Source organism: Mobula birostris, chromosome 8, assembly GCF_030028105.1.
Source record: "Mobula birostris isolate sMobBir1 chromosome 8, sMobBir1.hap1, whole genome shotgun sequence".
Lineage (NCBI taxonomy): Eukaryota > Metazoa > Chordata > Chondrichthyes > Myliobatiformes > Myliobatidae > Mobula > Mobula birostris.
The window spans coordinates 48,776,121-49,352,836 of NC_092377.1; the positions used below are offsets into that span (position 1 = coordinate 48,776,121).

Below are 576,716 nucleotides of genomic sequence, written 5' to 3' on the forward strand. Positions count from 1 at the left end.
TATACGGCACTCTGACAAAATCCAGTGAAATCAGTCATTTTCTAAAGGAACTTTCTGGTCATGGAGCAGGACAATTATCCATTTTAACCTTATTTGAACTAAGTCATTTGCTTACCTTTAACCACTCTGCCACAAAACTCCTCCCAACACAACACAGACCCCAGTTGCCCATCTGTGTTGGTTCTGGCCTCCTGCCATCTAACCTTGAAGCCCACCACCTTCAATCTTGGTCTCAAACCACCTCACCAATATTATCATGTCATTGCCTCTGTATCTCAAACATAATTAATGAGCCTGTTCCATTGAGTCTGTAACAATGAATGGCATGCTTCCTTTTCCTCTTTCCCTTCTCCTATGATATAATCCATAGGCTCTATCTTGGCCTACGTTCACCAGCCATCTCAGTCCTGGAATATGGAAAACAAGTAACACTACAATCAAAATGCCAGAACTGACGAAGAGTCTTTAACCTGAAACATTTAGCTAGTTTCCCTTCACGCATGTTACTTGAGTGAGTTCTTCCAGCATTTCTACTTTTCCCCAAGAACATGATCTTAGACCTGGCTAATGGCACATTCCTGAAATTGGGCAATGCCTAGTTCCCAAGGCAACAACCATATATGGAACTGGAATTGAATTGGAATTGGAATAGGAAAACTGGCTTATTATTGTCAGATGTATCAATTTACAGAGAACATCTTAATTTTGAAAGCCATCCATACAGATCATTTCAAAACATAAAAATGTCATGGTAGTAGAGGAGAAAAGTAATGAATGAATGCAGAATATAGTGTAGTATTTACAGTACGGAGAATTTGCAGTATGTAGCAATGGGTTGTATAGCTGCTGGAATATCTCTATTGTGGTTTATATTAAATATAGATTTTATATATAAAGTCATTCCTTGTATTTGACACAGACTCGTCAGTGCAACTTTTAAAAATAAAGCACATCATCCAAACAAAAAGACAAATTGCTAATCAATTTGAAAGGTGAAGAATGATTTATTTCTCTCTCCACTGGTGCTGCTCGACCTGGTGAGTACTCCCAACACTTTTTTTTCTCTAAAATGAGGTTGAATATTTTGATCTCTGATACTAGCTTTACACTCAACCCAGGGAAGTCTGAGATATGTTTAGAGTACTTCTGCCAGAAAACTCAAAGAGCTCTTAGGGAAAGGCCTTAGTGGAGTAAATTATGGACTTTGTTCACATAGATTTAATAGTTTAAACTACAGATGCAAAGATGAATGATGCTAAATCTTACATATGGAGTATTTTTCATAAGAAATGAAGCACCATTTTTTTTCAGTTTTAGGCATATTATTGAATTAAAAATGCTGGAGAGCATGTTGTTAGCATTACAATAAAAGAAAAACAAGTTTGTGGCATTTGTCCTGCAAAATATGTGTGTGGTGTTTTGTAATTAGTTATTGGATTTATAATAGTCACTTTTCTAGTGGTTACAGTATTTATCTATAATTACTTTCATATTCATTGAAATTGCAAAGTAGCTTACTAATTAACTATTTCAAATATATAATTATGCTGCATCTTTATACAAGATTTGCTTAATTATGCATTAATGCCACTCCTTTTGTGCACATGTCTTATTAAACACTCTTACAGTCACTCTTGTGCTTCCTTGCAATTTATTTTTAAAATAGGAACCCAAATTAAGCAGCTTGCTCTCCTGTTAACCCAGATGAGAAATAGCAAATAAGCTTTTGGAGGGAAAATCATGCTTAAATGTTAAATTACATAATTTCATAAATTTTTAGTTGATAAATTAGACAAAACTACATTGTTACAAATTGACACAGAGAGATATTTTCTCTAATAGAAGAAATGAGAATGAAGAAAAGTAATGTGCAGGTTAAACATAGGCCATTTAAATATAAAACAGAAAATAGTTTTTGCACAAAAGATAGTAAGTGTTTAGAATTTTTGCCTCGGAAATCTATTGTCTCTTAGGCAAGAGTTTTCTGAAATAAAATCAGGAAATGTTGTAAATACTTAATAGGTCAGGCAGCATTTATAGAGAGAGTTAACATCTCAGATTGATGACCTTTTAACAGAGCCACTCCAGACATAAGGACTCCATTTTAGAAACAGCAGAATCCACAGGAAAGCCAACTTTCAGAATGGCAGAGATATCCTACTTGAACTTGTTCCCGTACGTAACAAATGATGATACTGCTCCAGAGAGGGAACCATCTGGTACAATGCGGCCACAGCTTTTCGTTCCTCTCCAGAAAACAAATTTGAAACGTTTTTACCCACTCTCCAACAGCGCTCATCAAACTCTTGAAATGGACCTACTTCCCAACCCTTATTTGACTGCTATGCATCGCTCTTTAGATGTTGGAATCCTATTTGTTCAGCATTCATTATAAGTTGTTATTTTCAATCTTTTGAACCCATTATTCAAATCACCATCCATTTTCCCCATGATAATAAATATTCAGATATGTGTAGTTAACATGATTCGGTGTAAATGCTCGAAGAAAACATATCTAACTGCCTTGTTTATTCAAGAGATGAGAATAATTTCAAAGTGTTGGTTTCATCACAAGTTGTAATTTAAAATCCACCAGAATGGTTTATTTATTGAATGCTGAAGGACTTAAAGAGGATTTTGATGTCAAATTCAGTCCTTAATACATTATAGTTAATGCTAAAAGGTTCTAAGTCTTTGAGATGGAGATATAGTCCTGTCGATCAAATAAACAATGATCTTTTGACATTATACTATTCAGGCATATCTCAATCCTGTTAAGTAGTAAGCACACACATATATTGTACCTAAAATAAAATCTACTTTGCCATGTGCAATTTACCAGATTTTTTATTCAGATTATTCCTTATCACACTGATTTAATGTGCTCAGATGCTCAAAGAACTAAAATATCATGTGCTTTTTGATTAGCACCCATTGCCATGGGCACCAAATCCAACAGAGGTCAGGAAAACTTAAAGCCAACAACAATGGAAATGTAAAGACATAACTTTATAAGCCAGCTAATAGCAGTTACAATGCAAATAGCATTTTCTCCTCACCATTACCCTCTGCTAATTTCTACTTAAGAACGACACTCAGCCTGTGAAACAGTTAAAATAATGGGAGTATGGCAAATTCTCAGCATGAGTGGCTTTGCTGTTGTTTGATTGTTTCCAGCGGGTAATCACAGAAACCTGAAAGGAAACATAGAAGGCACAGAACCCTCAAAATCCTGGCATTAGACATCCTTGGTAACACAACTACTGCCTCAGGACCAATTACCTGGTCATAACTGTCAACCAGTGCATGCAGAGAGATGGTTACTAAGTCCTGTCATCTGTTAGCATCTGAACTGCAGGAGCAGTCCACAGTGAGCACAACTCTGTGCCTCTCAAAGTGAACACAGGCTTATTTTTTGTATGCTTCTGGATCCTTCAAAGCTGCCGGGGGAATTTGACACAAATTAGCTGGTCTATTGTGCTCCAGTGCATCCACAAGGTCACTGAGGCTGTGCAGTGGCAAAAACAAAAGCCTCCCAATGTGCATTTTGGCACCCATTCACTGCAGCAAAGATCCAACTTCAGAATCAGAATCAGAAGCAGGTTTAATATCACTGGCATATGTCATGAAATTTGTTCTTTTGCGACAGCAGTACATTGCAATAAACAATATTTTTAAAATATGATAAATTACAGTAAGAAATATATTTTTAATTAAATTCAATAAGTAGTGCAAAAAGAGAGAAAAAAATAGAAAAAATATTGAGGTAGTGTCCATGGGTTCATTGTCCATTCAGAAACCTGATGGCAGAGGGGAAGAAAATGTTCCTAAATTATTGAGTGTGTTTCTTCAGGCTCCTGTATCTCGCCATTGATGGTAGCAATGAGAAGAGGGAATGTCACGGGTGATGGGAATCCTTAATGATGGATGCTGTCATTTTGAGGCATTTTGAAGATGTTCTCAATGCTGGGGAAGCTAGTGCCCATGGTGAAGCAGGCTGAGTTTGCCTCTTTCTGCAGCTCCTTCTGATCCTGTGCAGTGGCCCCTCTATACTAGATGGTGATGCAGCCTGTTAGAAAGCTTTCCACAGTACATTTGTAGAAACTTGTGAGATTCTTTGGTGACACACCAAGTCCTCTCAAACTCTTAATGAAATATAGCTGCTGTCATGCCTTCTTTGTAATTGCATCACTATGTTAGGCCCAGGATAGGTCTCAGGAACTTGAAACTGCTCACCCTTTCCACTGCTGATCCCTCAATGGGAACTGGTGCGTGTTCCCTCGAACTCCCCTTCCTGAAGTTCATAGTCAATTCCTTGGGCTTACTAAGTGCAAGGTTGCTGTCACGACACTACTCAACCAGCTGAACTGTCTCACTTCTGTATGCCTCCTTGTCACCATTTGAAATTTTGTCGACAATCGTTGTGTCAATAGCAAATTTATAGAAGTCATTTGAGCTGTGCCTAGCCACACAGTCATGCATGTAGAGAAAATAGAGCAGTGGGCTAAGCATAATTCTTGAGATGCACCAGTGTTGATTGTCAGCAGGGAGGAGATGATATTTTCGATATGCACTGACTGAGGTCTCCTGACGAGAACGTCAAGCATCCAGATGCAGAGGAAGGTGCAGAGGCCCAGGTTTTGGAGCTTGTTGATTAGAACTGAGGGTATGATTGTGTTGAACACTGAGTAGTAATCAACAAACAGAAGGCTGACATAGGTATTGTTCTTGTTCAGGTGATCAAAGGCTGGATGAAGAGCCAGTGAGATCCATTGTGGTAATAGGCAAATTACAGCAGGCAACAGGAATTCTGCAGATGCTGGAAATTCAAGCAACACACATCAAAGTTGTTGGTGAGCGCAGCAGGCCAGGCAGCATCTCTAGGAAGAGGTACAGTCGACATTTCAGGCCGAGACCCTTCGTCAGGACTAACTGAAGGAAGAGTGAGTAAGAGATTTGAAAGTGGGAGGAGGAGGGGGAGATCCAAAATGATAGGAGAAGACAGGAGGGGGAGGGATGGAGCCAAGAGCTGGACAGGTGATTGGCAAAGGAGGATATGAGAGGATCATGGGACAAGAGGCCCAGGGAGAAAGACGGGGGGGGGTGGGGGGAACCCAGAGGATGGGCAAGGGGTATAGTCAGAGGGACAGAGGGAGAAAAAGGAGAGTGAGAGAAAGAATGTGTGTATAAAAATAAATAACGAATGGGATACGAGGGGAAGGTGGGGCATTAGCAGAAGTTAGAGAAGTCGATGTTCATGCCATCAGGTTGGAGGCTACCCAGATGGAATATAAGGTGTTGTTCCTCCAACCTGAGTGTGGCTTCATCTTTACAGTAGAGGAGGCCATGGATAGACATGTCAGAATGGGAATGGGATGTGGAATTAAAATGTGTGGCCACTGGGAGATCCTGCTTTCTCTGGCAGACAGAGCGTAGGTGTTCAGCAAAGCGGTCTCCTAGTCTGTGTCGGGTCTCACCAATATATAGAAGGCCACATCGGGAGCACCAGACGCAGTATATCACCCCAGCCGACTCACAGGTGAAGTGTCGCCTCACCTGTAAGGACTGTCTGGGGCCCTGAATGGTGGTAAGGGAGGAAGTGTAAAGGGATGTGTAGCACTTGTTCTGCTTACAAGGATAAGTGCCAGGAGAGAGATCAGTGAGGAGGGATGGGGGAGACGAATGGACAAGGGAGTGGTGAAGGGAACGATCCCTGCGGAAAGCTGGGTGGGGGGGAGGGAAAGATGTGCTTAGTGGTGGGATCCGGTTGGAGGTGGTGGAAGTTACGGAGAATAATATGTTGGACCCGGAGGCTGCTGGGGTGGTAGGTGAGGATCAGGGGAACCCTGTTCCTAGTGGGGTGGCGGGAGGATGGAGTGAAAGCAAATGTGCGTGAAATGGGGGAGATGCGTTTGAGAGCAGAGTTGATGGTGGAAGAAGGGAAGCCACTTTCTTTAAAAAAGGAGGACATCTCCCTCGTCCTGGAATGAAAAGCCTCATCCTGAGAGCAGATGCGGCGGAGACGGAGGAATTGCGAGAAGGGGATGGCATTTTTGCAAGAGACAGGGTGAGAAGAGGAATAGTCCAGATAGCTGTGAGAGTCAGTAGGCTTATAGTAGACATCAGTGGATAAACTGTCTCCAGAGATAGAGACAGAAAGATCTAGAAAGGGGAGGGAGGTGTCGGAAATGGACCAGGTTAACTTGAGGGCAGGGTGAAAGTTAGAGGCAAAGTTAATAAAGTCAACAAGCTCAGCACGCGTGCAGGAAGCAGCGCCAATGCAGTCATCGATGTAGCGAAGGAAAAGTGGGGGACAGATGCCAGAATAGGTACAGAACATAGATTGTTCCACAAAGCCAACAAAAAGGCAGGCATAGCTGGGACCCATACAGGTGCCCATAGCTACACCTTTAGTTTGGAGGAAGTGGGACGAGCCAAAGGAGAAATTATTAAGAGTAAGGACTAATTCCGCTAGACAGAGCAGAGTGGTGGTAGAGGGGAACTGATTAGGTCTGGAATCCAAAAAGAAGCGGAGAGCTTTGAGATCTTCCTGATGGGGGATGGAAGTATATAGGGACTGGAAATCCATGGTGAAAATAAAGTGGTGGGGGCCAGGGAACTTAAAATCATCGAAAAGTTTAAGAGCATGAGAAGTGTCACGAACATACAATGAACAATTACAGCAGGTCTAGGTTCTTTCTTAGGCAGGAGTTGATTCTGGCCATGACCAACCTCTTAAAACACTTCATCACAATAGATATGAATGTAACTGATTGATGGCCACAACAGTCTTTGTCCTAACAGATTCCCAAAGGTACAGGACATCGTAAGTCACACTTACATACATGCACAACTTAGTAATTGAATATTGTGTGTCACTGAGCTAAGCCCAGTCCCCAGTAATGGATGGCATCTAGAGAGCTCCAATGACTCCTATGATATCTCAGTACCTTCCATCAGGATGGCAAGCTGAATGATTTTATCTCTTATTCTCCACTTTAGCTGATAACACCAGTTATTCTTTATTCTTATTCATTATCTGGAAGTCACAGGTAAAGTCAGCAATCACTAAGCTGGTGTTCTTCGAAGGTGCGGCAGGCTTTTAAATCCCTCCAAAATGATGTCAGGTGAGAAGATATTCTTAGTAAATGTTGAAACTGATTGCATTCTGTTGAGAGTGTACTTCTCCTGAAACAGAGGACAGCAGCTCTCTCTCTCTCTCTCTCTCTCTCTCTGAAGGACATCACCAAGCATGGTGACATGTTGGCTGGAAGTGAACCCAAGTGGATTTAGTCATGGAAGACGATGCATCTCTTGCTGACAACAGATTCACCCTCTCCACTGGTAACACACAGCTTTGGAAATTCAAATAACTGAAATAAGCCTAACATTGAGGCTTACTCACCAAGGTTTGTGGGACTTCACTTGAGGATTCCCTTGTGGATTTTCACTGCTAGTTGTGAGATAGGCCTAGCACCGGGGATATCCATCTGAAGAGATGCTAGATGAAGGTAGTCAGGCGTGACGTACATAGAGACCTGCCAGGCATCCACAGTGACAAACCCTGCACAAAACACCACCTTATAGAGGTAACGTGTTTTAAAAAATATAACCACACAGCTTTACCCCAGCATCTTCCAGCCTATCACAGGCACAAAGAGGTGGTACTTGGTGTTATTTTGGATGTAAAATGGCAGGCACACAGGCCATAGATTTTATTCCATTAATACCCAACCTGAGTAATCCAATGAATGCAAATAAACACCCCACCTTAGTTTCTCTTTCCAAGATTCATTTGCATTTTATTCTTAAATAGAAAATGCAAATGAATTTATCCCTCTCATTTGGTTTCTTCCTGTCTCAGAACACTGAACAGCAAGTCCCTTCCTCCATTAGCTCTACCATGATAGATCCAATAGAGGAACAGAGGCTGGCCATGAACTGCAAGTGGGGAAAGGAACAGTATCAAGAGGTTCAGGAGAAGATAGAGAAGTTGATTGCTGGTGGTGCTGGTGTAAAGTGAGAGCTCAAGGGTCAGTTAGGGCATTGGGTCAGCAGCAGAGAGATCAGTTTATGATCACCTACTGAGGAAGGTGGAGTGTTTGGGAAAAATTTCATTTTAGGAATTGATTTTCATAAACTGTCATGATATAAGTAGTTACTTGCCAATGTTACAGGTTATTTCCCTGTTTGCTCAAGTCTGTTTATTTTATGCAAACGAGCACAAAGAAGAATAAATTTCTTTTGGATTAGACTTTTTATACAAACTCTTAGCAGCAAACAATTTTTTGGGTATATTTGTGTGCAGAAGCTAATTTGCTATTTACAATTGATGATGAGTTGAAATTAAATGATTAGATTGCTTTAAATAACTAAATTGTTCCATTGCATCATATTTGGACAAAAAGCATATGTGCTGAATTATTTGGGATCCAGTGATTTTGCATGATTAAGTCTAGGACTTCAATTACAAACAATACTTCCAACTAAGGACCTATTGAGCTATTGATAAGCTCATGCCAGCATCAATGCCTGGAAAATTGTAATAAATAAACCAGCCATTCATGCCATCAAATCTGTACCCAAACCTTGAACCAGCTAGTCTCGCCTCATCCTTCCTCCTACTCTCAATAGCATTGTTAGGAAACGTAGAGGAGGCTTTGCCCAAATGCAGAGCAGCAGAGACAATTCAGCAGCAAGCAATAGCTTTTATAATAAACCGCAAAATAACAAGCCAGGGAGGTGCCACAAAACAAGAGAGAACAGATACCGAGCACAACAAGGCAACAAGCTAACTGAAGGCTAGGAGCAACTAGTTGAGGCAAACTGGTTTGTATGAGTGAACATCAACTGTGGATGAGGATTATCAGTCCTGATAGACGGTCTCGGCCCGAAACATCGACTGTTTGCTCTTTTCCATAGACGCTGCCTGGCCTGTTGAGTTCCTCCAGGATCTGCGTGTTTTGCTTCGGATTTCCAGCATCTTCAGATTTTCCCGTGTTTGTAGATGGGAGCTGTATTTAAATAGATTGCAAGTGATGAGTTGGAAATGACTGGCAGATGTCTCCTGCAGCCGGCCCCTGATTGCTTAGCACAAACCGAATATGTCCGGTAGAATTCCTTGATAAGCAATGGATTGAAGATATAACTGGATGGCTGCCAAGATCTCTACTCCTAAATGTATGTGTCCCTGTTGACCTGGTACTACACACCCCATCAACAATGACTTGAATTGATCAACCAGTGAACGATGTACCTTCCACCAACCTTGGTTCCAGAAGAGCAGGCTCAGGTGGTTTGAGTGATCCATGGACAACCGGCTTGAGCCAGGAGGCATGGAATGTAAGTGTGATCGTGAGGGGTGGAGGCAGCTGGAGATGGTATGTGAATGGGTTGTTGCGATGGGTAGTCATAAAGAGACCAATAAACCAGGGCAAGAGCTGTGGGAGTCGATGTGCAGGAGCAGATCTCGGAGGGACAGCCAGTCATGGTCCCCAGGCTGAAGTATTCTGGCTGGACGCCGACAGTGGTTAGCCTGGCAGCAAAAGGCACGGTTGGCAAATACGATGGCCTTCCATGCCCTCTTTCAAGTATTCTGGCAGTGTCAAACCAGGGAACGGTAGATGGAGCATCCACCATTGGTAGTAATGAAGCACCTCATAGGGTGATATGCCTGTGGCAGAGGAGATGTGTAGATTGTGGGACAGCTCGGCCCAGAGCAGATATTTCTTCCATGTGAGAGGGTTAGAGGTGGTGAGGCATTGCAGAAACTTCTCCACTTGCTTTTTGGCTTTTTCTGCCTGTCAATTGGTGAGAAGATGAACTCACTAAGGTGCGGAGGAAGGAGCAGAAGACTTGCCAGAAATGGGAAATGAATTGTGAGCATTGGTCCAACACAATGTCCTAGGAGAAGCCATGGAGGTGAACTACACGTTAGAGAACCAGGTCCACTGTCTCAGTGGTTGATGGATGATTGGGGAGAGCAATGAAATGGGCTGGCTTGAAGAACTGGTCCACCACTGTCACGATCACCGTGACCATGTTGGAAGGTTGCAAACCATGATGAAATCCATGGTGATGTGGGACCAAGGATGGTAAGGGACTATCAGTTGCCACAGAAAGTCGTAGGGCTGCTGGTTGCAGGAATTGGACCGGGCATATTGTGGGCAGGCAACAACAAACTGATGTACAGCTGCAGTCATGATGGGCCACCAGAACCGGTGTTGCAGAAATTCCAGAGTCTGTTGTGCACGTGGATGGCCAAAGAGGGGGAAGAAGTGGGTTAACTGGCGTGCCTCAGAGCACACATCTGCCAGCACGTACATGCGGTTGTCAGGTATGGTGGCCAGAGCAGGCTCGTGCTGTAGGGCCTGCCAGATCTGGTTCTCAAGATCCCAGATGATCGGGGTGTAGATTTGTGAGGATGAAATGATGGGCTGAGGGTCAATTACTGTTTCAGCTGGGTCGAACTATGGTGGCAGAATGCCTTAGTGTTCTGGGAAAAGAACACTGTTAGGGGTGATGGAAGAGAAGTAATGGTTGTAATGTTGAAACTTCATAAAGCACTGGTGAGGCCTCACTTGGAGTACAGTATTGTGAACAGTTTTAGGTCCCTTATCTTAGAAAGGATGTGCTGAATCTGGAGATGGTTCAAAGAAGGTTCAGGAAAATGATTCTGTGATTGAATGGCTTGTCTTATGAAGAGCATTTGATGGCTCTGGGCCTGTATTCTCTAGAATTCAGAAGAATAAGGGGTGACTTCATTGAAACCTATCAAACGGTAAAAGGCTTTGATAGAGTGATGTGGAGAGGATGTTTCCTATGGTAGGTCTGTCTAAGACCAGAGGGCACAGCCTCAGAATAGAGGGTGTTCTTTTAGAATGGAGTTGAGGAAGAATTTCTTTAGCCAGAGTGTGGGGAATCTGTAGAATTCTATGCCACAGGCAGCAACAGAGGCCAAGTCTTTATGTATATTTAGGGCAGAGGTTGATAGATTCTTGATTAGTCAGGGCATGAAGGGATACAGGGAGAAAGCTGGAGATAGGGGCCGAGAGGAAAATTGGACCAGCCATGACTGAATGGCAGAGCAGGCTTGATGGGTCAAACGTCCTAATTCTGCTCCCATAGCTTTTGGTCTTATCAGGATGTCGTCGAGGTAGACGAACACATACCTGTGTAGCATGTCTCAAAGGATCTCATTGTTGAAGGCTTGGAAAATGGCTGGACTGCTGGAAAGTCCAAAAGACATCACCAGGTATTAGTAGTGGCCAGTGGGTGTTATGAATGTCGCCTTCCACTTATCCCCCTGGCAGATGCAGATCAAGTTGTACACGCTCCATAAATCCAGTTTGGTTAAGATCTGGGCCCCATAGAGTGCTTTAAATGCGCTATCCATAAGAGGGAGAGGATAGAAGTTCTTAATAGTCATTTTGTGAGTCCATGGTAGTCAAAGCAAGGATGAAGACCCCCCTCCCAACTTCCTTTTCAACAAAGAAGAATCCTGCACCAGTTGGATACCAGGATGGTCAAATGAAGCCATGTTATAGCACTTCAGCAATGTAGTCACTCATGGCTTGAGTCTCAGGATGGGAGAGGGAGAACAGACAACCTCAGGGAAGAGTGGTTCCCAGGAGGAGGTCGATTGTGCAGTCACTTGGTCTGTGAGGTGGCAGGGAGCTGGCTTTCCTTTTACTGAAGGTGATGGCTAAGTCGTGGTATTCTTGTGGGAGTTTGGTGAGGTTGAGATTTTCCTCTGTCTCTAGTGACTTACGGAGTGAAGTCAACTGAATTTGCAGGCAGGTGGGCCTCCAACTCGGCAGTGAACAGGATGACCAGGTGAACTGAGGGCTATGAGTGGAGAGCCGGGGGCAACCTACAAGGAAAGAAGTATTGGGTAATTCCATAAGGAGGAATTGGATGGACTCGCAGTGCTCTCTGATGCTCATGTGCACAGGCCATGTGCACCTTGACCATCCCAGACCCCAAGGAACATCTATCAATGGTCGTGATGCAGAGGGGGTGAGAGTAGTCTCAGTAGGGAGACCAAGCTGCACACACAGAGTCTGGCCCAGATCATTGTTGGCCTTGCTGGAATCCACCAGAGCCTCCTGTGTGCATAGAGCCGTGAGAATGTGGAGGAGGACAGAGAGAGGGAGTCAGGTTATGGTGCTGAGATTAGAGGCCAAAAGGAGCTTATCAGATAGAAGGCCCATTGTCTCCCCCGATGATGCTGCTTTCCCAGATGAGGTGGGCATTTGATGCATGGGTGATCAACGGCTCCTGAGTAAATGCATTTCTGCACAGATGCTCATGCTCTTGTGGAATTAATGAAGCTCTCCCTAACTACAACAGTCCTGAAGGCATCGATGATGAGGGTCCTCTGGCCTGAAAGGTCTGTGGGACAGAACAGATGGTCTGAAGGGTCATTCCACAAGACATCAAATCAGAGGGCCAGAGTGGTGAGGTGTCCAAGGTTGGTGGGCATCTCCCGGGTAGACAGCTCATCTTTCAAGCACTCCAAGAGGCCACGATGCTAATAGGCCAGCAGCGCTTCGGCATTCCAACCACACTCCGCCACGAGGGTCCTGTGATCCAGCAGCGAGCGTAAGCTTTGATCCAGGCAAAGTATCCAGTCCACTGTCCTCCCTCCACTTTCCAAATTGGCAGAACCCAGCGCATCTCAGCAGTGAATTCCTCACATTTATTGCAAACACACTGGGACAGGAAGTTGCGGCATTGGTTTGGGGATCTATGGAAGCATTCAGGCACCAGAATCTAGGGCTTAGAGAGAGGAAGTTGATTGTCGCAGTGTTGCTCTATTAAGACAAAAATTTGGAAGAGAAGGGTGAGCAGATGGTCAATGGTTTCCTGCTGCTTCTGAATCATCTGGTCATGTCAATGGACGACTTCCTTGAGGCAAGAAAACTCCGCTGGCCAATCGTTGTTTCTCTCATCCTATCAGGAAATGCAGAGGAAGTTTGACCCAAATGCAGAGCAGCAGAGATGATTCAACAGTGAACCATAACTTTAATAATAAATTGCAAAATAACAAGACACAAGGGGCAACAAGACCAAAGAGAACAGATATTTAACATGACAAGCAACAAGGTATCTGAAGGCTAGGAGCAACTGGTTGAGGCTGTCTGGGCCGTATGCATGAACAAAGATTGTGCATGAGGGCTGGGTTTAAATTGGCTGTAGGTAATAAACTGGAAACAAGGAACAGGTGGGTGGAGATTAGGAGGAGCCTGTATGTGCAGGTCTGACAAACATATACTTTGTTTCAACAATTATCTCAGTATTGTCAAATTCCATTTAAGTATTTATGGATTATCTTTCAATTCTAATTTTAAGCAGACAATTTTGTACAAAATCAACGTAGTTGATCTTAATTGAATCTACAACCTGATCCAGACTATCTAAACATTCAGGTAGTAATAATTGGCTAGTTAGTATTAATAGTACAGGGATATAGCTGTACCTGACGTAAGTCTTTTATCTTTCTGATATTACAGTCTTCCTCGACAACATAATGTTACAATCCCTTTAAAATACCACCAGCTCCTGGAAGTCTTTCGACTCCAGGTGTTGACAATTTAAGGGTGAATATGGAGATCTTGACCTTGGAATGTATGTGGCTGTGGACTTGCATGAGGACAGTACTGGGCTCAGCTGTGAAGCCCTGCACAGTTAACTAGCCTGCCAAAATACTGTCTAAGCTCATTCATGAAGAATGACCACTTGGCTGAGATGTTCAGTGTGTACCCCAGCATGAGTCACTAGGAAGAACAAGGAAGTTTACCACTGGCAAGAACGGAGGAAATACCTTAAGTGGAAAACCAAAGTCAAATCTTCTTGGTTTTAGTTTCCTTTTCAACCAATCATATAAATTCTGTAATCAAGTTTAAATAGGCCACAGTATAATCACTAAATGGGGTGAGCCTACTGAGAAATAGTAGGGGTAGTGAGGGGTGGGAGCGCAGTTGGAGATTAGTGTCTTGGAAATGGATGCAGGATTGCTTATGTAATTAATCTGTGCTCAGAGATTGCATCCTACCTTTATATTACTGCTCATTAAAATGATTTCTGTATCCAGCCAGCACTAACCACACTACTAGTTGGCAGCAGGAGGCCAATATTCTGAGTAGCCAGTTCCAGTTAAAGCTAAGCCTGATCTTCTGAAAGCCCATAGGCACTTAGTCATTTCAACACATTTTGTCATAAGAGTTTTGCTCAGAACTTGGTAATCATTCTTTCCAACTTGGTAGTGGTGACATACTCTGTTTACATAATTGTGCGTAGTCAATGGCTCATCCCAGTGCAAGTAGCACCCACCCACCCTACATCTGATTGCCATACTGACATGTAAGGACTGACTGCAGCCACCATGCCTGATTTTCTCAGCAGATTGACAACCAGTCTTTCAGCAGGTTACAAGACTTACAGTGGCACTAGAAAGTTTGTGAATCCTGTATAATTTTCTCTATTTCTGCACAAATATGACCTAAAATGTGACCAGATCTTTACGATAATTCCTAAACCTAGATAAAGAGAATTCAATTAAATAAATAACTCAAAAAATATTATATTTATTTATTGAGAAAAATGAACCAATATTAGATGTATTTGTTGGTAAAAGTATGTGAACCTTTGCCTGCAGTAACTGGTGTGACCCATTTGTACAGCAATAATTTCAACCAAACACTTCTGGTAACCGTTGATCAGTCCTGCACTTCTCCATTTGTAGACAATTTCTCTTACTGTGGACTGATGAACACTCAGGTCTTTAGAAATGCCTTCGTAGCCTTTTGCAATTTCTGGACGTCTCTACAATTCTTCATCTAATGTCCTCTGAAAGCTGTTTTGATTGAGGCATGGTGCACATAAACAGATCTCTCTTGAGAAGAGCAGGCTCTGTTAGTAACCTGACTTTGTGTGACCTTTTGGTTGGTCAGGACAGCTCTACAACCCACACCTCCAATCTCATCTCATTGATTGGAACAGCTGACTCCAAGTAACTTTTGTAGAAGGCGCTCCCCCAGAGGTTCACATATTTTTTCCAACAAATACATTGGATCATCTTTCTCAATAAATAAATGAACAAGTGCAATGTTTTTGTGTTATTTATTTAATTGGGTTCACTTTATCTAGTTTTAGGATTTATGTGAAGATCTGATCACACTTTAGATCATATTTATGCCGAAATAGAGAAAATTCTACAGGGTTCACAAACTTTCCAGCACCATTGTATCAATGTGTCTACATGGTTGTGGCTGCAAGCAACACCAACTTTGTCCTTAAAACACTGCCACTGTGCTTCAAGGGCTCCAATGCCTTTGCCGTTGTCTGTTAAACAAAAGGCTGGGGTTTCTGTCATGTTGAGATGATGTTGCAGACAGTTAGAACACTTAGGCCCAGAGCTGTTTGAGGCCATCCACTCTTTCCTCCTCTCAAACTCAGAAGCCTTCCTCCATCTATGTTAGAGAATGATCCGGATACAATGGAAATTCAAAGGACAGCAGATGCTGGAATTTGGAGCAACAATCTGCCACCTGAACTCAGAGGGTCATGCAGCACCTGTGGGAGGAAAGGAATTACTGATGTTTTGGATTTTAACCTGCATCAGATGCTGCATAACGCACTGAGTTCCTCCAGCAGGTTATTTGTTGACTGGGATACAAGTCTTGCAAACTCCTGGAATTGAGACATTGACTGTGAGACGCATTGGGTGTTCAGGGAGTGATATTCCTTCTGATTTACGTCTGGACTTGGGTTTACCTGTGCAGCTTGATGTGCCATATAAATACAGCCCATCTCTCACTGAATCTTCATGAAGGTACAGTCCTCGCAAATCCAAGTGGTTTCTCTCATCAATAGAGTCTACTTCAGATAAAACTTTTTCTTGTGTAGTGAGTGTCAGTGACCTTCCTGGGCCGTGACATGCTACAGATTGGGAAATAACACTTGGGTCAACCATCAATGCCTGGAGGACTCTGGAGACTGGGAATTTCTTCACGACTATAACCTTCATCACTAAACATAGAATAAGACAGGCACAATGGATGGCTCAAGCTCTGCAAAAAATTACAGACTCAGACACTTCCAGCTGAAAAAACTTTAGCTTCCAGATAGAATACTTTGCAAATTAGAGTGCAAGAAAATAGGAATGTGCCTCTTGTACATTCTTGTGAGAAAATGTCTCTGATCTTGAGCTATCTGGCTCCGATACTTGGAGACTGGTAAGTTTATTTCTCTGTATAAAATTGACCTTTGGAGGGAGGTGGGAGGTGTTGATGGGATGTGGGGAGAATAAAATGAGATAGGATAGGATTAATGTAAAAATGGATGTCTGTTGTTCCGTATTGACTCGGTGGACCAGACAGCAACCTCCATACTTTATCTCTTGATGACTCACTGGCTCTATCTGTTCCTTGACTTCAGGATCATCACTCAGACACTCACAAAAAAGGGACAGTAACTGGAGAAATGATGCAACCTCATTCAATGTTACAGGAGCACCATAGACCTCACTTTCTTGTTCCCTGACTACGTCCAAACTGCAGTTCAGTGATCAGTACAACTCCATGTGAAGAGGCTGATTAGTCCCTTGGGTAATGCTGCTGTGTACAGGGTGATTTTCAACCTCTCACTGTTACAGGTGGAAGTTCCCACTTGCTTCAAAAAGGCAACGATTATACCCGTGCCTAAGAAGAATAATGTGGGCTGCCTTAATGACTATCGCCCAGTAGCACTCACATCGACAGTGATGAAATGCTTTGAGAGGTTGGTCATGACTAGACTGAACTCCTGCCTCAGCAAGGACCTGGACCCATTGCAATTTGCCTATTGCCACAATAGGTCAATGGCAGATGCAACCTCAATGGCTCTCCACACGGCTTTAGATGACCTGGACAACATAAACACCTACATCAGGATGCTGTTCATCGACTATAGCTCAGCATTTAACACCATCATTCCCACAATCCTGATTGAGAAGTTGCAGAACCTGGGCCTCTGTACCTCCCTCTGCAATTGGATCCTCGACTTCCTAACCGGAGGACCACAATCTGTGTGGATTGGTGATAACATCTCCTCCTCGCTGACTATCAACACTGGCGCACCACATGGTGAGTGCTTAGCCCACTGCTCTACTCTCTATATACACATGACTGTTTGACTAGGCATAGCTCAAACACCATCTTTAAATTTGCTGACGATACAACCATTGTTGGTAGAATCTCAGGTGGTGATGAGAGGGCGTACAGGAGTGAGATATGTCAGCTAGTGGAATGGTACCGCAGCAACAACCTGGCACTCAATGTCAGTAAGACAAAAGAGCTGATTGTGGACTTCAGGAAGGGTAAGACAAAGGAACACATACCAATCCTCATAGAAGGATCAGAAGTAGAGAGAGTGAGCAGTTTCAAGTTCCTGGGTGTCAAGATCTCTGAGGATCTAACCTGTCGATGTAGTTATAAAGAAGGCAAGACAGTGGTTATACTTTATTGGGAGTTTGAAGAGATTTGGCATGTCAACAAATACACACAAAAGCTTCTATAGTTGCACTGTGGAGAGCATTCTGACAGGCTGCATCACCGTCTGGAATGGAGAGGCTACTGCACAGGACCGAAAGAAACTGCAGAAGGTTGTAAACCTAGTCAGCTCCACCTTGGGCACTAGCCTACAAAGTACCCAGGACATCTTTAGGGAGCGGTGTCTCAGAAAGGCAGCGTCCATTATTAAGGACCTCCAGCACCCAGGGCATGCCCTTTGCTCACTGTTACCATCAGATTGGAGGTACAGAAGCCTGAAGGCACACACTCAGTGATTCAGGAACAGCTTCTTCCCCTCTGCCGTCCGATTCCTAAGTGGACATTGAATCTTTTCTAATATACAGTATTTTTTTATTGCACATTTTTTATCTATTCAATATATGTAATTGATTTACTTGTTTATTTATTATTATTATTATTATTATTTTCTCTCTGCTAGATTATGTATTGCATTCACCTGCTCCTGCTAAGTTAACAAATTTCACGTCACATGCTGGTGATAATAAACCTGATTCTCATTGATAAGCTGACTTCTTAGGAGTTCTCCACAATAATGCGACTACCTTGGATGAACACTTTACTCGGCATCGACCAGTTGGGCTGAAAGGCCTGTTTCTCTTCTGTATGATATTATAACTTTAATAAATAGAAAAGGGTGACCCTGTTTCAGATGGGAATGGTTTATATATACAGTACATTGATAGCTTGATAACATGGACAAAGGTCCAATATGACAAATATCTCACACAGGTTCACATCATCAGAGAGGAAGCTAGAAATCCCCATTAACTACTTAGCTTTACCATGTTTGCACATACAAATACATTCAAGTTCACCTGCATAGTACACAAAAATCAATGCAGTATGTAAATGAATTTCTACACCTGTAGTTGAGTAAGATTAAGAGAAATCTTAGGTGGAGTATTGAACTGTTACTGGTAGCATGCCACATCACTGAAACTTTCAAACATGCATCAAAACCTTGCCTTGCTGGTAGAGGGAAGATCTTTCTTGTCTGATAGTTCTCTCACAGCCAGAGTTTCTGCACCAGCATTTACTATCCCTAAGGCAGCTGTGCTGGAGGAGGGACCATCATTCACCTCCTTCGGGAATGCACGTTTTCCACGAAGGCCTGGAAAGAAATTTGGCCACCTTTGCCAGAGTTCATCACATCCAACCGAGTAACACAGGCCTCTGTGCTCTACGGACTGTTCCGACAGATGCAAGCCCAGACAAATATCAACTGCTGCTGGAAGATTATCAACACAGTGAAAGATATCCTTTGTTTTGCCCAAGATTTGCTGGCCTTCCAGACCAAGGAGCAGTTGATGAATGTTGCAGATTGGCACATTCCAAGATGTAGGAGCATATGCTGGGCGATACGCTGAGGTTTCATGCAACTACTATAAACTCCTAATAGGGATAACCAATGTTTCGAGTCTATCCTTCGTGTGGGGCTGGAACTATGTAAAAATCTCTGGGCTTATCATTCAGTTGAAAGAGAAAGTACACTTCTGGAAATTAAATAATGACGTACTGATTGGTGTCATGAGCTCCCTACTTTACATACTTTCAGTACACAGTGTGCACATTAACAGACTCAAGAAATAGCTTAAAAATGGATTGTTACCAAATTTAATTTCTCACTGGTGGTCTCTATCATCACACACCACAACTGAAGATTAGAGCAAATGGAGGTGTTAATAAACAGAGAGGCAGTACCCTATAATGTGTTCAAAGAAGTAAAAGGCTTAGGTAAATTAAAGGAATTATATCCCACAAAAATGCTGGGGTATCCACACAGGATAGCTTCTAAAATATTACACCAGCATTTTTAGAGTATTCTGGTGGGCACAATTAACCAATGCATTCATTTCATTGTGGGAGGGGGAGTGCTCATTTTTTTAACAGATCAGCTGGAAGAAAAAAAGCCTTATTCACTCCTCCAAGCCCAAGAGACTATTGCTGAACAGTTTTCTAGCACAGTGGCATGACCTTTCCAAAGGGTCAGAGTTGTTGGTGATAGTTAAACTTTTAACGTAATATTCTTCGCTCAGCTTTTTGACTTAAAGAAGAACCAGTCTCTGGTTTTTAATATAATTACAAGTAGCAATCTGCTTGAAGTTGAAGGCACAGCTTTGAAAAGTGAAGTGACGAGGAGTATTCTTGTCTGCATTAGCCAAATACAAGACGATGGGGTTATGTTACTCAGTACATCAAACATGGTTACAAGATGGGAGGTTTATGTACTCAGAGGGTCAGCCCTCACAGCATTAATTGTGGATGTTTGAGATTTCTGTCACCAGAAGCTTTTAAGAATATCTGTGTGAGTTACTTTGTCCCAGCAAAGCTATTTGGAAAACATTACATGCAGATGTTGTCATCTAGTAGAAAATAATATCAATAAGAAAAGCATTGGCAATTGTTAGGAATGATAAGCTGAATGACAGAAAGTTGGAGTTACAGAAAGAACTAGAATTCATTCCTTAACCTTCAGTCTCTGTGATGGACAACTTGTTCATCTGCAACTTGCAGATATGTTCTTTTAGTTTGTAAAAATTGTATCTGTGTTTGGAAATCCTTTGTAGTTCATTAATTATTTTTAATTCAGAAATCTTTTATAAGTTAGAAATTATCTGCGAGTGTTAAATATGTGCTAAGAACTATAAAACGTGCATTATTAAAAATAAAATAAACTTCGTTTAAGCTACTTCATTAGCTGAAATTATCTCTTCCTTTGAAAGGAGGGGGGCTCACCGCTCAAGCAAATGCTGTTGGCTGCTAAACCTCACCATAGAAACTAGACAAGGAAGTAGATTAGGTCTTGAAGAGTAGGTGGATAGAGTACAACCTCCCTTTAGTGAAAGTACCCTTAGATGTCTACATTGGATAGGGCTCAAAATCTTCTTTTGAGTTTAGGGCTTTGAGAATAGCTAATCTAATACTTTCAGAAGAGTTTGTCTCCACCAGCCCTCCAAACAGACAGGATACCTATGAATCTGTAATGATTACTGTTGCATTCAACATCAGAGGTGCCTTTGGATGAGAATTCTGAAGAGATCAGTATAGGTCCATCATTCCAATTTCAAACTAGTATAAAATAATGGGAAAGAACTACAGAGAATTTGAATGATCTTTCCTATAGTCCTGAGCTCTGCCGCCTGTGGGATGTAGCTTAGTCAGTTCCTGCAAAACTATCAACCTGCAACAACAAGAATTTAGAACTTCCTAATATACAACCTTTCAATTAACTTGTGTTTCTACATAATCAATAATGGTTGCAATCTTCAACAATGATTTAATTGCAGCAGTTTTTTGCTCAACAGTTAAGAATCAATTGCTGGTACTGCAAGTGGTGGATCCAAGTATCAAACTCAGAAAATATGTACAAAATACAATTACAGTTGTACTTGACACATTTCCATGCATTCTGGTTGTCTTCTGTAGATTATTTATAAATTATGACAGTCTGTATTAGTTACTTGTCAGGTTCGATTATTTTAAGATTACCTTCTTAAGGCTGGCAAGAAAAACTGGCTATGTAGATATTTATCCAATTTGTTCGCCAATAGCAAGAATGCTTGTGTGGCAATAGCTTTCACTGGGGCTGCCTGTACAATGCTACAACAATGTGTTCTCTAAACCATCGCCTACTTCTGTGTTTTTTCTAAACCATCACCTACCCTGTCTCTTTGCTGCTTCCTTCAAAAATACTTAAAATGATTACCATGAGGACTAAAATCTTCTGAAGTTTGCTGAAGTTAATATGCATTTATATTTGAACAATCTTGATTACCTTGAATTGAACAGGATGGTAACTTTGCTTTAAATCAAATGAGGCCCAGCAGCGAGCTTGGGTTTTTTGCATAATTGTTTTAATCTTGATGAGACCCCACCTGTTAATGACCATTTTATTACAGGGTCCTTGTAATCACCAAATGTACTTTCACTGCTAGCTATACTGATTGTACCTTAATATCTCAAAGAGCCTTTCTGCTACACCAGACCTACAAAAATGGAACTTTACAGCCAATGTCTGGCTGAGGCATAACTCTGGGTGTTATACTTTAGGACAACATTTTGCATATAAAGTTACATTACCTCAGGACTTTTATGCACTCCTATTTGCATTGCCTAAACATATGCTTTGAGCAAATAATACAATAGATGGTGCAGTACAATTGTTCTGATAGAGGACCCTTGAGTGATCAATAAATTTGTTGATGTCACATGAAATACCACTGAATATGCCTGATCTGTTCTATGAATTGATAACCATTTAGCAATGCAGATTTGTTTACTGATGTATGTTTCTAGTTATAAATTAATAATATCCATTCTTATTTCAAGAAATATAATTGGTGGTGGGTCTAAGAGAATGGGGAGGGGAGTGGAACTGCTTCCCCAATAGGTTGCTAGAGTCTTCAGTATTCCCCATGCTTATCTCTGTAAAAGTCCAGGCCAAATCACAGAGGCATAGGTCCTCTACCTGCAATTGCCACCCCTAGTCACCCCACACCTGTAGTTTTTTGATTTGGAGTCAGTGGGCCCAAAGTGCCAGTTTAAAATCATCTAGACTCTCGCACACTGGCCTGAGCTGCAGCTGGGACTCCATTGCAATCTGAAAAGGTCTCACCCCTTGCTGTGGTGGTATTGAATGACTCTGAGATTTGATAGAGCTGAAAATGAAGTATATAATAGTTGAAAGCCTGCACTATTAAAGAGAATAACATGTAAAAATATCATTAGCTAAAATATAAAAAGATGAAGAATTCAAAATATTAAAACTGTAAAGGAAGAACTTACCTTCCTCTTTAATTTCTTGTTTGCAAGCATATAATCCGCATTCATATCAATGAGGTCACAGGCCTGTCCTGATACTCCTAAGAGAGCTTAACAGTGGATCATCTTCATACCCAATTTTATTCAGTAGGCTTGGGATTTCCATGTTTAACCATGCACATGCAGAAGTCCCTGATTTGCTTCAATTTAAAAAGGGTGATGATTTCATTTAGAGATGCCAAGCTTTACCAGCATAATCCAGGCCAGTCAGTTGCTATGGAAATGCTTTCACATTTTATTCCAGAATATCCCTGTCCAGATAAAATAGCCAGCAAGAACAGTAGAATCTGGAGATTAAAAAATACTGTTCAATTGTTACCTCTAACGATCAAGAAACAATACTCATGCGCAATGATTATCAATGTGGATGAACTGAAATGTAGATAATATTTTCCTTTATAGACATATGAATAATAGATTTTTACAACAATAATGGAATCATGCAGGAAATCTCCCAACTTCAATGTGGTAAATTTGCCCTTGCTGTAAACTACGTAAGTAAAAAAAATTAATAATCCCATTTGCCTCCACAAGAACGTTCAAGTGTGGAGGAATAATTGACCATCTTTCATTGTCCTCTTAATCGATACTCAACTGATCATCCTTCCAACTATCTGATTGAGGAACGCATTCTAATAAGTCAAGTGTAGCAAGCAAATATTTCATACATTATCTACACACCACCCTGATAATAAGTACAGCAGCATTTGGAAGATACTGAGGACTTTAATTGGAATGCTAATTATTCTCTTCAATTTTAGATTCCCGTTAGAAACTATAGGACTAACACAGGAAACATGGGAAAAATCACAGGTTAATGTTGGAGTGATAAATGTAGCTGTATAAAAAGGATGTCCACAAGAAGTAAAGTTGCCAAGAAAACCTAAAACTTCTCTAAGCTTGAGATCAAAAGTATTGGAAAAATCTTTCAAACAATTGCACTTCCAAGTATTTTATTCAGATTTCCCTTTGTATTTGCATCGCCTTGTTGCAGTTCTTACAAACAATTTACTCACTGAGCCATTGACTTAAGAGTTGCACAGAAAAGTTACAGATTATGGAATACTGTTCAAAAAAAAACACACACACACCACGAAAAGTCTTGTAAGATCCTCTAACTCTGTACAGTAAATGGAATTTAACTTCTCAGGGTTGCACTAATTGCTTCAGAGCACCTCGCTAAAATCAGCAGTGAAAGCCAATCCCAAATACAAAATGAGTACATGCAGTACTTGTTTAAATGGTCCTCATCAATTCTGTTACACCTTTATAAATATTTTCTTTAAGGTATAATAAATTACTTTGTACTAAACCTCACAGGCTAATCGTTCTAGCAATCGTCCTAATGAAATTGAATTATATTGTTTTTTAATCCTAAAGCAGTGGTGTTAAACCTCTGTAATAAGATGAAGTAAAATACATAAATTAAACTTTCAGAACAACACACCAGCTTGTGGGAAAACTAAATTATCTCTCCTAATTTCATATTGCTTTGTACTCATTCCAGCCGATACAAAAATCAAAGAAACTGTATTTTCTGTACTATCAACCCTGATGGAAAGCCATCAAAAGCATGATTAAAATTTTAGATCATAAAATGTTTCAGGAAAGCAATGATAGGGTCCCTGTGTGGAAGTAACAAAAGCAAACATCAAACAGAAGAATGAATGAACAGAACAGTTGACAAGGAGAAGAATGGGCGTTATATAAAGCCATCTGTTTTGGAGAACACCCAAAACTTATGCTGTAGAGGCATACTTCAGCTATCCTAACATCCTCCATTCCATGACTGACCAAATGCACATATGCACAATCAGCTTTGCATCAAATGGCTTCGGCCACAGTTTCTTTGCAATTATGTAATTTATTCCTTTCTTTCTCCTCCTTACTAATGAATCCAAGCCACAAACAAGCACCAATTGCTTCTATTCAAGGCATCTGATTGCATCTGCCAGTAATTGCTCCAAATGATGAAGAGGGAATGGGGAGGGGAGCACATTGTTGTGGGGTAAAAGGTGAAGACCTGCCTCTGTTGACCTGTAATACATTAGTGTCAGGGAACATTTGGCAGCCTTCAGATGATTAGCAGTGAAGACGAGTCTACCAGAAGAGGTAGAAATCTGCCTCATCTGAATGGCCCCAACTGCATAAATTTGCATATTAAAGGACTGTCTTTTGTCTGAAGCCCAGCTCTTGTCCTAATTATTATGACACATTATGTCTTCATCATAGAAGATTCAGCTCTCTCTTTTCAAAAATGCATACAAGAAAGCAGTTTATTGATTTAGTTTATAACTGAGTTTTGTTGCAGCAAGATTTATAAGCTTTTCTTTAATTGTACATAAATTTGAATCTTAATTGTCTTTTTGGTACCAGTTCTTAGAATCATATTTTGTTTTAACACTGTTAATAATCAAACAGGTATGTTCAGTGTAGCGAAATGTGTAAAAAGCAGCTTTGAGCTGCATGCATCATCAAACATTTTGTTTGTTTGCTTCTTTTCACAAATTGAAAACAAGGCCAACATTTATTAATATTCTGTTTTACCATGAGTCTTAAAAGTGGCATATTGAATTTAATTACAAAAACTGTGTCCTAACAATGCACAGAGCTTGAAATGATACCATTAATTGAATGTGTGATAAGTGTTTTTGTAAGTGCAATTTGCAATCAACGCTGTGTATAAATTATCCATATTCCTCATCATGATAAATATACCTGAGTGATAAACATTATTAATTTACTGAGTATCAGGATTGTCTGCAGCAGTGGAATTAAAGGTTTGATGAAGGGACACTGTTGAGAGGCCAATAGCCCTTATGTGCGAGAAGTGTAGAGTAATTTGGTGATAATATAGAAGCAGGTGAACAGTATGTTTGATTAGGAACAAGACGTAACAGTACCCTGACCCCTCAGTTTTATCTGCAATGATGAGCATATTGCTTCAATATGTCAGTCATTTTTTTTAAATTTTGCTACACTGTGAACATCTTTATCCAAAATAGGAAGAAATACAAATCCTCATTACAAGTTTGGGCTGAGGACGGCAGGGCTTTTGTTAGTGTTCATTCTGCGTGACAAGGCCATTTGTTTCCTCTCCCAAAGGCCAGGTTTATGCTTCACACAGAACCAAATCTGTACAGGATTTTTTAGATTTTTATTACTTTATATTTTATAAAGTCTAACTGCTTTGATGTAACCATCCAATTTCTCCTTTCAGCTACCCCACTGAAAAGAGCGAAGTAGTTTGGTGTCTCACATTGTGCGGAACATTTTGTAAGCTGTATTACACTGTACGTTAAGATCAGTAAAAAGAATTATAATTTAATGTTTTCTCTGTCAGGACTCATTTTGCTGACATCAAATACACAACCAATTAAACATTTTTTGCATGCAATCTTTATTTGTGATTTACTTATGCCATTTAGAATTAAACTTTAGGAGTCACATTTGTTGTTAAGTGTTGAAAAAAGTACATGAAACTACTCAATATCAAAACAACAGCATGATTTTTATATCAAAAAAGTAATTTTCAACATATTTTAAATCAAATGGTTCTTGAAACTAGCACCATACAAAGTTTGTTGGACAACTTTCTCTCTTTGCTATTAGAAACCATTGACATTTTCAAGTGTGTAGGAGCCTAAATTAAATAACTCCAGAAGTGGATGGTAGATTACAAGGTATGATTAGCCTGCACTTGTTGAGTGGAGTGAGTGGTAGACAAGCAGCTAAACTTCAGTTGCCTCTGCATTTCCATTATAGCATCCAGTCTGCATCAATGACAACGTTCATTGACTGGACTCATCTGCAGCCAGCAAATATATTTTAAGCTGTTAGCCGCAGTGAAAAACAAGGTGCTGGAGGAACTCATTGGGTGAGGCAGTATCTGAGGGGGGAAGTGGACAGTCGACACCTCAGGCTGAGATCCTTCACATGGGGGCAGTGAGCAGGAGGATTACTGGCTTTGCATAAACAGTTCTGTCTGTGAAATCAATAACAAACCCAGATAGTGCCCAATCCACCAAACACTTACCTTTCAACAATCTCTATCAATCAAGACTCATTGCCATCATACAAACACTGCACATCATCCTATTTCACCAGATTAGAATGCCCACACCCATATTTCACAGTTGGTGTGGAATATCAGCAATTCCACCATGACAGCCAATCACCCAAATATTTTTCACAATACTCATTAACAGACTCTCCCTTAAAGGACAGAAAAACACAACAGAAGGCTTAAATGTCCTGACCCCCAATGAGCAAACATTTCTTGAAATGCTTGTTGCTAAGGCCCTGCCCAGTGATGTTTCTGAGACATTGAGGATAATGCTAATCTTGCAGGTAATCCTTCCCCTCACATCGCACTGAACTTCTAGCCACAATAGTTTTGATTTCATTAGCTCCAGATGATGTAAGCGTGCACCTCTCACCTCTCTGCACGACTGGGTCCCTTTATTAAATCAGATAACCAAACTTGGCAGTCTAGTGCAGTAAGAACGTGTGGTGGTCACAATGAAAATGTACAATCACTCAATGACAGACTCTCAGACATAGAGGATGGCATGGGACTGAAAATTACACATTATGACACTCAAATTAGATTAGATTCAACTTTATTGTCATTGTGCCGAGTACAGATAAAAAGCCAATGAAATGCATTTAGCATCTGACCAGAAATGCAAAGAATAGTGTTATTTACAAAATAACTGTGAATTATAAAAGTGCTACAGCACACAAATATAAAAGTACTGAGACAGTACAATACAGATGCAATACTGCTTAGGGCCTGTCCCTAGGCAGTATCACAAAATAACAACATGGTCAGCTTTACAGAAGGTAAGGACACAGACAAATTCTGTGGCAGGATCAGATGAGGATTTCAATGGAGTAGGCTTTAGAAGGAGCAAGCAGGAGGAGTTCAATGAAATGTCAGAAGCATTGACAAGTCTGTGTTCAATTTAATGAGCACAGTGGAGTTGAATATGAACACAGCAGGAACCTTTGTGTAGGTCTTGGAACTCCCTTCAACACATGGCCACAGATGTGATGCAATGTTGGATTGCTGAGGTGGCAGTTTCTGTCTGTCCAGTGCAGCATGAGCATCAGCTGCCCTAAACCTCAGCACTGCCATGAATGTATCGTTTTTTTGTGTGTGGCTATATGTTTACTTGCTATCTTATATGTGCTAAATGTGCCTTGTGCCGTGCACGACTGTTGGTACTGTGTTTTGCACCTCAGCTCCAGAGGAGCACTAATTCATTTGGCTCTTTTCATGTTTGGTTCAATGACAATTAAACTTGAACATGAACTTGAAAGCTTGGACTGAAGATATACAACTCAAACTTCCCTTGTCCTGGCTATGGATTATAGCCTAACATCCAGTAGGCTGCTGGGAGCCTAAAGCAAAATATCACAAATTGCGAAAAGCTGAAATGGAAAATGCTGGAAACTCTCAGCTGGCCAGGCAGTGCCCGTGAGGGAGGGAACAGCATGAATCTTTCAGACTAATCAGATTACCAAGGTTTCTGTTGGTTCCTCCAGGTGGAGCACATTGTACAGCCCTCTCTTCTGATGACAACAGTCTGAGTTCCATTCCTATCAACCTGCCTTTTCACGAATGATGCTTAATCAAGCTGACACACAGCACTTGGTTACTGGATCTCATGGAGCCAGGGTGGCCCAGTTGGTAGCTTCCTACACTGAAAGTCATCAACCTTGCCGAAGTTCTGTGAGAGCACTGCTTAGTACCACAGTAGGACAGGTCAGCTAGTACAGCAGCTTTTAAAATCAGCAACAAAAATATTGTTTTATCTGTTACTAACAGAAATAAATCAGGAATAAGCCTGTTGTTGGGTGAAAAGCTGTGTGAGCTTGTTCTTTCTGCTGCCGAATGAATGTTTAGCCTTGTAAAGTTAAGGGAGTTAATTTTGTTGCACATATCAAGTCAGCTCAGTATACCATTACTACCATCATCTGTCCATTCTGCATATCTAAGACTGGCATTAGCACTGTTCTTGCTAACGGCCTTCCAGGAGTAGTATTTGGTGGTACAATTTGCATTAAAACTTTACCCCTGTGCTGCAGACATTATTTTGGCAGTGAAAGAGCATAAGGAAGACTACTCAGATCCAAAATTCTACTGTTTTGATCACTCTAAACCGGAGTGACTCTGGTGATGCAGAGCAGCCGGCTGGGAACAGGTCAGGTCTGCCAGCCGCCGTCCGGGTTGCTCTATCACTTGGTTACATAAGGCAATATACTATTTACCTTTTCATAAAGGAGCCAAATGCTACCTTTGTCAAAATGATCTTATATTGTTTATTTACCCTCATCCTAATAATTGTTCGACTTCCCAAGTGGGCAATAATGGTTGTGAATTTCTTATTTTTGAATTAAACTGAAGCACATTTCGTAAAACTTGTCTGATTATGTAAAGGAGTGAATTAAAACTAATTGGGGCACTCTGTTTACCAACCATACTGCAGGTCTCCTTTTTACAACCTAGAAATCATACTAAGTTTAATTGTCATCATTATACTCTATAGGAGAATCACAAATCAACAGCTATCTTATTAAAATCACATCCTATTATCAGATAGTAGTTAATAAGCACAATATCATGAAATGAATAGAACAGAATTCAACTGACTGGAATCATTAAGTTTGTTTTTCACATTAACGACATTGTTACTCTTCAGCAATGAACACCAACACCATTAGGCTCTATTAGGCTTTTTCAATAATGCTGCTGTTCTATTAATAGATCAGGCACAGGAACACACTGCAGTGGGTAAATCATTTCTTATAACTGTTGATTTTTACCACTGTTGTTAAATGCTGTTGTCCTGCCCTAGACCAGCGGGAATTTAACTAGCAAATGCCTGGCACCTGGTTCTATTAACAAATTTTGGTCAAGGTTTGTATTGTAGACAGCTACAAAATTACTCTTTGATTCCATTATAATTAAATCATTTGAAGAGCAAGAGCAGAAGAACAACTTTGAAATATCTTTCTTGATAAAAGTGAAAATGGAACTTTGACTCTTTTTTAATATAAATTATCAGAAGCTGCAGACGGTTGTAAATTTAGTTGGATCCATCTTGGGTACTAGCCTACAAAGTACCCAGGATATCTTCAAGGAGCGGTGCCTCAGAAAGGCAGCGTCCATTATTAAGGACCTCCAGCACCCAGGGCATACCCTTTTCTTACCGTTACCATCAGGTAGGAGGTACAGAAGCCTGAAGACACACACTCAGCGATTCAGGAACAGCTTCTTTCCCTCTGCCATCTGATTCCTGAATGGACATTGAACCCTTAAACACTACCACACTTTTTTAATATATATTATTTCTGGTTTTGCATGATTTTTAATCTATTCAAGATAAGTATACTGTAATTGATTTATTTATTTATTATTACCATTATTATTATTATTATTTTATTTTGTTTCTTCTATATTATGTATTGCATTGAACTGCTGCTGCTAAGTTAACAAATTTCACGACACATGCCGGTGATAATAAACCTGATTCTGATTCTGATTCTAATTCTGATTAAGAAGTCGTCATCAGAACATACTTTTGTCCAGAGATCATGCACTAAGAAAATCCATATTTTGACTGTAAACCAGCAATCACTTTTAGAATCTCTGAGAATATAGCATAAATATATCTATCTTCCCACCAACTATGTGGTTATTAATAACAATAATTTAACGACTTCACCATTTGAAAAGCTATAACTAAAGAATTAATTTCATTATCAGTAGTCGTGATAATATTTATTTTGGGTAAAGTTTATTCCCAAGGGTCAAACCTGCAATGGACTTAAATGCTTAGTTTGCAATATTGAAAAAGGTGTGACGGACTGTCAAAAGTTTTAGAGGCACATGAATAGAATGGACATAAAGGAACTGACAGACAGAAGCTAATTTAGGATCCAGAAGTCCAGATATATTTCTTAATTAAAAATAGAAAATACTAAAAAAATTCAAATCACACAGCATCTATGGAAAATTAACGTTTCAGATCAAAGACCCCACAGCAGGACTGAGGAAGAGAGAAATCAAGTTAGACTGGAGAAGGGGTGGAACAAAGGGCATTTCTGTGATACTGTGGAATAGTGCAGTCATTCAGGAACAGTTATCCTTCTCTGTCTGTGTAATGTGCTGCTAATGTTGTAAAGTTTAAGTAAAGTTGTGCAATCTTTACTACAAGGACATGCCCAGAATTGCAGAATATACAAATGAAAGAGAGGCGATTGGTAGGAAATAATGGCAAGTGCCAATACAAATAGAAGGATAAAGTGATTTGTTGATTTGGTATTCTGAAATATTTCTTGATATTTGAATGCAGTAGAGGAAGTTGTATGAGATGAATGGCTTTTGGTTTAATAAAGAAGGATATTTTCATGAAGGTTATCTCAGTTTTCTACCAATTTTATCAGGAAAACAAAAACAAATGTAGTTTGTTAAATTAGGACTATATATATGCGACATAACATTGTTAAAATAATTTATGTAAAAAACAGATGATACAGTGTTTCATATAACTGTTATTTTTATCTCAACTAAATACCGTGCATCTGAAAATAATTTTCATAACGTACTACTTCTATAAATAAGCAAATACTTTGATCTATTGATGAAACATTTCCTCTGTTTTGTCAAGAAATGTGACCACTTATCACCATTTTCTTAAGCGCGATAGCATCTACGCTGAAGACCCTTGGTTAGTCCAAACAGCAGTGTGCATACTTATAATCTATATTAGTACCTATAACACAAATTAATGTGTACAGATGAAAACAAAGCTGTACTATTGAAATGATAGCATTTTTGCTGAGCATCATCTTATTTAACATGTCAGAGAGTTCAAAAGACATTGGGTGTAAGGAAATTTTGACTGAGGATTAAGCTTCCTTTGCAAAGAATCACGGACCCTCAGAATAGTATAGTTGATTGATTCTCAAAACAATCTAAAGATCACCCCTAGCTTATAGCTGGTTATTGTTTATAGCTTAAGATGGAAAAATGAATTTTGGTATAACTGGAACCAAAAAAAAAGCTACAGATGTTAGAAATCTAATGCAAACGTGGAAAATCTAGAAACAGAAAGCATGTTAGGAAGCATCTGCGGGCAGGGAAATAATTGAAGAACAACCTCCTGTGTGGTGAAATGTAGCCATGGACATCATGTCTGACTGTCTACAAAAACAGGAGGAAGTGATTTTAAAAAACCCTACTGATTTAAAGAGGGAGGAAATAGATGCATTTTCTGAAAGATGTTAGACCTCCAATGCAGTCTATTCTGTTTTTGAGTTGTATTTGTAAACATTAAACATGATTCATTTCTTTCTAGAAAAACCTTTCAACTTTGCTTATTAATTTAAACATTTTCCAATAATTTCTCTTTTCACATCACTAGACTACCCACTTTATGGTCTTGTTTAACCCTCTATTCTCATTTTCTTTTGACCAATCCTATTTTAAATTATCCATTCAACATTTACATTTACAACTCAACATATTTGGTCTTTGATCAATGAGCATTATAACATAAATTATCAAGGCTATGTCTTTCAATAATTCTCCAAAATGTTACAGAATTATATTTGATGTTAAAGTGTGAAAGAAGCAGTACTTTAAATTATTGCCCAAATCATTATCAGTAAAATAAGAGATATGTGTAATTAGCTACACACGGATTATTTAGCTTCTTTAATGTCAGTCAATGCTGGGTTCTGTAGGCCCTGACACTAATAGGGTTAAATAATTTATTAATAATCAATTAGGCCCTGTTGCTATTCACAGTTTTTGGCAGTGCATTAAATATTTGGCAACCATTTAGATTACTGAATAAAAAAATTGCTTCATTAATAATGAAAATCCCCTGAGAGTAGACTCAAGCTATTTACATTTTATAGTAAGTTAATCTCTCAGCGGTAACCAATTTTCTTTTATTAAAGGGGGAAACTAAATAAATAAAAACAATGTCCATCGGTTGTTTTTCTGTGGTCCATGATTAATAGCTATTTGCATATCTTAAGTATTCCCTGTATGTACTTTGCATAATAAGATATATTAATGCATTCTTTCCGTATGTGTGAGAAAGGACTATTGTGAAATATAGAAGTCAAAACTGAGGAAAGTTACAATACTTAAAAAATCAGAATTGCAATGTGAGTAGTCACTGAGCCTGAAAAAGACTTAAACATTGGATAAATGTATTATCACTATAATTACCTCTTATAAAAAGACTGTCATATTAAAACTATTGAAAATACAAGAGAAAAGAAGTAATTATGACTAATGGATGTGAAGTGTGTCAAAATTGGGAGTTATTAACCTGTCAGTACATACTCAAAACTGGTAAAGTGTCAGGATGAGTTGTAGAAAGGCAAATTATTCCAAAAACTCAAAGCTGTTCAGGAAAAAGGGACCCACTTCTGTGGAAATTGGTGTCGCTCTGTGTCAGATTAAGAAACTTGGTGTCAAAATGAACTGGACACTCCAAGCTTTCGTTTTATTCATCATCAGCTTCATATCCGTCTTTCACTCTTCAGGTTTTTGTTTACAAAAGGGCACAAATGGCTATAATGTAGCAAAAGCATCACGATGGATGGTATAATAGCTGTTAATGGCTAAATGGTGTCCATTACTACTAATAATAAATGAGCACTTAGGGACAATCATGACTGAGGTACCTAAGAAATTCACATCACTGCCAGTTACTTCCTTTAAATGATGTGCAACAGTATGAAAAGCAATTTTAGGAAATCTATTTCTTTATAGTAAAAGGTAAGTGGCATGTCGCATTGAACAGTGTATAATCATTGTTTTGTCCCAGTGGTTAGAAAAAAATCAATATCCAATGTAACATTAAAGTTTTTGTGTTATACAGTAAGTCCTAAATGGAGAATCAGCAGACAAAATAGGCATAAACTGAAATAAAATTTCAGATCTTCACAACATCTCCAAAGTCCTAAATCTTTGAAAACAATTTTTCAAAAGTTTGCATCAAGATGGAAATGCAATAAGTGTTTGCAGTGTCTGACTGGTCTGACAATAGGAAAAAACAACTTACATGAATATAACACCTTTAGTATGGTAACATGAAACAGCCATGGACAAAATTTAACACCAAATCAAACAAGATACTAGAACTGAAGTGAAAGGTTTATAGAAATTCTTGACGAAGGAAAGAATGATAAGAAGTTGGAAAGATTAATAGAGCTTAATGCATTGGCAATCAAGAAGACAGCAGAATAATTCAGCATAAAGAGGCCAGAGTTGAAGAGCGTTGATATCACAAAGGGTTTCAGGGCCAAAGAAAAGCACAGAAAGAGGGAATTGGAGGATATTGCCAAAGCTTAGAATTTTAAAATTTAAGTCAGCTAACATGCAAGCATTAGGAGAATGCAACTTAGAACAAGTTAGATAATAGATATCTTTGGGACTTGACCAAGTTTACAGAAATTAAAATAAGGGAGGCTGCTCAGCAGTGCAATGGATGGGTCAAGTCCAAAGGCATGAATGAGAGAGCTGAGGTAGGGGCAATGGGTGAGAGCATAGAATATATAGTATAACATTGACCAGTACAGCAATGTACCAGCTCTTTGGCCCATAATATTCTGCCAACCTTTTAACCTACAGTAAGGTCAATCTAACTCTCCTCTCCCATATAGCCCTCCACTTTTATTTTACCCATGTGTCCAGCTAACAGCTCTTAAGTGTCCCTAATATATCTGGCTCTATCATCACCCCCAGCAGTGTGTTCCATGCACTTGCCACTCTCTGTGTTATAAAGCTACCTCTGATATTTCCCTCCACTTTCTGCCAATCACCTTAAAATTATGCCACTGCTGCCCTAGGAAGACGATGCTGGCAGTCCACTCTGCCCTGATGAAGGGTCTCAGCTCAAAACATCGACTCTTTATTCCTTCCCATAGACGCTGTCTGACCTGCTGAGTTCCTCCAGCATTTCATGCATGTTACTCTGAATTTACTGCATCTGCAGAATCTCTCGTGTTTATGATTTGCCACCCTATCTATGCCTCTTATCATCTTATACTCCTCTATCAAGTCATCTCTCATCCTCCTTCACTTCAAAGAGAAAAGCCCTAGCTTGCTCAAACTTTCCTCATAAGAGATGCTCTCTAATCAAGACAGCATCTTCATAAATCCTTAGCATCCTCACTAAAATTTCCACATCCTCACTGGTCAAGAATTTTTTTCGAAAGTCTTGCTTCCTCAGAAGTTTTTTTCTTGTTTATGATAGACTGCTTGAAGCTGAACACAAATATAATTTGAGACTACTTGTATCACATAGGATATTGGAGAAACAAGAAATTAACTTTTATTGAATATAATACATTTAATTACTTAACAGTGCAGACATTTTTCAATAGTTCGACAAAGCTAAAAATGTTTTGTTGATGATTTTCATTTGTACTCAGTGTCTGAGGCTTCTCGCTTAAGTGTCCAACAATGATCAGCCAGGATTTGTGGATTCCAGTTGCCCTGATACAATTTCCCTATCACCGCAATGTCTTGGTGAAACCTTTCACCATGCTCATCACTGATAGCACCAAGGTTTGCAGGGAAGAAGTCTAAATGGAAATGCAGATAAACGAACCTTTAGTGATATTTTGCACTTCATGGTTTTGTATGCTTCAAGCATGTTGTCAGCCAAATGCATATAGTCTGGTGCTCTGTAGTTGTCAAGAAAATTTTCAACAGTATCTTTGAATGCCTTCCATGCAATTTTCTTCATCCGACTAGATGCTCTTCAAATTTCCTATCATTGATGGCCTGCTTGGTGTGTGGACCAATAAAAAATGCCTTCTTTAATCTTGGTATCAGTTATTTTGAGAAACATCTGTCTCAAATATTGAAATCCTTCTTGGAAGTGTGTAAACTTTCTAAAACCTGTTCTGCTATGCAGCATCCACCTTGCCTGAGAATGCCTGGACATGATAGAAAACTTTTCAGTTTACATTGTGGGCAACATTTTTATTGACTTGAATTATGTATTGAAATAACAGATATAGCCAATTTTTTAATGTATATGATAGGGAGATTTCATGATGATTTTCATGATCAAAAATGCAAAAGATACACTCAAAAGTACTCATGAAGTAAAATCTTAGTTGTCCAGTATAATCAGGCAACCAGAATTGAACACAATACTCCAAGTGTGATCCAATCAGAGTTTAATAGAACTGCACCATTACCTCATGGTTCTTGAACTTGCTTCCCCAACTAATGAAGGCCAACACACCATATGCCTTCTTAATTACCCTATCAACTTGAATAAGAATCAGGTTTAATATCACTGGCATATGCTGTGAAATTTGTTGTTTTGCAGCAACTGTACATTGTAATACAAAATAATTTTTAAAATAAGAAATAAATATAAAAAATAAACTAAATAATTTGTGCAAAAAGAGAGCAAAATAAAGGAAAGAAACAGTGTGGTGGTGTACAGAAGTGCATAATCCATTCAGAAATCAGATGGTGGAAAGGAAGAAACTGTTCATGAAATGTTGAGTGTGTACCTTCAGGCTCCTATAGCTCCTCTTTGATGGTAGCAATGAAAAGGAGCATGTCCTGGATGATGGAGGTCCTTAATGATGGATGCCACCTTTCTGATGCATTTGCCTTTGGAGGGTGTCCTTGATGCTAGGGAGGCTAGTGCCCATAACAGAGCAGGCTGAGTTTACGATTTTCTTCAGCTTTTTCCGATCCTGTGCAGTGCCCCACAATACCAGATGGTAATGCAACCAATTAGAATTATCTGTAAAAATTTGAGGGAGTGTCATACTAAGTCTTGTCCAACTCTAGTAATTGCATCAATATATTGAGCCAAGGACAGATCTTCAGAGATGTTGACACCCAAGAACTTGAAACTACTCACCCTTTTCCACTGCTGATCTCTCAATGAGGACTGCTGTGCATTCCTTTGACATCCCCTTCCTGAAATCCAGCAACTGTGGTGGATCTATGGATATGGATCTCAAGATTCCTCCGTTCCTCCATACTGCTCAGAATCCTACCTTCATGGTCAACAGTCACTTCATACTTCTCCAAACTGAACTCTGTCAGCCACCCCTCACCACAGCTCTGAATCTCTCTATATCCCATTGTAATCTATGACAATCTTCTACACAATCCAGAAGATCACCAATCATCTGCAAACTTAATAATGCACCACTTCTACTTCCTCAACTAAGTCATTTAGATTAGATTATGAAAACACTCAGTCCTCTTTTATTGTCATTTAGAAATGCATGCATGCATTAAGAAATTATACAATGTTCCTCCAGAGTGATATCACAGAAAACAGGACAAACCAAAGACTCAAAATTTATAAAAAACATGAAGAGCAGGTGTCCCAGAATAAAACCTTACAGAAACACCACTAACCACAGACCTCCAGGCAGAATACAACCCATCTACTATCACTCTCTGCCTTCTGAGGGCAAGTCAGTTCTGAATCCATGCAGGTAGATTTCCCTGGATCCCATTTCTCTTGACTTTCTGAATAAGCCTACCATGGGGAGTCTTACTAAAATCCATAAAAACCATATCCACCTCCCGACCTTCATCATTTTGTTTTGTCTCAACCTGACCAGGTTCATTGCCTAGTACTAGTTCCAATATGGCCTCTCCTCTTGATGACCTGTCTTCAAATTGTGTCAGGAGGCCTTTCTGGTCACACATAATAAATACTGCCGTATATAAACTTATTGCACTAAGAAAGCGCCAATCAATATGAGGGAAGTTCAAGTCACCCATGACAATGACCTTCCTATCTTTGCACCTTTTCAAAATCTGCCAACCAATCTGTTCCTCATAGACCTTGTTGCTATTGGAGGCCTATAGAATACTCCCAATAGAGTGATTGCTCTCTTCATGTTTCTGATTTCTGCCCACACTTACTAAATTGACTATCCTTCCATGGTGTGCTCCCTTTCTGCATCAGTGATACTATCCATGATTAGTAATGTCTCTCCTCCACCTGTTTTACCTCACACTATGTCCCTTTTGAAACATTTAAACCATGGAACATCCATAGCCATTCCTACTCTTGTGGCAACCAATATTAAAGAAGAGGATACAAGTGGTCTTATTGATAACACAAATAGATGGATCAACGCTCACCTGAAAGCCACGCAAGATCACAAGTTTATGAGTAATCAGGTTTCATTGACACAAGGACCAGGGATACACCCTTCTCTGTAAGGAGTTTCTATGTTCTCCCTGTAACCATGTGGATTTCCTCTGGGTGCTCTGGTTTCAGTCCAAAGACATATGGGTTGGTAGGTTAATTGGTCAGTGTAAATTGTCTTATGATTAAGGTTATGGTTAAAACAAGGGTTGCTGGGCAGCCCAGCAAACTCCAGAAGAGCCTACTCTGCACTCTATCTCAGTAAATAAATAAATAATATTCAACCAGAAGAAATTTCTGCTTCCCTTATGTCATACAGGTAGTCTATCAATATAAAGCCCGATGGAGAGGTAAAGATCATTGATGATGAGGTGGTATTGGATCTCATTACATGTTTTCAATATCTGGAATTGTCAATGGATGGCATATAGCAGTATGGCACAGTGGTGCAGCAACAAGAGCTACCGCCTCACACCTCCAGTGTTCTGACATTGGTTGTAGTCCACGTGAAGTTTTCATGTTCACCCTCTGAGCATCAAGGACTGGTATACTTGGAATAAATATGTGAACAAACCAAAGTTTTCTATTTCTCTTGTTGGGGTCTCAGCAGCAACAGCTGAGTTTCTTACTTTTTACCTCAGAGAACTTCAGTATCCTCTAAGCAGCCATCCACTTTTCCAAAGCCATTGTAAGGGAAATATTGTAGCACACTGACCTCTACCAGCCTGAAGCAACAAAGCTTAAACAGTATCTTCTTCAACAAGGTGCCATGCTCACAACATGCTACAGTTCCAGCAGACCTCACTTGGACCTGAACAGTGGTTTGAAATTTATGATCCGGCCAAAGACCCTTCATTGTTAATGAAATTTAACATTAGAATCTTTGCCCTGCAAGTGAGTACAGATCTTGATAGAGTAAATAAGGCCCAGTAGAATACAACCTCTCCCCTACTACAACTAGCAATATTTTTAGTCCACTTGTGACAGGTATGTAAAAAGGGCCTGAAGGATCACTGGGGACCCAAGCCACCCCAACCATAATCTATTCCAGCTGCTACCATCCGGGAAATGGTACCACAGCATAAAAACCAGGACCAACAGGCTCCAGGACAGCTTCTTTCACCAGGCCATCAGACTGATTAGCACATGCTGATTTGAGTGTACTTCTATGTTACATTGACTGTTCTATTTATTATAAATTACTATGATTGCACATCGCACATTGCACGGAGATGTAACATAAAGATTTTTACTCTTCATGTATGTGAAGGATGTAAGAAATGAAGTCAATTCAATTCAAACATTTAAGAATATTCCCTAAATCATGTTTTATAAGCAACTTACACAGGTAATGTGGCCTGATATTTAGGAAACAATATACTGTGTATATCCTCCTATTACTGGCTTGAGAATGGATTTCTGTGCATATTTCAAGTATTCATGCTGTGCTCAGAGGAACAGACAAGTTGACAACTAACGGTATAACTTAAGCTTGCCAACTAGACTTTGCGTTTCACAGATGGCCATCTCATACGTTTCGAAGGGACATACAGTAAAATCTCATTAATCTGTCATGTTTGGGACTTTGGTGAATTCAGACTGGTAGATAATCCAGATCATTAGACATTATTTTCATTTTGGTCTTTTTAAAAAGTATTACACGGCAACATTTCCGCCTTTCTCATAAGTTTAAAGGGAGTACGGGCAAGAAATCGGGTGAATTTAAAGGGACTATGGGAACCAGTGCACCAGTGAATGGAAGGTAGCCCAGAGAATAGATGCCCAATAAGTGAATGGGAAGCGGGGGAACTGGGATCCCTGCAAGTGGACAGAGAGTGCAGGAAATGGGATCCCAGAAAGTTAATGGACAGTGTTAATATATTTAATATTCCAGTAATATTTGAGTAACATTGTAAACATATTGTTTGATTAAGCGTTCTTTGTTGTTTATATAATTCATCATGGATTGTATGTAAGAAGTAAGTGAATGGCATACGTCATTTCAACACCACGTCATATTTGAGGACCTCACTAAAAAGAAGTTAAGTATGTGAGTATTCCAGGCTCCCGTGTTTTACTTTCAATTACTTTTTGGAGTTACAAAACATAACAGTGGCAATGATGAAGTTTTGAAATGAACCTGAAACAACTACCTACTTGTTGAAGTGCAGCATGTTTTTCTTTGGAAGGGGAGGGAGAGAGACATTCAAGTTTTTAAAAAAGGCAGAAAATGAACAAAATTCGGTGAGTTCAGCTAAGGGTTCATAAACAGTGAGTACTGGATGATAATAATAGATAGATAAATAGCTGGCTGGCTGCATCAGAAAGATAGACACACTTGATGCACAACAGATAACTAGATGATGTACACTGAACAAACCGCGGTATTTGGAAGCAAATTAATTGAATTGAATTAAATTAACTTTATTACTTACATCCTTTACAGACACGAGGAGTAAAAATCTTTACACCTCTTTCTAAATGTGCAATGTGCAACTTATAATAAATAGTATGTACAACAGGTTAGTCAATATAACATAGAAATATGATTGTATCAGCATGAATTAATCGTCCGATGGCCTGGTGGAAGAAGTTCTCCCGGAGCCTGTTGGTCCTGGCTTTTATGCTGAGCTACCAGTTCCCAGATGGTAGCAGTTGGAACAGTTTGTGGTTGGGGTGACTCAGGTCCCCAGTGATCCTTTGGACCATTTTTACACACCTGTCTTTGTAAATGCCCTGAATAGTGGGAAGTTCACATCTACAGATGCACTGGGCTGTCCGCACCACTCTCCGCAGATTCCTATGATTAAGGAAAGTGCATTTCCCATACTAGGCAGTGATGCAGCCAGTCAGGATGTTCAATTGTGCCCCTGTAGAAAGTTCTTAGGATTTTGGGTCCCATGCCAAACCTTCAACCGTCTGAGGTGAAAGAAGCACTGTTGTGCCTTTTTCACCACACAGCCGGTATGTACAGACCACGTGAGATCCTCAGTGACGTGTATGCTGAGGAACTTAAAGCTGTTCACCCTCTCAACCCCAGATCCATTGATGTCAATAGGGGATAGCCTGTCTCCACTCCTCCTGTAGTCCACAACCAGCTCCTTTGTTTTTGCGACATTGTTTTCTTGACACCACTGTGTCAGGGTGATAACTTTTTCTCTGTAGTCTGCCTGATTATTATTTGAGATTAGGCCAACCAGTGTAGTATTGTCAGCAAATTTAATTAGTAGATTGGAGCCATGAGTGGCAACACAGTCATGGGTATACAGAGAGTAAAGGAGGGGGCTTAATACACAGCTCTGAGGGGCACCTATGTTGAAGGTCAGAGGGAGCCCACTCTTACCACCTGCTGGTGATCTGACAGGAAGTCCAGGATCCAGCTGCACAAGGCAGGGTAAAGGCCAAGGTCTCTGAGCTTCTTGTCGAGCCTGGAGGGAATTATGGTATTGAATGCTGAATTGTAGTCCAAGAACAGCATTCTTACATAAGCATCCTTCTTCTCCAGGTGTGTAAGGGCGGTGTGTAGAGCTGTGGCTATTGCGTCATCTGTCGATCTGTTGTGTCAGTAGGCAATTTGTAGGGGGTCCAGTGTATGTGGTAGCAAGCTGCAGATGTAGTCCTTGACCAGCCTCTCAAACCATTAATTTATTATTGAGGTGAGTGTGACTAGACGCCAGTCGTTCAGACATGTTACCTTGGTCTTTTTAGGTACTGGAACAATGGTGGATGTTCTGAAGCTGGAGGGCACTCTACACTGGGAGAGAGAGAGATTAAAAATGTCTGTTAACACACCTGCCAATTGTACGGCACACACTTTGAGTACCCGCCCTGGGTTGCCATGCAGTCCCGCAGCCTTGCAGCTGTCCACTCATTGGAAACAACTGTGTATTTCAGCCTCAGAGATAAATAAGGTGCAGGTCACTTCGCGGCTCTCCTCAGGGGCTCAGTGTTGGCAACATTGAACCAAAAGTAGAAATGATTTAGCTCCTCTGGGAGAGAGGCAGCGATGTTGGCAGCGCCACTGCGTTTATCTTTGAAGCCTGCGATGGTGTGTGCAGACCTTGCCATAAGCTGCGTGTGCTGTTGGTGGAGAGTTGTGTCTGGATCTCATTCCTGTATTGTCGTTTCACTGCATTGATGACTTTTGCACAGATCATAGCTGCATTTCTTGAGTTCCTGTTGGTCACCGGCAACATAAACTCTGTGTCACGTGTTAGGTGCTGCTCGCACAGAACTGTTGATCCAGGGTTTCTGGTCTGGATAGGCCCTGACCAATTTCTGGAGGACAACATCCTCGATGCACTTCCAGATGAAACTCATGAACCCCTTCTGTGAACTCGGACACATCCTCAGCATGAAAGACATTCCAGTTGATGTCATCAAAGCAGTCCTGTAGCATGGAGACCGATCGGACGGATCAACAGTGGACGGTTATAACAGTGGTCAATGAAAAACAGGTGCCAGTGTTCCTGAGTGCAGAGAGTGGAAAAGAATAAAATTTGCTTAGATGTTTAACTGCTCCAATGAAAACAGCTAAAATGAGCTTTGCTGATATTATGAACGTATTGCAGGAACATTTAGAACCTTTAAGAGAGTGAACCCTCGCAAGGCAGAAGGTCCTAATGGAGTACCTGGAAAGGCTCTGAAAACCTGTGCCAACCAACAGGCGAGAGTATTCAAGGACATTTTCAACCTCTCACTGCTACAGTCAGAGGTTCCCACTTGCTTCAAAAAAGCAACAATTATACCAGTGCCAAAGAAGAATAACGTGGGCTGCCTTAATGACTATCGCCTCGTAGCACTCACATCGACAGTGATGAAATGCTTTGAGAGGTTGGTCATGACTAGACTGAACTCCTGCCTCAGCAGGGACCTGGACCCATGCAATTTGCCTATTGCCACAATAGGACAACGGCAGACACAATCTCAATGGATCTTCACATGGCTTTAGACCACCTAGACAACACAAACACCTACGTTAGGATGCTGTTCATCGACTATAGCTCAGCACTTAATACCATCATTCCCACAATCCTGATTGAGAAGTTGCAGAACCTGGGCCTCTGTACCTCCCTCTGTAACTGGATCCTCGACTTCCTAACCGGAAGACCACAGTCTGTGCAGATTGGTGATAACATATCCTCTTTGCTGATGATCAACACTGGCGCACCTCAGGGGTGTGTGCTTAGCCCACTGCTCAGGAAGGGTGGGATGAAGGAACACATACCAATCCTCATAGAGGGATCAGAAGTGGAGAAAGTGAGCAGCTTCAAGTTCCCGGGTGTCAAGATCTCTGAGGATCTAACCTGGTCCCAACATACTGATGTAGTCATAAGGAAGGCAAGACAGCAGCTATACTTTATTAGGAGTTTGAAGTGATTTGGCATGTCAACAAATACACTCAAAAACTTCTATAGTTGTACCGTGGAGAGCATTCTGACAGGCTGCATCACTGTCTGGTATGGAGGGGCTACTGCACAGGACCAAAAGAAGCTGCAGAAGGTTGTAAATATAGTCATCTCCATCTTGGGCACAAGCCTGCAAAGTACCCAGGACATCTTTAGGGAGCGGTGTCTCAGAAAGGCAGTGTCCATTATTAAAGACCTCCAGCACCCAGGGCATGTCCTTTTCTCACTGTTACCATCAGGTAGGAGATACAGAAGCCTGAAGGCACACACTCAGTGATTCCTCCCCTCTGCCATCCGATTCCTAAATGAACGTTGAGGCTTTGGACACTACCTCACTTTTTTTTAATATACAGTTTTCTGTTTTTTGCACAGTGTTTTAATAATCTATTCAATATACATAATTGATTTACTTGTTTACTTATTATTATGTTTTATTTATTTTTTTCTCCCTCTCTCTCTCTCTGCTGTATTATGTATTGCATTGAACTGCTGCTGATAAGGTAACAGATTTCACATCACATGCCGGTGACAATAATCCTGATTCTGAACCGAAACCATTGCTGATTGCAGGACGCTTTACATTTCATAAGTGAAATCAAAAGGAAAGGGAGTCCATTTCAGGTTACATGGCTGAATTGAAGAAATTGTTTGAATATTGTCAGTTTAATGATGGGCTTAATGATTCACTGAGAGATGGTTTAGCTTGTGGAATCTTACAGAAAGCCTTCAAAATACAGCTCTTGACCGAAGCACAACTCACATTTAAAAGAGCAGTTGAAATTGCTGTATGAATGAAAACAGCAGCCAGAGAAATAATTGAGTTGCAGTCAAGAATGTAAGTGAGCTTGAACAAAATTGTAACATCTAAACAGCAACCTGCCTGGTTGAACAAATTGTGTTACCATTGTGGCAGGGGTTTACATACACCAAGCCAATGTCGGTTTAAAGATGAAACTGAAAGAAAATGCACAAAATAGGACATATACAAACAGTATGTCAGGAAGACAAAAATAAATGGACTTCAGAGGGAAGATAAAAAGATAAAATGTCGAGTTGCAGTTTCAAAAAGAGCTCTAATCTGAATGCTGTTAATGAAAAATCCAATAATGATAGAGAACACAGGACTGTTTAGCCTTGAGATTTACCATGTGAAAACTAAAGAGACACAAGCAATATAGCTTACACCAGAAAAGAATAGCAAATTGATTAAAATGAAATTGGATACTGGCTCAGCTGTTTCAGTCATTCCACAAAATGAGCTTGAATAGAATTTCAAAAATACTGAACTGAAGCCTGTGGAGATCCAACTAAGAATTTGTACTGGAGAAAAGATAACTCCTGTGGGAATGACATACGTCACAGTGGAATACAGCAACTAGCAAGCCACAATGGGCTTGTATGCAGTAAAAACAGGAGGGTCAGCTTTCTGGGGCTATGATTAGCTGAGACCACTGCATCTTGATTGGAGATCTATTCACCATTAGCATGCCACACCCCTGCAATAGAATCAACTGAAAGTGAATTAAGAAATGTACTGAAGGATGTCACAGCAGTGTTCAAGGATGGCATTGGAAAACTCAAATATATCAAGGGTAAAATCGCCTTAAATTAAAATGCCACACCCAAGTTTTACAGGAAGCCCGCTTGGTTCCTTATATCATCTGTGATAAAATAGCCAGTGAGCTAGATCACATGGAGGCTGCAGGAATTCATTCCAAAGTTGAACAGATCCCTTGGGCAACACTAGTGTTCCCAGTAGCCACGAAGGATGGATCTGTCAGGATCGGTGGTGATTTTAATGTCACAATAAACCCAGTATTGAAAATAGATCAGTATCTTCTGCCCAGGATAGAGAATATCTTTGCCACCTTTCTGGGGGGAGCACTTCAGCAAGGCACTTAGCCAAGGCCTACCTACAGATGGAGATAGAAGAAGAGTCCAAAGAGTTTCTCAACAAAGAGTTTTATCGCTATAATAGATTATTTTTGGGGTAGCATCTGCAGCTGCAATCTGGCAGAAAGCTATGGACCAGGTACTGCAAGGATGCCCAGGCACTCAGTGTTAACTGGATGACATTATTGTTACCAGTAAGGGTGACAAGGAACATCTCCAAAATCTCAAGACAGTGTTAAAAAGAGTTGAAGATTATGGGCTCAGAGCAAAATGCAACAAGTGTCAATTCTTTAAACTAAGTATCACTTACTGTGGCCACACCATTGGTGCACCAGCATTACACAAGTGTGTTGAGAAAACTCAAGTTATGTTGGACGCCCCAAGACCAAAGGACGTGTCACAGTGGTGGACTTTTTTTGTATTTGTCAATTACTATAAAAGGTTCAAGATTCAAAAAACTTTATTGTCATTCTAACCTTACATCAGCTCTGCAGGGCAGAATGAGACAGCGTTTCTCAGGGGCAGTGCAATCATAACATAACAAACGCAACACTAAATAATAAACATAACAATAAATAGTAAAACACAACAGCCACATGTCAGTTAAAATCAGTTATAAGTGTCCAGTGCAAGTTAAAAGTGTCCAAAGCAGAGTCAGGTGGAGCAGCTATTTAGCAGTCTGACTGCCTGTGGGCGGAAGCTGTTTAGTAACCTTGTTGTTTTAGTTTTGATGCTCCTGTAATGTTTGCCTGATGGCAGAAGAACAAACAGTTCATGGAGAGGGTGTGAGGGGTCTTTAATGATGTACCGTGTCTTCTGGAGGCATCGACTCTGAAAGAGGTCTTGGACAGAAGGTAGGGAGACCCCAATAATCTTCTCTGCTCCCCTAACCACCCTCTGCAAGGCTTTTTTGTCGACAGCACTGCAGCTGGAGTACCAGGTCGTGATGCAAAAGGTCAGCACACTCTCAACCACGCCTCTGTAGAATGTAGTTAAGATGTTAGTGGGGAGTGATGCTTGTTTAAGCTTCCTCAGAAAGTGCATTCTCTGCTGGGCCCGTTTCACAATCCCAGTGGTGCTCCTGGACCAGGTGAGATTGTCCGAGATCTGCACCCCAAGGAACTTGATGTTTTCCACTCTCCACTGTGGAGCTGCTGATGCTGAGGGGTGTGTGCTCAGGCTGAGACCATCTGAAATCGACGATCATCTCCTTGGTTTTGGTGACGTTAAGCATCACGTTCCTGTCAAACCTGGCTTCTGTGCTCTACCCTTTGAACTCATTACTGCAGTTCAGGAAGAAATGGCAATGGACATAGCAGTGTGAGGTGGCTTTCCAAAAGACAAAGGAAATGGTGGCATCAGACATTGACTCACACATTATGATCCACATCATCCAGTGAAGCTTGCCTGGGATGCCTCGCCTGTTGGTTTAGGTACAGTCATGTCACATGTTATGAGTGATGGAAATGAATACTCCATAGCCTTTGCATCACATTTCGTTATGCTGCAGAGAAAAATTATGCACAGATTGACAGAGAGGCCTTGAGTCTGGTTTGGGGTGTAAAAGGTTTAAACCAGTACCTATATTAGCAATGATCTTTCAAAAGTCGATAGATTCTGGCATGGTTCTGGAGGACTGGAAGATTGCAAATGTCACTCCGCTATTTAAGAAGGGGGCAAGGAAGCAAAAAGGAAATTATAAACCTGTTAGCTTGACATCGGTGGTTGGGAAGCTGTTGGAGTCGATTGTCAAGAATGAGGTTATAGAGTACCTGGAGGCATATGACAAGATAGGCAGAACTCAGCATGGATTCCTGAAAGGAAAATTCTGCCTGACAGACCTATTACAATTTTTTGAGGAAATTACCAGTAGGCTAGACAAGGGAGATGCAGTGGATGTTGTATATTTGGATTTTCAGAAGGCCTTTGACAAGGTGCCACACATGAGGCTACTTAACAAGTTAAGAGCCCATGGAGTTACGGGAAAGTTACATACGTGGATAGAGTGTTGGCTGATTGACAGGAAACAGAGAGTGGGAATAAAGGGATCCTATTCTGGTTGGCTGCCGGTTACCAGTGGTGTTCCACAGGGATCAGTGTTGTGGCCGCTTCTTTTTACATTGTACATCAACGATTTGGATTATGGAATAGATGGCTTTGTGGCTAAGTTTGCTGACGATACAAAGATAGGTGGAGGGGCCGGTAGTGCTGAGGAAACGGAGAGTCTGCAGAGAGACTTGGATAGATTGGAAGAATGGGCAAAGAAGTGGCAAATGAAGTACAATGTTAAAAAGTGTATGGTTATGCACTTTGCCAGAAGTAATAAACAGGCAGACTATTATTTAAATGGGGAAAGAATTCAAAGTTCTGAGATGCAGCGGGACTTGGGAGTCCTTGTACAGGATGTCCTTAAGGTTAACCTCCAGGTTGAGTCAGTAGTAAAGAAGGCAAATGCAATGTTGGCATTCATTTCTAGAGGAATAGAGTATAGGAGCAGGGAGGTGATGTTAAGGCTCTATAAGGCGCTGGTGAGATCTCACTTGGAGTACTGTGGGCAGTTTTGGTCTCCTTATTTAAGAAAGGATGTGCTGACGTTGGAGAGGGTACAGAGAAGATTCACTAGAATGATTCCGGGAATGAGAGGGTTAACATATGAGGAACGTTTGTCCGCGCTTGGACTGTATTCCCTGGAGTTTAAAAGAATGAGGGGAGACCTTATAGAAACATTTTGACTGTTGAAAGGCATGGACAGAGTGGATGTGGCAAAGTTGTTTCCCATGATAGGGGAGTCTAGTACGAGAGGGCATGACTTAAGGATTGAAGGGCATCCATTCAGAACAGAAATGCGAAGAAATTTTTTTAGCTAGAGGGTGGTGAATCTGTGGAATTCGTTGTCACGGGCAGCAGTGGAGGCCAAGTCATTGGGTGTATTTAAGGCAGAGATTGATAGGTATCTGAGTAGCCAGGGCATCAAAGGTTATGGTGAGAAGGCGGGGGAGTGGGACTAAATGGGAGAATGGATCAGCTCATGATAAAATGGAGGAGCAGACTCGATGGGCCGAATGGCCGGCTTCTGTTCCTTTGTCTTACAGTCTTATGGTCTTATATGGGAGAGAGTTTACCCTCATTACTGATAATCAACCACTAGTGTCGATTTTCAATTCACAGAAGTGTGTTCCACTAACAGCAGCAGCAGGAATGCAGAGATGGGCTGTTTCTTGGAGGACACAGCAACAAGAACAAATTCAAGAGGACAACTAATCATAGAAATGTTGATGGATTGTCTTGTTTGTCTTGGAAAAGGAAATAAAGTATATAGTACACATATATAGAGCTAGAGTCCTTTAGACTTTTACACAGTCCTGTAGTAATTTTTTGTATTTCTCTGGACTGCTGCCACAAAAGAAAACAAATTTCACAACATATGTGAATGATAATAAGCCTAATTCTCATATTGAGTCTCTATTGTGGACTGAGAGTGGAAGGGGGCAGGGAGAGGGGAATCAACTTTGGGAAAATGAGAAGGAAGAGGGGATGGAGCAGAATGCACCAGAGAGACATTCTGTAATGATCAATAAACCAATTGTTTGAAATCAAATTAGCTTGCCTGATGTCTGCACCCCTAACCTCTGGCTTTCCTTCTCTGTCAGCTATCCCACACCCTTCCCATAGTGCTCTACCCTAATCATTCCCAGCATCCTTTGCTCCCACCAGATTTTCAAACTCACTCTCCCCTCCACATTGACAAATACAAAATTATTCAAAAGTTTTAGGCAACCCTAGCTATATTTGTGTGTGTGTGTGTGTGTGTGTGTGTAAGACTTTTGCACATTATTGTACCTGAAAAATTTACAGAAAGGATACTTCTCTTGACATATACTCCCTAATGCAAATCAAAAGACTTTCTATTAAGGCACAAATAATCCAAAGGGAAATCAGAAACAACCCCACGCAGTCTCTGGTCCACATGGCAACACAAAATGGCTGGAATGTCCAGCAGAAATTCTAGTTCCACCAACACCAAGATGAATTTCCCTACACAGGTGCTGCCTTATGTGTGAGGATTGAGAGTTGTTGTATCATCTAAGCTGAGAGCTAAAGTGTTGGATGAGCTATATGTAGGTCATCTAGGCATGGTCAAAATGAAAGTGTTGGCTTGGAAGTTTGTCTGCTGGCCTGGGATAGATCAACAGATTGAGTAGCTTGCCATGTACTGTTCAGGATACCAAAATGTCCAGAAGATGCCAAGAGCAGCGCCTCTCCACCCCTGGGAATGCCCTGCGTTGCCCTGGGAGAGGATTCAAGTGGATTTTTGCCGGTCCATTCATGGTATAAATTTCTTTGCCGTAGTGGAAGCAGCTACAAAGTGGCCAAAAGTCTTCCCGATAGCTTCCACCTCAGCCTCGCACACTGTTAACATGTTGCGAAGCCTTTTCTTAGTCAGTGACAATGGACTACATTTTGCTTTGGAAAATTCCTGAAAATGAATGGAATAAAACATATTACATCTGCACTACACTGCCCAAAAATGATTGGCAGAAAGGTTTGTTCAGAGTTTAAAAAATGTACTGGGAGCAATGTCAGCAGAACACACTATAATGACATTGAATCATCATTGCTTGGATTTCCAGCATCTGCAGATATTCTCTTGTTTCTGACGCTGAATCAGAAGCTCACCAATTTCCTTCTTGCATATCACAATGCAGCACACTCCACAACCAAGCTGCTCCTAGCTTGCCCCTTGAGCTCACCCTTGCATTTCCTCAAACCCAATCTCAGAAGGAGTATGCAGGAGAAACAGTGGAGACAAGTTGAGAGCTCCTCAAACAAGAAGGTTCAATGCTTAACCAGGTCAAGCAGTCCTTGCGAGGACTACAGAGGTGATCAAAAGTGGATTCTTGGAAATTTTAAGGACAGAACTGGACCACTCTCCTACACAAGTCACAAGGCTCATCTGCCAAGCAGGGTCTCGGCCTGAAACGTCGACTGTACCTCTTCCAATAAATGCTGCCTGGCCTGCTGCGTTCACCAGCAACTTTTATGTGCGTTATCCCACAAGACTAAGAAGTCTTCCACAGCAATTAAATTGCTAAGCCTGAATTGTACAATTTAAAATTTACTACACTGTGAGTATCTATATAGTCATTGTCTTATGTAGTATGCTGTGATATATGAAGTCTGGAGAGAAATATGTTACGTATTTGAGTTCAGATGCATTCTATATTGAGTTGGAGTTTATAGCTGAGTAGGACGGAGTGTTGTGTATTTAATATTTCAGTAATATTTGAGTAATCTTGTTAATATGTTGTTTGCTTAAGCATTCTTTGTTGTTTACATAATTCGTCATGGGTTATATGTAGGAAGTACATGAATGGCATACGTCATTGCAACACCACGTCATATTCGAGTGCCTCCCTAAAAAAAACTAATTACACAAGTATTCCAGGCTCCCATGTTGTTCTTTCTGGAGTTACAAAACATAGCAGACGGCACAGCAAACTTTACATTGTGAGCAAGCTGCAGAATCATTTAATGGTCACATAACAGATTACTTGAATCTACCGTACAGCACAGAAACAATCCTTCAGCTCCTCCCGTCTTTCCATATTTAATTCCATCAGCATAATCTTCTCCCATTTATGCTTGTTCAGCCCAAACTTAAATGCTTTGATTATGTCCTTAGTAGCAAATTCCACGTTCTCCTTACTTTATAGGCAAAGAAGTTTCTTCTAAATATACTTTTGGACTTCATGGTGAACATCTTAAAATGTTGGCAAATAGTTAAGATTTGTCACACACTGAAAATACTCATTATGAAAACTCTCAAAACATTTTTCCATTTAAAAGAATCGTATTAGGTCACCCCACAGCCTTTATCCTCAAGTGAAAAGCTACTCAATCTGTTCATCCTTTCAAACTGATCTGCTGTGCAGTATTAATTTTACGTACAAAGGAATGTTGTATTATTCTCAGGTTTTTCCTTTGAGGAGATGGCTAGAAATGTAAATAGAAGAAATACAGATAAATTGATCATATTGGATGCACGGAACAGTGAACAGCTGAGCAAAATTCATCCTGGAGTAAGCATGAACAATAATATTATTCCAAAGTTATCGGGTGCAGCTGTATCAAGCAGATGTACAAATTTAAATAAGGAATCTGATACTGAAGCATAGGAGGCAGAAAATTTGCATCTCTAGTGTGTAAAATCATGGCTGGGCTGTGAGTGGCTGTGCACATCGACAAATTGTTTCTCTCCTTCCCCCGTCTGCACATACAATATTAAAATGAGCACGACACACAATAGCACTGATTGTACCTATTTTGGGAAAATGGCTGCATAAGGCAAGTGACAAAAGACAAGCTGACAAGATGAACATTCTTCTTTCATGTTTATTCACAATTTTAAAATAAACCTCATGGTGATTGGCTGAGAGCAGAACTTTGGGGTAGAGTTCACAGCTGAACTTATTTTCTCTGGAAGGAAAGAAACAAGATCCTGAGGTTTAAAATACTAACAGTGATAAACAATGTAAATATAAGCAAAGACATTTAGCTTTGATTGTGATTAGAGATGTAACAGAGCTAGGCTCAAAGTGAGCAGGCTTCAAAAAAAGTCTGGTGAGCCAAGTCTTTGCTGTAACCATTGGGGAGTTTCTTGCTATCTACAGAGAGCAATCAGCCAGGGTTAAATCATATAGATGCAGTAGGAAGATTGATGGACAGCTTTACTCGATTATATTCAAAATCAAAGAGCATTTACTTCGGGAGATTAAATGAGTAACTGGAGCCCCTGATAGAATAGATTGTACATTGTCTTGAGAAGGCATTAGATTGATGAGTTGAACTTTTTAATCATTCCATTTTTTTCTGTGTCATTTGATTCTTCTGCTGGCAGGATACATATTAATTTAGAAATTTAAATGCTGCCAAGTCATTCTTTCAACATGTAATTATGCAGAAAAAATAAGTCTGTGTGCTAGCTCTTACAGGCGGGCATAGTAGAGTGGAAGTTATTAACATTGCACATGTACAAAATTTGTCCTAGGATTCCCAACTCCCCAGGAATATAAAAGCACTTTGGTTATGTTAATTTGGATCTGCACTGACCAATTGAATACCCGGTCAAATAGCATCATTTACCCTGAGAGAGGGGAGAAGTTGATTTGATTACTTTGGATGTGTTTATGGGGAAACTTGATAAGCTATGCGGAGAAAGAGTAGTGAGGTATACTGATATAGAAAAGGATGAAAAGAGACAAGTGGAGTATAAATGCCAACATGGGTTGAAAGGCCTTTATCTGTACTATGATATGTACACATTGGATCTTTGGAATGTCATCGTTTAATAAAATTACATAGTAAAATTACAGCCAGGATTATCTCAAACTCCTACCAGATTCACTTCAGGAAAACTCATCAGTGGACTGAAATGTTTGTTTAATATCCCCAGAAAGAAGCTAACACCACTGGGAACCTAAACTGCTCTAATAGATGTTTTCCCAATGTACTGTATATAGAAGTAAATTTGCACACCTCATTTTTAGCATGAATGGATCTATACCTTCAGTACTCAAGAAGTAGTTAAGAAAGTGCTGATAGCAATTGTGGAAATACTGATTTGTTTTCATCTTCATTTAGAGCAAATGAATGTGTGAATACTATGAGTCTGTCAAAATTTCCCTTGATTGCATCCTCCCTATGATCCACTAAGACATTAAATATTTTGTTTCTCTCTCCAGATGACGTGATCTGTCCTGATGACCGCCTAAGTCTGAAAATAACCTTGGTTTCCAAAATCCTATAGTTCCGCTTCCTTCCCCTTCCTCTAACACTGGAAACAAAAACCGTAAAAGTGGAGGATGTCTTACATAATTCTATGCCTCAGGTTTAGGTCATCTACATTTAAATGTTCACTTTTGTGTCCGGAACTTGACAAATATTTCTGAAGGAACAAGTGGCATTGAAGTTCAAAGCAGTCTTGTCTCAGGAGCTGATTGGAAACTCCAAGAGATGACACCTCTCCTTCAGGGTCCTCTTCAAAAATCAGGGTCTCATAGGATGTATCACCCACAATGAATCAGATTAGGTTTCTATATGTTTTTTGAGGATGGCTGGTATCTAGTTACTCCATGCCCTGTGGAACTGAGACTGCATTCATAAATTATGGGCATTTTGTGGCCCAGGTTATACTCTCTGGCCCAAATCACAACCTTTGTGATTTTAACAAACAGCAACCTGAGCACAGGATATTTCACTCCCACAGTTATCAAGCTCCCAGCCTCAGAGATAATCTTGAGTAGGAACAAGCAGGTTGCACTTTGAATAAGTGGATGCCACGAAAAACTGCATGATAAACTATGACACTCCATAATGTCATGCTGCCAACAGGCCTGGAAAACAAATCATACCAAATAGGATGTGACCAATTCCCTGACCATCACTGCAGTGGTACAGCACAAGAATCACATTATTGAGCTCATTGTCAAAAAGTGTTGCTCATTGTCATTGTTAGTGAAAGGTTTCCATATGCACTTTGGGTCCTTTATTTTCACTCTAACCTAACTGACTGTAGAGAGATTTGGAATGTGCTAAGATTGTGACAAGTGTCATACAAATTAAACTCATATTTTCATATCATTAGTCCTTGGTGATCCTGGACTGAGTGTGTGCGCTCATGGTTTTCTGTCGCTATAGCTCAGCAACTTCAAGGTTCAAAGTCTTGAACAGTCAGAGCAGCTCTTCTGCACGCTGCCATTGTACTGTGCAGTTGTTTGAGTTACTGCCTCCTTCCTGTCAGCTTGAGCCAATCAGGCCATTCTCCTCTGACCGCTCTCATTAACAAAGCACTACTTAATGGATTTTGTTTTTTGTTTTTTACGCTGTTCTCTGTAAACTCCAGAGATCGTTGTGTGTGAAAATCCCAGGAGATCAGCAGTTTCTGAGATACTCAAACCAATCCGCCTGGCATCAACAATTATTCCACATTCAGTCACTTAGATCGCATTTGTTCCCCATTCTAATGTTTGGTCTGAACTACAAATCTTGACCATGCCTGCATGCTTTTACTCATTGAGTTGCTGCCACGTGATTGGCTGATTAGATATTTGCATTAATGAGCAGGTGTACCTAATAAAGAGACCATTGAAGGTAATATCACATGAGTGCATAATAAAGGTTTCTGTTCAGATATTACTCAAGCACTGACAGAAGGCTAACCCCACTGGAACATCTAAAATGATAGGAAATTTAATAGTGATTATGTGAAAATTAGCTGGATTTTCCCAATGTTAGTGGACAGGATATACCAGAGCAATTTCCCACAATGCTGGATAATGGTCCTCATTATAACTGTACTGAAATAGCTTTACCAGGGGTGGACTGGGTCTAGTGTACCTCTTCAGTGCCAGGATCATATAGTTATTCGTCTCATTGTCTTTGCAGTACCCAGTGCTCTCAGATATATTTTTCATGTCCCATAAACTAAATCTAACTGTTTGAAGACTAGGTTTGTGATAGTGGGACCTCAAATACAGGCCACAACGGATCTTCTACTCACAACTTTTACTTGAATTTGCTTGCAAAATGTTCACCCTGTCTCTGGCTCCAGCTTTGCTGAGGCTGAGTTTTCAGGAGTCTCTCTTGTTGTTTAATTTCTTCTTAAGCAGCTACTCAGAATTGACATTAGCTTCCTTTCACTACAGTTTTGTGAGTCCTCAGGTGGCTAACAAGGTCAGTTGCAGGCTCTTCCACATGGGGCAGGTGGTGGCCTGTAGAAAAGTGAGTGGGTGCTTTGCAAGGTGGTGCACTTCTTCCAGCACTTAACATCACTTTTGTGAACTCCAAAAACATGGATTTCAGTTTCTTAATACCACCTGAAATACCACGGTCACAGGACAGAGATTCACAAGAATCAAAGGGAACATGGTTCTTCTTCAAGGAACCCTCAGTATACTCTTAAATATTCCCCTATCTGTCTGGTAATATTTTTCTTTGATACATATTAGATTATAGTGTCTGCTTCAAAAGTCTGGTGTTGGCATGTGAGCAATGTAGCCTTCCAATGTGACCAAGTGACTATAACAAGGGATTTGTTGCTGGGTGTGTCGTCCTGGGAGGGGATGCTGACATTGGTTGGCTTATAATAGTGCGTCCAGAAGACCTTGCATTGACAGTACAAGCAGCATCTTCCCAGCACCAACGATACTCGGGTCTCTGTAGTGTAGAGAAGGACTTCTATCAGGTGGAACACAAATGGGTCAGTGGTGATTGTGAGTCTCTTCTCCAATGTCTATGATCACATCAAGATTTAGCTCCTAAGATATGGGAAGTTGTCCATGTTTCCAGACTCCTGTCATAAAGCTTTGTTGTTGGAGGACAGTAGTAGCAGATCTGTAGAGGACCGTGGTCTTGCCAAAACTGAAGTTAAAGCCTGTCCACTCGTATGCTTCGGTGAAGGAGTTGACATTGGCTTGGAGTCTTACCTCAAACAGCAGCATTATTCTCTGTGTACTGTAGCTTGTCACCTATAGTTCAGGTGACCTTGGTTGTGGGACATGTTCACCATAAGTGAATAGTTTTCCATAAATTCTGAGTATTAGCTCCATTCCTACAGAATGTCTGTTGAAGGTAAGATGGAAGATTGTGGTGAGAAAAGTGTCGGAGCATTGATGAAGCCTGTGTTTGAGACCAGTCTTCACTCAATGACTCTTTGCACATTGGGTGAGATTATAGATGTGGTGGAGTAAATGCCAGGTAGCGATGAATTTCTATGAACAGTTGAACTTGAAGAGAGTCTACCACAATCCTTCCAGATTGATAAAGTCAAAGGATTAGTAGGGCCTACAAAAGTCATCTCAAAAGTTGGTGCCATTCCCTACAGTTCTCATGAATTTGTCACTCAGTTAAGATCATGTCCACAGTACCTTTGGATTGTCTGATTCCACAGTGTTAATTGGTGAGCAGATCTTCACCAATGAGAAAATGCTTGAGAAAAAACCTGGCTCCAGCTCCTTACCCATAAACCTCTGTTCAGATCTATAGGTTAACAGAACTATGACTTGTTTGGTCATGGGATCAGCGGACTCTTAACTTTTAAAGACTTATACAGCTATACAGTGCCTAGAAAAAGTATTCACCCACCGCCCCCAAAAGATTTCATGTTTTATTGTTTTACAATATTGAATCACAATGGATTTAATTTGGCTTTTCCTGACACAGATCAATAGAAAAAGACTCTTTTGTGACAAAGTGAAAACAGATCTCTACAAAGTGATCTAAATAATTAAAAAAATATAAAGCACTAGATAATTGATTGCGTAAGTATTTATCCCCTTTAATATGACACACCAAATCATCACTGGTGCAGCCAGTTAGTTTTAGAAGTCACGTAATTAGTTAAATGGAAATCACCATGTGGAGTGAAGGTGTATCAATTGATTATAGTAAAATTACACCTGTATCTGGAAGATCCAACTGCTGGTGAGTCAGTATCCTGGCAAAAACTGCCCCATGAAGACAAAAGAATATTCCAAGCAACTCCGCAAAAATGTTATTGAAAGGCAGGAGATGGATGCAAGAAAATTTCCAAGTCACTGAATATCGCCTAGAGTCAATGATCAAGAAATGGAAAGAATATGACACAGCTATAAATCTCCCTAGGACAGGCCATCCTCAAAAACTGAGTCACCATGAAAGAAGGAGACTAGTAAGGGAGGCCACCAAGAGACCTATGACAACTCTAGAGGAGTTACAAGCTTTTGTGGCTGAGATGGAAGAGACTGCGCGTACAACAACTGTTGCCCAGGTTCTTCACCAGTCACAACTTTAAAGGAGAGTAGCAAAGAGAAAACCACTGTTGAAAAAACTCACATGAAATCTCAGCTAGAGTTTGCCAGAAGGCATGTGGGAGGCACTGAAGTCAGCTGGAAGAAGGTTCTGTGGTCTGATGAAACCAAAGTTGAGCTTTTTTGGCTATCAGACTAAATGCTATGTTTGGCATAAGCCAAACGTCACACATCATCAAAAACACACCATCCCTCCTGTGAAGCATGGTGGTGGCTGCATCATGCTGTGGGGGTGTTTCACTGTAGCAGGCTCTGGAAGACTTGTGAAGGTAGAGGGTAAAATGAATGCAGCAAAATACAGGGAAAGCCTGGAGGAAAACCTGCAAGAAAACTGTGACATGGGAGAAGATCTGTTTTCCAGCAAGACAATAAACACAAGCATAAGGCCAAAGCTACACAGGAATGGCTTAGAAACAAGAAAGTTAATGTCCTGGAGTGCCCAAGTCGGAGTTCAGACCTCAATCCAATTGAGAATTTGTTGCTGGACTTGAAATGGGCTGTTCTCTTACAATCCTTATGCAATCTGACAGAGCTTGAGCAGTTTTATAAAAAAAGAATGGGGAAAAATTGCAGTGTCCAGATGTGCAAGGCTGATAGAGACCTATCCACACAGACTCTAGGCTTTAAATGTGCCAAAGGTGCATCTACTAAATACTGAATTGAAGGCAGAGAATAATTATGCAATCAATTATTTTGTGTTTGTAATTAATTTGGATCACTTTGTAGAGATCTGTTCTCACAAAAGAGTATTTTTCTGCAGATCAGTGTTTAAAAAGCCAAATTAAATCCACTGTGATTCAATGTTTTGTTAAACAACATACGTGAAAACTTTCGGGGGGGGGGGTGAATACTTTTTGTAGACACTGTAGTTATGTGTTAAAACTTTATTAAACTGACACTTCATTTGTTTTTACTCCTAGAGCCACCCTGGGATGCCAGTCCATTTCTCTCATTAAACCATTACATTGTAGAACTAATCTTCACTTGATGATAATGACAGTGATGTTTGGAATCATAATGTTATGAATTGTAATGGAATATAACTCTGCTGTTGTGGATAATCCATGAGGTCTCATGGTTGCGAAGATCTGCTCTTTGCAATCTATTTCTTTGGCATGCCACAATACACAATGGAGGTGCTCTCATTCTGAAGATGAGCATCCGTTAACCGAACTCACAAGCTCACTTCACCTCGGGCAGGAGAAACAAAGTCTGCAAAAAGGAATAACAAAGAACAGTTTTACTTTCACCTTAAATATGGGAAGTACTAATGGAGAATTAGCTAAAGAAATAAGGAACTAGACTGAAAGCTTATCATAATGAGTTAGGTTATGAGCAGAGCTTCCTTAAAGACAAAAGAGAAACAGGTTTTTAAATGATAACAATCTCAGCAGTGTAGCCTCATAATGTTCCAATGAAGGATCTTTGACCTAAAACATCAACCATATTTCCCTTTCCCGTGATGCTGCCTGACCTACTGAGTGTTTCCAATATTTTCTTTCTTTTTTGTTTTAATTTTACCTTCATAATGTTACACAGACTAGCTCAGGCTGTCTCATAGCTTCCGTTCAAACATTACAAACTTAATATGTAGGCTCTTTGCTGACAACGCAGGACACAGGATAAATTAACTTAAGTGAATACACTGAAAATGTTGCTACAGCTCTAAATCAAAGAAAGGTCATTGAGAACAAACTGTAGGCACAAGAGGTACTGCAGATGCTGGAAATATAGAGCAACGTTGAAGGAACTCAGCATCTATGGAGGTGAAGGAATAGTCAACGTTTTGGGCTGAGAGCCCTCTTCACCTCTTAGGGTGCAATATAGTCATGTGAGTCTAGGTAAAAAGTGTTGTTCTCCACCAGCTTTCCATGATGAAAGGTTAGTGTAAATTACGTTCTGGAAAGGAATTAACTGAGTGGCCCATTTAGCTTCTAAAGTTGAACTCAATTTTAACCTCAAGGAGATGCCATACAGTTTTCTTGTATATACATTTCCTTCTTCTAACACAGAAATTTAGTGGCTTTGCAATCACATTAAATTGAATCCTCCTCCCATCTGTGCCCCAGAGTACCTGTCCAAGCACAGTTTAAATGTTGTAAGTGCATCTGCCTCCACCAGCTCGTCTGACAGATCATTCCAGATATTCGCCATCCTTTGTGGAAAAACTTACCCTCAGATCTCTTTAAAATTTTTCTTTGATCATATTAAACCTGTGGCCTCTAGCTTCAGATGTCCTTGCCCAGGGATCAATATTCTTATTATCTATCTAATCCATGTCCCTCATAATTTTAGAAACCTCTATAAAATCACCCATCACTTCCAGTGAGAATAAACTTAGTTTATCCAATCTTTCCTTATTAAGTAGCCCTCCATTCCAAGTAACACACTGTTTAATCACTTCTGTGCCCTTTCTATTGCTCCTATTTTTTTCCTGTAGTGTGGTGACAGAAATGTACACAATACTCTGTGGTCTAACCATTGGTTTCATAAAGCTACCCGCCTTAGTTCATTTCTGAGAACTACTTCCACTAATATTTCTTTCCTTGTGGGACTGACAATATTTTGATCTTGAAAGTAAAGTACAAAGCACCATTTCAAAGTCCATCCCTCTGGGTAAAGCCTAGTACCAATGTTCAGGTCAAACCTAGGACCTTCAGCTCTCCCTTTCAATCTCACTCACACTGCTCACTGGCCTGGAATACCCCAGAATCGTAATAACTCATTTCCAATTTTCTGTCCAGATCCAAGCCACATCTATGTTCTAGCCAAATGCCTAGAAATTAAAACTTGTCCCTTTTTTGATGGTTAAACCAACACTGTGTATAACACACAAACAGAAGAAAATCTGCAAATGCTGGAAATCCAAAGCAACACACACAAAATGCTGAAGGAACTCAGCAGGCCAGGCAGCATCTAGTCCTGAAACGTCAATTGTTTACTCTTTTCCATAGATCCAGCATTTTGTGTGTATAGTGCATATGTCATTAAGATTCCTTTCAAAATGTTATGAAATTAGCCAAAAATACTTTGGAAATGGAATAACCGGTGGTTTATACCAGAAGTAAACAATCAAATGGGACCAGTTGCAGTTCTAATGGGACAACATTTATTTGGATGCAGCTTCCAACAATTTAAATCAGCAAGTAGCAATGTCCCCTCTAATTTGTAATGGCCTGAATGTGCAAAAATCTTATGCTGTGCAATTTTTTGCCTAGTGACAACAACATGTGTGCACTGAATTTTATATATGGAGGTATTCCCTCTGACAGCTAGCAAAACACTGTCAGTAAGAACTTTGATCTCCTCTGGGTTTGGTTATTTCATTTTGTTCATCTGCACTCTCACAAAGCATATGTAACAGGCTTCCAGCAGGTAATGAAGGTTTATTTCACCAGAGCTTTTCACACCATCCATATGTGATTTGCTTGCTAAATGACACTTTAAAAAGTCAAGTTTCTAAATATTACTCCACTTCTTCCCACTTGCTAATTCTCCAGTAACTTTTGTATAGTGTCAATGCACGCAGGTAACAGCAATTTCTGTATTGTACATAAATATTTCTCATAGCTGCACAATCCTGACCTCATGAGCTTTCAGTGTAGCAGTTTCTACTGCTTCATTAAGCCATTCCACTTTAAATGAACTAGTAGTTCTTTTGCACTTCATGCCCTTTGCTTTTTTGGAATTTGTCATAGTGAATCAATAATTTCTTCAACAAAAACAGTTCTAAAAACTGCAGACAAATCATCACAAACTCCACTTTATCAACACCATCCACATCAGAAACTGGAAAAGGAAATGTGATCGTGTACGATTGTGAAATATACTTAACATGCCAACAAGGTAGAGGGTGACAACTTTTTGTGCACCGTTTAAATTCCTCCATGCACTAGTAGCAAAAGATGTGTGTGTGCACCCAAGTGCACACCTTAGGGAGAACACTGGGGAACAGCATTAACTTTCAAAGTGTCTTCATGGAAGCTAGACACCAGCAAAAGATATGCTCAGTGTTTGGAATGGATGAGACAGATGCTCATTGGAAAATAGAGGGAGCCCCTAGATTTAGTGTGAGATCTGACATTCTCCTCTGTGAGTGCATGCCAGGAGGGAGACTATCTGCTCAGACCACCAGAGGAAATGTTTGGCAGGAAGTGGCTCCAACCATACCTTCCAAATGTGGGTATCACCTTTTAGTGAAGCAATAAAAATAAATTTCCTCACAAGTCTTGTCAGGATGAGCTGAACACCACTGAAAATAGTTGTAGCAAGCTATTTCAGGGATTCATTCATCAGCACGTTATGAATGAATCAGTATGATCTGTCCTGCAAAGGTTAATGTGAGGGAAAGTTATGCATCGTCCGAGTCTCTCAGCTGATATCTGGTGAATGATGTTGGTTTTTTGTCTGCATTGTAGCCTGTGATTTAGCAGGGTTGTATTGAAAAACAAAAGCCACAGACTGTAGTTGCTGAAATTTGAAATAAAAAAAATTGGAGATACTCATCGAAACAGACAGCTTATGAAAGGTCCTCCATCTAATATGTTAATTCCTTGACTCTCTCTGCAACTGCAGATTGACCTGCTGAATATTTCTAGTACAGTATTTTCTATTTTTATTCCATCTAAAAACATTTTTCTATTCGGGGCTTCCTTATTTCCCCTGGAAATGATAGCTCCCTCCTCCACTCTGCTGGTGTTCTCCAGGAGCTTCCCCCAGACTTCCCTCTGCATCCTTCTGCTCCTCATCTTCCTGCTGCCCTTTAGACTGCGCTTCATGTCTCTCAGGCACCAGCTTCAGCACTTCAGTACTATGATTTGCAGCATGCAGCACACAGATTCTGCATGCCTGACAGACATGTATTCCAAGCACCACCTCTTTTCCTCACCTCACCTCTTCCTCCCTGAGGCTTTCATGGAACCAGAATTAAACGTTCAGAAACTCAATGGCTCCCAATGCTACAGCACTCAGCTGCTGTGCTCGGATGACACACTAGTGTCAGGTGCAAGGGAACCAGGGGATAGTCCTCGTCTCCCAGATCTATTCCTATGGGCAATGGCAACCACAATAAATATCTGGTGTCTTGTTCTGAACAAGACTGAATAAATAGTGATAGCCTTGAATAAATATGGGAATCCATGCTATGATCGCAAAGCCTATGAGGTAACAGTGGAAGAATACATCACATGTATTTCCCTGAGCATGATGTTTACCATCAGGGATATCTTGTAATCATGTATAACCATCATCTGCATATTTGAGGAGTAGTAACCCTTTCTGTTGAAGAAAATATCCTGGCCTTTAATGTTCCTTACAGGCATGTCAGCGCAGCCACTGGTTGCCTGAACTAATAGGAGGACAGCAGTACTTCCAACCCCCAGTGGTCTGAGAAATCGCCTCTTCCTCACTGAAGCAGATGAAATTATCAGCCTTGCTAAGGCCATTGTGACCAGCAAGGTGCAATTCATGTAAAAGCTCTGTCGCTGACACTTTGAATGCTCCTTTTGTGAGGAAGTTGATAGTTATTGTGACATTAACCAACATAGAGAGTGTGGCTGAATGTTTCCCCATAGAATATCACATATAACCATATAAGAATTACAGCACAGAAACAGGCCATCTCGGCCCTTCTAGTCCGTGCCAAACGCTTACTCTCACCTAGTCCCATCTACCTGCACTCATCCCATAACTCTCCATTCCTTTCGGGTCCATATACCTATCCAATTTTGTTTTAAATGACAAAATCAAACCTGCCTCTACCACTTCTACTGGAAGCTCGTTCCACACAGCTACCACTCTCTGAGTAAAGAAGTTCCCCCTTGTGTTACCCCTAAACTTTTGCCCCTTAACTCTCAAATCATGTCCTCTTGTTTGAATCTCCCCTACCGTCAATGGAACAAGCCTATCCACATCAACTCTATCTATCCCCCTCATAATTTTAAATACCCCTATCAAATCACCCCTCAACCTTCTACACTCCAAAGAATAAAGACCTAACTTATTCAACCTTTCTCTGTAACTTAGGTTCTGAAACTCAGGTAACATTCTAGTAAATGTTCTCTGTACTCTCTCTATTTTGTTGACATCTTTCTTATAATTCGGTGACCATAACAGTACACAATACTCCAAATTTGTCCCTACCAATGCCTTGTACAATTTCAACATTACATGCCAACTCCTACACTCAATGTTCTGATTTATAAAGGCCAGCATACCAAAAGCTTTCTTCACCACCCTATCCACACGACCTTCAGGGAACTATGCACCATTATTCCTAGATCACTCTGTTCTACTGCATTCCTCAATGCCCTACCATTTACCATGTATGTCCTATTTTGTTTAGTCCTACCAAAATGTAGCACCTCACACTTATCAGCATTAAACTCCATCTGCCATCTTTCAGCCCACTCTTCTAAGTGGCCTAAATCTCTCTGCAAGCTTTGAAAACCTACTTCATTATCCACACCATCACCTACACTGCTCATCAGAGATATCCAGGTAGAGTATTGGTTCTTTGCAGACAGACATCTCTCTGTTTAATGCTCCGAGGGTCTGAGCCCATCCTGAATGACAAGTCATTGACATCTTGATGGCTTCATTGATGGATTTCTGCTGGCATTGTCACTACTGAGGGAGCCATCAAACAGCCATCTCCATTACCAAATGCTGGAGAAAAGCATTCACTGTTAGTTTAAGCACACATGATGCTGCCTGCATTCAGTTTTTCAGGTGATCTGTCAGCAAATCTCATTAACAATGAAAGCATCAAAATAACGTGGTGTGCTCCCAGTTCCAGATAGTCTGTAACCTAAAGTTTCAAGCCACACCAGCATGGGCAAATTTGGAAGTTCTCCAAGTAGATTTCTGATTAGGTCTACCTAGGACAGTGGAAAAATGCCACAGTCTCTCACATACATAGCATATTGGAAGTGTCCGAGCTAGTCCCTGATGGCTCCTACTTCACCCGAAATTATCATACTCCTGATTAACTCATTGCCACAGTATACTCAGGTGCTACACAATTCAGTTTCTGAAGAGTTGAATTTGTGCAAGGCTTTCATTAATATATTATTGAATATCACTTGGATTTTAGGTCCCTAAAAGGAAGGATATTATGCCCATAAATTCAAAGCGCAAAATAAATGAACAGCCCCTTCCTTTGGCGTAACTGCTTCACAAAGAATTTGCCCCATCTTTACGATCTCACCACAACAACCACTTGCTCGTTGTCAGTTAGATTAAAGAACTGATTGTCGACTTTAGAAGGGGGAAGGAGAGTGAACACTGAGGGATCATTAGTGAAGAGGATCAACAGCTTTAAATTCTGTATGTTAACATATCAGATGACTTGCCCTGGACCCAGCCCATAGATGCAATCACAGGAAGGCACGTAGATGTCTTTACTTTCCTAAAAGATCCAAGACGTTCATGATGCTAGCGAGTACTGTAACAAACTTCTACACACAGTGTCTCAAAAAAGTATTCACCCCTTGGAAATGTTTCATTCCTGTTTTATTATTTTACAGCATTGGATCACAGTGAATTTAATTGGGCTGTTTCTTGGCACTGATCAACAGAAAAAGACTCGTTTGTGTTAGAGTGAGAACAGATCTCTACAATATGATCTAAATTAAATACAAATATAAAATACAAAATAATTGATTGCATAAGTATTTACCTCCTTCAAGTCAGTATTTAATAGATGACCTTCGGCAGCAGTTACAGCTTGAGTCTGTGTGGATAGGTCTCTATCAGCTTTACGCTTCTGGACACTGCAATTTTTCCCCATTCTTCCTTACAAAACTGTTCAAGCTCTGTCAGATCACATTGGGATCGTGAGTGAACAGCCCTTTTCAAGTCCAGCCACAAACTCTCAATTGGATTAAGGTCTGGATTCTGACTTGGCCACTCCAGGACATTAACTTTTGTTGTTTTTAAGCCATTCCTTTGTAGCTTTGGCTCCATACTTGGGGTCATTGCCTTGCTGGAAAACAATTATTCGCCAAAGTTGCAATTCTCTTGCAAATTCCATCAGGTTTTCCTCCAGGATTTCCCTGTATTTTGCTGCATTCATTTTACCTTCTACCTCACAGCCTTCCAGGGCCTGCTGCAGTGAAGTATCCCCACTGCATGTTACAGCCACCGCCATGCTTCACGGTAGGGATGGGGTGTTTTGATGACGTGCAGTGTTTTTCTTATACCAAACATAGTGTCTCATCTGATGGGCAAAATGCTCAATTTTGGTTTCATCAGACCATAGAACCTTCTTCCAGCTAAATTCAGAGTCTCCCACATGCTTTCTGGCAAACTCTAGCCAAGATTTCATGTGAGTTTTTTTCAACAGTGGCTTTCTCTTTGCCACTCTCCCATAAAGTTGCAACTGGTGAAGAATCCAGGCAACAGCTGTTGTATGTGTGTTCTCTTCCATCTCAGCCACTGAAGCTTGTAGCTCCTCCAGTGTTGTCATAGGTCTCTTCATTGCCTCCCTCTCTAGTCCCCTTCTTGCACGTCACTCAGTTTTTGAGGATGGCTTGCACTAAGCAGATTTACAGCTGTGTTATATTCTTTCTATTTCTTGATGATTGATTTAACTGTACTCCAAGGGATATTCAGTGACTTCAAAATTTTCTTTTATCCATCTCCTGATTTGTGCTTTTCAATAACCTTTCTGTGGAGTTGCTTGAAGTGTTCTTTTGTCTTCATAGTGTAGTTTTTGCCAGGATACTGACTCACCAGCAGTTGGGTCTTCCAGATACAGGTGTATTTTTACTATAATCAATTGAAACACCTTGACTGCCCACGGGTGACCTCCATTTAACTAATTATTTGACCTTAAACCAATTGGCTGCACCAGTGATGATTTAGTGTGTCATATTAAAGTTGAATACTAATGCAATCAATTCTTTTCTGTTTTATATTTGTAATTAATTTAGATAACTTTATAGAGATCTGCTTTCACTTGGGCACAAAAGAGTCTTTTTCTGTTGATCAGTATCAAAAAAGCCAAATTCAATCACTGTTAATCAATGTTGTAAAACAATAAAACATGAAAACATCCGGGAGGAGGTGAACACATTTTATAGGCACTGTATGTACTGTTGAAAGCATCTTGACTGGTTGCATCTTTGTGAGGTAGCAGTTCAAATGTCCCAAGAATGTAAAACAGTAACCAGTGGACTCCGCTCAATACACGAAGGGCACATTCCTCCCCACCATTAGAAGTGTCTACATAAGGCGCGGCCTCTCGAATGCTAGTTACTCTACCATCAAAGATCCTCACTATCTGAGCCATACTATCTTCTCTCAATTACCATCAGGCAGGAGGCCTGTAATCCCACATCACCATGTGCTAAAACATCTATTTTCCTTTGACCACTCAGTTCCTGAGCAAACCTGCACAACCCTACTCGTTACCTCAGTAGAGCAACACATTGACCACTTTGATTACTTTGTCTTACAATGGACATTTGGTTGTTCTTTCCTGCATAGTATTGTTTAATTTATGTTTCTCTTGTGAATATTGTGTCTCTGATGTTATGCGACTGTTGGGCTGTACATATATGTACTTGAGTATATGACAGTAAACTCAACCTAGATTACAAAAGCTCTTCTGTATACCTGACCCAGCCAAATGCAGGAAATATAATTTTTTCTCTATCTCTACATAACAGACTGTTCCTTAAAATTTAAGGTAGGAAAACTTCTAAAGGTATTTTATAAGAATTATTTCATCATAGCAAATATTTTCGTAACTTCAACTTCAGAGAATAGTGGTTCCTCTCCTATTTTTATTTTCTATTGATGACTGTTCAATGCCAAAATGAAGTTCATGCAGTTCACAAAGAAAATAATTACCTTTTTATTTGTCTAAATGTATGTAGAAATATTCCTAGATTTAAGGAAACTGGAGCAATGCAAAGTCTCTCATGTCTTACCCTTCTCAGCTCAAGATTATTGCTCTTTCCTGTTCTGTTCTCAATGTCATTAACAAATAATGAGAAAGCTGTTGTTGTGGATCTGGATCCAAAATCACAACTCCAGCATGACTTTGGCTTTGTTGCTTCAATGGCTTTGTTCTTTTATTGTGCGTCTCCTTACTTATTCAAAACTGTCATGGTTTATTCAGCCCCCAAAAAGCAGAATGAGCAAGTATTTAGCTCATTTTACTACGTCATGTATCTTAAAAGGTTTACGATTTCACCTGAAAACAAGTGAACATCATAATTGCAGTTAATAACTTCAATACCACACAGTCTGCGACTTCAACCTGAAATTAACTGGTCCATGTCTGTTCACTGAAATGACTTGCAAATGGTTTTTCAAATGTTATTTTGTGCTAAGAAGAGTTAAGTGATTATGTCTTATTAAATGCAATAATTTCCCACAAATACTTTCTGGAATGCATCCAACGTTAACAAAGGCAGAACAAAAAGTATAGCTTAAAAAAAACATATGGCTTTCTTTCAGTGAATTCTAATGAATGCAAGATAAATATGTAGGTATCAATTGCCAGATAACTGCTTTCAAATTAAGCACTAATTATTGTCAGGATTCACAAGGAAGTTATACCTTGTCATAAAAAGGCCAGTCTAGGTTGTGCCCAGTTCTGTATCAATTAATATTCAAGCAGTAATTATCACAAACCCTATATTTTTCATGGTAATTACAATTTAATGTTACATTTATTATGCAAAAAATGGCTGGAATGAGCTAAAAGAAACATTTTAAGTTATAAAAACTAGTTAACTCTTCCAGTTTTATCATTACCGGTGATATTTGACTCTTCTCTCAAGCACTGAGATCAGATGGAGGATTTCTTTGTTTCTTTCTAATTTCTTTTGTGATAATAAGAATTTAGGCCAGCTTCTCTGGTCAACCTATGTATTACTGTACCACTCAATGTTTGGACGTGTCAGCACGCATTGCTTAAGTTTTCAAATGTGCAGTTACAAATTTAAATAAAGAGATGTTCAACACCAGATTTGCCTCTTATTTAGGTACAACTTGCTATTTTTTTTTTGTCTTCCCTCATGCTCAATCACTTCCACACATTTCTTCCACCTGGCCAACTCCACAAACCAGGTGAGGATACAACCTACTGTACACCATCTGTTTACAGCTGTATCCATGTAGCTTGATCCCAAACCAATTTCTTCATCCTTATTGAAGCCAAATAGCTATCTTCTAGCTGTGTTGCTGTAAATATTGATGTCCCATCTTTCTGTGGGATAAGGAGGATTACTTGCCAGATTGTCCAGAATGGTGTATCTCTCACTGATAAATTATCTGAGCAAAAAAAAAGCTATTTCACAGCCACCTGTGATTTAGTTATAATTGTAAATGTAAATTGTCATATTAGTAGATTGAAATTAGTTATAATCACTTTTAATTACTTTCTATATTTCAAAGAAAACATTGACTTGTAAACAAATTAAATTAATATTCAAATCAAATTAGCTTTGAATATGGGTTCCTTCCTTTATGTCTTATACTTAGGTTTTATCTTATACTGAGATTTTCTATTTTTGCAGATGATGATCGTGCCAAATGAATGTTACTTCTCCAGGTGCTACAAAATTTTCATTGGATAACCTGCTTACTATGTCCTTGAAGTAGCTTCAGATTAAGTTGTTTATTGCAGCACTGTCCGCTGGAAAAGGATTTTTCCCAGACTGGAATAAAAGTTTCCAGATTGTTTTTCATCAGGAAAGAAATTTATTGGGCAATTCAACATTCAAAGTAAATTTATTATCAAAGTACATATATGTCACCATAGACAACCCTGAGATTAATTTCCTTGCAGACATGCTCAATAAATCCATAATAGAATAATAGCCATCACAGAATCAATGAAGGACACACCAACTGGGGTAACACACTAAAAATGCTGGAGGAACTCAGCGGACCAGGTAGCATCTATGAAAAAGAGTAAACTGTCGATATTTTGGGCCGAGACCCTTCCTCAGGACCATCTTGGGCATTCAACCTGTGTGCAAATGACAACAATCTGTGATAAAAAGAAAAGAAAAGAAAGAAATAATAATAAATAATAACTAACGAGAATATGAGATGAAGAGTTCTTGAAAGTGAGTCCATAGGTTGTGGGAACAGTTCAATCATGGGACAAGTGAAGATGAGTGAAGTTATCCCCTTTGGTTTATGATCCTGATGGTTGAGAGGTAATTTCTGTTCCTGAACCTGGTGGTGTGAGTCCTAAGGCTCCCGTACTTTTTCCCTGATGACAGCAGCGAGAAGAGAGCATGACCTGGGTTATGAGGGTCCTCGATGATGGATAATGCTTTCCCGCAACAACACTTCATGTAGATGTGCTCAATGGTGGAGAGGGCTTTACCCATAACAGACTGGGGATTTTCCATTCAAGAGCATTGGTGTATCCAGACCAGGCTGTGATGCAGCCAGTCAATATACAGCCAGGCCGTGATGCAGCCAGTCAGTTTTAGATGTCATGTAAAATCTTCGCAATGTCCTGAGCAAGTAGAGGTGCTGCCATACTTTCTTCAATATTGCGCTTATGTGCTGAGCACAGGACAGATCCTCCAAAATGATAACACCAAGGAACTTAAAGTTGTTGACTCTCAACATCTCTGATCCTCCAATGAGGACTGGCATATGAACCTCTCATTTCCTCCTCCTGGTGTCAATAATCTGCTCCATGGCCTTGCTGACATTGAGTATGAGATTGTTGCTGTGGCACCAGTCAGCCAGAATTTCAATCTCTCTCCTATATGCTGGCTTGTCAACACCTTTGATTCAGCCTGTGAGAGTGGTGTCATCAGCAAACTTGAATATGACAGTGGAGCTGTGCTTAGCCACACAGTCAGAAGTGTAAATTGAGCAGAGCAGGGGAGTAAACACACAGTCTTGTGGTGCACCTGTGCTGATGGAGATTGTGGAGGAGATGTTGTTGCCAATCCAAACCGACTGGGGTCCGCAAGTGAGGAAATCGAGGGTCCAATTGCACAAGGATGTATTGAGACACAGGTCTTAGAGCTTATTGATTAGTTTTGAGGGAATGATGTCATTGAATGCTGAGCTGTAGCCAATAAAGAGCACATTTGCTGTCTAGAAGTTTTAGGGCTGAGAGAAGAGCCAATGAGATGTCACCTGCTGTGGACCTGTTACAAATTGTAAGCAAATTGGAGCAGATCCAAGTCACTTCTCAGGCAGGAGTTGATATGCGTCGTCATCATACTGTCAAAACAATTCATCACAGTGGATGTAAGTGCTACAGGATGATAGTCAATGAGGTAGGCTATCACCTTCGTTTTAGCCACCAGTTTAAGTGAAATGTGCTTGAAGCAGGTGTGTACCTCTGACTGCCAAAGTGAGATGTTAAAGATCTCAGTGAACCCTCCAACCAGTCTTTAGTACTTGGCTAGATACCCCATCTGGGCCAGATGCTTTTCATGGGTTCATTCTCCTGAAGGCTGCACGCACATCGGCCTCAGAGACTCTCCGCTGAACATTGACGACTCCTCCGTTGAGATCGTTAAGAGCACCAAATTTCTTGGTGTTCACCTGGTGGAGAATCTCACCTGGTCCCTCAACACCAGCTCCATAGCCAAGAAAGCTCAGCAGCGTCTCTACTTTCTGTGAAGGCTGAGAAAAGTCCTTCTCCCACCCCCCATCCTCATCACGTTCTACAGAGGTTGTATTGAGAGCATCCTGAGCAGCTGCATCACTGCCTGGTTTGGGAATTGCACTGCCTCGGATCACAAGACCCTGCAGCGGATAGTTAGGTCAGCTGAGAAGATCATCGGGGTCTCTCTTCCCGCCATTACAGACATTTACACCACACGCTGCATCCGTAAAGCAAACAGCATTATGAAGGACCCCACGCACCCCTCATACAAACTCTTCTCCCTCCTGCCGTCTGGCAAAAGGCACCGAAGCATTCGGGCTCTCACGACCAGACTATGTAACAGTTTCTTCCCCCAAGTCATCAGACTCCTCAATACCCAGAGCCTGGACTGACACCAACCTACTGCCCTCTACTGTGCCTAATGTCTTGTTTATTATCTACTGTAATGCCTGCACTGTTCTGTGCACTTTATGCAGTCCTGGGTGGGTCTGTAGTCTAGAGTAGTTTTTGTTTTGTTTTACGTAGTTTGGTGTAGATTTTGTATTGTTTCATGTAGCACCATTGTCCTGGAAAACATTGTCTCATTTTTACTGTGTACTATACCAGCAGTTATGGTCGAAATGACAATAAAAAGTGACCTGACTTCACTTGAAATCACATGATAATTGGGACTGCGAGAGTTTGCAATAGTTCCTCCATGATTTGATGGTTAAAACAAACATAGAAGGCATTGAGCTCATCCATGTTGCTTGATTTTACTTTATAAGAGTTGAAAGCATTCAAGCCCTGAAAAAGGATCTAGTGCTGCCATTCAAGAAAACAGCAGAGTTTGTCATCGAAACATCAGTTATAATCAATACCTGTACCTGGCTGGAAGCAAGAGCAGAGTTTATTCATTCAAGCCCTGCCACAACTGTCGAGCATCCTTCATTGATTCAAGTTTAGTCTGGAGTCCCCTCTTTGCCAGTGGAATGGCTTTTTGAATATCATACCTGGACCTCTTGTAACTTTCTTGGTCACTGGACTTGAATGCCTCCAAGCTGGCCCTCAGCAGATTGCAGATCTCATGGTTCATCTATGGCTTCTGCCTTGAATTGCACTTGACCTTTTGGGGGCAACTTCTAGATCACATGACACTATTGATGTAGCTGGGAAAATTACTCTGAGTTGTTCAATAAGAGTCCCTCACCAACCAATATCAGGACAACCAGGTTATATTTCTTCTACATCCATTGTATCTACACTATGTTAAACATTATTATTTGTCTTTTACCTTTTGACTACTCAACTAATGCAGACTCCTCCATCTGTTAATCTTACAATTAACTCAAGCCTAGATCTTGACTTTCCCTCCAACCTGATAAACAAATTAGTCCACAAACTTTCCGTAATCTGAACTCTACCATCTGCATCACTATCCATCTCCAACATGGTTCAATGGTTCAAAGGTTCATTTATTATCAAAGTATACAACTCTGAAATTCTTCAGTTCTCTGTGTAGCCATAAAACCAAGAAAGAAAAGAAAGGCAGTCTGGTCATTAACCCCTAATTCCCACCTTACCCACAAAAAAAAAGCAAAATGGATCAGGCACATCGACCCCCAAATCCCTTCATCTGCCCAATAAAAACGAAAAAAACAGATCAGGCACATTGACACCCAAATCTCAGAAAAAGAAGATTGGGTGAAAAAAACATAAAATATAAAAACTATAAGACTGAAAAAAGAGTCTATAGTCCAAGTCCACATCCAAAAAGCAGGAAAAAACCAGGGCAACACTCTCTGGATGCAGCAGCGGGCTCTCCCCTCTCCGGTACAGAGCGACTGATCAAAAGGCAAGCAGCCTGGGCTCACCTTCTGCACACGCTTTGACACTTCAGGCTCCCTCATCACTTTAATCGGCAATCAATGGAAGCTATGATCGGTGAAATGGAACCAAACATTGGTTTGCACCCTGGTCTGCAGGCTGCCCGCTACGCAGTTCACGCACGCTGCCTTTGCCTCCTGGAATCCTCTCATAAACTGTAAAACGCTGGACCACGCTGTCTCCAAACAGCAACAGAACACAGTCTCCAACAGTTCCATAATCACATCCAAGATGAGAAACAGATGTAAAAGACATTTACATTTTCATGATGGTTTCATAATCTATTCAGAAAATGTGATCCAAAGGAGCATTGTATGCAAGTGCCAACTTGACTGGAATCTTGGCATCCTGTTCTTGGTCCTGCCTCCAATGTCTTTACTCAACCTACTTCCATAGCTACTATTAGGCCTCCAGGGTCCTTAGTCAACCTCCTTCCACAGCTTCTATTAGGCCTCCAAAGTCTGCATCCCACCCCAAATGCACCAATCAGATCTTCGATAGTAACACCCTATGCATCTTGGTACAATTGTGCTTCCAATGTTCACAGTCACCCCCAACCTCACTCCTGGCCCCAGTTGTTCCTAGAAAGTGGTCATACAGATAGACAGGATGGTGGGGAAGGTGAATGGCATACTTGCCTTCATCAGGCTGGACCTTGACCACAGGAGTTGCAATATCATCGTCCAGTTGTACAAAACAGTGACTAGGCCTCACTTGCAGAATTTTGTACCGATCTGGACAAGACACTGCAGGATAGATGTGATTAAACTTGAGAGGGTGCAGAAAAGATTCACGGGGATGTTGCCCAGACTGAAGGGCTGGAGTTATAGAGGAGCATTTCAATAGGCCATCTCTGTTTTCCTCAAGAAAGGAGGCTAAGCAGTGAATGATTGCGGTATGGGCATGGGTGCATAAAACTACAGAGCACTCACTTAAAGTAAGAGGGAGAAGACTTAAAGGGGATCTAAAGGGTACAGTTTTCACACAAAGAATAGCTGGTATCTGGAATGAGTCACCAAAAGAGGTGGTAGAGGCAGGAACTGTTACAACATTTAACAGTCATCAAAACAGGCATTTAAATGAGCAAGGGATGGGGGGATATGGAACTAATGCAGCTGCTGGGATTAGAATAGATAGGCATGATGGGTGGCATAAGTGCAGTGGGTCGAAAGGCCTGTTTTTCTGCTGCACCATTCCATGACTCTAATTGGACCCTTGATGTCTTTTGAGGATTGGGCCTTGAACAGAGTTAAAATTGCCACAACAGATCTGTGACGAAACCAGCTGCTGGCAAATGGTACAATGATCATTCATTATACTTTCCAATTTCTGGACTAAAGTTGAGTTTGGACTGCTTGTATCTTTGTTGATTGGATAGCAGACTACAACATCAGTAGCTGTTTCACCACTTTATTTTTTCTGACTGCTGAAAATACCTTTCTTTTTACCATGTACATGATGAATTTTCTATGACTAATTGTATATTTCAGCAATTCCAGCCCAGTATGTTCTGGATCACTTCATTTATGGACACTCACCTTTCAATTTTAACAGTAAGCTTGCTTTTGAGGGTTGGAGAGACCATATCCATGTGAAAAGTATGTAATGTTTCACTGCTAATATATTGTGCTGAAATTCTGAACAGATTGAAGACTAAGGTGCAGGTGCCAAAGGTTACTCTAACATAAATACTAAAGTCCAGCTTAAATGTTTGCTCTTTCCATTATATTGTTGCATAACGCTGACAGCATTACCAAATCAATCCAATATTGCAACTCAATCTTGTAACTATCATCATTATGTCCACTAACCTGCATGGATTCATAATTCCTCCACAGAGTTCAAAATCTCATCGTGGCTACCCATTACAATTTGACATCCCATTTCCCATTCTGACAATTCTGTCCACGGCTTCCTCTACTGCCATGATGAACCAAATTCAGGATGGAGGAGCAACACCTCATATTCCATCTGCACACTTTTCACATTATTTAGGGCAGTGATTGGTTCACTAGTCATTCAGAGGAAAGCTAACCACAGGGAGTAGTTACATTCCAACAAGAATGAAGAGTTCCATGGAGAGGACCCACCATCTGTGTTGAACTGGAAGGTTACAGATAGTGTCAAACTTAAAGAAAAAGCACACAATTGTGCAATGACAGGTGGCAGGTCAGAAAATTGGACTGAATCTAAAAAATAGCAAAGAATAACTAATAGATTAATCAGGAAAATTAAAAAACTGAAATGAGACAAACTAAGCCAGAAATACAAAAATAGGTGATAAAAGTTTCAATGGGCATATATAAGAGTTAACTCAGTGAGTATTGGATGTCTAGAAAGTGTTTCCAGGGAATCAATATTGGCAAATAAGAAAATGGCAGATACGTTAACCAGGCTAAAAGACAAGAGAATCTGCAGATGCTGGAAATCCAAGCAACTCACACAAAATGCTGGAGGAACACAGCAGGCCAGGCAACATCTATGGAAAAGAGTAAACAGTCGACATTTCAGGCCGAGACCCTTCATCAGGACCCCTGCATTGGTAATTGAGGGGGAGGTAATGTATCAGGAATATCACAATCACAAGGAAATGATACTGAGCAAACTGGTGCTTCAGGCTGACAGGTTCTAGGGTACGGATAGTCTTCACCCTACCATCTTACAAGACCATAAGACCATAAGATAAAGGAGCAGAATTAGGCCATTTTGGCCCATCGAGTCTGCTCCGCCATTTCATCATGGCTGATCCAATTTTCCTCCCAGCCCCAGTCTCCTGCCTTCTCCCTGGGTCCCTTCATGCCGTGACCAATCAAGAATCTGTCAAACTCTGCCTTAAATATACATAGCAACTAGGCCTCCACAGTTGCTTGTGGCAAAGAATTCCACAGATTCATCACTCTCTAGCTAAAGAAATTCCTCCTCATCTCCATTCTAAAAGAATGCCCCTCTATTCTGAGGCTGTGTCCTCTGGTTTTAACTCTCCCACTATTGGAAACATCCTTTCCATACCCACTCTATCAGGGCCTTTCACCATTCAAAAGGTTTCAATGAGGTCACCCCTCATTCTTCTGAATTCTAGTGAATACAGGCCCAAAGCCATCAGGCTCTTTTCATATCACAAGCCATTCAATCCTGGAATCATTTTTGTGAACCTCCTTTGAACCCTCTCCAGTTTCAGCACATCCTTTCTTAGAAAAGACACCCAAACCTGCCCACAATACTCCAGGTGAGGCCTCACCAGTGCCTTATAAAGTTTCATTATTACATCCTTTCTTTTATATTTTAGTCCCCTTGAAATGAATGCTAACCTTGGATTTGCCTTCCTCACCACAGACTCAACCTGAAAATTAATGTCTAGAGAATCCTGTGCAAGGACTCCCAAGTCCCTTTGTGTCTCAGATTTTTGTATTTCTCTCCATTTAGAAAATAATCATCCCTTTCATTTCTTCTACTAAAGTGCATGACCATACACTTCCCGACACTGTATTCCACCTGCCATTTCATTGCACATTCTTTTAATCTAAGTCTTTCTATAGCTTCTCTTCTTCCTCAAAACTACTTGCGCCTTCACCTATCATCATATCATCAGCAAACTTTGCAACAAAGCCATCAATCTCATCATCCAAATCATTAACATATAACATAAAAAGAAGTAGTCCCAACATACACCACTGTGGAACACTAGTCACCAGCTACTAGCCAATAAAGACTCCCTTTATTCCCACTCTTTGCCTTCTGCCAATCAGTGACTGCCTTATCCATACTAGTAACTTCCCTGTAATACCATGGGCTCATAGCTTGTTAAGCAGCTTCATTTGTGGCACCTTGTCAAAGGCCTTCCGAAAATCCAAGTACACAACATCAACTAATTCTCCTTTGTCTGTCCTGCTTGTTATTTCTTCAAAGAATTCCAACAGATTTGTCAGGCAAGAATTTCCTTTGAGGAAACCATGCTGACTATGGCCTATTTTCTCACGTGCCTTCAAATATCCTGAGACCTCATCTTAATAATTAATTCCAACACCTTCTCAACTACTGAGGTCAGACTAACTGGTCTGTAGTTTCTTTTCTTCTGCCTCTTTCCCTTCTTGAAGAGTGAATTGTCATTCGCAATTTTCCAGTCTTCCAGAACCATTCCAGATCTAGTGATTCTTGAAAGATTATTACTAATGCCTCCACAATATCTTCAGTCATCTTTTTCAGAACACTGGAGAGTACAACATCTGGTCCAGGTGACTTATCTACCTTCAGACTTTTCAGTTTCCCAAGAACTTTCTCTCTAGTAATGGTAACTTCACACACTTCATGACACCTGACCCCGGAACTTCCACCATACTACTAGTTTCTTCCACGGTGAAGACTGATGCAAAGTGTTTATTCAGTTCATCCGCTATTTCATTGTCCCCCATTACTACCCCTCCAGCATCATTTTCCAGTGATCCAATATTCACCGTCACCTCTCTTTTACACTTTATGTATCTGAAGAAACTTTTGACATCCTTTTTAATATTATTGGCTAGCTCACTTTTGTATTCCATTTTTACCTTCTTAATAACTTTGTAGTTGCCTTCTGTTGGTTTTTAAAGGCTTCCCTATCCTCTAACTTCCCATTAATCTTTGTTCTACTAAATGTCCTCGCTTTGGCTGTTATGTTGATTTTAACTTCCCTTGTTATCCAATGTTGTGTCATCTTTCTCTTGGAATATTTATCCTCTTTGTGATGTATATATCCTGTGCCTTCTGAATTGCTTCCAGAAATTCCAGCCACTGCTGCTTTGCCACCATCCCTGCCAGTGTTCTTTTCCAATCAATTCTAACTAACTCCTCTCTCAAGCCTCTGTAATTCTCTTTACTTCACTGTAAGATAGATCTGACTTCGTAAATTTCTGGGTGAATTCAATCATATTATGATAACTTTCCCCTAAGGGTTCTTTTATCTTAAGCTCTCTAATCAATACTGGTTCATTGCACAACACCCAATCCAGAATAGCTGATCCCCTGGTGGGCTCAACTACAAGCTGCTCTAAAAAACCATCTTGTAGGCACTCCAGAAATTACTCCTCCTGTAATAGATAGATAAATACTTTATTAATCCCAAAGGAAATTACAGTGTCATGGTAGCATAACAAGTGCATAGCTATACAAATATACAAATATTAGAAGAGAATTAAGAAAGAATAAAAAATAAAGTTATCTCAAACAGTCTAATAGGAGGGGACATCATTTCCTTGGCTATAGGTTGACTCATTATAGAGCCTAATGGCAAAGGGAAAGAATGATCTAATATTGTACTCTTTGGAACAGCACATTTGTCTTAACCCATTATTAAAAATCCTCCTCCGTTCAGCCAAGGTGTGTGAGAATCATTTTCCAGAATAGCAAGAATTTTCAGTAGGGTCGTTTGTTCTACCACAGCCACTAGTGTGTCCAGTTGGACTCCTATAACAGAACCAGCCTTTCTAATCAGTTTATTGAGCCTATTGGCATCACTCATGTTGATGTAATTGCCCCATCACACCCCTGCAAAACAGATCTAGTTACAACAGTCTGGTAGAAAATGTGAAGGTTAGGTCTATATACTCCAAAGAACTTCAGTTTCCTCAGGAAGTAATGGCAACTTTGGCCCTTCTTGCATACAGCCTCTGGGTTGGTGTTCCATTCAAGTCTGTCATCGAAGTGCACCCCCAGATATTTGTAAGTCCTCACCACATCCACGTCCTCACCATCAACCATAACAGGGAGCACTGCAGGGTTAGTCTTCCTGAAGTCCATCACCATCTCCTTTGTCTTACTGATGTTGAGCACTCCGGTTCCCATCCCCCTGCAACTCTAGTTTACACCCCACGCTGCAGCATTAACAAACCTTCCTACTAGAATATTAGTCCCCCTCCTGTTCAGGAGAAAACCATCCCTTTTGTACAGGTCCCGCCTTCCCTGGAAGAGAGCCCAATGATCCAAAATAAACTGTATTATCTTCCTAGTTGTAGCCTCACTAGCACATGGCATGGGTAGCAATCCTGAGATCACCACCCTGGAGGTCCTGCCCTTTAACTTAGCACCTAACTTCCTATGCAGAACCTCGCCACTCATTCTACTCATGTCATTGGTACCTACATGGATCATAACTTCTGGCTGTTGACCCTCCCACTTAAGAATGCTGAGGACTTGATCCGAAATATCCCAGACCCTGGCACTCTGGAGGCAAGATACCACCCAAGAATCCCATTCTCACCCACCTCCTGTCCATTCCCCTAACTAATGAATTCCCTCTCACCACAGCATGCCTCTTCTTCCCCCTTCCCATCTGTGTCACAAAGGCAGACTCAGTGCCAGAGGCCCAACCTCTGTTCGGTCATTTCAAACTCCCCCACCCCCCAACAGTATCCAAAGTTGAGGGGGTTGGCCACAGAGGTACACTGCACTGGCTCCCTGGCTCCTTAACCCCTTTCCCTTTCCTGACAGTTACCCATTTTCCTGTGTCCTGCACCTTGGACGTAACTACCTCTCTATAGGTCCTACCTATCACACCTTCATCCTCCTGAATGATCTTGAGTTCACCCAACTCCTTAACGTGGTTTGTTAGAAGCTGCAGCTTCCAGCCTTCCCACATCCCGCAAGAGGAGCATTGCACTATCCTGCCTGACATGTTTACGTAGCTGAGAAGATCCAAAGAGAAGGAAAAGACTTGAGTTTTTCTTTCATTTGCTTTCTCTGAATGAAGACTCTCTTTGCTGAAGCCTCAAAGAACTAAAGCCTTAAGATCACCACACTGACTATGTCCACTCAGACAATGGTCACTGCGGTTGTCCCTGCCTTCCTTTAGTTTGCTCTTACTAATCAATCCCAAATGTCAATTGGTCACTGATCAACGCTCTATTACTCTGCCTCAGAGTACCATCCTCAGGCGGTGGACCTGATTGAAGCCCCCTCCTCTCCAGACTTCCGATGTCCAGATTGCCACTGGTCAGAACTCTAAGAACTGGTTAGTAAATAGTTAATGAGCTGATTTAAATTTTCTCAATTTCTTTATACTCAGGAAAGATTTTAATGCATTGGAAAAGAGCAAAGATAGCCTCTTCATTCAAAAAGGTAAAAGGAAAGTAAGGAACCAGCAGTTCAGTTAGCTTAATATTTGTTAGGGAGAAAACATTAGAAGCTGTTTCGACTTTATAGTAGGGCATTTAATCAGGTAAAGTCAACACAGCTTTGTAAAAACAAAGCCATGTTTTATCAATTTATTTAAGTTCTTTGGAGAAGTAACACGTGCTCTGGATAGATAGAAATTGATAGATGAATAATGAACAATAGTTGGACTTTAAGAAAGTATTTGAAAATGTGAAATTATCCATTTTGGGCTGAAAGAATCATATACTCTAAATCGGGTACTGTCCGAAAGGTCTGAGGTACCAAGAGATCCAGGTTTCCTGATGCACAATTCACAAAAATGGTATTGTGCAGTTTCAACAAGCTAACAAAATGCAAACGTAGGGAGGTTGCACTTCAGTTAAAAAGAGCATTGGTAAAATTACGTCTGGAGTGGTCTCCTTATTTAACAAAAATTATTAATGGATTAACAGCAGTTCAGGATAGGATAGGTTAATATTGTCTGGGCCAACCATTGTGTGAAAGGCTTTGAATAGGGGCAAATTTATGAAATGAGACCAAGAATGCTTCTTAATCAATGTATTGAGGGACCTGCTAGGGAGGGCGCAACACAGAATCTCCTCCTGGAGAATGAGGTAGGGAAAGTGGGAGAGTGTCTTTTGGCAAGCACTTCAGATCCAGTAACCATAGCTCTATTAATGTTCAAATAGTTATGGAGAAGGAAATATTCAGTTTTAGGTTAAGGTCTTGAAATGGGCAAAGCAAATGTTGGGCAACACACATAAAATGCTGGAGGAACTCAGCAGGCCAGGGAAGAGTAAACAGTACTGATTAGGGGTCTTGGCCTGGATCCACTGTTTACTCTTTTCCACTGATGTTGCCTGGCCTGCTGAATTCCTCCAGAATTTTGTGAGTGTTGCTTTGGATTTCCAGCATCTGCAGATTTTCTTGTGTTTGGGAGAGCAAATTTTGGCGCCATTAGAAAGGATCTTGCAGTGGTTGATTTGGTGAGATGATTTGCAGGGAAAGGAGAATCTGTCAAGTGGGAAGCCTTAAAAAATGTGATGTCAAGAGATCAGGGCCTATGTATTCCTGTTGTGGTGAATGGCAAGGCTGGCAGGTTCAGGAAAACCTAGTTGACAAGTTACATTGAGGTTCTGGTTATGAAAAAGTGGGAGATATATACAGTGTATAAGCAATTGGGAACCAATGAATCTCTTGATGATTACAAGAGGCCTGTACTTCCTGGAGCTTAGAAGAATGATGGATGATCTCATTGAAACCTTTCAAATATTGAAAGGCCTAAACAGAGTGGATGTGAAGGGATGTTTTCCATAGTGAGGAAGCCTAGGACCAGAGGGCACATCCTCAGAATAGAGGGATGTCCATTTAGAACAGAGAGGAGGAGGAATTTCTTTAGCCAGAGAGTAGTGAATCTGTGAAATTCATTGCCACAGGCAGCTGTGGAGGCCAAGTCATTGGATATATTTAAAGCAGATGTTGATAGGCTTATGATTAGTCATGGTGTCAAAGGTTACGGGGAGAAGGCAAGAGAATAGGGTTGAGGAGGATAATAAATCAGGCATGATGGAATGGCAGAGCAGACTCAATGGGTTGAATGCCCTAATTCTGCTCCTGTGTCTTATGGTCTTGAGTGTATGAGTGCATCCAAAAGAAAAATTAGGAGGGCAAAAAGTGAATATGAGAAGAAACTGGCAAGCCAAGTTGAAGCAAAATCCCAAGATACTCTAAGGGTATATCAAGAGGGTGACTAGGTTTTCCTTAAACATAAGCATGGCTGTCAGTGTGTGGACCTAAAGAAAATGGGTGAGATTTTGATGGAACATTTTGCTTCAGTTTATATTGTGGAGAAAACAATAGAAGCTAAGGAAATGGAGAAGTGAGGGGTGTTGTCTTAACCACATACAATTTTGAAGTGAGGAGGTAAAAGAGGCTATAAAGGGCACTAAGGTGGATAAACCCTTAAGGCCTGACCTGGTATATTCTTGGACCTTGTGTGAATCTAGAGAAGAAATCATGGAGGCCATTGCAGAGATTCATTTTGATTCATCTCTGGCCACAGGTGAGGTTTTGGAGGACTGAAGAGTGGGTAATATGGTACCATTGTTTTAAAAGAATAACAAAATAAAACTAGAAAAATACAGACCAGTGAATCTGACATTGGCTGTGGCTTCTGGAGGACAGGATCTACTAATCTGATTCAGTTGGCATGGCTTTATGTGTGGGAGGTTGTGTCTGACAAATCTCTTGGAGTTCCTCAGGGAGGTAACCAAGACAGTAGATGAGAGCAGAGCAGTGGATATTGTCTATATGAACTTTATCAAGGCCTTTGACAAGGTCTCTCTTGACAGACAACAGGAATTCTGCAGATGCTGGAAATTCAAGCAACACACATCAAAGTTGCTGGTGAACGCAGCAGGCCAGGCAGCGTCTCTAGGAAGAGGAACAGTCGACGTTTCAGGCCGAGACCCTTTGTCAGGCCTGAAACGTCGACTGTACCTCTTCCTAGAGATGCTGCCTGGCCTGCTGCATTCACCAGCAACCTTGATGTGTGTTGCTCTCTCTTGGCAGGCTGGTCTGCAAGGTTAGATGGCGTGGGACCCAATGGAGATAAAGGGTTGGATTTGTGACTAGCTCAGTAGTTGGAAGCAGTGGGTGACTGCTGTCAAGGATTGTTTCTCAGACTGGAGTCCTGTGTCTAGTGGTATGCCACAGGGATTGAAGATGGGATCTTTGTTGTTTGTAGCTTATATAAATGATTTAGATGTGAATGTACAAGGAATGCACAAGTAAGTTTGAGGATTGAGTTCTAGATAGTGTAGGAGGTTGTGAAAGATTACAAGGGGGACTTAATCAACTAGGCATGTGAGCTGAGGATTGGCAATTGAATTTCCATCCAAATAAGTAAATGTGTTTTATTAGATCAAACCAGCATAAGATATACAGTGAATGATAAGGTCCTGAGGAGCATTATGAAACTCAGGGAACTTGAAGTGCAAGTGCATTATTCACTGAAAGCAGCTTCTCAAGTAGGTAGGATGATGAAGAAGACATTTTGCACACTGCTCTTCATCAGTCAGCACAAAAAAATACATACACAGGGATTGGAAAGTTATGATCCAGTTAGATTAGACATTGGTGGGGATCTGCTTGGAGTACCGGGTATAGTTCGGTCACCTTGTCACAGGAAAGATGTTACCAAAATAGAAAGAGAACAGAAAAGATTCACCAGCGTGCTGCCTGGACCTGTGGAACTGGGTTACAAGGAGAGATTGCATAAATTAGGACTTTATTACCTGGAAAATAGGAGATTGAGGGGTGACCTGATAGAGATATATAAGATCATATTGGGGCACAAACAAGGTGAAAACACATTGTCTTTTTCCCTGCAACGGGGTGCCAAAAATGAGAGGGCATATGCTTAAGATCAGAAGTGAAATATTTTAAAAGGACATTAGGGTTGCTTCTTCAGGTACCTAGATAAGCACATGGAAAGGAGTGGTTTAGAGAGCTAAGGGCAGAACTTGGGCAGATAGGATTAGTCAGCATGAATGAGTTGGACCAAAGGGCCTCTTTCCATGCGGTATGTTACCATGACTCTATAATTCTATGAATGATACTGGGAATCAATAGGTTGACTTATGAAGAAGGATTGGACAGGCTAGGCTTGTATCTGCTGGAGCTTAGAAGGGTGAAAAGTGAATTGACTGACACACTTAAGATCCCAAAGGATATTGACAGGATGGACATGGAGGGAATGTTTCCTTCTGTGGGGATTCTGGAAATGTTTTCATAGAGTCCTGAAAGTTTTGGAAATATCCTCCTCAAATGGAGGTGAAAACAGAATCTTTCAAAAAATTGGAGGAGGAGTAAATTGATTCTGAAGGGAAAAGGTCTTAAAGGTAATGAAGATTGGGAGAAATTCTCAGCTTATTTTATCAATAGGGTAGAGCAAGCTCCAGGGACAGAGTAGCCTACCCCTGATCCTAACTATATGTTTGTCTGTATCACAGAAAAGGGAGCAGTAACCTGAGTGCCTGCCTATGGAGGTGGTACCCTGTCGCGCAACTCCACACCTGCCCATCTCCTGTGGTTGTATCACTTACAAACCCTTAACACTGTGTCAGGCGCTGTACTATATCTTTATGTGACCACAGACCTGTCCTTTACTTCCAGCTTTGTTTACTGTACTTCTCTGTTCCTACCTCCCACCTCACCTCACTGGCTGAAAACATTGATTTGATTTGTGAAGCCAAATAAAATAAAAATTAAATAAAATTGTTCCCAAATGTGGGCACTTATCGGACCAAAGTTTTGTTCTCCTCATTGGCCTTGCTTGCTGCACAAAGACATGGTTACAATGACAACTATAAGTAATTATCCAGATGACCTGAAGCATAAAATTCATATCTGTTGATAATGCCACTGCCCTGCCTTTGCACGAGCATCGTTGTGATTAGAAATGTGACTGCTTCAACTTTCTTTTCCTGGGATTGCTGAATTCTACATGAATCTATGTTATTTGGCCTATATGACCTCTCTTGGAAAATAATATCCTGCACCACTAAAATGCACAGCACAATAAAATAAAGGCCAAAGAGCCAATGATGGGAAGGAGTTTATGAAGCATGTTCAGGAGAAACTGAGAGAGGTGGTATTGCTGTAAGTGGTTCTGGGTAAAGAGCCTGGCCGATTGGAACAATGACCAGTTGGAAAACATCAAGAAAACAGTGATCATAACAGCACAAGGTACAGAATGACTATGGAAAAGAATGTAGACCATTGCAAAGTAATAATAGTTAATTGGAGGACGGGTAATTTCAAAGGCATGAGAACAGATTTAGCCTGGTTAAATTGGAATCAAAGCTTGGCAGGCAAAACATTAATTAAACAACGGGAAGCCATGAAAGTGGTGATGTTTTAGCTGCTATTGCTATACATTCTCATGAGGGTGCAGAGTACAGGGATTAAAATTTTTTCAAAGTATAACCAAAAAGCTAGAGAGTAAAACAGATCAGAAAAGCACTTGGCACCAGGCTGATTAGCATAAATTTAGAGGGTAACTAGAAAAGAAAATTAAGGGTCAAAGAGACAATATGAAAAGAAGCAGAAAGCTAACATAAAGTGAATGTGACATACCCATGTCAACAGGGAAAGGATTTTAGCGGGACTGATAAGGAGATCCAGGTGAGACTGACAGGAGACACAAAAGGAAATATACTCATGGAGATAGAGAGCATGGCTGTACTCCTAAAATGACACTTTACATCAGTCTGAGCGAAGAAGGGAAGGAAATTGCAAAGGCCCTGGTCATGTTCTTGCATGATCAGTAGATTCAGAGATGGTACTCGAGAACTATGAAATTGTGACATTTCACCTTTGTTCAACATAAAGGTCTAGGGATTCAACCTGAGTGTGTGCATGGGTAGGTGAGTGGGAGGGAGGTAAGGAGTTTGTTTTGCTGTTGGTGTTGCTTGTGCATTCTGCGAACAAGGTGGGTATTCTATGTTGCCACCTGAATGTCTGGCGACAGTTGTGGGCTGGTCCCAGCACATCCTTAAGCTGTGTCGGTTGTTCACACAAATGACACATTTCACTCTATGTTTCAATGTACATGTGACAAATGAATGAACCTGACTCTGGATCTAGAGTATTAGCAGTTAGATTTTTTTTAGTTTAGTCATCTTTCAGAATCTGGTGTCACCATATGGAGCGTCACCTTCTCGCGCTTTTGGGTGGGAATTTGACCAAGTAACAATGATGGCCTGATCACAGCAGTGCGTGACGTGGCAGAGAAACTGCAGGTGGAGGGTACTCCCATCTGCCTCTGCCCTCATCCTTCTTGGTGATAGAAGCTGTAGGTGGGGGAGATGCTCAGAGATTCCTGAGCAAGTAATTGCAGTGCATTTGCTATATCTGAAGTCAGGGTGTGCTGATGGTGGAGGAATGAAATGTTTAGGTGGGTGTGGGGTTGGTGGTTCAAGTGGAAAATTGTCGTGGTTATGGTCAAGCCCTTCCTGAACTGTTGGATTTGCACTCATCCAGGCAAGTGGAGGGTGTTCCATCAGATGGAATGATGAAAAGGTTTTGGGGTGTGGTGAGCTTAGTTACTCTGCTGAATGCCCAGTATCTGACATACACTGACAGCTGCAGAACTTATGTGGTGGGTCCAGTGGAATTACTAGTCAAAAATTACCTCTGTGATGTTGATGGTGGGAGACTCACTGATATTGTATCATTGGATGTCAAAGGAATACGATTAGATTTTCTCTTATTGAAAATATCATTGCCTGGCACTTTTGGAGTAAAAATGCTACTAGTCATTTATCAACCCATGCCTGAGTATTTTTTTTTTGGTTAGGAGAATAAGAATATATAAACTGGAGGTCATGTTTCTAAAGGGTATACACAGACTTTTGAACAAAGTGGCGTGAACAAGGATGCTATGTTAGATTTTTATATGCTATCAAAGTTCAAAATGCAAAGTAAATTTATTATCAAAGTACATATCATCATCATCATCATCAGGTGCCATGCCCAGTTTGAGCTTTGATTGCCGTGGCCCACGCACTCCAGTTTTGGGTCAAGTGGATCAATTCATTGGTATTCATTTCCAGTTCTCTAGCTGCTGTCTCCATCATCATTTGTCTTTGTCTTCCTCTTGCTTTCTTCCCTTCAGTCGTTCCCATAATTACTGTGTATTCTAACTCCTCTTTCCTAATCACATATCCAATGAAGTTACGTTGCCTTTTCATGATCTCATACATTATTTCTCTTTTTGTGTTTGCTCTGTTCATGACATCCTCATTAGATATTCGTTTCATCCGTGATATCCTTTGCATCCTCCTCAAAAACCACATTTCTGCCGCTACAATTCGTTTCCTCATGTTACTAGATATTGTCCAACATTCTGAGCCGTATAGCATAACTGGATAAATGTAACACTTCAGTGCTCTGAGGGGGGTTGTCATGCCTAGTTTAGTATTGGTCAATATACTCTTCATTCTCGTAAAGGTGTCTTTTGCCATCCCTATTCCTCTTATGATGTCCAAGTTGTACCTGCCATCTGATATCACCCAGCTTCCTAAGTAGTAAAAGTTCTTTACTTGTTTTATGTCTTCCCCATTTATTCTCAGCTTGCAGATAGGATTCTCCTTCTTTTTGGATATCAACATACATTCTGTCTTTTTGCAATTGATAGATAGACCCATTTTTGCACTTTCTTCAACAATTATATCAATTCAGTTTTGTAGTTCTTCCTCCGTACTTAAAATTAACAGTGTCATCTGCATATCTGAAATTATTGATGTTTTCGCCGCCAACATTGATTCCAAAGATGTCTCTTATTTTTTGTAATATTGTTTCACTGTACACATTAAATAAATCAGGGGAGAAAACACACCCTTGTCTAACGCCTCTCCTGATTTTCGTAAACTGATTCACTTCTCCATCTATTCTTACAGCAGCAGTTTGTTCCCAGTACATATTTTTGATTAGGCGGAGATCTTTCGAATCTAGTTCTAGAGTTTTCTGTAATATTTCAAATAACTTATTGTGCTTCCCTTTATCAAATATTTTCGTGTAGCCGATAAAACAAACAAACAACTCTTTTTGCACTTGAATAGCTCGTTCTGATAGCACCCTTAACATCAATATTGTGTTTCTTGTACCTTTCTCTTTCACAAAACCACATTGTTCTTTGCCTTTTTCAGCTTGTATCTTACTTTTAGCTTTTGTCATAAAAATTCTTTGAAGTATCTTGGTAATATTGTCTCATTAAACTTATGGTCCTATGTAATTCACATTCTATTGCTCCAGCTTTCTTAGGAAGTGATAAGTACTGATTTTTTTCATCTCTTCTGGTATTATTCCAGTCTCATATATGCCATTGATTAAATCAGTAAGTTTTTCAATTCCATAATCTTCAAGGGCAATAATTTGTTCTATTACTAATTCATCAGGACCTGCTGCCTTTCCTTTCTTCATCTTATTTATTGCATTACGAACTTCAGATTTTAAAATACTTGGTCCTTCAATGTTTTTCATAATTTCTGGTTTTTTGCCTCAATCGTCTTCAAACAATTCCTGGATCTCAGTCCATCTGTTCATAGGAGGAGGAGAAGAAGATGGCGGCGCGACGCAGCGCACATGACCTCTCCGATGAATGATATCTGTAATCTGTCAAGTAGGGGACAATTTTGATTTGATGGAGACAGACGTGAGAGTATGGAGGAACATCTGGAGAAACTTCTGAAATGCCCGCTTTGCTGCCGCTGCTACTGTGTGGTCCAGAATCTCCGGAGCAGAAGGCCCCGAATCCTCGTCTTTGCTTGTTTCAGCGGCCGAGGCAAGGTCGAAGGCGCTCAGCAGAGGATGGCGCTCGGGAGGCTGTTTCGGAGGGGCTGGTCGGAGTACTCAGTGTCGGTTGTGGTTGGGTGCTTCCAAGGCATCAGCAAGTTGACTATGCCTGGAGGTTTATGGCAGGGAATTTCTCCCTTTTGCCGCCTGCTATCGGGGACTTGGGAGTCAATCGGACTTGAGACCTTTTTTTACCGTGCCAATGGTCTGTTCTTTATCAAATTATGATATTGCTTTGCACTGCTGTAACTATATGTTATAATTATGTGGTTCTGTCAGTGTTAGTCTTTGGTTTGTCCTGTTTTTCTGTGATATCACTCTGGAGGAACATTGTATCATTTCTTAATGCATGTATGCATTTCTAAATGACAATAAACGAGGACTGAGTGTTCTCATAATCTAAATCTAATCTCCTCCTTTTTCATGATGCGTCCTTTGCTTTCAAACATCCACCTGAAGAAAAGAGGACCTTTATACCAGTGATATTCTTGATTTGTTGATGTAATCTTTTTGGATCATTAATAGGGATTCTTTCTATTTGCTAACATTCCTGGTTTAACCATTCTCCTTTGGCTTTTTGAAGTAAGTTTTTAACTTTTTTATCTGAGGACTTATATTCTATTTGATTTGCTTTCTTCCATTAGATTTTTGATTTCATCTGTCAATGATTTATTCTTTGTGCTTTTTTTCTTTTTTAGGAATCACCGACTTTGCTCATCCTTTAGAGAGTTAAATTTCATTTCTCAATGATTGCTATCATCTTCAACAGATTGTATTTCTAGACTTTGAAATCTATTCCTTACTTCTATTGCGAATTTTTGTCTTAAGTTTTCTTCTCTAATGAATTGCAAGTAGTCAAGGTATTGTTCAGGTATTCTTCCTGAAGCTGGTAGTGTGAGCCCTGAGACTCCTGTCCCTACTTCCTGACACCAGCAGCAAGACAAGAGCATATCCTGGGTGGTGGGGGTCTCTGATGATGGATGCTGCTTTTCTATGACAGCATTTCATGTGGATGTGCACAATGGTGGAGAGGGCTTTACCTGTGATGGACTGGGACATATCCACTACTTTCTGTAGGATTTTCCATTTCACAATTAAAATATCATGTTTATTTCCAGGTTTCACACTTTAAGAACTACAGCAAAGGGTGCAGAAGAAATTTACTAAGGTGCTTTCATGATGTGGATATGCTGAAGGAGTTATTTTTCTCCAGAAAGTTGCAAGGAAATCAGAAGGATGGGACTTAAAGTCACAAGGGTTAATAGCAGAGTAGATTGAGAGAAACTCTCCATTGCTTGAGGGATCAGCAACTACGGGAAACAGAGTGAAGTTGATAAGGAAAAAAACTAAAACTAACATAAGGAAGATTTTTCCTCACATGGTGAGTGGTTTGAGATGGTAATGGCAAGGGTAAAGATGGATAAGTATATGAACATGAAGAATTTTCAGGCTCTGAGGAAAAATCAGGGGAGTGGAACTAGCTACATCCCATTACATTAAGCCAGTAGAGGTTTGACTGGCCAAAGGGCATCTTCTGTACAATAACCACTCTATGATTCTGTGATCCCATGCATGATTCGGATTTAGTTTATACTCCACCTGAGCCCTCTCCCACTTGCGTTACCTCTTTACACCCCCACTGCCCTCGCATCCTTTATTTCCTTCATATTCCCCTCATTATTTCCCTCATTTATTCATCAGCATCTCTTTATATGTGCCACTGTTTTCTGCCTCAGCCACTCCTTTAAAATGAGTTCCGCATTCTCACCATTTATTGGGTAATGATTATTTCCCGTGAATTGATTAGTAACCAATTGATTAGAATTCTGATGGATGGTTGGAATCCTTTAACTCTGTTTTACTCTCCACACAACTTGCTTGCCCTGCCAAGTATCTCAGCATTTTCTGTTTTTAATATAGGAGGCAGCATTTACACTTCAGATCAAATGACCTGGAAAGCTGACTTCTAATAGTGTTCAAAGTGAAATATTAGCTCTTCTTTTTCAATGCATGGATTTTCATGAGTGTTTCCAACATTATAGTTTCCCAGGAAATGCAGTTGTTTTGATTTTCAAAGAGTTTAGAGAAAGTGAAAATGGGAACAGTAAAATCATTATCTAAAGCTGTTGAACTTAATATTGTGTCTGAATGGCTCTCCTATGTCCAATCAAAGGATGAGATGGTGCTTCTTAAGTGTACATTGAGATTCATTGGGACATTCTAGGAAAAAGAGGACAGAGTTGTCTTTACGTGAGAATTAAAGTGAGAGTCAATTTGGAAGCTCAGTCGTCCGACAGACTGATCAAAAATCACAAGGGTATCAATTTCACAACATTTGACTGGACTGGGCAAATAATAAGACAAAGGGAAGAAATTCATCTTTGCCATTTATGGTGAGGAGATGTTGCAAGATTAACTGAAGGTTACACTCTTTTTTTCATTCTTTTCAATAAATCCAGATGCCATGATATGACTACATCCAGCATCTGGTAGTCCCATTCTCATTGAGTAGTAGCTACAAAAGATAACTTCCTTCCCAGGGTTCCCACTGACCTGAGATGATATCGCAGAGTACGAAAGATAGGAAGAAGGAAAAAGAAAGTGGGAGAGTGTAGAAACCAGAAAAAGGGAGACACAAACAAAAGAGCTGCAATTCTATGGTAGATACAGACCTCAAATGAGTGCTTACGATCTTCCACTCACAGCCAGCAGAGTCGTGACACTGCTTGGCTCAATTTCCAACTCAGGTCCTGAGAGGGGCTCTGCACATGCGTTTTTCTATGAATGTGCAGAACTCTATTGCCAACCGTTTAAAAATGTAAATGTACTGACTCTGTTGCCAGGCAGATCTGACTGAATACACTGAAGTCAGCTCTAAGTCAGATTATAAAACGATAAATTTTAGGAATCTGCTTTGCTGGCATAGGTCCAAATTGCTGATACGTGCTCCTGTCAGACAGAGCAATATGCCAGTTCATAAAATTGCCCCTAAAGTACCACACTAACACACTGAACACTTTGCAAACCTGGTCTGATGCAAAAATGCAGTTGTATAACATACAGGGGCAGATTTTCCCATCTGGTGTGGATTTAGGAGATGTGAGATAATTGGAGAAAGAAAGAGGAAAGAACAAACTCATTACTTTCAAATCCTGAAGAAGGCCCAGATGGCTTTTCAATGCATCCCATCAGTACAAGGCATTTGGGATATTATTGGGCAAAACACGTGCGGGTTTCTATTGCCTGCCCCATGAATGTCAAATAAGAAAGTTCTTGACTTGCAAAACGGCCACTTCAGGAACTCTGGTTTGTGACTGTAATATCACTGTCCTTTCAAATTACAATTCCTGAACCAATTTTAAAGCACATGGTTACAAGTTAACAAGAAACCTAGACTCCTAGAACAGAAGGAGTGTTCGTGTAATTTTGTTTCCTACCTTAAGGTTGATTGGTACACAATTACGCAAACTGTCACAGAAATGTAGTGCAAAAGCCTGATGCTAGTAGTAACAACAAAGTCAAGTTAAAATGTGGTTTTGATGTGAATGTTTTTTAGCAATCCTGGAGGATAGGTCCAAGTGCTTCTCATTAGTTCCTCTGAATATGACGATCAGTTGTATCAGCCTGGTACAGCCGTTCTGATCTATTCTTACTTTCTTCTTCTTACTTTTTAATTTACGTTATTTTTTGTATTTTTTTTCTCACGGTAACACGTCGAAGCTGCACCCTCTCTAACATGCTGGTAGAGAGAGTTTTATTTGGGTTTTCTTTAGCGCTGGAAATGGTTACATCCCAACACGCGGGACAGAAGGAAGGTTGCGTTGTGTATTCCACGGACCAACAAAGACCGGCCGGCTTAGCGAACAGAGCGGTGGACACCCCTGCTGAAATCCGGAGGAAAACACACAGAGGGGGATCACAAAGCCAAGGAAAGAGGACCGGGTCGAGACAACAGAGACTTTTGGAGAAGAGGAGTTTGGTGGGTAATACCGTTTGGGCTGACCGGAAGTGCACTGAGAGCGGTAAGCATAAAGGAGTTGGGTGCTTACTGATCTGGTTAACAACAGATGGTGCAATCCGGGGTATATTACGATCGAGGAACGTGTTTGCAGACTGGATATTGAACTTTTTACTGTTGGACTTCGGCCACATTCCACTGTGATACAACACTTGGCGGCACGGGAGGTCGTTCCTGCCTGTGGCCATCAAACGTGCAGCTCCTCCCGTGGAGGGTCAGACACCCTGAGCCAATAGACTGGTCCTGGACTTATTTTCCATCTGGCATAGTTTGCATTTTGGTGTTTGATTGTTGGGGTTTTTTGTATTGCTATATTTACGCTCTATTCTTGGTTGGTGCGGCTGTAACGAAACCAAATTTCCCTCGGGATTAATAAAGTATATCTATCTATCTATTCACTACACTTCGAGGTCCATTCTGAGATATGAGAAGTGAGGACCCATGCATGTCACCGCTGACTAAGTTTCTCTTCCACTGTATCCTGTATAATTACTTTATCCCTCAATAGCCTTGTCACAATTGTGATAAGTACTCAGACATCTACCAAACGGACAAACATTTTTTGTCACTTTAACACATGAAGTACCCACAGTTCTCATTGTCATCCTCTCCCTTTGCAGAAGTCTCCATGTGAACCAGCCCAGCATTACATGCCACTATCAACTTCCTCATCTTTCTTATGATTACACTTTACAGTTTCCTCGTGTTATCCTTATTAGTCACACCCACTGTCTTTTGCCATCCATTAATGAGGCAGATCTGCAGAGAAGGAGGAAATTAGTCAAGAAATGGTGAAAGCTATCCCTTTGACTTTTAAGGACACAGAATGTGAAAATCGAGAGCAAGAGCAGGGACTCAGCCCCTCAAACCCACTCCACCATCCAGTGAACAGCTGATGTGATTGAACTTTGAATCACACACATTCCCCCTACCTGCTCTGGCAAACTACCTTCACACCTGCCTTGCTTCTCAAGTAATCAAGAATCAATCTACTTTTCTCTTAAACATTTTCAAAGGTTCTACTTCCATTGCCATTTAAGGAGAGTTCCAAAGACTGACAACCCTCCAGGAGAAAAATATTCATCCTAACTCTCCGAAAAAGAAAGGTATGCAAATATGCAGTTTCATGCTTCTTCAGGCGACTGTCATGGTTACACTGTAAACATTTAAACACTAATATAGTTCAGGTCCACAAGTTTATCACCATCCCGGGAAGATGCCATCCCCTAAGCTGAGTGCCAGGCACAAATGATACTCCCTATGTTGCATACAATGACCTATGAGCCCTTCCCTCTTGCAATAAGTTTCAGTAAATTTAAATGAAGACTACTATTTGAAACATATGAACCAAAAGGCTGTAAAAGCTGAACTAGAAATAGCAATGATATCCTCTTGTCAAAATGGGGTATAATTCTTTATGACTGCACATTCTAGTAATTGATATCAATAATGTTTAATGGCTAGATGTAGCAATATGTTGTACATCTGTCCCTTTTACAGTCATTTTGTGCTAGTTATCTTGCCTACTTTGGTCAAAATATTACTTTTTCCAAAAATGATCTGTAGTACTATTCTGTCGTTGATTTCAACTATTATGGAATCTTGAATGTAATCTGATGTTTCTCGTAGTGCAACAAGACGATTTTAGAAATATGTACCTCACAGGTATAAACACCTAATGCAATCTCATTCTCTCTCTGCTCTGCTTTGGAGCACCTGGACAACAGCAAAACATATCAGGCTGCTGTTTATCGGTTGTAGTTCAGCATTCAATATCATCATCATCCTCTCAGTATTAAACGGCAAGCACCTAAACCACGGCCTCTGTACCTCCTCCTGCAACCGGATCCTCAAACTCCTCACAACAGTCAGTGATAACATCTACTTCTCAGTCACAATCAAAACAGGTCCACCTCAAGAATGCGTGGTTAGCCCACTGCTCTTCTCTCTCTACCCTCACGACTGTGTGGATGAGACAGCTCAAACACGATCTATAAATTTGCAGGTGAAACTGCTGCTGTTGCTAAAGTATCAGATGGTGACAAAGGGACATGGCAGAGAGAAATTGATTGGTTGGTTTAGTGGTGTTGCAACAATAACCTCGCACTCAACATCAGCAAGAGAAGGAATTGATTGTAGGGTTAGTGGTGAAAAAATGTTCATCTGCCTGTACTATAGCCGTTGTCATATGAGGTCGTAGCTCATCCGCCTTCTCCGTCATAAGTTCAGTTACTGAACCTGCTGGATCTGCTGTTGGCCTTTGCTCGTATCCTGAGCAGGAGTCCTTGCAGGTGCTACCGTTCCGGGTCAGAGTGGCCCTGGGAGCAATGAGTGACTAAGAGGTAAGTCCGCTTTCCCCAAAGCACTGAAAGTCCCCAATCAGAGCCTCATCGCCGGTTGCAGTTTAGAGTCATACCCTATAGTAGAGGCAGATGAACATTTGGGAAGTGAAATGGTGATTTCTTTAGTTCGCCCAACGGAAGGCAATAGCAAACCACCATTGCTAGATATTAGGTTTCCTAGAACCTACTTGCTAAGAAAACCATGGTCAAATTCACAAAATGTATTGCACAGCAACGGCGTCAAGAGGATCTTCAAGACAATTCTGAAGGTGTTTCGCCTGGTAGGGTTAATTCTGGCCAGCAGCCTATCCCCGACCATCATCAAGCTACTGCTCATAAAATTCAAGTAACACAAAAGAAAATTATTGCCACTTGGAATGTAAGAACCCTATATCAAGCAGGAAGATTGGACAATGTGATAAATGAAATGGAAATACTAAAAATTAACATCATGGGAATTAGCGAAATTCGTTGAATAGGTGCTGGAACATGTCAGAATAGAAATTAAACACTAATTTATTCTTCTGGAACATCCCATACTAATTGAGTAGGAATTCTTATGGATGAAAACATGGCAAAAAGTGTTTTAGGACATTGGGCAATATCAGAAAGAGTGCTCCTTGTTAGATTTAAAGGACAACCATTTGATTTAGCAATTATACAGGTATATGCACTAACAATAGATGGTACAAATGAGGATATAGATAAATTCTATGAAGAGATTGAACAAGCAAAGAATGGTTGCAAATATCAAGATATTGTTATTGTCATGGGAGATCTAAATGCTAAAGTAGGACAAGATGCTGATGGAAATATCATAGGAAAATTTGAACCAGGGGAAAGAAATGAAAGAGGCAAGAAATGGGTAGAATGGTGCAAGATGAGTAATCAGGTCATTATGAATACCTACTTTATCCACGATCTAATTGTAAATTTTTTTAGTATACTTTCTTTTCTTGCTGGCAGTTTGATGCTTATTTTTAGAAGCTTTTTGTATGATGCATGACCCCAGGGTTGTACACCTAATGGGTTCTTTTTTTTCTCACTTTTCTGCTTAGTAGGTTTTTTTTGTTGTCATAAAATCTTTTTTCAATCTTTAAGATAATGTCTTTTTTGAGACATTGTAAGTGTTGTTACTTCAATGTATTCATGTTATTTCTTTTGTATAATATAACAATAAAAAGATTTGAAAAGAAAAAGAATGAATACCTATTTTAAAAACCATCCAAGACACTTGTGGACCTGGAAAAGTCCAGGTGATAACACCAGAAATCAAATTGACTTTATTACTATAAACCAAAGATTTAGAAACTCAGTGACTCAATGCAAAACATATCCAGGTGCAGACTGTAATAGTGACCATAACCCAGTAACATGTCACGTAAAAGTAAAACTTAAAAAAGTAAAGAAGCAAAAACCTGAACAATCCCTTGATTACTCACAATTAATTAAAGAAGAAAACTTAAGACAAAAAATTACAATTGAAGTAAGGAATAGATTTCAAAGTCTAGAAATAGAATCTGTTGAAGAGGATAGCAATCATGTAGAAATGAAATTTAACTGTCTAAAGGATGCCTTGGTAGAATCAGCAAAGTCAGTGATTCTTAAAAAGTAAAAATCACAAAGAATAAATGGATGACAGATGAAATCAAAAATCTAATTGAAGAAAGCAAATCCTACAGAATATAAGTCCTTAGATAAAAAAGTTAAAAGCTTATGTCAAAAAGCCAAAGAAGAATGGTTAAACCAGGAATGTGAGCAAATAGAAAGAATCCCTATTACTGATCCAAAAAGGTTACATCAACAAATCAAGAATATCACTGGTAAAAAGCTGCTCTGTTCTTCAGCTGATGTTTGAAAGCAAAGGACGGTACCATTATCATGGAAAAAAATGAGATTATGAGCAAATGGACTGAGTATATTTAGATATTGTTTGAAGACGATCAAGGTGAAAAACTAGAAATTAAGAAGAACATTGAAGGTCCAAGTATTTTAAAATCTGAAGTTCGTAATGCAATAACTAAGATGAAGAAAGGAAAGGCAGCAGGTCCTGAAGAATTAGTAATAGAACAAATTATCACCCTTGAAGATTATGGAATTGAAAAACTTACTGATTTAATCAATGACATGTATGAGACTGGAATAATACCAGAAGAGATGAAAAAAATCAGTATTTATCGTTCTTCCTCAGAAACCTGGAGCAATAGAATGTGAATTACATAGGACCATAAGTTTAATGAGTCATATCACCAAGATACTTCAAAGAATTTTGATGACAAGAGCTAAAAGTAAGCTGAAATAGGTAAAGAACAATGTGGTTTTGTGAAAGAGAAAGGTACAAGAAACATAATAATGATGTTAAGGATACTATCAGAACTAGCTAGTCAGATGCAAAAAGATTTGGTTTTTTATTGACTACACAAAAGCATTTGATTAAAGTGAAGCACAATAAATTATTTGAAATATTACAGGAAACTCTAGATCTAGATTGAAAGACCTCCGCCTGATCAGAAATCTGTACCGGGAACAAACTGCCGCTGTAAGAATAGATAGGGAAGTGAGTCAGTTTACAAAAATCAAGAGAGGCATTAGACAAGGGTCTGTTTTCTTCCCTGATTTGTTTAATATGTACAGTGAAACAATATTACAAAAAATAAGAGACATCTTGGGAATCAAAGTTGGTGGTGAAAACATCAATAATTTCAGATATGCGGATGACACTGTGTTAATTGCAAGCACAGAGGAAGAACTACAAAACTTATTTAATATAGTTGTTAAAGAAAGTGCAAAAATGGGTCTTTCTATCAATTGCAAAAAGACAGAATGTATGGTGATATCCAAAAAGAAGGAGAATCCTATCTGCAGGCTGAGAATAAACAGGGAAGACATAAAACAAGTACAGAACTTTCACTACTTAGGAAACCGGGTGACATCAGATGGCAAGTGTGACATGGACATCAAAAGAAGAATAGGGATGGAAAAAGACACCTTTACGAGAATGAAGAGTATACTGACCAATACTAAACTAGGCATGACAACCCGCCTCAGAGTATTGAAATGTTACGTTTATCCAGTTATGTATTATGGCACAGAATGTTGGACAATATCTAGTAATATGAGGAAATGAATTGAAGCAGCAGAGATGTGGTTTTTGAGGAGGATGCAAAGAATGTCATGGATGAAACAAATATCTAATGAGGATGTCATGAACAGAGCAAGCACAAAAAGAGAAATAACGTATGAGATCATGAAAAGGCAACATAACTTCATTGGACATGTGATTAGGAAAGAGGAGTTAGAATGCACGGTAATTATGGGAAAGATTGAAGGGAAGAAAGCAAGAGGAAGACAAAGACAAATGATGATGGAGACAGCAGCCAGAGAACTGGAAATGAATACCAGTGAATTGATCCACTTGACCCGAAACATGAGTGTGTGGGCCATGGCAGTCAAAGCTCAAACTGGGCAAGGCACCTGACGATGATGAGTGGTAAAAAGAGTGAGCAGCTTCAAGTTCCTGGGTGTCAACTTCTCAAAGGGTCTATAGTGGGGCCAACACATTGATGCAATCACAAAGGAGCCATGCCAGAGGCTCCATTTCATCAGGAGTTTTAGGAGAGTTTGTATGTCACCAAAAACCCTAGCAAAGTTTTATAGATGGATGGTGGAGAGTATCATCACAGCCAGATATGCAGGCATCCATTACTAAAGACTCTCGCCATCTGGGACCTGCTCCCTCTTCCCATTGCTACCATCAAGAAGGAGGTACAGAAGCCTGAAACCCCACACTCAATGATTTAGGAACAGTTTCTTCTGCTCGACCTTCAGATCTCTAAATGGTCCATGGACACACTACCTCATCATTTCTTTTTTCTTCTTGCAGTTTATTTATTTCATAATTTTAGGAATTTTATGTCAGCCACAAAACAACAAATTTCACGTCATGTAAGAGAGTGCTAATAAACCTGATTCTGATTCTCGGGTGTGACGTAAACCATGGGCAGCCCTTGAAAATGAGTCAAGATGAAGAGAAAAATGATTCACCTGGTGGCTCAGATCAATATTGTAGTATTTTCCTCTTTTTACATAGATGGAGTAGGCCTCCTATCACAAAAAGCCACCTGCCCATTCTTTGTTCTGCTTCACCCAGCATTCTTTATTGACTAGTATTAGTTATAAGGTACCACCTTTATTTTGCCTTGCTGCTTTCATTGCCTGCCTTAGTCAGAGTCTCTTGTGCTACTCTTTCTTGTAGCAACACAGAACTGGCAAGGGACGTATAGTCCATCTGGCTAACAGTCAAGTGAGTGAGCCAGGTCTGCTCCCCCAGCCTGTTGATATGATCTCCAGCCAGAACTGGCTTTTTAAAAGCTGCAGTATAATTCTCGTGCACCCCAGCAGATTATTACCATTTTACATGGGTTTTACATTAATCACTAATCCAATGAATTTGCAAATGACTTAGCTCTCAAAATTCTGATATAAATAGCTCACCATCAGCAAAACTCATTTTCTTTGGCATAAAAACTGCAACTCAGCATGTGGAATTTATAGGGCAATATGCAGTTATTCATTTCCTACAGCAGGTCTCGCTCGCTGTATGGAATGTTCACAGACATATGTATTGCATTCTCTATGACAGGAAAAATGAAAGGGGGAAAACATCCATACTCCCTACATCATTTGCAATAAGCTACAATTACCAGGTAACACACACCCCACCCCCTTCCATTTGAGAAGTAACTCAGAGGAAGATGTGAAAAATGGGGAAGCGTAAAGAGAAAGCACCAACTGTAATTTCTCCAAAATACTGTTTAAGATAGTGCAAAGTTCAGATCACTAGATCCTGTCTCTCATAAACTGTAAGAGGCCTTAGCCTTGTGCAATGGGAACTATGGTATGGTGCGCACATTTGAGAGACATCTGCAAAGGCTTGTGCGGAAATTAGAGCGTATCCATCAAAAGAGTGCAGAACATAAGGCTGTCTTGCAGAATGGAGCATAGGAAGTGCTGAAGGACTTGCTACTAAATTTGAGGCTTCTGTACGAAGCAATTGATCATGAAGATGTTTCCTTCTCCAACACCACAGAGCTAGGAGGCCATTCAGAGCAGTGCAAACCTGTATAACAGGGGAGAGTAGTAGGGTTCTCTGTAGAGGGCAATATCCACCAAGAGTACTTTGGGGTAAAAGGTGTCTTACGTGAGCTCAGCAACTAGCAATATGTGAAAGTTTGAGATTTACTGATGATATTGTAAAATTTGTCATCTGCTATTGCTATAAGCAAGGATTGTATTGGTAGTGAATGTTAAATTGAACATTGCTATGAATGTTTATATTTCTGGAGATATTTGTAAGATCTTACAGTTTATATTCCATTGTTGTGTGAAAGAAACCACTGAAGCTCTCAGCAAAAATATAGTTAACTATGTTTCATACAGAGGACAAATAGAGGGAGCACTGGGCCGTGATGGGACAGAAGGCTTCCTGGCCATACAGAGTGGTATGGACTGCACATGCTTCTTCACATGCACTGATACCAACTCTGAAATGCACCACTACCAATTCCTCATTATCCAGCAGGAGCATGACCAATGCATCAAGTGTACAATTGCTTTTGAAACTGAAAGAAAGTTCCAGATAGCTACTGGACCCTCTGTGCTGGAGAGCCTGAAGAGAGGTGCAAATGTAAGCATCAAGATGAAGATCAAGAGAACCAAGAGCAAACAGAGACACAGTTTTATTTTACATTTTAAAAGGTATATTTTGTGATCTTGGGAGTTTTGTTTCTTTTGGAAATGTTTGTTAGGGAAATGTCAAAACCCTTCACAAAATGGCAAGTAAACTTCTTAAAAATTACCTTGCAGTGGAAGAAAGAAGTTCACTTCTACCATCCCAACCTACCTCACCCTCCAGAGACTTACAAATGGGTTCAGTTTAGTAATAATTTAATAAGTCCTAACTGGCAATAAATCAGAGTTGTGTGTCACCACCTTCCATTAGGCTCATTCATATGATATCCAATCAAGCATTGGCTCTCCTAGTTGTGTGGTATTGGAGAAGGAAGCATCTTCATGACCAGCTGTTTTGTCTTGAATTCAGTAGTAAGTGTCCTGCATCGTTGTTGGATATAAATCCTGGAATAATTTACCCACAGTACTCTGGGATTAGCTGAGCCAGAAGGAATGCAGAAAGAGTTTATCAAGGGCATTAATGAAATGGCAATAAAAGATGGCCTCAGCAGTGATGCCCAGAATACAAAAAGGGGTGAAAAGGAAAGAAAACTCATTATAGTTTGGATTCACTGTTGTCATAGTCACTGTCCATTTTGGATGTATATCTGCATGTCCAATTCTCCATACTCTACCATTTTATGGCATTGCTCCTTATGGACCTTGTTAAACAAAAGCTTTTATCTGTGCTTTCCACACACCTCAAATATGATTTCTTGGCCATTAAAGATACTGGGATATCCTGAATAGGTTAAAAACAGTATAGAAACACAAGTTCTTTTTTATTTTTGTCATTTCATACAATTTTATTGTAACAGAAATAATCTTATATAATTGACTGCATCCTCTGATTTTTCTTCCACTTTTTAATGAATAGAGCATCTTTAATACAATACAAGGAAGTGGAACTACACACAGAACAAAGCAAAGTTGCACTTTGAATCAAAAAGTGGAACTTGCTTAAGCCTAGAGATATCTGGAAGACACAAAATATCACCTGCTGCTTTTTCTGCTGAACTAGATAACAATCAATGTAATTCTTCTTTTAACTTATTTCCTCCAAATATATTTAGAGTATAACAGTTACCAAATTGAAGATGACACTAAAACATCCAAAGTCTATTAAACAGCTAAACTTAAAGCCAAGCCTTTGTTTTGACTCCAAGTGTGATATCAGGTGTAAATTGTTGGCAAAGTCATGAATTCATTATTATCTGATTAACATGCAGAGAGTAAGGAGAGAGACAAGAAAGAAGTGAAAAATTTATTATTAGCTTTGCTAAGGGCAGAATCAAGCAGGGCTCTGAATATTCAATGCTTGTTATTGAAAGAAGATAACCTCAGCCAGATCAGCCATGATCTTATTGAATGGTGGTGCAGGCTTGACGGGCCAGATGGCAGACTTCTGCTCCTGTTTCACGTGTTCTTATGCTCTTACGTTAAGTCTCAAAGCTTTTGAATGAAAATAGTCACCAATGGGAGAAACTAATTCAGAAAATGGCAATGGGAAAACGAATTAGACGGGATTTCAAAGCCAATATATTATTGTATAGAATGAGATTTTTTGCTTTTTATTGAAGAACAAAATTCAGTGCATTGATTCCTTTTATTCACTCTGATATAACCTAATTTTTGTCTACATTCTCCTTACATGGGTTTTAAGGATCCAACCTTGCACTTCAGAAGGTGGTCAGTAAGATATATTCCTTCTGTGAGGTAGACATGCAGCCAAGGGGAATTTAGACAAAGACAGCACTGCCATGTTGATGTTGTTCATTCTTCAAAATTGAGAATGGCCACAACATCATTGGTTATTTGATTTCAGTGGGCACGTGAATAGTTCATCAGCAAATCCATGCTTGAACTGGCTGTGGCACACTAAACAAGAGATGGTGCTTATATCGGATGAATAACAGTGTGGACTTGCTGCAATTATCCAATTTTCAAGTGATGTAGCTTCCTTCAGTCATTGTTACAACATTAGTGATTAGTAAAACAATGGTTAATCAAGCTAATCTTCAGTGGCTTTTTACTGCAAAAAAATTCTGTTACATGTTAGACAGACATGTTCTGGTTTCTCTAATTGACAATTTTTAATAGCTGACATTCAAAGAGAAGTTTCACACAACTTCAGGTTGTCAGGCTGTTCGGTCTGGGGCAGCACAGGGGCAAGGCTTGTAAAGCTGCTGCCTCATGGTTCCAACTGCCCAAGTTGAATCCTGAGCTCCGGTATGATCTGCGCGGAGTCTCTAATCCCGTGGGCCTCCTCTGCACCCTTCACTTTATTCCCACATCCCAAAAATGTGTGTATGCTGCTGTAAAAAATTGCCTGGTGTGTAGATAAATGAATTTGAAGGGAATTGATCACAGTGTGGGAAGAAAAAAGTGGGTCAGAGTAATTGGTGCACACTCAGTGGGCTGAAGGGCCAGTTTCTGTGCCGTATCTCTCCAGGAGTCGAAGACTACAGTTTTGCTACTTACGCTTCTGCACTCTTGCAGCGGCCTTCTCCACTCATTGACCAAGGCTCCAACATGAATCACGTTTCAACAGCTGGGACAAATAATGACAAGGTTCCCCCAGGATCAATAATCAAGTGGTTCAACAAGGGAATTACTGAAGTGGTTCTTCCAATTTCTTTAGAGTCCTTTCCTGGAGCAAAGGTGTCTTACATACAGCTGATGTGTAAAATGGCTTTCTGGCTGACATGTACAACCTCATCCTGTTAGTGATAGACAAGCAGGAGGAGCCAGGGAAATGGGGTATATATGTGGGAAAAATGTGTCTGAATGTACAACTTCCGTGACTTACTTTGCCTTTACTGCCACAACCAAAGTCAAACATCACTTTCCCCAAAATCAAAGAATCTTCTCACACAAAGTATCCTTGTAGAAAAATTCTTCAGAGGAAACCACTGACGAGCATAAAAAATTTAACTTAAGAGACAACAAGTTTTGGTCCAAAGTTGTTGGGAATCGTGCATCATTCAAAAAAGTATTAAAATTCATATAATTTTCTTTCATGTGTAAGTTATCCCAACACAATGAGCAAGAATATTAAGAGCATTGACTTGCATTTTAGCAAAAATCTGAAAATGGCAATGGCAATAACCCTGATCTGGTGATAAACTAAAATTTGTCATCCTTACAAATTTGTTAGCTTCAGAAGTACCTACTGTTTGAGTAGAGCTCCCATATAATTTTTACCTGTGACTTTCAGCTTTGCTCCTCTGGTTCAGAAGACAGAAATATGATAAATTCCTTTTCAGATGAGATCAGATGCTGACCTTCTCTCTGGGGAGCGAATACACAGTTGATATCATCTTTGGAGTTAAAGCTGTATCACATTCTACTTACTCGTCACCCCAACAACCAAAAGAAGATCTCTGTATTGGAGTAGAAATACAGATAAAAAGACACCCCTCCCACTATTAATCACATAATTATGGTAATACATATTGAAACACTGTGCTATAAATTCCATACAAATTGGTCCTTGTGTTCCTTGGTCCCAGGGGAAAAAAACAGTTAAAGTGCTTCACGGTGCTGATGCAAAGCCCAAGGAGATCTGGATAGTTTATATATATTGTGCTGACTAGCTTGCAAGGCCTTTAGAGGTGATGGAGATAATGCTCCTATGAAGTGTCATGGGATGTTTTGACAATGTTGAAGAGGTTGCTAATATTGGAGTATATGACCACAACATCTTCCACACTAATATTTATTTATCGTTGCATAATGCTTATTCCAATGAGAAATAGGCACATGCACAGAGCTATTGTGCAAAGTTATGCCAGATGTTTCTGCTTAGAATAAAAATAACATATTTTAAATAAAGATAAAAAGTGCAGGTTCTTCAGTGACCTTTTTTAACAGTGGCCATGTGTTTATACTAGAGTCAGCAGTGCACTGATACGATAGCTGCAATAAGTATAAGCTGAATGACAAAACTGAATAGTGCAGCCACCGTCATGGAAATGGCTGCTTTGCATATCAGCATGAGACACACCACCTTTGTCCTCAACCTTTCATCTGAGTTCAGAAAGGGAAAAAGCAAACATTATTTTATAAAGAATGCACACTTTCTGGTAACTAGCTAACAATTTAATTTTATATGTGCCTTTTCAGTATCATCAAACTATATTATAGTCTGATTGAATGTGTAATTTTATTTGAACAAATGTTGTACTAGTAGTAGTCAGTCAGATGGATTCCATTGCTTTTACATCAAATCTTCCTTTTAGAAGATTGCTCACTCGTCACTGAATTGAGTCTGTAAACCGCATCTGTTTTACCACTGGCAACAAAGTCAAGAGGCATGAGGCTTTTTGTAAGTTCTGCATTCCCAAAAGACTTTATATTACTTTGCATACTGTGAAATGTCACCTTTTGAGCAAGCTGTTGCAATGTTTTCTCTACGCCAAAATGCAAAACCTCAGAGGACATGAATTAATCCACTGTTCTCAGTGACAGCTTTTTAAAGGCATTAGAAGCCTCAGGCATATCTGACAAACACAGCGCAATGCAGAACAGAAACTGCTAGTTACAAAGAACTGAATAGTAAAGTGAACAAAATCACACCTTTTAGATAATTGTTGTGAAGATTTCAATGCAATATAGATTATATTTTACAGGATGTTTTCACCGTTCATCTGAAGGGCACAGGCACCATAAGAGCCCATTGCCAACAATTTCATACAATCATGCAATGTTGCAGAATTGAAATATTCAGTACAAAAATACAATTCACTATCATCCTTCCAAAGCTCTTACTCTGACCTCACTTCCCCAATATTCCCTTTTTTCAAGTAACTATCTAATTCTCTTCTATTAGAATTTCTTTCAAGAAAAATTTGGCAGAGGGAATAACACATAATAATCTCCTCTTCATCTGTTTTGTTGATTATCTTAAATTCATCACTTCCTATTCCAACAATTTTTAATTAATTTATCAAAGCCCTAAATAACCTTAGAAACCTTCTTCAAGCCCTTAAAGGCTCAGCTGTCATGACAAAGCCAGAGTAAATGAGAAACAATAGCAACAGCTAATTCTAAATCATCTTTCTTTGCAGAAGAAAGTCAACAGAATAAAATGGATGCAAGTGAAAAAGATTTAGGTGGTGATCTAAACCTTGGTCATATAGAGGTGGAATTTTAGAGAGGGCCAGAGGGAAACGGGATACACAAGGTACCAGAGTCAGAGTTCAAGCAGTGGTATTTGTTACGTGGAAGGAAGTTACATAGATTAAGATTGGGATACATTTATGTATCACGTGTATATTGAAATATTCAAAGCAAAACATCATGTATGTTAACAACCAACATGACCTAAGGATGTGCTGGGGGCTGCCTGCAAGCATTGCCATACATTCAGGTACAAATATAGTACGTCCACGATGCCACATGTCTATGTTCAGCAGAACAACACAAACAACAAGACAACAACAGCAACAAACAAAATAACAGCAAAGTAATCCCTTTTCCCCCCTCCCACCTACCCACCCACCCACCCACTCACACACGCAGTTAGGCCTCCAACTCCAGGCCTCTGGGCATCCAGCCTCGAGTGGACTCACAGACTTGCAGTCATTAGTCATCCAGCTTCCCCATTGTGCTCACAAACTCTCAGACATCGGGTCTCTGACTTCCAGGAATGCTAAGGGCTTTTGACATCAGGACTCAATGACTTCAGACTTTGAACTTTGGGCTTCGATTTTTGGTATTGCCTCCAGGACTCACCAATGACAAGATGCTGAACTCCAGGCCTCAAACTCTGAACTTGCATGGACCTGTGACCCAGGGACTTTCCAACATGGGAGGTCACCATCCCTCATGTCTCCTGCTGCATGGACCTCCAATCCCAAGACCCACTGACTTGGGGGTGGGGGGGGGGGCGGGCTCACCAGTCCTCATCCACAGGGCCATGGCCATTTACCATGAGGATTGCTGGACTTTGTCAACAGTGCTTGGTGAGACCCAACATCCATTCAGAGAGATTGCTAGCCTTCAGCACTCTGACTCCAGACTGACCTCTAACCCCGCCTCCATCCCTGTCCCTAAACCCCTGACCTTTAATTCAACACACTGTCCCCAAAACCATCCCTACAGATCTGAAAAACAACAAGTCTGAGCAATGACCTTGACAGAGATTGCAACTCGGTGCCATCTCGATGGAGATGTGGGAAGATCCAAAGCTGAGTATAAGAATGTCGATGAGGACTAGGTGATAGATGAGGGAGACTTACAGATTTGTGAATGATCTAAAATCAGGCTAAAATACTATATATAAAACGTGCCATACAAATCTCCTGGAGGCACATTATTCATGACCTACTGAAGGAACTGATTCCCTGAGCAGTGTCCTTATTATATTTCACACGTTTCTTGCTACACATCTGATATAGAAACATATTGAAGTATAGAGGCAATATTTGCTGAAGCCAAGATCCTCATAAGATCTGTGAGCTCAGCACGGGATTAATAAATTGGGATACAAACAGAAAGTGCTGGAAATACTCTGCAGATTAGATAGCCTCAGTGGAGGGAGAAACAGGGTTCGTGCTTTGGGTCAACAGTATTTCATCAAAATTAGGAAAACTCTGAAATAGGGTGGAGGCATGTAGAGAAACAAAAGGGGTCGTCTGTGAGAGAGAGGAAACCAAGAGAAAATGGCTGACTCACACGGTGATAACACTGAATGAAAGAACAGTGAAGGCTGATTAACCGCAGCTGATTTGTTTGGATGTGATGAATAGAAACATAGAAACATAGAAAATAGGTGCAGGAGTAGGCCATTCGGCCCTTCGAGCCTGCACCGCCATTTATTATGATCATGGCTGATCATCCAACTCAGAACCCTGCACCAGCCTTCCCTCCATACCCCCTGATCCCCGTAGCCACAAGGGCCATATCTAACTTCCTCTTAAATATAGCCAATGAACTGGCCTCAACTGTTTCCTGTGGCAGAGAATTCCACAGATTCACCACTCTCCGTGTGAAGAAGTTTTTCCTAATCTCAGTCCTAAAAGGCTTGCCCCTTATCCTCAAACTGTGACTCCATCATTCTGGACTTCCCCAACATCGGGAACAATCTTCCTGCATCTTGCCTGTACAATCCCTTTAGGATTTTATACGTTTCAATCAGATCCCCCCTCAATCTTCTAAATTCCAATGAGTACAAGCCTAGTTTATCCAGTCTTTCTTCATATGAAAGTCCTGCCATCCCAGGAATCAATCTGGTGAACCTTCTTTGTACTCCTTCTATGATAAGGATGTCTTTCCTCAGATTAGGGGACCAAAACTGCACACAATACTGCAGGTGTGGTCTCACCAAGGCCTTGTACAACTGCAGTAGTACCTCCCTGCTCCTGTACTCGATTCCTCTCACTATAAATGCCAGCATACCATTCGCCTTTTTCACCGCCTGCTGTACCTGCATGCCCACTTTCAATGACTGGTGTATAATGACACCCAGGTCTCGTTGCACCTCCCCTTTTCCTAATCGGCCACCATTCAGATGATAATCTGTTTTCCTATTTTTGCCACCAAAGTGGATAACTTCACATTTATCCACATTAAATTGCATCTGCCATGAATTTGCCCACTCACCCAACCTATCCAAGTCACCCTGCATCCTCTTAGCATCCTCCTCACAGCTAACACTGCCGCCCAGCTTCGTGTCATCCGCAAACTTGGAGATGCTGCATTTAATTCTCTCATCCAAGTAATTAATATATATTGTAAACAACTGGGGTCCCAGCACTGAGCCTTGCGGTACCCCACTAGTCACTGCCTGCCATTCTGAAAAGGTCCTGTTTATTCCCACTCTTTGCTTCCTGTCTGCTAACCAATTCTCTATCCACATCAATACCTTACCCCCAATACCGTGTGCTTTAAGTTTGCACACTAATCTCCTGTGTGGGACCTTGTCAAAAGCCTTTTGAAAATCCAAATATACCACATCCACTTGTTCTCCCCTATCCACTCATTCTCCCCTATCCACTCTACTAGTTACATCCTCAAAAAATTCTATGAGATTCGTCAGACATGATTTTCCTTTCACAAATCCATGCTGACTTTATCCGATGATTTCACCGCTTTCCAAATGTGCTGTTATCACATCTTTGATAACTGACTCCAGTAGTTTCCCCACCACCGACGTTAGGCTAACCGGTCTATAATTCCCCGGTTTCTCTCTCCCTCCTTTTTTAAAAAGAGGGGTTACATTAGCCACCCTCCAATCCTCAGGAACTAGTCCAGAATCTAACGAGTTTTGAAAAATTATCACTAATGCATCCACTATTTCTTGGGCTACTTCCTTAAGCACTCTGGGATGCAGACCATCTGGCCCTGGGGATTTATCTGCCTTTAATCCCTTCAATTTACCTAACACCACTTCCCTACTAACATGTATTTCGCTCAGTTCCTCCATCTCACTGGACCCTCTGTCCCCTACTATTTCTGGAAGATTATTTATGTCCTCCTTAGTGAAGACAGAACCAAAGTAATTATTCAATTGGTCTGCTATGTCCTAGCTCCCCATAATCAATTCACCTGTTTCTGTCTGTAGGGGACCTACATTTGTCTTTACCAGTCTTTTCCTTTTTGCATATCTATAAAAGCTTTTACAGTCAGTTTTTATGTTCCCTGCCAGTTTTCTCTCATAATCTTTTTTCCCCTTCCTAATTAAGCCCTTTGTCCTCCTCTGCTGAACTCTGAATTTCTCCCAGTCCTCAGGTGAGCCAATTTTTCTGGCTAATTTGTATGCTTCTTCTTTGGAATTGATACTATCCCTAATTTCTCTTAAAATGAAGAAAAAAGGAAAGAGAAAAAAATATGCTGGAATTATAAGATGCAAATCACTACAATTGCGAGAACTGAAAGGGAAAGAGAACGTTGGAAATTGCCAGCAGGTCAGCATCTGTGGAGTGAGGGAAGCAGAGCCAAGGTTTCATCCTGATCAGCACTTTACCAGACCCGGCCAGCTCTGATGCAGAGTGGAAAGGCTGGTTATCCGAAAATGTTAAATTGAATATTGAATCTTAAAGGCTGTAAGGTATTTTCGGATTTGATGTTGAATCCTATTTACATCATTTTCATTAACAAGCCTTCAGCACCCTCTTTAAATCGGCACCACCCACTCTTGCATAATTCATGTCTCTTAGTCTTCATTTATTCTGTCCATGCTCCTTCTCCTTTGCAAATATGATTGAGTTCGGTCTTTTTCTAATTCTGATGAAAGGGAATTGATCTGAAACAGTAATCCGGTTCTTCCCTACACTTATGCTGCCTGACCTGTTGAGAGTTTTCAGCATTTCTCTGTTTTAAATTCAGACCATTTTTGCATTTTGATTAATATACTCAGTTTGGATATGCATTCTCTTTCTATGCTAGCTTCAAAGTTCATTTCAGTATTTTGCTCTTTTTTTACTTTCTTAGAACAAGTTAAAAAAAGGTTAAATCTGAAAAAAAAATCTAAGTTTTCGGTATGAAATATTTTATGTAATATTGTTCAAATTCTTGCACATTTTGATTTGGCTATTAAAAATAAAGATTTGCGTGCAAAGAAGCACTGTTTTTATTCCTGTGTTGTTTCTGTCAGTGATTGAGATTTCAACAGAAAGTATACATCTAATTTCTCTTTATCATGGCTTAATGGAGTGAGAACATATTGGCCCTGTGCAGTAGCTGCCTCACACCAGACAGCGATGCAGCCTACTAGAATACCCCCCACTGCATATCCACAGACTACTAAGACCATTACTGTACTTTCCGATAATACTTTCAGGTTGGGTGAGGCTGACTTGGGTTTTAATTTTATACCCAAGCAGACTTCTACTTTAGAATAATTTTTTTTGTTTGCCTCTCACTTTATAAATTCTGGTGAACACTGACCTGTTCTGATTGAACTTGGTTGGACTACCTTTATCCAGGAATCAATTTTAAATTTTTGGTGCATTGTCTTCAAGGCAAATATATCCTTACATCAAAGGAAAATGTCAAATATTTATCAAATATAAATTGAAAAATACAGAAATTGATTTAGAAACACAATGGGTATGCAATATCATAATTCAGAATTGAATATAAATATCATTTGTAATACGTCTAAAATCAGGATATCACTTTTTGTCTGGAAAACAAGATAAACTAAACATGCAAAAATGCATGACTAGTTTAAGACCATTAAGGTTCCACTCTCCACTAAATAAATGCCTCTTACAATTTTTTCAGAATCCAAATGCCCCCTTATGCCTGCTGCTCTATATTACATACTAGTTAGAAACCATCTGTTGCATTCAACAACAGTACGTAACTGCTTTTAGTATTGATGCCAGGAAAGCTCAAGAGTGAAGTGATGAAAAAGTGTTACACTATATTGGATGACTTGAAAATGAATTTGTATTTGAAATACCAAATTCCCAGATAACTTTCAATATCATAAAACCTATGGCCAATCATTTTATTTTATATTGAATTGGGAACTTGACAACCAAAGGTATAAAATCTTTCCTATTGTTTGCCTCATGTTAACTTTGGGTAACTTATAACCTATGAGTACTTAAGTTTTATTAATAAATTTGGAATGTAGGATTTTTTTGTCTTTCACGTTACATAGTTGGAAGCACTAAGCATCAGGAGCTCATGCTGATTCCTAAGTGCTCTTTGTTCCTGCCAACCTTGATTTTTCATTTCACAACTGCTTTAGTCTACGTGCTGTGAAGCGCGGAAAGGGCATCCCTTGCACCGAAGCTTGGTCTGGCCATTCACTGCAACAGAAGGTCCCCCAGCCGTCTTGGACCCCACCATGCCGCTGGATCCGGGAGAGGATGTCGAGAGGGTGGGTCTGGACCTGTGCAACCCCCTATTCACCTAAAATCCACTCACACACGCGCTGTTCCTTTCTGAGGAGTGGGGTACAAACCCCACTAACTGACTGAAAGGAACCATCATCATCCTATGGGATCGATAGCCAGAGAGAAAGAGAGAAAGAGTGTCTACGGAAGGCTTCATCTTGAATGAGTAGAAAGAAGCTTACCAATCTGTGCAGCTCATTTGTTTTCAAGTAACTGAGTCCTTCAAAGTCTACAGTTGTTAGGAAAGGATCAGAGGTAGCATTTGTTTCCTTTACCTCATTCAAATTTTGTTTCCTTTATTGGATACAGCAAAGATACATGGGGCTTAATGCTAATATTTGAAAAAGTGCCCAGGAGTTAGCATTGATAGGTCTTGTATCTAAATTAACTCAAGCCACAATGGCAACTCAGCATCCTTTGTAAGTTATATTAGATAAACATTTACCACCAGAAAGTCCAGTTTTCAGTTATGAATTGTAATTCTTCTCATGATATTAAATAAAAATATTCTACACACACTCTAGAAAAGTAGAGGGCTATGCTTAAAAAAATAGAAGACTACACGGTAGTAAAATCGTAGGCAGCTTCCAGAGTAGGTTATGTGGTCGGCAGAACATTGTGGGCTGAAGGGCCTGCAATGTGCTGTAGATTTCTATATTTCTGCAAACATTTTTCTTGATTCCTAAAGATCTGAAAAGTCCAAAGAAAATAGAATGGTCATCTAATAACTTAACACATCAGTAAATGTGCTTGCACTTCTTTGGCAGAGGAGGGACATCCCTGTTCCTTGTTGCCTAGAGAAACTTGGATGTTGCCTGGCATGAGCAGCCTTAGCTGTGAGAATTCCTAAATTTTCCAACATCTGAAGCCAAAATCTAAGGGAAAAATTGCATTTGCATCTTCAATGATTCCCCTGGTATGTGTCCCTTTATTTGTGAGTCAAATATACAATGACAGAACCATTGTGATTGATAACATGTATACCCAATTGCACATGCAGTTGTGAGATCAATCAAATTGTTTGTTCATTCAGACTACCGAAAGGGCAAAGTGCCCATAGCAAAATGCTTTGGAGTCAAAGAATAAGGCAATCTGCTTCAGAGACAGTACAAAAATTATGCTGGGCTTAATGTTGATCCAAGATCGATTCCTGTTATTTTCTAGCTTAACCCTGCCCAAACGCATGAGCCTGTATAACAGTAAAGGGACCCACAACCCTGTAGCTAAAAATTTCCAGTAATTCTGCATATACAATACTGGCCATACTGTGTTAACAATAGCACACTGTCCTGAGTTTATGAATGGTACACAATGAATGAAAGTATTTTATTTGTTTTGTCTACTTGCCAAGCTGTTGAATGTTTTTCAGAATCATATATTAAAATGACTAAGAATGCAGTTATTTAAGAAAATAGTATTTAAAAAATATTGCTAATTAAATAAGATGGATGAAATTAAAATCTCCACAATACACTTAGGGTTGTAAGCCTTTTCAGGAAACTGACCAAATTTTAACATTTAAAAAAATCTAAAACTATGATACAGTATTGTAAGGGGTCCTTGAATTTCAGATATAGAGATGTTCTATAGTTGTACTACCTCAGATGTGTTAGCTATGCTGCAGAGGATAGTGGTCCTGCCTCTACATTCAAAGATGTGAGCTCAAGCCCTACTACAGAACACTGAGAATGGAAATCAGCACTGTCTATCCCCTGCAGTTTTGAAGCACAGTCAGAGATACCATGTTGAGGTTAAAATTGAGACCATTTCTGCCTTCTCAAATGGATTTAAAAGATTGGCACACCAATTTGAGGGGGCACTCTCGAGTCAGTATTTGTCCTTCACTCAAAATATGAATGATCCAGTAATTTTCATATCATTGATGGCGAGAATTTGCTGTGTGCCACATTTCCTATGTTTGTGGCAACACTTCACTACAATGTGCTCAAGAATACAAAAACACCCTAAGTCCACCACCATTCAATTTCAACTAATTCTTTGATGCTGCTGGTGTAATCTCTGCAAACTTTGTACAGTCATATAGACATTTAAAACATGTTAACTGATGAAGAATAAACATAAGTTTATAAAAAGAGCACACTAAAATACTTCTGCAAACAAATCGAAATAAATAAATCAAGAAGTAAACCGATGATACTGATTAATCTAAAATAATTTTAGATGCCAATCTTGGTAATTTTTTAAGCAGAAGGGTTGTTGAGTTATATTCCTGTAGAGCCCAGTTTTTCTACTTAGTAAATGTAATACATAGGAAAGTAGTGTTAATAACTGTCATCTATAGCAAAAAGGAATAATGACCATTTAGCTTTTTTTTAAAGATAGCTTTATTGCATAAAAGCAGTTGAAGGAATTAAGATAAAATATTCATGACTTGTTAAATGTTTATCAAGAACAATTCATGCTGAATTAATAAAAATGCTGTGCAAGTTGGAAATCTGAACAAAGAGCAGAAAATGCTAGAAACAGTGCATCAGGCAGAGCATCTGTGGAGAGAAGTAACCAGATGAAGGGTTATGCATGAAATGCTAACTGGTCACTTCTCTACAGATGCAGTGTCCGATTCACTGGGTGTTCCAGAACTCTCCGCATTTGTTTCATGTTGAATGGCATGAGGGAGGAATAAGTGGTTAGATCTGGCACTAATGGTTAACTATGAGGGAAGATCTTGATCATTACAACAGCAGGGAAATTGGAACAATAAGTAAAATACATGAAAGTAAGATGAAGAAATCCCTAAATAGCTTCAGGATTATTGGTAACACCAACGGTACAGTGTTGCCGATATTTGTATTGTCACAAACGTGAATTGTTTAAAATATTTATTCTGCAACAATTTGATTCCTTCTCTCGTTCAGTGAAAGGCTTTTTTAATGCAAAGAGGCAATTCTTCAAAAAAAAGTAAACAGTTTTATTGAGGATTCACCAGTTTTGGTATAATTAATAGAAAATTAATTTATATTTAATTTTGCAAATTTCTGGAGAAGATTAATTCTTATATTTTAGCCAATAATCATATAATATGAATTACCAGAATATGCTGACAAATTACCCAGTTCATTCTAGTGTGCTTAAACCTTTCGCATTGAACAACAATTATAAATTATTCATCTACTACTTAGGCCTCCAATCATACAATATATTCCTTTTATACATGCATTTTTCTGAGCATTAATGTGAGGTTTTACAATATTGTCCATTGTATCCTGCTTCCCAGAAAATACCTTGCCAAAACTCATATGTTCTCCTCCTCCTCAGTAATGTTATACACCACCTACCTAACTGGAAGCCCTTCCTTCTCAATTTTCCTACATCCCACATATCAAAAGTAATAACATCTACAACTTGACACATCCATCAAACTTCCAAGAAATTTAAGACACTGGAAATTTCTTTGTGATTTCACCTTCTTTTCCTCCATATCTTTGACATATTTGGCCGAAATTATCTCCACGGACATTCTCCAGTGGCAGCTAGGGAAGTTTGGCAAAAATTCCAAATGCATCCGCAAAAGTAAATATAACATAAAACATAAGAACGCAAAGAAAGAGTTGACCATATGGTTCCTTAAGCCTTCTCTGCCTTTCAGTAAGATGGTGGCCAATCTGAACTTTAGCCCCAATACCATTTCCTTCCTACTCTACTTCTGCCTCAGTTTTCTGGTGTCCATAAAACCACTTACCCAAAACTTTGTTTCCCATGCATTTAAAAAAAAAAGACAGGAGTGGGCTATTCAGCTCTTTGAGTCCATTTGGCTCTTCACAAGTTAATCAACTAACTCAGCACCACATACCTGCCTTATTCCAGGCCCCCTGACTCCTTCAATATCCCACATTTTGTTTACATGCAATTAATGAGTGGGCCGCCTTGGGTCTCCACTCTAAAGAGATTGACCACCCATTGAGAGAAGAGATTTCTTTTTATATCAGTTCTCAATGGCTTCCCTCTTAATTTGAGACTGACTCGCTGCCCCAAAGCCCTTCCCACTTCTACTCTGTTGACATCTCTAAGAATTTTGTGTATTTCACCTCCCATTCTTCTAAATTGTAGAGAATAGGAGCCTAGCCTACTCAATCTCTCATCAAGTGACAGACTTGCTATCCCAGGAACCAGCCTTGTGAATCTTTGCTGAAATCCCTCTACAGCAAATACATCCTTTTTTTCAGTTAAGGAGACCACAATTGTACATAATACACCCTGTGTGGTCTCACCAAGTTCCTATATAATTGTGGTGAGATATCTTTACTCTTGTACTTGTCTCATAACGAAAACCAATATAACATTTGCTTTCCTAATTGCCTTCTGCACTGGCATATTGGCCTTTTTTTTAAAAAAAAGAGGGCTCCAGGTACATTGAACATCAATGTTTCCCTATTTCTCACTATTTACCAATCAGCCTTTTTTTTTTGCTGAAGTAGACAAACCTTACATTTTGTAACTGAAGCACAAACAATTTATCCCTTTCTATTCCCTCAGGCCATGTTGTTACCAATGCACTTGGGTTGTCAATAATCTTGAGAGCTTCCAGCATTCTCCTCATTACTCAAATTCCCACTTGCCATCAGTAAACATAGTCCACTAAACCAACTACTGATATACAGTACTGTAGAATCGTAATAGTTATCCAGGGGCCATCAATCCCTGCTGTACATCTCCAGTCTTTATCACTTATTCCTCTCCCCCAAAAGTACGTGTTCTAACTTTATTCACCAACCTGCTGCATGCCAGGTTATAGAAAATCTTCTGAGAATCTCAGTCAACATCATCCCCTCATTCTCTGCTAAGTACATTCTCAAAGAATTCTGGTATTTTAGTTGAACTTGCTTTCCCTTTCATAATCAAAGGTTGACTTTAAATGTCTTGATTTTACATAATCAAGCATAGTTTCCAACATTTTATCAACTACCAATGACAGAAACTCCATTTTTTCCTCTCATTCCCTCTGAAACAGAGGAGTCTCATTTGCTAAGCTCCAATCTGCATTAAACATTCCACTGGAAGATGATAACCAGAACATTCATCATCTCCACAGACACCTTTTATAAAACTTTGTGATGCAGATCATCAAGTCCTTGGGATTTACCAGATCCTAGAATCTTTAGCTTTTTGTAGCATTTCAGAATCAGGTTTAATATCACTCGCATAATTAAAATACATGATAAATAAATATAGAGAAAAAACTGAATTAAAGTATATATATATAAAATAATTACATTAAAAATAAGTGCTAAAAAAAAACAGAAATAAAAAGTAGTGAGGTGGCATTCATGGGTTCAATGTCCACTTAGAAATCAGACGGCAGAGGGGAAGAAGCTGTTCCTGAATCGCAGAGTGTGTGTCTTCAGGCTTCTGTACCTCCTTCCAACAGTAACAATGACAAGAGGGCATGTTCTGGGTGGTGGGGGTCCTTAATGATGGATGTCACCTTCTTAAGGCACCGCTCCTTGAAGATGTCTCGGATACTACGGAACAGTACCCATGATGGAGCTGACTAATTTTACAACTTTCTGCAACTTACTTCAATCTTGTGCAATAACCCTTGCCTCCCACCCCCCGCCCCCAATACCAGACAGTGATGGAGCTAGTCAGAATGCTCTCCGCGGTATACTTGTAGAAGTTTTCATGTGTCTTAGTCAACAAACCAAATCTCCTCAAACTCTGAATGAAATATTGCCACTCTCTTGCCTTCTTTATAACTGCATCAGTATGTTCACTACTAACATTAATTTATTTCCTCATTTTTATGAATTTTCCTCACTTCTAGTACTGTCCTTAATTCTCCTTTAATCAATTTCTTTTCTGTCAAGGTAATTAGATAATTTTCATTTACTACTATTTATGCTTTTAATTCCTTCACATTACCATGGATGCAGCATGTATTTAAATATACGTAATGGTATTTAAATTGACCTTGTGACCTGGTTTCCATGCTCCAATTTGCTGTTTCTCTTTGTTTCTGCGGTAAACCACTCATATCCTTGGGCCTTCTCTGCCAGTCAATAAGATCGTGGTTGAACCTCTACTTCAATGGCACTTCCCTGCACTAACCCCATATCCCACTCCTCCCTTAATCTTTCAACTATTTGCCCTGAATATACTCACAAGACTGAAACTGCCATCACTTTCCTGGGTAGTGAATTCCAGAGATTCACCACACACTAGTAGGAACCCCCAGAAATGAGAAACATTTCATATGTGATTTAAGTTATTTTCAATAACCAGGACTTTTAGTTTCACATTTGAGAAATATTCTATGCTTTAATTAGTTTAAAACATGGTTGTGTCAGCTAGCATATGAAAATAGAATCACTGAGGAAGCAAATGATTTTGCAAATCAGGAAAACCTGAATTATACAGTAAAGCTGCATCAGCTCCAACAGCAGTTTTCTGAATAAAATCTATTGGTTTTCTCATTAAAGCAGCATGATCTTTTTTCCCCTGAGCATAAAACTGCCACTTTTGCATTCCACTCTGAATGTACAATAAATGGCCTACTAAATGGGGTAAAGAGATGAAAGAGGCGGTAATGTAGATTAAACATAAAAATTTTCTGTGTTATATTCTCAGAGGTGAGAGACAATCAAACATTTAGCTCAAGGTTAGGGTGCAATTTGCCACAGGAATGAAATATTCTTCAACTTTGATAATTGTCCTGCTTGTCACTTTGGATAATTTCTCCTTCAACTTCTGGGTTAAACCAGGCTTTGGTGCTCATTAAGGTGAAGTCAATAGTAAACAAGATGCTAACATTTTATTGGTCAGAAATTTTGAGTCAAGTACTAAGTGGACTGGCACAGTGCCAAGTGTTTTCTTTATAATCTTGATATTAAACCCTAAATACAAAGGGAAAAGGGTCATCCTGATGCCGCAGCAGAGTATTTCCATTATCAACCATGACCATCTGGCACTGAAATTGGCAAACATTTGGTGCAGATTTTGTTGTGAATTCCAGTTCGCTGAACCGATGTTGAGTCTGGCAGCAACCGGCTCTGTGTGTAACCCCTAACAACAAGCAATGGGAGGGATATGAAACTCTATACTTACACAAGGCAATCTCACGCTGCATGGCAAGTAAGATCTGGAGTTCTTTCCAAATTTTACAGTTACAGTAGCATAAATTTTATTTATAATCATTACAATTTGTTCAACTTGATAGTCCTAAGTGGAAATAGGACTGTCCTGCAAGAAAATGTTTATATCAAATATGTGGGAATATAACAGCATATATTATTTTATATTAAGTAATTTTGAGGAGGTGGTGTTGCGCCTTTTTGAAATTGATGCTTCAGGTGGCAAGGTTGTGCCTACATTACTATGTGGAACTCTTTAAGAGCTGTTTGATACCAATAAATTACCCTGCTACGCCATATTAAAGGCCCACACAAATAAATCTACAAAAGCTGGAAATAAATAAAATATGCTGGAAACACAAAATCAGAATGGAGAAAGAGTCTACAACCTGAAATGTTAACTGATTCTCTTACCACAGATGCTGCCTGGTGACCTGGTTGTTTTCAGTGCTTTCTGCTTTTATTTTACATGGGAGGTTGTACATTTGCAAACTGGTCTGACTATCTCAGCGGGTGTAGGTGTGGGGAATGCAGATTCTTCGCTGGATGGGGCAGGAGGTACCTAGAGATGTAATAGGTGAGTGGGTGGTTTGTGAGGTAGTTCTCAACATCCGCTGCTTTTGCTCAGCTTTTTGTGATTCCAGTGCATGGACTCATGGTTTCCAGTAACATCCAGAAAGCTCCTCTTCTCTGTCTTCAGGCAGGGATTCCCTGGAGAGGGTAAAAATATAGTGTTTCTTTAATTCATCCTTGAAATTCATTCTCAAATCTGATTTAAGACCAGCCAGCAAAAATTTAAATGTTTATATAGTGCAGATGTGGCATCCTGCACCATTTTTAAAAATGTACATTCAATTCCCGCAAGAGGAACACTCTGCATCTGCGCAAGTAGGTATGTGTGCTACTGTGTCCTGAGCAATAGTATCAGAGTTCCAGACAGTGATAGGTCCAAAGCCTCCTTGAAGAAATGCAACATCTTTCCTCTCTCTTCCTGGTAATTTCTTCCCATGCCAGACTTCAGAAGTGTCTGGTGTTGATGCTGCCTGAAACTCAGCTGTTATTGTTCACATATGCCTGATTGTACAGATGCAGAATGCTCCTCTTGCAGAAATTGACTATCAAATGTTTAAACAGTACAAGAGGCAAAATGTCTGTGCTGCCTAAGCATTTAAATGGATTGCTGGCAGCTCTTAAATCAAATTTGAGAATGTATTAGATTTAAACTTACTGTTGAAACCAATGTTGCAAAAGATTATGTACTCCAGAAGGAACACACTGATCTCTCATGAGTCGGGTGGAGATTTAGACACCAGGACGGAAGTTGGTTTAGGCCTGCTTTTGGGCCTCAACTCAGTACACTGAAACCAGACACATCCAAGTATGAAAACCAGGAGAAGAATGGAAGTTGCTTTAGTAGACTCTTTGCATTAGCAAATGTACTTGTGTCAGGACATTAACAACAGGGTTCACGGCAGTACCTGGTGCTTGAAGGATCCCGGAGAAAATATGATGTCTCTAATGCCAATGAATGGTCTTTATTCTTTTTCAAAATTGTTACCTACCTCTCATTGGTTGCTTTGAAAGCTGAACAATCCCAAGGAGAAAAGAGAAAATAAAGGGGGATTAAAGGGTAGAGGGGAGTGTCACTGGAAGTCTGACTGTCAGGTTGGAGACTGCCTAGTTAGAATGCTCCTCATGGTGCACAATACTTCACTGTTAGTATTATCTCACATGCAAATCGCATTCCAAACCTGTGCATACAGTAAATGTTTCCAATTTCTGGACACAAACTTTTTGCATTATAAATATCAAGCTACTAAATCAGAAAGTTAAAAATTAATAGATAGTATAATCTGATGGCTCATTTCCAGTCTTTAAATTCCACTTGTGAGTTCAATCTGAAAACCTCTGCATTTCTGCCTATTTTCCATGGCTGTGAAATCAAAAAGTAAATTGGTTAATCAGCCTTAACAAACTTAGTTACAAGTATTAAGATTTATTAAACTAATTACAGGTAAAATGAACTTGTAAATTTAAGTTCAAGTTTAATTGTCATCCAACCATACATGCATACCCATGAATAACTCCAAACAAAACCGTGTTCCTCCAGGGGCCAAGGAACAAACACTGTACCAACAACCATACACAGTACAAGGCACAGGCAGCACACATAAGGTAGCAGTAACATACAGAAAAATATATAATATAGCCCTAGACCCTGAGTGTCATGTCCTGTAGATTGATGATGTGTGGATGTTATCAGCAAGAACAAGCCCACAGCAATCTGATCATCACGTGCTGGTGCATCCACAGATGAATGCAGTCCAGCTTGTCTTCCACCCAGCGAACACTGGAAGGCAGCACTGATGGGAGGCTACAGCCCCCAAACCAACACGGACTGCAGCATGCCCACCATGCCTCTGCTCTCTCCCACACTGCCTCCGGCGCATCTCCCCTGGGCAGCTGCAATAGTAGGCCCTGAGGCATGGGGGCCTGGTCCGCAGTACAACCGTGGCCATGCAGATCCCCCGTTGTTGCTCCTGTTAATAAGCCAGTGACCTGGACTTGCAGTATTCTACATTACCACAAGAAAAACGTCCAAGACAATTACTTGCACCGTCTGTTAGACTGCGCACCAACTCCCTCGCCTTCGTATAGCGGATGGCAATACTGTCAGCACGAAATCCAGCTCCTCCGCTATTGAGCAACGCGCTAGTGGGGGGTAGAATGTGATGTTTTTAATATCCAGTAGTGTCCTGCGATCGTAAAATAAAGATGTAAAGGATGAACAATGGTACTTTTGGTTAGGCCCAGAGTGGCTGCTGTGACCATGTGCACCGCCATCTTGAATGTAACTTGTTAGATAAATGAGAAATTCATTGGCAGGCATGCACATTATCATTTCGAAGTAGAGGGTAATAACATGTTCTCCCCTCCTGAAAATGTTGCTGTCTATAGGTCATCAGTAGGGTAATTAGCAGAACTAGCTCGGATACAGAGTCGCCAGGTTACACAAGTCATGTGTTTGTAGAATTACATTTCTGATGTGAACAGCCAGTGAAATAAAGGGAAGCAGAGCTGATCGAGAAATTGTCACATACCATCATGCACATGTGAGTGATGTCCAGGAGGAACATTTGAAAATGTAATGAATAACTGTCCTTATGTTACTAATAATATTTGTTTTTTATAAGTAAAACAAATTAAAATAGTAACTCCGCAAGTCAGGCAGCACCTATGGAGTGAATAAACAGTTGGCGTTTCAGGCTGAGACCTTTTATCAAGACTGCAAGGAAGGGGGACAGAAGCCAAAATAAGAAGGTGGAGGGAGGGGAAGGAGGGACAAGTTGGCAGGTGATAGGTGAAACCAGGTGAAGGGGAAAGATGGGAGGGTGGGTAGGGGAGGGGGGGTGAAGTAAGATGGTGATAGTTGGAAAAGGTAAAGGGCTGAAGAAGGTAGCATCTGAAAGGAGAGTATAGACCATGGAGGAGAGGGATAATGGCATGTGAGAAAGGAAAGGCTGAAAGAGGAACTAGAATAGGGAATACCTTCCTCTTCAAAGTTTCCCTTCCACCAGTACTGATGCTGCCCTCCCTGCATCTCCTCCATTTCCCACACATTTGTCCTTACCCCACGCCGCCACCATAACAGGGACAGAATTCCCCTTGTCCTTACCTATCACCGCACTAGCCTCTGTACCCAGCAATCATTCTCTGTAATCTCCCCCATCTACAAAGGGATCCTACCAGTCATTCCATTCTTATCTCACCCATTCTCCACTTTACATATGGATGGCTCTCTATGTGACTCCCTCGTCCACCTGTCCCTCCTCACTGACCTCCCACCTGGCGCTCATCCATGCAAGCGTGACAAGTGCTACACCTGTCCCTAAACCTACTCCCTCACCATCACAAACTGCCTTTCCTGGTAAGGCAACACTTCACCTGCGACTGTGCCAGGGTCATCCACTATATCTGGTGCTCCAAGTATGACCTCCTCTACATCAGTGAGACCCCATATATACTGGGGGTCTGCTTTGTCGAGCACCTTCGCTTCATCCACTGCAAAAGGCGTGATTTCTCTGTGGCCATCCATTTCAACTTGACTTCCCAATCCCAATCCCAATCCCATTCTCATTCCCATTCCCATTCCAAGGCCTCCTCTACTGCCACACAGGTTGGAGGAGCAACACCTCATATTCCATCTGGTAGCCAACCTGGTGGCATGAATATTGATTACTCTAATTTCTGCTAATTTCTTCGCCCTTCCCCTTCTTTTTTTTTCCATTCCCCATTCTGGTTCCTCTCTTGGCCCTTCTCCTCCCAGTTCTCACTTCATCCCACTCCCCCACCCACCCACCTTCCCACTCACCTAATTTTACTTACTACCTGCCAGCTTGTACTTTTTCCCCTCCCCCCACCTTTTTATTCTGACTTCTGCCCCCTTCATTTCCAGACTTGACGAAGGGCCTCGGCCCAAAACATCAACTGTTCCTTCCTCTCCATAGACGCTACCTGACTTGCTGAGTTACTCCAGCATTTTGTGTGCTCGAGATTTCTGCCAAATCTCTTGTTCAAAGATCAAAGTAAATTTATTTTCAAAGCACATATATGTCACCATATACAACCTAGAAATTCATTTTCTTGCAGGCATGCTTAATAAATCCAAGAACCATAATAGAATCAACAAAAGGCCACCCTCAGAAGAGCGGGCAAATAAACAATGTGCAAAAGACAATTCATAGTCATAGTCATACTTTATTGATCCCAGGGGGAAACTGGTTTTCGTTACAGTTGCACCATAAATAATGAACAGTAATAGAACCATAAATAGTTAAATAGTAATATGTAAATTATGTCAGTAAATTATGAAATAAGTCCAGGACCAGCCTATCGGCACAGGGTGTCTGACCCTCCAACGGAGGAGTTGTAAAGTTTGATGGCCACAGGCAGGAATGACTTCCTATGACGCTCTGTGCTGCATCTTGGAGGAATGAGTCTCTGGCTGAATGTACTCCTGTGCCCAACCAGTACATTATGTAGTGGATGGGAGACATTGACCAAGATGGCATGCAACTTAGACAGCATCCTCTTTTCAGACACCACCGTCAGAGAGTCCAGTTCCATCCCCACAACGTCACTGGCCTTACGAATAGGTTTGTTGATTCTGTTGGTATCTGCTACCCTCAGCCTGCTGCCCCAGCACACAACAGCAGAAGTACAGACGGTTCTGACCCTTCTTGTAGACAGCCTCAGTGTTCTTTGACCAGTTACAAAAAGAGCTGTCTCTACTTCCTGAGGAGACTGAGGTCCTTTAACATCTGCCGGACGATGCTGAGGATGTTCTACGAGTCTGTGGTGGCCAGTGCTATCATGGTTGCTGTTGTGTGCTGGGGCAGCAGGCTGAGGGTAGCAGACACCAACAGAATCAACAAACTTATTCTTAAGGCCAGTGATGTTGTGGGGATGGAACTGGACTCTCTCACGGTGGTGTCTGAAAAGAGGATGCTGTCTAAGTTGCATGCCATCTTGGTCAATGTCTCCCATCCACTACATAATGTATTGGGTGGACACAGGAGTACATTCAGCCAGAGACTCAAATAATAATACAAAATAAATAAACAATAGCTCTCAGGAATATGAGATGAAGAGTCCTTGAAAGAGAATCTATAGGTTGTGGGAACAGTTTAGTGATGGAGCAAGAGAGGTTGAGTGAAGTTATCCACTCCGGTTCAGGGGGAATAACTGATCCTGAATCTGCTGGTGTAAGTCCTGAGCCTCCTGTACCTTCTTCCTGATGCCAGCAGTGAGAAGCGAGGGGGCGGTGGGGGGGGCCTGAATATTGCTGCTGCTTTCCTGTGACAGCGCTCCATATAGATGTGCTGAATGGAGGGGAGGATTTTGCCCATGATAGACTTTATATCTTCATATTATGCCACTATATCTATAAACGATAATGAATCCATAAATTGTCATACTTGGCTGGAGATCAAGTAACTGGGTCAGTAGGGCATGACAATTCCAATGAAAAGCTACTATATTCCAGTGTTGAAGCTATGGCTATCTTTGCTGAGGATTTCTAGGACCATCACTCTCTTGGAATATTGGATGATTTTCTGGTACATGCATTTGCTTCTTATTCTGCATAATACCACATAGATTTTAAAGACTTAAAATACCTTTTAATAGGCACTTCAGTAGTTGGGACCATGCTGTCTTACCCAGGAAGCAAACATAAACCTGGTGGGACCAGTCTCTCATCTCATAACCAGTGGATAACAATGTGAAAAGTAGTTCTCCAAGAGAACATTAATTCATAGTTTCTTCAGAAAGAGCCAACAATGAGTGATTTGCAAAAACAAAAAGCATTCTTGCCTGAAATTGAGGATGAGTCTCATTTGGGCTGGTGGCTTAGTGGCATCAGCGCTGGACTTTGGAGCAAAGGCTCCCAAGTTCGAATCCAGCTGGTTCCCTTGCACGTTTTCCATCCGTGCTGGGTTGAGCGTCGAGCTAGCAACTCGGCCCCGTAAAAATAGGAAAACCTGCTAAAAAAACGCCGTAAAATGACAGCGTCCCGATGACTCCACTCGAAGTTAAGGGCTTTCTTCTTCTTCTTCTTTCTTCGGAAAGAGCCAACGACAAGTGATTTGCAAAACCAAAAGCATTCTTGCCTGAAATTGAGGATGAGTCTCATTTTTATATCAGCATAGGAGTTTAACATGCTAACAAAACCACATCTGGCCAGGAAAGCATAAAGTAAGACCCAGTGCCTGAAGTAAAATAATATTCCATTATGTCAGCCATAATAACCCTTAGCAAAATGAGCAGAGTTTTCAGAAACACAATAGTTAGATTGAAGATGTGAGAGTGCTAGAAAGGATGCAGAGAGGATTCACTGGGATATTGCCTAAGATGCACAGTTTCAGTTGTGTGAAGAAACTGGATAGTTAGGTCTGTTTTCCCTGGAGTAAAGAAGGTTGCAGAGTCATGGCTGAGGTCTATTAAATTTAAAAGGGTGTAGATTGGGTAGACTTTTCACTATATCAAAGATAGATGAAACTAAGAAGATATAAGGGTTTATTCCACATTGTATCTCAATAAATAAAAAAATAAATATAATTTGGGCAAGATACACGAGATTTGAGGGAAGTTTTTTTTGCACTACAAAGTGACAAGTAAACTGGAACACAGTGCCTGTGTGTGTCACTAATGACATTTAACAAGTATTTAAACAAATACTTAAGTCATCAGGCACAGAAGGCCAAGGTCCAGTGGTGGAACATGGGATTAATAGAGATGGGGGCCCACTGGTTGGTGCTCATGAGGTGAACCAAATGGCCTGTTTCCCTTCTGAATGATTCTGTAAATTACTGGTGCAAAATTATACAAGGATTTGATTGCAACTAAAACTAAATTTGTTATCCCAAGTTATATGCTCACACAAAGATCTTAAGAATTATTTACTCTTAATTTGGCTAAATTGTTCATTCCTGTATGAAAGATGACAAACACAACATGGCTTTTCTTAGCACGGATCTGAAATTAAATTTCGGAAAATAAAAGGCATTGATAACCTATTAAGTAATCACGTCTCCAAAGGTAATTGTGAGTTTAGCCCTTAAAGCTGATAATTACTCAGCTCCAGTAATTCCAGATGTGACTGCATTTCTGAACTTGGTTGATGTTGTATGTGTATGAAGTAATACTGCTTTAATTTTGGACTGCTGCAATAGTATATGCATTTAATTTCTTAAATATGTTTTCATCAGGAATTCATTTTCAAAATGCACTGTAAAGAAAAACATTACGTCTTTAGGAAAAACAGAGATATCCATTGTAGGTAATTTGTCAACTATTTTATTAAGTTGGTTCTAATCTATACCCTGCAATTCATTGGTTCATGTAGTAGGAGTCGTAATTAATAACAATGATCAGCAGAAATTACCCTCATTAGGAATAGACTAATTTCAATATGTTACAGCACCACAAACTCTGTTCTATAAATAAATATAGTACATTACTCTCCTTTTCCAGTCTGGCTGTATCTGCCTATTTTATACACACCTATTCACAGAATATAATAATTGCCGATTCTGATATCTAAAACACAGCACCTGAGTCAATTGTAATGCAGACTCAAACAATGAAATATACCAACAAAAATTCAATTGCACCACTTTGCCCGATGTCAGTTACACAGTTCATATCTCAGATGGTTGACAGCCTGGGATTCACCCCCAGTACAATGCTGGTTAGTGCAGTAATGATGAAGTTTCACTTGCATTTGTTACTCTGGACCAGTCCACTGTGTGGAAGAATGGGTGCGATTTGATGTCTTCAACACCTGACACACTGGCACCAAGTCTCTCACTGGGATTATACTGCAAAAGCTAAAGATAATTAAAATTATGAGATACATCCCTCATCTGAAATTATTATGCAGATACAATTTAAGCAAACAGTACATTTATAATGATTTTCCTGATCCTGCTCATCACTTAAAACAAACCTCAACCTCAAATAACCTCAAAAGTCATTAGTTCAACAATTTCTGTTGTCATTCTTAACCATGGTGGAAAGGGTCGTGCAGGAGAGTTACATGGGTACATTAGGTTCCAAAACAATTCCTCACCTGCCAGTGCTTTAATTGAAGCCACTGTCATATTTACAATGCACTTAGTTAGGAACAGAAAGTACAATTTACATCTAACCTCTTGGATCCCTGCGCATAATTCATCATGAAAATTTCCTTGACAGATTTTATCTTTACTGGTAAAATATACAACAATCATCAGCTTATTCTCCTTCACGAATCCAGAAGATCTGCCAAAGTTACCCCCACCTCATTCCTCCCTATCCCACGCTATCTCCCTAAACCTATTCCTTTTACAAATAATTTGCAGCCGAATTGAAGCCCAAAGGTCAACTAGAGGTCCAGATTGAAGCCCAAAGGTCAATCAGAGGTTTGGATCAAATCACAAACACCAACTGGAGGTCCAGATCAAAAGCTGGAGCCCCATGTCTGCGATTCTCTGCGAGTCCACTGGATAGGTCAGGACCCAGTGTTTCTGAATCCAGAGTCAGCTGGCTGGAGACCAAAGGTGGCTAGTCCTGGGGTGAGAGGACAGTGTATTTGTGTTAGTGGGTGGACGGGAGGGAGAAATGGGACTTGTTTCGCAGTTGTTTCTCTGTTGCTTGGTATGTTCTGTTATGTTGTGTTCTGCGTTGTTCTGCTGAGCATTGTGGCCATGCTATGTTGGTGCTGAAATGTGTGGTGACACTTGCGAACTGCCCCCAGCTCATCCTAGGTTACTCAAACCATAAACAAGAGAAAATCTGCAAATGCTGGAAATCCGAGCAACACACACAAAACGCTGGAGGAAACCAGCAGGCCAGGCAACATCTGTGGAAAAAAGCACAGTCGACATTTCAAGCCTAAACCCTTCAGCAGGACTGCAGGAAAAAACACTGAGGAGTAGATTTGAAAGGTGGGGGGGGGGGGGGAGGGAGAGATAAACACCAAGTGATAGGTGAAACTTGGAGGAAGAGGGATGAAGCAAAGAGCTAGGAAGTTGATTGGTGAAACAGACAGAAGGCCATGGAAGAAAGAAAAAGGTGGTGGGGGGGGGGGGGGGGAAGCACCAGAGGAGGAGATGGGCGGGCAAGGAGATAACATGAGAGAAGGAAGAGGGGATGGGAAATGGTGAAGGGAGGCATTACTGGAAGTTCGTGAAATCAATGTTCATGCCATCAGGTTGGAGGCTACCCAAACGGAACATGAGGTGTTGTTCCTCCAACCTAAGTGTGGCCTCATCACAACAGTGGAGTAGGATGGCCATATCAGAATAGGAATGCGAAGTGGAATTAAAATGGGTGGTCACTGGGAGATCCCTCTTGTTTTGATGGACGAAGCATAGATGCTTGGCAAAGCAGTCCCCCAATCAACAATCCCTCCCCACCGATCACCCTCTTAGCACTTACCCTTGCAAGCGGAACAAGTGCTGCACCTGCCCTACACCTCCTCCCTCGCTACCATTCAGGGCCCCAAACAACACTTCACCTGTCAGTCTGTTGGGGTCATTAACTGTGTTTGGTGCTTCTGGTGTGGCTTCCTGTATATCAGTGAGACCCAATGTAGATTGGGAGACCTCTTCTTTTTTCTATAGATGCTGCCTGGTCTGCTGAGTTCCACCAGCATTTCGTGTGTGTTGTTCATCCCAGGGCATGTTGGTTTTTAACGCAAATGACACATTTCACAGTATGTTTCGATGTAGATGTGCTAATAAATGTGAATCTGAATCAGCTTGGATAATTCATCATAATATCATGGAATGGTTACAGGAGAAGGCCACTCATACCACTGAGCATTGAGTCTTTACCAGCTTCTAACCAAGCAACTCACTTGTACTTTCTGTCGCTGGACCCCCTCCTTGTGGACTTGAAAACATTTATTCACCATATAATTATCCAACTCCCTCCTGGACGCCACAATGGGATGTGCCTCTGATCATCTGCTGGCAGTGCACTCTAAATGTACTCGCAAAAAGGTCCATTCTTACTAGTGTAACATCTGTGGTATTCAGATCTTGAGCCCTCCAACAGAGAGGATCAGCCTCCCACTTTCCACTCTGTCTAGACTTATCACTGTACTTGTTGGTCAAATCTCCCCTCAATATTTTCTTTAAAGTAAACCACCCTATAATCTTCCATTACAATTATAGTATTTAAGTACCCAGAAACCATTCTTGGATATTGTTCCTGGATCCCCACACATCCTTCGTACAACATGGCAACAGAAGTGCACGCAATACTCTACTGATAAAGATTTGATCAGGAATGTTAATATTAACTGACTATTCAACATATCCTGTGACTTTCAATTTCTGCACACATAACACCAGGCCAGTGCACTCCTGAACCCTTTTTAGAATAAATCCCTTTTTTCTCGATAGTCTCTCTTCATTCTTCCTACTTCATATTTCTACACATTAAACTCATCTGCTTTGCTTTTCTGCCCATTTCACCAGTCAGTCTATATCTCGCTGCAATCCAATACTATCCTCCACACCAGCCAGGTTTTGTGTCGTGCACAAACACTGAAATTGTGCATTAACTTGACTTTACCTTAGCAGACATTACAGACAATAATTGTAGATATCAGAATATACTATTTAAAAACAATCTTTCAGTCACCCACTTGCACCCTCATTTTGTTCTATACTCATTAGCATTTTTCCCTGTTTCTGTGGAGAAGTCCAGTCATCACTATACTGGAGGTTTTTATCAACTTGTGGATTACTATAATTACAAGCACTTCATACCCTACTACATTAAACTCAACTTCAATACTTAATTATATGCAGTGTTATAAGCAAACAATTCAGATCATACATCAAATTATAACCAATTCCACTCAAGACCAAGTAGGACTTTGCAACCTTCTCTGGGGATAAACATTTTCACTCTTATTGTTTTGCTAAATCATTTAAATTAATAATTAAAATAAGGAAGAAAACAATTTATTCTTCTTAAATATTTTACTTAAGTTTATAATAAATGATATTCAAAGCATTCAAAAATTTACACGTTCCAAAATATTATACAACAACATTTTTAGGAATTGGAAAAAATCAAAAATTGTGTTTTTTGTGATTACATCCATACATTAAATACTAAAATTAAAGTAGAGCCAACCACAAAGAACTACATAAACACCTGAAAAAATAGGGAGCATATCAATGCTTATTAAAAATTTCATTTCTCCTATAGTAGTTGATTAAGTGCAATTTGCTGTACTTGCTAAATAAGCTCAGTTATTTGTATGTTTTACCAGTAGAAGAGTAGTCAAGAATGCCACATCTGTTGCATTCCAGTATGGAATTCACTTTATTTCAGGTAGGTATACATAAGAAATATCCTTCACTTACTCAAGACAGAGAAACAATTCTTTCAACATGCCACAATGATTCTTAGACACAAAGATTTTGTGCAGGAGTTAAGAATTAAATTTGCCTTGCACGCTCATAGCAGAAAACTGGGTTAATCAAAATCATCCTCATGTCGACCATCCACTAAGATATGGTCACGAACACACATCATCTGATCTAAATAATAAGAACAATTTTGTTTGATGTTCAGATAGAAAATTATAAATGGCATTACTTGAGAGAATTAAATTTCAAAATGTTTCATCGTACAGTCAGTCATGATAGCTTAATTGTCGAAATCAGAAAGCTGTCACTTCAAGTTGCAGACACTTGAGAACAAAATCTGAGATGACATTTCAGTGATGTAATAATAGATTCTGAAAATATGACTTCAGGATGAAATACTAAAACCAGACACCTCTGGGCTGTGAGGTGGAAAAGAACTAACGTATGTGTTGGTTTGAAGAAAAATTGGTGGAGTTTGCTCCTAGAAAATTTTTAACCAACTAATAATCACTACCACTGTAGACACTACAGAACTTTGCTGCACATCAGTTATCAGCTGTGTTTAGCTGCACTACAGAAGGACCCTGCTTCAAAAGTACTTCATTGCATATAATGCATTTGAAGAGATCCTTGAGTTTGCATAAGAAAATTATTCCATGCTTCAAAGCGGGTGTTAATCCAGTCATGTGTTGTATATGAATTCTCTGCAGGAGGATCCCATTGTGTGTAAATCCTAAAGAGCCTAACACAATAGAACTCTACAGTGGAGACAATGCTCACAAAGTGCATACAAATGTCTTCACTTCACTCTATCAATTGGAGAGTGAATGGGAAGGGGGGAGGACTGAAAAATCTCTGGGGGAGGAAGGAGGAACACTGAGAAGGATTGCTTGTGTGCCTGACCACATCCATAAACCAGGTCTGGCTGGTCTCTTTCAACTTGAAATATGCAAAGAACAACCAATCACCCCTTGGTAATAAATTTTATTTAATTCCTTCCCTCAGTATGCATGAAAATATAAGCATTTTATTTTAGATAGAATTTTTAGAAATAATCTAAAAAAAGGAAAAAAATCTAATATTCAGTTTCTCTATCCTGTGTCCACCAAAGTAAAATACACTAACATTTCAACAGGGAATCATTCACTCCACCTTTCAAAAAGCAATACTTGTCACTGAATAATTAAGGTCAATTGTAGCACCTTTCTCAAGCAAGACTTACTATTGGTCACAGGCTGCACATTGATTACTGATGACTCAATTCAACAATGTTATGTATCCTAAAGGGGTCGTTTTCTGAATAACTGGTATGTGATTATTGATAATATTGCTGAGCTCGGACAGCGTCTTCCTATCTTATGTAGATACATACCCCACAATTGGAAAAAAAAAGCCCACTACTATTGTCGAGCTGAAGGTTAGTTGTACTATGGTCCAAACTCCAATTTCCTAAAACAAAAAAATTCCAAAGAACAACATTGCAAAATTTGGTTAGGCATAACTCAGCTCCACTGAGCCCTAATGGAAGCTCACGGGTCTGAAATTGTAGCTAGTTTCTCAAAACTTGTCAAGTATTTTTATAATTTTTTTTGTTCTGCTTTACTCCAAGCTTGGATTTTGGGGGACATAAAAGTCAGCATTGATCATTACCTTCTCAGAAATAGAAGGCATAGTCTACTTTTCTCTTGCCTGCTCTTCGATTCAATGTGGTGATGCTGGTGTTTTAGCTTGGCATCATTTTCCAGTAGTAACATTCTTTAATCTAACAGTAACAACGTCCCTTAATCTAATGGGCTCTGCATCAAATATAGTCAGCCAATGACCCACTGCAGGGCTTCTGGGTAAATAAGTTATTTTATGATTGAATGGCTGACCCCTAAGAAACTATCTACTGCTTACAGCACCTGAACCAGAGGAATCATCATCCCAAAGCTATTCAATTAAAACCCATAAGAATTTTGTATGTTTCACCCTAAAAATAATGGTCAGATTCTTACTCCTCCACAACAGGAATAAACACAATTACTTTAGGGAACATGGTCTCAGTATAACTACACAGGAAAAATTTTGTTAGAATAGGCAATTACCTGTTGTACCACAGATCTAGCTTCCTTTGATATGTGATCTGGCAGGTTTAGAGCCGTGTGTGTATTTATTCCAGCTGGATGGCACTGAAACAGAGGCTGTAACAAAGAAAATCAATTGCCATCATCAAGCATTATTTTAACATACAAACATGTGAATATATAATCCAGTTCATAACCATGTTATACTCACTTTACCAGTCAAGAGTTCAAATAAAATTGCACCTAGACTCCACCAGTCACAAGCCTCAGTTTCTTCTGCTATCCCACCAATCTCTGTAGAAAATAGTTAATATATAGTTTAAACTAGAGCTTTAATTCAGTTGCACAATCTAATCAGTAATGAGCATGTTCCTTGATGTCACATCCTAGATTTTCCAGATGACTTCTATACCAGCCAGTAGTTTCACAACTGGATAGTCTGAGAATTGCAGAAAGACCATGACTCACAAAGAATCAATCTGGTGAACTTTCTCTGCACTACCTCTTGAGCAAATATTTCTTTACTTGGATAGGGTGACCAAACCTGTACACAATGGTCCTAAAGAAGAATCTCAGCCCAAAATGGCAACTCATGTCTACAAATACTGCCTGACCTGCTGAGTTCCTCCAGCATTCTGTGTGTGTTGCTTTGGATTTCCAGCATCTGCAGACTTTCTGATGTTTACAATACTTGAGATGCAGTTTCATTGGAGTTCTACATAACTATAGCATGATATCTTATCTTTTGTACTCAAATTTAACATAAAGCCAACATACTTTACTTTATTACTTTATACTTCATTGTCGCCAAACAATTGATACTAGAACGTACAATCATCACAGCGATATTTGACTCTGCGCTTCGTGTTCCCTGGAGTACAAATCGATAGTAAATATTAAAAATTTAAATTATAAATCATAAATAGAAAATAGAAAAAGTAAAGTAGTGCAAAAAAAAAACGAGAGGCAGGTCTGGATATTTGGAGGGTACGGCCCACGTCTGGGTCAGGATCCGTTCAGCAGTCTTATCACAGTCGGAAAGAAGCTGTTCCTAAATCTGGCCATACGGGTCTTCAAGCTCCTGAGCCTTCTCCCGGAGGGAAGAGGGACGAAAAGTGTGTTGGCTGGGTGGGTAGTGTCCTTGATTATCCTGGCAGCACTGCTCTGACAGTGTGTGGTGTAAAGTGAGTCCAAGGACAGAAGGACATACAGCATGGTAATGAGCTATTTGGCCCACTGAGTTCACACCAACTATCAAAAACCCACTTAAGCTAATCCTATACTAACCCATTCTCTCCACAGCTACATCCATTTATGCAGGTTTCAGACCCATTTCTCTGAGATAAATGAGGAAGCCAGAGTGCCAGAGGAAAACCACATGGGTCACATGGACAATGTGAAAACTCCACACACATGGGACCAGAGTTCAGGATTCAGTCTGGGTCGGTGAAGCTGTGAGGTGGACAACAGTCACAGTGAGCTTTCTTCAGCACTGTGCTGATGAAAAGTCATTGAACTGCTTCATATTGCATGATCTGAACATTTCCAGTAGACGCTGACTTTATTTCAGTTGTGCACTACCCTAAGCAACACACACATATTCCCTTCATCTCAACCCAAAACATCAACTGTTTACTCTTTTCCATGGATGCAGCCTGACCTGCTGAGTTCCTCCAGCATCTTATGTGTGTGTTGCTTTGGATTTCCAGCATCGGCAGATTTTCTCATTGTTTGTGCACTGTCCTATTTGTTTTTGTACTTCCACGAAAAGCATTATACTTTATTATAAAATGACAGATTTGATTACTTAATTGATTAAATTTAAATTCCAACCTGGAACTGACTTCAAACTCTATCAACTGCATTCTGAATTATTAGTCCAGGTCTTTATGTTTTTATCCAATAGCGCCAACACTATAATCCTAAATCCTTAGGAACAGTACAACTGGAAAATGTTGGTAAGCAGCATGATTTTGCGTAACTGAATGGATGAACAGAAATCTGTGACTATGACCCCAAAAAAGTTGACATATAATAGTGTACATGTCAACAGTGTGATGAGTTGTGTATCCTATGAACATCACTCCATTAGGAGCAACAACTTCAGAAGTATACCTCAAAAGATTAAGATACATTTTAGCAACTAATGTAATTCTACTATTCCCGTCCTTGTTTCTGATAGTTATTTTAATATTCATAATTTGTGACTAAAAGAGCAGGCAGCAGAAAGGCTATGCATGAGGTAGTTAGCAGGTGGCATGCTTGATCACACCATGGGATGGAGCCATACTAATCTTAAGTAATTAAATAAATCTGATTCAGACCAAATTCACAGCCAGATTCACTTCTTGGAAGCTGGCCTCAAGGCCTTGGAACTCCCACCCTCAGACCACCCTTACCATTTGGGAATCCCTTCTTTGAAATCTCTCAGGGTTTGGCAAAGGGCTCTCCAATGACCATGCTGCAGATGTATACCTGTGGACCCAGAAAGAGTTCAGAAACAGGTGAATTCCTGAAACTGATCTTTTGTCTTTTCTGGCCAGTAGGTTTCCACCGCAGAACGCCAAACAACATAGGACTTCTTTTGCTTAAACCTTTAAAGATGGTAAAGATGGAATTAGAACATAGAACATAGAATAGTACAGCACAGTACAGGCCCTTCGGCCCACAATGTTGTGCCGACCCTCAAACCCTGCCTCCCATATAAGCCCCCACCTTAGATTCCTCCATATACCTATCTAGTAGTCTCTTAAACTTCACTAGTGTATCTGCCTCCACCACTGACTCAGGCAGTGCATTCCACACACCAACCACTCTCTGAGTAAAAAACCTTCCTCTAATATCCCCCTTGAACTTCCCACCCCTTACCTTAAAGCTATGCCTCTTGTATTGAGCAATGGTGCCCTGGGGAAGAGGCGCTGGCTGTCCACTCTATCTATTCCTCTTATTATCTTGTACACCTCTATCATGTCTCCTCTCATCCTCCTTCTCCCCAAAGAGTAAAGCCCTAGCTCCCTTAATCTCTGATCGTAATGCATACTTTCTAAACCAGGCAGCATCCCATTAAATCTCCTCTGTACCCTTTCCAATGCTTCCACATCCTTCCTATAGTGAGGTGACCAGAACTGGACACAGTACTCCAAGTGTGGCCAAACCAGAGTTTTATAGAGCTGCATCATTACACCGCGACTCTTAAACTCTATCCCTCGACTTATGAAAGCTAACACCCGATAAGCTTTCTTAACTACCCTATCCACCTGTGAGGCAACTTCAGGGATCTGTGGACATGTACCCCGAGATCTCTCTGCTCCTTCACACTACCAGGTATCCTGCCATTTACTTTGTACTCTGCCTTGGAGTTTGTCCTTCCAAAGTGTACCACCTCACACTTCTCCGGGTTGAACTCCATCTGCCACTTCTCAGCCCACTTCTGCATCCTATCGATGTCTGTCTGCAATCTTTGACAATCCTCTACACTATCTACAACACCACCAACCTTTGTGTCGTCTGCAAACTTGCCAACCCACCCTTCTACCCCCACATCCAGGTCGTTAATAAAAATCACAAAAAGTAGAGGTCCCAGAACAGATCCTTGTGGGACACCACTAGTCACAATCCTCCAATCTGAATGTACTCCCTCCACCACCACCCTCTGCCTTCTGCAGGCAAGCCAATTCTGAATCCACCTGGCCAAACTTCCCTGGATCCCATGCCTTCTGACTTTCTGAATAAGCCTACCATGTGGAACCTTGTCAAATGCCTTACTAAAATCCATATAGATTACATCCACTGCACTACCCTCATCTATATGCCTGGTCACCTCCTTAAAGAACTCTATCAGGCTTGTTAGACATGATCTGCCCTTCACAAAGCCATGCTGACTGTCCCTGATCAGACCATGATTCTCTAAATGCCTATAGATCCTATCTCTAAGAATCTTTTCCAACAGCTTTCCCACCACAGACGTAAGGCTCACTGGTCTATAATTACCCGGACTATCCCTACTACCTTTTTTGAACAAGAGAACAACATTCGCCTCCCTCCAATCCTCCGGTACCATTCCCGTGGACAACGAGGACATAAAGGTCATAGCCAGAGGCTCAGCAATCTCTTCTCTCGCCTCATGGAGCAGCCTGGGGAATATTCCGTCAGGCCCCGGGGACTTATCTGTCCTAATGTATTTTAACAATTCCAACACCTCCTCTCCCTTAATATCAACATGCTCCAGAACATCAACCTCACTCATATTGTCCTCACCATCATCAAGTTCCCTCTCATTGGTGAATACTGAAGAGAAGTATTCATTGAGGACCTCGCTCACTTCCACAGCCTCCAGGCACATCTTCCCACCTTTATCTCTAATCGGTCCTACCTTCGCTCCTGTCATCCTTTTTTTCTTCACATAATTGAAGAATGCCTTGGGGTTTTCCTTTACCCTACTTGCCAGGGCCTTCTCATGCCCCCTTCTTGCTCTTCTCAGCCCCTTCTTAAGCTCCTTTCTTGCTTCCCTATATTCCTCAACAGACCCATCTGATCCTTGCTTCCTAAACCTCATGTATGCTGCCTTCTTCCTCCTGACTAGATTTTCCACCTCACTTGTCACCCATGGTTCCTTCACCCTACCATTCTTTATCTTCTTCACCGGGACAAATTTATCCCTCACATCCCGCAAGAGATCGCTAAACATCGACCACATGTCTATAGTACATTTCCCTGCAAAAACATCATCCCAATTCGCACCCGCAAGTTCTAGCCTTATAGCTTCATAATTTGCCTTTCCCCAATTAAAAATTTTCCTGTCCTCTTTGATTCTATCCTTTTCCATGATAATTATAAAGGCCAGGGAGCGGTGGTCCCTCAGATGCTTACCCACTGAGAGATCTGTGACCTGACCCGGTTCATTACCTAGTACCAGATCTAGTATGGCATTCCCCCTGGTCGGCCTGTCCACATACTGTGACAGGGATCCATCCTGGACACACTTAACAAATTCTGCCCCATCTAAACCCTTGGAACTAATCAGGTGCCAATCAATATTAGGGAAGTTAAAGTCACCCATGATAACAACCCTGTTATTTTTGCACCTTTCCAAAATCTGCCTCCCAATCTGCTCCTCTGTATCTCTGCTGCTACCAGGGGGCCTATAGAATACCCCCAGTAGAGTAACTGCTCCCTTCCTGTTCCTGACTTCCACCCATATTAACTCAAAAGAGGATCCTGCTACATTACCCACCCTTTCTGTAGCTGTAATAGTATCCCTGACCAGTAATGCCCCCCCTCCTCCCCTTTTTCCACCCTCTCTATCCCTTTTAAAGCACTGAAATCCAGGAATATTGAGAATCCATTCCTGCCCTGGTGCCAGCCAAGTCTCTGTAATGGCCACTACATCATAACTCCATGTATGTATCCAAGCTCTCAGTTCATCACCTTTGTTCCTGATGCTTCTTGCATTGAGGTACACACATTTCAGCCCTTCTACCTTACTGTCTTTACGCCATTTATTCTGCTTCTCTTTCCTCAAAGCCTCTCTGTATGTTAGATCTGGCTTTACTCCATGCACTTCTTTCACTGCTCTATCGCTCTGGGTCCCATCCCCCTCACAGATTAGTTTAAACCCTCCCGAACCATGCTAGCAAACCTACCTGCAAGGATATTGCTCCCCCTCGAATTCAGGTGCAACTTATCCAATCTGTACAGGTCCCATCTTCCCCAGAAGAGATCCCAATGATCTAAAAATCTAAAACCCTGCTCCCTGCACCAACTCCTCAGCCACGCATTCAACTACCATCTCCTCTAATTCTTACCATCTCTGTCACATAGCACTGGCAGCAATCCTAAGAATGTCACCCTTGAGGTCCTGTTCTTCAGCCTTCTGCCTAATTCCCAAAACTCACACTTCAGGACCTCATCCCTCTTCCTGCCTATGTCGTCGGTCCCAACATGTATCACGACTTCTGGTTGCTTTCCCTCTTGTACCAGGATGTCGTGCACCCGGTCAGAGACATCCCGGACCCTGGCACCCGGGAGGCAACAAACCATGCGGGTGACCTTCTCACGTCCACAAAATCTCCTGTCTGTTCCGCCTGACTATAGAGTCTCCAATGACGACAGCTCTCCTCTTCTCCGTCCCACCCTTCTGCACCACAGGGTCAGACTCAATGCCAGAGGCCCTGCCACCATGGCTCACACCTGGTCGGTCATCCCCGCCGACAGTATCCAGGACGGTAAACTTATTATTCGGGGGAATGGCTACAGGGGTGCTCTGCACTACCTGTCTGCTCACCTTCGCTTCCCCCCTCAGACTGTCACCCAACGACCTGCTTCCGACAGCCTTAAATTAAAACCTTAAATATTGAATGAAATAGGTTTTAATGAGTGACTCATTCCCATCAATCTGAAACATTAGCTCTGTTTCTCTACAGACAGATGCAGGATGACCTGTTGAGTATTTCCAGAAGTTTCTCCTTTTTTATCGGGTTAAATCTAAAGTCTGATATCATTTTTTTCAATCAGGAAATGCCTTGACAGAGTGGATGTGGAGAAGATGTTACCCAAGGTGAGGGGGTCTAAGACCAGAGGACAAGTCTCAGAATAGAGGGCTGTCCTTTTAGATTGGAGATGAGGAGGATTTTCTTTAGCCAGAGAGTGGTGAATCTGTGGAATCCGTTGCCACTGGCGGCTGTGGAAGCCAAGTCATTGGGTACATTTAAGGCAGAGGTTGAGAGATTCTCAATTAGAGCATGGAACATAGAAATCTACAGCACATTACAGGCCCTTCGGCCCACAATGTTGTGCTGACCATGTAACCTACTCCCGAAACTACCTAGAATTTCCCTAGCACCTAGCCCTCTATTTTTCTAAGCTCCATATACCTATCCAAGAGGCTCTTAAAAGATCCTATTGTATCCGCTTTCACTGCCACCGCCAGCAGTGCGTTCCACACACCTACCACTCTCTGTGTGAAAAACTTACCCTCAACACCCCCTCGGTACCTATTTCCAAGCCCCCTTGAGCTAACCATTTCAGCCCTGGGAAAAAGCCTCTGGCTATCCACACGATACACCTCTATCAGGTCACCTTTCATTCTCCATCACTCCATGGAAAAAAGGCCAAGTTCACTCAACTTATTCTCATAAGGTATGCTCCCCAATCCAGGCAACATCCTTGTAAGTCTCCTCTGCACTCTCTCTATATTATTCACATCCTTCCTGTAGTGAGGTGACCAAAACTGAACACAGTACTCCAAGTGGGGTCTGACCAAGGTCTTATATAGCTGCAACGTTACTTCACGGCTCTTGAATTCAATCCCATGATTGATGAATGCCAACACACCATATGCCTACTTAACAACACTGTCAACCTGCACAGCAACTTTGAATGTCGTATAGACACAGACCGCAAGGTCTCTCAGATTCTCCACACTGCCAAGAGTCTTACCATTAATATTATATTCTGCCTTCAAATTTGACCTACCAAAATGAACCACCTCACACTTATCTGGGTTCAAGTCCATCTGTCACTTCTCAGCCCAGTTCTGCATCCTATCGATGTCCCGCTGTAACCTCTGACAACCCTCCAGACTATCCACAACCTTTGTTTCATCAGCAAACTTACTAACCCACCGTTCTACTTCTTCATCCAGGTCATTTATAAAAATCACAAAGAGGAGGGGTCCCAGAACAGATCCCTGTGGAACACCACTGGTCACTGACCCCCATGTAGAATACCAACCATCTACAGCCACCTTTACCTTCTGCGGGCATACCAATTCTGATCCACAAAGCAAGGTCTCCTTGGATCTCATGCTTCCTCACTTTCTGAAGGAGCCTTGCATGGGGAACCTAATCAAGTGCCTTGCTGAAATCCATATACAGTACATCCACTGCTCTACCTTCATCAATGTGCTTTGTTACATCCTCAAAGAATTCAATCAGGCTTGTAAGGCACAACCTACCCTTGACAAAGCCATCCTGACTATCCCTAATCAGATTATGACTCTTCAAATCCTCATAAATCCTGCCTCTCAGGATCTTCTGCAACAATTTGCCCACTACTGAAGTCAGACTCACTGGTCTATAATTTCCTGGGTTACCTCTACTCCCTTTGTTGAACAAGGGAACAACATTTGCAACAATTAGTCAGGGCATGAAGAGATACAGGGAGAAAGCAGAAGATTAGGGCTGAGAGGGAAAATAGATCAGCCATGATGAAATGGCGGAGCAGACATGATGGGCCAAGTGGTCGAATTCTGCTCCTGTATCTTATGGTCTTATTATTTGGAGATTCATTAAAATAGGAACTGCTTAAATTTCAGCAGCCCGGGGAGCTTAAACAAACATATGACAACAGGAATAGGAAAAGGCCACTCTGCCCCTCAAACTGCCTTGTCATTCAATATCATCATTGTTATTCAACTTATGTCAATTATTCATCAACCTCAGTTTCATAATCTTTTAAAAGTGTCTCTACTACCTCTTCAATGATTTATCCTCTCCAGTCCTTTGGGGAAAGAATTTCAGAGATTCACTACTCTGCATGATGTTCTTCAATTTTACATTACCTTCCCCTTCCCCAATCGTGCAACAATGTGCTCTCATTCAAAGTTCCCCAACTAATAGAAACATCTTATGTCTACCCTGTCATTACAGCTAAGGATCTTTTACAATTCTGTAAGATTATTGCTCATTCTTCCAAAATTCAAAAAAGGTCTCATTTCTGTAGCTTCTCGTAACATTGTTTACTCCTTCCATTTTGCATAATCAGATACTATGAAAACAAGCTCATTGGCAGTTGGGTCTTCTTTGTTGGATATGAACAACCATAATGCCCAATAAAGGTGGCACCGACACATATTACTTCAGCTGTATGTACGATGAATTTACATGTACTGCTCTGAACAAAGGAGCTGGTTGTGGATTACAGGAGGAATGGAGACAGGCTAACCCCTAGTGACATCAGTGGATCTGGGGCTGAGAGGGTAAACAGCTTTAAGTTCCTCGGCATCCACATCACCAAGGACCTCACGTGGTCTGCACATACTGGCTGTGTGATGAGAAATGTACAACAGCGCCTCTTTCACCTCAGACAGTTGAAGAAGTTTTGTATGGGCCCCCAAATCCTAAGAACTTTCTATAGGGGCACAATTGAGAGCATCCTGACTGGCTGCCTCACTGCCTAGTATGGGAACTGCACCTCCTGTAATCGCAGGACTCTGCAGAGAGTGGTGCAGACAGCCCAGCACATCTGTAGTTGTGAACTTCCCATGATTCAGGACATTTACAAGGACAGGTGTGTAAAAAGGGCTCGTAGGATCATTGGGGACCCGAGTCACCCCAACCAGAATCTATTCCAGTTGCTACCATCCAGGAAATGGTACCGCAGCATAAAAGTCAGGACCAACAGGCTCTGGGACAGCTTCTTCCACCAGGCCATCAGACTGATGAACTCACGCTGATTTGTGTGTACTCTACATTACATTGACTGTTCTATTTATTATAAATTACTATGATTGCACATTGCACGTTTAGACAGAGACATAACATAAAGATTTTTACTCCCCATGTATGTGAAGGATGTAAGAAATAATGTCAATTCAATACACATTTACTTGCAGGAGGCAAAAGTCTCCATACACCACCAAAAATCACTACTGGCTTTATGAAACAAACTTAACACAAATAATTTTAATTTATATTCATTTTGAGGACAAAACATTATTTAATTCTTGATTATTATTGAATTCTCAAAAGCGGAACCAGCCAAGGTTTCCCTGTAGAACTGGCATTTTGACACATTCCACAATTCCTGAATCTACTATGATAAAGAACAGCCAGAATACATTTTCACATATGGCCCACAGGAAATCTTTTACATTCTTAATGTGAATGGGTTAACTAGCAGTGTCTTATTATTGAAGCACCGTGCACTTGTTGCTGGGTGTTTTATATCATTTGAGTCAGAGCCAAATAAATGACAATGTCAACTTCGAAAGAGGAAGACTGGAGTTGAAGTAAAACATTTCTCAATTCTAGGCATGGTGAGGGAACTTCTGTTTTTAGATGAAGGAGTTCCACCTGTCCTTTAAGAAAAATGTTTTCATGCAAAGGAAGAAACTACACACTTCCCACTAAGTCATTGCAGCTTCCCCAAAAGAGTCCACATCAAAACAGGTTATAGAGACCAAGAGATGTCATTAATTATTTAGCTTAGCACACACTTCAAGTGACTTATTTTGTTCAATTCAGTAAAGAAAGAACAGCTTTTTCCATTTCAGAAAACAAATCTATTGTTCTTAGAAATATTATCTTAAAGAACATCCTCTCCTCTTCACAGCTACTTCCCTGTAGTCTTGAATACCAAGCAAAGCTCATCTGTTTACTCCCATTTTTAAACAAGAAAGAATTAAGCTGGTCCAGAAGTAGCATTAACTGCAAAGTTCTTTAGTCTCAAAAAGGTATGTTAAACAGGCAATTGTCAATATCATAAAATCCAGTTTTAGTGTCATTAGTTAAACCCACTGTCAAAAGCAGAGCAATTTAAGCTGTGGGTACATTGATGATTAATTCCAGTTTTTAATCTGTGGTAATATTAATCATTACTTCTCAATGAAAGACCTTTAATTTGAATACAGAGAAAACAGTCTAGCAGTTGGGAGGGATTTCATGGTTGAATTTCGTCCTCTTTTGCATGCACCAAATGAGCGATGTGATGACACACATGCATTGAACTCCGCTCTAGATGTTCAGTTCCATTGACAAATGGAATAGTATTTCAGAAGCATATTACTCATTTAGCATATACAACAGAGGAGAAATTTCTTACCTTCGGCTGTTCTCTATGTATAACCTACTGAATCACTCATGATTGATGAAGGTCATTTACCCCACCTTAAATGTTCAAATCGGCTGCCACATTTCGTACGTTACAACAGTGACTGGATATAAAAATGCATCATTGGCTGTACATCACTTTGGCATGTCTTGAAAGGAAAATGAAAGATACTATGTAAATACAAGTTGTTTTCCTTAAATAATTTTAGAGTTCAGAAATCCATTCCAAGTATTGTTCACAATGTAAAAGCAATCTCCTGATATCAAGCCCAAGGATACTTTTTATTTGCTTCTTTGTACTATGTTTCTTTATACTTTCAGAGCTTAAATTTATTCAACTCATTAAGACTTGATTTTGCTAATTTTGCCTTTCCTTTCAGTACGTGCTGGCAAACAGCTCTGACTGGCAATTTTTTAAATACAATTTCCTGACTTGTACCTGTACAATTTTAATCATAACTATCTTGAACTGGTATTGTTATTTTATCTTTGCAGTTCCATTGATTTTGTTCATTTCTGCTCTTCATTGGTTGCACAGGATAAGACTGAACTGACAAAGACACTTTCAATATCAACTACAATTTCAATGTTACACTTTTTACATTTTATATTTATCCATCCTATGTTCAACAGTTTACACTGCCCACATTAAATTTTATTTGCTATTGTTCAGCCCAGTCATAATCTGCTAAAATCTATCTATTCTTTCTGGGCACTGAGTTTAACCAATTTGCATGGAGTTTCCAAGTCATCATTATAAAATTAGAAACAGCAGTTGTCCCAAAGCTGACACAGCCCTCCCCACATACATATTGTATTACTGAAATTAATTTTCTGCTCTTTATTCAGTTTATTTTATATATACCCAAACTTTGCTCTCAACCTTCACTTTCATTTGTAATTTTCAGTTAAGCTTACATTTTGAAAGGCAAGTAAGCGCCATGATTACTATAGCTGGTTTGACCTGTTACTCCTCAAGAAACAGCAGAGGATCAAATAAGATCTACTCCACTTGAAGCTATATTAACTTTTTTATTAGGTTCTTATATAAATAAACAAATTTCATTACTCTATTTGGTACCAAAGTAAGCCTAATGAGTTGACAGATCAAAGTAACCATGCTGACAACACTATTCAATATGTAGGCAATATCAACCTACTTACAACCACTAGCATTTTCAAATCCATTTACCTGCATCACCACTGATTGTAAAATAAAAATAAGAAAACAAAACTACCTTGTAAATATCAAAACACTAAGATATGCAATGCCTCTATCTGTAGTTCTTTCAGCTAGAAATAGAAATCTTGGAAGGAGGTCTCATGAACCAGAATAGATTAACTGCTGTATGAAGATTGCTTAAGTGCAAATTTTTCCCCACTCGTATTTTAAAATGGCATCTTTCCTGTTACTGGATGTCAATATTGTAGTACTCTGGGGATTAAGAACGTAAAAGCATAATATAAAGATTAAGAACATAAAAGCAAGGTCTCCCAAAATCTATTTGCAACAGACAGAAAAGCAAAATTTCTCTCACTTTAAATACTACTATGTAGTCACATTACTTAGTACTTATTTGACCTCTTCACCTTTCCCTTTAAAATAATATTCTCTTATACTTAGCACCTTTTTGCTACATTTCAGGCATACTAAATACTTGCCTCTTCCAATCAAGCTTCTACATAGACCCAGGAACCAACAAAGCCACAGGGTGCAGTGTCCCATATTCAATTACACAGTATATAGGTTAATGTGACTCAATCATTTCTCTGAACAAGTTCCCTCAACATCCCTCCACTAGAAAATTGATGCCTATATTTGCTCCCACCTCAATTTTCTGACCTCTATTGGCCCGTACTGTACAAAAACCTGATAATAAATAGATCAAAATAAGAATATTAAGACTGAACTTTATATTTGCATTTCATATTGATGCTGGAGGAAAGATGTATAAAATTAGCTGGGTCAAATTAAAGTAGTAGCATACGGACTCCCAGATAAATTCAAACAATCAAGAGGAAAGAGCCAAATAATTGCAATGATAGGTAAGGCTTTAACCTGTAAGGTGGTGATATATTTGAGCAAGCTAAGCATATGCTGAATGCATCTGGATGTCAGGAGCAGAGCAACATTGCCATCAAAATAAAATCACCTTTCGCCTTCACGCAGTTGTAAGTTTAGTCTAGATACAAAAATAATCTGCAAAAACTTCTGGTAACTTTAATATTCCAGTTTTATGACACTTTCAAAAGAATACTCGCATTTGTGCTTACCAAAATGACAATTCTGTCATCTCCCATTTTGAATGTTGGTAGAGCAATTAGCCTACATTTTTAATTCTACTTCATTTCAACTCAATTCCTTTTCCCAGGCAGCACAGGTGTCCTATCTGCTGTTCCCTCTGATATGCAAGCAGGATAATTGGGCTTGGCTTCTCATGAACTATTTCAGAAATATCTGGAATGTCACCTTCTAGAGATGATTGTAGATAGTATGCTAGTTCATTTCAAAATTATAGCAAAACACAAATTCATGATGTTACATTTATACAAATGTGTAAAGCAGTACTTTACAAACGGAGCAAATTTATTCAGCTGCTGAATTAGATTGCATTAGGCAAAATCCTGGTTATGAGAATACATGCCTCTGAAACAAGAGGCATATCAGTCTATTCTCAGTTTTTATAATGGGCTGATAACACACATCTGAAGGTATTTGTTACATGAATGTGGGTCACTAACAAGTTATTAATAGCACACACTACAAGACAAAAGGGTACAAGGTCACCTTAGATTACTGAGATGTGCTGTCATCTGAAAAATAATAATTTAAAGGGGAGGAGCAGAAACATATTTAGAAACTTGTAATGTGCAAGAAGCTAATGTCAAAATCCATAAATAGAGCTAACTTGATCTTATAAAAATACAGCTTTTATTCTCTTCCACTGTTATACTTACCCTCTCCAATCTTATATATTTCAAATGCTTAAATGCCAGACAAAAAATTGATTGTATAAAACTACCAGATATATTTATACACCGCTTCTTCAAGTTTCAATGGATATGGATTTTGTTGCATGTATGCATCTTTAAATATATAACACTGAATTAATGCTCCAACTGGGAGCTTTCAATATTCTCATACTGGAAAGTCAGAGTTAATGGGCCTTCTGCACTTAAGTATTTAATCCTGAGTCAATCTGTAACATCTTCTGTCCAGTTAATAATTTACTTCAAGGCTGTTGTGCCAACTGTTCTTTTCTGTGAACACCAGTTATGTGCATTGCTGACAGTAATTTCACTAGTGGTGCATGACATCTCCTGCAGGCTACTTGCTGTTATTACAGCTCTTTCCAGAAAGCTGTATGACTGCCTGGTCTGATTCTTGCTCGCATACCATCGACAGAAAGAAAAACCTTCATGAAGCTGTCCACAACAGTTGTTTAAAAAACTGTTGAAGTTTGTTCTGATCCCAACCATTTCAAGAGGTGAAAATTAACCACCTCTTGGATAATAACTTAATCACACAGTCTGACCAAATGCAAGTAATGTTTCTCCAAAGAAAAACGTAGCATTGACAGGTTAAACAAAACACTTAAATACGAACCATAAATCCAGTAGTTCTAGATAGTAAATATTTTAATTAATCTATCAACCAATTATCAGGTTGGCAACTCTGGGAATACAACAGTTATAGAGTCATATGGCGCAAAGGCAGACCCTACATCCCATCATGTCAGTGCTACATATTCAAAGTAAATTTATTATCAAAGTACAGATGTTACAATGAGATTCATTTTCTATCAGTTATCTACATGAAAAATAAAGAAATACAATAGGATTTATGAAAAAATATACATAAAGTCAGACTAACAATAAATGTGCAAAAGACAAATAGTGCAAATAAAAAAATCCATGTACTGACACTGCGTGAGAGGTTGTTGAGGCACCACTTAGCAAGATTTTCATTCTCTTTCCCATATTCTGCTCCGTTATTGCCTTTAATTCTGCCAGCAACAGTGATGTCATTAGCAAACTTACAGTGGTGCTAGGAAGTTTATGAACCCTGCAGAATTTTCTCAATTTAAGTATGACCTAAAATGTGATCTGATCTTCACAGAGGTCCTAAAACAAGATAAGGAGAACCCAAATAAATAAATAACACAAAAAAAATTACACTTGTTCATTTAGTTATTGAGGAAAATGATCCAATATTACACGTATTTATTGGAAAAAGTATGTGAACCTTTGCTTTCAGTAATTGGTGTCACCCCCTTGTACAGCAATTAAGTTCAACCAAACATTTCCGTAACTGTTTATCTCCTTGCACATCGGCTTGGAGGAATTTTAGGCCATTCCTTCTTACAAAACTGCTTCAGCTCTGGGATGTTGGTGGGCTTCCTTGCATGAACTGCTTGCTTCAGGCCATTCCACAACATTCCTATAGGATTAAGGTTAGGACTTCGACTCGGCCATTCTAAAACATGAATTTTCTTTTTAAATCATTCTGTTATTGAATTACTCTTGGCGTTCGATCATTGTCTTATTACATTACCCAACTTCAATTAAGCTTCAGGTGACAGACTGCTACCCTGACATCCTCCAGTAAAATGTCGATACAATTTTGAATTCATTGTTCCCTCAACAATTGCAAGCTGTCCAGGCCCTGAGGCAGCAAAGAAGCCCCAAACCATGATGCTCCTTCCACCCTGTTTCACAGTTGGGATGAAGTTTTGGTGCTGGTGTGCAGTACCCTTTTTTCTCCAACGTCTCAGTGTGCATTTCTGCCAAAAAGTTCAACTTTTGTCTCATCTGTTCTCTTTATTTAGTCTTAGGACTTGTGTGAAGATCTGATCACAGTTAGGTCATACTTATGCAAAAATAGAGAAAATTCTACAGGGTTCACAAACTTTCTAGCACCACTGTAAATATGGCATTGTATCAAAGTTCAAAGTATATTTACTATCAAAGTATGTATACATTATTCAACATTGAGATTCGTCTCCTTACACCCAGCCACAAAACAAAGAAACCTCAAAACAACCCATTTAAAAAAAGACAATCAAACACCCAATGCAGAGAGAGAAAAAACAAACCATGCAAACAATAAAAGTAAGCAAATAGCACTCAGAATATTTAGCGACATTAGATCCATTATTTTCTATATCTTCGGTGATTCAAGTATTTGACTAGATGCTTCTTAAACGTCGTGGGAGTATCTACATTCATTAATTCTTGAGATCGTATAGTCCAGACTCCTAACACCTTCTGTATGAAAACGAGTCCCCACAGGTCTCCTCTGAACAAAGACAGGGGCTAGTGGTAGGGCTGTTTCTCTGATTGGAGGTCATAGAGCCATAGGTACTATAGCACAGAAACAGGCCCATTGGCCCAACTATTTCATGCTGACCTAATCCTCTGCTTAGTCCCATCTACCTCCACCTGGATCATATCCCTCCAAACTCCTCTCATCCATGTTGCAATGGAAACTCCATCCACCACTTCTGCTGGCACCTTATTGCACACTCACCCTCTGCATGAAGAAGTTTTCTCTTTGAATATTTCACCTTTTACCTTAAATCTATGACCTCTAGGTCTAATCTCACCCAACCTGAAGGGGAAAAGTGTGCATAAATTCACCTTACCTATATCTCTCTTAATTTTGTATGTCTCTATAAGATCTCCTCTCATTCTCCGCCACTCTATTGAATAAAGTCCTAACCTATTCAAGCTTTCCCTTTAACTCAGGACCTCAAGTCCTGGCAACATCCATATCATTTTTTTTTCTGGACTCTTCCAAGCTTATTTATATCTTTCCTGCAGGGAGGTGACCAGCACTGCACACAATATTCTAAATTTGGCCTCACTAAAGTCTTATACAACTTCAACTCCTGTAACTCAATGCCATGATTTATGAAGCCTGATGTGTCAAAAGCTCTTCACGACCCTATTTACCAGTGATACCACCTCCAAGGATTAATGATCTATATTCTCAAGTCCCTTTGTTCTGCTGCAACCCTCTGAGCTCTTCCATTTACAAACCTTGCCATGGTTTGTCCTTTCAAAGTGCAACAACTCACACGTGCCTGCATTAAGATGTGTGATTTGTGGTATTCCACAAGAAGCAGTGCTGGTATATTTGATGACACTGTAGCTGATTGGATTAGTAAATTCACAGATGCACAATAATTACTGGCAAGTTGTGGATAGTGAGGAAGGGTGTCAAGGATACAGCAGGATAGAGGTCAGTTGGAAATATGGGTAGAGAAATGGCAAATGGAGGTTAAGGAGGACAAATATGTTATGATTCACTTTGGGAGGTCAAATACAAGAGGAAAGTACTGAATAATTGGAAAACTGATGTACAGAAAAATCTTGGGGTGCAAGTCCTTAACTTCCTGTGGATAGGATGATAAAAGGTGGCATACAGCATGCTTACCTTCATCAGTCAAGGCATTGAGTTGGGAGGTTGCAGTTGTACAGTATCGATAGAAAATAGTCAAACCCCACCTCCCCTTGGAAGTTTCCATGTTTTATTGCTTTACAATTGAATCACAGTGGATTTAATTTGGCTTTTTTGACACTGATCAACAGAAAAAGACTTTTGTGTCAAAGTGAAAACAGATCTCTACAACATGTTCTAAATTAATTACAAATATAAACACAAAATAATTGATTGCACAAGTATTCATCTATTTTAATATGACATACCAATTCATCACTGGTGCAGCCAATTGGTCTTAGAAGTCACATAATTAGTTTATGAAGATCACCTGTGTTTCAATTGATTGTATTAAAAATACACCTGTATGTTAAGGTCCAGCTGCTGGAGAGTCAGTATCCTGGCCAAAACTACATCATGAAGATAAAAGAACACTCCAAGCAACACCACAAAAAGGTTATTGAAAAACACAAGTCAGGACATGGATACAATAATATTCTCAAGCCACAGAATATCCCTTGGAATACAGTTAAGTCAAACATCAAAAAATGAAAAGAATATGGCACAGCTGTAAATCTGCCTAGAGCAGACCATTCTCAAGCACTGAGTGACTGTGTGAGAAGGGGATTCATGAGGGAGGCCACTGAGAGACCTATGACAACTCTGGAGAAGTTACAAGCTTCAGAGGCTGAGATGGGAGAGACTTACACATACAACAACCATTGCCCTAGATGCTTCACCAGTCACTGCTTCATAGGAGAGTGATAATGAGATAGCCACTGTTGAAAAAACTCACAGGAAATCTTGGCTACAGTTTGCCAGAAGGTATGTGGGAGACTCTGAAGTCAGCTGGAAGAGGGTTCCATGGGCTGATGAAACCAAAATTGAGCTTTTTGGCTATCAGACTAAATGCTATGTTTGTTGTAAGCCAAAGACCACACATCATCAAAAACACACCATCCCTACCGTAAAGCATAGTGTGACTGCATCATGCTGTGGAGGTACTTCACTGCAGCAGGCCCTGGAAGGCTTGAGCAAGTAGAGGGTAAAATGAATGCAGGGAAATCCTGGAGGAAAGCCTGATGCAGTCTGCAAGAGAACTGCGACTTGGGAGCAGACAATGACCCCAAGCATAAAGCCAAAGCTATACAGGAATAGCTTAAGAACAACAAAGTTAATGTCCTGGAGTGGCCAAGTCAAAGTGCAGACCTCAATCCAATTGAGAATTTGTTGCTGGACTTGAAGAAGACTGTTCACTCACAATCCCCATCAAATCTGACAGAGTTTGAGCAGTATTGTCAAGAAGACAGAGGGAAAATTGTACTGTCCAGCTGTACAAAGCTGATAAAGACCTATCCACACAGACTCGGCTGAAATTGGTGCCAAAGGTGCATCTACTAAAAACTGAACAAGAGAAAATCTGCAGATGCTGGTAATGTGCAAATCTGCATATTTGGCCCGCTGAGTTCATTCAGCATTTTTTGTGTGTATTGCTCTACTAAACACTGACTTGAAGGGGGTGAATACTTATGCAATCAATTATTTTGTGTGTTATATTCGTAATTAATTCAGATCACTTTATAAATCTGTTTTCACTTTGACACGAGTCTTTTCTGTTGGTCAGTGTCAAAAAAAAAAGCCACATTAAATCCACTGATTCAATGTTGTAAAACAATAAAAGATGAAAACTTCCGGGGGGGGGGTGAATACTTTTTATAGGAACTGTACAATACTTTAATTAGATCGCATAAGCAATACCCCATGCTGTTACAGAAAGGATGTAGAGGTATTTCAGAGGCTGCAAAAGAGGCTCAGCAAGATTTTATCTGGTTAGAGTTATTAAACTATAAAGAGAGGTTAGACAAACTTGGATTGTTTTCGCTAAAGTGACAGAGTCTGAGCAAAAACCTGATATAAGTATATGAAATTATGTAAGGCACAGATAGGATACAAAGTCAGAGTCCTTTTCCTGTAATTAAAAATGACAAAAATTAGAGGGTATAGGTTGAAAGTGAGAGGAGAAATTTGTGAGACAAGCTCTTTTCTTTCAGAGTGTGGTAGATGTCGGGATCGAGCAGTCAAGGAAGGTGGAAGAAACAGATACGATAAAATCACATGCAGAGAGACAGCATTGGTTGGATTGGCATCATGAGTTGTGCTGTGCTGTTCTAAGTCCTATAAGCTTCCAATCTTTCTCCTGAAAACCATGCCCTTCTGTCCTAGGCACCTCCCTATGAGGAAAAAGATACCTTACTTTCTATACTATCCATCACCTCATAGTTTTATATCCTTCTATCAGATTACCCTTCAGCCTCCTCCACTCCAGTGAAAACAAAAGCAGCCTGCCTGGTTTTGCTTTAGAACTGAAATGCTCCTATCCAGGCAATATCCTGATGAATCTCCTCTGCACTCTCTCACGTGCTTTAGTATTCTTCCTATAATGTGGTGAGCAGAACTACACACAATACTTCAGGTGTAGCCTACCTAATGTTTTATTAAGTCCAAGTCATATACTCTATATCACAGGGAATGAGGGAAGTATCCCAAAAAGTTTCTGCACAACCCTATCCACCTATGGCTGCTCCTCTCAGGGATCTAGGGACTAAACCCCAAGGTCCCTTTGTTCATCAACTTTTTCTGGGCCTCATCTTTACTGGATTTTCATTCCTAAGGTGCATCCTCACACTCATCTGGATTTTTTTTATTAAGTGCAATCGTGAACAATAGCCAAATCAGAAATGCTGATCAAGTCAACCAGTTCTCAAAGAGAACTCTGATAGCCCAATCAGATGGTTCACTGCGGCTCAGCGGTAGAACACAAAAAATCTTATGTACAATTAAGACACATTAAAAAATAGTAATACTGGAGTCATGATGATCATGATGAAGTCTGCTGGAGAGAGACATTTATACACATGCTGTCCTCCATAATTCAAAGAGATTGAAGGATAAGGTTGCAGGGTGACAAAACGCGGCGGGAGCACTTGGAACTTATTAAATTATATATATATAAAATTTCACAGAAATGAGTATTACAACCAGGGATTTTGATCAATTTAACTGACAATTTTTATTTGTGAATCCATTTTTTCCACAGTGGAGCCCAAAAACAGGGAAAATTATAAAGCATTAAAAACTAGAGATTAAAAGACTTAAATGTCAGCAGTTCAAAAGTATTCATCCCCCTTTGCTCAGTACTTAGTTGAACCACCTCTCGCAGCTATTACAGCCAGTATTCTTTTTGAGAAGTCCCTCTTAGCTTTGCACAATGTGATGGAGCACGATTTGCCAATTCCTCCTTGCAAAATTGCTCAAGCTGTGCTAGATTTGTTGGGGAGCAGTGGTGGACAGCAAGCTTGAGGTTTTGCCAGAGGTACTAGATTGGGTTAAAGTTAGGACTCTGACTGGGCCACTTAAGGACATTATTTTCTTCATTTAAAGCCACACCATAGTTGCTCAGGCAGTGTGATTTGGGTTGTTGTCCAGCTGAAGGACAAACTTCCTCCCATTTTAAGCTTTCTGGCAGAGGCTAGCAGGTTTTTATCCAGAATCTCTCTGTATTTAGCAGCATTCATCTTCCCATTAATCCTGACCAGATTTCCAGTCCATGCTGCTGAAAAGCAGTTCCATAGCACGAACCTGACGAAGGGTCTCGGCGCGAAATGTCGACTGTACCTCTTCCTAGAGATGCTGCCTGGCCTGCTGCATTCACCAGCAACTTTGATGTGTGTTGCTTGAAATTCCAGCATCTGCAGATTTCCTAGTGTTTCCATAGCACGATGCTAGCTCCACTATATTTATCGTAGGGATGGAGTTACCTGACTGATGTGCAGTATTAGATTTATGCCACACAGTGTTGAAGACAAAAAATTGCACTTTAGTCTCATCCAACCTCATCTCTACAGTATATCCTAAGTGAAACTTGGCAAAGTCTTGATGGTAAGGATATTTTTTTTTAACCAGAGCTTCTTCCTTGCCACTCTTCTGATAATACCCCTTTTGTACAAGGCTTGGAGATTGTGGAGCCATGAACGTCATCTCCAGTTGCAGCCACTGACTTCCGCAGCTCACTCAGAGTGACTGTTGGCGTCACAGTAACCTCTCTTACAAGCGCCATTCTTCTCTGGTGACTATGTTTAGAGGGGTGGCACGATCCAGGCAATGTAGCTGTGGTTTCATATTTTTTCCACTTTTTCCACAATGGTATATGCTGTGCCTTTGAGATGGTCTCGTACCCTTCCCCAGATTTGTGCTTCTCTATTATCATTTGCCTGAGTTGCCTTGGATGCTCTTTTGTCATCATTTTGGTTTGATCTGTTGAAAATCCGCTATACTGTTGGGCCTTATAGAGAGAGGGGTTATTGATTCTGATAATCCTCCGATTTTCTCCATCAACTAATTGGGTGAGTTGGTAAGATAATATACAGTATTGCACGAGGAAAGTTAGTGTACTAACTACAAAGGAGATGAACACCTTTTCTGCTTCATAATTTTGCTTTTAATTTTTACTAAATGGTTGACAGGTTTTGGATTTTTTCTTTTGATTTGACACGATGCACAATGTTTTGAAGATTAGCTCAAAAAACGCTACTTCAATATATTTTAAACTTAGAAAATGAGACAAGAAAATGTTAAAATAGTTGTGGGGGCTGAGTACTGTTTCAAGGCACTGTATATATACATATGTACACCATTGTAGTTTCGCGGAGAAGGCAACGCTATTATAGCTTGGTGTGTCTAGGAATTCAAAGTCCAATTCTGGTGCCGTTCTGTAAGGAGTCTCTGTACATCCTCCCCATGGAACCCATGGGTTTTCCCCCCCACGTGCTCCAGTTTCCTCCAAAGACATACCAGGAGGCTTAAAGAGATGGAAGGGCCTAATCTGCACCGTATCACTACATACGTAAATATACATTCATGCATATATACACACGTACGAGGGGTGATTGATAAGTTCATGCCCTAAGGTAGAAGGAGATGAGTTATACAGCTCTCGTTACATGCCCATGCAGGTCAACTCTGTGAAGTTAATAACTCATCTCCTTCTACCTTAGGCCACAAACTTATCAATCACCCCTGATGAGTTATTAACTGTAATCTTTCTGCATAATCACTCAAAGATTTGACCTGCATGTGTATGCAAAGAGAGCTGTATAATTCATCTCCTTCTACCTTAGACCATGAACTTATCAATCACCCTATGCTGTGGACACCTTCTGGAGGTCCAAGATCCGTATGCTCCATGACTGCTGGGCTAAGTGTGTAAATGTAGGAGGGGCCTATGTTGAAAAATAAATGTGCTAGGTTTTCTAAAATTGACTCCTTCCACCTTAGGCCACGAACTTATCAATTACCCCTCGTATATTATAATTTACTTTAAATTTAAAATAAGCACATATATATAGTTAGGATGCTTAAGACTTTTGCACTGTAGTGTCATAATTTTATGTATTGCACTTTACTGCTGCCACAAAAACAAAACTAATTTCATGACATGCGTGAGAGGTGATAAACCTGATTCTGATACGAGTCTCTATTGTGGGCTAAGCATAGCAAAGGGGGACAGGGAGAAGGGAGTCATGGTTGGGGGCAGGGGAAGGGAGAGGGGAGGGAGTGGGAAGCACCAGAGACATTCTGTAATGATCAATAAACCAACTGTTTGGAATCAAATGACCATGTCTGGTGTCTCAGGGCAGGGTGTTTCTGCACCTGCACCACCCCCTGCCCCTGGCGCTCATTCTCTGCCCTCTGTCCCACACCCCTCACACAGCGCTCCACCCTCACCATTCCCAACATCCTCTGCTCCTGCCAGATTTACAAACTCACTCTCTGCTCTACGTTGACAAATATGGTGCTGTGCAGAAGTCTTAGGCATCCTAGCTACATACTGTATGTGTGCCTAAGACCTTTACACATTACTGTATACACACAATGGATTCTGGTTAATTGGGGCACATTTTGGCCCAATTAGCCAAAATTTCATGGAAATAGTTAAAAGGAATAAAAAAAGGCAAACTGCTGCTTAGTCGATAAACAATTTATGTATTTAAGTGAAACACTGATCAAATTAGAACACTACCAATACTTTTACAGTACTATAAAGCTGTATTAGTTCCTAATAGTTATCTCTGAAGGAAACCATATGCCATGGTCCTTTGATTGACTGTAAATGAACAAAATCAGCGCAGACACCTAGTGCAGGTAATGGACTGCCTTCATGCAAAGCTTCAGACCAGTGAATCCTCTAAATCTTCAGTTCATTGTAACATTCAAGATACCTTCAAATCCTTCATAATTCCATTACTTGTTGAAGTACTGAAATTGTTCCATTTTCATTCTCAACTGTTCTGGCTTCAAACCACGGAAAGCAAAACAGTTCCGAATTCTTGCACTGGTGACAAAAATCACTGATTTATGAACACAAACACATGCAATTGATGCTATTTAAAAGCTGATCACCCTAAGCACAGTGTAGTGTGTAACGGTTAAGCAAGTACATCAATCGATGCTAGTTAGAAACTGTTTGGTAACAGTCTCCTGCCCCAATTAAATGCATAGTGACCCAACTATTTTCTCGATTTTGTTTTTGTTCTTTAAGAGTTGGCTCAAATAAACAGATGCCCTGATTGACCGATGGCCCAATTAACCAGAATTCACTGTATATTCATGTGTGTGAGGGTGGGGGGGGGGAGGGAGAGGGGCGGAGAGAAGGGGGCAGAGAGAGAGGGGTAGAGAGAGGGGCGAGAACAGTGTGGATAGTGAGGTTGAGAGAGAGAGAGAGGTAGAGAAATGGAGAACAAACTCGGTGGATAGAAACTAATGTAAAGTAGTTGAATAGATGCGTGGGCATTAAAGTTGACAAATGGAGTATAATATGGAAAAATATGAAGTTGCTCATTTTACAAGGAAAGGAACAAGAATTACTTAAATGGAGAAAAGCTACAGAGGAACTGGGAGTTCCTTACATATGAAACACAAAGCTAGCACACAAGTGCAGTAGATCATAGGGAAGGCCAATGAAATGTTGGCTCCTAGTTCAAAAGGACTGGAGTTATAAAGTCCTACTGCAACTATATATGGCACGGTGAGACAATATCTGGAATACTGCAAATAATTTTCTCCCCCTATTTATAGATTGATATTCCTCTGGAGGCGCAAGGTTCACTATGATATTCTCAGCCTTGTAGGGCTTGTCCTCAGGCAAAAGTGAAACAGTTTGAGACTCAATTCAATTGAGTTTAGAAAATTAAGAGATGAAATACACAAGATTCTTTAAGTCTGAGAGAATACTTCTTCCCTTGGTTCAGACTAAGACCAGAGAGAATAGTCTCAGAATAAGGGAAACCTATTTATGGACTGAAATTAGGAATAATTTCTTCCCTCAAAGGATTGTCCTTACTGCAGACACCAATGAGACCTTGTACAAGTTTAAGGATAGATTGCTAATTAGTCACTGAATCAAGGATTATGAGTAAAGATTGCGAAAATATTTGAGAAATGTCAGATCAGCCATAATCCTACTAAATACAAGAGCATGGTCCGGAAGCTGAATGGCCTACTCCTGTCTCTACTTCTCTGGACTAAATAAAGGCTGTTCAAATTACTATTAATGCAACAATGACTGAATTACCTTAGAATCAATTTCCTGTTACTCAGTCTTCCTACTGAGGGACACAATCTGAGCATTTGTAAGAAAACAACAGCACTAAACACAACTATCAAGAATAGTGGGGGAAATGGTGAGCGGATAGGATAAAAATGAATGGGAATGAAAAAAAGAACAAAAAGTAATGCTGAAAGTGTAACTGATGTCTTACTGATAATACACAGTCTCAAAAATGTTACTGTATATGTGAATTTGCTTTCTATACAACAGGAAAACAAACAGAGACTAAATTAAGGTCAATCTGGTCAGAGAACACATTCTTACTCTAATTTTTAGACTATACACCTAACAATTCATGGAAACAGTGATGAGAAGTAGTGTCATGTTGCCAGGTTTTATTTGGTTTAGCACTTGATTCATAGAATCCAATAAAAGGATAAACAAATTAAATTACTTTGAAGAGCAGTAAATTATTCCAACAATGGGAGAAAAACGCTGCTACAAATACTAAATTCAATTCTGAAAACAGTTATTCTAAACCATGGAGTGCTGAAGAAAAACATTAGATAAATTAAAGCATATTCTTTTCTACCTCAATACCATAAAGAAGAATTAAAAAAACACAATCCACAGATGCTGGAAATGTGGCAACAACTGGAAGGAGTCAACAGTTCAGGCACCATTTTTGCAGAGAGAAATAAAAATAAATGAATGTTACATGCATGTAAATTGTTAGATATTGGTCAGTCCATAATGTCTGAATTCCTGAATATTACCAGCATTATCCAGTTTTACACCATAAAATAGCACTTTTTACCATTCCTTAAGCATGGTATAAAAACTACACAAGATTAAAGAATGATACTGCAACTCTTCCTAATAATCTATTGATATCAGATTTTATGGTATAATTCATCTCAAAACGTATTTCCTCTGAAGAAGGTGATATATACATTAGCTCCAAAAACACTCAATATTACAATTAAAAGGAAGTTTATCATTTTTGTTATATGATAAGTAATTCAAGAAATGGTTAATAGAGAACATATGGTACAAATGTAGAAATGAATCTGATTGCATGCTAATGAACAAAAGTTCAAAGTTCAAAGTAAACTTAAGCAGCAGCATTGTGAGTTTAAACATTTTAGATAAAATTGGCTGATTAATAAACTGCTTGATCACAAAATGTCTTCCTACTTTATTGGGAGGCAAATTCTACTTTTCAAAAAATTAGTTTGCTTGTTGTATACCAGTCGCATATCAATCAATATTAAAGATAAATACAAAGATATGCATAAAACACTAAAGATATCTAATAAAATCAGTAAATAAGATGGGGAAAATTGCACATTTTCTGCCAGAAAGCCAGCTAATAAATTCTCTGTACTCTCTCAGGGACCTGAGGCTTGATATGCACCTTGATAAGACTTCCACTGGGGTTTTAGTTTCATTTTCTCCCAACAGATTTGAGCTCAGCCACTTATTATAAGTATTCTACACACCTTTAGGTTTTCTTTCAATCTAATTTGATTTCAGATTCATCATGAAATTTCCAAACAGCTTCTCATGGGCTAGACCATTTCACCTTGAATGCTTCCCCTCCTGGTTTAGCTCAGCTAGCAGAGAGTCACACAGCAGGAAAAGCCCGGCTTGTTCTGGCTTTCTCCCAGCTATGTTATTACGGCCAAATCAAAGAACCATCAACTTTACAGCATTAACATCGAGCTCCTAGATCCACCGCTTCCCACCCAACTTGAAATGCTTTTGATAAACCCCCAACAACTAGCACTTGTACTAATGAAGTGTAAGCAGTACCATTGGAAATCTGCTAGTTTAAACATAATATCAGTGGAGTCATTAAAAAATAAACATTTAAATTAAAGCGTAACATTAGTCATTTCCTTCCGTGTTCTGATATACGGTCAGACCAGAATCAGCTTTTGCTCGGGTGTTTTTATTTTGTTCATGAAACACACCAACATAGATCTAAGAACACTTGAAATAAAGAAATATGGATATATAGTGATGGAAAGGCAGATACTTGTTTTAATACAACTGGCTGGCTTAGAAACAGACATGATTGGGTTACCATTCCTAATTTGCAGCCTTCCTTTATTATGCACTTCAACTGCTTTTGGTTACTAATTTCTATTGTTTGGCTTTTATATTCTCAAGAAGAGTCCCTGCTGCAGGCTTTCTGAAAGCCAACGTACACCATATTCCTCTTTTCATTTCCTCTTCCAAATGATTTAAGTATTTACTCTTCAACCAGATATATTTAACTTCATTTTAACTAAAGTTATCCCTCTTTAAGTTTTAAAACTTTCTTTTCAGGGAAACATGGAGTAAACAAAGATTTTTAAACATGAAATTTCCATTCAATATAAATTTACATAAGTAAACGCTTTTTAGAAAATTATAAATTCAACCCATGTCACATTTTTTAATTACAAAAGAATGCTTTGCATACCAAATGGACTGCACACATAAAGAAAGGTATGTGGCTTGCATAATACACAGAAGACAAGGAGAACAGCATACTTTATATGCAACTAAGTGTTCTAACCTGGGGCGCAGTACATTTTCTCTATGGCACTGCTGTCATAGGAATCGTCAACCTCGCTCCATCTGCTAAAATATGTTAGTTGAATGTGTCCTAAAAACAAAATGACATGAGAAATCAAAACAATTTTTTCCTACATTTTCTGTAGAAGTGAACTGTAATTATTCTTTTGTAGCTTAAAAACAGTATCATTAAGAATAATGGTATCATTAAGCACTAGAAGCTATTACTGTGGGTGAATTCACTGCACTGGAATTGAAGCTTCAGACAGGAAATGAAGATACTAATTATAGGATAAAACGCCTACTCATTTAATTGGAGGCAAGTAAGCAACAGAAAAAGATATCGGAGAAAAAAAATGCATTTGCAAAAGTTCCTGACCTTTGCCGTCCAGCAAGATGTTGTTTGGGTTCAAATCGCGGCATATGATTCCTTCTCGATGAAGTGCATCAAGGGCAACAACTATCTCTGCTGCCCAATGCTGAATACAACTCTCTGGAATACGAGCATTCGAAGCTCGCACAAATCTTTCTTCTAGATCTTTAAACATATGTGAAACTAACTTGTCCTCATTTGTCCTTATTGCAATACGTTTTTCTGCTACTGGTGTATCACTTGTACTCTCTGAGTGTGAGATGCTGTCCTGTGTTCCTTGGTCACAGCTGCCTATGTGTTCTCCAAATGCTTGCTCTTCATCTGTAACTGCTTCTTTCATTGTTTGGGCAAGCTCTTTGTTATTGGAGGGATCTTCATCCAAAACAGCATTATAATTGCTGTTTAGATCATGTAGTTGAGGATCAGGGCTCAGATTTTGATTGTTGTGTGTCATGTTTAGGGTGCCATAAGATGCAATGTTCAAAAATGATGATGTATTCTCAGTGTGGGTGAGAGGGAGTAAGGAATTATATTCTATTTCTTTCCCAATGAACATGCTGTTATCAAGCTGCTCTTTTTGATCTTTTTCTTTTCTGTTCTCAGGAAGTTGCAATTGATGCCTTGAGACTTTGTCTATCTTTCCATCACTAGAGGCTTCTTCATCCAGTAAAATAAGTTTCAGTGTTCCTTGAGAATTCATGCAATGATCAATATTATAATTAATTTGTAAAACGTCAGGTTTTTCATACAGCCTGTTCTCTGAAATATCACCATTGGTCACACTGCATTTATCAGATAAAAACACTCCAGCTGCCTCCCCGTCCTGTGAAACACCTGGTAAATTCACTAATAGATCAGGCCTACCCTCGTCGCAGCTGCTTGTATCCCCACCTGCTGCATCCTGGAAGGAGATAACTGGTACGGAATCACTGGAGGATCCTCTGCTGTAATTATCCAGGGCTAAAAATGCAATGGAATCTAGTTTAATGTTACTAGTATCAAAATTACTCTTGTCATCCTTTTCGGGTACCAGATTAAAATTTTGTTCCAAGTCACTTTTTTCAGCTTGGATTTTTTCTCCTACATCAAGACTTACCAATTCATTTGTACTGTCCTTGCTATCAATTCTGAAAAATTCCATTGGACTATTTTTAGACAGATTTAGTGATTCAGAGGCCTCTGTGGGACTAAAGGCTTCTATGTTAATATCGTCAGTGAAAAATCGAAGTTCCTGAATTGTGGTAGGGGAACAAAGACTGTCATTACTAAGAAGAGAATGTGACCTTGTGGTCATTCCTATGTCTGCAGAACATCTACGTACTTCCTCAGACACTTCTGAAAAAGTTTCAGGGGGCAGGTTGTCAGGTTCTGTCTTCTCTTGCTCATATTCATGGCACAATGTAAGATAGCTACTCGTGCATTCTTCATCATCTGCTTCAGAATCTGATGATGCTGACCCTAACAGTTCGTGTGAATAGCCCTGAGCATCTTCATCTGGAGCACTGCTGTCATCCTGTGAACTTGAAGTCAGATTGCTATTCACAGGTTGGTCCTGAAGTACATTTCCAAGGTCACTTGACCCAGAGCTGATGCTGCTGCCCAAGCCTTCGGTACTCAATTGTTCCACAGTAAAATCATCTTGTACAGCAGATGTCTTGAAGCTATGTTTGCCTGGATCCGGTGCTCTAAAGCTTTCTTCTGACATTTTCTGGAGGAATTTGCAAACATACGACCACAATTTACCCCCTAAGTAAACAAAAAAACAATTAATTATAATTTTAAAAATGAAGACTTTTAGACTATTCATTTACACATCACATTTTTTGATCAACTATCCTTGAATTGGAACTTTATTATTTATACAATTAAACAAACATGGTATGTCCAGAAATTTTTAGAATATCATTTGGAGAAACACAAGTAACTAGACAGAATGCTAATTTCATGGAATAACTTCCAGGCAAAATCACATTACTGGAAAAAGCATGCCGGGGAATCATAAAGCCACTTAGGCAGTAGAACATTTTGCTGGAGCAGTGGGTGGGAGAGCTTTTTTTGCCGCTATAGTCTGATGAACTTTCTCAACAAACTGTGGAATAAGCATCTGATATCCACTGTTATATCTTCACATTAAAGAAAATAATCTGTATACTTCAAAAATATCATTTTAAATGTTCCTTTAACAATGGCCCAGAGGACCAGCATTAAACACTGTTTCAGAAATACTGCATCTTCCCTCCACTACAATATACTGAAAGAGACTTGTTCTCAGAAATATTCTTAAGAATCATAGGTTCACACAAATCAACATCATTTATGTATGTAATCCAAGCGCAAGCAATGTTCTTACTTTAATCCCGTTAATGTACCTAAAATATTTTGTTATGGAAAGCCTATTATTATCTGCTTCACTAAGGCACTAAAATTATACTGAGCATCTGCACAAATAACAGCAGCCCACATGAGCATCTAGGCCATTATCATGTTCAATTGATCGTGTTTACTGTGCCAGATTGGAATGCAGGTATAAGCTGGCAGCCTTTACTTAATACTCCTCTAAGTGCTCGAATTGTAATGATTTAATTGCTACTTTAAACCCAAGTGCACATCACAGCTTCCAGCATATCAAACAGTGCCTTTATAATAAGGTTTTACTAAAACTAAAGATGTCATTCCAAATGTCCAGGTCCTCGAGCAAAAGTGCTTATAATATTAGGTATCAGAAGAGACATTATGATTTGCTATTTTGTTTTAAATTGTATTTATTCCTTTAAAGCTTTTCTGCCTCTCCATGATTCTCATTGGAAACCAACAGATCAGCCCATCCTGGGATGAGTTGCATATCCTGGGCACCATCAACAAGGTTCCATATCCAACAACAGCCAAAGACGAAGAGAACCCAAAACAAAAATTGCCCATTTCTCTCCATAAATGCTGCCTGACCCATTGAGTTCCCCAGAACTTTGTGTGTTGCTCCTGAACTCAAAGAACATACTTTCAATTAGCACCAATTCAACATTTGCATCACATAAATGATATATTGGTCTTAGCCATAATTTTGACAACTTTCCAGATTTGTGCATTAGATTCTCTGTCAAATTCGACAAAAAGTTAGGATTGTAAATATAATGTTATCAACAACTATAGTACAGACCAACTAAATAACTTAAACTATCCAAACCTATTTGTTCAGATGGTAAATTGTTACTGGAAATTTGAAAAAATCTTTGTTTTTATTTTCCCCATGCCTCTTTTAACATTCCATGTTTTTTTTCAAATATGGTTTAATTTTAATTCACCCTTCTCTTTCATCATGTATAATTTTCTCTCAAGCCTTCAATCTCATTAGTAAAAAAGATAAAACATTAGGCCCACCTTCACTGAGATCCAGAATCAGGCTGTCAGCTGCCTGTGCCATCACCAGTAAAAATTCCAACAAGAAAATTTTAACAATCCCTACTCCTTGGACCACACCCCCAAACAGTGAACTTTAAGCTCCCTAGGTCCCACCTTGCCCATCTGGTAGCCCGGTCACTCCTTCCATTGCATATTATTGCACCACACAGCAAGATGACAATCAAAAAATTTGACCTGAAATGTGCAATTTATTTCTTTAAAATGGTCTCATTTGAAAACATTTGCTCTCTTCAAGAAAGAGACAGTTGAAACAATTATGGATTTCAAGTAATTCTAACAAATTTAAAAAGATTGTTAACGATCCCTGGTAAAGCACAGATATGGGTGAAGATAAACATAGTTGAATTTACATGAACAGCATTGGTGCAATTCAAATGGGAATAATAAAAACTGTGAAAACACCACAAGCATGTTCCAGCAAGATTTTGGGGTGGGGGTGGGGGAGGGGGAAGACTGATTTTAACTGTATTAAATGTTAGGAGTTATACTTATCAGAAAATAACTTTGCCCTGTGAAAGCATAGTGACTTTACCATGACTTAAACTCTTCTACCCACTCCGCCCCATACACTACCCCCTCAAAACAGGAAAACAGGGTGTCGAAGAAACAGGTTATGTAAAGGTCAGAACTTAATCTTACATACAGTAGGGAATATCCATGACACTTATTGGTACTATTAATATTTGGTACTTATTAATATTTATCATATCAAAGTTAAACATTTAATATAAAAGTAATCCAACCCAACAGAGTCAGAATTCCCACTACATAACGCTATCACGTTTAACTTGGAAATATTTAGCGCTGCACCAGCAAATGATCAGTAGGAAATTCCATGTACAGAAGTGGGATCTATCTTTCCTGTGACAAGCAGAAAATTTATAAACTAACATTGTTAAATTATCAGATGAATTAGGTAAACATCATTACTATGTTTCTCACTGACAGTAAAGTTCCTACGAAACTTAATACTGCTGAAACATTTATATGTTGCTTGTGGACTGCTTTTATTGAATAAAATAAACAGAACAGAGAACAGGCCATCTGGTCTCTCCTGCATTTTATTAGCCAGGCTTCAAATGCTGAATAAGCAGCACTTCTATATTATACACCTCAGTACAAGATGCTGGGATTACTGGCCCAGTAATTGGGCAATTCACAACAAAGGGCTGCCCTGGAGAAAGTTTTTTAAGAATTGATTTGTTTCCAGTGGTCCATGTGGTACTGATACAGCAGCTGAGAGCTCTGTAGGCAGATGCCATCGGGAATCATGCTGGTAACATATTCCTCAATGCAGTTATGCCTTTGAAAATATACTAACCTGGATATTGTAACTTCAATTAACCAAATACCTTTATCACTTTGATGATAAATCTGTTTCTTCATTCCCAGAAGGGAGGTGTTGTCAGCTAGACCAGCATTTATTACCCATGCTAAGTGCCCTAAAATAACACTGCCAGAAACCTGCGCCCAGAAATAAGAGTTTGTCCTTTTTCTGGCACTACATACAGCGCCAGCGTCTAATTGGGTGATAGCCAAAAAAGGATGCAAGGAAGCTTCATTATATATCATGTGCAAAGATGGGCATCCAAGTTGACACCACCTTATTGCAGAGAGGTTTAACCCTTGTTTACTGTGGGTGAATATCACTGGATATGTCAAACAGTCAAACAAGGGGTCGTCGATCTAAGGTATTAACTCAGTTTCTCTTTCCACAGATGCTGCTGACCTGCTGAGTGTTTCCAATGTTTACTGCTTTTGTTTCAAATTTCCAGCACCTGAGCATAGATGTCACCATGTTGTTTAAGGAAAGCAGCCAATATCGGGTGGCAGGTGTAGAAAGTAGCTGCTATGCACCAAATAACATCGTTGATCATGACTAATGTCTGGTCAAATCATGACGAGAAGTATCTGGGCTATTCGTCAATGGTTGACCTGTCAATGATTAGTAGTATGATCTATGTTACTGAATGATAAAGGTAAGATATTAAGGGAATGAAAATCAATACCCACCTTCGGCATGTTGCAGCAAAAGAAAGATGGAGTCATCAGACACTATTTGCTTCTTCAGTTGCACCATGTTAGGCACACAGTGGGGAATGATGGTTTTTTTGTTCCTGCTGCACTCGCTGCTTTTCCTTAGACTCTGACAAAGAACAGAAAGGTCAGTTATTCCTTCTGTTGCTTTAGAACACGCTGTGCTCTGCACTTATCCACCAGACAAATCTATTTGCGCTACCCTGTGCTTTTGGAAAACCAGTTAGTCCTCCTCATCTTCTCTTCAGTCCCTTAAGCTTCCCAAGGCCTAACTGATGGCACTTGGCTACTCTCCAATGCACAGAGGATGCACTGAGCTGCCATTAAAATCAATTACATGGGTCAATATTTTTATTTGCCTCTCTCTCAACTAAGTCATCAGAATAATACTTTATTTTCCTCAGAACATATGCCAACAGTAAATTATACTAAAAACTACAAGCTAATCAAAGGTTTATGTACTTTTTTCAGGCTGTGCACAGATGACCAATCCTTATCCATATAAATTGCATTAATGCACTGAAGCATTGATCACAGGATTCTTCAAGGCTATTTCATTTTTTAATTTGGACTATTTCACAGGTTAGATAATTAGTCATGAGCCAGGCTGCTAAACATTCTTAAAAGAACATAAGTAATAGCAGTAGCCCATTCACTACCTTGTGACAAAGTCCATCCCCAGCCTCTGAAGTGGGAGGATGAGTTAGGCACATGACAGACTGACATCTTGTTCCAAGATTTGCCAAGGTGGCACAGGTGACCCATGGTAACATGTTGCAGGCTGCTTAGAAAACTTCTAAATATACAGTACATATGGATTATGGGATTGCTTGGAGTCAGTGCACTAGGCCATGTTCAAGGACTCATTTGAGGATCTGAATGACCACACCAAGGCTGTTACGGACTTTATTAAAACAGTCGTAGATGAGTGTGCCCACAAAACTATTCAGAGTCTTTCCCAACCAGAAGCTCTGGATAAACCATAGGATCTGCAATCTGCTGAGGGCCACATCAGTGGCATTCAGGTCCAGCAACTAAGACAGATACAAGAGGTCTGGTACAATCCCCAGAAAGTGAAGTCACATGCAAAGTGGCAATTCTGGACCAATCTTGAGTCACTGGGAGATGCTTGACAGATGTGGCAGGGCTTGAATGCTATTACCTCTTACAAGGTGAAACCAAGCAATATAGGTGTCAATAAGGCCGCTACCAGATTAGTTCAATGCCTTCATGCTCACTTCGACCATCAAAACATGGAGGAAACCAGAACTGCCACAATCCCCAATGACCCTGTGGTTTCATTCTCTGAGGCTGACGTGACAAGACCTTTCAAGAGGATGAACCCACGGAAAACATCCTGCCTAGATGAGGTACCTGGCTGGATATTAAAGACCTGTCCTGATCAACTGGCTGTCGTGTTCACTGACATCTTCAACCTCCTGCTTTGGCAGGTACCAATCTGCTTCAAGCAGGCCTCAATTGTACCGGTGCACATGAAGAATGGAGTAACCTGCTTCAATGACTATCATCCAGTAGCACTTACGTCCACAGTGATGAAGTGGTTTGAGAGGTTGGTGGTGAAACATATCAACTCCTGACTGAGAAGCGACTAGGATCTGCTCCAATTTGCCTATCGGTACACAGACGCCACTTAATTGGCTTTTCAGTTAACCCTGGAACATCTGGACAGCAAAGATGCATACATCAGGAGGCATTTTTTTCCCCCGACTATAGCTTGGCAATCAACACTCATCAATAAGCTTCAAACCTCGGCCTCAATAGCCCAGTCAGTTCAGATCGGTAACATCTCCTCCATAATCTCCCTCAGCACAGGTGCATCTCAAGGATGTGTACTTAGACTCTGCTCTAGTTGCTTTATGCTTAGGACTGTGAGGCTAAGCACAGCTTATACTTAAGTTTACCAAAGACACCACAGTCGTTGGCTGAATCAAGGATAGTGACAAATCAGTATATAGAAGGGAGACTGAAAAATCTGGTTGAGTGATGTCATAACAACAACCTCTCATTCAATATCAGCAAGTTAAAGCAGCTTATTATTGACTTCAGGGGAAGGAAACTGGAGGTCCATAAGCCAGCCCTCATGGGGGGAGGAATCAGAGATGGAGTGGATTGGCAACTTCAAATTCCTCTGTGATATCATTTCAGAGGATCTGTCCTGGGTCCAGCATGCATGAAGAAAGCATGGCAGCGCCTCTACTTCCATAGACGTCTCCAAAGATTTGGAACGACATTAAAAACTTGACAAACTCCTATAGATATGTGGTGGAGAGTATATTGACTGCTTGCATCACGGCCTGGTATGGAAACACCAATGCCCTTGAACGGAAAATCTTATACAGCCCAGTCTATCACAGGTAAAGCCCTCCCACCACTGAGTACATCTACACAAAGCACTGTCGCTGGAAGGGGCATCCATCATCAAGGACCTCTGCCACCTAGCCTATGCTCACTTCTCACTGCTACCATCAGGAAGTACAGGAGCCTCAGGACCTACAGCACCAGATTCAGGAACAGTTCTTGACCCTCAGTCATCAGGCTCTTGAACCAGAGAAAATAAGTTCATGCTCGATCACTGAACTGCTCCCACATCCTACGAACTAACTTTCAAGGACTCTTCATTTCTGAGGTAGGGACATGTTCAGCACAGCTTTGTGGGCCAAAGGGCCTGTATTGTGCTGTAGGTTTTCTATGTTTCTGTGTTTCATCTTATGTTCTTGCTTATATTTATTGCTTATTTATTAATTATTATTATTTTCTCTTTCTATTTGCACAGTTTGATGCCTTTTGTACATTGGTTGTTTGTCCATCCTGTAGGATGCAGTTTTCATTGATTCTATTGTGTTTCTTGGATCTACTATGCATGCCAGCAAAAAAACAAATCTCAGGGTTTTATTTGGTGACATATATGTACTTTGATAATAAATTTACCTTGAACTTTGTGAGCTAGGAAGTGAAGGCACAGGAGGGCCAGAAACTGGGAATCATGTGTAAAGGACACAATTGGCTGGGTGAACATCAGGAAAGTGCCTTAATATGGGGTTAGAAGTCATGGCTCCATCATTTGGTTATGTATTCAGCTGCCTTGGCACTGACTGCTTCAGAGAATTACAGGGTGACTTTTGGCCCTTTATTTCTACATCCATGGGTATTTGGGTTGCTTCAACAGTTCTGTTCTCCCAGTCCTCTCGGGGGAATACGGTCAAAATGTTGGAGAGTTAATGCAGCAGATATTGTCATTGCTACAGCCCATTAGCCAAACTTAAGCAGTGGCTGCATGTCAATCAAACAGATACTGTTTCCTGGTTGGGAGCAATTATCTAATGAGCATTTTGGAACTGCACATAGTCACGAATGTAGACAGCATCTCATCACAATCCTGATAAGTCTTGTAAATAGTACAAAGATTTGGGAAAACAGCACAAAAATTACGTGCCACAGGATATCCAGCCTCGAGCCTCCTCTTTGCAGTTATTTTAATCAATAGCTATGTGGATGATCCAACATTTGTTGCTGGGGAACTGGTGTTGATAATAGCACTGAATGCCAAGAGGAGTTGATTTTCGCTCTGCTCCCACTGATCCATGTTTCGCCCATGGGTGCTATGTATGATAGCTCCAACATGAATGCTGTTTGGGTGTTGCTTCATGGAAACTTGTAAAATCTCATTATCTGAGAATTTGCAAATGAAATTGAACATAATGCAATTTCAGAAACATCCCCACTTCTGCTCCTGAAAGTTGAAAAGTGATTGATGAAACAGCTGACATGGTTGGGCCTACAACCATCTTAAGGAAGCGTTGTAGTGATATCCTGAGATGACATGTTTAACCTTCAAGTACCTTCCTCTGAGCTCAGTACAATTCCTGCCATTGGAAATTAATTCCCCCAATTCCCATCTTTTCTTGTTGTCAGATGTAACAGTGAATTAATACTAGAACTTATCTGCCATTTTAAAGGGAGAACAAATATTTAGTTTTCCTTAATAAAATCAAAGAAAAAAGAACAGGGGTCCTGATGAAGGGTTTCGCCTTGAAACCTCGACTGTTTACTCTTTTCCATTAATGTTGCCTGACCTGCTGAGTTCCTCCACCATTTTGTGTGTATTATTTTGATTTCCAGCATCTGACGATTTTCTCTTGGTTGTCAAAGAAAAAATACTTCTAACTTAAAATAGTTTCAACTCAAACTCTTGGATATATAACCCAGAATTTGTAAACATTTTAAGGATATCTGCAAAATACAATTGAATAAACTTTCTCATTCTATAATGTGCTAGGTATCAGAGGATCCTGTTCACATATTCTGCAGCAAAGTCCCAATTAACTATCTTGTCTGCTATCAGATCGATGATCTCAACTAAGTCAAATCTTATAATCCTAAACTATGGATTGCTGATTGCAAATATTTGAGTTTATTGACAATCAGATATCAAGAATATGTAACTGAGTCAAAATTCCAACCACCTATTAATCAATGGTCAGGCCTCCCTGTGTTTATGATTGAACTATGATGGAAATTTCAAAGGAAATGGTTTCATTAGCTTCTGACTCTTACACCTTAAGCAAAATTTTTGGACTTTACATTGCAGCAGCACACAATGTTTGTTTTAGGCCAGTTCTGTTATTATCTATGCAAATATCTGAATTGCTTCAAGTTCTGTGCAATTTCTGTTAAAAATTTAAAAGAATTTTTATTTTGGCCAGCCAAGGCCACCAGCCAAGTTGATTGCATATCATGCCACAGTCTTTTTTTCACGCCCTACTCTCACCAGATGAGCTCTCTAGTAAAAGCCAGGGAACATGCCAAGGCTATGCAGTGCCCTATCTCCAGAAAATCTGCAGCTGGTGTAACTCCCAACATGGCAGCTCTGCTGATTGAAATGCAGTGCGAGTAAAATCAAATCAACATCTTTGGGAAATGCAAACCACGGGATACCGGGTGTAAATGCAACAAAATCTGTATGTACAGGGACAAAGGTAACCAAGAGCAGAGAAAAACAGTTCCAAAGCATGCTGGAAATCCACAACAATTGCAAATACTTAATCAATTAAATCCCAAAACAAAGAACTATTTTGACTAAGATGCTACAATATTCTTGTTAAAATTGATCTATTATAACAGAAGCAAATTATTTTATTTATGTTTTGCTGCCAAATAGGAAGTTCATTCCAAAATTAAATCAATATCTATATGTTACCAAGATCAAGAATGAACAGAGGAAGATGATTTTTCTTTCAGCTTTACCCTCCGCAGTTCAGGTTGAAGAGTTTGTTGCAGAAACATACAAATTCAAAAGAATACTCCCTACCTCATATGTATATTTCCACTGCTCAAAACAGCCATCCTTATAGCATCTTAGTGTGAGATTGCCCAGTTAATGTCAATTAGTGATGAATTATGGGGAGATTTGTGCTGCTGGGAATGAGTTGAGTCTGTCCAGGCTAATTTCACTTAGGATAACAGCTGTTAAGAAGAGAGACAGAGACAAAGCTTCTATCCCATCTGCCGAGCTGTATTTAGACATGTTCTACAGGTGAAAGAATAATACTTTCACCAGGCCTCACTTTCATCTTCCTCCACCCACACAAAAATGATGCACATTTCAATTATCTGACGTTTCATACCAATTCCCTGTCTAATAAGCATGAGAAACATTAAATGTGTAATATTTAAAATTTTTATTCTAAACCTCTAATGTTTAGTATACAAATTCTTCTCAACTTTCAAAGTAAGACATAACAAAATGGAACTTATGGCTTTAAAAGAATATATATAAGTTATACAAAACTAAGACAATGGTTATATAGCATCTTACACAACCAGCAGCTGTTCTAAAGTGTATTATAGGTAATGAACTATCTGTGAAGTACTGCATTTCACTTTTATAATGCCTAGAAGTATGGGATCCAATTTGCACTGAGCAAGGTCCACAGAAATCACCTTGTAATGTGTTCCAGTGACCTTAGATGGAAAGTAAATATTGGACAGTTTGCTGGGACAAGTCCCATGCTCTTCAGAGTAATGCTGTGAGATCGTTATGACCATCTGAGGAGATAAGCTAGATTTTAATAGACAATTTCTGTAATGAAATTCAACCTGGATTATGCATTAAATTCATAGGATCAGGAGTAGGCCATTTTATGTCTCAATTATATTCCACCATGTAATAAAATTTTCAGTTGATCAATTACTCAAATTCACCTTTGCCCCTTATTCCTTAGTACTGTTGGCTAACAGAAATCTATCACTCTCAGATTTAATATTTAATAAATTATCTGGCATCAATTACAGTTTTCATAATTTTCCCATACTTTTCCAGAAGAAGCTCTTCTATATTTCATTTCCACAATTAGTCGGTCTAGATTTCAGAGACTACAGCCATGATTACCATCTGCACCTCCTCCCCATGTCCAATACTCCCCAACCAGAAGAGTTTTTCCAAACCAAGCCGTTTTTATTCTTTCTACCTTCTGCATTATCCTTCTGATCCTGAGAAGTTCTGATCAAGTCACTTCTTGATCGTCCAAATTACCAAGAACGCAACTCTATATTTTGTAATCTCTCCTCACAGTTTATCTTCTGGAGTGCATATATCATTCTGACAAGTCTATCCTGCACAATTTTTCAGGGCCAATGTATTCTTCCTAAAGAATAGTGCTCAGAATTGTTCACGGAACTTCATGTATAGCCTAACCATTACTTTCTATTGCTGCAGCACTATGCCCACTCCAGGCCGGCATTCCATTAGCCTCTTTATTATTTGGAGTGGGACTTGACATAAATCAAACAGCAAGACCATCTACGGGATTGTCCATCTGTTCTCATCTGGGCTATTAAGGGAACAAGTGACTATAGGATGGCAAAGTTGCAAACATTCTGGCTTCAACATTGGACGTCATTGGGCAAAGAGGTTGTCATTAACCAACAGCTTAAGCAGGCACCGGTGCAATTCCTCACATGCTTTCATCATTACGGCAGGATAATTAAGACTCGAATTGTTTTTGGGAAAAGGTGGTAGTGAAGTGAAGGTTAAGATCTTGAAGAAGGATTTATTGAGAATGCACAGAGAATTAAGTAACACCCACAGTTTTAGAATTCAGCCACAAAGATGCAATGAATTAAAATATTTGCAAGTTGCTTACTTTTAAAATGAAAGTTTCTTGTGTTCTGGAATCCAACACGAGCAAAACCTTCAAAAACAGATATACATCAGTCAAAAATAATGTTTCCAACAACACTGAATAGAGAGTCCATGCACACATACTTACCCCAATGTCAAATCTCAGCTTGAAAGTTGCATTTAAAATTAATTCCATTAGAATAAAGCAAAATTGCTCCTGAAATCATGTAAAACCCATGATTTTACATGATTCTGTGGGGATGGGGAGGACTAGACAAATGTTTACCATTTCCTCACCCATCTCCTCTTTTAACTTATATTTACAGTGTGCTGACACAAAGAAAGCACATCTGTGATTTTTGTTTTTGCTTTAAATTGGCTATCGGCAGATAGTTTTCCCAAACAGGTGTTTTATAAATGACTGTAAATCAGCCCCTGGAAACACCACCTCCAAGGCAGGCGAAACCAACGATAATATAATTAGAGCCAGATACATCAGGCAAGTGGATAGTCTCCATCTGTTCAATGTCATATTTAATCACTTTTACTTCTTTAAATCTACAGCAACTGAGCTTTCATAAACTTACTTACTAAAACATGAATATTTGTGCTGCCAAGTCCTGCGGTAGCAGAGTTATAACAGCATGGAATACAGCTGGGTTGTATCTAACCCAACTGGTGGTCTATGATGCAAACAGAAATGCAATATTTTGCATTTTAATTATTTATCATCTTCAGTAAATGCTTTCTACAGGGGGTGACAAATGTCTTTAAAAAACCTGTTAACATTTTACCAGTACTTGATTTCCTTCCTTCATTTTGGCATGATGCAAAAATGTTTTTCTCTGTCTAATAGATCTGGTATTCTCAATCGTGATATTTTGCATATAATCTTAAGGAGCATAAATATGTAAATCCAAAATTTTAGTCTTGGCTTCCCAAGCTTGAAGAATGTGCGTTAATAATGGAAAAGGGTGTAAGTGGAAAGTGGTAATTTTAAAAATATGGATGTTATTATTTTAAAGTTGTTTCAGTTATTTTAGAATAACTGGAAGAGAGATGGGATAAAGGGATAAAGGGATAAGCTTCTCGCACATACCGTACATCAATGTGGGATGCTATCTCAGCAGTTGTGCATTTTAATTGCCTTCACTACTTTCTTTACAATATCATAAGAATTTACTGGGAAAGTACTAAAAAACTCATTTGGTTTCATGAGGGAGATTGTCCTCTGTCAGACTAAGAGTAGGCTTGCAAAGTTCGTGCCCACACACACTTAATGTTTCTGTTTGAGGAACAACTGGATAAGTTGATGCTCTGCACCCAAAAGGTATTCAATGGGACTGGGCAGTCCTGGTAGTAAGTAGGCCCCAGGACCCACCCCTGGACTTTATTTGGATCTCCACGCTTTACCCTAACTGCTTGTTGATAAAATATAGAAAATATTATATTTAAAGTTATAAATATATATCTGTAAGCCATTAATAAGAGAAACCCAGAATGCGCATTTTGATTGAAACATTCTCAGAAGGTTGAAGAAAATGAGTGCATGTTCCTTGACTGACTTTCTACATTTGATTACTGTGAAGGTCCTAAGACTGAGATTTGCAGCTTTAAGTGAACCAATACCTCAAACTTATGATGTTTTCATAACAAATTCCATGCATTTTCCAATTTGCTTTGACTCTCATTTCTTTCAGCCTTTCTACTAGAAGCATAATTGCATAATGGATGATTAACCACTCAATTTCCCAACACTATTCCAACTCTGCCATTTGGAGCATCATCACTGCAGGGGACTTAGCTCAGTCGTATTATGAACCAGTTTAATATAGAGACTTCAATCACTGGGGCACTCATTAGTCTCTGCTGGTATTCAGTAACCTCTGCTGACTAAGTCTGTGGTTTCCATTACTAAGAATCTCCGTCCAGGCAGCAACACAAAACAAGCATCTTGGGCAAATATCAAAAGATAGCTGGTTACCAATGCCCATGTCACGTCGGTCTCTCGAGGAAGAAATGATGGGGAAATTGTAGTTTTTTAATAAATGTAGCAGAAAAGGAAAACTGGGTGCTAGCAAACATAGTTCTTAACAAGATGATCAACAAAACCTCACTTCTTATTGAACTTAGAGCAAGCTACATAGTGAATCATCTCAAGGTACCTAAATGAATAGCGTGAATTACTCCTGTAATAACATAACAGGAATCAATGGTCCTTAAGTTGTTCTCCCCAACTGAATAGTTATCTGATGCTTACCAATGCCCTCTGTAAGTTATAGTCAGGAGATATATTTGAAATTGCAACAAAGAAGATGTTTGAATAAATTTGCTTAAGTCTGCTACTGACTCTTAATCCAGTGTCTTAATCAACTACAGTACCAGCATAAAGCAGCTACCCCAAGGGTCTACCATCTGCTCTCACCCAAACCCGTCAGGATTTTTCAATGCACTGGTGTTCAGTGATGAAGAAGCATAATTTAACTAATAAGAAAAACTACAATACAATAGTGAAAAACTTAACCAAGGCTGGTTTACTACATCACGTACGACAGCAAACATAAATGACAATAGTGGCTGGGAGAAAATTGCAAAACTTACAGAACGTTCAGAAATTAAAATATTTCAAATTAAATTGTTATTATTTGGTTGTGATAAAATGAAAGACTAACTGAAACAATACTTCATATTTTAAGAAACCAAACAGTCCAAGCTATTGTAATGGTCACAGGACAAAGAAATCTGTAACAGCCTGATGAACAGTAAGGGAGGTAAGCAGATAGTGCAGAATTCCCTGTGGCCATTCCCTTCAGTAATCCGTATACCTCTTTGGATACTGTTGAGGGGTTTGATCTTTCAGAGGCCAGCACCAGCAGCTGAGTGAGTGGCAATGTGTCCAGCTCTGAGGCAAGGAGGTCAGACAGAGCAATAATGATAGGACAGTAAATCGCAAGGGGTGCAGGTAGGTGTTTCTGTCACTGCAGTTGAGACTCCATGATGAGGTGTCACCTCCCAAGTGATAGGATCAAGAATGTCTCAATTCCTCGTAGTGGGTACATGACATTCTGAGAGGGAAGGTCATAGTCCATATAAGTACCAATGACATAAGCAGGAACAGGGATGAGGTCCTGCAAGGGACTTCAAGGAGCCAGGTAAAAGCAGGACTGCCAGAACTAATCTCAGGACTACTACTCATACCACGTGCAAGTGAGGTGAAAAATAGATGCACATTGCAGTTCATCACATGGTCAAGAAGCTGGTTAGAAAGGACAGCTCTAGATATATGGATCATCGGGCTCCTTTCCAGGCAGGTGGGACTTGTACAAACAAGATGGTTTGCATCTGAACTGGAGGGAAACAACATCCTTGCTGGATGATTTGCTGATGCTACTCAGGAGGGTTTAAAATAGCGTGGCAGGGAATAGGAACCACAGCAATGGGGCAACAAGTGATAGGGCTAACTGCAAGAAAGATAGTATGACAAGACTGAAAAAGAAGGAAAGCAATGGACAAGCTAATAACGGTGAGACTAAGGGACTGAAATGTGTGTTTTTAAATGCTAGCAGAATGATGGATGAGGAGGATAAACCTAGAGCCTGGATCAGTACATGGAATAAACCTAGAGCCTGGATGTGTGAGGGACAGGACTGACAGCTCAACATTCCTAAGCTTCATTATTTTACATACAGTACAGACAGTGGGTAAAAAAAGGTGGAGGGGTTATACTACTGATAAAGGAGAATGTCACAGCAGTACTCAGAAAGGACATACTGGAGGCTCATCCACTGAGGTAATCTGATGCAGCTTGAAGTCATAAAAGTTCAATTACACTGATGGAACTATACTATAAGGCCCCCCCCCCCCCCAAAGTCATCCAGAGGTGGAGGAACAATTATGTAGACAGATTTTGGAAAGGTGCAAGAAAAATAGGGTTGTCATAGTTTGGGACTTCAACTCCTCTGGTATTGATTAGGACATCCTGAATATACGAGACTTTGATGGGGCAGGATTTCTTCAGAGCCTCCAAGAGGAGTTCTTGAAACAGTATATGGAGAGTCAAAATAGAGGATTCTGGAAAATGAGCCAAGCCAGATGACAAGCCTGATAAGTGAGTCTTACTTCAGTGGTTGGTAAGTTGATGGAGAAGATCCTGAAACGCAGGATTTATGAACATTTGGAGAGGTATAATATGATTAGGAATAATCAGCATGGCTTTGTCAAGGGCAGGTCGTGCCTTACGAGCCTGATTGAATTTTTTGAGGATGTGACTAAATACATTGATGAAGGAAGAGCAGTCGATGCAGTGTATATGGATTTCAGCAAGGTATTTGATAAGGTACCCCATGCAAGGCTTATTGAGAAAGTAAAGAGGCATGGGATCCAAGGGGACATTGCTATGCGGATCCAGAACTGGCTTGCCTACAGAAGGCAAAGAGTGGTTGTAGATGGGTCATATTCTGCATGGAGGTCAGTGACCAGTGGTGTGCCTCAGGGATCTGTTCTGGGACCCTTACTCTTCATGATTTTTATAAATGACCTGGATGAGGAAGTGGAGGGATGAGTTAGTAAGTTTACTGTTGACACAAAGGTTAGAGATGTTGTGGATAGTGTGGAGGGCTGTCAGAGGTCACAGCGGGACATTGATAGGATGCAAAACTGAGCTGAGAAGCAGCAGATGGAGTTCAACCCAGGTAATTGTGAAGTGATTCATTTCGGTAGGTCAAATATGATGGCAGAATATAGTATTAATGTTAAGACTCTTGGCAATGTGGAGGATCAGAGGGATCTTGGGGTCTGAGTCCATAGGACGCTCAAAGCTGCTGCGCAGGTTGACTCTGTAGTTCAGAAGGCATATGGTGTATTGGCCTTCATCAATTGTGGAACTGAATTTAGGAGCAGAGAGATAATGTTGCAGCTATATAGGACCCTGGTCAGACCCCACTTGGAGTACTGTGCTCAGTTCTGGTTGCCTCACTACAGGAAGGATGTGGAAGCCATAGAAAGGGTGCAGAGGAGATTTACAAGGATGTTGCCTGGATTGGGGAGCACACCTTATGAAAACAGGTTGAGTAAACTCAGCCTTTTCTCCTTGGAGCGATGGAAGATGAGAGGTGACCTGACAGAGGTGTATAAGGTGATGAGAGGCATTGATCTTGTGGATAGTCAGAGGCTTTTTCCCAGGGCTGAAATGGTTGCCACAAGAGGACACAGGTTTAAGGTGCTGGGGAGTAGGTACAGAGGAGATGTCAGGGATAAGTTTTTTTACTCAGAGAGTGGTGAGTGCGTGGAATGGGCTGCCAGCAACGGTGGTGGAGGCGGATACAATAGGGTCTTTTAAGAGACTTCTGGATACGTACATAAAGCTTAGAAAAATAGAGGGCTATAGGAAGCCTAGTAATTTCTAAGGTAGGCACAACTTTGTAGGCCGAAGGGCCTGCATTGTGCTGTAGGTTTTCTATGTTTCTAAGTGAGTGAACACTTCTGGGAAAAGTGACCACAATTCATTACGTTTTACGATAGTTCTTAGTAAGGATAAAATCAGTTCTTGCGGGGAGGCATTAAATGAGGGAGGGCAAATTATCAAAGGATAGAGCCTAAGGGGTGCTGATTGGGAGCAGCTGAATAAAGATACTGATTCTGAGTTAAATACTGAAAGTAGTAAAACATCGGGAGCACATAGAAAATCTGAATAAGCAGAAGAGTACACCATCCCCAAAAACTGCACAGTCACCCTCCTGTCCCATCACTAGAGACATGTAACTTCCTATCCCATCACACCCATCCTCCTGTCCCATCACTAGAGGCATGTCACCATCCTGTCCCATCACAGACACCGTCCTGTCCCATCACAGACGCCGTCCTGTCCCATCACAGACACTCTCCTGTCCCATCACAGACACCGTCCTGTCCCATCACAGACACCCTCCTGTCCCATCAGACACCCTCCTGTCCCATCACAGACACCCTCCTGTCCCATCAGACACCCTCCTGTCCCATCACAGACACCCTCCTGTCCCATCAGACACCCTCCTGTCCCATCACAGACACCCTCCTGTCCCATCACAGACACCCGCCTGTCCCATCACAGTCACCCTCCTGTCCCATCACTAGAGACATGTAACTTCCTATCCCATCACACCCATCCTCCTGTCCCATCACTAGAGGCATGTCACCATCCTGTCCCATCACAGACACCGTCCTGTCCCATCACAGACACCCTCCTGTCCCATCAGACACCCTCCTGTCCCATCACAGACACCCTCCTGTCCCATCACAGACACCCGCCTGTCCCATCACAGACACTCTCCTGTCCCATCACTAGAGACAATGCCACTGCCCTGTCCCATCACAGACACTCTCCTGTCCCATCACACCCATCCTCCTGTCCCATCACACCCACCCTCCTGTCCCATCACAGACACTCTCCTGCCCTATCTCACCTACCTCCTCTCCCCATCACTCGAGACATGTTAAAAAATACCTCTTGCTGTAGAAAAGCAAGACGATTGTGAGGCTTAATAGAATAAACAGTGCAAGATTTCTTCAACACTAAAAGAGCCAAATGCCATTCATCACAGTGTTCAGATAAGAGTTAGCTACAAGGCTGAGATGAGGTGGATAGTTTTCTCTGACATTTGCAAATCTTCATTCACCTCTGCTGCAGGAATTTAGAGGGGAAATTGATATCCGGGATGTCAGAAAGAAGAGTTGAGGTGAAAGATCAGATTGGCCATAATACAGCACCGTGTGGCTTAACCCTACACCTATTTCTTATATTCTTAACCTGCTGCTGAAATCAGCTGGAGTGCGGGAGTGAAATCAGCAACAATTGCTTTCATGGCTGCGTCCTTTACTTAGTTCAAGGGGATGTTCGACACGCATGTGCTAACACACTTGCCCATATGATATGAGCCTGGTGTGGCATGAGCCATTAAGTTTGTATTTGCATAACAGATTTCATTTCTATATCAAATGATTTTATAAACAAGGTACCAAGTCTAATTCATTCCCTGTTGTCTGTGGAATAAAAGTCAATGTTGTAGTCTTAGAATAGGATGGGGTAAGAAGAGCAGATATTTCCTGAAATATATTAGAAAACACTACATTGAGCTTTATAAATTTATTCACCCAAGGTGGCACTGGCGATATATGGTGGCACTTAGTGGGCAGCGAACAAAACTACAAACTATTTTACTAAAGATACTTTTCCTGGATTACAATCACTGCAATCCTGGACTTTCCCTTTGGGAGTTGTGCTTTTGAACTATCTGAACGATCTGCCGTTTTTGCGGTATCCTGAAAGGTTCAGCAAACTGGAGCAGTCTTACATTGATTCTATTAAGTGATTTGAGTTATTGAGTATGCCCACAAGAAAATGAATCTTAGGATTGTATGTATACAGTGACATATGTGTACTTTGATAATAAATTTACTTTGAACTTTGTTCTTTTTTCCATACATTGGAAGTTCAATGGTCTTTGTTGTGTGAGGTTTTTCTGCGGATTCTATTGTTTATTTTGTAGCTGCCTGCAAGAAGATGAGTCTGAAGGTTGTATATGCTATACATACTTCAATAATAAATGTACTTTGCACTTTGAACTATCTAGAAGTTTCATGGGCACCAATTTTTTAAATAACTGAATTTAATACCCATGTTGGCACAGAGGAATTTGAACTCCAGCCATTTAGTCTAGACCTACAGGTTACTAGTTCAGTAACCTATGCTTCATTCTAGTGTCATGCTGAGTTTAATTACCTCCTGAAAGCATCACCTTTCATAGAACATAGAAATCTTCAGCACATTACAGGCCCTTCGGCCTACAATGTTGTGCCAACCATGTAACCTACTCTAGAAACTGCCTAGAATTTCCCTACCGTATAACCCTCCATTTTTCTAAGCTCCATGTAACTTTCTAAGAGTCTCTTAAAAGACCATATTGCATCCGCCTCTACCACCACCACCAGCAGTGCATTCGACTCACCCACCAAACTGTTTGTGAAAAACGTACCTCTGACATCCCGCTTGTACCTACTTCCAAGCACCTTAAAACTACGCCCCCTCGTGTTGGCCATTTCAGTCCTGGGAAATAGCCTCTGACTATCCACACGATCAATGCCTCTCATCATCTTATACACCTCTACCAGGTCACTTCTCATCCTCCGTCACTCCAAGTAGAAAAGGTCAAGTTCACTCAACCTATTCTCATAAGGTATAATCTCCAATCCAGGCAACATCCTTGTCAATCTCCTCTGCAATCTCTCTATAGTATCCACATTCTTCCTAGAATGTGACTAGAACTGAAAACAGTACTCCAAGTTGGGTCTGACCAAGATCTTATATAGCTGTAACATTACCTCCCAGTTCTTGAACTCAATCCAATGGTTATGAAGGCCAACACAACATACGCCTTCTTAACAACCCTGTCAACCTGTGCAGCAGCTTTGCATATCCTATGGACACGGACCCCAATATCTCACTTAACCTCCACACCACCAAGAGTTGTATTCTGTCTTCAAATTTGACCTACCGAAATGAACCACTTTACACTTATCTGGGTTGAAGTCCATCTGCCACTTCTCAGCCCAGTTCTACATCCTATCAATGTTGTACTGTAACCTCTGACAAGCCTCCAAGTTATCCACAAAACCCCCAACTTTTGTGTCATCAGCAAACTTATTAACCCACCCTTCCACTTCCTCATCCAGGTCAGTTATAAAAATCATAGAGAGGAGAGGTCCCAGAACAGATCCCGGCTGAACACCACTGGTCACCAACTTCCATGCAGAATATAAACCATCTACAACCACCCCTTGCCTTCTGTGGGCAAGCCAATTCTGAATCCACAAAGCAAAGTCTCCTTGGATCTCATGCCTCATTACTTTCTGAATGAGCCTCCCATGGGGAACTTTATCAAATGCCTTACTGAAATCCATATATACTCCATCCACTTTCATCTTCAGTTTGCTACCAATTTATAAGAAAAAAATAAAATTGGGCATCAATTAATCTATTAATGGAGCCTAGTTTAAAACTAGTTTAACACAGAATGCTTCTGATCTGAAAGGGAACCTGTGCACAGAACACAATCTGCCACTATGAAAATGCAAAAGACATTTAGGCAAGGAGCTTGGATTTGGATTTTATTTTATTTCAGGGCATCCTACCCACCAGCTCTCAACTCACATCCTCTTGCCTGCCATGGAGTTGAGGGGAATATAATTTCGAGGGCTTAACTAATATTATAGAATAACTATCTATGTCCCAAATAGAGCTACATCTTCAAGGCCAGTATGACCAAATAGTTGAATGACTAAGTTCATGTAGAGGAGTCAGCTTCAATTAATAAAGAACACAGCTCATTGGAGCTCACTAGTATAAGGGTTGGACCATGTGATTATCAGAAATGAAAATTTACAGAATTAGAGGTAATTGTGTGGTATGGGTAGGTAGATAACAAACGGACTAGGGTAATAAGCATGGTTTCACATTATGTCAAGTGAAAGTCATCACCATCAGGATATGCCTCTGAATCTCTCATTTTGATTATTATTTCAATGACTTGGATAAAGTCCAGAAGAAGATGGCGCCAGTGAACAACACTATCAAAGGCAACAGCCTCAAAATGGGTCACAAGGCAATTCCTTTCACTTCTTCTACAACTTCTTTTTATTTCAGATATGGTTCTACTACCTTTAGAGCCTGAAATCTATATTCTGGCGGTGTGATTTTGAGCCAATTGGGCAATCTGGCGCTTAGATGGAAACGGTTATCCCATACTGCGGCTGGTCGAATTGCATTAAATTAATTCCAATAAAAGCTAATACTAGCTATTCTTTTCAAGCTGTATTGTGTTTCTGTAGGCTGCACAGAATTTAAAATCTGATCACTACGCGTAAATTTTGAAATAGTGCAAGTCCTCACGGTGGTGTAGTGTGGATACAGGGTCATTTCCATCAAGAACACCAAGGGCTCAACCACAAGAGTCTAATCCTGGGTGACCATGCACATCATGGCTCACATCAGTTCTTCAGAGGTACCCGAGACTCTAAAACCAATTGCCTTCCCTTGCTGAATTAAAGAAAAACATGTATATAGGCTGATTCAAAGAAAATACAAATATTTTACTTTCAACTCCAATTACAAAATAATAAAATTGGAGTAAAGGCATAGGGAGACCTAAATCTACCTTCAACTGATCATTTAATCAGGGGTTGGCCTTGCAATTTACTCTCAGCTCTCCCTGTACTAGTCTGCAAAAGGAAGCTGCTAAAAATGATTCACTGTTGTAGTTACAACAACCCATCAGTATTATGTTTAGTCTTCATGAAAAATTTGTGAAATTGCTTAAGAAAATCAATACTTCTTGCCTCAACCATATCTGTTTAATACAAGGTTACTAAATAAAGTCTCCTTTGAAGAACTAATTGAGATGTCAAAAGCTTCTTATTAATTTTCTCTGTACAATATGAGCTTCTGCTTTAGTATCAATTCTCTTTCCAAACATGAATACAGGGATTAAGATAAACATTATCTCTCACTCATGCATAGATATGAGAGAAAAGGAGAGCACCGTAATAATTTTTTAAAACCTAGTCATATAATATTGTGGTGTTAAATAGCACCATGTACTTTCACCTCTCAGATTGTCACAGACCCTGACCCACACAATGTTTAATATGAAAGCTACTTTGCAGCAAATAAAACTAAAAGTTGCTTAAGCAGAAAGAATAAATGCCCAAAAGTGAATTTAAAATTTTAGTTTTCACTTAATCACAGAAAAACAATCTTAATTTTTTAAGACCAGTGTTGAAATCTCCTTTGAAATTGTGTATTATACCTACATAATCTTACAATCCTCTTTCTCCCTGTGTGGAAAAAAAAACAACAAACCAAGTCATTTTTCTTTTGTTTCCTGTCAAAACCAATAGCTTCAAAGCTCTAATCTCAGCTGGTGGTTGATTTATGGTTGAACCCTTGAAGTGATACTGAAGAATTACCTTGTCAATCACCCCAAGGACTCTGAAGGCCTTCAGCTCCTCTGCAGGACTCCTCAGGTTCCAAGCAGGCCTTGAACTTAGCAGTCCTGGAGGCTAATAGAAGATATCAAAGATAGCACATCAATCACAGCAACACTTAAAGGAAGATGGCCTACCGGAGCAAATGCCAAGTTACAGAAAACTAAATTTGTCACACAACAGTTGTGGGCAAGATCAAAAGGCAATTTCTTTCCGCTTCAAATCTGCATCAAGCACCAAGGAGAACCCCCATAGAAGATATTTATTTGGTCAGGATACAATCATTGTTAAGTTTAGAGTGTGACAGCTGTTCGTAAATATCAGCAATGTATAAGTCACAAGTGTATTTAGTATTGTGTAACAAAAGAACAGTTATCACCAGTCAACAAAACCTTCTCAGCCTAAAAATAAAACAAGTACCACATGTAAAAGTAACTACAAGGAGGAGCTATATCATATTAGGACACTGAAGAAGCTATAGACATTCTAGCAAATTTCTGTCCTAACAACAGTGGAGCTGATAATTATAGCAGTGATACAACAAAGGAGGAAGCTATTCAGCCCAATCAGTCTGTGTTTGCTACTGGTGGAGAAAACCTGTCAATTCTATTTGCCTGTTCTTTCCCCAAAACTCAGAAAATTATTTCCCTACATTTGTCCATGTAATTCCCTAATGAAAGCCTTATTGACCCATAAACTGGGAGTTCCTGAGAGTAGTATTTAACTCATGGTTTCCTGTATCATTTGTCATAAAATTTTGCTTATTCATTCCAACCAAATAGTGAAAATCCCTTGCCCCAGAATCGTTCAAGTAAATCTCTTTTAGGGGCTTCATGTCCATTCTAAAGAGAGGTGACCAGAATTGGACACAATCAAGCCACTGGTGATGGGCAGGTCCCTGAAGGAAAAGTTGAAAATATAAATGTAACCACTTCTTAAGGAGGAACACACGCAAAATGCTGGAGGAACTCAACAGGACCAGGCAACATCCATGGAAAAGAGTATGGTCGATGTTTCGGGCCGAAACACTTCAGCAGGACTGGAGAAAAAAGATGAGGTTTAGAATTAAAAGGTGGGGGGGGGAGAGGAGAGAAAAACACAAGGTGATAGATGAAACCTGGAGGGGGAGAGGTGAAATAAAGAGCTGGGAAGTTAATTGGTGGAAGGATACAGGGCTGGAGAAGGGGGAGTCTGATAGGAGAGGACAAAAGGCCATGGAAGGAAGAAAGAAAAGGGTGGGGAGGAGCACCAGAGGGAGGCAGTGGACAGGCAAGCAGATAAGGTGAGAGAGGGAAAAAGGGGATGGGGAATAGTGAAGGAGATGGGAGGGGGGCATTACCAGAAGTTTGAGAAATCAATGTTCATGCCATCAGATTGGAGGCTAACCAGACTGAATACAAGGTGTTGTTCCTCCATCCTGAGTGTGGCCTCATCGTGACAATAGAGGAGGCCATGCATTCCTCATCCATTAAATATCTTGCACAAATGTGCAGCACACTAGCAGTGCTGGTCCAATCTTCAATCTACTGTCAATGTGGATTTTGTTTAAAACTTTGTAATCCAAGGCCTCCTATACTATCGCAATAAGGGTACACTCAGGTTAGAGGAAATTCATGGCGTCCTCTACTGTCGCAATGAGGCCACACTCAGGTTGGAGGAATAACACCTTATATTCCGTCTGGGTGGCCTCCAACCTGACAGCATGAACATAGATTTCTCGAACTTCCAGTATGCCCCCCCCTTCACCATTCCTCATCCCCTTTTCCCTATCTCACCTTATCTCCATCTTTTAACTCCAGTCCTGTCGAAGGGTTTCGGCCCAAAACATCAACTGTACTTTTATTCCATAGATGCTGCCTGACCTGCTGAGATCCTCCAGCACTTTGTGTGTGTTACTTGGGTTTCCAGCATCTGCAGATTTTCTCTTGTTTGTTTTTAAGGAGGAAGCTGTGTTTTGATTTTGGTGGGAATGGGTAAGGATTGCTGGGGTTTGGGCAAGGGAGAAAGAAGTTTCTTGTAAATCAGCAGTAGGCAGAAATGGAGTATACCTTCTCATCTCCTTACATCCAATGGACAATAATTTCTTATTGCTGGACATCCCATTCTCACTTAGAAAACAGTGAAGAAGACCTTTTTATTGCAACTAATGATCAAGGCCCAATTATCTTGTCTATTTCTGGCCAGAATATTTAATTGGCTGATTTTATCAAGTCCCCTCCCCCTTTGGCCTAGTCCATTAAACATCTTGCACACTGCTACCCCACAGACATCACCTCCAATATCGATTTTGTTTAAAACGTTGTAAAGTATCTCACCATTCATAGTACAGAACGGTTTGCTCCCTCACAGCCTCCATAATCATTACAACCTGAGCAAATTCCATTTGCCCGCATTTATCCCCTGTACCTTGAACCCTTCCCTATCCTAACATCAATTATATGTGGTAATTATACCTGCCTCTAACATTACCTCTGGCAACTCATTCCATATACCAACCATCCTCTGTGAAAAAACAATCCCTTAGATCCCCATTGAATTTCATCCCTCTCATCATTAAACCAATGCCCTCTAGTTTTAGATTTATCTGCCCTGTTTAAAGATCATCTACTGTCTATACTCAAGATTTTATAATCTGCCATAAGATCACCTCTCAGCTTCCTTCTCTCGAGGGAAATTAGTCCCAGCCTATCAAATCTCCTTATAATTCAAGTGGAGTGCACTCTACTCCTGAACTCTTTCTTCTACGAAACTGTGACCAAGCTTGCGGATGATACAAAGACAGCAGGAGGGGCAAGTAGTACTGAGCAAGTACAGCACCAGCACAAGTACTTAGACAGATTCAGAGAATGGGTAAACAAGTAGTAGATGGAATGCAGTGCAGGGAAGTGTCTGGTCATGAGTTTTGGTAGAAGGAATAAAAATGCAGACTATTCCCTAAATGAGAAGTGAATTCAGAAAGCAGAGGTGCAAAGAGACTTGGGAATCCAAATGCAGGATTCTCTAAAGGTTAATTTGCAGGTTGAGTTAGTGATAAGGAAGGCAAATGCCATGTTAGTATTCATTTCCATTGGACTAGTATATAAAGTAATGCTGAGGCTTTATAAGGCATTAGTGAAAATACATTTGGAGTACTGTGAGCAATTTTGGGCTCTGTATCCAAGAAAGGATATGCTAGCATCGGACAAAGTCCAGAGGAGGTTTATGAGAATGATCCCAGGAATGAAAGGGTTAATGTGTGTGGAGCCTTTGAAGATGGCTCTGGGGCCTGTACTCGCAGGAGTTTAGAAAACTGGAAGAGTATCTCATTAAAACCTAACAAATATTGAAAAGCGTAGATAGATGGATGTGCAGATGAAAATCAAGGACCAAAGGGCATGGTCACAGAATTTCTTTGAAAGAGGGTAGTGAATTTGTGCAATTTATTGCTACAGAAAGCTGTGGAGGGCAAGTAATTGAGTAGACTTAAAGCGGAGATTAATAGGTTCTTGATTAATTACAGGGATTGTGAGGTTAAATAAATCACTAAGAATGGCACAGCACTCGATGGGCTGAATGGCCTAAATTGTCTCTCAGTCTGCAAGTTGTTTAAAAACAATGACAGCTTGACAGCTGGGAACACTCTGGTGGATAAAATCTGCATATTATGCAGTAAAACATTTTAAGAATGCATTTTGGTAGTGAAACCACTTCTAATTACTGCCATTAGCAAGGAGATGTAGAAGCCAGAAGACCCACACCAACAGCTTTCCCCTTCTGCTATCAGGTTTTGAGCTGACCAGGAAAAACTAGTTCTATCTCAGATTCTATTTCCCTTAACTTGCACTGAGTCGCTACGTTATTTTTATTGTGCTGTGTAAGTATGTATAATATGTTAATTTTAGTTTCATGCCATTTATATTTGTCATGTTTGTTACATTTTGTACTTGCTGCTGCAAAAAACTCATTTTTGTGGCATTGATACCCTGGATATATATGCTCATGATAATAAACTTGAACTTGAAGCAAAAGTAAAATACAACTGAAGAATGGACAAACCCATGACTGAAGAGAACTATCATCCATGGATGTCCTGAGACATTGAGTAGAGATCTGCTCTGCACGCATTAGGTACTCTGCAGTCTTCTTTTTTACTGCTTCTCGACGACTTGGACTTGCTTCACCTAGAAATAGCAAAGATATTAAGAAACATTTAAATTTACCAAACCAATATCTCACAACTTTAAAAAATTATACATTCTCAGCAAGTGCTAATGAGTGAAGTGTCTTATACCATGGATTATACCGGGGTGGCCAACCTTTTACATTCCATATGTCAATTTTTTCACGCATGAGTCTTATATTAACATATTTTTACAAGAATTGAATGGGGGTACAAGAGTTGTATGGCGCATCTGAAAAAATTGACGCGTGGAATGTAAAAGGTTGGCCACCGCTGGATTATATGGTAGGCAGTTTTCAAATAGATATTAACCAGAGGACTACAATCTGTGCGGATCAGAAATAACATCTCCACCTCGCTTGCCATCAACACCAGCACACTTCAGGGAAGCTTGCTTAGCCCATTGCTCTACTCTCTCTACACTCATGACTATATGGCTAGGCACAGCCTCAATGTCATCTATAAATTTGCTGATGACACAACTACTCTTGGCAGAATTTCAGATGGTGATAAGAGGGCATACAAGAGTGAGATAGATCAGCTAGTTGAGTGGTGTCGCAGCAACAACCACGCACTCAATGTCAGTAAGACCGAAGTACTGATTGTGGACTTCAGAAGGGGCAGACAAGGAAAAACACACCAGTCCTCATAGAGGGATCAGAAGTGGAGGAACTGAGCACTTTCAAGTTCCTAGATGTCAATATCTCAATATTGGGTCTAACATATCATTGCAGCTACAAAAAAGAAAGCACAACAGTGGCTATATTTCATTAGAAATTTCAGGAGATTTGTATGTCACCAAAGACACTCGTAATTTCTACAGATGTACCGTGGAGAGCATTCTCACTGGCTGCATCACCATCTGGTATGGGGGCGGGGGGGTGTGGTTACTACACAGGATCGAAATAAACTACAGAGAGTTGTGAATTTAGTCAGCTCCATCATGGGCACCAGCCTCCGTATTATCCAGGACATATTCAAGGAGCGATGCCTCAGAAAGATGGCATCCATTATTAAGGACACCCATAACCCAGGACATGCCCTGTTCTCATTGCTACCATCAGCAAAGAGCTACAGGAACCTGAAGGCACACAGTCAACGATTCAGGAACAGCTTCTTCTCCTCTGCCATCTGATTTCTATATAGACATGGAACCCATGAACTACATTTTTAAAATTTTTTTTTGCACTACATATTTAATTTAACTATATAATATACATATACTGAGTGTAATTCAGTGTTTTATTATTATGTATTGCACTGTTCTGCTGCCGCAAAGACAATAAATTTCACGACATACGCCGGTGATATTAAACCTGATTCTGATTCTGATGAAACAAATGGCACAAGTAATTACCATCTGTGAAAACAATATCCTTTTTGGCTACATTGCCACATATTGGCTACAGTATTTAGATTTATTAATGCAAAATATAATGGTTTCATCTGTCAGTTATTGGAGTAAGATTTCAACCATGCTGTCGCATTTCAATCATGCTGTCGCATTTCAATCATGCTGTCAAATTCTAAAATTGTCAATCTTTTCACAAGATTAAATACATCAAATCAATTTCTAATGTATACCAAAAGTCAATAAACAAAATGTGTTATTTTCTTGCCCAATAACTCTTACAGAGCAGTTTCAAAATAAAGCTTTTTTATATACAGCATTGTATAATGCCTTTTCGGGGTTTCTGTCCCTTGACTATGCCTCTTCCCACCCTGTCTCCTATAAAAATGCTTTTCCCTTTTCTCAATTTTTTCGTCTCTGCTACATCTGTTCCCAGGATGGGGCTTTCCTTTCTAGATCAGCGATGTCCCCCTTCTTCAAAGAATGGGGTTTCCCTTCGTCCACTGTTGATGGTGCCCTCACCCCCTTATCCCCTCTATTTCCTGGATATCCTCACTCACCTCACCTTTCTGCAGTCTTAACAGTGATAGAGTTCCTCTTGTCCTTGTCTACCACCCTCAACTTTCCACAAGGATTGTTACCTTGATGATACCCTTGTCCCTTCATCCCTCCCAGCACAACCCTGCAAGGGCCAAAATGTTACACCTACCCATTCACCTCCACCATCACCTCCATTTAGGGCCCCAAACAGTCCCTCCAGGTGAGGCAACCTTTCACCTGTGAGTCTGCTGAGGTTGTCTACTGTATCCAATGCAGCCTCCACTATATTGGTGAGACCCATTGCAATTTGGGAAAACACTTCATCATGTACCTCTGCTCCACTGTCCAAAAATGGAACCTCCTGCAGGACACACATTTTAATTCCCATTCCAACATGTCTATTCAAAGTTCTATTCAAAAAGTTCAAAGGAACATCTAAACAAGCCTGACGAAGAGTCTCGGCCCGAAACGTCGACTGTACCTCTTCCTAGAGATGCTGTCTGGCCTGCTGTGTTCACCAGCAACTTTGATGTGTGTTGCTTGAATTTCCAGCATCTGCAGAATTCCTCATGTTTGCGTATCTAAACAAGCCTGATGCATTTTCAAAGCAAGTCCTGTGGACTGATGAAGTTAAAATAGAACTTTTTGGCTGCAATGAGCAAAGGTATGTTTGGAGAAAAAAGGGTGCAGAATTTCATGAAAAGAACCCCTCTCCAACTGTTAAGCATGGGGGTGGATCGATCATGCTTTGAAATTTTGACCAGGGGTGCCCAAACTTTTGCATGCCACTATATGCTGCCAGATTAAAAATATGTTTAATTTAACCAAGCAAGCCAGATATTCCTCACTTAAGCAGGCACCCTTGTAGGGCCTAGCAGTGGAAAGCCTGAAATTGCAAAAATGGCTACTAATAACAGACTACCCACAAACAACATGCGAGGGGTCATCAGTCTTGACCCTCAGGCAGTTGGATCAGAAAGACATATTTACCTTCTGACTCAGATCCTCTCATCAATATTTACTTGACCAAGACTCTATTTTCCAGCAATCTCAAAACATAGAACTGCCCCAGCAAGAAAAGCATGCAAGTGAGGCAAAGCAACACTCCCTCACTTCAAAGTCTCTTAAAGGAAGAAGCAAATCTCCCAGAAGTACAAAGGCATTACAGGTCTTCCATTGTGTAGTGACAAGCCAACAAAAAAAAACATTTTCACAAATACAGTTTTTTTGCTGAAAGAATGAGCAAAAAATTGAATTGAATTGACTTTATTACTTACATCCTTCATACACATGAGAAGTAAAAATCTTTACGTTATGTCTCTGTTCAAATGTGCAACGTGCAATTATAGAAATTTTCCACAGGATAGTCAATATAACATAGAAATACAGTTGTGTCAGCATGAATTAATCAGTCTGATGGCCTGGTGGAAGAAGCTGTCCCGGAGCCTGTTGGTCCTGGCTTTTATGCTGCGGTACCATTTCCCAGATGGTAGCAGCTGGAACAATTTGTGGTTGAATGACTCAAGTCCCCAATGATCCTTCGGACCCTTTTTATACACCTGTCTTTGGAAATGTCCTGAATCATGGGAAGTTCGCAACTACAGATGCACTGGGCAGTCCACACCACTCTCTGCAGAGTCCTGCGATTGAGGGAAGTCCAGTTTCCATACCAGGCAGTGATGCAGCCAGTCAGGATGCTCTCAATCGTGCACCTGTGGAAAGTTCTTGGAATTTGTGGGGCCATACCAAACTTTTTCAACTGTCTGAAGTGAAAGAGGCGCTGTCGTGCCTTTTTCACCACACAGCCGGTATGTACAGACCACGTGAGATCCTCGGTGATGCTTATGCCGAGAAACTTAAAGCTGTTCACCCTCTCAATCCCAGATCCATTGATGTCTATAGGGGTTAGCCTGTAGCCCACAACCGGCTCCTTTGTTTGTGCAACGTTGAGGGAGAGGAGAGAAAAAGGGTGTTGTAATTTATCACATAATATACAAGGTTTAATATGTTTCATATGTTATCTCAGTAAATGAGCCTTGAATCTGTATTGCATGCTTCTTTGGTACAATAAATATGCACTAGGTATTATGCTAAATTCTACCAAGGAAATCTGCAAAAAAAGGCCAAAAACACATCAGAAATAGCACTATGATAGTTTGCTTCCAGAATAATATGCTAAAGATAGCATTTCATCCTAAATTAGTACAACTTGAATCACACTACGGCACAATAATCAGAGAAGGGCACCAGTCTTTAAAAGCATTCTTCCCAATTCAGCCAGAAAGTAGCATGAAGGAGGCAGCCGTCTCACTCACAAGGATTACAAATTCCCAAAGTCAAAGACAAAGTAAATTTATTATCAGAGTACATGCGTGTCACCACATAAAACCCTGAGATTCTTTTTCCTGCGGGCATACTTAGCAAATCTTAGAACAGTAATTGTAAACTGTAAACAAACTGTGAAAATGCAGAAATAAATAAATAGCAATAAATAACAAGCATGAAATAACAATATAAAAGAGTCCTTAAATGAGTGCAGCCTGAAAGTCGAGGGGTAGTAACTGTTCTTGAACCTGAGGCACCTATACCTTCTACCTGATGGCAGCAAAGGAAAAAGAGCATGTCCTGGGTGGAGGATCTGTGATGACAGATGCTGCTTTTCTATGGCAACATTTCATGTTGACATGCTCAATCATTGGGAGAGCTCTACCCATGATGTACTGGGCCAAATCCACTACCTTCTGTAGGATTTTCCACTCAAAGGCATTGGTTTTCCCATACCAGGCCATAATGCAGCTACTCAGCATACTTTCCACCACACATCTATAGCAGTTTGCCAAGGTTTTTGATGACATGCCAAACCTCCAGAGACTCCTGAGGAAGTAGAGGCACTGTCACGCTTTCTTCACAATTATATTTACATGATGAGTCCATGAGATATTGACATCAGGAATTTAAAGTTACTGACTCTCTCCACCTCTGATCCTCTGATGATTACTGGCTCATTAACCTCTGGTTTCCCTCTCCTGAAGTCTACAATCAGTTCCTTGGTCTTACTGACATTAAGCGAGAGGTTGTTGTTATCGCACCATTCAGCCAAGTTTTCAATCTCCTTCCTGTATGCTGATTCATCACCCCCTTTGATACAGCCCACTACAGTGGTGTTGTCAGCAAACTTGTATATGATGTTGGAGCTTGTATATGATGTAGACAATCTGCATATCCTGATGGATTTCATCCAAGAGTTCCGAATGGCATAGCTATTAAGAATGTTAGTTTTTTTTCTCTCCCCCAGTATACATATGGATTAAAGTATGACACAATTGTTGGATGATCCTTTTCACTCTTACATGCCAAACATCATTACTATTATTCAGAGAGCCATATACTAATCCCAACAATGATTTCTGCTCCTTTCACTTCGTAGCTCCACCCAAACTGATTTTAACTCTATACTCTGATCCAAACAGCAATATCCTTTCTAAACACTACTAATATAACCCTTATTAACAGAACTAATATACTTCTTACAACTTTTCTGGGCATTCTTTCATATTGAATATGTTGGAATACAGTGGAGTCCAGTTAATTGGAACACATTGGGACCAGTACATTTTGGCCCAATTAAGCAGCTGCCCCAATTAGCCAAAGATTTACAGAAATAGTTAAAACGATATAAAAAGATGAACTTCCATTTAGCTGAGTAACAAATTATGTATTTAAAATGAAATACAAAACAAATCAAAACACTATCCAATCTACTGCAGTACCAAAAAACTATGTATTAATTCCTAATAGTTATTGACAGAGGAATTCATCCAATGTACGCTGTTATATTCTTTTGATTGACTGTAAATGAACAAAATCAGGCAGACTCCTAGTGTAGAAAATGGGCTGCTTTTCATACAATGCCTTCAACAATTGCATTCTCCAAATCTTCATCTTCATTGTAACATTCAAGATGATACATTCAAATTCTTTGTAGTTACTAACTTGTTGAAGTAGTGAAATCGTTTCATTTTCACTCCCAGCCATTTCTGGTATCTCCAGCCTGAACGCTTGAAACCACAATGAAAAAAATAGTTTTGAATTGTGTATTTCTCACCAACAACCAATGAATGACAAAAAATCACTGCTTTTTTGAACACAAACACACGCAACTGATGCTACTTAAAAACTGTTCACTCAAAGCAGTGTAGTGTCCAACATCCACCCAGGTGGACGTGAATTACGCTCATTACAATGCTTGGCAACAGTCACCTGTCCCAATTAAGCAGCACAGAACAAATGGCATCCAAGTAAACAAATGGAATGCTACCTATATTCACCACTACTTTTTGCTCTTTGAGTTGTCCCAAATAAGCAGCTGCCCTGATTAACTGATGGCCCAAGTAACTGGTTAACACGACCTCACTTTTTTATATTATTTCTGTTTTGAACTATTTTTAATCTAACAATTTAATATACATATATAGATACCTACAGTAATTGATCTACTTACTTTTTCTTTCTATAATACCACGTATTGCATTGAACTGCTGCTAAGTTAACAAATTTCATGACACATGCCAGTGATAATAAACCTGATTCTGATTCTGATATGGGAGATACAGTGTACTCCAAATCTCAGGCCTTTAAATTTGTCCTATTTGTCCATATCCTGATATTATTTGCTGGTTGCCTTTCTTTCATTGCCTGCTTACTGTATTTTGCTGAATATATTCCTGCCTTCCAGCTTTCTCTTTCCATGTATTGTTCAGTCCCAGAGGGGACTCAGAACTTCTAGTTATCTGTCCTACCTAATTTGCATTGTTCCAACAATGCCCATCATAAGCCCGAGGCACAGCATCTTATCTCATCTTTGGTTACAGTGAAGCCCTCCAGATGCAATGTTAATCTCAACAAATTTAGGTAACGACCACCAGAAGAGATTCCGCAGATGCTGGATATCTTGAGCAGCATACACAGAATGCTGGAGAAATCCACCAAATCAGGCAATATTTATGGGAATAAACGATCAATATTTTGGGCTAAGACCCCTCATCAGGACTGGAAAGGAAGGTGGAAGAAGCTTGAATACAAAACATAGAAAACCTACAGCACAATACAGGCCTTTCGGCCCGCAAAGCTGTGCCGAACATGTCCTTACCTTAGGACTACCTAGGCTTACACATAGCTCTCTATTTTTCTAAGCTTCATGTATTTATCCAGGAGTCTCTTAAAAGACCCTATCGTTTCCACCTCCACCACCGCCGTCGGCAGCCCATTCCACACACTCACCACTCTCTGCGTAAAAAAACTTAACCCTGACAGCTCCTCTGTACCTACTTCCAAGCACCAAGGTGCTAGGGAGAGGGGAAGGAGTAGGAGCAGAAATCATTGGTGGGATCAGTTAGCAGGTGATAGGTGAAACCAGGTGGGGGAAAGGTGGGTGGGTGGAGGGGGGGTTAAGTAAGAAGCTGGAAGGTGATAGGTGGAAAAGGTAAAGGAATGATGAAGAAAGAATCTGATAGGAGAGAATAGTGGACCATGATAGAATGGGAAGGAGGAGGAACAACCAGGAGAGGTGATGGTTGGGTGAGAAGAGAAGGGAACCACAATGCAAAGTGAAAAAGACAGAAGGAGGAGCAGAAGGAATTACCAGAAGTTACAAAAATTGACGTTAATGCCATCAGGTTGGAGGCTACCTACCCTGATGGAATATATAGTGTTGTTCCTCCAGCCTGAGTGTGGCCTGATCATGGCAGTAGAGGAGGCCATGGACTGACATTTTAGAATGGGAAAGGGAAAACAAACAGAAAGGCATGGCCACTGCGAAACCCTCCCTTTTGCTGTGAATGGATCAAAGGTGCTCGATGAAGCAGCTCCCAATCTATGTTGGATCTCATCAATATAGATAGAGGAGACCGCAATGGAAAGACCACAAGCAATAGACGACGCTGGCAGACTCACTGGGAAGGACTGCTTGGGGCCCTGAACGGTGATGAGGGAGGTGGTGTAGGAGCAGGAGCAGGTGTAGCACTTGTTCCACTTGCCAGGAGGGAGTCAGTGGGGAAAGATGAGTGGAACCACCATTTTCATTCCCCTCCACACCTGTGCCTGTAGCTTTCTGTTTCAATTTGTTTGCTAATTCTTCTGTCTCTAACTTGTGATATTTAAAGTACTTGATACCTTGATAACTTTGGTTTATATCCTACCAGACATTTCCTCTGCTGTGATCACCCCTCCCCCTCTCTTTTTTTAATAATGTTAACTTTCCCACTTTTCCAGTTCTGCTGAAGGGCCTGAAGTAGTCAATAGGTGCTGCGTGAACTGCTCAGTCGCTCCTGCATTTTTATCTTTATTTCCAATTGCTTCTCTTCCCGTTGACTCTCCCCTCAGATTCCAATCTAAACACCCCCTCCCACTGCCAACTGAATCTCATTTCACCCTCCCAGTACTGTTTTAAATAAATACAGACAGAATTAGTATGATGTACTCCTGGAAATATGCTCAGACACAAGGAAATCTGCAGGTGCTGGAAATTCAAGCAACACACACACAAAATGCTGGTGAACACAGCAGGCCAGACAGCATCTATAGGAAGAGGTATAGTCGACGTTTCGGGCCGAGACCCTTCGTCAGGACTAACTGAAAGAACAGATAGTAAGAGATTTGAAAGTGGGAGGGGGAGGGGGAGATCCAAAATGATAGGAGAAGACAGGAGGGCATTAAAGGTTAAGAATGGTACACAAAAGTCCCTGATTATGATATCAATGAAGGAAAAGTAACAAATACTTTATATTAATAGGCCAATAACTGATGGCAGTGACTATGCCCCACTGGTTTCTAAGTGAGCAGAATTTCACCCACCAGACAGGTAGAACCATTTTTAAGCAGGGTTTGCCCTTTGAAAAGTGAATAGTTAATGGTCTTGATTTCAAAGCTATTACATATACCCTCGATGGAATGTCAATTTCTAAATTAGCAGAGCAACATGAAATGTTAGAATGGAGAGAATTTAGGAAATTAAGTAGGCTAAAAAGGGGGCCATGAGTGGAAATATTCTTGGCAAGTAGGATTAAGGAAAATCCAAAGGCACTTAATACATACACTTAAACCAAGACAGTAGTTAGGAAGAGAGTAGAATCAACTCAAGGTCAAAGGTGGGAACTTACACCTGGCGTCGAAGGAGGTGACCATGAAAATAAAGGAATACTTTGGGTTGATATTCACCAAAAAGCTCATGGAGATTCCTCAGATCAGGGAGGGGTGCGCAGATCTAGAAGAGATGTTGAACAATTAGATACACAAGTCCCGAGGGCCTAATGGGATCTATTCCAGGTTATTGAAAGAGGCAAGGACCTACTTTAGAACTATCAACATAATTATGTCAACTTTTCTACTTCACCTGTGCTGCTTGATATCATTAGTGAGCATACTTATGATCTCGGTTGGCAACACAATTCAAGTATATTGTAAGCATTTCACTCTACACATTGTACTCTTCCACTCTCTTGATGCAGTTCTGAAACATGAATCCTTTGAATGATTAAATGAGACCCGGATATTGATAAATTTGCTGATATCATAATGGCAGCATGACATCACACAGAATTTTGACCCTGGTCAGGACAGAGGTTCACGTGACTGAAGACAAAAGAGATTGCAGTTGCTGGAATCTGGAACAAAAAATGTGATGGAAGAATTCAATGTGTAAAGCAGAATCTGCAGAGGCGAAAAGTGTAAGGCAATGCTTCAGGGCAAAATAACTACAGAACTGAGGAGAAGTGTTCAGCACACAGAACTGCTGTTACCACTCCACTATCACATCTAAAGACCCCACGGTAGAAACACCACTTCAGGGTGTTGAAAATGGACCAGGCATCTCAAAAATCTAAATTCTCTGTGAATTATAAAACCAATCACCAACCACCCTCCAAACAGAAAAAATAATGACACAGCCATGCTTGCACCCCCAAAAACGATCTAACCCTACCATTACAAAATTTGTAAACACAAGAGATTCTGCAGATGCTGAAAATACAGAGCAACACACACAAAATGCTGGAGAGGAATAAATAGCCGATGTGTCAGGCCTAGACCTTTCAGCAAGAAATTACAAAAATTCCTTTTATCCCTCTCAACCTGGAACACACTTGATATATCAAGCCACATCAGTACTTCAAGTACTTGCTCATCGCCCTGAATATTCCCATAAATTAATTGTTTCTATGGGTAGCATTTTCTTCAAAAAAGGAATAAAATACAAGAATCGTGCTTCTCCCAACAGGCAATTTACTGCATTGTAAGAGTTTGACACAGAAACCCTAATCAATGGCCACTTTTCCCATAAATTGCATGCAGTTTATTTGAATTCACAATATTTCTGTTCGTTGTTTGTCAACATAAATTTTGTAAGTTGGCATAAACGATCAAGAGGCGCCTATTCATAATAGAATCTGAGAAGACTGCAAATTTCCTGAAATGTGGACCACACAATATGACCTACACAATATATATTTATGTTTGCACCAGCAGTCATTTTTACAAGCTCAAATTCTGAAAACAAAGATGAGCCTTTTCTGGTAGTCACTGTACAAGAGAAGCACTGACTGATTATAGACCTGTTACTGCCATCCACAGGAATATTTGGCTCAGTGCACACACCTCCAAACAGAGAGACACATCATTTTTATTAAAAAAAGAATGTCATTCTCTACAAATTAATTGTTTACAACACCACTTCTTTTCCATTTCTAATTAGGGTGCTTTGGATTTTATCTCACTGCTATCTAAATTACTAATGCTAGTATTCCATGTCATTTCCTGCCCTGCTTTCCTACAACAGACATAATTCATTGGAGGATACTCAAGCAAACAATTTTAATTTTCAGAGTTCCAAATTTAGAATAATTAAGATGTGTAAAACTAACAGCAAGGTCACAACTTCTGAGTACTCTCAAATGAAATGTTTACATTGGTGATCTTAGCAGAGTAGCAAAAATAAAAGTATTCAGATGAGCACCTGAGATCAGGCATGAAAACAGCTCTCAAATGCACAAATTCTCATCTCCAATGCAAATTCCAAAGCCCCATATCAGACAATGATATTTACCGGGAGTTTTGACCAATTTCATTGCATACGGAGATGTGGCAGGCTAACACTTAAAGGTTGTCACACAATAAAATACTACATTGTAAAGGCAATTTTCTTATTCGCAGCTGAAAGTCAGATTGGTTTAGCCACAGGTGAATAATAATTTCTGCCTGATTATAATCTAATACATACCATGTGAACATTTCAGTTGCTGGTGTCTAAATAAAAGTTTAATCTGTATTTTTCCTTGTACAGCAGCTTACTCAGCAAAACATTAAATCAACGTGAACTTTATCCGGCTATCTACAACATAATTAATTAACTAACAGGCAACTGAAATCTTGAAAGGAAATAAACTTGTTTATAAGCATCAGCAGACTATCAAGAAAAGATCCAAAACAAATAGATAGTGCAGTTATTATGTATGTAGCCCAAAGCTACATTCCTTTTCATATGAAGAATAGATGAAATTACATGTTCTTTATAGTTTTTGGAAAAATAGAAGTTTGTCAAAACTATCAACCTGGGAAGATGAAGTAATGTGCTTACACACATCTCATCAGCCATATGAGGGAGAATCATTACCCTGATAACTGCAGAGTTGAATGGATGAGCATGTTGCCTGAACTGGACATCTTCATCTAATCAGGCCACCATTCATTCTTCATTACATAAAAGTGCAACATAATATTAGCTACACACTGGACTCTGCTTCTGAAATTTGCCTCCACTGACCTAAATGGAACAGAATTTCAGAAGAGAACACACACACACACACACACACACACACATATACACACACTGCAGCACTGAGAGTTTAGCAAATTATATATTTCCACCTCCATGCACTTTACCTTCTGGAGATACAAGTGTGTAAATGCAACACTTGCTGAAATCAGAATATATTATGAACATATCAAAGTAACAACTGGGGAATGCTGATTTCACATTTTATTCAAGGCCACAGCTGAGAGACCCAAGCCATTTTCAGAATTTAGCCTCATTTGAATTTTATCAGTGAGCCGCAGATGTCACGCAGAATGCTAAACACTTACTCACACTGGAGCACAGTATCCTCATAAAAAATCCTTTAACCGCACTGAAACTGACCCAGAATCAAACAGAGGGAAAATAAATAATTTCTGCCAAGAGAGGAAAAACAACTGGCAAGCAGAAACGTATCTCAAGATTCTCCACGGAAACATGCCTCTGTTTTTTAATTGATCTGATAAGTAGTTGATACTCTGCGCTATTCAAATAGTTAAGATGATGGAGACCATTGGAGTTGGCAATGACACAAGGATTAATGGCAAAGTGATCAATACTAAATTACTAAGAGTTATTGATAGATGAAACAAAATAGCCCAAATCCTTGCAAATGCATTGTTTTGCATGGAAATGAGAGGGATTCTCTTCGACCTAAAACAAAAAGTATTTTCAATTATCCAAGAACACCGCCATAGCTAGATGCTAACCTTAACAATCTATGTAACATATTCAAATGTAAAATTGCTGCCTCCAGACTTGGCCCTCCCAAGGCAGGAGTTCAAAATGTCTGATTTGAGTAACCAGGGTCAAAAGTTGTGGTCTTGCTCATTAAGCACTTCACACCTTCACTGGCCTGTCCTCAAGGAGCTGAGTGTTGTCCAGATTTTACTTGACTTCCCATTCAGGTCCTTTACAAGGCTGTGATTGGTGATGTTTAGGTCAGCTAGGAGCTTTGCCACAAAGAGTCGAAACAACAAACTTGGAGTGTTTTCTACAACTAGATTAATGTCCTTTGTCAGTGGGTGTGCTTCACTGGCCAACAGTCAGAACTGTATTTTAAAAGAAGTAAAAATACTTTTCTGTGGACAATAAGAAATTCAAAGTGGACTAGCACAGGAAACCGCTCAATCTGTGTTTGCCTCAATGAATCCTGCGATGATCCTACTAGCTTTCTGGAGATGAAAAACCATCACCATTGAGCGGCAGCCCTGAACTAGTAGCAGCATTCTGCAGTGAGGTTCATTTTAGTCCTGAGGTCCTTAGTTCTGGAGCAGTTTCAGTTAAACAGGAGCAATATTTTCTGAAGTATTCTGGGTTCGTATCTTGGGGGAAAGACTGTTGGTCACACAAACAGACTCAAAGTACTTTTCCAGCTTTCAATTTGTTCAGCTGGAAGATTGAAACATCAATCACAACAGCATTTGATCTATGTTTCCATTTGCCATGTATCTACCCAAAGAATATACAACCAATACCCACTTTATTAGGTACATCTTTACACCGGCTCATTACTGCAAATATCCAATCGGCTAATCAGGTGGCAGAAATTCAATGCATAAAAGCAAGCAGAAATTATCAAGAAGTTCAGTTTCTGTTCAGACTAAACATCAGAATGAGGAAGAAATGTGATCTTAGTGACTTTGACCTTGGAAAGTTTGTTAATGCCAGGTGGGGTGGTTTGAGTATCTCAGAATCTGCTGATCTCCTGGAATTTTCATGTAGAACAGTCTCCAGAGTTTATGGTGAATATGCAAAAAAAAAAACAAAATAAAACATCTAGTAGCAGCAGTTCTGTGGGTGAAAATGCCTTGTTAATGAGAGAGGTCAAAGGAGATTGGTTCAAGTTGAAAGGAAGCCAACAGTATCTCAAATAACCACGCATTACCACAGTGGTGTGCAGAAGAGTATCTTCGAATGTACAACATGTCAAACCTTCAAGTGGATGGGCTACAGCAGCAGGAGACCACAAACATACACTCAGTGGCCACCTTATTACATATAGGACATACCTAATAAAGTGGATATTCTGTGAGTGTTTGTTCAGTGCCCTGAAGTTCATTAGCCTGAGCCACATCATCACTACATGAAAAAGCTGTGGCCATGTTAAAGGGAGTTCACTGGTATAAATGTTGAAGACTTCCCCTAACTGGTCTAATGCCAAGGGCAAAGTTTAAAAATAAGGAGCAATGCCAGATATTTATCGTATATGGAGTCAGTCACGATCTCATTGAATTTTAAACTCAAGGAGATCAAGAGTGTCTTCTTATTCTTATTATTGTAAGCTAGTCATATTTTTTAAATACTTCCAAAAACAATTTAACTTAAAATAAATCTGAAGTAATTTAAGATTGTTAGCAATTTTTGTCCTGGTTCTAGTCTAGTCAGATGCTTGGGGAAAGTGCAGAAATACAGTTAAAAACATAGTCTAGAGACTCTACCAAAAATTAATATTTTACAAATATTGTAAAGTGCTGAATTGCTGACCAGAAATAGTGACTCAGAAAGCAAGCTTCAGGGGAATAATTGCTAATATCACATTAGACACAAAACAGGGTTTACAACAAATCTGTTTACAACAAATATACCAGCCAAAAAATCAATTGATAAAGAGAAAGTAATCAATAATTTTGAAAACCACATATAAAACAAATAAATAATATTTAAATCCCAAAAGAAAACCTTCTCGTTACCTGTACGTATTCAGTAACTTGCCTTCCCTTAAATCGATAAATGAATTCAATGTTGTTTGCTATAAACTTATAACTAAAAAAGGAAATTGATGGAACATATGATATCTGAAGGGTGTTAATAGTTTGAACGATTATTTGGAGGATCCTCCATTTATTAACCCATTTATTATTTCATGCCAATAACTTGCGCACAACAGATGGACTCTTCCACATATATGAATTCTTCATGCTTCCTGTCCACCAGCAGAACTGTCCCAACAACAGTGACACGTCTCAACATACAGGTAAGACCATGGACTACAAGACCTAAGAGCAGAATTAGTCCATTCAGCCCATCAAGTCTGCTCTGCCATTCTATCATGCTGATTTATTATTCCTTTCAACCTCATCCTCTTGCCTTCTCCCAGTAACTTTTGACACACTGATTAATCAAGAACTTACCAGCCTCTGCCTTAAATATACCCAGTGACTTGGCCTGTGCAGCTGTCTGTGGCAATGAATTCCACAGATTCACCATCTTCTGGCTAAAGAAATTCCTCCTCATCTCAGTTCTAAACAGACTTTCTTCTATTCTGATGCTGTGCCCTTTGGTTCAAGACTCACCCACTATAGGGAACATCCTCTCTACATCCATTCTATAGGCTTTTCAATGTTCGATAGGTGTCAATGAGATCCCCCCTCATTCTTTTAAAATCCAGCAAATACAGGCCCAGAAGCATCAAATACTCCTTGTCTGTCAATTCTTTCCTTCCCAGAATCATTCCCTGAACCCTCTCCAGTGCCAGCACATCTTTTCTTAGATAAGGGATCCAAAACCGTTCACAATACTCCCAAGTTTGTCTGACCAATACCTTATAAAGCCTCAACATCACATTTTTGCTCTTAGATGCCAAAGTTTGCCTTTGAAACCCCCAATATTTACTCCAGACCCCATGAAATTTCATGGCACTAGAACAAAAATGGGCAAGGAAAGTCTCCAGATTACTATCTACAAGCTTCCCTCAACTAATGAGACAGTGCTTCTGCATATTGGAACAATACTTGGAAGTAGCCCTGAAAATAGCAGGTTCTCTGGCAGGGGATTTCAATGTTCATAACCCAGAGCAACTTGGTACAACCACCAATGACCAATCCCCAAAAGGCATTTCTGTTGCACTGAGTCTGCAGCAGGTTGTGAGCAAACATGTCAAGCTCACTGATCTGCTTGTTTCACACACTTATCCACTATTCACTTGTTAAAGCATGACTGTTGTACAGCCTTTCAAGACCAAGTTTGACATTCACCATGAAAACATCCTCCATTGTATTGTGTGACATTAGGATTATACTAAATGCAACAGACACAGAACAGTTTTGGAACCCTAACACCTGAGCTACTATGGACTTTCACCAGAAACAGAAACGTGCCCAACCAAAATCAATAATCCTCCTGTCTTAGCATATCCTTCACTATCATTATACTTAAATCAAGGGATCAAATTCAGTTAAGTGAAGAAGAGCACACCAAAAGGAGCAATTAAAAAAAAAATCAGATGCTAACATTATGCAGCCATAATACAAAACTACATCCATTGCAAACCTGCCAACACAGCATGCAACAGACACAGGAATCCCATTACACAACAGCTCTGTAGTTCTGCCATATCTAAACTCAGATGATGAGAGCTAGACAATTAAGTAGTTAACTGAAGGGAAGGCTAAAAACATTGGCATTCTCAATTATGGCAGGCCAAAACCAAGGCTAACGCATTTCAAAGTTCGCAGTTAATTTATTATCAAAGTCCATATACATCACCATATATAACACTGGGGTTTGTTTTCTTGTGGACATACTCAATAAATCTATAGAAAAATAACAATAACAGAGTTGATGAAAGACCACCCAACTAGAGCATTCAACCAGAGTGCAGAAGACAACAAACTGGACAAATACAAAAAGAAGAAATAATAATGATAATGAATAAATAAGCAGTAAACATCAAAAACATGAGATAAAAAGTCTTTGAAAGTGAGTCCATAGCTTGTGGGAACATTTCAATGATGGGGCACATGAAGTTAAGTGAAATAATCCACTTTGGTTCAAGAGCCTGATGGTTGAGGGGTAGTGACTGTTCCCGGACCTGGTGGTGTGAGTCTCGAGGCTCCTGTACCTTCTTCCTGATGGCAGCAGTGAGAAGACAGCATGTCCTGGGTGGTGGTAGTGGGGTCCCTGATGATGGATGCTGCCTTCCTGTGACAGTGTTTCACGTAAATTTGCTCGATGGTTGGGAATACCTTACTGTGATGGACTGGTCTGTATTCACTACTTTTTGTAGGAGTTTCCATTCGAGGGCATTGGTGTCTCCATACTAGGCTGTGATACAGCTAATCAATATACTCTCCACTACAAATCTATAAAAGTTTGTCAAAGTTTTGCAACTTTATTCAAACAGACAAGCTCAGTGAATGCTCCATCTTTGCTTCCTTCCAAGAATCACAGAACCCCATCTTTAATCAATTTAATTTGCTCCACATAATGATCAAGAAACATCTTAGAGCACTGGATGCAGCCAAGCCTATAGACCTGCACTTCCGATCTAGCTATTCCTCTCAAACAAAGCTGTTACAGTACTTATAGTACATCTACTCAAAGATTATCCAGATATGTCCTGTCCACAAAAAGCAGGTGCTACACCTTGTCAAAGGATGACCTGCAGGCCTGTGGAGGGAAGAAGTTCCTTCTGCTTCCTTTCGTAGAGACATATCTCCACCCACCACCCTACTGGTAAAGTTTTTGCGGGAAAAAAAGCTTTTAGCACAATGGCCTTCATGAATCTGGGCACTAACTACAGGAGTTTAGGATGTTATGTTGAAGTTGTTCAAGACGTTACTGAGGCCATATTTAGAATATACCCAGTTCTAATCACCCACCTACAAGAAAGATATTAATAAGATTGAAAGAGTGCAGTGAAAATTTACTAAGATGTTGCTGGGATTTGAGGACCAAAATGATAACGAAAGATTGAATAGGTTAGGATTTCATTTCCTGGAACACAGGAGAAATTGAGGAGAACTTATAGAGGCATACAAAAGTATGAAGGGTATAGATCGGGTGAATGCAGAACAGACTTTGCTCACTTGCATGGTCATTAGTGAAGCAAATAAATTTATTTAAAGTATTTACCCAAAAAAAAGTTTAAAATCCCTGGGAATAAATGCCCATCACTCATAATGCACTTAAAACAGCCAATCTGTGGAATGGTTTACTTACATTTCAGAAAGTGAATACCAGGCAAGGTCACAGGTGCAATGACCTAGTGTGCAGGTGCTGGTGCAGCTCATATAGACTCCAATAAGAAAATCAGCAGGATCAAGTGCCTTAGTATATTCAAACAAACAAATTGTTTGCCTATGCTGTGTTTGCTGACAGAGTGTTCAAGGCACCACCGGCTTCTGGCTTGGAACACAGTGCCACATCATGTAAGTTCACATTTAAGTTCAAGTTTAATTGTCATTCAACCGTACACATGTAACAGCTAAGTGAAACAGCATTCTTCGGGGCCAAGGTGCAAAACACAGTACATACAGGCACACATAGCACGTATAGTCAAGACAGCACAAAAGAAATAATATTAATATTAGCCCAAGTCTTTGAGTGTCATGGCCTGAAGATCGATGATGCACGCGATGTTGTCCTGGAGTCATGTTTCTGTAAGAACAAGCACGCCGTAGATCCAAGGCACTATCCGCTGATTTTCTTATTGGAGTCTAGAACATGAGCAGCATCAGCATCTGCACACGAGTGCAGCCATAAAAGAATTCAATCCATCTTGTCTTCTACCAAGCAAACACTAGAGGGCAGCACCAATGGGAGTGCCAGCCCCAATCCAGCACGCTTTCTCCCACACTGCCTTTGGTGTCTCCTCCCCTGGGTGGCTGCAACAGGCGACACCGTGGCATGAGGGCCTGGTCCATGCAACAACCAAGGCCAAGCAGCTCCCAGCCGTTAGTCTCGCCAATGAACCCAGCCTATAGTATTCTACCTTACCAATGTCCAAAAGAGACTTGTGATCACAAGAAAAACAACCAAAACAATTGTTTGCTATATGTGGTGGAACGCGCACTGCGTCCAACGCCTTCTTTCCTGGGTGGCTGTACAGATGATGACATGGTACTCAGCAAGCCTATGCCATGAAGCTCCACTGCTATCTAGCAAGTCAAAGCTGTGGTAGACCTGCAGTACTTAGTGTTCTTGGTACCCAGCAGTGTCACAGAGGATGGACAATTGTGCTACTGGTTGGACCCGGAGAGGTCACTGTGAGCCATCATCTTATCGGAAACGTGATGTCATCTACATCAAAGGCCACAGATACAATTCTCAGCTAGGAATCGAATTTAGCCTTCAAGCCCCACAAGGAATAGAAGGAATTCAGCTTGAGTATCTACTCCAAACCGTATTCAGTGATCATTTCTGAAGTTGAACACAGGCCAAGCTCAGCTTGCTTGAATTCACTTCACAGTCAAACATACAATCAGGATACCCACTGAATACCTATATAGCTAACTTGCACATTGAACTATAAGAGCTATAAATATTTTAAGAAGATCTATATCAACTTTTCATTCCATAAAATAGGAAACTTAATAGCATACGGATCTTACAGAGTAGGCATGCAGGTTGTAATTTATTTTACAAACCAAAATAAACATGTATTGGTTCCAAATGTTGCTGTTTTTATCCCCAACAAACCTAGTATTTTGCAGAAAACAGAATCAGAGCAGAAACAAAGTCTTTGAAATTGTATCAGGGAGTAGCAATGATGGTAGGATTAAAGCAGATGTATGACAGGAGAAAATCAGCTGGAAATAGATTTGGACAAAGGCCTCCTAATGGCAACCTTTGTTGTTTCTGTAACCGTTCACTTGCATTAACGTTGCTGCAGCTGCGACTCATACAGTTTCACTTGAATGAAAATATTAAGGCAAGAAACCACTCGCTTATTTTATTTTCATTCAACTTTACTGCAATTATTTTGTAAACTGCGTTCACAACAATACTCTAAACATCTGGAGAAGCAGGTAATTAACGTGTCATACCAAATTAACACATTTAATACTAAGCCCATGCATGCGATCATAATTATAGCTGTTTTCTTCTAAATGATGATACTGTAGCTTAATGTTTGGTAGTGCACAAGTAGTGATTTTCTGCATATTCAGTACAAAAAGAGGGCAGACATAACTTGCCATGGTTCAACCAATGTAGTTCTCTTGCAACTCAAATTTCATAAAGTGCACACCACAATGTTTCCCTCTGTCATTACTACACATCAAATCACAAAAAGCTCCAGCAAATTCTATGAAAGTGTTCCTTTTACTTCCAAGCAGTTATAATAATGATTACAATTAGTCCATTAATTGAAAAACATTTTCTGTAAAGTACTGTACTCCTGGTGCTCCTGCTAAAATTGACTCACTTAGTTAATTTACATGTAGAGTAAGATCATTTCTGCAAATAGCATATTTAAATCAATTTTAAAGAGTTACAATCAGATATTCTATTTGCAAGTGAAATTAAAGTATCCCAGTCACATTTTTCTTTCACATATGGAAAGGCATTAACTGCAACTAATAAATCTTTGATTCTATGAACAGGCCCATTAAAGATCGGGATATCTAAGAGAGTGTGTACACAACCACTGGGCTTACTTATATACTGTAAAACACTGTTCGCATTGTTGCACTACTGCACAGCAAATTTATTCAACAAGTGAGAAAAAAAATCCAAAGGAAATAATGATGCAGAAAACATACTGTATAACAAAATCCCAACAGTTTCTTAAACATACTCTGCATTGCCCTCCACCATATTTGAAAAGTCTTTAGCTATGTGATTCCCAACTTTGAAAGTTCTCTTCTAGTTCTCTAACTCTAACCTATTCACAGTGTTCAAAGGTTTATTTATTATCAAAGCCTGTATCCATATACAACTCTGAAATTCATCTTTTCCAGATAGCTACAAAAGAAAGAAAGAATATGAAAGTCGTTCAAAGAGAAACATCAAACCCACCCCTGCACAAAAAAGAATGGCATCCCGATCATCAACCCCCCCCCCCCCAAAACCCCTGCCAGAACAACAATCCCCAAGCCACCCTCCCTCCCCTGCACAAAACAGCACAGGCCACTCAAAATGTACCCAGTCTCATCTTTGGACTTCTTTTCCTTTTCTCTCACCGCAAGCCAGTGCTATTTTCCCTTCACTCATATAAAACGTCTTGGAAGTTGTGCTTACGTTAAAAGTGGTTTTGAACTTTACAATGTTTCTGTCTGTATTGAAAAATAACCTTTACTTTGACAGCTATAATTAACACTGACCATGTCTGCCTGAAGACCCATTGTTACTGCCAAATACATTAATTCAAATATTCAGAAAATAATGCTTGTGAGTTATAGCTCTAAGAGTGTGAGATGTGCTATGAATTTGTGAGGTAGACCAATTCTATCTTCTCAAAATATTCATTTAACCTGAGCAGTGCACTAAACTGAAGCTTGGTGTCCGCCACTGAATCAGACATATAGTATCAAAACAGGCCCTTTGACCCACTGTGTTGATGTCAACTCTGGAACCCCCTTACACTATTCCAAATTTCATACATTGGCTCTGTTGTCTTCTTTACTTTGTACTGTACCTAATTCAAGCATTTGCCTAGATGCTTTTAGGCAGTGTAGTGCAGACGCCAACTATCCCATGTTAAATAAACAGTATTCCTCCCCACCAGATTCCTTCTAAATCTCCTATGTCCCAATGTTAACTAACTTAAAGCTATGTTCACTGGGTGCAATAGAACTCTGAATGGGATGAACAACCTCATTCTACGCTGTAACTGTTATGCGAACCTTATCAAAAATAGCAACAACCTTCTTTGAAATTCAGTACTAAATGCACCAGAATTCAGCTTCAATCAGTCTGCACGACAAGCTAATCACTGTACCTCAGTACATGTGACAATAATAACCTAATTCCAGTTTCAGGAGTTGTGGACACAGCTCAACACATCACAGAAACCAGCCTCCCCTCCATGGACTTTGTCTTCATTCCTTTCTGATTTGGGAAAGCAGCCAACATAGTCGAAAACCCCACCCACTCTGGACATCCTCTCTCCTATTGGGCAGAAGCCTGAAAACATGACAGCTTCTCCCCTGCTATAAGATTATTGAATGATTTCCTGGTACTCTAAGGTGGACTCTTGAACTCTCAAACTACCTGGTTATTTGCTTGTACCTTAATACTTACCCGCACTGCACATTCTCTGTAGCTGTAACCCTTTATTCTGCATTCTATTATTGTTTTACTTGTATCATCTCTATGCACTGCATAATGACTTGATCTGTGTGAACAATGTGCAAGACAAGCTTTTCACTGTACCTTGGTACATGTGACAACAAAAAGCAATTCCATAAATACTGCCTAGGTGGAAAACCATGCAGATATGTACAGAACAAGTACTGTTTTCAAGGTGTGACTTGTAGCTTCTCATTAATGAGATGAGCATGAGTCTTGTAACATTTTACAGCTTTTTGCCTCACTATATTCATAAATGCAAAGATATCACCGTGGCCTGAAGGGATTTCCTGCAACAACAAAAAATCTGCTCTAAGTTCAAGAGTGTGAAGAAAATAAATGGCCAATTGCAAAATTGTATTTGTCTGCATGTCAGTATTTACACATGGAAGAAAGGAGACAATTTTAGATTGGGCAAAGCCTCACCTCACTCAATTTGTCATACCTGACAAATTGTCTCTGTCAGAAACAATAAGTATGCATAATTAGCATTTTGAATGTCTCTCAGAAAATAATAGCCCATTGCAATCACTCTTGGAGTTTTTCCTCCTCATCAAGCAAGTCCTCAGAGTCAAGACCTGTTATCTATCCACTGCTGAGGGACATCAGCAGTCTGCCAAAAACTGAAACATCCTCAGCTGATGCCCATGGCAAAGCTTAATCCTTCCTTCTGCCAAAATCAGAATCCTCCATCATTCTGGAAATAGGTGAAAGAACCCCTTCAGACTCCAGTGGTACCTATCTTCAGCAAATCCAAAGCAATATTATTGTAGTCCAAGTCCACCATCCACTTGATTCTAAACTCTAGGATTACTGTCCAGTAGAAACGGGCTCAGATTTCAGATTAAAATTTATTATCACTGACTCATGTTATGAAATCTGTTGTTTTTCATCATATAATTACTATAAATTACTATATATAATTACTATAAATTACTAAAACAAATAAATAGTGAAAGAGAATGATGAGATGGTGTTTGAGTTCATGGACCATTCAAAAATCCTCCTACACTACCACAGAACCTAAAAACAAAATGCACCTTAAACAATATTTGAGTCATAAAGCTACTAATTTCTACTTCATTTTGAAATCAAATTTTGTCTTCAACCCAGCTCATACGCAGCATTAGGTCCAATATGCTTAGGAATTTCAAATGTACAGGCCTAGAAATTTTAACGTCAAAGGTGCAACAAGGGAAGATTATGCTGGTGTACGCAAGCTCCCAAACACAGATGTTCTTTCCAGCTCAGACTCACCTTGAACTCCTTGAAGCAACAAATCAACTCCAATCTGGTAGAATTTGAAGGCACTTTCATAATCCTGTTCTGCTTCCTTTTGCAATGCCAGCTGTATCTGCTCTCCTGCCTTTACCAAGTAGTCACCTCTCCCAGTTCTGTGCTTCAAACTTCCAAATGGTTGCGACCACAAGACTTTGCTTCCTCCTGCTCCATCTTTTCTTGTGTCCTGATGAGAAGCGGTCCCACACCTTGCAGTAGGTTCAGGGGACCCTCTAAGTCTTCTATATCCACTTGGAGATTTTCTATTTGATGCCATTCCATCATCACATTCAGTGAGAGAATCCACATCCACTGTCAGTGACAAGGCATCACTATCACTGGATAAACCTGGTTGTTCTTGTTCTGCAGAGGAGGAGGAAAGAGAAGGAAATTAAAGGTAAGTAAAACTATTTCAGTAAATGCATGAGGAACTGGTGTTTTACTTTCACAATATTGAACATGGCATAGGTATACAGGGCAATCTGAACAAACGACCTTCCAAATGTTTTTGAGTGAGATTGAATGAGTGAGCAAGAAGTAGCAGATGGAGCGTAATGTGGGAAAAAGCAAAGTTATTCAGTTTAAAGTGAAGAATTAAAGAACAAATTATCATTTAAGTGAAGTTGACCACAAAGTAATGATACGAGATCCTGGGGTCCTAATAGATAAAATTCAATGAACTAGCAAATAGATGCGAGTAATTAGAAAGATTGGCAGAATAGCAAAATGGATGAGGCATAATGGAAAAGTTTCTCAGTAGCCTCCAACTTGATGGCATGAATATCAATTTCATGTTCTGGTAAAAAGAACTTCCTTCCCCACTCTGGCCTCTTACCTCTTCTCACCTGCCTATCATTTCCTCTTCATGCCTTTCTGTGATGGATTCCTGTCACAGTATGTGGACAGGCCGACTAGGGGAATGCCATACTAGATCTCGTACTAGGTAATGAACCGGGTCAGGTCACAGGTCTCTCAGTGGGTGAGCATCTGGGGGACAGTGACCACCACTCCCTGGCCTTTAGCATTATCATGGAAAAGGTCAGAGTCAGAGAGGACAGGAAAATTTTTAATTGGGGAAGGGCAAATTATGAGGCTATAAGGCTAGAACTTGCGAGTGTGAATTGGGATGATGTTCTTGCAGGGAAATGTACTATGGACATGTGGTCGATGTTTAGAGATCCCTTGCAGGATGTTAGGGCTAAATTTGTCCCAGTGAGGAAGATAAAGAATGGTAGGGTGAAGGAACCATGGATGACAAGTGAGGTGGAAAGTCTAGTCAGGTGGAAGGAGGCAGCATATATGAGGTTTAGGAAGCAAGGATCAGATGGGTCTATTGAGGAATATAGGGAAGCAAGAAAGGAGCTTAAGAAGGGGCTGAGAAGAACAAGAAGGGGGCATGAGAAGGCCTTGGCGAGTAGGGTAAAGGAAAACCCCAAGGCATTCTTCAATTATGTGAAGTAAAAAAGGATGACAGGAGTGAAGGTAGGACCGATCAGAGATAAAGGTGGGAAGATGTGCCTGGAGGCTGTGGAAGTGAGCGATGTCCTCAATGAATACTTCTCTTCGGTATTCACTAATGAGAGGGAACTTGATGATGGTGAGGACAATATGAGTGAGGTTGATGTTCTGGAGCATGTTGATATTAAGGGAGAGGAGGTGTTGGAGTTGTTAAAATACATTAGGACGGATAAGTCTCTGGGGCCTGACGGAATATTCCCCAGGCTGCTCCACGAGGCGAGGGAAGAGATTGCTGAGCCTCTAGCTAGGATCTTTATGTCCTTGTTGTCCACAGGAATGGTACCGGAGGATTGGAGGGAGGCGAATGTTGTCCGCTTGTTCAAAAAAGGTAGTAGGGATAGTCCAGGTAATTATAGACCAGTGGTGGGAAAGCTGTTGGAAAAGATTCTCAGAGGTAGGATCTCTGGGCATTTAGAGAACCATGGTCTGATCAGGGACAGTCAGCATGGCTTTGTGAAGGGCAGATCATGTCTAACAAGCCTGATAGAGTTCTTTGAAGAGGTGACCAGGCATATAGATGAGGGTAGTGCAGTGGATGTGATCTATATGGATTTTAGTAAGGCATTTGACAAGGTTCCACATGGTAGGCTTATTCAGAAAGTCAGAAGGCATGGGATCCAGGGAATTTTGGCCAGGTGGATTCAGAACTGGCCTGCCTGCAGAAGGCAGAGGGTCGTGGTGGAGAGAGTACATTCAGATTGGAGGATTGTGACTAGTGGTGTCCCACAAGAATCTGTTCTGGGACCTCTACTTTTTGTGATTTTTATTAACGACCTGGATGTGGGGGTAGAAGGGTGGGTTGGCAAGTTTGCAGACGACACAAAGGTTGGTGGTGTTGTAGATAGTGTAGGGGGATTGTCAACGATTGCAGAGAGACATTGATAGGGTGCAGAAGTGGGCTGAGAAGTGGCAGATGGAGTTCAACCCGGAGAAGTGTGAGGTGGTACACTTTAGAAGGACAAACTCCAAGGCAAAGTACAAAGTAAATGGCAAGATACTTGGTAGTGTGGAGGAGCAGAGGGATCTGGGGGTACATGTCCACAGATCCCTGAAAGTTGCCTCAAAGGTGGATAGGGTAGTTAAGAAAGCTTATGGGGTGTTAGCTTTCATAAGTTGAGGGATAGAGTTTAAGAGTCGCGATGTAATGATGCAGCTCTATAAAACTCTGGTTAGGCCACACTTGGGAGTACTGTATCCCGTTCTGGTCACCTCACTATAGGAAGGATGTGGAAGCATTGGAAAGGGTACAGAGGAGATTTACCAGGATGCTGCCTGGTTTAGAGAGTATGCATTGTGATCAGAGATTAAGGGAGCTAGGGCTTTACTCTTTGGAGAGAAGGAGGATGACAGGAGACATGATAGAGGTGTACAAGATAATAAGAGGAATAGATAGAGTGGATAGCCAGCGCCTCTTCCCCAGGGCACCACTGCTCAATACAAGAGGACATGGGTTTAATGTAAGGTGTGGGAAGTTCAAGGGGGATATTAGAGGAAGGTTTTTTTACTCAGAGAGTGGTTGGTGCGTGGAATGCACTGCCTGAGTCAGTGGTGGAGGCAGATACACTAGTGAAGTTTAAGAGACTACTAGACAGGTATATGGAGGAATTTAAGGTGAGGGCTTATATGGGAGGCAGGGTTTGAGGGTCGGCACAACATTGTGGGCTGAAGGGCCTGTAATGTGCTGTACTATTCTATGTTCTATGTTCCTCTAAGGTTGACTCTCCTCTCCTATCAGATTCCTTCCTCTCCAGCCCTTTACCTTTCCACCCGCCTTCTAGCTATCCTCCTTCCCCAACTTCCACCTTTTTATTCTGGTGTCTCCCCCTTCCTTTCCAGTCCTGAAGAAGTGTCTCAGCCCAAAACATCGACTGTGTGTTCATTTCCATGGATACTGCCTGGCCTGCTCAGTTCCCCCAGCATCTCATGTGCATTGCTTTGAATTTCCAGCAGCTGCAGAAATTCTTGTACAGTATTTAAGTTTTGATTTAGTTTTCTAGAATACTGTAACACCACACCTGAAGTAACTTATACAGTTTCAGTCTACATATTTTACGAATGTTGTAGTCGTATTGGGAGCTGTGCAGAGAATGTTCACTGGGACGATTTGTAGGATGGAAAGGTTAACACATGAAAATTTACACAGCTTAGGCCCAGTTAGGTTTAGAAGAATGAAGAGTGACCTTATTGAAATACAGGAGTGAGAGGAACTGACAGGTTGAATGCTGAGAGAATATTTCCCCTTGTGTCGTTGTCTAGAACCAGAGGACTAAAGACTCCAATTTCAGAATTGATAGCACCCATTTCAGATAGTAACAAAGAAGAAGTTCATTTCTCAAAGGGTCATGGATCTTTGGAAAATGCTTTTTTGATGAGTTGTGCAGAGTTAAGGTTCAAGGCAAACACTGTTAGATACCAAAGCTACAATGGAGTTGAAGAGTATGGGAACAGATCAGAAAAGTGGTGCTGAAACCAAGAATGGATTAGACATTGGGTGTTGGCACAGACCCCATGGGCAAATGAATCTACTTCTGCAGTTTAGATACTCATGTTTTTAAAGAATTAGAATGCTAACTTGTAATTACACTGCAAATACAGTTAATATATTTATCAAAAATTCCCTGGAATCTGCGTATGAAACAATAAACATCAGCATAAAAAAGTTAGTATGGGTTTTTCCTTCTACTCTCAGGAAATGTCGATCTTTCAGTGATGAATTGCAAACATAAGCAGGTCTGACCAGGCTTTGTTTTTTTTATTCTATAGCAATAAAATTACAACCTAAACATCTGATGCAATCTACGAGACAGTTATTCCATCTGGTGGCCCTCCATTGGTCAAGGTCAACCATAGATGTTGCATCCTAGTAGTCTACGTTGAGGATGAGGAATGGCAGTTTAAGTTGCAAAGGTCACATCTATAAGTGTCTAAGCTGTGCTGGAGCTTTCTATTCACCCATTTGACTTCTGCTGCTTTCAGGAATTTTTCTTCAACTGACATAAGGTGTTGTTTCAGGGTGTTTCTCCAGCTGGTGCAATCAGCTACAAGTTCCTCCCAGGACTCGAAGTTGATGTCCAGCGCCTTTATGCAGACATCCTTGTAGTGTAGATGCGAGCGGCCAGCGGTTCTCTTGCCTGAAGCCAGCTCACTGTAGCCATCCTGAATGAAGCAGACATGGCCCGGCCAGTGCAATCTACACTGCCTGAGCAGTGTGTACACGCTGGGGAGGCCAGCACGAGAGGGAACCTCAGCATTCGGTGCTCTGTCTCTCCAGGAGACGTTCAAGATGCAACAAAGGTACCTTACATGGAAGATGTTGAGTATTCTTTCTTAGTTAGCGTAAGGTGTCCTTGTCTCACTGCCATACAGCAGTGTGCTTGTGACACAAACACTGTACACTGCCATCTTTGTTTTGATTGAGACTTTGAGACTTTGTTTGATGGAGCTCTTTCGTACTTATGTGTTGAGGCAGACAAGAGCTGTTGCAGCCTTCCCGATGTGTTTCTCGATTTATGTGTCCATGGAGAGGTTGTCACTGATGACGGACTTCAGGTGCATGAACTGATGTACAACATCCAGTTTGTAGTTATCAGTGGTAATGACTGTTGGTGCCTCCACGTCTTGTCCCAAGACATTTGTCTTTCTCAGTCTAAGTGTCATTCAAAATTCCTTGCAGGCGTGAGAGCAGCAATCTATCAAGCTCTGGGGTTGTGACTGCTGCATCATCAGCAAACAGTATGTTTCTGATCATAGCCTCGTGCATCTTGGTTTCAGCTCTGAGGCGGGCAAGGTCTGATCCAGTGTGGAGGTAGATCCCCCCTACTGCAGTACAAATGTATGAGAAGGGGCAAAGAAGATCCCGAAGAGCACTAGGGTGAGAGAACAGACATGCTTGATGCCACTGCTTATGTCAAAATGCTCTGAAGAGCTGGCGTTATAGTGCACAGTCCTCTCCATGTTGTTGAGGAAGGATCTGATCATGCTCTTGACAGGCAGCCTACCTGGGAGAGGACCTGAAAGAGTCCGTCTCTGCTGACCAAGTCAAATGCCTTGGTGAAATCAATATAAACACAATGTAGAGGGGCTTCATTTGTTCTCTGCACTTTTCCTGGAGTTGGCAGAGCGAGGAAATCATGTCCACTGTTGACCTTCCAACTCACGAAGCCACTCTGTGAGTCCGGGTAGACATGTTCAGCCAATCTCTGCAGGTAGATCAAGAAAACTTGAGCAAAAACTTTGCCAACAACTCTCAAAAGGATAAGATGCCCTTCGTCTCTCTCCTTGGTTTCTGTAGAGGGTAATGATCATGGCTTCCCTCATATCCTGTGGTACAGCTCCTTCCTGCCGGCACTGACAGAGGAGTTCATACACTAGGATAGTCATGCAGTGCTTGATCAGGTCTGGGGAATCCTATCATTACCTGGATCTTTCCCTGAGGCCAAGCTGCTGATAGCCTTGCTGAGCTCCTCTAGAGTCGGCTCTGCATCCAGTTCTTCCATTGTTGGTGGGCGCTCAAAGGCATCCAGGGCTGAGGTGGTGACAGAGTTCACTCTGGAGTCGAGGCCAGAGTAATGTTCTACCCATCTCTCCATTTGTTTGCCCCTGAATGTGATTACTTACTCCTGCATTGATGGATTTGAGGGGGAGCCATCTTGTTCTGAGAGGGCCTGTGGGCTTCTTGATGCCATCATACAGTTATTCCACTGCACCAATAACGTCACATTTTGAGCACTTTGTAGTCTCCGTTGTGAAGTAAAATGAGAAACAGTCTCAGATATCACATTCAAACTTTCAGAATCATCAGTTGCAGCACACAAACTAATGTTCCTGTCTCCAGTTTTACATTATGCACCAATAGGAAATGAGGTTGGGAATTTGAGTATATAGATCACAATATAATTTTAACAATTTTGTTTTGGAGTTTGCATGTTCTCCCTTTGATCATGCCGGTGTTATGAGGTACTCATATCTTCCAATATCTCATAAAGCCATAAAGCACAGGAGCAGAATTAAGTCATTCTGCCCATTGAGTCTGCACCACCATTCCATCATCCCTAATTTATTATCCTCTCAACCCCATTCTCCTGCCTTCTCCCTGTAGGCGTTCATGCCCCTGCTAATCAAGAACCTATCAACCTCTACTTTAAATATACTCAATGACTTGGCTTCCACAGCCATCTGTGGCAATAAATTCCACAGGTTCATCACCCTCCAGATGAAGAAATTCCACCTCATCTCTGTTCTGAAGCTGTGCTCTCCGGTCCTAGACTCCCCACTATAGGAAATATCCTCTCCACATCCACTCGACCTTGGCTTTTGAATATTTGATAGGTTTCCATGAGATCCCCCCCTCATTCTTCTAAACACCAGTGAGTACGGGCCCAGAGCCATCAAAAGTTCCTCATACATTAATCCATTCATTCCCAGAATCATTCTTGTGAACCTACTCTGGACCTTCTCCAATGCCAGCACATCTATTCTTAGACAAAAAGCCCCTAACCATTCACAATGCTCAAAATGTGATCTGACTAATGCCTTATAAAGGCTCAGCATTACATTCTTGTTTTTATATTCCAGTCCTCTCAATATGAGTGCTAACATTGCATTTGCCTTCCTTACTGCCGACTCACCCTGCACATTAAACTTTAGGGAATCCTGCATGAGACTCCCAGGTTTATTTACACTTCTGATTTCTGAATTTTCTCTCTATTAAGAAAACAGCCTCTGCTTTTATTCCTACTACCAAAGCGCATGACCATAAACTCCCCTACATTGTATTCCATTGGCCACTTTTTTGTCCATTCTCCTAATCTTTCTAAACAGGAAGAGTCACTGCTCCTTGAACACTTCCTGCCCCTCACCTGTATTTGTACTATCCACAAAGCCATCAATTCCATCATCCAAATCACAAGAAACACTCCCAACACTGCCCCCAGGAGAACACCACTAATCACCGGCTGTCAACCAGAAAAGGCTACCTTTATTCCCACTCTTTGCTCCTGCATAGAAGAACTGTTGTGCACAGTCTTCCACTCCAGGAGCTTCATGATCCCACCACATCACCAAGACAGCTGGGAAGAAGTTGTTCATCCTCTTCAATCACCATTATACAAGGCGAGAAACCCTTGGAGCTTGTCCATTTGAGTGTGGGTGATTTCTTTAAAGAATTAATCCATCGCACTAAAAATGTGGTTATACTAGCATTGGAGATTTTAAAACTAATTTCTAAAAAAATAAATTAATCTCATGCAATTTTTTTTTGTCTTTATTTTGCTTTCTATACATAACTTTCATTTGAATTCGAGTAGATAAATAAATCAGAAATAATGTATGGTATTAATAATGATAACCACTGCACAGGATTTTCATCCAAATCCACCTGTTGCCTGACGTCCATGATCTTTACCCAGTCTGGCCTATAGGCAAGTCTAGAACTACCAATATGATTGAATTTCAAAGTACTTCCTCAAGGACAATTAAGAATGGACACATGGACAACAGCGTTGGTCAGAAAGAAATAAAATCTGCAAATCAGCAAACAGGAATGAGACAAAGACAGTGGAAGCAGGCAAACGAAAATATCATTGTTCTTGTCATGTGGTCAAAGGAATGCAGCTGCCATTTTGTGAGATTGTTCTTGCAGCCTCCATTTTGCGAAATGCTGAGTGAACTGGTTCTTGCTAGGGGATGGCTTAATTAGAGCAATTGAAAGTTGATACAATAAGTTTCCTGTTGATGATCTGCTAACCTGGGACCATATCCTTCCCTCTTTCTGCTTTCCGCAGGGATTGAACCCTATGCGACTCCCTTGTCCATTCATCCCCCCATCCCTTCCCACCGATCTCCCTCCCGGCACTTATCCTTGTAAGCAAAACAAGTGCTACATATGCCCTTACACTTCCTCCCTCACCACCATTCAGGGCCCCAGACAGTCCTTCCAGGTGAGGCAACACTTCACCTATGAGTCGGCTGGGGTGATATACTGCATCCGGTGCTCCCGGTGCAGCCTTCTATATATTGGTGAGACCCGATGCAGGCTGGGAGACCATTTCGCTGAACACCTACGCTCTGTCCGCCAGGGAAAACAAGATATCCCAGTGGCCACACATTTTAATTCCACGTCCCATTCCCATTCTGATGTGTCTGTCCATGGCCTCCTCTACTGTCAAGATGAAGCCACACTCAGGTTGGAGGAACAACACCTTATATTCCATCTGGGTAGCCTCCAACTTGATGGCATGAATATTGACTTCTCTAACTTCCGTTAATGCCCCTCCTCCCCTTCACACACCATCCCTTATTTATTTAATATATTTTTTATTTTTTCCCCCTTTTTTTCTCTCTCCCTCTTTTTTCTCCCTCTGTCCCTCTCACTATAACTCCTTGCCTGCTCTCCACCCTCCGGGCTCCCCTCCCCCCTTCTCTTTCTCCCCAGGCTTCCCATCCCATGATCCTCTCCCTTCTCCAGCTCTTGGCTCCATCCCTCCCCTCCTGTCTTCTCCTATCATTTCGGATCTCCCCCTCCTCCTCCCACTTTCAAGTCTCTTACTATCTCTTCTTTCAGTTAGTCCTGACGAAGGGTCCTGGCCTGTACCTCTTCCTAGAGATGCTGCCTGGCCTGCTGCGTTCACCAGCATTTTTTGTGTGTGTTGCTTGAATTTCCAGCATCTGCAGATTTCCTCGTGTCTAGGAAACTGTTTATTCGGTTATGTAAAAATGGCAGGTTTGTAGAAAGAACAGCCTATGATCTGAAGTAGCCTGGGCCTAGTATTTGGATGACCTGCCTAAACTGTTCTGAGTTGGAAAGAACAAAGGAAGTTACTTGAGAAACAAGTGTGGGGAAAGAGACATAAAGTAATACTGCTTGTAGTCCTGGGCCAGATCTTATGAGAAGTTAACACAGGTCAGTCAGATGAGCTTGGGCTAACAAAATTGAAACATAACAGATTGATTTGATAAGGAAAAGGATAAGAGTGGAGGATTTCAGGAATACAGAGAGCAATACTTCTGGAGACTAACCATCACAGAAGTAGATGACCACATATAAAATATGTAAAGATTACATTGGGATCAAGAGGAATGCCCGGCCAATGTAGATTCCTTTCCCGGGTATTACCTTTTCTATTCTTTATCTGTTTATGGAGGGTCAGGGAAACCTAGTGGGTGTGTGCCTGGGCAGTTAGTTTTGTAAATTCACGTGCTTGTTATTAACCGAACCAATAAAGGTATTTGTCAGTTAATACAGATTCTCTCTGTGCCGAACTGATTATTGTTGAGGGTTGATACTTGTAACAACAGAGACAGATAGAGTAAGGGAGGCTGGCTAGGGATGAATAAATCTTGAGGCAACATATGTATGGATGAAAGTTCTCCAAGCTGACAAGATGAGTCACTTTTAATCAAACGAAACCACTCTGGAAAAAATATACAAAATTCTTGTATTGTTATCTTAACAGATTTATGTGGTTATGTGTTAAATGAATGAATAACATTTGATTCAGAGCAGAGCAGAGATGACATGAGGTGGCAAGATGATATTTATTTATTTCAAGATACAACTTGGAACAGGCAATTCCAGCCCAGCAACCCACCTATTTAACCCTAGTCTAAGCACGGGACAACTTATAATGACCAAATAACCTATTGACCATCTGGAAACACATGCAGTCACGGGGAAAAGGTGCAAACTCCTTGCAGACGGTTCCAGAATTGAACTCCGAGCTCCAGTGCTCTGAGCTGTGATCGTGTCATGCTAATCACTATGCCACCACAAATATGCCGACACTGTTTCCTGTAAACTACATGGCTGACTATGACCAAGATCAACTGGGTGCTCTCAGGAGGAGAACTGCCTGAATAACCAACAGTGCAGAAATCCAATTTCAAGTGCATCTCAGGTACTATCTAGCAACAAATTGCAGAATGGAGTTCTAGTGGCAGGACAGGAAAGAAACCAGGGACCATGAGCTCTGACCTGCTATTTCCAGCATCTTCTCTTTTGAACTTCATTAATAGAGGAGGACAAAGGGCTTAATTAGGAAGGGGAAAAAAGATTATGAGAGAAAACTGGCAGGCAACATAAAAACAGACTGTAAAAGCTTTTATAGATATGTAAAAAGGAAAAGACTGGTAAAGACAAATGTAGGTCCCCTGCAGACAGAAACAGGTGAATTGATTATGGGGAGCAAGGACATGGCAGACCAATTGAATAATTACTTTGGTTCTGTCTTCATTAAGGAGGACATAAATAATCTTCCAGAAATAGTAGGGGACAGAGGGTCCAGTGAGATGGAGGAACTGAGCGAAATACATGTTAATAGGGAAGTGGTGTTAGGTAAATTGAAGGGATTGAAGGCAGATAAATCCCCAGGGCCAGATGGTCTGCATCCCAGGGTGCTTAAGGAAGTAGCCCAAGAAATAGTGGATGCATTAGTGATAATTTTTCAAAACTCATTAGATTCTGGACTAGTTCCTGAGGATTGGAGGGTGGCTAATGTAACTCCACTATTTAAAAAAGGAGGGAGAGAGAAACCGGGGAATTATAGACCAGTTAGCCTAACGTCGGTGGTGGGGAAACTGCTGGAGTCAGTTATCAAGGATGTGATAACAGCACATTTGGAAAGCGGTGAAATGATCGGACAAAGTCAGCATGGATTTGTGAAAGGAAAATCATGTCTGACGAATCTCATAGAATTTTTTGAGGATGTAACTAGTAGCGTGGATAGGGGAGAACCAATGGATGTGGTATATTTGGATTTTCAGAAGGCTTTTGACAAGGTCCCACACAGGAGATTAGTGTGCAAACTTAAAGCACACGGTATTGGGGGCAAGGTATTGGTGTGGGTGGAGAGTTGGTTAGCAGACAGGAAGCAAAGAGTGGGAATAAACGGAACCTTTTCAGAATGGCAGGCGGTGACTAGTGGGGTACTGCAAGGCTCAGTGCTGGGACCCCAGTTGTTTACAATATATATTAATGACTTGGATGAGGGAATTAAATGCAGCATCTCCAAGTTTGCGGATGACACGAAGCTGGGTGGCAGTGTTAGCTGTGAGGAGGATGCTAAGAGGATGCAGGGTGAATTGGATAGGTTAGGTGAGTGGGCAAATTCATGGCAGATGCAATTTAATGTGGATAAATGTGAAGTTATCCACTTTGGTGGCAAAAATAGGAAAACAGATTATTATTTGAATGGTGGCCGATTAGGAAAAGGGGAGGTGCAACGTGACCTGGGTGTCATTATACACCAGTCATTGAAAGTGGGCATGCAGATACAGCAGGAGGTGAAAAAGGCAAATGGTATGCTGGCATTTATAGCGAGAGGATTTGAGTACAGGAGCAGGGAGGTACTACTGCAGTTGTACAAGGCCTTGGTGAGACCACACCTGGAGTATTGTGTGCAGTTTTGGTCCCCTAATCTGAGGAAAGACATCCTTGCCATAGAGGGAGTACAGAGAAGGTTCACCAGATTGATTCCTGGGATGGCAGGACTTTCATATGAAGAAAGAATGGATGAACTGGGCTTGTACTCGTTGGAATTTAGAAGATTGAGGGGGGATCTGATTGAAACGTATAAGATCCTAAAGGGATTGGACAGGCTAGATGCAGGAAGATTGTTCCCGATGTTGGGGAAGTCCAGAACGAGGGGTCACAGTTTGAGGATAGAGGGGAAGCCTTTTAGGACCGAGATTAGGAAAAACTTCTTCACACAGAGAGTGGTGAATCTGTGGAATTCTCTGCCACAGGAAACAGTTGAGGCCAGTTCATTGGCTATATTTAAGAGGGAGTTAGATATGGCCCTTGTGGCTACGGGGGTCAGGGGGTATGGAGGGAAGGCTGGGGCGGTGTTCTGAGTTGGATGATCAGCCATGATCATAATAAATGGCGGTGCAGGCTCGAAGGGCCGAATGGCCTACTCCTGCACCTATTTTCTATGTTTCTATGTTTCTAATATAAACACCTCCCTCCCACTGATTATCAGTAGCAAGGTAGCAGAACAACTTCATGATTTTTCAGTATTGAAATTTCTCCACAATGTGGTCGATCACAAGGTCACATATGTGCCTATCCAAGCATAAACCCTTTTCCTTCATACTAATCCTTCACAGAATTCCCAATGTTTTCCTTAGGTTTACTAATGAAATTCCTTTTGATTATGTATTTCTTGCAAATACTGATTAGAGGGAATGACAAAGATCAGGAGGGATTTATCTTGTTATCGGGCTCTATGCAAAACTGTTAAATGCCAATGATATGTGACTTAATATTTTAAACGTAGCACAGGATGCTGTGTTACTGACAAATTTATACATCTAAAGATGTGAAGAAAATGATAATAAAGTAGGGTAACATAAGCTTTAAACTTGGGAGAGCATTAGAGATTCAGTGTCCATGTTGATAGGCAAAGACTTCTAGGGTATATACCTTTAAGGGATTTGGAGGTTATTTCTAAACTTCCTTTCAGTTCATATCTTTTCTTTGTAAAAACAGACAATGATAGTGTAAGTCAAATGGCACCTTTAAGCTGAAGGAGAACTTCACGTACTCTGCGCAATGCCCATATGGTAGTAAATAATCATGCTTTTGAGCTAAGTTGCAACCATTTTGGTACAAAAACATCTTCAAACTTATTATGAGTCATTTACTTCTTGGCTGCTGCTTCAATCTGTGTCCTAATGGAATGTATGTCATGAAATGTAAATAATAAAAAAAGAGGCCGTAGTTTGTACAAGGGCTGGGATTGAATCAAAACAATTTCAATGCCAAGTTGGGCCATGTAAGATATTGCTACTGGATAGTTCTATTTTGACAGATTTTTTTCTGCTATCTGTTTAAAGAACCTACAGGCAATGTACACAGCACTAACACTGACTGCCACCTACTGCCAGGGAGACAGTATTGCTCACCAAACAAGACTACTTATTCCCTTCACGTACATAAAGCAGCACTTCCATTTTGTCAGCTAGCTTACAAGCACAGATCAAATCACAAATGCAAAAACTACGGTGCAAATTCACCTATTTTGTTAGCTACACCAATAATAAAATGACAACTATCAAATTTTTCTAGTGCAGGTCCACAATCCCTTATCCGAAATACTTGGGGCCAGTTGCATTTCAGAATTCAGAACTTTTCGGATTTCAGAATCCCTCTTTATTGATTCCGGGACCCCCACGGATGCCAAAAAACACGTATGCCCAAGTCCCTTATTTAACCTGACACAGTGCAGTGGACTTTAGGACCCAGCGGAGATCCAGACCTACTCACATCTTCCCGTATACTTTAAATCATCTCTAGATTACTTATAGCACCTAATACAATGTAAATGCTATGTAAATAGTTGTTATACTGTATTGTTTAGGGAATAATGACAAGAAAAAAATTCAATAAAACATAAAAATATGCAGCTTCAAACGAACCGAATCAAACACATGGTAAGTGACTTATTGGAATAAATGTAGAATGTCACTGTCACTATAACATTTCAGTAACTTGTCTTTCTGTTTCTTTAAATCATATACAGTGGTGGTTCCAACACTATATTCTTCAGTAAGATGCTGCATGGACACACCACAATCAAGCTTTTGCAATAACTCCACTTTCTGTGTTATTGATAATGATAGATGCTTCCTTCTCTTTTTCTCATTGTTACCCGTAGGGGTATCTGCAGTTCTTTTTGACATTTTCACAGTGAAATTAAACACAAAGTCAACAGTGAACACAAAATATCAGCGAACAGCAAATACACATGTAACCAGTATGAGCGCTGAGCCACAACTAACGTCTGGCGGCCTCTGTTAGTGCTGCCATGTTACACCTGAGTGACGTCAGCTGTTGGCGAGAAAAACTTCGGTTTTCGGAGCTTTTCCAGAATTTCAGATAAGGGGTTGTGGACCTGTAGCATTTTCTATTGATTGACAACACAAGTACAATGGATTCTAATTGATTGGGACACACTGGGCCATTTTGGCCCCGCTAAGGAGCGGTCTCAATTAGCGCAAGTTTCATGGAAATAGTTAAAATGACATAAAAGAAGAAACTACCGTTTAACACTACCAATACTACTGGTGGTTTGTTTTTTGTATCCGATGATGAAGGAAACTTGCACAGGAGAGCTTTTTAAGGTGGAAAAACCATTGCACTGAGGCAGTTACACTCTCTCAATCTCAGAAGTCCAGGTCCAGTCATCACAACTGGGGACGACCATGACTTCTTCTGTGCCCTTTGCTCTTCACGGAACGTTGCAGAATCACCTTCCTGCCCATTGGATCTCATCTACCCAGTCTGCTGGTGCTGACTTCACACACTAGGACATACATATCCCTCTGTCACCAGGGTATGAGATCTTCCAGCTACCCTCACCTGGCTTAGCCCACTGTCAAAGTGGTGTGGCTACTGTCACATGCAAACAGCTACTTAGAGCCGCATGTGAGAGCGCAGTGTCCAGTGGGGACCAAAAGGTAATATTCACGATGATTGTCTATACCTTCAAATTCTTCATCGTTCCTAATTTATTGAAGCAGTGAAATCATTTCATTTTCACTCCTGGCCATTTCTGGTATCTCCAAATCTGAATAATTGGAACCGCAGTGAGCAAAACACTTCTGAATTGTCTTACTGCTTATTTGTCACCAAATATCAGTGACAAAAATTATTGCTTTTGAACACAAGCACACACAACTGACGCTATTTAAAAACTGATCGTTCTGATCACGGTGTGGTGTCTAATGGCCACACGGATGCACGCAACTGACGCTCATTAAAAACTGTTCGGCATGACTCCTTTCCCAATTAAGTGGCGTATAGTGTCCAAATAAACGAAGTGAATCCCAGCTATTTTCTCCATTAGCTTTTGTTCCTAAGAGTTGTCCCAAATAACCAGCTGCCCCAATTAACCAGAATCCATTGTATTACAAAAGAAGAGGGTAAGCAAGCTAAAGGCAGATCCGATGATATAGTCCAATCCTGTCTACTTTATTGTAATGTATTTAGCAACAGCCACGAAATTTCATATAGTCAACAGTACAGATAAACAAACTACCCGTGATTTTCAAAACTACAATGGAATGTTAAAGACCTTATGTTAATATTTAAAACAAATCATATTTACAGTGTCTTCAATTAAAGGAACCTCGGATCAGAGTTGTTGGGCTTGAGTCTGAGCTGCTGACATTACAATGCTGCAGGAAGTGAAGAACTGCCTGGAATATCTGATCCAGCAAACAGTGACATTCCTTAAGTTACATTACATTTCTTATATTCCTCATGATGCAGGAAACCATTTGGTCATCAAGATGTCGATGGCTCCCAGAGCATTCCTATCATTCACATACCCCCACTTAATCATAAAACTATTGTGTGTGCATAAAGGTGCGTAAACTCTTGAAATTAAAACAACGGTGACACAGTCAGAGATAAAAAGCAGAGCATGGCGAAGTGCAGCAAGAGACCATATGACCCTAAGAGACAGGAGCAGAATTAGGCCATTTGGCCCATTGAGTCTGTTCCACCTTTTCATCATGGCTGATCCATTTTTCCTCTCAGCCCCAATCACCTGCCTTCTCCCTGATCCCCTCATGCCCTGACCACTCAAGAACCAATCAACTTCTGCCTTAAATATACATAAAAACTTGCCCTCCACAGCTGCCTGTGGCAAAGAATTCTACAAATTCATCAGTCTCTGGCTAAAGAAATTCTTCCTCATCTCCATTCTAAAAGGACACCCCTCTATTCTGAGGCTGTGTCCTCTGGTCTTAGACTCTTCCACCATAGAAAACATCCTCTCCACATCCACTCTCTCAAGGCTTTTCACCATTCGATAGGTTTCAATGAGGTCAACCCCCATTCTTCCAAATTCTAATGAATACAGACCCAGAGCCATCAAACTCTCTTTACCCTGTTGCAAAGTACAACAGGGTAAAGCAGTGTACACGTCAATAAAAGTGCAGTATCAAACAATGTCAAAATTTTGGAAGCATTAAGACAAATCAAAATTAAAGGCTCTTGAATCAGAATCGGGTTTAATATCACTGACATACGCCTGTCGTGAAACTTATTGTTTTGCAGCAATACATAAGTATAAATTACAATAAATATATAAAAAGTCCAAAAAGAAAGCAATTGATTACAATTGAATAGAATTAGAATTCATTAGAATGCACAAGAATTCATCACAGGATAGATGATTTAGTAACATAAACAGATGGATTAATTTTTCTAGAACTACAATTTCTTAGAGGATAAGGGCATGGATCCAGAAGTGAACAGCACATTTCACATCTGCACACACGTACTGATAAAGAAATAATCTGTTATCTCATTTTTAAAGATCCTCTGGTAAAGAATGATCATAATGTGATAAACATCATTTTTAATTTAAACGTGACAAACTTAAGTATGAAATTAAGGACTTAAATAAATAAGAAGGAATTATGTAAATAAGAAACACAACTTGGCAAAAATAGGTGAGAAAATAGCTTTTAAAAAAAGAGGTTCAGGAGTTCAGAAATGTCCGGAATCAGGGGTTTAATATCCCAAGCATATGTCTTGTAATTTGTTGTTTTGTGGCAGCAGTACATTGCAATACATTATAATGGAAAAACTATAAATTACAATAAGAAATATATATAGAAAATTAAATTAAACAAGCAGTGCAAAGAGAGCAAAAGCAAAGAAAAAAATATTGATTGTCCATTCTGAAATCTGATGACAGAGGGAAAGAAGCTATTCCTGAAACATGGAGTGTCTCTCTTCAGGCTCCTATACCTCCCCCACAATGGTAGCAATGAGAAGAGGGCATATCCTGGATGTTAAGGGTCATTAATGATGGATGCCACCTTTTTGAGGCATTGCCTTTTGAAGGTATCCTAAATGCTGGGAAGGCTAGTGACCATGATATAGCTGGCTGCGTTTACAACCCTCTGCAGCTTTTTCCGATCTTGTGCAGTGGCTTCTTCATACCAGACGGTGATACAGCCAGTTAGAATGCTCTGCATGAACCATCTGTAGGAAGCTGCAAGAGTCTATGATGACATACCAAAGCTCCTCAATCTCCTAATGAAAAACAGCCACGATTGTGCCTTCTTCGTAACTGCATTAATATGTTGGGCCCAGGATACATCTTGAAAGATATTGACACCTAGAAACTTCTCACCCTTTCCACTGCTGACACGTTGATGAGGATTTGTGTGCATTCCCTCGACCTCCCTCCTTGAAGTCCACAATTAATTACTTAGTCTTACTGACACTGAGTACAAGGTTCTTGTTGCAACACTACTTAACCAGATTATCTATCTCACTCCTATATGTCTCCTTGTCACCATCTGAAATTCTGCCAACAATAGTTACAGTACAGAAGTACAGTCTGCTGTTTAAAGAAATATTTCATAATATACATACCTTTGAGAAATAAATATGTCACAGGAGAAAAGTGATCCATCCATGGTAAATTGATATTAAATTGAAAGAAGAAATTCAAAGGTTGCTATTAAAGGCAGTCTCAAGGATTAGGAGAATATCTGAAATGGACTATGGAGAGCTAAAAAATTTAAAGTAATGTCAACTAACAAAAATATAGCAGAGCTATAGTATGTAAAGAGGAAGACAGCGACAAAAAAGCTGATACTGCAAAATAAATGATCCGGTATGATCTCATAAATTCCTGCTTCTGAGGAAATTCTCTCAAAGATACCTGCATCAGATTAATATTAACGAGTGAATGGCATGGTGTATTATTTGACCTGGCTTACTGCATTGAGAAACAGATGCAAATTTGATTCATTGCTTATGTTTTACATAGCCCTTCTACCCAAGTTCTTTTCATACATTATGGCACATCCTTATGGCAGTTGAAACCCAAGGAACTTTATGATTTTGTCTCGAATGATTTCTGTAGTTTAGACCATGGTTTTGGTCCAGCATTCACTGCATTCATCATTGCTGGTGAAATTGACAAGACAAAGTCATGAAGCAAATTGGGTTTCAAGGTGATAAGTAGTGCAGATTATTGACTCACCAACTAATCTAGAGCCTAGAGCAGAAGTCCATAGTGCCCTTGTGGAATACCACTGAAGCTGAATCTTGTAAATAAGAACACTAACTTGTGACCAAATGCAAAGAGACCTCCAATACAGGCAACAGAGCTACCCCTGAACAGTGAAATTAAAAAAGGGGTAAATTAGGAAATTGGAGAGATGTTAAACAAACATCTGGCATCAAAGAAGAACCAGAAGATTACCAGTAATAACAGGATAAAGGAAAATGAAGAACCTCAAACTATTAATATTAGAGTGAAAGTTCTTGGCAAGATCATGGTTTCAAGGATTAGACACCTCCTCTGGACCTGGGTTCGAAAAGTAGATGTACATTAGACACCATCTTCTAAAACATCCAAGATGTTGGAAAGATTCCAACAGTTTGAAAAAGAGCAAATGTTAAGAAAGGAAGAAAGAAACCAAGGAATGACTGGCATGTTTGCCTAACCTAAAAAAAAATCAGGAAAATTCTGAAATCAATTGCTAATGAAAGTGATAACGAAGCACTTTGGAAAAACACAGCATTGTTATACAAGGTCAAAGAAAGTTAAGGGAAGGAAACTGTACATAATTAATTAATTGGAAATCCCAAGTTGTAACTTGAGGAGATAAAGAAGAACATGGATGTAAGTGTATTTGGATTTCCAAAATACAACCAATACAATATAACAAAAGATTATGGCACAAGGGCTGAAGAAATTGACAGTAACGTATTATAAACAGAATTGATTTAAAAGACAGAAGACAAATACCCCAACTTCAAAAGCATTAAGTTCTAGCAAGCTGGCTACCTTACTACAAACTTGTTATTAAAACTACAAAATAAAGTTCACAAAGATTCTGCTATTAGGTATTTTTAAGATGGTGAAATTCAACGTTCAACATCTGAGAGGGGATAAGTAGAGTACAGTCTTCAAGATGGCAAATTATATCTAGTTGAGTGGTGGACCTTTGCTTCCTATAATCTGTATTCGTCACTGAGAGGATCCAAGCTAAATCTACCCACAATGGCTGAGATACAAAGAGGAGAGAAAATAAATTGCGGAGTCTCAAAGTAACTGCACAGGGTAAATGAGTGGTACATGAAACAGTTTAGACTCAAGAGAGAGATGCAGCACAAACATCAGTACTATGGTCCACCAGGTGTGTGATAACCATCACTCCCAGTTCATATCACTCCTATATGATTTTTCAAATTCTCATATTCCTCCCAGATTCTATCACTCACCCAACACTAGGGAGCAAGTTACATTGGCCTTTAACACACAAATCTGCAGTTCTTTTGAATGTGGGTGGAAACCAGAGCACCTAGAGGAACGCCACGTTGGTCAAAAGAAGAATGCACAAACTCCAAACGGATAGCATTGGAGGTCAGCGTTGAACTCAGGTCTCTGGCACCGTAAAGCAGCACCTCTCCTAGAGGTGTTGAGAAATATAATATCCACTTTAGTCAGAAGGAATACTGAAATGTTATTTGGGGAGGTATAGAGGTTTAGAAACAAATATAGTACATGGATAAAGAAAGTAAAGAGAAAAGGAAATGGAAAACTGTGCTTCATTTCAAAGGGGATGAACTGCAAAGAGCAACTAAATCTTAGTGTAACTGAACAACATTAGTAAGACCAAGCAACAATGGCAAAAAAACAGGCCTCTGTAAAATGGTATTATTTTTAACTGAGTTTGTCTTCTTTCCATTTGTAGTTACTGATGATGAGGATGTAGTTACATTGTCCTGAATATAAAAGTTCCACTGATTTCTATGCTCTGAGAATGTTACTGAATGATAAGATTACCATAAATTTAGTCATTAAATTAACACATTTGATTTCTGAGCCAATGCAACAAATTTTTTTTTTGCTTATTTTTTAAATTCTCCACTTCATCCAACGACATTCAGCATGCCTCAGTTTGATATGTTGGTTAGGTTCAAGAAATACTGTTGGAAGCAGAGCACTGATCCAAGTTTCACAGTGAAAATCAAACTTGGGTTTGTAACTGTTAATCGCCCCTATTTTTATGCTCCCAAGTTTGCACCCCTACGTTCATAAATAATGAACTTGCTTGGCAGCTTTTAATTGTGCTCTGATGCTGCACTCAGGGGTTCAGTGTCAGAGTGCAAGATTGGTCAATTTCTCATCGTTCTTCCAAAAGAAACTGCCTGAAAATCTCAGAGACTGGCTTCATTAGCTTGAATGAAGAGTGCTATTAAAAGAATAGTATATTTTAATCAATTTTAAATATCAAGATTAACTGAGTTTCTAATTATTTTAGGTTGTTCTTAAATATTATTGATAATACTAATTTTTTTTGAAGTTCTTTAAACATTTCTGATCTTAAACGCATTTGTGCATATACTTTTCAAAATTGCAAGGTTGAGAAAATAGTAAAGCAGGCGGGATTTGGAAATTTATAAATGGAGGTAAAAAGTATAAAAACAAGGATGTCCACTAATGACATATTGCATCCAGTTCTAGTTATCTTACTGTAGGTAGTATTGAATAGAGTGCCGAAAAGATCAGAGTGATTTTAAAAATAAAGAATTTGATTGCAAGGTTGGACCGAAAAAGCTAGGGCTATTCTGCCTGCACCAAAGGCGGCTAAGAGAAGATTGGATACAGGTACAGACAGTTATGACAGACTTCGGGGAAGTGAATAGAAGGAAGCTCCCATCAACAGTAGGTCCAAGACAAGAGGGTGGAGATTAATTGACTGATTGATTTAGTGATACAGCGCAGGACAGACCTTTGAGCCACGCTGCACCAGCGACCCCTGCAAACACCGATTAACCCTAACCTAATCACGGGACAACTTACACTGACCAGTTAACCCACCCGTTAACCTGCCCGTTACATCTTTGGATTATGGGAGGAAACCGGGGCACATGGAGAAAACTCATGCATTCCACAGGGAAGACATACAGAGACTCCTTACAGACAGTGGACTCTGAACTCTGTAATAGTGTTGTGCTAAATGCTACATTGCTGTGGCACCTTATCAAAAGCTACAAGGGGCATGAATGCAAGTTGTTTGGTTTGCCTGCAGGGATGGAAGATACAGAATGAATTATGACTTTCAGAAAAGAACTAAAGAAGAGGTACTTGAGAGAGAATAATTGGTAAGACTATGGGAAAATAGCAGGGAAATGAGACTGATAGGAATATTCTATCAGGTACTGTTATAAAGGGCTGAAGAGCCTCCTTCTATACCGTGACAAATCCGTGGATCAAACATAATCCCTGTAAATCTTTACTGCCTGATTAACTCATTCAATGATATTCTACACTGTTCACAGGAGTAGTTTAATTGCTTCATTAAATTCAAACTCCCTTCACATAGAGTAAATGTACTTTGAAAATTAAGTGATTACTGAATCACATTACAAACATCACAGATTTGACACATGGCTCCAAAGAGTCATAGACCAGCATGATGTTACTGCTGCCGACTGTAAATAATGCACTGATCATTTTAAAAAATTGACAAACAGAAAATTACCATTTATAGATGCTGTGTTACTCACCATAATGAATGAATATAGTGTCAGGGTGAAGATTTTGTTGCAGATTTGTAAATCTAAGGTTTACAATTGATTGGGAAGAGGTACACTATACCTCTTCCTATCTTGTTACTTGTAAAAACGCCATCCCCTTCTCTCAATTCCTCTGTCTCTGCAGCGTCTGCTTTCAGGATAAGGCTTTTCATTCTAGAACGAAAGCGATGTCCTTTTTCAAAGAAGGGGCTTCCCCTCCTCCACCATCAATGCTGCTCCCAACCACATCTCTTCTATTTCACAGACATCTGCTCTCACCCCATCCTCCTGCGCCCCTACCAGGGATAGGGTTCCTCTTGTTCTCACCTACCATCTCACCAACCTCCACATCCAGCAAGTAATTCTCCAAAACATACGCCATCTCCAATGGGATCCCACCACCAAGCACATCTTTCCCTCCCCTCCCACCCACTTTCTGCTTTCCGCAGGGATTGCTCCCTACGCGACTCCCTTCCCCACTGATCCCCCTCCTGCAAGCGGAACAAGTGCTACACCTGCCCCTACACCTCCTCCCTCACTACCATTCAGGGCCCCAAACAGTTCTTCCAGGTGAGGCAACACTTCACCTGTGAGTCTGTTGGGGTCACATACTGCGTCCGGTGCTCCCAGCGTGGCCTCCTGTATATCAGTGAGACCCGACATAGATTGGGAGACTGCTTCGCTGAGCACCTATGCTCCGGCTGCCAGAAAAAGCGGGATCTCCCAGTGGCCACCCATTTTAATTCACTACATATTCCCATTCCGATATGTCTATCCATGGCCTCCTCCACTGTCGCAATGAGGCCACACTCAGGTTGGAGGAACAATACTTGGGTAGCCTCCAACCTGATGGCACAAACATCGATTTCTTGAATTCCGGTAATGACCCCCATCGTTCACCATCTCCCATCTCCCTTTCCCTCTCTCACCTTATCTCCTTGCCCGCCCACCGCCTCCCTCTAGTGTTCCTTCCCCCTTTTCTTTCATCCATGACCTTCTGTCTCTTTTACCAATCAACTCCCCAGCTCTTTACTTCATCTCTCCCCCTTCAGGTTTCACCTATCACTTTGTGTTTCTCTCTCCCCTCCCCCTACCTTTTAAATCTACTCCTCAGCCTTTTTTCCTCAGTCCTGCCGAAGGGTTTTGGCCCAAAACGTCAATTGTACTTTTCTCTATAGATACTGCCTGGCCTGCTGAGTTCCTCCAGCATTTTGTGTGTGTTGCTTCTATTGGCTACAATGGAGCTCATATTAAAGAAATTCTGGTGAAGCATGTTTGGACATAACATGTGCCTCACCAATCACCAGTATCCAATTTCAAACAAGAAAATATTCTATATTTGGTAATAAATCTAAATCTACCCATGGTACCCTGTAAATTTGCCACAAATAAGTGTGATAAGTCATTATTCCGATGTGTTTTACATTAAAATTTTGAAAACAAATACTTTTAAACTTTAGAGTTAACTTAATTTTGCAAAGGCACGGCCACCTGGCTCCTGTGCAACACCTACTTTCATACACTTATCCACTTATTTATGATAACTACAAAAAGTTAGATGGCAGACAAGTTGTTTCATATTAATTCAAAAAATTAATATCTAGAAACATAGTGGAAGCAATGTTTCGTAAAGTACCTTTCTAAAAGGAAACTAATTACGCCTGAAAATTAAAAAAAAACGGCATGGCTTTGGGTCTGATTGGATAGATCTACAGAGTGCCAGTGGGTGAAATGGTCACCCTCTATGCTATCAGATCCTTTCAAATCCTCTCCGGTTCAAAAAAAATTAATTAGAAACAATATCTTTGTTGCGCTGAAGCTGATGGCCTATTGATCTAATTAAGCCAAGTAATTTGCTTTCTAAAAGTATAGGCAATAATACTTCCTACTCGGGCCATTACAGTCTTGCGTTTCAAAGTTTACTTCTTGTCTAAATTCCTTGCACTATAAACTTTAGAGGGAGTTAAGGCCAATAGGAAATCCACTAAAAGCAAGGAAAGGAAACAGAAATGATGGCAGAATTCAGAATTGACCTGTTACCCTTAAATACAAGCAGAAAGCTTTTGAAGACAAGATTACGTTACTCTCTTGCTGTTTTCTGGCAAGACAAGCAAGGGGCACTAAAAAAGGGATCAGGATAGAGAAGGTGGAAACAATTGCACAAAAATGAGAATTAAAATGACAAAACAACACTCTAATGTGAAGAGAATTCACCTATATTGAGTTAAGGACAGCCAGAAAATAATCTAAGATCAGTTCAAATTTATGCAGACTAATTGGCCATCAGTTACTCAAATCAAGCTCAGTCCATCAATATGGATACACACTGCTTTCTCAATTAGATGGGGTGTAATTATGAGTCAAGGTCTCCTGCTCCATATGCTCAATGAAAGGAAATGAAGAAGATGCCCATGCAATAATCTCAAGCATACTGATGCAATAGAGAGCAGCAAAACATTCTTACATTTACTGGGAAACATTAATTTCTTTATGCATAGAGCATTAAGGGTTAAAATTGTTGAAATAATTCAATAGACAGGAAAGGGAGAATTTTAGAATTTACAACTGAATGGACACGTTTGAGGAGATAGGTGATTAATTTGATCCTGATGTACTTACTCTGCTGGTTAAAATAAATAAACACTACATTAGAAACAGTTCTGACACATCTGGAAGTGCCAGGTGCACACACCACTCAACTATTAGCAGAAAACAAAATGCCTAGACAAGGTGACTTTAAAGATAATTTACATTCCTAATATGGTATGAGCACAGCATTTCTCTCCAATGAACAATTCCTGAACCAACAAGTATTTGTCTCGTCTTAGAAGCTCCCGTCCTTGACTATATTGTACATTCACATTCCATCCTCCTCTGAAACAGAATCATGCCAATCTTAACTGAAGGGCATGTAAAAAAAAATCTGACTGCACCGTCTGAGAAATTACGATCATATTAAGTTCTTCTTAAATTGCTAGTAACAGTTTATCACTAATCAAAACAGCACCCCATAATGCATGGTAAAACCCTACATAAATGTTCCACTGCATGCTTTTCACAATGAACATTCAATGTCTTCATTAGAATATGCAAGAGTAGTCCATATGGCCCTCAGCCCTGCTCCACCCTTCACTCATAGTTGCCCCCTTTCCTGTCCTGAGCCCATAGCCTTCAAATCTGTCTCTGGAGATGCAAAAGAGTGTAAATGTGGAATCAGGAGAAACAAACAAGATGCTGAAGGAATGCAGCAGATCAGGTAGCACCTGTGGAGTGAAATGGACAGTCGAGATCCTTCATCTGAACGGATCAATCAATCTGTCTTGAATAGAATCAGCAACTGAGCCTCCACTGCCCCCCTGGACAACGAATTCCAAAGATTCACTACCCACTGGAAGAAAAAGTTCCTCCTCAATTCAGTCAAAGTGCATGGAACCGTACAGCTCAGCCCAAAATCTCTGTGCAGAGCACAATGCTTTAATGGTCCTCTTACATCGAGATTGTGCTCCCTGTTTCTAGATACCTGGATCAGGGAAAAATTTTCATTCACGCCATAAAAGTCCCTTAAGAATTGCATATATTTCAAAAAGATTTTTATTTTATTTATTTATTGAGCTAGAGTGTGGAATCGGCCCTTATGGCCCTTCAAGCCATGCTGCCCAGTGACCCCCGATTTAACCCTAACCTAATCACAAGGCAATTTACAATGACCAATTAACCTATCAACCGGTAGATCTTTGGACTGTGGGAGGGAACAAGAGCACCCGGAGGAAATCCACACAGTCATGGAAAGAATGTACAAACTCCTTACAGCCAGTGGCAGGAATCGAACCTGGGCCGCTGGTAATGTAAAGTGTTGGGCTAACCACTATGCAATCATACCATGAGAACGTTCCTTATTTTTTTAAACTCAGAGTATATTATCAAGTTATTCTCTCTGTTCAGAAGATAAAGAAGTCACCTCATGAATTTTTCTTGTGCATCTACATTGTACCCCCTCTATTTACAGCAGGGTCAGATTCCAGGTACAATCTCACCAAGGCTTTGTATAAATAGAGAAAGATGTACTCTTGCACTAAAATCCATTTGCAATAAAGAGAAATACTCTATTTGCCTTCTCAATTTATTGCACATTGTAACTTTCAGAGATTCACATACAACCACTTTTAATTTTTCACCTAAAGAACTCAACTTTTTTACCATAATAAAAATGACAACCAGTGCATTCATATATCAGCAGAGCTACCTCCTTCAAATTCCTTTGATGTCAGTCGTCAAGTCATGGTGATGATTGCTTTTCAATTCTACCAATTTCTCCAATTCCAACATTTTACTAATTCTAATTTCTTTGACCTCCTCATGCACTCTGAACATATACTTCTCTGCTTCTTCTGGAAAGTTTTCTGTGTTTTGCTTCTTGTTGATATTTTAAGTTTTTCTGAAATTTCTTCTTTTCCTAATATAATTTCTCCTTAGTATGTAAGAGATCCACATTATTATGATTTGGAGACACAGAGTAATGCAACAGGAAAATAAGCTTTTGCTCCACCTGTTCCATGACAACCAAGATGGTCATTTAAGCTAGTCCCATTTACAGTGTTTGGCCCAAATCTATCTAAACCTTTCCTGTCTATGTACCTCTTGAAATATCCTTTAAATATTGTTATTGTACCTGACTGAACCACCTTCGCAGCCAACTCGTTTCAGATACACACCACTATCTTGTGAAGGAGTTGCCCTTGAAGATCAGTTAAATCGTTTGCTTCTCACGTTAAACCTATGCCTTCTAGTTTTTATTTCCCTTTTCCTGGGAAAGCAACTCAATGCATTCACCTGGAAGGTTACTCATCAGTCTGGTACACTTCAAGGAATAATGTCCTAGCCTGCACAGTCTCAAATCCTACAATATTCTCATTTTTCTTCTTTGTACACTTTCCAGCTTAACAACATCTTTCTTCATTTAACAGAATAACCAAAACTGTCTACAATACTCCAGCTGCAGCCTCACCAAAGTCTTGTACAACTACAATGTAAATATCCCAGTTCCTCTCCTTCAAAAGTTATCATGTGTTATGTGTACCACTGTGCTTTACATCAAAGTTCTGAGAAACGTTGTCTCATTTCTATAAACATCATATGGTTACAGTCCCAATAAAAAGTATTCACCCCCCCCCCCTTGGAAGTTTTCATGTTTTACAACATTGAATCACAGTGGATTTAATTTGGCTTAATTTTTTTGACACTGATCAACAGAAAAAGACTCTTTTGTGTCAAAGTGAAAACAGATCTCTACAAAGTGAGATTAATTAATTAATTACAGATATAAAACACAAAAGAATTTAAAGTATTAAAGGGTGAATATTAAAGTATATGAAACACCAAATAATCACTGGTGCAGCCAATTGGTTTTAGAAGTCACATCATTAGTTAAATGGGGATCACTGTGTGCAGTCAAGGTGTTTCAAATGATTGTAGTAAAAATACACCTGTATCTGGAAGGTCCAACTGCTGGTGAGTATCCTGGCAAACACTACAACATGAAGACAAAAGAACACTCCAAGCAACTCCATGGAAAGGTTATTGAAAAACACAAGTCAGGAGATGGATACAAGAAAATGTTCAAGTGACTGAATATCCCTTGGAGTACAGTTAAGTCAATCATCAAGAAACGGAAAGAATATGGCACTGCTGTAAATCTGCCTAGAGCAGGCCATCATCAAAAACTGAGTGCCGTGCAAGAAGGGGACTAGAGAGGGAGGCCATCAAGAGACCTATGAGAACTCTGGAGGAGTTACAAGCTTCAGTGTCTGAGATGGGAGAGATCGCGCATACAACTGTTGCCTGGGTGCTTCACCAGTTGCAGCTTTATGGGAGAGTGGCAAGGAGAAAGCCACTGTTGAAAAAAACTCACATGAAATCTCAGCTAGAGTTTGCCAGAAGGAGACTCTGAAGTCAGCTGAAAGAAAGTTCTATGGTCTGATGAGACCAAAATTGAGCTTTTTGCCCATCAGACCAGTGGAAAACAAACATCATCACCATCATCAGAAACATACCATCCCTACCATGAAGCATGGAGGTGACTGCATCATGCTGTCGGGATGCTTCACTGCAGCAGGCCATGAAAGGTTTGTGAAGGTAGAGGGTAAAATTAATCCAGCAAACTACAGCGAAATCCTGGAGGAATACCTGATGCAATCTGCAAGAGAACTATGACTTGGGAGATTTGTTTTTCAGCAAAACAATGATCCAAAACATAAAGCCAAGGCTATGGAATGGCTTAAAAAACAACTAAGTTAATGTCCTGGAGTGGCCAAGTCAGAGTCCAGACCGCGATCCAAATGAGAATTTGCGGCTGGACTTGAAAAGGGCTATTCACTCACGATCCCCACGCAATCTGACAGAGCTTGAGCAGTTTTGTAATGAAGAATGGGGAAAAACTGCAGTGTCTGGATGTGCAAAGTTGATAGAGACCCATCCACACAGACTCAAGGCTGTAATCAAGGCTGCCAAAGGTGCATCTTCTAAATACTGACTTGAAGGGGGTGAGTAATTATGCAAGCAATTATTTTCTGTTTGATATTTGTAATACATTTAGACCAATTTGTAGAAATTTGTTTTCACTTTGACATGAAACAGTTTTTTTTCCTGTCGATCAGTGTCAAAAAGCCAAACTAAATCCACTGTGATTCAATGTTGAAAAACAATAAAACATGAAAATTTCTGGGGGGGGGGGGGGGTGGGAAATACTTTTTATATGCACTTTATATGTGTTACATCCATGTATATAGTTAAATGACAATAAATGTGACTTGACACTCATTACCCTGACTGATGACAGCCAACATGCCAAGCATATTCTTCCCCACCTGATCTATGTGGGACAGCATGAAATGTATGACCACACTCTTCCCTACCCTCTATTCCAAATGCCACTTCTTTGCCCACTCTCCGAATTTGTCTAGATCCTTTTGCAACCTCCCTGCTTTCTCAACATAACCTGCCCCTCCACCTATCTTTGTATTGTCCACAGATCAGACCAAAATAAAAATCAATCTCATCATTCAGATTATTAACATATAACATGAAAAGTAGTGGATCTAATACTGCCCCACGAAGAACATCACTAGTCACCAGAAGCCAACCAGAGAAGGCCCCATTATTCCTATTCTTTGTCTTTTGCCTTTCAGCCAATCTTCAGTCCATGCTAGTATCTTTCCTGCAATACCATGAGCTCTTTTGCTCAGTAGCCTTGTGTGTAGCACCTTGTCAATGGACTCACCTTTGTCTATCCTGCTTGCTGTTTCCTCAAAGAATTCCAATAGATTTGTCAGACAGTATTTCCTCTTAAGGAAAGCATGCTGACTTCAGGTAGATTCTAACATCTTGCCAATCACTGAAGTCAGGCTAATAAGCCTATAATTTCCTGTCTTTTGCCTCCCTCCATATTTAAAGAATGGAGTGACATTTGCAATTTTCCAGTCCTCTGGAACCATTCCAGAATCTAGAAATACTTTAAAGATCATTAGTAATTCATCCACAATCTCAACTACTTCTTTCAGAACTCTGGAGTATAGTCTTCCTAAATAAAAGGACAATGCTCTGTAAACAAGACTAGCCCTGGAAATCATACCTGTACAAGTCATTACCAATCACCTTAAGCACTATTATAGTTTTAAATTTTATTTTAGCACCAGATCAAACTATCTGCATGTCGAATAAAATTAAACCTTCGGCAAAGGAACAAATGAAAACATCCTCACTATTTACCATGACAATACTGTCTTTTAAAAGTTAAAAATTATCCAGAGATATTCTTGAAACATACATAGAACTTGTGCGAACAAGTAATATTTCACCACTGTTGTTTTAACAGTTCAGTAACATAAATTTATTAATACACATAATTGTAATGTACTATAAAAGTCTTCATATGTAAAAAGAATTGAAAGATTCCTTGTCCTTTCAAATAATGGGTCGTTTTTCTCTGTTGTCCTATCTTTAACTAAATTACATTTTATGAATTCCAGATGGTTCTTTATTATGCTCATATAACAAAATTGATGACTTGGAGAAGCAATACAGCACCATTAACATTCACAGGGTGAATGATTATTGTGATGGACAGTTTACATGTTAAATGTACAATAATTAAGGTTTTGGTTCATCTCTGTTCGGTAATACAATATAGCAATCAAAATGGGTATATCTTAAATTTTAATCATGATCATGTTAATTATGAGATAATGCCATTAACCAGCTAGGTGATCTGCAGATTGGTCCAAGTTAGCATAAAGGAACAATAAAATTTAAATAATGATTATGTTTCAGATTTGTCACATGGGTCAACATAATCCTAGCAAAAGGTCCACAGGAAACATTGTATGTTCCTTTACCCTTCAGCGTGGTGGGGAAAACAGGAATTAAAAGACCTAAAACCAAACACTTCTTGTTGATGCTGGAAATCTTAGTAAACATATCAGAAAGCAGCATGTGTAAAGAGAAACAAAAATAGTCCCTGTGATGAACAACCTCTGATGAAAGGTCACCGACAAGGAATGTTAATTCTGCAGATGATACCTGCCCTGCAAAGAATTTCTAACATTTTTATTTGCAGATTTCAAATGATTAACCGTGTCCCCATCAACAACCGCTGACCATCAGAAAATGGTGAAACGTATTGCTATGTTTGCTTATACCCCTTACAAAAAATTACCATGTCTCTAGTAATTATGCCTGCGAATCAAATTCATTCAGGAAACCAGTGAAATGCAAAGAAACAAATAATTCCATGATAAGTACCTTTAAAATATTTTTAATAATTTCACTAAAGCAAACAAGAATTTACTTCCTCCCCTTCATTCAAGCAAGCCTCTTCAGCACTGGTCTCCCAAAATTCAACTTCCTCTCACCATCACTTTTTCAGAATTCAAATCACACCTTGTTCCTTTGCTCTTCAAATTCCTGTTATTCCCCGAATCCAATGTACAGAGTCCCCAATGATAAACTCCACAAAATGTTGCTCAACTCTGCCCAAAAAAAAACATAAGCCTTCATAGTGCTTTCCCCATTTATTCAATAGAGTCTCCCTTCCTTTCATAGTCCACAGAACCCGCCACCACTACATTCTGGACTGCCTTTCCCAAACTTCTTCATCCTTATTATATTTCACTTCAGACACCCATCTCCTTAATTTCCCCTTCAGTCATCTCTCCACTCTCATACTCAGTGGCCAATTGCAACCCCCCATCATTCACCAACATTTCACGTCATTTTCTACATTTAAAGTATTTATATGCATGTGGTTGTACCCTTTCCTTTAAGAATAAGCATCTAAGGGAGTAGAGTTTTGCCTGTGTACTCAACCTACAAATAAATAAATTCTACTGTTACTACACCTGGACTATAATGCAAATGCAGAGATTACAGTCAAATCATGAACTGAAAAAGAACTTTGGCTTAAAGTGCAATTCTATAGGGAGGGAGAAATCAATAGCTCAACAGTTCAATTATTCCATTTAATATCAGAGAATGTATACAATATACAACCTTAAATTTTTGTTCTTCAGAGACATCCACAAAAACAGAAGATTGCTCCAAAGAATGAGTGACAGTAAAAATGTTAGAAACTTAATGACTCCCACACATAAGCAACGATCCTCCCCCGGCCCCATTTACTTCAGCAAAAAGCATCTGTACTCTCCACTCACCAAGCAAGCAATAGCAAAACCCATAAAGACCATGGTCTGCATTACAACAGAAACTAATCATTCACCCAACAATTCGACATACCACAGTGTCTCTCTCTCTCCCTCTCTCTCCTCACCCCTCTCCTAGTGTTAAAGTCTGCTACATCACTTCCCCACCCCTCCCCCGAGTTCCCCAACTCAAGAATCAGCAACAAACTCTCCTCCATCAACAAGAGAAAGAGAAAGAGAGAGTGTGCGCAATTCGCTGGGAGCAGAGCCCCCCAGACGCTATTCCCGATATTCCATTTTCTCCTTGTGTTAAGTGTTCCCCATCTCTGGGTCATTCGATTTTCAAAATTCCAGCTGCCCTCCCATGAAGGTGTTCATTGTAAATAAGATAATGACTGTATTCTTAGAAAGTTTTCTATTATATGGTAACATATGTCATCTGGTAACACACTTTCTGCCACAGAAGGTTAGAAGGTCAAGCTGCAACCTGAACACAAAATCCACACTAACACTCCAGTGCCCTGCATCAATAGAGTTGCCTTTCTCAATGAAATAGCAAACCAAGGCCCCATCTGTCCTATCAGATGAATATAAAAGCGTTATTGGCTCATGAAGAGCGGGGAATTGATCCCTAGTGCTATCTTTTCTCTCTCAATCAGCATCCTTTATCTCATCGCTATTGCATTTCAGATGGGAGTTCGCTCTGTACAAATTTGTCATCGTAAGTCTAACGTTGTAGGACTAACCATAGTTCAATGAACTATTGTACAAGTATAAGGTGCAAGGCATCTTAAGGCACTAGATAAGAGCAAACTTTTTCCATTCTTGTTAAAGCAACACGTTATACATTATGAAACAACAGCTGTCTTGTATCACATGGCCTACTGATGTATGGTCACATTAAGATCAATTACAGGACAAAGAAAAACAATTTCTGACAACTTACCACCACACTCTGATTGACTGCTGAGCGTGACATCATCAAAGAAGTCTTTTTGGGCTAAAACAAATACAAAAAAAAGGAAATGAAAATTTTAATATTGGTAGATGAAGCACTAATTTCTTCCAACTTTTTCTCTTCCTCGGCTTTGTTTTTGGGAAAAAAAGCTCTTTCTGACCACTTTCTCTAACTTGTAAGACGCAAGAAAACTGCCCATCGTGAAGTCTCTGCTGTTCCAAACCATTTCACAATCATTCACACCTGCAAACGACTGTCTCCCCAAATGGGAAGGAAAGCTTGGCAGTGCAGGAGACCTTCCAGATTCTCCAAAATAACAAAGAAAACTCAACCACGTGATCAAGAGCAAAAAAATTGCATATAGGATCACATAATTCTTTTTTAAAGTCTCAAGAAGAGTGGAGTTCTGATGTTTTGCTGCCATGATCACAAAAACCTCTGCAATCCAGAAAACTGGAAACCTCCAACCATCAACCTCCCTTCCCCCTGTCCCTACACCTGGGGAAAAAAAACACACTGGTAAGTATCAGATAAAAGCGATAGCAAGGAGAAAGAGCATCTTCAACTGAGGCTTTGTATTCTCCAAATGGACAAAGAAGCTCACACAACTTATTAATAAGTAGCTCTAAAGGAAGAGAATGATAAATAGAACATCTTTATTCTAGTTTACTGATAGCTAAAACCTTTCAGATGCTCAACTCCCTCACAAGCAAAAAGTTTTTTTTTAATTATTGGTCCTCAACATAAAATGAACATATAGGAACCACATAAGAAATAACTCATCTGCCTTCTCCAGGGGCTGGCTGGAGTATTCTAACTATCATCTGGATGTGTATGGCTCCTTTAATGCATTAAACCATTGCAAATGACTACAGGATGCTTATCAACTTTTAACACTGAGAAACGAAGGCCAGATCAACAAAAGTTCACTTTTTCAAGAACATCTTAAAAGGAGGGCAAAAGAGGCTGAAGGACACTTCAAAGGGTGAGGTACAGCCACCTGCAGTGGAGCAAACAAAATCTGAAAAAAAATAGACCACAATTGGTTACAGTCCTGGCAGAGATTGCAGAGAAAGGAAGGGACAAGGTCAGTGGTTTTAAAACAACCGTAAAAATGTGAAAATAAAGACAGCACCATGAACCAAAGTAGATCAGCATGCAGGGTGATGATTGGTAAATGGAGTCATTGCAAGTTGAAATAGTACAGCAGTTTAAGATCACAGAAAGTGAAAGGCAAGATGTCAATCAGGAGAGCATTGGAAGAACCGGACACAGTGGCATGGATGAGACACAGCACTAGAAAATGAGCTAAGACATGAAAAAAAAAATCAACATTACCATATTAGAGTTGAAGCAGGCAATGCTACAGATTCTGTCCATATGGATCAGAACTATTGCATGACCTAGCATCTGGCTCTGCCTCAATTAATGGCTAGGTAGAACAACGGATGAGTGACAGATTAAGGCAAATGTTTTGGGAATCCTAGCATTTAGTTGGAAGAAATTTCTACTCATCCAAGGCTGGTTGTTGAAAACCAGTGCGACAAACTAGAAGTACTGAACAGGTCAGAAAAAGGTGAGCTGGCACCAGAATGGATGTGGAAACAGATGTTTATTCAGATATGTCACCAAGGGGCAACATGTAGATGAGAAATAGGAGGGAGCCAAAGGATAGATCCTCAAGATATTTGAAAGATAAAGTAGCAGGAAGAGAAACCATTGAAAGTGGTCCAGTAAGAGAGCTAGAGGATGGAGGTGTACTGAAAAGGGAAAGTACCAACCACATCAGAGGTTACAGACAGTTGAAAAGGCAGCACAGGATAACTTACCACATCTTAAATTGTATTGATTGTGGTTCATGACCTGTACAGTACTGTGTCGGTGCACTTTCCTCACTTCAGAATTTTAATGTCATCTTTCTGTTAAAATTAATAGTAAGTATCTACTGTTGACAAATGTAAAAAAACATTCATCACAGTTTAATTCTGAATTATCGTCAGAAGTTAAAAACAGCATTATTCAGCACAGACCAGAGGAGTCATCTGATGTGATTTTTAAGTGGTCACATAAAGCTCAAGGTAGATTAGACCTGCTCTAGGTCAAAACAAGTGGGTGCTTCAGAAATGAGGGATGCAAACCAAGGCATTTTTTGAGCCCTACTTCCAATTTTAGTGCTAACATGGCAATGTACAACACCCAGTTCTAACAGGAATGGAGTGATTAAACCAATAGCCTTTAAAATGAAAGCATTTCAAGTTGCAGGAAATCTCAGGAGCACATCAAATTTAGGACAAGTGGAGAATTCTGTAAAAATAAACAAAACTGTGACTTCACCAAAAATTCAAAGTTTTAGTGTTCCAGCATTTGAGTTGTGTCTGCTTACCTTCAGTACTGCCATCTGATAAGCTATCATTCAGCGACTCTGATGACTGATCTACTGGACCAATGAGTTCCGATCCATCATAAACTTCGCCATCCTAAAAGAAAATTTGTAAATGTATTAAGGCCAAACAAGAATTCAAATTTCCCCCATGAGAACTTTTTTTTTTTTTTTAAAAGTCTCCAAGAAGTTATTTTTTATATTTATTTACACAACCTGCACCCTGATCAGGATAGTGGGCTCACCTGAGCTAGTTGGAAGGCTAATGTGTATTCTGAATACTCCAATAAAAAAAAGGGCTGCACATAGTCAAACTGCAGATAATCAAAGAACATTATAAATGAAATCTGCATGTTGAAGGATTTGACATGTCTGGATCCAAGAGTCACAGGTCTCAAAAATACAAAGTTGGGCATTGCAAACTAAGCTGAGGAAGAAAATTTCACCCAAAGTGTAATCATTCCCTACCAAGACAGCTGTGGATGTTAAATCACTGAGTACAGTAGAGACAGATTCACAAACTTTAAGATATTAATGGAAGCAAAAAATGTCGGATTATAGCAGGAAAGTGGTGTGCCTTATGGTGTATCAGGCAGCAACCTTGACGTTTCTTTGGCAATTTCTGTGTATTTTTTTTTACGAGGCCAAGTTGCTAGCTCGGTGCTCAACCCAGTACGATGGAAAGCATACAGGCAGCTAGCCGGATTCGAACCCGGGCCTCGCCTTGAAATCTGGTACGGATGCCACTACACCACCAGTCAGCTTAGTGCAGGGAAGTGGCACTAAGATAAAACATCAGCCACTATCTTACTGAAGCAAGCATGTAGAGAGACGGCCTAACTATATCCCTGGTGTCTTGGATTCATATATTCTCATTTGCTAAAGGTCCCTGTTTCATTACACAAATTTCCATGGTACAATTTAAGGATTTTCAGTGCAGACTTCTTCAAGTGCACTCAATACAACCAAAACCAACACTCAAGTACAAATCATTTTAAATTTTTTAAGTAATTTAAAGCCTATTATGTATTTTGATCTGCATTAATAGTTATAACATCAGACAGCAAAAAAAAACAAATTATACCCAGCAGAGTTCTACAAATAACAAACTAGATGAAAACAAAATTGACAATGTTTTCTTACTGTGATGGGGGTTTAAATTTGACTCGCAGGACAGCAACTAAAAGCCATCTCATTTTAGTTTTTTATTTTAAAAAGTCAAAAGATTTTTCCTCAGTTTAATTCATACCTCATATCCAACCACAAACCAGCCTACAGAAGAAGCTCCAATAACGCTGTGTGCCATTAACAACATCCCTTCAACACCTTGCCTTTGCAGACATTCTATGACGAAATATCATTAACACTTTAAATTACTGGAATTACCTTTAAATGTTTAATGATATATGAATTTTCTAACTACTGGTACCTACAAAAGGGACACTCAAGAACATCTGGTAAGCAAACTTGTTCATTCTAAGTTTAAAGTTAAAAGTTCAAAGCCACAGTAGCATAGAGGTTAGCATGACCTCTGAGTTTAATCCCAACATCCTCGGTATATACTCCCCATGGAATGTGTGGGTTTTCTCCAAGTGCTCTGGTTTCCACCCACAGTCCTTACCAAGCTCTTTTCCTGCTGTTGCCATCAGAAAGAAAGTACAGAAGCCTCAGGACTCACATCACCAGATTCAGGAGCAGTTATTACCCACTCAACCTCAGGCTCTTGAACCAGAGAGGATAACTCACTCAACTTCACTCATCCCAACACCAAACTTTTCCCACAACCTATAGCCTCACTCTTTATCTCATATTCTCATTATTTATTGGTATTTTATTATTATCATTTATTATTTTGTGTTTGCACAGTTTGAGATCCTTTGAGCATTGGTTGTTTATTATTTCTTTTTGCTCTCCTTTGCATGAATTAATGAGCAGGCTCTAAAGAACAACATAAGAAAATGACACCAAACCTTTGCAATCTGCAATAATTTTCCCAGTCACTTGGTGGCACCCAAGTATCTCCCACTAACTACAGCAAAAATGGGATCTTAGGCCAGTTCTTAAACTTCTTTGAATTGTTTGTCAAAAACATCTTCTATCACAGACGTAGCTTCATTACCAATGCACTACCAGTCCATCAATTGTTTTTCCTGAAATAGGTATTGACATTTCTTTTAATCTAATTCTCTGATTTCATCAGGCAAATCAGCCATCAGCCAGATTCACAAGCACCTTTCCAATTCATTTATTTTACATAAAGTCCTGAAAAGCAACAAGAACATAAAATGTTAAATTATATTTTATACAATACTGACAACTTTCCCTAACATCAGTACAATGTGCAGTCCTTAAAATATATTTCACTATTCCTTATTCTTAAATCAATTATTTTGCAAGTGATAGACAAATTCACAACTCCCTGATACTACACAATAAATTTTAACAAGTAGATTGTTGCAATGACAAAGCCAAAACATCATCTCCACCTTTCTACTAGCATAGACCTAATTCAAGTGTTAGCACCTTTAGTTGTGAGCAAAATTACAGGATCAAGCCCAATTCCCAGGTACATTTTCCATGAATTCTTGTGCATGTTAATGGGTTATATAGGCAGGGGAGCAGGCTCCAAAGATATTTTCAGTCACTGATATTCCAATGAAAAACTCAAGTATGCTCAGCACTAAAATGAGTCCCTTTTCTCAGTGACGGTATTTATGATGCTGGTGATTGGAAGATCACAGATCATTTTCAACTTCATTGGTGGCAAAGGGGCAGGGAAGAGAAAAAGAAGAAAAAACAAAATATAATCAAAGCAATGATCAGGATTGTGGGGTTTCAGCAGTAGACTGAAGATCATTGTGTGGGGGAGGTGGAGAGGTGAGCAACAGGACAGTGGCAAGTAATTGCTTAATGGATACCTCCCTCCCTCCCTCCCCCTTTTTCTATTCCTCATTCTGGTTACCCTTTCACCTCTTCTCTTCTCCTCACCTACTCATCACCTCCCCCTAGTTCCTCTCTTCTTCCTCTTTCTTTTCCATGATTTACAATCCTCTTCTATCAAGTTTCTTCTTCAGCCCTTTACCTTTTCCAGCTATCACCTCCCTGTTTCTCAAGGACTCCTCATCTCATGTTCTAGATAGTTATTGCTTATTTATTTATTATTATTATTTCCTTTTGTATTTGCACAGTTGGCTTCAGCACTCTGGTTGAACACCTAAGTTGGGCAGTCTTTCATTGATTCTGTTATGGTTGTTATTCTATAGATTTATTCAGTATGCCCACATGAAAATGAATCTCAGGGCTGTATATGGTGCCATTTATTATTTGATAATAAATTTACTTTGAACTTCGATTATTCTCTTCCATGAATGCTGCTTGACTTGCTGAATTCCACACAATTCTGTGTGTGTTGCTCAAGATATCCAGCAACTACAGAATCTCTCACACTTAAGAAAATGTAATACTGGTTCTAAGTCAGGATTGTGTTTGATTTTGGAAGGAATCTGCATCTGTTGTACGTTCCAAGTGCTTGCAAGTAGAGATTTTGAGCTTGGGAGTGCTTTCTTTTTCTCTTTATTTATTTAAAGGTACAGCACAGTAACAGGCCTTTATAGCCTACAAGCCAGCGCCACCCAATTACGTGCATGTGATCAATTAACCTACTAATCCTTACTGGGAGATCCCACTTGTTCAGGCGGACAGAGTGCTTGACGAAGTGGTCTCCCAATCTATGTCAGGTCTCACCGATGTACAGGAGGCCATGCCAGGAGCACCGAACACAGTAAATGACCCCAACAGACTCAGAGGGGAAAGTGTCGCCTCATCACTTCCCATTCCCATTCCGATATGTCCATCCATGGCCTCCTCCACTGTCGAGATGAGGCCACACTTAGGTTGAAGGAACAACAACTTATATGCCATTTGGGTAGCCTCCAACTTGATAACATGAACATCAATTTCTCAAACTTCCAATAATGGCCCCAACACCCACCACCCCCTTCTCCATTTCCCATTTCCTTTTTCGCCTCTCACCTCATTTCACCAATCAACTTCCCAGCTCTTTACTTTATCCCTCCCCCTTCAGGTTTCACCTATCAACTCATGTTTTTCTCTCCCCTCCCCCCACCTTTCAAAACTACTCCTCAGCTTTTTCCTCCAGTCCTGCGAAGGCTTTCAGCCTGAAACATCAACTGTACTTTTTTCCATAGATGCTGCCTGGCCTGCTGAGTTCCTCCAGCATTTTGTGTGTGTTGCCAGAATTTCCCTACCACATAGCCCTCTATTTTTCTAAACTCCATGCATCTTAAGAGTCTCTTAAAAGACCCCATTGTATCCGCCTCCACCAATATCGCTGGCAGTGCATTCCATGCACCCACCGCTGTGTGAAAAACTTGCCTCTAACATCCCCGTTGTATCTACTTCCAAGCACCTTAAAACCATGTCCCCTCATGTTAGCCATTTCAGCCCTGGGAAAAAGCCTCTGGCTATCGGCACGATCAATGCCCCTCATCATCTTATACACCTCTATCAGGTCACCTCTCATCCTCCGCCACTCCAAGGAGAAAAGGCCAAGATCACTCCACCTATTCCCATAAAGTATGCTCTCCACTCCAGGCAACATCTTATATGTGATGGTTATCTTATATTTATCTTGTGCTGCGTATGACTTTTGGTACTGTGCTTTGTCCCTTGGCCCCAGAGTAACACTGTTTCATTTGGCTGAATTCACGGGTAGTCATGTATGGTTGAATAATGACTTCAACTTGCAGTGTTTGAACTTGATTGTACCTCAAGGATCCCAGCTGGTCCCAGATTATTCCCATTTGGTATTAGAATAATGCAATTCAACAATGAGATGTCTATCCATGCAAAGATGCACCTGTGTCTTCACAAAGACAGGGTAGTGGTCACCTCCACTAAAGGTATTATGGCATGTATTTGCCTCACGTGGACAGGCAATTAGCATTATTTCCCGATATTGATTCTCTCCTGCCACAGACCCAGTTTAGCAGGCTTTAGGACTCAGCCAGCTGAGCGAGTGATGCTATTACTAAGCTAGATTGGTGCTGTACAGTGAAATCTCTCAGTCAGAATACAGTCTGTGCTCTTCCTACTTTTGATGATTCTTCTGAGTGTGATCGAGCCTGGTGAGCGCTGATTCATCAGATGCAAGAGGGTCAGGGTGGTAATTGTTGGAGTGATGTTTTGGGTCAGCACATGTAGCAATTAACTTAACTGACTTCGGCCACTAGCCCTCAGATTCAAATATGCACTGAAAATTAAATTTAAAATGCAGACCAGACAGACCAGGAAACAGACACTTAACTGATCGTCAACATATGCAAACCCATGACTGTGCGGCTAGGCATAACTCAAATACCATCTATAAATTTGCTGATTGTTGGCAGAATCTCCGATGGAGATGACAGGGAGTACACAGGAGTGAGATATGCCAACTAGTGGAGTGGTGTTGCAGCAACAACCTGGCACTCAGTGTCAGTAAGACAAAAGAGCTGATTGTGGACTTCAGGAAGGGCAAGACGAAGGAACACATGCCAATCCTCATAGAGGGATCAGTTGGAGAGAGTGAACAGCTTCAAGTTCCTGGTTGTCAACATCTCAGAGGACCTAACCTGATCCCAACATATCAATGCAGCTATGAAGAAGGGAAGACAGTGTCTATACTTCATCAGGTTGAAGAGATTTGGTATGTCAACAAAAGCACTCAAAAACTTCTATAGATGTACCATGGAGAGCATTCTGACAGGATGCATCACTGTCTGGTATTGGGGGGGGCTACTGCACAGGACCAAAAGGAGCTGCAAAGAGACATGAATTTAGTTGCTCCATCCTGGACACTACTACAAAGTACCCAGGACATCTTCAAGGAGGTGTCCATTATTAAGGACCTCCAGCACCCAGGGCGTGCCCTTTTCTCACTGTTACCATCAGGTAGGAAGTACAGAAGCCAGAAGGCACAAACTCAGCAATTCAGGAATAGCTTCTTCCCCTTTGCCATCTGGCATTGAACCCAAGAACACTACCTCATTTTTTAAAATATATATTATTTCTGCTTTTGCACAATTTTTAGTTTGCTCAATATGCATATACTGAAATTGATTTATTTTTTTCTCTTCCTATATTATGTATTGCATTGAACTGCTGCTGCTAAATTAACACATTTCACGACATATGCCAGTGATAATAAACTTGATTCTGAATCCAATCAACATTCCAATGCATTAATACTTATTTTGGGAGTGATGGTGGGAAGATACAGACGTTTTAAACTGTTAAATGTGTTGTTCAAGAGGGGATTGTAAATATGGATTTGTTTGCATTCTCCTGAATTTTCTTTGATCTTTAGCACATAAAATGTGTGTAGTGTTGGGCACAGCAGAGATTTTTCCAACTGAAAGAGTCTCCATATGATGCCTGCTGTATCTTGTTTTGCTTCATAACTACCAGAACTTTTCTCCGGTGACTTCATTCACGCAACAACAGCCTTTGTCCAAGTTTGATTTGATACCACAAGGCTTCAGAGTCTTAAAAGAATGCTGAGGACTCCAAGGCTATTTCTTCCTGCCACTGTACTACAGAGATACCAGTCTACAAGGGGCTATTGTCTGACGGGGACAGTATATACCATAGGATTGTGATTGCAAGTTCTCGGACATGGTAAAGTATGATTCTGCAAGTACAATTCACGAAAATGCTTTGTGTTTTTTTTATATAAAACAAAGATTTCACCTACCCACCTTGCCTCCCATTCTAAAATTTTACACAAAATTCCCCTTTCGCACAACAGGTTAATAGAAAAGAGCAAATCAATCAACAAAATAGCAGTTGGCCTTTGAACAAAACCATTTATAACACTATAACATTTGACCAACCCAAGTCATGGGAAGGGATTAACATGCAGAGGAAAAGATTCAGAACACACCCTCAAAAGAAATCCTGGAAGCAAAAAAAAAAAAGCACAATATCCTTATTAATGCAAGTGACCACAAGACATAGGAACAGAATTAGGCCATCTGGCCTATCGAGTCTGCTCCGCCATTCAATCATGGCTGATCCCTTTATTTTCTCCTCCTCAACCCCAGTTCCAGGCTTTCTCCCCTAACCTTTGATGCCACGTCCAATCAAGAACCTATCAATCTCTGCCTTAAATACACCCAATAACATGGCCTCCACAGCTGCATGTGGCAACAAATTCCACAAGTTCACCACCCTTTGGCTAAAGAACTTTCTCCACATCTCTGTTTTGAAAGGGTGCCCCTCTATCCTGAGGCTATGCTCTCTTGTCCTAGACCCTCCCACCAATTTGAATTCCAGTGAGTACAGACCCAGAGCGATCAAACGTTCCTCGCATAATAACCCTTTCATTCCTGGAAACATCCTCTGGACCCTCTCCAATGCCAGCACATCTTTTCTTAGATAAGGAGCCCAAAACTGTTGACAATACTCAAGATGAGGCCTCACCAGTGCCTTATAAAGCATCAGCATCACATCCCTGCTCTTATATTCTAGACCTCTTGAAATGAATGTTCACATGGCATTTGCCTTCCTCACCACTGACTCTACCTGCAAGTTAACCTTCAGGGTGTTCAGCACAAGGACTCTCAAATCCCTCTGCATCTCAGATTTTTGGATTTTCTCACAGTTTAGCAAATAGTCTGCACCTTTATTTCTACTGCCAAAGTGTATGACCATACATTTTCCAATGTTGTATTTCATTTGCCACTTTCCTGCCCATTCTCCTAATCTGTCTAAGTCCTTCTGCATCCTATCTGTTTCTTCAATACTACCTGCCCCTCCACCAATCTTCGTATCATCTGCAAACTTGGCAACAAAGCCATCTATTCCATCATCTAAATCATTCAAATAAAGCATAAAAAGTAGTGGTCCCAAAACTGACCCCTGCAGAACACCAGTAGTCACTGGCAGCCAACCAGAAAAGGATCCTTTTATTCCCACTCGCTGCCTCCTACCAGTCAGCCAATGCTCTAACCATATTAGTAACTTTCCTGTAATACCATGGGCTCTTAACTTGGTAAGCAGCCTCATGTGAGGCACCTTGTCAAAAGCCTTCTGAAAGTTCAAATCTACAACACCCACTACATCCCCTTTATCTATCCTACTTGTAATCTCTTCAAAGAATTCCAACAGGTTCGTCAGGGAGGATTTTCCTTGAAGGAAACCATGCTGACTTTGTACTATTTCGTCCTGTGTCACCAAGTACTCCATCACCTCATCCTTAACAATCGACTCCAACATCTTCCCAACCACTGAGGTCAGGCTAACTGGTCTATAATTCCCTTTCTGCTGCCTTTTTCCTTTCTTAAAGAGTAGAGTGACATTTGCAGTTTTCCAGTCCTCTGGCACCATGCCAGAGTCCAATGATTTTTGAAAGATCATTTCTCATGCCACCACAATCTCTAACACTATCTCTTTCTGAACCCTAGGGTGCAGTTCATCTGGTCCAGGTGACTTATGTACCTTTAGGTCTTTGAGCTTTTTCAGAACCTTCTCTCTTGTAATAGTAACTGCACCCACTTCCCTTCCTTCACACACTACAACATCAGGCATATTGCTAGTGTCCTCCATAGTGAAGACTGATGTAAAATACTTATTTAGTTCATCAGCCATCTCCTTGTCCCCTGTTATTATTTCTCCTGCCTCATTTTCTAGCAGCCCTATATCCACTCTCATTTCTCATTTATTTTTAATATACTTGAAAAAACTTTTACTATTCACTTTGATATTATTTGCTAGCTTGCTTTCATATTTCATCTTTTCCCTTCTCACGATTTTTAGTTGCTCTCTATAGGTTTTTAAAAACTTCCCAATCCTCTATCTTCCCACAAATTTTTACTTTGTTGTATGCCCTTTCTTTTGTTTTTACAAAGCCTTTGGCTTCCCTTGTTAGCCATGGTTGTACTATTTTACCATTTGAGTATTTCTTCATTTTTGGAATAAATGTGTTCTGCACCTTCCTCATTTTTCCCAGAAACGCACGCCATTGCTGCTCTGCTAACATCTTTGCCAGCAGCTCCTTCCAATTTACTTTGGCCAACTCCTCTCTCGCACCACTGTAATTTCCACTACTCCACTGAAATACTGCTACATCAGACTTTACTTCCTCCATATCAAATTTCAAGTTGAACTCAATCGTATTGTGATCACCGGTTCCGAAGGGTTCTTTTACCTTAGGCTCCCTAATCGCCTTCGGTTCATTACACAACATCCAATCCAGTATAGCTGATCCCCTAGAAGGCTTAATGACAAACTGCTCTAAAAAGTTATCTCTTAGGTATTCAACTCATTCTCTTGAGATCAATTACCAATTTTCCCAATCGACCTGCATTTTAAAATCTCCCATGACTACCATAACATTACCCTCTTGACTCACCTTTTCTATTTCCTCTTGTAACCTGTGGTCCACCTCCCAGCCACTGTTGGGAGGCCTGTATATAACTGCCATCAATGTCCTTTTACCCTTGCAGTTTCTTAACTTAACCCACAAGTACTTCCTTTTATTATTTCGGAAGACCAAACGGGTTTTATTAAAGGTCGTTACTCTTTTTATAACATTCGCACACTGTTAAATATTGTTTATACCCCCTCACAAAATGTTCCTGAGTGTGTTATCTTTTTAGATGCTGAGAAAGCTTTTGATAGAGTAGAATGGCCTTACTTATTTAAGGTGCTTGAAATGTTTAATTTTAGCTCGAAATTTATATCCTGGATCAAACTGTTATATCATCCTCCTGTGGCCTCGGTCCGTACTAACTCTCTAAGCTCACCTTTTTTCCCTCTTTTTCGAGGTACTCGACAAGGCTGTCCTCTTAGTCCTTTATTATTTGATATTGCATTAGAACCTCTTGCAATTGCCATTCAAGAATCTCCAAATATTACTGGGATAACTCGGGGCTTAAAGTCCCATAAAATATCACTCTATGCTGATGACTTACTTTTATATATTTCTAATCCTCAAAAATCCATCCCTGCTGTTTTAGAGTTATTAGCACAATCTAGTCTCTTTTCAGGTTATAAATTAAATCTTAGTAAGAGTGAACTTTTCCCGATTAATAAACAACTTCCTTTATATCATAACTTTCCATTTAAATTGATTAATAATTATTTTTCATATCTTGGGATTAAAATTACTTGTAAACACAAAGATTTATTTAAGATTAACTTTTTACCCTTAATTGACCATATTATTCATCTTTCATCTAAATGGTTTCCTTTATATTTAACTTTGATTGGTCGTATTAATGCAGTTAAGATGTTTTTTCTGCCAAAATTTCTATATATATTTCAGGCATTACCGATTTTTGTTCCAAAATCTTTTTTTGATAAAGTTGACTCAAAAATTTCTTCATTTATTTGGCAAAATAAAAACCCGAGACTGGGTAAAATACATTTACAGAAAGCTAAGAGAGATGGAGGTTTAGCATTACCTAACTTTAGATTCTATTATTGGGCAATCAATATTCGACATATGAAATTTTGGTTACTTGATCAGGATATACTATCCATTCCTAAATGGGTAGCATTGGAATTACAATCTGTTCAGGGCTATACACTTGGCTCTATTTTAGTTTCCTCGCTTCCTTTTGATTTGAAACGCCTTAAACAGGTATCTAACCTGATAGTTAAATATACCTTATGTATTTGGTTCCAATTCAGAAAATTTTTTGATCTTAACCAATTTGGGCTAGCGATTCCTATTTCAGGTAACATATTTTTTCCTCCCTCTTTTACGGATCGTGCTTTTCAAATTTGGAAGACTAAGGGTATTTCACGGTTTTTGGATTTATTTTTAGATGGTTCCCTTATGTCTTTTGAACAATTATCTAATAAATATAATTTATCAAGAATACATTTTTTTAGATATCTACAAGTTAGAAATTTCCTAAGTACTATACTTTCTTCTTTTCCAATGCTTTCTCCTACTTACATTTTAGATACTATAATTAACCTTAATCCATGTCAGAAAGGTGCATCGGCTATGACTTATAATATTATTATGAAACTTAGGAAAGCTCCATTTGATAAGATTAGGGTAGATTGGGAACAGGAATTGGGGTCTATCATTTCCGTGGATGATTGGGGGCAGATTTTACAATTAGTCAATACTTCCTCTATCTGTGCTAAACATTCCCTAATTCAATTTAAAGTTGTTCATAGAGCACATATGTCCAAAGATAAATTAGCTCGCTTTTATTCTCATATTAATCCTTTTTGTGATAGATGTCCGGGGCAGATAGCCTCTTTAACTCATATGTTTTGGTCTTGTCCTACTCTGGAAACTTTTTGGAGAGACATTTTTAATATTATCTCAAAGGTATTGAATATAGATATCTCTCCTCACCCTATTACTGCTATCTTTGGACTACCTAAAATTTCCAGTAATCTTTCTCCTTCAGCCCGTAGAATGATTGCATTTCTTACTTTAATGGCGAAAAGATGTATTTTACAACATTGGAAAGAGCTTAACGCTCCAACCACCTTTTTTTGGTTTTCTCAGACGATATTATGCTTGAATTTGGAGAAAATTAGAAGCAATCTTTATGATTCCTCACTTAAATTTGAACAGACCTGGAGATCTTTTATTCAATATTTTCATTTAATGTAATTTTTTTTCTTCTCTTTTTGTTCCATATTTATATACCCTTCTTGTTTTTTTTTCCTGTTTTTAATGGAGGTCGGGTTTGAGGACGTGATTTTAAGTTCTTTAACTCTATTTGGTTTCAAGTTAGCCCATTGCTTTGCTTTGCTTTTAGTTTAGTTGCAAGGTGGGGTTTTTTTGGGTTTTTTTTTTTTCTTTTCTCTCTCTCTCTATATATATATATATATATACTATATATATAAATAAATTAGTATACTATTATGTTACCTTAGTATGCTATGTTTAAATTACATTGTTTGTATCACTTTTTTTTTGTATTAATATCTCCTGTAATTTTATTATATTCTAACAGTGTATTAGTACCTATATGGCTTACCCTTTTGTATACTTATTCAATAAAAAGATTTAAAAAGAAAGAAAGAAGTGTTTACAATATTTTTGTATGCTTGAATTTTCACTTTTAATTCTTGGAACTAGCAACCAGAGGGAAAAAGGCACTAACCGAGAGCGAGGCAGCCAACAGTGGAAATGGAGGAGAAGGAGGTGACCCTAAACAGCCTAAACAGGCACAACTGACTTTGGAAATTATATCCAAGCTTTTGGATGACAAACCTGATAAATTTGATAAAAGATTTTCTAATCTCGAGATAAAGTAAATAATATTGAAGATCAACTCAGAGCAATTAAACCTGAGAATGAAAAGCAACAACAACTAATTTCGGATCTTGATGAAAATGGCAGACAAAGAGACCGCAGATTGAGCTCGTTGGAGAAGAAAGTAATCTTGACCACTCAAATGCTGGAACGATATAAAGCCAAGATCACTGACCTGGAAGATCGCAGGCGCAGACAGAATCTATGGATTACAGGACTTCGTGTGGATGTCGAAAGTGGCGATCCCACTAAGTTTTTTGCTCAATTTTTAATGGAGGTATTCGGTACTGAAGTGTTTTCTAACCCCCCCCTATACTAGACCGTGCGCATCGCTCGTTAAGGGTTAAACTTCCGAAAGATTTAAAACCCAGAGCAGTTGTTCTACGATTCTACTATGTGCATATTAAGGAGCAGTTAATTCGAGTTGCACATCGGAAAGGAGTGATTGAGTATGGGGATCTCAAATTTCATTTGGTGGAAGATTTTAGTCCAAAATTGTTACAAGAGAGGTCTCTTTTTAAATTGATGTCAGAATTATACCAAAAAAAATTACACCCGGCATCGTTATATCCTGCGCGTTTAAGGGTTGTTTTGCCAGATAAATTATGTAAATGGTTTAAATCAGTGATGGAAGCACCCCAATTTCTTGAAGAGCTTGACTAATTTTCAACTGTTTAATAAATTTACTGCTTTCTCATGTTTGAATGTAGTTGTCTATTAGTTTAAAACTAATGTGTAGATTTGCCTTTAAAGATCAGGACTGAGTTGGATTGAGGAAGTGGGCTATCTAGCTTCAAGTATAGGAGGTTGAAAGGAGATATAATAAAGGTATGCACCAGACAACCCCAATTGGCGGACTGCAGGCCTATATGAACCCTCCAAGTAAGTCTTTCATCAAACCAGACAACTAAAAACTTGAATACCTTGACTCTTTCTAGTGGAGAATCATATAGACACAATTCACAATCAGGAATCTTTCTTCTAAAGCCAAAAATCATGTATTTGGACTTAGAAGCAGAAAACCTGAAACCCCATTTATTAGCCCAGTTTTCAACTGATCTTAAAGCCTTTTGTACCTGCCTTAATATATATTTGATGTTTCTTCCTCTTTTCCAGATTGCACCATTGTCTGCAAACAATGATTTGCCAAATCCTGTCCCTACCTGATCAAAGATGTCATTTATCATGACATTAAAAAGAACTGGACTAATGACACTTCCCTGAGGGGTACCATTACCTATTTTAACTGACTTGGAGCCTGTTCCACCTATTTTTACTTGAATTGTCCTTTCCTTAAGGAAATCTTTGATCCAATTAAACATTCTACCTCTAATTCCCACATCATAGAGTTTAATTAATAAGCCATCCTTCTATAGTGAGTCATATGCTTTTTCAATATCTAGAAATACACTTACCATTACTTCTCTATTTTGAAACACTTTTTTAATATCATGACCTAAAAGGGCAACAGATTCTATTGTTGATCTTCCAGTTCTAAAACCATTTTGATAGGCAGCAAAATGTCCCTTATTTTCCAAAAAATACACAAGTCTGTTGGTGACCATTCGTTCCATAGTTTTACAAAGCTATAGGCCAATACGAACTAGGACTAGACGCGTCCTTACCTGGCTTTACAACTGGAACTACCACCGCATGCTTCCATTCTGCTGGTAATTTTCCTTCTTTCCACACTGAATTAAACAATGCTAGAATTTCTATTAATACAGAGTCATCCAAATGCTTAAGCAATTCATAACACAGTCCATCCCTACCAGGAGAAGTGTTTGAACCTGATTGGACAGCTTCCTGCAATTCCTGAAGGGAGAAAAACAAATATATGGAGCTATTATCATCCAAACTTCTGTCCAATTTCCAACTTTCCTTTAACATAATTTCCTTTCTCAAATCACCTAACTCTCCAGAACTGTGTAATGCCTGGAACACCTCTACAAACATATCAGCCTTTTCCTTATTGGTTACAGCTTCAATATCTCCATCCAGCAAAGTTGGAATAGATGGTTTCCTATATATCCCTGACATTCTGTGAATGATCATCCATAGCTGCTTTATAGGTGTCTCAGGGCCCAGGGTTCCACAAAATCTTCTCCAACTATCCCTCTTTGTATTTTTAATTACTCTCCTTGGTACTGCTCTTTCCTTTTTATACTCCATAACATTATCTAACACTGGGTACTTTCTCAATTTCCTGTAAGCTCTATTTCTGTTTCTTACCGCTATATCACAATTTTTATTCCACCAAGGAACTAATGCTCGAGCCTTAAGTACATTCCGTAGAGGAATAGTCAACTGAGCAACTTTATGAATTATAGAACAGAGGGATTCATTCCAAACATCTATGGAGCCCTCGCTATTAATCTCTTCTATTATATCCACAGCTTTCTCCTGGTTCTCATCCCAATGGGCCAAAGAAAAATTATACCTAGCAGACCTCTCCTCAACTTCTACTATCAAATTTCTACCAAATCAACATAATATAGGATAGTGATCACTTCCTAGTGTGTATCTGTCCATAACATCCCATTCCCCAACCCTAGCTAAGTTTGAGGAAGTGATAGATAAGTCTAAGTGACTAAACATATTCTTTACAATATTAAATCTTGTAGGCCTTCCGTCATTTAGCAGAACCATGTTGTATTTATCTAGAAACTCCTCTATTACCGCTCCATTACTATCTTTACTTTCACTACCCCATATAGGATTATGGGCATTGAAATCTTCAACCCAGATTACTGGGGACCTTAGCTTATTCATAATTTCATCCAAATCTGATAACATATTACCTGGATTATAAAAGTTAATCAAATTTATTTGACCACGAGAGCTCCAAACCTCCACAGCCACAATTTCAAGGTTAGATTTAATATCAAGTCTTCTAAACTGGAGTCCTGTTTTCAAGACAGTTGCACACCCTCCACCAGATTTACCTGTTCTGTCAGCTCACGCACTGTCATATCCAGGGATCACAAAATCTAAATGAGGCTTTAACCATGTCTCCTGTATACAGATCAAATCAGGTTTGTCTTTAAAAGTTCCAACAAATCTTTTTAATTCTTGACCATTTGCAGATAAACTTCTTGCATTCCATTGTAATATTAAAAACATCGAAATACTAATTATGGGTCTCTTCATCCACATAAAGCTCCTCCGTACTCTCTGATCCCAAAAACTGAGAAGTATTCAGTGATTGCTTGTCTGTCATATAATCATGTAATTTTTCTGGCGAAATCTGTTTTATATCAAGGAATCTCTCTGCAGCTCCAACAACTACTTTTATCATATCCCACCTCTTGGCTGTAGTTTTAGCCCCGACCAGTACATCAACAACAAACGCCAAAAAAGACTCTTTAGTCATCAACAACATGCCTGAAGGAACCATAGTTGGAGGACTCGGAATGAACTGACTCCCCATCATTCCAATCTTTTCTTTACTTATCCTTTGCTCTCTATCAACTTTCTTTACTGCTTCAGCATATGATATTATTAGTTGGATACTAACATCCTGAATCTGCTTTGCCTTACTAAAATACTCACATCCACTGAACGCCGCTATATGGTCCCCTCCACAGTTACTGCATTTAGGCACCGCTGTCTTACATGCTTTAATATCATGATCCTCTCCACATTTCATACATCTTCTTTTACCTCGACATGAACCAGCAACATATCCAAATTTCTGGCAATTATAACAGCGTAAGGGAGGCCTAATGTATTCTCTAACTTGATAAGACATGCACCCAAGATAGACTCTAGTTGGAAGAACATCACCTGCAAAAACCAGACGAACAGGGGAATCCCAACTACCACCTTCTCTCGATTTTAATCGTTTGGCTTCAATCACTCGACCACCTTTAATATTGTCCAAAATTTCCTTTTCAGTCATGCCAGACCAAATACCATACACTACCCTCTCAATTCCCTTCCTTTCTTTCAGAGTAATACACCCCACTTTCACAACCAATTTTCCCACCATTTTAGCACCATTATATTGGTCAATGTCTTTGCAACAAATTTTCAGCAATCTATTAGACGAAATCTTGGCGTGGAATCCTTTTACCTATTTAGTTCTCTAATGCTGCTGCCACTTTCAAAGGATTAAGGGCTCTAAATCCTTCTTCTCCTCCCTTCTGACCTTTAATTTTTTACAGAACTATAAATTCCTCCAATTCACCCATTTTCCTCAATTTGTTGTCCCCCATTACTTCAGGTCTTTCACTTGATGCACCGCTTTTTTGGCTACCCTTACTTCTGGAGTATTACACAGTCTCCCGCCCTCCCCCTTCAATCTCAATCACCTCTCTCCCTTTTGCACCCATAGGCTACAGCTAACCCTTTCCAAACTACTAGGCTCCTCCACACCAAAGTCCCCACCCCAATCAGCAGCCTTTATGTCTCTAGCTCTATACTAGAGTCCACAGGATAATATCCAAATCAGAGGGTTCAGCCTTGCAGTGACTCACATACAGCACATGCATCTCAAATCATACTGCATTAGAATAGGAAGCCTACAACCTAACCCCATGTATAGTTATATATCGAGAGATGCCATACACTGCTCTTTGAGAATATTAATTATATTCCAGCCACTCTCTGCTACAGGATTAAATTGTGCATGAAGTGGGTATGAAGGAGGGAAGAAGATGAATTCACCGTTTCTTCCCTACATTTTTAAAAGACTTTCGCTAGGACCTCACAGAATTCACTTATAAGTATTCTCAAAATGACGTGCCGGAACAGAAGTGACTTTTCAGACATGGTTAGAAGTACATTTATAAATAATTCTGAAGATGTCCAGTAAAGTTTAGCAACTTCAAGTATTAGAATAAAATGCTGGTAACAGACAAACTTTGAAAGTTGATTAACTCTGGAACTCAGTGTTTTTCTTGAAGCCTAGTTCTAAATGAGAAACTTTTATGGACAAACTGAAATGGAGAAGCACTTTGCTTCTCTGGCAACTTCAGCATTTTGCAATTTTTCTCAAAGCATGATTCTTAAAGGCAGCGTCACCTCAAAATGTATCAACTGCTCTTCGGTGCCCATGTTGAGAGAAGAAAATCTTTCTTCATTCCAACAAAATTAAAAACATCGTATCAAAGTACTTCGCAAACAATGGAATGTAGTTTCTTACACTAGTGACGTGTTAATTTGCACAAAGCACCACAAATTGATGTGTTAGAATGGACAGGTATTTCTCTCTTCTATGCAGGGTTGGACACTGGAATATCACCCTGCTTTTATTTATAAAGTGCCATGGGATCTGAAAACACAGATAGGGCCTCTGTTTCAAATGTATTGACAATACATGTTCTATTTCCACTGCATTAAAGTGCATGTCCAGGTTTTTGTGTTCTTCTCTACAATGGAAAACCAATTCGGAATGTGACTCAGAGGGATGTTGACCTTTACCATTTTTTTTAAAATCAATGGCCCATAGAAAGCATCCTATCTGCAGTGCATCATGGCTTGGCTTGACAACTGCTCTTCACATGACTACAAAAAAAAACTGGAGAGGTATGGATACAGCTGAGCACATCACAGAAACTAGCCTCTCATACACAAACTGTCTCTCCTTCTCACTGCCTCAGTAAAGCAACCAACATAATCAACGACCCCTCCCACCGCAGACATTCTCTCTTCCCCCCTCTCCCATCAGGCAGAAGCTACAAGAACATGAAAGCATATACCAAATGGCTCAAGGATAGCTTCTACCCTATTATAAGACTATTGAAAGCTTTCCTAGTACATTAAGGTAGCCTTTTCACCTCACAACTTACTCATTAGGATCTTGTACCTTTTAGTCTACCCGCACTGTCTTTTCTCTGTAGCTGCTATACTTTATTCTGCATTTTCATATTGTTTTAGCTTGTATAACCACAGTGCATTGGGTAACGACCTGATCTACAGAAACAGTCTGCAAGTCAAGCTATTCACTATACTTTGGTACATGTAACAATAATAAAGCAATTCAAATACAGCCATACCTGACATTTGGCAATAATACACATACAACCTCAGCTGAATGATTTCTGCTCTCACTTGTACTTCAATTATTCCTAATTTGATTTAAAGAGAACTGAAATCTTACAAAAGAAATACAAGTACTTATTATAATTGCTCAATTCAAAACAGTAGATAATTAGGATTTTCTAAATCAAGAAAAAAGTTGCTATGAATTAAGACGTAATCTATTCAAAAGACGTGGATTTTGAAAAGGTTTTCCATTTCAGAAAGAAAGAAGTGAGAGGAATAAAAACAAGGAACCACAGACCATTATTACTTAAGAAGTTCTAACAGGGCATTTGTAAAATAAATGGATTGGGCAAAGTCAGCATAAATCATTGAAAGGAATATCATTTTGAAAAAATCTACTGGAACTTCGGAGTTTGTAAATAATAGAATAAAGGCAAACCAATTGATGGCATTTTTTGATAAGGTTTTCCAATAAAGGTGCCACACTAGTAGTGGCACGATTTTACAAGTAACATACTTTCATGGATTGATGATTGGTCAACTAAGAGAGGGAATAAACAGGTCCTTCTCAGATTGAGCTGGTGGGCAGAGCGTGGGGAGGAGTGACCACTGGACTTGGTTATTCACAATCTACAGCAATAATTTGCTGATTGCAGGAGGATGATAGAGTGAATACAGTATACATACCTACATTAGCTGACAGTACAAAGCTGGATAGCAATACATGCCAAGAGAAGGTTGCACAGGGGCTTCAGGGGATGTAGACAAATTAAAGACCAGGCAGATGGAATACATAAAATTTGAGGATTACAAAATCACCTATTGATAAAAAAGATGTTCCTTTTTCAGAAAGATAGTGCAATGGGTTAATGTTTAGAATGGCCTAGGTTTCCCTGAAAACAAATTACGGAAACGAATTAAATGTGAAACTGGGAAGCCAGACTCATCCTGGGATAGCAGGTTTAAGAGAAGAGATTAAGCAGACTTGGCCTATTCTCTCTTTTGAGTTCTAAAAAAGCAAAAAGGTAACCACATTGAACAGAGAAACTCAGGGGGCTTAGCAGATTACATGCAGAAGTGGTGATTTCCCTGGCCGGGTTGTCTAGAGGTCAGGATCAGTTTTAGAATAAAGAGATCAGCCATTCAGGGCTTGAATATACAAAAAAGTCACCAAAACAATAGGAATATATAGATGTCTCTAACGAAAAAGACTATGGACTTTACTATCTAGAAGTGTTTGGATAAGTGTAAGCACCATATACCTTAAAGAAATCTTCTAGCTGTTTACTATTATACAAGGCTGGGACATTAGCAGAGAACTGCAGGAGATCTTCAGCGCACTGCCTTCTCTCTTCAATCACAGATTTGTCAAAACGACCTACAATTTAAAAAAAAAGTAGCAATTAAACAGGAAAACATTCTTGTTTATTTCAACTTTAATTATACTGGTTACATATTTTATAGGCAGCAAGTCAGAAAATAGTATCTGCCACATATCAAACAAAAAGTACTTTTGCAGATGGATCAAAATTTTAATTAGCAAGACTTCAGTTGGACTAGATTTATTGCAAACTTAGGCTGGGCTTTATTTTACTTAAACAAAGAGTATTATCCTCAAGAGACTATTTTGTCCACAAAGCCAAAAATAGTGGGTCACAAGATTAAACAACACATCAAGGAATTCTAATTATTTTACTGTACTGTAGACAGGCTGCAGTTTGTGTATAGAGTATAATGATCATTTAAGCATTTGCGTAAATCTTCAAACCACATACAAATCAAACTAGGGAGTATTTTCTTCACACTACTTACTTTTATTGAACCGTGACATGTTCAGTTTGTTTTATTAGTACATAACCTCTAAATTAGTTCAAATTGGGTACCTCAACTTAGAAAGGATGTGCTGAAACTGAAGAGAGTTCAAAGGAGGTTCACTAAAATGATCCCAGCATTGAATGGCTGGTCATGTAAAGAGCATTTGATGGCTCTGAGCCTATATTCACTAGAATTCAATAGAATGAGGGGCAACCTAACTGACACCTATCAAATATTGAAAGGTCTCGATAAAGTGGATGTGGAGAGGATGGTTCCTTTGGTAGGAAAGTCTAGGAACAGAGGACACAGCCTCCGAATTGAGGGGCATCCTTATAGAACAGAGATGAGGAAGAACTTCTTTAGCCAGAGAGTGGGGAGTCTATGAAAATCTTTGCCACAGGGAGCTGTGGAGACCAATTCTTCATGTATAGTTAAGGCAAAGGTTGATAGATCCTTGATTAGTCAGGGCATGAATGGATTTCAGAGCTTTAAAAGTGATGGGGGGGGAGGGGAGGAAGGGTGGCATTACTGGTCAGGGATACTATTACAGCTACAGAAAGGGTGGGTAATGTAACAGGATCCTCTTTTGAGTCAGTATGGATAGAAGTCAGGAACAGGAAGGGAGTAGTTACTCTATTGGGAGCATTCTATAGGCCCCCTGGTAGCAGCAGAGATACCAACGAGCAGATTGGGAGGCAGATTTTGGAAAGGTGCAAAAATAACAGGGTTGTTATCATGAGTGACTTTAATTTCCCTAAAATTGATTGGCACCTGATTAGTTCCAATGGTTTAGACGGGGCAGAGTTTGTTAAGTGTATCCAAGACGGATTCTTGTCACAGTATGTTGACAGGCCGACTAGGGGGAATGCCATACTAAATCTAGTATTAGGTAACGAACCGGGTCAGGTCACAGATCTCTCAGTGGGTGAGCATCTGGGGGACAGTGACCACCGCTCCCTGGCCTTTAGCATTATCATGGAAAAGGACAGGAAAATTTTAATTGGGGAAGGGCAAATTATGAGGCTATAAGGCTAGAACGTGCGGGTGTGAATTGGGATGATGTTTTTGCAGGGAAATGTACTATGGACATGTGGTCGATGTTTAGGGATCTCTTGCAGGATGTTAGGGATAAATTTGTCTCAGTGAGGAAGATAAAGAATGGTAGGGTAAAGGAACCATGGGTGACAGGTGAGGTGGAAAATCTAGTCAGGTGGAAGAAGGCAGCATACATGAGGTTTAGGAAGCAAGGATCAGATGGGTCTATTGAGGAATATAGGGTAGCAAGGAAGGAGCTTAAGAAGGGGCTGCGGAGAGCAAGAAGGGAGCATGAGAAAGCCTTGGCGAGTAGGGTAAAGGAAAACCCCAAGGCATTCTTCAATTATGTGAAGAACAAAAGGATGACAGGAGTGAAGGTAGGACGGATTAGAGATAAAGGTGGGAAGATATGCTTGGAGGCTGTGGAAGTGAGCGAGGTCCTCAATGAATACTTCTCTTCGGTATTCAGCAATGAGAGGGAACTTGATGACGGTGAGGACAATATGAGTGAGGTTGATGTTCTGGAGCATGTTGATATTAAGGGTGAGGAGGTGTTGGAGTTGTTAAAATACGTTAGGACGGACAAGTCCCCGGGGCCTGACGGAATAGTCCCCAGGCTGCTCCACGAGACAAGGAAAGAGATTGCTGAGCCTCTGGCTAGGATCTTTATGTCCTCATTATCCACTGGAATGGTACCAGAGGACTTGAGGGAGGTGAATGTTGTCCCCTTGTTCAAAAAAGGTAGTAGGGATAGTCCGGGTAATTATAGACCAGTGAGCCTTGCATCTGTGGTGGGAAAGCTGTTGGAAAAGATTCTTAGAGATAGGATCTATGGGCATTTAGAGAATCATGGTCTGATCAGGGACAGTTAGCATGGCTTTGTGAAGGGCAGATCGTGTCTAACAAGCCTGATAGAGTTCTTTGAGGAGGTGACCAGGCATATAGATGAGGGTAGTGCAGTGGATGTGATCTATATGGATTTTAGTAAGGCATTTGACAAGGTTCCACACGGTAGGCTTATTCAGAAAGTCAGAAGGCATGGGATCCAGGGAAGTTTGGCCAGGTGGATCCACAATTGGCTTGCCTGCAGAAAGCAGAGGGTTCTGGCAGAGGGAGTACATTCAGATTGGAGGGTTGTGACTAGTGGTGTCCCACAATGATCGGTTCTGGGACCTCTACTTTTCGTGATTTTTATTAACGACCCGGATGTGGGGGTAGAAGGGTGGGTTGGAAAGTTTGCAGATGACACAAAGGTTGGTGTTGTTATGGATAGCGTAGAGGATTGTCGAAGATTGCAGAGGGAAATTGATAGGATGCAGAAGTGGGCTGAGAAGTGGCAGATGGAGTTCAACCCTGAGAAGTGTGAGGTGGTACACTTTGGAAGGACAAACTCCAAGGCAGAGTACAAAGTAAATGGCAGAATACTTGGAAGTGTGGAGGAGCAGAGGGATCTGGGGGTACGTGTCCACAGATCCCTGAAAGTTGCCTCACAGGTAGACAGGGTAGTTAAGAAAGCTTATGGGGGTGTTAGCTTTCATAAGTCGAGGGATAGAGTTTAAGAGTTGCGAGATAATGATTCAGCTCTATAAAACTCTGGTTAGGCCACACTTGGAGAACTGTGTCCAGTTCTGGTCGCCTCACTATAGGAAGGACGTGGAAGCATTGGAAAGGGTACAGAGAAGATTTACCAGGATGCTGCCTGGTTCAGAGAGTATGCATTATGATCAGAGATTAAGGGAGCTAGGGCTTTACTCTTTGGAGAGAAGGAGGATGAGATAGAGGTTTCCAGGATATTAAGAGGAACAGATAGAGTGGACAGCCAGCTCCTCTTCCCCGGGGCACCACTACTCAATACAAGAGGACATGGCTTTAAGGTAAGGGGTGGGAAGTTCAAGGGGGATATTAGAGGAAGGTTTTTCACTCAGAGAGTGATTGGTGTATGGAATGCACTGCCTGAGTCAGTGGTGGAGGCAGATACACTAGTGAAATTTAAGAGACTATTGGACAGGTATATGAGGAATTTAAGGTGGGGGGGTTATATGGGAGGCAGGGTTTAAGGGTTGGCACAACATTGTGGGCTGAAGGGCCTGTACTGTGCTGTACTATTCTACGTCTATGTCTATAAGACAGGAGATTGGGACTAGGAAGAAAAATGGATCAGCCATGATGAAATGGCAGAGCAGACTCGATGGGCCAAATGGCCTCAGCCTGCTCCTATATCTTATCCTCTCAAATCAGATGTAAAAGAATAAACTCTATCCACAAAACTCTGGACAATAAAACAGCTGATTAAGCCACATACAAATTATTAAATGGCTGTCAAAATGACAATTGTTTTTGACAGCCAGAAGAACAAAAGTTTAAACTTAGGAAACCTAACAGAACTTTAATACATTCAAATAAACTCAGTCATCACAGAAACAGGCACTAGACATCCAGAGTCCAGATTGACCACATATCTCTTAAATAGAACTGATTTTGATCCACAAAATGCATTGTGTTTCTATACGAGTTAAATATAGTCATAATTGATAGTGATCCACAATACTGTCTTTTCAGCCAAGTTATATTACTCTAGATTAATAGAGTAATCTAGGAGAGCATCCAGGAGAGAAAAAAAATCACCAACAGTGACAAATAAACATTGATAGAATATTTGAAGAGAGCTGAGACAGCATACCAAGGGATATCATGTGTGGAGTTTTATATGAGGAACTTGTTGGCTAACCACCTCATAGTCAGCAAATCACACTGAGCTGAAATGCATCCTTTTTGAGATAAGCATTGTGCATCAAGAGCCACAGCAATCTAATTTTAACACGTGAATTCACTATAAATATACAGTACATTTGACTTAGTACAAAAGTAGACAATATAAATGAAGATGTCATTTAAGTTCAGCTGCCTTAAATCACACCACCATAATAGCTTTACTGTTCAGTTCAAAGTGCCCTGCAATTTGATGTGGTGTAGAATCTGTAATGATCACGGTGGAAAGACCAGCTGGCAGTATTCAATACTGCATGTCTGCAAAGAACGTATCATTTACAGTAGACCATAAAGTAATGACATAATGTTGTTTCAGAAGGCAATTAATTATCTTTATGTCACAAAGTAGGGTAAATAAAAAAAACTACAGCAAATCCCAAAGTGTATCCCCTCATGTATTGGTTAAAATCATTTTAATCTCAGTTAATGTTTAAAGAGATTTAAATTGATGCAAATTAACAGCTCTTTAAAAATGCTTATATTACTGGAAGATATTGCCAATATCTTTGAGTGGGATCATTTGCTTAAGCTTTATTCTAGCATAAAATTAGGGAAATCTAGTGATTTTTTTAAAATACTCAATTTAATCCAAGTTTTATATTGCAGTTAGTAATATAATACAAGTAAGTTTATACTGCTCAAAGAAAAGCACATTGTATTCATAACCTCAACATCAAATTAAAAATTCTCATCACATTCAAATCCCTCTGTGTGCTTCCTTTTACCTCTAACTTTCTCCAATCCTGTAACCATCAGATCACAGCATACATCACAATTTATGCATCTCCAGTATCCCTACCATTAACCACCACTTAGCCCATCATCAAATAACCTAGTCACACTGATTGCTAAGGTTGCCCACTGAGTTTTTACAGGAGGGAGAACAGCAAGGAGCCAGGTAAATGGCTAGACAACCTGTCTTGCACACATTCATAACCAAGCCCAAATTTAATGAACGGAGGTCAGTTTGGGGAAGGGGAAGCGGAAAGGAAAGGAGGAAGAGGAGACCAAGTGCCAGCATGGCTGGCAAGCTGAGATGGTCAGAGATGGGCATGCTTACTTATAAAGAGGTAACAACAACCTCTCACTCAATGTCAGCAAAATCAAAGAGGTCATTATTGACTACCGGAGAAGGAAACTGAAGGTCCATGAGCCGGTCCTCATCAGAAGATCAGAGTGGAGAGGGTCAACAACTTTAAAATTCCTCAGAATTCCTCAATTCACGTGGACAGACAGTTCAAAACTAGAGGATATAGATTGAAAGCAATTTCCAAAAGAAAAACACAAAATTGTCAATATTAGAAACTCATTTTCTATATCACCAATCATAGTACCCAGAATGCATTGCCAGAGCAGGTAGAGCCAGATTCTGAAAGTAGATGAGAAAAGAAAAGTGAGGAAATCAGAGAAATTAGTCAGTCATGATCTGGCTATGTCAGAGTTTGACATCCAGCATGAAAGGTAGAAGGTCCAGAAATGCTATTACAAAGGATTTAAATATTAATTGGAAAGCTAATTCAATCTTGGTACACAATTAACTGGTTAACTTGAGATGACTTAAAAACTAATTAGCTTTTTGTTTTAATAATGAGTAACCCATGAGATAATTGCAAAACTTCATTCATTCTGTTGTGAACAACACACACAAAATACTGGAGGGACTCAGCAGGTCAGGCAGCATCTGTGGAGGGAAATGAACAGTCAACGCTTTGGGCTGAGACCTTACAACAGGACTGGAAGGAAAAGTGGACAGAAGCCAGAAAAAAGAAGGTTGGCGAGAGGGGGAGGTGCACTAGCTGGCAGGGAAATCCGAGCTGGGGGAGGTGAGGAGGCTGGAAAGATGCGAGAAGGAGGGACGTGACAGGTGAAAGAGACAAAGGGCTGAACAAGGTGAAATCTGATAGAGGAGGACAGTAGACCATGCAATAATGGCAAGGACGTGGGGATCCAGAAGGAGGACGGTGGGCAAGTCACGAGGACAGGGGAGGGGAAAGGGAAGGAGCAAAGGGGCCAGAAGGAAGTAATACTGGAATTTAGAGAAATCAAGTTGCAGATTACCACAACAGAATACAAAGTGTTGTTCCTCTAATCTGCATCTAGCTTCAAGATGGTAGCAGAGGAACTCGTTAACAAATATGTCAGTGTCAGAATGGGAAGTGAAATTAAGCTACCTAGCTACTGGGAGATCCTGTCTGTTACGGCAGCCAGAGTGAAGGTACTTAATCAGGTCTCAATGTACAGTACACTGAGAGAAACAACCTCTCATAATCCATTTTGGTATCAGATCAACAGATCAACATTGACTTCTCTAACTTTTGATAATTACTTCCCTCTGTTCCCCCTCACACTTTGTTTTCCATTATTCCTCTAACCCCTTCACCCCTTCTTTTCCTTCCCCCACCTTCATAAAACTGTCATCACCATGGATTCCTCTCTCTGGTTTTCACCTCCTTCCCTTTATTTTATGATCTGTCCCCTCTAGTCAGATTCCATCTTCAGCACTTTGCCCTGTCAACATATCACCTACCAGCCTCTCCTGCTACCCCCACCTCACCTACCATTCCCCCTTCAAATGGACTCACCCATCATTTGCCAGCTAATGCTCCCTCCTGCTCCCACTTTCCTTTTATTCTGGCTTCTACCCTTACTTGCCAGGCCTGATGAAGGTTCTTGGCCCAAAACACTGACTTTTCAATCCTCCCACCTTAGATGCCACCTGACCTGTTGAGTTCCATAGAAACCATAGAAACTACAGCACAGAAACAGGCCTTTTGGCCCTTCTTGGCTGTGCCGAACCATTTTCTGCCTAGTCCCACAGACCTGCACACGGACCATATCCCTCCATACACCTCCCATCCATGTATCTGACCAATTTATTCTTAAATGTTAAAAAAGAACCCGCATTTACCACCTCGTCTGGCAGCTCATTCCATACTCCCACCACTTTCTGTGTGAAGAAGCCCCCACTAATGTTCTCTTTAAACTTTTCCTCCCTCACCCTTAACCCATGTCCTCTGGTTTTTTTCTCCCCTTACCTCAGTGGAAAAAGCCTGCTTGCATTCACTCTATCTATACCCATCATAATTTTATATACCTCTATCAAATCTCCCCTCATTCTTCTACGCTCTAGGGAATAAAGTCCTAACCTATTCAACCTTTCTCTGTAACTGAGTTTCTCAAGTCCTGGCAACATCCTTGTAAACCTTCTCTGCACTCTTTCAACCCTATTTATATCCTTCCTGTAATTTGGTGACCAAAACTGAACTCAATACTCCAGATTCGGCCTCACCAATGCCTTATACAACCTCATCATAACATTCCAGCTCTTATACTCAATACTTTGATTAATAAAGGCCAATGTACCAAAAGCTCTCTTTACGACCCTATCTACCTGTGATGCTACTTTTAGGAAATTTTGTATCTGTATTCCCAGATCCCTCTGTTCTACTGCACTCCTCAGTGCCTTACCATTAACCCTGTATGTTCTACGTTGGTTTGTCCTTCCAACATGCAATACCTCACACTTGTCTGTATTAAACTCCATCTGCCATTTTTCAGCCCATTTTTCCAGCTGGTCCAAGTCCCTCTGCAGGCTCTGAAAATCTTCCTCACTGTCCACTACACCTCCAATCTTTGTATCATCAGCAAATTTGCTGATCCAATTTACCACATTATCATCCAGATCATTGATATAGATGACAAGTAACAATGGACCCAGCACTGATCCCTGTGGCACACCACTAGTCACAGGCCTCCACTTAGAGAAGCAATTTTCTACCACCACTCTCTGGCTTCTTCCATCGAGCCAATGTCTAATCCAATTTACCACCTCTCCATGTATACCTAGCGACTGAATTTTCCTAACTAACCTCCCATGCGGGACCTTGTCAAAGGCCTTACTGAAGTCCATGTGGACAATATACACTGCCTTCCCTTCATCCACTTTCCTGGTAACCTCCTCGAAAAACTCCAATAGATTCGTCAAACATGACCTACTACGCACAAAGCCATGTTGACTCTCCCTAATAAGTCCCTGTCTATCCAAATGCTTGTAGATTCTGTCTCTTAGTACTCCCTCCAATAACTTACCTACTACCGACGTTAAACTCACCGGCCTATAATTTCCCAGATTACTTTTCGATCCTTTTTTAAACAACAGAACAACATGAGCCACTCTCCAATCCTCCGGCACCTCACCCGTAGACAGTGACATTTTATATATTTCTGCCAGGGCCCCCGCAATTTCAACACTAGTCTCCTTCAAGGTCCAAGGGAACACTCTGTCAGGTCCCGGGGATTTATCCACTTTAATTTTCCTCAAGACAGCAAGCACCTCCTCCTTTTCAATCTATACAGTTTCCATGATCTCACTACTTGATTCCCTCAATTCCATAGACTTCATGCCAGTTTCCCTAGTAAATACAGACGCAAACAACCTATTTAAGATCTCCCCCATTTCCTTTGGTTCCGCACATAGTCAACCACTCTGATCTTCAAGAGGACCAATTTTATCCCTTACAATCCTTTTGCTCTTAATAATCCTGTAAAAGCTCTTTGGATTATCCTTCACTTTGACTGCCAAGGCAACCTCATGTCTTCTTTTAGCCCTCCTGATTACTTTCTTAAGTATTTTCTTGCACTTCTTATACTCCTCAAGCACCTGATTTACTCCCTGTTTCCTATACATTTCATACAACTCCCTCTTCTTCTTTATCGGAGTTGCGATATCCCTTGAGAACCAAGGTTCCTTATTCCTCTTCAATTTGCCTTTAATCCTGACAGGAACATACAAACTCTGCACTCTCAAAATTTCTCCTTTGAAGACTTCCCACCTACCAATCACATCTTTTCCAGAGAACAACCTGTCCCAATCCACGCTTTTTAGATCCTTTCTCATTTCTTCAAATTTGGGCTTCTTCCAGTTCAGAACGTCAACCCTAGGACCAGATCTATCCTTGTCCATGATCAAATTGAAACTAATGGTGATATGATCACTGGAACCAAAGTGCTCCCCTACACAGACTTCCGTCACTTATCCTAACTCGTTTCCTAACAGGAGATCCAATATTGCATCCCCTCTAGTTGGTCCCTCTATATATTGATTTAGAAAACTTTCCTGAACACATTTTACAAACTCTAAACCATCTAGACCCCTAACAGTATGGGAGTCCCAATCAATGTATGGAAAATTAAAATCCCCTACCACCACTACTTTATGTTTCCTGCAGTTGCCTGCTATCTCTCTGCAGATTTGCTCTTCCAAGTCTCGTTGACTATTGGGTGGTCTGTAATACAATCCCAGTAATGTGGCCATACCTTTCCTGTTTCTCAGCTCCACCCATAAGGACTCAGTAGACAAGCCCTCTAATCTGTCCTGCCTGAGCACTGCTGTAATATTTTCCCTAACAAGCAATGCTACTCCCCCACCTTTCATTCCTCTGCCTCAATCACATCTGAAACATCAGAACCCTGGAATATTAAGCTGCCAGTCCTGCCCCTCCTGTAGCCAAGTTTCATTAATTGCTATAACGTCATAATTCCACGTGTCAATCCACGCCCTCAACTCATCCGCCTTCCCCGCAATACTCCTAGCATTGAAATATATACACCTCAGAAGATTTCTACCACCACTCACAATCTTTCTATCAGCGGATTTACTTGAACTTCTAACATCATTTATTTTCACCCCAGCCACACTGTCAGCTCTGGCACTCTGGTTCCCATCTCCCTGCAAATCTAGTTTAAAGCCTCCCCAATAGCATTAACAAACCTACTTGAAAGGATATTGGTCCCCCTGTAGTTCAAGTGTAACCCGTCTCTCTTGTACAGGTCCCACCTGCCCCAGAAGAGGTCCCAATGATCCTGAAATCTGAAACCCTGCCCCCTACACCAGTTCCTCAGCCACCTGTTCATCCTCCAGAGCATCCTATTCCTACCCTCACTGGCACCTAGCACAGGTATCAATCCTGAGATTACCACCCTTGAGGTCCTGCTTTTCAACTTCCTACCAAGCTCTCTATACTCACTCTCCAGGACCTCCTCACTCTTCCTTGCTATGTCATTGGTACCGATGTGCACCACGACATCTAGCTGGTCACCCTCCCACTTCAGAATGTCATGCAAGCGATCAGAGACATCCTTGACCCTGGCACCCGGGAAGCAACAAACCATCCTGGATTCTCTGTCACGACCACAGAACCTCCTATCTGCACCTCTAACTATCGAATCTCCTATCACTACCGCTCTCCTCTTTTTCCACCCTCCCTTCTGCACTGCAGAGCCAGACTCAGTGCCAGAGATCCGGCTACTGCAGCTTGTCCCAGGTAAGTCATCACCCCCAACAGTATCCAATGCGGTATACTTGTTGTTGAGGGGAATGGCCACGGGGAACCCTTCTCTGCCTGCCCTTTCCTCTTCCCTCGCCTGACAGTAACCCAATTTCCTGTCCTCTGCTCCTTTGGCGTAACTACCTCCCTGTAGCTACGATCTATAATCTCCTCATTCTCCCGAATGATCCTCAGGTCATCCAGCTCCTGCTCCAGTTCCCTCACGCGGTTTGTCAGGAGCTGCAGCTGGATGCACTTCTTGCAGGTGTCGTTGTCAGGGACACCGGAGGGCTCCCTGACTTCCCACATCCTGCAAGAAGAGCATTCTAACATCCTGTCTGGCATTCTCTCTACTCTAAACAATCTGAACAAAAAACTTACCAGAACCTACCCTGGCCTCTGCCTGTTCTCGCCGAAGCCTGTCTGAGCCAAAGCCGTCCCACTCTGACTCAGTCCACTCCGACAATGGCCGCTACAACGATGGCCGCTGTATATGGCGGTCTGTTTTTAAACCTTGGCGTGCTACGTCACGCGCCTGCGCAGTGCAGACCCTTCTCCCCGAGCAGTGTTGAAAAAAAAATTACTTTTTCTACCCGATTTCTTCCACTCTTCTTCTCAGCTGCTTGCTTCGACTGAAACAAGAACCGTTGAAATTTTCTCTTTTTAAACCTTGGCGCGCTACGTCACGCGCCTGCGCAGTGCAGACCCTTCTCCCTGAGCAGTGTTTTAAAAAAAAACTACTTTTTCTACCCGATTTCTTCCACTCTTCTTCTCAGCTGCTTGCTTCAACTGAAGGTTCCTCCAACATTTTCTGTGTTTTGTTCCAGATTTCCAGCATCGGCAGTCTGGCGTGTATTCATTGGTAGGATTACTGTTAAATATTGCTATTATCTCATTGATCTAACTCAAATTAAAACTTGAAAATCAATTTGAAAGGCATTGATTTTTGTATTCTAAATATCAGCCCTCATTCATAGGAAGCAGATGCCTGGAGCTACTGAAGGAAGAACTAAAGATCACCTTGAACATGTCTGCTTACTCAACTAAAAAAAATACATTACGCTTTAAAGATCACAAACTACTCAGCAAAACAAAAGGGAGTAGATGGCAAAGTAACCAAAAGACAAAAGTAAGAGGCAGCAGAAGCGAAGACCGGAACAGGTGAAACAAAGGTTAATGTGAAAAAAAATTTTAATCAATTCATGTTGATTTTCTTTTTAATTTTATATTAAGTTCAGAAATTACACAGGTCTACCACTAAGATTTTTAAGTAATAAAGACTTTTTTTTGTAATAAAGAAATGACAGTTTACTCGGTCGGTAGCTTTTACACACAATATAATTTACTCTATTCACCTGCCGAGGCAATACTAGAGCTTCAAAAATAGATCTATAAACATACTGAACAAGCTTTTATCCATAAATGACATTAGTGAATCTGCTCGGATTTTAACAATTTGGCAGATTTAATTATTTCCAGCTCCTTTAAATTTTCACATTCCTTGGAAATGAGTAAGTTCTCCCAGTTGTGCCAGGCCCTTACATCATTAGTGTTAGCAGTGGATATATAACTACTGTTGTGATGGCTTACAATTTTAGAAAACAAACTCACCAGTTCCCAAAACAGTGTGAAGTATTTCTCGAAAGTGCGAGTGAAAGAAATATTCAATTCAATACAGCACTTCACAAAGATTTCCTTTTATTAACTGTAGCTTCTTCTCTATGATTGATCATTTCTCTCAATCTTGTCAACATAGCACATCAATAAGGTTTCTCTTGTTAATAACTTCCATCCTATCAATGTCCAATTTGTAAATCATCCTCCATAATTTCCAACTCCTCCTTCCCGATTCCCTTGGACACATCTCACCCTCTCTTCCATGCTCAGCATTCTAAAAGGAACAGATGATTTCTTCAGGTTCTTATTTCACTTAACGTTCCCTTCTCAAAGCACTCTTCCATGCAACTATTTCACCTCATCTCTTCCTACCATTCCATCCATGCAAAGCATCTATTCAGCTGCACTTTGAATTTAGTGCACTAGATTCTGTGTTCATAATATGGTCTCCTCTTTAATGAAGGACTAAACATTCCTCAGGGATGACCACTAGCTTCCAGACCACCATCACATAAATTCATCAACCCTGGCACCTCTTGGGCCCACCTCCTTGACTTCTCTTGCATTTTTCAACCAAGCACCATAAAAGCTTGAGGTGCAGCTCTTTCTTTACATAGACCATTGCAACCCTCTGGACTTAGTACCAAATTCAACAATTTAGTGTTTGTGTTTGGCCAGTTCTCTTGCAAAGTGATCCAGCTTTTTTCCCCCCTCTCCCTCTCTCCAGATAACATCTGATCAGTTAGATATTTTGAACACTCTCTTATTTTAGATTTCTTGCAACTGCTACATTCTGCACCACACAGCCTACATAATTGTTGTGTTTCTTTCCGACTATCTTCATTCACCTTCCTCCAGTCATATTGACAGATCACCTCTCTTGGATGGCATGCATTGTAGGCCTCCAAGATTCCTTAACAATACCTGGCAACCTTGGACTCTACCCCAACATACAGGATGAAATGTCTTGTCACCCTGTCTCCTCTACAACTTTCTACACTCTGGTTTTCTCATTTTCACCATTCTCAAGGAGGATCATCGAGCTGCAGTGATAACTTCTGCTTCCCTCTCCATAGGTGCAGCCTGGCCTGTGGAGAACCCACACCATTTTGCCTTTCCAGACAACAGAAATACATTAGATATAATTAGCCAAAAACTGATCAGCAATGAACAAAGGGCACACAGCAATGAAATGTATCTTATGAATACAAGCCTCTCATTCTTTGCCATTGGATTTTCATCAAAAATACAGAAACAAAAAAAAAAATCACAAGACAGAACAAATAATGATTTCAGACCTCAGAGAGAAATAAATCTAAACATCACACAGCAAAAAGCCAGGAATAATCAAACCAGAAGCACAAAAAAAGTCTAAAATACCCACCACTTTTGATAAAATGCACACAGATTTGACTCATTTCTTGCAAGCAATGTGTGCACATTTAGCATGAATTTGTACCATTTTGAAAACTGGCAAGGACAGCAGCCACTGCAATGTCAGCAGAGAAACTTGCAAAAGTGACAGAACATCAATCCTGATACTTCACTGACCCGATGTCAGTGCTACCATGACAACCCAGCCATTCCCATGAATGGAGAGACATTGAAAACTGCAGAGGGGAGTACAAATAATCTCAAGTGAAAAAGTGGAAAGGAACAGAAACTTAACTAAATGGCTGCTGTAAAGCTGGAACCACAAGTGCAACTAGTCCCTTTGCTTGGAATGTTCTAGACCGGCTGTGGAGCTGATGTTAAGTACAACAAATATACTGGTCAGACGCATTGTACATTTTTATGTTCTAGTACACAGATGTAGAAGTTAAACAAGAGGACAGATGGGTGTGGTTTTTCTCAGCAGGCTGATTCCCAGGAAAGCAAGTCTCATTATTTTTAAAATTTCTCTCAGCAGGAATACCCCTTCCACTTTCTGGATTCACATCTGCCTTCAGATAGCTACACTCCCAACTATCCACTAATTTAATTGCTCCAGTATTAACTTTCAGTCACAAGAGACTCGGACACATGGCTTCCTCTCCATTCTCTCCCTCCTTACAATTTCTCTCACCTGATTTTTTTTTAAATCGCATCTTCAGAATCAGATGTGTTATTACGTCTGATATGACCTGAAATCAGGAGTTCTGCAGCAGCAGTACAATATAAAGACATAAAATTACTTTAAATTACAAACAGTACAAAAGCAGGACTTGGTGTGCTGGTGTCCTGTGTTTTTTGAGTCATAGAAAAGCACAGAAACAGGCTTCTCGGCCCTCCTAGTACATGCTGAGGCATTTAAACTGCCTACTCCCATTGACCTGGACGCGGACCATAACCTTCCATCCATGTACTTATCCAAACTTCTCTTCAATTTTGTAATCACACTCACATGCACCACTTGCTCTGGCAGCTAGTTCCACATTCTCACAACCCTTTGGAGTGAAGAAGTTTCCCTTCATGTTCACTTTAAACCTTTCACCCTTAACCTCTAGTTATAGTCCCAGCCAACCTCAGTGGAAAAAGCCTGCTTGCATTTACCCCTCATAATTTTGTATATCTATCAATTCTCCTCTCAAACTTCTACATTCCAAGGAATAAAGTCCATATAACTCATAAGTCCATCCTTGTAAATTTTCTCTGTACTCTTTCAACCTTATTTATATCTTTCCTGTAGGTAGACGACCAAAACTGCACACTATACTCCAAATTAGGCCTCACCAATGTCTCGTAAAACTTCAACATAATATCCAATCTCCTGTACTCAATACTTCTTATGAAGGCCAATGTGCCAAAAGTTTTCTTTATGACCAATCCTATCAACCTGTGACACCATCTTCAATGGATTACGGACCTGTATTCCCAGATCCTTCTGTTCTACAGCACTTCTCGGTGACCTAGTATTCACTAAGTGTGTGTAAGACCTACCCTGGTTGGTCCTTCTGAAGTGCAACACCTCACACTTGTCTGCACTAAATTTGATTATACTTTTCTTTAGGATGATTTTGCCTTCACATATTTTTATGTTCCCTCCATGAACACTGATTGGAAAAATACAAAAACCAGGCAGAGTACTCAATCAATACCTCAAAGTGCTGCCCTGCTAAAAACGTCACTGGATGTTCCTTCCCAACAGCCACACATGAATGGCTTATCGTATTCACTTGGTCCATGTTACCTTAAGAGGCAATTGGTGATAGAAGGTTCTGACAAGAAAGTATAAGATTCAGGGTCTTCCACTGGAGAGAATTTGAGATGAACCTCTACTTCAAATTAAGAACGTGTTTTAATGTTCACTTCTCCACATCCTAAACATTTTGACAACCATTTTCTCGAGAAAGGAGGCAGAAGTAGAGCTTGTGTAAGCAAATCTCTTTTTTAAATACAATCCAGTTCCAGATTCCAGGTCACCATAAGGAACCCAGTGATCCAGAGAAGTACCTCACTAACTCCAAAGCAAAACTAATTTCCCCTCAATTAAAAATTCTTCATTCAGACTCTAAATTTTATTTGCTGATTGGCATTGAAGTGTTCAACAACCTGCTCACCAAAACCTTATTTTCTTGCCTGAACTTAGATCTTACACAGCCACTTAATCTGCTATTGCAACCCTTCCACACCAAGTAGTTTCACGGTTTCTACTCTTTCAATTATTCAGAATCAATCTGGATTGCCACACATTGACCATCCCTGACTACTGGATGGATTTTATGACAGTCACAAATTCAAGGACTATAACCCATCTTCCCATCATTTAAGAATACTTTAAAACATGTTTAAAATGACAAATTCAAGAATATTGCAAACTTGTTAATTCAGCAGCATAGAAACTGCTAACAGTCAATATAGAAATAGCCAAATAAAATTGCAATCCACATAAAAATAAAAAGCTCCTCTGAGGCAGACCTCATTTGAGATTTTATAAATAGTTGGGGAAATTCTGCACAAATTTATTTGTATTTCTAGAAACTTTTGACAAGATATCCTGTAAGAGAACATAGATGAATTGACACAACATTTGCAATATTGTCAACAATATAAATGCAAGGGCATTTTGACTTAAACCAATGATACAGTTTTAGTACCGACACAGTTGGAATCCACAGGCAGCATCTGTTCTGACCTCAGTGTGAAAAAAGAGCTACACTTCAATTTTTTGAAACACAAGAGGTTTCAAATTTGTTCAAAGATACTTTGAAAGGATATTATCCTTGCAGTACAAATTGGAGTACCAGGCTCAAGATAAAAAGAAAGGTCACATATATCAAGGATTCATCTCAAAGACAATTTAAAAGAAAGCACTTTCCACACATCCCAAGGTCCAAAAATTCTTCACCCACCTTCTTTGTTCAGATTACATAATATTATGTATACAACACGACCCAGTGGAGTTTTTTTTTAATCAAACACACGCAATAAATTTGAAACAAAAACAACAACTGCCAGAAGCACTCACAAGTCATGTTACACACTTAGGGTGAAACAAGAAGTCAATGATTTGGATCAGAGCCCATCATCAGAACTGAAAAATTGTGAAAGCGAGTGTGTTTCAAGTTGTAGAAAGAAGCAAGGCGCAGACCAACGTTGTCAGGGAAACAAATATTTTAAACATCAGGAATTAGAAACAAGAGGAAAATGGAAATTGAAAGTGAGGTACAATCACATCCGTACAGAGGGGGAATAAAAGGACAGTTTATCTGAAATCATTAATACTGAATTTAAGTACAGAGGACTGCAGCTTGCCCATACACAAGATGAACTGCTTCTTCTCAAGCTTGTACTGTTCTAATTAAGTAGGTGAAAATGCAGAATGATCAGTGGGAACAAAAAGAAATTAAACTCAGGATCAACATGGACTGAACAGAGATGTTCTGCAAGTCAGTCACTTCTGTGGGCCGTGTTTAGCTTCCCCAGTGTACAGGCAACCATATTGTGCACCCAATACAAAACATTAGATTGGCAGTGAGGGTATATTGCTGTTTCAAGTCAAAGAATTATTTGGGTCCTTAGATGTTGTGAAGAGATGAGGGGAAAAAAGATGGATGTTGCCCTTCCTTTAGTTCCATAGGAATGCTTGAAACAAAAAAGGAAATGAAAGTGGATCAAAACAACTCTAAATAGGGAGGGGAAGGCAGGGCAAGTATTTCTCCTCAAAGCCACTCAGTGTGCCAACTACTTCGAGCATATTCCATTCTTGTAACCATGTCAAATTTGTTGATGTTCAAATGACTACAATAGGGACAGCTAAGAATAGTTTGCAATTGAAACTCACTAGCACAGGGGTCCCCAACCTTTTTTGCACTGTGGACCGGTTTATTATTGACAATATTCTTGCAGACCGACTGACCTGGGGGGGGGGGGGGGGCGGGGGTAGGGTTGCCAACGGACAAGAGCAGCAGTCAAATACGTTGTGTTTACCCAGAAGAGACTACAATGACCATGAAGCCTTGCGCAGGCACCAGTGCGCATGCGTGTACGTGTCAATTTTTTTCTACAAATCACTTTTGGCGATTCTGTTCGGGGGTGGGGGGAGTGTTAATCACGACCGGAATATAGGTGATAAGTGGCTAACACACTCAATTTCGTTTCTAAAAGGGTTTATCTAACGAATTTAATATTAAACACACAGCGCATATTTTCCTCGCATGAATATAGCGATAAGTCAATTATCAGGGGAAGACAGGGGAGCTCGAAGTCAGTGTTGAACGAACTTCCAGTAGAAGTGGTAGAGGCAGGTTTGATATTATCACTTAAAGAAAAATTGGATAGGTATATGGACAGGAAAGGAATGGAGGGTTATGGGCTGAGTGCAGGTCGGTGGGACTAGGTGAGAGTTGTGTTCGGCACGGACTAGAAGGGCTGAGATCGCCTGTTTCCATGCTGTAATTGTTATATGGTTATATAACTCAATAGCATCTTAACATTTTAAGTAACGTTTGGATATTAAACACACAGCACATATTTTCCCCGTATGAACATATAAAATCATTGCAACACACCAATATCACTGAATCAGTGGGAGCCCTGGGCTTGTTTCCCTAAAACAAGACAGTCCTGTCGAGGGGTGATGGGAGACAGCGATACTCGAAAGGGGTTCCTTATGTCCAGTCTATTCCGCAATTTAGTTTTCATTGCATTCATTGCAGAGGTATACTAGAAATGGAAGCAACGTTTTCAGTGCTTTCATGGTTATCTCAGGATATTCAGCCTTGACTTTGATCCGGAATGCCGGCAGAGATGTTATGTCAAACATACTTTTCAGCCCGCTGTCATTTGCAAGCTCGAGGAGTTGATCTTCTTCCCGCGTTGACATGGATGACACGCGGGTAAGGACCTCGTGTGCGTTCAAGCTCAACAGTGGGCATGACAGGGAATGAGGAAAGGTGCAGCTGACTCGTATCGCCAAATCATATCGTTTCCTCACGGCCCGGTAGCACAAGCTTTGCGGGCTGGTACCAGTCCGCAGCCTGGTGGTTGGGGACTGCTGCACTAGCAGTTGTTCGCTTGTAGACTCTTTCAGGTTGAAGAGATTATGGATTTGGGTTCTAGATAATTCACTCAATCTAATTTTGCAGTGCCTGCTATAGGTCTCACCAGAGTGACAATCCTCACCCATCTTTAAGTGCACCAGATGCGATATGGACAGTTCTACATACCAAACAACAGGAATTCTGCAGGTGCTGGAAATTCAAGCAACACACATAAAAGTTGCTGGGTCTTGGCCTGAAACGTCGACTGCACCTCTTCCTAGAGATGCTGCCTGGCCTGCTGCGTTCACCAGCAACTTTTATGTGAATTCTACATACCATTTGAGCTCTCTGAGAATTCTTTTCAAATGCAACCAAAAACCAAAAGATTGAAAATCCTATTATTTTTGTTTATTCATGGAACATTTTATGTAAAGTCAATAACTTGAATATTAATTATTTTCTTTAACGAAGTATAATTGAAGTTTTTGCTACAGTGGCTCCATCCAGTCTGTTGTAGTTACTGGATGGAATCTCTGTCGAATCCTTCAGATATTAAATCAGAGATTCCCATTTCTTGCTGACATCATCGAACTGCCAGACCATTCCCAATTGAGGTTTTACTGTCCATTTACTGCCATTGCTTTTCCTTAAATATTATTAAACCTTTAATCATAAGACATATAATCACTTTGTAGTAACCCATCAAAGAATGGCCACCAATATCAACAATACTTCAGCAGGCATCATTTGCAGCCATTGGGACATTTAACCATTTGTTAAAGTTAGCACAGGAGATGAATAACCAATTTAGCTACAAAGGCGTAACAATTCACTGGAAATTGGAAAAAAAAATCCCTTCTACATTTCGGAGGATATTAAATGAAAAATAAAAGGCAAAGCTGGAGAAAGGGGATATTGACGGATTTCATTCGTTTTCAAAGTGCATCCTCTGGATCAGTTATGAAATAAATCGCAATCTTAATCTCTTTGCCCCCTTAAACTCATGGTTTCTTCGTCTCCGATTCTTCCCAATGAAATGCAGCATCTTGTAATTTGCTGCCTTGAAGTCCGTTCATTTATACATCCATTCTGCATTATTAACACCATACATTGTGCTACAGTTTACTTCAGTATTAATGTTGCCCCAAAATTCAAGGAGGTAAATTTAGAAACTGCAAATTCAATTCCAGGGTTTAATTTTATACGTACAGCAAATATCAGCATGAAACTTCACAGAATGCCACTTTTAACTTTTTTCTAGTTTAATAAGCCACACTTAACCCTTAATACACCATGGCCCATCCACTCTGCAACTAATCTCCTCACATTAATTCCCCAGAATTCGGTTGGCACTGCATTTGCTTCACACACAAATCAAATTTTGAAATAAAAGCATATGCTGCATTTTTTATTATCCAAAATTAATGCATTTTGTGTGAATACAGGAAAACTTATTCTCCATTATAAACCATTTTAGTTGGCATCTCTTCATTTTTTGCAGAAAAAATAGAATTCTGATACTGTATTGTTGCAAAGTTAAAAGTAAAAAAATATAACTGCCTTACCAAAAACTTTTCCTTTAGCAAAAGGTGGAAATAATTCTGGATGCCTGTATAAAGTTTTATGAAGCTGCCAGAACTCTTTGTGAAGTTTCTTAAAATCATTGTAACGTTTCCAAACTACTATCTGAAACAAGGGGGTAAAGTCAGAAATTAGCAAACCAATATGATTATTTGCATATACTATTACAGAAACTATGTTGACAGAGAAAAGAAATTGCTCTAGTATTAACTTCTAACAATTAAGAGACTAACTGTAACATTGCATTAAACTATTCAATATAGACCGTTAGTTAGAGGCTCAATTCCCGATCAGTGACAGGTCAGTTTGTCACTAATGGGCTATTTCCCACAATTAATCTCAGTGATGTGAATCCTTTGTTAATAGGTGTTCTCATAAGAGTCATGTTAAACTTGACAAAATTATGGCCAGGATGTTTCACCAAGTTCACTTATTAGGCTCATACATGAAAAGTATTGCATCACAGAGAATTAATGCCTTCAGGCAGGAATAAAAAATTAGCAAAAAATCGAGGCAACATTTTCCCCCAACTTACTGAATGGCACTTAATGTGAATAATGGTGCAAATATCTTAAAACATACTTGATGTTAGACTTGAACCAAAGTTAAATAAAAATTAAAACTCTGAAGGCATTAACATTGCTGCCAAAAGCTTCAGTGCCAACAGCCACCAATTTACCAAATGCTTCCAACCCACAATCTTATGTAGCAAGTAAGCTTTGTCATATTATCTGATTTGCTGTATGAGTATTGTCTAACTATTGCAAAGCTTTACTTCTGTTTTAATGAAGGTATCATAAAAATGCTAATCAGACTGTAAATTTAGAACTAAATATCTAGAACATGGGAAATAGTGGTTAAGAACTTTGAGGCAGAGGTCTTCAAAAGCCAATTTTGTATCATTTTAAAAGTCTATATTAAATTGCATATATTAAGTTACAAGATGTATACAAGCAGGTAATATAGCAATATTTAATAAACCTCCTGCAACATAATCTAACCACAGTCAAATTGTAAGCAGTTTTCATATTAGAAGAGAATTATACCACATTAACTGGCTATTTTTAAACCAACACAATAAAAGAAAATTATTTCACAAAACCTATTCTCCAACCCCTCACCCCAAATTAGAACAATAACACAACTTAGATTTCATGCATAATATATGAACTATCCTGCCCCAGAGCAGTCAGTCTGTATCACTGAAATGGGCTAGATTTTCGTTTCCTTCTCTCCTTGCAAGCAGAGTTTTTGATGTCAATGAAATCCAAAAGTAGAGGAGCTGAAACACAACTTGGCACATTTTATGGGGAAAATACCCCCATGGGAAAAATCAGGAGCACATACCATCACATCTCACCTTGTTTCCACTGCTGGACTGGCACCCGGTCCAGTGACAAGAGCATAAACTTATTGACCTAAATGCACTGATTTTGGCCCTCAACTTCAACATAACCAAGTCTGGCACTGAAATAGCAGGGCAGTATTTTAAATAGAATTAATTAGATTAAAAAAGTGATTGCAGGCATTTTTTCTCATCATTGTATTAATTTCTCAGTTGAATGTACATGGACAAATTTAAAGTTCTTAACTGATTAAATCAATTTCTTTACTTTTCATTTTGTTTTAAACATCTGATTAGCAGAGAACTACCACTAGCAGACCGCATCAAGGGCTAGAACTTGATTAGATCAAGCACCCAAGATAAGTGCAGTGGCAAACTGGGTGGAGAATAATTTGGCCCATACCTTCATCCAAAAGCAACATAAAATTTTATAGGTTATTACATAAGAAACTAAACACAAGGTACTTGAAAAGGAGAAAGAAAGATAAAATATTTACAATTTGAACTTAACTATACTGTTAGTCCCTTAGGGCATCTTAATCCATTCAAAAGCAACCTACAGCTAAAATGATAGGCCATCCATTTGATTTTTGAAAAACTATGAAATATTTACATTTAGAAAGCCATTCCACATACTGATTGGTCTTCGAAAGAACTTAGCTTTCTTTACATTATTCGTAATTTATGCTTTAGCAATTACCTTCATAATCAACTTATTCCAGAGTTAGAGCCAAAATTAATTCTAGTTGTCAGTTGTAGCCTCCAAGATGTAATAGTCTCTTTTGCAAGCAGGACAGCATTAGAAGTGTAAGTGGATCAAATTTTTTATACTGCCTTTGCCTTGAACTTCACTATTTTCATGATTTTATTTGGCCCAGCTATGCAAGTCAGCAGAAAACATCTGCCAAAAGCTCCATCACCTTCAGATATTTTTATGTTGTAGCAAATTATGTGCACACCCCATTTCCTTCTGTCATATAATAATTCATTTATCTCTCCACAAGATGCAAATCACTAGTACTCCACCTTTTCAAGACCTTTTGAATCAAATATCTATCCCAATGCAACTCATCCCACCCCTCTTTATGTTGTCCTTGTTCACCTAACAAGCATTCACAAGATCAGATTACATCCAGGTTTAAAAATTGTTGGCAATTTTTAAAGGTTACTAGGCGCAATATTAATCCACTTGCTCCTACACTATATTAGATTCTTAACATTACATTTAGCAGTACTATCTTTTACTTTCTAGCTCTCCTTTCCCTGTCCAGGATAATGAACACAGGTGGATTTGTCCCTAACCATCTGCTAAAGCTCTACCACAACTGGCCACTTCCACGGGTACTTCCAGTAACCAAGTACATCCAATTTTCTGGAAGTAGTACAGCAAAGATCTACACTCAAATTTTACTGTTTTGTAACATTCCATTAATAACTGAAATTCAATCTTGTAAAATTCAGCAATCTATTCAAATGTTTTCCACAAGCAATCTGTAAAACGACCTACAAACTGAATTATTATTTACTTATTACTTTAGTAAAGAAATTCTGTGCAACAATGTGCCTTACTGAGCAAGTTTTGTATAGCTTCTTTAATCATTAACGCACAGTGATTTCTAATACCTGCAATCGATACAGAGGGGCAAAGCTCCTCAAAGAGTCTGATTTAAGTTACAAATAGAAGTCAAGATTTTGGAATATGCTGCAATTTTTATGAAATCCAAAATTAATGTATTTTCTGTGAATACTGGAAAACTTATTCCCATTATAAACCGATTTAGTTGGCATCACTACATTTTTTGCAGAAAAAAATAAAATTCTGGTACTGTTTGTTGCAAAGTTGTAAATAAAAATAAAACTGCCTTATCAAAAACTTCTCCTTCAGCAAAAGGTGAAAATAGTTCTGGATGCCTGTACAAAATGCAGGATTTTGAAAAGTGCCTATAAAGGAACAACATAAGCATATTGAATTTGGGACAGGAAGATGGTGAAAGGCCTTGATAGAGTAGATGTTTCCTATGGTGGGAAGAGTCTAAGACCAGAGGACACAGCCTCAGAACAGAGGGGAGTCCTTTTAGAACAAAGGTGAGGAAGAACTTCTTTAGCCAGAGAACGGTGAATCTGTGGAATTCGTTGTCACAGGCAGCTGCAGAAGCCAGGTTTTTAATGTATATTTAAGACAGAAGTTGATAAGATTCTTGATTGGTCAGGACATGAAGGGATATGGGGAAGGCAGGAGATTGGGGCTGAGAGGAAAAATGAATCAACCATGATGAAACAATGAAGCAGACTCAATGGGCTAAATTACCTAATTCTGCTTCTACATCTTACGGTCTTGTGGTCTAAAATATGGGCCGAATAATCAACTCCCTTGTGCTTCAAAGCACAGAATAAAACTTCCATAATGGAGACGTTTGTTATATTAAGAGTTTATAACACAAAACAGATAGCCAATTTCAAAACATTCACAAACAATGGAAGTCATATTCTTGGAGAAAGCTTGTTTTCACATTGACCAGAATTTTTAAAAGTAAATGAAGGCCATCTCAGAATATTGTAATACATACAAGTTTGATAGGACATAATTAATTTCATAATAGGCTTCATCTACCTTTCAATCAAAGTGGTCAATAACTTAAGCACTTACTAACTTAATTCCAAGAAGAGATATGCAATCTCACAAAGCTGTATAAACTCTTCATCAAATGCTTGGAGGACATTCAGCAATTCTGGATGATATTATGAAAGAGGTACAGAGGACACACAACATCATTTAATTCATTGAGATGTAATAAAAGTTTTCTCTGAATATATTCCACTAGTATTATACCCAAGTAGGCAATAAAGAATGAAATATCATAGAGATGACATTGCTGAAGGATTAATGCTACAGTAAGAAATACATTTCCAGAAGCGAATGTTAGGGTTACACTTTGGATTGTTTGGTAGTACTATACTCTCACAAAATGTTACACATTTGGGTCAATATGTGAAATACTGCTGTGATCCAAAAAATACTTGTTTTTGTTAAACTGGGGAAACATCGAAGAATATTTGTTACACATAACTTACTTTCTAGAAGAGGAAATAAATTTTTGCATTGAATTTGGAGAAGGTTTGTGAAATTGGTCTTCGAGGAAGTTGGCTTCTTGATACATAGCTAGATGAGAAACTGCTATCCTATTTTCAGCTACATACACAAGAAAAAATAGTTCCTGATCTCCAAAATTCTATATAAGTCAGTCTTTTAAAAATGATATTAAATTCAGCACTCATCGAAGGAAGTTACAGTAATTTAGGAAGGCAGCTCAAAGGCATTTGAGGATGGGTAATTAATGCTGGCCTTGCCAACAATACCCACACATCAAATCAAGCATTATTTTAATCTTTTATTGTAAAGTCACTTTATAATAGTGGTTCCCAACCTTTTCAATGCCGTGGACCAATACCATTAAACAAGGTGTCAATGGCTCCAGGTTGGGAACCCTGCTCTATAACAAAGACATTACAATATTTTTAATCAATTATAAAATCTAATTCAACAATGATCAATACTTAATAACTTGTTACCTCTTGGACCTCCTCAGGGTTTCTCCTCGAAACGACCTATTTTAAAAATATATACAATTAATGTGAAAACCCAATACTAATTGCTGTCAAAAGTAAACTGAATATATTCAAAATACATTAATCAAACAATAGTTTTAGTGCAGCTATTTCTGGGCCAACTTACGTAATGAGATGGGTGAAACTAATCTTAACCCTATCTGGAAAGTGAATATTACGTAACGAACACGTAAATTACGGAATCATGAGATAAAGTGGCATGGAAATACCAACCTAAAATAACAAATATTCGGTGAATCAAATACTAGTTTGACTTTTTTTTTAAGTATTTTTAAACATTTGGCTCCCTATATCGTTCGTTCCAGTTGTTCGATCGACAAATACTCGGCTTTTATAAGCAACTTCAAATTATTTATTTTGTTTTTGCAGAGCGCCAGTGCTGAGAATCCGCTCTACCAGCAATGGCTGGGATGTCACTAATTCCTTTCCAAGAGGTTTCCCAGGGTTCATGCTCCATTGTCACGGGCTTGTTCTTTGCTGGAACGAGGGCAGAGCTCGACTCCACTCTCACCACACAGGAGGTAGCAGCAGTTCACTGCTCCTTTGCACACAAGCTTCGCAACGAAAGCATCAAAACCTCTTCCCGTCGCGATGCAGTGGATGCACGAAAAGTGCCACTCACCCGTGCCGTCACTTTATAGACCGTGTAGCCTCTTCTGTGTCTTTTTGGATCGGTCACCGTATAAAAACGAGCCAGATCCCCCTTTTGTCTCTGTGATAACATGATCTGTCAAACCCTCGCCCGCTCCCAATGCCCCGACATACAAACACTTGCCCTGTTTACATCATTTCCTAATCGGCAAGCTCCCTGCTGCTGACTTCCTGTACGTCGACTCTCCGGCCTCCTCTCTTCTGCATTCGGACTTTATGCATCAGGCGCTATGTTTTTCTTTGCATGGAAGTAGTTTTAATTTACACCAATTATTGCATACGGATGAAATAGTCCGACCTGATCACGGAGTCCATGTGTACCTTTAAGTAGTTCAACTAAGGTTCGCAGCATTCCTTTCTACGCTATCCTTTCCTAAGAGTTATCTCAGCGGAAAGCGAGGAAATAGAGCGCAACAGCAGCACATATTGGAATGTCAATGTACAGAATGAAATGGTAGCTTATTTGTTGGGTTACAAGTTAAAAGGCAGAGGTTTGGGTCTTAATGCCAAAGAGCAACACTTTCCAAATGGGATTGAGATGAGACAAAATTATTTCTATCTCGCTTTCACGTTGATGTCCCCAATAATGGAGTCATGCGAGATGGAACTAAGGTGTTTGTATGAATATACTAAATTCTAATATGTTGTACTATTTTTTCGTTTATATATTTATGTAAAAGGCACACATTTCCCCATGACTCTCAAATCAGCAGTTGTTGCCGAACTAGGACTGAGTTTATCGCAAAACTTAAGTTCAGAAATTTTGGTTAATACATTGGAATCATGCATAAGCTCGAGAACGCTCCAGTGCTATGAATAGGTACTGTAGGTCACTGTTGAAGAGCATACATAACATACCAACACAGCCTGTCATTCAGAACCAACATTTCAACAAGCATGTTTCCATCCATCAAAAGCATAATGAAAATAAAACATTTATTTTGGTGGAGTTTTCTTCTTGCTGCTTTGTAAATTGACCAATGCTAGAATCAAAGTGCCCCCATTCTCCCTGACGAAACTCTCTAAGCTGACAGCAAGGGTACTGATGTGAAATGGCTGCCCACAGTCACTGGTGCAGCTTTATCTGCAGTGCATTGTGGGAGTTGTCTCTATTCTTACCAACCCAACACTTAATCTTACTTTCATACCCATATACCAAAGTCAAAGGACTTATAATTCTTTGCTTACATTGTCATACTATAATACTAGTTTTGACTGTAACTTTAATCTTTTAAAGACCTCATTAAAATCATGTCTTAATTTGTGAGTTTCACAGAATAGCAGTGTTAAATTTCCTTATGTTGGTTTCAGCATGCATTTTGTATTGACCTATTTGTAAGATCATACAGCTTCTAGCAACTTGCCTTAGAGTTTAACCGAGGGAACCAACCCTTGAAGGGCCATATACTGTATACATTACAATCAGCACTCTTCCTGCTGTTGGGAAGTGCTGCTGATTAAAGAATTGATGCCGCAATGATGTATGGAGGTAGAGAGTGCTGTCGGGTGACAAACCGTTGAACAGGCTGGTGCAGTATCTCCAAAAGGTACAGTATGACCTCTATGCATGGAGGACACAAGGAATCAACAGGGGTAAGTCAGATGTCGATAGGTTGCTAAGGAGCCTAGAGCTAATGTTATAGCTCTATAAAACCCTGGTTAGATCACACTTGGAATATTGTGTTCAATTTTGGTCACCTAATTATAGAAAGGATGTGAAAGTTTAGTAGTACACTGGAGATTTATCAGGATACTGCCGGGATTGGAGAGCATATCTTTTGAAGTTATTTTTAGCAAACTAGGGCTTTTCTCTTTGGAGCGAAGGAGGATGGCTTGTTAGAGGTGTACAAGATGATAAGAGGCAAAGATCAAATGGGCACCCAAAGACTTTTTCCCCAGGGTGGAAATGGCTAAATCAAGGAGGCATATTCTAAGGTAATTGGAGAAATTATAGGGGGAATGTCAGAGGTACATTTTTAACACAAAGTGGTGGGTCCATAGAATGCACTGACAGGGGTAGTGGCAGAGGCAATACATTAGGTTCTTAGATAGGCACGTAGATGATAGAAAAATAGAGGGTTATGTGGCAGGAATGGGATAGGTTGCTGTTAGAGTAGGTTAAAGGGCTGGCACAACATTGCAGGCTGAAGGGCTAAACTGTGCTGTAATCTTCTACCTTCTAAGTTTTTGTACAGAGTAGTTCTTCATTATTGTAGTCTTAATACCTGCCCTTTTGAAAGCTTACGATGTTAGCAAATCCCTGCTTTCTCCTGTTGAGTGAAGTCATTTTTCTGTGAGTATGGCGTCTGACCCAATGCACCAGTAAATTAGGTAATGTTCAAAGTTCAAAGTAAATTTATTAATAAAATACATATATGTCAGCGTATACAGCCCTGAGATTCATTTTCTTTTGGGCATACTCAATAAATCTATTGAATAATAACCATAGTAGAATCAATGAAAGACTGCCCAACTTCGGTGTTCAACCAGAGTGCAGAAGACAACAAAATGCAAATACAAAAAGAAAGAAAGAATAATAATAAGTGAATAACCAATAAGTATAGAGAACATGAGATGAAGAGTCCTTGAAAGTGAGTCCATTGGTTGTGGGAACATTTCAAAGATGGGGCAAGTGAAGTTGCTTGAAGTGATCCCCCTTGGTTCAAGAGCCTGAAAGTGGAGGGGTAGCAATTGTTATTGAACCTGGTGGTGTGAGTCCTGAGGTTCCTGTGCCTTCTTGCTGGTGGCAGCAGTGAGAAGAACGCAAGTCCTTGGGGGGGGGGGGGGTCCTTAATGATGGATGCTGCTTTCTTACAACAGCATTTTAGGTAGATGTGCCCAATAGATGGGAGGACTTTACCTATGATGAACTAGGCCATATCCACCACATTTTGTCGGATTTTCTGTTCAAGGGAAGGGCATTGTTATTTCCATATCAGGCTATGATGCAGCCAGTCAACATACTCTCCAATACACATCTATATAAGTCTGTCAAAGTTTCAGATGTCATGCCAAATCTCTGCAAACTCCTATGAAAGTAGAGGCACTACCGTGCTTACTTCAGAATTACAGAGAGCATATCCAGGATGGTGGGGGTCCCTGATGAGGGATGCTGCTTTTCTGCGACACTATTTCATGTAGGCGTGCTCAATGGTAGGGAGGGCTTTACCCATGATGGGCAATCACAGTAAATTTGCAATCTGGAATAAAACTGAGCCATAAAATTGAGGGTGACAGAGATCTTGACCTCAATGGCCAAAGCAGTCCCATTGCAAACATATTTTCATTTGAGATAACACAAGATCACTAATCTCAATGAGGACAAAGAATATATTTTGTACATTAGCACTTTCATGGAGATGGGATTACTAAATCCAGTTCTATGATTAAATAAGAGTAGTTGTTTCTCAGGATTAAATAAGAATAGTTGTTTCTCAGGACTATAAGGTTGTAAATCACACCAGATATGAACTTAGGGTGTTGTATTGGTGTTAATATGATCTGATGGAATTTAATTTCAAGAAACTGTTTCTTGTGCGAACGAAAATCCTTCTAGAAAGTCAGCCATTGAAATTCTCATTCAGCACAATATTGTTCAACTCCGGATTAGGCTTAATTTAGAACCAGAGTACCATTTATTTGACATTAGAAACCATAGAAACCATAGAAACTACAGCACAGAAACAGGCCTTTTGGCCCTTCTTGGCTGTGCCGAACCATTTTCTGCCTAGTCCCACTGACCTGCACACGGACCATATCCCTCCATACACCTCCCATTCATGTATCTGTCCAATTTATTCTTAAATGTTAAAAAAGAACCCGCATTTACCACCTCGTCTGGCAGCTCATTCCATATTCCCACTACTCTCTGTGTGAAGAAGCCCCCCCTAATGTTCCCTTTAAACTTTTCTCCCCTCACCCTAAACCCATGTCCTCTGGTTTTTTTCTCCCCTTGCCTCAGTGGAAAAAGCCTGCTTGCATTCACTCTATCTATACCCATCATAATTTTATATACCTCTATCAAATCTCCCCTCATTCTTCTACGCTCCAGGGAATAAAGTCCCAACCTATTCAACCTTTCTCTGTAACTGAGTTTCTCAAGTCTCGGCAACATCCTTGTAAACCTTCTCTGCACTCTTTCAACCTTATTTATATCCTTCCTGTAATTTGGTGACCAAAACTGAACACAATACTCCAGATTCGGCCTCACCAATGCCTTATACAACCTCATCATAACATTCCAGCTCTTATACTCAATACTTTGATTAATAAAGGCCAATGTACCAAAAGCTCTCTTTACGACCCTATCTACCTGTGACGCCACTTTTAGGGAATTTTGTATCTGTATTCCCAGATCCCTCTGTTCCACTGCACTCCTCAGTGCCTTACCATTAACCCTGTATGTTCTACGTTGGTTTGTCCTTCCAACATGCAATACCTCACACTTGTCAGTATTAAACTCCATCTGCCATTTTTCAGCCCATTTTTCCAGCTGGTCCAAGTCCCTCTGCAGGCTCTGAAAACCTTCCTCACTGTCTACTACACCTCCAATCTTTGTATCATCAGCAAACTTGCTGATCCAATTTACCACATTATCATCCAGGTCATTGATATAGATGACAAATAACAATGGACCCAGCACTGATCCCTGTGGCACACCACTAGTCACAGGCCTCCACTCAGAGAAGCAATTCTCTACCACCACTCTCTGGCTTCTTCCATCGAGCCAATGTCTAATCCAATTTACCACCTCTCCATGTATACCTAGCGACTGAATTTTCCTAACTAACCTCCCATGCAGGACCTTGTCAAAGGCCTTACTGAAGTCCATGTAGACAATATCCACTGCCTTCCCTTCATCCACTTTCCTGGTAACCTCCTCGAAAAACTCCAATAGATTGGTCAAACATGACCTACCACGCACAAAGCCACGTTGACTCTCCCTAATAAGTCCCAGTCTATCCAAATGCTTGTAGATTCTGTCGCTTAGTACTCCCTCCAATAACTTAGCTACTACCAATGTTAAACTTACTGGCCTATAATTTCCCGGATTACTTTTCGATCCTTTTTTAAACAACGGAACAACATGAGCCACTCTCCAATCCTCCGGCACCTCACCGACAGCGACATTTTAAATATTTCAGCCAGGGCCCCTGCAATTTCAACACTAGTCTCCTTCAAGGTCCAAGGGAACACCCTGTCAGGTCCCAGGGATTTATCCACATTGGGTGAAGAAATTCCGAGGCCACACTTATTTCCTGTGGCAAGAGCTTTTTCCATCACCCAAAGATTGGCCCCTGCAATATCTTTAAGAAAATTATCTTTAGTTTGAAGATTATAAAAACGTAATTACCAATCACAGAATTATTGGGGTGACAAGGGAAACCATGATTATTAACAAAGGCAATCATTTATACCATCACAAAAGGTAAAGTTAAGTCCAGTAAGATAGCAGCCCATGCAAAAGCAGCAGCCTCTTGGGGGCCAACCAAAGGTGCTTTTGTTTTCTGTGACTCAAAGACAATTCTACTCCAAGAACATCGGGTCCTGCAGGGCTACTCCATCGGTGAACTCCTCATTGATCGGAGAAGCCGGACTGGTGTTGGCAGTGGAGTTGGCCGAGGTGTAGAAGGGGTCAGCCAAGGTGTCAAAGGAGCTGGTCAGAATATTGAAGGAGCCCACCGATGTGTCGGAGGAGCCAGATTGGGTCTGGAGGAGTTGACCTGACTGCAGACCATGTTGCTGCCCACTACTCGGAAGCGTCGGAGTTGGTGCAGTATAACCGTGGGAGATTGTCTCAGATCTTTCACTTGTGATCACAAGACTCTGTTGGACAGTGATAATATAAGCTGCCGCAGGGACAGGACTGAAGGGACAGTCGATATGGGAGCTGTGTAGCGAGAACTAGGCCTTAAGCCTCCGGCTTGCCTGCTGCTGCAGACCAGGTGAGAGACACAGAATCACCACAGCATGGTTGAGCAGTGGAATGACACACTGGATTGTATGCGTCTGTACACTGCCAGGAGACTGTAACATCGATTGCTGGACTTTGTCACTCGCGGTCTTGGTTTTCAAGTAAATATGCTTCTTTGCTCGATATTTGGAATTGCGTTACTCGCTATTTTTTGATGTTTGCTTGTTTGAATGTTAAAATTTGATTTGATGTCATTGGGAATCATCAGAATAAATATTAATAACATTTCTAAAAATTATTGGCAAGTCATATTTCTTCATTAATATTGTAATTTAAACATCCGATGTCCATTTTCTAGCGTTCACCATGTTTTCCCCTTCATTCTTACGTTGCTGCTCTAACTAGAATGCTAGAAAGTAGGAGCAGGAATAGGCCATCAGCCCTTAAGCCTGGCCAGCCATTCAGTATGATAGTGACTGATCTTTGCTGCTTTACACTGGGCTTTAACAAAACAGAAGACCTGCATGAACGCAGTAGATGACCTGACTGAACTGAGTACATAGATGCAATTACAAGGAAGCCGAGTGGAGAGTGGAAAGTGGAGAGCCGGTTACATGTGTCCAGGTCCTTGCTCAGGCAGGAGTTAATTCTGGCTTTGACTAACCTGTTAGAGTGAGTTTTTGGGTAGATGATTCATTTACACTTAAGTGACTCTGGCCACCAGTCTTCTGTTTGACAAAGTACTATGGATTGAGTTCACAACATTGCATTTCCTAAAAGCTGTGAATATCGGCATACTAGCCAGACGCTGCAGATGGAAGTGTGAAATTTACAGGTAGTTTCGAAGACAGCCTTATCCATACTTTATAAATATTAATTGTCCTCTATGTTAGCACATAAAATACCAAATAAATGTATTGTGGATTTGACTTGCACTCCTAAAGGCTGTGAGTACCAATCCAGACATGTTGGCTTTGGGAGGAAAGGATGAAGTCAGAAGGTGTGGTCTTTTGTATGTAGCTTCAAAAGGAAGCATTGTCTAGGCATTGTCTATAACTTGGTAAATAGTGATTGCCCTTTGTGTTTAGCAAATAAATATCGAGCCCACATTAGGCTAGCAGACCTTTCCACCAAAAGCGTCTCCGTCCATATGTTGTCTGCTGTACCTTGTGTCGAATAAAGAAGCTGCTTTGTATCTACCAGCAACTCTGTCTCTCCAGTGATTTCATCCACACTGCAACATAACCTCTCAAAGTACTTCATCACTGTAGCTGTGAGCACGACTGGCTGATAGTCGTTGAGGTAGTTCACCCTGCTCCCTTTGGGCACTGGCACTCTCTTTTGAAGCAAGTGAGAACTGCGTCATTGAGAGATTGGGGATGCCCTTGAATACTACAGCCAGTTGATTAGTACAGAAGCAGACGTAGAGGCACTGATGAGCTTTCTTGGCCATGGCATCATTGTAGTTGGGCCAAGGCAGGCTATTATGACATTCAGTCCAAGGAACTTGAAGCTCTCTATTACAAGGCATTCAGCTTATCAGCAAAAAATGATTGGACTGAAATTATAAAATCAAGAATTGTGTGATTAAGGATATCATTGTGGACTTCAGGCATGCCAGGAGTCACACTCACGTCCCCACCTACATTAACGGAACTGTAGTGGAGTGTGTATCAACCTTCAAATTCCTTGGTGTCCATATTTCTGAGGATCTCACCTGGTCCCTGAACTCCTCCATCCTGATCAAAAAGGCGCAACAGCGCCTTTATTTCCTGCAGAGCATCAAGAAAGCTCACCTCTGTCCCAGGATACTGACAGACTTTTACCGCTGTACCATTGAGAGCATACTCACCAACTGCATCTCAGTGTGGTATGGCAATTGTCCTGTATCGGACCACAAAGCACTCCAGCGTGTGGTGAAAACTGCCCAGCAGATTATCGGCACCCAATTGCCCACCATTGAGAACATCTACCATAAACACTGCCTGGGCAGGGCGAAAAACATTATCAAGGATGCATCTCACCCTAACCATGGACTTTTTACTCTCCTCCCATCCGGTAGGCGCTACAGGAGTCTCCACTCCCGCACCAGCAGGCACAGGAAGAGCTTCTTCCCGGAGGCTGTGACACTGCTGAACCTGTCATCACAGCGCTAAACAGTATTGCATCCGTATTGTACTGTCTCAGTACTTTTATATTTGTGTGCTGTAGCACTTCTGTTATTCACAGTTATTTTGTAAATAACACTATTCTTTGCATTTCTGGTCAGGTGTTAAATGCATTTCATTGGCTTTGGATCTGTACTCGGCACAATGACAATAAAGTTCAATCTAATCTTATCTTCTGGATTAGACTTTTGAAATCTAGTGGATTCTGATTAATTGGGGCATATCAGGACAAGTATATTTCGGCCCAAGTAAGCAGCTGCACCAATTAACTGAAGATTCATGGAAATAGTTAAAAGGTATAAAAAAGAAAAAAAACATTTAACTGAGTAACAATTTATGTATTTAAATGAAATACACAACAAATTAGAACAGTATCAATACCTCCACAGTAACCATGAAGCTGTGTATTAGTTCCTAATAGTTAACAACGGAGGAATTCAACTGCCGTGTTCTTACGATTGACTGTAAATGAACAAAATCCACGCAGACACCTAGTGGAGATAATGGACTATCTTCATACTATTGCATCCTCTAAATTTTCATTTTCATTGTAACATTCAAGATATCTTCAAATTCTAACTTCTTTTAGTACTAAAATTGTTTCATTTTCACTCACTGCCATTTGTGGCTTAAAACCATGGTGATAAAAACAGTTCTGAATTGTCTTACTGTTTATTAGTGACAAAAATCACTGTTTTTTGAACACAAACACACACAACTGATGCTATTTAAAAACTGATCACTCTAAGCAGAATGTAGTGTCTAATGGCCAAGCAAGTGCACGCGACTGACGCTTATTAGAACTGTTCCGCAATAGCCTCCTGCATCAACTAAGTGACATAGTGTCCCAAATAAACGAAGGGAATCCTGGCTATTTTCTTGATTAGTTTTTGTTCTTTAAGAGTTGTCCCAAGTAAATGGCTCCCTGATTAATCAATGGCCCAGTTAATCAGAGTCCACTGTACAATTAATTTTCATACTTGTTAGTCTTCCTAGGAGAAACAGCAAAGTAAAATTCCATTAATTCACTCTGATGATTCCCAGTTAAATTTCATCCCTAGGAGAGACACGGATGAGGTACACCATGGTCCACCTCCAGGACATGTGTTACCCCTCCTATGAACACACGGGACAGAGCCAATAGTAAGGGAGGGTTAGATAAGTGAACCAGAGAGTCACAGAGGGAGTATTCCCTTTGGCAGAAAGGGTAGGGAGGATGGTGGCATCTTACCCCACTGATTTAGCCAATATTGTTCTGTTCTGGGATGCATACTTTAGGAAAGAAGTGAAGACTAGAGAAAGCATAGTGGAGATTTGCAAAAATGAATCTACAGGAAGACTGGAGAAGACGAGTTTGTTCCATTTTGACCACTGGAGGCTGTGAGAAGGTCTAAAAGAGATGTTTTAAAATCACAATGATAGGTAGACAGAAGCTGTTCTCTTTGGAAAAAATATCAAGAACTAGGGTACACAGAATAAGAGGGACTGGCCAAGAACCAAAACTAACATAAAAGGGGATGGGGGGGTGGTTACGATCTGGAAAAAGGCTGGTAGGGTAGAAATGCTGGCAGATTCTGCTGTAGTTTTCAAAAGAGTCTTGCCTACATACCTTACAGGCAAAAACTGTGGGAATCTGGGGAGAAGGTAAGGATGTAGAACATTATTGTTAATTTTTACTTAAGTCAATAGCCTCTTTTTGTGCTGTGACTGTAATATTTTTAAAACAAATTAAATGGGCTTTGACCAAATATTGAAATATATCATACCCTCAAATACTGTTACATAAACCCTTACAAATATTGTTGATTTAATTGACAAGATTTTAAAGCAACTGTATAAATAGTGTGTTACTCCGGTTTGAATCAGAATTAGGTTTCATATCACAAAATATACATTATGAAATTTGTTGACATCAGCAATACGATGCAATACATGATAACAGAAGAAAAAAGTGTGATTTACTATATATTATATATATTATATTATACACTCACATACACATATATTAAACATGTATGTACATAGTTAAATTTTACAAAAATAAAAATAAAAAAGGGGTGAGGTGGTATTATTATCAACCAAGTACTCCATCACCAGCTTTTGTTGTGCATGTCAAAGTGAAATTATATAGTCGTATGGGCATAAAAACACAGGTTAAAATCAACAGGTTTTATATTGTAAATGTTGGTGAGATTGGGTGCGCATTTTAATCGCCTAGTTTTAATAGGATTATAGTTAATATGTATTCGATTACAGATGTTTAAGGATTTTTTTTCCTCCAAAAATACTTTATTCAGAATTATTACAAAATAGTTATTTACATATAAGAAAAAACATTCGTTGACTCTGAGTCCTTATTCAATAAAGTTATTTACAATAAAATTATGCGTTGACTCTCTGTTCATATACAAATGAAAGATGTTTACAATTTTGTTTCAATCTGGCATAAATCCATCCACAACAGATATAACTCAAGTTCAGGAATGAATCTTTAAAATGAGTTAAGATGGTGCATTAATGTGACGAGGCGAATTAACGAAAACGAGTCTGTAAAATGATTGTAGACTTTTTTTATGATTCATTTGTGGCGTCAGTCCTACCTAGTTTAATTCTGCCATCTAAAAAAGAGAGAAATATTTCCAGTAGACCACATTTTTTTCGGAAAGCTTTTTTAATAGACTGGTCTGTTGACTACCGAATGGAACACAATGGAGTTCGATAACTAGGACGACACTACAGTATGTACAACTGCATGTAAGTTAATAATAATTTACCACTTGCGCTTGAGAGGAGAGAATTGAGATTTGGACGAGGGCCTCAATTTACTGCAGTTTTTTGAAGCTCCCTATATTTTCCCGATACATTTCTGTAAATCAGACATACGTACGGTAACAGCAGTTGAGTTTAGTGTGCATGCATTCGGTGTAGTTTTCTGTCTGAGTCGTCAAGCTGCGGTGAAGTGGCGCCCCAGCAAGAGGACTACAACTCCCAGAATGCCCAGGGCCGCAGTTATTTTCCGGCCTAACGGAAGCCAGTGTAGGGAGAGGCCTGGAATTGTTAGGAATGAGCTGCTAAATATCAAGCCTTCATTTTTCCGGTTTGGCAGAGTTACTGAGTAGATATCCATCACCGATGACATGTTCTCTGAACTGAATGCAATAACTTTTGGCTGGCGATTCCGTAAGTGGTAGTTATTGACTTTAATGCGCATTTCTTCAATCGTATTCCATCCCAAGTACTTTAGTTCCGCGTGAACTGTAAACAAAAACGCATTTCCTTAAAAGTTCAATTAGAGAAAGAAGACTATCAAAAATACTTTGTAACTGTTGGTACAGAATGAGGAATTGCGTTCTTGATACAAGAACATCGCGCTAATTTTGCTTAAAGTTGAATTATCTTCTTCTTTTGGCACGGAAATAAATGCACGCTGAAATATATTTTACCTGCTAATATTTCAGTGAGCCGTTCAACAATAAGTGAATGAAATTGGATTAAATTATTGATGTGTAAAACACAGATTTTTGTTTTAATGCTTTTACATATTGTTTTGTGAGTTTGACTTGGTAGATACTGGATCAACAGAGTTTGGAAAGCAATCTTGAAGAATGAGTGGCCACAGATTTATACCTTTTGGGCACTCTGCTGGGCTGTATACACAGGATTTCAGAGGGTAGGAAATCACTTGGCATTCATATCTGCATCAGAAAAATAATCCGCAAGTAGAAAGATTTTAAATGAATTTAGCGTACTTAGTTAATTCATGATAAAGTTGTCCACCTTTTCCTTCCTCCTGTCACCAATACCAACATCTCTGCCGTACAGATTCAGTCTGGGAGCATAGATTTGTAATGTATGAAATTAATATGATGCAATGAAAAATATTGACCTTTTAATAAAATTGAAAAATGTTTGTTACTACTTGAGTTAAACTTTGAGGGGCTCATGTAATTTCTAGCTTTGCAAATACAGTTTAAAATGCTGTTAAATAGTTGATGATTTAAACATAGTTCATAGAACAGTACAGCACAGTAGGTGCCTTTGAGCCTGTGATGTGCCATCCTCCTGTGTAGGAACCTCCATGATCAATCCTTCCTTCCTACACAGCCCATAAAGTTCTGTTTTTCTTACACCGTTGAGCCATCTAAGAGTCTCTTAAATGTCCCTTTTGTATCAGCCTCTGTCACAAATCCTGGCAGTGTGTTCCAGGCACCCACCACTGTATAACAACAAAACTGTAACATCCCCCCTACTTTCCTCCACTCACTTTGAACAAATCTCTGATATTGGCAATTGCCACACTGGGAAAAAGGGCCTAGCTGTGCATCTCATAATCTTATGCACCTCTGTCAAGTCGCTTCTCAACCTCTGTCGCTCTAAAGAGAAAAGCCCTAGCTCGCTCAACCTTTCCTCTTAAGACGTTGTCTGAACCAGACAGCATCCTGGTAAATTTCCTCCACACGATCTCTAAAGCTTCTACATCCTTCCTATAATGTGGTGACCAGAACGGAACACAATAGTCTAAGTGATGTCTAAAAAGAATTTTCTAGAGCTGCAACATTAGCTCCTGACTCTTGAATATAATCCCCTCACTAATGAAGGCCAGCACACAATATGCCACCCTATCAACTTGTGTGGCAGTTTTGCTGGATCTACTGTATGGACTCTGTTCCTCTAAACTGTTAAGAATCCTGTTGTTAACTTTGGACTCTGCCTTCAAGTTTGATCTTCCAAGGTGTATCACTTAACACTTTTCCAGACTGAACGCTACCTGCCACTTCTCTGCCCAACTGTGCATCCTGTCTATATCCCTTTGTAACTTAAGGCAACCTTCTGCACTATCCACAATACCAACAATCTTCGTATCGTCTGTAAATGTACCCACTCCACCACTTCCATTCTGACATGTCTGTCCACGGCCTCCTCTACTGTAAAGATGAAGCCACACTCAGGTTGGAGGAACAACACCTTATATTCCGTCTGGGTAGCCTCCAACCTGATGGCATGAACATTGACTTCTCTAACTTCCGCTAATGCCCCACCTCCCCCTCGTACTCCATCTGTTATTTATTTATATACACACATTCTTTCTCTCTCTCTCCTTTTTCTCCCTCTGTCCCTCTGACTATACCCCTTGCCCATCCCCTGGGTTCCCCCCTCTCTCCCTGGACCTCCTGTCCCATGATCCTCTCATATCCCCTTTGCCAATCACCTGTCCAGTTCTTGGCTCCATCCCTCCCTCTCCTGTCTTCTCCTATCATTTTGGATCTCCCCCTCCCCCTCCCACTTTCAAATCTCTTACTAGCTCTTCCTTCAGTTAGTCCTGACGAAGGGTCTCGGCCTGAAATGTCGACTGTGCCTCTTCCTAGAGATGCTGCCTGGCCTGCTGCATTCACCAGCAACTTTGTTGTGTGTTGCTTGAATTTCCAGCATCTGCAGAATTCCTGTTGTTTGCGTTTTAAACTTCCTCATCCAAGTCATTTATAAAAATCTCAGAGCATGGGCTCCAGGACAGACTCCTGTGGAGCACCAGTATCTTTCATCTCTTTGTGATCTCATCTCACATACAATATTAAATGTACTCTTATTTTAGATGTGTTCACCCTGTGTGAAACAAAGTATTTTCTACAGAAGAACAGAATCTGAGATCTTTATCAAAGTGATCTGAAGTGTGGCCGTAGTGATCTGAAGTTTTTGAAGGTTCAGCAAAGCCATGCTAACTGTTACCAAAGCACTAACCTGGATGAAAGTGCAATTGCATGTGCAGAGATTTTTTTTTTAAATAATTTAAAAATTTAACACTGTTAAAAATTAACTTTTCTTACATATAGTGCCTTTTCAGATCGTTCCAAATTAATTATGTTTATTTGGAAACTTGATTGTTATTGTGGGAAAATAAATTTGAGAACCCAGTTGCACAAGCCAAGATTCTACGAACAAGAGGCTGATAAAGGCACATGTCACATTTTGATCATATTGGTAGTATTTGTAAAAACATCTTAATTTTGCATCCTTAATGTTCCCAGCATCGGTCAAGCAAACTGGAAGGTTTTATTGTGGTACTACGATGTATGATGCTTCTGGTTATAATAGTTATGTTCAATACCTGGTATCCTTTTCATACCATCTACGGGCATTTTATTATAATGCAGTTGTATGTGGGTTCTAGATGCTCTGACTGTTTTCTTTTAAGACCGTGGAAGGGTTGAGCTGGTAAATTAATATAGGTTGTCATGAATTTTGAAGAAATAGTAAATGCCAAGCCAAAGATATTGATTGATTACCTAAAGCTAATGTTTTAATTCTTTAAAAGGTGTTAATATAGGTGAAGTTATTTTTGCTTAGATTTTTAGTTTTGTTAAGTCTTTAATTTTCTGCAAACTTGTTGTGTTCCAACATGTTGAGAACTTGGTCATCAAGCTTCTGCATTTTATTTTTCAATATCTTAGTGTCACACAATGCCTTGAAAAAGTATTCAGCCCCCACAACAATTTTCACATTTTACTGACTCATTTTGTAAACTTAAAGTATATTGAAGTAGCCCTTTTTTGAGCTAATTTACAAAACATTGTGCATCATGTCAAGTCAAAAGAAATATTCCAAAACTTCTCAAAAGTTAAATAAATATTAAAAAACACAATTATGAGTCTGAAAAAGTATTCATCTCCTTTGTAATTATTATGCTAACTTTCCTCAGGTGCAATATCAAAGTTTTCAAAGGTACATTTCACGTCAGAGAAATGTATACAATATATATCCTGAAATGTTTTTTTCTTCGCAACCATCCACGAAAACAGAGGAGTGCCCCCAAAGAATGAATGACAGTTAAATGTTAGAACCCCAGAAGTCCCCCCCCAGCTCCCCACCCTCCCGCACGTAAACAGCAGCAAGCAACAATCCCCCCTCCCCCACCAGCAAAATAAAAAATTTTCGCACCCTCCACCGAGCACTCAAGAGTGAGCAAAGCAACAGCAAAGACACAGACTTGCAGTTACCCCAAAGACTACTTGTTCATCTGGTATTTGACATACCACAGGCTCTCTCTCTCCCTAATAAGGGACAAAGAGGTGTCTGTTTCACAGCGAGAAGGGTGACATAACAAACAACTGGCTGGTTTATGATGATAAAAGTCGCTTTTTCCGAGCTCTGTGCCCAAAGATCTCGGGTCTCTGGGCACACAGCCAGAGATTTTCTGTCTCCAACGACACACCGATCTCCTGCAGAGGCACCGACCTCTGATCCCTCCACCCCCCAGAGCCACGAAATTTCAGTCCTCCAAAGGCGAGCGAAGCTCATAAGCCAAGCCCTTGGTGTGCTGAAGAAACCCCGAGAGCAGGTCACATTCCTGCAAAGAGCTGTAGTCAGCGTGTAAATTCAGGTCAGGGTTTTCAAAGGAACCCTGAAAGGGAAAAATGGAGATATTACAAATGGAAATAGAGCTGTTTCTGAAGGTGCAAACAAAGGAGTCGCCGTTAGGTGCCATTAATCCTTCTAAGCTCCTGAAAAACAATATACAGTATTACCTTACTAACTCGCCCAATTTGTTGATGTAGAAAATTGGAGGGTCACCTGTTTTCAATGAATTCATAAGAATAAATACCCACTCACACTGTAAGGTCCAACAGTGTGGTAAATTTTCGACAAACCCAACCAAAGTGAAGAAAAGATCTGGGGATGGGTACAAGATCATCTCAAAGGCTCGGAGCTCAGTGCAGTTAATCATGAAAAGGTAAAAAAAATGAAACCACAGCTGCTCTGCATGGATCAGGTGCCCCTTGAAATTTATTCACCGGAGAAGAATGGCACTTGTAAGAGAGGCTACTGTGGTGCCAACAGTCACTCTGAGTGAGCTGCCCAAGTCAGTGGCTGCAACTGGAAATGAAGTTTATGGTCCTTCAATCTCTAGACCTTGTACAAAAAGGATATTTAGTGAAGAGTGGTAAGGAAGAAGCCCTGGCTAAAAAACATTTTTACATTGTTTTTACATTTTTTCAATGTTTTTACATTGCAGAGCATCTTAGAGGATACTGTAAGGATGTTGAAGGAGGTCTTGTATTTGGATGAGACTAAAGTAGAATTTTTTGGCCTCAACATTACGTAGTATGTGTGGTATAAATCAAATACTACAAATCAGCGAGATAATACCATCCCTACTTAAAAATATGGTGATGTAGTATCATTTTATGGGGATGTTTTTCAACAGCAGGGACTGGAAATCTGGTCAGGATTGACGGGAAGATGAACGCTGATAAATATAGAGAGATTGTGGATAAAAACCTGTCAGCCTCTGCCAGAAAGCTTAAACTGGGAAGGAAGTTCATCTTTCAGCAGGGCAATGACCCAAAACACGCTGCCAGAGCAACCATGGAGTGGCTTCAAATGAAGAAAATAGACATCCTTGAGTGGCCCAGTCAGAGTCCTGACCTTAACCTAATCAAACATCTCTGGCAAGACTAATAAACTTTTCTTGGGCTTCCAGCCGGGTACAGTTATCAATTATAACAATGTTTCAATGACAAACTCTGCCATCTTCATCAGGGATGATGCCTGGGCAAGCCATCATATAAGATTATTAAGGGATTAGACACGCTAGAGGTGGGAAACATGTTTCCGCTGAGGGGTGAGTCCAGAACCAGAGGTCACAGTTTAAGAATAAGGGGGAGACGATTTAGAACGGAGTTGAGGAAAAACTTTTTCACACAGAGGGTTGTGGTTCTGTGGAATGCTCTGCCTCAGAAGGCAGTGGAGGCCAATTTTCTGGATTCTTTCAAAAAAGAATTTCAAGATAGAGCTCTTAAAGACAGCGGAGTGAAGGGAAATGGGGAGAAGGTAGGAAAAGGGTACTGATTGTGGATGATCAGCCATGATCACAGTGAATGGTGGTGCTGGCTTGAAGGGCTGAATGGCCTACTCCTGCACCTATTGTCTATTCTGTCTGTCTGTATCTTGTTTTACGGCAGTTGGCATCCAGCTTAGTGGTGCATTACCGCCACCCTCTGCTCCAGAATGTGCACTAGACATACATTCTAAATCCCTTCACCCAATCGCGCGCGCGCACACACACACACACACACACACACACACACACACAAACCTACACTTCACCCTCCCATCTTTGACCATCCTAGTATCCTATTCCTGTTTATTCGTCATATTCTATAAAAAACCCCTGTACCCCTTAAAAACGCTAAAAATACCCGGACTTGTGCTCTCTCACCCATGCCCAGCAACCCTTTTAATGTGAATTCCTGCATCTCCAACTCCCTTAATTTACTTCTCATCATCTTTCTCTGTATCCCATACTTCCTGCAACTGAGAACTACATGTTCTACTGACTCCTCTTCCTGACATTCCTCACACAATCCTGTCTGGTGTTTCCCTATCATTTTCAATGTTTTGTTTAATGCACAATGCCCCAGCCTTAACCTAGTCCACACAATTTCCTCTCTTCTGTTTCCATTACCTACCCTAGTAACTGCAACACTCTTTTGTATTTGACATAAATGCCTCCCTTTCCCCTCCCTGTCCCATCTTTCTTGCCACATTCGGTTGACTTTTTCCCAGATTACACACTTAACCTCTGCTTTACTGATACTAATGTGCATTTCCACATTTTCTTTCTTTAACGCCCTCTTTGCCAACTCATCCAACCTCTCATTCCCCTTCACCCCTACATGTGCTGGAACCCATAGAAATTTTACCTGACCTCCCTGATTTGCAATTCTTGTAACTAACTGAAGGACTTCATAAAGTACATCTTGCCGACTGTTTGTGTGAAAAGACCTTAAACTTGCTAGAACTGAGGATGAATCTGAACATATCAATGCTTTGGCTTGTCTGACTTTCTGCACCCATTGCAACGCAACCAACACTGCCAGCATCTCCACTGTAAACACCCCTAACTTATTAGATGTTCTTCTGCTGATTCCAATTTCTTTTGCTGGTATTACCACCCCAAACCCTGTCACTCCTGTTTCAGGTTCCTTCGCACCATCCGTATAAATGTGAGTATAATCACTATACTTTTCCATCACATGATAGTTAAATGCATTTACCAAATCTGTCTTATATCTTTCTTTCCTTTTTACCTCTAACAAATGCCAGTCTATGTTAGGCCATACAAGCTTCCATGGAGCTACAACCGGATAAACTACTGAAGGACTTATCCTCAGATCAAATACTCCACATTCTTTCGCGATATCATTCCCTACCCGACTAAAGGTATCCCTCTGAAACCTCCCATTTTCCCAGCACTCCTGCAACACTTCTTTAGTAGGGTGAGAATCATTGTGCCCCTGCAAGTTAGCCCAGTAGTTTGCCATCAGTTGCATCCTTCTTAGTTCCAAAGGCATTATTCCCATTTCTACCTGTAGTGCTGACACTGGTGACGTTTTAAAAGCCCCACTGCACACTCTCAAGGCCTGAGCCTGAATCACATCCAGTTTCCTTATAAGAGACCTAGCTGCTGATCCATATACTATATTTCCATAATCCAGTACAGATCTTACTAAAGCCACATACATTCTCTTCAAAGCTGAACAACTTGCTCCCCATTCCCTACCAGTCAAACATCTCATCACATTTATTACTTTTTTACATTTCTCCTCAACTCTCCTGATATGGTCTGCCCATGTTAATCGTGAATCAAATATAACTCCCAAAAATTTAAATGATGCAACCCTTTCTAATTCAACCCCATACATCCTTAACCTCTTTCCTACCTCAACCCTTTTCCTGGTAAAAAATACAGTTTGAGTTTTACCTACTGAAAATCTACATCCCCAATCATAACCCCACTCTACCACTTCATCAATTGCTTCTTGTAGTTTCCTGATTATATGGTCCTATTGTCTATTGTCTAGCCTGGTGGTATTTATACCCCTGTGTTCTGTCCCTCCTGATTGGTTAGTCCTCATCCAATCAAGTTTCTGCTCTCCCACCTTGTTTACAGTCAAATTCCAGTTCTTACTTAGAGCGAGACCTTCATCTTTGTTAAAATTCTTTTCATCTAGTTTTATTTCAATGGTTTCTTTTACCAGGCAGTCCCAAAAGCCATTGATGCAGAACAGTAGTTTTGTGCTGTCGAAGTCAATCCTATGGCCATTGTAAATGCAGTGTTGTGCCATAGCCGATTTCACCGGGTATCACCTCCTGTGCTCCTTGATATAGCTTTCTGCCGTCTGGCTGATATACGCTGCTCTGCATTCATAAGGAATCCTGTAAACGCCAGCCAACCTGAGTCCCAGGTCATCTTTGACCCGCATAAGCTGTGATTTGAGTTTCCTTACGAGTTTGTGGATGGTATTAATCCGTTATTTCTTCAATATCCTAGCGATCCTTCCAGAAACTGGAAGTATAGGGAAGATGGGCAGTAACAATGGGTTCCTCCTTGTTAGAGTTCCTGGTAGTTTCCATCACTGGCAAGACCTCAAGATTGTTGTCCACTGCTACTCCCCAAGTAATCTGGCACAGCTTGAATAATTTTAGGAGGAGGAATAGGCAAATCTTGCTCCATCATGTTCTGCAAAGCGAATAGAGACCTATCCGAAAAGAATACTGGCTATAATAGCTGAGAGAGGTGGTTCAACTAAGTACTGAGCAGAGGGAGATGAATACTTTTGAATTGCTGACGTTTCAGTTTTCAAATTTTTAGTTATTCATGGGTTTATATTTTTCCCTGTGTTTTGGGTTCTACTGCGAAAAAATGAGCATGTGATTCACAAATAAAAATTCTTATTTAAATTGATCAAAATCCCTGGTTGTAATGATCATTTATATGAACAAAGGGCTGTGGGCTGAATTCTTTTTCAAGTCACTGTAGCATGAAGAAATTTAAAACAAATTTGTAGATACTTTCGGGAGAATTGTTGAAATTACTCTCAACTTCCTAAAGAAACTGCATAAATGTAGCACTCTATTTTAAATATGATTTTGTGTCTTCACTTATTCTGTTTGACTCCAGTAGTAATATAGTATATTACCCTTGTATTTTATCTTCTTTCTTTGTAAACTATATGAATGCAAGCAACATTTTTTTTCATGGATATCTGAAAAAAATAGAAAGCTTTGAAGAATTTAGAATATAGCAAATTAATTCAAAAATTTATTCTGCTCTGTGGTACAAACTACTGTACACTTTATTTTATAAATAACATGCTTAGCTGTAGGCAGTCCTTGCTTTAAAAGGAGCGGAGGTGGTACATTTCTAGAAAGTGGTCCACATCTAAATTTTCTGTAACATGAAGCAAGAAATGCAAGCTTAAAATAATAAATTCTGTTATTTATTTCTTTTCTTCCATACACATGTTTGGCAACCCTTGCTTCCAGCAATTTGGTTTATGAAGATTCTTCCTTTTAGAATTGACAGATCACTGCCCAAAAATTTGAAATACAGGACAAAATTTTCTACCACTGAATTTGTGTAGAAAAGAAGTAAATAAATCAACACAATTTCTTTTTTCAACTTGTGTTTCTTTGACACATGCGTAAATGATGTGGCTTTACTCATGTTACAGACCATTTCTGGGAATGCAATCCTCCCCACTCCTAACTTCCATCGGGGTTGCCTGCAGTTGCATTTAAAATATACATTTTTTAAGCATCTTTTGTATTACACTTAGAAATAAACTCTGCACTCCATTATGATAAATATTTTGTTTTTTTTTCCTTAGCCACCATATGATTATTCGTCATCTGCAGAATTTGGGCAGGAACAGTATTGTTCGCTTACCAACTCCTCAGTTGTTTCATAACATTCCAGACTTCTCCTGTCCTCGTTGGGTGATAAATCCCCAAGGTTTTGGGAGTTCTCTCCCCTTCCATCAGAGACCATCGTTGTTCTTTTATGGTAGTTCATGGACAAGGGGTAGTTCTACACAGCAAACTTTTAATTCTTACACAAGTCGAACATCGGGTTGTTCCATGGAACCAAACGTAGATGCACATCAACCTAAACGAAGAAAGCATGATCCAGAAAATAAGAATCATTTGAAATTAAATGACGCAAATCAAGCAACACAGGACAAAACTAACTGTGAGGCTTTGCAGGACAGTGAATTGGAAAATTTGTGTAGCTCCAGCAGGGTCAAAGGTCAAGAAAACAGAAACCTAAAAGGTAAAAATCATTAATACTTTATGCTATTTAACCAGTTTTGGTGTAAAGCACCTCATGATGTTGCAATGTCCCTGTATTTGTTCAAACTTATAAGGATTGCATATTTTTAACATCCACGTTTAGAAATGAAATTATAATGCCATTCTTATCAAAATTACAAAGGCATAATCTTTGACAGATGCTTCATGGACCCAAGAGGACATTGACATTTGGGCAAAAAATATAAAGGGAAATGTACTTAATGAAAAAATAAATAATATGGAATTCATTGCTTACAGTATTGATGGAAGCAGAGTGGGGAAAAAAAGTCTTTTAGAATGGAATAGGGGAGAGGCATTTGAGGGAATGAATAGGGTGCCACAACTGATGGAATAATTTCATGAAAATTGAGCAGAGGTCTGGTGGGCTAAATTTGCTTGTATTGCATAACATTTCTATTACAATCTTTTCTTACTGGCTCCATGGGATATGGAAAGAAGCTGGAGTATCCTAAGGAACCCTACACAAGCATGGGAAGAACAGTGTTAGTCAGTATCAAACCTGAGTCAGAGCGATACTACAGCCACTGTTACCTCCTTTTCTCCACCTCAACTTAAAATATTGTATTTCTGAGCTAAAATCCTTTTTTGCTATCGTTCTAATGGAATTCTTAATTTTCAGAGCCACCCCCTTCCATTTCCACTCTGCCGTTGTTAACAAAATGTCGGTTACCCTGAATATTCAGTACCATCATTTTGTGTTATCCCGTACATCGGCACCTTTACCATAAAGTTCAAGCATGTACAACTCTGTCATCTACCCAAAATGTTGAAAGTTCATCATTTTAAAAAAAGGACAAATACAATCTAGCTAATTGCCATCTAATCAACCTGCTCTCAATCATCAGCAAAATTTCAGAAAATGTCATCAGCAATACTATCAAATGTCACTTGCCAACTGAGGATTTCATCAGGGCCACTCAACTCCAGGCTTTATCACAGCCTTGGTACAAAGAAGTGTCAGAGAGCTATATACAGAGTTGAAGTGGAAGTGAGTGTTTTAGGCATCAAGAGAGCTTTTTCTGAGTTTGGTGTCAAAGAGCTCCATTAAAACTCGAGTTAGTTATCAGGGCAAAATGCTCCAATAGTTGGGAGTCCAAGGAAATTAATTGTGTTGTTGGAGGCCAAGCTCACAGCCAAATGACATCAATATAGAACAGTGTCCGGAATACATATATCAACTATTTCATTGATCTTCTTTCTTCAATCATAAGGCAAGAAGTGGGGATGTTTGTATAATATACAATTTCAAATCAGCAAATAAATCTGCATACAGCAAGACCAGGACAACATTCAGGCATGGATTGATGAAGGGCAAGTAACATTCATGCCACAAATGTGCCTGTCAGCCACCATCTGCAGTAAGAGAGTTTATCCACCCATCCTTGATATTCAATGGCATTAACATTACCAAGTCTCCTACCATCAACATTCTGTAGGGGTAGTGTTGAGTAGAATAAATATATTGGTCAAAAGTTGGGAATCCTTTGGCAATTGACTTGTTTATTGACACCATCTAAAGATGCAGGTCAGGAGTGATGGAATACCGTTCACTTGTCTGAATGAGTGTAGCTCCATCAACTTGGAAAAAGCAGAGCACTCGATCAATATCCCATCCACTTCTTTAACTATTCATTCCCAATACCACTGGTGTATAATGACTGTGCCATGTACCATCTACAAAATATTTTGCATTTACTTTTTGGCCTACTTTAATGATAGCCGACAAACCTAAGGAATTGAGGGCTACGGGGAACTGGCACAGAAGAGAGGCATATAATAGCTATGTTGTATTAAATGGTAGGTTTGGGGTGGGGGGAGCAGGTAGCACCTATGTTCTTATAACCTATACCCCCAGGAAGAACAAAAACAGTATGCACATTGGGACATCACTACCTGCAGGTTCCTGTCCAAGCTGTGCACCATTGTAACTTGGAACTAAATTAAAACTATTAATCTTGGCACACTTAAGATTTTGGTGGTACCACACTGGTAGATTTTCCAAACAATTCAGACTATTGGATTTTATTCATAGAAACATAGAAAACCTACAGCACAATACAGGCCCTTCGGCCCACAGAGTTGTGCCGAACATGTCCCGACCTTAGAAATTACTAGGCTTACCTATAGCCCTCTATTTTAAGAAGCTCCATGTACCTATCAAAAAGTCTCTTAAAAGACCCTATTGTATCCACCTCCACCACCGTTGCTGGCAGTCCATTCCACGCACTCACCACTCTCTGAGTAAAAAACTTACACCTGACATCTCCTCTGTACCTACTCCCCAGCACCTTAAACCTGTGTCCACTTGTGGCAACCATTTCAGCCCTGGAAAAAAACCTCTGACCATCCACATGATCAATACCTCTCGTCATCTTATACACCTCTGTCAGGTCACCTCTCATCCTCCGTCGCTCCAAGGAGAAAAGTCTGAGTTCACTCAACTTATTCTCATAAGGCATGCTCCCCAATCCAGGCAACATCCTTGTAAATCTCCTATGGCTTCCACATCCTCCTTGTAGTCAGGCGACCAGAACTGAGCACAGTACTCCAAGTGGGGTCTGTCCAGGGTCCTATATAGCTATATATTATCTCTTGGCTCCTAAATTCAGTTCCACGATTGATGAAGGCCAATACACCGTACACCTTCTTAACCACAGAGTCAACCTGTGCAGCAGCTTTGAGTGTCCTATGGATTCAGACCCCAAGATCCCTCTGATCCTCCACACTGCCAAGTGTCTTACAATTAATACTATATTCTGCCATCATATTTGACCTACCAAAATGAACCACTTCACAATTATCTGGGCTGAACTCCATCTGCCACTTCTCAGCCCAGTTTTGCATCGTATCAATGTCTTGTTGTGACCTCTGACAGCCCTCCACACTATCCACAAGACCTCCAACCTATTAGTATTTGAAGTTCAAAGTACATTTATTATCAAAGTATGTAAACATTGATAATAAAGAAATCCAGAAGAACCCATATATTTAATAAAAAAAAGACAGTTGAGCACTCCATGTGCAGAGGAAAAAAAACACATTATGCAAACAAATAGCATTCCGAACTGCAGTGCCATAGTTCAGTGCAGAGCCGAGTCATGTAGCAGCAATCTGAATTGAGCCATCCCTCGCCTTGGGTGCCAACGCCCTGACCTTTTCAGTCTGGCCCAGTGCCTAAATAGAATTCCAGTAATATGATGTTACACACCAAAAATGATAAGTATATCAGTGAACCTAGTAATTTTAAAGAGTGTGTGGGAAAACAGAGCCCTGGTTAATTTCAGTTGAGCATGAAAAATAGAACCAGGTGAGTTTAAAATGAGGGTACCAGGAGTGAGCATCCGAACCAGGGCTTAAGTGGATTTGCAAGGAAGTGTGCTTACATAGGTCCCAACCGAGTTCAAAAGGGATACCATAAGACAAAGGAGCAGAAGTCGGCCATTCGGCCCGTTGAGTCTGCTCCGCCATTTTATCATGAGCTGATCCATTCTCACATTTAGTCCCACTCCCCCGCCTTCTCACCATAACCTTTGATGCCCTGACTACTCAGATACCTATCAATCTCTGCCTTAAATATACCCAATGACTTGGCCTCCACTGCTGCCCATGGCAACAAATTCCATAGATTCACCAACCTCCGACTAAAAACATTTCTTGGCATTTCTGTTTTGAATGGACGCCCTTCAATTCTTAAGTCATGCCCTCTCGTACTAGACTCCCCCATCATGGGAAACAACTTTGCCACATCCTCTCTGTCCATGACTTTCAACATTCGAAATGTTTCTATGAGGTCTCCCCTCAGTCTTCTAAACTCCAAGGAATACAGTCCAAGAGCGGACAAACGTTCCTCATATGTTAACCCTCTCATTCCCAGAATCATTCTAGTGAATCTTCTCTGTACCCTCTCCAACGTCAGCACATCCTTTCTTAAATAAGGACACCAAAACTGCCCACAGTACTCCAAGTGAGGTCTCACCAGCGCCTTATAGAGCCTCAACATCACATCCCTGCCCCTATACTCTACTCCTCTAGAAATGAATGCCAACATTGCATTTGCCTTCTTCACCACCGACTCAACCTGGAGGTTAACCTTAAGGGTATCCTGTACGAGGACTCCCAAGTCCCGTTGCATCTCAGAACTTTGAATTCTCTCCCCATTTAAATAATAGTCTGCCCGTTTATTTCTTCTGCCAAAGTGCATAACCATACACTTTCCAACATTGTATTTCATTTGCCACTTCTTTGCCCATTAATTATCCAAGTCTCTCTGCAGACTCTCCGTTTCCTCAGCACTACCAACCCCTCCAACTATCTTCATATCGTCAGCAAACTTAGTCACAAAGCCATCTATTCCATAATTCAAATCGTTGATGTACAATGTAAAAAGAAGTGGCCCCAACACGGACCCCTGTGGAACACCACTGGTAACCGGCAGCCAACCAGAATAGGATCCCTTTATTCCCACTCTCTGTTTCCTGCCAATCAGCCAATGCTCTATCCACGTATGTAACTTTCCCGTAATTCCATGGGCTCTTATCTTGTTAAGTAGCCTCATGTGTGGCACCTTGTCAAAGGCCTTCTGAAAATCCAAATATACAACATCCACTGCATCTCCCTTGTCTAGCCTACTTGTAATTTCCTCAAAAAATTATAATAGGTTTGTCAGGCAAGATTCTCCTTTAAGGAATCCATGCTGAGTTCTGCCTATCTTGTCATATGCCTCCAGGTACTCTGTAACCTCATCCTTGACAATCGACTCCAACAACTTCCCAACCACCGATGTCAAGCTAACAGGTCTATAATTTCCTTTTTGCTTCCTCGCCCCCTTCTTAAATAGTGGAGTGACAGTTGCAATCTTCCAGTCCTCCGGAACCATGCCAGAATCTATCGACTTTTGAAAGATCATCGCTAATGCCTCCGCAATCTCCACAGCTACTTCCTTCAGAACACGAGGCTGCATTCCATCTGGTCCGGGAGATTTATCTACCTTTAGACTATTCAGCTTCCTGAGTACTTTTTCTGTCGTAATTGTGACTCCCAAAGTGATTTTTTGGGAATTCGGGAAAATTGTTAAAGATGCATTTCACCATTTAACTGCTCAGTAAACCTGAGTGCAAGTGGGATACTGCCACAATAAATCAACAGTAACTGCAGAAACATGCTGTGTTCTTTTAGCTTCGATACTGATGGATAATGATGACTTGTAAATGAAGGCTGAAGAACTAGTTCCACAATATAAAGTCTGAAAGTGCAGTATATTTACACTTTCTTAATAGATGAGTTGTTGGTTAAATTGTTGAGCCAATATGAAGAATGTATTACCCAGGTGAAGTGATGGTTGAATGTAGTTACCATCTTAAACTTGTTTTGGAATACATTTCATTCCTTATGTCCAATGTGGTGGACATAGGAAATGAAATTTATTCAATTCATTGGGCTCTGAGTACCGATATAATCATATAATTTACTTTCTGTTTGGGTATTTACCCTCCAACTATGTACAGTATAGCATAAAGCTTTCTAGCAAGAGAATTTATTTTGTAAAAAGTTGCTATGCTTAATTCGATGAATTTGTCATTAACATCTTTCAGAAATCCTTCTAGCTGCCAACACTGTTCAAGGGTGAAAAAAATTGGTTCTCCATTTCTCAACTGAACTTAACTATACCTTCCAGCTGAATAAAATTACAATAAATAAATACTTTGATTCTAAATCAGGGGTTCCCAACAATGTTTATGCCATGGACCAATACCATTAAGCAAGGTGTACGTGGACCCCAGTTTGGGAACCCCTGTTCTAAATCTAATGCTTGAACCATCAAGGTGTCTCTGCATCTAATCCTAGATTAATGAATTTTCACATATTGTAAAGAAATGGCCTTGCCCTTTGATTTAGCTAAACCTGGCAAATAAGTAACATTTTGTTGCCCTGAGACAACAAGCACATAATATTATTTGAAGATTCCTTACAAACATCTTGTGAGCATTTCCTTGTCATCGAGATTTTCCATACTTTTGTTTGTTGCATTTTACCATCTGATGCTAATTAAATGAATACTGGATTTCTTATATTGAATCTTAATGTTCAAACAAAGGAGGCAAGCTTTGCAGGCTGAACCAGCATCTAATTGCCCATCCCAGATGCGCTTGAGAAGGTGTTGGTGAGCTGCTTTCTTGATCTGCTGCAGTTCTTGAGGTGTGGGAATGCCCATAATGCTGTTAAGGATTTTGACCAGCGATGTTGAAGGAACAGCAATATACAGTGGATTCCAGTTAATTGGGTCATTGGTTAATTGGAGCAGCTGTTTGTTTGAGACAACTCTTAAAGAACAAGCACTAATCAAGAAAATAGCAAGGATTCCCTTCGTTTATTTGTGACTCTATGCCACTTTATAGGGACAGGAGACGGTTACTGAACAATCAGCTGAACAGTTACTAACTGTTGTTGTTCGTCCATCGTTGACATCGACGAGGACCTCGACACCATAATGATGGTGTCGAGACTAGCGCATGATTTGGATTTAAGTGAGGGAGAGTTGCGCAGCGTCAGCCTCACTCTCTCTTCCCAATTCCCATCTGGGTTCAGTAGCAAGACAAAGTCTAGACGGCTGGAGATGGGACTAGGCGCAGTGGATGACCAGGACATCTTCTGTGTCTTGTCCTGCTCTACACGTTCCACGACGCTTGCAGAGACCACCTTCTTGACCGTTGGACCTTCCATTGGTCTCGTCCGCTCAATCCGCCGGAGTCTGTCTTCACATGCTGGAATAGACAACTCCCTATCTCACCGAGGGTTTGAGACCCATTGGCTACCCTCACCTGGTTTAGCCGGCTTGTCGAGGTCGCTGTTGTATGCAAACAGCTACGGGGAGCCACAGGTGAGAGCTGAGTGCCAGGTGGGGACCAAAGGCGGACTAACCGCCCTGAAAAGGACGCGACATGTTCCCCCACCAGAGGTGCTACCCCTCCCTGACACCCCATATACCCCAGTTACTAACTAGTGTCAGTCACGTGCACCTGTGTGGCTGTTAAACACTACACTGTGGTTAAAGCGAACAGTTTTTAAATAGTGTTAATTGTGTGTGTTTCTGTTCAAAAAGCAGTGATATTTGTCACTCATGGTTGGTGAGAAATAAGCAGTAAGGCAATTCAGAAATGTTGTTATATTGTTTTATTCTGCCCCTTGAACTCAGCCGTCCTGCAACTCCCGATTTAACCCTAGCCTTATCATGGGACAATTTACAATGACCAATTAACCGACCAAACGGTAGGTCTTTGGACTCTGGGAGTCCCAAAACACCCAGAAGATACCCAGGGTGAATGTACAACCTCCTTACGCAAAGTGGTGGGAATTAAATCCAGGTCACCAGTCCTGTAAAGCATTGTGCTAACCACACCACACTAACTGCTCACTGTGGTTTCAACCATTGAGGCTTAAAGATGCCACAAATGGCCGGGAGTGAAAATAAAACTGTTTCACTACTTCAGCAAGTTAGGAGCTATGAAGAATTTGAAGGTAACAACATTCATCTTGAAAGTTACACCTGAAAATGAAGATTTGGAGGACGCAATTGTTGAAATCATTTTGCAAGGGTAGACCGTTATCTGCATTAGGTGGCTGCACTGATTTTGTTCATTTACAGTCAATCAAAAGAATACAGCAGTGTACACTGGATGAATTCTTCAGTCAATAACTATTAGGAACTAATGCACAGTTTCATAGTACTGTAGTAGTAGTATTGGTAATGTTCTAATTTGTTTGGTATTTCATTTAAAAACATAATTTGTAACCGTTAACGGGAGCAGACAAGCAGATATGAAGCAGTGCAATAAAATAAGAGCATTTGTAAATGTTGTTATTAAAATGCTTTGTTAGAAAGTGTCTCATGAAAAAAAACACACACAACATTGCTGTGTAATTATACTGTGGAATATTTGCCTTTCAGATTTTCTCATGTGTAATTTCGTTTCCAGTAGGGGCAGTACATAGAAACTGGGAGGATCTTACATCGTTGTACAAGAACAACCAAGATACTAGCGAATCAAAAGGAACTTCAAATGGAAAACAAAAGGAAGCTTTTGATTTTTCAGTACTGTCATATAATATTCTGGCACAGGATTTATTGGAGGACAACAGTCACTTATATAGACATTGCAGTCAGCCATTATTGCAGTGGGGATTCCGATTTTCTAACATCCTCAAGGAGTTGAAACAGTTGGATGCAGATGTAAGTAGTGTAATTAAATCACACACCTGCACATCTTCCTAGTGATTCAATTGTGCAAATGCGTTTCATGGTATTACTGCACAGATCTGGAGATTGCTAAAACTGGTCTTAATCAGAGCATTGGGAAGCAGGGAAAAGTCTTTTCTAGCTGGTCCAAGGAATATCAATCAATCATCCAGAGTTCTTGCTCATTGTTGTTTGTTTACTTGCACTGAAAACATATTTGAAAAAGAGTTAAATCTAAGCATCATCACTTTATGTAATGAATATATAGATCCACATTTATTTAAATGGTCAGTTCAGCACGTTGGATTCTTGTGCTTGTGAAGTTCTGTCTCATAGACGGTGAGTTAAGGACAGAAGGGATAAAGTGAAAACATGATAATTAAATGGCTGGTGCACAAGATAAGAGGTCACAACATTGGGAGACTGTGTTAACAGGAATTGAAGACTAGCTATCAAATAGAACACAGAGTTGCAATGATCAGATGTCTTTTAGATTAGCAGGATGTAACCAGTGGAATGCCACAAGTATCAACTATTATTTTATTTACTATCTTTATTAATAACTTGGGGAACAGGACAGATTGAAAAAGTTTGCTAATGAAGGTATTTGGATTCTGCACCAATGAATGAGGAAAATTTGATAAATAAAGTTTAATGTACGAACGTTTGAAGTCATGCACTTTAGTAAGAGGAATCTAAGCAGACTGTTATCTAAGTGGAGAGAGATTGCACTTGAGGAGACCTAGGAACTTGAAGCTCTCAACATCAACATGATTGATGTATATAGAGCCTTGTGCATTACTCCCTTTTCTGAAATTAAGGATCAGCTGTTTTGTTTGGTTGACATTGAAGAAATGGTTGTTGTCATGACATCATGGGACTAAGCTCTCTATCTTCATCTTGCACTCCAACTCAGCGTTATTTGAGAACCGGCCCACTACAGTGGTGTCATCTACAAATTTGTAGATGGAGGTAGAGCAGAATCTAGCCATGTAGAGTAGGGGGCTGAGGTTGCAATGTTATGGAGCACCAGTGTTTGGAATAATCGTGGTGGAGGTGTTGCTGAACTACCCTTGATGATTATGGTTTGTTGGTCAGAATGTCAAGGATCCAGTTGCAGAGGGAGGCATTGACTCTCAGGGTCCAGAGTTTGAAGTCAGGACTGTAGTCAATAAACAATAGTATGCCATAGGTGCCCTTACTGTCCAGGTGCTCCAGAGAAAAATGTACAGCATCTGTGTAGAGCTGTTTTGGTAGTAGGCAAATTGCATTGGGTCAAGGTTGTCTGGAAAGTTGGAGTTGATGTGTGCCATGACCAGCCCAAGTTCTTCATGATGTGCGATGCTAGAGCTACTGAGTGGTAGTCATTTAGGGCTTGCTATCTGTTTTTTCTGGGGTATCAGGGTGATAGTGGGTTTCTTAAACCACAGCCTGAAGCATTGTGAGGTTATCAATGTTTGCAGACTCTCTTGTCAGTTGATCCAGACACTGCTGGTGACACCTTCCAGACCCAATGCTTTCTGTAGGTTCACATTCAGCAGGTCAGGCAGTAAAGAGAAATAAATTAAGGTTTCAGACCTTTCACACTAGAACTGATAAAATTTGAAGCAAACAATGATTAAATACAATTAAAGGTGCTCTTTAAGTTTGATAAACTATTGCATGACAATGTGAAAGATACTATAGAACATAGGAAACCTCACCAAAATGAAGATTTCAGTATTGTGATGAGACTAAGTGGTTGTGGTTTGAGTTTTAAAAAAACTTGCAAGTTTTATTTTGGTCAAAATACTATTTCTCTAGTCTTGCCTCATAATTGAAATATTTTATTCTCAGTACAGTTTTAGAATCTACATTGTGATTCTAATTTCTATGGTATCTTTCATATTTTTCTAATAGTTCTTCAGAATTGAGTATATTTGATAGATTAATCATTGCTTGATTGAATTCTATATGCTCTCTCAACTTGTATTATTATTGTATATACAAAATACTTCTCTAGTACTTCCAATAGGTAATATGCACTTACACCAAGAGATGGCTCTGTTGCTCCATACAATTTTTTTACTTGTATTCACAATATATATTTGTGCTCTGTTTCCAAACCATTTACCAGTGGACAGTTTTGATCTATTTACCCTAACTAATCCATTTGCTCGACACCTCTATGAAATCATACGAGTTCTACTTCTGCAACTACAGCCTGACCTAAGAGCAGTAATCTGCCTTGTCATTGTATTAAATTGTTACCCCTCCAGTACCTTACATCCTTCCTAAAGTGAAATGTCCATAACTGTATGCAGTCACCATTTCACTCACTTCTGTATTGGCACAGTGGCTTAGTGGTTGGTACAACGCTTTACAGTACAGGCGAACTGGGTCCAATTCCTGTCGCTGCCTGTAAGGAGTTTGCATGTTCTCCCCATGACTGAATGGGTTTCATCTGACTGCTCCAGTTTCCTCCCACAGTTCAAAAACATACAGTTTGGTAGGTTAATTAGTCACAGTAAATTGTCCTGTGATTAAGCTAGGATTAAATTTGGGGATTGCTGGACGGCGTGGCTGGAAGGGCTCGAAGGGCCTATTCCATGCTGTATCTCAATAAATTTAAAAAATAATAAATAAGCATTTACTTCTATCTTAAAAAAAATTCAAACATTGCTTCCACTGCCTTTTGCAGAAGAGAGTTCCTAAAACGGGTTTCTCACCAAAAGTGGGAAAGAAATTGTAAACAACAGGAATTCTGCAGATGCTGGAAATTCAAGCAACACACATAAAAGTTGCTGGTGAACGCAGCAGGCCAGGCAGCATCTCTAGGAAGAGGTGCAGTCGACGTTTCAGGCCGAGACCCTTCGTCAGGACTAACTGAAGGAAGAGTGAGTAAGGGATTTGAAAGTTGGAGGGGGAGGGGGAGATCCAAAATGATAGGAGAAGACAGGAGGGGGAGGGATGGAGCCAAGAGCTGGACAGGTGATAGGCAAAAGGGATACGAGAGGATCATGGAACAGGAGGTCGGGGAAGAAAGACAAGGCGGGGCGGGGGGGGACCCAGAGGATGGGCAAGGGGTATATTCAGAGGGACAGAGGGAGAAAAAGGAGAGTGAGAGAAAGAATGTGTGTATAAAAATAAGTAACAGATGGGGTACGAGGGGGAGGTGGGGCATTAGCGGAAGTTAGAGAAGTCGATGTTCATGCCATCAGGTTGGAGGCTACCCAGACGGAATATAAGGTGTTGTTCCTCCAACCTGAGTATGGCTTCATCTTTACAGTAGAGGAGGCCGTGGATAGACATGTCAGAATGGGAATGGGATGTGGAATTAAAATGTGTGGCCACTGGGAGATCCTGCTTTCTCTGGCGGACAGAGCATAGGTGTTCAGCAAAGCAGTCTCCCAGTCTGCGTCGGGTCGCGCCAATATATAAAAGGCCACATCGGGAGCACCGGACGCAGTATATCACTCCAGCCGACTCACAGGTGAAGTGTGAGACCCTTACTCACTCTTCCTTCAGTTAGTCCTGACGAAGGGTCTCGGCCTGAAACGTCGACTGCACCTCTTCCTAGAGATGCTGCCTGGCCTGCTGCATTCACCAGCAACTTTTATGAAAGAAATTGTGTTGGTTCTGACGTATATGATGACATCTTGTGTTTTTTATAGTCACCCATAGTTTAGGTTCATCCCAAGTGAGGAAACATTCTCCCTACATCCACCCTTTCTGTTGTAAAAGAACTTGCGTAGCTTCATGTGAACATCATCAGAGAAATAGTAACAGCTGAAAAAAATAACGATATTAGAACAATAGTGTTCAAAATGTTCCTCAAAAGAAATACGTCTTGGGTAGCATGATAAAGGAAGTGAAAATAACAAAAAGGAAGATTTCCAGGGCCTCTATTGAAGAATGGCCTGAATTTGAAGAATAGAATTGTCGTACAGTCATAAAGATGGAGGCAGTTGCAAAATTTGCAAAAGATGAGAAATCTTAAAGAAATTATTTCATGGAAGGCATGGATTGTCTGAGAATCAATGCAAGATTATCTTTTTCATTTTCCTCCTTAACCCTTTCTAAAATTTCTTCTTTCCTGCTACCCCACTCCCTTCCCCCACTTCCTGTCAATTCATAATATTTACTGCAGTCCATTGTTGTCCCATATGACTCAAGTATAATGTCAGATTGGCTGGCTGGAGAGGTGACAGTAATGGAAAAGAAGATTGGTATGACAGAAAACACAAGCAGCTTGTTGAAGAGAGAAGTATTCAACCATTTGGAGAAAATGTGGTAATCAGCTGAATATAGGAGTGTTTAATCTCTTTGAAACAGTTTGAAATTTTTTATGTTAAGATATAAATGAATTGAAAATTCCATTATTACCTACAAAGTACCCAGGACATCTTTAGGGAGTGGTGTCTCAGAAAGACAGCATCCATTATGAAGGACCTCCAGCACCCAGGGCATGCTCAGGGCACACACTCAGCAATTCAGGAACAGCTTCTTACCCAAAGCTATCCGATTCCTAAATGGGCATTGAAACTTTGGACACTACCTCACTTTTTTTAATATACAGTATTTCTGTTTTCATACATTTAAAAAATCAATTCAATATACATAATTGATTTACCTGTTTATTATTTTATTTTATTATAATTTTTTTCTCTCTGCTAGATTATGTATTGCATTGAAATGCTGCTGCTAAGTTAACAAATTTCACGTCATACGTCGGTGATAATAAACCTGATTCTGATTCTTGTGTTAAGGCACATAAAACATGTAAGAGTTAAAATATAATTAAAAGTAATATAGACTTCTGTACAGAGGCAGCCAAAGGAGGATGATAGAATCAAAACTTGGTTCTTTTGATCTGTGGTATAAGACTGTGGCAATTCTCTTTGGTTCTAGTCAGCACCCATTCACTATTTGTTCATGCACTTCCAATTTTCTGCCAATTTCATGCTTACACATAATCTTGACATTCTGCTGCATCCAGAATTCAAGAGTTAAGTCTGATGATTTTTCTACATTGAACCTTGCTTCTATGTGCCTGTTTTCACTCTCCCTCACTATCAGATTCTCTTCCTCCTCTTCCTTCTTGAATTACAGAAAACATTTTGTCTTTGTACTTTTATATGTTGTTTGCTTTTCTTAACCATTTCCCTTAAAATGGCCATTTTTTCCGGAGTATCCAAAGTTTGCCTTTGATACTGGTTGAGTACCCCTAATCCGAAATGCTTGGGGCCAAAAGTGTTTTTAGAATATATAATGAAATAACTTGGAATTGCTATAATGTCTGACTGAATTTATGTGCTACCTGTAAACAGTCTTTGTCCTTCTTAACAGTAAAAATAATTACACACCATTAACATAATGAAGATAGAATGTGTGCAGAGTAACAAAAGCAGAACAGCAGCAGTGGGAGAATATCTGAGTCAGTTGTTGAACAACAACAAACAATGGCAGGTTTTTAGTTCCCATCTACAATGTCATGTGTTGATTAAACATGACCATATTAGAATTCTAATCTTTTATAGGTTTTATGTAAGATGTAAAAACTTCAGCATTGTTGACTTGTTCTGATGTTCTATTTTCATCAATGATGATCTTGGCAAACTCATTAGTAAATTTCTGCTGCTTCGTGATCAGCAGACAATTAAAAAATAAATTAATGCCTTGCCTTTTCTTAAATTTCTGCAACTAGCAGTCACAATTGCCTTTAATTTTCAATTCATGATGGGAGATCTTTGGTTCTTTCATGATCAGCATACCGTGAAGAGTCACGTGTTCTCTCCAACGCTGATGAATCCACTCTTTCAATACATGTTGAGATTTTCATTTTTCACTTTATGCAGTGTTTTTCTGTTTTTTTTTATTAACTTCTGCTCATAGATGAGGTCACTCCCAGAACTGTCTGTGTTGCGCAGAGACCTGTGTATCACCTTGGGAATCTTGCCATTTGTGACATCATGTCAGCACTCAAAAAAGTTCAGATATCGGAGATTTTCAGATTTTTTTTGGATTGCCAGTGCATAATAATTGTCCTGTTTTGCATTATTGCTGAGTATTGGAATATGTATGTTCTTCTAAGATACAAGAACAGAATTAGGCCACTTGGCCCATCTAGTCTGCTCTGCCATTACATCATGGCTGACCCATTTCCCTCTCAATCCCACTTTCCTCCGTTATCCTTGTATCCCTTCGTGCCCTGAACAATCATGATTCTATCAATCTCTTCCTTAAATATACATAAAGTCTTGGCCTTCACAGCCATCTGTGGCAACAGCTTCCACAAATTCACCACTCTCTGGCTAGAGGAATTCCTCCTCATCTCCATACTAAAAGGATGCCCCTCTATTCTGAGGCTGTGTCCTCTGGTCCTAGATTCTCCCACCATAGGAACACCCTCTCCACATTCACTCTATCAATGCCTTCCAACATTCAATGGGTTTCAGTTAGGTCACCTCTCATTCTTCTGAATTCTGGTGAATACAGGCCCAGAGCCATCAAACACTCTTCATTTAACAAGGCATTTAATCAATAAAACATTTTCGTGAACCTCCTTTGAACCCTGTCCAATGTCAGCACATCCTTAGATAAGGGACCCAAAACTGCTCATCGTATTCCAAATGAAGCCTCAACATTACATCCTTGCTTTTATATTTTAGTCCTCTTGAATGAATGCTATAATTGCAGTTGCCTTCCTCACCACCAAGTCAACCTGCAAACTAACTTTTAGGAAATGCTGTACGAAGACACCCAAGTCTCTTTGCACCTCTGATTTTTGAAATTTCTCTCCATTTAGAAAATAGTCTGTGTTTTTAATTCTTTTATAAAGTGCATGACCACACACTTCTCAACACTATTCCATCAGCCATTTTGCTCATATTCTTATATATATGTCCTTCTGCAGCCTCTATGCTTCCTCAACACTACCTGCCCATCCACCTGTCCTCATACCATCCACAAACTTGACTACAAAGCCATCAATTCCGTCATCCAAATAATTGACAAATAACATAAGAAGAAGTGGTCCCAACACAGACCCCTGTGGAACACAGCTTATCACTGGCAGCCAACTAGGAAAAGGCTCCCTTTATTCCCACTCTTTGCCTCCTGTCAATCAGCTATTGCTTCGTCCATGCTAATATCTTTCCTGTAATGCCATGGGCTTTTAGCTTGTTAAGTAGGCTCATGTGTGGCACCTTGTCAAAGGCCTTCTTAAAATCCAAGTACATAACATCAACCAATTCTCCTTTGTCTACCCTGCTTGTTATTTCTTCAAAGAATTCCAACGGGTTTGTCAGACAAGATTTCCCCTTAATCAAACTATGCTGACAATATTCGCAGACTGGGAGACCGCTTTGCTGAACACCTACGCTCTGTCCGCCAGAGAAAGCAGGATCTCCCAGTGGCCACACATTTTAATTCCACATCCCATTCCTATTCTGACATGTCTATCCACAGCCTCCTCTACTGTAAAGATGAAGCCACACTCAGGTTGGAGGAACAACACCTTATATTCCATCTGGGTAGCCTCCAACCTGGTGGCATGAACATTCACTTCTCTAACTTCCACTAATGTACCACTTCCCCCTCGTACCCCATCCGTTATTTATTTATATGCACACATTCTTTCTCTCACTCTCCTTTTTCTCCCTCTGTCCCTCTGACTACACCCCTTGCCCATCCTCTGGGTTCCACCCCCCCCCCCTGTCTTTCTCCCTGGGCCTCCTGTCCCATGATCCTCTCATACCCTCTTTGCCAATCACCTGTCCAGCTCTTGGCTCCATCCCTCCCCTGCTGCCTTCTCCTATCATTTTGGATCTCCCCCTCCCCCTCCCACTTTCAAATCTCTTACTAACTCTTCCTTCAGTTAGTCCTGACGAAGGGTCTCGGCCTGAAACGTCGACTGTACCTCTTCCTAGAGATGCTGCCTGGCCTGCTGCGCTCACCAGCAACTTTGATGTGTGTTGCTTGAATTTCCAGCATCTGCAGAATTCCTGTTGTATGCTGACAATGGTCGATCTTCTCTTGAGATTCCAAGTACACTGAACCCAAATTCTTAACGATTGACACGAACATCCACCCACCCACTAAGGGTAGACAAACTGACTTATAATTTCCTTTTTCTGCCTCTCTTCCTTCTTGAAGAGTGGAGTGACATTTGCAATTTTCCAGTCTTCCAGGATCAAATGATTCTAGAAAGATGGTTACTAATGCCTCCCCGATCCCTTCAGCCGCATCTTTCAGAACTCTGGGGTGCATACCATCTGCTCCAGGTGACTTATCTACCTTCCGACCTTTCAGTTTCCCAAGAACCTTCTCCCTGGTAATGGCAAATTCACACACTTCTGACCTCTGATGCTCTGGAACTTCCAACATACTGCTAGTGTCTTCCACAGGGAAGACTGATGCAAAATACACTTAGTTTGTTCGCCATTTCCTTGTCCTCCATTACTACCTCTCCAGTATCATTTTCCAGTGGTCTAATATCCACTCTCGCCTCTCTTTTACCCTTTATATATCTGAAGAAACTTTTCATATCCTCTTTAATATTATTGGCTATCTTACCTTCATATTCCATCTTTTCCCTCTTTATGACTTTTTAGTTGCCTTCTGTTGTATTTTAAAAGCTTCCTAATTCTCCATCTTACCACTATTTTTTGCTCTATTATATGCCCTCTCTTTGGCTTTTATATTAGTTTTGACTTCCCTTGTCAGCATGGTTGCGTCATCCTGCCTGTAGAATATTACTTCTGTTTGGAATGTATCTATCCTGCACTTTCCAAATTGCTCTCAGAAACTACAGCCAATGCTGCTCTGCCCTCATCCCTACTAGAGGCCCCTTCCAATCAACTTTGGCCAGCGCCTCTTTCATGCCTTTGTAATTCCACTGTAATACTGATACATCTGACTTTATTTTCAGCTTCTCAAATTGCAGGGTGACGTATCATATTATGTTCACTGACTCCTAAGGTTTCCTTTACCTTAAGCTGTCTAATCAATTCTGGTTCATTGCACAACATCCAATCCAGAATAACTGATCCCTTAGTGGGCTCAATCACAAACTGCTCTAAACACCACCTTGTAGGCATTCTAGAAATTCCTCCTCTTGGAATCCAGCACCAACTCGATTTTCCCAGTCTATCTGCATGTTGAAATCCTCCATGACTGTCGTAAAATTGCCCTTTTGACATGCATTTTCTATCTCCCGTTACTTGTTGCCGACATCTTTGCTACTGTTCAGAGGTCTGTATATAACTCCTATCAGGGTTATTTTACCCTTGTGGTTTCTTAGCTCTACCCACAACGATTTTACACCTTCTGATCTCATGTCACCCCTTTCTAAGGATTTGACTTCAATTTTACAAACAGAGCCATATCACCCCCTCTCCCTACCTGCCTGTCCTTTTGATACATTGTGTAATCTTGGATGTTAAGCTCCCAGCTATAATCTTCTTTCACAATTCAGAAATGCCCACAACATCATACATGCCAATCTGTAACTGTGCTACAAGTTCATCTACCTTACTCTGTATATCGTGTACGTTCAAATATAATACCTTCAGTCCTGTATTTATCACCTTTTTTAATTTTGGCTCCTTTTACGTTGCAACCGATCCTGTTGAATTGAATTTTGCCCTATTATCAGCCTGTCCTTGCAAGCAGTCTCACTACACTCACAACACACTGGAGGAACTCAGCAGGTCGGGCAGAATCAGTGGAAAAGATCAGTCAACGTTTTGGGCCGGAACCCAGCATGTTTTGAGTGTTGCTTTAACCCCAGCATCTGCAAATTATTTTGTGTTTAGTCTCACTACACGTTGCCTGTGTTTGTAAATCAACTGCCCCATCCTAAGCCCTATCACTCTGGCTTCCAACCCCCTGCCAATTTAATTTAAGCCCTCCCAAACAACTCTAGCAAACCTGTCCACAAGGATATTTGTCCCCCTCGGGTTCAGGTATTACCTGTCCCTTTTGTTTTTCATGTGTCTGCTAATTACAGGTTCCCCCCGCTATCCGAAAGTAGAGCATTCCTATGAAACCTTTCGTAAGCCGAAATGGCGTAAAGTGAAGAAGCAATTACCATTAATTTATATGGGAAAAATTTTTGAGCATTCCCAGACCCAAAAAAAACCTACCAAATATCACAAAAAACCCAAATTAACACTAACATATAGTAAAAGCAGGAATGATATGATAAATACACAGCCTATATGAAGTAGAAATAATGTATGTACAGTGTAGTTCACTTATCAGAATTGGGAAGATTTAGCAAAAACTGATTTGTAGAAAAAAATCAGCATGTACACACATGCGCGCACACCTGCCCGCGCAAGGCTTCACGGTCATGGTAGTCTTTCACAGGGCAAACACAAGTTTAAAGCAGGCGCCTTTTATCGTAAAAGCGAAAATCCTCTTCAGATTTCTTTCGGCTAGCGAAAACAGGTACTAATATAGGTCTTTTGTAAATGCAAAGTGGCGTAAAGCGGGGGACACCTGTATATAGTAACTCAACAGAATGCAATGAACTGGTACTGAAGTTCTAATTTTTCAGCATAAATTTTCTGCAACATTCATTGTATAAAACTGTAGTTTTTCAAAATATAATTGTGCATGAATTAAATTTGAAAACTTCCATCTCTCTCAAAGTATCAAGTGCAGTTTTATGGTCTTACCTTCAGATGGCAGTTTTATACCTCTGACATTTATCATGTCAGAATTGTTGAACTTGACCTTTTTATATCTTTCCCACTTCTAAGTAGGTTGTAGATCTTTTGAGAAGGAAAAACAGAGTTACTGATTTGTACTAATCCTGCAGGATGCTGATGACTAGATAAACTGTCTTGAGTCTTATTTATTTGCAACATATTCTTCACATATATCACAACAAAACATTTAATTCATTAACACTTACAAATAAAATTACATTCATAAGGCACTGTTAATTCCTTTACAGAGTGCTAATATTTTATTCTAGGATAATTTGATTGTGTTCCATTTAACAGCATCCATATTGGCAACTGGTCAGAAATATTCCTTTGAGAAATGGAAAATATAGTACTCCTTGTTGCTTTTCTCTTCATTTGGAAACCTCTCAAAATGGTTCATAATATGAATTTCAAGTCTAAGGAGTCTTGAGCATCTAATCCAAGGAAACCTGGAAATCTATGGAATTTTGTTTGTGGGAAGTCTCTGTCAACCCTATATTCCATGAACTAGCAAGTAAACAAAATCAAGCAGGCATTGGCACAAGAAAGAGAACAAATAGAATTTAAGCTCTTCATACTAAATGTGCCCACAAGAGGGATTGTGTTCAAAACTGCCCCAGAAAAAATGCTTTAAAAGGCATCTGAGGTTTTGCCTTTGTTTTGTTTTTTTTTATTTTACTGGTTATGGAAGAAAAGGCTGGAACAAAGAAAATATTTATATAGATCCTCATGCCCCTGACTTAGAATACACTGCAAAAGGCATTAGCAAAGTTGCTGTCACATATGTTCATGATTATTAAATAAAATTATTTTGGCACAGTAGAATTGTCATTTGCCAATAAGTAGACCAGAAAATCTGTAATTAAATTATACATTCCTTATGTTGAATAACTGTAACTCTGCTGGATGAGCTTTATTGCTGGTGAGGATTCTCCAAGACAAAAATTCTCAATAGAACTTCCAAAGTATCTCAATTGGTTTCAATCTGCTGCTTCTGAAAAATGCTTAAGATATCCAAATTATAAAAACAATGTATGTTTAATCAGAACCATTTAATAATATTATGATTGATCCTTTATATGTCTTATGCTAACCCCGTATCCCTTGATTTAGTTGATATATGGAAAAAAACAATTTTTTTCTAGATTGTGCTTGGCGGTTATGCCTCCAGAACACTTCTTCATAGACATTCAAAATATTAACTATTTGGGGTGAAACAATTTTTTCTCATCTTGATTCTGAGTGATCCGCTCTTCAATTTAAGATTTTCCTTAGCTTTAGATACCTCATCCAGGGGGAATCCTCATCTATGCCTCAACCTTTTTAATCCCAAAATAATTTTGTATTCTGTAGATTACTGTCAGAGTTTAGAAGAATGAGAGATTTATGTCCACTAAACTTAATCCCTCCTGGGACAAGCTGGTGATTTCTTTTTTGGTTACTGTTGTTTACTGCGTTCATTACAAGTATAACTTTCCTTCTGAGAGGGAGATAATTCCTCATTCAGTCTATACTGTTCACTCTTTGTGAAAGCTGTTTTTCTGCTCCCTTTCATACAATTTTACAGAAATGGCAACAGTGCAAGTAAAACTATTGCAGCTGCTGGTATTTTTGCCCATGCTCCATATGGGACTGTGAGTGATGGTTTGTTCCAGAAAAATTGAATTAATGTTTGCGTAGTGTCTTTGAGACAATCTACTTTTGATTGTTACAAGGATATTATTATATACAAGGAAATTATTACAAGGATACAAGAGGAAAAGGAATTTGTTGCAAAGTGAATTATCTACATTCAGATTATAAAATGAAAACATGGAAGCAAATGAGGTCTCAGTAAACAACTGCAGGCTACAATCCAAGAAAAGGAAAACATGAAAAAGCAGATAGACTTGGAAAAACAGCAATTTTAAAAGTATAACATGCGATAATTACTATTCTTTAACAAGACGATTTTAGTCTTTCAAGTGATGTAGATGAAATCAATGTAATTGAGGTAACGCAACTACGCAAAAACATGTGACATAATTAGGGAAGAATAGCAGTTTGCGACATTATCTGATGAGCGCATTAAGCATTCACGAGGAATTGCAACTACAGGGTGATGCTAATATAAAACTGCAGGCTGAACTAGATTGTCTAAAGTAGAGAACTCCAGGACATACTTGGTTGGAACACCACAAGTCTAGCAGGTGGTGGTAATGCACTAAAAACTGGTTGCCAACCGCCGTAAAACAAAAAGAAGAAGAAGAAGAATCTACTTTTGAGGCAGTGATTCCTTGGAGAGAGTGAATAGTCTTCACAACACTGAAACCAATCATCATTCAGCTCAACTAGTATGCTTATGCTTTACATCAACCTTCTCAAACCTCATTTCATTAATCTTAATCGTACTACTTTATTCCTCATATGAACTGAAGTGCAATGGTAATAACTACTGCATCGTTGCATATTCTAACCACTCTAAGTAAAAAAAAAGTTTCTCCACAATTCTTTATTAGATATATTAGCAACTTGACCATGAGTAGAAGCTGCTTCTTTATGTTGTTAATTAAAAGATCCTTTAAGTCACCTGATCAGTCTTTCTGCATGCTTGTTTGCAAATTACAACATCTTAACTTCTTGTTATAAAATTATCCTTATTATTTTCCATTTGTTCTGCTGCCTCCAAATCTCCCAACAACAATAAATAAAGCTCACGTAAGAAAGATTCATGAAATTGCGGAATGCTATTTTACATCCAATTAAAAATTTTTTTTTTTTTTGTTGGGAGACTTTGTTAACCAGCTAAAATTACATTGTAATGCCTGAACCCTTTGCTCAAGATGAGCAGGATCAAGAGTTATTTCTTTTCATCTTAATTGGGGTCTATCATATATGCTTTAAAAAGATTTTGTCAACAAGTAGTCTTAACATCCTGAATCAATTTTTTTCCTCTGATCTTACTTCAGTGGTATCCTGCTGCCAAAATAGTTAGGAAAACAATTGTGGAAGTTGATGCAGGCTTTTTGTAATTACCTCACATAATTAGAGTCCTGCTGAAGGGTCTCAGCCGGAAAGATCGACTGTACCCTTTTCCACTGACGCTGCCTGGCCTGCTGAGCTCCTCCAGCATTTTGTGTGTGTTACTTGGATTTCCAGCATCTGCAGATTTTAACTTGTTTGTAATTGGGTAATCCATCACGTTTTCCTCTGCTTATCAACCTTTACTTTCATCTATTTCTGTGTCCTGACCCAAAGCTCTAGTTGAGAGCCTCCTGTGATGTGAAGCCTCTTATTCAGATAATATTTACCCATTTAGGGGATTTTTAGGTGATTGAAAAGTTGCTTTTACCCTGTATACCGTCAAGCTTATGGAGTGCTTATCCAGGCAAGTGGAGAGTATTTTATGCTTATTGACTTGTGCTGTGTTAATTATTCACACATTGCAGGATACCAAATAGAAACATAGAAAACCTACAGAACAATACAAGCCCTTCGACCCACATAGCTGTGCCGAACATGTCCTTACTTCAGAAATTACCTAGTGTTACCCATAGCGCTCTATTTTTCTGAGCTGCATGTACCTGTCCAGGAGTCTCTTAAAAGACCCTATTGTATCCACCTCCACCACAATTGCCAGCAGCCCATTCCATGCACTCACCACTCTCTGCGGGGGAAAAAAAAACTTACCCCTGACATCTCCTCTGTACCTACTTCCAAGCACCTTAAAACTGTGCCCTCTCGTGTTAGCCATTTCAGCCCTGGGAAAAAGCCTCTGCCTATTCACACGAGCAATGCCTCTCATCATCTTATACACCTCTATCAGGTCACCTCTCATCCTCCGTCACTCCACGGAGAAAAGACCAAGTTCACCCAACCTATTCTCATAAGGCATGCTCCCCAATCCAGGCAACATCCTTGTAAATCTCCTCTGCACCCTTTCTATGGCTTCCACATCCTTCCTATGGTAAGGCGACCAGAACTGAGCACAGTACTCCAAGCGGGGTCTGACCAGGATCCTATATAGCTGCAACATTACCTCTCGGCTCCTAAAATCATTCCCACAATTGATGAAGGCCAATGCACCATATGCTTTCTTAATCACAGAGTGATGTGCAGCAACTTTGAGTGTCCTGTGGACTCGGACCCCAAGATCCCTCTGATCCTCCACACTGCCAAGTGTCTTACCGTTAATACTATATTCTGCCATCATACTTGACCTACCAAAATGAACCACCTCACACTTATCTGGGTTGAAATCCATCTGCCACTTCTCAGCCCAGTTTTGTATCCTATCAATGTTCCGCTGTAACCCCTGACAGCCCTCCACACTATCCAGAACACCTCCAACCTTTGTGTCATCAGCAAATTTACTAGCCCATCCCTCCACTTCTTCATCTACGTCATTTATAAAAATCACGAAGAGTAGGGGTTCCAGAACAGATCCCTGTGGCACACCACTGGTCACTAGCCTCCATGTAGAATATGACCCATCTACAACCAGCAATGTCCCCTTGGATCCCATGCCACTTACTTTCTCAATAAGCCTTGCATGGGGTACCTTGTCAAATCGTCGTGGTTAGGTCGCATCTGGAATTTCCAGTTGGCAGGCGATTTCCCTCCACGCAGCTCTGTCCTGACACTTGTCCACAACATCCCTAGTCTTGTCCAGCTTGGTCCAATCCTTGATGTTATCCAGCCATGTTGTTCTTTGCCTTCTTCTTCCTTTCTTTCCCTCTACCTTTCCATAGAGCAAGTCTGACAAGATGTTATCTCTCCGCGTAACGTGTCCATAATAGGCAACTTTTAATTTCATAATCTTCTCCAGCAATATCTGTGGTCTGTCAACTTCAGACAAAACCCTCTCATTTGAAACTTTCTCTACCCAGCTGATCTTCAACATTCGTCGATAGCACCACATTTCAAAAGCATTAATTCATTTCATATCATCCTTCTTCAGGGTCCATGTTTCTGATTCGTACCTCAGTACTGGCCATATATAACACTTGAGGAAGCGGATTCTACTTTGGATGTCTACCTTCTGATTGCATAGTAGGTCTTTTAGCTTCATGAACTGGGAATTAGCCATACATATTCTCCTTCAGATTTCAACTTCACATCTCCCGTCATCTGTCAGACAACTGCCAAGATATTTAAATTTTCGCACCTGTTCAATATCTTGTCCATTCACTTGTAACGATACCATCATGAATGAGTCTTTTAGTGTTTGTTTTACTTACTACCATCGATTTTGTTTTCTTAGGGTTGATTTTAAGTCTGTAGTCAAGGCTTTTCTCATTCACTTTATTAAGCATAATTTGCAGTTCGCATTCGCTGTCAGCTAACAACGCGGTGTCGTCCGCATACCTGATGTTATCCACCTTCCGGCCTCTGATTGGAATACCTGTCTCCTGATGGTCACATACCCGAAAAATCCATTCTCTGTAGAGGTTGAACAAATCCGGCAATCCAGCAAAATCTTGCCTTACACCTTGTCAGATGTCTTGCTGAAATCCATATATACTGCATCTACTGCTCTACCTTCATCAATGTGTTTAGTCACATCCTCAAAAAATTCAATCAGGCTCGTAAGGCATGACCTGCCTTTGACAAAGCCATGCTGACTGTTCCTAATCATATTCTGCCTCTCCAAATGTTCATAAATCCTGCCTCTCAGGATCTTCTCCATCAACTTACCAATCACTGAAGTAAGACTCATTGGTCTATAATTTCCTGGGCTATCTCAACTCCCTTTCTTGAATAATGGAACAACATCTGCAACCCTCCAGTCTTTCAGAACCTCTCCCGTCCCTACTGCTGATGCAAGGATCATCTCCAGAGGCACAGCAGTCTCCTCCCTCGCCTCCCACAGTAGCTTGGGGTACATCTTGTCCGGTCCTGGTGACTTATCCAACTTGATGCTTTCCAAAAGCTCCAGCACATCCTCTTTCTTAATATATCTACTTGCCCAAGCTTTTCAGTCCACTGTAAGTCAATCCCTATAATCGCCAAGATCCTTTACCGTAGTGAATACTGAAGCAAAGTACTTATTAAGTACCTCTGCTTCGACCAACTCTTGTATGTGGCTAGTCTTACTGAATTTCTGATCAGTGTTGACTCCCAAGATGTTAATGTGGAGATTCAGCAATTGTAATGCCAGTGAATGTAAAATTTAAGAAGTAGGTTTTTTTTTAGAGGTTCAAGGACGGCTTCAATCCCATTGTTATCAGACTCCTGAATGGACCTCTTGTATGATAAGATAAACGCAGCCTCATAATCTATCTCATTATAATCTTCCATTTTATCCTTTTCCTGCGTGCAATTTTCTGGCACACAACTTTATTCTGCATTGTTATTGTCTTACCTTATTCAAGCTCAATCCACTGTGTAATGATTTGATCTATGTAAACAGTATGCAAGACAAGCTTTTCACTGTATCTTGGTACATGTGACAATAATAAACCCATAACAGTACCAGGACAAAAATCTTGTCTCCACGACTTTTAGAGAATCAAAAAAAAGTCTTCATTGCGTACCTTTGTTGGCTGTATTGCTATGAACTTGGTCTAGGAGAAATGATGTATATACCAAATACCAAAGCACAGTGAAAAACATGTCTCATGCAGGTTTGCTGGCTGTGTTGGGGAGGGTTTAAACTAATTTGGCAGGGGTATGGGAACCAGAGTGATAGGTCATCAGTTTACAAGTATATTGAGACTCTCAGGAAGGACAGGCAGATGACATGGCAAAACTGCAATGTAGCAAGGAGAAATAAAATTGAAAAGGGTGATAAATACAGGACTGAAGGTGTTGTACTTGAATCTTTTAGTATACAAAATAAGGTAAATGATCTTGGAGCACAATTAGAAATTAGCAGTTGTGGCGTTGTGAGTTTGACAGGGTCATGGCGGAAAGACGATTGAAACTGGGAGCTTAATGGCCAAGAATACACAATCTATTGAAAGGGCAGGCAGGAAGGCAGAGGAGGAGGAATGGCTCTTCTGGTTAAAAAATGAAATCAAATCTTCAGAAAGAGGTGACATAAGAACAGAAGATGTAGAATCATTGTGAGTAGAGTTCAGAAACTACAAGGGTAAGAAGACCTTGATGGGAGTTATTTACAGGCCTCCAAAATGTAGCCGGGATGTGGTGTACAAATTACGGTGGGAGGTAGAAAATGCATGTCAAAAAGGCTATGTTACATTAGTCATAGGGGATTTCAATATGCAGATAGATTGGGAAAATTAAGTTGTTGCTGGATCCCAGAGGGAATTTGTGGACTGTCTCCGATTTGGCTTTTTAGAGTAGTGTGGTTGAGCCCAATAGGGCAGCGGTCCCCAACCACCGGGCCGCAAAGCATGTGCTGCCGGGCCGCGAGGAAACGATATGATTTGGCGATGTGACTCAGCTGCACCTTTCCTCATTCCCTGTCACGGCCACTGTTGAGCCATTACGCATGTGAGGTCATTACCCGCGCGTCATCCACGTCGGCGCGGGACGGAGATCAACTCCTCGAGCTTGCAAATGACGGTGGGCTGAAAAGTATGTTTGACACAACATCTCTGCCGGCATTCTGGATGAAAGTCAAGGCTAAATATCCTGAGATAGCCATGAAACCACTGCAAGCGTTTCTTCCATTTCCAAAATTTTTCTGTGAAGTGGAGTTTTCTGCGATGACTGCAACGAAAACTAAATTGTGGAACAGACTGGACATGAGGAACCCCTTTCGAGTATTGCTGTCTCACATCACCCCTCGATAGGACCGTCTTGTTGCAGGAATACAAGCCCAGGGCTCCCACTGATTCAGCGATATTGGTGTGTTGCAATGATTTTATACGTTCATACGGGGAAAATATGTGCTGTGTGTTTAATATCCAAACGTTACTTAAAATATTATGATGCCTTTGTCTTATTTATATAACCATATAACAATTACAGCACGGAAACAGGCCATCACGGCATCCGTGCCAAACGCTACTCTCAGCTAGTCCCACCGACCTGCACTCAGCCCATAACCCTCTATTCCTTTCCTGTCCATATACCTATCGAATTTTTCTTTAAGTGATAATATCAAAACTGCCTCTACTACTTCTACTGGAAGTTCGTTCAACACTTACTTCAAGCTCCCCTGTCCTCCCGATAATTGACCTATCATTATATTCATGCGAGGAAAATATGCGCTGTGTGTTTAATATTAAATTCGTTAGATAAACCCTTTTAGAAACGAAATTGAGTGTATTAGCCACTTTTCCCTGATATTCCAGTCATGATTAACATCACCACCACCTTCCCCCCCCCCCCCCCAAACAGAATTGCCAAAAACGATTTGCAGGGGAAACAATCGGCAGGTATACGCATGCGCACTGGTGCCCATGCAAGGCTTCATGGTCATTGTAGTCTTTCTCTGGGTAAACACAATGTGTTTGCCTGCTACTCTTGTCCATTGGCAACCCGCCCCCCCCCCGCCCCGTCGGCCGGTCCGCAGTACGAAAAAGGTTGGGGACCCCTGCACTAGGGGATCAGCGGTTCTGGATTTGGTGTTGTGTAATCAACTGGATATGACTAGGGACCTTAAGATAATGGAACCCATAGGTAACTGATCATAATATGATAGAATCACCTTGCAATTTGAGAGGGTGGAGCTAAAATCAGATGTACCAGTACTACAGTGCAGTAAAGGGAATTACAAAGGCATGAAAGAGGACTTGGCCAAAATTGATTGTAAGGGGACACCAGCAGGAATGATGGCAGAGCAGCAATGGCTGGAGTTTCTGGGAGCAATTCAGAAGGCACAGGATAGATACAACTCGAAGAAGAGGAAGTTTTCTGAAGGCAGGATGACACAACCATGGCAACTGAATTAAGTATTTCTCATCTGTCTTTACTATGGATGACACTAGTATTCTGCTGGAAGTTTGAGAGTGTCAAGGGGTAGAACTGAGTGCAGTTGTTATTACTAGGGAGAAGGTGCTTGGGAAACAGGTCTGAAGGTAGATTAATCACATGGACCTGATGCATTACACCCTAGGGTTCTAAAAGAGGTAACTGAAGAGGTAGCTTTAATACTGATCTTTCAAGAATGAATTGATTCTGGCATGGTTCCAGAGGAGTGGAAAATTACAATGTTACTCCACTCTCCAAGAAGGCGGAGAGGCAGAAGAAAGAAAGTTATAGGCCAGTTAGCCTGGCCTCAGTGGTTGGGAAGATGTTGGAGTCGATTGTTAAGGATGTGGTTTCAGGGTGCTTGAAGGCACATGACAAAATAGGCCTTAGTCAGCATGGTTTCCTCAAGGGAAAATCTTACCTGACAAATCTGTTGGAATTCTTTGAAGAAATAACAAGCAGGATAGTCAAAGAAGAATCGGAGCATGTTGTGTTCTTGGATTTTCAGAACAAGGTGCTGCACGTGAGGCCCTGGGCAAAGAGTGGGAATAAATGGAGCCTTTTCTGATTGGCTGCCAGTGACTAGTGGTGTTCCACAGGGGTCTATATTGAGACCACTTCTTTTTACATTATATGTCAATGATCTGGATGATGAAATTGGTGGCTTTGTGGCCGAGATTGCGAACTATACAAAGATAGGTGGAGGGGCATATAGTGTTCAGGAAGCAGAGGGACTACAAAAGGACTTGGACAGATTAGGAAAATGCATAAAAAGATGGCAGATGGAATACAGGGTCGTGCACTTTGGTAGAAGGAATAAAAGCATAAAAATAAAATAAAACTACTTTCTAAGCAGGGAGAAAATTCAAAAATCCATGGTGCAAAACGATTTGCGAGTGTTTGTGCAGAATTTCCTGAAGGTTAATTTGGAGATCGATCAGTGTTAAGGAAGGCAAATGTAATGTTAGCATTCATTTCAAGAGGACTGGAATATAAAAGCACGGATGTAATGTTGTGGCTGTATAAGCCACTGGTGAGGCCTCACTTGGAGTACTGTAAGCGGTTTTGGGCTTCTTATTTAAGAAAGGATGTGCTGCCATTGGAGAGGGTTCAGAGGAGGTTCACAAGAATGATTCCAGGAATTCAACTTGCTTGACCTCAGCACCATTGATAAAATAGCAACATGCACACTACCCCCTTTCTAAAGTCAATGGCTATTGTTTTGCTGAATGTTGAGGGGAGGGTTGTTGTCATGACACCATGTCACTAGCCTCTTCAACTGCAGATTTTTATAGATATAAAATTCTCCTGTTAGTAAAGAATATTAATTCCTTTTGCAAGGGATTTCAGTACATTTTGAAATGAATGAATACATTGTACTAATTAATTGAAAAAAGGAAATGCCAGAGTTGGAAATGAATTCTATAATTTTAGTATTGAAGACTAAAGACATCTGACAGGATAGCTTCAAGGAGTATGTGGAGATCCCACAGCTCTGTCATGTTACCAATATTTTTGGGTGATCGTGATTTTCACGATCGTGACATCTGAACAGACACCAAAATGTTAGTGTACAAAGCAGTGGTAATCCCAACGCTCCTGTATGCATCAGAAACCTGGACAACATACCGGTGACATCTGAAGGCACTTGAAAAGTTCCATCAACGCTGTCTTCGAAACATCTTAATTATCAGCTGGGAAGATAGAAGAACAAACGTCAGTGTGCTAAATGAAGCAAAAACAAAGAAGGCAAACGTAAAAGAGGCGGACAACAGAAGAGATTCAAAGACGTCTTAAAAGCCAACATGAAGAAATGTAACATTGACATCAACAATTGGGAAACCAATGCCAAGGACAGGAAACTCTGGCAAACCATCAACCAAGAAGGAACAGCAACTTTCGAAGCCAACAGATACGCAGAATTAGAAAAAAAGAGAAGAAAATGGAAAGAGAGGCAGCAACAACCAAAGCCCAACCTGCCATCTGAAACTACCTGTCCCGAATGCGGGAGAACTTTCAAAGCCAAGATTGGACTCATAAGCCACTGGAGAGCCCGTAAGTAGATCAACAGAACAAAGACCATCATCCTCGACCTCGAGGGATAGCCACAACGACGACAATTTTTAGGTATCAAATTCAAAGGCATCAGGGCAAAAAAGGATCTTGCTATAGAAATCCACGGACATAAAGAAAAATAAATCACAATACAGCCATGTTTCAGAGGACTCTTCTGTATTGTGATATGGGATGCTTGGAGAAGCTCCACGACTCCCAACTATTCACAAGGTGCAGGCTAGAAGCACTGAGCTTGCTGTTGACGCAGTTCTAAATGGAATGTGAGTTGTGAGGATGATGGAAGGGGTCTTTAAGAGTCTATAGAGAAGCAAACTGATATGGTAGATGGAGTAAAAAAGTAGAAAGGTGTAAGATTATCCTTATCAGTTTTTTTTGAAAAAGAGTATTTTTACTTATAACTGGTAAGAAATATGCTTCCTTTGATGTTCAAAGGGAACTCTATGTTCTTATACATGTCATTGAAAGCTAACATTCAGGTCCATTATTCAATGTATATAGGCCTTTATTGCAGGAGGCTTTGATTGCAAAAATAAACATGTCCTTTTAGTTACTCTAGGTAGATATGAGACCACAACTGACTTACACTATTGTGTGTACTGTATACCTTAATTCTTTATTCTGCCTACAAATGGAGTGCAGCCTAGGTTCATTAGACTGAGGTTTTGAGTCTATTACTTAAGAGATTGAATAGGGTAAGCTGCTATTTTAGAGGTTAGAAGCATCAGAGATGACTTCATTGAAACATTTTAAGAGATTTTTTTTACTGTGAATATAATGAACCTTTGGAACTCTGGCCCAGAGGAACGTGGAGGCTCAATCATTGAAACGGAGATTAGTACATTTCTAGATATTAATTGCTAGAGGTGTGGAGATCGAGTAGGAGAATTTTGCTGAGGTAGAAGATTGTGATTTTGTCGATGTGGAGCAGGCATGCGGAACTGGCCCATTTTTTCCATCTATTTTCTTAATTCAAATTTATTTGGTCAAGGTTTCTTCCATTCTACCGAACTTGTGCCTTTCCTAATTAAGTCATTACTTGTGATAGGACCTCCTTTCCCATAGCTATTTTAAACCTATTTTGACAGTTGTTTCCCCAATAAAACTTGTTCATTTGAGCCTGGCTCTTTTCCCAGAACCAAATTCAGTAAAGCTATGTCCTTGTCGTGCCAGTAATGTACAGACCCAAGATCATACTTCAGAAAATTCTCTCCATATTCGCCCTTCATGCTATTGCAATCTCAGCTGAGATTTGAATAGTTTAAATCTCCAACTATCACTAACTCTTGCACATCTCTAAATTCCCTGCAAGCCTGCTCCTACACTCCTTCCTAATAGTTGGTAGCCCATCGAATAACCTTTGGTGATGTCAAACCTCAAACATTTCTTAACTCTATGCTGCTTTTGTTCTTGGTTGTTTCAGAATATTTTCTCTGTAGCACTGCAGTATTCTCATAATCAAACTGTCAGTTCTCCTTTTACCCTTCCCCAACTTTCCTAAACAATTAGTATTCAGGAATCTTCCTGTCCTTTTATTTAAGTCACTCTCTGTTGCTGCCATAAGTCAACCTCAAGTGGCTAATTATGTCATAAACTCTCCAACCTTGTTTAATGTGCTCTTTAAGTAGACAGTGACTGGACATGAACACATACTTAGACCTTTAACTCTTCCTATCTGAAAACGTTCTATTTCATGTTCTGATGGTCATTGTCTCTCCTAATCTCATGCATTCTTTTCTCGCATTCAGTGCTACCTTGTCAAATTAGTTCAAACCATTGTGGTTCCCTATTTCCCTAACCAACCCCCAAACATGGCACTAGTTAACCACCTTGCGTTGAGGTGCAGTCCATCCAGTTGCCATCTCCCCTGGAACTGGTCCCAATGTCCCAAAAATAGAACTTAAAACACCCCCCTCTGTGCTGCCTCTTCAACATGATGTTCTTCTCACTGGTACTTATTTGGCCACCCATGGTTGGGTGAACACCACAGGAGAAACCACTCCCCCATCAGCACTCAGAAGGGAATACTGATCAGAGCACTGTTCCTGAAAAACCTATATTCTCTTTTTTTATTGCATGGCAGTCACCTATTCTTTGCTCACACTATCTTAATTGGTGGGGTGATCACCTCCTGAAGTCAGTTCTCCACAAAGTACTCAGTCCTTTGGACAAAACATAGTGATGCCAGCTGTTGTTCAAGCTACAAAGCCAGATTTCAGCCTCCTCCACTTGCAAATATTTTTTGCACATGTTGTTATCCAGAATATCGAAAGTGTTCTGGAGTTCCTACATAGCACAACATGTACATTCCACTGGTCCAAGATACCCTGGTTTATCTTGTTAAATTAACTCAACTGATAAATAAAGAATATGTTAAAATCCTATTGATATTAAATTGTTTACTGGAGCAGCAAACAATACTGGAAAAAGTGAGTAGGTCAGGCAAAATCTATGGAGTGAAATCATCGTTTTGGGCTGAGACACTTTATCGGGATTCATTTGTTCCAAAATAAAGGGTGTTGACCGGAAACAACCCTAGATGCTGCCTGACCCACTGACTTCTAGCATCTTGTTTATTGTTCCAGATACCAGCATCTGCGGTCTCTGGTGTCCCTCTTAAAATTGCTTATGTTTTATTTGCTCTGAATTTTTTTAAATTCCTTGACTCTTTGTTCCAATTGAGTGTTTAACACAACGGAGCTCCATCTCCTGCACTCATTTACTCACCGGAACTCTGTCTCCTATGTTCCTTTTACTCACTAAGATATCGGAGTTCTTTTTAAACCCCATTAACATTCTACCCCACACATAATTAGGACTAAGTAATTGACTTTTAAGCAATTAAAGAATGTGTTGCAAAGTTACTTCCATATTGCTTTTATAGTAAGTTTCTGGATTTTAACAGAATGACAATGAAGATTTTATCAGTTGCTGATGATGTGTAACTTGGAGGTGGTGGCCTTCCTGTTAACTGTATCTCTCTGTGTGGCAGGGGTCACAAGTAAGGGATTTTGTTGATGAATCTTTGGCAACTTGCCACAGAGTATCTTGTAGTAGGTATCTTGCAGCATTGTTGCACTGGTGTGTATGAGTGCTTTATCCTGGACACTTTCAAACCATTTTTAACTATTATGTTTCAAGCAAATGAAGAAATATTCAATCAAGCAACACACATCAAAGTTGCTGGTGAACGCAGCAGGCCAGGCAGCATCTCTAGTAGAGGCACAGTCGACGTTTCGGGCCGAGACCCTTCGTCAGGACTAACTGAAGAAAGAGCTAGTAAGAGATTTGAAAGTGGGAGGGGGAGATCCAAAATGATAGGAGAAGACAGGAGGGGGAGGGATGGAGCCAAGAGCTGGACAGGTGATTGGGAAAAGGGATATGAAAAGATCATGGGACAGGAGGCCTTGGGAGAAAGAAAGGGGGGGGGGAGCCCAGAGGATGGGCAAGGGGTATAGTGAGAGGGACAGAGGGAGAAAAAGGAGAGAGAGAAAAAGAATGTGTATACATCTTTCCCTCCCCCCGTCTCTCTGCTTTCCGCAGGGATCGCTCCGTACACGATTCCCTTGTCCATTCGTCCCCCCCATCCCTCCCCACCGATCTCCCTCCTGGCACTTATCCTTGTAAGCGGAACAAGTGCTACACATGCCCTTACACTTCCTCCCTTACCACCATTCAGGGCCCCAGACAGTCCTTCCAAGTGAGGCGACACTTCACCTGTGAGTCGGCTGGAGTGATATACTGTGTCCAGTGCTCCCGAAGCAGACTGGGAGATCACTTCACTGAACACCTATGCTCTGTCCGCCAGAGAAAGCAGGATCTCCCAGTGGCCACACATTTTAATTCCACGTCCCATTCCCATTCTGATATGTCTATCCACGGCCTCCTCTACCTAAAGGTACTCCTCATGGCATGTGCCTCAAATAGCCTCTGACAACCAAGTCCAACTTCTGGCCTTCCTGTGTGGCTTAGCCTCTAAGCCCGGCGGAACTGCTTCTACTGACAGGAAAAGGGGCAAAGGTAGGTCCTGGTGCCAAGCTGTATCTGCCCTTGCCCTTCCCTTGGACAACATCGGTGTCATGGAGAGGGGAGACTTGCAGCATGGGCAACTGCTGGTCTTCAATACAACCTTGCCCAGGCCTGCGCCCTGGACAGAACGCTCCAGCGTCGCCTCACCACGACAGCACAACTGAAGCAGGACTTTCCAGGCGCAGATCCATGGTCTAGCAAGACTAACGGATGCCACCACCATGGCAAATGACCTTCAGTGGAAGAAAATGAGCTTGTCTAAAAATGCTGGAATAGATTATTTTCTAAATGATTTAAAGCTGGAAGAGTGGTGGTCCAAAATAATTGATTGGAACAGAAATAAGCAAAAGCCTTCAGGGAATGTTGCTGTTTATTTCTCATCATGTTGAGGACAGATAGACAAAGCAACATACACAAAATGCTGGAGGAATTTGGGACATCAGGCAGCATCTATGAAAATGGAAAAAAGTTGACGTTTCAGGCCGAGACTTTTGTTTGGTACTGAGAAGGAAGGGGGTAGATGCCAGAATAAAAAAGTGGAGAAGGAGGCTAGCTGAAAGGTGATATGTGAAGCCAGGTAGGTGGGAAAGTCAAAGGTTAGAGAAGAAGAAATCTGACAGGAGAAGACAGGGGACCATAGGAGAAAGGGAAGGGAGAGGGTGGGAACCCAAGGGGAAGAGATAGGCAGGTGTGAACAGGTAAAAGGTCATAGTGGGGAATAGAGGAAGGGGAGGGAGTTTGTTTACTGGAAGGGGAAATCGATGTTCATGCCATCAGGTTGAATATACAAAACAGGTTAGAGCATGTCAGGAATGATGAGAGTTGAAGTTGGCAAGACACCTTAGAATGATATATTGGATGGTTATTGAAGGCAACTTACTATGCGTCAAAAATAATTAGATTCTAGAATTAAAATCCAGCAAAAAAATATTAATTGCTCTTTTATGGTTGGTTGCCAAAATTTTATCATAGAATTTAAAGGTTATGAAGCAATTTTGGTGGTGAAAAAAAAAGCAGCAAACGTTGAATGCTGTAACAGGCTCAGAGGGGGCATAGCCTATTCTGGTTTCCTATCTGTTTAGAAGTCTTTGGAGGATATTTATCGTGTTGGGGTGGGGCCACTCAACTACTGCAGTGTTTAATGGCTTGCTTAATGCTCGGCTGCTCATTGAGATGCACAGTTTTGGTAAAAAAGGAAACTTGCCTGTTCCATGTAGCAGTCTTTTTTGTATCTAAAGTGAGAGATCTGATTGACCAGAGTTAACGCTGGGTGCGGGAAGAAATCTAGGGTATGCAGCCTCACTTAAATGTTGATAAGATGAACTTCTACCTTGTACTTCTCTTGTTGGCCTGCCATCCTGCGTGTCTTTTGTTCAAGCAGTTTAGCTTTAAAACATTTGACTTTGCACTTCCTATAACCCAGGCATAATCATTTTCAAGGATTAAGAATTCTCTTATTGTTTCTGCTAGATGCATTTGGACAAGAACATTTTGTCTCATGAGAAGATCTGAATTGGCCATTAATCTGCTTATTGCTTAATTCTGTGCATGCAACTCTGTAAGCGGTTTAGCTCATAGTTGTAGACCACTACAGCCCATTTAGCCTGTGCTGAATTATCAATCTGCCTAGATTTTTTAGCCTACACCCAGACCATAGCCCTCCATATCCTCCCCCCATTCATGTACCTATTCAAATGTCTCTTAAATGTTGAAATCGTACCCAAATCCACCTCTTCTGCTGGCAACCTAAAGCCCTAAGCTATTTTGCTAGGTCCTGATGAAGGGCCTGAGCCCAAAATGTGACTGTTTTCTCTTTTCTGTGGATGCTGCCTGGCCTGCTGAGTTCCTCCAGCATTTTGTGTGTGTAACTTCTGCGTTCCGCTCCTTCCTCATTCTCACCACCCTCTTCAGTGAAGAAGTTCTCCCTCACGCTTTCCTTAAAAAGTTCACCTTTCACCCTTAACCACGATCTTTAGTTCTAGTCTCAGCCAACCTCAGCGGAAAAAACCTGCTTGCATTTACCCTATCTATACCTCTCAATTTCTTTTATCTCAATCAAATCTCCCCTCATTCTCCTATGTTGTAGGGAATAAATTCCTAACCTATTCAGTCTTTATGTGTAACCTAGATCCTCAGATCCTAGCAACATCCTTGTAAATTTTCTCTGCACTCTTTCAATCTTGTTGATTTCTTCCCTGTAGGTAGGTAACCAGAACTGCACACAATTCTCCAAATTGGGCTTCACCAACATCTTATACAACTTTAATATAGCATCCGTACTCCTTTTCTAAATATTCTGAATTATGAAGGCCAATGTGCCAAAAGCTGTCTTTACAAGACGGTCTACTTGTGATGCTACTTTCAAGGAGTTCTGGATCTTTACTCCCAGATCGCCTGTTCTACTGCATTCCTCAGTGCCCTACCATTCACTCTGTAAGACCTCCTCTGTTTTGTCCTCCCTGTGTGCAACACCTCACACTTATCTGCAGTAAATACCATCTGTTGTTTTTCCAGCTGGTCCAGGTCCCTTGCAAGCTTTGATAGCCTTTCTTGTTGTCTACTAAACCCTCAATCTTGGTATCATCCATAGATTTTCTGATCCAATTTACTACAGTATCATTCAGATTGTTGATGTAAAAATGACAAACAGCAACAGACCCAGTACCAATTCCTGTGGCACATCACTTGTCACAGGTCTCCAGTCAGAGAGGCAGCCATCTACTATCACTCTCTGACTTTTTCCCAGAAAGCCAATATCTGATCCAGTTTATTACCTCATCCTGAATACAAGTGAATAAACCTTCTTGATCAACTTCCCATGTGGGACCTTGTCAAAGGCCTTGCTAAAGACCATGTAGACAACATCCACTGCCTTACCTTCATTAGCTTTCCTAGACACGACCTACCATGCAAAAGCCATGTGGCTATCCCTAATCACCCCCCATCTATCCAAATACTTGTATATCAGCTCACTCGTCTGAGTGCTACTGGTATCATGTAACCCAGTACTACCTGTCGCATGGTCGGGTGGTCGGCGACTAAACCAGTTCCCCCACCAGGCTTGCGTGGTGAGGAGGGTGGTTAGACACCCTGCAGGACGAAAAACAAGACCTGTCAAAGGACAGATAAACCCTCTCGTAGAGTCAACGGCCATCTAGCAAACACGTGCCGTGAAGCGTGGAAAGGGCATCCCTTGCTTCAAAGCTTGGTCTGGCCATTCACTGCAACAGAACTTACCCCAGCTGTCTTGGACCCCACCATGCCGCTGAATCGGGAGGGGATGTTGAGAGGGTGGGTCTAGACCTGTGTAATCCCCTACTCACCTGAAATCCATTCACGCACACACTGACTGAAAGGAACCATCATCATCCTATGGGATGGATAGCCAGAGAGAGAAAGGTATCTGGTCTCTTAGAATACCTTTCAATAATTTACCCACTACTGATGACAGGCTGACTGGCCAATAATTTCCCACCTTATTTTTTAGATCCTTTCTTAAAACAATGGAACAACATTAGCTATCCTCTAATCCTCTGGCACATCACCCATGGCTAAAGACATTTTAAGTACCTCTGCTAAGGCCTCTGCAATTACTGTACTGGCCTCCCACAAGGTCTGAGGGAACACCTTGTCAGGCCCTGGGGACTTATTCACCCTAATTTGCCTCAAGACAGCAAACGCCTCCTCTGTAATCTGTATATGGACCATGATCTCACAACTGTTTTGCCTCACTGCTATGGACTTTGTGTCTGTCATGTCTGAAGTAACAGAACCCCCGAACATAGAGCTACCAGTATTGCCCCTCCTGAACTGTCTCACTAATGGTTAAAATATCATAATTCCATGCCCTAAACTCATCCTCTTTTTGTACAATATTCCTTGCATTGAAATATACACAGCTCAGAACATCATGTTCAACCTTTCAATTTCTGACTTTATATAGGCTTAACAACATCTTTCCCCACAACCACTCCACTATCTGCTCTGGCACTCTGGTTCTCATCCTCCTGCAACTCTAGTTTAAACCACCACTGTGCAACACTAGCAAACCTTCCCTCTAGGATATTAGTGTCCCCTCTAGATCAGATACAAGCTGTCCCACGTGTACAGGTCCCATCTTCCCTGGAAGGCAGCCCAATGATCCAAAAATCTGAAGTCCTCCTTCCTGCACCATCTCCTTAGCTATGTGTTAAACTGTATCATCGTATTATTTCTGGCTTCACTGGTACCTGGCATGGATAGCAATCCTGAGATCACAACCCTGGAGGTCCTGTCCTTTAACTTAGCACCAAACTCCCTGAACTCACTTTGCAAGACCTCATCAAAAACATTCCTTCTAATTTTGTTTACGACTGCACAGTACAATCATTGCTCTGAGCAGGAAACTTTTACATGCCCTGAAAACTGCGCAGCGCTTTAAAAAAATAACGTAAAAGAAAATTTTAGCTGTGCTGCAACAAAAGCTATGTACACAGGAGCATTTCAGTTACTGTGCAGCCGTGCACCCACTCAACTTAGAAGGAACAGTGCTCATCACCCTTCCTAACCAGGTCATTGAGACTAATGTGGACAATGACCTCTGACTGCTGACCCTCCCATTTAAAAATGCAGTGGGCTTGATCCAAAATGTCCTTCACCCTAGCACCTGGGAGGCAACAAACCATCCGGAAATCTTGTTCTCATCCACAGAACCTCCTTTCTGTCCTCCAAACCATTGAATCCCCTATCACGAAAGCTCGCCTCTACTCCCCTGCCCTTTCCCTTCTGAGTCACAGAGCCAGACTCAGTGCCAGAGATTTGACTGCTGTGGCTTTCCTCTCCTATGTCATACACCCACCCAACAGTAAGCAAAGGGGTATACCTGTTATTGAGGGGAATGGCCACAGATGTACCCTGCACTGGCTGCCTATCCCCTTTCTGCCTCCTGACGGTCTGTATGATGCACATTAGATGTACCTACTTCCCTGTTGGCATCTGTCCGTCAATCCTTCAGCCACCTGAATGATCCAGAGTTCTTCCAGCTCCAGCTCCAGTTCCTTAACACAGTCTGTTACAAGCTGCAGCTGGATACACTTCTTGCAGGAGTAGTCGTCAGGAACACTGGAGGTGTCCCTGCCTTCCCACATCTTGCAAGAGGAGCATTCCACTATCCTGCCTAGCATCCCCACTGCTCTAACTGTGCAATGAGGAAGGAAGAAAGGGAGGGAGGGAGGATTTACCTACAGCCTCCGTCTCTGTGAGCCAAAGCTTGAACTTCCGGCTTTAACGCTGACCCACTCGCACAATGGCTGCTTCACTTGAAGTCCTAACTTCTTTTGTATTGGACCTTGCCGAGTGCCTAATTAAGCACTGCAGTGTCTCCTGGTGACGTGCGGTGTGCAGGATGTCCCAACTGTGCCTGCTCGCTTCTTTTGAAATCTCTCTCTTGCTGCACACACTCCAGTGTCTGCTAGTTATGTGTGGCGTTCATGTTCAAAGTCGTTCATTAGTTACAAAGTGTTTTTTTGATTAAACTTTGACTTATAGGACCATCCGTAACAATTACATTTAATTGAATTTAGAAAACAAAGTTTTTTTTTCTTTGCTAGAATGTATGAAAAAGTAATTAGCAGGGAAGTTGGATCAATGTCTAATTAATGACTAATGTCAATATAAATGACAGTATTCCTGTAACTCAATGCACCAATATCTCTCACTGCATCCACCTACCTGCTGATATACAAATGCACATATAAGTACTTACAAGCACTGGTGTATGGGAGTATTTTCATAGGGAGAGAAAAGTACAAGAGTGAGTTTAAATTCAATTCAAAACTAATGTACAGACACCAAGCTTAATAAGACACTACGGAAGGGGTCCAATGGTGACATTACTCATTTCCAGAAATAAATAATCAGAAGTTGAATTTACCTAATAGCTTTTATTCTGAAAAACTTTTAAAGGATGAAAACCATTTAGTACTGTATTGAAGAAAGTCTATAGCAGGTGTGAAATTTGTTTTTTGTGTTGAATAATTGAAGTTATTTCTGCACTATACAAATATAGTGTAATATATTTAACACAGTAAATGCTGCAGTGCTTTACAGTACCAGTGACCCAGGTTCAATTCCCACTGCTGTCTGTAAGGATTCTGTATGTTCAGCCCGTGACCATGTGGTTTCCTTTGGGGTTCCGGCTTCCTCACACGATCTAAAGGTGTACTGGTCGGTAGGTCAACTGGTCATTGTAAATCATCCTGTGATTAGGCTAGGGTTAAATCGGGTTGCTGGGCAGCGCAGATCAAAGGGCCAGAGGGGCCTATTCCACGCTGTATCTCAGTTACTCATTCAATAAATAGGAACGATTGTGAATAATTATAGAAAAGTTTGCTGTGCATTTTAAGGAGCTGCTGCTGTTACAGCTTTGCTGTAGCTTCAGGGGCAATAGTAATGTTCCTTTTAAGATGAAGCAAAATTACTTCTGTGTGTACCAATTTTAAATTATACAGGGTAAGAATGTTTGACAGATTGCTAATTGCCATCTTCTTGTGAGTGAAATCATTGTAGCTTGCATTCATTGAACTTTTCTAGATCATGTGTTTACAAGAAGTGCAGAACAACCACTATGGAATGCAGCTGAAGCCAATATTGGAATCATTGGGTGAGTGGGGTTGTATGTTAGTATTTCTTTGCCCTTAACTCGGGGTTAATTTTTTTTGCCATAATTCTATATTTATTGCTAAATTTTGGACTTTTCAGATTTTTTAAATGTTACTTGATTGAAGAAGATTAACAGTTTCCCATGATCCTTTCAACAGGATTATCTTAAAGATTCAAAGTACATTTATTATCAAAGTATGTATGCAGTATACATCCAAGATTCATCTTCCCACGGATAGCCAAGTAACAAAGATTGTGGGACACATTTAAAAAAGAACAAATCGCACAAAAATGAGCAAATATCACACAGAATATTAAACATCAATTGGCAGAGTCCTTGAAGCAGTTGGGGAATGTTGAGTTTAGCTCAGTTCAGTTCAATTTAGCATTGTCATTCGTTGACTGCAGGGTTCAGAGACAGTACTCCCCAATCAAGATCACACAAAATAGCAATATAAAAAGGAAACACATGTAATTTGAACTGCAGGGTCCACTAAAAATTAGTCTAATCATCAAACTGCACCTATCAAACCTTGCCCAAGACCCAAAAGTCTGGCACCTTCCTCCAGCAGCGAGAGGGAGGGAGAAACCGGTCAAATGCAGGCAAAGATACAGGCGGGGAGAGGGTGTGTTCTTTGAGTTGGCCTGCCTTGTGGGGGGGGTGCGGTGTTACTGTGGGACATACAGGGTTGTATGCAAACTCAAATAAGACATACCTTCCCTGCTTTGTGTAAGTTTTTGGTGATCTTTTTTATCTGGGTACATGGGAGACCCCAGTCTGGATTGAATTAACAGGGAATGTGTCGTCCTATTCTCAATACTCTAATTTTATAAATTCAGTCAGTATTTTTAGGCCTAGTTCTTAGGCTTCATTTAGACCATGCATTGGGGTTAGGATGTAATTATGCAGGGAAAAATTTTCCTCTTGTGATTCTTGATATCGTTACTAGAGAATGAGTGTCACTCAACCCTGCCACCTTGTACTGGTGCACACCTTTGTTAACTTGGTCCAAAACTACTTGCATTTATTGGGATCTTTCTCCTTCTTACATCTATCTTCAGATTTAGGAATGTGAATATGCTAAGGCCTTGTGGGGTTATGGGGTGATTGCTTATGGTTTGTGTTTGGGAGTGGATTGTGGGGGATGTGGGTCAGTTAGAAGGGTGTGGAGGTTAGGGGTATGGTTGGGGGATTGAGGTGAGGACCTGGCAGGGCTAGGGTTTGTGTGGGTGTGGGCACAGAGGGGGATGTAGAGGTCACTGATGGGGTTGGGATGGAGGTGAGGGGGGTGTGGAGGTTACGATTAGAGGTAGAGTTGGGAGTGGAGATGAAGATGGGGTCTGGCAAGGGAGAGGGGGGCCTGGCCAAGGTTTGTGGGGTTCTGGAGGTGAGAGGGGTGCAGGTGACACAAAGCTGGGTGGCAGTGTGAAATGTGCGGAGGATGTTGAGATAATGCAGGATGACTTGGACAGGTTGGGTGAGTGGGCAGATGCAGTTTAATGTGGATAAGTGTGAAGTTAGCCACCTTGGTGGTGAGAACAGGAAGGCAGATTACTATTTGAATGGTGTCAAGTTAGGAAAAGGGGAAGTACAATGAGATCTAGGTGTCCTTGTTCATCAGTCACTGCAAGTAAGCATGCAGGTACAGCAGGCGGTGAAGAAAGCTAATGGCATGTTGGTCATCTTAACAAGGGGAGTTGAGTAAAGGAGCAAAGAGGTCCTTCTGCAGTTGTACAGGGCCCTGGTAAGACCACACCTGGAGTATTGTGTACAGTTTTGGTCTCCAAATTTGAGGAAGGACATTCTTGCTATTGAGGGAGTGCAGCGGAGGTTCACGAGGTTAATTCCTGGGATGGCGGGACTGTCATGTGTTGAAAGATTGGTGCGACTGGGCTTGTATACACTGGAATTTAGAAGGGTGAGAGGGGATCTGATTGAAACATATAACATTATTAAGGGATTGGACACGGTAGAGGCAGGAAACATGTTCCTGATGTTGGGGGAGTCCAGAACCAGAGGCCACAATTTGAGAATAAGGGGTAGACCATTTAGAACGGAGTTGAGGAAGAACTTTTTCACCCAGAGAGTGGTGGATTTGTGGAATGCTCTGCCTCAGGAGGCAGTGGAGGCCAATTCTCTGGATGCTTTCAAGAAAGAGTTAGATAGAGCTCTTAATGATAGCGGAGTCAAGGGATATGGGGAGAAGGCAGGAACGGGGTACTGATTGTGGATGATCGGCCATGATCACAGTGAATGGCGGTGCTGGCTGCAAGGGCTGAATGGCCTACTCCTGCGCCTATTGTCTATTGAAAGTTAGGGGTTGGTTTGTTTTAAGAACTTATTCTCACGAACTCTGCTTATTGTCAGTTAAATATATTAAGTTGGGCTTATTTTGTGAGCTAATTAGTTTTATATTTTCACTTTACAATTCAGAGCTACATTCCAACAAGTTTTCCCAGCTATGCCAATTGTAATGAAAATACTATGTTTTTATATTTGTTTTACAGGTTATCATTGTGAATACAAAATGCGGACAGGAAACAAGAGAGATGGGTGTGCTATTTGTTTTAAACGCTCAAAGTTTTCACTCATCTCTGCTAGCCCAGTCGAGTTTTATCGTCCTATGATCCAAATATTAGACAGGGACAATGTTGGACTTGTGGTATTACTACAACCAGCTGTTTCTCAATCTGCTGCTTGTGTGTGTGTGGCAAATACTCATCTCTTGTATAATCCACGTCGAGGGGACATCAAGCTGGCTCAGCTCGCAATACTGCTGGCTGAAATTAACAAACTGGCCTCTGATGGGAAAGGTGGTCACTGGCCAATTGTTCTGTGTGGAGACTTCAACTCTGTCCCTGACTCTCCATTGTACAACTTCATTCGGCATGGGAAACTTATTTATGATGGACTTCCAATAGGAAAGGTACAAAAATCTAATGTTGCATTCAGATTCGATTAATAACAGCTCACAGTTCTTGAAGATTTCCTCCAAAGGAAAATGTGACATTGGAAATGATAAAAACAACTTTCAGATTTCAATTTTTTTAAAACTTGTTTTCAACTGTCATAAGAAACTGCAGTCAATAGTTTATTGGAGCAGCAAGCACTTCTTCAGATGCCAAAGTTGGAAGCACAAGTTACTGATACCCAATTAAATTGGAAGCAAAGAATTGTAACTTTTGCTTTGTAGTTCTTTTTATCCATGTTGATTAACATAAGAGAATTCACTTAAATGGCCAGTGAGACTGCCAATAATAGTCAGTTAAAATGAAAACAGAATCTGTAAGTACATACCTTGTCAGTTTTTATAAGCTTAAGAGTCACTTTTGCTTGTTATTAAGGAAGTCACATGGCTTGTTTCATTCACAAACAAGAGAAAATCTGCAGATGTTGGAAATCCAAGCAACAGACACAGCATCTGGAGGAACTCACCAGTCCAGGCAGCATTTATGGAAAAGAGTACAATCAACGTTTCAGGCCTAAACCCTTCATCAGGACTTATTGGCCTGCTCATTGAGATCCTGCTGAGTTCATCCAGCATTTTGTGTCATTTTAATTTTTGCCAATGTGTTTGCTCAGTAAAGCCATAGGTTTTATAAAAGAAGATTGAATTAATAATCTCTTGCTTTTTTTCTGACTCCCTGGTGAAGTTTGGAGAATTGCCTGAACATTACTCTTGGTTCTCTTAAAGCCCATTGTTCTGGAAAAAAATTGAGATTGAATGCTCATAATTAAACTTACTAAATTATAAATATTCTTTCTGGTGACATTTGCTGTTACCGTAATAGTTCTTGTACAAATGTAATTCGGAGTTTTATTCTATCTGAACTCGAACAGACCGATATTTAGTTAATCTAGCCTGATATGTTTTTGAACCACTAATATATATTTGTTTTTTTACAATATGATTCACCTGACATGCCTCTTCCAAAACACTGTACAAATTCCCTATTAGACCTATTATTATCTGTATGAGTTTCAAGATTACCATGTAGCAAAATAGTTTTCTTTGTACACATTAGTCTACAAACAAATGCCGCTAACCCTGTCTTTCACATTTTAACCAGTATTTTTTTTCTGATGCTGTGATAATTAAATCGCAGCTCTGCAGTCTGGCTCCTTTGTAGTTTGTAATTGATTTTTGTAATTTCTCTTAAAGGCAGGTGTGATGTGGTTCTTTTTATAACTTCTTATCATTCACATAGGTGTCAGGTCAGGAGCAGAGTCACAGGGGCCAGAGAGCCATGACAAAACCACTTTGGCCGCCAAGTCTTGGAATTTCATCAGAGTGTCAATATGAAACAATGAAAGATACAGGTATGATTTCTCTTTGTTTTTGTAGTCAAAAGACCACTTGAAATATTTTAATAAGACCAGACAATGCCTAGTTTTGCTGAGCTGCCTATGTTCATGTTTCACATTGATGTTTTTAACAAAGTTCTCTAGCCACCGGCCTTAAAAACTGTGATCTCTTATGAAATTTTGAAAAGTAGTGAAGACTGTAAAGGATATGTTTTTAATTGTAAGTGTTGCTTCTTCTAGATGTTTTGTCATAGTTAATATTAAACTAAAGCTATTGCTTGTCATTACAATTTTAATCAGCAATGATTAGTGGGGTACTGCAAGGCTCAGTGCTGGGACCCCAGTTGCTTACAATATATATATAAATGACTCAGACGAGGGAATTAAATGCAGCATCTCCAAGTTTGCAGATGACACGAAGCTGGGCGGCAGTGTTAGCTGTGAGGAGGATGCTAAGAGGGTGCAGGGTGACTTGGATAGGTTAGGTGAGTGGGCAAATTCATGGCAGATGCAATTTAATGTGGATGAATGTGAGGCTATCCACTTTGGTGGCAAGAACAGGAAAACAGATTATTTTCTGAATGGTGGCCGATTAGGAAAAGGGGAGGTGCAACGAGACCTGGGTGTCGTTATACACCAGTCATTGAAAGTGGGCATGCAGGTACAGCAGGCGGTGAAAAAGGCGAATGGTATGCTGGCATTCATAGCAAGAGGATTCAAGTACAGGAGCAGGGAGGTACTACTGCTGTTGAACAAGGCCTTGGTGAGACCACACCTGGAGTATTGTGTGCAGTTTTGGTCCCCTAATCTGAGGAAAGACATTCTTGCCATAGAGGGAGTGCAAAGAAGGTTCACCAGATTGATTCCTGGGGTGGCAGGACTTCCATATGATGAAAGACTGGATTTACTAGGCTTATACTCTCTGGAATTTAGAAAATTGAGGGGGGATCTTATTGAAACATATAAAATTCTAAAGGGATTGGACAGGCTAGATGTAGGAAGATTGTTCCCGATGTTGGGGAAGTCCAGAACAAGGGGTCACAGTTTGAGAATAAAGGGGAAGCCTTTTAGGACCGAGATGAGGAAAAATTTCTTCACACAGAGAGTGGTGAATCTGTGGAATTCTCTGCCACAGGAAACAGTTGAGGCCAGTTCATTGGCTATATTTAAGAGGGAGTTAGATATGGCCTTTCTGGCTAAAGGGATCAGGGGGTATGGAGAGAAGGCAGGTACAGGGTTCTGAGTTGGATGATCAGCCATGATCATACTGAATGGCGGTGCAGGCTCGAAGGGCTGAATGGCCTACTCCTGCACCTATTTTCTATGTTTCTATGTATGGCATGGAGTCTGTTTTCAGTGTAGTTCTGTAGATTGTGGAACTTCTGTTTTGGACAACTCAGTCATTTGTTTAAAAATGTTTGTCAATTAAGAATATTACTGTTTTTCATTTCAAAATATGTGTAAATCTAAATTCCATGTTAATTCCTGTTCAACTTAAATAATATTCTGTAGATGTTCTGGACAATTCAGAAGCTCTAACAGATGGCGCTAATAAAAAGAATTATCCCATGGATCAACTGTGAGTTAATCTTTTGTTTTAAGAAATATTCAGGGGATTCAATGATAAAGCAAATGTTGGCTTGAAGCCTGACTTGATTTATTCTCTACTTTAGCCATAAATACATTAAGATTATTTAACTATTTATTCATATAAGGAGTTCTTTGAGGAAATAACAGGCAGAATAGACAAAGGCAAGTCAATGAATGTTGTTTGCTTGGATTTATGGAAGGCCTTTGACAAGGTATTGCACATGAGGGTACTAAACAAAGTCAGAGCCCGTGGTATTACACTTGTATTACAGGAAATATGCTGGCATGTTCAGGAGATTGGCTGACTAGCAGAAGGCAAGGAGTAGGAATAAACATGTGCTTTTCTGGTTGGCTGCTGGTGACTAGTAATGTTCTGCAGCAGTCAATATTGGGTCCACCACTTTTCATGTTGTATGTAAATGGTCTGGATGATGGAATAAATGGCTTTGTGGACAGAAAGAATAAAAAATGTTGACTATTTTCTAAGTGGGGAGAAAATTTGTAAATTGGGAGTGCAAAGGGGCTTGGGAGTCCTAATGTAGGATTCCCTAAAGTTAACTTACAGGTTGAGTCAGTGGAAGGTAAATGGAATGTCAGTATCTGTTTCAAGAGGGCTAGAATATAAAAGCAAGGAAGAAATGCTGAGGCTTTATAAGGCATTGGTCAGACCACATTTGGAGTATTATGAGCAGTTGTAGGCCCCATATTTAAGGATGTACAGACGTTGCAGAGGGTTCAGAGGAGATTCATGAAAATGATCCTGGGAATGAAAGGTTAAGGTATAAAGGAGCATTTGATGGCCCTGGGTCTGTACTCACTGGAGTTTAGAAGAACGAGGGGAGAAACCTACCAAATATTGAGAGACCTAGATAGGGTGGACATGCAGAGGATGTTTCCAGAATAGAAGGATGCCTCTTTAGCCAGATGGTGGTTAAGCTGTGTAATTCATTGCCATGGATGACTGGAGAGGCCAGGTTATTGATATATTTAAAGTGGAGGTGATACGTTCTTGATTAGTAAGAGCATCAAAGGTTATGGAGGAGTGGGGATGAGGGGGAAAGTATCAAATGGTGGAGCAGATGCAATGGACTGGCTTAATTCTGCTTCTATATCCCATGGTCATATTATATAGAAGAATATTTGGAATTAAAGTTGAAGATAGAAGTTGCTTTATATATTATGTATTTAAAGGAGGAGCAGTTGTGTACATAATACGAAACAGGCTGCGTCTCCAGACCAGGAATGTGCAGGCTCTTAACGTGCTAACTGATAGACTCCCAATGTAACCATTGACAGAAAGCTTATGTGAAGGTCAGAATAGGAATTTCGAACCTCACCATTGTTAGGGTTAAGGGAGCAGTTGTACATTTTCCTGGATAATTAAAGTATGTGCACTTGGAGAGAAATTAAAGAAGAATTTTCAACACAAAAGGTAAAGATAGCAAGGGAATTTGGCTTGATAAGAAAATAACAGGGTGGAATTAACAAATAATTTCAGTGAGCAAGGAAGGATAGGTGAGATGGGTATAAGGAGGCAATAAGTAACAGAGAAAAGACAAGGATACCAATCAACACACATCAAAGTTGCTGGTGAACGCAGCAGGCCAGGCAGCATCTCTAGGAAGAGGTACAGTCGACGTTTCAGGCCGAGACCCTTCGTCAGGATACCAGTTGTAGTTTTGACTGAGGACATAAAGTATCAGTAATGTTTAATGACCCAGAAAAGTTGACGGTAGGTGGCTAAAGCACTTATGCTGAAAATGTATTTGATGGAGCAAATTTGGGGTTTGTTAGGAGAAGCTAATAGGGAAAGGAAGAAAAAATTTTTACCACTGGTAATGGCAGAATAGATGTAGGAGGTATACCAACTATGTAAATTTTAAATCTTTAAATTCTGCATATTATTTAGTCCATTTGTATTCAGGTAACTCAAATGCACAAAATTTGATCAAATTTTACTTATTGACTATTTTTGTAGAGGAGAAAACAGTAAGGCATTTGATAAGGTTCCCCATGCGAGGCTCGTTCAGAAAGTAATGAGACACGGTATCCAAGGAGACCTTGCTTTGTGGATCCAGAATTGGTTTGCCCACAGTAGACAAAGCGTGGTTGTAGATGGTTCGTATTCTGCATGGAAGACAGTGACCAGTAGTGTTCAGCAGGGATCTGTTCTATGACCACCTCCTCTTTGTGATTTTTTTTAAATATATATAAGTGACCTTGATAAGGAAGTAGAAGGGTGGGTTAGTAAGTTTGCTGATGACACAAAAGTTTCGGGCGGAGACCCTTCATCAGGACCTATCGAGGTTTTTCATAAATAATACAAATTTTGAAACTTGTCTGGAAGTTTCTTGCTTTCAAAACTGGCTATTGATGAAACTGTGATATTAAATTCAAACAATGTACCATGCTGTACCAATATTCTAAATATTAAAATATAACTTGGTGTGTAGTAATTGAACAAAGTCAATTGAGAAAATAAACAGTAACATAACTATTAATTGTTTTCTAGGACTCCTGCTATTCAGCACAAATTCAAGCTACTTTCTGTGTACTCCCATTATCTACCTGGGACTAATAAAACAGAGGTCACCACCTGTCATTCCAAATCTGCGGTCACTGTGGATTATATTTTTTATTCAGCAGTAAAGACTAATGGGACTGCAGAGTCAGGTAATGAAAATCATTTTTTTTTCATTTATTCCAAAATTTACCAAGAATCTAACTTAAAGTATGAACATATTGTAACTTTAAAGTATGAACATATTGTAACTTTTTTTAAAAATGAATCTTTAGTTTATGGCAAATGTCAAGTATAAGGAAGAGGGCCTCGAATTGTCTTGCAATATACTAAAATCATTACTGTTAAAAAAAGTTGTCTGAAAGACATTTTGAACCCCACTTAGAATAAATGTCATATAATATCCACGAATAAAGTACAATCCAGGACTTCCTGAATTTAAAAAAACACAGATCAGGTAGCATCTGAAAAGTTAATGTTTCAAGTTTGAGACCATTTGTCACAACTGGGAAATTAAAAACAAATAGGTTTCCTGGAAGCTGAGAAGAGCAGAGTGGTAATGGGTAGAACACTATGATGGTGTCACCGTATGAATTAACAGCAGGAAAAATCAGATCTTTATCTATGTTATTGTGGTTAATGGGGAGGCCAGCAGGCCAAAGTATACTGGTAGAAAGAAAAATGCAGCCAAATGATGACAGTCCTGATAGATATAAAGAAACTACAATTTTACTAAAGTTGGAGAATTCAATACAGAGTCTGTATGGCCACAATATGCCCAAACAGAAGCTGAGGTGTTATTCCTCAGGCAGTTGTTGTCTCAATGTAGCAGGACAAGAGGCCACTGAGTGGTATTTAAAATGGAGTTCATACCCAATTCTTCTACTTTGTCAAAGTAAGAGGATACAACTTATGGCCAATTCATTGATTTATTCGTAGGCCTAGACTTGGGTCCCAAATAGTCCAGTGTTACTACTGCAGGCTAGCCACAGATGTCGAAAAATAAAGGGGGTGACCCTTTTCAAATGAATGGGACTACTCCAGGTACAGTAGTTATGGTTGGCATAAAGCTGAGGGGGCTAGATATTAAGTATATCAGGCCAACCAACTTTGCAGCCAACCAACAATTCTTTACAGACTTAGCTAGTTTTGTGCCAGTCCTTCGCAGTTATGTTAATAGATGCAGTATTTTTATTGGGAAAGGTTCCCAAACTTTGATGCAAATTTTCATATGGAAACTAATAATCCTAAATATTACAATATGATATTGGCAACAAAACCAATGTTTTTGAACAATAATTGATGCTTTAAATATGTTTGTTTCAATATAGTTGGTAGAAGCTTCATCTTTATTAGCAAGTTAAACTTATAAAACTATAAACTTATAAAACTTCTGTCAGATGTTTTGTAAGTAGAATTGCCTCATCAGTAGCATTGATTTAGGTCCAGTAGCACAAAAGTAGGCTCCTGTCCCCAGAAAAATATTGCTTTCCTCCAGTCTCTTCAAACATTTAACTCCACGCTAGGCTGAGGAGCACTTGCCAGATTCCAGTACTATTCAGTACTGGGTCAAGAGCATCAGTAATACTGAGGTGCTTTAGTGAGGTGGTCGCACTCAAGGTAAGAGCAGGGTGTCTGGGTTGAATTCCCCTGCAACTGTTTTCCTCACTTGCAAGCATCTCATTTGGACATCTGTTAGGCAAGGGTGGGTTCAGATGGGGTTAGAATGCCCTTTCAAGAGGACAGCAGCAGCAGCTGCTATGTCTGTGGCACAGAAACAGTCTCCACTCTCCTCTCTTGTGCATCAGTGCCAAAGCAAGCTGGGTAATCACGAGAGATTCTGTGGCCACAAAACTAAAAACTCTGGGGTTTGTCTTGGCTCCCAGCAGCTTGGATATCCACCAGGATGTGCAAGTGGTTCCAGAAGGACTGACAGGTTAACCTGCATTTATTTTAAAGCAAGAAGCCTGATATGCAAGGCTGAATTGGTATGGTGGTTTAGTGTTCGACTTGGCAAGTGGAAGGCTTTTAAAAGTGAGATAGGAAGAGTTCAATGACAGCATATTCCTGTTACAGTGAAGGACAAAACTGGCAAAATTAGGGAACCCTGGATAACAAGGGACATTGAGGCATTGATCAGGTAAAAGGAGGCAAAGGCAGCTGAGATCTAGCAAATCCATTGAATACTAGAATTATAGGGGCATATTTTATAAGGGAAATCAGGAGGGGAAAAAGATGATGAGAGATGGGAGCCAAGAGATTCAACAAGTATACTAAGAACACAGGGTAACTTGGGAAAAATAGGTTCTTTTAAGGATCAGTATGGTTGTCTGGGTGGAGCCACAGGGGATGGGCAAAAGCTAAGGAATTAAGGGAAGTGAATAGTAATATCTTGAAACATAACAAAAGAGCAGTTTCTGATGATCTTAAGGCATTTTAAAGTAGATAAAACCCTGAGACCTAATCAAGTGTGGCCCTGGCAGAGATATTTATTGCATTTTTAGCCACTGGCAAGTACTGGAAGACTGGAGGGGTAGTAAATGTAAACATAGAAACATAGAAAATAGGTGCAGGAGTAGGCCATTCGGCCCTTCGAGCCTGCACCGCCATTCAGTATGATCGTGGCTGATCATCCAACTCAGAACCCTGTACCAGCCTTCCCTCCATACCCCCGATCCCTTTAGCCACAAGGGCCATATCTAACTCCCTCTTAAATATAGCCAATGAACTGGCCTCAACTGTTTCCTGTGGCAGAGAATTCCACAGATTCACCACTCTCTGTGTGAGGAAGTTTTTCCTAATCTCGTTCCTAAAAGGCTTCCCCTCTATCCTCAAACTGTGACCCCTCGTTCTGGACTTCCCCAACATCGGGAACAATCTTCCCGCATCTAGCCTGTCCAATCCCTTTAGGATTTTATACGTTTCAATCAGATCCCCCCTCAATCTTCTAAATTCCAACGAGTATAAGCCTGGTTCATCCAGTCTTTCATCATATGAAAGTCCTGCCATCCCAGGAATCAATCTGGTGAACCTTCTTTGTACTCCCTCTATGGCAAGGATGTCTTTCCTCAGATTAGGGGACCAAAACTGCACACAATACTCCAGGTGTGGTCTCACCAAGGCCTTGTACAACTGCAGTAGTACCTCCCTGCTCCTGTACTCGAATCCTCTTGCTATAAATGCCAGCATACCATTCGCCTTTTTCACCGCCTGCTGTACCTGCATGCCCACTTTCAATGACTGGTGTATAATGACACCCAGGTCTCGTTGCACCTCCCCTTTTCCTAATCAGCCACCATTCAGATAATAATCTGTTTTCCTGTTCTTGCCACCAAAGTGGATAACTTCACATTTATCCACATTAAATTGCATCTGCCATGAATTTGCCCACTCACCTAACCTATCCAAGTCACCCTGCATCCTCTTAGCATCCTCCTCACAGCTAACACTGCCGCCCAGCTTCGTGTCATCTGCAAACTTGGAGATGCTGCATTTAATTCCCTCATCCAAGTCATTAATATATATTGTAAACAACTGGGGTCCCAGCACTGAGCCTTGCGGTACCCCACTAGTCACTGCCTGCCATTCTGAAAAGGTCCCGTTTATTCCTACTCTTTGCTTCCTGTCTGCCAACCAATTCTCTATCCACATCAATACCTTACCCCCAATACCGTGTGCTTTCAGTTTGCACACTAATCTCCTGTGTGGGACCTTGTCAAAAGCCTTTTGAAAATCCAAATATACCACATCCCTTGGTTCTCCCCTATCCACTCTACTAGTTACATCCTCAAAAAATTCTATGAGATTCGTCAGACATGATTTTCCTTTCACAAATCCATGCTGACTTTGTCCGATGATTTCACCGCTTTCCAAATGTGCTGTTATCACATCTTTGATAACTGACTGTAGCAGTTTCCCCACCACCGATGTTAGGCTAACCGGTCTATAATTCCCTGGTTTCTCTCTTCCTCCTTTTATAAAAAGTGGGGTTACATTAGCCACCCTCCAATCCTCAGGAACTAGTCCAGAATCTAAAGAGTTTTGAAAAATTATCACTAATGCATCCACTATTTCTTGGGCTACTTCCTTAAGCACTCTGGGATGCAGACCATCTGGCCCTGGGGATTTATCCGCCTTTAATCCCTTCAATTTACCTAACACCACTTCCCTACTAACATGTATTTCCCTCAGTTCCTCCATCTCACTGGACCCTCTGTCCCCTACTATTTCCGGAAGATTATTTATGTCCTCCTTAGTGAAGACAGAACCAAAGTAATTATTCAATTGCTCTGCCACGTCCTTGCTCCCCATAATCAATTCACCTGTTTCTGTCTGTAGGTAAATGTAGCTTTATTGAAGAAGTCCTCACTGGGCATTGGAATTGTACCAGATAATTAAAGGGTTGGCAAATGTTATTCTTTTGTTCAAGAAAGGGAATAAGGATATTCCTGAGAATTTTACAAATATATAGAGAAGCGTAGCCTGATTAGGGATAGTCAGCATGGCTTTCTGAGAGTCATGTTATGTCTCACGAGCCTGAATGAATTCTTTGAGGATGTGACAAAGCATATTGATGAAGGGTAGAGCAGTGGGTGTGGTATATATAATCTGTAGTAAGGTATTGGAGAAGGTTCCCTATGGTAGGCTTGAAGAAAGTCAGGAGGCATGGGATCCAGGGAAACTTGACTGTGTGGATACAGAATTATTTTACCCAAAGCAGGGGAGGGTGGTTGCAGATGGAATATATTCTGCCTGCAAGTCGGTGACCAGTGGTGTTCCGCAGGGATCTGTTCTGGGACCGCCCCCCCCCCCCCCCCCCCCCGCTCTTTGTAATTTTAAAAAATTATTTGAAAGTAAGTTTGCAGATGACACAAAGGTTGGTGTAGTTGTGGATAAGGTGGAGGGTCGTTGTAGATTGCAATGAGACATCGACAGGAGCTGAGCTAAGAAGTAGCAGATGGAGTTCAGCCTGGAAAAGTGTGAAGTGATTCATTTTGGAAGGCCATGAAGATGTCCTGGGTACTTTGTAGGCTAGTGCCCAAGATGGAGCTGACTAGATTTACAACCTTCTGCAGCTTCTTTTAGTCCTGTGCTGAAGCCCCTCCATACCAGACAGTGATGCAGCCTGTCAGAATGCTCTCCACGGTACAACTATAGAAGTTTTTGAGTGTTTTTGTAGACATGCCACATCTCTTCAAACTTCTAGTGAAGTATAGCCGCTGTGTTGCCTTCTTTATAACTACATCAATACATTGGGACCAGGTTAGATCCTCAGATCTTCTCACCAGGAACTTGAAGCTGCTCACTCTCTCCACTTCTGATCCCTCTGAGGATTGGTATGTGTTCCTTCGTCTTACCCTTCCTGAAGTCCACAATCAGCTCTTTCGTCTTACTGACGTTGAGTGCCAGGTTATTGCTGTGGCACCACTTCACTAGTTGGCATATCTCACTCCTGTACGCCCTCTCGTCGCCATCTGAGATTCTACCAACAATGGTTGTATCATCAGCAAATTTATGGATGGTATTTGAGCTATGCCTAACCACACAGTCGTGTGTGTAGAGAGAGTAGAGCAGTGAGTTAAGCATACACCCCTGAGGTGCGCCACTGTTGATCGTCAACGAGGAGGATATGTTATCATCAATCCGCACAGATTGTGGTCTTCTGGTTAGGAAGTCGAGGATCCAATTTCAGAGGGAGGTACAGAAACCCAGGATCTGCAATTTCTCGATCAGGATTGTGGAAATGATGGTATTAAATGCTGAGCTATAGTTTTTGCACAATATCCTGACGTAGGTGTCTGTGTTGTCCAGGTGGTCTAAAGCCATGTGGAGAGGCATTGAGATTGCATCTGCCGTTGACCTTTCGTGGCGATAGGTAAATTGCAATAGGTCCAGGTCCTTGCTGAGGCAGGTGTTCAGTCTAGTCATGACCAACCCCTCAAAGCATTTCATCACTGTCGATGTGAGTGCTACCGGGTGATAGTTATTAATGCAGCCCACATTATTCTTCTTAGGCACTCGTACAATTGTTCCCTTTTTGAAGCAAGTGGGAACTTGCACCCGTAGCAGTAAGAGGTTGAAAATGTCCTTGAATTGTGTCAGTCTCTGCCATTCCTTTGGATTCATCAGCTGCGTGGAGAGGGCGAGCCTGGAGTATAGGCAACAGATTGCTCTCCATATTGTACTGCCCTGCGTTATCACGTAGATAGCTTGGACACATATCCATGGTTGACCCCAACCAATGGCGGGCCTCAGTAGTTGGCAAACTTAGTACATTTGCCAATGACATCAAAACTGGTGATGTAGTGGACAGTGAAGAGGTTGTCAAAGGTTATAACAGTGTCTAGATAAATTGGACAAATAGGCCCAAGTATGGTATATGGAGTTTAACTAGAACAAATATAAGGTGTTCCATTTTGATAAGACAAGCTGAAGCAGGACTTGCACTTAAATGGTAGGCCTTGGAGTGTGTTGTAGATCAGAGGGACTTTAGAGCTTACAGGTACCTAGCTCCCTAAAAGTGGCAACACAGATAGACAGGTATATGGAACATCTGCGTTCATTGGTCAGGATATTGAGTACAGGAGTTGGGGTGCCATACATCGACTGTACATGTTGTAGCAGAATTGTGCTTAATTCCAGCTATATGGAGGATGTCACTAAGCTGAAAAAAGTGCAGAAAAGATTCACAGGGATATTATCTGGCCTGGAAGGCTTGAGTTGTATAAAGTCATGGCAAGTTTAGAGAAGGTGGATGATCAGTATTTTTCCCAGGGGTATAAGGTACAAGGGGAGAAATTTAAAAGGGACCTAAGGAGCAACTTTTTCCATGCAGTGTGTTTGGTATCTGAAATAAGCTGCTAGGGGAAGTAGTATAGATAGATACGAATACAATTGGATACAAAAACATTTGGATGGATACAAAGAGCAGGCTTCCCAAATGAGAGCCCATGTACCCCAGTATTAATTGTAGGTGTCCATGGCATAAAAAGGTTGGGAACCCCTGGCTTAGAGGGATAGGAGCTGAATACAGGCAAATGGAACTAGCTCAGATACACATCTTGGTCAGCTTGGACAAGTGGGGCCAAACGGCTGCATGACTAAGCACTCACTGAGCATTTATAACATATGTATTCAATATAGAATATATCCATCTGCAAAATTTGTTCTAATACAGCATGCAAGTGGTAAAACTACACCAATATTCATAAATGACATCTAAAAGGAAACTAACTGAAATTTTTAATTATATTTAAATAAAACAAGAATCTTATCAGAAAAATAGGCAGTGCTTCATTTGTTCAAAATCACTTCAGTATGTTTGGAAAACAAGTGGCTTACCAAGCAAATTCATGTGGTCACTGAAAGCTGTGGTCTGCTCCCAAAATACAAATGCACCTCTGCAATTTATCAGTCTGACAGACTCTGATCCATCAAGGAAAACACATGGTATGCTGACAAAAATGGAAGGCAAGTTAGCAAATAGACCATTTGGGAAAATGATAAATAACTGAAAATAGTGTAGGGACCAAGATGTATTGCAAAATAACCTTTTATACACTAAAGGGATATTGTTTTTCATACTTTGATCCAAAATTTTATAATTCACTTCCTAATATTAACTTGCTTACTTTGCTAATGAAGGTACATTTTTCTTTCCCCAGGAAATGATGGTCACTTGCAGCTTCTTGGGAAACTTGCACTACTTACAGAACAAGATCTTTGGACTGTAAATAAATTACCCAATGAAAGTAACTCTTCAGATCATCTGCCTTTGTTAGCTAAATTCAGACATAAACTTTGATATTAGGAACGTTGCCAGTAATTTCTTCCTTCAATTCAGTATTTGATCAAAACTTGTGTATTTTGCAAGGTACAATATTTTTGTGTATCATTTTAGGCTTTGATATTTAAAATCTTCTAAGAAATTTATGTCCGAAAATAAAGTTTTTTTTTTAAATATCTAGTTATAATGTTGTACAAATGTTTGCAGCTGCTAGATTTAGTGGAAGTGGATACTCACAGATACTAAGATGTATTTCTGTCCAAAGCCAGACAAATGAAAATTATAGCAAGAGGTTGCCAGCTTACTTTTGCATTAGGAGCCAGGAGTAGACAAGCAACACAGGAATGGGAAGATTGAAGTTTAGGAGCTACTTGGAAGTAAAATATTGCAAATATGAAGCTAGTTGATAAGGAGAAACAAAAACATTAAAACACAAATGTGGAAGATGTGGCTGAATGGTGCAGTATAATTTGCCTACTCACATCAAGTGTAACAGGCCATATTTTTTTCCACCATTGACATGCCATCTAATTCCTGCAATTCACTCAATTATTAGTTACTCTGCCGAACATTAAGTTGGATAGTAATCGCCAGTAGCACTAATACATACATGATGGCACTCTCAGTTACTTTCAAAAGATATGGTGACTATTCCAAGGGAAGGTGTTACATGTTAAAACCAGTTTACAAACATTTAAACTCTTTTCTCGGGGATTCCACAACCCTATCAAACATGTTTATGCATAAGAAAAGCTTTGCGGAAATTAACTTACCTTTGCTATAAAAAGGAAAATTAGAGAGTGACCAGGTTTTTATATCATTAATAGAGATCTGGGAAATTCAGGTCCATTCTTTTTATATACTTTTTATGGGATGTGGGATTCACTGGCATATGTCGTGAAATTGTTGTTTTATGGCAGTAGCACATGACAATACACAAAAATACAATAAGAAATATATTTCTAAAAATTAAATAGGTAGTGCAGAAAGAACAAAAAATATATTGTGGTAGTGTATATGGGTTTATTGTTCATTCAGAAATCTGGTGATGGTGGGAAAGAAACTGTTCCTAAAGCATTGAATGTATGTTGTCAGGCTCCTGCACCACCTCCTTGATCGTAGTAATGAGTAGATGGCGTGTCCTCAGTGATGGATACTGCTGCTTTCCTACAGCATTGCTTTTTTAAGATATCCTCAGTTTTCAATTGAATTGCCCTCAAAAGTGAGCTACCTTCTCGAACCGATGCAGTCATTGACGTCTGGATATTCCTAGAATGCTTTTAGAGAGTGTTCCAGGATTTTGACCTAATATCAGTGAAGGCATGATGATACTGATTAAGTTGTGAGTTTTTTATGGGGGAGGGTTTGAGGAACATGCAAAAAGGCAAAATTAGTGTTAGTTTATTTTTTCAACTTGGTAATGGATGTCAGTTATATTGACATAACTAGTATTAATTATCCTTCCCTAATTACCCTTGACCAAAGTAAATTAGCAAAGCTTAACTACAGTATAGTTATAAACTTGGAGCTGCATTTAGTCTAGACCGGCTAAACATGGTAGTTGTGCTTGCCTAAGTAATAGGATAATAAATTAAGATACAGACAGGATCCAAGGACATATGGAATTAAATAAAAATGAAAATACATTTAGTGTTTTCATTTGTGACTACAAAGGCATTTCATTGAGGGTTAAATGGTTAGTAGCATCCAGAATGAGAGATAAGTGATGCTTTTGTCACCAGTAGTTAATATCAGGAATCAGAATTCAAAATAATGCTAGTCCCACAGAATGTAACAAAAACAAAGCATTGTGATACACACAGACAGAGAAGTCCTCTTTGCATCAGAGTACTTCAATTCTGCTAACCTTCCTGTTCCCGGCCTAGGAATTTGACATTAATTACAGTGTCTAAGCTGCAACTCTTAACTCTTCCAATATCTAATTTGGATAACAACAGGTCCCAGAGGAAGAACAGCTACAATTGAGTTAGTGGTATGAATGTGGTGAAGGAGGCTGCAGGCCAAGCACGTTTCTTTCAAGTAGGTAACACAATGTCCAAGCTTGCTTACCTGCTCTGGCTGACTCAGCATCACACAAGCCCCATGCAGGTCCTGACCAGAAACTCTGTTTAGTTGTCTTCAATAATACAGGTTGTATTTTATTTCAAATTTCACAACCAAGCATCTTTTAGTTATATGTTATGAAACATTATAAAATTACTCAATATTTCTAACATTCAATGCACCCCATCAGATGACACTTTTTTAATACAAGTATTGCACTCCATTAGGGGATTTTGACTTGAATATTTGGCAAAATGAGCTTCAAATTGTGTGTTTCTATACTACAATGGCCATTTGAAGACTTAAAAAACAATGAAAATCTTAAACAACACACATCAAAGTTGCTGGTGAACGCAGCAGGCCAGGCAGCTTCTCTAGGAAGAGGTACAGTCGACGTTTCGGGCCAAGACCCTTCGTCAGGACTAACTGAAGAAAGAGCTAGTAAGAGATTTGAAAGTGGGAGGGGGAGGGGGAGATCCAAAATGATAGGAGAAGACAGGAGGGGGAGGGATGGAGCCAAGAGCTGGACAGGTGATTGGCAAAGGGGATATGAGAGGATCATGGGACAGGAGGCCCAGGGAGAAGGAAAAGGGGAAGGAGGGGAACCCAGAGGATGGGCAAGGCCACATATTTTAATTCCACATCCCATTCCCATTCTGATATTTCTGTCCACGGCCTCCTCTATTGTAAAGATGAAGCCACACTCAGGTTGGAGGAACAACACCTTATATTCCGTCTGGGTAGCCTCCAACCTGATGGCATGAACATTGACTTCTCTAACTTCCGCTAATGCCCCACCTCCCCCTCATATCCCATCCATTTTTTTTTTATATACACACACTCTTTCTCTCTCTCTCCTTCTTCTCCCTCTGACTATACCCCTTGCCCATCCTCTGGGTTTTTTCCCCCCTCCCCCCTTTCCTCCCTCCCCCCTTTCCTTCTCCCTGGGCCTCCTGTCCCATGATCCTGTCATATCCCTTTTGCCAATCACCTGTCCAGCTCTTAGCTCCATCCCTCCCCCTCCTGTCTTCTCCTATCATTTTGGATCTCCCCCTCCCACTTTCAAATCTCTTACTAGCTCTTCCTTCAGTTAGTCCTGACGAAGGGTCTCGGCCCGAAACGTCGACTGTACCTCTTCCTAGAGATGCTGCCTGGCCTGCTGCATTCACCAGCAACTTTGATGTGTGTTACTTGAATTTCCAGCATCCACAGAATCCCTCGTGTTTATGTAATGAAAATCTTAAAACCACTTTTCAATGTTCTTGTTTAGAAAAACTCAAGCAATACATATTCCTGTTTCTACAATAGTGTGACCACCTGATGATCATGCATTCTATATTTGATTATTTTCTCAATTTAGTTATTAATTATATAAAGATCTGCCATACCACACAAAGCATTAATAGTAATCTAGGTCTTTCTAATTATATCCTCAAAATAAATTTGTAATTTCGCTATATACTTGTTATTTCACAGATTAAATTTCAGATTTATTAAACTGTTGTTTAAAATGGGTAATTTTTGAAGCAGTTTTGCTGGTTAAAATAGAATTACAGGTGTCTAAAAATTTCTGCAGCATTAGCTAAAAAGTATAGCAGTTTACATTTATCAGAAGTATTTTCAGATTCATTGTTGATTTCCTGCATTTCAACATTCCTGATATCTGAATGTACTAGAGCTATTAGACAATTTTTTTAAATGGTCAAAATTGAGGAAGGTCAGCCAAGTTTAACTAAGTGACTGAGATATATTAATTTCAATAGGAATTCATCTATATTAGTGTAACAAATTATGAGATTAGCTCAATACCAAACTGGTCATCGGATATAACAACATTGAGTAAAAGCCATCCTACTTCCACCAGGAAATAAAGCTGAATGGGCAAAGCTGTTAAAGTTTTACTATTGTGTAACTTATTCAATACAATCCGTAGGTTAGCATTCTTTATATTGTATTTCAGCAGAGGATTGTGACTTGAATACTTGACAACTTGAGTTTCAAATTAGCTGAATATTTTACTGCCATATCACAATGCGAATTTTAAAATGATTTTTAAAAATTCTGGGTTTAAACTAATTAGACAGGGGGATAGGAATGGGAGTCATAGTGCTGAAGATGAGGTATTTGTTCTACAAACAGAGCCCATTTGTAGTGAAATTTCTAGCAAGGAGAGGCTGATAATAGGGCAAAATTGCAGTTAGCAGGATGAGTTACAACATAAACGATGGACAAAATCTAAAAGGGTGGATACAGGACTAAAAGTGTTATATTTGAATACAAGGTAGATGAACTTGTAGCACAGTTGCAGATTGGCATGTATGATGTTGTAGGCATCACTGAATCATGGCTGCGGCTAGTTACAATATTAATGCCCAACTGGGTCTTGCAATCTCAAGAGAAACATTCAGGAGAGTCACTCACGGTTATACTGCACGCCGCTTTCATGCATCAACTCTGATGCCTTTGAGTGGTAGGCAGCCACACAGTCTGCACCCAGGTCAGCTTCTCCAACCGGCTGGCTGGTTCCTCCTTCTCTGGCCCACCAGCCTGCCAGCTGGTTCCTACGACACCCCGGCCTGCTACTCCGAGCAACAAGATCCTCACTGATGCGGTAGACCAGCTGTACCCATAGTTTTTGGAGTCCAGTATAGTCTTACAATCACAAAAAATACATTTAACAAAGAAAAGAATAGCTTTGGTTGGCCTCTGAGAGGCTGCCATCTTATCAGAATATTCGGTGTTCTGACTAATGAAGGCCAGCTTGCCAAGTATCTTCTTCACCAACTTGTCATAGAGTAACAATTATAGAACCAGGTCATTTGGCCCATCTAGTCCATTTCAAACTGTTAATCTGCCTAGTCTTGTTGACCCACAACTCCCATCCGTATACTTAAACAAACATCTCTTAAATGTTGCAATTGAACCCACATCCACCACTAACACTGGCAGCTCATTCTACACTCATATCACCCACTGAGTGAAGAAATTTCCCTTCAGGTTCCCCTTGAATATTTCACCTTTCACCCTGAACCCAACACCTCTAGTTGTCATCTCACCCAACCTCGGCATTTTATATACCTGTAATACACTTTCAGTGAACTATGTACTTGTACTCCCAGGTCCCTCTGCTGGGATTACTATTCACTGTGAATGTACTACCTTGTTTGACTTCGTAAAGTGCAACACCTTGCGCTCATCTGAGTTAAACACTATTTGCCATTCCTCAACCTCCTTACTAACTCTAAGATAGTTTTGTAATTTTGATAACTTTGACTACTAAGAACCACCTATTTTAGATGTCATCTGCAATCTGTGGTTTTAACTAAGAGTCTTAAAAAGAATGCAGCAGTTTTATCAGAACTATGACCAACTTAAATTGTGAGGACTGATTGTAAACATTTTGATCAAGGTGTCTTGGGTTTAGATGGTTCTGAGATAATCCATTCAGTTACTCAGATTGATTAAAGGTTAAGTCAGGAAGCTCGTGAAAACTATTTCCTCTGTTAGTGAATTCAGGTAAGGAATGTAACCTCAAAATGAGAGAGAAGTCTTTCAGAAATGAAACATTTTATCACAAAACTACTTCAAACATACAATTTATCTTAAATAAATGAAAAATGTTTGCTAAGTTTAAGTTTTAAAGATTGAGCAGGAGATGTTAAAGTTGGAAAAATAATCAACAAAACGCATGAAAAGACTAAAACATAGAGGCAGAATTATGCTATTCAATTGTGGCTGGTTTATTATCTTTCTCAACCCTGTTCTCCTGCCTTCTCCCTGTAAATTTTGACACTCCTACTGATCAAGAACCTATCAGCTTCCACTAAAAATATAGTTGTAGAAAACTACAGTACAGAAACAGGCCCTTCAGCCCATGTAGTCCATGCTGAGCTATTTAAACTGCTTAGGCCCATTGACCCGCACCTGGACCATATCCTTTCATCCAGAAACCTAGTAAATATTTTCTTAAATGTTGAACTTGAGCTTACAGGCACCAGTTGAGCTGGCAGCTTGTTCCACACTCTCACTACCCTCTAAGTGAATAAGTTTTCCCTCGTCTTCTCCTTAAACATTTCACCTTTCACTCTTAACCCATAACCTCTGGTTGTAGTCCTACCTAACCTCAGTGGAAAAAGACTGCTTGCATATACCCTGTCTGTATACCTCAATTTTGTATACATCTATCAAATCTCCCCTCAATCTTTTACATTCAAGGGAATAAAATTCTAACCTATTCAATCTTTCCTTATGTCCTTCAGTCCCAGTAACATCCTTATAAATTTCCTCTGGACTTTTTAAATCTTATTTACATTGTTCCTGTTGTTAGGTGACCAAACCTCCACACAATACTCCAAATTAGGCCTCACCAATGTTTTCTACAACATCAATATAACATGTGGTTGATAAGCTGATGGAGAAGATCCTGAGCGGCAGGATTCATGAACATTTGGAGAGGTATAATATGATTAGGAATAGTCAGCATGGCTTTGTCAAGGGCAGGTCATGCCTTACAAGCCTGATTGAATTTTTTGAGGATGTGACTAAACACATTGATGAAGGTAGAGCCATAGATGTAGTGTATATGGATTTTAGCAAGGCATTTGATAAGGTACCCCATGCAAGGCTTATTGAGAAAGTAAGGAGGCATGGGATCCGAGGGGACATTGCTTTCTGGACCCAGAACTGGCTTGCCCACAGAAAGCAAAGAGTGGTTGTAGACGGGTCATATTCTGCACGGAGGTCAGTGACCAGTGGTGTGCCTCAGGGATCTGTTCTGGGACCCCTTCTCTTTGTGATTTTTATAAATGACCTGGATGAGGAAGTGGAGGGTGGGTTAGTAAGATTGCTGATGATGCAAAGGTTGGAGGTGTTGTGGATGGTGTGAAGGGCTGTCAGAGTTTACAGCAGGACATTGATAGGATGCAAAACTGGGCTGAGAAGTGGCAGATGGAGTTCAACCCAGATAAGTGTGAAGTGGTTCATTTCGGTAGGTCAAATACAGGTATGGTGGAAGAATATAGTATTAATGGTAAGACTCTTGGCAGTGTGGAGGATCAGAGGGATCTTGGGGTTCAAGTCCATAGGACACTCAAAGCAGCTGCGCAGGTTGATTCTGTGATTAAGAAGGCATATGGTGTATTGGCTTTCATCAATCGTGGAATTGAATTTAGGAGTCGAGAGGTAACGTTGCAACTATATAGGACTGTGGTTAGACCCCACTTGGAGTACTGTGCTCAGTTCTGGTCGCCTCACTGTAGGAAGGGTGTGGAAACCATAGAAAGGGTGCAGAGGAGATTTACAAGGATGTTGCCTGAATTGGGGAGCATGCCTTATGAAAACAGTTTGAGTGAACTCGGCCTTTTCTCCTTGAGCAACGGAGGATGAGGGGTGACCTGATAGAGGTGTATAAGATGATGAGAGGCATCGATCATGTGGATAGTCAGAGGCTTTTTCCCAGAGCTGAAATGGTTGCCACAAGAGGACACAGGTTTAAGGTGCTGGGGAGTAGGTACAGAGGCGATGTCAGGGGTAAGGTTTTTTACACAGAGTGGTGAGTACATGGAATGGGCTGCCGGCAACGGTGGTGGAGGTGGATAAGAGACTTTTGGATAGGTACGTGGAGCTTAGAAAAATAGAGGGCTATGGGTAACCCTAGTAATTTCTAAGGTAGGGAAATGTTTGGCACAACTTTGTGGGCCGAAGGGCCTTTATTGTGCTGTAGGTTTTCCATGTTTCTGTGCCAACTCCTGTACTCAATACTTTGATCTATGAAGCCCAACATGACAAAAGCTTCCTTTACGATTCTATCTACTTGTGATGCTACTTTCAATGAATTATGGATCTGAATTCTGAGATCCCTTTATTTTACCACACTCCTCAGTGCCCTCCTGTTCGCTGTGCAAGTCCTACCCTTGTTGGTCCTCCCAAAGTGCAACAAGCTTGCCTGCATTGAATTCCATCTGCCATTTTTCCAACTGGTCCAGATCCTGCTACAAGCTGTGATCGTCTTCCTCGCTGTCCACTACAACCTCAATGTTGGTGTCATTTGCAAATTTGCTGATCCAGCTAATCACATTATCATCCAGATCTTTGATATAGATGACAAGCAACAAACAACCCAGCACCATTCCCTCCAGAACTCCACTAGTCACAAGCCTCCAATCAGAGAAGCAACCATCTATTACCACTCTCTGGCTTCTGGAAAGCCAATGTCTAATCCAATTTACTATCTCATCTTGAATGCCAAGCAACTGAACCTTCTTCAACAACCTCCCATGCAGGACCTTGTCAAATGCCTTGCTAAAGTCCATTTAGACAACATCCACTGACTTGCTTTCATCAACTTTCCAGGTAACTTTCTCAAAAAACTCAAGATTGGATAGACATGACCAACCGTGCACAAAGCCATGCTGACTATCCTTAATCATTTCCTGTCTATCCAAATACTCAAGTATCCAGTCTCTTAGAACACCTTACAATAACTTTTCCACTACTGATGTCAGGCTCATCGACTTATAATTTCATGGTTTATTAAACAGCAGAACAACGAATTTGTTTCTCTTAATAATGTGGATTGTTGGTTGGCAATAATATAGCCCCATTACCTTTCTTATTCCTCACTTCCACTCATAAAGCCTCACTAGACAAGTTCTCCAGTCAGTTCTGATTGAGCACTGGCGTAACATTTTCCCTGTCTAGTAACACCATCCCTCCACCTTTAATCCCTCCTGCACTATCACGTCTAAAACAATGGAACCCTGGAATATTGGGCTACCATGTTATATTTCCATGTGTTAATCCATGCCCTGAGCTCATCTGCCTTTCTTACAATTCTTCTTGTATTGAAATATATGCAACTCAGAACATTAGTCTAACTTTGTCTGAGGTCTTAAGAACATCTGTCTCCACAACCACTCCACTATTTGTTATGGCACTCTGATTCCCATCCCCCTGCAACTCTAGCTTAACTTCCCCCACCTCCAGGTGCAGCACTAACAAACCTTCTTGCAAGGATACCTGATGACTTGGCCTATACAGCCATCTGAGGCAATGAATTCCACAGAATCATCATCCCTCTAGCTAAAGAAATCCCCCCCATTACTGTTCTAAACGGACGTCCTACTATTCTGAGGCTATGCCCCCTGTTTCTAGACTCCCCCACTATAGGAGACATCCTCTCCACATCCACTCTATCAAGGCCTTTCAATTTTTGATAGGTTTCGATCAGATTTCCAACCCCACCCCCCCAATTATTCTAAGCTCCAGCGAGTACAGGCCCAGAACAATCAAACACTGATCTTATGTTAACCTTTTCATTCCCAGGATCATTTTCATGAACATCAGCTTCAATGCCAGCTCATCTTTTCTTAATAAGGGACTCAAAACTGTTCACAATCGTCCAAGTGCAATTTGACCAAAACTTTAAAAGGTGTCAGCTTTAGAACAGAGTTGCAGATCAGATCTAAGCACTGAAAATATTAATTCTGTTCCTATGTTCATCTACAACTTCAAGAAAGCACAATACCAGAAAAGATTACCACATTCACTAGCTTTCTATTGGTCAAATTAAATGCAGTTTTATACTAGCAGCACAGCTCTGTTGAAAGCGGGCAAGGACAGTCAAACATACAGAATGTTCAATCTAGTAGATAGAATAAGTTTATAACAACAGGCCTTATCTGTGTCCTAGCTCAGGGTCTTTTGCAAAATGTTACTCTTTTTAGTTCTTCACCTGGCAAACAACCCCTGAAAAACTTTTTTAAGTATTAAAGAGAACTTCTGAATTAGGCTTTTTTTTTCCATAGGATAAGCAATGTTAAAGTTTATGCTCATTTCAGAAACTTCCACAAATGCACATCTCTATCAGCTCTCACTAGAAGCTGAAATATTAAATTGAACACATGATCACATGCTCCTGAAAAAGAATAGGAACATCTATTCATGCCAGGTTGTAGGATTTCTATTAAGTTATGAGTACTTAGGATTAAAGCCTGGCTAGGCAACTCAACCCCAACAGGATACAATTAGTGCAGATTCTACTCAAGTTTAGCATATATTTTACTGAAGCATTTGTGCTCAGGTCAGGCAGTGTTTTGCCTTGACATGCCAGCTCCACTCAGTACTTCATTTAGATCAATTTCACTTGATGACAGCCGTGTTAAATTGAAACTTGACCAGAGAGCAAACAAGGCCTTCTAGAATGGGGAGGTGGGAGAGGGGTGAGGGTGTTTCCCAGACTGACATTGGAGAGTTTACAGAGGACAATATTTGATGACATTGGCTTTAAATTGCTAGTGTCATGGGGAGGTGCTGACTGGACCTAAATTTAAGAGTCCTTTTTTGAGCAAAGAGTGATAGGGCAGACACAATATTCTGCAAGTGCTTAGGGTTGGGCAGAGTCTGTGGAAAAGTAAATGCTTGGGCTCAGGTCAGGTCATTATTAGCTTCAGTGAGGTTGGATCCCAGTGCAGTTTTAATGTTATATTCAAGTAGGTCTCCACTCAAGGACAAATAGTGTCCATTGAACTATTCATAACCAAACTTCTACATAGGTTGTTGCAGTGGTTTCAGTGTAACTTTCTAGAAACAGTCTCTGAATAAACAAATATGCTAAGTACACATAAACTATTGATTGCCTATACCTGTGACCATGTTTGATATGCTATGTGACAACATCAGTCTGCAGGTCAATTAACACAATCCCATTGTCTTAACATTTGGCTAATGCATATGCAAACACTTCATGGTCACCATTTTGCAATCCATATCTCTTAGTCTGTGGGCTTTTAACTTCAGTTTACTGGTTGGAATTTACAATAAAGAATTTAAGACTGGTTCTTGTTTAAAATAATATCTGCTGTAGTCACGTAACTCCAGAATACTCCCTAACACCATCTCCATAAGGGAAATTGGGAAAGGACAATAAATACCAGCCTTACCGAAATCTCCCCAATCACGAGGATGAATTAAAAATTTAAATCCCCTCTGTCCAAAACATATAAAAACAGTATAGGCAAGCAGAACCCTGGTTGAAGAGGTAAATTGTGAAGAGTGAGAGAGGAAGAAAAAAGTTTAGAGCTTTAGGGATGGGTGTTTAAATGCCTATGTATCATTAAAGGCCGAAAATGGATCAGCACACACTTTTCAGAGGGTTGTCAATCTGAAACTTGCAAACATAGGAAAAAACAAGTGAAAATGAGTTTACCAATAAAGGTTCTATCGTACTGTGAGCATCTGTTGAATAAAGACCAAATGAATGAGCAGGAGATACTTTGCTGAGCTTAATGGAAGGTGTTGGATGAGAACCCAGCCAGGAGGGCTTTGGAGTTTTCAACAATAGAGCCAGTAAAAACATGATGAAAGTTGGAGCAGTAGATGAGCCGAGGAGTAAACGGTACCGAGGAACGTTTCAGATATTATAAATATTTGGTTCTGCCACAATTGTGGTATCGTGTCTAGTTTCAGGTGCCACATTTTCAGAAAGAGGTAAAGATTTTAGAAAGGGTGCAGAAAAGGTTTACCAAATTCATTCCAGGAATAACAAACCGGTTATGTGTATAGGTAAGAAAACCAGGGATTATTAGATGCTTAGCTCACTTTACATGTGACTGCCTGGATAAGCACAACTCCAACCCCATAAATGAGATGGCTGAATCACTGTCGAAGGCTGAATCATAGGTGGTGTAACCAAACTCCATTTCTAACAAATTTCTAATATTTCTAACCAAGCCAAACTGCTGCTGGCGACCCCCATACTTGTATGACGCACCTTCAGCTCCAATTATATTGTTCCAAAAGTCGAAGATATGTATCTAATCCTTCATTTGCAATTAGCAAACATACAATCTTGAAGCTATAAAAAAAAACTTAAGTGTATCCAAGTGCAAGTCAAGCGTAATTAAGCATTCATCAAAAGATACAATATTCTTCAGTCCTCAGTCCCAAACTCTACTGAACAAAGCACAAATATGTAACTTATTCCCTTCGCTGTTACCATACCTCCCACTCACGTGATTAGTTACCATAACAAATGTGCAACACAGAATTCAATCCAGATAGAAAACAGATGCATGGCTTCTACAGGTGGTGACGAGTCAGCATTTAGGAAGGAGAATGAAAATCTGGTTGAATGAGCCACCACAACAACCTCTTGCTCAATGTCAGCAAGCCAAGGAACTGATTATTGACTTAGCATCATAGAGTCGTTGAACAGAACAGCACAGAAACAGGCCCTTTGACCCATCTAGTCCATGCCAAAACATTTAAACTGCCCACTCCCATTGACCTGCACCGAGATTATAGCCCTCCATACCCCTACCATCCATCTATCCAAACTTCTCTTCAACATTGAAATCGAGCTTGCATCCACCACTTGCACTGGCAGCTCGTTCCACACTCACAACCCTCTGAGTGAAGTTGTCTCCCTTCATGTTCCCCTTAAATGTTTCACCTTTCATCCTTAACCCATGACCTCTAGTTGTAGTCCCACCCAACCTCAGTGGAAAAAACCTGCTTACATTCACCCTATCTATGCCTCTCATAATTCCTATAGCTCCATCAAATCTCCCATCAGTCTTTTACATTCCAAGGAATAAAGTCCTAACCCATTCAGACTTTCCTTATAACTCAGGTACTGCAGGCCTGGCAACATCCTTGTAAATTTTCCCTGTACCCTTTCAACCTTATTTACATCCTTCCTGTAGGTAGGTAACCAAAACTGCACACAACACTCCAAATTAGGCCCCCACCAATGTGTCATGCAACTTCAACATACACTTTCATGAATTTCGGACCTGTATTCCAGAACTCTTTGTTCTTCAACACTGCTCAGTGCCCTACAGTTCATTGTGTAAGACCTACCCTGGTCAGTCCTATGGAAATACAATGTCTGCATTACATTCATCTGCCATTTTTCAGCCCATTTTTCGGATTGGTCCAGATCCCACTCTAAGCTCAGACAGCTCTGACAGTCTTCCTCCTCGCTGTCCACTATGCCCCCGACTTTGGCGTCATCCACAAATTTGCTGATCCAGTTAACCGCAATATCATCCAGATCATTGATATACTGTAGATGGCAAACAATAATGGACCCAACATCGATCCCTGTGGCACTCCACTATTCACAGGCCTCCATTCAGAGATACAACCATCAACTACCTCTCTGGCTCCTCCCACAAAGCCAATGTCTAATCTGATACCACCCAAGTCATGCTCTCCTCTTGCTGCTGTCAACAGGAAGGTGGTACAGGAGCCTCAGGACGCACACCACCATGTTCAGAAACAGGTACCACCCCTCAACCATCAGGCTTTTGAACCAAAGGAGATACTGTAACTTCACTTGTCCCATCACTGAACTGTTCCCAGAATCAATGGACCCAACATCGGACTCTGAATCTCATATTCTCAATATTTATTGCTAAGTTTTTATTATTATTGATATTATTATTTCTTTTCTTCTTTCTTTGAACTTTGAATCAAAGGAAATGTAATAGAGTATTTAAACTCAAAGGGAATAGTAGAGGTTAAACAAATCCAAAGTTCAAAGTAAATATCTAAATACTGTCACCATATACAACCTTGAGATTCATGTTCTTGTGGACATACTCAATAAATCCAATAACCATAATAAAAATCAGTGAAAGACTGTATCAAATGGGCATACAACCAATATGCAAAAGACAACAAACTGTACAAATACAAAAAGAAATAAATAATAATAATAAATAGATACTCTGACAGCAGCCCCCAAACCTGCAACCTCTACCACTTAGTGGGCAAAAGCAAGATACTGTACATGGGAACACTACAACCAGAACACTCTCTTCCAAGATGCACGCCGTCCTGATTAGGACTTACATTTCCAATGGAATGAGCAGCCTTTTTCTTCATTGCTGCCCAATCCAAATCCTCCCCTCTCCAGTAATATCTTCATCAGAAGAGCTGCAGAAATTCAAAAGCTGGTCTCTACGACTTTCGCAAGTGTTGTTAGAGATGTTAATAATTACTGGTTTTATCAATGATTCCTAGATCCTGTAAAACTAATAACTAAATGGCATGGTCATTGCGGAACTTAAATTCAGTAGGATTTTTTTCGCGATTTTATAAAGACAATCTCAATAACCGTGATATTTCTGGAATTTCATCAACACTCATGATTTACTTTGGAGAAGGAAATTGGGCTTCCTAACCCAGTCTGGAGTGTAGTATATGGAGCTCCAGACCCACAACAATGCAGTTGACTATCAACTGCCTTCTGAAGTGGCCTAGCAAACCACCTTGTCGTATCGTTATTGCTACGTTACAACAGGAACGTGGCAAGTCAAGAAAGTGGTTCACATGCTCCATGTTCTCAAGCACAGTTATTGTTGGAGAACCGCATGCTGGTTTTTAGTGATGCACACATCCCGAAAATAAAATATAGACATTCAAAATGGAAGTAAGCAAGTATATATAACATAACTGTTCTAAGACTAAATGTATCAGAGCAAAACTGAACTTTAAAATAGATACATTATAAATAGTGGTAAGTAATACTAAAAGAATCTCAAATTTATAAAAAGATTTTGATTAGAAGCAAAAAGGAAGAGTAGAATTCCTTATAAGAATTGAAAACAAGAGCCTAGATCGAACATGCTTATGACCAAAGATTTCAGCAAATATTAATGTAGAAGATTAAAGCAGCCAGAACCTATGTTGGGACGAATTTTGAGTGTGGTAATGGCATAAACAAGGAATCTTTTTCATTAACATTACAGCATAAGAACATGCAGATCAGATTACTGGAAGAGGATATCATGCCAGATGGTATACAGCTCGAGGAGACAAGAAGTTACCAAAAAATAATTATCAGTTAAATTTGGTACCGTGACCTGGCTTTGCAGATCTCACCAGAACTGGGGTTTGCAAGTTTAATTAAATGAAAACGTGAAGAGTGATGTCTGATGATGCCATCAAACCTGACTAAATTACATTAGCCCAGCAGGGAGAAGTCATTTTAGTTCTCTAACAAATCAGCCTGCATGCTTAATATTCTTGGTCCAGAAAACTTCCTCTTGCCTTTCTTGCCTTGCAAGAAAATCCTGAACTTGGCCAGTGGGTAAGCCGTTCGGAAATAGATCTCTCCATCTTACAGAGTGAAAACTGATTCACTAAATCCCCTCAGGAGACAGTTTAACCTTCCGGCTGGGAAGGAAATACCCTCAGAGTTAACTGTATTAGGACAATGTCTCCCATCCACTACATAATGTACTGGGTGGGCACAGGAGTACATTCAGCCAGAGACTCATTCCACCGAGATGCGACACAGAGCATCATAGGAAGTCATTCCTGCCGGTGGCCATCAAACTTTACAACTCCTCCCTTGGAGGGTCAGACACCCTGAGCCAATGGGCTGGTCCTGGACTTATTTCCTGGCATAATTTACATATTACTATTTAATTACTTATGGTTTTATACTGCTGTATTTACACTCTATTCTTGGTGGGGGCAACTGTAACAAAAATCAGTTTCCCTCGGGATCAATGAAGTATGACTATGACTCCAATTCAACCTCCATCTTAGATCCTACAGTAACAAGTTTATTCTGATCCCTACTGTGTCCAAACTCACTGTGAGGAGATTACCAGGGTGGCCTCCAGGAGGAGGAATATGACATGAATGCATTCTCTGAATGCCCACACTCGGAGAGGGTGCAATGCAGGTAAATCACCAGACCTACTCCACTTGCTCTTGTCAGCTGGTGAAGGTTTTTCTCCTTGTGTCTGGATAGCCTCCCAAACACAGCAGTGACAAGTGGTGTGGATCAGTGGTGGCGGTCTGCAAAGAACCTGAACTCAGGCACTGGAGTCACTGTGACACTAACCCGTACACGTGCACATGTGAGGTTGTGGGAGTTCAAAGATCTCAGTTAACTTTGTCTTAGTAAACTTTGCTCCTCAGAGGCCTGACTATCAATACGAGTCACAAAAAACTCTGTGGTGGCCTGCATGGCTTCGAGTCATCAATTCGTAGAGCACTACAGCACGGGGGCAGACCCTTCTGTCCAAATAGTCCATGCCAAACTACTTCTCTACCCAGTCCCATCCGCCTGCACCAGGATCATAGCCCTCCATACCCCTGCTATCCATGTACTCACCAGACATCCCTTAAATGTCAAAATCGAACCTGCATCCACCACTTTGATAAGAGCTTGTTCCACACTCTCACCGCCCTCTGAGTGAATAAGTTCCCCCTCAAGTTCTCCTTAAACATTTCTCCTTTCATCCTTAACCCATGACCTCTAGTTCTAGTCTCCCCCACCCCCCCCAAAACCTCAGTGGAAAACGCCTGCATGCATTTACCCTATCTCTACCTCTCATCGATTACTTCTGATGTTTATGGCTTCATGCTATGCCATCCAGCAAGAGAACTTTTGTCCCCTATTGGGAGACAATTTTGATGACAGAAATACTACCAAAGGAGGAGAAAATGTTAGGCAAGAACTGTGTGTGAAGTATGCAGTGAGACTGCAGGGTTTGACTCTTCAAATAGTGTGGTTTCAGAGAAATTGTTTGGTAAAATTGGTTCTGAGAGATGTTAGTTTTCAAACTAGCAAAGCTGAAAATGAGAGGAGTTTGTAATCAGGGTTTACCCTGTTGCTGGCATCATCAGGAGAAATTTTACACCATTTTTAGTGAAAATCCATCTGGAAAGACAAGAGTTAACCTCTCACTAAATATTGAGAGGCCAGGAAATGATCCACCTTTGTTCCTCTGTGGTCAAACCCATGTTTTTTTTTTGATGTTATCAAAAGAAATTCCTAGGCTGAAATCACTTGAGTCAGATTTGGACAAATATTTGTAAAAAGGATTTTGTAAAGGTTGGGGAAATGAAAAAATAGATGTGTTTAAAAAACAGGGCTGATGAGATGAATGACATTTTTAGTTGTGGGAATTTTAACTATGATTCAGGAAAAGCCCTACAGTTTTCACTTAACTATTCCCACCACCTACTCACACAGCCACCATTATCTCATCAAGCTGGTAGTCAGTGAACAACTCAACTCCTAGCTGCATTACAGTATAACCTATTATAATAACTAACACATTGTGATGCCAATGAAGTATTAGAAGTTAATTGCACCATAATATTTGAGATTCCTTTTCTTTACATTTCTGACCTTCAATTCAATCAAATTCTTCACCACTGCAGTCAGCACATTTCAAATTAAACCCACTGTGAAGCAGTTGGAGATTCTATGACCCAGTGAATAATAGTCTCTGTTCCTCTTCTTGTAAAATTAAAGATTTTTGCATCAACCCAGATGAGTCACTGTTAAGTGGAAGGTTGTCAATGGGAGGAGAAGCATTAAGCAGAACAAGTACAATCTGTGCAAGTAATGGCTGGCAGTCAGACTAAAAATACACCGCCCTCGCCAGCCCTACTTTTGAGAAGTCAGCTGTTTTGAATAAATACACAGAAATGTCCAGTGCAGCTTTACCTTTGAGCCTGATGATTGGGTTAATTGAAAAAGCACAAAAATGTAGCCTCTTGCTCAATTTTTAAATAGATGTTTTTTGATCATCTAAGAGACCGTGCATTAGTGTAACATTCTTTAAAGGGTCAAAGTTTTTTTTTTAATCAGTTCCCCCATCCCCCAGAGGGAGAGAGAAGAACAAATGACTAGACAAATTCTGTAAGCAAATCACAGACCAACAGTGTCTCTCCCTCATTGATATCATATTTTTAAAAAGGGCAGATCCCTCATACTCTCCCTTGGAATCAGCAATACACTTAGTCTGTCAGAAGGTGGCAGTGTGGTCTGCGGCTAATATCAGCAATGCATTGTCCTCTTGGGAACCATTTTCTGCCTATTTAACTGATGGTTCTTTTCCAAATGGTTACTAAAGTACCTTGCAAATGATTGTTACACTGTGTGAACAAGCAACTGTCTTTGTTGCAAGCTGATGCTTTGGAAGTATCTGCTGGAATAAAAATGTAAAGCTCATCCTTGTCCAGCATATTATCATGGGAATGCAATTGCAATGTAATGACCTCTCTCACAAAATGGAGGCAGCAAACTGTCTTGTAGTATGGAGACAGGAGTGATGGGATCACTAAATGGAGTTCCTGGCAGAAGTATGAAGAAAACAATATCACAATGCTTACAACTCACTTTAAAACTCGCTTCCTGATCTAAACAGTTAGAACATCAAATACATTCATGGTTTTGGGACAGTCCACTAGACAGCACACTTTGCTGCAGTCTTAATATAAACAAACTTTATGCAGGGATGTCATAATAGCAAAAAAACTTATTATAGACAATAAACAATAGGTGCAGGAGTAGGCCATTCAGCCCTTCGAGCCAGCACCGCCATTCACTGTGATCATGGCTGATCATCCACTATCAGTATCCAGTTCCTGTCTTATCCCCATAACCTTTGATTCCACTATCTTTAAGAGCTCTATCCATCTCCTTCTTGAAAGCATCCAGAGACTTGGCCTCCACAGCCTTCTGGGGCAGAGCATTCCGTATATCCACCACTCTCTGGGTGAAAAAGTTTTTCCTCAACTCCATTCTAAATGGCCTATCCCTAATTCTTAAACTGTGGCCTCTGGTTCTGGACTCACCCATCAGCAGGAACATGCTTCCTGCCTGCAGCGTGTCCAATCCCTTAATAATCTTATATGTTTCAATAAGATCCCCTCTCAGCCTTCTAAATTCCAGAGTATACAAGCCCAGTCGCTCCAATATTTCGACATATGACAGTCCCGCCATCCCGGGAATTAACCTTGTGAACCTACGCTATACTCCCTCAATAGCAAGAATGTCCTTCCTCAAATTTGGAGACCAAACCTGCACAGAGTACTCCAGGTGTGGTCTCACCAGGGCCCTGTACAGCTGCAGAAGGACCTCTTTGCTCATACTCAATTCCCCTTGTTATGAAGGCCAGCATGTCATTAGCTTTTTTCACTGCCTGCTGTATTTGCATGATTGCTTTCAGTGACTGATGTACAAGAACACCTAGATCTCGTTGTGCTTCCCCTTTTCCTAACTTGACTCCATTTAGATAATAATCTGCCTTCCCATTCTTACCACCAAAGTGGATAACCTCACATTTATCCACATTACACTGCATCTGCCAATTTATAATTATTAAGTGTCTTTTTACACACAAGTTACATCCCACAGACATTATCAAACAAATTGACACGAAAGCCCTCGCAAGGTAGAAGGCCCCGAAGGACTTCCTGGTAAGGCTCTGAAAACTTGTGCCAGCCAACTAGTGGGAGTATTCAAGGACATTTTCAACCTCTCACTGCTACGGGTGGAAGTTCCCAGTTGTTTCAAAAAGACAACAATTATACCAGTGCCTAAGAAGAGTAATGTGAGCTGCCTTAATGACTATCACCCAGTAGCACTCACATCTGTAGTGATGAAATGCTTGGAGAGGTTGGTCATGATTAGACTGAACTCCTGATTCAGCAAGGACCCGGACCCACTGCAATTTGCCTATTGCCACAATAGATCAAAGGCAGACACAATCTCAACAGCTCTTCACACGGCTTTAGACCACCTGGATAACACAAACACCTTTATCAGGATGCTGTTCATTGACTATAGCTCAGCATTTAACACCATCATTCCCACAATCCTAATTGAGAAGTTACAGAACCTGGGCCTCTGTACCTCCCTCTGCAATTGGATCCTCAACTTCCTAACCAGGAGATGATAATCTGTGCACATTGGAGATAATATCTCCTCCTCGCTGACGATCAATACTGGTGCACCTCAGGAGTGTGTGCTTAGTTAGCCCAGTACTCTGTTGTCTCTATACCCATAACTGTGTGGCTAGGCATAGCTCAAATACCATCTATAAAATTTGCTGATGTTAGTAGAATCCCAGATGGAGACAGGAGGGTGTACAGGACTGAGATATGCCAACTAATGGAGTGGCGTCGAAGCAACAACCTGGCAATCAACGTCAGTAAGACGAAAGAGCTGATCGTGAATTTCAGGAAGGGTAAGACAAAGGAACACATACCAATCCTCATAGAGGGATCAGAAGTGGAGAGAGTGAGCAATTTCAAGTTCCTAGGTGTCAAGATCTCTGAGGATCTAACCTGGTCCCAACATATCGATGTAGCTATTAAAAAGGCAAGACAGTGGTTATACTTCATTAGGAGTTTGAAGAGATTTGGTATGTCAACAGAAACATTCAAAAACTTCTATAGATGTACTGTGGAGAGCATTCTGACAGGCTGCATCACTGTCTGGTATGGAGGGGCTACTGCACAGGACCAAAAGAAGCTGCAGAGGGTCATACATTTAATTGGCTCCATCTTGGATACTAGCCTACAAAGTACCCAGAACATCTTTAGGGAGCGGTGTCTCAGAAAGTCAGCGTCCATTATTAAAGATCTCCAGCACGCAGGGCATGCCCTTTTCTGATTGTTACCATCACGTAGGAGGTACAGAAGCCTGAAGGCACACACTCAGTGATTCAGAAACAGCTTCCTCCCCTCTGCCATCCGATTCCTAAATGGACATTGAACCCATGAACACCATCTTACTTTTTTAAAATATATAGTATTTCTGTTCTTGCACGATTTTTACTCTATTCAATATACATATACTGTAATTGATTTACTTTTTTTTATATTATGTATTGCATTTTACTGCTGCTGCTAAGTTAACAAATTTCACAACATATGCCAGTGATAATAAACCTGATTCTGAATCTGAAGTTGATATTACAATTAATCACAGGCTTGGTCATGAAATCAAAGAAAACTTGCAACATATTTACTCATTGCATCGTCACTCCCATGCAGCCTAATTCTGAACTCCCTAACCTTACACCACTGAGCCTGCAGCCTGAACGTCGTGACTCTTCAAGTACAAATCCAAGTGCTTTCTAAAATGTGACAAAGACTTCCTGCTTCCATTGACCTTTTTGAGTTCAAGACACCAAATGGGAGAAAATACCTTTCCACATCTCCCCTGTAACCGTTCAATCAATTACAGAGGTATACCCTCTGCTATGGGAAACACATATTTCATGAAATTAAGGATGGGCCCAGGTGAGTTATGTATATTTATACTCAAACAGATTAAACAATTAAAACATACTTCAGCTTGTTCAACATGTTTGTGTAATATCATCTAGGCTGCACAATAAAGAAACTTCACTGCTACTCAATGGCGACATCATTTCACCCCACTGCAGAAAGTCTCTTTCTTCCACCCGGTCCTTCCTTCATCTTCACCGCTACTTTGATTAATTTGTTTTCTCCTCTTCTCAGTTCTGACGAAGGGGTTCTGGCCTGAAAAGCTAACTGTTACTCTTTCCACAAATGCTGCTCTACAGATCTTCCAGAATCTTCTGTTTTTATTTTCTCTTCTTTACGCTATTTTGTGACATCAGCTTTCTCGACCTTTCAGTTTCTTCCATTAATTTTGTTGCTTTCAGTTCCCTGTTCCAATCTTCTCCACTCTGAATCATTGTTCAGCTACCCATCTCTTTGCCAAGCTCATTTACTCCCACCCTGGGTTTTAGGATTGCTAGGTTTTGCAGAAAGAGAGTGAACGCTGCTCTACTCTCAATGAGGGATCAGAAGTGGAAAGGGCGAGCTTTTTCAATTTCTTCGGTGTCAGCATCTATCCTGGGCCCAGTGTGTTGATCCAAGCACAACAGCGGCTACATTTCGTTAGGAGTCTGAGGAAACTTGGTATGTCACCAAATACTTTTGCAAATTTTTACAGATGTAGCATGGAGAGCAATCTGATTGGTTGCATCACAGTCTGGTATGGAGGGGCCACTGGATATGGAAACAGCTTTAGAAAGTTGCAAGCTCAACCAGCTCCATCATGGACACTAGCCTCTCCAGCATCGAGGACACCTTCAAAAGGCAATGCCTCAAAATGGCAGCGTCCACCATTGAGGACCCATCACCCAGGACAGGCCCTCTTCTCACTGCTACCATCAAGGAGGTGGTGCAGGAGCCTGAAGGCAAACGATCAAACACACCATTTTTTTCTGTCTGTTTATTTAATTTGTATATGTATGTTCTTATTGCAATTTATAGTGTTCTTAATTATATATTGCAATGTACTGCTGCAAAATAACAAATTTCATTACATTTGTCAGTGATATCAAACCTGATTCTGATTCCAGTGTGAAAGGACAAATTTCAAGGTTCAGGTACCAACCAACAGGAGGACTGTTAGTCTGGGGAATATCCAGGAGACCAGAACCAGAGGTGACCCTCAGCTTTAGGAACAATCCTATAAAGGCACTGAAAGTAAGAGAGTGAATCCTAAAACCGAATTGTTATTCAATCAGCAGCAGATCAATTCAACCCTTAGGGTTTTGGTTGAGCAGATTTTAGGATGCAAACTGGGATACTAACTGCAAATTGAATATCCTTAAATTTACAGAGTTTGTAAGATGGGAGGCTGGCAAAATCCTACAAATAGTAGTGGATATGGCCCAGACCATCACAGGTAAAACCCTCCCCACCTCTGAGCACATCTACTCAAAGCATTGTCGCAGGAAAGTAGCATCCATAATCAGGGACCCCCTCCACTCAGAACACACTCTCTTCTCACTGCTGCCATCAGGAAGAAGGTACAGGAGCCTCAGGACTCACACCACCATGTTCAGGGACAGTTACTACCCCTTAACCATCAGGTTCTTGAACCAAAAGGTGATAACTTCACTCAGCTTCACTTGCCCCATCATTAAAATGTTCCCACAACCTACGGACTCATTTTCGGGAGCTTTTCATCTCACTTTCTTAATATTTATTTGTTATTTATTTATTATTTATTTCTTTTTGTATTTGCACAGTTTGTTGTCTTATGCACACTTGTTGAACACCCAAGTTGGTGTGCCTGCAAGAAAACGGATCTCAGAGTTGTATATGGTGACACATATGTACTTGATAATAAATTTACCTTGAACTTTACTTTAATTAGCCAGGGTTTGGAATAGTCAAATCCAGAGGAGGGGAGAAAAGGATGTATGAACTGAAGCAACAGATGAGCTGAGACAGGGTGGAGTCACACAATTGAATGAAGTAATAGCATAAAAATGTGGTGTGAAGCACCTATTGAAATAGTAAGCAGTCTGATTCATTTGCAAAGTTTTAGCTTAGAATGGGAGTGGAGATGATAGGTCGGGTAAGGAGCTGGCTGCAGGGACCTAGGACCATAACTCGTTTTACCACTATTTAACTGAGTAAAGTAAAAACCAAGAATGCTGGAAATACTCACCAGTTCAGATAGCATCCATGGAGAGAGAAACAGAATTAACCTTTCAGTTTTTAGCACACACTTGCTTGGATTTCCAGTCACCTGAAAAATCATCAGAAAGAGATTATAATTGAAATTAGAAATATTTCTGATGAAGGGTCTCACACCAGAAACATTAACTCTCTTCTTTCCTCAGATGCTGCCTAACCTTCTGTATATCTCCAATATTTTCTCTTTTTATTTCAGATATATATTTTTTTAAATGAGAGGAACGCTGTGCTTACCTGGTACTAGACTTTCATTAGATAGGGCAGCAATGAAGAGGAGAGAGATGACGTAGAACTGAGTTGCAAAATCTGATGGGTTTTCATATAACAATCAGGAGGAACTCAGCAGGTCGAGCAGCATCAGCGGGAAGAAAGGAATTGTCAATGCTTCGGATCAAAACCCCACATCAGGACGGATATTGGCAAGGCAAGGTGACTGGTATAAAGAGGAAAAGGGGGAGCTGTGAGATCGGAGACTGAGGTGGCGCCAGCTGCTGTGCGGACGTAAGCAAGAACACAAAGGGCTATCAGTGCTGGACTGTTGACAGACAAAGGACGTGAGACTGGGAGCCATTAGGGAGAATGTTCACATACCAAAGAAGGTGTGGTGGGGGGGGTGGTGTTTGACTTCTGTGGGTGAATTGTGTGTGTAGTGGAGGAAACCAGGAGGGGGTGGGTTGGGTGACAAAGATGGATGTTGGGTAATTGGGGACTGAGAGCTGAAGTGAAGGGTACAAAAGCAGGAGGACTGGAAAAGGATCAGGAAGAGAGGAGGAGGAAGAAGAAGGGAGAAAAACAACCCATAAGAGGCAACCTAATACTGTACAACTCAGTATTGGGTTGTCTGGAACAGTTAAGAATATTAGGGTAACTATATACATGTAAGTTATAATAGAAAGAAAGAAGACTGTTGTTTTAAAAGAAAAGTGAACAAATTGAGGCACGTAATACATATGCCTCAATATTGGTAATTGCGATGTTCCTTTTCACGTACACTCTCTTCTCTAAGGCAGGCAAATACAATGTTAGCATTCTTTTCCAGAGGACTAGAATAGCAAAGCAGGGATGTAATGCTGTGGCTTTATAAGGCACTGGTCAGATTGCATTTCAAGACTCCAGATTGTTTAATGCCATTTCTTGTATACAAGTGTAAGTAAGAATGAAATGATTGTTCCTCCAAATTTGAATGCAACACAAAATAAACACAGAAGGAACAGAATAATAATTTTAAAAAACATGATGAATATACATACATAAGACAATTTATATACATGAGGTCCCCTTTTGTTCAGGGTTGTCCGTGTACGTTGCGTCCCAGCTGTCTATGCAATACGCAAGCCAGGACAGTACAATATAGAGAGCGAGCTGTTGTTAGTGTAGCAGGCTCTCCATCTCCATGCATCTGATGAATCCAAAGTAACAGCAGATACCGATACAGTTAGACACTAGTGACGCCTCAGGAGATGCCAATCAGCACTGAACTCCAACACTCACAACACGCTGGAGGAACTCAGCAGGTCGGGCAGCATCCGTGGAAAAGATTGGTCGACGTTTCGGGCCGGAACCCTTTGTCAGCACTGAACTCCACATAGGACTGCCTTAGGGACTCCAGGTTCAGGTTCAGATTTTACCTTTGTGTTTACTCACAAAGCATTCTCCTTGAGTGGGTCTAACCGAAAGGCGGTGGAGGGTTGAGATCAGAATTTTCCTTCTTCGAGATGAGCTGCCAAACACGGCTGATGAAACCCATCAGCCTGAAGCAACCGGTTTTAAGCTGCTAGTGACCAGCCTTTGCCCCTTCTCCTGTCAGTAGAAATAGTTCTGCCAGAATTAGTAGCTAAGCCACACATGAAGGCCAGGAGCTGGACTTGGTTGTCAGGGGCTATTTGAGACATATGCTATTGCGGGCATTTATTAGACAGTGGGAGCTTATCCCCACTACCACCCTTGGCTATGACAACCTTAATACACAGATTGATTATATGTCCATGAATGATGCTAGGCTGTATATAAGGTGACCAACAGGAAGTAATAAAGTTGTGGTGGATTTAGTGGGTGGAAGTGTTGATCAGCCTTTCTGCTCAGGGAAAGTAATTGCTATTGAGTCTGCTAGTCCTAGCATGGATGCTACATGGCCTCCTCCCTAATGGGAGAGAGACAAACAGTCCATAAGCAGAATGGGTGGGACCCTTCATTATGTCACTGACCCTTTTCTGGCACCTTTCTGTATATATGTCCCGGATGACAGGTAGGCTGGTGCCGGTGATGTGTTGGGCAGCTTGAACTATCCATTGTCAAGCCTCCAGTCTGCCGCAGTGCAGCTTCCGTACCAAGCAGTGATGCAGCCTGTCGGGATGCTCTCTTCTGCGCATCTGTAGAATGATGTGAGTATGGATGAACAAAATCCAGTTTTCTTCAGCCTCCTCAGAAAGAAGAAGCATTGATGAACTTTCTTTCTTTTTTTCAATCTTTTTATTGATTTTTTTTAAAAAGTGAGTATACAAACAAGAGGAGAATATCTCTGATATATATGTCAGTAACAGCACATACAGAAGGTAAAATAAATATCAGAATCACACATAGTGTTGATCTACAAAGTATAAATTTGGTATAGAATGTATAATATAGAAAGAAAAAAGAATGTAATTCATTCTCCTCTTATCAATTTATAAAGAAAGGAAGGACTATTAGAAATTTCTATATATTAAAAAAGAAAAAAAAACACTATTTTAAACAAAAAAAAAGGACTGGGTGGTCCATCCTGAGAAAAATACCAAGAGAAGAGAGACTCTCTGATCAAATCCAAGGTTCTGAAAAAATAGCTGGAAGAGAATCAGTACAAAAATCAGATCATATGAAAATATTGAATAAAAGATCACCAGATTTCTTCAAATTTAAAGGATGTATCGAATGTCCAACTTCTTATTTTCTCTAGACTTAAACAGGACATGATAGAGGAAAGCCAATAAAGGGCAGTAGGAGGGTTAGGGTCCTTCCATTTAAGTAAAATGGCTTTCCTAGCCAATAGGGCTGAAAAGGCCATTATCCGCTGAGGGGAAGCAAGAGTATATCCTGCCTCCAATGGAATAATCCTAAAAATAGCTGTAAATAAGTTTGGTTGTAAATCCAGATCCAGTACTTTTGATAAGGTTTTAAAAGCATCTTTCCAAAAATTCTCCAACTTTATGCAAGACCAAAACATGTGAGTTAAAGAGGCCACCTGAGTATTACATCCATCACAAATAGGATTAATATTGGGAAAAATACGGGCTAATTTATCCCTTGACATATGTGCCCGATGCACTACCCTGAACTGTATCAAGGAATGACGGGAACAAATAGATGAAGTGTTTACTAGATGAAAAATTTTACTCCATTGATTATCTGAAAGTAACTCTTGAAATTCCAATTCCCAGGCAGTTTTAATTTTATCGTTAGATATCATTTGTAAATTCAATAACCATTTATAAATTGTAGCTATTAATCCTTTCTGGAGTGATTTAACATGGAAGGGGGTATCTATTATATTAGATGGGTAAGCGGAGGGATAATTTGGAAGCAAGGTACATAAAAAATTCCTAATCTGTAAATATCTAAAAAAGTGTACATCGGATAAATCAAATTTATCCGCTAACTGAGTAAAAGACATTAAACAATCCCCTATAAACAAATCCGAAAAAGTTATTATTCCTTTGGTTTTCGAAATTAAAAAGGCCTGATCTAGAATTGATGGTTTAAAAAATAATGATATATTTTACTAAAAAGGACAAAATTATTTAATTCAAAAAATCTGCGAAACTGAAACCAAATTCTTAATGTCTGTTTAATAATAGGATTACAGTCTTGTTTACTAATCTTAGAGAGCAGAAAAGGAAGAGGAGCTCCCAGTAAAGAGGCCAAGAAGTACCCCTTCACCGAGTTTTTCTCCAAATCCACCCATAAAGGACAGTCATATGTGTCTGAATAATGAACCCAACAGGTAATATATCGAATATTAATTGCCCAGTAGTACAGTCTAAGATTTGGCAAAGCCATACCACTGTCCTTTTTTAATTTCTGCAATAAAGGTTTACAGTACTCAGTCTAGGATTTTTGTTGTTCCAAATATAGGATAAAATTTTAGAGTCTATTCTATCAAACGACTGTTTAGGAACAAATGAAGGAACTGCTTGAAATATATATAAGAATTTCGGTAGAACTATCACTTTAATAGCATTAATTTGACCAATTAATGATAGCGTCATAGGAGACCATTTAGAAAGGGATTATTGGGTACAATCAATTAATGGGAGAAAATTATGTTTATATAGATCTTTAAATTCTTAGTAACTTTAATACCAAGATAAGTAAATTGATTTTTAGCAATACTAAAAGGTAATGGCTCATACTGATCCAAATGATGATTAATGGGAAATAGCTCACTACTGTATGAATTTAACTTATATCCAGAAAAACTACTAAATTTGGAGAATATGGATAACATAGAAGGAATAGATTTCTTAGGATCTGAAATATAGACCAACAAGTCATTGGCATACAATGAAACCTTATGCATTTTATCCCCTTTCTTAATACCCTGAATACTATTGGAATTCCGAAGAGCAATAGCAAGAGGTTCTAGAGCCAAGTTAAATAACAAAGGACTAAGAGCACATCCCTGCCGGGTACCTCTATATAGTCTAAAATAGGGAGATTTTTGATTGTTAGTTATAACCGCAGCCATAGGAGCTTGATAGATCAATTTGATCCAGGAAATAAAATCCGAACCAAAATTAAATTTTTATAAAATTTCAAATAAATAAAACCACTCCACCCTATCAAAGGCTTTCTCTACATCATGGGAAATGACACATTCAGGTTCTTTGGATGGAGAGGAATTAATAATGTTCAATAGTCTCCAAATATTAAAGTGTGAATATTTATTCTTAATAAATCCTACTTGATCATTAGAGATAATTTCACGTAAAATATTCTCAATCCTATTAGCCAAAATTTTAGAAAGAAATTTAGAATCCACATTTAGTAAAGAATTGGTCTATAAGAGGCACATTCAGATAAATCTTTTTCTTTTTTAGGAGTTAGTGAAATTAATGCCTCGTAAAAAGTTTTCCGGAGAGTCCCAGAGGATATAGAATCAGTGAAAACTTGACATAAATGAGGTGTAAGTATCTAAGTAAAAGTCTTAAAAAATTCCACTGTATATCCATCTGTTCCCGGAGCCTTACCTGACTGAAGAGAGGATATAGCCCTTTGTTATTTCCTCTTGTTTAATAAGCGCATTTAATGTATTCCTATCTTGAGTAGAAATTTTAGGTATATTCTGCTTTTTGCAAAAATCTATTCATAGAAGTAGTATTGTCTGAAAAGTCAGATTTATAAAGGTTAGAATAGAAATCCAGAAGTACCCTATTAATTCCCTGACCATCTGATGCTTCAATTCTATCAGCTCTTCGTAGTTTCAAAATCTGTCTTGTAGCCATATCTGCTTTTAATTGACCAGCCAACAATTTTCCTGACTTATCCCCATGTACGTAAAATTGACCTTAGATCTAAGAAGTTGCTGCTCAATGGGATGGGTCAAAAGCAAATCATGCTGTGTTTGAAGTTCCACCCTTTCCTTATAAAGATCTTCATTAGTTGTTACTGAATAAACTTTATCTATTTCTTTAATCCTGTTAGTAATCACTAAAAGTTCCGCTTTGGTTTTTCTTCTTAAACCTACTGAGTATGAAACTATCTGTCCTCTGAGAAAAGATTTCATTGTATCCCAAATAACCAAATTTGACATCCCCCAGTTGTATTTAATTCAAAAAATAAAGAAATTTGTTCTTTAATAAAACTTACAAAAGTTAAGTCCTGTAATAATGTAGTATTAAATCTCCACTGAGAAGGTTTTAAAATGTTATCAGAAAATCTTAATGTTAATTTCATAGGTGCGTGGTCCAATAACGTGATGTCTTTATATTTAAACTTTAATATAAGATTTTGTAAAGTAAGTTATTGCATAAGCATAAATCAAATCTACCAGGGAAAACAAAGCATGAACTCAATCAAAGATTTAAAAAAATGCAACATGATTGACAGAAAAACCTCCCAGGATGGCCCAATCGGAAAGCGCCTAATCTAATAACCCCACCTCCTCCCACCAAAGTCCGGAAACCGTTCAATAGGCGGACAGCATGCTGAACTACTATCCCTTATCTCCTGTCTCCAACTGGCAGGCTCTTCTCAGACAGTTATGTATTAACACCACTAACTAAAGACAAAACAAAAAAATGAAGTAGTAAACAATTTCAAATATTTTGCTATTATGTCTAACAGAGGTTGGAAACTAACCAACATCGGCCATCTTAAATTCACTTAAAATAAGTTAATCATATATTCAAAAAAGGATAAATCCAACCAATTAATGTGTTAAGACTAGCACTAGCCACTTACAAGTCAATAAAAAGGTAAGTAAATATGTGTATATTAAGTCCAAAACTATAGATTAGATTACATTATGAGGACAAGCAGTCCTCTTTTATTGTCATTTAGTAATGCATGCATTAAGAAATGATACAATGTTCTTCCAGTGTGATATCACAGAAACACAAGACAGACCAAGACTGAAAAACTGACAAAAACCACATAATTATAACATATAGTTACAACAGTGCAAGCAATACCGTAATTTGATAGAAGAACAGACCATGGGCACTCAAAAAAAGACTCAAAGTCTCTCGAAAGTCCCAACATCTCATGCAGGTGGTAGAAGGAAGAAAACTCTCTCTGCCATGAGCTTCCAGTGCCGCAAACTTGCCGATGCAGCATCCTGGAAGCACCCGACCACAGTCTGATTCTCAGCCCGTCCGAAAACTTCGAGCCTCTGACCAGCTCTCTAACACCAAGCACCGAGCACCATCTCTGTTGAGTGCTTCGACCCCAGCCCCAGCCGCCAGCAACAGTCAAACCCGAGGATTTGGGGCCTTCCCTCTGGAGATTCTCGATCGCACAGTAGCAGTGGCAGCGAACCGGGCATTTCGGAAGTTTCTCCAGATGTTCCTCTGTGCTTTTCACGTCCGTCGTCATCAAATCAGGATTATGCACAGCCCCTATTTAACAAATATGATATATTAAGTATTAAAGAAGTTTTTTCCATTTCAACGACTCCCAGCTAAGGATTAATCATTCAAGTTGCTTGCGAGACAGATTTGAACTCCTTTATGAATCTCCAATCCTCTTCTGGGGAGTCAATCCATTTGGGGTGATCATTAGGTGGAGAGGTTCTCAGATGAGCTGGGAAGCACAAAGAAGGACGACAATTATTCTTATAAAGTTCAGCCATCACTTCCCGATATTTAAATCTTTCAGCATGAACCTCTGGAATAAAATCTTCAATTATACCAATGGCTACCCCATTAAAGACGAGCTTCCCTCGCTTCCTTGCATCTCAGAGAATCGCTTCTTTAGTTGTAAAATAGTGCAGATGTAGTATCACATGGTGAGGTTTCATCTCAGATGAAGGCTTTGGGCAGAGAGAACGATGGGCTCTATCTATCATTGGAGGGGCTTCAAGTATCTCACTAAAAAGTGAATGTAACATATCTGTAAAATATTTTAATGGCTCACTGGATTCTGTATTTTCAGGCAAACCCAGTATGCATAAATTCATCCTGCGGCTTCTACTTTCCAGATCAACCGTTTTCTTCTTAATTCTCGATATTTCCAAAGTAGCCTCATTAATTTTCTTTTCCATAGCTGATATCTTTAATTCTTGTTCTTTAATAACTTGATTCATTAGCTCCTGTTCTCTTTTAATTCTGTTAGTAGTCCTCTTGAGCGCCTCAAATTGGATTTCCAGATTGCCACAAGATTCCTGGATGAAGGAAATAATTCTTTCAAACTTTTCATTAGCCTTCACCAGGCTATCAATTTTAGTATTCATATCTTCCATTAAAGAAAACATTCTTTCTGAAGTAAGGACTTCTGCTGATTGCTCTTTTGGGTCAGTTTCAGCAACCGTTTTTCCAGCTTTCTTTTTCGTTGCCATCATAATTAAATCGTAAAACCTTCAGTAAAAGTAATAAATCTTCAAACTTTAAACAGATCTAGCAGTGTGAGATAGGTTATCAAATTTAGGAGCAGCGCCACACGCGCCCTACTCCATGGACTGCCAACAGGAGACTCAGTGAACTTTCTTGACTGTGAGGATACATTGTGGGACCATGAGAAGTTCTGTGTGATGTGCATTCCCAAGATTTTGAAACAGCTATCAATTTCTACAGTTGTGAGCCAAAGTAAAGAGGGCTGTGATTGGTGAGAGTTTTCCTGAAGTCAATAACCATTTTCTTTGTCTTGTTGACATTAAGGGAGAGGTTATTCACCTGGCACCAGGCTTCGAACCCTTCCACCTCCTCTTGGTAGACTATCTCATTGTTGTTGGTGATGAGCCCCACCACTGTTGTGTCATCGGCCAACTTGACGATGTGATTGCCCGGATGTTTGGCCGTGCAGTCATGGGTGAGCAGAGTTTACAGTAATGGGTTCAGCGCACATATTGAGGATGCTGACGAGAGTGGAGGAATTGTGCATCCTATCTGAGGTCTGTTTGTTAGGAAGTCTAACACCTAGTTGCACAGTGGTGCAGGGGTTTGTTCATCAAGGTCTGTAGACAATAAACAAGAGAATATCTGCAGATGTTGGAAATCAAAGTAATACACACAAAATGATGGAGGAACTCAGTAGATCAGGCTACAACTATGGAAACGAGCAAACAGTCAACGTTTCAGGCCGAAATCCTTAGTGCCGACTTTTTACTCTTTTCCACAGATGCTGCCTGGCCAGCTGAGTTCCTCCAGCATTTTGTCTGTGAACAATAATATTGAATGCCAAACTGAAATCCAGGAACAGCATTCTGACATGTGTCCTTGTTTTCTTGTGTGTCAGGGCCAGGTGCATTCATAGTGTGGATCTGTCGGTAGGCATAGTGATGAGTGCCCAATGAGGCAGGAATGAATTTTTTGCTATGTGCTATTATCACTTCATCACGACTAGCGTCAGTGTTACTGGGCAATTGTTGTTTAGTTCTGAATGTTTAGAGTTCTTTGGTACAGTGATGAAGGTGGTTGATTTGAAGCATGTAGAGACAGCAGACTTCAAAGTACATCAAAATATGTATACTACATATAATCTTGAGATTTGTCTCCTTACAGGCAGCCAAAGAAACCCAACATAATCCATAAAAAAAGACCATCAAATACCCAATGTGCAGAAAAAAAAGAAAACCAGGCAAATAAAAGTAAGCATATAAATTCAGAACTGAAATTCACCAAAGTGAGGCCACAGCCTCGGTCAGTCATTACTACAGTCATGCCAGGAGGCCTCAGCCACAGTCAGTCATTACTACAGCCATGCCAGGAGGCTCACTTCAGCGCAGAGATGAGTAAACCTTGCGAAGCAGCGAGCTGAACACTGGGCCATCCCTCTCCTCTAGCCTTGACAACCTGACCTTTTGAATCTGACCTGGCACTTCGATCAGTCAAACAATGGGCCATTCTTTGCTCTCAGACACAGACCCTGCTGCTTTGATATGCTCTCAGGCTCCGGACCGCCACTACAATTTGGCCCATACCCGACCTTTCTAATTCTGTATGGCACTTAAATCGATCCCAACCACAAACCGTTCCAGCTGCTATCATCCAGGAAACAGTACCACAGCATGAAAGACAGGACTAACAGGCTCCGGGACAGCTTCTTCCACCAGGCCATCAGACTGATTAATTTACAAAGATATAACTGTAATTCTAAGTTATATTGACTGTTCTGTTGTATGTCTTACTGTACATACTATTTATTACAAATTACTATAATTTGCACAGTCAGATAGAGACATAACTGTGGTAAACCATATATATACATATATATATATACTCTACTTCCAGTCTTTTGCAGTTATTGATGGTGCATCAGTAACATAAAGATTTTTACTCCTCATGTACATGAAGAATGTAAGAAATAACATGAATTCAAATTCAGACTTTGGCTTGTTTCTTGATCTTGGGCCCAGGCCCCACTGCCTTGGCTCTACCTTACCTCGGATTTACTGCTTTGAATTGGCTCCTAGCCTACTCCAGCAATGGCCAAACATTGACTCATTCCACACTCTTGGGTCTGGTGCCTGCCGCCTCAATTCGGCCCATACACACCATCACACCTGCACCTTCGAGACTTCAGATCCCACTTCAAAAATGCCAGGTTGTACAGGGTTCAAAAACTCAACTCCGAAAGAGAAGTTACAGGTCATTGACTGCAGTGATCATTTTTGAGAAAAAGTGTGATTAATCAAGTAATTGATAGTTGTTTTTGCTGCCAGAAAACCATTGCTTTGCCTCACTAGCACCATCTTAAACTGGGAGGGCTTACACAGTGTTGAAGATATCCGTGAAAGACATCAGTGAGTTGGTGTGCAGGCTCCCTGAGTTCTCGGCCAGGGATGTTGTCTGGCCGGGCCATCTAATGGGGCTTGACTCTCTGCAGAGTCCTTCTCACATCCGCTGCTGCTACAGACAGTAGCTCACCTGGGAGGGGTGTAGCTTTCATGGCCAGTGTTGTGTTGCATGCCTCGAAGTGTGCATAAAAGTTGTTTAAGGGAGTGAGGCGACACTGGTACAGTCAGCACTGTTTTTCCTTGCAAAGTCACTAACACCCTTGATGCCCAGCCACCTACACCGAAGTTCATTATCTGATAAGTGTTCCAGAATTTTTTTGTGTGTAGACTGACTTTGATGCCTAAGATGAGAATTCTCCTGGCTGCTCCAATAGTTGTTCTGTCATTGAACTTGAAGGCAGCATCCTGGGCCTTTAGTAAGGAGCACACCTCTGCATTCAGCCAGGGCTTCTTGTTGGGCTGTGAGGTAACCATTCTCGAGATACCAACTTTATCTACCTACTTACAGATGTAGCCGATGACAGATGAGGCATATTCCTTGAGGTCTCAGTCTGTTCCGTTTGTGGTGGCCTCCTTGAACATCTACAAGTTAGTCCATTCAGAACAGTCCTGAGCATAGAGATTGCCTGATTGGGCCACACAGTGATGGTCCTCTTGACTTGTTTCTCCATTTTCAGCAGTGGTCGGCATTCTTGTAATAACATTATGGAGATGTGGTCAATGAGGCCAAAATGAAGGCATGGAATGGCTTTGTAAGTACCACGTCTGTTTGGATAAACATGGTGTAATGTAAGCAATTTTGGGCCCTTTATCAAAGAAAGGATGTGTTGGCCATGGAGAGAGTCCAGAGGAGGTTCACGGGAATTAGCCTGGGAATGAAAGTGTTAATGTATGAGGAGCATTTGATGACTCTGGACCTGTATTCACTGGAGTTTCGAAGAATGAGTGGGGATCTTATTGAATACTTAAAGGCCTAGATAGAGTGAACATGGAGGGGATGCTTCTAGTTGGGGAACCTAGGACCAGAGAGCACAGCCTCAGAATAGAAGTATGTCCCTTTAGAACAGAGATGAGAAGGAATTTCTTTAACCATAGCATGGTGAATCTGACGAATTTATTGCTATAGACAGCTGTGGGGGCCAAGTCAATGAGTATATTTAAAGTAGATGTTGATAGGTTCTTGATTAGTCAGAATGTTGAAGGTTATGGGGAGAATAGTGGAGAATGGGGTGAGAGGGAGAGTAAATTAGCCATAATGGAATGGCGGAGCTGTCTCAATGAGCTGAATGGCCCAATTCTGCCCTAGCATCTCATGGTCTTCTGCTATTGATGAAATTCCATTAAGTATTAGTATAACTTAAGAATAATAGTGACTTTTTACAGTGTGCTGAGAAGGAAATCTGCTGAAACTAGTACACTACATATTTGCTTTCAAGCAACTATACGAAGAATGTTTCAGCATCGGCAGAATCTCTAAAAAACAAATTCTAAAACTGATGGCGGCTCCCCCTGAGCAGGTTTGTGCCTGAATAGAATGTGTGTCTTGTGGACTCATTCAAAATGGGCTTCCTGAGTTGAAATGTGTCTTCCTGTTAGAAAGGTCAGGAAGCTGTGTTAATCGTCAAAGGGCTGGAAGGGCTTATTCCATTCCATATCTCAACAAAAAAAAGTAAATAATATAAATATTTGTGTATGTTCTTGGAGTTCATAGAATAGAACACATACAAGCAAACATCAGAAGGAATTCAATATAACTTTCCAATCCTCCTGCAGTTATAATGAGCATAGATTCAATAATTCATTTTAATGTACATGTCCTTCAGCTGTATTGCAGCACAAAAAATAACTAATATATGAATTGTTTCACCATTAATGAACATAAGAAATAAAAACAAAAAATAGCCCATTTAGTCCCTCATGCCTATCAGCTACTCGTTAAAACTATGGGAATATTTTTAACCTCAGTGCTGCTTTTACCCACTGGCCACATCGCTTGATTCCTTTAATATCTAAAAACGTAACAGCATATGCAGACAGAACTAGTGGAAAATAATCCTGAGTTTAAGTCTAGGTAGACTATTCTTGAGGCATTTATGATTTCTCAGTTGTCTCCGATTGCCATTATAGTCTGTGAGCCAGGACCCCAAATTTGGGCCACCGGTACCATCTGGGGGAAATAATTCTTTTAGTGATTTTTGGCAAGGTATACACCCCTAGTGCTAGAAAATATGTGATAGCATTGCAGGGGTGGTAGCTTTTTATGTGTTATCACTCGATTTATAAGCCCATGCCAAAACACACTTTTCAAAACTATACATAGCACAGAATAAAGCATTCTATTTCAGACTGATGATTCTCTCTTATTATTGACAATTTGTCTTTGAAAATTGGTGGGAATATAGCTCAGACTATATGTTTTTCAGAAAAGTTGTTAAAATTAGCATCTCTACAAATGTTATCAGTGACAGCACAGTGACTATACATTACATAAGATGTACTTCTGTTTTCATGTTCTGTTTCACATTTATATCTTGTATATCACCATTTATATCACCTTTGCAGCAGGTGCTTTTTTCACCAGCAATGTTAATGTGATTTTTTTTCTGTTTCAGGTACTGTGGTGGTGGGATAGTCCTGCACAATTGAGAGAGAAGAGTGGAGTAGATTTAGATCTGGAGTAGCTGAATCACTTTGCTTCAGAATGGAGAGCCATAAGCACAAAGAATCTATTAAGAAGCAGTGTATCATACACCGGAAAACATCAAAAGGTGATGATAACCAGTTAGTTAGCCCTCAAGACTATGAATCCTGGAAAACATTACTTGAAGCAGCCAAAGTGAGAAACTATGCCCCTATTTAGACATTGCTAAAGAACTCGGAGAAAAAGAAGTCCCAAGAATCTACTATCACCAAAAATGCCAAAGCCTCTTCACCATGAAGAGAGACTTAGAAACTCTGAAAAGGAAAGCCACGGAAAGCATTACTGATGAAGCTGGTGAGAATTCCTGTACATCAAAAAGGCCAAATAGGAGATCTTCATCAGAAGCAAGGGTGTATGATCAAATCTGCATTTTTTGTAATAAGGTGAGATTTCTGAAGGGCTCCAAGTCATGTGAAAAGCTTACACAAGCTGTACAACTCAGAGCTGACCAAACTATGGGAATGTGCAACCCAAAAGGAAGATGAAAAGATTCTAGCAGTAACAAGCAGAGACATGGTTGCTGCAGAAGCCCACTATCTTGTTTCATGCTATAAGGATTACACCAGAATCAAGAAAAAGGAACCCGAGTACAAAGAGAATGATGATGAAACAGATGGTGATGAACTGTATAAAAGGAAAGCCTGTAAGGGTTTCCTTTTTCCCTGTATAAGGGAAGCCTATAAAGACCTTTTCAAGTATATCAGAACTGATATCATACCCAACAAGTCACTCCTTTGGTCACGAAACTTGAATATTTCATGCTACCTGGAGTTACTCTTCTGCAAGATTCTACAAGGAAGCACATTCATAGGAAACTGGAATCTGAGCTGGGCAATTCAGTAGATATATTTCCAGATGACAAAGGAAAATTGTTAATGGTTCCTGAAGGTATCTCCTTAAAGGATGTTGTCTTGGAAAATCAAACTCGACAGAGGGAACTCAAAGTTTGGAGGGCCAAGGCAACCAATTTCAACAAGATCATAGATCAGACTTCATCACAAATCAGGCCCTGTCCGCACTGGAAGGATCGCTGAGAAAGACAAATAAAGCTACTTTAGCCACAACCTTGCAGAAAAATGTAGCAGTAGAAGAGCAACTCCCAGGGAACTCTGCTACAGTGGTTGATGGAATGAACTTGGTCCAAAGAGTGAAAGGTGATCAAGTTACTTTCAGAGATGTTGCCACAACAATTCTGGGTATGGCTCTGAGGGAAGGCAGTCAGAGTAGCAGAATAGATGTTGTGTTCGACACATACACGGAGAACTCTATCAGGAATAGTGAAAGATCTCTATGGGGTGAAGAGACTGGTCATGAGTTGCAAGGTATCACAGGCACACAGATGGTGAGGCAGTGGAGGAGCTTCCTGACCAAAGTCAGTAACAAAGATAGTCTCATTAGCTTCATGAATGGAGGAAGGCAGAGTACAGAGCAAAGCTACGGGAGAAGATCCTGTATGCAACTGTGAATGACAAATGTTACAGAATCACATCTCAAGACAGTGAGGTGTCAGCTCTTCAGTGTCAACGAGAAGCAGATGGCTGCCTACTTCTCCATGCTGCCCATGCCACAAGCGAGGGATACCAATCTGTAGTGATCTGCTCAGAAGACACAGATGTCTTTATCATGTCCTTAGCATTTCGTGACAAGATTGAGGCCCCATTGTTCCAGAAGTGTGGCACTAGAACCCGTACAAGGCTTGTAGACATCAGGAAGTTTGCTGCCACTGTTGGCATAGAGGTTTGTGGGGCTCTCAGAAGGTTGCACACATATACAGGATGTGACACTGTAAGCACTTTTGCAAGCAAAGGGAAGACAAGTGCCCTAAAACTTCTGACCAGCAACAGGGAAACTCGGGGAACATCCTTAGAGTTGGGTCAGGAATGGAACCTCTCCCCAGAACTGATGGACAAACTGGAGGCCTTTACGTGTCTCCTGTATGCCCCAAAAGCATCGACCACCAAGGTCAATGAGCTCAGGTATCACCTTTCCTGTGCCAGAAAAGGTGAAATCAAAAGTCATCAACTCCCACCATGAAAGGACTGCTTAACAAAACATACACAGTGAGCCAACTACCAAGCTGGTTTATGGAGAAGATGTTTGGAGAAGGACCCACAAGTGCCAAGCCCTGTTGGCAGAGGATGGAAGATGGAGAGAGAAGAGGAAGCTGAACAGTTGGTGGTGCACTGGATGGAAGGCCAGCCAGCACCCGATGCCGCCCTGGATCTACTGGCCTGTAACTGTCCAAAAAAATGTTCACTCCCAAGATGTATGTGTGTTGCAAATGGCCTCAGGTGTACTAACATGTGTAGACTGGCAGACTGTGAGAACCAGGCATCCACCTCAGAGAATGTGGAAAGTTCAGATGAAGATGTGGAAGACGTGGAAGACTTGGAAAATTATTATGATTATTAATAGGTTATGAAAGTACGGAAAGCAGTCTTTGATTAAATATATTCATTTTACAACCAAATGGGGCCTAGGTTATGGCCGTGTGGAACTTCACATTTGAATTATTGTACTGTAATTCTATATGCTATGACAAAAGCTTAAGATTGTTTTGATTTGATACAACAATATGGAAAATATCATGACATTTATAAAACTCCAGAGTTCTCTCCAAATGAGGTTTTTTACCTTTTGGGGGATGGGGTAACATTTTCTGCTGTATTGATGTTAATATGGAATATATACAAAAAGTAATTACTTATTTGAAGTAATAAAGCTACCACTGGTGCAATCCTATCACATACTTTCTAACTCTAGAGATGTATACCTTACCAAAAATCACTATGCGCATTGTTCCCCTCAGATGATACCGACCAACCCTACTGGCTCACGGACTATTATACAAAACTTCACATTATTTAAAAAAAACTATTAACTTACTGCTTCTAGCTCCATTTTAGAATGAGCCACTTACTTGAAGAGGAAAAACTACAGGACTTTGGGGAAAAGACAGGAATTCAAATTAGTTGATCAGCATCATCATAGATTTGACTTGAGCATCTCGGGCCACAGACTTAACCTCCCTGCCCAATCTCCCCCTCATATTCCTGGAATCAATCTCCTCCCCCACACCCTCCTGAATCAGTACTGTTGAGGGCCCTGCAATTAACTGTATAGTTTCTCCTTACATTTGACCTCCCAAAGTGCAAAATCTCATGCTTGCAAACATTTTCTTGCTTTACTTCTGCAAAAGCAATGCTTTTCCTCATCTTTCTAAAATTATGACTTAAGCAAAGAAGCAAAATTGTAGCATTAGATTCTACTTATAATTATACAGAACTAAAAGCTTAATTTAAAAAATATATACTCTAATCTGTCATAAATGTAATTAAATTCAATGACTCACCATACGTCTTATTTAAATATTTGTTGTCAGGATATTTTATTTAATTCTGTAAGAATATAAATAGCATGATTCTCTCTGTAGATGCTCTGAAGACAGAAGTTTTGTTAACTAGGTAACTGGCCTAGAAGTTCTTTCTGTAACATACAAAAATGTAGCTAATAAATATTTCTGTCGCATGTGAGTGGGAGGAAAATTCTTTTGACAGCCATTACGCTTTCTCTATTCAAATGAATCTAATTCTGCTTTTGTTTTACTTCATAATACAGTGTCTTTCTAAGAAACCATGTAAGAACAATGGAAAAGTCAAACATAATTCATTGTGATTCATTGGGACGTTATCGTGAATGGTGAATTAATGACACTTGTTAAATATTTTTATTCGTGTGTGGAAAAATGGGCCTGATAGATTGTGAAAGATTCCAATAAGGTCAATGAATGATTTACTATTCATTAGTTTGAACTTCATTTATGTTTAATGTGGCAATGGTCAGAATTGACTGGATATCTCCGAAGGACAAAATATTAGTGCAGACCGGAGAGCTAAAAGCCATGTTTATCAAATGTCACATTCTACTACAGAACCTCTTTTCCTTTATTTTGATTATTTGAATGTATTTTCTTTTTCTACAATGATCTAGTTACTTCATTGAAGCCTGTACCATGATGACAGTTTATATCCTTATAATCCAAATGAAGAAAATTATATTTCCCTTTGTATAACCTTCCAGAAGCTGCATTCAGCTCCAGACAAAGCAGTGTAATTTCCTTTTTTTCTCCTGAGGCTACAGTCGCTATAACTTGAAGCCAAGGCACATGAACAAACAGCTGTTGGTTCCAAAGACAATAACAGCCATCATTGGAAATGCATTTCTAAAATAGAAATTCTAGATAAATTTGGAATGTAGATTAGAAAACAAAATAAGGAAATAAAGATGTGAAACCTATCTGAGCCTAGTTGATTATTACATCCATAGAACCTTGTGCAGAATTTCACTAAAATAGACTCATTGCAGACCTTTAGTTCTGATTGGCTCGAGTGTCTTATGGAGCGTTAACTTGCTGAGACCTAGTCATGGGAGTAATTGTAATTTTAAACATTCATGCACATAAAGCAGCTGTCCGCTAGCCAAATTAGCCATGGACATCATGTGAAGAAACTGCACTATTACCAAGTCACCATATTATAAATCATATGCCCAGGAATTTGAATTCCAAACAACATACTGTCCATATTACTTTATAAGCACTTGGGTCAATAGTGAGAGTTTATGGGTTTGAACAGAAGTACTTAAGTGGGGGCTCTGTGGTTTCTTTTGGATCCTTAATGCAGAGCTCACAGCTGCTGTTTCATCACTGCTCTGACCACTGATACACAAGTCTAAGCTTAAAGAGTTATTGCATTTAAAGCCACAGTACAGCTGCCATGGGGTGAAAGATGACAGGAAAGAACAAACATAACACTTTCCAGTGACACGTTCTAACCCTCCCTTACGCCAACATTGAAATGATCCAGTTGACTTCCAATACTGAGAGGCCATTATCAGGATAAAACACATCCATATTGAGAACCAATTAACCACAAAGACAAAGAAAATTCCTCTACCAAAAACAGTCCAAAGTACCAAACTTCATTTTTGTCATTCGGCCATCAGCTGAAAGAGATCTTCATCTCTTCAGTTTATAAATTCAAAATCTAGATTTAGTCTTTCATTCATCTTGTTTCTCCCAGATTCAACATTGACCTTGCTTTGCATTGCTATGGGGTTAATAGCAATGTTGTAACATACTACTTCAGAATATTGTATAATATTTCCCTTGAGCTCTCTTCTTTGAGTACACATTAATATTCCTTCAAATTCTTCCCATGGTCCTTAAGCATGGTAATTTTCTTTGTTCTCTGACTTGAATGCACAACGGCCTCATCTCCCCTGTATAGGTATTAATGCTTACACATAAAGGCTGGGCACAAACACGAGAGCCACATGACATGTGCACTTACTCAGTTGTGCACACACATGTATGCTTATTGGCTTGTAGTGGATGCAATCCATCACAGGCAAAGCCCTCCCCACCATAGAGCACATTTACATGGAGCACTGTTGCAGAAAAGCAACATCCGTTATCAAGGACCCCCACCACCCATAACATGATCTCTTCTTGCAGCTGCCATCAGGAAAGTGGTACAGGAGTCTCAGGACTCACACCTACAGGGTCAGGAACAGTTATTACCCCTCAATCATTAGGCTCTTGAACTAGAGGGGTAACTTCACTGAACTGTACCCATAACTTATGGACTCACTTTCAAGTACTCTTCAACTCACGTTCTTGATATTTATTGATTATTTAATTATTCATTGTTATTATTTTTTCTTTTTTCTTTTTGTTTTTGCACATGGGCTGTCTGTCCGTCCTGCTGGGTGTGGTCTTTCATTGATTCTATTGTGTTTCCTGTATATATTTATGAATGCCAGCAAGAAAATGAATGTCAGGGTTGTATATGGTGATATATACATAGTTTGATAATAAATTTACTTCGAACTTTGAGCTTTTTTTCAGCTCTAGTTCTAACATCTAGATTCACAGCTCCCAAGTCAGCATAACAGGCGCTGTTCCAGACTCAGGGTCTGTGCACGGTACCAGTCCTTGGCTCTGGCCAGAAATCTACTCAGATTCCCAAATCCAGAGGTTCTAAAATTCTCTAAATACTCTGAAAAAATAAACAAACCAACATCATCAGAATCCTTTGTTTGACCAACATCACCAGTATTACTAGAAGTGGCGATGCCCTGCATTCATGCAAAAAGCACAAATTAGTTTCTTATCACTGATGTCTTTTGTCCCAGTGAACACAAAAACATATTCAAAAGTTGGAAAAAAGTATTCTATCTAATAATGGAATAGATATCAGTAAATTGCATAACTTAATTAGTAGTCCCATTAATTCAGCCTGGCCTCTGAGAAGATGGTGACGCTGAAGTATGTGGATAAATTGGACAGGGTTCCACCTGAGGAGGTGCATTATTGTTCATTGATGCTTGACCCAAGTTGGTTAAAGTAAAATGAAACTGTTTCAGGTTTTGAGGTTGGTTTCCATTTTACAATCTACTGTACTTAAACCAAATGCACTTGAAATCAACTCTAGTGTTCCCCTGGCAGAGTTGAATACCTCGGTGTTAGGGTACCTTTGTAACTGCATCTGTGGAAAGGACAGCATAGTACGTTTCACTCCAAAATAAATCCTTATTAAAACTGGAACTGTTAGAAAGTAAATTTGTTTTAAGCTGTAGATACAATAGGGAAAGGATGGACAGGGCAAAGAAAATGTCTTTGATTGGGTGAGCCCAGGGTTGCCATGATGAGGAGATATTTACAAAGCTGCCTAGTTCATAGATAATTGAGGGCAATTAAAAAGAGAGAAACAAAAAGGACATGTAAACACTGAGAGCATCTCAGAGCAATTCAAATGCACAGGACTGCAAAAAACTGCAGAAAGTAGTGTACTCTGCCCAGTAAATCATAGGCACATCCCATCCCACCACTGGTAGAATTTACAGGAGGTGCTGCTGTAACAACATCTATCAAAGATCCCCACCACCCGGGCGATGTCATCTTTTTGCAGCTACCGTTGGGCAGGAAGCACAGAAGCCTGAAGTCCCACCTCACTGGGTTCAAGAACAGCTGTTTCCCTTCGACCGTTTGGTTCCCGACCCAACTGTCAATATCCTAATCACCACAGTTTAGCAACACTATGAACACTTTGACCACTTCGTACTGAAATTTAATTTGTTGATATCGCCTTTTGGACTTTAGCCAGGCCTGTGACAAGGTAGCTACTTTCCATTCCCATTCCGACATGCTGATCCATGGCTTCCTCCACCGCCAAAATGAGGCCATGAGGAGCGACACCTCATATTCCACCTGGGTGGACTCCAACCTGACAGCGTGCACATCAATTTTCCTAACTTCCCCCTTCTTTTCTTTCCTTTCCATTCCACATTCTGGCTCCCTTCTTCTCCTCACCTGCCTATCACCTCCCTCCAGCGCTCCTCTCCTTCCCTTTCTCCCATGGTCCACTCTCCTCTCCTGTCAGATGCTTCTTCAGCCTTTTATCTTTCTCACCTATCCCCTCCCAGCTTCTCACTTCAATGTTCCCACCCAGCAACCTTCCCTCTCACCTGGCTTCACCTATCCCCTCCCAGCTTCTTACTTCAATGTTCTCACCCAGCAACCTTCCCTCTCACCTGGCTTCACCTATCCCCTCCCAGCTTCTCACTTCAATGTTCCCACCCAGCAACCTTCCCTCTCACCTGGCTTCACCTATCCCCTCCCAGCTTCTCACTTCAATGTTCCCACCCAGCAACCTTCCCTCTCACCTGGCTTCACCTATCCCCTGCCAGCTTATACTATTCCTGCTCTGCTGTAGGGGAAAGAATAAAGAGGGCTAATAACTAGTAAGTAGGAATATGGATTGTGCTAATGTGGCAACAGGGAACCACAAACCAAAGTAGAGACATGGAATGCAACAGCGAGGATATCCACGTTTCAGGAACCACTAACTAGGCTATAGAAAACTAGATTTACTCTTAGAGCTGTAGAATCATTTTATTCTGTAATCAGGACCTGGCTGTTGCTTAATTAAGTCTTCCTGTCACCACCATTCTATTATCAAAATGTAGTTTTGCTGTTAATCTTGTCAACTGACAATGTAAAAACGGTACCAAATTCATGCTTAGATTAGTTCTGGCTGGACTCCTGGTACGCACCAGTTTTTAGTAAACCGCCTGGTATTCCAAACACCAACTCCATGTGATCATTCAGTTTACTCCTGCACCCTCCCATCACCTTATTCTGGCTGTTTCACCCTCCCTTTTCCAGTCTTGAGGAAGGGTCTCTGTCTGAAACATATACTCTTTATTCTTCTCCATAGAGGCTGCCTCGCCCGCTGAGTTCCTCCTGCATTGTGTGTGTGTGCACGTGGGTGGGTGTGTGTGTGTGTGTGTGTGTGTGTGTGTGTGCACGTATGTATGTATATCAGGAATAATTAAGTCTGCTGGAATATTAAATCAGCTTTACTCTCTCCACAAACACTGCAAGACCTGATGGACGTTTTCAACATTTTCCTTTTGGCCTCAGTTCTCTGCAGCTGCTTGAGTTGCGTTTCAAAGTCTTAACGTTTTTCTCACTGCCTTTATTAAATTCCAACATAACTAACATTTTGACACAGCAACCTTGAATTCACCCTGCATTTTGTTTTTATTTCCAATTTCCAGCATCTACCGTTTTTTCTCCCTGAATTGTGCATCTGAGATACAGCATTAATAAGTTTAAAATGTTCGGACAATTTACTGCATACTTAAATGTAGTTCTCAGTATGTTTAGTTTTGAATTCTTGTAAGAAAAAAAGCAACAACATAAATCAATATTCCTATTAAACTATGAAAAGAGGAGAAGAATCCAAGGCATTGCTATTACTGGAAGCAAATGTGGGTCAGCAAGCTCGGGAATGTGTGACAATGGTGATTACAAGTTCTGTCAGGCAGAAGTTGGTTGGATTGCCAAGAGAGCATGGGGAGAAAAATACAAGTATCTGCCTGTATATCACCACATAATGGGCAGTTTCAATGCCATTTGTCCTTAATGTCAATAGAAAAGAAATTTGGTTGGACTTATGAATGGGGCAAAGGATCCACCAGAGCTCAGTTTACATCCTGCCAGCCTGTGAACTTCCACCTAACAAGACCTACACTATTTTATCCATTCATAAAAATCAGACACCAGACTCCAACTCTTGAATGTTGATGAATCCGACTGGACAAAAGCCAAAATACAGGAAGGAGATAGAGAGCTTAGTAGCACAGTGTCATTACAATGACCTTTCCTTCAATGTCAGCAAAACAAAAGAGCAGGTCCTTGACTTCAGGAAGTGGGGGAGCTGTGCACCTGCTCTTGTCTACATTTTTGTTACAAAATTTCCTTTATTACAAATTCGGTACTATAAAGTATATACAAAACAGTGACTAACATAATTATTCCATCACAAATAGACAATACACATTAAACCAAAATGTTTCCATCTCTATCAATGATGGCAATTACACCCCACAGAGCCCAATGGTCCCGGAACGCCTCTAAGGTCGCTGTGGACTGCGCGTGTTCCTTTTCAATATTTACCCGGGCACAAACATACCCCTTAAAGATTGCTAGGCAGTCTGCCCGGGCAGATCCTCCCACCATCCATTTCCAAGACTCACGGATGGCTGTTTTCGCCAGCCCCAGGAGCAAGTTGACAAGAACATCCTCATCCCTCCATGCCCCCCTCCTTACTGGATGACCGTATATAAATAGGATGGGGCTAAAATGCAACCAGAAGGCGAGAAGCAGCCCACGCAAATACGCAAAAAGGGGCTGCAGCCTCACACACTCCATGTACATGTGGTACACGGTCTCCTCCAGCCTGCAGAAGTGACATGCAGCTGGGAGATCTGTGTACAAACTAAAGAATATATTACAAGGCACTGCTCTAAGCAGCAGCTTCCACCCCAGATCCTCAAGGTGCTGCTCTTGTCTACTTGGGCTCCACAGCAGCGTAGCGGTTAGCGCCCGGAAAGTCACAGTTCAGAGTTCAATCCCAATGACCTCTGTAAGGAGCTTGCACGTCCATGGAATTAGTGTGTTTTCTCTGGGTGCTCTAGTTTCATCCCACAGTCCAACAATGTACTGGTTAGTACATTAACTGGTCACTGTAAATTGCCCATGATTAAGCTAGGGTTAAATCGGCGGTTGCTGGGCAGTGCAGCTCGAAGGTCCAGACTTATTCCGCTCTGCATCTCTAAGCAAATAAACATCAACAGTATTGACATTTAGAGCTGGGAGTGTTCATCACCAATTGCCGGTCCCTGTCCTGGATGCATCACAGCTTGGTATGGCTTTGCCCATGACCATACATAAACTGCAGAGGCTTGTGGACGCAGCTCAGCACATGACAGTTCCCAGCCTCCTTGCCATGGACTCTGTATACACTTGTCATCTCAGTAAAGCAGCTCGCATAATCACTGACTGCACTCAATCCCTTTTCTCCTCTCTCTCAGAAGGCAAAAGGTAGAGCAGCCAGGCTCAAGGACAATTTCTACCAGCAACTTTGATGTGTGTTGCTTGAATTTCCAGCATCTGCAGAGTTCCTCGTATTGACAATTTCTATCATTCTGTTATAAGACTAATGAACAGTTCCCTAGTATGATAAGATGGTCTCCTCACCTCACAATCTACTTCATTGTGATATAGTCTACCTGCACTGCACTTGCTTTGTATATATTGCACTTTATTCTGCATTCAGTTATTGATTTAACAAGTACTTCCTCAATACACTGTGTAATGATTTGAGCTGTATGAACAAACGTTAGACTGTACCTTGGAACTTGTAAAAAAATAAGTAAACAATTCCAATAATAAACAAGTTCTAATTTTAATCCATTCCGGCCCAAGGATTGAATTCTATTACAAGGTAAGCACCACGGTATTCTGCCACTCAAATAACTGTTTAGCTGTAGCTGTTAAACAACATCACAACATTGTGAAAAATAAAAGATTAAGAAAGAGAAAAATAATAGTAAAGGCATTTAAAATAAAAATTCTAATATGGTCCAGCACAAAATACATCTGGAAATGCTAATAAAACTCAGGAGGTCAGGCAGCAGCTGCAGAGGGAAAAAGTGCTAGTAATGGGCTGTCTTCAAAATCAATCACTGATATGAAACCTTACCTTTGCTTCTCTCTCCACTGATGCCGAATATTTCCATTTATTTTCTTGTCTATACCTTGATAGAAGATGAAAAACATCAAACCTATTATACAGTGAAATAGTGTACAAAGTATCTGTTGTTAGATCGTAGAAGAGGCAGGGACATGCCCTTTGGCTCACAATATTGTGCCAAACTAAACAAATGCTGAACTGAAGAATAAAAACACTCACAACTCAAACTTGAACTTTAAGTCAACCTCTTGGACTTTAATTTTTGAGCCTTGGAGTCTCATTATTAAGAAATACTTTCCCCCATAAAAGAAATTTGTCCTTAAATGAATTCCAAATATCACTAGATTTGGAAAGGATTTAAACTTTATTAAAACATCTCATGCATAGTGTAAAATATACACTTTCTCCATTCCATGGAACATGCAAGCTAAGTTTTAAATGACATCCATCATTTTATTCATTAAAAACAATGTTCACAATAAATAGAAATGTTTTAACCAAGTTTCACTAAAAATTATTTTGATAAAAATCCACTTGTTTCACAAGATATTTCAAGATACATAACAAAAGAATACTCGAAAACTTTTAATTCAATTGAGTTAAAATTAGGATTTCTTCTTATTTTTAACCTCAGACTCAGTTCACTGATTCCAGTTATTTCACAGATCATACTCCGTTTCGATGTAGTTTTTGATCAGTGTAGAGCGGCATCCATTTAAAAAATCAATACTGATGCTGTAAAAGGTCAATAAGTTGGAAAATATTAATCCAAAAGTTAAAAATCAAAGTTCCTTGTGCTTGCGGATTAAGATTTCTTTTATAAAACAGTTTTCTTATCCAAAAGCTGCAAGTGCATTTTCTTAATCCATTTTCAGTGTGAGGGTGTTAAATGGCAAGCTCAGCAATAACAATCCATGACATCGTGATTTCTTCTCAAACAGCTCTAGTCCCTATTTTGATTTAACTGAGCAGCTCACTACAGGAGCTTAGATGGCAATTCAAAGTTACACAATTAGTAATGGACTGGAGTTACGTAGACCGAACAAGGACAACAGATTTCCTTCTGATAGACACAGGCGAACCAGAGTAAATTTTTTTTGACAATCAGAAGACTTTGTGATTACAATTGTCCTTAAACCCAATGTTAGTTACTTTTTTTTTAAAAAGAAGCATCTGAAAATTAAGAGTTGAATTCAAGTTCTCAAACTGCACAGAGTTACTAAACAACTAATCCACTAATATAACACAGCACTATCATATCCAGAAATACATAAAGTTTCATTTCCACTTGGCCACCCTATAACTTTAATGAGAGACTTTTTGTACCTTGTACTTGAGGGACACCTTTGAGGGGAAGACATGCAATGAACAAGACAGCTGCAGTTTCGAGTTGGACTCCAGTTATTGGCACATGCACGTTATAGTGAACACAAGGACCTGGATTAACTGTACAGCTTCCAAATGCCACATAACACAGAGTGAGCTACTGAGTATAACATACAGCGTCCACTCACTTTTACAAGTTGAGCCAATCTTAGCACATCGTGCATCATAGAATGTTCTTTCATAAATGAAAAATAAACACACACCCTATTTCCATGCTGCTTGTGAGAACACACAGCTCCTTAAGGCAGCATAACATAGAAGGTTCTTTGTATCCTTTACTGCAAGGTTTCTCCTAGGATTCACAATTTTGGAAGGAGAAGTTACTGAACAAAAATACCTCAGGATTCTTCATCCGGGAAAGTCAAGGAACATTTTGCAAAAAAATGGTTGAAAAGAATTCCCTGCCAAACCCTGCCTTTTACTTTTATTGCTCAGTTTTCTTGTCTTCCTTTAAACTCATGCAACAGGAAGTGAAAGAAATTATGCTTTTGATAGTCTGCAAAATTTACACAAAAATCAGATGAACATAATGATACAAGAGGAAGATTACTAACTGCGTCAAGCTCCCTGTTCCTCATGGAGTCCCCTCTGATTTAACCCTCCGGCTACCTCTCTCAGATCCCCATGTGCCTGGAAGTGATCACTCTCAACAGGAATATTTTCTTTGAACTTTACAATCAAATAGCATGATAGCGAACTACTCCTTTGATCCTACAATCCACTTCAATCAAGAATTTAGAATCACAGTGGGTAATACACAAAGAATCACAGATTACAGCTATGCGAAATTGGTTTCTTCAATTAGAGACTTGGGAACATTCTATTAATACTGACTTTAATACTCATGAACCTAAAGGAGCTCTTCATTAAAAAATGTCATTCAGAATTATGATGTGGTTGGTTTTGCAAATCAGTTCTTTGCCTTCAATAGCAGAATGGAAACTGAGAACTTGCTGTTAAATTAAGTAACTTGATGAGACAGCAAAAAGGCCTGCTCCATATTTTGAATTAAAATAACTCACAGGAATGCAGATATTTGTCTGACCCAAGTTAACAGGGGTGCAATAAGTTGGACGATATAGAAAAATATATAGAACATATATTAACATTTTAGTCAATAAGATTGTACTGATAGCTAAATTTGCTGTCAGCTTCTTTAAACCCAAATCGATAACTCCATTCTTTGCATTTGAGGAAGTTATGACTTTATCTCATTTCCAATATCAAAGAAGTTCCTTCTGAGCATCAGCTCAGTGCAAATGATTCCTTTCCACTGATCACTAACTCTGGCAAAGTTCGGCAGGTCATGATCCTGACACAACCAGTATAATTGTTATTCAGAATTTCAGCCCTAATCTTGCTGAAAGATTTACAGCATTGATTGGTTACACCCATCTGAGTTTCCTGCAATTGTATATAGATTTATCCTGGGTTTTTAAATTCAAAATAAATTACATAATGAGAAAAATAAAAACTAGGTTTACCTCTAATCCATTTTGCAACTAAGATGGGCAACTCTTAACCAAACACGGAGCACCTCATGATCTTTAGGAAAAGATGTGCCAAAAAAAATTGTAATCTATTACAAACCCAAAGCTTTCCTCCAGATGATCCCATTCTTCATGGCCTAACAAGGATCATAATCAGTTTTAAATGGTACATGTGACAACTTACTAACTGCTGTCCCATGTTTTTACCTATGCCTATTTCTATCTTGGTCACCAGGCCTCTCAAGTCCACACGATGGCACATGAGAGGGAAATTAATTACAAAATGTTCTCAGAGTTGTATGGATGATTTCATAATAAATCAACTTGAGTGGAGCCAAAGCTCATTCAAATTGCCTCCTGCAATTATGTTGTGAGATGAACACATACCTGAAGTAGTCATTCTTCCTTTGAGTACATGATTACGATAAAGGCCCAATTCTGGGATATCACAGCTAAGCTTTATCTGCCAGCTGTTTTTTTTAAACTTCGATAATCCAAGGATATCGAGTGCAACTGTGCCCATGCTTTAGACCTCACTGAGATCAGGAAATCTACTAAAGACCAAGAAGTCATTTTGCTGGTTAGTATTGTATATTTAGCCACAGAAAATGACACAAAAATTGCTTTCCACTTATCCTATGTTATATTAAAAATTCTTTCCAAAATACTTTAAATTATTAAGAACATTTGTTTCAAAGCTTAGTTATTCATTTTCATTGGCTATTTCTAGCATTGGAAAGGAAACTCTCCCCCTCCCCAAACAGGTCTCTATTGCTTTATTTCACTTTATATTATAATTTATAGACCCCAAAGTACTAGCCACTACTTTAGCATTGAGGAAGCACCAGCATCTGAGTTCCAGTCAAGTTTCAGCCATGGGATTCACACTATAGTGCCTCCCAATAGCTTTGAAACTGTAATATGAATATTAATCACAGTGCTGCATTTGGGGTATAGATCCATGTAGCTTTTTTATGTACAAAATACACTGGATACATAGATTAGTGCACCACTTTTTTGACCTTCTGGATTTCACTGTCCAAACAAAAGTGTATGCCAAACATCATTAGTAGTTTTCATCCCATAAAACAAGGTTTTCAAAAGTAAAGTGCATGGAAGAGCACCATTAAAGATGGATAAAAGTGAAAGATTTCACTCCATGGCTTCTTTAGATCCGGATTTGATATCCAACATCGTTCAGTGTGCTGAGTCCTGCTGGCTTCCGTTCTGTTATGGCGGGCCTGAAAAAACAACACAAGAACAGCACAGGCTAAGAAGTGGGTTTGACTGTAGAATCAATAAACACATAATACTTGTATCAATCATGCATACCATTCATTGAAATAGGTGCTAATCACTGTGACCAAACTCAGGCTACGTCCACACTACACCGGATAATTTTGAAAATGCCAGTTTCGAGTAAAAACGACAGGCGTACACACTAAGCGTTTTTCAAAATATCTCTGTCCACACTAACACGGTTATTTGAGTGAATCTCCTCTACTGGGCATGTGCAGGACACACAGAAAACAAGCGAAGAGGAAACGATATACTTGGTGCACGTTTGTCCAGTTACAGAGTAGAAAAACTTAAAAGGAATTGCTCTTGGCTTTCACACAGGAGGACTTAAAACTAAAAAAACAAATACTGGAGCGTATGGAGGCAACTGACAGGGAGTTCACGGACAGTATGACCCGGCTGATGACAAACATTGAAAAACTGACCAACTCTGTTGCATTAATAAAGCACCTTGTTAAATGTATAAAACATGTCTGCATCAGTGTTATCTTGTATTTCCATACAATGTTACATTAGGCTGTTACACATCTATTGTCAGAGAAGCACTTGCATAAATAGGTAAACCACCTTCATACAAGCAAGGACAGAAAACAGGACAAAGTGAGTATACTTATTTATTCAGTAAGCTATGGGTCAAAGTATTTGGTGAGTACATTTCTAACTCTTCTGGCTTGAGTCTCGTTGCCGCCTGTTCTGAAATTGTTAGGTTCTGCAAAGTGCAGAATCAAATATCGCTGTGATGATTGTACGTTCTAGTATTAATTCTTTGGCCATAATAAAGTAGTAATAATAAGAAGAAGAAGAATAAGAAGAAGAAATCAATGGACGCAGGGTCAAAATGAAGAGAAAAGGCTGCATTTTCAAAATTATCCGGCGTAGTGTGGACGTAGTCTCAGAATGAGTCTGGTGATATTGGTGTGAGACTACTGTTCTGCAACAACGCCAATTCAGCACATCTGCATAGCAACCCGGTGGACAGATCAGTTTTCTGTAATGGGAAGCAGCTCGGTTTACTGAGGGCACAGTTGGAATCCTGCTCCGAGCTCATTATTTTCAGTTGAACAAATGAAAATAACTAGGAAGACAAAAAAAACACTGCTGATGCAGTAACCTAGCACAAAAACTGAACACTGGAAGAACTGAAAGAGCCATGTAGTATCAAAAGGAGGCAGTTGACATTTATTTTTTCCTTTTGCCTTCATGGATATTGCTTGACCAAGTTCTTTCAGCATTCTGTTTTTGATAATGGAACCATTGAATCTCATGCAGGACGTCACTAGCAAATCATCCAATCTGTTAAAGTTAAAAAAACAAAGCTGTGGGACCATATTCCAACACAGTGGTGTAGGAACTCGGGCAGGGCAATCCCTAGAGTTCACGCAGTAGCTGAGTACACAAGAGCAGATTTTAAGTCAATCCGTACACAAAATACTTGATAGGCTCAAAGTCATCAGTATATACCTCTAAAATGCCCACTGCAGAGCGGTGAAGTGGGCACTGAATTACTGTGGCATTTGCTTCAGATTCATTCCAATACAATAGATGATTTTCACTACAGTGTTATTTGGCATCAATGTTCAAAATAATGAATGCATATGAAACTGAACCTCACAAAAGTGAAACAGTAAACCACATAATTGGGAACTATGGAAACCCGTGCAATAGGGCTTACAGCCATTGTAACCAGTTGATAAGCCTTTCAAATATACAAGGATCATAGTGGTACAATTTTCTCTATTCAATTTCACACCTTTAAGCTTAGAGGATACAAATATATTTACAATTTCACAGAAGTTAGACATTCAATTTTACTGATAGACAAACTACGTAGTTTTAGTTAGTTTACAAGATTACATGGCCTGTAACTCAATAATAGACTTGCTTTAAAATCAGTATTTTAATTAGTACAGAATTAATCCTCATTATTTAATGCCTGTGTTGAAGTTTGAACATAATTTTGTTAGATGTGGCCACATCCTGAGATCATAGCAAACTTTCCTATTTTTTTATTCTTTCTTACTTCTCTTCTAATATTTGTATACATATCTGTGCACTGGTAATGCTACTAATCTCCTGTAGCATCAATAAAGTATCTAACTGTCTATGGTTCCTTCATGATTTTCTACTACCATGCATCAATGGAGCAGTACAGGTAAATTCATGAGTTCTTAATGCCTTTAGAATTTACATAGATGACACCCGCCAAGTGATCTTTCTATTACCATAATTGTACTTTTAATAATACAACTTTTCACTTAATGAGGTCAACAAATTAAGATTTATTAAAATAAATAATTACTTAATATCAGAATCACATTTAATATCACTGGCATATGTTGCTTTGTGACACCAGTGTGTTGTAATACACAATACAAACTATAAATTACAATAAAGCAAATTTTAAAAAATAAGTAAGTTGTGCAAAAAAGAGAGGGAAAAGTAGTGTTCATGGGTTCATTGTCCATTCAGTAATTTGATGGCAGAGGGGAAGAAGCTCTTCATGAAACGCTTTGTGTGTGTGTGTGTGTGCGCGCGCGTCTGTCTGTTTGTCTTCAGGCCCCTGTACCTCCTCCTTGATGGTAGCAATGAGAAGAGCGCACATCTTAGTGATGGAGGTGCTTAATAATAGATACTGCCTTTTGGATGCACTGCCTTTTAAAGGTGTCCTCGATGCTGGGAGGCTAGTGCCCGTGATAGAGCTGGCTGAGTTTACAACTTTCTGCAGCTTTTTCTAATCCTGTACAGTGACCCCTCCACACCAGACGGTGATGCAACCAGTTAGAATGCTCTCCACGGTACATCTGTAGAAACTTGTGATGGCTGCAACAGCACTCAACCAGCTGATCTATCTCACTCCTGTACGCCTCCTCGTAGCTATCTGAAATTCTGCCAGTCATATTTGTGTCATTGGCAAATTTATAGATGGTGTTGAGCTGTGCCCAGCCACAGAGTACTGGGTGTAGAGAGCAAAGAGCAGTAAGCACAGCACACATCCTTGGGGTGTGCCAGTGTTGATTGTCAGCGAGGAGGAGATGTTCTTTCCGATCTGCACGAATTGTGGTCTCCTGATGAAGAAGTCAAGGATCTTGGTAGAGGGAGGTACAAAGGTCCAAGTTTTGGAGCTTGTTGATTCAAACTGAGGGTATGATGGCGTTGAACACTAAGCTGTAATCAATAACAGCAGCCTGATGTAGATATTAACATTGTCCAGATGATCCAAAGCCAAGTGGAGAGCCAGTGAGGTTGTATCCACTGCCGATATATTGTGGCAATAGGGAAATTGCAGCAGGTCCAGGTCCTTTCTTAGGCAGGAGTTGATTCTGGCCATGGCCTACCTCTCAAATCACTTCATCATAGTAGATGTGAGCGTCACTGGACAATCGTCGTTGAGGCAGCTCACCCTATTCTTCTTGGACACCAGTATGTCTGACACCTTTCTGAAACAGGTGGGAACCACCAACTGCAGCAGTGAGATTTTTTATCATCTGCTTAGAGAGCATGAGCAATCATGAGAGTCTGAACAAATATGAGTTGTTTTCTCTGCAGTGGCGGAGGCTGAGGGAGATCTGATAGGGGTTTAGAAGATTATGAGAGGCATTGATAGAATGGAAAGGGAGTATCTTTATTCCCCAGGGTAGAAATGTCTAATACCAGAGGACACGCATTGAAGATGACAGGAAATACGTTCAAAGGGAACATGAGGGGTAAGATTTTTTTTAAAAAACACAGAGAGTAGTGAATGTCTGGAATGTGCTGCTTGGTATGGAGGAAGAGCAAAATCAATTCAAGGCTTTTGAGAGATGTTTAGATAGGCACATGAACGTGAAGGAAGATGGAGGGATGAGGACATTATGTAGGTAGAAGGGAGAAGGGGTTAGTTTTTGGGGTTTTTTGATTTGCTTTCTAGCTGGTCAGTACAATATTGTGGGCCAAATGGCCTGTGCTGTACTGTTCTATATTCTATATAGATCATTTCGTTCATGCATGGTCCAAGCCAAAATGTGTTTAAAATGATTCCATGAAGTTCTATCATCATCATTATGCACTGTGTCATATGACATCATTATCATGTTCCATGTCATATGATGTAGGTGATCATGGTCTTTCCATGATTATGATAGCTGTTGCCAAATTTTTTGCACAGAAGTGGTTTGCCATTGCCTCCTTCTGGGCAGTGTCTTTACAAGACAGATTATCCTGTATGTTCTACATTGGTTTGTCCTTCCAAAGTGCAATACCTCACACTTGTCTGTATTAAACTCCATCTGACATTTTTCAGCCCATTTTTCCAGCTGGTCCAAGTCCCTCTGCAGGCTCTGAAAACCTTCTTCACTGTCCACTACACCTCCAATCTCTGTATCATCAGCAAATTTGCTGATCCAATTTACCACATTATCATCCAGATCATTAATATAGATGACAAATAACAATGGACCCAGCACTGATCCCTGTGGCACACCACTAGACACAGGCCTCCACTCTGAGAAGCAATTCTCTACTACCACTCTTTGGCTTCTTCCATTGAGCCAATGTCTAATCCAATTTACCTCCTCTCCATGTATACCTAGCGACTGAATTTTCCTAACTAACCTCCCATGCGAAACCTTGTCAAAGGCCTTACTGAAGTCCATGTAGACAACATCCACTGCCTTCCCTTCATCCACTTTCCTGGTAACCTCCTCAAAAAACTCCAATAGATTGGTCAAACATGACCTACCACGCAGAAAGCCATGTTCACTGTCCCTAATAAGTCCCTGTCTATCCAAATGCTTGTAGATTCTGTATTTTAGTACTCCCTCCAATAACTTACCCACTACCGACGTCAAACTTACCGGCCTATAATTTCCCAGATTACTCTTCGATCCTTTTTTAAACAACGGAAAAACATGAGCTACTCTCCAATCCCCAGCACCTCACCCGTAGACACCGACATTTTAAATATGTCTGCCAGGGACCCTGCAATTTCAACACTAGTCTCCTTCAAGGTCCGAGGGAATACCCTGTCAGGTCCTGGGGATTTATCCACTTTAATTTGCCTCAAGATAGCAAGCACCTCCTCCTTTTCAATCTGTACAGTTTCCATGATCTCACCACTTGTTTCCCTTAATTCCATAGACTTCATGCCAGTTTCCTTAGTAAATACAAATGCAAAAAACCCATTTAAGATCTCCCCCATTTCTTTTGGTTCCACACATAGCCAACCACTCTGATCTTCAAGAGGACCAATTTTATCCCTTACAATCCTTTTACTCTCAAAATGCCTGTAAAAGCTCTTTGGATTATCCTTCACTTTGACTGCCAAGGCAACCTCATGTCTTCTTTTAGCCCTCCTGATTTCTTAAGTATTTTCTTGCATTTTTTATACTCCTCAAGCACCTTATTTACCCCCTGTTTCCTATGCCTGTCATACAACTCTCTCTTCTTCTTTATCAGAGTTGCAATATCCCTTGAGAACCAAGGTTCCTTATTCCTATTCACTTTGCCTTTAATCCTGATAGGAACATACAAGCTCTGCACTCTCAAAATTTCTCCTTTGAAGGCTTCCGACTTACTGATCACATCCTTGCCAGAGAACAACCTGTCCCAATCCACGCCTTTTAGATCCTTTCTCATTTCTTCAAATTTGGCCTTCTTCCAGTTCAGAACCTCAATCCTAGGACCAGATCTATCCTTGTCCATGATCAAGTTGAAACTAATGGTGTTATGATCACTGGAACCAAAATGCTCCCCTACACACACTTCCGTCACTTGTCCTAACTCGTTTCCTAACAGGAGATCCAATATTGCATCCCCTTTATTTGGTACCTCTATATATTGATTTAGAAAACTTTCCTGAACACGTTTTACAAACTCGAAACCATCTAGACCCCTAACAGTACGGGAGTCCCAATCTATACAGTATATGGAAAATTAAAATCCCCTACCACCACTACTTTATGTTTCCTGCAGTTGCCTGCTATCTCTCTGCAGATTTGCTCTTCCAATTCTCGCTGACTATTGGGTGGTCTATAATACAACCCCACTAATGTGGCCATACCTTTCCTGTTTCTCAGCTCCACCCATAAGGACTCAGTAGATAAGCCCTCTAATCTGTCCTACCTGAGCACTGCTGTAATATTTTCCCTGACAAGCAATGCTACTCCCCCACCTTTCATTCCTCTGCCTCGATCACATCTGAAACATCGGAACCCTGGAATATTAAGCTGCCAGTCCTGCCCCTCCTGTAGCCAAGTTTTACTAATTGCTATAACGTCATAATTCCACGTGTCAATCCACACCCTCAACTCATCCGCCTTCCCCACAATACTCCTAGCACTGAAATATATACACCTCAGAAGATCTTTACCACCACTCACAACCTTTCTATTTGCAGCTTTACCTGAACTTTTAACATCATTTATTTTCACCCCAGCCACACTGTCAGCTCTGGCACTCTGGTTCCCATCCCCCTGCAAATCTAGTTTAAAGCCTCCCCAATAGCATTAACAAACCTCCCTGAAAGGATATTGGTCCCCTTGTAGTTCAGGTGTAACCCGTCTCTCTTGTACAGGTCCAACCTGTCCCAGAAGAGGTCCCAATGATCCTGAAATCTGAAACCCTGCCCCCTACACCAGTTTCTCAGCCACTTGTTCATCCTCCAGAGCATCCTATTCTTACCCTCACTGGCACGTAGCACAGGTAGCAATCCTGAGATTACCACCCTCGAGATCCTGCTTTTCAACTTCCTACCAAGCTCTCTATACTCACTCTCCAGGACCTCCTCACTCTTCCTTGCTATGTCATTGGTACCGATGTGCACCACGACATCTGGCTCGTCACCCTCCCACTTCAGAATGTCATGCAATCGATCAGAGACATCCTTGACCCCGGCACCCGGGAGGCAACAAACCATCCTGGATTCTCTGTCACAACCACAGAACCTCCTATCTGTACCTCTAACTATCGAGTCGCCTATCACTACCGCTCTCCTCTTCTTCCTCCTCCCTCCCTTCTGCGCTGCAGAACCAGACTCAGTGCCAGAGATCTGGCTGCTGCAGCTTGTCCCAGGTAAGTCATCCCCCCCAACAGTATCCAATACAGTACACTTATTGTTGAGGGGAATGGCCACAGGAGAACCCTGCTCTGCCTGCCCTTTCCTCTTCCCTCACTTGACAGTGACTCAATTTCCTGTGTTCTGCTCCTTTGGCGTAACTACCTCCCTGTAGCTACTATCTATAATCTCCTCATTCTCCCGAATGATCCGCAGGTCATCCAGCTCCTGCTCCAGTTCCCTAACGCTGTTTGTTAGGAGCTGCAGCTGGATGCACTTCTTACAGGTGTCGTTGTCATGGAGACTGGACGTCTCCCTGACTTCCCACATCCTGCAAGAGGAGCATTCCAACATCCTGCCTGGCATTCTTTCAGCTCTAAGCAAACTGGACAAAAACTTACCGGAACCTACCCTGGCCTCTGCCTGTTTTCGCCGAAGCCTGTTGAGCCAAAGCCGTCCCACTCTGACTCAGTCCACTCCGACAATGGCCGCTCCAATGATGGCTGCTGTATATGGTGGTCTGTTTTTAAACCTTGGCGCGCTATGTCATGCGTCTGCGCAGTGCAGACCCTTCTCCCCGAGCAGTGTTTTACCCGATTTCTCACACACGTCTTCTCAGCTGCTTGCTTCGACTGAAACAAGAACCGTTGAAAATTCCTCTTCTGAACATTTCTGAACACTTTAGCAATGTACAAATTCTTAAAATAGCCACCCAATATGCACTCACACATTTGAAGGGTTACACAACACACAATACTGCTGAGCCCACACATGGTTGGCACTTGCCTGAAGTTCTCAGAGTAATCAAATCACAAGCTGCCAAACCAGATACCAGTTCACACCTCTTACCCTAATCCAGCTGCAAATGCACTTAGCAAAAATAAGTACAAACTGATTAATGAGGGATCTATTAGCAACTCTTCTGATGTTTAAGTGGAATTCTATTGACTGTTGCTACCTCTAGAAGGTACCAATAAAAACAGAAAATGCAGGAAGCATTCGGCAGCTCATTAGCATCTGAAGGATAAATAATGTTTGCTTTTATTTAAGAAATGCTGCAGGATTACAGGCTGATGAACCTGGCGGGAATTTGCAAAGACAGGATTTATTTGCGTTTAGAAAGACAAAGATTGATTTGGGACAGCTGGCAACACACACAAAATGCAGGAAGAACTTGGAAGGCCAGGCAGCATCTATGGAAAAGAGTACAGTTGACTGTTCTCTTTTCCAGCATCTGCAGATTTTCTCTTGTTTGTGATTTGAGATAGCTGGCATGGCTTTCTGCATGGAAATCAAATGGCAAAAATTGGACTGATTTTTTAATGAAGAGACTACCAAGAGGATTGAGACAAAAGATTCTGCAGATGCTGGAAATCTTGAGGAACATACACAAAATGCTGGAGGAACTCAGCTGGTCAGGTATCTTCAGAGGGAAATGAACTTCGGGCAGGGACCATTCATCAGGATTGGAAAGGAATGGGGCAGCACCAGAATAAAAGGGTGGGGGAAAGGGTACAAGGGGCAGGTGATAGGTGAGTCCAGGTGGTTTGGGGGGGGGGGTATGAAAGGAAATGATTCTGAAAGCTGGAAGCTGATGAGTGGACGAAGGAATATAGTACGAGAGGACACTAGACCATACAATAAAGGGGAGGTGGGGAAGCAGAGGGAGGTGATGGACAGGTCATAGAACATAGAATAGTACAGCACAGTACAGGCCCTCCGGCCCACAATGTTGTGCCGACCCTTGAACCCTACCTCCCATATAACCCCCCCCCCACCTTAAGTTCCTCCATATACCTGTCTAGCAGTTCTTAAATTTCACTAGTGTATCTTCCTCCACCACTGACTCAGGCAGTGTATTCCACGCACCAACCACTCCCTGAGTAAAAAAAACTTCCTCTAATATCCCCCTTGAACTTCTCACCCCTTACCTTAAAGCCATGTCCTCTTGTATTGAGCAGTGGTGCCCTGGGGAAGAGGTACTGGCTATCCACTCTATCTATTCCTCTTAATATCTTGTATACCTCTAGCATGTCTCCTCTCATCCTCCTTCTCTCCAAAGAGTAAAGCCCAAGTTCCCTTAATCTCTGATCATAATCCATACTCTCTAAACCAGGCAGCATCCTGGTAAATCTCCTCTGTACCCTTTCCAATGCTTCCACATCCTTCCTATAGTGAGGTGACCAGAACTGGACACAATACTCCAAGTATGGCCCAACCAGAGTTTTACAGAGCTGCATCTTGTTACGTATCCCATAACTGGGTTGCCAAACCAGCAGAGATGGACCACTTAGTTGGACTCTGGTTTAGCAGAAGCTAAAGAAGTTTTATTAAAGAAATAAGTAACACAGTACTCTAATCGTAAGGATATAAATGCAACAGGTTAGCAATGATAAAACGCACATGTACACAGAACTAGGGTAATAGGAATCAACCAAGCTGTATCGCAGTCTACGGGTAAAATGATCAGTCTCAAGTGACGCAGAGTTCAGTTCAGCTTAATACAGTTCGCAGTAATCGCTGTTATGCCGTTGGAGAGAGAGAGAGAGAGATAGAGATATTCAAATCTAATTCAGCAGACCTTTGATGCTCTTCGCAGTTAGCTCTCGGGCGGACCCTTTGTTATGTCTTCTGTGGTCACCGACTGTGACCCCTTCGCTCCGGATACGACCGTTCTTCCACGGTGAACCCGGCACCCAGGCAAGGGCGGACACACACACCAGGTTCCTGCCGATCATACCCTTTCACCCTGTGCGTCTATGGTCAGTTTCCGCAAACAGACCTCCAAACTCCCACCGACTTGTGGGGGCACACCGCTCTTCCAGGGTCTCGTTATCTCGTGATCTCGTGGTGTGTCCCGTGCCTTAGCGAACCTGTTCTTTTTATCACCCTGCTGGGGTATCGCCTGTCCATCAAACTTCAAACAGTTCAGGTTCAAAGCAACCGGTCTGTCAATACTCTGAAATGTGTTTCTTTCTCGTTAATCTCTCTCCTCTCTTATTAGCATTTTGAATGTTCCTCCATTGTCTCCCTTACCTCTCTCATCAGCATCAATCTTCTGATAACTTGGTTTGGCGTCACAATCTAAACTCTATCCCTCAACTTATGAAAGCTAACACCCCATAAGCTTTCTTAACTACCCTGTCTACCTGTGAGGCAACTTTCAGGGATCTATGGACATGTACCCCGAGATCCCTCTGCTCCTACACACTACCAAGTATCCTGCCATTTACTTTGTACTCTGCCTTGGAGTTTGTCCTTCCAAAGTGTACCACCTCACACTTCTCCAGGTTGAACTCCACCTACCACTTCTCAGCCCACTTCTGTATCCTATCAATGTCTCTCTGCAATCTTCAACAATCCTCTACACTATCTACAACACCACCAACCTTTGAGTCGCCTGCAAACTTGCCAACCCACCCTTCTACCCCCACATCCAAGTCGTTAATAAAAATCACAAAAAGTAGAGGTCCCAGAACCAATCCTTGTGGGGCACCACTAGTCACAACCCTCCAATCCGAATGTACTCCCTCCACCACGACCCTTTGCTTTCTGCAGGCAAGCCAATTCTGAATCCACCTGGCCAAGCTTCCCTGGATCCCATGCCTTCTGACTTTCTGAACAAGCCTACCATGTGGAACCTTGTCAAATGCCTTACTAAATCAATGTACATCACATCCACTGCATTACCCTCATCTATATGGCTGGTCACCTCCTCAAAGAACTCTATCAGGCTTGTTAGACATGATCTGCCCTTCGCAAAGCCATGTCCCTGATCAGACCATGATTCTCTAAATGCCCATAGATCCAATCTCTAAGAATCTTTTCCAACAGCTTTCCCACCACAGACGTAAGGCTCACTGGTCTATAATTACCCGGACTATCCCTACTACCTTTTTTGAACAAAGGGACAACATTCGCCTCCCTCCAATCCTCCAGTACCATTCCCGTGGACAATGAGGACATGAAGATCCCAGTCATGAGGGCAAAGGAGGGGAAGAGAAGAGGTAGAATGAAGGAAAACAAAGGGAAGGGGGACAGAAGGCAGTGGTTACTGGAAGTTAGAGAAATCAATGTAAATACTCCCAGTTTGGAGACTAACAAAACAGAATCTGAGGTGTTGCTTCTCCAACCTGCATTTTGCCTCATTGTGGCAGTAGAGGAGGCCGTGGAAAGACATGTCAATATGGGAATGGGAATGGTAATATTGTTGTCAACCAGTCTGGGCTTGTTGCCTGACAGGCAACATCAAGGGCACTGGCAGAATGGAATCACAAATGCTGCCAATCAGAGAGGAACGTTTGTTCACGTTCTGCAGGTTACTGCCACTCACTCGGAAAAGGGCATCAACCTCCTGATATTCTGCTGGGATGACCTATCCCTGGACTGTTTGAAAATCCCACAGGACAGTTGTATTCTGGTATAATAACCATGTTGAAAATAACTTGAGATAATTGTAGTGGCCAGACATTGAACAGTTTCTGTTGTGCTTCAGTGTGCGCGATCTCACCATCAAAACAGCCACATCCCCTGCATTCTTCTCGACTGCCCTGACTGTAAGTGGTCCATGCCTTATGCCTTAGGTCTAATTCAAAGTCAAATAGGTACTGAGTCAATATCTAACTTGGTGTTAAGCAGGACAATAAGGTCATGGGACTTGACTGTTATCTGTTCTTCTTGTCACTACCCAATTCTTAGATATCTAAAAGAATAACAACACTAGGCAAGGGGAAGAATGCAATGTGTCAGCTAACATTAGATAATGCAGTGACAGGAAGACTGGATACAACACCCACAAATGCAAGAGGTTCTGCAGGTTCTGGAAATCTTGGACAACACTCACACACAATATAGGAGCAACTCAGCTAGTCAGACAGCATCTATGGAGAGGAATAAAAAATTGATGACTCAGGCTGTGACTTTTTATCAGGATAGGTTCCAAAGTTTATTCTACTGTCAGAATACAACAGTTGGTTTCCTTCTTCATATTCAGTTCTGCTGCCACTCCAGTAAGGATAGACCCCATGTCCTCCATGTGGCGGAGGTGCTACAGTTGTGCTGTCCCCCCAGGCGGTCAGCTACACTGTTACTGATCCTTACAGTCTGATCTTTGCATCTGCTCCTAGTTCATTTGGACCATTTACTGTAAGGACACAGGGAGAGTTGAGGACAGGGTGGAAAATCTAGTCCTCAGAAAAAACTCATAGGGGGATGACTTTCTGGCTGAACTGGAAATACAGAAATAAAAATAAAACTTTCCTCAAGCCTTGCTGAAGTGGTGCAGACTGATTTTAATTATACACTAAGTGTATGTGGGGCTAATTATTTGCAACATTTCCCATTCGTGAGACAAGCATTCAAAAAACAGTGCGGAAAGATATCATGCAAACTGGCTTGCTGCCAGCACCAGGTTAATACATTGCCAACATATGTCTGCAAAGAACAGTATCTCTGTTTTAGACCGGCTCTCTTTAAAATTTAAGAGAAACTAACATCGAAGACTAATAACAACTAAAAATCTAAGCAAACTTAACATAAACAGGTCAAGAAAGAGAGAGAAATTGACATGCTATAACCAAATGAATCTTTTGAAGTGAAGTAGTTTTAAGATTTTTCCGATATAAACAAAATAATTTCCAGCTGGAGCTGCCATGGAGCAAACCTGTAATGGTACTACTCCACCCCTGTATAATGGCATCAAAACACTGAGCTGGCTACAAGGTTAGAGACTGCAGCTGCCATTTTAACAGCCACTCATTCGCAGACAACAATTTCTTGATAATTATTGGGCTTGTTATACACAACTCCAGGACCCATTCTGAAGTCAGAGATCAGCTGTCAAGGGAACAAATTCATTTTTAAATTTGTGGACTGAGACCATTGTTGGCAACGTGAACACTGAATATTCTTCTGAAGTGCTGAAGAACTGCTGCAATGTATGAGGTGGAAGTGGCCAGTGTAGTGTGCAGGGGAATGAAGCTCTGTGACCCGACCACGATGATAAAAGAGCGATAAGATATTTTAAATCAAAATCATCCACAGTGAGCAGAATATCACTCTGTTCCTGAGGGAAAGACAGAGAGTCAGCAAAACAAAAACGCAAGCCATTTGTCTTTCTTACCTCAGGAGATGCTAAGGGAAACACCCAGCTGCTGAAGGGCATCAGCAGACAATACAGATGAATGCACACAGTTGTCAGGGTTATTTGTGTAGCTCTGGGAAGAATGTTTCATGTAACCACTTAAATCATTAGATTATATTATGTGGGTATTAATTTTTGTACAGATTTCTGATTAGGCGGAGGTCTCTCGAATCTAGATTTAGAGTTTCCTGTAATATTTCAAGTAACTTATTGTGCTTCACTTTATCAAATGCTTTTGTGTAGTTGATAAAACAAACAAACCAATAATAGATGGAGAAGTGAGTCAGTTTACGAAAATCAAGAGAGGCGTTAGACAAGGGTGTGTTTTCTCCCCTGAATTATTTAATGTATACAGTGAAACAATATTACAAATAATGAGAGACATCTTGGGAATCAAAGTTGGTGGTGAAAATATCAATCATTTCACATGTGCGGATGACACTGTGTTAATTGCAAGTACGGAGGAAGAACTACAAAACTTAGTTGATACAGTTGTTGAAGAAAGTGCAAAAATGGGTCTATCTATCAATTGCAAAAAGACAGAATGTATGGTGATATCCAAAAAGAAGGAGAATCCTATCTGCAGGCTGAGAATAAACGGGGAAGACATAAAACAAGTACAGAACTTTTGCTACTTAGGAAGCTGGATGACATCAGATGGCAGGTGCGACATGGACATCAAAAGAAGAATAGGGATGGCAAAAGACACCTTTACAAGAATGAAGAGTATACTGACCAACACTAAACTAGGCATGACAACGTGCCTCAGAGTACTGAAATGTTACATTTATCCAGTTATGTTATATGGCTCAGAATGTTGGACAAAATCTAGTAACATGAGGAAACAAATTGAAGCAGCAGAGATGTGGTCTTTGAGAAGGATGCAAAGAATATCATGGATGAAACGAATATCTAATGAGGATGTCATGAACTGGGTAAGCACAAAAAGAGAAATAATGTATGAGATCATGAAAAGGCAACGTAACTTCATTGGACATGTCATTAGGAAAGAGGAGTTAGAATGCACGGTAATTATGGGAAAGATTGAAGGGAAGAAAGCAAAAGGAAGGCAAAGACAAATGATGATGGAGACAGCAGCCAGAGAACTGGAAATGAATACGAATGAATTGATCCACTTGACCCGAAACAGGAGTGTGTGGGCCATGGCAGTCAAAGCTCAAACTGGGCATGGCACCTGATGACGATGATGATGAATTTTTGTGGCCTTCCTATTGAACAGCTTGGCTAATACATTTAATGAACAAAGAAAAATTGTTTTGCACAGTAGGTTTAAATTTGGAACTCAACTTTGTTTTTGAACTGCAGAAGGAAAACAGTTTTAGACATTTCCAGCCCTCTGAAGGCTTTGCATAATAAAAAAAAGGCAATTAAAAGCACGTCACAATTAAGAACTGGAAAACAATGTCTATTGGAAATGCAATTGTGTATTCTAGGATTTGACATAGTTTCAGCTAAATGACTTAATATTTTCTGAATTTTGGGAACGAATAAAGACTCATTGGGTCAATGGGTTTGAATTTACACTGCAACCCTCTCAATTAAAATTCTTTACAAGGGACAAAGTTTAAGATGTGTTTGTATATGTCAATTGTTTACAAGTGTTTTGTTAGAATCATCTACAAAACTGATTCTTTCTCCTGAGAATCTCAGTGCTGATTTCAAGGCGATACAGCCAGAAGAAAACATTGTCTTCAGTGCAAAGACATTTTCATTAATTGCAATGCAGTAGAAATATCAACATGGAACTTATAACTGGACACCAATGTAATAATGTGGCCTACTCCCAAGTTTCTCTCTCTGCCCTGGCCCTGCACAGATGAATGGGCCAGACATCCTTGGTCTAATGCTGAGAAATCTACCCAGTGAACCTTCACCAGATTTAACTTGATGTCTGTAAGTTTGCCTAATGTGTGAGAGACATTACCAATAAAAAAGGGAGCAGCTCTTACATTACACATTTAAAACAGAATCTCAGGTGGTGATAAGAAGGTGTACAGAAGTGAGATATGCCAACTAGTAGAGTGGTGCCACAGCAACAACCTGGCACTCAACGTCAGTAAGACGAAAGAGCTGATTGTGGACTTCAGGAAGGGTAAGACGAAGAAACACATACTAATCCTCAGACAGGGATCAGAAGTGGAGAAAGTGAGCAGCTTGAAGCTCCTGGGTATCAACATCTCTGAGGATCTAACCTGGTCCCAACATATTGATGCAGTTGTAAAGAAGGCAAGACAGCGGCTATATTCATTAGGAGTTTGAAGAGATTTGGTATGTCAACAAATACACTCAAAAACTTCTATAGATATACCGTGGAGAGCATTCTGACAGGCTGCATCACCGTCTGGTATGGAGGGGCTACTGCACAGGACAGAAAAAACCTGCAGAGGATCATAAATTTAGTTGGTTCCATATTGGATACTAGCCTACAAAGTATCCAGGACATCTTCAAGGAGCGGTGTCTCAGAAAGGCAGCGTCCATTATTAAAGATCTCCAGCACACAGGGCATGCCCTTTTCTGATTGTTACCATCAGGTAGGAGTTACAGAAGCCTGAAGGCACACACTCAGCGATTCAGGAACAGCTTCTTCCCCTCTGCCATCTGATTCCTAAATGGACATTGAATCTTTGGACACTACCTCACATTTTTTTAAAAAATGCAGTATTTCTGTTTTTGCACTTTTTAAAATCTATTCAATATACGTAATTGATTTACTTGTTTATTGATTATTATTATCTTTATTTTATTTATTTATTTTTCTCTGCTTGATTATGTAATGCATTGAACTGCTGCTGCTAAGTTAACAAATTTCACATCACATGCCGGTGATAAGAAACCTGATTCTGATTTTGAAATAACAAAATAAACTTAAATCATAAACAAGTTTTGAGATAAATGTAATCAAAAAATATAGCTGCAAAGGTTTTGTTTTGTTTGAAAAGCAGAGTGACATTCAACGATTGGGAATATCAAAAGATGTCTGTGAATATGAGCAGATGTGAGATTGCCAGGTTTCATGTGGGGACACACCTATTGTCAGTGCCATTCTGTAGGTGCAGCCACCTGTCTTGATCCACACCAATGCATCGGCAGCCAAACTCCCAAGTTGAAGACTGCCAAGCAACACTGGGCCAAAAGACATGCAAGGCAGGGGTGTAACCAGTAAATTCTAGATAACTGAAAACATGTTCCAATATGTTAGCCATTTAACAGATACAGTGGATTCCAGTTAATTGGGCCAACAGTTAATTCAGGCAGCCACTTATTTGGGACAACTCTTGAAGAACAAAAACTATGCAAGAAAATAACTGGGATTCCCTATGTCTATTTGGGACACTATGTCACTTAACAGGGGCAGAAGACTGCTGCTAACAATTTCAAAGCAGTGTCAGTCGCGTGCAATTGCATGGCCATTCGACACTACACCATACTTAGAGCAAACAGTTTTTAAATAGTTGCTGTCAGTTGCGTGCATTTGTGTTCAAGAAGCATTAATTTTTGTCACTGATAATTGGCAAGAAATAAGCAGTAAGACAATTCATAACTGTTCCACTCACTGCAAGTTCAAGCATTCAGGCTTGGAAATGCCAGAAACAGCCAGGAGTGAATGTGAAACAAGTTCACTACTTCAACAAGTTAGGAACTATGAAGAATTCGAAGGTATCAACAATTAACTTGAATGTTACAATGAAATCAAAGATTTGGAGGATGTAATCTGACTTTTCAGCCTAATTCCTTAAACTCACTGAGCAGGACCTCTTTCCCCTTTCTCCCTATGTCATTAGTGTCAATATATACCATGACCTTACCTGCTCAATCTCCCTTTTGAGAATCTTCTGCAGCCATTTTGACACATCCTCGACTCTGGCACCCAGAACGTGACACTCCATTCTTGGTGTCTCCTTTGTGGTCACAGAATCTCCCGTCCGTCACCCTAACTATCGAGTCTCCTTTAACTATTGCTCTGCCTGACTTTACCTTTCCCATCTGAGCCTTAGTACCAGCTATCGTTCCACTTACATGGCTACTTCTGCTATGCCCTGATAGCTCATTTCCAACCCGCATGCCTCCCCCCCCCTCCATTATCCAAAGGGGTATATTTATTAACGAGAGGAGTGACCATAAGGGTCTTCACTGTCTCTTCCCCCTTATCTTGCCTGCTGGCCACCCAACTACCTGCAACTTGTACCTTAGCTGTGACCACCTCACTATAACACTTGTTTATTATGCTGTCAGCATCCTGACATCAGCAATCCAAATGTTAGCAATCTGAAATAACATCAAAAAGAGCTGGAAACACTCAAGTCAGGCAGCAACTGTGGTGAGGGAAATTGAGGGGAAAAAGGGTATTTGATTTGACACAAACAACACATCTTACTGTATGTTTTGAGATTTTGATATGCAAGGGTCAAATAAAGGTAATGTTTATATCTTTATAAATTGGTATATGAAAGCTTAAGAGCCTGCTGATCATACACAGGGTAATGCTGGAGATTAATTACCCAGAAGGTTTACTGGAAGAAAAGCACTGATAAGCTGCTGCACATGCATCCAACCAGGAGGTAAATGTCAAAGCTTATCAGTGCTTTGTTCCAGTAAACTTCTTCCATACATCAATGAGGAGCTCAACTTGCAGGTCATTAACAGTATTGTGACATGTTGAGGTCTTTATGGTTTGGGAATTTGATTGAGGGATCAGCTATGAAGGAATAGCTTAGCTCCAAGATTTATTACACTGGAATTGCTCTGCTTATAAATGCACCCTTCCATACTCCCTCAGGAGGGTTGTCACTAGTTGCCCAATGGTCAGAGAAGCTCAAGTTTGAGTCTTCACCAGGTATCGGCACTGTCAGTATGATTACTGAACAGTCGCTCCACACATTCAAGGTGCAGCTGGTCTGATTGCGATTCAGACCTGGTAGCATTGCAGCAGGATCACAAGCATTTGCTTTCTATACAACTTTGTTATGGCACAAACAGAGGATACATTCTTCTTTTGATTTACAGATAAATTCCAAACTTACCTGCAATTTTACTGCATATATAAAAGTACACCAAGACTGGCTTAAGCTTTGAACTAAAATTCTCAAACAGCTGCTTGCTATACATTATTTGCTCAGAGAAAATATTTACTTGTCTTTGAGACCAGATAACTTGGGACAAATGGCTTTTACTGAAAGATTTTTTCACTGCGAGATTACCATACAAGTTGCTCTGCTGACAGAAAGTCTGCAATATTTAATTTGTCAAACTGGAGGAACAGATTAATTACTTAATTCCATCTACGTGCAAGCAATATTTTCTTGACCAGTTCTGTGAATAGATTTAGAAATACTAATTACTCTTGAAACTTAATTTGATCAAACGCCAAGAAACTATTTTTAATGTCCCAAAGAAAACTGGATGAATAATTTATAAATATATTTTTAAAACAATAGACATTTTCCATCATCAGATTTTAAGGTGAACGATTTTAATTTGACAAATTCAAGTAATTCCTGGCTGATGTTATATCCTGGGGCCATTATGATGCAGAATCTCTTTATTGTTTTAAACTCTATTTGGTTATTTAAGCTCAGTCCTGATGAAGGGTCTCGGCCTGAAACATCAACTGTTTACTCTTTTCCATAAATGCTGCCACAGCTGCTGAGTTCCTCGAGCATTTTGTGTATGTTGCTTGGATTTCCACTATCTGCAGCTTTTCTCGTCTTTGTGCTAAAGTCAGTTCTGGACCATGAGTTTTCAGAACTGGAGCTGAGATGTTGCTTGATCCCACATTCTTTGTTGTGCTCAGTGCTCTGTTGTTTCTCAATACAAGGAGTGAACCACACTGATAGATCACAGGCTTCTGTGATGGTGGGCATCTGATGAGCAAGCTACAGTAGATGGATCATCCATTTGGCTCTTCTGATTGCAAATGTATCAGCCTTGTTTTTAAGCACTGACTATCTGGGTCTCACCATCACTGAGATGGTGGAAGTCCTTGAGGCTTCTTTCCCTCATTAGTTGTTCAGTTAACCAGTACCATTCACATCTAAATGTCATAGGGCTAGAGAGCTTTGGTTTGATCTATTGATTAGGGAGGGGAAATTGTCTACTCATTGCATTCTATTTTCTGGAAGACTTTGCAGGTCATCCTGTACTGCACTACACCAAGTTAGTGTTTCATCTGTAGGTATGCCTTGTGCTGCTCATTCAACTATAGTGGATACTGTTGGCTTGACTGAATAGTTGGGTAAGCAATATGCCTCGCCAGTAGATTACAATAATTTTTCCAGCTTTTCAGGGGCTGAGTATCATCAGCAAAGCTATCACCTACCACCCATCCCCAACTGCTGTTGAATTGTTGCAAATGTTTGATACATCTTCTGCATGTTTTGCCTTTAAACCTTAATTGGATTGGTGTCTGTGAGCCCCTGCCACAACTCTAACACAATTTGTTCACCCAGGCAGGTTTCTGTTTAGATGTTGCAATTTTGTTCACACTCACTTTCATTCCTGACTGCAACTCTTATGCATCTCTGTCTGCTGTTTCCATTGATACAGATATTTCAACTGCTCTTTTAACTGCTCTTTTAAATGTGAGTTGTGCTTCAGTTAGGAGTGTTCTTGAATGTTTTCTTGGAAGATTCCACAATCTAAATGATCTCTCAGTACATCATTAAGCCCATTACCAAACTGAGAGTGCTCAATCTCTTCAGTTTGGCATCACACACTGAAATGGACTCACCTTTTTTTGATTCTGCTTATGACACTTAAAGCATTCTGCAATCAACAATAGTTTTGGTTCTAAATGTTCCTGCGTTACTCATGATATCAGTAAAGCTCATTTTAGCTTGTTTGGTTGGAGCGGTTAAATTTCTAAGTAAACTGTATGCCTTTAAACTCAGTGCGCTACAGTAAAACTAGTACTCCCTTCGCTTAGCTATTTCATTTGCTTCAAAACACTGCTCAATCTGTTCAGTATACAAAATCCAGTTATCTCTTGTGGAATTAAACATGTCAATATTTCTGATGTAACCAGCTAGTTCTGCTCTTTTTTTAAATTTCTGATTATTTTCTCCCAGTACTCACTGTTTATGAACTCCATGAATTTGTCCGTTTTCTGTATTTTTTTAAAAACTCGATCATCTTTCCTATTGCGAAGAAAACGCACTGCACGGAATTTTAAAAAAACTGTTGTTACGTTTGGTAACTCTAAAACATGAGAAAAAAACCGAAAGAGAAACAAGAACCCAGGAGATAACACTGGGATTTTACTTTAGCGACTCGTACACCTATGACATGCTGGTGTAATGACGTATGCCATTTACGTACTATTACATATAACCCATAATGAATGATTTTAAATAAAAATTGTTTAGTCAAATAATATATTTACAATATTACACAAATATTACTGAAATATTAAATACACAACAGAGACTACACTCACTTCTTGCTGCAGTACAGTTCAACACCTGTGTTTATCAAGCCTTGGGCACCTTTGTGAGAAATGTTGTTACAAAGTCACTCTTGAAGATGTACTCTGCACAGGGGTCTTTAGTGTCCATTTAGTGCCTAGGTACTCTCAGTGCTTCTTTCAAGTGTTCAAAATAGCAGATCACTGAGGGGGGACAGGTGGTGGTGCTAATCAGGGGAGGATTCACTACCCATGTTTGACCTGATGTCATAAGACTTCATTTGGTCTGTAATCAATGTTGAGGGCTCTCAGAAATATGCCTCCTGCTTTTATATGAATGACCATCTTGTCCAGGTCTGTCCTACTGGTGGAACAGGACCTAACTAGGGATTGTGATGGAGGAGCTTGACACATCTGTAAGGTTTGATTTCATGACAACATGCCCGTTACTTGACAAACCTGTAGGATGGCTCTCCCAGTTTAGATAAGTTGAAAACAGCAGTTTTAGGCGTGCTCAAATTTGTGGCCTAGATTAATGCCATAAGTACAGAGCTTTGATGTACTATAAATCGGCGAAGTTGTAGAAATCATATTCTGAATGCCTCAGCAGTTTAGTCAAATTTCTTAGACAGCGTGAGACAGTATGTTAATAACTTCTAGAATTAACAGTAAAAACAGTGCATTTTTTGGTAAGTGGGAAGTTCCACTAAAAAAACAGTATAAGGATATGAGGTTCTGCAGACGCTGGAAATCTTGAGCAACACACACAAAATGCTGGAGGAAGTCAGCAAGTCAGGCTGCATCCACGGAGGGAAATACGGCAGAAGAGGGAGGAATCTAATAAGAGAGATTTTCCCTATTTAAAAAATACTTTTTTCAAAACCAATAACTAGTCTATAAATAAATAGTTCCTTCCCTTTCTTTCATGGCCCATGTTCTCCCCTATCAGATTTCTTCCTCATCAGCCTTTTACCTCTTCCACATATCCCCTCCCAGCCTCCTACATCATCTGCCCTCCCCCACTCACTTCCCCCCTCATCTGGCCCTACCTATCCCCTGCCAGCTTGAACTCATACCCCTCCCCCACCTTCTTATTCTGACTTCTGCCCCCTTCCCTTCCAGCCCCGATGAGGGTCTCAACTCAAAACTTTCCTCATTCCCCACCATTGCATTTTGTGTGCATTGACTAGTATAAGGAACCTGGTCTATTTTAAAACAGCACAATAAGCAGAAGTTTATTTTGATTCAAACAGCAATATAATCTAAATTTTATTTTTAAACACATTGCTGCATTCTTTCATAGGCCTATGACTTTTCAGGAATATGATGCATTTCCCTCCCACACAGCCACATGCGAAGACAACCCAGTTTTGTCTTGTCTTGTCACAGCAAGACAACTGTGACAAGACAACCCAGTTCTCTTAACTCTTGCATACCTACTCCCTCCTTTATCTCCAATCTAAGTGACTAAAGCTGGTTCGGTGAACAGGGTAACAGAGTGTGCCTGAAGCAGCAGCAGGTTGACCTGAAACTGAGCTGTGACCCTGGTGAATCAATACCCACTGAAAACCAGAGGCAACATGTTGTGGTCAAAGCCAAGACGTTACGTCAAAAGCTTCATTAACCAGCCAAACCCAAACATGAATCGCAATGAACAACTGAACAGCTAGAAGGAATACAAGTTTTACTTACAGTCCTTTCCATACTTAATTACTTCATTAGCATGCAAATATAAAATGTTGAAGAATTTGTGAACACCTTCAGGTGCACCAAGTTGTCGCTCCGGAGAGAACTTAATAAGGATCTGGAGCTGCAGCTCGATGACCTTCGACTCATATGGGAGAATGAGGAGCTACAGGGAGGTAGTCACCCCTAGGTTGCAGGCGACATATAACTGGGTGTTTGCCAAGAGAAGGAGGGGAAATGCACAGCCAGCAGAGAGTATACCTGTGGCCATTCTCCTCAATAATAAGTATACAACTTTAGATACTATCGAGGGGGATGGCATACCGGGGGGTGGGGGGGGGGGGGAGCCACAATGGCTGGGTCACTGGGAGTGAGTCTGGTGCTGTGGCTCAGAAGAGCAGAGAGGTGAAGAGGTTTGCACTATTGATAGGTGGTTCCATAGTCAGTGGAACAGAGTCAAGATTCTGTGGGCAGGATTTGCAATGTAAAAGGCAGACAAAATTGAAAATGATGAATACAGGAATGAAGGTGCTATACTGGAATGCACATAATACATGGAATAGGGTAGATGAACTTGTAAGCACAGTTACAGATTGGCATGTATAATGTTGTAGGTACCACTGAATCATGGCTGAAAGAAGATTATAGCTGGGATGGAGACACTTTGGGTCAGAGGCGTCTCAGATCATGTCCATGGAATTCAGAAGGGCAAGGGAGAGCAGCAAGAGTTCTTGGCATGTATTGGCACCAGTGACAGAGGTAGGAAATGAGAGGCGCTCTTGAAGAGAAATCTTACGGATCTGGGTAGAAAGCTGAAAAACAGGACCTCCAGGGTAGCAATCTCTGGACTGCTGCCCATGCCACGTGCCAGTGAAGGCAAGAATACAATGATCTGACCAGTGAGTGCGTGGCTGAGGAACTAGAGCAGGCGACACAGGTTCAGAATTATGGATCACTGGCATCTCTTCTGGGGAAGGTATGACCCGTACATGAGGGACAGGTTACACCTGAACCAAAGGGGGTCCAGTATTCTTGCAGGCAGGTTAGCTAGAGTTGTTCAGGAGGGTATAAACTAATTTGGCAGGGGGATGGGAACTGGACTGATAGGGTGATGGATGGGGTAATTGGTTTACAAACAAAGGTAATGTGTAGGGAGACTCCAAGCAAGGAGAGGCTGATGACAGGGTCAACATCAGTATGCAGAATAAGGTCAATGGAGTTAACAGGATGAGCTGTAACGTAAAAGGTAGACAGAATTGAAAAGGGTGAATACAGGACTAAAGATGTTATATTGGAACGCGCACAGTATGCAGAATAAGGTTGATGAATTCGTAGCAGTTACCAATTGGCATGCACGATGTTGTAGGCAACACTGAATCATGGCGGTAAGAAGATTATAGCCAGAAGCTTCATGTCCAAGGATACACATTGTATCAAAAGGACAGGCAGGTAAGCAGAGAGGGTGGCGCAACTCTGCTGGTAAAAAAACAAATCAAGTTATTAGAAACGGGTGACATATGGTCAGAGGTGTTGAATCGTTGTAGGTAGAGCTAAGGAACTGCAAGGGTAAAAGAAGGAAAAGATGAATAGGAAACTAAGCTCGTCAATAATGTTAAAGAGGATACCAGAAGTTTCTTCAGATACATAAAGTGTAAAAGAGAGGCAAGAGTGGAGATCAGACCACTGGAAAACGATGCTGGAGGGGTAGTAATGCAGGACAAGGAAATGGCAGACACGCTGAGTAAGTATTTTGCATCAGTCTTCACTGTGGAAGACACTAGCAGTATGGTGGAAGTTCCAGAGTGTCAGAGGTCAGAAGTGTGTGAATTTGCCATTACCAGGGAGAAGGTTCTTGGGAAACTGAAAGGTCTGAAGGTAGATAAATCACTTGGAGCAGATGGTATGCACCCCAGAGTTCTGAAAGATGCAGCTGAAGAGATTGTGGAGGCATTAGCAAAGATCTTTCTAGAATCATTTGATCCTGGAAAGGTTCCGGAAGACTGGAAAATTGCAAATGTCACTCCGCTCTTCAAAATGGAAGAGAGGCAGAAAAAAAAGGACATTATAAACCAGTTTGTCTACCCTTAGTGAGTGGGTGGATGTTGGTGTCAATTGTTAAGGATGTAGTTTCAGGGCACTTGGAAGTTAATGAGAAAATAGACCATAGTCAGCATGGTTTGGTAAGGGAAAATCTTGTCGTCTAACAAACTCATTGGACTTCCATGAAGAAATAACAAGGAGGGTAGACAAAGGAGAATTAGTTGACATTGTCTACTTGGATTTTAAGAAGGCCTTTAATAAGGTGCCGCACATGAGCCTACTTATCAAGTTAAAAACCCATGGTATTACAGGAAAGATACTAGCATGGACAAAGCAATGGCTGATTGACAGGAGGCAAAGAGTGGGAATAAAGGGAGTCTTTTCTAGTTGGTTGTCAGTGACTGGAGGTGTTGGGTCTACTTCTTCTACTTTATTTATCAATGACAGATGACGGAATTGATGGCTTTGTTGCAAAGTTTGCGGATGATATGAAGATAGGTGGAGGGACAGGTAGTTCTGAGGAAACAGGGAGACTGTAGAAGAATTTAAGCAGATTAGGAGAATGGGCAAAGAAGTGGCAGAAGAAATAAAAGGATATTTCTAAATAGAGAAAAAATTCAAAAATCTGAGGTGCAAAGGGACTTGGAAATCCTTGTGCAGGATTCACTAAAGGTTAATTTGCAAGTTTGGTCTGTGGTGAGGAAGGCAAATGCAATGTTAGCATTCATTTCAAGAGGATTAGAATATAAAATTAAGGATGTAATGTTGAGACTTTATAAAGCACTGGTGAGGCCTCACTTGGAGTACTGTGAGCAGGTTTGGGACCCTTATCTTAAAAAGGATGTGCTGACACTGGGAAGATTAAAAGTAAATTCATGAAAATTATTCCAGGATTGAACAGCTTGTCACATGAAGAGAAATGGAAGGTTCAGGGGCTGTATTCACTAGAATTCAGAAGAATGTGGGGTGACCTCATTGAAACCTATTGAATGGTGAAAGACCTTGATAGAGTTGATGTGGAGAGGATATTTCCAATGGTGGAAGTGTGTAAGACCAGAGGACACAGCCTCAGAACAGAGGTATGTCTTTTTAGGATGGATATGAGGAAGAATTTCTTTTGCCAGAGAGTGGCGAGTCTGTGGAATTTATTGCCACAGGTCACTGTAGATGCCAAGTCTTAACATATATCTAAGGCAGATGTTGATAGATCCTTGATTGGTCAGGAGATAAAGGGATACGAGGAGAAGGCAGGAGATTGGGGCTGAAAGGAAAAATGGATCAGCCATGATGAAATGGCAGGGCAAACTTGATGGGCCAAATGGCCTAATTCTGCTCCTATATCTTATGGTTTTATGGTCTAACAGATGAATGAGTGATCTACCCAGCCTCCTTTCAAGACCTGATCATAATTGCCATTGCTCAATTATGCATGATCAACTTCATGTATCATCAGAAAATAGCTGAGTGGATTGGATACTGCAGAGGTTCTAGGCCCCAACAACACCCCGGCTGTAATGCAGCAAAGTACTGTGTCAGAGTTAGCTACATCCTTAAACAATTGAGATCTACAAACTGGAGTCCACCCAAAATGCAAAACTGTTCAAGTATGCACTGGCAAAAATAGCTTTACCAATCAAGTGCAGTCAGCTAAAACATTATCAATCTTTAGGCAACCATTAACAAAGTGATGGGAAGAGTCATTTCAATGCTATTGGGTTCACTTCTTTCCACTAACATATTTATTAATCTGAAAGCAAAATGCTCCTGGACATCTAATATAAAAAACTCTGGAATTACTCTGCAGGTGAGGGAGCACCTGTGAAGAGATTTCACTCTGGGTTCCATCACGACACACTTGGTGCCAGACTTCTTCATAGTTGTCGCTGAAACCCCCAACACAAGGGTTGAAGTTTGTATGCAAGAGGAGAATATCTCAGAGTACCATTTGACCAAGGATGGCACCAAGGAGTCCCAGTAAAACTAAAGGGAATCAGGTGATCACTGGAATCATAAGAAGCATGAAGAATTATTATTGTGATTGTAGAAGGCCAACTAACCCAGCACTAGGATATTACTGCAATCCCTCTGGGCAATAACCCAAGCTCATAACACATTAATATATACATGTGTAACTAGTCCAGCTGGGCTGCGGTTTGCATTTTGCCCAGGGTACACTGAAGAAACATGCTAACCATCAAATTCTGTCCTCCATCACCTAGAGCAAGGCAGCATGCAGATCAGAACACTGCCACGTAAAGTCACACATACCCTCAGCAGGGTATATACCAATCTTCCTTCTGCTGGCATAAAACGCTCGAATTTCTCATTTATCAGTGCTATGGGATCACTTTCCACAGATTGAGCAGCTCAAGAAATAAAAATAACACCCACGACATCCAAGGGGAGGCAATTAATGCCAGCACGACTATAACAAAAATACATTGCAATTCTAGAATTGCAGTTTTTTTCTGACTTTCACATTAATGCTAGCAAGACCCTCATCGCACAAAGGAATACGAACTGGCTTGTCAATCAATCCTGTGCAGGATCTTACTGAAGATTACAGGTTAATAAAGTCTGCTATTTTGTGAACAAGTTTTGCTGGATGAAACACAAGCATCTATGGAGGGGAATAAACAATCAATGTTTTGGGCCACATTTCTGAACGGTGTAGACAGCAATGTCACATTATCTAGTCTAATTCAAAAAACAGATTGGCTACCTGGTGTTTTGAAGGACATGACTCTCCAGTCACTCAACTTTATGTTGCTGTTGTTCATTCATTCACCTTGAAACTGGCAATACTAAATAAGGGCCAGAATAGACCATAATATAGGCTACAAAGCTGTGCTTTGATGTTATCCTACTCAGAGTGCAAAATTCCAGAAAAAGATTTTCCTGGTGATTCCCCAGAGGTAAAAGCTCTAGGGGAAATTTATACAGTCTATGACCATACATACAATTAAAATATAGCAGTAAGGGTAAAACAAAATGAAATGTAGGACCTATTTGTATGATTAATTAATACTGAAGCTACACTGCCTCTCTCCATCACTGTAGGTATCTGCCAGCTTCTTCTCAGTGCCCTTCTAGCAGTCAGTTGACTGACAGCTTGAAGAAAATAAGGTCAAAGAACTGATGCTGTTGCAATTTCAAAGACAATTTCTACAGCCACTGGACTAAATGAAGCAAGTGGAATCAATCGAGTAGAAAATGAAAATGACAAGAATATCTTTAGATTCATTTTCTTAAAGGTCTTGGTCTTTTATTTAAAATGCAGGGGCCCTGCACTGGACCTGCAACAAATGTTTGTTAGGTGCAGTTACAGCTGTGTACATATCTGGTCAGCAAAACAGGTGGGATGTTTATAGCAAAGCAAAATCTGAGAACACAAGATTTATGAACTTTGTCAGCACTGAGATATTTTAGTCATGAGAAGAGAATAGCTGATCAAGGTTTTATCTTCATTAATAATAAAGTCTGAGAGAGGTTTTAAAAAATTATTTCGAAAACCTAAATTGCAGACTTTTTAAAAAATTACACGAAAGTAGCAGGGGATAAAACAATAGACACAGTTATACTGAGTGGGGCTACAAATAGTTCAGAAAGTAAATAGATTACTTTCTGCTTCTTCTTGGTTTAGGTTAAATTTTAGGCCTGTTATCACCCTTTGCCCTCAAAAGAGCTCATCTTAAATGTACTTTTAAAAGGCTGTAATCTCTCTTCCTGATATAGCTTTGACTTTCACCTCATGAGGAAGTGGTGCTAAAACATTATAACATAAGAAAACAGGAGCAGGATAAGGTCACCTAGCCCCACAAGTTTACCTCAATTCAATATGATCCTGATTGATTTGCCCAAACCCCAGCTCATGGAAAGGGTCACATCTTTCAGTCTGTTATGCCCCCTCAAGGATCTCTTCTGTTTTAATATATTCACCCTTTCTACTTCTAAAGTCAAAAGAACAGAGATTTAATTCCTTCAACCACTCATGACAAGACAACTCTCTCAATCCAGGAATTAGCTGAGTGAATGAATTTTATGTATGCTTTCTCAAATAAGAGACCAAATCAGTGCAAAGAACGTGAGGTGTGGCCTCAGCTGGATTGTGTAAAATTGTAATTCTTCCCAATTTCTGAATTCCAACCCTGCTGCAATAAAGGACAATATGCCATTTGCTTTCCTCGACATTTGTGTCACCTGTCCGCTAACCTTTTGTTTGTGATTCATGTACAAGAACAGTACTTAGCACGACTGCCATCTTTCTCCTTTTAGCTGACAGTCTGCCTTTAGATTTTTCTTACTGTACTTCATTAAACTCCTCTTGCCAAACGTCCCCCGCTGTCTACATCCAGTAACAGGATCCTAATATGCTCCTTTCAACAAGCCCTCTCATTAACAATACATACCCGAGGGCCAGAAACTGATTCTTAGGACACTCCTTGTAGCCTGAAAAAGACCTGTTAATTCAACTACAGTGGCATGCAAAAGTTTGGGCCCACCTGGTCAAAATTTCTGTTACTGTGAATAGATAAGTGAGTAGAAGATAAACTGATCTCCAAAAGTCATAAAGTTAAAGATGAAACATTATTTTCAACATTTTAAGCAAGATTAGTGTATTATTTTTGTTTTGTGTAATTTTAGAGTGAAAAAAAGGAAAGGAGCACCATGCAAAAGTTTGGGCACCCCACGAGATTTGAGCTCTCAGATAACTTTTCCCGAGGTCTTACACTTTAATTAGCTTGTTAGGGCTATGGCTTGTTCACAGCCATCGTCAGGAAAGGCCAGGTGATGCAAATTTCAAAGCTTTATAAATACTCCTCAAACCTTGTCCCAATAATCAGCAGCCATGGGCTCCTCTAAGCAGCTGCCTCGCACTCTGAAAATTAAAATAAGTGATGCCCACAAAGCAGGAAAAGGCTATAAGAAGATAGCAAAGCGTTTTCAGGTAGCTGTTTCCTCAGTTCGTAATGTAATTAAGAAATGGCAGTTAACAGGAACGGTGGAGGTCAAGTTGAGGTTTGGAAGACCAAGAAAACTTTCCGAGAGAACTGCTCATAGGATTGCTAGAAAGGCAAATCAAAACCCCCGTTTGGCTGCAAAAGACCTTCAGGAAGATTTAGCAGACTCTGGAGTGGTGGTGCACTGTTCTCCTATGTAGCCACACCTGCACAAATATGACCTTCATGGAAGAGTTATCAGAAGAAAACCTCTCCTGCGTCCTCACCACAAAATTCAGTGTCAGAAGTTTGCAAAGGAACATCTAAACAAGCCTGATGCATTTTGAAAACAAGTCCTGTGGATTGATGAAGTTAAAATAGAACTTTTTGGCCGCAATGAGGAAGGGTATATTTGAAGAAAAAAGGGTGCAGAATTTCATGAAAAGAACACCTCTCCAACTGTTAAGCAGGGGAGTGGATCGATCATGCTTTGGGCTTGTGTTGCAGCCAGTAGCACGGAGAACATTTCACTGGTAGAGGGAAGAATGAATTCAATTAAATACCAGCAAATTCTAGAAGCAAACATCACACTGTCCGTAAAAAATGCTGAAGATGAAAAGAGGATGGCTTCTACAACAGGATAATGTTTCTAAACACACCTCAGAATCCACAATGGACTACCTCAAGAGGCAAAAGCTGAAGGTTTTGCCATGGCCCTCACAGTCACCCCGACCTAAACATCATTGAAAATCTGTACATAGACCTCAAAAGAGCAGTGCATGCAAGACAGCCCAAGAATCTCACAGAACTAGAAGCCTTTTGCAAGGAAGAATGGGCGAAATTCCCCCAAACAAGCATTGAAAGACTCGTAGCTGGCTACAGAAAGTGTTTACAAGCTGTGCTACTTGCCAAAGGATGTGTTACTAAGTACTGACCATGCAGGGTGCCCAAACTTTTGCTTTGGGCCCTTTTCCTTTTTTGTTGTTTTGAAATTGTAAAATATGGAAATAAAAAAGTAATCTTGCTTAAAATATTAAAGAAATGTGTCATCTTTAACACAATACCTTTTGGAAATCAGGTCATCTTTTACTCACTTAGCTATTCACAGTAACAGAAATTTTGACGAGGGGTACCCAAACTTTTGTGTGGCACTGTATATCTCCAAAGTAACAATCAATCCTCAGTACCTGATCAGCTGTCCTTTTATTACTTCAGTTGACTGAAACATAGAAAACCTACAGCACAATACTGGCCCTTTGGCTTACAAAGCTGTGCTGAACATGTCCTTACCTTAGAAATTACCTCGGCTTACCCATAGTCCTCTATTTTTCTAAGTTCCATATACCTGTCCAAGAGTCACTTAAAAGACCCTGTTGCCGGCAGCCCATTTCACACACTCACCACTTTCTATGTAAAAAACTTACCCTGACATCTCCTCTATACCTACTTCCAAGCACCTTAAAACTGTGCCCTCCCATGCTACTCATTTCAGCCCTGAGAAAAAGCCTCTGACGATCCGCACGATCAATGCCTCTCATCACCTTATACACCTCTATCAGGTCACCTCTCATCCCATGTCGCTCCAAGGAGACAAGGTCGAATTCACTCAACCTATTCTCATAAGGCATGCTCCCCAGTCCAGGCAACATCCTTGTAAATCTCCTCTGCACCCTTTCTATGGCTTTCACATCCTTCCTGTAGTGACGTGACCAGAACTGAGCACAGTACTCCAAGTGGGGACTGACCAGGGTCCTATGTAGCTGCAACATTACCTCTTGGCTCTTAAACTTAATCCCACAATTGATGAAGGCCAATGCCTTCTTAACTATAGAGTCAACCTGCGTAGCAGCTTTGAGTGTCCTATGGACTCGGACCCCAAGATCCCTCTGATCCTCCACACTGCCAAGAGTCTTACCATTAATGCTATATTCTGCCATCATATTTGACCTGCCAAAATGAGCCACCTCACACTTATCTGGGTTGAATTCCATCTGCCGCTTCTCAGCCCAGTTTTGCATCCTATCAATGTCCCGCTGTAGCGTCTGACAGCCCGCCACACTATCCACAACACCCCCAACCTTTGTGTCATCGGCAAATCTACTAACCCATTCCTCCACTTCCTCATCCAGGTCATTTATAAAAATTACAAAGAGAAGGGGTCCCAGAACAGATCCCTGAGGCACACCACTGGTCACCGACCTCCGTGCAGAATATGGCCAGTCTACAACCACTCTTTGCCTTCTGTGGGCAAGCCAATTCTGGATCCACAAAGCAAAGTTCCCTTGGATTCCATGCCTCCTTACTTTCTCAATAAGCCTTGCATGGGGTACCTTATCAAATGTCTTGCTGAAATCCATATATATACTACATCTACTGCTTTACCTTCATCAATGTGTTTAGTCACATCCTCAAAAAATTCAATCAGGCTCATAAGGCATGACCTGCCTTTGACAAAGCCATGCTGACTATTCCTAATCATATTATGCCTCTCCAAATGTTCATAAATCCTGCTTCTCAGGATCTTCTCCATCAATTTATCAACCACTGAAGAAAGACTCACTGGTCTATAATTTCCTGGGCTATCTCTACTCCCTTTCTTGAATAAGGGAACAACATCTGCAAACCTCCAATCCTCTGGAATCTCTCCCGTCCCTAGTGATGATGCAAAGATCATTGCCAGAGGCTCAGCAATCTCCTCTCTCGTCTCCCACAGTAGCCTGGGGTACATCTCATCCAGTCTAGGTGACTTATCCAACTTGATGCTTTCCAAAAGCTCCAGCACATCCTCTTTCTTAATGTCTATATCCTCAAGCCTTTTCTGTCCGCTGCAATTTATCCCTCCAATCGCCAAGGTCTTTTTCCGTAGTGAATACTGACGCAAAGTATTCATTAAGTACCTCTGCTATCTTCGCTGGTTCCATAAACACTTTTCCACTGTCACACTTGATTGGTCCTATTCTCTCACGCCTTATCCTCCTGCTCTTCACATAATTGTAGAATGCCTTGGGGTTTTCTTAATCTTGTCCACCAAAGCCTTCTCATGGCCCCTTCTGGCTTTCCTAATTTCATTCTTAAGCTCCTTCCTGCTTGCCTTATAATCTTCCAGATCTTTATCATTACCTAGATTTTTGAACCTTTTGTAAGCTTTTCTTTTCTTCTTGACTAGATTTACAACAGCCTTTGTACACCACGATTCCTGTACCCTACCATCCTTTCCCTGTCTCATTGGAACGTACCTATCCACGTAAATATCCCCTGAACATTGCCACAATTCTTCCGTACATTTCCCTGGGAACATCTGTTCCCAATTTATGCTTTCAAGTTCCTGCCTGATAGCCTCTTATTTCCCTCACTCCAATTAAACACATTCCTCACTTGTCTGTTCCTATCCTTCTCCAATGCTATGTTAAAGGAGATAGAATTGTGATCACTGTCTCCAAAATGCTCTCCCACTGAGAGATCTGACACCTGGCCAGGTTCATTTCCCAATACCAGATCAAGTACAGCCTCTCCTCTTGTAGGATTATCTACATATTGTGTGAAGAAACCTTCCCGAACACACTTTACAAACTCCACCCCATCTAAACCCCTTGCTCTGGGAAAATGCCAATCAATGTTGTGGAAATTAAAATCTCCCACCACGACAACTCTGTTATTGTTGCATTTTTCCAGAATCTGTCTCCCTATCTGCTCCTTGATGTCCCTGTTACTATTGGGTGGTCTATAAAAAAAAGACCCAGTAGAGTTATTAATCCTTCCTGTTCCTAACTTCCACCCACACAGACTCCATAGACAACACCTCCATGACTTCCTCTTCTTCTGCAGCCGTGACACTATCTCTGATCAGCAGTGCCACGTCCCCACATTTTTGGCTTCCCTCCCTGTCCTTTCTGAAACATCTAAAGCCTGGCATTCTAAGTAACCATTCCTGCCCCTTAGCCATCCAAGTCTTTGTAATGGCCACAACATCATAGCTCCAAGTACTGATCCACGCTCTAAGCTCATCTGCTTTGTTCATGATACTTCTTGCATTAAAATAGACACATCTGAAACCATCAGTCTGAGCATTTCCCTTCTCCATCACCTGCCTATCCTCCCTCTCGCACTGTCTCCAAGCTTTCTCTATTTGTGAGCCAATCGCCTCTTCCTCCGTCTATTCAGTTCGGTTCCCAACCCCCAGCAATTCTAGTTTAAACTCTCCCCAATAGCCTTAGCAAACCTCCCCGCCAGGATATTGGTCCCCTCGGATTCAAGTGCAACCTGTCCTTGTAATACAGGTCACGCCTGCCCCAAAAGAGGTCCCAATGATATAGAAATCTGAATCCCTGCCCCCTGCTCCAATCCCTCAGCCATGCAGCTATCATCCACCTCATTCTATTCCTATATTCAGCGTCATGTGGCACAGGCAGTAATCCCGAGATTACTTCCTTTGTGGTCCTGCTTCTCAGCTTCTTTCCTAACTCCCTGTGGTTTGTTTGCAGGACCTCCTCCCTTTTCCTACCTATGTCGTTGGTATCAATATGTACCACGACCTCTGGCTGTTCTCCTTCCCACTTCAGGACTCCTATGGAATCAGGTGATGACTATGATGATGGCCAGTAAAATTCTGATCTAATACTGCCTGTTATGCACCACTGCCCAAGATAGGGTTCACTCCGTGTTCTCTCTGCGGCTGGTGAGGCACTACACAAAAGTGATCAATTTAATTCTTGTGTTTGCACGCACTGTTGTTATAGAAAATCCTTTTCTTATTCACCACTCTACGTCATAATCTTTATCAAAATAGATCGGCTACTTAAGGAAGATTGACCTCAGTTCTTAAAGAGATGACTAATCCATTGTATGAATAGAGTAACAGGTGGTTACGGAAGGAGCCACATGAAAGCACAGTCAGCTCTTATCTAATTGCCAAGTACGGTTATGTTTTTCACAATCCAACGTAACCTTCAGTAGCAGCATTTCAGAATCATATAACACAAGGTCCATCATTATCTTTTCTCGGCCCAAATTACTCTAGCAGAGATTTAACTTTAAATCTTTCAGCAGTGTTGTACTCTTATAAGGATAAAGGATAAGGTTTTCATTTTTATAGGTTAATCTGATTTACTGTGTCTCTTTTTTTGTGACATCTCTACAATTTCAGACAACATCGTTAAATTCTGTAAATTTATCAGCGTTTATCAACTACGTTTATCCACTAGGAATGCAATTTGTCAGATTTTATGACACTACACTGCAGCAGTTTAAGGGATTGTTAAGTAACAACACAATCCGGTGCAGATACATTTTTAAATTCAAATATATTGCCTCGAACGAGGAAAAAGTTCAAAAATCAGAGGTGCAAAGGGGATTGGGAATTTTCATACAAGATTCCCGAAAGTTTACTTTGCAGATTGAGTCATTGGTAAGGAAGGCAAATGCAATGTTAGCGTTCATTTTGAGAGGATTAGAATACAAGTCTATAAAGACATAGGAGCAGAATTAGGCCATTCAGCCCTTCAAGTCTTCTCTGACATTTCCCAGATGGCTGATCCCGGATCCCACTCAACCCCATACACCTGCCTTCTCACCATATTCTTTGAATCCCCTGACCGATCCGGAAATAAAAGCAAGGATGTAATGATGAGGCTTTATGATGCATTGGTCAGACCACACTCGGAGTATTGTGCGAGGTTTTGGGTCCTTTATCTGAAAAAGAATGTGCTGCCATTGCAGAAACCCAGAGGTGATTTCTGAGAAAGATCCAGGAATGTAAGGGTTAACCTATGAGGACATTTTGATAGCTCTGGGCCTGTACTTGCTGGAGTTTAGAAAAATGAGGGGGTGGGTGATCTCATTGAAACCTATCAAATATTGAAAGACCTAGATAAAGTGGATGTGGAGACATTATTTCCTCTAGTAGGGGAGTCTAGGACCAGAGGATAAAGCCTCATAATAGAAAGAAATCCATTTAGAACAGAGATGAGGAGGAATTGCTATAGCCAGAGGGTGGTGAATCTGTGGAATTCATTCACAAACAGCTGTGGAGGCCAAGTCATTGGGTATATTTAAAGCAGAGGTTGATAGGTTCTTGATTAGTCAGGGCATTAAAGGTTACAGAGAGAAGGCAGAAGAATGGGGTTGAGAGGGATAATAAATCAGTCACAATTGAATGGTGGAGCCGATTCAATGGGCTAAATGGCTGAATTCTGCTCCTGTTACAGTCTCATGAAATTGTCTTTGGGCTATATTAACTTTAAAACTTTGAAGAACAACTAAAAGATTCAGAGTAAAAAGATGAGCAACAACAAATAGTGTCAACATTCTGCTGCACAACATCATTTGAAGAAAATATTGCTCTTGAGAATGATTTTTAAGTTGTTATGCATCACAGACTGCCTGAGGAAAGCAGAAACCTTCATGAAAACAAAGAAGCATCCGGATGAGCACTTGATCAGCAAGGCGTAGGAAGCTAGGGGCTGAGGCCTGAAATGTAGGCACGTATTAGAAATACAGGTATTTGATGATCAGAAGGAAGATAAAAGGGCTGAAGTGGTTGTAGCCATGTTGAATAACTTATGACTCTAATATGAAAGGTCTATTAGCTCTGGTTAGCTTTAGTTAAAACATTAACTAAAAGCTTAAGACTTACGATTTATCTCTTCGGTTAAGTCGTCTCTGAGGGCTTATTTGGCGACGCCGAGGTGACAAGGATTTTCCCCGCTGTCGTTCTTTAACCGGAGACTGGGAACCTGAGATTTTTATCATCTAATTCCAATAATAAAAAGAACAATAAGAACATTATTAAAACTCTACAAATCAATTGGTGTCTCAGACAGCTGTGATATCAGTTTGACCTTTTTTTTAGGAAGTAATTGATTTAATACAAAAATTTCCAGCTTTATGTAGTGTGCATAGCAGCACTGAGTCATTAAATCTTGTCCTCCCACATGCGATTGTGCTCTTAAATACTTTGAGTACTAGTAGCAGAGAAGATTTCTTGGGGTTAACTGATTTGCTTCCTTCAATCATTTAACATTCTCAGTAGGGCTAAATCGAGGGTTGCTAGGCGATGCAGCTCAAGGGGCCAGAAGGGCCTATTCCATGCTGTACCTCAATAAAAACAAAATACTTTAAACAGTACAACAGTCTTCAGTCTAGTTTAACTGTGACATTTGTTTTTAGCCAGCAAAAAATTACTTGCATGTTCAGCTTCACGGGCATGCACAAATTTCCCCAAGGCATATTCAGTGCTACAAGGATACAACAGTAGCCATGTTAACAGAAATCCAGGACAGGGAAGCATAGTAATGACGTTAGCTATTGAAACATGCTACCATTGGAAGTGGAAATAGTGAGATACTCCACTATCGATGGATCAAATTCACTTTTATTAAGTAGCAATTCAAAATAAATTATTTTGTACTTTTGATTTAACATGTATCTATTCAACTTCAAGCATTCATTGTTTTTCCTTCTCCAAAACATTCCAGATATTTGTTGTAATAACACACAGTCCATATGAACAAAGGGTGAATTAAAACTTACAAGAGAAAATCTGTTGATGTTGGAAATTGAAGCAACAAACACAAAATGCTGGAGGAACTCTGCAGGCCAGGCAGCATCTATGGAAAAGAGTACAGTCAACATTTCGGGCCGAGACCTAGGATTTTGACCAGAATCATCGACTATACTCTTTTCCATAGATGCTGCCTGGCCTGCAGAGTTTCTCCAGCATTTTGTGTGGATTAACACTTGTCCACTTTTGGCCATTTGAGTTTCTAGGTGCTAAGCAATAGAAGTTAACTACTGAAATTGTGATTTATCAGCTCTTTTATGATGTAGACGTCTTTTATAATATTGCATTATGTTATGGGAACTTGCTACTTGGCACACCTGGTTATTCAAGGATAGAGCATTTAAGAAAACTGTACCAGGTACAAAACATTGAGAGAAGCCAAATTAATTTTCTCTGGTCTAAGGTTTCCAAGGTCAATTGTAATGTGCAGTATTAAATGGCTAATTTAACTTATCCATATATTCATTACATTAATATGTAGTTATTTCCCACTGAGCAAAAAAACATTATTCAACAGTACTGTGAAACTATTTATATACCCTTGACATTTTAAAATGCAGATGAGTCACAACAACCAATAATGTGCAGCAAAAGTTGAAACAGAAATTTGAATTATAAAATTAAAAATATAACATATACATTTGAAGTTTCATCAAATATTAAGTAATGATAAAATCCTAGAACTAATTGGTGCAAGGGAGGATCTAGTGTTGACAGATGATAATAAAGATTTGACATCAGCTTGGTGTTGTAGAAGCTTTTAGTGACAGGGCAAAGACACCCCAAAGAGTGCCACGTGAAAACAGGGTACCAAACAATTTTGTGTTTTGTGTGTCCAAGCGATACATTAACTGCTTTTCCATCAAAGAGGAACAACCAGGTTTAAGTTCATTGTAGCTGATTTAAATTAATGTGGGCATTTTTTAAAGAGAAAAGCATCTGGACAAATTAGCATATTTGCAAGTGACAGACTACCCCTTAAGCAATTTTGCCTTTCATAACTGGTAGCAGAACTACATCATACTCCTAACATCTTATTTATGTTTTAATGTGTCATTTTTCCTGTCTTCTATATTCGTAGCATAGTTTGATGTGCATTGTTGCAATGTACTGTTTTAAAAGCTTCCACATCTTCAGATGAGGATACTTGTCCAAGCAACCTACAACAGGGTGAATCTATGAAAGCCATCTGGTCCAGACAGCATACCTGGCTGAGAATCAAAGATCTGTGTGGACCAACTGTCTGGAATATTTACAGATATATTCAACCTCTTAGTTCTGTGGTCCTTGATTCCCATCCGCTTCAAAAAGGCATCCATTGTACTGGTGCCCAAGAAGAGTTTGGTGACCTGCCTAAAAGACTACTGTCTGGTAGCACTTACGTGAACTGCAATTAAATGCTTCAAGGAAGCTGGTTATGGTGCAGATCAACTCCTGCCTCAGAGCTAACCTGAATCTGGTCCAATTTGCTGACCAGCACAACAGGTCAACAGCCGATCTGTGGCATTCAAGGCTGGAGATCCAGGACTAAACAAGAAGACCAGGTACAACTTATGGTGAGCATTCTCAAGAGCAAAATGACAATATTGATTGAGGTTAGAGGTGGAATCAGATGCACATCAATTCTGGCAGGGTTTACCGGCCACTGCTACCTACAAAGCAAAACCTAACATCATGAATGGCAATGATGCTTCACTCCCAGGCGAGCTCAATGCTTCTTACACTCGCTTTGAAAGGGAGAACAAAACTACAACCATGAGGATCCCTGTAGCAACTAGTGACCCTGTGATCTCTGTCTTGGAGGTTGATGTCAGAACTTCTTTCAAGAGGGTGAACACTCACAGGGGGACTGGCCCCAAGGTATGGCTCTGAAAACTAGCGGCAACCAATTGGTGGGTTTGTTCAAAGACATTTTCAGCCTTTCATTGCTGCAGATGGAAGTTCCCACCTGCTTCAAAAGGGCAACAATCATACCAGAAGAGCAGGATGAGCTGCCTTAGCGACTATCGCCTAGTAGCACTCACATCTACAGTGATGAAGTGTTTGGAGAGGTTGGTTACGGCTAGAACTAACTCCTGTCGAAGACCTAGACCCACAGTAATTTGCCTAACGTCACAAAGGGTCCATGGCAGATGCGATCTCTTTGGCTCGTCACGCAGCCTTGGATCACCCGGACAATACTAATACTTATGTTAAGCTGCTGTTTATCGACTATATCTCAGCATTTAACCCAATCATTCCTACAGTTCTGATGAAAAAACTCCAAAGCCTGGGCCTCTGTACCACCTTCTCTAACAGGATCCTGTACCTCCTCACCAGAAGACCACAGTCCATGTGGATCAGAAATAATATCTCCATCTTACTGATAATCAGCACTGCTGCACCTCAAGAGTGTGTAGCTCACTGCTCTACTCACTCTATTTCCATGACACAGCTCAAACACCATCTGCAAATTTGCTGACAGCCAAACTATTGTTAGCAGAATTTCAGGCGGTGACGAGAAGGCGTACAAGAGTGAAATAGATCAGTAGGTTGAGTGACATTGCAGCAACAACCTTGCACTTGTCGTCTGGAAGACCAAAAAGTTGATTGTGGACTTCAGAAAGGGTAAGACGAGGGAAACACACACCAATCCTCTTCGAGCAATCAGAAGTGGAAAGGGTGAACAATTTCAACTTCTTGGATCTATCCTGGGGTCACTTATCAATGCAGTTACAAAGGAGGCAGTTACATTTCATTAAGAGTTTGTGGAGATTTGGTATGTCACCAAAGACACTTCCAAATTTCTTCAGATGTACGACGGACAGCATTCTAACTGGCTGCATCACCATCTGGTACACGGGGTGGCGGTGGGGAAGCGGTACAGGTCTGAAATAAGCTGTAGAAAGTTGTGAACTCAGTCAGCTCCAGCATGGGCACCAGCCTCCACAGCATTCAGGACATCTTCAAGGAGCGATGGCTCAAAAAGGTGGCATTCATCATTAAGGACCCCCATCACGCAGGACATGCCCTCTTCTCATTGCTACCAACAGGGAGGAAATACAGGAGCCTGAAGGCACACACTCAGTGATTCATGAATAGCTTCTTCCCCTCTGCCATCAGATTTCTGAATGAACATTGAACCTATTAACACTACCTCACTGCTTTCTTTCGTCTCTGTTTGCACTATTTAATTTAACTTTATATACAGTATTAACAGTGCTATAAAATATTCACTCCCCTCCTGGAATAAGTATTCTCCCCCCGGAATATGACACACCAAATCATCACGAGTGCAGCCAATTGGTTTCAGAAGTCACATAATTATTTAATTGGAGATCTGTTTTTGGAGGCTTCTGTGTAATTAAGGTGTTTTAATTGACTGCAATAAAAATACACCTATATCTGGAAGGTCCAACTGCTGATGAGTCAGTATCCTGGCAAAAACTACAGCATGAAGACAAAAGAACACTCCAAGCAACTCCATGAAAATGTTATTGAAAAGCATAAGTCTGGAGATGGATACAAGAAAATTTCCAAGTCACTGACTATCCCTTGGAGTACAGTTAAGTCAACCATTAAGAAATGGAAAGAATATAGCACAGCTGTAGATCTTCCTAGAGTAGACTGTCCTCAAAAATAAGAAGGGGACTAGTGAGGGAGGCCACCAAGAGACCTATGACAACTCTAGAGGAGTTACAAGCTTCAGTGGCTGATATGGGAGAGACTGCACATACAACTGTTGTCTGGGTGCTTCATCAGTTGCAGCTTTATGGAAGAGTGGCAAAGAGAAAGACACTGTAGAAAAAAAAACTCACATGAAACTAGAGTTTGCCAGAAGGCATCTGGGAGACTCTGAAGTCAGCTGGAAGAAGATTCCCTGGTCTGTTGAAATCAAAATTGAGCTTTTTAGCCATCAGACTAAATGCTATGTTTGGTGTAAACCAAACACTGCACGTCATTTAAAACACACCCTCCCTACCGTGAAACATGGTCGTGACTGCATCATGTTGTGGGGATGCTTCACTACAGTAGGTCTGGAAGGCCTGTGAAGGTAGAGGGTAAAATGAATGCAGCAAAGTACAGGGAAATCCTGGAGAAAAACCTGATGCAGCCTGCAAAAGGACTGCGACTTGGAAGAAGATTTGTTTTCCAGCAAGACAATTACCCAAAGCATAAAGCCAAAGCTACACAGGAATGGCTTAGAAACAACAAAGTTAATGTCCCAGGGCAGCCAAATTAGAGACTAGACCTCAATCCAATTGAGAATTTGTGGCTGGACTTGAAAAGGGTTGTTCACTCATGATCCCTATGCAATCTGACAGAGCTTGAGCAGTTTTGTAAAGAAGAATGGGGAAAAATTAGTGTCCAAATGTGCAAAGCTAATAGAGACGTATCCACACAGATTCAAGGCTTTTAATGTGCCAAAAGTGGATCTACTAATTACTGAATTGAAGGGGATGAATACTTATGCAATCAATTATTTTATGTTTTATATTTGTAATTAGTTTAGATTACTTTGTAGAGATCTGTTTTCACTTTGACATGAAAGAGTTTTTTTCTGTTGATCAGTGTCAGTGATATTAAACCCAATTCTGATGCGCAGAAATGCAAGCAGCTGCAAAGGGCATGGGACTCGGTTCAATACAATATGGACATATCCCTCCCTGCCAACATCAGCACCTACAGGAGGTACTGCCTCAAGAATGCAACATCCATCAAAGTCACCACTATCTGGGTCATGCTATCTTTTTGCAGCTGTCATCGGGCAGGAGGTACAGAACTCCCATACCTCCAAGTTCAAGAACAGCTACTTCCCTTCAACTATCCAGTTCTTGAACAAAATGGCAAAACTCCAAAAAACGGAGAGCGTCATCAACTTTAAATTCCTCGATGTTATCATTTCAGAGGTTGTCCTGGATCTAGCAGCACCTCTACTTTCTTAGAAATTTCCAAAGATTCAGCATGTAACCTAAATCTTTGACAATCTTCTATAGATGTGTTGTGGAGAGTATATTGACTGGTTGCATCACAGTCTGGTATGGAAAGCCCTTGTACAGAAAATCCCTCAATAAGTAATGGATATGGCCCAGACCACCATGGGTAAAGCCCTCCCCTCTATTGAGCACATCTACATGGAGCGCTGTCGCAGGCTAGCATCATCCATCATCAGGGACCCCCACCACCCAGGACGTGCTCTCTTCTCGCTGCTGCCATCAGGAAGCATCAGGGCCCTTACCACCAGGTTCAGGAACAGCCATCACCCCTCAATCACCAGGCTTTTAAACCAGAGATGATAATTTCACTCAACTTCACTTGCCCCATCACTGAACTGATCCCAATGGACTGGAAACAACAGGAATTCTGCAGATGCTGGAAATTCAAGCAACACACATCAAAGTTGCTGGTGAACGCAGCAGGCCAGGCAGCATCTGTAGGAAGAGGTGCAGTCGACGTTTCAGGCCAATCCAATGGACTGGATTTACTTTCAAGGACTCTTCAACTCACATTCTTGATATTTATTGCTTATTAATTATTGTTATTATTATTGCTTTTTTTTGCTTTCTTTTTGTATTTGCAGTTCTGTCTTGCACATTAGTTGTTGTCCACCCTGTTGGGGTGTGGTGTTTCATTGATTCTATTGTGTTTTTTTGTATTTACTGTGACTTCCCATAAGAAAATGAATCTCAGGGTTGTATATCATGACATATGTATGTACTTTGACAATAAATTTACTTTGAACTTTGAAACCCTTATCTCTACTAGTTTACCACACCATGACCACTCTGATGACTTTGCAGTTGTGAATGGTGCATATGACACTATGTGCCTGTGACATTGGGCAAGTAAGATTTACATTGCACCTACAGTATGCATATATGTATTTGTTAATTTGACAAAAAAAATTAACTTTGAGTTTAACAGACGTACACATTGTACTGAGGCACGACTCTCTCATTAAGCAAAAGCCATGGGAAATCAAGAATACAACATAATCAACATGTATTAAATTTCAAATCCTCTTTGTTTATATTCATCAAAATATTCCCCAGTTATTGTTTGTAAAAACAAAAGCAGTCTACATGAACACAAGACAAGTTGTAGCAGTTAGACTGCACAACATCTACAAGTTTCTAAATATTAATCCACATAATGCGCTCTTTTTCCAAAAAAAACAATCTATGTTGCACGCCCTCTCTGTCTGGACATTGAGCTTACCAAGGACTTAATAAAATTTCATTATTTGGAAAGTAAATGTCTCAACCCAGCTAGAATTTTCTGTTTTTTAACCTGGTAAAATTCTTTAAAAAAGTAAACGATACCAGAATAAATAATTAAATAGAGATATAGTGAGTGAGATGCCTCCCACATGATCTTCTATTACCCAAATTCTGAGGAGTGGATTACAAGTGTGGTGCACTTACCTTCATTCTCATATCTCGAGCATGCTTCTCCAATTCCTTCCTCACTTCGTCTCTGCTCATCTTGCTTGTGTTTAGAACTAAATGTTTCCATTCAATCTGCTGGAAACTGTGTGGGTCATGTGATACAAACAAGCCAATCTTCACCTTTTTCACAGTGTGGAGGTACTTTCTGTAAGACTCCTCAAATTCGAAAAACAAGTCACTGAGTGTTCGAAAAACCAGGGGCTTGTCCATCAAGTCCTCTCTTCTGCTCATACCGAGAGTGCCGTAACGACCATTGTAGTAGACACCAAGTACCACATGGTGAAAGCAATTCCCTGAGAACTGGGTTTTAAAGCTGATTGGAAAGCGTTCTAGGACTGCTAGTCCATTGGTAAAGTATCTAATCATTATGTTAAGGTTCAAAATAAATATTTAAAATACATCAGGCAAGGCTCAGACTGTCACTTATACTAGAGAAAAATCACTAAAATTGTTCAATAGTATGTAATTTACATGATTGTCATGTGTCATTTGGGCAATTGTGATGGAAAGTCTGGTTGAACTTAACAGCTGAGAAAGGAATCATGATGCAGCAATTTCCTGGCCCTGCTTCAGGAGAAATTGCTTCCCAGCATTCTCTCTCAAAGGTCACACATGTAGAATGACATTTTGGGAATTTCAAGTTTCCAAATTCATTTGAGGATCAACAAAGTGACAGACAAGATATTTGCAAGTTATTAATTGTGTAAAATGTTACGGCAACAGAGAAATGCTGTCTAAATTCAATGAGACTTTAATTTACAGGAAGTTGCTAAGACATCCACTCAAGATCAGAGATTTATATCACTTTAGATTAACTTATTTTAACAAAGGGCATCACCATGAATTTTCTTTTCAACAACAGTTTCGTGGAAACTACTTGCATCATTTTCTATGAAATTTAATTTGAAACCGTACAATGCCAGTAATAAAGTCTACATTCACAGTTCAAAATGCAGATAAAGTAAATGGCATTCAGCCATACCTTTAATGTGCTCATAGTTCACCACATAGAGGTATCTGATTTTCAGAATAATTCCTTGGGCACTGCCACACAATACTTTCACCAGCATCTGGCTGCCTCTTTGACTGACATTCAGAGGTTGGTTCAAAGACACTTGAACAAAATTAGAGCAAGTTCTTTGCAATTGAAATTCAAAGAATGACCATAGGTTTGATCATAAACAAGAGAAAATCTGCAGATGCTGGAAAGCCAAGCTACACAAAAAATGCTGGCAGAACTCAGCAGGCCAAGCAGCATCTACGGAAAAGAGTACAGTTGACGTTTCGGGCTGAGACTTGAAGCAGGACTGAAGGGTCTCGGCTTGAAACGTCGACTGTACTCTTTTCCATAGATGCTGCCCGGCCTGCTGAGTTCCTCCAGTATTTTGTGAGTGTTACCATAGGTTAGACAATCACTTTGAGTCAGAAGTTAATCCAGGGTTGCTTGGGAGATTATCCATTCACAAAAATACGAACAGTGTTAAGGAAAGATCAGTTAGTTCCTTTGCCATCTTCTGTACAATACATCTATTTTACTTAACTTTAATTAGTGTTGTGGAAATTAACATGCAAAACTGTGATGCTCAAGAGTTGGAAGGGCAGTTGGTAACTAGGGCACGGTTTCACAAGCTCGCAGTTCCTTTGGACATAGCTCAGAAGAATGATTTTTAAACACAAGAGCCAGCTCCATTCAGTGTCTGTAATTTGGCCTCTTTCAGCTGACTCAGAATCGGTAAACATTTCTTTTTAATGTCTCAGAGTTTCCCATCTATTGACTGAAGTTGCCCCATTGTGCTCCTACATGCCTTAGAGGTCAGACAAAATGCCTGCCAAAATTTCAACATTTCTTCCTCGCTTTGTGCAGCTGAACTATCAGGTCTGATAAGGATCCTGCTGCAATAGCCTGAGGGGGAAAGCTTTCAATTTACTTCAAGTGCCACAATCTTCTGTTAGCCCTGCAATTCTATAGCCACTGTACACAACAGCAACACTGTCGTTTGGTTTCCCATATCCTTCTCCCTCTCCTGTTTTTATGTTCTCCATTAAAAAAAAGTTAATTTTCAGTCTGTTGCCTCTTCCCCCTTATCCTCTTTCTTCAGCTCTTTATCTCTTCCATATCTCCACTCCTAGTTTCTCAAATCATCCCCCTTTATCCACCTACCTTCTCCCTCACCTGAACTCACCTATCACCTACAAGAGAGAATCTGCAGATGCTGGAAATCCAAGCAACACACACAAAATGCTGGAGGAACTCAGCAGGTTAGGCAGCATCTTTGGGAAAAGAGTACAGTCAACATTTTGGACTGAGACCCTTCGACAGCACTGGAGAAAAAAAGATGAGGAGGGGCCTGCTAAAGGGCCCGAAACTTTTTTCCCCAAAGATGTTGCTTGACCTGCTGAGATTTGCTTAAGGTTTTCAGTATCTGCAGAATCTCTCATCTTTCTTATGTTTTGAAGATATGTTTGGACATTTTGGCTTGTCACCATAACGCGCAGTCCAATGTATATCACCACTTCCAAGATCCTCATAGGTCATCGTCAAAAGAGAGGTTTAAATTCATATTGCCGTCAGCAAATTAAATTAGCACAGTCAGCTCCAAATTCCTTTGGTCTGCAAATCTTCCATAAATGCAAAGAAATACCAGCTATGAACTTCCTGAATTGATGCCACCAGACTTTAAGGGAATAAACAGGGAATGAACTTGAAGGTCCTATTCTTCTTTGGCTGTCCCTCAGGATCAAGAATGACGCCCTTCCACTCTGGCTCTATGCATTCTAAGATGATTAGATCAACATGGGAGCCACAGATGGGGTAGGAGGTACCTTACAGGAATGGCAGGCGGGTAGTTTGGCAGAGGAAGACTGTCAAAATGGTTATTCCACCATTTTCCACATGGCTTCTGCACGCTCCCAATGAATAAACCCAAGATACTCAACGTCATCCCAGATCCATGGCTGTTTTGAGTGGCCGTGGATCACAGTTCTCTTATCTAATTGCCAAACTCTGCTAGCACAATTCGAACATCTTAGGTGTCTGCCACTTGCAGAGGATTCAGAAAGATTCTGGAACACAAGGGGGTTCATTCAGAGTGGCCAGATGTTTCCATCTAAGGACCATTGTGAACAACCGACAAAGGCAAATGCAAATGTCCTAGCCTTTTTCCCAGGCCTTTCTTTCTTACTCCCACCCTTAGCACAAAGAAACCATATCAGAGATCTAGAGGTATCTGGGCCAGCAATGGGAACGTTTTGAAAGAGTAAATTGCTCTTTCTATTTACCGAATACAATGTACGTAGTGATCCTTAGAAGCTATTCTTCCATTTGGAAAGGTTAATTATACATACAGATTAGGGATATCTATAACACATTATCTACATTTGTATACAATGAACTGAAAGTCTATGAAAGCAAAATGCCAGCCAATGGTTGTAAATCGGCCATGGACACAGAATTCCAGGTTTGGACTTTCTTTCAGATTTCTGCAAAACATGGATAAAAATAAACTCTACTTATTCCTTACATGGTCTATTCTTTATTTAAATTGATATAAGAGTTTAAATTAATGCATACTAATATACAGTGGCATGCAAAAGTTTGGACACCCCTGGTCAAAATTTCTGTTACTGTGAATAGTTAAGTGAGTAGAAGATGAACTGATCTCCAAAAGTCATAAAGTTAAAGATGAAACGTTCTTTTCAATATTTTAAGCAAGATGAGTGTATTATTTTTGTTTTGTACAATTTTTAGAGTGAAAAAAAAGAAAGGAGTACTATGCAAAAGTTTGGGCACCCCAAAAGATGAGCTCTCAGACAACATTTCCCAAGGTCTTAGATCTTAATCAGCTTGTTAGGGCTATAGCTTGTTCACAGTCATCGTCAGGAAAGGCCAGGTGATGCAAATTTCAAAGCCTTATAAATACCTTGACTCCTCAAACCTTGTCCCAATAATCAGCAGCCATGGGCTCCTCTAAGCAGCTGCCTCGCACTCTAAAAATTAGAATAATTGATGCTCACAAAGCAGGAGAAGGTTATAAGAAGATAGCAAAGCGTTTTCAGGTAGCCATTTCCTCAATTCGTAATGTAATTAAGAAACGGCAGTTAACAGGAACGGTGGAGGTCAAGTTGAGGTTTGGAAGACCAAGAAAACTTTCCGAGAGAACTGCTCATAGGATTGCTAGGAAGGCAAATCAAAACCCCCGTTTGGCTGCAAAAGACCTTCAGGGAGATTTAGCAGACTCTGGAGTGGTGGTGCACTGTTCTACTGTGCAGCGACACCTGCACAAATATGACCTTCATGGAAGAGTCATCAGAAGAAAACCTTTCCTGCGTCCTCACCACAAAATTCAGTGTCAGAAGTTTGGAAAGGAACATCTAAACAAGCCTGATGCATTTTGTAAACAAGTCCTGTGGACTGATGAAGTTAAAATAGAACATCTTGGCTGCAATGAGCAAAGGTATATTTGGAGAAAAAAGGGTGCAGAATTTCATGAAAAGAACACCTCTCCAACTGTTAAGCACGGGGGTGGATCGATCATGCTTTGGGCTTGTATTGCAGCCAGTGGCACGGGGAACATTTCACTGGTAGAGGGAAGAATGAATTCATTTAAATACCAGCAAATTCTGGAAGCAAACATCACACTGTCTGTAAAAAAGCTGAAGATGAAAAGAGGATGGCTTCTACAACAGGATAATGATCCAAAACACACTTCAAAATCCACAATGGACTACCTCAAGAGGCGCAAGCTGAAGGTTTTGCCATGGCCCTCACAGTCACCCTGACCTAAACATCATTGAAAATCAGTGGATAGACCTCGAAAGACCAGTGCATGCAAGACGGCCCAAGAATCTCACAGAACTAGAAGCCTTTTGCAAGGAAGAATGGATGAAAATCCCCTAAACAAGAATTGAAAGACTCTTAGATGACTACAGAAAGTGTTTACAAGCTGTGATGCTTGCCAAAAGGGGTGTTACTAAGTACTGACCATGCAGGGTGCCCAAACTTTTCCTTTGGGCCCTTTTCCTTTTTTGTTATTTTGGAACTGTAGAAGATGGAAGTAAAATAGTAATCTTGCTTGAAATATTAAAGAAATGTGTCATCTTTAACTTTATGCCTTTTGGAAATCAGTTCATCTTTTACCCGCTTAGCTATTCACAGTAACAGAAATTTTGACTGGGGTGCCCAAACTTTTGCATGCCACCATACAATTATTTTGTAAGTAAGTTAATAATTGAGGTTACACGCAATTTTCATTTAGGTTATTTTCTTTAAATCATAAAGGAAGATAATTATTTCTTCTCCTTCACTCTTTCCAAACAATGTATTGATCAATCTCTGCTGAGAGTACAATTGTGAAAATGATAGCCATAGACAGCTCAGAGAGATTTATATCTGTTACACTTAAGATGCCAAGTTATCAAGAAGGTCTCATACTAAAAGCTTGGAGAGACATTCAGGTAGCCATTTTCTTTTATATACATTCAGCAATTCTGACCCAAAGGATGTACAGAAATAATCTAAGATTATTATCCTTGTGCCAGCCCCAATCTCAACTTCAATTGAAGAGGTTCCACACGGTAGGCTTATTCAGGAAGTTAGAAGCCATGGGATCCAGGGAAGTTTGGCTAGGTGGATTCAGAATTGGCTTGCCTGCAGAAGGCAGAGGGTGGTGGTGGAGGGAGTATATTCAGACTGGAGGATTGTGACTAGTGATGTCCCACAAGGATCTGTTCTGGGACCTCTACTTTTCGTGATTTTTATTAACGACCTGGATGTGGGGGTAGAAGGGTGGGTTGGCAAGTTTGCAGACGATGCAAAGGTTGGTGGTGTTGTAGATAGTGTAGAGGATTGTCAAAGATTGCAGAGAGACATTGATATGATGCAGAAGTGGGCTGAGAAGTGGCAGATGGAGTTCAACCCGGAGAAGTGTGAGGTGGTACACTTTGGAAGGACAAACTCCAAGGCAGAGTACAAAGTAAATGGCAGGATACTTGGTAGTGTGGAGGAGCAGAGGGATCTCGGGGTACATGTCCACAGATCCCTGAAAGTTGCCTCATAGGTGGATAGGGTAGTTAAGAAAGCTTATGGGGTGTTAGCTTTCATAAGTCGAGGGATAGAGTTTAAGAGTCGCGATGTAATGATGCAGCTCTATAGAACTCTGGTTAGGCCACACTTGGAGTACTGTGTCCAATTCTGGTCACATCACTATAGGAAGGATGTGGAAGCATTGGAAAGGGTACAGAGGAGATTTACCAGGATGCTGCCTGGTTTAGAAAGTATGCATTATGATCAGAGATTAAGGGAGCTAGGGCTTTACTCTTTGGAGAGAAGGAGGATGAGAGGAGACATGATAGAGGTGTACAAGATAATAAGAGGAATAGATAGAGTGGATAGCCAGCGCCTCTTCCCCAGGGCACCACTGCTCAATACAAGAGGACATGGCTTTAAGCTAAGGGGTGGGAAGTTCAAGGGGGATATTAGAGGAAGGTTTTTTACTCAGAGAGTGGTTGGTGCGTGGAATGCACTGCCTGAGTCAGTGGTGGAGGCAGATACACTAGTGAAGTTTAAGAGACTACTAGACAGGTATATGGAGGAATCTAAGGTGGGGGCTTATATGGGAGGCAGGGTTTGAGGGTCAGCACAACATTGTGGGCCAAAGGGCCTGTACTGTGCTGTACTATTCTATGTTCTATGTTTTAGAACAGGTATCAGAAAAGATATTGTTTCACTCCTGCTAATCTAATTTCTCCAGTGAGGTGTTTGGTCTTCAGTTGCAGATGGTGGGGACAAATTCCACTTTAGATCAGCTGCCACGAAGACATATCTGACAGAGTTTCCAGGCACTCTTTGGGTTCAAGCCATTGTTGCTGGAACTCTCTGCCAACACAGGCATAGGAAATGTGCAAACTGAGATCCAATATTTGCCCAGTAAATGCATGAAAAGAGTATTGCAAATTTCACCTTATTTCAGCTCTAGTCCAGAGTGCATATTGAAAGATTTATTATCAACAAGAGATCTGCAGCTGCTGGAAATCCAGGGCAACACATTCAAAATGCTGGAGGAGCTCAGCAGATCAGGCAGCATCCATGGAGAGGAATAAACAGTGTGACATTTCAGGCCGAGACACTTTATCGGGACTGGAGAGGGGAAGATGCCAGAATAAAAAGGTTGGGGGAGGAAGGAGGACAAGCATGAAGATGATAGGTGAAGCTAGGTGAGTTGGGGGGGGGTGAAATAAGAAGCTGGGACGTGTTAGGTGGAAAAGACAAGGGGCTGGAGAAGAAGGAACCTGATAGAATAGGAGAGTGGACCATGGGAGAAAGATAAGGAGGAGGGGCACCGGGGGAGTTGACAAGCAGGTGAAGAGAAGAGCTAAGAGGCCAGAGTGGGGAATTGAAGACCAGGGAAGGAAGAGGGGAAAATATGCACTGGAAGTTGAAGAAATCGATGTTCATGCCATCAGGTTGGAGGCAACACAGACAGTATACGAGGTGTTGCTCTTCCATCTGAGACTGGCCTCTTTCTGGCGGAACAGAAGGCCGTGGACCGACATGTCATAACAGGAATGGGGTCGGAATTAAAATGGTAGGCCACTGGGATATTCTGCTTTTGGCAGATGGAGTGGAGGTGCTCACAAACCGGTCCCCCAATTTACCCCGGGTCTCACCAGTGCAGAAGAGGCCACATCAGGACCACTTGATACAGCAGACAACCCCAACGGATGTGCCGGTGAAGTGGTGCCTCACCTGGAAGGCCTATTTGCGGCCTTGAATGGAGGTGAGGAAGGAGGTGAATGAACAGGTGTAGCACTTCTGTTGCTGGCAGGGGTAAGTGCCTGGAGGAAGATTAGGGAAGGATAAATGGACAAGAGAATCATGGAGGGAGCAATCACTGCAGAAAGCGGAGAGTCGGAGGGGGGCAGATGTGTTTGGTAGTAGGGGGGCATTGAAGGTGGTGGAAGTTGTGGAGAATGTGTTGGATGGATGCAGAGGCTCATGGGGCATAAGGTGAGGACAAAAGGAATGGTGGAGATGCGGGTGAGGGCAGCACCAATGGTGGAGCAATAGGAAACACCATTCTTTGAAGAAGGACGACATCTCTGATGTCCTGGAATGGAAAGCCTCATCTTGAGAACAGATGTGGCAAGCACAAAGGAAATGGCATTTTTACAAGAGACAGGGTGGGAAGATATATTGTCAGGATATCTGTGGGAATCAATCGGTTTATAAAAGATATTAGTAGAGAGTTTGTCTCCAGAGATGGAGACAGTGAGATCAAGGAAGGGGAGAGATATCTCTGAAATGGACCAAGTGAATTTAAGGGGAGGGTGGAAGATGGATGCAAAGTTGGTGAATTTGATGAGCTCCCATGGGTGCATGAAGCAGCACCAATGAGGTCATCGATGTAGTGCCGAAAGAGTTGGGGAGCATTACCAGGGAAGGCTTAGAACATGGAGCCAATGAAACAGCAGGCACAGCTAGGGCCCATGGCTACACCTTGAGTTTGGAGAAAATGGAAGGAGCCAAAAAGAGAAATTGTTGAGGGTGAGGGTCAGTTCTGCCAGAAGAAGCTGGGTAGTGGTTGGAGGGGAAATGGTTGGATCTGTTGTCAAGAAAGAATCAGAGAGCTTTAAGGCCTTCCTGAAGGGGAAAAAGAAGTGTAGAGGGACTGGACATCCATGGTGAAAATGAGATGATCAGGGCCAGGGAACAGAAGGTTGCTGAGGAGATTGAGAGCGGTATTTTCGCAGATGTAGGTGAGAAGGGTGATTCAATGGAGTCGAGGTATGCGGACACGAGTTTAATAGGACAGGCGCAGGCAGAAACAATGGGCCTACCTAGTCAGCCAGGTTTGTGGATCTTGGGATCTTTGTGATTTATCATTCACAGTGCTCCCTGCTCCCACTGCTGAGCCCCAGCCTTTGGGGGTGAAGGGCAGAAACAACCTAACTGCAACTCACAGTTTTCCACAGACATGGAAAATAGCATGCTAGCTTTTACTACAGCTCACACCTTCCTCCTCAGTCAATACTCTCCAGATACACCCTGCCAAACCTCAGAGCTGTTACAGAATATCCCATCACCCACTGCTGGGGAAATTCCAACCATTGTGCAAACACAGTCAAAAAGAGAGCCAATTTATGTTTGAAAATTAATATTTCAAGAATGTAGGTGATCATTCAATGGAGTTTGGTGCATCGTTTACTTAGATTGGAGAGAAGGTTTACTGTTTTAACGGATGTTATTAGTAATACCCATACTGACACCATTGAGAGAAATTGTGGGGGGGTACAGTGTAACTGCTGATGGCCACGTGCCCACATAATTACCATGTATCAGCTTGATTTCCTTCAAGTGGTATTTAGCGCTCACTGTATTAACCATCCAGCTCAGTAGGTTCATTGTCAGTTTTTAGTGACGTTTCCCACTTTGTTCCACCCCAGTGGCCACTTAAATAATGCTTGGCTCAAGAAAATAGAGCACTGATTGTGAAGAGATAATTATGCACTGTGTGAGCAAGTATGTGCTGTAAAACACAATTGCACCTCAGCAAAATGAAAAGTCCCTGGAATAAACAGCAGTTCATGACTTAGCTTTTCTCCAAACATGGTTGCATGAAGCTGAAAGTGAAATTTCACTTACCCTGTATTATGCATGTATGGAAATGCATGTGATGGGTCTGTGCATCTCATCTGAGGGACATTAAATCAGAGGGAACATCATCCATGCTGGAAATCAGAAGGGCTCGAAATATCTAGGCCAGGTAGCAGCTGTGGGAAAACAGTTAACATCTGAAACCGAATATTTTTCATCAGAAATCTAATAAAATGGAACTGAGGAAGCATCTTCAATCTGACAGATTAGCTTGATTTCTCTTGCCACACATGCTGCCTGACCAGCTGAGTATTTCCGGAGGAAGAAAAGGTTTTGTATTAAATTGGATTATTATATCACAAAAGCCACAAGTGCTACACTATTGATGAATCCACTCTTCAAATCAGAATACAGTTACTGTGGCAGACAATTTGTTCTCAACAAAGCCTCATAAAAAACAACTAGATCATTTGTTCTGGCAACACAGGCAGGGACTTGGCCACCAGGAAAGCACCCCTGCTTTTCTTTGAAACCATGTCAATGGTGTCTTTAACATCCAGAGAGGAAAAGCAAGGTCTTTGTTTCAAAAACTTAAGTGAATTGAAAAGAGCAGGACAGATGAGGAACTATTTGGAGAGCTAGACAAAAAGAACCAGACAATGCCTTAAATCACTTAAAGGCATGTGGAATGTAAACTATGAGAAAAAAAAGACAATCCTTTCCATTCTGACAATGTTACCTTCTGAGCCTTGCTCAATATTTGTATTTTATATTTTCATATTATGAAAACCCTGCTCCATATATAATTGCAAGGTTTTTAAAGGAATATTTCAGGATGTTGAGTAATTGTATTTGGTCAAATATAACATTGGAACATTATTATGAAATCTGTGCAAAGTGGTGATTTAAGAGCACTATGGGTGCCTTGAGCTTGTCATTTCTTAAAAAGGAAGCTATAATTTAAGTTATAAATACAAGCTGCTCTCCAAAAAGTAGGATGAAAACTTCCTCTGAAGGGTTGAACGGAGTCTTATTTATGTCAGGCTAACTGAAGGTGTTGTAGTGAGCCCAGAGAGACTGTGGCAGTTCATACATAAACCAGGCCCTTCACTCACTCACTCACACGCACCCTTGTGTTCAGCCGTGACACCAGCTGGTATCATTAGAGAACAGCTTCATCTAGATTGATTGCATTAGTTCAAAGCATTGGAGGGGAGGAAATTTGTAATTTTGGCCCTTAACCAATCTCTACTGCACCTGTGGCACTAGCTCTAGGGCATAAACATGCAGCCCAGACATTTTTTAGTGTCTGGCCTCATTAATGAAGAACTGCAGGAAGTGAATGAGCATTCCATGACAGTTCTGAAAGGAAGAAAGCTGACCTGTTTCCATATATCATATGGGCCTGTTTTGGTGGGTGGCTCTGAAATGGGTCGGAGGAAAAGACTGATGAAAGCCGTCAACGGACCACAAGAGAAAATCTGCAGATGCTGGAAATCCAAGTAACACACACACACACACACACACACACAGTGCGGGAGGAACTCAGCAGGCCAGGTCTATGGAAAAGAGTACAGCCAATGTTTCGGGCCAAGACCATCCAGCAGGACTGCGTGCTAACAGACCACAAGAGTCTTGTGCGTCAGTGGGTATAGTAGCACAGTGATTAAGTACTGGACAAGCAGCCAGAGGCCAGGACCACTGATCTAATGACATGCATTTGGATCCCACCAGGATGTTAGAGAATTTAAATTTAAGTAATCAAAATAAACCTGAAATTTTATACGCTCAGTAGCCACTTTACTAGGTACCTCCTAGGCCACTGAGTGTATATTTGTGGTCATCTGCTGCTGTGGCCCATCCAATTCAAACTTCAACTTGTCCATTCACCACTGTTATAAGATATGGTTATTTGAATTACTGTCACCTTCCTGTCAGCTTGAACCAGTCTGGCCATTCTCCTCTGACCTCTATCATTAACAAAGTGTTTTCTTCAAGAGAACTGCTGCTCACTAGATTTTTTTTTTGTTTTTCACACCATTCTCTGTAAACTCTAGATTCTGTTGTGCATGAGAATCCCAGGAGATCAGGTGTTTCTGAGATACTCAAACCACCCTGTCTGGCAACAATAATCATTCCACAGTCAGTCGCTGAGATCACCATTTCTTCTGCATTCTCATGTTTGGTCTGAACAACAACTCAATCTCTTGACCATGTCTGCAAGAGTCGCTGCCACATGCTGATTAGATATTTGCATTAATGAGGTGTACAGGTTTACCTAATAAAGTGGCCATGGAATATATATTAAAAAGTGCTTTTCTCAGTAATATAAACATGAAGCCACCAGATTATCATAAAACCTTAGTGATAATTAAGATTTTTTAGTGTGCATTCCTAATTCAATCTTTACTCCAGATCAATCCTTTTAACAGCCTCTTAGTTCAGGGCCAACTAAGGATGCATAATTAATGCTGGCATTGCCAGTAGCTTACATATCTTGTAAGTGAACAAGCACCAGGAGGTGGGGGATGTTGGAAGTAACCCACACAGTCACAGGAAGAACATACAAATTCCATACTTCCTGGTTCGAATGGAATAACGTTTAGTCATCTTTTGCCTTCTACTAAAACTGACATCGCCCTTCAATCAACATATTTAAACAGCCTCCCTATTTTAGATAGGTGTACTGACAATGACTTAAAGACATGTGAATTTGAATAGGGTGATTTTAATGTCAGTGATGAGCCAGTTGCCCAATAACAAAACCTGCATAAATGTGCCTATCCTTCAATTTCAGTCTACAGGGAGTAGAATGGGCAGCCAATTTATTATTGCAGTTTTCTGACATTGCTGAAGCTACCTTTGCCTTCTGTAATCTAATTACACTCCATTTTTAAGTTTCTTCCTTACTCTCAGATGTGCTATAGAACCATAGAACATTACAGCACAGAAAAAGGCCTTTTGGACTTCTTAACTGTGCCGAACCATTTTTCTGCCTAGTCCCACTGACATGCACCTGGACCATATCCCTCCATACACCTCTCATCCATGTACCTGTCCAAGTTTTTCTTAAATGTTAAAACTGAGTCCACATTTACCACTTCATCCCTACCGTTTACCTTGTATGTTCTACCTTGGTTTGTCCTTCTAAAGTGCAATACCTCACACTTGTCTGTATTAAACTCCATCTGCCATTTTTCAGCCCATCTTTCCAGCTGGTTCAAGTCCCTCTGCAGGCTTTGAAAACCTTCCTCACTTGTCCACTACACCTCCAATCTTTGTATCATCAGCAGATTTGCTGATCCAATTTACCACATTACTATATGTGGCATAAAATGAGACCTATCAGCCCAGAGTCTCTGCTGGCTCACAGAGCAACCCCATCAATCCCCGTCTTCCATTTGTTTCCTCGTAACTTGTTCTTTCATGTGTACATGAATTCCCCACTTATCCTGCCAGCCATCTACAGACAAAGGAATTTATAGAAACCAATAATCTACCAATTGCCATGTCTCTAGAACAGGGATGGAAACAGGAACTCCCTATGTGGTCGCGGAAGGAACATAAACTTCACTACTAACAGCACACAATGTCGGGAATGAGCCCAGGTCTCTGTAGCTCCAAAGCAGCAGAACTACCTGCTGCACCATTATTCCGCCACAGTTTCTGGGTGAAGGATTAAACAGGGATGTTTCTCAACCTGCACTGCTGCTTTTCTCTGGGTAGCCTTTTATTAAGGCTGATAGGATAATGCTTCCAGTTTCCTATTTCCTAGTCAGAGCATCAATTCATATATCTCAACACCTGAACCACCCACCATTCACTACAAAACATCCTCATCAAATAGGCAAGATAAATGGCCGCTAACTAAATCAGAAATGGCAGATTGGTGAAAGAATATTCACCTGAGGTTACCTCAAAACTTGCTACTGGAAAGAACAAAGGGAGATGTGTTGTCATCCAGATGGGTTTTACATGAGGATGTATTCAAAATCTAATAAAATATATTTAATGTATATGTGAGTAAAAAACTTAAAATAGATGTTATATATTTTTTTAATTTACCGTAGTTCATTTATAAATAATTAATTTACCAGAGATATTGTTTTATAACCAGCCCTGAGTTATGAAATCTTTTTCATCAAAACCCATTTTAACTTGGAGATCTTTTTGTGACAGAGAACAATCAGTTTATTTCATTCAGCAGTAATACTGCTCAATTGCAAATTCACTTCAAATATTAAAAATTAAGCCTCCAGCATGCCAGCATACATATACCCCTTCAAAAGGATGAATTTACAGTCACTAAAAATAGACTCCTAAATCCTGCCCTCAAAAGAGACTCCCGCAGGCTATGACTATGATTAAACTGAACATTTAATTTTACACTGAGCTAGACGTACTATTTATTTGAGATGCATGTGTGTTTAAAAATAAGGACAGATACAAATGCAAATCGGTACCAACTTCACACATCACATTGGGAGACTCTTGCACATTGAGTCCCAATACAGTGGTGGATTCAAAAGCAGTTCTGCCACATTAATGCAACCACATCAGTGCTGTAGCAACACGTCCAAATTTAAATGTATTCAATCCCCAGTATGCTTACACTGGAGAATTCAAACCAATGTTTCTTGCCAAAACCTTCAGCACATTGTTTCTCTTCAGATGTGCTGAACAGAGATTTCCATAAGACACAGAAGCAGCATCAGGCTATTCAGCCCATTGAGTCTATTCCACCATTTAATCTTGACTGATCCATTTCTCTCTCAACCCCAATCTCCTGCCTTCTCCCCACAACCTTTCACTCCTTGACTAATCAAGAATCTATCAAACTCTGCTTGAATACACCCAGTGACCTAACCTCCACATCCGCCTGTGGCAACTAGTCCCATAGATTCACCAGCTCCTGGATAAAGAAATTCCTTCTCATCTCTGTTCTAAAAGGATGTCCCTCTATTCTGAGGCTGTGCCCTCGGGTCCTAGTCCCCCACCATAGGAAACATCCTCTCCACTTTATCTAGGCTTTTCAACATTCAATATGTTTCAATGAGATCCCCCCATCATTCCTCTAAATTCCAATGAATAAAGGTCCAGAGCCATCAATCACTCCTCATATGAAAAGGCTTTCATTTCTGGAATCAATCTCGTGAACCTCCTTGGAATCCTCTTCAATGTCAGCAAATCCTTTCTTAAGTAAGAGGCCCTAAACTGCTCAAATACTCCCAAGTGAGGCCTCACTAGTGCTTTATAAATTCTCAACTTTACATCCTTGGTTTGATATTCTGGTCCTCTTGAAATGAATGCTAACATCAACTTTGCCTTCCTCACCACTGACTCATCTTGCAAACTAAACTTCAGGGAATCCTGCACAAGACTCCCAAGTCCCTTTGAGCCTCAGATTTTTGAATTTTCTCTATACTTTTATTCATTCTACCAAAGTGCATGACCATACACTTCCTGACACTGTATTCCATCTGCCACCATTTTGCCCATTCTCCTAATCTGTTTGAGTCCTACTGCCACCTCTCTGCTTCCTCAAAACTACCTGCCCTTCCACCTGTTTTTGTATCATCCACAAACTTGGTCACAAAGCCATCAATTCCATCATCCAAATTATTTGACCCATCGGCAGCCAATCAGACCAGGCTCCCTTATTCTCACTCTTTGCCTCCCACCAATCAGTCAATGCTTTAACAATGCTAATATCTTTCCTGTAATACCACGGGCTCTCATCTTGTTAAGAAGCCTCATGTGTGGCAACATGTCAAAGGCCTTCTGAAAATTGAAGTACACAACATCAACTTTTGTCTATCCTGTTTGTTATTCCCTCAAAGAATTCCAACAGATTAGTCAGGCAAGATTTTCCATTGAGGAAACCATGCTGACTTTGGACGATTTTATCATGTTCCTCCAAATACCCCAAAACCACATCTTTAACAATCGATTCCAACATCTTCCCAAACACTGAGACGTGGCGAACTGCCCTATGATGCCCTTTCTTCTCTGCCTCTCTCCATTTTTGATGAGTGGGGTGACATATGTGATTTTCCGGTCCTCCAGAGCCAAACCAGAATCTATTGAATCTTGAAAGACCATTAGTAATGCTTCCACAATCACTTCAGCCACCTCTTTCAGAACTCTGGGGTGTAGTCCATCTGGTCCAGGTGATTTATATACCTTCAGACCTATCAGTTTCCCAATCATCTTCTCCCTAGTAAAAGCAAGTACACTTACTTCTGTCCCATGACACTCTCGAACCTCTGGCATTCTGTTAATATTTTTCTACGGTGAAGACTGATGTAAAATACTTAATCAGCTTGTCCGCCATTTCCTTGTCCCCCATTAGTACTTCTCCAGCGGTCCAATATCTACTCTCTCTTTTACTCCTTATGTATCTGAAAAGCTTCTTGGTATCCTCCTTGATATTTTTGGCAAGCTTATCTTCGTCCTGATGAGGGGTTTCGGCTGAAACGTTGACTTTTTACTCTTTTCCATAGATGCTGCCTGGTCTGCTGAGTTCCTCCAGCATTTTGTGTGTGTTGCTTTACCTTCATATTTCTTCTTTCCCCCTCCCCCCTCACATATCGCTTTTTTTAGTTGCCTTCTGTTGGTTTTTAAAAGTTTCCCAATCCTCTAACTTCCCATTAATTTTTGCTCTGTTATATGCCCTCTCTTGCCTTTATGTTGGCTTTCACTTCCCTTGTCAGCCACAGCTGCATTATCCTGCCTTTAGAATACTTCATTTTTGAGATGTATTGCTCCCGGAAACTCTAGCCATCACTGCTCTGCTGTCATCCCTGCTAGTGTTCCCTCCCAATCAACTTTGCCAGCTCCTCTCTCATGCCTTAGTAATTCCCTTTACTCCACTGTAATACCAAGACAACTGACTTTAGGTTCTCCTTCTCAAATTGCAAGGTGAAATCTATCGTATTAGTCATAGTCACAGTCATAGTCATACTTTATTGATCCCGGGGGAAATTGGTTTTCGTTACAGTTGCTCCATAAATAATAAATAGTAATAGAACCATAAATAGTTAAATAGTAATATGTAAATTAGGCCAGTAAATTATGAAATAAGTCCAGGACCAGCCTATTGGCTCAGGATGTCTGACCCTCCAAGGGAGGAGTTGTAAAGTTTGATGGCCACAGGCAGGAATGACTTCCTATGACGCTCTGTGCTGCATCTCGGAGGAATGAGTCTCTGGCTGAATGCACTCCTGTGCCCACCCAGTACATTATATAGTGGATGGGAGACATTGACCAAGATGGCATACAACTTAGACAACATCTTCTTTTCAGACACCACCGTGAGAGAGTCCAGTTCCATCCCCACAACATCACTGGCCTTACGAATGAGTTTGTTGATTCTGTTGGTGTCTGCTACCCTCAGCCTGCTGCCTCAGCACACAACAGCAAACATGATAGCACTGGCCATCACAGACTCGTAGAACATCCTCAGCATCATCCGGCAGATGTTAAAAGACCTCAGTCTCCTCAGGAAATAGAGACGGCTCTGATCCTTCTTGTAGACAGCCTCAGTGTTCTTAGACCAGTCCAGTTTATTGTCAATTCGTATCCCCAGGTATTTGTAATCCTCCACCATGTCCACTCTGACCCCCTGGATGGAAACAGGGGTCACCGGTACCTTAGCTCTCCTCAGGTCTACCACCAGCTCCTTAGTCTTTTTCACATTAAGCTGCAGATAATTCTGCTCACACCATGTGACAAAGTTTCCTACCGTAGCCCTGTACTCAACCTTGCTGGTGCATCTAACTATGGCAGAGTCATCCGAAAACTTCTGAAGATGACAAGACTCTGTGCAGTAGTTGAAGTCCGAGGTGTAAATGGTGAACAGAAAGGGAGACAAGACAGTCCCCTGTGGAGCCCCAGTGCTCACTGCTTATGATCACTGTCTCCTAAGGGTTCCTTTACCTTAAGCTTCTTAATCAAATCCAGTTCATGACACAGCACCCAATCCAGAATAGCTGATCTCCTATTGGGCTCCACCACAAGCTGCTCCAAAAACCAACTTGTAGGCATTCTACAAATTCTCTCTTTTGGGATCCAGCACAAACCTGATTTTCCCAATCCACCTGCATATTGATAACCCCCACGTATTGTAATATTGCCTTTTTGACATGCCTTTTCTATCTCTCACTGTAATTTGTAGCCCATATCCTGGCTACTGTTCGGAGGCCTGTATCTAACTCCCATCAGATTCTTTTTACCCTTGCAGTTTCTTTGCTCTACCCACAAGGATTCTACATCTACCGATCCTATGTCACCCGTATCTAATGACTTAATTTCATTTTTTTTTTTTTACCAACAAAGCCACACCACACTCACTGCCTACCTGCCTGTCCAATCAATACAATATGCATCCTTGGAGGTTAAACTCCCAACTATATTGCCTTTCAGCCACGACTCAGTGATGCGCGCAATGTCATACCGGCCAATCGGTACCTGCACCACAAGATCATCTACCTTATTCAGTATACTGCATGCATTCAATTATAACACCTTCAGTCCTGTATCTGTCACCCTTTTTGATTTTGTCCCCCTTTTACACTGCAACTTTACCCTATCTGCCTGATTTTCCTGGCAGTCTCTCGACACACTGCCTCTGGTTGTAAACTAACAGTCCTGTCCTCACTCAATTTATGGAACAGTATTACAAAATGCAACCACGATTTATGCCAGGTATAGTTAAAGTTACAGCTATGCTTCACTTCTGATCGCCATTGATCAGGGCTCTTTATAGCACTAACTTTGTCATTGCTGCCTTAATGTCAAAGGTATCCTTCACACCTGTTTATTCCAGATTTCATGTCAATTTTTCAAGAAGATTTCATTCATTTGCTCCATGCCATTTGTATGTTCCACGTGCTTCCATGAAGCAAATACAAGATGCAGTTGCGCTTCTGCAGGCAGCCATGTTTGACGAGGGCATGGCTCCAGTTCCTCTTGAGTGGAGGTAAAAAGCTTTGGTGAGTTTGAATAATCCCGTGCAGACAAGAGACTGCAGATGCTGGAGTCTGTGGGAGGAATTCAGAGGATTGACAAGAACCTGTGTGGAGGAAAGGAGTTATCAATGTTTCAGGTCAAAATCCAGCATCAAGACTGAGAGTGGAGAGACAAGATGGCCAGTACAAAGAGGAGAAGGGCAGTGCCGAGGAAAGACTCCGAGGTGGACTAAGATGACAGGCAGGTACTGCCAGGTAGGGGAGGTGAGTGGGATTTGGAAAACAGTGCCAGGTAAATGATAGAGGAAGGCGGACAAGGAGAAAGACGAAAAAGCACAAAAACATAACAGATGGAGTAGTATTGGGGGCGGGGGGGGGGGGTTTCCTTTCTCATCCTTCCCCTTTGCTTTAAACTGGCCCTCATCTCTCCAATCTCTGTCCTGATGCACGGTTTCAACTTGAAATATTGACAATTCCTTTCCTTCCCCCAGACCCTACTTGACCTGCCGAGTTCCTCCAGCATATTGTTTGTTGCGTTCAAAAAAAAGGCAAATCTAATTGTTGGTACTGCTCTCTGGATTTCGCAGAGTAGTCATGAGAGGGGAAATATTTAAGCACATTCTCAAAGAAAAAATGCAGCATCCCAAAAAACTTCTGTAAGTCTCTGACCCATGTGTGGTCGGTACCTGGAACCCACGGCTGAGGGTGGTAGGGGAGGCTGATAAAATAGGGACATTTAAGAGAGTCTTAGGTAGGATGGAAGAAAAATGGAGGACTACAGGCTGCTTGGGAGGAATGGGCTTGCTTGTTTGTGGAGCATGTTTATACAGGTTGGCACAACATCGTGGGCTGAAAGGCACATGCTGATTTCTACTGGTCTGTGTTCTATGGACTGTGCTCAAATTGGGACAAAGCTTTTGGGGTGTTATTGAGAACCTGGGGCCCAACTACACAGAAGCCTAGTACAAGCAGCAGATGAAGCACACCACCGGGCAAATTAGCCACACACATACATTCTCCATCCACAGGACAAGCTAAAAGGAGCAAGACGTATGTAATTCTATACAAATATAATGACAGAAATAAGGACGCCTAACCGTATAGGAGCTTTATTTGATCTTGCTTTTTCTGCCAGTGAAGTACACGAGGTACAATATGCGCTGCCCAACAAAGTTTTCAAAGTCTCTGGTCAGTATTCTCTCAGAGGTGTCTGCAGACCAAAATAGAAACATAGAAAACCTAGAGCACAAAACAGGCCCTTCGGCCCACAATGCTGTGCCGAACATGAACTTACTTTAGAAATTACCTAGGGTTACCTATAGCCCCCGATTTTTCTAAGCTCCATGTACCTATCCAGGAGTCACTTAAAAGACCCTATTGTATCTGCCCCAACCACAGTTACTGGCAACCCATTCCACGCACTCACCACTCTCTGTGTAAAAGCTTACCCCTGATATCTCTGTGCCTACTTCCAAGCACCTTAAAACTGTGCCATTTCAGCCCTGGGAAAAAGCCTCTGACTACTCACATGATCAATGCCTCTCATCATCTTATACACCTCCATCAGGTCACCTCTCATCCTCCGCTGCTCCGAGGAGAAAAGGCTGTGTTCACTCAACCTATTCTCATGAGGCACGCTCCCCAATCCAGGCAATATTCTTGTAAATCTCCTTTCTATAGTTTCCACATCCTTCCTGCAGTGAGGTGACCAGAACTGAGCACAATACCCTATGTAGGGTCTGACCAGGGTCCTATACAGCTGTAATATTACCTCTTGGCTCTTGAACTCAGTCCCACGGATGATGAAGTCCAATGCACCGTATGCCTACTTAACCACACAGTCACCCTGCACAGCAGCTTTGAGTGTCCTATGGATTCGGACCCCAAGATCCCTCTGATCCTCCACACTCCCAAGAGTCTTACCATTAATACTATATTCTACCATCATATTTGACCTACCAAAATGAACAACCTCACATTTATCTGGGTTGAACTTCATCTGCCACTTCTCAGCTCAGTCTTGCATCCAATCGATGTCCCGCTGTAACCTCTGACAGCCCTCCACACTATCCACAACATCCTCAACCTTTGTGTCATCAGAAAATTTACTAACCCATTCCTCCACTTCCTCATCTCCGCCATTTATAAAAATCACAAAGAGAAGGGGTCCCAGAACAGATCCCTGAGGCACACCACTGGTCACCGACCTCCATGCAGAATATAACCCGTCTACAACTACACTTTGCCCTCTGTGGGCAAGCCAATTCTAGATCCACGAAGCAAGATCCCCTTAGATCCCATGCCTCCTTACTTTCTCAATAAGCCTTGCATGGGGTACCTTGTCAAATGCCTTGCTGAAATCCATATATACTACATCCACTGCTAAATGGACATGGAAGCTTTGGACACTACCTCACTTTTTTTAATATATAGAATTTCTGTTTTTGCACATTTAAAAAAATCTATTCAATATACTGTATGTAATTGATTTACTTGTTTGTTTACTTATTATTTTTTCCTCTCTCTCTGCTAGATTATGTATTGCATTGAACCGCTGCTGATAAGTTAACAAATTTCATGTCACATGCCGGTGATAATAAACCTGATTCTGATTCTACCTTCATCAAGGTGTTTAGTCATATCCACAAAACATTCAGTCAAGCTAGTAAGGCACAACCTGCCTTTGACAAAGCCATGCTGACTATTCCTAATCATATTATGCCTCTCCAAATGTTCATAAATCCTGCTTCTCAGGATCTTCTCCATCAACTTACCAACCACTGAAGTAAGACTCATTGGTCTATAATTTCCTGGGCTATCCCAACTCCCTTTCTTGAACAAGGGAACAACATCTGCAACCCTCCAATCCTCCGGAACCTCTCCCATCCCCATTGATGGTGCAAAGATCATTGCCAGACGCTCAGCAATCTCCTCCCTTGCCTCCCACAGTAGCCTGGGGTATATCTTATCTGGTCCCGGACTTATCCAACTTGATGCTTTTCAAAAGCTCCAGAACATCCTCTTTCTTAATGTCTATATGCTCAAGCTTTTCAATCTGCTGTAAGTCATCCCTACAATCACCAAGATCCTTTTCTGTAGTGAATACTGAAGCAAAGTATTCATTAAGTACCTCCGCTATCTCTTCTGGTTCCATACACATTTTCCCACTGTCGCACTTGATTGGTCCTATTCCCTCATGTTTCATCCTCTTGCTCTTCACATACTTGTAGAATGCCTTGGGGCTTTCCTTAATCCTGCCTGCCAAGCCCTCTAACATCACCTAGCTTTTTGAACCTTTCATAAGCTTTCCTTTTCTCCTTGACTAGATTTTCAACAGCCTTTGTACACCACGGTTACTGTACCCTACCATCTTTTCCCTGTCTCATTGGAACTTACCTATGCAGAACACCATGCAAATATCCCCTGAACATTTGCCACATTTCTGCCCTATATTTCTCTGAGAACATCTGTTCCCATTTATGCTTCCAAGATCCTGTCTGAGAGCTTCATATTTCCCCTTTCCCTCGGGATCAATAAAGTATGACTATGACTCTGACTTACTCTAATTAAACACTTTCCTAATTTGTCTGTTTCTATCCCTCTGCAACACTATGGTAAAGGAGACAGAATTGTGATCACTATCTCCAAAATGCTCTCCCACTGTGAGATCTGACACCTGACCAGGTTCATTTCCCAATACCAGATCAAGTACAGCCTCTCCTCTTGTAAGCTTATCTACATATTGTGTCAGGAAACTTTCTTGAACACACCTAACAAACTCCACCCCATCTAAACCCCTTGCTCTACGGAGATGCCAATCAATAGCGGGGAAATTAAAATCTCCCACCACGACAACCCTATTATTATTGCATCTTTCCAGAATCTGTCTCCCTATCTGCCCGTCAATGTCCCTGTTACTATTGGGTGGTCTATAAGAAACACCCAGTAGAGTTATTGACTCCTTCCTGTTCGTAACTTCCACCCACAGAGACTCCGTAGACAATTCCTCCATGACTTCCTCCTTTTCTGCAGCCGTGAAACTATCTCTGATCAGCAGTGCCACGTCCCCACCTGTTTTGCCTCCCTCCCTGTTCTTTCTGAAACATCTAAAATCTGGCACTCTAAGTAGCCATTCCTGCCCCTGAACCATCCAAGTCTCTGTAATGGCCACAACATCATAGCTCCAAGTACCGATCCACGCTCTAAGCTCATCCACTTTGTTCATGATACTCTTTGCATTAAAATAGACACATCTCAAACCATCAGTCTGAGCATATCCCTTCTCTATCACCTGCTTATCTTCCCTCTCACACTGTCTACAAGCTTTCTCTATTTGTGAGCCAACCACCCCTTCCTCCATCTCTTCGGTTCGGTTCCCACCCCCTCAGCGATTCTAGTTTAAACTCTCCCCAATAGCCTTGGCAAAACTCCCTGCCAGGATATTGGTCCCCTTCAGATTCGAGTGCCACCCATCCTTTTTGTACAGGTTACACCTTGCCTCAGAAGTGGTCCCAATGATCCAGGAATCTGAATCCCTGCCCCCAATATGTACCAAGACCTCTGACTGTTCACCTTCCCAGTTCAGGATATCGTGGACACGATCAGAAAAATCCCACCCTATCAGAAAATATCTAATTAAAATATTTTTTAAAAAGGCATCCGTTAGTCTTGTGAGACCATGGATCTGCGCCTGGAAAGTCTTCACTCTCCAGGGCGCAGGCCTGGGCAAAGTTGTATGGAAGACCGGCAGTTGCCCATGCTGCACGTCTCCCCTCTCCACGACACCGATGTTGTCCAAGGGAAGGGCAAGGGCCGATACAGCTTGGCACCAGTGTCATCGCAGAGCAATGTGTGGTTAAGTGCCTTGCTCAAGGACACAACACGTTGCCTCGGCTGAGGCTTGAATTCACGACCTTCAGGTCGCTAGTCGAATACTTTAACCACTTGGCCACGTGCCCATTAAAATAAATGCCACAACTTTCTGAGGGGCAAGTACTTTCAATAATGTTTACTTTTACTTCCAATGATTCAATTTTTTTTTGTATTAGAAGATAACTAGAAGATTTTGGAATGTGACATTCTGCCATGGAAAGGATTGGGGAAAAAGAGCCACTTTTGGATTTTAACAAGCTAAGGCCAGGAATGTTTTGATATCTTCCCAGTTTACAGCTATTTAATTATAAATCAACTGCTCATCACTAAAATGAAAGGATTAATTGGGAAAACAACACAATTTTAATATTTTAATTGGTTTAATTTAAAACTGAAGAACAGATACGGTCTTTCATTAAAATGTTCTTGGAATATGGGTACCTAGTTTTATAATAAGAAGTTTTATATGATTTTTGTGGGGTAATATTTAATGACTGTAAATACACAGGCACACTGACATAGAGACACAAAACCTTCTTATAGGGTGCTTAGCCTAAATAGACAACCTACAATGCAGCAATCTCGCACTGGAATTGCATAGCAACTCTACCTCAAACGTCCACAGACTCTCTGAACAGCTGTACTGCTATATAACTGCACAGAGTGCATTCCCTACATTCATGAAACAATTATACTTTAAAATTAAATTCATACAGTACAATCTCCTAGGATTACAAATAATCAGATTATAAGAGTTATTGGGAACTACCACAGGATCAGGAGTAACAACATGCTAAAATGAGTAGTAATTACAATTTTTTTGCTCTAATATTGCTAACAGTGGTAACATAAAAACAGCGAAGCTTAACGATAATGCAGTAGATAAACCTCTGCCTATGACAGTAACAAATCCCTGCACTAATCAGGGAACTGTGTTACTTCATCAGCTCTACACATCAAGAAGGACACACTGGCCTTGATGTGGGTGCTGTGCAGAATGATACTATGACTGAAGGCTATTAAAAGTTGTGCAAGTTAGACGTGATCGCTACATCTGATTGAGATGCTCAAGGGAACTGAAAGGATTGAGGGAAAAAAAGGTGTTCCTATAGGAGATGCAGAAATGTAGGGTGGGAAAGGTAAACATCCTGAACAAGTGACTCAAGGGAGCTGTCAGGAGGTATTTTCATGAACAAAGGGTAGTGGATATAAGGAGCTTTTCCAAACAGCATTAGCGACCAAGATAATTAAGATGTTATAAAACTGCTGTTAGGAAGGGTAATGAGGCTTACAGAAACAGGGCTGGCAGGTAGCCATACATGCAGCCCACTGAATGGCCCATTCCTTCTCCAGTGTCACGACGGCTGAGCTCTGTCACGAAGCTGCTGAGGTTGGACCAGTTCATTAGATTTCCTGTCGTACCTTCCTTTCTGCCTAATTCAATGAGATTGCCCTGCAATGCTGAGCCAAGTCTCCTAGTGGTTAGTGTTCAAACAATGATCTTTCATCAGAATGGGAACAAGAAAAATGGGTGTCAAGTTAATGGCCTTTCATCAAAACTTCTTCCAGTCTTGAGACGACTGTCTCCGTTTCCACAGGTGTGACTGTCTGTGGTTTCACAGATATTAACTGACCCCCTCATTTCAAATTTCCTTTTAGGACACAAGACACGACAATAATTTAATACTTTCCAAACAAATTAGTATAGAATAGTTAATTTGCTCAATAATCCATTCTCTCATGGATTGTAGTAAAATGATTCCCCCTCACTGACTTGCTCCGGTTACAACATACCACGAAGGCCACATGTAGCTTAAAGAGAAATTAATCAAACCTATACTGTACCTAATTGATAGACGTTGTAGTTGAAGATTGCAGTTTGCAATAGAACTTAGTTCTGATATTAAATGCTGCATGGGAGATTTCGTAATGGTGCTGAGCCCAAAGTGTACGTCACTAACCACGTAATGTAAATTTCAGGAATTGAATCTTTGCCGTCCTCAAGTACACCCTCTTCTATCAGCAGCAGAGCAAACTACTGGATTCAGCTTTTCTGGTTTCAATGCCAAATCTGTTATTTGTAAACGGTTAAACTCACACATAAGTATAATTGTTGTAAAACCAAGGCTCAAAAGACCTAATAGTATTGGTGCTATCTTCCCTGTGCATTTTCGAGAAAAGCACTTCAACATAAAAGTTGCAAGATTAAGAGAGACATTTGCCTTAATTTGCAAATTGGGGAAGAAGCTATTTAAAATGAAGTGCCCTTGAAAAAAATTTACTATAATTGCAGCCAGACTACAGTCATACAGTTGTACAGCATGGACAGTGCCTCTTTGACCTTATTCATTCATGCTGAACAAGACATTTGCCTGAGCTAGATCTATTTGCCACATTTAGATCACACTTTTTTCTATCCGTGTTCCTGTCTAAATGTTTTGTTAAGGTTTGCAATTGTGCCTATCTCTACCATCTTTCCTCTGGCAACTCGAACCTTATACCAACAACATCTGAAAAATGTGTCTCTCAGATCCTTTTTAAATCTCTCCCTCTCACCGTAAACCTCTGCTCTCCAGTTTTAGATTCCTCTATCCTGGGAAAAAGACCATAACCATTCCCTAGTGATATTCTACACTCTATAAGGTCACCCTTCAGCTTCCTATGCACTGTGGAAAACAAGTCCAGTCTATCCAGCCTCTCCTTGTAACTCAAGCCCTCCAGTCCTGGAAACATGCATGTATATCACAACTACACATTTTTCCAGCTTACATCACATCCAAAATTGCACACTATACTCCAAGGGGTAGTTCCCTGTAAATTCTAATTTGTCCTTGCAGCCCCTTTTAAATGAAGGCATAGCATTTTCTATCTGTTAATTTTTTTGGTACCTGGATAAAGACAACGCAAATATTTCTGCCAAAGCTCCTGCAATTTCTTCTTCAGAATCCACAATGTCCTATGATGCATTTTGTCAGGCCCTTGAAATTATCCACCTTTATGTGCTTTAAGACTGCTGGCACCTCCTCTTTTGTAATGCGGATATGTTCCAAGAAATTGCTATTCATTTCTCTTAATTCCTTGGATTTCAATTACCTTCCCTACAGTAAATACATTTGAAAAATATCTATTTCAAGAACTCACCCATCTACGGCACCAGACAAATGATCACATTGATCCTCAGGGACTAAAACCTATTATTTTCATAGCTACCCTTTTGCTCTGAATATACTTGCAGAACCTCTCATCTACTAAAGCTATTTCAGGTCTCAATTTGCCCTCCTGATTTCCTCCTAAACATATTCCTCCATCTCTCATACTTCAAAGGAGTAGCACCCACCCAGTGCCTATTTCTGTCATACACCTCCTTCAGATTCCTGACTGGAGCCTCAATATCCCTCATCAACCTGCGTTATCTAATCCTGCCAGTCTTGCACTTCATTCCAACAGGAAAATTCTGTCCACGATTTCTTCCTATCTCACTTTTAATAGCCTCTCACTTGGCAGATACTCCTTTACCAGCAAACACCCTCTCCCAATTTACCTTTGTAAGTACCTATCTAAAGCTCTCAAATTTGGCTTGCCTCACTTTAGGACTTCGACTCATGGAGCAGTCCTATATTTTTCCCTGAAAATTTTTTAAACGAATAGAATTTTGGTCACTGGCTCAAAGTATTGCGCTGATTGACACTTCAGTCACTTGCCCTGCTTCATTTTCCACTGTTGCCCCCTCCTCAATAGAGCCATCTGGACATCTACATTTTACTTGAGAAATCATTCTTGGACAATTTAATAACTTCCACCCCAACCATGTATCTTGGACTTTGGCAGTCCCAGTCACTATAAATGAAGATGAGTTCACCATCTATTGCAATCATTTTAGTCGTACAGCTGTCTGCAATTTTACAAATTTCCACGTATCATTGAAAAGTTGGAGCTTAAACATTTAACACCTAAGGTGTTAAAATAATGAATGTGAATGTTCCTCAATTCATTCTTTAACCTGTTCTGTTGCAGAAACATAGAAATCAGCAGTGCCAGTAGTCTGTTCAGGTCTTTGTCCCTCCTCACCATTAAACACAATCATGGCTGATCACCTTCTTCAGTCCTGAGTCCTTAGCATTAACAAATACATCTCGGAAAAAAATAATGATTTGGTCAGCAGCAGCTGGGTGAAGGAGAATTTCACTAGTTCACCATGTGGGGTGAAGATAGTTCTCGTGACTTCAGTTCTAAATGGCAAACATCTCCAAGGCTGCCATCTCTGGTACTAGACTCTTGCCATCAGGAATATCTTCCCAATATGTAGTCTGTCTAGTCCTGTGATCATTTTATATCTTAACCCCTCTCATTTTTCTGTAGTCCTAACCAATTTGATCACTACTTGTACATTCTGTACTGCCACCTCAAGAATCAGTCAAGGAAAGCTCTTTTGAACAGAGCAAGAACATCCTTCCTCAATAAAAAAAACGCACGCACAAACTTTCTGATGTGGCTTCACCAAGGCCCTTCACATCCTTGCAATCAAAGTCAACCAAACATTTGGCTTCCAAATTGCTTGATGCACATGAATACTTGATGTAAGGGGCACCCAGGTCTCACCGCACCCCCTGCTACTTCAAAATCAACCACCTTGTAATTCTTGCAATGCTGATGCAGACTCTCGACCTGAGATGTTGGTTACCGCTTTATTTCAACAGTTGCTGCACAACTTGCTGAGTTCCTCCAGCAGTTTGTTTGCTGTTCCAGATTCCACAGCTGCAATTCCCCATGTCACCAAGGGAAATTCAATACCACCATTAACGTTCTTATAGAAGGCATCTGTAAAATATTATTTTCACTAATAGCATAATCACTATGATTGACGACTTGTTCTGAAGACTTTCAATCAATATGAATTTCAGTAAACGCTTTCAGGAACAAAATAAAATAAAACAAAACAATTAAAGGTTCTAGACTTTGATTTACACAACCACGGAGTTTAAAAATAACTTCTAAATTATGACATCAAGCTAAGAAAATATTAAAGTAATTCTATTTTAGGGGAGAGTGTGTTAAACAGTGCAAGAGAATATTCTGCTTAATTTTTTGTGAATAATCTCCTGTTTTTAAGTGTTCAATTAAAATAAATTCTGTATTTCAAGTGTTAAATTTCAGTCCATCAGCCTTTGTAGCTGGCAGTTGACCCATTTCAAATTATGATAATCTATGAATCCAAATGAAGTCTGCGTAAAAACTTCATATTCCTGGCATCCTGCTTTGAAATTCTCTTTCAGTCTCCTAGCAACAGGAAAGCAGGACATGGGCTTCCTTCTAGTTTAATATCAACGTTCTTCGACACAAACCATGGATTATAAGATATAATGAGCATTTAGCCTATAAAATGACTCACTGAAGCTACATAAATTTATAAAATAAGGATACATTCCAAGAATCACAGCTTCAAGGCATTTAATTGGCAATGATTCACGAGTCATTTCTCTGGCTGTGTCCATCAACCTGAGGAGGGCAGGATAAAGAAAATAATTAATATCAGTAAAACTATAACAGATAAAAACTGTCAAAATGTAGCTGAAAGAAAACTGGGTGCAAATCTGCAGCTTTTCTCTTTTGTCAGAAAGAGGCTAAACAAGCTGCCTGCACAAAATTCCAAGCTGAAATGATAAACAGTTTTCAAAAGGGAACTGACCATGAAAAAGTAACCACTATAATATCTGCACTGTTTCAGTGAAACAGAAAGAAGAACAAGACCTTTCACATCAATAGAATGTTCTACAGTAACTTACAACCAATTAACCGCTTTTGAAATGCTGTCATTCATTCTAAGTGATAAATAATTTTCACACAGCAAGATCTCTTTAACTGGGAATGGGGTTAAGTGATTTTGGCAAACATTGCATAAAATGACAGCCTTTTGTCAACATGAGCAGTCCTCTTTTCTTGAGAGTCAGCATTCACCATTTTGGCATCTTTAAAGTGCTGAAGCTTGCAAATGTTTTAGCTTTGAAAGTGGGACAATATGGGGTAAATCATGGAGTTTTTCTGATTTTATCTTTCAGAGGGACAAAAAGAAGCTTATACTTAACCTGACATTTTCCTGGAAATGATTCAAGATCACAGTGCTTTTTGCTGAAAAATTTTTCCAGTTCAACTCAACAAAATATTTGGAAGGACAAATATTGGGTTACCTTAGGCACACCAAATGCAAACATTTTACAAAAAATTCTCTGAAAATGCTGTTCATTGACTTTAGTTCGGCATTCAATACTGTGATCCCCTCCAAGCTGATCGCCAAACTTCGCCAGCTTGGTCTCAGCTCATCCCTCTGCAGTTGGACCTTGGACTTTCTGACTAATAGACCCCAATCAGTTAAGTTAGACAACCTCTCCTCCTCCACTCTCACCTTGAACACCAGCGTGCCTTAAGGCTGTGTGCTGAGCCCTCTTCTGTACTCTCTTTTCACCTATGACTGCATTCCTGTACATGGTTCTAACTCCATAATGAAGTTCGCAGACGACACCACAGTGGTTGGCCTGATCAGAGGGGATGACGAGACAGCCTACAAGGTCCAGCACCTGGCCGTGTGGTGTGCCGACAACAACCTGGCCCTTAACACCCAGAAGACCAAGGAGATCATTGTGGACTTCAGGTATGCTAGGAGCCACACTCACATCCCCTTCTACATCAATGGAGCTGTAGTGGAGTGTGTATCAAGCTTCAAATTCCTTGGTGTCCACATTTCCGAGGATCTCTCCTGGTCCCTGAACTCCTCCATCCTGATCAAAAAGGTGCAACAGCGCCTTTATTTCCTACAGAGCATGAAGAAAGCTCACCTCTGTCCCATGATACTGACGGACTTTTACCGCTGTACCATTGAGAGCATACTCATCAACTGCATCTCTGTGTGGTATGGCAATTGTCCCATATTGGACTGCAAAGCACTCCAGCATGTGGTGAAAACTGCCCAGTGGATTATCGGCACCCCATTGCCCACCATTGAAAACATCTACCATAATCGCTGCCTGGGCAGGGTGAAAAGCATTATCAAGGATGCATCTCACCCTAATCATGGACTTTTTACTCTCCTCCCATCCGGTAGGCACTACAGGAGCCTCCGCTCCCACACCAGCAGGCACAGGAAGAGCTTCTTCCCTGAGGCTGACCCTGCTGAACCTCACATCACAGCGCTAAACAGTATTGCACCCATATTGTACTATCTCAGTACTTTTATATTTGTGTGCTGTAGCACTTACTTTTTATTCGCAGTTACTTTGTAAATAACACTATTCTTTGCATTTCTGGTCAGATGTTAACTGCATTTCATTGGCTTTGTATCTGTACTTGGCACAATGACAATAAAGTTGAATCTAATCTAATCTAATCTAAATGGTAGCCTAAATTAAATGCTAAATTAAGGTCCTTAAGATTAAAGCTCCAATGATGAACGTTTATATTCATATGAATATGTAAAAGAATCAGATATTATTCAAATGTCAGATAAAACATCTTGCTGTATGACCCTTAAATTCAATCTTGGCTCCAATGATCCTACAATCATCCAGGCCCTATTGTAATGACATTTATATATAATGTTCAGTCAGATATTAAATCAAGCACAAGCTTGTCTCCAAGATGGTGACAAAATAACTTGAAGGAAAGTGGCATCACAGCTTTTTGCCGAGAGTTGTGAATGCAGCCCAGTAAATCATGAAAACCAGCTTTTCCTCCATTAACTCTGCCTAAACTTCGTGCTGCCTTGGGAAAACAAGCAATACGATCAAGTACCCCGCCCACCATGATTATTCTCAATTCTTCCCCCTTCCATCAGAGGATGCATATTAACTGGCAGCTTCTGACCCACTGTTACAATACTCGAATGGATATTATAATGATGAAGATGAACTCCTGATATCTTAATCTACCCTCATCATGGCTTTTGCACTTGCTGTCTACCTGCACTCAGTAACTGTAACACAATATCTTGCATTCTAATGTATTTTCTTTTGTAGTACTTCAACGTACTTGTGTCTAGAATGACCTTTGTGGATGGCGTGGTGGCATGACAGCAAAGTGGTTAGCATGATGCTTTTACAGTGCTAGCAACCTGGGTTCCATTCCACCACTGCCTGCAAGGAGTTTGTATGTTCTCCCTGTGACCACATGGGCTCTCTTTGGTGAGTTAGTTGGTTAATTAGTGACATGGGTGCTTTGGGAGCTGTGGGCAAAAAGATCTGTTACCAGACTCAGTAACTAAATAAATAAATGATTTTCATGCATCTCAGTAGATGTGACAATAATAAACAGATTACATCTAACAACTGTTATGGAAGTTTGCAGACTGAAAATTGACAGCTGTATTACAGCAGTGGACACTTCAAAAAGGAAAGCAGCTTTGGACACCCTGAAAAAAGATGAAAAATAAATTGTATTTTCTTCCTTTGTCATTATTACTTCACCTTAGCTGGCAGAGCCAGCTCTTAGAACTAGACATTGACCTCAGCCACAGCATAAGAGACCTAGTCTGCTACCACTGAATGAAAAAAATTGATTTCACATTTTAAATACACAACCTCCTCGGCTACATGGGTGGTTAATTAACTCTCTTCAACATGAATTAAAAGGGACATTTGTAAAGCATAGCAAAGACTGATCATAAGAGCAACACAGTACAAGTTAGTCTCATCAAATGTCATCATTTTCATCAAAACACTTCACAAGCCTGCAAATCAAACATTTTTAAACAGTGCAGTATTTTGTGACCCCATTTAAATCAATATATAGTTGAAGACAAGTTAAAATTTCTGGTGAAACACTTGCAAAATCCTAACAGAACTGATGGTCTTGCAGTGGCTGATACCATGAAGTCATTACAGATCATTTTAAATATGTGTAAAAGATGTTTAAAAAAAGACAAGTACTGGAAAATAAGTGAATGGCAAAAAAGATACAAAGAATTAAACAATAAACTGCCAGGCTTGGTGGGGGGGGCGGGGGGAGGAGTGGAGTTGGGGAAGACTGTCATAATCCTGTGTGTTGCATTTCCAAGAAAGAGGGAACACAGAGACCCACACTGCAGTGCAATTACTGCTCTCACTTATCACAGTACATAGATACGGAATGATACCTTTGTATCCTATCAAGCTACAGCTGAACTCCTATCACAACTTGATAATATAAATCTCACTGCACAAGTACCAAAATCATTAAAGCTAATGCACAGAATCAAAATGCAATACAAAAGCTGATATTGATCTTATTTCACGAGGCCCAGACAGCAGAAGAACCTTGAGGATTGTATTTCATTAAGTCAGGAGAATATAATGGCCTTGAGGGAATAAAGGTAGAGGATATTACCAAAACAACAACTGAGGCTTACTGGTTAATCTTTGATGAAAGATTAAATAAATATTCTATGCATAACCTAGACTGAGAAGATTGAGCAATGTTCTCATCAATGCAATGGAAGCTTCTGCAGTTATTTGAAACACAAGAGATCCCGCAGTAGCTGGAATTCCAGAGTAACACGCACACAAAATGCTGGCAGAACTCAGCAGGTCAGGCAGCATCTATGGAAGAGAATAAAGAGTCAATTTTTCAGACCGAGCATTTTGTGTGTGTTGCTCTGCAGTTTGTCTCAGGTGACAGTGAGGAGCATTTTAATTCCATTCATGTTCTCTAACCAACCCAATTCAATGGAAACAAAAATGGCACAAATGTACTATATAAAGAATGCAAAATCACTAGGACCAATGAGTATAACATTAGGGAAGATCTATTGCATAAAACTTTTGGTTAGGCAAGTTTAGAAGGTTGTGCGCAATTCTGGCCACCTGCTAGGAGGAGGATGTGGAAGCTTTGGAGAGCGTGCAGGTGAGGTTCACCAGGATGTTGGCTGCATTGGTATATATTAGTTATGGAGAGGCTGAACAAAATTTGATTGCTTTCTCTGGAGCACTGTAAGTCGAGGGACAACCAGATAGAAGTACTGTATATAAAATGATGGGAGGCACTGATGGGATAGACAGTTAAGAGTCTTTTTCCCAGGGTTGAAAATGTCAAATACAGGAGACCATAGGTCAAAGATAAAAGGGGGCAAGTTTAAAAGAAATTTACAAGGCAAGCTTTATCTCCCCCGCCCCTCGCCCCACACACATGGAGGGGTAGGTGCGTAAAATATGTTGACAGGGGAGGTGATAGAAGCAGATACAACAGTAACATTCAAGAGGCACAACGCAGGAACAGGCAGGGAATCAGGGAATAGAGGATAAGGACCATTTGCGGGCAGATGGTATTAGTTTGGATCAGCATTGTGCTCGCATAGGTATGGAGGGCTGAAGGGCCTGTTTTTGTGATGTTCTATATTAATGAACAGTGCAGACATTTTTGGTCATTCGAATAAACATTCATCTTTCATATCTAATAAATATTCACAAGTCGCTTCTGTTACTCCACAAAATAAAACAGATACCTTCGAGGTTTCAAGTTACTTGGCTGAATGCTAAAAAAAAATTCCATTTTCCACCAGGAAACATCAGCTCAGTATATTTGTCCTTTATCATGTAGTATCTTCTTTTCATGTTGATGACCTTGAGATAGGATGGTTGGATCACATGATTAATATTAGCATCAATGAAATCCCTTTAAAGTATGTGTTTTTTATTAGAACAGTCTTTGCGTTAACATTGTATTCTTCGGGTTACAGCTAATGGCTGTTCAGGAAGTTAGTTTGTATTCCTGGTTAGCTCTATGAATAAATTATGTCTGGCTAGCAGGCACCTAATGATCTCAAATGTCTCTCAGTGGGACAATGTTGTCACACACCCTCCCTGCTACACCCATTTCCTTTGTATTCTGCAGCTGTAGTTACCTTCCCGGAACTTACCTTAACTCCTTCCGTCTGAAAGGCAGAGACTTCCACAGTTTTGTTAGACATATCAACCACAGGTAATTTAATGAAAGGCCACAGTGTGGGCAGCAATGTCTCTGGTCTCATTCGGCTGTGCACTGAGCCAGGGCTGTGTGCTCTGCCCACTGCTGACACATGACTGTGTCACAGAACTCAGCTCAAATTTATGGATGACGGACAGTGGGTGGCCTCATCAACAACGATGATGAGTTGGAGTACAAAGAGGGATTGGAGCGGCTAGTGGACTGGTGTGAGAACAACAAACTAAGCCCGAACATGGAGAAGACGAAAGAAATGATTGTGGACTTTAGGATGGTGCAGGAGTACCATCCCCCTCTGCGAATACATAGCCCCACCATAAAGAGAGTTAAATGTATCAAGTTCCTGAGAGCTGACATCATAGATGACTTCCCCTGGTCCCTTAATATCACCTCCCTGAATAAGGAGATTGAGGCAAGAGACTCTCCCTCTCCCCACCATCTTAACTGAATTTTACAGGAGCACCGTGGAGAGCGTCCTGACAACCTGCATCTCCGTCTGGTATGGCAGCACCAGAGCATCAGATCAGAAGTCCCTACAAGGGACAGTGAGAACAGCCGAGAGGATCATAGGGGTCTCCCTATCATCCCTCTGTGACATTTAACAGTAGCACTGCGAATGCAGGGCCCTTAGTATTATAAAGGAGCCCACCCAGTCAAAAACAAGAGTGGTCAGAATGGGAAACAACTTCTTCCCTTAACTCCCTGCCACATCGTATTCAAAGTGTCATCTGATAATTTGTACTGTACCCCACAATATTTATTTTATGCACTTCACTTGTCTATTCATAATTCATTTGTAGATTTAGTTCTTACTTTCCTGAGTTATTGTGTGTTGTGTGTACTGCTGTGCTGTACACCAGAGTCCAGAAAAACGTTGTCTTGTTTGGGCATAAAGTTTATTGACAATAAACTCGACTTAAGATTTGGTCATTTTTATCCAGCAGTGTATATAACATCGCACTTGACTGAGATAATCCCCATCATTATTATTCTCTGGTGCAGGACTACCTTTATTTTAATGTTTCCTTTCAAATCAAGCAGGGAATTAAAGTGCATATAAAAGGTATTCAAAGTATTCACCCCCCCCGGCAAGTTTTCATGTTTTATTGTTTTACAACATTGAATCACAATTGGTGCAACTGTATTATATATATATATATATATATATATATATATATTAGTTGAGATGTACGGATATTCTGTACAGACGTTCAGTACAGATGTTAAATCATATGAACGGCATACATCATCACGCCATCACATGATTCATGCAAAGCAAAGTTAAACTCTCCTACCCAACTCTCTTGGTTTCCTTTCAATCAGCTTTTGATTTGGAGTTACCAAAAAAAAAAAACACTCTCAAGGTGGAGGCACAATATGTCATTTCATCCAGGGTGCCTCCAACCTGATGGCATGAACATAGATTTCTCCTTCCAGTATTTTTTTCCTTTTCCCCTCTCCCTTTCCTCTTGTTCCATTCCCTACTTTCAACTCTTACCTCTTCTCCTCACCTGTCTACCTCCTCCCCCAGTGCATCTCCTTCTTCCCTTTCTCCTAAGGTCCACTCTCCTCTCCTATCAGATTCCTTCTTCTGCTTTTTGCCTTTTCCAGCCCCTCCCACCCACCCACCTCTCTTCACCTATCATCTTCTAGTTTGTTCTCCTCCCTCCTACCTTCCTACCTTCTTATTCTGGTATTTACCCCTTTCCTAATGAATGGTCTCAGCCTTAAACGTTGATTGTTTATTAATTTTCATTGATGCTGCCTGATCTGCTGAGTTCCTCCAGCATTGTGTGTCTCTGTGTGTGCGCATCTCTGTGTCTGTGTTTTGTTTAATTAATTAATTAATTAGTTAATTTGGAGATAGAGCATGAAACAGGCCTTTCTGGCCCAACAAGACACACTGCCCAGCAACCCACCTATCTAACCCCAGTCTAATCACAGAACAATTTACAATGATCAATTAATCTACTAACCAGTACATCTCTGGACTGTAGCAGCACCTGGAGGAAACCCACGTGGTCACAGGGAAAGCATACAAACTCCTTACAAAGGAAGCCAGATTTGAACTAGAGCATCGCGCTAACCACACCACTACTGTGGCAACCATATTTCATAAATAATATTTCTTTTGAATAATTGTCTCACATTAATATATTTAGTCCAATTCAAAAAGTTTCCTAGCCGCAATTCAACTCCTTCAATCTCATCTTCCATTTCTGGTGCAAGGCCATTCCTCTATAACAGTAGTTTGCCTATATAATCCACCAAGGATTCTGTCTTTTGTATTTTTTAATTAGCAAATAAAGTCTTATTGACTTCTGGTAATGTTTAGTAAACTATCAGACTTTATGGCCCTTGAAGAACTGTAGGGGTTACTGAGTCCAATATGTTCTTGATACAAAAGCAAATCCACCAGCTTAACACTATATGAAATAAACATATTTTAAAGAAAGAATCGTACTGCACAGAAGAAAAACCCTCCAGCACACCATCAAGTACAAATTCTATTATCCCATTTATCAGCACTAGGTGTGTAAACATAAAAACATAATATGAACGGGAGTAGGCCATCCAATCCCTCTATCCTGCTCTGTCATTCAATAAGGTCATGGCTGGTCTGGCTGTGCACTCAGCCCCATCTACTCACATTTTCCTCATATCACTTAATTCCCCTGCTATGCAAAAATTATATCCAACCATGTCTTAAATATATTTAATGAGGCAGCTTCTATTGTTTCCCTAGGCAGAGAATTCCACAAATTCACTATTTTCTGGGAAAAGCAGTTCCTCTTCATCACCATCTTAAATCTGCTCCCCTGATGTCCCCTAGTTCTAGTCTCGCCTACCAACTGCGCAAACAACTTCCCCACCTCTTTCTTATTTATCCCTATCATGGGTTATAAGTGTAACGCTCAGGGATATTGGCTCGTGTGCGTCAGGGAAACCCCGTCCGCCCGCCAAAACGTGTCTCACGCTTTGTATAGTTGCTGTGTATTGCACCCTGGTTCAAACTCACACCTCAAAAATCAGACAGCACATAATGTACGATTTACAGATTACACTTTACAGATCTTACTGGAACTATGTAATTAATAAATACAATATAAAAAGAAAGTAAAAGGCGCCAAACTTATCAGAGTTCAACCACTTCCTGCACAACTATTGGAGCTCAATTAACGGGGTCTTCATTCCACCATGCGATCCCCTCCAACCCCCTCGACTCGCCGCCTGGGACCACCCACGGTGGTCAACCAGAGCGCGTCCAGCACGTCCTTCCTCTTCACTTCTCCTCCTGAAAAACCCGCCAAACCACACAGTTCCCAGCCACATGAGACAGAATATCACCCACAAAAAGAATAACATGGACACTCATTGGTTCGTTCCCCCCTTATCAATAATATAACCCAAACAAGCAGGGAGAGAGAGAACTCCTTACATCGCAGTTATTATTACAGAAAAGCCATTTTATATAACATACAAAGAAGCCATTTTAGACACCTCAGCAGCCAGTGTAACCAACACCCAGTTACATACGTTTCTATAAGATTCCCTTTCATCCTTCTGTATTGTCCCAGTCAACTCAATCTCTCCTCATCTCCAAAATCAGCACAGTGAACCTCCTATGCACCATCTCTAAAGCCAGTGTGTCTTTTTTTTGCACAAAAGACCTTAGCAGCAGGGAAATGCTCCAGGTGCAGGTCCACCGGTACAGTCGCAGCATAATCTCCCCAGACTTAAATTCCATCCCCCTAGGTCAACATTCCATTTGCCCACTTTGATAACCTACTGCACCTGCAAAACAAACATTTGTAATTCATGCACAGGTCTACCTTTAAATAATAATCTGATCTTCTAGTTTTCCTTCCAAAGTGGCCAACCTTGCATTGACTAATATTGTACTCCATCTGCCAGACCCTTGCCCACTCACTTAATCTATCTATATCTCACTGCAGACTCTTCGCATTCTCTGCACAATTTGGTATTCCATTCAATTTAGTGCCATTAACAAACTTCCATATGCTACACTTGATCCCTTCTAAAATATAAGGTTTGACAATGAACAGTTGCAGGCCCAGTACCAGCCCCACGGCAGTCCATTCACCACTGATTGCTAATCTAAGTAATGCCCATTTATCCCACCTCTCATCCTTCTATTGGTTAACCAATCCTCTATTCACACCAATAGAACTACACCCAATTGCATGCATCCTAAGTTTTTGGACGTCTTTTATGCAGCACCTTAATGAATGCCTTCTGGAAATCCAAGAATATAACATCTACTTGTTGCCCTCTATCCACTGCTCACTTTATATGCTCAAAGAACGCCAGCAAGTTTAGCAAACAGGACCTCCGCTTCATGAATCCATGCTATGTCACTTCTATCTAGATTCTATTTCTTCCTTAATGATAGCTTCAAGTATTTTCCCTACTACCGATGTTAAACTAACCTGCCTGGGCTGCAGAGTTCCTCCACCATTTTGTGTGTGTACGTCAGATGGCATTTGTGGACGTTAACGGTTCTCATCCAAGGCTCTTCACCAGAACTGCATTTGTCACTGCTCTCTGAAGGGGCATTGAAAACTACCAATGGTGGGCAATAAATCCTAGTCTTGCAAGTGATGTGCACACTTTGCAGGGCAGTGTGGGCTGCAGAATTTTAATTACATTCGCTACAGCTGAACATAGCTGCCATGCATTCATGCGACCATTGTCTATACTGATCTCTGCCTCTATATCCTCGCCAATGCGAGGATAAGTACACTAGGCAAAATCTTGGTCATAGAATGGAGACAGCCAAGAGGAACACCAGGGGAAAAAAAGCACTAAAGAGTGAATTTTTTAAAAAAAAGCTGAGGCAGCTCTAACACAGATTATGGGATTTTATAATGTTAGCACATAACTAAAATAATAACATTAAAATATTAACAATAGATTTACGTTAAACACACAAGGCACTGTAAGAAGCCAACAGGTCAGGTGTTGCCAGACCTGAATTCTCTCGGTGGTTTATATGCTGGAATCTGGAACAGTAATCTCCCACATCTTCATAACATTACAAACATTGAAACGTTAAAAAAAATCAGTAAATTAGTTTGAAATAATTTACTTTTCTCCTCCTACTTTCCTAGCCAAAACTTTCATTCAAAATAATGAGCTCTTCAAATCCTACAAGAACAGCAGAATTGCCAACCTTATGCAAAGGATGACAGCATGCTCTCACTCCACGGTTAGAATCCACATGGAATGCACCATTATTCAGCATGCTTCAGATTATGGTGGATCTTAAGGAAAGGTCTTGCTTGACAACAGCTGATAACAAACATTCTCTCTGGCACTATTTGGCCCACCACACTGACTTTTATAAGATAGTGCATCAAATCTTACTGTTAAACTGCACGTGCTTACATAGGAATAACCTCAGCATGCCTTTGTATACTGGAAAAATGTTCTCAGCTGAATGGTCAATGGCTGTCTGGTTGATTGATTTTTAGTCCTGATCAGATGCAAATGTAGTTTATGTTGGGCCTGCAAATACTGAGGAATCCTACACAGCTCTCAGATGAAAAGATGTTGTTGCAGTTTATAAAATGGTGAAGGATCTTTGGCCTGAAATATTAACTGTTTCTCTTTGAACAGATCTGCTAAGCATTTCCACTATTTCTGTCTTTATTTCACATTTTTAGCATCTGCAGTTTTTAAAAGAGGTTATAAAAAGTGACCACACCACACGGATTGACAGCTTGAGGTGGGCAGTAAGTCCATCACACCAACATTATGTTCGTCCAAGTAAGAAGAATAATCATAATTTTATTATTGTGCCTTCTCTTCTATAATAGCCAATCAACCAAATCACTTTACCATTGGTGTAATGTTATTGTGTCTGATAAATTCTGTGGTCTATGTAAATACTCACAATTTCATCAGAATGCAGTATTTAAAGACATGATGTTAATTGGCTCAACATCAGTGGAAGTATTTTCTTTATCACAGGGTCAAATTAAAAATCATGCATTTTGCATTAAAGACCATAGTAATAGTCATCAACGTAATGCTGAAAACAGGGGTGCAATCAACTGCAAGGGCAGGGATCAACCTGTTATTCCTCTGGCACAGACCGTTGCTGAAGATTGTAGAGTCTAGGGTCAACCCAGTGAAGCAAGCGTCACCCACTGTGCTGAGCAGCATTTGAATTGTTAGCTTGCTGAAGGAGTGGGGAACCTTGCCCAAATGAAATGTCTCTAGCACAGGGGATGTTGAATAAACGCGGCAAAAATGGACTTTAAAAACATTCATTTTTCAACTTACAATTAATGCACATGAGCCATACTACAAGCTAAATTTGCCACAGAAAATTAAGCATTCTTTATTTTGGCTTCAGTATCTGCTTATCAGCACAAAAACAGGGAGGGAAGGCTGTTAGTACATTACGTTATTGTTTAATTCCAACATTCAAATACTATCTCAGTGGAGTTTACACATCCGTCTATTGCCCATACATGTTTCTGTTGGGTGCTCTAGTTTCCTCCTACATCCCACACACGTGCAGGTATGCTAAATAACTACTGAAAATCACCCTCAATATAGCTAACTGGGAAACAAAAATCTGAAGTGGTATTGATGCACATGGGAGAAGGAATAGAAGCAAGGAAGAGGAGAATAGGATTGATAGGCTTGCTCTGCTGGGGTTCAGCACTGACTTGATGGACTGAATGGCCACCTTCTCTGTTGTAATCAATAAGTAACAATGGAGTCATTTTTGCTTTTCATAATCAACTGGTATTCTATGTGTGGAGTCCCATTCCTCATTGTTATTGAGGAATACAAAAGTGTAAAATTGTCATCAATTTACTTTCTTTTGAATCACACTTTACCCCTTCCTGTTATTGCAGTCTAATTTCCCACATCCTATTCGTTCTTAGTCAGAGTAGGTTTATGAAGTCATGAGCACAATTTGATTGGCTTTACAGAGGTTCCATCCAAAGCAAAAGCTCAGGCTCAGTCCAGGGTACCGCCTCTGGGACTACACCAGGAAAGTCATAGATCCTGTCCGTAAGCAGATAATGCCTTATTTTGTGCTTAGTCACTAGCATTGGGATAATTTCAATATATTGCATATATTATTGCACCATTCTTTAAAACACTTAAGTACATTTGTTAAATCCATTTGTTTTCTGCCCTACTACCAAGAGAAAAAGTCTTCGCCGTGAAGATAAAGCATACGGTGTTCATTTAAAACACAGGAAATGTAACATTGGTTTATCATTATTCAGGAGTTAATAAACATGTCATTTATCATTTGTTTTAAAAAGAGTTAAAAATGATTATTATTTGTTGTTCTTTAGCACAAGAAAGCTTCTTCTGTCCCAAACAAATCTTACCCTGGACCCAACATATTGATGCAGTCGTGAAGACGGCATGCCGAGAACATACTTCATGAGGAGTTTGAGGACACTGATATATCACCAAAGAGTCTTGCAAATTTCTTGATGTATGGTGGGAAGCATTGTGATTGGTTGCACCAGTGCCTGGTATGGAGCCTCCAACATGCAGGATCAAAAGAGGCTTAAGTTCCCAAATTCTATTACTGGCATATCCCTCCCATCATGGAAGAGCTCCTCAAGAAGGCAATATCGATTATTAAGGACCCTCATCAACTGGGGTATACCCTCTTCTCATTGGGGAGAAGGCACAGGATTCCAAAAATCAACACCCAACATTTGATATAGCTTCTTCCTCTCCGCCATCAGATTTCTGAGCAGTCCACAAACACCATCTCGTTATTCGCCTTTTGAACAATTTAGCTTTGGTAACTTTGCAACTTTTTTTCTGTCTTACACAGTACTACTGCCTCAAAACAACAGATTTCACAACATGTCAGTGAAAAGTAACCCGATTCTGATTTGGCTTTTCTAACAGACACAAAATTATAGGATTAAGATGATTCTGTGATGATGTTGAAACTTCCTTTCAAAGCTTTCAGTCAATAAAATGTTATGTTTCATTATTTCTCAGTGGTTAAAGCCCTATACGATACAAAAGTACACTATCTGACAGCTGAAAAAGACAATCAGACTAACTGAAATTCATGCATTTATTAATTCATTTGACACATGAACTAGATTAAAAAATAACCAAATCTTTGACTGTCAGGCCATCATACTGAGAATGGATCTGTGATCTCAGCAGAAGTCTGTGCCAGCAGGAAAGAATTAATATATTACCACAAACCCATAATCTCTGGAAGGCTGCTTCTCTATCCAAGTATGTTGTACTTATCTGTATGTTGGTTTTGCATATTTTCCGAAGCTTTGCAGTTGAGTTGTGGAATAATCAATATTAGCTGATTTTCAGCCAACTGACTAATGCCACTTACTTTAATTCCACTTCCCATTCCCATTCCAATATGTCAATCCGTGGCTTCCTCTACTGTCGTGATGAGGCCACAGTCAGGATGGAAGAACAACGCCTTGTATTCTGTCTGAGTAGCCTTTAACCTAATAGCATAAACATCAATTTCTTGAATTTCCAGTAATGCCCCCCCCCACTGCTTCACCGTTCCCCATCCCCTTGCTTGTCCATCACCTCCCTCTGGTGCTACTCCCCCTTGTTCTTCCTTCCATTGCCTTCTTTCCTCTCCTATCAGATCCCCCCTTCTCCAGTCCTCTATCTCTTCCACCAATTCACTTCCCAGTTCTTAACTTCACCTGCTCCCCTCCCAGTTTCACCTATCACCTTATCTTTCTCCCTCCCCTTCCCCTACCTTTTGAATCTGCTCATCATTTTTTTTTTCTCCAGTCCTGCTGAAGAGTCTCAGCCCAAAACATCAACTGTACTCTTTCCATAGATGCCACCTGGCCTGCTGAGTTTCTCCAGCATTTTGCGTGTGTTGCTTGGATTTCCAGCATCTGCAGATTTTCTCTTGTTAATCACGTAATTAATCAAACTGAAATATACATTTTAGTTGCAACATAATATTATACTATTTAATTAAGTAGAATCATCACTATGATAATCATCTTATTACTTTAATATCATATCAATATATGACATTGATTTAACATATCATATTTTAATGATGATGTAGAATTACCGGGCAAATACTGAAAGGCCTAAATAGAGTGGACGTGGAGAGGATGTTTCCCATAGTGGGAGAGTCTGGGACCAGAGGGCACAGCATCATAACAGAAGGATGCCCCTTTAGAACAGAGATGAGGAGGATTTTCTCAAGCCAGAGGGTGGTGAATCTGCAGAGTTCATTCCCACAGATGGCTACGGAAGCCAAATCATTGGGTCTATTTGAAGTGGAGATTATAGGTACTTAATTAGCAAGGATGTCAAGATTAAGGGGAGAAGACAAGGGAAAGGGGTTGAGAGGATTCTAAATCAGCCATGATCAAATGGCAGAGCAGACTTGATGGGCAGAATGGCCTACTTCTGCTTATACATAATATGTCTTATATTGATGTTAGGATCACTTAAAGGTTACAATTAACCTTACAATACAATTTTTTAAATCTCAGTTCATTATTGCTCTAATCAAATATTTTATTGATACTACAGATTTATAGGCCAATGTTAGTTTAAGGTTTCCGGTTAGCACTTGAGTTATATTGATATCTAGTCTATTCCCAGCATGTTATTCCTGTTTTTATTGATAGAGGGCAATTTGCTTGACTTGTGCAAGGATCATAAATTGAATACATTAGGATGAGGATTAAGTTAGTGGCTTCTCATTTTAGTAATAAAACCATAATAAAGATTAAACATTTACTTCTATTTAAAATAGGGAAGAAATTACAAATTGCAAAATGTCTAGAAATGTCTTCAGGTACCAGCTTTTGTTTTTTGACCAATCCAAACTTGATCTTCAACATGCTCTGGAGAAGAATACACTTTTAAATCAAATTGTAACTGAAAATTTGACCAAGCACATTGGATGTAAATTGCGCCTGCAGCAGAGGAGGGTGTTCCATATTGAACTAGCACATAATGAATCCATTTCACACCCATTGCTCATTTAGACAACAGTACATGTGGTTCCAAAAACCACCCACTGTTGGTCTCTCTCAACTCACACTGATATTAATAGCAGTATTTACTTCATTATAGCACAATTTATAGGGAAATCTCTTAAGCAAAATATAGCCTTACTCTGGAAGACTAACTTTGGGCAGCTTCCCCATAATGCATATTCACTTGCCTCCCCTTCATCACACATCCCACCCAACCTCCCTCTATTCCAACTCCAGTCACTTGCCTGTACTTTGACGAGAAACATCATCCACTGCATTCTGATTGGCATCTTCACTTAAATCACTATTTACTAAATTAACCATCAATGTATATCTGTGGGGCCGATTCTTTAAAAGTTCAATTAGTCCAATCATATAGGACACTACTGAAAAGCCTTGCATTGGGGACAGTTTGCATGTTCCATCGGTTTGGTGCATATTTCTGAAAAGGATGAGACCAGAGTTCAAGGGCTCAAGTCAGGGAGAAGCCCTGAAGTTGGGTGGGGAAAATTACGAAATAGAAGGGTCACTTGCTGGCTGTTTGCATGGGGATGGGGATGGGGGCAGGGGAAAGCAGATGTGGTTACTGGCACGGTTAGAGATTGCCCATGGAAATGGGTATGAGATGGTGAGCGATCATTGAAGTGGTATGAGGAGCACTTACTCAGCAAGTGTCCTTGTTTTTTGGAAAAAGAGCTTGATAGTTGCTTTGAATGCACTCCCAAGGGGAGACGGTGGACATAGATACAACAGCAGTGTTGAAGAGGCATCTAGTCAACGCATGATGGGCAGGCAGAGACAAGAACTGGGTGCAGGCACGTGTGCATTTTAAACTGGCACGTAATATTTGGTACAGACATTGTGGATCAAAGTCCCTGATCCTGTTCCATCAAAAAGACATTGATAACTAGAGTGAAAAACAGAGTCTAATGCCTGATGGACACCACTGACCAAATCCTGTTGGGTTGAGCATGCACACTACGTACCATTATCCTCCAATTCCTACCCAAGGCAGAAGGATATTTATTCACTTTTGGATACTGATAAATAACAATGTAACTATGCACTGAGGTCACATTATATTGCCTTCACTGGAACTTCAGGGATTTTATTTTACCTGAGAATGAAAAGGAATAACTATTATCCATTGCATCTTGAAAACCTTACCTCTGCATGTGATTCCTTCAACCCATTTTTGTCACCATGTAAACCTTTTGCATTCAGTAATTCTCTACAAGTAGTGGATATGTCTAACTTGTCACTATGTCATGAGCTCCAACATTACTCCTCTGCAAATCTTCAATATCTCTTCTCCCCACAACTTTTCAGTCCACTGTTAATGAAGGACTCAAAACAGGCAATTATATAGATTTAGTATAATTACATCAATTAAATAATTTTTGTCCTACCTAACCTCAGTGGAAAAAGCCTGCATTTACCCTATCTGTACCCCTCAATTTCGTATACCTCTATCAAATCTCCTCTCAATCTTCTACATTTTAAGGAATAAAATCCTAACTTATTCAATCCTTTCTTATAACTCAGGTCCTCCAATCCCAACAACATCCTTGTAGATTTCCTCCTTACCCTTTCAACCTTATTTACATCTTTTCCGTAGGTAGGTAACTAAAGCTGCACACAATATTCCAAATTAGGCCTCACCAACATCTCATCCCGTCTCCTGTACTCAATATATTGATTAATGAAGCCCAAGGTGCCAAAATCTAGCTTTACAACCCCATCTACCTGTGACACCACTTCCAACAAATTATGGACTTGTATTCCCAGTTCCTTTGTTCTACCACACTCCTCAGTGCCTTACCACTCACTGTGCAAGACCTCCCCGGTTGGTCCTACCCAAGTGCAACAGCTCGCCCTTGTCTGCATTAAATACCATCTGCCATTTTTCAGCCCATTTTTCCAGCTGATGCAGATTCCTCTGCAAGCTATGTTAGCCTTCCTCACAGTCCACTACACCCTCAAATTTGGTGTCATCCACAAATTTGCTGATCCAGTTAACCACATTAACATCCAGATCATTGATATAGATGACAAACAATGGACCCAGCACTGATCTCTGCAACACATCACTAGTCACAGGCCTCCAGTCAGAGAGGCAACCACCTACTGCCACTCTCTGGCTTCTCCCACAAAGCCAATGCCTAATCCATTTTTGTCTATTTTAATTTCTTCTTTTTTTTTTAATTGGAGACTTCAGTTTTTCAAACCTAGCCTTGGACATCTTGCTCAGAACTGTGTTAACACTCAATGGCAGTCTAAGCACCTGCAGTGCAATTTATTTACCCAGATATATTCATTCTGGCAAAAGGCATTGAAGTATTTGGGCTCTCACGACCAGACCATGTAGCAGTTTCTTCCCCCAAGCCATCAGAGTCCTCAATACCCAGAGCCTGGACTGACACCAACCTACTGCCCTCTACTGTGCCAATTGTCTTTTTTATTATTTATTGTAATGCCTGCACTGTTTTGTGCACTTTATGCAGTCCCGCGTAGGTCTGTAGTCTAGTGTAGTTTTTGTGTTGTTTTATGTAGTTCAGTGTAGTTTTTGTATTGTTTCACATAGCATCATGGTCCTGAAAAACATTGTCTCATTTTTACTGTGTACTGTACCAGCAGTTATGGTCAAAGTGACAATAAAAAGTGACTTGACTTCTGGAACGAGGATTTCCTTCCATTTCTGCTTGATTATTTTCCACAACGATTGGAAAGGATAAGCAAAAATATCCATATCTTTATATGAAGCAAAAATATTTAGAAATATCATTTGAAAAAAAAATGCAGCAAAGGCAGAAGAGGTAAAGCTAGAGACAACTTCCAACAAGGATATCAGAGACCTAAGACTTCCTGTGTGATCTGCTGGTGATAGATAGAAAAGCTTGTATCTATTATACTTCCTTTTGAGAGAACCTTTTTCCTATTGTCACACATTTATTATACTTTCATGTCACATTTAAACTCATATCCATCTTGATAATGCAGATTTCCATACAAACTCCGAGATATATTAGACCGGAAGAACTGGTTTACCAATGGGGTCCACAGGACACAGATTTAAAGCAATTGGTGCAAGGGTCAGAGCAGGGTTGAAGAAGTGTTTCACCCAGAGGATCGCAAGGTTCTAAAACACCCAGCTCTTAAAGGTTGGTATAGGTAGAAATTTTCATCAGTGAGAACTGTGACTAATTGAGACATGAAGTACTGCAAAATCGAATTATGTTAGGCAGGTTTTTCAACTTGCATGAAAATTGTTGTGAAATGTAATGTATGGATTTATTTATTTTAGAGTAATGAATTCCCTTAGCACTACTCATGGACTGATAACTTACCCATGTGCATTGAGCTGTTGCCTACACATGCACATTGATGTTTTCCCTCTCTCTCTGCAATGTGAATACACCAGTTAACTTCACCACCCGTGCGTTTACTTTTATTTAATTGATGTACAGTTGAACAGACACAACAAATAGGCAACGAGTACAAACCTGAATGTCAGCGAACATCACCAACTGCACCAACAGTTATGGGATGACAGACAGTGAGAGGAAAGAGTTAAACTATATGGAGAATGTGGTCACAGATCCTAACAAAGGGACACGTGTCTAATAGCATAGTACACTGTGAAAGGCGCACAGCTAGCAAAGTTAAAGAGAAAACAACGTGGTGATGGCCTGAGTGTGGAAAGTTAACAAATTTGATAGCACTAATGAAGACTGGGAATCGTATATTTGGAGAGTTGAACTGTACTTTAATGCAAACAACATGGATGAGGTAAAGAAAGTCTCCACACTTCTTAACTTAACAGGTGCCAAAAAGTACAGGCTTCTATGCAACTTAGTAATTCCTGAAAAGCCAGCAAGCAAGACACTCGATGAAATTGTTACAATTTTACAAAATCACATGAGCCCTAAACCACTAGTAATAGCTGAGAGATTTAGATTTAACAAACTGAACCAGTTAAAGGATGAAAGCATTTCTGAATCCATTGCAGAATTGCGAAAACTTTACCAATATTGTAACTTTAGAGATGAACTTTCTGATGCAAAAAGGGATAGGCTTATACATGGCACGCATAGTCAAAGCACTTAAAGGAGGCTCCTGTCAGAAAGAAACCTAACCTTAGAACGAGCACTGATCATTGTAATGTCATTAGAGACTTCTGTAAAAGATGCAGAACTACAGAAAAAGAGTTCAGAATGTGAATACACAAAATGGCCCTGAATGGTGCAAAAAGCCAAAAATGTTATCGATGTGGCAAATCCTCACATGATGCAAATGACTGTTGGTTCAAAGAAAACATTTGCAGAAAGTGTCAGGGACAAGGTCACAGAGAGTGAGTGTGCAAGGCAGACATAAAGCACAACCGACTGATAAGCTTCAAACACAAACTAAACAAATGCAGCAAGTGACTAAACGTGAAACAGAATCAGATAAGACAGAGTCTGATAAAGGTGCACTGTCATGCAGATCACAAAATCATACAGATCACAATTTACGTGTCTGGTGTAAAACTGAAAAGGGAGCTGGACACAGGGTCAGCTTTGTCTTGATTTCAGAGGCTGACTACAACAGACTCTTTTCTAAGCTGCTATTACCAGACCTACACAAGTGAAAAAGTGCCTTCCAAAGGGAAAATGAAAGCAAATATGATGTACGGATGCAAATCACGGCAGTTAGAGCTCTGTGTGTTAAAAAGTGGAGGGCCAGCACTTTTCAGACATGAATGGTTGAGAAAAATCCAACTAGACTGGCACACAATCAAAACTCTCAATACATCATCAACAGGCAACTGCAGACCAAATGGTGGCACTAACCAGAGACCATCACAGCTGCTTAATGCTAATGAGAAGGTGTTTGAGGAGGGTATTGGTGAACTCAAAGGCATGAAGGCCAGAACTGAATTGGATGAAGCAGCAACACCAAGATTCCAAAAGCGTGTCCAGTGCCTTACGCACTATGTCCTAAAGTAGCTGCTGAACTTCAGAGCTTGGAGGCTTCTGGCATTCTGTCCCAGGTCAAGTGGAGTGATTGGGCCACGCCCATTGTTCTGATGGTTGAGTAGAATGATTGGGTCTTGCCCATTGTTCCAGTGATCAAGAAACTGAAGGCCAGAGCTGTTTGCATATGTGGGGACTTCAAAGTGAGCATCAACCCTGTGTTGCATACTGTGTGGTATCCCCTGCCATGAATAGGCGACTTTTTTTTGCATCTTTGGCAGGCGGGGAGAAGCTTTCAAAGATTGACTTGTCACAGGCCTATTTGCAAATGGAAATTGAGGAATCAAGCAGGAAGTTCCTCACAATCAACACTCACAATGACTGTTCCAGTATATTCGTGGCGTCTTTGAAGTCACATCAGCTCCAGCAAGTTGGCAAAGAGCAATGGGCCAAGTGCTCCAAGATATCCCGGGAACACAATGTTACCTTGATGACATCATTGTTACTAGCATGAATGATGAAGAGCTCCTCCAGAACCTTGGTAATGTGCTTACCAGGCTGAGTGAGTGTGGTCTGTAAACAAAGAGACAAATGTTAGTGTTTCAAGAATGAAAGCTCACATTGTGGACATGTCATTGACAAACATGGCTTTCATAAGTCACAAGAGAGGATTGAAGCAGTGCTACTGGCATCCAAACCATAAAATGTGTCACAACTCAGGTCATACTTGGGCCTTGTAAACTACTACCACCAGTTTCTCCCAAACATGGCTATAATGCTGCACCCATTGAACACACTGTTGCAGTCAGGAGCAAAGTGGGAATGGTGAGAAAGATGTGAAAAAGCATTCAAGGAAACAAAGAGACTAATAACATCAGATGAACTGCTCACCCATTATGACCCATCTCCGCCCATCAGACTGGTGTGCAATGCATCCCCTAATGGCATTGCTACCATTTAGTCACACGCTATGAAAGATGGATCTGAATGCCTGATTGCATTTGCTTCAAGGTCACTGACGAGTCCAGAATGCAACTATGCACAGATTGACCAAGAGGCCCATAGTCTAGTTTGGGGAATAAAGAAGTTTCACCACTACGTTTAAAACTACGCTAGTGACAGACCATCAGCCCCTTGTGTCCATTTTCAATCCCAGTGGTGACTGCTACCGGTTTGCAATGTTGGGCACTTTTCCTAGCAGCCCACTATGACATGGAGTTCAAGGGTACCAAACAGCATAGCAGTACTGACGGCTTATCATGTCTTTCACTGTTGGCAACTGAAGAAGAAAAGTCTTCATTCTGTGACCCAGCAGAAGTGTTCCACACAGCACTGGTGGGCCAGTTGTCAGTAACAAATTCAGAAATACAAAGAGAAACAAGGAATGACCCGACACTGTCAAACGTCTATGACATCCCCATGTGAGGATGGCCAGCTCAGGATAATCCTAGCTTTCCAAAGTTCTCAGTGAGACCAGACCAACTGTGTGTATCTCAAAGAATACTGACATGTGGATCTCGTAAACATGAGAAATTCTGCAGATGCTAGAAATTCAAGCAACACGCATCAAGGTTGCTGGTGAATGCAGCAGGCCAGGCAGCATCTCTAGGAAAAGGTACAGTCGACGTTTCAGGCTGAGACCCTTCGTCAGGACTAACTGAAAGAGCTAGTAAGAGATTTGAAAGTGGGAGGGGGAGGGGAAGATCCAAAATGACAGGAAAAGACAGGAGGGGGAGGGATGGAGCCGAGAGCTGGACAGTTGATTGGCAAAAGGGATATGAGAGGATCATGGGACAGGAGGCCTAGGGCGAAGGAAAAGGGGGAGGGGGGGAAAACCCAGAGGATGGGCAAGGGGTATAATCAGAGGGACAGAGGGAGAAAAAGAATGTGTGTATATAAATAAATAACGGATGGGGTACAAGGGGGAGGTGGGGCATTAGCGGAAATTTGAGAAGTCAATGTTCATGCCATCAGGTTGGAGGCTACCCAGACGGAATATAAGGTGTTGTTCCTCCAACCTGAGTGTGGCTTCTCTTTACAGCAGAGGAGGCCGTGGATAGACATGTCAGAATGGGAATGGGATGTGGAATTAAAATGAGTGGCCACTGGGAGATCCTGCTTTCTCTGGCGGACAGAGCGTAGGTGTTCAGCAAAATGATCTCCCTGTCTGCTTTGGGTCTCACCAATATATAGAAGACGTGTTGTGGTTCCCTCTAAACAGAGTGCTAGAGAATGTGCATGAAGGACACCTGGGTACAATCAAGATGAAGAGTCTCACCCAGAGCTAGGTGCGGTGGCTGGGAATTGATAGACAGGTTAGGGACTTGACCGAAAACTATTCGGGATGACAAAAAGTTCAAAATGCAACCACACACGCACCATTTGACAAGGTGCCACACACAAGGCTGCTTACCAAGAACCCATGGTATTACAGGAAGGTTACTGGCATGGTTAGAACATTGGCTGATTGGTAGGAGGCAGCGAGTGGGAATAAAAGGTTCCTTTTCTGGCTGGCTGCCAGTGACTAGTGGTGTTCCGCAGGGGTCAGTGTTGGGACCACTTCTTTTTATGCTGTATATCAATGATTTAGATGGTGAAATAGATGGCTTTGTTGTCATGTTTGCAGATGATATGAAGATTTGTGGAGGGACAGGTAGTGTTGAGGAAACAGGTAGGCTGCAGAAGGGCTTAGACAGATTAGGAGAATGGGCAAGAAAGTGGCAAATGAAATACAATGTTGGAAAATGCATGGTCATGCACTTTGGTAGTAGAAATAAATGCGCAGACTATTTTCTAAACAGGGAGAAAATCCAAAAATCTGACATGCAAAGGGACTTGGGGTCCTTGTGCAGAACATCCGAAAGGTTAACTTACAGTTAGAGTCAGTGGTGAGGTGGGCAAATGCAATGTTAGCATTCAGTTCAAGAGGTCTAGAATACGAGAGCAGGGGTGAGATGATGAGGCTTTATAAGGCACTGGTGAGGCCTCATCCTGACTATTGTGAACAGTTTTGGGCCCCTCATCTTAGAAAAGATGTGCTGGCATTGGAGAGGGTCCAGAGGAGGTTCACAAGGATAAAAGGGTTATCATACAAGAAACGTTTGAAAGCTCTGGGTCTGTGCTCGCTGAAATTTAGAAGGATGTTGGGGGGGGGGGGGGGTTGGATCTCACTGAGACCTTTCAAATGTTGAATAGCCTAGACGGAGTAGATGTGAAAAAGATGTTTCCCATGGTGGGGGAGTCTGGGACAAGAGGGCACAGCCTCCGGATAGAGGAGTTTCTACTTAAAACAGAAATGCGGAGAAATATTTTTAGACAGAGGGTGCTGAATTAGTTACCACAGGCAGTTGTGGAGTCAAGTCATTGGGTGTATTTAGGCAGAGCTTGAAAGGTTCTCAATTGGACATGGCATCAAAGGACGTGGGGAGAAGGCTGGGGAGTTGGGCTGACAAGGTAAGAAAAGAATCAGCCATGATTGAGTGGTGGAACAGATTTGTTGGGCCAAATGGCCTAATTCTGCTGCTATGTCTTATAGTCTTATGGTTACACCCACGGGAGTGTCCGTCGTCACTATGGCCAAGCGTACATATTGACTCCACGTTTCTGACTGCTGTGGATGCTTATTTGAAGTGGCCGGAGTTCATACCAATAAAGTCAACCACCTTGGAAAAGACTATTTCTGCTCTGAGGACCATTTTGGCCAGAAATGGCTTACCTGAACAAATTATGAGTGATAATGGACCACAATACACATCAGAAGAGTTTAGCCTGTTCATGAAGAAAAACGGCATCAAACATTTCAAGTCAGCTCCTCACCACCCAGCAACAAATACAGACATCCCACCTCTCCCGGAAGTTCCGGGAGTCTCCCACATATTGATGGCAGCTCTCTGACACCCGCAAATTATATACAATATCCCGGAAATAGATTTTTTTTGAGAGGGAGAGCGGGAGCGAGAGCAAGCATCCTGATTGGTCTCTCTTTGTGCTAAGTAGACCTATCAGTTTTCTCTGTGGGCGGGTTTTACAGTCTACTTCTGTTTCTCCATCAGTTCAGTTTCATGTCCTGCACTGCCATGGCAGAGTGTTTCAAAAAAAATATATAAAACGTACTTCACCCCAGACTACACTAAAGTGTACCCCTGCCTAATAGGGGTCAAAAATAATGACAGTGTTGCTCACCGCACTGTTTGCAACAGTGGCTTTTCTATTGCCCAAGGTGGGTTAAAATGTAAAAGACATGTTGAGGTGAGTTTAACAGGTGTCATTCGTTCATTAGCATAGCTAACGCTATTTAAACTAGCTGGCTGGCTGCTAAGGAGCTACGCTTTTGATGTCCTATGTGATGAGGCCAAACTCCCTGTAGACTTGCTTAAAGTTGTAATAGAATAAACATGATAATATGATATAAGTACATATTTTAATGTCACATTTTCTGCATATACCCAACTCGGTTTACAGATTAGACAAAATAACTAAGCAAAGTATTAAATACACCCTTGGAGGTCGACCGGGGGGGGGGGGGGAGGAGGGGGAGGAAGGGAGGAATATGGGGTTGCGTGGGGCAAGGGTGCTACCTCCCTGAAATGAGTTTTTGCAGGGTGGGATGTCTGCATTTAGGTTAGCTGAAAGGTTTATCCAAACCTTCAAGAAGTCCATTACAGCTATGGACAACCTCTCCACAGCACAAAGGACACTTCTCCACAGCACAAGTTGAGCAAGTTCCTTTTTGTGTATCGTAACTCTGTTCTTACGACAACAGAACAAACACCTGCAATGCTGTTCATGAGCAGGAATCTGAGATCTTGCATAGACCTCCTGAAACCAGATCTATGGAGGAAGGTGCAGAATAAACAATTCAGCCAGTTGCCAAATCATCAGCAAGGAGCTTCGAGATTGAACAGGAAATCCTAGCAAGTGATTACCGAGAAGACGAGTGGACAAGCAATTGAATAGCTACAAGTGCTGGACCGCTGATATACACAATGGATGTTGGAGATCAGACAAGGAGACATCACATGGACCAGATACTGGATGCTCAGCCAAAGTACATACCTGAGTCAAATGCATCCAACTAGAATTACAGCAACTGGAATTACCTATCAGTGATGATCATGTCACTACCAGCAAAGTGACATCTGCAAGACAGAAAGTTACCTTTGACAAGACACCTACCAAACCTAATGCCACTCCACAGGTCCAAAGGCACTATTCCAAAAGCAACAGATTATTATCCAAGAGACTGAATCTTTAGTATGGTTAAGTCAGTTATGGACTGCTATTGTTAAAACATGTTTATTTGAACACAGAACATAGAAATCTACAGCACAGTACAGTCCACAATGTTGTGCCGACCATGTAAGCTACACTAGGAACTGCCCAGAAATGATCTACCACATAGCTCTCTATTTTTCTAAGCTTCATGTACCCATCTAAGAGTCTCTTAAAAGATTAGATTAGATTACATTCAACTTTATTGTCATTGTGCTGAGTACAGATACAAAGCCAATGAAATGCAGTTAGCATCTGACCAGGAATGCCAAGAATAGTGTTATTTACAAAATAACTGCGAATAAAAGGAAGTGCTACAGCACACAAATATAAAAGTACTGAGACAGTACAATACGGATGCAATACTGCTTAGCGCTATGATGAGAGGTTCAGCAGTGTCACAGCCTCAGGGAAGAAGTTCTTCCTGTGCCTGCTGGTGTGGGAGCGGAGGCTCTTGTAGCGCCCACCGGATGGGAGGAGAGTAAAAAGTCCATGGTTAGGGTGAGATGCATCCTTGATAATGCTTTTCACCCTGCCCAGGCAGCGTATCCCATTGTATCAGCCTCCACCATCGTCACCAGCAGAATATTCCATGCACACGCCACTCTGTGAAAAACTTATCTATGGCATCCCCTTTGAACCTACATTCAAGCACCTTGTGTTAGCCATTTCAGCCCTGGGAAAAAGCCTCTGGCTATCCACACAATCAATGCCTCTCATTATCTTACACACCTGTATCAGGTCACCTCCCATCCTTCATCGTTCCAAGGAGAAAAGGGCAAGTTCACTCAACCTATTCTCATAAGGCATGCTCCCCAATCCAAGCAACATCCTTGTAAATCTCCTCTGCACTCTCTCTATAGTATCCACATACTTACTGTAGTAAAGCGACCAGAACTGAACACAGTACTCCAAGTGGGGTCTGACCAAGGCCTTATATACCTGTAGTATTACCTCACAGCTCTTGAACTCAATCCCACAGTTAGTGAATGCCAACACACCATACACTTTCTTGACAATACCGTCAACCTGAGCAGCAGCTTTGAGTGCCCTATCAACACGGACCCCAAGATCTCTCTGACCCTCCACACTGTCAAGAGTCTTACCATTAATACTATATTCTGTCTTCAAATTTGATCTACCAAAATGAACCACTTCACACTTATCTAGGTTGAACTCCATCTGCCACTTCTCAGCCTGTTCTACATCCTATCGATATCCTGCTGTAACCTCCGAGAACCCTCCAGACTACCTACTACACTCCCCAGCTTTGTGTCATCAGCAAACTTACTAACCCTTCCTTCTACTTCTTCATCCAGGTCATTAATAAAAATCACAAAGAGGAGGGGTCCCAGAACAGATCCCTGTGGAACACCACTGGTCACCAACCTCCATGCAGAATACAAATCATCTACAACCACCCTTTGCCTTCCGTGGGCAAGCCAATTCTGGATCCACAAAGCAAGGCCCCTTGGATCCTATGCCTCCTCACTTTCTGAATGAGTGTTGCATGAAGAACCTTATCAAATGCCTTACTAAAATCCATATACACTACATCCACTGCTCTACCTTCATCAATGTGTTATGTTATATCCTCAAGTAGTTCAATCAGGCTTGTAAGGCACGACCTACCCTTGACAAAGCCATGCTGACTATCCCTAATCAGACTATGTCTCTCCAAATGCTCATAAATCCTGCCTCTCAGGATCTTCTCCAACAACTTGCCCACTACTGAGGTAAGAGTCACTTGCCTAAAATTTCCTGGGTTATCTCTACTCTTTTTGTTGTACAAGGGAACAACATTTGCAATCCTCCAATCCTCTGATACTTTTCTCATCTCTACTGATGATGCAAAGATCACCACCAGAGGCTCAGCAATCTCCTCCCTCGCTTCTTACAGTAGATTGGGGTATACCTCGTCTGGACCCAGCAACTTATCTAACTTAATGTTTTTTAAAAGCTCCTGCACATTCTCTTTCTTGATGTCTACATGCTCAAGCATTTCAGTTCGCTGTAAGTCATTCCCACAATTGCCAAGGTCCTTTTCCCTGGTGAATACTGAAGCAAAGTATTCATTAAGTACCTCCACTACCTCCTCCAACTCCATGCACATGTTTCCACTATCGCACCTGATTGGTCCTATTCTCACATGGCTCATCCTCTTCACATACCTGTCACATACATGACTTGGGGTTTTCCTTAATCCTACTCACCAAGGCCTTCTCATGGCCCCTTCTGGCTCTCCTACTTCCATTCTTAAGTTCCTTCCTGGCAACCTTGTAATTTTCTAGAGCTCTAACAGGACCTAGTTTATTGAACCTTTCGTAAGCTTTTCTTCTCTTCTTAACTAGATTTTCTACATCCTTTGTACACCATGGTTCTTTAACCCTACCAACCTATCCCTGCCTCGATGGAACATTCCTATGCAGAATGTCATGCAATGTTCCCTGAACATTTGCCACATTTCTGCTGTGCATTTCCCTGAGAACATCTGCTCCCAAGTTCCTGCCTATTAGCATCATATTTCCCCCTAACCCAATTAAATGTTTTCCCAAATTGTCTGTTCCTATCCCCCTCCAGCGGTATGGTAAAGGAAACACAGTCATGATCACTACTTCCAAAATACTCTCCCACTGAGAGATCTGACATCTGACTAGGTTCATTTCCCAATACCAGATCAAGTATAGCCTCTCCTACAGTTGACTTATCTACATATTGTGTCAGGAAACCTTACTGAACACACTTAACAATCTCCGCCACATCTAAACCCCTTGCTCTAAGGAGATGCCAGTCAATATTAGGAAAGTTAAAATCTCCCATCACACCAACTCTATTATTATTGCACCATTCCAGAATCTGCCTCCCTATCTGTTCCTCGATGTCTCAGTTACTATGGGGGGGGGGGGGGGGGGGAGTCTATAAAAAACACCCAGTCGAGTTATTGCCCTTTCCTGTTTCTGACTTCCACCCACAATGACTCAGTAAACAATCCCTCCATGACTTCCTCCTTTTCTGCAACTGTGATACTATTAGGATTACCACTCCCCCACCTCTTTTGCCTCCCTCCCTGTCCTTTTTGAAACATCTAAATCCTGGCACAATCAGCAGCCATTCCTACCCGAGACATCCAAATCTCTGTAATGGCCACAATGCCATAGTTCAGCGGTCCCCGACCACCGGGCTGCAAAGCATGTGCTACCAGACCGCGAGGAAACGATATGGGTCAGCTTTCCTCATTGTCGTTCCTCATTTTCTGTCACGCACTGTTGAACTTGAACATAGGGTTGCCAAATGTCCTGTATTTCCCCTGCTAAGGTAGAGCGTTCCTATGAAACTTTTCGTGCCGAAATGGCATAAAGCAAAGAAGCAATTACCATTAATTTATATGGGAAAAAATTTTTGAGCGTTCCCAGACCCAAAAAATAACCTACCAAATCATACCAAGTAACACACAAAACCTAAAATAACACTAACATATAGTAAAAGCAGGAACAATATGATAAATACACAGCCTATATAAAGTAGAAATAATGTATGTAGAGTGTAGTCCAGAAGATTAAGCGAAAACTAATTTATGGGAAAAAAAAATCGGCACATACACGCATGCGCACACAGGTGCCCGCGCAAGGCTTCATGGTCATGGTAGTCTTTCTCGGGGTAAACACAAGTGTCCCGTATTTGACTGCTACTTTTGTCCCTTATTTGGGAGTGAGAAAGTTGGCAACCCTAACTGTAAAAGACATGTTGAGGTGAGTTTAACCCTACTTGAACACCACCTGTGGCCCCAGTGTCACCTCTTCACTTTCCCGAACAAGTCAAAAGTCATCAGGCTGCAGTCCAGTTCCCTAACTCTGTCTCTAAGGAGCGACAGCTCAATGCACCTGGCACAAATGTGGCCATCAGGGAGGCTGGAAGTCTGACACCCAGAGCAGAAAACTGGCCTTGCAGTCATACCCACTAGTCTTAAGTTAAAGGGAAAAAAAAAGAGACATGGAAGTAACTTCCCTCATTACCTCACCAAAGCCCAATGTGCCGAAGCTCTACTACTACGACTCACGCTACTCTGACGACCGCTCCACTAGGCAGTGTCTCCCTTTGATCCCAGAACCTTCTCAGCGGCCTTGTGCGATGACGAGCTACTGTGTCTGTTGTGCACCTCTCCCAATCAAACCTCCCACTGAAAGAAACTCCTTGCCTTTTAAATCTTCTCAGCAGCCTTGTGCGATGACGAGCTACTGTGATTGCACACTTCTCCCAATCAAATATGGTTTGTTAAAGGAAAGGTGAATGTTTTGTTACATATACAGTTTTATGTTACATTAATTTTAAAAGGGGAGGAAGTGTAACGTATGGATCTATTTCTTTTAGAGCAATGACTCACCTTAGCACTACTCATGGACTGATTATCTTACCCATGCACATTGATCTGTTGACTACTCATGTGCACTGATATTCTTTCATTTTCATATTCCCATTCTCTCCCTCTCTCTCCAATGCAAATATACCAGTTAACTTCACCTCCTGCGTGCATGGTTTTATTTTAATAAATATGTACAGTGGTGCTAAAAAGTTTGTGAACACTGTAGAATTTTCTTTGTCTGCATAAATATGACCTAAAATGGGATCAAATCTTCAGACAAGTCCTAAAACTAGATAAAGAGAACCCAATTAAATAACATAAAAAATTATACTTGTTTATTTACTGAGAAAAATGATCCAATATTGCATGTATTTATTGGGAGAAGAGTGAGATCCTCTGAAGTAATGCCTTCTACAAAAGTTATTTGGAGTCAGGTGTTCCACACTCAATGAGATGGGATTGGAGATGTGGGTTGTAGAGGTGCCCTGTCCTATAGAAAAAAGACACACAAAGTCATGTTCCTGACTGAGCCTGCTCTTCTCAAGAAAGATCTGTTCATGTGCACCATGCCTCAATCAGAACAACTTTCTGAGGACCTTAGAAGAATTGTAGAGATGCATGAAGCTGGAAAAGGGTACAAAAGCATTCCTAAAGACCTGAGTGTTTATCAGTCCACAGTAAGAGAAATTGTCTACAAATGGAGAAATCTCAGTACTGTTACTACTTGCCCTCAGAGGGGGCATCCTGCAAAGATCACACCAACAGCACAATGTGCAATGCTGAAGGGGGTGAAAAAGAACCCAAGGGAAACAGCAAAAGACCTGCAGAAATTTCTAGAACTTGCTAAAGTCTCTGTTCGTGTGCCCACTATATAAAAGAAAATACCGAACAAGAATGGTGTTCACGGAAGAACACCACAGAGGAAACCACTGCTTTCCAAAAAACATTGTTGCACGTCTCAAGTTTGCAAAACCTGGATGTTCTACAATGCTTCTGAGACACAGAACACTCAGATGAGACAAAAGTTGAATTTTTCAGCAGAAATGCACTTTGCTCTGATTGGAGAAAAAAGGGCATTGCACGCCAACAGCAAAACCTCATCCCTACTGTGAAGCATGGTGGAAAGTGCATCATGGTTTGGAGCTGCTTTGATGCCTCAGGGCCTGGACAGCTTGCAATTATTGAGGGAACAACTGTATCAAGGCATTTTATAGGAGGATGTCAGGGTAAACTTAAAAGAAGTTGGACAATGCAACAAGACAATGATCTGAAAGACAAGAGTAGGTCAAAAACAGAATGGTTTAAAAAGAAGAAAATTCATGTTTTGGAATGGCCAAGTCAAAGTCCTGAACTTAATCCTATAGAAATGTTGTGGAATGGCCTGAAGCAAGCAGTTCATGCAAGGAAGCCCACCAACATCCCAGAGTTGAAGCAGTTTTGTAATGGCTTAAAATTCCTCCAAGCCAATTTGCAGGACTGATCAACAGTTACTGGAAACATTTTGTGGAAATTATTGTTGTACGGGGGAGGGGGCGGCGGGGTCACACCAGTTACTGAAAGCAAAGGTTCACATTTTTTCCAACAAATACATGTAATATTGGATCATTTTTCTCAATAAATAAATGAACAAGTACAATGTTATTGTGTTATTTATTTAATTGGGGTCCCTTTATCCAGTTTTAAGGCTCATGTGAAGATCTGATCACATTTTAGGTCATTTTGATGCAGAAGTAGAGAAAATTCTACCTGGTTCCCAAACTTCCTGGCACCACTGCAGTTGTACAGACACAACATGAACTACTTGTTGTGAAGAAATTTCTGTGATTCTTCTGTTGAGATATCATTCTCATCTCCTTTTTTTATATTTTCAGCTATTTTGAAGGCTAATGTATAGTTTTAAAATGAGGACAGAATGATACTTATGTCAATTATGCTTTGAGTTCTAACATGCTTCATCTGAAAGGAACATTCATTCCTGAATCTCTGCACACAGAGACAAATTTTACAAGTACAAAACAGTTATTACTTATCCACAAATTCCATTTAAGACATCAAGGGTTTTACTTTCAGCTCTGTATTTGTACCCACACTGAAAACCAAAACATAAAAAGTTATGCATAGCCAAAGCAAATCTTTACCTAGATTAATTTTTGCAAGGGTTTATTTTGGAATAGCATTCAACCAAAAATCACTGCAACTACAATCAAAACAGAATAGACAAGAACATGCCAGGACATGAACAGGCAGTGGAGGCCAATTCTCTGGATTCTTTCAAAAAAGAGTTAGATAGAGCTCTTTAGGATAGCGGAGTGAAGGGATAAGGGGAGAAGGCAGGAAAAGGGTACTGATTGTGGATGATCAGCCATGATCACAGTGAATGGTGGTGCTGGCTCGAAGGACTGAATGGCCTACTCCTGCACCTATTGTCTACTGACATGTTGAAGTGAACAAAAAAATTGTTAGAGGTAACTTATGCAGCAAGGCCTGCACTTAACCATGTTTCCACGTCTGGCAGCTGTGCAATCAGAAATCACATTCTGTGAGGATAAAAAGGCTGCATGTCTAACTGAAGACATCTCTGGTGTTGAAAATATTTTATGTTTAATCTATGCATTCATAATCCATTGTAATATAGCAAATGAAAGGGAGCTGGAATTTGTTTGTTGCCTACAAGAACCCATTAAATGATTGCACATTGCTGACTAGGATGTGTTTCACCTGATGCATCAAAATCCAATGATGGCCTTGGTGCATGGACTCCAGCAATAATGGATCGGCCTCACACAGCAGAATGCCTTTCCTTGGCAGTCTACTCCTGGGCATAGCTCATAAAGGATATCAGACAAGTGCTGGGAATGGACTGGGCTCTGGGGAAAGAGGCCATCTGAATGAGAAAGGGGATTGAAGGGAGATTTCTAGATTGAAAGCTGTAGGTGGCATGGTGTGGCAGGAGAAATGGCAGAAACAGTATGGTGCTTGAGTTGGTTGCTTCTATCAGTGCTAGTAGTGAGAGTGGGGAGGGGGCAACAATGCCCATGATTGCTGGTTGATGTGGGGAAGGATGTGGTAAGGTGGGTGGAGCTGACAGGACGACCTGGCCGGGTACAGTGTGCATGATTCAATTGAGACACGGAAAAGTATGTAAATTGCAGGTCAGATTGAAGGTGGAGGATCACCTGTGATGCATAATCACTCTCCAGTGCATGAGAAGCTTATTGCTGACCTCAGCTTTCTAACACAGCAGCATGGCCTTTCCAAAGGGTCAGAGTTGGGACAAAGCTAAATTTCTAACAAATATTCCTTGTTCAGCTCCTTGTTGTAAACAAGAACCAGTCTTCAGTTCTTAATGTAAATTGCAAGCAGCAATTGGTTTGAAATTAAAAGCATAGCTTTGCAAACAGCATTTTTTTTTTACAAAGCACAGGCTGCTGGTTTACAGCAGGGGCTAGCTGCTCAAGAGATATGGTTTGCAAAGTGAAGTGACCATGAAACCTTTTGACTACATCAGCCAAATGCTATACAATGGGGGTTATGTCACTTACCACATCAAAATTGGTCAGTCATAATAATCTATCAATGCTTGGGATATTTGTGTACTTGAGAGACAGCCCTCACAGCATTAATCTTAGGTGTCTGAGATCTCTGTACCCAGAAATATTTAGACTATCTGTGTAAATTATTTTGTCACAGTAAAGGTACCTGAGTAACATCACATGCAAATAATGTCAACTAATAGTGAAATAGTATACAGTGGCATGCAAAAGTTTGGGCACCCCGGTTAAAATTTCTGTTACTGTGAATAGCTAAGCAAGTATGACTCTGTGACTGAGTAAAAGATGACCTCATGTCCAAAAGGCATAAAGTTAAAGATGACACGTTTCTTTAATATTTTAGGCAAGATTACTTTTTTATTTCCATCTTTTACAGTTTCAAAATAACAAGAAAGGAAAAGGGCCCGAAGCAAAAGTTTGGGCACCCTGCATGGTCAGTACTTAGTAATATCCCCTTTGGCAAGTATCACATCTTGTCAACACTTTCTGTAGCCAGCTGAGAGTCTTTCAATTCTTGTTTAGGGGATTTTCACCCATTCTTCCTTGCAAAAGGCTTCTAGTTCTGTGAGATTCTTGGGCTGTCTTGCATGCACTGTCTTTTGAGGTCTATTCACAGATTCTCGATGATGTTTAGGTCAGGGGACGGTGAGGGCCAGGGCAAAACCTTCAGCTTGTGCCTCTTGAGGTAGTCCATTGTGGATTCTGAGGTGTGTTTAGGATCATTATCCTGTTGTAGAAGCCAACCTCTTTTCATCTTCAGCATTTTTACAGACAGTGTGATGTTTGCTTCCAGAATTTGCTGGTATTTAATTGAATTCATTCTTCCCTCTACCAGTGAAATGTTCCCCATGCCACTGGCTGCAACACAAGCCCAAAGCTTGATCAATCCACCCCCATGTTTATCAGTTGGAGAGGTGTTCTTTTCATGAGATTCTGCACACTTTTTTCTCCAAACATACCTTTGCTCATTGCGGCCAAAAAGTTCCATTTTAACTTCATCAGTCCACAGGACTTGTTTCCAAAATGCATCAGGCTTGTTTAGATGTTCCTTTGCAAACTTCTGACGCTGAATTTTGTGGTGAGGATGCAGGAAAGGTTTTCTTCTGATGACTCTTCCATGAAGATCATATTTGTGCAGGTGTCACTGCACAGTAGAACAGTGCACCACCACTCCAGAGTCTGCTAAATCTTCCTGAAGGTCTTTTGCAGTCAAACAGGGATTTTGATTTGCCTTTCTAGCAATCCTATGAGCAGTTCTCTCGAAAAGTTTTCTTGGTTTCCAGACCTCAACTTGACCTCCACCGTTCCTGTTAACTGCCATTTCTTAATTACATTATGAACTGGGGAAACTGCTACTTGAAAACGCTTTGCTATCTTCTTATAGCTTTCTCCTGCTTTGTGGCATCATTTATTTTAATTTTCAGAGTGCTAGGTAGCTGCTTAGAGGAGCCCATGGTTGCTGATTGTTGGGACAAGGTTTGAGGAGTCAGGGTATTTATAAAGCTTTGAAATTTGCATCATCTGGCCTTTCCTAATGATGACTGTGAACAAGCCATAGCCCTAACAAGCTAATTAACCTTGGTAAAAGTTATCTGAGAGCTCAAATCTCTTGGGGTACCCAAACTTTTGCATGGTGCTCCTTTCCTTTTTCTCACACTAAAATTGTGCAAAACAAAAATAATACACTAATCTTGCTTCAAATGTTGAAAAGAATGTTTCATCTTTAACTTTATGACTTTTGGAGATCAGTTCATCTTCTACTCACTTAACTATTCACAGTAACAGAAATTTTGACCAGGGGTGTCCAAACTTTTGCATGCCAAGCTTTCGCATGCCACTGTAAATGTTAGCACTAGGGATTGTTAGAAATGACAAGGAGAATGACAGAAAGACAGGGTGACAGGACGAAGAAGGAGAATTCATGCCTCAGCCTTCAGTTTGCTCATTGCAGCCTGATGGGCAACTTGTTCGTCTGCAACTTGTTAGGATGTTCTTTTATTTTGTAAGAATTATACCTATATTTGGAAATCCATTTAGAAATCGTCCGTAATTCTAAAATCTTTAGTAAATCAGAAATCATCTGTGAATGTTAAATGTGCATCAAGAACCATTTGTCTAAAATTGCGCATCATTAAAAATAAAATGAACTAGTTTTAAACTACTTCGCTAGCTGGAAGTATCTCCTCTTTGGCCAGGCTGGGGGTGGGGGAGGGGGGGTACCAGTCAGGGTAGCAGGTTTTGGCACTAAACCCTGCTGCACACTAGTCAGGGAAGGAAGCTAGTCTTTGAAAAGTAGGTTGATACAGTATATCCTCCCTAATGCAGATACCCAGAGATACCCTTATCAGAGAGGGCTTTAACTTTCGTTTTGAGTTTAGGGCTTTGCAGACAGTGAAACCACTACAGTTTCACACTATTAAGTAAATTATTTAAAACAAGTTCTAACAGAGTAAGGCTCACAGATCCAGGCTACCTTCCATTATCACAATTCATTTTTCAAGCTTGTTAGTACATAAACCATATTGAAACACGGTGCCAGATTATCTGATTTCTAACCATGTGACTTAATAATTCTGATTCCAAAGTCGTTTTTTTGTATGCAGATTGAATTCTGATTCTCAGCAGAAGAAACTGGTACTTACCAGCTTAAAGGTCTGATTTTCTTAATCTCAAAGAACTGAGTTCCAGTGTGATTGTATCTGTCAATTGGTTAAGCTAAGGAAATGGCAGAAACCACGTGTGCGTTATTGAGATAGATTTCAAATATCAAAAATGATTTAAGCTTTCTTTTCTGTTATGTCTCATCAAAACTATTCCACAAATTGTGTTACAACCTTAAAAAATTAACAGGTTGTATACTTGTTGGAAAGGTGTCTGCTGTATTACAAACAAAAAGCAAAAGTGCAATAGTTGTGTTGGGGCAGATCTTGCAAGTTTGTATTTTTTAAAATGAAGTCAAAGTTCAAGATTTCTGCAGCACTGAATCCACCACGGAAAGTCATCACTGTCAAAAACAATTGCATTTTTACAAATTAAGTATTGTAATATACCTTTTTCCTCTGTATGTAGTCTCAGATCACCGTGACACTGAAATGTTACAACTCATGTCCAGATGAACTGTGTTATTGAAAACCTAGCAGAATTCCTTGGCAACTATTGAATTACAGCTCTAGAGGTTCAATCAACCATGGCTGTTGCCTGGATGAAGATTAGATATTCTCACTGTAACCACATTGATTTCCTCTGGGCACACCACTTTCATTTCACGTTCCAAAGTTGTGTGCTTGTAAGTTAGTTGTTTGCTGAAGTATGTTGCTGAGTCTATGTCTCTCTTAACATTGACCAGAATTAGTCCGCTACTAAACCTTAACCCTTCTCCGACCGTAGATAGCTGAAGGATGCTGTGTAAGGGTTTGATTTTGTTATAGATGCACAAATCATAAAATCAATAAGATTTTCAATACAAAAATGATTTCAAAGGGAAAATCAATCTTAAGATGTTAAAGTTAAAAAATACAAATAATTGCAATGGCATTTTCCTCTTCTTCAGTAACAAGCAACCAAAATTTAATGTTAATTTAACCTCCAGAAAATAACCTACTGTAAGGATGGCTGCTGGGTATCAGATGTAAAGCCATAGAATAAAACAGTTACTTTCTTCCCTTAAATACAAAAGAGAATAATCTACTTTGTCAGCTTTTGATTTGATTATTGATATCACTAGTGCTTTAACTATCATAAATAACATGCAGTGAAGGCTTAAACCACAAGGGGATACATGTTGGATAATCATTACAGAAATGAAAGCCTACAAAACTGTAGCCTTTTGTATTGCACCAGTGAACCATCTGTTAGATTGCAAGATGTGACGCAGTCCAATTGCATTAAAAGATTCTATGCTACTAATATTTTTATAGTTACACATAAACAATCAAGTATTTTAAATTGACCTCTTTATGACCATTTAGGCTTTTAAAATAAAACATTAGTTTTCTTGTATTGATAGATTTATGACTAGTTGAAAGAGAAACTGAGCGTACTTTTAGAGGTCCATTAGAATGAATACACATTTCTATCATTTTGAGAAGGGGTGGGTAATGGGTACTTTAACAATAAGTAGTAACAACAGATTCTCTTAGTTACATAGACATTGAATATTTCTAAACAATCACAATTTAATTATTCATTATTCTCAAATATCATTAAAGAACACTCAAATCCCCAATATTAACTTTAATTAGTTATACGAATATAAGCTATATGGTCTATAATAACAAAGTTAAAAACTAGGTATTGAATCAATTTGACACTTCACTTAGAATGAGGATATAATGTTTGACTGCACATCAAACCTAACAGCTAGAACAACCATACACACATGTACCATAAATTGCTTCCTCACACTGATGAGCATCACATCTAGGTTGAATGAGTCCTTCCTTGCAGCCACTGGGCCCCAGGCTCGCCTTCCCTCACTACCATTCTCCAACCCTGAGTCTCTCAGACTCCCCTGTCACTTCTTGGATCCTCAGAGCCCCCATCTTCCTCCTGTCCTACCTTTCCTGAATACTTTAACCTTCCCCCTTCCTCTGACACCTCCAACTCTCCTCCTTCCTTCAATCCCAGCTCCAATCCCAAAGTGTCTTTAGCATTCCTGCCGACCTTCCCTTCCTTCCCTGAGACGGAACATTTTGTCCTCAGAAAGGGCTTTATGTTTGTCCCAATTCACCCGCACCCCAGTGAGTTTCATGCCCACCAGAACACCCATCTCTTCTTCCGTCGCTTCTGTCTCTGAGCCGTCTTCTTTGGCAAGAATTCCCCACCCCACACCAATGATCCCATCTCTTCCTCTCTTGGACACCCCACACTGCCTCTCTGCCTGCCCTGGATCTTTTCTTCTTTAACTGCCGACAAGACATCAACCAGCTCAAATTCAGAACTCCTCGTCCTCCTCAAACCTTACCCCTGAACACACTGCTCTCCACTCTCTCTACATCAATCCTAACCTTACTATTAAACCCCAGACAAAAGGCGTGCTGACAGCTACCTTGCTGAGGCCAAGTGTCAACTCTCAGACACCTCCTCATACCTACCCCTCGAAGAAAACCCCACTCTAGACCATCAGGAAACTGCCTTTGACACCATCACAGACCTCATCAACTCTGGAGAACTCCCTTCCACTTCCACCAACCTCCTTACCCCACATTGCTCGCTTCTACCTCCTACTCAAGATCCACAAACCTGACTGTCCGGGTAGGCCCATCGTCTCTGCCTGCTCCTGCCCCACTAAACTCACGTCCTCATATCTTGATTCCACTTGGTTTAGTCCCTTCCCACCTACATCTGCGATACTTCTCATGCCCTTGATCTCCTCCACAACTGCCAAGTCCCTGGCCCTGACCACCTCATTTTCACCATGGCTGTCCAATCCCTGTACACTTCTATCCCCCATCAAAAAGCCCTTAAAACTCTCCACTTCTTTCTCAATAAACAAACCAACAAGTTCCCCTCTACCACCATTTGGCTCCATCTGGTAGAACTGGTCCTCACCCTCAACAATTTCTTCTTCTGCTCCTCCCACTTTCTCCAGACTTGAGGGATAGCCATGGGCACCTGCATGGGCCCCAGCTATGCCCAACTTTTCATTGGCTACGTCAAACAGCCCATGTTTCAAGCCTTCCCCAGTAATGCTACCTAACTCTTTCTCCGCTACATTGACAACTGCATTGGTGCTGCTTCATGTACCAATGTTGAGCTCATTAATTTCATCAACTTTGATTCCAACTTCCACCCTGCCCTTAAATTCACTTGGTCCATTTCTGACACCTCTCTCCCTTTCTCAATCTCTCTATCTCCATCTCTGGAGACAAACTGTAATCTGATATCTTTTATAAACCTATTGATTCCCATGGTTACCTTGACGATACCTCTTCCCACCCTGTCACCAGTAAAAAATGCTACTTCTTTTTCTCAGCTCCTTCATCGTCTCCCCATCCGTTCCCAGGATGAGGCTTTCCTTTCCAGGACATCAGGGGTGTTTTCTGCCCTCAAGGTAAAGGGATTCCCTTCCTCCACCATTGGTGCTGTCCTCACCCGCATCTCCTCCATTTCCCAGACATCCACACTCCCACTCCATCTTCTTGCCAACATAATAGTGAACTTCCTGCCAACAAACTTCCTCTTGTTCTTGCCTGCAATCCCACAAGCCTCTGAACCCAACACATCATTCTCCATAACTTCTGCTGTCTTCAAAGGGATCCTGCCACTAAACACATCTTTACCTCCCCCCCACTCTTAACTTTCCACCCGGATCACTCCATCCATGATTCCCTTGTCCATTCGTCCCTCCTCACTAATCTTCCTCCCAGCACTTTGCCCTGCAGGCAGCCATAGTGTTACACCTGCCCATTCACTTCCATTCAGGGCCTCAAACAGTCCTTCCAGGTGAGGTACACTTTGCCTGTGAATCTGCTGGATTTGTTTATTGTATCCTGAGCTCCCAATGCTGCCTCCTCTACATCGGTGAGGTCCATTGTAAATTGCAGGATCATTTCATCAAGCATCTCCCAGTGGCCAAACATTTTAACTCCTATTCCCTCTCTGACATGTCAGTCCATGAGCCTTCTGTTCGGGCCACCTTTGAGGGTGGAGGAGCAACACTATATTCCATCTGGGTAGCCTCCAACCTAATGGCAGGAATATTAATTTCTCTTTCCCTTCCCTTCCCCTCTTCTTCTATTCCCCATTCTGGCCTCTTCTCACTTGCCTATCAGGTCTACCTGGTGACCCTCCTCTTTCCCTTTCTCTTATGGTCCACTCTCCTCTCCTATCAGATTCGTCCCTTTCCTACCCACCTGGCTTCACATATCACCTTCTAGCTGTCCTCCATCCCCTGCCCCCACCTTTTAATTCTGACGTCTTCCCCCTTCCTTTCCAGTCCTGGAGAAGAGTCTCGGCCCGAAACGTCAACTGTTTGTTCATTTCCATGGATGCTGGCTGACCTGCTGAGTTCCTCCAGCATTTTGTGTGTGTGTGTGTTGTTGCTTTAACACCAACAGACAACAGAAAGGATACTGCAGAAGCTTCATGTAGCTTTGTATTGTGCGCAGCCATTCCAGCACTGACATGGACTGCTTGTATTTTGGCGGTAACGGTACTGGAGGCTGAATGAAAATAAAAAGCAAGTGTTACAGTTGAAGCATACATTATTAGGTGTCTATATTTTCCAGTGCAGGCCCAAAGGGCAAATATTTGGCCAAATCCTGCAATAGGTTTACTTTAATTTATACTAGTATAATAATACTCATGGAATGTGAAAGTAAATTAATGAACGTGGAGCTTCACATATAACAATACAGTATTGTATTGTGATTCGGAGGAAGTATACCTGCAGGGAAAGATTTATGCATAACTTACAGATTTCCATTATGGCAATACATTAGCCTGAATGCAAAGAAAGGGAAATTTTATGCTCAATTGGAAAATATTCATTTGCCCCCGAGATTGCAGTATTAGGCCCATTATTAAGTGACTAAAATGGTAACAATTAGACTAAGTATTATTAAATATGAAGTGTACCTGTTCCATAGACAACACAAATTCACAAGTACTCTCTTGAATTGTTAGGTTATTGGCTGAAATGCACTACATTGTACAAGGTACTCAATCACTGGAAAATATCTAAAACCCTATGAATCAACTTACTACTGAGGATCCACCAACTTTTTTGGGGTGAGATGTTGTACTTTGGGAGGTCAAATCTAAGAAAAGGCTGCACATTAAGTATCAGGATTTTTAACAGTTGTAGCAGCCAAACAACTGCCGCTGCTGGCGACCGAGCAGATTTGTTATTCTTGCATGACTCGCCTTCACTCCTGTAACGGTTGCTCCAAAAGTCAAGGGTATGTATTCGATCCTTTGTTAGCAATTAGCAAACATGCAATCTTGAAGTGATGAAACTTAATCATACCCAAGTGTAAACTAAACGTACTGAGTGGTCAGAAAGATATGGGTCCCAGCTACTACAAACTGCAATGAACAAAGCATGAAGACAGAACTTATTCCCTTCACTTTTACCACATCCCCCACGCTCATGGGACTAGTTACCATAATAAACGTGCAACACAGAATACAATGCAGATAGAGAACAGAGGCATGGTTCCTACAACAGTGTTGGGATACTGAAGGATCTGGAGGTCCAGGTCCATGGCCTTCCCAGGGATAGCTGCATGGGATGATAGGGTGATAAAGGTGCGTAGCCTTCTGGGAAGGGCAATGAATACAAGAATCAGGAAGTATAAAAAAAGTTTGCTTAAGCCACATCATGAATATCGTGCACAGTTCCCGTCACCCTGTTACAGGAAGGATCTTAGACACGTGGGCAGGCACAAAATGAAAGAGGCCATGAGCAGGCAAACGGGATTAGCTGAATAAGCATCAAGGTTGGCACAGATATGATGGGCTGAAGGGCCTGTTCTTACTCGACTGTTCTATGTTCTATCACAATTAAACTCTAAACTACAATCTGAGGTCATTCGGAAGTTAAAGAAGAAAATCAGGATGTGTTGACCTTGAGAAGATAAAATTACAGTTCCTTATGCTTCAAAATACAAAGCAAGATCCAAGAGGAATTATTTGAGTTTGGGGGTGCTAATTTGTTGAAGAACTAATATTTAAAATGAAAGATTTTATCCGGAAATGATTATGCAACATCCAAAAGACTAGCACTGTACAGTTGCAAAAATCACATTAACTAGTCTTGCACACTTTCTGAGCAAGTTCATATCACATGGACACCCTGATACACACTAATGATGTTTTGCTGGTATCTACCATTGAAATATAAAGCATAGCAAAGTTTTATGCACCTTCATCTTGTTATGAACGTCAACTGGTACAGTTTACCCAGGATAGAAGCAACTCAAAATGAAATTTCAAACTGAGTTATGCAGAAGTTCAAAGCAAATCTCACTTGCAGTAGCTGGCAGAAGAAGCCAAACGCACTACAAACATCCTTGCCTAAACTGGCATCTCAACCACCATATTTGCTCTAACTATCCAAGAATTTGAGAAGGCATCCTGCAAGAAGAGAAATAGTTTCTCTTTGACAGATCAAAAATTGATTAAAGAAATGAAAAACTCATCTTTAAAGGAATTTGCACCAGAAACAAAACATTCCTCCACTCAACTTTTCATCAAGATTAACTGGACTCAATGCCCTTTAATCAGCACTTCCTGCAGGAGAAATATCTTTGCATCTGTGACCTCGGGCAACCACAAGAGCCTCCAGTGCTGCCAAGGTTAAAGACTGTATCTGTCATTTTTAGAACCCTTGCTGAATGTCTGCACGGAAATATGCCACACTTTTCTACTTTCTGCTGCATTGCAGAAGTAAAACATCCCATCAATAAAATGGGGAGCTAACCATTAGTAATGAATGCAACTTTGCATCCACTCTCTGAAGAGGATAACAGTGGTACCATGCAGCAAATTTTCATAACTACTACATCTACAGACAAAAAAACATAGAAGGAAGCCCCAGGACTGGTGGAATGAATCTTTAAATACTATCATGGAGAGTGGTAAATGAGAGTTCAGCCTACACTGAATGGCGAAGCATCTGGAAGTTCCCTGGGTGGAAAATGGGGGGGGGTTAAATACCCAAGACTGATGTGATAAACCTGGGGAGACTGCTTAGTTTTTAAAGAGAGTACACCTGCCCAAAAATAATAGTCCTGGCTCTGGGTAATGCATAGAGGTCACAGAGCAAGGGGAAAAACATGTTAGCAAGATTATTTGTTGCCAATTACTATTTATCCCTATTGCAAAAAAAAGAGCATGTTTAATATTTGGTATGGTAGTTTAGGTAAATAATATACACTCAAATGGCCACTTTTTTTTAGGTACACCTGTTTACAAATGCAAAAATCTAATAAGCCAATCATGTGGCAGCAACTCAATGCATAAAAGCAGGCAGGCGTAATCAAGGGGTTCAGTTGTAGTTCAAACTAAACATCAGAATTGGGAAGAAATGTGACCTTAATGACTTTGACTGTGGAATGAATGATGGTTGGTGCCAGATGGGATGATTTGAGTATCTCAGAAACTGCTGATCTCTTGGGATTTTCACACACAGTCTCCAGAGATTACAGAGAACAGGGCAAAAAACAAAAAAAAAGTGAGCAAGAGTCCTGTGGGTGAAAACGCTTTGTTACTGAGAGAGCTCAGAGGAGATTGGCCAGAAAGGCAACAGTAACTCAAATAACCACATGTTACAACAGTGGTGTGCAGAAGAGCATCTCTGAATGCACAACATGTCAAACCTTGAAGTGAATGTTTGGGCTACAGCAACAGAAAACCACAAATATACAGAAATACACTCAGTGGTCACTACAGGACACTGAGTGTATTAAGTTATAAATTTCCAGCATCTGTGGAAGTACACCACAAAATTAGGTACAACTTTTTGATACAAAAGTTCTATATATGATGGATATTCACCATCCAGGGCCAGGGGCCTTTTTTTATTGCCAAGTTCATCTTTCTAACTTAGCAGCTAAAACTTCTAAAGATCAAAGAGTTGTTTTTGAGTAAATTAACCTTCCAACCAACAGTCCTTGTTCAGCTTCCTGTCATAAATGGGAGTTAGTCTTTAGTTCTTAATGTAAATGGCAAGCAATAATCAGTCTGATGTTAAAATGGCAGCTTTGCGAATGAACTGCATTATCTGTACAGCGCAGGATGCTCGCCTACAGCACAGGGCTGATTGTTCAAGAGTTGCAATGTAAGAAAATGTTAATTGGCTTGCATCAAACTGGCTATGTTTCTTATTTCAAGGAAGCTTGCAGACCAGATTGATACCTTCAAGTAGCACATCAAATAGCTGATCTATCAGTAGTTGGAAGGTTTGTGTACTCAGAGCCAGCATTCATAGCATTATTTTTGGATGTTTGGGAACTCTGTCGCTTGAATATTTTAGACCCTCTGTGTGAAAAGGTATCTCAAAAAAAAAAATCACATGTGTATGAAGTCATCCAAGTGGCAAAAACAAAACTATATAAATGTAAGAGTGCAGTCAGGCTTGTTAGGAATGGTCAAGGAACAGCAAGAAAAATGACAGAATGATGGAGTGAACTAGAATCCATTCCTCTGCCTTCAAATTCTGTGATGGACAATTTGCTCAACTGCAACTTGTTAGTATGCTTTTTTAGCTTATAGGAATTGTACATGTGCTTTGGAAATCCTTTGTGTTTTAGAAAGCATTTGTAATTTGGAAATCTTTTATAAGATAGAAATCTTCTGAGCTTCAAATGTGTTTTAAGAATTTTAATCTAAATTTAAAAGTGTATCACTGAAAATAAATGAACTGTGTTTAAACTACTTTGTTAGCTTGGTAGGGAGGGGGATCCAACACTCTAATAGTGGGGTATCGGCAGCTAAAATCACCATGGAGGATAAACAGGGAAGTGATATAGCTTTTGAAGATTAGGTGGCTGCCATATAACCTGCCTTTAATGACGATACCTGCAGCTATCTATAATCAGATAGGGCTTAAAATCTTTGTTTGAATTTTAAACTTCACGGTCAGCAAACCCACGTCATCCTAAAGATAGAAATGAAAAAGTATTGAATGTTTTGGGCTTGGAATGCATTCATTCTGTGTCATAAATTTTAGAACCATAGAATCATAGAAAATTACAGCACAGAAACAGGCCTTTTGGCCCTTCTTGGCTCTGCCGAATCATTTTTCTGCCTCGTCCCACAGACCTGCACCTGGACCATATCCTTCCATACACCTCTCATCCATGTACCTGTCCAAGTTTTTAAATGTTAAAAGTGAGCCCCCATTTACCACTTCATCTGGCACACTCCCACCACTCTCTGTGTGAAGAAGCCCCCTCTAATATTCCCTTTAAACTCTTCCCCCTTCACCCTTAACCCATGTCCTCTGGTTTTTTTCTCCCTCAGCCTCAGTGGAAAAAGCCTGCTTGGATTCACTTTATCTATACCCATCATAATTTTATATATCTCTATCAAATCTCCCCTCATTCTTCTACGCTCCAGGGAATATGCTTTATATTTTCACATGATAGAATACACAGTAAACACAGAAACCAGTAATGGTTCCTGTTCTTTTTGCCCATACTTAAGTCTGCTTGTGATCATACTTAAGTTTCATTACAAGAAATTAAAAAAATAACAAATTTGGGGCGCCACTGTAGGGTAGTGGTTAGCTTGGGGGTCAAGAGTTCAGATTTTGATTCTAGCACCATCAAGATTATCCTGGTGTTATATTGGTTGACGGCTACGCAGTGCGGCTCATTGTGCTGACAGGGCCTGTTCTGTGCAGCATCTCTAAATAAATAGATTAAAGTCAATTCCTCTCATGCCAGGTGAGAGCCAAAGGAAATACAAATGGCATTCCATCACGCATGGTTTGGCCTTGTGTTTCTATTTGAAAGTTGTTCGCATAATTACACAGTTGCATTTAAAAACAAGATGAAAGCTGAGATAAAGAGCAGTAGACAAGAAAAGCTGGATGATTCTAAGCTCAAACGTTGCCAAAGCTTAAGTTATGACATTAACATCTATAGCAGGCTTGAGCAGACAACAAGACTATTACAAATTTGATGGAATTTAATCATGCGTTATTTTGCACATTTTTATTGATCTACAGTAGCTAAGATCTGTCCAGATGTCAGAGCATTCACTGCTTTGTTCCCTTTCCAAAACAATAATTTTCAATGAGATGTGAATGAATACATCTATCACCTATTACGAAACCTCTGACTTGCATTGCTGTTTATGCAGCTGATTCAGTTTCATTCCATCCTGCTGACGCAACAAAAGTAAATTCTGATTTGATAAGAACTTGACTAAAGTCCACTGTTTAAACGCAATCTTGCAAAACGGTAATTTGTCTAATCCAACTTCCATTTATAGCTTCAGGTGGAAAAAATAATCCTCAACTTTTCTCTGTTGCAAATTTCATCAAGATTAACTGAATTTAGTTACTAGTCCGAATAAATCGATAAAAGACTAAATTCATGATGGAAACTTTTCGTACAGAAGATGGTTAGAATACACACTGGCCACGTTTCTTCATCCCTTGCTTAGAAGATACAAGAAGGAAATATAAACATAAATATAAAGGTGGGAGGAGAAGCAGCGCGCCACGCGTGCGCAGCCCTCCGGTGAAAAATCATATCGTATCCCTTAAATAGGGTCCATGGGCAATTCTGATTTGATGGAGATGGACGCGAAAGCACAGAGGAACATCTGGAAAGATTTCTGAAATGCTCGTTCGCTGCTGTCATTACTGCGTGGTCAGGAATCTTTCGGAGGGAAGGCCTCAAAATCCCCGGCTTTGCCTGCTGTTGGCGACCGAGAAGGAGGTCGAATCGTTCGGATAGAGATGGCACTCAGTACTCAGTGTCAGAGAGCTGATCAGAGCTCAAAGTTTTCGGATGACTCAGAGTCGGACTGTGGTCGGGTATGGCAGGGAGAGTTTTTCTTCCTTCTCCCGTCTGCGTGAGATGTGGGACATTTGAGAGACTTTGAGCTTTTACTGTGCTCATGGACTTCTTCATCAAGTTATGGTATTGTTGCACTGTTGTAACCATATGTTATAATTATGTGGTTTCGTTAGTTTTTTTCAGTCTTGGTCTGTCTTTTGTTTTGTGATATCACACCAGAGGAAATATTGTATCATTTCTTAGTGCATGCATTACTAAATGACAATAAAAGAGGACTGTGTGTCTTCATAATCTAAATACACAAGACTTTAGAAACATAACAAATCCTGGCCAGTCTTTTTGGGAATTGATGGAACCACAAGCACTTGGTTGATCATCATTGTTAAAAAGCCAATTGATTTCAGGACTCCCAAGTCAAACACGTGTCTCACTGAATTCATGTGTCTTTTAGGTGTCCCTTTGTTTTCTCTCTAACTTTCTTCATCAATCTATCAACAAGGCAACTTTGTAAACGGTGTATCACTAGGACAACCCTGGCCTCGCCTATCTGAGATATTCCCTCGGTCTCTGTCTTAAAACAAAGTTTGTTTTCACTTTTCCAACTCCGATGAAAAGCTTTCAACCTTAAACTCTTCACTCTCCACAGAGGTTGTCTAATCTGCTGAACGTTTCTAACATTTTATTTTTAATTTTGGGCTATGTGATGTTGATTGATACCACTTTAAGAATTGTAACACAAGACCAACTACTCTCAATTCATCTGTCTCCACTGCATCTGCTCTCTGGACTAAGGAGATGCCTTCCTTCTTCCCAGAAAGAAGCTTCCCTTCCACCACCATCAATGCTGCCCTCAACTACATCTCATTCATTTTGCGCACGTCTGCTCTCACCCCATCCTCCTGCCACCCACCAGGGACAGGGTTCCTGTTGCCCTCAACTACCACCCCTCCACATCCAGCAAATAATTCTCCATAACTTTTGCCATCTCCAACAGGATCCCACCACATGCCTCTACACCTCCTCCCTCACTACTATTCAGGGCCCCAAACAGGTGAGGCAACACTTTGCCTCTGAGTTTGTTGGAGTCATCTACTGCATCCAGTCCTCCCGGTGTGGTCTCCTGTATATCAGTGAGACCCGACGTAGGTTGGGAGACCACTTTGCCGAGCACCTACACTCTGTCTGCCAGAAAAAGTGAGATCTCCCAGTGGTCACCCATTTTAATTCCACTACGCATTCCCATTCTGACATATCAGTCCATGGCATCCTCCACTGTCACAAACTCAGTTTGGAGAAGTAACACCTTATATTCCATCCAGGTAGCCTCTAAACTGATAGTATGAACATCGATTTCTATAACTTCTGGTAATTCCCCCCCCCCTTCACCTCATCCCCTTACCTCCCCATCACCTCCCTCTGGAGCTCCTCCCCCTTTTCTTTCTTCAATGGCCTTCTGTCCTCTCCTATTAGATTCCCCCCTTTCCAGCCTTTTATCTCTTTCACCAATCAACTTCCCAGCTCTTTACTTCACCCCTCTCCCCTTCCCGGTTTCACCCATCACCTACCACCTTGCATTTCTTCCTCCCCTTTCCCCACCTTCTTGCTCTGATTTCTTGCCTCCTCCCCCCTTCCCCCTTCAGTCCTGGTGAAGGGTCTTGTCCTGAAACTTCAACTGTACTCTTTTCCATAGATGCTGCCTCACCTGCTTCCAGTATCTGCAAATGTTCTCTTGTTTGTGAAAAGGAAGGATACCATTGTATCTCAATAAAGCTCTCAAATGATGCCCTGGCCTAGAGGAAGCATTACAACTGTTGTAAATTAAAGAGTTGATTATCACCATAAACATGAGAAAGTCTGCAGACGCTGGAAATCCAAAGCAACACACACACACACACAAATCCTCAGCAGGTTGGAGGGAGGTGATAGGCAGGAAAAGAGATAAGGTGAGAGAGGGAAAAGGGAATGAGGAATGGCGAAGGAGTGGAGGGGCAGTACTGGAAGTTCAGGAAATCATTGTTCATGCCATCAGGGTGGAGGCTGCCCAGAGAGAATATAAGGTGTTCAACATACAGGAGGCCACACCGGGAACAAACGGTCAAAATTTTCTGTGGGTTGTAGTTGATTATTATCAATTCTTGATATTTATTCTGAAGCAGGGAGAATCATTTAATACTTGAATATATTCAGATGATTGGAATTTCACAAATTTGAAGGATTCATTCAGACGTCACATTTGAGTAATCCTGGAATCATGCCTGAGGAGTGGCTCCTCTATGAAACAGAAGTAACACTAGAGAAGTTACAGAGATATCCAAAGTCAGACTGATTCCTATCACCATATATTTTCCCACATTGGAGTATACCTGCCACCTTGTAGCCCACTCCCTTAATCTACTTGCCTCCTTTCAGACACTCTCTGTATCATTCCCACAGTGCACATTCCCTCTTGGTTTTATTCTGGCACCATAATTGGATGCAAAACTGTCTGCCTTTTCATCCAAGTGAAACAAATTTAGACTAGCTCAAGAGTCACAGCTAACTCCTGTAACGTGCACTGGTATAAAATCTTGAAATTGAACCACTTATTCAGAGTATTTTGTATCTTTTAATCAATCCCCTATCCATGTTAATATGTTACCCACCAACTCTGCAAGCCCTTCTTTAGGATAACAAGATCTTGATGTATCTTACCAAATGCTCTTCTAAAATCCAAGTAACAGTAGCACCATAGGTTCTTGGATCATCAATTGACTAGGTCAAACATGACTTTCCCTTCACAGTTTCATACAATTTTACCAAATCATATCATGATTTGCTAAGCGCCCTGTTACTATACCCCTTACAATCTACAGCAATGATTTGGCTAAGACCAAATGTTATATTTCCAAGATGCGAAATTGAATGAGGATGTTGTTGAGGAGGATGCAATGACGGTTCAAGAAGCTGTCATTAAACAATGCTGAGTCACTGATCAGTACTGCCGTTAAACCATTTTGACTTATCCTATCACAGACACTCCCTTCGATCTACGCATCCTTCTCCTTCCCAGTTCTAAAAAAGCAAAGTAGATCTGAAGCATCGACCATTTCTCTTTTTACAGGTACTGCCTAACTTGCTGAGATTTTCCAGCATCATCTGTTTTTGTTTAAGGGTGACAGGGTTCAACTAAATGATCAGGCAAGAACACAACAGATTCAACACAATGTGAAAAAGCTTGTGACTTTTCCCCATTTAGGCACACAAAACAGAAAGGCAGTTATTTATTAATCAGATAACGTTGATGTTCAAAGGGAGCCAGGTAGCCCTGTACACAAATCACAGAAAGCCAACATTGTTGTGCAAGAAGGTACCAAATAGTTTTTTGACAGTCATTATAAGTTTGAAGTACTGGAGTACAGGGGTAAAAAAAATTACATAAGGGTTTGCTAAGAGTGTACTCAAAGTATTGTGTATTATGCAGTTTTGGAGTCATTTTCTAAATAAAAAGGATGTTTTTGCTACAGAATAAGTGCAGTGAAGATTCACCCATTTAGTTGCCCCAGAAGAGAGGCCGAGCTGACTAGGCCTGTGTTCTCTCGAGTTTAGATGACTGAGAGGATGCCTCATTGAAGCTTCCTATAGAACTCGACAGGCTGGATGCAGGAAGAATGTTCCTCCTGTCCGAGGAATCTAAAATCAGGAGTCACAGTCTCAGAATGAAGGATAGACCTATTAGAACTCCAATAAAGAGAAACGTCTTCACACAGCAAGCTTCAGAAGCAGAGTTGCTGAGTTCATTTGAGACCAGTAGTTTTCTGGATAATAAAGAATTGAGAGATATGGGAATAGTGCCCCAAAATAGTGCAAGGCAGATCTGATACACAATCATGAAAGGTTTAAGGCCTACCGCTGCTCCCATTTCTTAGATTCCTGTATTTTGCTGATAAGAAATAATTAGCTTATAGTTCCTAACTCTTCTCCTTCATTTTCTTAAATTTATATTTGCTACCTTCCAATCATTTTCAGAACCAAGAGATTTTTGAACAATCACCAATGAGGAGGGATCTCACTGAAATCTTTCGAATGTTGAAAGGCCTAGACAGAGTAGATGTGGAAAGGATGTTTCCCATGGTGGGAGAGTCTAGGACAAGAATCAACAATCCAGCCACCTGTTTTAAATCTGTGGGATGCAAACAATGATAACCAAAGGATTTGTCCAGTTTTTGATACCCTTAATTTCTTATTAATAACTTCTATAACTTTTGACTAAGAAATTCAGTAGACCTTTGCAACCCATCCATCGTTGTTTTATTAATGACATCTTCTGCAGTGACCATGGGAACAAAACTTCTGGTTAATGCTTCAGCCAGTTACCTATTTTTAATTTCACTGGTCATAGCCCTCATTCATTTTTGCTATTTCCTTCCTTTCTAATTTTCTTTGTCTTTCTTGCTAATTTACTCAGTTATAGATCTCCTCCCTCCATCAGATTTTTAATCATTTGTTGATTTCTGGAATTAAGATATATTGAGAAATCATCAGATGATCAAAAAAATTTAGTTGGTACTTCCGAAACTCTCTTAAACTTTAGACTTGCCATTCACCTATTACAGGTCTCTTAACCTGATATTATCCTTAGCTACGGATGGGATGGGTTTTTAAGACCACAAGACATAGGAGCAGAATTAGGCTATCTGGCCCATCAAGTCTGCTCCGCCATTCAATCATGGCTGATCCTTTTTTTGTCCTTCTCAACCCTCAACCCCAGTTTCCAGCCTTCTCCCCATAACCTTTGATGCTATGTCCAATCAAGAACCTATCAATCTCTGTCTTAAATGCACCCGGTGTCCTGGTCTCCACAGCTGCATGCGACAACAAATTCCACAAATTCACCACCTTCTGGCTAAAGAAGTTCCCCTGTATCTGTTTTGAAAGGGTGCCCCTCTATCCTGAGACAGCGCTGTCTTGTCCTAGACTCTCCCACCATGGGAAACATCCTTTCCACATCTACTCTGTCTAGGCCTTTCAACATTCAAAAGATTTCAATGAGATTCCTCCTCATCCTTCTGAATTCCAGCAAGTACAGACCCAGAGCCATCAAATATTCCTCGTAAGATAACCCTTTCATTCCGCAATCATCCTTGTGAACCTCCTCTGGACCCTCTCCAATGCCAGTACATCTTTTCCTAAGATAAGGGGCCCAAAACTGTTCACAATACTCAAGGTGAGGCCTCACCAGTGCCTTATGAAGCCTCAGCATCACATCCTTGCTCTTGTATTCTAGACCTCTTGAAATGAATGCTAACATGGCATTTGCCTTCCTCACCATTGATTCAACCTGCAAGCTAACCTTCAGGGTGTTTTTAGCACAAGGACTCCCAAGTCCCTTTCCATCTCAGATATTTGGATCTTCTTACCATTTAGAAAATAGTCCACACATTTATTTCTACTACCGAAGTGTATGACTATGCATTTTCCAACATTGTATTTCATTTGCCACTTTCTTGCCCATTCTCCTAATCTGCCTAAGTCCTTCTGCATCCTACCTGTTTCCTCAACACTACCTGCCCCCCCACTAATCTTCATATCATCTGCAAACTTGGCAACAAAGTCATCTACTCTATCATCTAAATCATTTATATACAGCATAAAAAGACATGGTCCCAACACCGACCCCTGCGGAACACCACTAGTCACTGGTAGCCAACCAGAAAAGGATCCTTTTAATCCCACTCGCTGCTTCCTACCAATCAGCCATGTTAGTTTACTTAGTAAGCAGCCTCATGTGTGGCACCTTGTCAAAGGCCTTTTTAAAGTCCAAATATACAACATCCACTACATCCCCTTTATCTATCCTACTTGTAATCTCCTCAAAGAATTCCAACAGGTTCATATGGCAGATTTTCCCTGAAGGAAACTATGCTGACTTTGTACTATCTTGTCCTGTGTCACCATCACCTCCTCCTTAACAACTGACTCTAACATCTTTCCAACCACTGAGGTCAGGCTAATTGATCTATAATTTCCTTTCTGCTGCCTTCCTCTTTTCTTAAAGAGTGGAGTGACATGTACAATTTTACAGTCTCTGGCACCATGCCAGAGTCCAATGATTTTTGAAAGATCATTTCTCATGACATCACAATCTCTAATGCTATCTCCTTCGAACCCTTGGGTGTAGTTCATCTGGTCCGGGTGACTTATGTACCTTACGGTCTTTCAGCTTTTTGAGCACCCTCCTCTCTTGAAATACAGACTGCACCCACTTCTCTTCCTTCACACACTACAACATCAAGCATACTGCTAGTGTCTTCCACAGTGAAGACTGATGCAAACTACTCATTTAGTTCATCAGCCACCTTCTTGTCCTCTGTTATTATTTCAATGTACATTATTTAATATACATTGGTTAGCAATTTTGAAAGCTTTCTTCAAATGCTTGCCATGGGTCAATTCCTGAATACGTTCGAACTGTGGAGTGAGGGACTGAGTTTTCAGTGTGGTAATCAACTAGAGTTTTAGGCTTCCCAGTGGTTAACTGGAGGAATGTTCAATTTGTGACTAGATATAGAGTATGTAGACTCTCAACAATCTAGAGATCACGAGGGATCAAGCTGAGTGCCATTAAACATTCTGCTTTCGAATGATTTTGCCAAGAGATAGCATATGGATGAGTAATAATGAGTACACCAAAGCAAGACCAACAACTTGACTTCACTCAGAACCTTTTTCATAATAAAAACATTGCAACAACTACAATGCAGTGAAGAATCAAAACCCACAGAACGTCAGGTCTTCAACCTGAAAACTCAAGCAGTACTTGATTTTACTACAATGAATTGTTAGCTGAGAATATTTGATATTGATATTTTTGTTGGACAGGTAGAGTCAGAGTTCTACAGCATTGAAAATAGCCCTTCAACACATACTGACCAAGATGTACATTCAAGCCAAGCCCTGTATTCCAAGGACATCCTGTTGTACAGCAGATCCCAGGGCCTTTCCATTCAATGTAAAAATCCTACCTTGCTTTGTCCTTCAACAAATGTAACACTTGGCACTTATCCAAATTAAACTATATTTGCCTTTCTTCAGACAGCTACCCAGCCAATCAAGATCCCACTGCAATTCTTGGTACTCTGCTTGAATGTTTGTGACACCAAGTATTTTGTACAAAAGCTTAGTTAAACATTCATTTTTTAAGGAGTGGCTTAAAGAAGAAAGAGTTAGAGAAAGGGGACTTCAGAACTTAGTACCCAAGAAACCTATTTATGGGACACCATTGAAAATAAACAAGAGAAAATCTGCAGATGCTGGTCATCCAAGCAACACACACGAGATGCTGGAGGAACTCAGCAGGCCAGGCAGCATCTATGGAAAAGAGAACTGTCGATGTTTCAGGCCAAGACCCTTCATCAGGACTGAAGAAACAAAGATGAGGAGTCAGGCTTCCAACTCTGACTCCTTATCTTTTTTCTCCAGTCCTGATGAAGGGTCTCGGCCCGAAACAACAAGTATACTTTTTCCCCATTGACGCTGCCTGACCGATGAAAATAGATGACCGAGTTGCCAGATGATTTAGGGAAGTTCATTTGAAAGATATAGGAGGTTAGAGACAGGGAAGAGTGAGATCATAACACTGTCTAAGAAAGGAAACAATTACATCCACTCAGGATCAGGTTTATTATCACTGACATATGATGTGAGAACTTGTTGTTTTGCAGCAGCGTGCAGTGCAATACATATAAAATACAACAATAAGAAAAATATACAGAAAAATCCTCTGAATATTACTGCCCAAGTTCAGAAAATGATATACAATGCACTCTTACTTACTAAAATTGCCCTTCTGGAATTTCTCATCTGAGTAGCCTTTACTCTCTGCCTTAGTTGTATTTCAAATAAATGGTAATTGACACACAGCAAGTACTCAGAACATAGTACAAGACATGTAAACATGCAAGAAAATGCAACATAAACTTTACAATGCAAAGCTTCAGCGAATCCCTTGATGACAAGGTTCAAAGTAAATTTATTATCAATGTATAGGTTACCAAATGTTACCCAGAAATTCACTTTCTTACAGTTGTTCTTGCAGTAGAACAAAGAAATATAATAGAATCAGTGAAAAACTACACAGAAAGACTGACAAGCAAGCAATGTGCAAAAGACAAACTGCAAATAGAAAATAAATAATACTGAGAACACAGGTTGTAGTACCCTTGAAAGTGAGTCTATAGGATATGCTCAATGATCATTTCAGTGTTGTGGTGAGTGGAGTTGCTCACGCTGGTTCGGGGTGATAACTGCTCCTGAACCTGGTAGCATAGGACCCAAGGCTCCTGCACCCCCTTTCCAATGGCAGCAGTGAGAAGAGAGCATGGCGTAGATGGTCTGGGTCATTGATGATGGATGCTACCTTCTTGTGGCAGCACTCCTTGTGGCTCTGCTCAATGGTCGGGAGGGTGTTTCATGTGATGAACTGGACTGTATGCAACACTTCTGTAGGCTTTTCATTCTTGGGCAATGATGTTTCCATAACAGGTCATGATGTAACTAGTCAGGATACTCTCCCCTGTCCATCTGTAGAGGTTTGTCAAGGTATTAGATGACATGTCAAATCTGCACAAACTTCTAAGCAGAGTCACTGTTCTCTGATTCTCTGATATGATAATGACCAGGAACTTAAAATTACAAGCCATATCCACCTCCAATCCCCTAATGAGCACATGACAGGACTCCCAATTTCTTCTTCCTGTAGCTCTTTAGTTTTGCTGCCGTTGATTGAGAGGGTGTTGTTGTAGCACCACTCAACCAGGTATTCAACCTATACGACGATTCATCACCACCTTTGATTCAGACAGTAACAGTTGTGTCATGAGCAAACTTAAGTATGGCATGGGAGCAGTATTTAGCCTCACAGTCATACGTATAAAGTAAGTAGAGCAGGGGACTAATGGTATAATTGTGTTGATGGTGATTGTGGAATACTTTTAAGATGAAAACCAGGAGGAAAAGTCTGGATGAGATGAATGCAGCAGGTAAGAATAAAATTTTAAGAATAAAAGGTTTACTTAGGAGATATTTATGGTTGTTCAAGAGACAAGGAAAACATTCACATCACCAGGGAAGATGGCACTCACAACACGCTGGAGGAACTCAGCAGGTTGGGCAGCATCCGTGGAAACGATCAGTCAATGTTTCCACGGATGCTGCCCGACCTGCTGAGTTCCTCCAGCGTGTTGTTGAGTGTTGCTTTGACCCCAGCATCTGCAGAATATTTTGTGTTTATCAGGGAAGACGCATTTGAAGCCTTACAACACATTAAGATGGATAAATCTCTACAGGCTGATGCAGAGCTAAAGAGGAAATAGAGGAGGCCCTTGTGGATATTTGCATTAGCATCAGCCACTGAAGTAGTTCCTGAAGACTGGAAGGTAGCTGATGTTGTTCTGGAGTATAAAAGGCTATCAAGGACAAGTTATGGATCTACAAGGCAGTTAAACTGTGGTAGGAAGTTAGTTTGAGGGACAGAATCTGCTAGCAATTGGATAGATAGAGTCTGATTCGGAGGAGTCAGCTTGTCTCGTTTGTGGCTTGTCATGCTTGGTGAACCTTTAGTTTTATTGAAGAGGTAACCAAAAAAGTGAGCAGAGTGTAGAAGAGTGGATATTGTCTATTCGGACTTTATCAAAGCCTTCAACAAGATCGACTGATCTGGAAAATGAGGTCACATGGGATCAAGACAGAGCTAGTTAAGAGGATTTAAAATTGACTCGGAGGTAGGAAACAGAGGGAGGTGGTTGACGGTCAGGTTGATTTTGGAGATTAGGGGCTTAGCCTCGGAACAGAGATTGAGTCACCTGGGACTATACTCACAGGAGAATGAGAGGGAATTTTATAGAAACATAAGATTATGAAAGGGAATAGATAGGATAGAGGCAGGGAAGTTGTTTTCACTGGTATGTGGGGCGAAGTCCATGGAACATTGCATCAAAATTTGGGTGAATAGACTAAGGATGGAGATGAGAAGAAAATGTTTTTCCCAGAGAACAGTAAATTATTGGAATTCCCAGGGAAACAGTAGAGGCTATCTTATTAAATATATTTAAGTCACAGATGGATTTTGCATAGTAGGGGAATTAAGAGTTATGGGGGAAAGGCAAGTAAGTAGAACTAAGTCCACAACTAGATCAGCCATGATTTATTGAATGACAGAGCAGGCTCGATGGCCCAAATGATCCACTCCTGCTACTATTTCTTATCTTCCTATAAAGATTATTTGTCAGAATGATGTGCTGTGTTGGGAACCTCGTATTCATTACTTAGATAAATGATTTGTATATGAATGCACAAAGCTTGATCAGTAAGCTTGCAGATGATACAAAATTAGGTGTTATTGATAGTGAAAAAAGGTTTTTGTAAATTACAAGGGGTCTTGATCAGTTAGGGAAATGGGCCAAGGAGAGGCAAATGTATTTCAATGCAGATAACTTTGTGGTCAAAGTCAGATCAAAGTAGGATTTATACCGTAAATGGTATGTCACTAGGGAGTGTAATGGAACAGAGAGGCCTAGGAGTAGGTGCATTAGCTCATTGAAATTGGCATCACGGGTAGACAGAGTTGTGAAAAAGGAATGAGGTGCAACTTCATAGAATCTTGAGAGGCAAAGATAAAGCTGAATGATAGTAGTCACTTTCCAAGGGGAGTGGAGTCCAAGACTAAAGAGCGTAGATTTAGGGCGAGAGCGGAAAGGTTTAAAAGCAACTTGAGATGTGTCATTTTACACAGGGAAGGTACATGGAACAAGCTATGGAGCCATAGTCAGCATGAACTCCTTGGTCCAGAAGACTTGTATCCCTGCAGTTTTGCTCTGTGACTCTATAATATAAATCCAACTGGTTAGAACTATATCACAAACATATCACCAGGATCATACAAAGAGCAACCTAAAGAAACAGCCTGATTGGTTAAATCAACATTATCAATTTATCAGTTAGGAACTGAACTTACATCATAGACCTAGATTTCCTTAATCCAAGTACAATGCAAGCTCAGCTAAAAAATAGATGTGGAATGTCCCTTCACAACATTTTACTGATTTTTTTTGGAAGAACCACTCTAGTGAAAGCTCATGCACAATGTTTTGAACTTCTTACGATTATCATAGTTTGTTCTAACTTAATCCATGTGGCTATAAAGAAAACTCCATCATGAAAAGTTTGTTAGAGAATAAAGGAAACAAAGAGACCATGGACATCCATGGCACCAGTGACATCCATATTCAGATTGGCTGTGCTCCAGAAATAGCCGATAAAAATCAATGCAGTTTTCAAGTTATGTAAAGAATTTCTCATTATAATTCATAACTTACATACTTAGGGTCCACCACTGATATATTAGAAATTTATTTCCCAATGCACATGCTCGTTTTCCCACATAACAAAATATTCACACATTCAGCATAACAGCAAGTGTAAACACCCATTGTTCAGGAATGTACAGTAACATTTAACTGTGGAGCCAGACTTACACGGGGTATAAATGCAGCATTCCGTATAGCCTCCTCCATCTCCTTCCCTTCAGGATGTATTTTTGACACATGCATCCACATTCTTTGCCAAGTTCGCTCATCAATAGGGAAGCCACTTTTATTCACATAGAAAAGCACTCCACCATCTTTTTCATCTTCCTCGCGGGTAGATCTGCTGACGTTGTTGTTCGGAGCAGTTGTCGGGTGTACACCTGCACTGTTACCCGCTTTTGCGCAGCTTTGCTTGCCAGCTTTACCACCAAAGCTATGGCCATTGGCGCCTGTCATGTTGGTAATACCCTGCCCGTGATTCCCTAATTCCAGGACTGTGCTCACTCACCTACGACGGATTCATCGCAAAGAGGTTATTTTAAATTATTGCTTCCAAATTCCACGGAGTTGCTACGCCGACCATTTCCATTATTTCCCTCTGTAATGCCCGTCTCCGCCCTGCCTACCGCTAACCATTTTTTTGTTACTCCGTTACCGGCAGACTGCAAGTTTCACTCATTGAAGGAGGTAGGGGTGGTCACACATCACCCACGTGGTTTCATTGGCTGCTGCCTCCGAATGGAAGGGTGGGACTTACATTCCAGACAACGTTATTGGCTGTGACTTGATTATAAGGCGGAGATAGAAGTGAATAACTAAAAATAAATTACCATTCCTTTTCAATCCCGAGTACAGTATGATCTCGCGACGCACGGTGGATATGACTGAGGTCTCCATATGAGGGTCGACCTGAGTTCATTGTAATGGGTCTGTGCTACTGCCACCCCCTGGCATCCTCTTAAGTCAAGCAATTATTTTATGCAGGCTCCTCTCGTATATACTTCAGCACGTTACAGGTGCTATTGCCCCTCAGAAAGGAATAATAGTCTGATGGCATTTCTGTGAACTGGAACTGCATTACTAAACCGGCAGGCTCAGATCAGGTTATGCTTTTTTTAAGTCTGGGAGAGTGTTTAAGTGACATGTGACCAACAGGCAAAATAAAGTCAGGTTGCATAGATACCCGTCGATCTACACTGTGGCGATTCAAAGTAACTTCTCAAATGTTGTGAGAATACAGTATCTATTTGCATTCAGAGGCATTGCCCGCCAAATTGGAAGCACCCTATGGACGGGAGAAAATCCACTCTAAACTTCCAATCCCTTTATCCTGATCCTGTGTGCTCTTGTTTGATGTCTATTATTGTTTCCTATAAAAAGTTTTCTAGCATCTGGCCTGGTTTGTAGGAATTAAAAAACGGCTTTCTAATCCACAGCAAAATGATAAGGTTTCTTCTGTTACAGGTGTTACAAATAAATCTGTTCATTCATGGATAAAGAAAGATTTGAGGGTCAGGCATGACTGGAGAGGAGCGAAACTTCTTACTTAAACTGCACATTAGCAAAATTACACTTTAGTTTGGAGAACAGATTTGAGCACTGAGAAACCATTCTAAATATTTGCATTGCATTCTTTACAAAATATTAGGCAGTCATCGCCAGATGAGTAAGCATTTCCTCCAACTGAATATTAGAAAGACTAAAGCCATTATCATAGAATCATAGAAAACCAACAGCACAATACAGGCCCTTCAGCCCACAATGCTGTGCCGAACATGAACTTACTTTAGAAATTACCTAGAGTTACCCATAGCCTATTTTTCTGAGCTCCATGTACCTATCCAGGAGTCTCTTAAAAAACCCTATCATGTCTGCCTCCACCACCGTCACCGGCAGCCCATTCCACGCACTCCCACTCTCTGCGTAAAAAAACTTACCCCTGATATCTCCTCTGTACCTACTTCCAAGCACCTTAAAACTGTGCCCTCTCATGATAGCCATTTCAACTCTGGGAAAAAGCCTCTGACCAACCACATGATTATAGCTTAGCTGTGATCTAACCTCATGTATAAAAAACTATTACAGAACCACAGGCCTGCACCAGCTCTCTATGAAACAAATCCATCCAGCTCCATTTCTTGGTTCTTTCCCTGATATTTTTCCCCTTAAATTATCTATTCAATTCGCTTTTAAAAGGCATGATTGAAACTGCTTCCATCACCTTATAGGCAGTGAAATCTTGATCATGGTTCCCAGCCAATTGGGAAAGTGCTTTGTCAGGTCAGCATTGGTTTCACTGGTGAACATTTGAAATCTGTGCCACCCTCTTCTCAGTCATTTCACCATTTTTCACCTTGTGTTTACCTTTGAAGGTTTTGAATATTTTTACTTAATTCATTCTAAAACTTCTTAGCTCCAATAACAACATTCCAAGTTTCTCTAATCTAACCACATAATTGAAATCATGAATTCCCAGGGCTATTTAACTTCATTCTTTTTCACAAATCCCATTCCCTAGTCATCTTCCATCTGGCAACTGTGTGAATATGAACCAGACAGTCTGCAAGCTTGCTGTCATATTTAACACAGAATTGACTCTCAGACCAGGTAACCAGGACTTTACTAAGATCACTCATTTCAAACTCTGTAACATCCAACGCCACCCCAACCTCAACTTACCTGCTGCTGAAACGCCTTTGTATCCCCACACTTCACTAGTCCATTGGCCAGGTCCCAATTCATATCAAGTCCACTCATCCATCAACCATGACAAGCACTGGCAAACCTAGTTATTAGCTTTGTTTTCAATTTTCTTTCTGCCCCTCCTTATCAAATGCCCGACTACACCCATATAAGTCTCTGAGATTTCAGTTCTCCCTTGTACATTTGTGAATGCAATTGCTCCAATTTTGTTTTCAGTTGCTAAGGCCCTATCTTCAGGAATTCCCTCCATTAACCTCTCCACTTACCTGTTTCTCCTATAAAGTGCTCCTTCAACTTACTTTTTGATCTTGATTATTTGTCCTAATGTGAGTCAGCAACAATTTTTTAACGCTCCTGTCTTCCATGATGTTCATTGGAATATTATTGCTACATTAAAAAGCATAATTTAAATATAATTGTTATTTCTGAATGGTGCCAAGCATCTTTGTCGAATGATTCATCACAGATTATCCAGCCTTTATGTGCTTTTCCATGGTCTTTGAAAGAACAATCCATTTAATCACCCTACCTGCTTTTTAAAAATTTTATTCCACACTTCCAAGGCCCATCATTACAACTGATGCTATCCCCAAAATAGTTCAATTCAATGGATGAGTACATTGAATCTATTCACCAACCCTTCTGCCCTGGAAACATTTTCTCTTTCTTAAAGTTATCAAAACATATGATGTTGAACACCTTACTTTGATAATCCTACCTTCCACACGTTTCTGGAATAACTTCTTTATATGGGAAAGGTTCTTCCATCTCAATTGGAAGTCATTCCAATTTTATAGGAATAGCTTTTTTAGGAGAGATGTTTTTAGGCAGAGATGTTAGTCTGCTAAAACAAGAGCCAGTGCCCATCAGCTAGCGCGAGGTTGATGGATGACGGGACCTGGTATGAATTAGGGCATGGGCAATGGAGTTTGGGATTAGATCCAGGAGTTCCCACCACCATAAAATATAAACATGTCTGTCAAATTTTCTACTACTCTGATTTTAACCACAAACAAGACCACACCATCTGCCACCACCACATCATTTCATATCAAGTATCCTCTTCCATCTCTGTGACTCTGCATGTCAGATCACAACAAAATCATCCTACAATAAAAGTGCATTCGATCAGTCATTCTCCATTCTGTGTTCCCTTTGTCTCTTCTTCCATTATCTTATTTCCAGTGGTATACTTTGGACATGATACTGTGGTTCTAACATGAGCAAATGCAGAGTTAAAGAGCTTAATGTTCTTTATTTGAATCACATTGAATTTGCAGCAAGCTGGATGAGTTGATGGCACGCAGATAGCAACATATGAGTGTGATGTGAGAGCTATTACAGAAGTATGGTTGCAGGGTGATCAGGACTGGGTTCACAGGCCAAAGGGGAAAGGTGGCATTGTTAATCAAGAAGGTACCAGAGCAGTTCTGAGTCATTATAAAGAGGCAGTGGATAGTAACATAGAATCAGTTGGATTAAAATCATGAAAAACTGTGAATAAAGAGACTGGTGGGGTAATCTATAGACCTCAAAAGTGTAACTTCCGTAGATCAGAGCTTAAATGGGGAAATATTAAGGGCATGGTTGAAGGGGCCTGCAATCTATATATTGAATCGAATACACTGGCAGGAGTATTATAGGAGAAGGATTTCTGGAGTGCTTAAAGAATTGCAGTACATTGTAGAGCCTACCTGTTAATGAGTTATTTGCAATATACTCTTAGGTAATGAATCAGATTCACTGGCATGTGTTGTGAAATTTGTTAACTTAGCAGCAGCAGTACAATGCAATACATGATAATACAGAAAAAAGGTAAATCAATTATGGTAAGTATATATGTATTAAATAGTTAAAATAAAAATAGTGTAAAAACAGAAATAATAATAAAAAAGTGAGGTAGCGTTCAATGTCCATTTAGGAATCTGATGGCAAGGGGAAGTAAGCTGTTCCTATATCACTGAGTGTGTGCCTTCAAGATTATGTACCTCTTTCCTGATGGGAAGAGAAGAGGGTAGCTCCTAGGTCATCAGGTTCCTTAATAATGGACACTGCCTTTCTGAGGCACTGCTCCTTGAAGATGTCTTGGATACTACAAAGGCTAGTACCCAAAGGTGGAACTGATTAATTTTACAACTTTCTGTAGCTTCTTTCTATCCTGTGCAGTAACACTTCCCCCCCACCACCCCCCATGCCAGACAGTGATGTAGCCTGTCAAAATGCTCTCCATTCTGTAGAAGTTTTTGAGTGTTTTAGGTGACAAACCAAATCTCCTCAAAGTCCAAATGAAATATAGCCTCTGTCTTGCCTTCTTTATATCTGCATCAATATGTTGTAACCAGGTTAGATCCTCAGAGATCTTGACACCCAGGAACTTGAAATTGTTCACTCTCTCCACTTCTGATCCCTCTATGAGGACTGGATTGCATTTCCCCATCCTCCCCTTTCTGAAGCCCACAATCAGCTCTTTGGTCTTACTGACACTGAGTGCAAAGTTATTGCTACAACACCACTCAACCAGCTGGTATATCTTGCTCCTGTACACCCTTTCGTCTCTATCTGAGATTCTGCCAACTATGGTTGTATAATCAGCAAATTTATAGATGGTAATTGAGCTATACCTAGCCACACAGTCATGGGAATAGAGAGACAGTCATGGGAATAGAGAGAGTAGGGCAGTGGGCTAAACCCACATCCCTGAGGTGTGCCAGTGTTGATCGCCAGCAAGGAGGAGATATTATTACCAATCCACACAGATTGTGGTCTTCCGGTTGGTAAGCTGAGGATCCAATTGGAGAGAAAGGTACAGAGGCCCAGGTTCTGTAAGTTCTCAATCAGGATTGTGGGAATGATGGTGTTAAATGCTGAGCTATAGCTGATGAACAGCATCCTGACAAAGGTGCTTGTATTGTCCAAGTGGTCTAAAGCCGTGTGAAGAGCCACAGAGATTGCGTCTGCTGTTGATCTATTGTAGCGGTAGGCAAATTGCAGTGGGTCCAAGTTCTTGCTAAGGCAGGAGTTCAGTCTAGCCATGACCAATCTCTCAAAGCACTTCATCACCATTCATCACTGTAGCTGAGAGTGCTATTGGATGATAGTCATTAAGGCAGCTTACACTACTCTTCTTAGGCACTGGTATAATTGTCGTCCTTTTGAAGCAGGTGGGAACGTCGATGCTCCTGCCAGTTGGTTGATACAAGTTTTCAGAGCCTTACCATGTACTCCATTTGGGCCTGCCACCTTGTGAGGATTCACACCCTCCTGAAAGACAGCCTAACATCGGCCTCTGAGACAGGGATCACAGGGTCACCAGGTGTAGTGCAGTTATATTCTCCCTTTCAAAGAGGGCATAAAAGGCATTGAGCTCAACTGGTAGTGAAGCATCGCTGCCATTCATGCTGTAGGGTTTCGCCTTGTAGGAAGTAATGCCCTGCAAACCCTGCCAGAGTTGATGTGTATCCGATGTTCCCTCCAGCCTCACTCAGAAATGTTTCTTTGCTCTTGAAATAGCCCTCCACAAATCATAACTGGTTTTCTTGTACAGACCTGGTTTGCCAGACTTAAATGCCACAGATCTAGTCCTCAGCAGATGACAAACCCTCTGGTTCATCCATGGCTTTTGGTGTGGGAATGAAAGCAAGTTTTCATAGGCACACACTCATCCACACAGGTTTTAATGAGGGAGGATTACCGAGTTAAAGACCCCTCGGGGATAGTGAGCACAATATGATAGTGTATGGAGGAACACCATAAAAAGCGTCTTCATTTGAATTAAATGTAATTGTGATGGTATGAAGGAGGAGTTCCCTAAAGTGGTCTGGGTAAACAAGTTAAGAGATACACTCAGTCAATGCTTTATTAGCGACCTCCTGTCTGTGGTCTTCTGCTGCTGTACCCCATCCACTTCAAGGTTCAACATATTGTGGATTCAGAAATACTCTTCTGCACACCACTATTGTATCACAAGGTCATTTGAGTTCCTGTCACCTTCCTGTCAACTTGAACCAGTCTGACCATTCTCCTCAGACCTCAATCATTAACAAGGCATTTTTGCCCACAGATCTGCCACTCACTGGATGATTTTTTGTTTTATGCACCATTCTCTCTAAAGCCAGGTGAAAGTCACTTGGATCACACTTCTTCCACATTTGGATTTCTTTTCTGAATAACAATTGAATGTCTTGACAATGTCTGCATGCTTTTATGCATTGAGTTGCTGCCACATGATTGGCTGATGAGATATGTGCGTTAGTGAGCAGCTGAGCAGGAGTAGCTAATAAAATGGCCACTGAGTGTAGGTTAGCGGAAGAATAGTGGCAGATATCCAAACAGCAGGGCTATAGTGCTCAACAAGAGTTTATCTATATCAAAAAGGGTGATTCCATGAGGAGAAGACTATTATCTATTGCTAAAAAAAGAGGTAAAAGAAAATGTTAATTGAACACCTAGTTATGCAACGTTTAACTCTCCCACCATTCATTAAACGCTCTCTTCTATTTTGTACATTTACATGATGCGCTGCCACAAGAAAGCAGCATCCATCATCAAAGACCTCAGCTTCCAGGCCATCCCTCTTCTCACTACTACCAAATGGGCAGGAGGTACAGAAGCCTTAGTAGACATCCCACCTCTCCTGGAAGTTCCGGGAGTCTCCTGCATATTGATAGTGGCTCCCTGATGCCCGCAAATTATATACAATATCCTGGAAATCGATTTTTTTTCAGAGCGAGCGAGTGACAGGGAGAGGGAGAGGGAGAGAGGGAGAGGGAGAGGGAGGGAGGGAGAGGGAGATGGAGAAAGAGAGAGAGCGCGAGTGACAGACGTAGCAAGAGAGCGACAGAGAGATCATCCTGATTGGTCTCTCTCTGTGCTAAGTAGACCTATCAGTTTTCTCTGTGGGCAGGCTTTACAGTCGACCGCTCTCTCTCTTTCATTGTCCATCAGTTCAGTTTAGTGTCCTGCAGCGCCATGGCAGAGTGCTCCAAAAAAAGAAAATATAAAACGTACTTCACCCCAGACTACACTAAAGTGTACCCCTGCCTAATAGGGGTCAAAAATAATGACAGTGTTGCTCGCTGCTCTGTTTGCAACAGTGACTTTTCTATTGCCCATGGTTGGTTAAAATGACTGCAAAAGACATGTTGAGGTGAGTTTAACAGGTGTTATTGGTTCATTAGCATAGCTAACGCTATTTAAACTAGCTGGCTAGCTGCTAAGGAGCTACTCTATTGATGTCCTATGTGATGAGGCCAAACTCCTGCTTTCTTAATTATTTCATTGTAACCCCTTTTCATGCTCTCTCTTCTCTATATTCCTAAACTCTGTATTCCTAAACACTGTGTTCCAAAATCTGGAAAAATCGGAATTTCAGAACACGTCTGGTCCCGAGCATTCCGGATAAAAGAATCTCAACTGTATAAGTACATACTTTAATGTCATATTTTCTGCATATACCTAACTTGGTTTACAGATTAAACAAAATCACTAAACAAAGTATTACATAAGACAATACAATAAGGACATACCTTATGCTTTTATTTCTTTTAGGGACCACAACATATTAGGGAGGCTAAGCGCAGGGAAGGCTGCTCAAGTATTTCACAGTTCTTTTCAGCAGAAAACCAAAGTCTGACAGAGAAGGTCACTAGAGCTGAGGCGTACTTTACATCTTTCATTGTTGAGCATAACCTGCCATTCCAGGTGTGTAAGCACACAGGCAAGCTATTCAGGAAAGTGTTTCCTGATTCAGAAATAGCAAAAAACTCTGCCTGCTCATCAACCAAGACAGCAGCTGTTGTGAACATGGCACTGGAACCTGAATGTTCAGAGGATCTGTACAAGTTCATCCGAGCAGGAAAAAAAGGCCATACAGTCTTTTGGTTGACGAAAGCAACGATATCATGTGTGAGAAGGAATGTGCCATTTTAGCCAGGTACTAGAATGAAACACAGGATAAGGTAACAGTTGGATTTGTAGACATGCCAATGTGCAATGACACCAAAGCAGAAAACATATTCAACTGCATTGCATCATCCATGCATGACAAAGGCCTTGAACGGTCTAATTGTGTAGGATTTAGCAGTGACAACTGCAATGTGATGATTGGCAAAAACGACTCTGTCTTATCAAGAGTGAAAGCACAGGCCCTTCATATTTACAGCGTTGGCTGTCCAAGTCACCTGGTCAACATTTGTGCCAAAATTTCTGCTAAGGAGCTCTCAGTGTCACCTGAAGAACGGCTCATTGACATCTGCTACCACTTTGAGAGAAGTTCCAAACGAAGAGAAGACCTAAAACAGTTTCAAGAGTTCTGCAATGTTGCCCAGCAGAGAGTACAAAAGCATTGTCCTACACACTGGCTTTCTTTAGGAAAAGGTTTGGACCATCTGCTCCACCAATGGCCAGCCTTTATTTCATATTTTTTTTCGGATTATGAAGACACACAGTCCTCTTTTATTGTCATTTAGTAATGCATGCATTAAGAAATGATACAATATTTCCTCTGGTGTGATATCACAAAACACAGAACAGACCAAGACTGAAAAAAAACTAACAAAACCACATAATTATAACATATAGTTACAACAGTACAACAATACCATAACTTGATGAAGAAGTCCATGAGCACAGTAAAAGTTCAAAGTCTCTCAAATGCCCCACATCTCACGCAGACGGAGAGAAGGAAGAAAAACGCTGCTTCTCTCTCCTCCTGTTTAATTTTGAGTCAAAGAGTGAGATTCAGAAGTCATCTCATATTCAGAAGAGGCTGAAAGACCCCCAAATGAAAATATACACATGCTTTCTCCATAATGTCACACAATGTTTTGACAAATTCAATTCACCTATCCTCTTCAAGTTGGATCAGAGTGCAGAAGAGCTCCTGCATGACGTAGCAAGCAGATTTATTGAGCCAAAGGTATTGAGAGAACAGAACATTCAGGAGATACACTGAAATTCTCCACCCAGATGAAAAGCTTTTTATTGGGTACTTGGCCAGGAGGCAGTTGCTAAGCGAGGAAGCACAAGAGATCACCCCTTACAAGACAAAGCAGTTCTTCAAAGATGCCAGAGGATTCTATGTCAGGAGCTTTCAAAAAATCTTGGAGAAGTTCCCAATGAGAGACCAAATCTTGAAAAATCTGTCAGTGATCAATACAGAGAGCCAAGATGAGGTGAATCCAGAGCAGGTTCTCACTTTGGCAGAGAGATTTCCAAATGTGATCAAGGCAGATGCAAGAGAACAGCTCCACTTGGAAGTCCTGGATTATGTCTCAACTATTCACAGTAACAGAAATATTGACCAGGGGTGCCCAAACTTTTGCATGCCACTGTGTATGTATGTATGTGTACATATATATGTGTGTGTGTGTATAAATAGTTTCAATATGTGATCAAATAAATTGTTGTGTTCTTTCATAATCAAATGTCCTGTATTCATACACCCTAGGAGATCGGCCGGGAGGGGTGGGGATGGCGATTTGGGGTTGCGGGGGGGGCGGGGATGGTGGTGCTACCTCCCTGAAATGAGTTTTGCAGGGCTGGTTTCTGCCTTGGGTCCCACGCCACCAGGTTCAGGAATAGTTATTACCCTACAACTATCAGGCTCCTGAACTGGCATGGATAATTCCATTCACCACTACTCTGAACCAGAGAACTGGGAAAATGTTAAAATCCACCGCAAGAACCTGCAAAGAGTTGTGGACACAGCTCAGCACATCACGGAAGCCTGCCTCCTCTCCATGGACTTTGTCTACACATCTTGCTTCCATGGTAAAGCAGCCAGCATAATCAAAGACACAGACAGAAGAGATTCTGCAGATGCTAGTAATCTTATGCGACACATACAAAATGCTGGAGAAACTCAGCAGTTCAGGAAGTATGCATGGAGGGGAATATACAGACGACATTTTGGGCCAGATCCTCCATCAGTTTGGAGGCTACCCAGAAGGAATATAAGGTGCGAAGTTCAGCCTCATCACAGCAGTAGAGCAGGACATGGACAGATCTGTCAAAATGGGAATGGGAAGTCAAATTGAAATGGCTGGCCTCCCAGAAGACCCTGTCTTTTGCAGCAAACAAAGCAAAGGTGCTCGGCAATGTGGTCCCCAATCTGCATCAGGTCTCACCAATGTAGAGAGTAAACAAAGACAGTCAACGTTTCAGGCCGAGACCCTTCATCAGGACTGGAAAAAAGAGATGAGAAGTAGAGTAAGAAGGTGGGGGGAGGGGAGGAAAAAAGGACAAGGTGGTAGGTGGCAGACGGTAAGTGATATGCGAAATCCGGAGAGGGAGAGCGGTGAAGTAAAGAGCTGAGAAGTCTTGGCCTGAACCATTGACTGTTCATTCTTTTCGATAGATGCTGCCAGACTTGCTGAGTTCCTCCAGCATTTTTTATGTATTACTCTGATTTCCAGCATCTGCAGATCATCTCTTGTATGTAATGAATTGATTTGTTTGAACAGTATGCAAGCCATGTTGGGCACATGGCCAAGTGGTTAAGGCGTTCGTCTAGTTACCTCAAGGTTGCTAGTTCAAGCCTCACTTGTGGCAGTGTGTTTGTGCCCTTGAGCAAGGCACTTAATCACACATTGCTCTAGTCTGTGCGAGGAGTGGCGCCCCACACAGACTTCCAATCTGCGCCTTGTAAGGCATGAAAATGCCCGACACAGACCTCTCATGGTCTGAGTCAACGTTCCCTCCCCTCCCCTCCCCTCCAAGCCATGTGACAATAATAAACCAATTCCAATTCCAAGACACCAAAGTCAATAATCAAAGAAGAAATAGTTAATCGTTTAGGAAAGCTGAACGTAACTAAACCTAGTTAACATGGTTCATGAAAAGTTTATGAAATCATGTTTGACAAATTGCTTGACTCCTTTGAAGAGGTTACAGGGAGGATTTATAGAGGGAACATAATTAGATTTCTAAACTGTTGTTAACAAGGTATCTCATCGGAGGATGATGCTGAAATTAAAGCTGCATGGTATCACAGGGATTGGAAGCTGGCTGTCCCATAGAAAAGAGAACATTGGAATGAGTGGATCATTTTTCAGCTGGAAAAGGATTGGTTCGCAATCGTTCATCATTTATATTAATAGCCTAGAGGAAGGAGCAGCACGTAAGGTTTCTAATTTGGCCAGTGATACAAATTTGTATGTGATAAGGATACTGTGATTCTGCAATGGTATATAGATAGTCTGACTGAGTGGGGAAAAGACTGGCAAATAGAGTTTAATATGGAGAAAGGTGAGGTCATACACTTTGGTAGCAGAAATTAAAAAGCACACTATAATCTAAATGGAGAGAGACCGCAAGTAAATAATTATAGAGGAATCCAAGAGTTCTTGTGCACAAATCACAAAAAGCTGCTAGGCAGGTCCAGCAGGTAACTAAGAATCATACAACGTTTTGGCCCTCATTGCAAAGGGGTTGGATTTTTTAAATAAGGAGGTTTTATTGCAATGGTACAGGTGTTGGTGAGGCACTGCCACAAAGTTAGCAAATTTAATGAAAGCAAGTACTAATTTTAGAGGCATGAACAAAGGAGGCTCACCTGTCTAATTCTTGGGGTAAGAGGGTTGTCCCACCAGTACAGACTAAATAGCTTTGCTCTGTATTCATGAAGTCATAGAAACAGGCCTGAAACGTTGACTATTTATTCCCCTCCATAGAGGCTGCCTGACCTGTTGAGTTCCTCCAGCATTTTGTTTGTGTTACTTTGGATTTCCATCTAGTCTGTGCCCACTTGTTTTTCTGCCTAGTATCATCTACCCGCACCCAGACCAGATTTAAGTCCGTAGACACCTCAAAATTGCCACACAAGTTGATGAGGTTGTTACGAAGGTGTATGGTGTGCTGGTCTTCAGGGGATTAATTTCAAGAACTGCGAGGAAATGTTACAGTTCTGTAAAACTCCAGTTAGATCACATTTTTGTGTGGTCTTGTGTTGTGCTGGTTTGTGAGTACTGTGCTCACTTTTGGACACTTCATTATAGGAAGCACGTGGAAGCTTTAGAAAGAGTGCAGAGGGTATTTACCAGGGTGTTGCCTGTATTAAAGAACATATCATACGGGGAAAGGTTAAGCAAGCTAGGGCTTTACCCTTTGGAGCTGTGACAGCAGAGAGATGACTTGATAGAGGTGTATAAGATTCTGAGATGCATAGAGTGGACATCCAAGACCCTTACAAACATGAGAAAATCTGCAAATGCCGGAACTCCAAAGCACCACCCACAAAATACTGGAGGAACTCAGCAGGTCAGGCAGCATCTATGGAAAAGAGTAATCAGTCAATGTTTCAGGCCAAGACATCGGGCTGTCCCGATGAAGGGTCTTGGCCCGAAATGTCGTCTGTTTACTCTTTTCCATAGATGCTGCCTGCCGAGTTCCTCCTACATTTTGTGTGTATATCCAGGACATTTATCCCCAGAATATAAGAAAAATGGAGGGTTATAGGCTAAGAGGGATGGGTTATATTGGTCATGAAGTAGACTTATACAGGTCGGCTCAACATGGTGGGCCAAAAGGCCCATTCTGTGCTGTACTGTTCTGTAAAATATGTCTTCTTTGTCACCTTATCTACTTGTGTAGCTACATTCAATGGATTATAGACCTGAATCCCAAGACCCCTTTGTACCTCAATGCTAATAATGGGTCTACCATTAACTGTAGACTGCCATTTTGACTTCCCAAAGTGCACCACCTCACACTTGACAGACTAAACTCCTTTTTTGCCTATGTCTGTCATTAATCTGTATTCCACTGTATTATTTGATAGGCTTTTATTCTATCCACAACTCCACAAGCCTTGGTGTCATCTGCAAATTTACTACTCCACCTGTCCACATTTTTATCCAAATCATTGGTATAATCACAAACAACTGAGGTCCCAGCACCAGTCCTGTGCGGTGTGGAATATCTCACTGAAAGCACCTTTCCTTTTAAGTCCATTGAAAATCACTCATTATGTGAATTTTTCTACATGCATGGTAAATATGTTCATAATCAGTTCTTTCTCTTTTCATTTTACCAATCTTATTATTATCTCTCAGCCTCCTGTTCTGATAAATGGTTACAACTCAAAATAACCCAAGTTGTCTCTGCATTTATACTAAACTTCCATCTATTTCAAACAATTGCTATTTTTATTTCAAAGTTCTAGGATTTGAAAATTTCATTTTATATGTGGCTTAAATATTTAAGCTTGTTGGGCATACTCTTAAACTCTATTTTATACAGCACACACATATAGACTGTAGGGCATTTATCAGTCATTTTCTCTACTTATCTTGGCATCTTTCTAAAATACTAAAATACTGTAGTTCTCTTATTATGGAATAGTTGATAAAGGATAGACGTTCTCAGAATCAGAATTGGGTTTATTATCACTGGCATGTGATGTGAAATTTGTTAACTTAGCAACAGCAGTACATAATATAGAAGAAAAAAACAAAAAATAAAATAATAATAACAATGATAAGTAAATCAATTACAGTATACGTACATTGAGTAAATTAAAAATCATGCAAAAACAAAATTACTATATATTTTAAACAGTGAGGTAGTGTCCAAGGGTTCAATATTCATTTAGGAATCGGTTGGCAAAGGGGAAGAAGCTGTTCCTGAATTGCTGAGTGTGTGTCTTCAGGCTTCTGTACCTCATCCCTGATGGTAACAGTGAGAAAAGGGCATGCCCTGGGTACTGGAGGTCCTTAATAATGGACGCTGCCTTTCTGAGACACTGCTCCTGAAGATGTCCTGGGTACTTTGTAGGTAGAAAGGTAAAAAGCAAAAAGTAGGGCCTTGAGCATCAGTGCAGGGTCAATGTTGTTCACAAATCATAATCACTTTTAGAATTGGAATCAATAAATGCACTTTAGTCACTGCATTACAGGAAGGACGTGGAGGCTTCAGAGTAGATGCAGTAGTGGTTTACCAGGATGATGCCTGAGTCAAAGGGCATGTGCTGAAAGGAGAGGCTGCATAAATTTGGGTTGTTTTCCCTGGACTGGCAGTGGCTGATAAATTTTATAAGATTATGAGAAGTATAAATAGAATAGACAAACAGTACCTTTTCCCCAGGGTCCAAACACCTAAAGAGCTGCTTTTAAGATGAAAGGGGATAAGTTCAAGGGAGATGCGTAGAGCAAGATCTGCTACACAGAGAGTAGTGAGTGCCTGAACTGCGCTGGCAGGGTAGTAGTGGTGGTAAATATGATTGAGGTATTTAAGAGGTTCTAAGATAGGCACATGAATATGCAGTGAATGGAGGGATATGGAGGATGCAGAAGTGTTTAGTTTAGTTAGGCAGTTTAATTAGTTTGGCATAACAATATTGTTTAATGTTTTCATTTCTAAATTTGCACAATACATCAAATAAGAGGGGAGGCCAGTGATGGTGACAGCCAGTTAATTTCCTATCATTGCCGAGGAACCATTATAAAAAATAAGCTGACTTGTGCATTTAAATGTTAAAATAATTTTGTTATTGTGGATGGCATAGCAATAAGCAGGTAGAGCGCCCGCCTGCCTCTCAGTGACAAAAATCTGCTTTCAATGTTGAACATGGGTGTTGCCTACCTGGAGTCTGCATATTCTCCCTGTGATTAGGAGTTTGAGGAGATCCAGCACGTCACCTAAGACTTGAGTAAATTTCTGCAGATGTGCCATCGAGAGTATTCCCACAGGTCAGCTCCAAGGTCCATTCTCGGCACGGTTCCTCAAACATGATACATACGGTGAGTCACAAGAATTTGCTTTTCATCAGTTGTTTCACATTTCTACTGGTGACATCACCATCTGGTACAGAGGCACTATTGGGAAAGAGCTGCAGACCCAGCCAGATCCACCACAGGAACGAGTCTCCCCGCCACTCAGGACATCTTCAAAAGGCAATGCCTGAAGAAGACAATAACCACCATGAAGGATTCTCACCATTCAGGACATGCCCTCTTCTGAGTATTATATTCAGGGAGGTTTCAATTATCCTGAAGACACACACTCAACATTTTAGAAACAGCTTCTTCCCTTCTGCCATCAGATTTCTGAACAGCCCATGAACAGATGAACACAACCTGACTATTGTGCTCGCTCTTTCCACTATTTATTTATTTTTTATATATTCTTATTGTAATTTATGGTGATATTTAATATCTTGCACTGTACTGCTTCTGCAAAGTATGACACTCATCAGTGATAATAAACCTGATTCTGACCGTATAAGTTTACCCCCAGAGATCAGATTTCCTCCCACATCCCAAAGACATACAGGTCTACTGTAATGTGCAGCTACGTAATAGAATTTGAAGGGAATTGACAGGAATATGGGAAGATTAATAAATGGTCGATGATTAGCATGGAATCAATAGGCTGAAGGTTCTGATTCTGTCTCTCTTTGACTCATGATATAATTATGAGATAATTTCTAGTTCAAAATATGGGAATTATTAAAAGAAAAGAACATAAGTAAGAATGAGGAGCAACATGATCTAGAATGCAAATGCAGAAATCTCTTCAGTAAGACCAGCTGGTGGCGCAGTGACATTAGGGGCCGGACTACGGGGTGAAGGTTCGTGAGTTCGAATCCAGTCGGGCCGCTCCCGGGCACACTTTTCGTCCGTGCCGGGTTGAGTGTCGAGCTTGCAACTCGGCCTTGTAAAAAAAACTGCGCTGTGAGAAGGACGTGGGGGACCACTCACAGAATCTTTCCTCCAAGACAACCACTTGAAAAGAGGGTGCCGAGACTCTGGGAGAGTATGGCACTCAAAAAAAAAGATCACTCAAAATAACCCTGCAAATTTAACCTTGGTTAGACAACTTCATTGCATGGAGCATTAATTTGAGAAGACAACACACATCAAAGTTGCTGGTGAACGCAGCAGGTCAGGCAGCATCTCTAGGAAGAGGTACAGTCGACGGTTCAGGCCGAGACCCTTCGTTTGAGAAGACCATAGGTTTCAATACTAAGTGGTAGTGTGCTCTATAAACAGTCAAACTTGCCAGCACTAAAAGACCTCAGAGCCATGGATATTGTTTTTTGAATCAAATCCACTCTGGCATACACTGGGTGATCTTTAACATGTCCACTACCCTTTTAATAAAGAAGTGTAACCTGATTTAAAACCAAATGTCAGGCAGTCTGTGAAGGTTACTGTTTCAGACCACTGACCTCTATCAAAGCAGAGGAAATGTTATTGATCTGAAAAATGATCTTTTCACTGAAGCAGCTAAGGCAGCAAAGTGTTTTCACCATTTTCTCTGTGTTGTTTTAATCTTACTGTCTTGTTCTGAATTTGCCATCGGGGCAAATAATCTGTTAAATCTTTTAATCATCTTCAACTCTCAAATTAGTTCACTACTTAATCTTGTTTACTCAAAAGAATACAAGCCCATTCTGTACAACCTTTCTCATGATTTAACCCCTTTATCCGCAGTCGCATTCCAATGAATCTACACCAGTGATTCAATATAGTCTTTGACGTGACTGAGCTAAATGCAGTACCCAAGCTACAACCTAAGCAGAACTTCGTGCAGCGGTAGCTGTACTAACTCTCTAAATGGAACTCCGTTCTCCAATAGCTGTAAACAGAGTTTTATGCATCTGTATCTGTACTGTCCATCTAAACAGAAGTTTGTACACCTGTAGTTGTACAGTCAATCAAGATGAAGACTCAAGGCAGATTGCACTGCTACAGAACTTCTGATTGATCTTACGTAAAAATAAGTATATCCATGATTTGTTTGTGCAAGAACCTATAACTAGCTCTTTCCACTGGACCTCTTGGCTACTTATGGTTTAGGATAACGTTTGGATTTAAAAAGGCCATACCTTGAACTCTGCCATAACTTAATCTGTCTGTCTCTTTGTAACTTTTTATTCTTATCTGCAAATTAATTCCATAATGAAAATGATTTTTGGTATTTGGCTCATTCATCCTTCATCTAAATTCTGTAACACTGTTGAAAAACTATGGGGTCTTTCTAGGTACCTGGTAGAATACCACTGCCAGAGCCTGCCAAGTGGTGTATCTATAATCCCAACTCATCTCCCACCTCTGCACTAACTCAGTGTTGCCACCTTTTCCGTGTGCTTTTATTTCATGTGTGGAACCTTATCAAATGCCTTCTATAATTCTCCATGAGGACATCCACAGACTTAATATTAATGGGATTTTGAAGAGAATTTCAACTCAGTAGAAAATTATGCCCTTCAAAAAAAAACAATGTTCTTTGATCAGTAATTAACTGTGATGAAGGAGATCACTCAACCTACCTTGGTCTAAGATTGAGATCTCCTTCACCTCAATGAGCACCCTAACCTACTGAATGAATTTATAAGAAAAACTCACCAGGTACATCAGAAACTCAAATGAGAATGTGGAACTGAAGGATTAAAAGAAATTAGTATTATTAAAAAATACTAGAGACTGAAAGCTGGCAAATTACAAGGACTATATGATTTACATCCCAGAGCGTTGAAAGATATGGCTGTAGACAAAGTAGACTCATTCAAAATTCTATGGATCCTGGAATGACTCCCACATAATTGGGTGCTAGTACATGGCCCCACTAGTTAAGAAAAGATGGTGGTCAGCTAGGTAGAGGCAGGTGGCTGCAGATGCTGAAATCAGGAGCATAAAGAACTCTGGAGGAACTCACTGGGCTAAGGAGCATTTATGGAGGCAGAGGGATATTTGATATTTCTTGGTTCTTTCTCCCTTTGTTCACCTTGCTCATTTCCATCTACCCAAGTCTCACACTCCTATCCACGCGGTTTCCTCCCTTGGCCTACACTTCTTAACCCTCTCCATCCGGTTTTGTCTGCCCATCATTTCTCCCTTATTTGGTTCTACATCACCTTCCAGCCTTGATGAAGGGTCTCGGCCTGAAATGTGGACTGTTTACTATTTTCCATAGATGCTGCCTGGCCTGCTGAGTTCCTCCAGCATTTTGTATGTGTTGCTTAGATTTCCAGCAACTGCAGATTTTCTTGTGTTTGTTGACCTTCTAGCCTTTCACTCTACCTCCTCCCATCAGGTTCAATCTGTCTTTTTTTTTGTTTTCCCCCTTAGCTATTTCTACTCTCACCCATCAGCCTCTGCATTATCCCCACCTCACCTGTTCCACATCTCAGCCACCAGCCCTTGCCTCTTAACTCTGCTCATTACACCCCACCTTACCTGATTCTGCCTGCCAGCCAGCACCCCTCTCATGTCTTTATACTAATCATGGAATTATGACGTAGTGGCCATTACAGAGACTTGGCTGGCACCAGGGCAGGAATAAATTCTCAATATTCCTGGATTTCAGTTCTTTAAAAGGGACAGAGAGGGCGGAAAAAGGGGAGGAGGGTTGGCATTACTGGTCAGGGATACTATTACAGCCACAGAAAGGTTGAGTAATGTAGCAGGATCCTACTTTGAGTCAGTATGGGTGAAAGTTAGGAACAGGAAGGGAGCAGTTATTCTGTTGGGAGTATTCTATAGGCCCCCTGGTAGCAGCAGAGATACCGAGGAGCAGATTGGGAGGCAGATTTTGGAAAGGTGCAAAAATAACTGGGTTGTTATCATGGGCGACTTTAACTTCCCTAATATTGATTGGCATCTGATTAGTTCCAAGGGTTTGGACGGGGCAGAGTTTGTTAAGTGAGTCCAGGACGGATTCCTGTCACAGTATGTTGACAGGCCGACCAGGGGGAATGCCATACTAGATCTAGTATTAGGTAACGAACCGCGTCAGGTCACAGATCTCTCAGTGGGTGAACATCTGGGGGACAGTGACCACCATTCCCTGGCCTTTAGCATTATCATGGAAAAGGATAGAATCAGAGAGGACAGGAAAATTTTTAATTGGGGAAGGGCAAATTATGAGGCTGTAAGGCTAGAACTTGCGGGAGTGAATTGGGATAATGTTTTTGCAGGGAAATGTACTAAGAACATGTAGTTGATGTTTAGGGATCTCTTGCAGGATGTTAGGGATAAATTTGTCCCGGTGAGGAAAATAAAGAACCGTAAACACAAAATAATCTGCAGATGCTGGGATCAAAGCAACACTTACAGTATGCTGGAAGAATTCAGCAGGTCGGGCAGCATCAGTTGAAATGATGAGACAATGTACTGTAAGTGTCGCTGAGGAAAATAAAGAATGGTAGGGTGAAGGAACCATGGGTGACAAGTGAGGTGGAAAATCTAGTCAGGTGGTAGAAGGCAGCATGCATGAGGTTTAGGAAGATGGATCTATTGAGGAATATAGGGTAGCAAGAAAGGAGCTTAAGAAGGGGCTGAGACGAGCAAGAAGGAGGCATGAGAAGGCCTTGGTGGTAGGGTAAAGGAAAATCCCAAGGCATTCTTCAATTATGTGAAGAACAAAAGGATGACAGGAGTGAAGATAGGATCGATTAGAGATAAAGATGGGAAGATGTGCCTGGAGGCTGTGGAAGTGAGCGAGGTCCTTAATGAATACTTCTCTTTGGTATTCACTAATGAGAGGGAACTTGATGACGGTGAGGACAATATGAATGAGGTTGATGTTCTGGAGCATATTGATATTAAGGGAGAGGAAGTGTTGGAGTTGTTAAAATACATTAGGACGGATAAGTCTCTGGGGCCTGATGGAATATTCCCCAGGCTGCTCCACGAGGCAAGGGAAGACATTGCTGAGTCTCTGGCTAGGATCTTTATATCCTCGTTGTCTATGTGAATGGTACCGGAGGATTGGAGGGAGGCGAATGTTGTCCCCTTGTTCAAAAAAGGTAGTAGGGATAGTCCGGGTAATTATAGACCAGTGAGCCTTACGTCTGTGGTGGGAAAGCTGGTGGAAAAGATTCTTAGAGATAGAATCTATGGGCATTTAGAGAATCATGGTCTGATCAGGGACAGTTGGCATGGCTTTGTGAAGGGCAGATCGTGTCTAACAAGCCTGATAGAGTTCTTTGAGGAGGTGACCAGGCATATAGATGAGGGTAGTGTAGTGGATGTGATCTACACGGATTTTAGTAAGGCATTTGACAAGGTTCCACACAGTAGACTTATTCAGAAAGTCAGAAGGCATGGGATCCAGGGAAGTTTCGCCAGGTGGATTCAGAATTGGCTTGCCTGCGGAAGGCAGAGGGTCGTGGTGGAGGGAGTACATTCAGATTGGAGCGTTGTGACTAGTGGTGTCCCACAAGGATCGGTTCTGGGACCTCTACTTTTTGTGATTTTTATTAACGACCTGGATGTGGGGGTAGAACGGTGGGTTGGCAAGTTTACAGACAACACAAAGGTTGGTGGTGTTGTAGATAGTGTAGAGGATTGTCGAAGATTGCAGAGAGACATTGATAGGATGCAGCAGTGGGCTGAGAAGTGGCAGGTGGCGTTCAACCTGGGGAAGTGTGAGGTGGTACACTTTGGAAGGACAAACTCCAAGGCAGAGTACAAAGTAAATGGCAGGATACTTGGTAGTGTGGAGGAGCAGAGGAATTTGGGGGTACATGTCCACAGATCCCTGAAAGTTGCCTCACAGTTAGATAGGGTAGTTAAAGCTTATGGGGTGTTAGCTTTCATAAGTCAAGGGATAGAGTTTAAGAGTCGCGAGGTAATGATGCAGCTCTATAAAACTCTGGTTAGGTCACATCTGGAGTATTGTGTCCAGTTCTGGTCACCTCACTATGGGAAGGATGTGGAAGCATTGGAAAGGGTACAGAGGAGATTTACCAGGATGCTGCCTGGTTTAGAGAGTATGCATTATGATCAGAGATTAAGGGAGCTAGGGCTTTACTCTTTGGAGAGAAGGAGGATGACAGGAGACATGATAGAGGTGTACAAGATAATAAGAGGAATAGATAGAGTGGATAGCCAGCGCCTCTTCCCCAGGGCACCATTGCTCAATAAGAGGACATGGCTTTAAGGTAAGGGGTGGGGAGTTCAAGGGGGATATTTGAGGAAGGTTTTTTACTTAGAGACTGGTTGGTGCATGGAATGCACTGCCTGAGTCAGTGGTGGAGGCAGATACACTAGTGAAGTTTAAGAGACTGCTAGACAGGTATATGGTGGAATCTAAGGTGGGGGTTATATGGGAGGCAAGGTTTGAGGGTCGGCACAACATTGTGGGCCGAAGGGCCTGTACTGTGCTGTACTATTCTATGTATATGTTCCCTCTACCCTCTGTCCTGTGGCAGAGTCCACAGCTGAGGTGGAAGGAGAGGCCTGCACCGGCTCCGATTTCTTTCATTCTCAGAGTTGGTCCTTTTGCTTTCATAAATCAAGGCAGTAGCCATCTCCAACAGAAGTATAATCACCTATCTTTGACATTCATTAATATTACCATTGCCAAGTGCTCCTACGTCAAAATTCCAGGATCACCATTGACCAGCAACACAGATGGACCAGTCAAATAAATACAATGGCTGCAAAAGCAGGCTTAAGCCTGAGTATCCTGGGGCCTAAGGCCTTTCGAATGTCCATACATCCTGAGTGGAATGGAATACTCCACAGTTGAATTAGTGCAGTACCAATAGCTCACTGAAGCTCGGTAAGATTCAGGACAATGCTGTGTGCTCATTAGCACCCCGTCAAACTAACTAACTGTGCACTCCCTCCACCAGTGGCACATACGGACTCTCATATGTGTCATCTATGATATGCACTGCTGTTATTCACCCACACTATTCTGAGGGTTCCTCCCAAATCTGCAGCCTCTACCCACAAAATATAAGGGAAATGGGACCACCTGTATCTGTAGGTTCCTTTCCAAGTTCATAGAAAACCTACAGCACAATACAGGCCCTTCGGCCCACAATACTGTGTCGAACATATACTTACTTTAGAAATTACCTAGGGTTACCCATAGCCCCTTATTTTTCTAAGCTCCATGTACCTGTCCAGTAATCTCTTAAAAGACCCTATTACATCTGCCTCCACCACTGTCACTGGCAGCCCATTCCACGCACTCACCACTCTCTGTGTAAAAAACTAACCCCTGACATCTCCTCTGTACCTACGTCCAAGCACCTTAAAATTGTGACCTCTCATGTTAGCCATTTCAGCCCTGGGAAAAAGTCTCTGACTATCCACACGATCAACGCCTCTCATCATCTTGCACACCTCTAATCCTCCACCGCTCCAAGGAGAAAAGGCCAAGTTCACTCAATCTATTATCATAAGGCATGCTCCCCAATGCAGGCAACATCCTTGTAAATCTCCTCTGCGCCCTTTCTATAGTTTCCACATCCTTCCTGTGACCAGAACTGAGCACAGTACTCCAAGTGGGGTCTAACCAGGGTCCGACAAAGCTGTAACATTACCTCTCGGCTCTTAAACTCAATCCCAAGGTTGATGAAGTCAATGCACCATATGCCTTCTTAACCACTGTCAACCTGCACAGCAGCTTTGAGTGTCCTGTCCTATGGACAGGGACCCTAAGATCCCTCTGATCCTCCACACTGCGAAGAGTTTGCCCACTAATGCTATATTCTGCCATCATATTTGACCTACCAAAATGAACCACTTCACACTTATCTGGGTTGAACTCCACCTGCCACTTCTCAGCCCAGTTTTGCATCCTATCAATGTCCTGCTGTAACCTCTGACAGCCCTCCACACTATCCATAACACCCCCAACCTTTGTGTCATCAGCAAATTTACTAACCCATCCCTCCACTTCCTCATCCAGGTCATTTATAAAAATCGCAAAGAGAAGGGGTCCCAGAACAGATCCCTGAGGCACACCACTGGTCACTGGCCTAAATGCAGAATATGACCCGTCTACAACCACTCTTTGCCTTCTGTGGGCAAGCCAATTCTGGATCCACAAAGCAAGGTCCACTTGGATCCCATGCCTCCTTGCTTTCTCAATAACCCTTGCATGAGATACCTTATCGAATGCCTTGCTGAAATCCATATACACTATACCTGCTGCTCTACCTTCATCAACGTATTTAGTCACATCATCAAAAAATTCAACCAGGCTTGTAATGCACTACCTGCCTTTGACAAAGCTATGCTGACTATTCATAATCATATTATGCCTCTCCAAATGTTCATAAATCCTGCCTCTCAAGATCTTTTCCATCAACTTACCAACCACTGAAGTAAGACTCACTGGTGTATAATTTCCTGGGCTATCTCTACTCCTTTTCTTAAATAAGGGAACAACACCTGCAACCCTCCAATCCTCCGGAACCTCTCCTGTCCCCATTGATGATGCAAAGATCATTGCCAGAGGCTCAGCAATCTCCTCCCTTGCCTCCCACAGTAGCCTGGGGTACACCTCATCTGGTCCCGGAGACTTATCCAACTTGATGCTTTTCAAAATCTCCAGCACATCCTCTTTCTCAACGTCTATATGCTCAAGCTTTTCGATCTGCTGTAAGTCATCCCTACAATCGCCAGGATCTTTTTCCAAATGAAGCATTCATTTCTACTTAAGATAATGAAGTTTCCATTTAAACTATTACATCCTCTTCTCTTGATTCCATGTGTGCATGCAAATTTGAATGGATGTTACAAGTTATTGGTTTAGCTATTAACTTCCAGATTTGGCTAGATCATAAAAAGAATCAAATATCCTAGTTCTTGTTGCAGAACTATTCATCATTTCAGGGTCAGCTTGATAACCTGAGTATTTTTTAAAAAACTACAAATAACCTTAAATTTCATTCCCTTTCACCTCGTGCAAGAAACATAAATTGTTTCCTTTACCCCTCTCAAGTCCACAGATTGTAACACTGATGTATGACACTCTCTCCTCAACACTACCCTGTTCTCAAGTATGTCCTTAAGACTTGTCTGCTTCTTTGGTCTTCCGCAAATCCAGTGACCTCTTGACCCGTACCTCGGCTGTTATGCAAATGAATCTGTTTGATCAAGTTCTCTCTATATCCCCCCATTCCTTTAAATCGACCATCATCCCTTGTTGAAAATACTCTCAAGCTCCCCCTTCCCACTTTCTTGCAAATGACAGTCCTCGCTTTCTCTCAAGTCCTTGAGCATTATATTGTCTCCAAAACTACGACCTGTCTTACTTAGAATTCCTTCAGGAATGAAATGCCTGTGGAGGCTTCTGATCAAATGAGAATCTGGGCCAACTATAATAAGCATCTCATGGAGACAAAGTTAGTAGAACAAACTGAAAAAAGAAAACTGAAGTGGGAGAAGAATACACACTGAGAATATTTTATGCTTGAAGGGAAGTTATGCTAGAGCGCCTTTTCAAAGAGGATAAACTTGCATTTGAAAGTAAGGTAATGGAACATTTGCTAATTATCAGAGAAAGGATCTGGACCTGACCCACTGCTGGTCAGTTTGATTCGCTGTCCCTGCCTATCTGCACGCTCAGTTGGATCTGATGCAAAGGTCTCAGTGATGATCAAAGCTCAGACGACACTCTGTCACCTGAGTACTGACAGTGGGTGAAGTTTTCTCTTATGCCAAAGCTGTCCCAGTTAAAGACATAGAAAACTAAAACTGGTATAAAAAAGGTTATGGAATCATCAGTGAACTTCCCAGCTTCAGACCTCTTAACAGAAAAAATGCTGTTGGTGAAACAGATGCTGATGGGTTGAACGAGGACAAAGTTTGAGCAACTCTGCGAGTGAAGTCTTGAGGCTGAGATGACAGACTCCGTCAATTATAGTCATCTTTGTGCAAGGTATGGCGCCAACCACTGGAATCTTTTCCCTTTGCTGTCTGTTGACTTTACTTTTACTAGGGCACCTCAATGACATATTCAGTCAATATTGTCTTGGTAAGTCACTCTCACCTCTTTGGCCAGAGTTCTGTAGCCACATGGTC

The 576,716-nt window shown here is 40.6% G+C and overlaps 3 protein-coding genes across 10 annotated transcripts; 1 reads left to right on the forward strand and 2 right to left on the reverse strand.

Moving 5' to 3' along the window:
• Positions 1-112,991: 112,991 nt before the first annotated feature.
• rps6kc1 (ribosomal protein S6 kinase polypeptide 1) lies at positions 112,992-291,051 on the reverse strand. 5 transcript variants are annotated; one of them, XR_011886824.1, is made up of 18 exons: positions 290,898-291,051; positions 290,219-290,254; positions 285,288-285,408; positions 264,962-265,077; positions 245,423-245,516; positions 243,028-243,081; positions 210,294-210,677; positions 187,164-187,288; positions 183,111-183,203; positions 172,135-172,182; positions 164,948-165,080; positions 159,524-161,263; positions 159,146-159,235; positions 131,914-131,996; positions 131,724-131,819; positions 125,986-126,093; positions 124,079-124,374; positions 112,993-118,414 (listed from the first exon to the last, which is right to left on the reverse strand). XR_011886824.1 is itself a non-coding variant. In XM_072265149.1 (17 exons), exons 1-17 carry the CDS (start codon positions 290,997-290,999, stop codon positions 124,297-124,299), a joined length of 3,501 nt encoding a protein of 1,166 aa, XP_072121250.1. In that variant the 5' UTR covers positions 291,000-291,051; the 3' UTR covers positions 123,274-124,296. The 5 variants fall into 5 exon arrangements, 2 of the variants coding, with proteins under 2 accessions (XP_072121250.1, XP_072121251.1); XR_011886825.1 differs by lacking the exon at positions 210,294-210,677 and having other exon boundaries at positions 112,992-118,414; XM_072265149.1 differs by lacking the exon at positions 112,993-118,414 and having other exon boundaries at positions 123,274-124,374.
• Positions 291,052-301,599: 10,548 nt separating this feature from the next.
• On the forward strand, positions 301,600-369,088 carry angel2 (angel homolog 2 (Drosophila)). Of its 3 annotated transcripts, XM_072265151.1 has the most exons (10): positions 302,004-302,188; positions 302,563-302,678; positions 311,677-312,119; positions 320,134-320,387; positions 352,625-352,694; positions 355,202-355,620; positions 356,903-357,014; positions 358,512-358,578; positions 361,102-361,262; positions 368,775-369,088. In XM_072265151.1, exons 2-10 carry the CDS (start codon positions 302,614-302,616, stop codon positions 368,912-368,914), a joined length of 1,731 nt encoding a protein of 576 aa, XP_072121252.1. In that variant the 5' UTR covers positions 302,004-302,188; positions 302,563-302,613; the 3' UTR covers positions 368,915-369,088. The 3 variants fall into 3 exon arrangements, with proteins under 3 accessions (XP_072121253.1, XP_072121252.1, XP_072121255.1); XM_072265152.1 differs by lacking the exons at positions 302,004-302,188; positions 302,563-302,678 and adding an exon at positions 301,600-301,762 and having other exon boundaries at positions 368,775-369,086; XM_072265154.1 differs by lacking the exon at positions 302,563-302,678 and having other exon boundaries at positions 302,005-302,188; positions 368,775-369,083.
• A 47,770-nt stretch (positions 369,089-416,858) lies between these two features.
• vash2 (vasohibin 2) lies at positions 416,859-551,915 on the reverse strand. Of its 2 annotated transcripts, XM_072265156.1 has the most exons (8): positions 551,413-551,915; positions 533,502-533,590; positions 529,070-529,126; positions 492,752-492,826; positions 463,874-464,255; positions 456,543-456,658; positions 420,478-420,594; positions 416,859-419,904 (listed from the first exon to the last, which is right to left on the reverse strand). In XM_072265156.1, the coding sequence occupies exons 1-7, from the start codon at positions 551,698-551,700 to the stop codon at positions 420,522-420,524; spliced, it is 1,080 nt and encodes a 359-aa protein (XP_072121257.1). In that variant the 5' UTR covers positions 551,701-551,915; the 3' UTR covers positions 416,859-419,904; positions 420,478-420,521. The 2 variants fall into 2 exon arrangements, with proteins under 2 accessions (XP_072121257.1, XP_072121256.1); XM_072265155.1 differs by having other exon boundaries at positions 416,859-420,594.
• Positions 551,916-576,716: the final 24,801 nt, after the last annotated feature.

Bases quoted from the DNA above. Each gene is read 5' to 3' on its own strand.
- rps6kc1 (XM_072265149.1), bottom strand. From the start codon at position 290,999: ATGTTATCACAGAGACAAAAGGGGGATCTGGCTCGTTTTTATACGGTG. The intron at 243,082-245,422 runs GTAAGCAGACAC...TATTTGTTTTAG, and splicing joins ATCAGATGGCAGTACTGAAG to CCCAAAAAGACTTCTTTGAT. The intron at 124,375-125,985 runs GCAAGTGAAACT...CCTCAATTTCAG, and splicing joins ACTGGTCCAGAGTAACAAAT to GCAAGAATGCTTTTGGTTTT.
- angel2 (XM_072265151.1), top strand. From the start codon at position 302,614: ATGAGTGGCCACAGATTTATACCTTTTGGGCACTCTGCTGGGCTGTAT. The intron at 355,621-356,902 runs GTACAAAAATCT...TCATTCACATAG, and splicing joins ATGGACTTCCAATAGGAAAG to GTGTCAGGTCAGGAGCAGAG. The intron at 361,263-368,774 runs GTAATGAAAATC...TTCTTTCCCCAG, and splicing joins TAATGGGACTGCAGAGTCAG to GAAATGATGGTCACTTGCAG.
- vash2 (XM_072265156.1), bottom strand. From the start codon at position 551,700: ATGACAGGCGCCAATGGCCATAGCTTTGGTGGTAAAGCTGGCAAGCAA. The intron at 533,591-551,412 runs GTAAGTCTGGCT...ATTTTCATTCAG, and splicing joins ATGCTGCATTTATACCCCGT to CCTCCAGTACCGTTACCGCC. The intron at 464,256-492,751 runs GTATCCTTATTT...CATAATGATTAG, and splicing joins GAAGCTGTGATTCTTGGAAT to ATACTTTACCAATGGACTAG.